General features: G+C 43.5%; 9 protein-coding genes, 3 long non-coding RNA genes and 1 pseudogene across 34 annotated transcripts; 7 read left to right on the top strand and 6 right to left on the bottom strand.

Annotated features, from left to right (window-relative positions):
- Positions 1-14,036: 14,036 nt before the first annotated feature.
- LOC146072503 (uncharacterized) lies at positions 14,037-20,067 on the bottom strand. The gene is made up of 3 exons (XR_014473157.1): positions 19,444-20,067; positions 16,894-16,935; positions 14,037-14,082 (listed from the first exon to the last, which is right to left on the bottom strand). It is a non-coding gene; the product is annotated as an uncharacterized LOC146072503 (long non-coding RNA).
- A 1,807-nt stretch (positions 20,068-21,874) lies between these two features.
- On the bottom strand, positions 21,875-24,633 carry LOC146072502 (uncharacterized). Its single transcript, XR_014473156.1, has 3 exons — positions 24,197-24,633; positions 22,029-22,075; positions 21,875-21,937 (listed from the first exon to the last, which is right to left on the bottom strand). It is a non-coding gene; the product is annotated as an uncharacterized LOC146072502 (long non-coding RNA).
- A 66,084-nt stretch (positions 24,634-90,717) lies between these two features.
- Positions 90,718-126,650, bottom strand: LOC146074834 (splicing factor 45-like). Of its 2 annotated transcripts, XM_083183373.1 has the most exons (13): positions 126,489-126,650; positions 124,813-124,952; positions 121,153-121,263; positions 120,186-120,349; positions 111,127-111,224; positions 105,729-105,785; positions 104,906-105,044; positions 104,520-104,671; positions 104,258-104,344; positions 103,549-103,625; positions 102,301-102,399; positions 100,833-100,905; positions 90,718-91,742 (listed from the first exon to the last, which is right to left on the bottom strand). In XM_083183373.1, the coding sequence occupies exons 2-13, from the start codon at positions 124,933-124,935 to the stop codon at positions 91,645-91,647; spliced, it is 1,278 nt and encodes a 425-aa protein (XP_083039499.1). In that variant the 5' UTR covers positions 124,936-124,952; positions 126,489-126,650; the 3' UTR covers positions 90,718-91,644. The 2 variants fall into 2 exon arrangements, with proteins under 2 accessions (XP_083039499.1, XP_083039500.1); XM_083183374.1 differs by lacking the exon at positions 104,258-104,344 and having other exon boundaries at positions 126,489-126,648.
- A 15,182-nt stretch (positions 126,651-141,832) lies between these two features.
- LOC146072500 (uncharacterized) lies at positions 141,833-186,149 on the top strand. 5 transcript variants are annotated; one of them, XM_083179725.1, is made up of 8 exons: positions 141,833-141,957; positions 166,100-166,294; positions 167,480-167,566; positions 169,693-169,887; positions 172,120-172,161; positions 172,800-172,841; positions 185,347-185,422; positions 185,836-186,149. In XM_083179725.1, exons 1-8 carry the CDS (start codon positions 141,891-141,893, stop codon positions 185,861-185,863), a joined length of 732 nt encoding a protein of 243 aa, XP_083035851.1. In that variant the 5' UTR covers positions 141,833-141,890; the 3' UTR covers positions 185,864-186,149. The 5 variants fall into 5 exon arrangements, with proteins under 5 accessions (XP_083035851.1, XP_083035854.1, XP_083035853.1 ...); XM_083179728.1 differs by lacking the exon at positions 169,693-169,887; XM_083179727.1 differs by lacking the exon at positions 172,120-172,161.
- Positions 186,150-196,238: 10,089 nt separating this feature from the next.
- Positions 196,239-281,965, top strand: IL15RA (interleukin 15 receptor subunit alpha). 8 transcript variants are annotated; one of them, XM_083183369.1, is made up of 9 exons: positions 198,599-198,708; positions 228,998-229,121; positions 231,844-231,929; positions 251,985-252,176; positions 252,375-252,581; positions 267,372-267,578; positions 279,192-279,224; positions 279,308-279,371; positions 281,745-281,964. In XM_083183369.1, exons 4-9 carry the CDS (start codon positions 252,005-252,007, stop codon positions 281,866-281,868), a joined length of 807 nt encoding a protein of 268 aa, XP_083039495.1. In that variant the 5' UTR covers positions 198,599-198,708; positions 228,998-229,121; positions 231,844-231,929; positions 251,985-252,004; the 3' UTR covers positions 281,869-281,964. The 8 variants fall into 8 exon arrangements, with proteins under 8 accessions (XP_083039494.1, XP_083039496.1, XP_083039498.1 ...); XM_083183368.1 differs by lacking the exons at positions 198,599-198,708; positions 228,998-229,121 and adding an exon at positions 196,239-196,303; XM_083183370.1 differs by lacking the exons at positions 198,599-198,708; positions 228,998-229,121 and adding an exon at positions 196,363-196,508.
- Positions 281,966-286,507: 4,542 nt separating this feature from the next.
- On the bottom strand, positions 286,508-342,382 carry FBH1 (F-box DNA helicase 1). Of its 7 annotated transcripts, none has more exons than XM_083183354.1 (21): positions 341,885-342,380; positions 339,806-339,957; positions 338,364-338,863; positions 334,916-335,046; positions 331,596-331,731; positions 328,782-328,972; positions 327,247-327,327; positions 322,796-322,890; positions 320,750-320,918; positions 318,986-319,208; positions 318,037-318,124; positions 309,515-309,598; positions 308,839-308,975; positions 303,253-303,352; positions 300,818-300,939; positions 300,589-300,664; positions 298,761-298,958; positions 297,831-297,953; positions 297,165-297,271; positions 292,080-292,211; positions 286,509-287,455 (listed from the first exon to the last, which is right to left on the bottom strand). In XM_083183354.1, the coding sequence occupies exons 1-21, from the start codon at positions 342,037-342,039 to the stop codon at positions 287,285-287,287; spliced, it is 3,171 nt and encodes a 1,056-aa protein (XP_083039480.1). In that variant the 5' UTR covers positions 342,040-342,380; the 3' UTR covers positions 286,509-287,284. The 7 variants fall into 7 exon arrangements, with proteins under 7 accessions (XP_083039482.1, XP_083039480.1, XP_083039483.1 ...); XM_083183357.1 differs by having other exon boundaries at positions 286,510-287,455; positions 339,806-339,960; positions 342,189-342,379; XM_083183358.1 differs by having other exon boundaries at positions 286,510-287,455; positions 342,189-342,379.
- On the top strand, positions 342,157-359,471 carry ANKRD16 (ankyrin repeat domain 16). Of its 3 annotated transcripts, XM_083183361.1 has the most exons (7): positions 342,160-343,039; positions 344,424-344,644; positions 345,891-345,933; positions 347,356-347,464; positions 355,683-355,844; positions 356,703-356,781; positions 359,207-359,471. In XM_083183361.1, the coding sequence occupies exons 1-7, from the start codon at positions 342,261-342,263 to the stop codon at positions 359,380-359,382; spliced, it is 1,569 nt and encodes a 522-aa protein (XP_083039487.1). In that variant the 5' UTR covers positions 342,160-342,260; the 3' UTR covers positions 359,383-359,471. The 3 variants fall into 3 exon arrangements, with proteins under 3 accessions (XP_083039488.1, XP_083039489.1, XP_083039487.1); XM_083183362.1 differs by lacking the exon at positions 355,683-355,844 and having other exon boundaries at positions 342,157-343,039; XM_083183363.1 differs by lacking the exons at positions 344,424-344,644; positions 345,891-345,933 and having other exon boundaries at positions 342,158-343,039.
- A 13,552-nt stretch (positions 359,472-373,023) lies between these two features.
- GDI2 (GDP dissociation inhibitor 2) lies at positions 373,024-406,561 on the top strand. The gene is made up of 11 exons (XM_083183353.1): positions 373,024-373,242; positions 379,023-379,130; positions 380,367-380,466; positions 385,444-385,578; positions 386,743-386,941; positions 387,658-387,789; positions 391,361-391,460; positions 401,022-401,193; positions 401,417-401,561; positions 402,307-402,361; positions 405,618-406,561. The coding sequence occupies exons 1-11, from the start codon at positions 373,198-373,200 to the stop codon at positions 405,765-405,767; spliced, it is 1,341 nt and encodes a 446-aa protein (XP_083039479.1). The 5' UTR covers positions 373,024-373,197; the 3' UTR covers positions 405,768-406,561.
- A 14,952-nt stretch (positions 406,562-421,513) lies between these two features.
- TASOR2 (transcription activation suppressor family member 2) lies at positions 421,514-487,986 on the bottom strand. Of its 3 annotated transcripts, none has more exons than XM_083183349.1 (25): positions 487,851-487,986; positions 482,211-482,307; positions 478,515-478,617; positions 476,710-476,729; positions 476,523-476,622; positions 474,562-474,662; positions 472,440-472,543; positions 468,481-468,553; positions 468,311-468,385; positions 466,343-467,077; positions 465,561-465,764; positions 461,114-462,044; positions 459,635-460,010; positions 457,839-458,105; positions 451,784-452,533; positions 450,367-450,687; positions 449,636-449,701; positions 448,752-448,997; positions 442,820-445,150; positions 440,260-440,385; positions 427,735-427,888; positions 427,277-427,382; positions 424,709-424,890; positions 423,579-423,693; positions 421,514-422,646 (listed from the first exon to the last, which is right to left on the bottom strand). In XM_083183349.1, the coding sequence occupies exons 3-25, from the start codon at positions 478,538-478,540 to the stop codon at positions 422,640-422,642; spliced, it is 7,416 nt and encodes a 2,471-aa protein (XP_083039475.1). In that variant the 5' UTR covers positions 478,541-478,617; positions 482,211-482,307; positions 487,851-487,986; the 3' UTR covers positions 421,514-422,639. The 3 variants fall into 3 exon arrangements, with proteins under 3 accessions (XP_083039475.1, XP_083039477.1, XP_083039478.1); XM_083183351.1 differs by lacking the exon at positions 487,851-487,986 and adding an exon at positions 487,628-487,807; XM_083183352.1 differs by lacking the exon at positions 457,839-458,105.
- Positions 487,987-504,358: 16,372 nt separating this feature from the next.
- Positions 504,359-527,886, top strand: ASB13 (ankyrin repeat and SOCS box containing 13). Its single transcript, XM_083183348.1, has 6 exons — positions 504,359-504,563; positions 510,878-511,065; positions 514,882-515,032; positions 516,722-516,856; positions 520,760-520,951; positions 526,655-527,886. The coding sequence occupies exons 1-6, from the start codon at positions 504,497-504,499 to the stop codon at positions 526,780-526,782; spliced, it is 861 nt and encodes a 286-aa protein (XP_083039474.1). The 5' UTR covers positions 504,359-504,496; the 3' UTR covers positions 526,783-527,886.
- A 9,195-nt stretch (positions 527,887-537,081) lies between these two features.
- Positions 537,082-537,680, bottom strand: LOC146072499 (uncharacterized). The gene is made up of 3 exons (XR_014473155.1): positions 537,516-537,680; positions 537,318-537,426; positions 537,082-537,237 (listed from the first exon to the last, which is right to left on the bottom strand). It is a non-coding gene; the product is annotated as an uncharacterized LOC146072499 (long non-coding RNA).
- An 8,814-nt stretch (positions 537,681-546,494) lies between these two features.
- Positions 546,495-551,713, top strand: LOC146074825 (uncharacterized). Its single transcript, XM_083183347.1, has one exon. It carries the CDS (start codon positions 549,636-549,638, stop codon positions 551,088-551,090), a length of 1,455 nt encoding a protein of 484 aa, XP_083039473.1. The 5' UTR covers positions 546,495-549,635; the 3' UTR covers positions 551,091-551,713.
- Positions 548,937-549,043, top strand: LOC146076278 (U2 spliceosomal RNA; annotated as a pseudogene).
- Positions 551,714-576,716: the final 25,003 nt, after the last annotated feature.

The following is a 576,716-nucleotide window of genomic DNA, read 5'->3' as shown; positions in this document are numbered from 1 at the left end:
GCTGGCGGGGGCGTGGCCAGCGGACGGGGACACGCAAGCAGCACACTCACTTGCTCCTCCCACTCTGCAAGGTAGCGGATACCGGGTGCTTCCCTGCTCATCTCCGCTTTAGGGAGAGAGGCAGGGATGGATGGAGAGCAGCAGCCGGCTGCAGGGCTTCCAACAGAATGGGGTGCGTGAGTCCCATTGGGTTCGGGGGATGGCGCATGGCGATTCTATCAGCTCCATCTGCTACTGCATTGTATACTATAAATATATATATATATATATACTATAAATATTTATGTATTGTTTACGTAATGTAACATACAGTACCCCTATTTATTACATTGTAAATATATTCCAGGATTAGGACCAATTGTTTGCACCATTTTTAGTCTCATTGGAATCAGTATTTTACCAGCAGTAATCACGGATGAATACTTGCACACTGCGTTTGCAGGTTCTGACTATAAGTAGATATGTGTGTATAAAGATATGCCAGAGATTCCTGAGTTGTGGTGTGACCATGAAACAATATACTAAACAAAGCCAGTCCATGGGCCATTGATGACTTGGGGGTGTGTGTGTCTCTCAGACCAATGAAAGGAGATTTCATTGTGTACTATTGATTTCTATTGTATACAGTACTGTACATAAATATCAGGAATCAGAAAGGAATCTGGTCACACAAAGATGTATGATCTCACAAGGAAGGGGAGTGGCCACACAATACCCCTGGCGGCGCCGGTAAGTGAGGAGAGACGAAGATGTTTTATTTTCAGCGCCTGTCTTCCGAATGATTCTATTGGCCTCCTAGCGGCCAATCAGGAGCCAACTTTCTCGTCTCCTGATTGGCCACTAGGCAGCCAATAGAATCATTGGGAGGAGAGACGCTGAAGATGAAACATCAGCGTCTCTCCTCAGTCCGTCAGCGGGTACCGGCCGGAATAGTCATTTGTTTTTTTAAGAAGACCTGGTCTACGTCGGAAAGAAGAGGACGTGATCTTCGCCGGAGGACCTTGGTGAGTAGGATTTTCTTCCACAGGTACCCCTATGGATTTTACGGATCCTGGAGCCCCGACACTCTGCAGCCCTGGAGCCCCGGACCTCGGACTCTGCATCCCAGGAACCAAGGCCCCGGACTCTGTATCTCCGGACCCAGGAACCAGGGCCCCGGACCCTGGAGCCCCGGACCCAGGGACCTACCTACAGACTCAAGATAGGTAAGTATCAGTATGTGTGTGTAATGTATGTATTAAACTTTTATTGTTCTTGGTTGTCAGTGTGTTTATTTAACTATTTATTTTACTGTGGAACGACAAGTGCCAGCGGGCCCTTTAATACCCCGCATGCTGGGACTTGTGGTTCTCCAAGTCCCAGCATGCAGGGGAGGCTTGCTGGTACTCATAGTTCCACAGTATTAGACAATAGTTTATTCTATTTTTTTACACCAGTTAATCAGCCCGGTGACCACAGCCCAGGGTCACCGGGACAGCACCAGGTCGGTAGGGTTAATGTTTTGGCTGCGGGACCTTATATAATAAGCGTCCCCCGGCTGTGACATTACCCTGCTTGCTGGTTGGGCCTGGGGCTGGTTCGTAAAATACGGGGGACCCCTAGTCATTTTGTCCCCCATATTTTGGGAACCAGCCCCGGCCCTGAAGCCTGGCGCTGGTTTTAAAAAATCGGGGAACCCCTATTCGCCGGGTTTCCTGATTTTTTATTACCAGCCCCGGCTCTTTCAGCCTGGTGCTGGTTACGGCTGTGGGGGGGACCCCACACTGTTTTTGTTATTTAATTTTCTATTTATTTTTACACATTGCAGCTTGCACGGATCTGACTGATCCATGCAGACTGGCTATACGAATTCGTATTAGCGGCCATATATATGGCCGCTAATACGAATCAATACGACATCGGAGGGTAACAAAGCAGTCGTATTTGACTGCTTTGTAAATAACCCTCCGGAACACGAATTTGCATACGGCTGAGACAGCCGCATGCAGTCGTATTCATTTGTGTTAAGAATACGATATATCGCATTCGTATTCTTAGTAAATTTCCTCCTATGTGTAAGCTGAAACACATTACTTGGGGTGCAAAAAAAATCGCTTGGCCAACTTTAGACAATGGGCACAATTCAGACCTGTTCGCACGACTACGAAATCATCCAGCAGTCGATTATTGATGAACGGCGCATGCATATAGGCCGCCATGTGATGAACTCCTGCAACTTTTTCTGATCGATGGCCGTTCACACGGTTATTGACAGGAAGTAGGCATCTGGGGGTGGGAACTGGTCCTTTACTGGGAGTGCTATGAAAAACTCATCTAAACACCCCCAAGCGCTTTTTCTTTTACCCATCTAAACACCCCCAAGCGCTTTTTCTTTTACCCATCTAAACACCCCCAAGCGCTTTTTCTTTTATTTAAAAATCTGCACCTACCAATAAGAAGCAGCTTCTCTGAGCGCAGACCATACTTATATATTTTTTCCATGAAAAACTCAGGCATGTTGGGAAAAAACGCAAGGAGTGCGCGTGCCCAAAGTGCGAGTGGACTTGTGGTCAGGGACTTTACTGCATTGTCTCTTTAGCTATGATCCTATCCCCAAACTGTCATGGGAAGAGACTGCCTCATTCCTGGCCTCATCTGTCCCATCATATACAACGAGATGATGGAGGCTGATGGGGGGGGGCAGAGCTGCTTCCAGGCTGTGTGGGGACTGACGTCAGCGATGCTTGGGGGAGGGCGCTTACCATCAATCCCTCCTGCAGAATTAATGACCCAGGATTGTATGTCAAGGCAGAGAAAGAGAAAGATTGTCAATAATGTGGTGCACCTATGAGGTCTCTAAACATAAAAACTTACCTATATTGGTTTAATTTAAAACTTGCAAAATATAAAACACACAAGACAGCATAACAAGAAAGTGACAACAAAGTAGGAATAAAGTGTGTTAAAACTAAGGTGGCTTGCTGGCAGCGCACTGTGCTGATGTATAGTCTTAAGGTCCATACACATTGGGTGGCTTTCCCCCTGCCCGGCGCCGATGGAGGGGGGAGGACGGCTTTGCATAACGCAGTGCTATGCAAAGCCGCCCTCAAAGCCGCTCATCTGCTGGTATAACCAGCAGATGAGCGGCTTTTCCGGCAATGATGCGGGAGCGCGCCGCAACGCTCACTGCTCATCGCTGGGGCATACACACTGGACGGCTTTGAGCTGAAAGCTGTTCAAACAAGCTGTTTTGAGCGACTTTCAGCCCAAAGTTGCCCAGTGTGTATGGGCCTTTATTCAATATATCCTGCAGATATCTTTAATTAACACTTGTATTAATACATTTATTTGTAACAAACAGTGTTTTTGTGTCTTATTTCATCTGTAAAGACTGAACTATGTTAGTGTGAAATACTGTTTCAGGATGTAACAGAAGTCTTAAAGAATGGTGACATAAATTAATGAGTAGCCTGTATGTCGGCACTAATATGTGTTGACCAGTGCTCCTCCTGTTGTACTCTTAGTGCAATTGGAACCGCTACTGATTACCGTTTGGTGTATGAGGCGGGAGCTACCGTTTGTTGAACTGATGCCTATATTATAATTTGATTCTCAGTGAAATCTGGGCAATAATCTAGAGGTATGTGTGTAAGGCAGCTGTAATAAGTAAATCTAAAACAGCAGATAAATTCAAAGAGTGAATTTCAATGAGATCCAGAAGAAGGTGTTTATGCCTGTATCTATGAATTGGCGATATAAAAATGCCACAAACTGTAGTTGTTTTCTTTATTAAAGGCCCCCATACATCGAGGCGATTTGGTCCGATGTAAGGGGCCGATTGGTCGCAAGTAGTCGGGTCCGATGCGCGGTCTCGTGCTCTGTTCTGGACCCGTTCTGGGACGGGCGCGAAGCAGGGACGCATGTGATCCATCACAATGGATCGCATGTGACCCTGCTGCCGGAAGGTCCCGGCGGCTTGCAGTCCATCGGGTGTCCGTACACTTCTGCGAGACGTCGCAGGCAGTGTATGGGCACCTTTAGTCTTTTAGTCCTTTAGTCCTTTCAGGGACATTGTGTCTAGTAGGAAGATGAGCCTTGTTTCTTGTCTAAGAAGTTAATTGTCCAGGTGTCAGCACTCAGAGGCTTACCACAGTTAGAGGTTGCGCTGTCTGTTCTGTTGGGCGCGTGGTATGGTCAGGATGCCCGGGAACAGGGGCGCACAGGAGGCAGGTTTCGGGCAGCATGGTGTGGCAACAGAAGCCGCCATTGTAGCAGACTTGTTGTGGAGGGGCAGACCTGCTGCGTGTCTGTGGCTGTGAGAGGAGGTGTGCCTGGTTCTTTGTGGTGTCTCCGGTGTGGGGGCAGCCATGTTGGAGACTAAGGTTTCTCCAATCCCCTGCCAGGGGTTTCTCCAGCCAATCCGGTGTGTCTTTCCCCCACCTTCTCCCACCCACATTCAAGGGCTGGTCCTGGTTACCAAAACACAGGGGACAAAAGGAGTTGGGGTCCGCCGTATTTTAAGAACCAGCACCAGGCCTCCCCCTCTGTCTATCTCTTCACTGGCTCCCCATTCCTTTCCGAGTTCTCTTTAAACTCCTCATCGGTGGTGTCTATGTGACTCATGTCAACATGGACACTGTATAAGTGTACCACGTCCCCTCGCATGGCTCGTTGCGCTTGCCATGCTTCAGGTAATGTGCCTCGCTGCCCTCGACACACTATTCTAATCTAACTCAATGCCCACTTGGATAGAAAGTATGAACAAAGTTGGAATAAACAAAAAAAAACATGAAAAAGTCATGCCGACCGTTTAAGTGTCGACCATGTACATGTCAACCTTAAACTTGTGTCAACCTTCTGCCATTGTTGACCTAGGGTATGTCAACCTAAACATTGTCGATCCAGGGACCAAGGGTCTTATTCTACTTCACTCTTTCTGACAAAATCATTCTTAGATGGACAAAACCATGTGCACTGCAGGTGGGGTAGATGTTACTTGTGCAGAGAGAATTAGATTTGGGTGGGGTTTTACTTCAAAGTGAGATCTATATTGCAATGTAAAAAAAAAGCAGTCAGTATTTACCCTGCACAGAAACAAAATAACTCACCCAAATCTAATTCTCTCTGCACATTTTACATCTGCCCCCCTGCAGTGCACATGGTTTTGTCCACGAATACCAAGGCATCAGTGGCAAATGCAGGATTTTTAGAGGGGGGTTTCCAAATGTAATCCAAAATCTCCCACCTTGCAGCTCATTAGAGTAAGTATGGGAGTCTGGGGGTGCAGTAACAGCCCTGAGAATTGGTCTTTTTATATACAGGATACTGTATGGAATACTATATTAATATTTAACAGTACAGATGGTCTATAGTATAGGCTGATTCAAACATTTAAATAAGATAAGTGGTCAGGAAAAGGTTAAACATATAATAAATAAATACACAAACATAATAGAACCAGTACTGCTGTTCTAAGATCACAATCTCCCACTTCATGGTAAGGCTCCTGTGTCTTCTTCCTGACAGCTGCTCTCTGGTCCTTTGTGATGTTTGAGAACTCAGATCCATACATACCAATAAATCTGGTAGAAGAAGCTGGTACACTAGGCATGTGCAGCTGCTCTGCTCTGTCCCTTACACTGTATGATGTGGTGGGTGGCAGCTTTATTGATAATATTATGTACCAGTTCTATTGTCATAATTTAAGGCACTTGCCAAGAGGAGGGGGGTTTCCGGGCAACCAGAACCCCCACTGTGTTTGCCTATGCGTTTACCCCTAAATCTGTGATGAACCACTTGTAAGTAAATTTCAACATATGGGGGGTCATCTGCAGGCACCAGAAGGGTATGTTCCAGAATTTCACCAACAGGTGAGAATGAGAAAGGAGGGAACCACGAAGCACAGTCTATATAGTGTCTATGGAGGGGGCCACAGGGGGAAACTCATTAATACCACTTTCAGACCACACTGTGGACCCGGTTATTGCCGTGTCCTTGTGTCTCCAACCCGGGTGGAGGTGCGGTGTGAAAGCGCCACTGTGAAAATTCCCAGGTTGAGCAACACTGCATTTCAACCCTGGTCTTGACCAGAGTTGAACATGGCTCTAACCCGGGTTGGGGTGCAGTCTGAAAGTCAAACGCAGCTATTGTATGAGGTCAGCGGCCAAAGCCTGTAACAACAAGCAGCACACTGTAGAGCACACGCCTGATGCAGCATTCCAGCAGAAGCACAGCCATGTCCTCAATGTGGTCAGACGAGGTGAGGGAATAGCTGAATATAAGGGGAGAGGAAAAAATGCGCAGACAAATGACAGGAACAGTAAAAGATGCTGTGGTTTACAAAATCATAGCTATAAGAGAGGCTCTCCCCCTGCACAAATATAGGCATCGCTCAGTATTCCTCTCAGCCCCTCACTTTTGTTTCCTTTGAGACGTCATGTTTGTGAACCTGAAAAAAGTCCACTTTTAATGACACCAATAGGTTTTGCTGTGTTGTCTGTTTCTGTGTGATACCCCTTTTCCACTAGAAGAAATAACCCGGTAATCTCCGCGGGGACGCGCTTCTACCCGGGTTTTACTGCTAGTGGAAATGCTCCCTTTCAAATAACCCGGTTTGGATTCCCCGGCAATCCTACCCAGGTCATGATCAGGGTAGCACCCGGTTAGCACCCGGCTTCAAGGGTAGTGGAAACGCTCCCTAACCGGGTTTTTTGACTGAGCATAAAAATCTTCACTGAAATCTTCACTGATTGGTGCTGCTGGGGCGCTGGTGAGTGATGTCATCACTCAGAGCCCCGCAGACTGCGCACATAGCACGGAGGACAGCGTTGTGTGCACATGTGCTGCATGTCTGTCGTGCTGACTTTCCCCTGCTGTATCAGAGGCTGCTCCAGCAGCCACCTTCCTCTCTGCCGCCAGCGCCACAGGCTGCCCCAGCGGACACTGCTAATCATCCCGCAGCACAATTTCATTATGGCTGCCAGCAATTGGTCTGATGCGGAAGTGAAGGAGCTGCTGCTCATTAGGGCAGAGGAGGAAATCAAACGCCAGGTGACTGGTACCGTAAAAGACGCAATCTTGTACAGAAATATTGCCCAGATGCTGGAGTCTAGGGGGATACACCGCTCTCACCAGCAAGTGCTTAACAAATTGAAAGCACTAAAGAGGCAGTTCACCAAGGTCTCAGAACAGGAAAAAAAGCGGTGCCGCACGTGTCGAGTGGGTCCATTACGATCTATGCTGCAGGGCATTTGGCAACACAGCTCTGATTAATCCTGTGGCACTGTCATCCTCGTTGGCCAGCCAGATGGAGAGTAGCCAGGAGCCACCAATGGAGAGTAGCCAGGAGCCACCTGACACACAGTCCACCATGGCAATGTCACCGTGCTGCCCAAATTCTCCGCTCCTGATTTCGGAAGATGGCGATGAAGAGTGCAGTCAACTTGATAGGTCTGCTATGTCTGACACCGCACAGTCCATGGTGGAGGAGGGGTCCGAAACAGCAACGGAGCAAGCGACTGAACATCAAACACCAAAACTGCGTTCAAATAGTAAGTAAAAAAAAACATTTATCCCAGTAATCAACGGTATATGTTGCAGAGTGCCGCAAGTGTGCAGGTGGGATAGGGCCGCAAGCACAGGGCTGCAAACACCTCTGCTATTTAATGTTTATAGTGTATTTTTGTTTGTCCCACTTGCAGTTTACAAGGTGCCGGCAAAGAAGAAAAAAGCAAACCGTTCTGATCAAGCGGCGAGAGCTTTCTCTTCAGTAGTAATAGAACAACTGCGTGAAATGGACTCCGACATGCAGGCCAATGAGGATGCTCGTATGGAGAAGTTTTTAGAAAATGAAAGACAGATGCAGCACTCTTTCTTGAATCAATTAAAGGACATGCAGGACAGACAATTGTCCTTCTTGGAACGGATAATTAATCGTGGGTATATGCCACCTCCTCATTATCCAATGTATCCGCCACATGCTTCACAGGCCCCAGCATACCCAGCACACCATGAGTATGCGTATGGCCAATACAGTAGAGGGCCAACTCCCTCCGCCCCAAGCACTTCGTGTGAGCAACCACACCGAGAGCCTCTACCATATAGAGGCCCCAGTAGCCACGCCCCCAACACTTCCACTAGCTATGCCTCCAGCACTGCTACCAGTGCCCCACTAAACCCAGAGTATAGTGAGGCAAACACCACTAGCCTTGACAACACGCTGCTGCCAAACCTAGACTCCCCTGAATTTACGGTATATCGTAATTTGTCCTAAGAAATTATTGTTTTTTTTTCTTCAAAGTTCTTTATTGCATTATTGCAATAACAATGTTGAATACATTTGCATTCAGTCGCCTTGTGGGCACAGTTTGGTTAAAGCCTACATCTTGCACTTTTAAAAATTCTTATGGGCACTTGTTTTTTAACATGTTTACGTGCACTTTTTTCATTGTTATGTATGCCAAAGGCTCAGGTGTACGGCAAACATTTTACCTGTCTGTGTTTGTTACCCTTTTTTGGCATGTCTTTTCTTGTCTAAAGTTTTTTTGGGAAGGAATAAGGCGCTACATCAGATTCCTTACCAAAATACCTATTTGCATTGCTGCTATTGGGGCGAAGAAGGAATAGCTCCCGGGTCTAGACCAGTGGTTCCCAACCCTGGTCCTTAAGTACCCCCAGCAGGGCACGTTTTCCAGGTCTCCCTGCAGGTGCACTCATTATTCAGGCACATTTGAAAAGATCCACAGGTGGAGCTAATTATAGCACCTGTGATTCTGTGTGGAGACCTGCAAAACATGCACTGTTGGGGGTACTTGAGGACCAGGGTTGGGAACCACTGGTTAAGGCAAGGCAGCATAACACCAGAAAGAAGCACCCAGGACTCTGTTGTTACCCTTTTTTGGCATGTCTTTTCTTGTATTGTGTGAAGAAACTTTTAAAAGTTCCAAATATTTAATATTTTACAGTAAAATATTGCAAATGTTATTTAAAAAGAAATGAGTGTGGTAATATTTGCCAGTAAAGAAAAAAAAATATATTTTAACAGAAATGAGTGTGGTCTCTTCTTCTAATATGGTAATATTTTTAATGGTGGCCCTTTTGGTGTAATGGTGGCCCTATTTTGTGACATCCCATGGTAAAGCCCTTTAAAAAGGCTTTTTCTTATGTTTATCTATAGGGAAAAAAAGGCCTTACCCGGGTTAAGTGTAAAAGGGGATGATCAGGCAATTTACCGGGTAGCACTGTAGTCTGGCAGGGAAGTCCAGGAACAGAGCATGTTGTACCTAATGGAATGGGTCATGTTGGAGGGTATGCCTTGGTAATACCCTTGATATATTTGAAAGTTTCTATGATGTCCCCCTTTCCCTTCTCTGCTCTAAACTATACATATTAAGATATGCAGTAGCGCACGCAGAGGGGGTTTCTGGGTACCCAGAAACCCCCCAGGAGTCTAAGGGCCCTAGGCTGAAAGCTGGGGGTCCCCTCTTTCCATGGGTACAAGAATTTTAAAAATCGGCCCTTGGGAACCGGAGATATCTGACTTCAAAGCAGTGGTCCCCATCCAAGCCTGTTAATTGCTCTCCCCAGTCAGATATTTCAGTTTCTGTCTGACTTAGAGTTTTTCTGAGGATTCATTCCAAAAGCTGTAACTCTCCCCCTTTGGAGGACACTAGAAGCTGGTCTCTACTGTTTCTGGAACCAGAGATATCAGCCTTCAAGTAGCTGGTTACTGCTCCAGCTCCACACACCTGGTATGTAGTTTTATATACTCATTGGTAGATTGCTCTGCCTCCTGAACTCTGATCCCTTAGTCCCCAATACCATTTGGTAGGTGGGATTCTCTAGTTCTTTAATTCCATTACAATCTAAGAAATCTATTTCCGGGAACTAGAGATATCTGCAGTCAAGCAAGCTGTCCTCCCACCAGAAAATTATGAATAAGTAGCCCACTCCACTATACACCCCATCTCTGCATATTAAACATCCTCTACCACCCTGGAAGTTATGTATGAGGGCCCCTTCATTCAGCCCAATGCACCTTTTTCCCACCTCATCTCCCACCATTTGTGCAGTAAAGGGGGAATTAGTGGAAATTACTGATCCAGGCCCTACATGCTAAGGGGTTGATATAATACCCCCTACCACCCGCGGGACATCAAAGCTTCCGCTCATAGCACTCCCACCACTACCGCTGAAGGATAGGTAGGGGCCCCAATACATTGCTATGCCCTGGGGTCTACACTGCTGTTGACGCCCCTGTATGTATATATATATTTATATATATTGGTCTATCTATAATACTTTAAATGACCCGGCATATACTGGGTCACCTAAGTGTCCATCTCTGTGCTTTGCTCCGCCCCTCTGGAAACCCCCATCTGAAAATCCTGCGTTTGCCACTGTCCTGGTACGTTTTGTGATGTAGGCCATGCACCATTTTAGTTGCCCTTCTTTGTACAGTCTCTAATGTATTTATATCCTTCTGGAGATGGCCGCCAGAACTGAACACAATACTCTAGATGAGGTCGTATCAATGACCTATACAGTGGCATTATCAGTAGTTTCCATTATAGTGCCATTTAAGTACTTGTGTATTATCACGGCGCCCACTACGCCAAATACATAGAGGGCTATTCTGCGTAGGGAAATCGCATTGCGGATTACGCGGATTACTTTACATGGATTGCGCGTCCCCTCGCTACGCTCGCCACGCTTCGGGCTCGGTGGCTCGCTGCGCTCGCCACACTAAATGAAATCAACTCCACGCCGACGTGGATAGTAGGGGAATGAAAAGGTTGGACGAACTCTAGCCACTCTTCGGGTTGGCTTGGATTGTGGGTTGGTCATTCAAACATAATTGCATGCTATCCAAGTGTCTGGCATGACATGGCACCCCATAAAATTGCATGCGATCAAAAAATCGCATGCGATCACATGTGATTTTTCGGGAGGTACGATGCCATGCGATGAGATGGCCTGGGGACATGAGCAGTGAATAAATTAACTTTAATAAAATCGCATCGCATGCGATTTTTCGGGAGGTGCGATGAGATGGCCTGGGGACATGAGCAGTGAATAATACCCCTTTCAGACAGAAAAAAAGACCCGGGAATTTCCCTGCTCTTGCCGTGTCGACCCGGGTTTTTCTTCTGTCTGAAAGGGTCAACACGGGTCTAAAGTTCCGGGACTTCGACCCAGGTATTTACCTGGGTTTTTCCCGGGTCTGTATTCCAAAAACCCGGGTCGCCGGCTGTCTGAAAGGAAACGACCCGGGTTTTTGGGATTATTACACATTGTTAGGCACTGATTGGCTCTCATGGTGGGGTGCTGGCTGATTGGTTGTGAGGATAGGCTTCTCTGATTGGCTGGGAGGGCATGGCAATGGAGCTGGCCTCTGAGGTCATTAGGGAGCTGAAAAAAGGATAGCATAGCCCACTGGTAGAAGCAAGAGGTGAGAGCTGCTGGCAGTGAGAGGGGAGGAGGATATTGGCAAACAGATGACTAGGACAGTCAAAGATGCCACAGTGTACTCAAACATTGCAAATATACTGACAGCCATGTGAGGTAACATGTACCTTCCAGTATATAAAAACAATAAAACTTGTTTACAACATATCCTTGTGTCATGCCATGGTTAATGCAATGCAGTGAGCAGTCACCACCCACTTTTGATGACCTCATCTCTGTGTGCCTTTAAAACTGTCCTATTCTTATGACACAGAGTTTTGCAGGAAAAATCCGGCTTCTGTGTGAAAGGGGTCGACACGTGAAATACCCGGGTTTTTGCTCCTGTGTGAAAGGGTGTCAGCCCCTTGCTGCCTAGTTGTACCCGGGTTTTTGTATCCGGGAAATACCTGGGTTTTTGGGATTTTTCTGTGTGAAAGGGGTATTAATTAACTTTAAAAAAACGCATCGCATTGCATGCCGCTATAATGGCCCATGCAATGTGATTTCCCTACAGTGCCGTACGTAGGGATTCTGGGTGCCGTGATAATACACAAGTACCGCCATTTATACTATATTTAGTCTTTGGATTTTTGAGACCCAAGTGCATGATTTTCCATTTTTTAGCATTAAACTGTAGTTGCCATGCTCTTGACCATTCCTCTAATCTACCTAGATCATCATTCATTTGTTTTACCCCTCCTGGTGTGTCTACCCTGTGGCATACCTTTGTGTCATCTTCAAAAAGGCACATTTTACCCTCAATTCCATTTGCAATATCACCAATAAAAATATTAAAAAGCACTGGTCCAAGTACAGATCCCTGGGGTACTCCACTTGTAACCTTTCCCTTCTTTGACTGTACTCCATTTACTACAACTCTCTTTTTTCTGTCCTGCAACCACGATCTTATCCATTCAACTATCCAGAATCCAATCCTAAACTTTCAAGTTTATTTAACAGTCTGCGATGTGGGACAGTGTCAAAAGACTTACTAAAGTCTAGATAAGCTACATCTACAGCCCCACCTTGATCTATTAGTTTAGTCACCCAGTCAAAAAAGTCAATAAGATTTGTTTGACATGATTTTCCCCCAGTAAACCCATGCTGTTTCGGATCCTGTAAATTGCTGGTTTTGAGATATTCTACAACTCTTTTCCATCAACTTTCCTACTACTGATGTAAAGCTCACTGGTCGATTGTTGCTTACCTCTTCCTTGCTTTTTTACCTCTTCCACTTTTGTGCAGTGGGACTACATTTGCTGTTTTCCAGCTAATGTAGTCCCACTGCAACACATGTGTTGCGGCTGTGTGCTAGTGGCCATGGTGAATAGATTATTCGCCCGGGTGCTCACACACAACAGTGTAGGCAGGGGACGGTGGGCCAGGGGATTCACCCATGGGAACACCCAGCGTTTCATGGGCGTTTCCATGAAAATGTTGGGCGTTTCCATGAGAATTCCTCGATAACCTGGGGGTGGGGGATGGGCAGCGGATGTCAGGGCTCCCGCAGATCTGACACCACAGAGGTGTTTCAGATCTGCGCGTGCTCGTAAAATCATTTGATGGTCGGCAACCATCGAATGATTCTGTCCTTGCACGCAAGGCTGTGAATGTTTTTTATGCAAAACATCCATTCTCATGCCTGTGGGGGATAGCATGTGAGGTGAGGGGGGGGGCTGTTGGGCGGCGGCTGGTGTCTGTTGGCCTTGCAATACTGAGAAATGCGCAGCATTGTGAATCAACCAGAATAACCTTACATTTTTGAGCTGCAAGTAGCAATAGTAAGTGACCAGATCGTGTAATAATGACATCACTGTTTATTCATAGTAATAACAAAGGCGCAGCAATCAGCAGGAGGCCGTGAAGGTGGTGGCGGGTTCAGGATGATTTGGTGAGAGAGCTGCCGAACTTGTCTATACTGTGGGCATCCAAGCCATGTGCAAATACATGTAATTATTGCTGTCTCCACCAGATGGAAGTATTGAGTAGTGTTTCTGTGGATGGAAATCTGTATACATGGTAAACTCTGGTAAGCAGTTTGCAGGCTTGCATGGCTTCACTCTGGCTGGGCTGCATATAGCACATCAGGTCTGAATGACCCCCACAGTGTGTGTGACTGTGTGTGTGTGTATGTATATATATATATGCATACATATACATACATATGCATACATATATATACATATGCATACATATACATACATATACATACATATGCATACATACATATATATATACATATACATACATATATATACATATACATACATATATATACATATACATACATATGCATACATATATATACATATACATACATATGCATACATATACATACATATATATACATATATATACATATACATACATATGCATACATATATATACATATACATACATATGCATACATATACATACATATGCATACATATACATACATATGCATACATATATATACATATACATACATATGCATACATATATATACATACATATATATACATATATATACATATACATACATATGCATACATATATATACATATACATACATATGCATACATATATATACATATGCATACATATACATACATATGCATACATATATATACATTCACACACATACAGACACACACCTAAAAGTACTGATGGTTGTATCTGCAATTAGAAAGAATGAAGATTTATTAAATGGCACATGCCAAGATACAGTCACTCTAATGCATTTACAGGTTGAAGGGGGGGGGGTAACAGGAAGAGGGCAGGTGGGTAACAGGATGAGGGTAGCGGAGTAACAGGATGTGGGCAGGCGGTAACAGGATATGGGCAGGGGGGTAACAAGATGTGGGCAGGGGGGTAAGAGGATGTCGGCAGGGTGGGTAACAGGATGTGGGCAGGGGGGTAACAGGATGAGGGTAGGGGAGTAATATGATGAGGCAGGGGGATAACAGGATGAGGGTAACGGAGTAACAGGATGTGGGCAGGGGGGGTAACAGGATGAGGGTAGGGGAGTAATATGATGAGGGTAACGGAGTAACAGGATGTGGGCAGGGGGGTAACAGGATGTGGGCAGGGGAGTAACAGGACGAGGGATGGGGAGTAACAGGATGTGGGCAGGGGTGTAACAGGATGTGGGCAGGGGAATAACAGGATGAGGGATGGGGAGTAACAGGATGTGGGCAGGGGAGTAACAGGATGAGGGTAGCGGAGTAACAGGATGAGGGCAGGGGTAACAGGATGAGGGCAGGGGGTAACAGGATGAGGGTAGGGGGGTAACAGGATATGGGCAGGGGGGTAAAGGGATGAGGATAGGGGGGTAAAAGACTGTGGGCAGGAGGGTTAACAGGATGAGGGTAGGGGGTAACCCGATGTGGGGAGGGGGGCTTTATAACAGGAAAGATGCTGTAACAAGGGGACTGCATGAGATTGGGTCCTGACACACTGACCCCCATCCCCAGACTGCTCTGCCATTGCATGAACTACACTTCCCCCAGCAGGTGGCGCCCACCACACATCATGTGCCTATTGGGAAATCGCTAGTAATTATGGAATACATTAAATATGGGGATAGGGTGCAGTAACTGTGATGTGTAAGTGCTGTGTATATATATATATATATATATATATATATTATATATATATATATATATATATATATATATATATATATATATATATATATAAACTCCAATGGAAAGAATGGCACTCGAGAGGCAGACAACAGTGCAATGAAAGCAAGTATATTGTGTCAAGATTTTAGGGAATTAAACCCCTTCTTCAGGACAAAAACCTGTCCTGAAGTAGGGGTTTAATTCCCCGAAAGCTTGACACAATATACTTGCTTTCATTGCACTGTTGTCTGCCTCTCAAGTCCCATTCTTTCCATTGGAGTTTGCATCTATCTCTGATTGGGCACCGGGGACTGTTGCATCTTTACACAGAGTGCCGGCAGGTTTGGAGGAGTGTATATATATATATATATATATATATATATACAGTCCAGACTGTCCGGCACTCAGCTGTTTGTAGGACAACGGCTCCGGTGCTCATCCAAAAGTATAATATATATTTCAAACGGTGGATGTCACTCGGAAATAAAGGTAGAAGCAGACAACTGTCTTAAAGCCAACGTTTCAGGGCTGGTGCCCTTTTATCAAGACTATATATATATATATATATATATATATATATAGTGTAAATACATTTTTGGGATATGTCCAGAGCGCTGTCCGTAAATATAAGGATTCTTTTTTCTTCTCTGACTCTCACAAAATCAAATGGGTTATAGGAAAAAAGAGAAGAGATTAATGTGTAGGATTATCACTTTGAAAATCAAAAATAAGTGTTGGATTCACAGGACGTACCACACTCACAATAAAGTGTGTAAAATTAAACTCATAACGATATCTTTATTAATGTGGGAAGCCTTCACCAAGTTCACCAGGTGTTGGAGGAAAATGGAACGTACGTTTTTCACTCACTCAATTAGCATGGGTAAATACATACAGGTTTCTTTTAGTAAGTGTAGAAAAAATTAACAATTTTTTCACATTGAGATTTTCAAACAAATCTGGGTATCTTTAACTCGGAATTTCAAACGACCAGTGATGATGATAAAAAAAACTTTTAATGAACATTCTTTAAAAAAAAAAATAAAAAAAATATTTGAAATGGATCACCCTAAATATCCCACTGGAAAACAAAATGAAAGTAAGTGGATGATGTGGACCTTCCGGATAAGTCTCACATGTCAGAGAATCCCCCACAAGAAATACCTCAAATTAGTGTCCAGAAAATCAAAAGTCCATATAGGTGCAAGTCCAGATAGCCACCAACGCGCGTTTCGATTTCAAATCTTTATCAAGGCCTTATTGTGATTATTGTGATTATTGTGGTACGTCCTGTGAAACCCACATTTATTTTTGATTTTCACAGTGTTAATCCTAAACATTCATCTCTTCTCTTTTTCCCCATAACCCATTTGATTTGGCGAGAAGAAAAAAGAATCCTTTCTCTTATATTTACGGACAGCGCTCTGGACATATCCTAACATTTTATTTGTATTGTCTATTTACTAGTTTTTTGGTTGAACAAGTTCTTTGGATATATTGTAGTTGCTCCTCCTTAGATTGCGCCTTGATTACATTGTGTACATTATTTTGTCTCATATATATATATATATATATATATATATATATAGTTTTGCTATATGTGTAACGTTGGAGGGATCTGGTGTAGTTCTGGTTATTACCCATAAGGGGACTGGGAAGTAATCTGACTCTACAGACCGCGACCCCCATTATTCTGGCTGTCGCTGTGTAATTATCATTCTGACTACATGACATTAATGTAAATCCCCAACTGGCCAGACCTCCATACCTATCCATACAGACAATCTGGGGACGTCCCTGACAGTACTGTGGTGCTGTGGTGACGAGGGCCAGTACCCCTGTGACGCTCCTGTGTACTTACCTCATAAGATATAAGGTTCCACAAAAGAAACGGCTGAAGAATCTGCAATGGGACAGAATGAGCATTTCTATACATCACGTGCCAACATACAGTCACTAAATGGGATGGGATCACTGACCCCCATTCATGCCACCTGGTATAGGTGACATCTCTAGTAATGCCCCAGTCACCACCGCTTCCATGTATCTTAGCCCTCAATATAGGGTAATGCTGGAATGAGATGGGATTATCGGCCCGATTCAGACCTGGGCTGTCAGTTTTCCGAGCCCATCGATCAGGTAAACGCCGCCCTGCTGACCAGACTCCCCCTCCACCCGCTGCTCCAATTTGCATGTGATCGCAGCCAGGCACAGGAGGAGAAAACCATTCATAATCACTCACTATACACAGAACTAAGTAAGCTAGATGTTACTTATTGCTGCAATAGCGATGGGGAGAAGGAAGCCGCTGGCTGGTGACATAAGCGGCCCTCCCTCCCAACCAGCAGAAGGAAGCTGAGGTTACGCCACAAACGCCCGTCACCTGTCAATCAATTTTTGTACAGATAACAATGGCTAGCCAATTGCTGGCTGTGATCGCAAGGACAGCGGTGTGCATCCGCGGTCATACGATAGTCGTCTGTGCTGCGGGATCACCTGATTTCAATGGCTCCCTATTCAATGCTGTCATTAACGACAGCATTGATGCGGGATCACGGCAGAACGGGCCCGACTTCAGAAGCTGTCGGGTCCGTTTGGCCGATAACGGCCGTGGATTGTCGTGATCCAGACCACAAATCGACAATCAACCTCTGTTTTCACGGCCACATTCCCCTTTGCGCCCATCGGCAGGCGGGACATTGAATCCCGTCTATCGTTATGCGGTCGATCTGACTGAAAAACGGGCAGGATCATGGCTGTCGGCGGGGATCGACAGCCATGATCCCAGATTGCATACCCCCCTTAGACTGAGTTGTCACGTTAATTATCAATGATACTATATCATACGTGAGAGAACTCCGGGTGTACATTCAACAGCAAATAGAGCGAGATAGAAATTAAATTATAGTTCAAAAGTACTATGGTCTGGGGGTGGGACACATAGACGTGACAATTTAAACAAACATGAACAAGAAGCACTGAAAGAATAGAAGGACAACAAGGAACTCATAGTAAAGCCAGCGGACAAGGCAGCATACATCAACGAACACATACAGTATTGCATACTGAAGAATGATCCCACTCAACAATACAAACAAGAACTACAGACACTCTTACACAAAGGATTATACTTAGGGATAATCAACAAACAAGAATTTTATTTCTTACACCCACACCACCCAGTATTTCCAGTCATTTACTACCTACCAAAGATACACAAGAACCCAACCCACAGGCAAACCAATCATTTCAGGCATCTACTCTCTTATTTCAAACTTAGCTCAATACATAGATCAATTCTTGCAACCTTTAGTCAGCCAACAACCATCACACTTAAAAGATACAACACATACACTACTGACCCTTCAAGACATCAACTGGCAAGATGACATGTGGCTAGTCACTAGCGATGTGACCTCGCTATACACAGTCATTAAACACACACAGGGTATAGAAAGTGTAGCACACTTTCTAAGGAAAGACACCACAATACATCCGACACAAATAGAATTCATTACAAAAGCTATCAACTTCATTCTTACACATCATTTTACATGGTGCGACAACAATTATTATTTAAAGTGAACAGGCACCGCCATAGGGACCAGATTTCCCTCCAAGTTATGCTAATCTATTTTTGAGCAAATGGGAGGAGAAAGCAATTTGGAACTGGACATGAATTCATTAAGGCGAATCTGGTCCTCTGGCAAGGTACATAGGCGACATACTTTTGATAATTAACGTGAAAACTCTGTCTTATTCTTTCAGGGGTAGATTTATTATAGCGGCGCTAAGAGACGCTCCCTGCTTCACCTCATTAGCGAGGCGAAGCAGAAGGGGACACTGACAAGATCTACTAAGATCTTGCCGCCGAAGCGGGGGAGCGCTAACTCCCCCCTCCGGCGATGCCCCCTCCAGCTGACAGCGCGTCAGTTAACATTGACGCGCTGTCTCCTTCCCCCCGGCCGGCTGGACTGCGCATGCGCGGGATCTCGCTACTCACGCGAGAGCCCAGCGCAGCTCAGCGCCAGCAGCAGGGACAGCGCTGTCCCTGCTGTAGGTATAGGACATCGCCGCCTGCAGCTGTCAAAGTCGATAGCTGCAGGCGGCGGAACGGTCAGCGATGCTGACCGTTCATAAATCAGGCAGGAGGCAGGGGCGCAGTATGAAATATCGTAGCTGCACTATGCCTCCTGCCCCACACCGCCGCCGATAAAGTACCCGGCCAGCAGGTGTGATAGATCAGGGGAAGCGCTATCCCCTGCCTTAAGGCACGGGGATAGCGCATATTCCCCTGATCGACATATAATAAATCTCCCCCTCAACACCTTACACTCTGAGCATTTAAATAAATATAGGCAGCACTCATGTCAATTTACTAAACATTGTACAATATCCGGTTACTACTCACTTGGGGAATTTCTTCCTCCACCATTCCCTGCTGAACCTCACTGATTTACTAAAAAAAAAAGAACAGAGATTAAATTATAGGACTGTGCAATGGAAGGGACTGTATATACCATGGGCTGTATATACAGGGGTACACATGACTAATACCTGGTGAGGGTGTTACTGGGTGTAAGCACATACTGGTGTGTATGACATTCCCGCTACAAGGTATCAGCCCCTTCCCATCATATATGGAGACAGGGCTACGTGATGATACGTGTCAGATCTGTTAGACAGACACATAACAGCTACTTATATAATGGGACCGTTGTCTGGGTCCTTCCACCATTCACTGTTAGAATAATAACAATAATTAGAAAGTGTAAGTGATACACAAAGCTCAGCAGCGCAGTAGTGTGATCCACACAACATGACACTACCGCACTATACACAATATACACATTCTCTACAGATCTGACCCTGAAATGTAAAAATGTAAAACCAGTAGTGTTTCTTTTACATGATCAGAACCAAGATCAGCAGGGAATCAGCAGCTGGTAAATGCCGCTGCTTAGTAATTCTATCCCATGGTCTGAAATCAGCCTGTGTGATTGATCTAGGTCAGGAGACATCCCTGGGTGGACCCACAAAAAGCAGTCAGTATTTACCCTGCACAGAAACAAAATAACTCACCCAAATCTAACTCTCTCCGCACATTGTACACCTGCCCCCTCCCCCTGCAGTCAGTGGCGTAACTATAATTTGGGAGCCCCCCCCCGCCGATAATAAATCACGCCCCCCCCTCCACCACCCCGGCCGCTCATGCCCCCCCATCCCTTGCATATTTACCTGTATTCGCTGCGCTGGTCCCGGCTCCCCTCCTGGCTTCATTCTGATGCTAAACACGGACCATCACAAAATGGCCGCCCCCATACAGCAGACAGTTTCATAGAACTGTTTGCTATATGGGGGCAGACATTTTATGATAGCCCGTCAAAATGGCATCAGAATGAAGCCAGGGGAGCCGGGACCACCGCAGCGAACATAGGTAAAGCTGCGGGGGATGGGGCATTATAATAGCACCGCAGCCCCCCGGCGCCCGCACTTACCCAGCGCCTCCCCGCGACCGCGGGGGCTGCGGTGCTGTAGCTACGCCACTGCCTGCAGTGCAGCATGGTTTTGTCCATTAGAGAGAATTGACTTTTGCAAGTTAATTTTCTTCTATACTGAAATTGCTGCTGTCACAGGTCCTGGTAACGTCGTCATGGCTGTATTCTCTCTTGTGTATGAGAGATGAGTACATTATGTACAAATAGGGTAATGGGCCATTAGCATTACTACTGTCACAGTGACTATGCTGTTCTGCGCTCTGTATACTGCCATGGGGTGTCAGTATATACAGCTGTACACCCGGGATCCAATGGGATGCATGTATATTATCTACGCTCCATAATACAGCCAATCATATACCTACCGATCATCTTCTGGCCAGTTGTTAATGGTCAGTAGCCTATAACAGATCCAGTAAAAGAAAAGAAGTGACAGTTAGGAGCTGATCCCTGCAATACGTTTAATAATTATTGTATGTTATATAAGTACATTTTTGCTGGCTAGGAATAGTTAATGTGATGATTAGATTATCGGAGAACCACGAATGCGCAAGCCCTCCGTGCGGCCACAGATGGTGATGGCCTGCAATCGCAGGCTGTAATGCTGGCTAATTAAAAGCCAGTGTAAATGTGTGGGCCTCACTCTAACTTTCTCTTGATGTGACGCCCGAAAAAGAAGGCGGTCCTGGCCGTTGGGAGAGACGGCTGCTGACATCATCAGCCCCGATCTTCCTACGGCCATCGAAGTGCCGAGTAAGTACTGACTTACCCCGCGCTGCACACGGAGAGGGGAAATCCATTCAACGGTGAGTGGATTTCTCCCCCTCTTTGGACAGGTATGAATCAGCCCCATTGTATTCAGGACAGCCGATGACAACTGATGAAAGGTCACCTAACGATATTAGGTGGAGGCCCGGTTCTACCAGACAAATATTGTCCAAGTAATAAAGTGATATAATTACCTCCCAGCTTCTTTCTCTGTTGGTGAAACCTCTGAGAAATAAAATGAGGATATTAGATGGTAAAACAACAACAATTTGCATATAATAAAAGGTAATTAGTAACATCTCAGGACGTACCTGGTATGGGCTTCAGCACCTGCTGCAGAGGGGAAAACGAAGATTATTAGACAATATAACCCATTACGTGTGTGTTATACATGTCACCATTCTTGCGCGTATACATAGGGGTGCATTTGGGGGAAGCGACGGGACAGGAGAGAATGCAGAAGCGATCGGAGATTCCTGCTGGGGTCCCTCCTACATCCATTTAGGGGATACATAAAATATTCTGCAAATAAATGGGTCCCATAGAGATATATATAAGAAATGTAAATAACTTACAAGACGCTTCCGGCCTTTATATCCAATCACCCAGTTCTTTCTGGGGGTTTTGCGAGCAAATTCCCTAGAAACAGAATATACAGAATATTATAGGGAATTGATGGGCCATCTGACAGCACTCTATTATACAGATGATGAATAATAACAACACTCACACTTCGTGCATCAGCACACGCAGCTGAAAAATTCTGTCCTCTATCTCCTGCGGAGGGAATGAAAAAAAGTTTAATATTGATTTTAACTACAACTGAACCTGCCCAGAGATCTACCATAACCCAAGGGGCATCATTCTGATTGACCCGGTAACCTGCTAAGCTCGCAGGTTACCGTCCCTGTGACACCACCCACTTCACCGCCGTATCCCCTCGCATGTGCCCGCAAATCTGAAATCATTCCGTGGTTGGGTTTTGCACGCCTTCGCAAATTTAAGTCTGTTGAGACTGACTTATATTTGCGAGCACCTGGACAAAGAGAGGACGGGAGGCTGACATCAGGAGGAACTTGGAAGGAGTGCAGGAGAAGTGGGGAAAATGTAAAAGTGCAATACTAAAAGCAACAGAACTTTGTGTCAAAAGAGTTAGGAAAAACACAAGGAAAAGGAAGCCATTGTGGTTTGCCAAAGAAGTAGCAAGTATTGTGAAAGCAAAAAAGTTGGCCTTCAAGAAATTTAAGCAGACGCAGAATAATGAGGACAAAGTGGTGTATCTTGTTAGACAGAAGGAGGCTAAGAAGGTAATCAGATGTGCAAAAGCACAGGCTGAAGAGAAAATGGCTCAGTCAGTGGGTAAAGGGGGGAAAACTTTTTTGAGGTATAAAAGTGAAAGGAGAAAAACAAAAAGTGGAATAATTAGACTGAAGACAGAGAGTGGAAGTCTTCTTGAGGGGGACAATGAAGACACACTATCTAAAATCAACTCCACACCAACGTGGATAGTGGGGATATGAAAAGGTTGGAGGATGCGTACCGCCGCCCCTCGTGGGCTCTCTGCGCTCGCCACGCTTCAGGTGGGTGTTAATAGTGGGGGTGGCGTTAAAAATGGGGGTGCATTTCACATATTAATCACTCATCAGGGTGCTTGTACAATTAAAAATCAGGTCTGGGGGTCCATTTAACATAGTAATGAGCCAATGTAAAATCGGGTCTCATTGCATCGCATCGCATGCCATTGTAATGGCATGCGATGCGACGCGATGTTAAAATTGTACAGAATTGTACAGAAAACTTTTAAAACCCTCATATCGGGTCAGATCGGGTCCCATCGCATACCTTAACTAATGGTATGCGATGGGAGCCGACGGGCGCCGTGCTAGGAAACAAGTACCCTGAAAGTGGATAAATCAATGGGGCCAGATGGGATACATCCAAGGATACTAAAAGAGCTTAAAAGGGAGCTGGTAAAACCATTAACAGAATTATTCAACAATATGGCCCAAAACTAGCCAATTTAGATACAATCTCGACTGATTGTATGTAAATCGGCCGTGTTTTGGGCCATTTCGCTGCCCTTTTGATTCGATCCCGATCCGATGCGCAGCCCCGCGGGTCGTTAGGTCTTTTCTGAGATCCTACCTGCTGCAGGTAGGATCTCAAAAACGACCATTGTAGTGGGTGCGGGTCGCGATCGGATTGCGATCACATCAGGGGCTTTTTCAGTGCCAGTCGGTGGCTCCGTCAGTTCGTGAGCGTGTCGTACTTTCCTGTGACGACCCGCTCACGAGCAGGATCGTCCTGGTGTGTACCAGGCATTACATCAGTAGTAGGGAAATTGATGGAAACACTCTTAAAACAAAAAGTTGTAGAATATCTCAAAATTAGCAATTTACAGGATCTGAAACAGCATGGGTTTACTGGGAGAAGATCATGTCAAACAAATCTTATTGAATTTTTTGACTGGGTGACTAAAGTATTAGATCAAGGTGGGTCTGTAGATGCAGCTTATCTAGACTTTAGTAAGGCTTTTGACACTGTCCCACATCGCAGACTGCTAAATAAACTTGAAAGTTTGGGATTGGATTCTTCAGATTTGGCTGGTTGAAACTAAAACATGGTTATGGATGAGAGCAAATGACAGTTGACCATTTGTTTGGAAATGCTGGAAAACTGACAAACTGTCACTCATCCATAACCATGTTTTTATTCCAACCAGCCAGATCTGAAGATAAATCTTACTAGTGTATGGGCATCTTAAGATAGTTAAATGGATAAGATCTTGGTTGCAGGACAGAATACAGAGAGTCGTGACATTTGGAGATAACAGAAAAAAGTTTAGGGCAGGAAAAGAGCCACAAATACAAAAAATTAGGGAGCTCAGGGAAAACATACCTCCATTATACAACTCGTACTGAGAAGTGAGGGTTCCATGGCAATCTCTCAGGATTCCGTGATGTCATCGTGTGTCTGTGACATCATTCCCAGCTGTGATCACCTGCTGCAGGAGCTTTCTTACAGTGTGATCCTTACATGCAGTGGGGGTAATATAAAAGTTGGTACAAAAAATTATAAAATAAATAATGGTTTTTCAGGTTCCTTGTGATATCTTTGTTATCTGTTTGGGATGTAGGGCGATAAATCCCAGTTTTCCAGACATCTCTCCATGGTCTCCTCAAATGTGCGGTTATCCCTGGTAACTCGCTGCAGGTTATATCACATGTACAGTATGTTATATGTAAGTTCCTGTGTGACACACTTAAGCTGGCCATATAGCTACAGATTGATTGTCTGATCTGGCTGGAACAAATGCCTGGTAGTGGATGACAGCAGATGACAGTTGACCATTTGCTGTGAGATGCTGAAAAACTGCCAAAACCTGTCACTCAGATATTACCAGGTGTTTGTTCCAACCAGCCAGATATGACAATCAGTCTGTAGATGTATGGACAGCTTAAGCCAGTCAGCTCCTAACTGTCATGTTACAGTGGCTGAATGCCTGCTGCATTATCACTTCTCCAGACTTATGTCCTATTGACTTGTCCCACTGCTTACACTCCTACCAGCGCTCCCTGGCTTTTGTTATTAATATTACACCACCTTTCTGTATGCTCTTTTCACATGTGCCCCGTGTGCATTTTTTATGGATGTATGTATGCATGTATACCTCCCAACTCTCCCGCTTTTTGTGGGACCGTCCTATTTTTTGGGGGGATGTTCCTGCGTCCTGCCCGAGGCAAGTATAGGCCATGCCCCCTTGTCGCTAGGCCACCCCCCCAAAAAAAAATGCTGGCTGTACACAACGTCCCGCTTTCTGTAGGTCTAATGTTGGAAAGCATGATGTATGCACTGTATGTGTGCATGTATGTATGTATGTAATAGCACCACCCAGTAGACAAACAGTTTTATACAATGGGAGAGAAATTGTTTGACATTCCCATAGAATAAGTATTGCACATAGCTTGTCTCACAAATAGGTACGAACATGAAATAATCTGTTTACCAAATAACTGGGGTACAATGTAGGGGTGCATTGATTCCCATCCCACAGATCCTCACCGACTAATAACGCTAGCAAGTTACTTTATGACTACAGTTATATAGAGATGGAGCGGCTCTCAGCCAGCTCAGGGAATCGCCAGGCTGGAGCGGCTCTCAGCCAGCTCAGGGAATCGCCAGGCTGGAGCGCCTCTCAGCCAGCTCAGGGAATCGCCAGGCTGGAGCGCCTCTCAGCCAGCTCAGGGAATCGCCAGGTTGGAGCGCCTCTCAGCCAGCTCAGGGAATCGCCAGGCTGGAGCGCCTCTCAGCCAGCTCAGGGAATCGCCAGGCTGGAGCGCCTCTCAGCCAGCTCAGGGAATCGCCAGGCTGGAGCGCCTCTCAGCCAGCTCAGTGAATCTCCAGGCTGGAGCGCCTCTCAGCCAGCTCAGGGAATTGCCAGGCTGGAGGGAGATGGGCAGGGTTAGGGGGCAGCTGGGGGGCATTAGTGGCAGAGGGCTCTGTCAGAATGGGGCGCGCGAGCATCACGTGCACCCCCTTGCGGCGGTTGGCGCAGGCTGGCGGATGGCGATTCTATCGTCAGGAGCAGCTCAGATGGGAGCTGCTCAATCTGTAGGTAACAGATGCAGTGTTGATGATCCAGTAATAGCATTGTGCGTTATCTGAATGATGCTGGAACATAGGGGCCCCCAGTATTATTGGGGAGCAGGACAACAATGATAGAGAAATCTGGGGAATTCTGTGTATTATATTCTGCTGGAAAGTCACATTATTCTGTTCTCTGTATTTTAGGTCTCCCGGATGCGTCTGGATGGAGTAGATCCCTCGCAGAGCCTGGGAGGTGTATACAGCTTCTGGCTGCTTGGTCCCGGCCTCAGTCTGCCATATACAGGATCCTAATGGGAGAAAGGGTTAGTGCGTTACTGAGCCAGGTCATATGTGATCATTCTATACTGATCTATGTATCCTTACACGTAACTGTCCCTGGTGTATCTGAGCCTTAACCCCTTCAGTGGTGGGTTTTGCTGGGGCAGGACAAACCTACTAGGGCAGGTTTGTCCTGCCCCAGCAAAACCCACCACAGATCATTAGCAGCTCCCTCCCCCTCACCTTCACTCCGGCGTTAGTACGCCGGAGCTCCGGAGCCCCCCTGCCGCCGCTGCCCCAGCCAACTGTCAATCATCACAAAGACGGCAGGCTCGGGGATGTTTCACGGCGGCTCGGGAGGACTCGGGCGCCTGACTGCTCCCGAGCCGCCCCGAACATCCCCGAGCCTGCCGCCTACGTCACTGCTACATAATGACTGGTGGCTGGTGGCTACAGGCTGGGGGAGCGGCAGGGGTTAGAACGGCTCCGGCGTACAATCGTCGGAGCACAGGTGATTGGGGGGGCTTGGGTCTCAAGAAGTGGTGCACACCTGGACACCACTGGCGCACACCTATTTCATATTTGTGTTATGCCCGGAAATTTTCCGGGACAGCCCGCTGCGGCAGCGCAGCTGAGCCCGGAAAACATCCGGGCATACCACACAAGAGGTTAATATACATACACAGCGCTGTGTACACTGACATACATACACAGCGCTGTGTACACCTATTATATACTGACAAACAGCACTGTGTACACGTATTATATACACTGACATACACACACAGTGCTGTGTATACCTATTATATACTGACATATATACACAGTGCTGTGTACAGCTATTATATACTGACACACACAGCACTGTGTACACCTATTATATACTGACATACATAAACAACGCTGTGTACACCTATTATATACTGACATACATACACAGCATTGTGTACACCTATTATATACACTGACATACACACACAGTGCTGTGTACATCTATTATATACTGACATACATACACAGCGCTGTGTACACCTGTTATATACTGACATACACACAGTGCTGTGTACACATATTATATACTGACATACACAAACAGAGCTGTGTACACCTATTATATACACTGACATACATACACAGTGCTGTGTACACCTATTATGTAATGACATTTCCATCTCCTGTGTGCTCTCTGTATTGTGTATTGTCTGTAGAAGGATATCTGTATTGTTAAACAGTCCTTAGAGTGATCTTTGTATTGTACAGATATCTGCACTGGGGATGGGGTATGGGGAAGCTTGGAGGACCTCTGCACAAGTTACACCTGTGTGTTAGAGAATTTATTATAGCGTTTAAGATGTAAGTTCCACAGTAAACAAGAAAATATTAATATCAATATATAGTTAGATATATAACTCTTGTGGAGGTGCACCCCTGAGAGCAAAAAGCGTACAAATTTGGAGAAGAAAGAAAAAGTACTCTCCTTTGTTTGGGGGCAAGCTTGTCAAAAATAAATCTTTATGTAATGGTTATAGAATTTAAAACATAACTTTTAATCAAGAAATCTTAAAGGCTTAGTAATGGACAGAGACACAAGTACAAACTACATATAACATAAATCAGTGGAAAAAAACACTATTTGGACTCGATTGAGTCCCTCCAGCGATATGTCGCTGGTGTTACTCCACAAATGCGGGTAAATTTTGAGAATATATATCCACTAATGTGGGTCAATAAGATACACTGATATTGAAGAAAAAACGCTGGTAGCGAAATGGATTAATTTATCAAAGTGGGTTTCATCCAACAAATTGTATAGTGTGTATCCGTTACGTTCTCAAATGAAACAATAAAAAATGACAATTGGCTCAATCGGCAACAGTTTATAATAACAAACACAGAGCTCCAAATGCTTGCGGATAGACAGGTAATGCAGTGGTAGCAACAACAAGAGGGTGATATTGTAATTTTTTATTAAGATTTAAGATGGGTATAGAACTCCACGGTAATACACACAAACACTGCTGCTATGTCGACCGACTAGTCGTAGTCCTAAGTCGACACCGTAAGTGGAGTGTGTAGTCAGTCCGTTTGCAGGGAGTTTGCTGGAGAGGTATAAAGAAATAGCATCTGCTGTCTCTTCCCCAATAAAAAGGTGCCCTGTTGACACTGTCAGTGCAGGGTCCTGCCGGAATTTAATGGGTGGAGATGAGAGTGCTAATTGAAAGGTAATAGGGAGTGCTATGTCGGTGTGACAGGAAGACGACTTATGCCTGATGGGCTAGTAGGCTGCTGCTTCCCAGTGTTAAAACATTGGTGGGTAGTGAGCGGTACTCACCATAGGCCACGTTAGAAGTATAGAGTGGAGTGTCTCCTGTCACTTTATGAGGGTATATGGTGCCCTGTTGAATTATAATCAGAGCAGGGTCCTGCCAAATCCCCCTGTAGTGATAAGGTAACTCCTAGCAAAAGTGTGTACAAATAGCAATCAAAGAGGGGAGAAAAACAGAGATGCGTCTAGGTCTGTGTTAATAGCTACAAGGTCCCATTGCTACCAAGCATTGGTGGAAGTGGATATGTGCTATGCCCCAGACGCTCTTGAATAAATTCCCCCAGTTTACAGTTATCACCGTTGTTAATGCATTGGAGGCAAATAAAATGAAATTTGCTGGTACCAATCGCTAATAGTGTTCCGTGCTCAGCCGTGGGTATTGCTGCGGTGAAGGGACACTGCTACAGATATAAAGTGAGCTAGTGATCCCAAAAGATAATAGGAACGCAGTGTGGCTAACACTGCTTACCTGCCGCCGGGTAGCTCTGTGTCATCCGAGAGCCTTGTGGATGTCTCCCGACCAGCGCTGTGTAACGGCGTCAGGTCTCGCCAACGCCGGGTGTAATCTGTCAGGGAAGGAGCAGACAGCTGTTTCGCTGCGAGAGCGAGGTTCGTCAGTGCTGACGAAGCTCGCTCTCGCAGCGAAACAGCTGTCTGCTCCTTCCCTGACAGATCACACCCGGCGCCGGTGAGACCTGACGCCGTTACACAGCGCCGGTCGGGAGACATCCACAAGGCTCTCGGACGACACAGAGCTACCCGGCGGCAGGTAAGCAGTGTTAGCCACACTGCGTTCCTATTATCTTTTGGGATCACTAGCTCACTTTATATCTGTAGCAGTGTCCCTTCACCGCAGCAATACCCACGGCTGAGCACGGAACACTATTAGCGATTGGTACCAGCAAATTTCATTTTATTTGCCTCCAATGCATTAACAACGGCGATAACTGTAAACTGGGGGAATTTATTCAAGAGCGTCTGGGGCATAGCACATATCCACTCCCACCAATGCTTGGTAGCAATGGGACCTGGTAGCTATTAACACAGACCTAGACGCATCTCTGTTTTTCTCCTCTCTTTCATTGCTATTTGTACACACTTTTGCTAGGAGTTACCTTATCACTACAGAGGGATTTGGCAGGACCCTGCTCTGATTATAATTCAACAGGGCACCATATACCCTCATAAAGTGACAGGAAACACTCCACTCTATACTTCTAACGCGGCCTATGGTGAGTACCGCTCACTTCCCACCAATGTTTTAACACTGGGAAGCAGCAGCCTACTAGCCCATCAGGCATAAGTCGTCTTCCTGTCACACCGACATAGCACTCCCTATTACCTTTCAATTAGCACTCTCATCTCCACCCATTAAATTCCGGCAGGACCCTGCACTGACAGTGTCAACAGGGCACCTTTTTATTGGGGAAGAGACAGCAGATGCTATTTCTTTATACCTCTCCAGCAAACTCCTTGCAAACGGACTGACTACACACTCCACTTACGGTGTCGACTTAGGACTACGACTAGTCGGTCGACATAGCAGCAGTGTTTGTGTGTATTACCGTGGAGTTCTATACCCATCTTAAATCTTAATAGAAAATTACAATATCACCCTCTTGTTGTGGCTACCACTGCATTACCTGTCTATCCGCAAGCATTTGGAGCTCTGTGTTTGTTATTATAAACTGTTGCCGATTGAGCCAATTGTCATTTTTTATTGTTTCATTTGAGAACGTAACGGATACACACTATACAATTTGTTGGATGAAACCCACTTTGATAAATTAATCCATTTCGCTACCAGCGTTTTTTCTTCAATATCAGTGTATCTTATTGACCCACATTAGTGGATATATATTCTCAAAATTTACCCGCATTTGTGGAGTAACACCAGCGACATATCGCTGGAGGGACTCAATCGAGTCCAAATAGTGTTTTTTTCCACTGATTTATGTTATATGTAGTTTGTACTTGTGTCTCTGTCCATTACTAAGCCTTTTAGATTTCTTGATTAAAAGTTATGTTTTAAATTCTATAACCATTACATAAAGATTTCTTTTTGACAAGCGTGCCCCCAAACAAAGGAGAGTACTTTTTCTTTCTTCTCCAAATAGATATCTGCACTGCACAGCCTAATTCTAAACATAAGAGTTGCTGCCATGCTGAGACTTGTAGTGCCACAAATGAAAGAGAACATTCTGGTGCGCACCCAAAGAACACTGGTATCCGAGTCATTATAATCTCTGCAATTTAACGTGGAGTAATATTTAGGTTCTTAGCACAATTGTTGGCAAAAAATATGGACCCATCTTCCTTGGCCAGGTGACATCATCAGGTGGACCCTTAATGTTCACATGCAGAGCACAGGCCCACCGGGGCCGGTACATCTCAAGTGGCCCATGGCATCACACTAGTGAGAAGTAGCAGTGTAAAGGTGTTACACAAATAGCCACTTACTGCTAAATAGTGTAACGTACACTAGTCCCACCCGTCTTAACCCCTTGAGTGGTGGGTGTGGCTGGGACAGGACAAACCTACCAGGGCAGGTTTGTCCTGCCCCAGCAAAACCCACCACAGAATGTAGGAGCCCCCCCTCACCTTTGCTCCAGCATTTGTAGGCCAAGCTCCCCTGCTGCCACTGCCACCATTAACTTTACAGCAGTGACACAGGCGGCAGGCTCGGAGATGTTCGCGGTGGCTCGGGAGGACTTAGGCGCCTAAACTCCTGAGCGCTCCCGAGTCCCCCCGAGCCGCCCCGAACATCCCCGAGCCTACCGCCTGTGTCACTGCTGTAAAGTGAATGGCGACTGGGGAGGGGGGGGGGCTACAGAGGTGGTGGACACCACTGGCGCACACCTATTGCATATTAGTGGTATGCCCGGAAATTTTCCGGGGACAGCCCGCTGCGGCAATTTCCGGGCATACCACCCAAGGGGTTAAACCCGATTTATCTTGAGTTCAAGGGAAGTCGGATGTGATACACTGCGACAAAATGCACCCGCGAGGTGTCGCTGACGGCTGCACATATATACGATTTATCTTACGTGCAGCACGTCCGTCCTCCAAACCAGAAGCAAGCGACACCACCGGAGCGGATGTCCAACACATGCCATTTCACCCGGTTTCTCAGCCTGATCCATAGATTAAGTATTACAATGAATATATTTCTTTAGCCGCAGAAAACCACACGCATCACCAGAGGCGTACATACATATTCATGGGCCCCATAGCAAAAGTTATTATGGGCCCCATATTTAGCAGCTGATGGTGATAAATGTATGTAAAACATATTACTTAGACTGCAAAGATGGGCCCCCTTCAGCTCTGGGCCCCATAGCAGCTGCACCCCTTGCACCTATGGTAGTTACGCCCTTGCGCATCACACTGATTCTTATGTCACAGCGCACTGGTAGAAAAGGTCACTGCTTGTTCCCAGGCCACAGTACATTTAGGAACCAGTTTGATATAATGTAGTGCATAACGGAAAACTGCCTTAATGATGTGGTTATAAGCAGGCCTCTTTATGGGAATTTAATTAGTCACTGACTGTTACAATTAAATAATGGTAGTTATTAAAACACACTCTCAGTTGCCATAACAAAATCGTGTCTCCCCGCACATCAATCCCTGTAGATGACATCAGTAGGCAATGCTATACAAGTGTAATGTATCTGTGTGAGGGTGACACTGTGGTGATGTCACATAAGTCCTCTCTGCTTTTTCACCCAGTACTGAGCTCAGGAGCTGACTCTCCCCTGCGTGATGTCACCATTGATGTCAATCTCTGCCTGACTTCCTGTGGACTCCCAGTAGAACAAGTTTCATGGAAGGCGGAAGACTTCAGCGTTTTCATATCATGGATCTAGAGAGAATACAGTATTCAGACTTTCATCGTCAAATGACATATAAAATGCTGCATGAAAATAGTATTTAAAAAGTAAATAACATTATGGCATTTTTCAGCAATTGTGTGCATACACAAGTTACGTATGCACGTGCTTTGAGTGGCGTACTACAGTATATATTTTGCATATATTTTGTTGAGCATGCGAATTATGATATAATACTGTATGTTATTGCTGGGAAAAGCCATAAAAACACACATACAGCTGTAGCCAGCCGACATATCCATAGAGCTGGCGGGGGCATGGCCAGCGGACGGGGACACGCAAGCAGCACACTCACTTGCTCCTCCCACTCTGCAAGGTAGCGGATACCGGGTGCTTCCCTGCCCATCTCCGCTTCAGGGAGAGAGGCAGGGATGGATGGAGAGCAGCAGCCGGCTGCAGGGCTTCCAACAGAATGGGGTGCGTGAGTCCCATTGGGTTCGGGGGATGGCGCATGGCGATTCTATCAGCTCCATCTATTACTGCATTGTATACTATAAATATATATATATATACTATAAATATTTATGTATTGTTTACGTAATGTAACATACAGTACCCCTATTTATTACATTGTAAATATATTCCAGGATTAGGACCAATTGTTTGCACCATTTTTAGTCTCATTGGAATCAGTATTTTACCAGCAGTAATCACGGATGAATACTTGCACACTGCGTTTGCAGGTTCTGACTATAAGTAGATATGTGTGTATAAAGATATGCCAGAGATTCCTGAGTTGTGGTGTGACCTTGAAACAATATACTAAACAAAGCCAGTCCATGGGCCATTGATGACTTGGGGGTGTGTGTGTCTCTCAGACCAATGAAAGGAGATTTCATTGTGTACTATTGATTTCTATTGTATACAGTACTGTACATAAATATCAGGAATCAGAAAGGAATCTGGTCACACAAAGATGTATGATCTCACAAGGAAGGGGAGTGGCCACACAATACCCCTGGCGGCGCCGGTAAGTGAGGAGAGACGAAGATGTTTTATTTTCAGCGCCTGTCTTCCGAATGATTCTATTGGCCTCCTAGCGGCCAATCAGGAGCCAACTTTCTCGTCTCCTGATTGGCCACTAGGCAGCCAATAGAATCATTCGGAGGAGAGACGCTGAAGATGAAACATCAGCGTCTCTCCTCAGTCCGTCAGCGGGTACCGGCCGGAATAGTCATTTGTTTTTTTAAGAAGACCTGGTCTACGTCGGAAAGAAGAGGACGTGATCTTCGCCGGAGGACCTTGGTGAGTAGGATTTTCTTCCACAGGTACCCCTATGGATTTTACGGATCCTGGAGCCCCGACACTCTGCAGCCCTGGAGCCCCGGACCTCGGACTCTGCATCCCAGGAACCAAGGCCCCGGACTCTGTATCCCCGGACCCAGGAACCAGGGCCCCGGACCCTGAAGCCCCGGACCCAGGGACCTACCTACAGACTCAAGATAGGTAAGTATCAGTATGTGTGTGTAATGTATGTATTAAACTTTTATTGTTCTTGGTTGTCAGTGTGTTTATTTAACTATTTCTTTTACTGTGGAACGACAAGTGCCAGCGGGCCCTTTAATACCCCGCATGCTGGGACTTGTGGTTCTCCATGTCCCAGCATGCGGGGGAGGCTTGCTGGTACTCATAGTTCCACAGTATAAGACAATAGTTTATTCTATTTTTTTACACCAGTTAATCAGCCCGGTGACCACAGCCCAGGGTCACCGGGACAGCACCAGGGCCCTTATTCTGATTCGCGCGGTACGGCCCGCGTGCGGCCGTACCGCCGATGTTTTCCGTCTGCACATGCGCAGAGGTCAATCTGCGCATGTGCAGGCGAATTCGCCGCACATAACGTTACTACGCCGCAAAGGGGGCGTATAGGGGAGTGAGGGGCTTCATGCCCTCATTTCCCTATGTATACGCCCCGCGTTTCATGGGCGTTCCCATGCAAACGCGGGGCGTACGCATGCTAATGAGGGCATGACGCAACTCATGGGGGCGGAAAGCTGACGTCGCCGGATGTCAGCTTTCAGCCCCCATACAAGCTACCACACGGACGATTGTCCGTGTGGTCTCAGCTTGCGGGAGCTGCCGCGGCGTGCGGACCTGCCTTCGATGGTCGACGACCATCGAATGCAGGGGGCAGCTCCCACCATGGTGGAGGCGTAGCCTCCACCATTTTTATGCGGATCGCCAGCCGTCCGTGTACGGACGGCCGTGGCGATCCGTAGGGTGGGCGGGGATTCGTCTGGTGCGGTCGGAGCCCCGTGTGCGGCTCTGACCGCACCAACCAGAATAAGGGCCCAGGTCGGTAGGGTTAATGTTTTGGCTGCGGGACCTTATATAATAAGCGTCCCCCGGCTGTGACATTACCCTGCTTGCTGGTTGGGCCTGGGGCTGGTTCGTAAAATACGGGGGACCCCTAGTCATTTTGTCCCCCATATTTTGGGAACCAGCCCCGGCCCTGAAGCCTGGCGCTGGTTTTTAAAAATCGGGGAACCCCTATTCGCCGGGTTTCCTGATTTTTTATTACCAGCCCCGGCTCTTTCAGCCTGGTGCTGGTTACGGCTGTGGGGGGGACCCCACGCCGTTTTTGTTATTTAATTTTCTATTTATTTTTACACATTGCAGCTTGCACGGATCTGACTGATCCATGCAGACTGGCTATACGAATTCGTATTAGCGGCCATATATATGGCCGCTAATACGAATCAATACGACATCGGAGGGTAACAAAGCAGTCGTATTTGACTGCTTTGTAAATAACCCTCCGGAACACGAATTTGCATACGGCTGAGACAGCCGCATGCAGTCGTATTCATTTGTGTTAAGAATACGATATATCGCATTCGTAATCTTAGTAAATTTCCTCCTATGTGTAAGCTGAAACACATTACTTGGGGTGCAAAAAAAATCGCTTGGCCAACTTTAGACAATGGGCACAATTCAGACCTGTTCGCACGACTACGAAATCATCCAGCAGTCGATTATTGATGAACGGCGCATGCATATAGGCCGCCATGTGATGAACTCCTGCAACTTTTTCTGATCGATGGCCGTTCACACGGTTATTGACAGGAAGTAGGCATCTGGGGGTGGGAACTGGTCCTTTACTGGGAGTGCTATGAAAAACTCATCTAAACACCCCCAAGCGCTTTTTCTTTTACCCATCTAAACACCCCCAAGCGCTTTTTCTTTTATTTAAAAATCTGCACCTACCAATAAGAAGCAGCTTCTCTGAGCGCAGACCATACTTATATATTTTTTCCATGAAAAACTCAGGCATGTTGGGAAAAAAGTGCGAGTGGACTTGTGGTCAGGGACTTTACTGCATTGTCTCTTTAGCTATGATCCTATCCCCAAACTGTCATGGGAAGAGACTGCCTCATTCCTGGCCTCATCTGTCCCATCATATACAACGAGATGATGGAGGCTGATGGGGGGGGAGCAGAGCTGCTTCCAGGCTGTGTGGGGACTGACGTCAGCGATGCTTGGGGGAGGGCGCTTACCATCAATCCCTCCTGCAGAATTAATGACCCAGGATTGTATGTCAAGGCAGAGAAAGAGAAAGATTGTCAATAATGTGGTGCACCTATGAGGTCTCTAAACATAAAAACTTACCTATATTGGTTTAATTTAAAACTTGCAAAATATAAAACACACAAGACAGCATAACAAGAAAGTGACAACAAAGTAGGAATAAAGTGTGTTAAAACTAAGGTGGCTTGCTGGCAGCGCACTGTGCTGATGTATAGTCTTAAGGTCCATACACATTGGGTGGCTTTCCCCCTGCCCGGCGCCGATGGAGGGGGGAGGACGGCTTTGCATAACGCAGTGCTATGCAAAGCCGCCCTCAAAGCCGCTCATCTGCTGGTATAACCAGCAGATGAGCGGCTTTTCCGGCAATGATGCGGGAGCGCGCCGCAACGCTCACTGCTCATCGCTGGGGCATACACACTGGACGGCTTTGAGCTGAAAGCTGTTCAAACAAGCTGTTTTGAGCGACTTTCAGCCCAAAGTTGCCCAGTGTGTATGGGCCTTTATTCAATATATCCTGCAGATATCTTTAATTAACACTTGTATTAATACATTTATTTGTAACAAACAGTGTTTTTGTGTCTTATTTCATCTGTAAAGACTGAACTATGTTAGTGTGAAATACTGTTTCAGGATGTAACAGAAGTCTTAAAGAATGGTGACATAAATTAATGAGTAGCCTGTATGTCGGCACTAATATGTGTTGACCAGTGCTCCTCCTGTTGTACTCTTAGTGCAATTGGAACCGCTACTGATTACCATTTGGTGTATGAGGCGGGAGCTACCGTTTGTTGAACTGATGCCTATATTATAATTTGATTCTCAGTGAAATCTGGGCAATAATCTAGAGGTATGTGTGTAAGGCAGCTGTAATAAGTAAATCTAAAACAGCAGATAAATTCAAAGAGTGAATTTCAATGAGATCCAGAAGAAGGTGTTTATGCCTGTATCTATGAATTGGCGATATAAAAATGCCACAAACTGTAGTTGTTTTCTTTATTAAAGGCCCCCATACATCGAGGCGATTTGGTCCGATGTAAGGGGCCGATTGGTCGCAAGTAGTCGGGTCCGATGCGCGGTCCCGTGCTCTGTTCTGGACCCGTTCTGGGACGGGCGCGAAGCAGGGACGCATGTGATCCATCACAATGGATCGCATGTGACCCTGCTGCCGGAAGGTCCCGGCGGCTTGCAGTCCATCGGGTGTCCGTACACTTCTGCGAGACGTCGCAGGCAGTGTATGGGCACCTTTAGTCTTTTAGTCCTTTAGTCCTTTCAGGGACATTGTGTCTAGTAGGAAGATGAGCCTTGTTTCTTGTCTAAGAAGTTAATTGCCCAGGTGTCAGCACTCAGAGGCTTACCACAGTTAGAGGTTGCGCTGTCTGTTCTGTTGGGCGCGTGGTATGGTCAGGATGCCGGGGAACAGGGGCGCACAGGAGGCAGGTTCCGGGCAGCATGGTGTGGCAACAGAAGCCGCCATTGTAGCAGACTTGTTGTGGAGGGGCAGACCTGCTGCGTGTCTGTGGCTGTGAGAGGAGGTGTGCCTGGTTCTTTGTGGTGTCTCCGGTGTGGGGGCAGCCATGTTGGAGACTAAGGTTTCTCCAATCCCCTGCCAGGGGTTTCTCCAGCCAATCCGGTGTGTCTTTCCCCCACCTTCTCCCACCCACATTCAAGGGCTGGTCCTGGTTACCAAAACACAGGGGACAAAAGGAGTAGGGGTCCCCCGTATTTTAAGAACCAGCACCAGGCCTCCCCCTCTGTCTATCTCTTCACTGGCTCCCCATTCCTTTCCGAGTTCTCTTTAAACTCCTCATCGGTGGTGTCTATGTGACTCATGTCAACATGGACACTGTATAAGTGTACCACGTCCCCTCGCATGGCTCGTTGCGCTTGCCATGCTTCAGGTAATGTGCCTCGCTGCCCTCGACACACTATTCTAATCTAACTCAATGCCCACTTGGATAGAAAGTATGAACAAAGTTGGAATAAACAAAAAAAAACATGAAAAAGTCATGCCGACCGTTTAAGTGTCGACCATGTACATGTCAACCTTAAACTTGTGTCAACCTTCTGCCATTGTTGACCTAGGGTATGTCAACCTAAACATTGTCGATCCAGGGACCAAGGGTCTTATTCTACTTCACTCTTTCTGACAAAATCATTCTTAGATGGACAAAACCATGTGCACTGCAGGTGGGGTAGATGTTACTTGTGCAGAGAGAATTAGATTTGGGTGGGGTTTTACTTCAAAGTGAGATCTATATTGCAATGTAAAAATAAAGCAGTCAGTATTTACCCTGCACAGAAACAAAATAACTCACCCAAATCTAATTCTCTCTGCACATTTTACATCTGCCCCCCTGCAGTGCACATGGTTTTGTCCACGAATACCAAGGCATCAGTGGCAAATGCAGGATTTTTAGAGGGGGGTTTCCAAATGTAATCCAAAATCTCCCACCTTGCAGCTCATTAGAGTAAGTATGGGAGTCTGGGGGTGCAGTAACAGCCCTGAGAATTGGTCTTTTTATATACAGGATACTGTATGGAATACTATATTAATATTTAACAGTACAGATGGTCTATAGTATAGGCTGATTCAAACATTTAAATAAGATAAGTGGTCAGGAAAAGGTTAAACATATAATAAATAAATACACAAACATAATAGAACCAGTACTGCTGTTCTAAGATCACAATCTCCCACTTCATGGTAAGGCTCCTGTGTCTTCTTCCTGACAGCTGCTCTCTGGTCCTTTGTGATGTTTGAGAACTCAGATCCATACATACCAATAAATCTGGTAGAAGAAGCTGGTACACTAGGCATGTGCAGCTGCTCTGCTCTGTCCCTTACACTGTATGATGTGGTGGGTGGCAGCTTTATTGATAATATTATGTACCAGTTCTATTGTCATAATTTAAGGCACTTGCCAAGAGGAGGGGGGTTTCCGGGCAACCAGAACCCCCACTGTGTTTGCCTATGCGTTTACCCCTAAATCTGTGATGAACCACTTGTAAGTAAATTTCAACATATGGGGGGTCATCTGCAGGCACCAGAAGGGTATGTTCCAGAATTTCACCAACAGGTGAGAATGAGAAAGGAGGGAACCACGAAGCACAGTCTATATAGTGTCTATGGAGGGGGCCACAGGGGGAAACTCATTAATACCACTTTCAGACCACACTCTGGACCCGGTTATTGCCGTGTCCTTGTGTCTCCAACCCGGGTGGAGGTGCGGTGTGAAAGCGCCACTGTGAAAATTCCCAGGTTGAGCAACACTGCATTTCAACCCTGGTCTTGACCAGAGTTGAACATGGCTCTAACCCGGGTTGGGGTGCAGTCTGAAAGTCAAACGCAGCTATTGTATGAGGTCAGCGGCCAAAGCCTGTAACAACAAGCAGCACACTGTAGAGCACACGCCTGATGCAGCATTCCGGCAGAAGCACAGCCATGTCCTCAATGTGGTCAGACGAGGTGAGGGAATAGCTGAATATAAGGGGAGAGGAAAAAATGCGCAGACAAATGACAGGAACAGTAAAAGATGCTGTGGTTTACAAAATCATAGCTAAAGGAGAGGCTCTCCCCCTGCACAAATATAGGCATCGCTCAGTATTCCTCTCAGCCCCTCACTTTTGTTTCCTTTGAGACGTCATGTTTGTGAACCTGAAAAAAGTCCACTTTTAATGACACCAATAAGTTTTGCTGTGTTGTCTGTTTCTGTGTGATACCCCTTTTCCACTAGAAGAAATAACCCGGTAATCTCCGCGGGGACGCGCTTCTACCCGGGTTTTACTGCTAGTGGAAATGCTCCCTTTCAAATAACCCGGTTTGGATTCCCCGGCAATCCTACCCAGGTCATGATCAGGGTAGCACCCGGTTAGCACCCGGCTTCAAGGGTAGTGGAAACGCTCCCTAACCGGGTTATTTGACTGAGCATAAAAATCTTCACTGAAATCTTCACTGATTGGTGCTGCTGGGGCGCTGGTGAGTGATGTCATCACTCAGAGCCCCGCAGACTGCGCACATAGCACGGAGGACAGCGTTGTGTGCACATGTGCTGCATGTCTGTCGTGCTGACTTTCCCCTGCTGTATCAGAGGCTGCTCCAGCAGCCACCTTCCTCTCTGCCGCCAGCGCCACAGGCTGCCCCAGCGGACACTGCTAATCATCCCGCAGCACAATTTCATTATGGCTGCCAGCAATTGGTCTGATGCGGAAGTGAAGGAGCTGCTGCTCATTAGGGCAGAGGAGGAAATCAAACGCCAGGTGACTGGTACCGTAAAAGACGCAATCTTGTACAGAAATATTGCCCAGATGCTGGAGTCTAGGGGGATACACCGCTCTCACCAGCAAGTGCTTAACAAATTGAAAGCACTAAAGAGGCAGTTCACCAAGGTCTCAGAACAGGAAAAAAAGCGGTGCCGCACGTGTCGAGTGGGTCCATTACGATCTATGCTGCAGGGCATTTGGCAACACAGCTCTGATTAATCCTGTGGCACTGTCATCCTCGTTGGCCAGCCAGATGGAGAGTAGCCAGGAGCCACCAATGGAGAGTAGCCAGGAGCCACCTGACACACAGTCCACCATGGCAATGTCACCGTGCTGCCCAAATTCTCCGCTCCTGATTTCGGAAGATGGCGATGAAGAGTGCAGTCAACTTGATAGGTCTGCTATGTCTGACACCGCACAGTCCATGGTGGAGGAGGGGTCCGAAACAGCAACGGAGCAAGCGACTGAACATCAAACACCAAAACTGCGTTCAAATAGTAAGTAAAAAAAAACATTTATCCCAGTAATCAACGGTATATGTTGCAGAGTGCCGCAAGTGTGCAGGTGGGATAGGGCCGCAAGCACAGGGCTGCAAACACCTCTGCTATTTAATGTTTATAGTGTATTTTTGTTTGTCCCACTTGCAGTTTACAAGGTGCCGGCAAAGAAGAAAAAAGCAAACCGTTCTGATCAAGCGGCGAGAGCTTTCTCTTCAGTAGTAATAGAACAACTGCGTGAAATGGACTCCGACATGCAGGCCAATGAGGATGCTCGTATGGAGAAGTTTTTAGAAAATGAAAGACAGATGCAGCACTCTTTCTTGAATCAATTAAAGGACATGCAGGACAGACAATTGTCCTTCTTGGAACGGATAATTAATCGTGGGTATATGCCACCTCCTCATTATCCAATGTATCCGCCACATGCTTCACAGGCCCCAGCATACCCAGCACACCATGAGTATGCGTATGGCCAATACAGTAGAGGGCCAACTCCCTCCGCCCCAAGCACTTCGTGTGAGCAACCACACCGAGAGCCTCTACCATATAGAGGCCCCAGTAGCCACGCCCCCAACACTTCCACTAGCTATGCCTCCAGCACTGCTACCAGTGCCCCACTAAACCCAGAGTATAGTGAGGCAAACACCACTAGCCTTGACAACACGCTGCTGCCAAACCTAGACTCCCCTGAATTTACGGTATATCGTAATTTGTCCTAAGAAATTATTGTTTTTTTTTCTTCAAAGTTCTTTATTGCATTATTGCAATAACAATGTTGAATACATTTGCATTCAGTCGCCTTGTGGGCACAGTTTGGTTAAAGCCTACATCTTGCACTTTTAAAAATTCTTATGGGCACTTGTTTTTTAACATGTTTACGTGCACTTTTTTCATTGTTATGTATGCCAAAGGCTCAGGTGTACGGCAAACATTTTACCTGTCTGTGTTTGTTACCCTTTTTTGGCATGTCTTTTCTTGTCTAAAGTTTTTTTGGGAAGGAATAAGGCGCTACATCAGATTCCTTACCAAAATACCTATTTGCATTGCTGCTATTGGGGCGAAGAAGGAATAGCTCTCGGGTCTAGACCAGTGGTTCCCAACCCTGGTCCTTAAGTACCCCCAGCAGGGCACGTTTTCCAGGTCTCCCTGCAGGTGCACTCATTATTCAGGCACATTTGAAAAGATCCACAGGTGGAGCTAATTATAGCACCTGTGATTCTGTGTGGAGACCTGCAAAACATGCACTGTTGGGGGTACTTGAGGACCAGGGTTGGGAACCACTGGTTAAGGCAAGGCAGCATAACACCAGAAAGAAGCACCCAGGACTCTGTTGTTACCCTTTTTTGGCATGTCTTTTCTTGTATTGTGTGAAGAAACTTTTAAAAGTTCCAAATATTTAATATTTTACAGTAAAATATTGCAAATGTTATTTAAAAAGAAATGAGTGTGGTAATATTTGCCAGTAAAAAAAAAAAAAAATATTTTAACAGAAATGAGTGTGGTCTCTTCTTCTAATATGGTAATATTTTTAATGGTGGCCCTTTTGGTGTAATGGTGGCCCTATTTTGTGACATCCCATGGTAAAGCCCTTTAAAAAGGCTTTTTCTTATGTTTATCTATAGGGGAAAAAAGGCCTTACCCGGGTTAAGTGTAAAAGGGGATGATCAGGCAATTTACCGGGTAGCACTGTAGTCTGGCAGGGAAGTCCAGGAACAGAGCATGTTGTACCTAATGGAATGGGTCATGTTGGAGGGTATGCCTTGTTAATACCGTTGATATATTTGAAAGTTTCTATGATGTCCCCCTTTCCCTTCTCTGCTCTAAACTATACATATTAAGATATGCAGTAGCGCACGCAGAGGGGGTTTCTGGGTACCCAGAAACCCCCCAGGAGTCTAAGGGCCCTAGGCTGAAAGCTGGGGTCCCCTCTTTCCATGGGTACAAGAATTTTAAAAATCGGCCCTTGGGAACCGGAGATATCTGACTTCAAAGCAGTGGTCCCCATCCAAGCCTGTTAATTGCTCTCCCCAGTCAGATATTTCAGTTTCTGTCTGACTTAGAGTTTTTCTGAGGATTCATTCCAAAAGCTGTAACTCTCCCCCTTTGGAGGACACTAGAAGCTGGTCTCTACTGTTTCTGGAACCAGAGATATCAGCCTTCAAGTACAGGTTGAGTATCCCTTATCCAAAATGCTCGGGACCAGGAGAATTTTGGATAACGGATTATTCCGTATTTCGGAATATTTTAATATTTCAATGATGTATTTTGAAGTATCTTGCATTTATGCTGTATAAACACATAATATACACACAAATATATTTTATTACCACATAAAATACACACAAATATATTTTAATTGTTCAAAAAACAAGGTTTCAAAACGTGAAACAAAATGTGTGTACTATCTCAGCACTGAATTTGAATGCCAAGCAATCATTGTCTTGCACATATATAGTGCCAGTTACATATCATGTCCCCAGTGATGCTGTTACAAATGTCCCCAGTGAGTTTTTAGCAAAAAAAAAATTTTTTTTTCACTTTCTGGAATGTCCGTATTTCGGAATAATTCGGATAACGGATATTCGGATACGGGATACTTGACCTGTAGCTGGTTACTGCTCCAGCTCCACACACCTGGTATGTAGTTTTATATACTCATTGGTAGATTGCTCTGCCTCCTGAACTCTGATCCCTTAGTCCCCAATACCATTTGGTAGGTGGGATTCTCTAGTTCTTTAATTCCATTACAATCTAAGAAATCTATTTCCGGGAACTAGAGATATCTGCAGTCAAGCAAGCTGTCCTCCCACCAGAAAATTATGAATAAGTAGCCCACTCCACTATACACCCCTCCTCTGCATATTAAACATCCTCTACCACCCTGGAAGTTATGTATGAGGGCCCCTTCATTCAGCCCAATGCACCTTTTTCCCACCTCATCTCCCACCATTTGTGCAGTAAAGGGGGAATTAGTGGAAATTACTGATCCAGGCCCTACATGCTGAGGGGTTGATATAATACCCCCTACCACCCGCGGGACATCAAAGCTTCCGCTCATAGCACTCCCACCACTACCGCTGAAGGATAGGTAGGGGCCCCAATACATTGCTATGCCCTGGGGTCTACACTGCTGTTGACGCCCCTGTATGTGTATATATATATTTATATATATTGGTCTATCTATAATACTTTAAATGACCCGGCATATACTGGGTCACCTAAGTGTCCATCTCTGTGCTTTGCTCCGCCCCTCTGGAAACCCCCATCTGAAAATCATGCGTTTGCCACTGTCCTGGTACGTTTTGTGATGTAGGCCATGCACCATTTTAGTTGCCCTTCTTTGTACAGTCTCTAATGTATTTATATCCTTCTGGAGATGGCCGCCAGAACTGAACACAATACTCTAGATGAGGTCGTATCAATGACCTATACAGTGGCATTATTACTTCTTTCTTTCTACTGCTGTTTCCTCTCCCTATGCAACCAAGCATCTGACTTGACTTCTTCATTGCTTTGTTACATTGCCTACCTGCCTTTAAGTTGCCTGAAATAGTGACACCTAGATCCCTCTCTTCCTCAGTAGTTTCCAATATAGTGCCATTTAAGTACTTGTGTATTATCACGGCGCCCACTACGCCAAATACATAGAGGGCTATTCTGCATAGGGAAATCGCATTGCGGATTACGCGGATTACTTTACATGGATTGCGCGTCCCCTCGCTACGCTCGCCACGCTTCGGGCTCGGTGGCTCGCTGCGCTCGCCACACTAAATGAAATCAACTCCACGCCGACGTGGATAGTAGGGGAATGAAAAGGTTGGACGAACTCTAGCCACTCTTCGGGTTGGCGTGGATTGTGGGTTGGTCATTCAAACATAATTGCATGCTATCCAAGTGTCTGGCATGACATGGCACCCCATAAAATTGCATGCGATCAAAAAATCGCATGCGATCACATGTGATTTTTCGGGAGGTACGATGCCATGCGATGAGATTGCCTGGGGACATGAGCAGTGAATAAATTAACTTTAATAAAATCGCATCGCATGCGATTTTTCGGGAGGTGCGATGAGATGGCCTGGGGACATGAGCAGTGAATAATACCCCTTTCAGACAGAAAAAAAGACCCGGGAATTTCCCTGCTCTTGCCGTGTCGACCCGGGTTTTTCTTCTGTCTGAAAGGGTCAACACGGGTCTAAAGTTCCGGGACTTCGACCCAGGTATTTACCTGGGTTTTTCCCGGGTCTGTATTCCAAAAACCCGGGTCGCCGGCTGTCTGAAAGGAAACGACCTGGGTTTTTGGGATTATTACACATTGTTAGGCACTGATTGGCTCTCATGGTGGGGTGCTGGCTGATTGGTTGTGAGGATAGGCTTCTCTGATTGGCTGGGAGGGCATGGCAATGGAGCTGGCCTCTGAGGTCATTAGGGAGCTGAAAAAAGGATAGCATAGCCCACTGGTAGAAGCAAGAGGTGAGAGCTGCTGGCAGTGAGAGGGGAGGAGGATATTGGCAAACAGATGACTGGGACAGTCAAAGATGCCACAGTGTACTCAAACATTGCAAATATACTGACAGCCATGTGAGGTAACATGTACCTTCCAGTATATAAAAACAATAAAACTTGTTTACAACATATCCTTGTGTCATGCCATGGTTAATGCAATGCAGTGAGCAGTCACCACCCACTTTTGATGACCTCATCTCTGTGTGCCTTTAAAACTGTCCTATTCTTATGACACAGAGTTTTGCAGGAAAAATCCGGCTTCTGTGTGAAAGGGGGCGACACGTGAAATACCCGGGTTTTTGCTCCTGTGTGAAAGGGTGTCAGCCCCTTGCTGCCTAGTTGTACCCAGGTTTTTGTATCCGGGAAATACCTGGGTTTTTGGGATTTTTCTGTGTGAAAGGGGTATTAATTAACTTTAAAAAAACGCATCGCATTGCATGCCGCTATAATGGCCCATGCAATGTGATTTCCCTACAGTGCCGTACGTAGGGATTCTGGGTGCCGTGATAATACACAAGTACTGCCATTTATACTATATTTAGTCTTTGGATTTTTGAGACCCAAGTGCATGATTTTCCATTTTTTAGCATTAAACTGTAGTTGCCATGCTCTTGACCATTCCTCTAATCTACCTAGATCATCATTCATTTGTTTTACCCCTCCTGGTGTGTCTACCCTGTTGCATACCTTTGTGTCATCTTCAAAAAGGCACATTTTACCCTCAATTCCATTTGCAATATCACCAATAAAAATATTAAAAAGCACTGGTCCAAGTACAGATCCCTGGGGTACTCCACTTGTAACCTTTCCCTCCTTTGACTGTACTCCATTTACTACAACTCTCTTTTTTCTGTCCTGCAACCACGATCTTATCCATTCAACTATCCAGAATCCAATCCTAAACTTTCAAGTTTATTTAACAGTCTGCGATGTGGGACAGTGTCAAAAGACTTACTAAAGTCTAGATAAGCTACATCTACAGCCCCACCTTGATCTATTAGTTTAGTCACCCAGTCAAAAAAGTCAATAAGATTTGTTTGACATGATTTTCCCCCAGTAAACCCATGCTGTTTCGGATCCTGTAAATTGCTGGTTTTGAGATATTCTACAACTCTTTTCCATCAACTTTCCTACTACTGATGTAAAGCTCACTGGTCGATTGTTGCTTACCTCTTCCTTGCTTTTTTACCTCTTCCACTTTTGTGCAGTGGGACTACATTTGCTGTTTTCCAGCTAATGTAGTCCCACTGCAACACATGTGTTGCGGCTGTGTGCTAGTGGCCACGGTGAATAGATTATTCGCCCGGGTGCTCACACACAACAGTGTAGGCAGGGGACGGTGGGCCAGGGGATTCACCCATGGGAACACCCAGCGTTTCATGGGCGTTTCCATGAAAATGTTGGGCGTTTCCATGAGAATTCCTCGATAACCTGGGGGTGGGGGATGGGCAGCGGATGTCAGGGCTCCCGCAGATCTGACACCACAGAGGTGTTTCAGATCTGCGCGTGCTCGTAAAATCATTTGATGGTCGGCAACCATCGAATGATTCTGTCCTTGCACGCAAGGCTGTGAATGTTTTTTATGCAAAACATCCATTCTCATGCCTGTGGGGGATAGCATGTGAGGTGAGGGGGGGGCTGTTGGGCGGCGGCTGGTGTCTGTTGGCCTTGCAATACTGAGAAATGCGCAGCATTGTGAATCAACCAGAATAACCTTACATTTTTGAGCTGCAAGTAGCAATAGTAAGTGACCAGATCGTGTAATAATGACATCACTGTTTATTCATAGTAATAACAAAGGCGCAGCAATCAGCAGGAGGCCGTGAAGGTGGTGGCGGGTTCAGGATGATTTGGTGAGAGAGCTGCCGAACTTGTCTATACTGTGGGCATCCAAGCCATGTGCAAATACATGTAATTATTGCTGTCTCCACCAGATGGAAGTATTGAGTAGTGTTTCTGTGGATGGAAATCTGTATACATGGTAAACTCTGGTAAGCAGTTTGCAGGCTTGCATGGCTTCACTCTGGCTGGGCTGCATATAGCACATCAGGTCTGAATGACCCCCACAGTGTGTGTGACTGTGTGTGTGTGTATGTATATATATATATGCATACATATACATACATATGCATACATATATATACATATGCATACATATACATACATATACATACATATGCATACATACATATATATACATATACATACATATATATACATATACATACATATATATACATATGCATACATATGCATACATATATATACATATACATACATATGCATACATATACATACATATATATACATATATATACATATACATACATATGCATACATATATATACATATACATACATATGCATACATATACATACATATGCATACATATACATACATATGCATACATATATATACATATACATACATATGCATACATATATATACATACATATATATACATATACATACATATGCATACATATGCATACATATACATACATATGCATACATATATATACATATGCATACATATACATACATATGCATACATATATATACATTCACACACATACAGACACACACCTAAAAGTACTGATGGTTGTATCTGCAATTAGAAAGAATGAAGATTTATTAAATGGCACATGCCAAGATACAGTCACTCTAATGCATTTACAGGTTGAAGGGGGGGGGGGTAACAGGAAGAGGGCAGGTGGGTAACAGGATGAGGGCAGCGGAGTAACAGGATGTGGGCAGGGGGTAACAGGATATGGGCAGGGGGGTAACAAGATGTGGGCAGGGGGGTAAGAGGATGTCGGCAGGGTGGGTAACAGGATGTGGGCAGGGGGGTAACAGGATGAGGGTAGGGGAGTAATATGATGAGGCAGGGGGATAACAGGATGAGGGTAACGGAGTAACAGGATGTGGGCAGGGGGGGTAACAGGATGAGGGTAGGGGAGTAATATGATGAGGGTAACGGAGTAACAGGATGTGGGCAGGGGGGTAACAGGATGTGGGCAGGGGAGTAACAGGACGAGGGATGGGGAGTAACAGGATGTGGGCAGGGGTGTAACAGGATGTGGGCAGGGGAATAACAGGATGAGGGATGGGGAGTAACAGGATGTGGGCAGGGGAGTAACAGGATGAGGGTAGCGGAGTAACAGGATGAGGGCAGGGGTAACAGGATGAGGGCAGGGGGTAACAGGATGAGGGTAGGGGGTAACAGGATATGGGCAGGGGGGTAAAGGGATGAGGATAGGGGGGTAAAAGACTGTGGGCAGGAGGGTTAACAGGATGAGGGTAGGGGGTAACCCGATGTGGGGAGGGGGGCTTTATAACAGGAAAGATGCTGTAACAAGGGGACTGCATGTTATTGGGTCCTGACACACTGACCCCCATCCCCAGACTGCTCTGCCATTGCATGAACTACACTTCCCCCAGCAGGTGACGCCCACCACACATCATGTGCCTATTGGGAAATCGCTAGTAATTATGGAATACATTAAATATGGGGATAGGGTGCAGTAACTGTGATGTGTAAGTGCTGTGTATATATATATATATATATATTTTATATATATATATATATATATATATATATATATATATATAAACTCCAATGGAAAGAATGGCACTCGAGAGGCAGACAACAGTGCAATGAAAGCAAGTATATTGTGTCAAGATTTCAGGGAATTAAACCCCTTCTTCAGGACAAAAACCTGTCCTGAAGTAGGGGTTTAATTCCCCGAAAGCTTGACACAATATACTTGCTTTCATTGCACTGTTGTCTGCCTCTCAAGTCCCATTCTTTCCATTGGAGTTTGCATCTATCTCTGATTGGGCACCGGGGACTGTTGCATCTTTACACAGAGTGCCGGCAGGTTTGGAGGAGTGTATATATATATATATATAAATATATATACAGTCCAGACTGTCCGGCACTCAGCTGTTTGTAGGACAACGGCTCCGGTGCTCATCCAAAAGTATAATATATATTTCAAACGGTGGATGTCACTCGGAAATAAAGGTAGAAGCAGACAACTGTCTTAAAGCCAACGTTTCAGGGCTGGTGCCCTTTTATCAAGACTATATATATATATATATATATATATATATATATATATATATATATATATATATATATATATAGTGTAAATACATTTTTGGGATATGTCCAGAGCGCTGTCCGTAAATATAAGGATTCTTTTTTCTTCTCTGACTCTCACAAAATCAAATGGGTTATAGGAAAAAAGAGAAGAGATTAATGTGTAGGATTATCACTTTGAAAATCAAAAATAAGTGTTGGATTCACAGGACGTACCACACTCACAATAAAGTGTGTAAAATTAAACTCATAACGATATCTTTATTAATGTGGGAAGCCTTCACCAAGTTCACCAGGTGTTGGAGGAAAATGGAACGTACGTTTTTCACTCACTCAATTAGCATGGGTAAATACATACAGGTTTCTTTTAGTAAGTGTAGAAAAAATTAACAATTTTTTCACATTGAGATTTTCAAACAAATCTGGGTATCTTTAACTCGGAATTTCAAACGACCAGTGATGATGATAAAAAAAACTTTTAATGAACATTCTTTAAAAAAAAAAAAATATTTAAAATGGATCACCCTAAATATCCCACTGGAAAACAAAATGAAAGTAAGTGGATGATGTGGACCTTCCGGATAAGTCTCACATGTCAGAGAATCCACCACAAGAAATACCTCAAATTAGTGTCCAGAAAATCAAAAGTCCATATAGGTGCAAGTCCAGATAGCCACCAACGCGCGTTTCGATTTCAAATCTTTATCAAGGCCTTATTGTGATTATTGTGGTACGTCCTGTGAAACCCACATTTATTTTTGATTTTCACAGTGTTAATCCTAAACATTCATCTCTTCTCTTTTTCCCCATAACCCATTTGATTTGGCGAGAAGAAAAAAGAATCCTTTCTCTTATATTTACGGACAGCGCTCTGGACATATCCTAACATTTTATTTGTATTGTCTATTTACTAGTTTTTTGGTTGAACAAGTTCTTTGGATATATTGTAGTTGCTCCTCCTTAGATTGCGCCTTGATTACATTGTGTACATTATTTTGTCTCATATATATATATATATATATATATATATATATATATATATATATATATAGTTTTGCTATATGTGTAACGTTGGAGGGATCTGGTGTAGTTCTGGTTATTACCCATAAGGGGACTGGGAAGTAATCTGACTCTACAGACCGCGACCCCCATTATTTTGGCTGTCGCTGTGTAATTATCATTCTGACTACATGACATTAATGTAAATCCCCAACTGGCCAGACCTCCATACCTATCCATACAGACAATCTGGGGACGTCCCTGACAGTACTGTGGTGCTGTGGTGACGAGGGCCAGTACCCCTGTGACGCTCCTGTGTACTTACCTCATAAGATATAAGGTTCCACAAAAGAAACGGCTGAAGAATCTGCAATGGGACAGAATGAGCATTTCTATACATCACGTGCCAACATACAGTCACTAAATGGGATGGGATCACTGACCCCCATTCATGCCACCTGGTATAGGTGACATCTCTAGTAATGCCCCAGTCACCACCGCTTCCATGTATCTTAGCCCTCAATATAGGGTAATGCTGGAATGAGATGGGATTATCGGCCCGATTCAGACCTGGGCTGCCAGTTTTCCGAGCCCATCGATCAGGTAAACGCCGCCCTGCTGACCAGACTCCCCCTCCACCCTCTGCTCCAATTTGCATGTGATCGCAGCCAGGCACAGGAGGAGAAAACCATTCATAATCACTCACTATACACAGAACTAAGTAAGCTAGATGTTACTTATTGCTGCAATAGCGATGGGGAGAAGGAAGCCGCTGGCTGGTGACATAAGCGGCCCTCCCTCCCAACCAGCAGAAGGAAGCTGAGGTTACGCCACAAACGCCCGTCACCTGTCAATCAATTTTTGTACAGATAACAATGGCTAGCCAATTGCTGGCTGTGATCGCAAGGACAACGGTGTGCATCCGCGGTCATACGATAGTCGTCTGTGCTGCGGGATCACCTGATTTCAATGGCTCCCTATTCAATGCTGTCATTAACGACAGCATTGATGCGGGATCACGGCAGAACGGGCCCGACTTCAGAAGCTGTCGGGTCCGTTTGGCCGATAACGGCTGTGGATTGTCGTGATCCAGACCACAAATCGACAATCAACCTCTGTTTTCACGGCCACATTCCCCTTTGCGCCCATCGGCAGGCGGGACATTGAATCCCGTCTATCGTTATGCGGTCGATCTGACCGAAAAACGGGCAGGATCATGGCTGTCGGCGGGGATCGACAGCCGTGATCCCAGATTGCATACCCCCCTTAGACTGAGTTGTCACGTTAATTATCAATGATACTATATCATACGTGAGAGAACTCCGGGTGTACATTCAACAGCAAATAGAGCGAGATAGAAATTAAATTATAGTTCAAAAGTACTATGGTCTGGGGGTGGGACACATAGACGTGACAATTTAAACAAACATGAACAAGAAGCACTGAAAGAATAGAAGGACAACAAGGAACTCATAGTAAAGCCAGCGGACAAGGCAGCATACATCAACGAACACATACAGTATTGCATACTGAAGAATGATCCCACTCAACAATACAAACAAGAACTACAGACACTCTTACACAAAGGATTATACTTAGGGATAATCAACAAACAAGAATTTTATTTCTTACACCCACACCACCCAGTATTTCCAGTCATTTACTACCTACCAAAGATACACAAGAACCCAACCCACAGGCAAACCAATCATTTCAGGCATCTACTCTCTTATTTCAAACTTAGCTCAATACATAGATCAATTCTTGCAACCTTTAGTCAGCCAACAACCATCACACTTAAAAGATACAACACATACACTACTGACCCTTCAAGACATCAACTGGCAAGATGACATGTGGCTAGTCACTAGCGATGTGACCTCGCTATACACAGTCATTAAACACACACAGGGTATAGAAAGTGTAGCACACTTTCTAAGGAAAGACACCACAATACATCCGACACAAATAGAATTCATTACAAAAGCTATCAACTTCATTCTTACACATCATTTTACATGGTGCGACAACAATTATTATTTAAAGTGAACAGGCACCGCCATAGGGACCAGATTTCCCTCCAAGTTATGCTAATCTATTTTTGAGCAAATGGGAGGAGAAAGCAATTTGGAACTGGACATGAATTCATTAAGGCGAATCTGGTCCTCTGGCAAGGTACATAGGCGACATACTTTTGATAATTAACGTGAAAACTCTGTCTTATTCTTTCAGGGGTAGATTTATTATAGCGGCGCTAAGAGACGCTCCCTGCTTCACCTCATTAGCGAGGCGAAGCAGAAGGGGACACTGACAAGATCTACTAAGATCTTGCCGCCGAAGCGGGGGAGCGCTAACTCCCCCCTCCGGCGATGTCCCCTCCAGCTGACAGCGCGTCAGTTAACATTGACGCGCTGTCTCCTTCCCCCCGGCCGGCTGGACTGCGCATGCGCGGGATCTCGCTACTCACGCGAGAGCCCAGCGCAGCTCAGCGCCAGCAGCAGGGACAGCGCTGTCCCTGCTGTAGGTATAGGACATCGCCGCCTGCAGCTGTCAAAGTCGATAGCTGCAGGCGGCGGAACGGTCAGCGATGCTGACCGTTCATAAATCAGGCAGGAGGCAGGGGCGCAGTACGAAATATCGTAGCTGCACTATGCCTCCTGCCCCACACCGCCGCCGATAAAGTACCCGGCCAGCAGGTGTGATAGATCAGGGGAAGCGCTATCCCCTGCCTTAAGGCACGGGGATAGCGCATATTCCCCTGATCGACATATAATAAATCTCCCCCTCAACACCTTACACTCTGAGCATTTAAATAAATATAGGCAGCACTCATGTCAATTTACTAAACATTGTACAATATCCGGTTACTACTCACTTGGGGAATTTCTTCCTCCACCATTCCCTGCTGAACCTCACTGATTTACTAAAAAAAAAAAGAACAGAGATTAAATTATAGGACTGTGCAATGGAAGGGACTGTATATACCATGGGCTGTATATACAGGGGTACACATGACTAATACCTGGTGAGGGTGTTACTGGGTGTAAGCACATACTGGTGTGTATGACATTCCCGCTACAAGGTGTCATGGGGTGTCAGTATATACAGCTGTACACCCGGGATCCAATGGGATGCATGTATATTATCTACGCTCCATAATACAGCCAATCATATACCTACCGATCATCTTCTGGCCAGTTGTTAATGGTCAGTAGCCTATAACAGATCCAGTAAAAGAAAAGAAGTGACAGTTAGGAGCTGATCCCTGCAATACGTTTAATAATTATTGTATGTTATATAAGTACATTTTTGCTGGCTAGGAATAGTTAATGTGATGATTAGATTATCGGAGAACCACGAATGCGCAAGCCCTCCGTGCGGCCACAGATGGTGATGGCCTGCAATCGCAGGCTGTAATGCTGGCTAATTAAAAGCCAGTGTAAATGTGTGGGCCTCACTCTAACTTTCTCTTGATGTGACGCCCGAAAAAGAAGGCGGTCCTGGCCGTTGGGAGAGACGGCTGCTGACATCATCAGCCCCGATCTTCCTACGGCCATCGAAGTGCCGAGTAAGTACTGACTTACCCCGCGCTGCACACGGAGAGGGGAAATCCATTCAACGGTGAGTGGATTTCTCCCCCTCTTTGGACAGGTATGAATCAGCCCCATTGTATTCAGGACAGCCGATGACAACTGATGAAAGGTCACCTAACGATATTAGGTGGAGGCCCGGTTCTACCAGACAAATATTGTCCAAGTAATAAAGTGATATAATTACCTCCCAGCTTCTTTCTCTGTTGGTGAAACCTCTGAGAAATAAAATGAGGATATTAGATGGTAAAACAACAACAATTTGCATATAATAAAAGGTAATTAGTAACATCTCAGGACGTACCTGGTATGGGCTTCAGCACCTGCTGCAGAGAGGAAAACGAAGATTATTAGACAATATAACCCATTACGTGTGTGTTATATATGTCACCATTCTTGCGCGTATACATAGGGGTGCATTTGGGGGAAGCGACGGGACAGGAGAGAATGCAGAAGCGATCGGAGATTCCTGCTGGGGTCCCTCCTACATCCATTTAGGGGATACATAAAATATTCTGCAAATAAATGGGTCCCATAGAGATATATATAAGAAATGTAAATAACTTACAAGACGCTTCCGGCCTTTATATCCAATCACCCAGTTCTTTCTGGGGGTTTTGCGAGCAAATTCCCTAGAAACAGAATATACAGAATATTATAGGGAATTGATGGGCCATCTGACAGCACTCTATTATACAGATGATGAATAATAACAACACTCACACTTCGTGCATCAGCACACGCAGCTGAAAAATTCTGTCCTCTATCTCCTGCGGAGGGAATGAAAAAAAGTTTAATATTGATTTTAACTACAACTGAACCTGCCCAGAGATCTACCATAACCCAAGGGGCGTCATTCTGATTGACCCGGTAACCTGCTAAGCTCGCAGGTTACCGTCCCTGTGACACCACCCACTTCACCGCCGTATCCCCTCGCATGTGCCCGCAAATCTGAAATCATTCCGTGGTTGGGTTTTGCACGCCTTCGCAAATTTAAGTCTGTTGAGACTGACTTATATTTGCGAGCACCTGGACAAAGAGAGGACGGGAGGCTGACATCAGGAGGAACTTGGAAGGAGTGCAGGAGAAGTGGGGAAAATGTAAAAGTGCAATACTAAAAGCAACAGAACTTTGTGTCAAAAGAGTTAGGAAAAACACAAGGAAAAGGAAGCCATTGTGGTTTGCCAAAGAAGTAGCAAGTATTGTGAAAGCAAAAAAGTTGGCCTTCAAGAAATTTAAGCAGACGCAGAATAATGAGGACAAAGTGGTGTATCTTGTTAGACAGAAGGAGGCTAAGAAGGTAATCAGATGTGCAAAAGCACAGGCTGAAGAGAAAATGGCTCAGTCAGTGGGTAAAGGGGGGAAAACTTTTTTGAGGTATAAAAGTGAAAGGAGAAAAACAAAAAGTGGAATAATTAGACTAAAGACAGAGAGTGGAAGTCTTCTTGAGGGGGACAATGAAGACACACTATCTAAAATCAACTCCACGCCAACGTGGATAGTGGGGATATGAAAAGGTTGGAGGATGCGTACCGCCGCCCCTCGTGGGCTCTCTGCGCTCGCCACACTTCAGGTGGGCGTTGATAGTGGGGGTGGCGTTAAAAATGGGGGTGCATTTCACATATTAATCACTCATCAGGGTGCTTGTACAATTAAAAATCAGGTCTGGGGGTCCATTTAACATAGTAATGAGCCAATGTAAAATCGGGTCTCATTGCATCGCATCGCATGCCATTGTAATGGCATGCGATGCGACGCGATGTTAAAATTGTACAGAATTGTACAGAAAACTTTTAAAACCCTCATATCGGGTCAGATCGGGTCCCATCGCATACCTTAACTAATGGTATGCGATGGGAGCCGACGGGCGCCGTGCTAGGAAACAAGTACCCTGAAAGTGGATAAATCAATGGGGCCAGATGGGATACATCCAAGGATACTAAAAGAGCTTAAAAGGGAGCTGGTAAAACCATTAACAGAATTATTCAACAATATGGCCCAAAACTAGCCAATTTAGATACAATCTCGACTGATTGTATGTAAATCGGCCGTGTTTTGGGCCATTTCGCTGCCCTTTTGATTCGATCCCGATCCGATGCGCAGCCCCGCGGGTCGTTAGGTCTTTTCTGAGATCCTACCTGCTGCAGGTAGGATCTCAAAAACGACCATTGTAGTGGGTGCGGGTCGCGATCGGATTGCGATCACATCAGGGGCTTTTTCAGTGCCAGTCGGTGGCTCCGTCAGTTCGTGAGCGTGTCGTACTTTCCTGTGACGACCCGCTCACGAGCAGGATCGTCCTGGTGTGTACCAGGCATTACATCAGTAGTAGGGAAATTGATGGAAACACTCTTAAAACAAAAAGTTGTAGAATATCTCAAAATTAGCAATTTACAGGATCTGAAACAGCATGGGTTTACTGGGAGAAGATCATGTCAAACAAATCTTATTGAATTTTTTGACTGGGTGACTAAAGTAATAGATCAAGGTGGGTCTGTAGATGCAGCTTATCTAGACTTTAGTAAGGATTTTGACACTGTCCCACATCGCAGACTGCTAAATAAACTTGAAAGTTTGGGATTGGATTCTTCAGATTTGGCTGGTTGAAACTAAAGGTGCCCATACACGTTACAATTATTGTATACAATATTGTATACAATATCGCATCTCATCCGATCTCGGTTTTGCGATGACATCAGATGAGATGAGATCTAGTACAAAAAGTATGTGCTGCACATACTTTTTGTACTAGATCTCATCTCATCTGATGTCATCGCAAAACCGAGATCGGATGAGATGCGATATTGTATACAATATTGTATACAATAATTGTAACGTGTATGGGCACCTTAAAACATGGTTATGGATGAGAGCAAATGACAGTTGACCATTTGTTTGGAAATGCTGGAAAACTGACAAACTGTCACTCATCCATAACCATGTTTTTATTCCAACCAGCCAGATCTGAAGATAAATCTTACTAGTGTATGGGCATCTTAAGATAGTTAAATGGATAAGATCTTGGTTGCAGGACAGAATACAGAGAGTCGTGACATTTGGAGATAACAGAAAAAAGTTTAGGGCAGGAAAAGAGCCACAAATACAAGAAATTAGGGAGCTCAGGGAAAACATACCTCCATTATACAACTCGTACTGAGAAGTGAGGGTTCCATGGCAATCTCTCAGGATTCCGTGATGTCATCGTGTGTCTGTGACATCATTCCCAGCTGTGATCACCTGCTGCAGGAGCTTTCTTACAGTGTGATCCTTACATGCAGTGGGGGTAATATAAAAGTTGGTACAACAAATTATAAAATAAATAATGGTTTTTCAGGTTCCTTGTGATATCTTTGTTATCTGTTTGGGATGTAGGGCGATAAATCCCAGTTTTCCAGACATCTCTCCATGGTCTCCTCAAATGTGCGGTTATCCCTGGTAACTCGCTGCAGGTTATATCACATGTACAGTATGTTATATGTAAGTTCCTGTGTGACACACTTAAGCTGGCCATATAGCTACAGATTGATTGTCTGATCTGGCTGGAACAAATGCCTGGTAGTGGATGACAGCAGATGACAGTTGACCATTTGCTGTGAGATGCTGGAAAACTGCCAAAACCTGTCACTCAGATATTACCAGGTGTTTGTTCCAACCAGCCAGATATGACAATCAGTCTGTAGATGTATGGACAGCTTAAGCCAGTCAGCTCCTAACTGTCATGTTACAGGGGCTGAATGCCTGCTGCATTATCACTTCTCCAGACTTATGTCCTATTGACTTGTCCCACTGCTTACACTCCTACCAGCGCTCCCTGGCTTTTGTTATTAATATTACACCACCTTTCTGTATGCTCTTTTCACATGTGCCCCGTGTGCATTTTTTATGGATGTATGTATGCATGTATACCTCCCAACTCTCCCGCTTTTTGTGGGACCGTCCTATTTTTTGGGGGGATGTTCCTGCGTCCTGCCCGAGGCAAGTATAGGCCATGCCCCCTTGTCGCTAGGCCACCCCCCCCCCCAAAAAAAATGCTGGCTGTACACAACGTCCCGCTTTCTGTAGGTCTAATGTTGGAAAGCATGATGTATGCACTGTATGTGTGCATGTATGTATGTATGTAATAGCACCACCCAGTAGACAAACAGTTTTATACAATGGGAGAGAAATTGTTTGACATTCCCATAGAATAAGTATTGCACATAGCTTGTCTCACAAATAGGTACGAACATGAAATAATCTGTTTACCAAATAACTGGGGTACAATGTAGGGGTGCATTGATTCCCATCCCACAGATCCTCACCGACTAATAACGCTAGCAAGTTACTTTATGACTACAGTTATATAGAGATGGAGCGGCTCTCAGCCAGCTCAGGGAATCGCCAGGCTGGAGCGCCTCTCAGCCAGCTCAGGGAATCGCCAGGCTGGAGCGCCTCTCAGCCAGCTCAGGGAATCGCCAGGCTGGAGCGCCTCTCAGCCAGCTCAGGGAATCGCCAGGTTGGAGCGCCTCTCAGCCAGCTCAGGGAATCGCCAGGCTGGAGCGCCTCTCAGCCAGCTCAGGGAATCACCAGGCTGGAGCGCCTCTCAGCCAGCTCAGGGAATCGCCAGGCTGGAGCGCCTCTCAGCCAGCTCAGTGAATCTCCAGGCTGGAGCGCCTCTCAGCCAGTTTAGGGAATTGCCAGGCTGGAGGGAGATGGGCAGGGTTAGGGGGCAGCTGGGGGGCATCATTGGCAGAGGGCTCTGTCAGAATGGGGCGCGCGAGCATCACGTGCACCCCCTTGCGGCGGTTGGCGCAGGCTGGCGGATGGCGATTCTATCGTCAGGAGCAGCTCAGATGGGAGCTGCTCAATCTGTAGGTAACAGATGCAGTGTTAATGATCCAGTAATAGCATTGTGCGTTATCTGAATGATGCTGAAACATAGGGGCCCCCAGTATTATTGGGGAGCAGGACAACAATGATAGAGAAATCTGGGGAATTCTGTGTATTATATTCTGCTGGAAAGTCACATTATTCTGTTCTCTGTATTTTAGGTCTCCCGGATGCGTCTGGATGGAGTAGATCCCTCGCAGAGCCTGGGAGGTGTATACAGCTTCTGGCTGCTTGGTCCCGGCCTCAGTCTGCCATATACAGGATCCTAATGGGAGAAAGGGTTAGTGCGTTACTGAGCCAGGTCATATGTGATCATTCTATACTGATCTATGTATCCTTACACGTAACTGTCCCTGGTGTATCTGAGCCTTAACCCCTTCAGTGGTGGGTTTTGCTGGGGCAGGACAAACCTACTAGGGCAGGTTTGTCCTGCCCCAGCAAAACCCACCACAGATCATTAGCAGCTCCCTCCCCCTCACCTTCACTCCGGCGTTAGTACGCCGGAGCTCCGGAGCCCCCCTGCCGCTGCTGCCCCAGCCAACTGTCAATCATCACAAAGACGGCAGGCTCGGGGATGTTTCACGGAGGCTCGGGAGGACTCGGGCGCCTGACTGCTCCCGAGCTGCCCCGAACATCCCCGAGCCTGCCGCCTACGTCACTGCTACATAATGACTGGTGGCTGGTGGCTACAGGCTGGGGGAGCGGCAGGGGTTAGAACGGCTCCGGCGTACAATCGTCGTAGCACAGGTGATTGGGGGGGCTTGGGTCTCAAGAAGTGGTGCACACCTGGACACCACTGGCGCACACCTATTTCATATTTGTGTTATGCCCGGAAATTTTCCGGGACAGCCCGCTGCGGCAGCGCAGCTGAGCCCGGAAAACATCCGGGCATACCACTCAAGAGGTTAATATACATACACAGCGCTGTGTACACTGACATACATACACAGCGCTGTGTACACCTATTATATACTGACAAACAGCACTGTGTACACGTATTATATACACTGACATACACACACAGTGCTGTGTATACCTATTATATACTGACATATATACACAGTGCTGTGTACAGCTATTATATACTGACACACACAGCACTGTGTACACCTATTATATACTGACATACATAAACAACGCTATGTACACCTATTATATACTGACATACATACACAGCATTGTGTACACCTATTATATACACTGACATACACACACAGTGCTGTGTACACCTATTATATACTGACATACATACACAGCGCTGTGTACACCTGTTATATACTGACATACACACAGTGCTGTGTACACATATTATATACTGACATACACAAACAGAGCTGTGTACACCTATTATATACACTGACATACATACACAGTACTGTGTACACCTATTATATACTGACATACATACACAGCGCTGTGTACACCTATTATGTAATGACATTTCCATCTCCTGTGTGCTCTCTGTATTGTGTATTGTCTGTAGAAGGATATCTGTATTGTTAAACAGTCCTTAGAGTGATCTTTGTATTGTACAGATATCTGCACTGGGGATGGGGTATGGGGAAGCTTGGAGGACCTCTGCACAAGTTACACCTGTGTGTTAGAGAATTTATTATAGCGTTTAAGATGTAAGTTCCACAGTAAACAAGAAAATATTAATATCAATATATAGTTAGATATATAACTCTTGTGGAGGTGCACCCCTGAGAGCAAAAAGCGTACAAATTTGGAGAAGAAAGAAAAAGTACTCTCCTTTGTTTGGGGGCATGCTTGTCAAAAAGAAATCTTTATGTAATGGTTATAGAATTTAAAACATAACTTTTAATCAAGAAATCTAAAAGGCTTAGTAATGGACAGAGACACAAGTACAAACTACATATAACATAAATCAGTGGAAAAAAACACTATTTGGACTCGATAGAGTCCCTCCAGCGATATGTCGCTGGTGTTACTCCACAAATGCGGGTAAATTTTGAGAATATATATCCACTAATGTGGGTCAATAAGATACACTGATATTGAAGAAAAAACGCTGGTAGCGAAATGGATTAATTTATCAAAGTGGGTTTCATCCAACAAATTGTATAGTGTGTATCCGTTACGTTCTCAAATGAAACAATAAAAAATGACAATTGGCTCAATCGGCAACAGTTTATAATAACAAACACAGAGCTCCAAATGCTTGCGGATAGACAGGTAATGCAGTGGTAGCCACAACAAGAGGGTGATATTGTAATTTTCTATTAAGATTTAAGATGGGTATAGAACTCCACGGTAATACACACAAACACTGCTGCTATGTCGACCGACTAGTCGTAGTCCTAAGTCGACACCGTAAGTGGAGTGTGTAGTCAGTCCGTTTGCAGGGAGTTTGCTGGAGAGGTATAAAGAAATAGCATCTGCTGTCTCTTCCCCAATAAAAAGGTGCCCTGTTGACACTGTCAGTGCAGGGTCCTGCCGGAATTTAATGGGTGGAGATGAGAGTGCTAATTGAAAGGTAATAGGGAGTGCTATGTCGGTGTGACAGGAAGACGACTTATGCCTGATGGGCTAGTAGGCTGCTGCTTCCCAGTGTTAAAACATTGGTGGGAAGTGAGCGGTACTCACCATAGGCCGCGTTAGAAGTATAGAGTGGAGTGTCTCCTGTCACTTTATGAGGGTATATGGTGCCCTGTTGAATTATAATCAGAGCAGGGTCCTGCCAAATCCCCCTATAGTGATAAGGTAACTCCTAGCAAAAGTGTGTACAAATAGCAATGAAAGAGGGGAGAAAAACAGAGATGCGTCTAGGTCTGTGTTAATAGCTACCAGGTCCCATTGCTACCAAGCATTGGTGGAAGTGGATATGTGCTATGCCCCAGACGCTCTTGAATAAATTCCCCCAGTTTACAGTTATCACCGTTGTTAATGCATTGGAGGCAAATAAAATGAAATTTGCTGGTACCAATCGCTAATAGTGTTCCGTGCTCAGCCGTGGGTATTGCTGCGGTGAAGGGACACTGCTACAGATATAAAGTGAGCTAGTGATCCCAAAAGATAATAGGAACGCAGTGTGGCTAACACTGCTTACCTGCCGCCGGGTAGCTCTGTGTCATCCGAGAGCCTTGTGGATGTCTCCCGACCAGCGCTGTGTAACGGCGTCAGGTCTCGCCAGCGCCGGGTGTAATCTGTCAGGGAAGGAGCAGACAGCTGTTTCGCTGCGAGAGCGAGCTTCGTCAGCACTGACGAACCTCGCTCTCGCAGCGAAACAGCTGTCTGCTCCTTCCCTGACAGATCACACCCGGCGCCGGTGAGACCTGACGCCGTTACACAGCGCCGGTCGGGAGACATCCACAAGGCTCTCGGACGACACAGAGCTACCCGGCGGCAGGTAAGCAGTGTTAGCCACACTGCGTTCCTATTATCTTTTGGGATCACTAGCTCACTTTATATCTGTAGCAGTGTCCCTTCACCGCAGCAATACCCACGGCTGAGCACGGAACACTATTAGCGATTGGTACCAGCAAATTTCATTTTATTTGCCTCCAATGCATTAACAACGGTGATAACTGTAAACTGGAGGAATTTATTCAAGAGCGTCTGGGGCATAGCACATATCCACTCCCACCAATGCTTGGTAGCAATGGGACCTGGTAGCTATTAACACAGACCTAGACGCATCTCTGTTTTTCTCCCCTCTTTCATTGCTATTTGTACACACTTTTGCTAGGAGTTACCTTATCACTACAGGGGGATTTGGCAGGACCCTGCTCTGATTATAATTCAACAGGGCACCATATACCCTCATAAAGTGACAGGAGACACTCCACTCTATACTTCTAACGCGGCCTATGGTGAGTACCGCTCACTTCCCACCAATGTTTTAACACTGGGAAGCAGCAGCCTACTAGCCCATCAGGCATAAGTCGTCTTCCTGTCACACCGACATAGCACTCCCTATTACCTTTCAATTAGCACTCTCATCTCCACCCATTAAATTCCGGCAGGACCCTGCACTGACAGTGTCAACAGGGCACCTTTTTATTGGGGAAAAGACAGCAGATGCTATTTCTTTATACCTCTCCAGCAAACTCCCTGCAAACGGACTGACTACACACTCCACTTACGGTGTCGACTTAGGACTACGACTAGTCGGTCGACATAGCAGCAGTGTTTGTGTGTATTACCGTGGAGTTCTATACCCATCTTAAATCTTAATAGAAAATTACAATATCACCCTCTTGTTGTGGCTACCACTGCATTACCTGTCTATCCGCAAGCATTTGGAGCTCTGTGTTTGTTATTATAAACTGTTGCCGATTGAGCCAATTGTCATTTTTTATTGTTTCATTTGAGAACGTAACGGATACACACTATACAATTTGTTGGATGAAACCCACTTTGATAAATTAATCCATTTCGCTACCATCGTTTTTTCTTCAATATCAGTGTATCTTATTGACCCACATTAGTGGATATATATTCTCAAAATTTACCCGCATTTGTGGAGTAACACCAGCGACATATCGCTGGAGGGACTCAATCGAGTCCAAATAGTGTTTTTTTCCACTGATTTATGTTATATGTAGTTTGTACTTGTGTCTCTGTCCATTACTAAGCCTTTTAGATTTCTTGATTAAAAGTTATGTTTTAAATTCTATAACCATTACATAAAGATTTCTTTTTGACAAGCGTGCCCCCAAACAAAGGAGAGTACTTTTTCTTTCTTCTCCAAATAGATATCTGCACTGCACAGCCTAATTCTAAACATAAGAGTTGCTGCCATGCTGAGACTTGTAGTGCCACAAATGAAAGAGAACATTCTGGTGCGCACCCAAAGAACACTGGTATCCGAGTCATTATAATCTCTGCAATTTAACGTGGAGTAATATTTAGGTTCTTAGCACAATTGTTGGCAAAAAATATGGACCCATCTTCCTTGGCCAGGTGACATCATCAGGTGGACCCTTAATGTTCACATGCAGAGCACAGGCCCACCGGGGCCGGTACATCTCAAGTGGCCCATGGCATCACACTAGTGAGAAGTAGCAGTGTAAAGGTGTTACACAAATAGCCACTTACTGCTAAATAGTGTAACGTACACTAGTCCCACCCGTCTTAACCCCTTGAGTGGTGGGTGTGGCTGGGACAGGACAAACCTACCAGGGCAGGTTTGTCCTGCCCCAGCAAAACCCACCACAGAATGTAGGAGCCCCCCCTCACCTTTGCTCCAGCATTTGTAGGCCAAGCTCCCCTGCTGCCACTGCCACCATTAACTTTACAGCAGTGACACAGGCGGCAGGCTCGGAGATGTTCGCGGTGGCTCGGGAGGACTTAGGCGCCTAAACTCCTGAGCGCTCCCGAGTCCCCCCGAGCCGCCCCGAACATCCCCGAGCCTACCGCCTGTGTCACTGCTGTAAAGTGAATGGCGACTGGGGAGGGGGGGGCTACAGAGGTGGTGGACACCACTGGCGCACACCTATTGCATATTAGTGGTATGCCCGGAAATTTTCCGGGGACAGCCCGCTGCGGCAATTTCCGGGCATACCACCCAAGGGGTTAAACCCGATTTATCTTGAGTTCAAGGGAAGTCGGATGTGATACACTGCGACAAAATGCACCCGCGAGGTGTCGCTGACGGCTGCACATATATACGATTTATCTTACGTGCAGCACGTCCGTCCTCCAAACCAGAAGCAAGCGACACCACCGGAGCGGATGTCCAACACATGCCATTTCACCCGGTTTCTCAGCCTGATCCATAGATTAAGTATTTTTTTTTTTTAATTGAGTCTTTATTTTTGTATTTTCTCCATAAAAAAAGATAACATTTACATACTTACATATACCCACACATACCAATACATAAATACAAATACAATAGAAATACATAAAAGCGAGCACATAACAGAGTTCATTACCATAGTGTTTATATCAATGGTTGCAGTAGATAAGTCTTCTTAATAGATTTCCTATAAATGAGTTTACAAGTTTGATATTTAATTGGTCCTCCATTCCTTTCTTTTTGCATCCTATTTCATCTTCCCTTCATACTAATAAAAAAACTCTTCTCCCTTATCCCCAATACCGCTTGCTCTCTGCACTAGAGAAAAGAAAGAAAGAAAGGAGAGGAAAAAAAAAAAAAAAAACCTTCATCACTTCTATGTGTACCTGTTTCTTGTAGTGCACGTGTTTATAATATTCTTCCGTTTATTATATATTGTGTTTATTAACTTCTTCTAGGTTCCAACCGATTATCTTGTGTAAGTGCCCGATTTGTCTATATCTACTTTTCCTTATATCCATATTCCTCATTGTGCACATATCTTTATATTCTAGAACTCCTTTTAAATTGTGTTTACTTGCTCCTACGAGCTTATAACCCTTTATCTACAAAAAAAAAAAAAAAAAAAACCCTTCATCACTTCTATATGTACCTATTTCTTGTAGTGCACGTGTTTATAATATTCTTCCGTTTATTATATATTGTGTTTATTAACTTCTTCTGGGTTCCAACCGATTGTCTTGTGTAAGTGCCCGATTTGTCTATATCTACTTTTACTTATATCCATATTCCTCATTGTGCACATATCTTTATATTCTATAACTCCTTTTAAATTGTGTTTACTTGCTCCAACGAGCTTATAACCCTTTATCTACAAAAAAAAAAAAAAAACACCCTTTCTAATCCTTTGAGTCATTACACACCCTGTAATAAATAGAGCGGTTCCAGTTGTTCCATATATTATGATATTTTGGGGATCCCCCCCGGGATGCGTATACAAATTTCTCATGTCTATTAGTGGAGTTTACCAGCATAATCCATTCGGCCACTACCGGCCCTTTAGAAGCCAGCCATTGGCGGGCAATTATAACCTTAGCAAGTGAGGTCAGATTTTTAAATAACAGTTTCATTTCTCTTGTTATTCCATCTTCTTTACATACCCCCAAAATCATGTTAAGTTTATTTAAGGCGACTTTTGGAATACCAATCTGTTCGAGGATACTACCTACCTCTCCCCAAAAAAGACTCACTATTTTGCAGTCCCATAACAAGTGTATAAAAGACGCAGCTACTATACCACATTTAGGGCATTTATCTGATCTTGAGTGTGTATATTTCTTCATTCGGACAGGTGTCAGATAGATCCTATGGATGATATTAAATTGTATCTGTTGTACCCGCATAGAATTGGTCGCCTCTTTAAGTCCATTCAGAGCAGAGCACCAGCTCGCCTCGTCCAGGAGGGGAATATCTACCTTCCATTTAGACTCTAATGTCCCCAATTCCTCCGATTGTGCATAAGCATGGAGAAACCCATATATTTTAGATAGACGTTTACCACCTCCTCCCTGTCCTACTGTTTTAATAAATCTTTTACATGGGGAATCCTCTATCGTTCGCCCATCTTCTTTTACAACTTGGACCAAGGCACTCCTTATCTGCAGGTACTTATAGAATGCTTCCTTCGGTAGACCATATTCTACCATCATCTGGGTAAAGGACTTCAACCCCCCCTCAACATACCATTGTCCAATAGAGCTTACCCCTTTATCGTTCCACCATCTAGCACCCAGTTGTTCTTTCAAATGGCTCACCGTTTGTAAATACATAAAGGGAGTGTCAGGGTCCAACCCGTCATATTTAGTAAGCTTACATGCCCATATCCAGACTTTCACAGCCTGGCATATTATCGGGGGCAGATTCCTACCCAACCCCTTCACCATCAATCTCTGTATTGGGGCAATCCCTGGATTCACACACCTTAAGATATTTATCAACTCCTCTGTAACCTCTTCAGGTCGTACCCATGAGCATAGGTGTACCATCTGAGCCGCAATATAGTATATTTTAAATTCTGGTAGGGCAAGACCGCCCTTATTTCTATCGCGGCTCAGAGTGTCCAACCTTACCCTGGGTCGCTTATCCCTCCAAACAAAGGATGAAATGATACTTTTAATCTTCCTAAAGTACTGATCATTAATAAAAACTGGGGACTGCTGTACAATATACAAAAATTTAGGCAACACTATCATTTTAAGCAAATTTACCCGACCTATTTGGGATAATGGTAATTTAGACCAACTACGGCATTTAGCCCTAAGATCACTTATAAAGGGGACAACATTGTCTATGATGAAATCTACTGATTTATTCGACATTACAATTCCCAGATATCTAAACTTTTCCACCTTATTTAATGCAATTTCACTACTCAAGGTTAAGTCCACTTGTCTATTAAGTTGCATATAATTAGATTTATTCCAATTCATCCTCAGCCCAGAGTACTCCCCAAATTCCTGAAGGTCTCTTATCACCACATGTAAATCATGCGGTTCCCCCAGTCCTACCATTAGGTCATCCGCATATAGTGATATTAAATTCCTCCTAGCGTACCCTGTCTCTTGGTCCCTCTTTAGTATCGATCTTAACTGACAGGCAAGGGGTTCCATCGCCAAGGCAAATAAAAAAGGAGAAAGGGGGCACCCCTGACGGGTACCTCTATAGAGGTGGAAAGGGGGAGAAGTAAATTCATTAATCGTCACTCTAGCCGTCGGGTTCTGGTATAAAAGCGATACCCGTCTTATAAACCCATCACCCACTCCAAACTCATGAAGTACCTGCCATAAAAAATTCCACTCGACCGAGTCGAACGCCTTACACGCATCAAAGGATGCGAGCAAAGCGTCCGACCCGTCGTATTCCGCACATTGGAGATAAGTGTAAGCCCTTCGAATATTGATCGTTGTCGATTTCCCGGCCATAAAACCCGTCTGATCTGGGTAAACTACTTGTTGAATTACCTTCCTAAGCCTATTTGCTAATATTTTTGCATAAATTTTTGCATCAGAGGAGATCAGAGAAATGGGCCGATACGAATCAACCCTAGACGGGTCCTTCCCGTTCTTCGGGATTACAATTATCGTGGCTTCTGTCATTGAGGTAGGAGTGCGCATCTCCTCCTCCATAGTCGAAAAAACATTTAAAAGCCTTTGACCCAAATCTCTGATATACCTCTGATACACCTCCATAGGGAGGCCGTCCAACCCAGGTGCCTTGCCTTTCGGGAAAGAATTAATTGCTATTGTCACTTCTTCTAGCGTCAGTGGTGAATCCAAGGATTCCCTTGCACAGGAAGATATTTTAGATAGGTTGAGCCTCCTCAGATAGGTCCCTATTTCTTCTTCATTACAATTAGACTGAGACCTGTACACACCTTCAAAATGTGACGCAAAGACCTCAGCGATTTTAGGTGTTTCACATATTACCTCATCTGATTCTGTCTTTAACATTGACACTATGTTTGGTGGTCTATCCTGTTTTACTAGGAATGCTAAAAAATTTCCAGCGCGGTCTGAATTAGCGTACCACGCATGAGACTTAGCCGTAAGCCTACGACACGTCACATCCTGAAGGTGTTCTACCCACTCATTATGGGCCGATTGCCAGGCTATTCTATCCACTTCCAGTCTGCTCCCCAAAAATTTGTTTTCTAACCCAACCATCTTTGCCTCTAATTTTTTTACCCTCTTACGATTTGACTGTTTGGCAAAAGCAATTCTTTTAATAAAGATGCCCCTTAAATATGCTTTAAAGGCATCCCACAGACACTTATTATCAACTGTACCCCTATTTTCACCAAAGAATTCTACTATTCTCGCTTCAATTTCATCCTGATCTCCTATTTGAGAGAGCCAATACGGTTGCAACTTCCAGTAGCGGTATCCCGTCTCTACCGTCAGATTGATTTGTATACACATTGGTGAGTGGTCGGAAATTCCCCGCGCCATGTATTCTACCTGGGTGACCTTATCTATGATCTGGTTAGAGACCAGTATCATATCAATTCTTGAAAAAACCTTGTGTGCAGATGAATAGCAGGAATACCGCTGAAGTCCAGGATTCCTCATCCTCCACGGGTCCTGCCATCCAACTGCACTCACAAAGTTAGCGAATCTATTGTCTTCTTTAACCTTATTATTACCAGACCCATTCCATCTATCTAAACATGTCGATAGGACATTATTAAAATCTCCCAGGCAGACAACCCCATCATCCGGAAATGATGCTGCAAATTCCACGGCTTGTTTAACAACATCATATGCAAATGGGGGTGGGATATACACTGTAAGAATACACATATTTACATGCTGAACTGAACACTGCAAGAATATGAATCTTCCCCCACTGTCTATCTTTATTGTTCCGGCCTTGAAAACCAAGGATTTTTTTATCAATATTGACACTCCCCTTGAGGAGGATGAAAAAGGTGAATGGTACAAATGACCTATCCATGGTCGTTTCAAGGAGGCCAAGCGATCCCCACATAGATGTGTCTCCTGTAAGCAGATAATATCTGCTTCCATATTCTTGCACTGCTTAAGAACCAAGGCTCTCTTAACCCTATTGTTCAGCCCTCTGACGTTCCAGGTCATTATTCTAACCATATTGGAATGCTAACATACAAAGGAGAAAACAACGGATAAGTACATGTATAAATATATCTGTCCGCCCCTGGGCTATGCTCCTGGAATAGGGGTCATGCCCTCTACTCGCCAAATACTCATCAAAAGCAAACCCAACCATATCATTTGATATATTTCTTCTGTACTCGCTATACATATACAAAGACAGACAAACACCCTCCCTTGCTCCCCACCCCTCCCCCCTCCCTGTATAACCTAAACTCCTAGGCATACCTTCTATCAGCAATCCCCCCCTACAAATTGCCCCTTAACCCCTAAATTGCACACAGAGCAATAAACTAATGACCACCAAAGGGGCCGACCCCTCCACCCCCCCCCTCCGTAGCTCACCGCTCAAATATAATATTTTTATATCACATGAAAAATAAACTTACAGCGGTCAATCCCCATATCGACACTTGTATCCCCACTTTTTAAAGGAGGGGTACAAGAGAAAAAAAGAAAGCATAAACATAGCATAATACACTTAATGCAAATTTCCATTGATCAACAATATCAGACCCCCAGTTGTGAAAGTCTAACTGGACCCCAGTTGTTTTCTCCCCGGGTGTGTACTATCAAGCCAACCGGCCGCATCCTCTGGGGTTGAGAAAAACTTGGTCGCACCATCTGACACTATTCTTAATTTAGAGGGATAGAGCATTGAATAGTGCAGTCCCAGTTCTCTAAGACGGCTTTTTATGGTTTTAAATTTTGCTCGGTCTCTCTGTACATCCACCGAATAGTCTGGAAAGACCGAAAATCTTTTATCATTGAAGCAAAGCTCCCCTTTCTCCCGTGCCAATCTTAGTACCAAGTCCCGGTCCCTAAAATTAAGCAATTTGGCAATCATTGTGCGCGGGGGTCCCCCCGGGGGAGGTGCCCGTCCAGGAACTCGGTGAGCTCGCTCTATAGAAAATTGTCCTGAAAAGGCCTCTTTGCCAAACAACTGTATTAACCAGTCCTCCAAGAACTTTTCGGGGGCATTACCCTCAATACGCTCCTCAAAACCAATAAAACGGACGTTATTTCGCCTTAATCTTCCCTCCATATCAGACATTTTTAGACGTACATCTGCCAATTGTCCTGACACCCAGTTAACTTGTTTCTGTAATGGGGCCACAATGTCCTCCACCGCCGCCACTCGATTCTCAACCTCTCCCACTCTTTCACGAATTTTTTGTGCATCCTCTCTGAGCAAAGTAATATCTGATTGCACTTTGTGTATCTGTACCAAGAGGCGGGTCTCACAGGTATTGATTGCCTCCAATAACTGCTGCAACGTAACTTCGGGTTGCTGCGGGGTCTTATTTTCTTTAATCGGAGTTGTTTGGGGGGTGCTTGTTTGCGAGCTATTACCCGTCTGAGATCTGGCAAATTTCTCGAGCCTGGCCGCAGCTGTATTCTGGCCTGTTTTGCCCATGCTGATGCCTGTTAATGTGTATTAGCACAATGGAATTTACTTAAGGCCTGTTCTTTACTACCTCTTTGACTGAGCTGGTCAGAGAAGATTTTTCAAAAAAACTGGTTTACTTCAGCAAGATATATGTCACTATATACTCAGTGCAATCTTTTTACTGAGGTACTCTCAGCCCTGGGAGTTTGCTCGTTTAAGAATGTGTTTAAAGTCACTAATTTGTAAATGTTTTACAGTCTCTGGGCTCACGGTGTTAATCATACATCAACTTCCAAACCGGTCAATTTCAATTTTGCTCACCGCTTGCTGATCGCTTATGCTTTTCTCCTGCAGCCGATGAACTGTCTGCCTTCCTCGTTAACAAGGACCCTCCAGCCTCCGATTTTCTGCTCCCACCAGCCGTGCAGCTCCTTCTGCAAGTCACACTCACTGTGTTCAGGCTTTTGCACAGGGCAGCGCCTCTCACTCGCGCCCTGGACACAGCCCCAGCTTCTGTATTTCTCGTGCTTTGCTCAGGCAGCCTCTCACTCCACCCGGCAGGCACTTGCAGGATCTAATAGACACCCAAAAGCACTGGGTCTGCGTCTCTTCGCCTGCGGCTGTACCTTGTCCGGCTCGCGTCTCTCACACGCGCCCGGTGCTTGTCTGCGGCTGTTCACGAAAAGCCGCCCGTCCGCTACGTCACACGCCGGCGTTCTCAGCTTCCTTCCGGGTCAACAGTGCATCACACGAAGGGACACGGAGGTGCACGGAAAGTGCACAAAGACACACATAAACACAGCGGCCCGAGTATCGTTCCTCTCTTGGAGACAGACCCGGCGGCAGCAAGGGCTCACAGGCTGGGTAGGTTCATCGGTACGTGGGGAGAGACGCCGACATAGACGGTAGCCATGGAGGGGGTCAGAGGCCCGCCCTTACACACGTCCTGCCGTGGTCACGCCCATCCCCAAATACATAGATTAAGTATTACAATGAATATATTTCTTTAGCCGCAGAAAACCACACGCATCACCAGAGGCGTACATACATATTTATGGGCCCCATAGCAAAAGTTATTATGGGCCCCATATTTAGCAGCTGATGGTGATAAATGTATGTAAAACATATTACTTAGACTGCAAAGATGGGCCCCCTTCAGCTCTGGGCCCCATAGCAGCTGCACCCCTTGCACCTATGGTAGTTACGCCCTTGCGCATCACACTGATTCTTATGTCACAGCGCACTGGTAGAAAAGGTCACTGCTTGTTCCCAGGCCACAGTACATTTAGGAACCAGTTTGATATAATGTAGTGCATAACGGAAAACTGCCTTAATGATGTGGTTATAAACAGGCCTCTTTATGGGAATTTAATTAGTCACTGACTGTTACAATTAAATAATGGTAGTTATTAAAAAACACTCTCAGTTGCCATAACAAAATCGTGTCTCCCCGCACATCAATCCCTGTAGATGACATCAGTAGGCAATGCTATACAAGTGTAATGTATCTGTGTGAGGGTGACACTGTGGTGATGTCACATAAGTCCTCTCTGCTTTTTCACCCAGTACTGAGCTCAGGAGCTGACTCTCCCCTGCGTGATGTCACCATTGATGTCAATCTCTGCCTGACTTCCTGTGGTCTCCCAGTAGAACAAGTTTCATGGAAGGCGGAAGACTTCAGCGTTTTCATATCACGGATCTAGAGAGAATACAGTATTCAGACTTTCATCGTCAAATGACATATAAAATGCTGCATGAAAATAGGGTACTTGTGAGTTATCCGGGCTCCCGATTTTTTGATTGTATGCCTTAAGTTAAGGCATACAATCCGATGCGATGCGATGCGATGCGATATCGCATCGCATCGCATCCGACCATCGGATGCGATGACCCGATTTTTCCATAGGAATCAATGTTAAAATGATTCCTATGGAAAAAGGGGTCCTTTTCATACCCCTACTATCCAAGTGGGCATGGAGTTGGATATAAACCTGTGGCGAGCGTAGCGAGCCACCGAGCCCGAAGCGTGGCGAGCGAAGCGAGCCCCGCGAGGGGACGGTATTCCGTGTCCCCTCGCGGGGCTCGCTACGCTCGCCACGCTTCGGGCTCGGTGGCTCGCTACGCTCGCCACAGGTTTATATCCAACTCCATGCCCACTTGGATAGTAGGGGTATGAAAAGGACCCCTTTTTCCCATTGAATTCCATGTTAAAATGGACTCAGTCCATTTTAACATTGATTCCTATGGAAAAATCGGGTCATCGCATCGCATCGCATCGCATCCGATGGTCGCATGCGATGCGATGCGATGTCCCGATCCGACCCGATTTTAAAATCGGACGCCCGAATAACTCACAAGTACCGAAAATAGTATTTAAAAAGTAAATAACATTATGGCATTTTTCAGCAATTGTGTGCATACACAAGTTACGTATGCACGTGCTTTGAGTGGCGTACTACAGTATATATTTTGCATATATTTTGTTGAGCATGCGAATTATGATATAATACTGTATGTTATTGCTGGGAAAAGCCATAAAAACACACATACAGCTGTAGGCAGCCAACATATCCATAGAGCTGGCGGGGGCGTGGCCAGCGGACGGGGACACGCAAGCAGCACACTCACTTGCTCCTCCCACTCTGCAAGGTAGCGGATACCGGGTGCTTCCCTGCCCATCTCCGCTTCAGGGAGACAGGCAGGGATGGATGGAGAGCAGCAGCCGGCTGCAGGGCTTCCAACAGAATGTGGTGCGTGAGTCCCATTGGGTTCGGGGGATGGCGCATGGCGATTCTATCAGCTCCATCTGTTACTGCATTGTATACTATAAATATATATATATATACTATAAATATTTATGTATTGTTTACGTAATGTAACATACAGTACCCCTATTTATTACATTGTAAATATATTCCAGGATTAGGACCAATTGTTTGCACCATTTTTAGTCTCATTGGAATCAGTATTTTACCAGCAGTAATCACGGATGAATACTTGTACACTGCGTTTGCAGGTTCTGACTATAAGTAGATATGTGTGTATAAAGATATGCCAGAGATTCCTGAGTTGTGGTGTGACCTTGAAACAATATACTAAACAAAGCCAGTCCATGGGCCATTGATGACTTGGGGGTGTGTGTGTCTCTCAGACCAATGAAAGGAGATTTCATTGTGTACTATTGATTTCTATTGTATACAGTACTGTACATAAATATCAGGAATCAGAAAGGAATCTGGTCACACAAAGATGTATGATCTCACAAGGAAGGGGAGTGGCCACACAATACCCCTGGCGGCGCCGGTAAGTGAGGAGAGACGAAGATGTTTTATTTTCAGCGTCTGTCTTCCGAATGATTCTATTGGCCTCCTAGCGGCCAATCAGGAGCCAACTTTCTCGTCTCCTGATTGGCCACTAGGCAGCCAATAGAATCATTCGGAGGAGAGACGCTGAAGATGAAACATCAGCGTCTCTCCTCAGTCCGTCAGCGGGTACCGGCCGGAATAGTCATTTGTTTTTTTAAGAAGACCTGGTCTACGTCGGAAAGAAGAGGACGTGATCTTCGCCGGAGGACCTTGGTGAGTAGGATTTTCTTCCACAGGTACCCCTATGGATTTTACAGATCCTGGAGCCCCGACACTCTGCAGCCCTGGAGCCCCGGACCTCGGACCCAGGAACCAAGGCCCCGGACTCTGTATCCCCGGACCCAGGAACCAGGGCCCCGGACCCAGGGACCTACCTACAGACTCAAGATAGGTAAGTATCAGTATGTGTGTGTAATGTATGTATTAAACTTTTATTGTTCTTGGTTGTCAGTGTGTTTATTTAACTATTTCTTTTACTGTGGAACTACAAGTGCCAGCGGGCCCTTTAATACCCCGCATGCTGGGACTTGTGGTTCTCCAAGTCCCAGCATGCGGGGGAGGCTTGCTGGTACTCATAGTTCCACAGTATAAGACAATAGTTTATTCTATTTTTTTACACCAGTTAATCAGCCCGGTGACCACAGCCCAGGGTCACCGGGACAGCACCAGGCTTCAGCCTGGTCAGGTAAGTCCTGGAAGGGGGGGGGGGCTTTCTTGGGGGGGTCCCCAGTTCGCAAGGAACCCTAGCCAGGATGACCGGTCGGTAGGGTTAATGTTTTGGCCGCGGGACCTTATATAATAAGCATCCCCCGGCTGTGACATTACCCTGCTTGCTTGTTGGGCCTGGGGCTGGTTCGTAAAATACAGGGGACCCCTAGTCATTTTGTCCCCCCATATTTTGGGAACCAGCCCCGGCCCTGAAGCCTGGCGCTGGTTTTAAAAAATCGGGGAACACCTATTCGCCGGGTTTCCTGATTTTTTATTACCAGCCCCGGCTCTTTCAGCCTGGTGCTGGTTACGGCTGTGGGGGGGACCCCACGCCGTTTTTGTTATTTAATTTTCTATTTATTTTTTACACATTGCAGCTTGCACGGATCTGACTGATCCATGCAGACTGGCTATACGAATTCGTATTAGCGGCCATATATATGGCCGCTAATCCGAATCAATACGACATCGGAGGGTAACAAAGCAGTCGTATTTGACTGCTTTGTAAATAACCCTCCGGAACACGAATTTGCATACGGCTGAGACAGCCGCATGCAGTCGTATTCATTCGTGTTAAGAATACGAATACGATATATCGCATTCGTATTCTTAGTAAATTTCCCCCTATGTGTAAGCTGAAACACATTACTTGGGGTGCAAAAAAAAATCGCTTGGCCAACTTTAGACAATGGGCACAATTCAGACCTGTTCGCACGACTACGAAATCATCCAGCAGTCGATTATTGATGAACGGCGCATGCATATAGGCCGCCATGCGATGAACTCCTGCAACTTTTTCTGATCGATGGCCGTTCACACGGTTATTGACAGGAAGTAGGCGTCTGGGGGTGGGAACTGGCCCTTTACTGGGAGTGCTATGAAAAACTCAGGCATGTTGGGAAAAAACGCAAGGAGTGCGCGTGCCCAAAGTGCGAGTGGACTTGTGGTCAGGGACTCTGCTGCATTGTCTCTTTAGCTATGATCCTATCCCCAAACTGTCATGGGAAGAGACTGCCTCATTCCTGGCCTCATCTGTCCCATCATATACAACGAGATGATGGAGGCTGATGGGGGGGGGGGGGGGGGCAGAGCTGCTTCCAGGCTGTGTGGGGACTGACGTCAGCGATGCTTGGGGGAGGGCGCTTACCATCAATCCCTCCTGCAGAATTAATGACCCAGGATTGTATGTCAAGGCAGAGGAAGAGAAAGATTGTCAATAATGTGGTGCACCTATGAGGTCTCTAAACATAAAAACTTACCTATATTGGTTTAATTTAAAACTTGCACAATATAAAACACACAAGACAGCATAACAAGAAAGTGACAACAAAGTAGGAATAAAGTGTGTTAAAAATAAGGTGGCTTGCTGGCAGCGCACTGTGCTGATGTATAGTCTTAAGGTCCATACACATTTGGTGGCTTTCCCCCTGCCCGGCGCCGATGGAGGGGGGAGGACGGCTTTGCATAACGCAGTGCTATGCAAAGCCGCCCTCAAAGCCGCTCATCTGCTGGTATAACCAGCAGATGAGCCGCTTTTCCGGCAATGATGCGGGAGCGCGCCGCAACGCTCACTGCTCATCGCCGGGGCATACACACTGGACGGCTTTGAGCTGAAAGCTGCTCAAACAAGCTGTTTTGGGCGACTTTCAGCCCAAAGTTGCCCAGTGTGTATGGGCCTTTATTCAATATATCCTGCAGATATCTTTAATTAACACTTGTATTAATACATTTATTTGTAACAAACAGTGTTTTTGTGACTTATTTCATCTGTAAAGACTGAACAATGTTAGTGTGAAATACTGTTTCAGGATGTAACAGAAGTCTTAAAGAATGGTGACATAAATTAATGAGTAGCCTGTATGTCGGCACTAATATGTGTCGACCAGTGCTCCTCCTGTTGTACTCTTAGTGCAATTGGAACCGCTACTGATTACCGTTTGGTGTATGAGGCGGGAGCTACCGTTTGTTGAACTGATGCCTATATTATAATTTGATTCTCAGTGAAATCTGGGCAATAATCTAGAGGTATGTGTGTAAGGCAGCTGTAATAAGTAAATCTAAAACAGCAGATAAATTCAAAGAGTGAATTTCAATGAGATCCAGAAGAAGGTGTTTATGCCTGTATCTATGAATTGGCGATATAAAAATGCCACAAACTGTAGTTGTTTTCTTTATTAAAGGCCCCCATACATCGAGGCGATTTGGTCCGATGTAAGGGGCCGATTGGTCGCAAGTAGTCGGGTCCGATGCGCGGTCCCGTGCTCTGTTCTGGACCCGTTCTGGGACGGGCGCGAAGCAGGGACGCATGTGATCCATCACAATGGATCGCATGTGACCCTGCTGCCGGAAGGTCCCGGCGGCTTGCAGTCCATCGGGTGTCCGTACACTTCTGCGAGACGTCGCAGGCAGTGTATGGGCACCTTTAGTCTTTTAGTCCTTTAGTCCTTTCGGGGACATTGTGTCTAGTAGGAAGATGAGCCTTGTTTCTTGTCTAAGAAGTTAATTGTCCAGGTGTCAGCACTCAGAGGCTTACCACAGTTAGAGGTTGCGCTGTCTGTTCTGTTGGGCGCGTGGTATGGTCAGGATGCCGGGGAACAGGGGCGCACAGGAGGCAGGTTCCGGGCAGCATGGTGTGGCAACAGAAGCCGCCATTGTAGCAGACTTGTTGTGGAGGGGCAGACCTGCTGCGTGTCTGTGGCTGTGAGAGGAGGTGTGCCTGGTTCTTTGTGGTGTCTCCGGTGTGGGGGCAGCCATGTTGGAGTCTTAGGTTTCTCCAATCCCCTGCCAGAGGTTTCTCCAGCCAATCCGGTGTGTCTTTCCCCCACCTTCTCCCACCCACATTCAAGGGCTTGTCCTGGTTACCAAAACACAGGGGACAAAAGGAGTAGGGGTCCCCCGTATTTTAAGAACCAGCACCAGGCCTCCCCCTCTGTCTATCTCTTCACTGGCTCCCCATTCCTTTCCGAGTTCTCTTTAAACTCCTCATCGGCGGTGTCTATGTGACTCATGTCAACATGGACACTGTATAAGTGTACCGCGTCCCCTCGCATGGCTCGTTGCGCTTGCCATGCTTCAGGTAATGTGCCTCGCTGCCCTCGACACACTATTCTAATCTAACTCAATGTCCACTTGGATAGAAAGTATGAACAAAGTTGGCATAAACAAAAAAAAACATGAAAAAGTAATGCCGACCGTTTAAGTGTCGACCATGTACATGTCGACCTTAAACTTGTGTCAACCTTCTGCCATTGTTGACCTAGGGTATGTTAACCTAAACATTGTCGATCCAGGGACCAAGGGCCTTATTCTACTTCACTCTTTCTGACAAAATCCTTCTTAGATGGACAAAACCATGTGCACTGCAGGTGGGGTAGATGTTACTTGTGCAGAGAGAATTAGATTTGGGTGGGGTTTTACTTCAAATTGAGATCTATATGGCAATGTAAAAATAAAGCAGTCAGTATTTTCCCTGCACAGAAACAAAATAACTCACCCAAATCTAATTCTCTCTGCACATTTTACATCTGCCCCCCTGCAGTGCACATGGTTTTGTCCGCAAATACCAAGGCATCAGTGGCAAATGCAGGATTTTTAGAGGGGGGTTTCCAAATGTAATCCAAAATCAGATGGTCTATAGTATAGGCTGATTCAAACATTTAAATAAGATAAGTGGTCAGGAAAATGTTAAACATATAATCATACCTCCCAACAGTCCCGATTCTATCGGGACAATCCCGATTGTCAGGGCCTGTCCCGCTGTCCCACACGCGGGAGGCAGTGTCCCGCGGTGTGGGGGGGGCTGTTGGGAGTCCCCCCGTCAGCTGCTAAGCAGCGGGGAATAAACGCTGTGCGCATGCGCACAGCATCTATTCCCGCAGCCAGGGGGCTGAGGGCATGGCTAGAGGCTCACAGAGCCTCTGGGTCATGCCCCCATAGCGGCAAAATGGGGGCCGCGAGTATAGGCCACGCCCCCAAATTAGGCCACGCCCCAGAAAATTTCACCGTGCCTCCGGCACGCAGCAGCAGCGTCCCGCCTGCTAAGCTGCCTAAGTTGGGAGGTATGTATAATAAATAAATACACAAACATAATAGAACCAGTACTGCTGTTCTAAGATCACAATCTCCCACTTCATGGTAAGGCTCCTGTCTCTTCTTCCTGACAGCTGCTCTCTGGTCCTTTGTGATGTTTGAGAACTCAGATCCATACATACCAATAAATCTGGTAGAAGAAGCTGGTACACTAGGCATGTGCTCTGTCCCTTACACTGTATGATGTGGTGGGTGGCAGCTTTATTGATAATAGTATGTACCAGTTCTATTGTCATAATTTAAGGCACTTGCCAAGAGGAGGGGGGTTTCCGGGCAACCAGAACCCCCCCTGCGTTTGCCTATGCGTTTACCCCTAAATCTGTGATGAACCACTTGTAAGTAAATTTCAACATATGGGGGGGTCATCTGCAGGCACCAGAAGGGTATGTTCCAGAATTTCACCAGCAGGTGAGAATGAGAAAGGAGGGAAGCATGAAGCACAGTCTTTATAGTGTCTATGGAGGGGGCCACAGGGGAAAACGCATTAATGCCACGTTCAGACCGCACTCTGGACCCGGTTATTGCCGTGTCCTTGTGTCTCCAACCCGGGTCGAGGTGCGGTGTGAAAGCGCCACTGTGAAAATTCCCAGAGCAATACTGCATTTCAACCCTGGTCTTGACCAGAGTTGAACACGGCTCTAACCCGGGTTGGGGTGCAGTCTGAAAGTCAAATGCAGCTATTGTATGAGGTCAGCGGCCAAAGCCTGTAAAAACAAGCAACACACTGCAGAGCACACACCTGAGGCAGTATTCCGGCAGAAGCACAGCCATGTCCTCAATGTGGTCAGACGAGGAGGTGAGGGAATAGCTGAATATAAGGGGAGAGGAAAAAATGCGCAGACAAATGACAGGAACAGTAAAAGATGCTGTGGTTTACAAAATCATAGCTATAAGAGAGGCTCTCCCCCTGCACAAATATAGGCATCGCTCAGTATTCCTCTCAGCCCCTCACTTTTGTTTCCTTTGAGACGTCATGTTTGTGAACCTGAAAAAAGTCCACTTTTAATGACACCAATAGGTTTTGCTGTGTTGTCTGTTTCTGTGTGAAAGTGACCAACCAGGGAATAACCCAGGTTAAAGTGCACTGTGAAAGGTGTCAAAAAGGAGTCTGACTCAGGTCGCAGCAGGTATAGACCCATGTTCAAAATACAGGGTTGGACCCGGGTTTGCGGTCTGAAAGCAGTATAATACCCCTTTTACAACAAAATCCCTGGTCGGACCCTGGTCTTTGAACACAGGAGTTTCCAGTTTTGGACCCAGCTTCATACCACATTTACACAGCACTGTGACCCAGGTCAGACCCAGGTCTGCGCCGTTTACACTGAACCTGGGTCAGCACTGCTTTTCCCTATGGATGACATTAAAAATGTCCATTTTAGGACTGATAAACTGCCAGCCAACCTTCCTTCAATGATTTAAAATAAAAATTAAAAGACATGACTAGTTAGCATTGAAGAATGTTGGTTTGTTTATTTTGTAAAATATTTTTCAAAAAGGGTACTTATGTAGTATCTGGGCGTCCGATTTAGAAATCGGATCGGATCACATCGCATCGCATGCGACCAAATCGTATGCGATGCGATGGTCAAGATTTTTCCATAGGATTCAATGTTAAAATGGTCTGAGTCCATTTTAACATAGAATTCAATGGGAAAAAGGGGTCCTTTTCCTTTCCCCACTATCCAAGTGGGCATGGAGTTGGATATAAACCTGTGGCGAGCGCAGCGAGCCACCGAGCCCGAAGCGTGGCGAGCGTGGCGAGCGTAGCGAGCCCCACGAGGGGACACAGAATACTTTTTAAGAAATATGCGTCCCCTCGCGGGGCTCGCTTCGCTCGCCACGCTTCGGGCTCGCCACGCTATATAAAATCAACTCTATGCCCACTTGGATAGTGGGGAAATGAACAGGACCTTCTTAACATTGAATCCTATGCAAAATCGCATCGAATCGCATCGCATCGGATCTGATTGTATGCCTTAAGGTAAGGCATACAATCACATAATCGGACGCCCAGATACTACATAAGTACCTCAAAAAGTTTTATTCAGTGCTCAAGCCTAAATAGCGGTATAAAAGTGCAGCATCTCCCATGTGCACTCCCAAGCCGCTTCCCCTGCAGCAGCAGACCGAATCTCCCATGTGCTCCCCCAGTCCCCCATCATACAGACATCATAATTGGATGCAGTATCATTTATATTATTATAAAAAAAAATTTGGGGGGGGGCCCCCAAAAAAAATAATAATAATATAAATTATACTGCATCCAATTATGATGTCTGTGTGCACTGCCCGTATCCTTCCTGGCTGCTGTCTCTTGCCACTGCAGCGCACTGTGGAAAGGCGTCCAGCACTTCTGGTATCCTTTCAGCACTACCCGGATGTCCCAACCTGGGTTGGGACCATTTACACCGCCCACGACCCAGGTCCAACCAGTGTTCAACCCTGGTCAGGACCTGGGTAGGAGACCAGTGTTACTGGACCTGGGTTGACCCCTTTTACACCAACGTTGACCTGGGTTCGACCTGGGTCCAACCTGGGTTATTCCTTGGTGTAAAAGGGGTATAAGTTAACACTCACTGACTCCCTCTTCTAACCCCCATTACCCACTGTCTCCCTGTCGCATTAGTGTTCACTTGTTTTGTGCTCCTGCAATGCTACTGGGTATGTGCAGTCTGCTGACTACACATGTGGCGGCCAATCTGTGGTCCTGTAATCATTTTTATAGACCAAAGCAGTATATTATTAAAGTCAAGGAAGGTGGATGTCAAGAAAGCCCACAAAAACATAAATTAAATTAGTGGAATTATAGCTACAGCATAAAAAAATTGGCATATCTATAATAGATGCATACCAACACCTGAGTCAGGGAGGACTCGCCGTGCACAACATTTGTGCTATTAATATCGTTTAAATAAGTAAAGGTATTCTCATTAGACAAAAGAATGAACATATAAATCTGTAAGCAAACTGCTACGTATCTCTCCAGGACATCAGCACCAGCAAAGACCTTGCAACTCTATTTAAAAAAATATTATTAAAAGAAAAATAAATTGCCACGCCCCACAAGGTGAGCTTGATACTTGAGGGAAAAAAGTATGGGACCCCTAAAAATGATAATATTACTAGGCTACATAGCTACAGCCATTATATGTAAGGACTGGTTTCACATCTGTATCACAGTGAAGCAGATCCATATTAAGGGGCCCATTTAAGAAAGATTGCATATACAATGCGATCTGGGCAGATTATTACCTTCTAGGATCGCATAGTAATATGCAGTCCTATTGCTGGGATGCATCTACTGCATACACATGGACAGTGCTCCTGAAAGGAACCTGTCCCTGTAATGCACTCAGCAGGGTGCCAGGGGAGTAACGCTGCCGTCAGTGAGGTCTGTACCCCATAGACTACAATGGGCTACAGCCATCTAAGAATGTCTGTAGCCCAGGGATCTGCTGCAATGCAGAATCACATCCCCCATAGAGACCAATGAGCGATGCAGCTGCCGGCGGAGCAGGAGGGACCACAGCAAGTATTGGCGATTCCTGCCGTCCCTCCAGATACATTCATGTGATACTTAATATTTACAACTAATCCCCAAAAACTGCTTTTAGCCACAAATATGATAACTAATCCCAAGGGATGCAATCGGGATCTTGACAGTAAGGGATACACGTTAGGGTGAGAATTAGGCTGTGGGGGTGGGATCATCACGACTGCCAGGATTTCATACTCAGCCAACTCCTAGGCCAGTTAGCACAGACCTCTATTGGGGATTCGTACAAAACAAAATAAAATGTATCCCTGCCCGTCCTAGAAAAAGCCAACATCTCTGCTGTGATGATCAACACAGTACAATATACTGTATTTTATATGATTCTCTGATGGTCCTATCAATCACTGGCAGCCTTAAAGTGGTTGGGTATGTTAGTGCTTGTAGAATGATTGCTGGGAGCCGTAGTGCACTATGGGGCACGGCTGAAAGAAAAACACACCAGATAAGTACAGTATACATTATAGATAAATAATACACACCACAACGGATCCGATACGTAATGCCGGCGGTCGGAATCCCAACACTGGAATCCCGACCGCCGAAATCCCGACACAGGGGGGACGTGGATCGCCCCCCCTTGCGGGCCCGGTGCCTCGCTACACTCGGCACGCTATTTTATTCTCCCTCTATGAGTGTCGTGGACACCCACGGAGGGAGAAAGTTTCGGGATTTCGGCGGTCGGGATTCCAGTGTCGGGATTCTGAACGCCGGGATCCCGACCGCCGGCAAATTGACCGCATCCCATTACAACCACCCATCCTTCTCATTTGCCAATTTATTGCTCATCCATCCTGCCCTTCTCTCTCTTAGGTGGCAGTCCAATGGGTACATATACAAAATACCCTCACAGAATGGCGCCACAATGTGAATAAGGCAGAATTATCTCAAACCATTGAAAAATGACTACTGATATATGCTGCAACTATGTCATATGCATTTACATGTTATCTTACAGGCTTAGTTTACGGTTTCAAAAGTATAATGAGAAGCATTTTTACATTGAAAAAAAATTGCTTGCTAATTTGCATTAATGTTACTTAACATATGTTTTATATTAGGTATACTTCAAGTGCATTGACCTTTATTCTTATTTACACTATTGCTTTTGATCCCAATTGATGGCTGCTTAAAAGAATTGTTTGTCAAGGTGGATTTGTTTAATAAGGCAGATACTGTTTCCCGGTTCCAGAACAGTAACAAGGCATAGCCTCAATATCCTTAACATCAGGGACTTGAACATGATGTTCTTTCATTGTTTATAATTAGTGAAGCACCTCTGGGAACAAGCGTAATCACAGTGGCATAAGGCTAATTTATTCGTTCCACTAACAAAATATGTGCCTTTTTCAGGATTTTTTTCCAGGATGTATTTCACCACATCGTCATCCTGATGGCAATGTGGTGAAATATATCGAAAACATTTAAACTCTAACTGCGTTGGTCTCTTCTTGTATATCCGAGTGCCGCCTGGATTGTGTAATAATTAGTCACTCAGGTTTGAGTGTCTTGGAGGGCACCGGAGCCTGTGTCGGTTCTAAAAGGTGTACTGCACTGTACTGCACTGTCTATATATATTAATTTATTACAATTATTTATATAGGGCACACATATTCACACCACTTTACAGAGTATAGTTGAACATTCTCATCCATCCCTGCCCCAGTGGAGCTTACAATCTATATTCCCTACCACATGTACACCCATTTATTATAGGGCTAATTTTGTTGGGAGCCAATTATCCTACCAGTATATTTTTGGATTGTGAGAGGTAACAACATAAAGTGAAAGCAATTTTTGCAGGGACACTGATATGTTTCAAACTTGCTGGATATGGAGGAATATATTTGTAAAGACAGAGATCAGAGCAGATAGGGACTGGGGGTGGGGTGGAGAGTTTGTGGGCTAAAAACATATATATATATATATATATATATAATATATACTCAAAGCAACATCAGCATGCTCAAGTGCCTAACTTTCTCTGAGTGCCTGCAAACAGCAGAGCTTATATACTTGTATATCTAGTTTCCGTGAGTCTCCAAAACACTGCCATCTGCTGGCAGACAGTGAAACTACATCTCTTTCTCACACATGCACAAACACAGAAGGTAGCAGTGTGTGTGTGTGTGTGTGTGTGTGTGTGTGTGTTCAGTCATACTTGTTAAACTAATAAGGTTCTCATTTTCTACAGGTTTACTCAAGTAATAAAACTATAACAACACAATGTTAAGCAAAATACCTGACCATACATGTGGCATATTTGGACTTATTTTGTAATGTTGGGTTACTGCTAATTGTCCTGGTGTGGCCAGAGTAAAGGTCCGTACACAATGGGCGACTGTGCCCAGTGTGTATGATCATCGCTGGGGGGGAAGCAGCTCAGTGCATACACACTGAGGGGCTTTCCCCCTGCCCGGCGGCATCAGCAAGGAGAGGACAGCTTTGCATAGCGCATTCATTGACCATAAACAGTTTAGTTTATGGTCAATGAAACATTCTTGCACTTCTGCTGTTAAGGGGCTTTATCAGTCTGTCTGTAATCACCTTTAAAGGCTAATTCTGTTGGCAGGGGATATGTAGCATTAACACGTGCAATGACTGAGGTCTACTTTTCACTTCTGTACTGCATGAACACCATCAAAACCCACACCATGCCAACTCTATTGCAGTTTTACTGCTTAAGAACAGAATCTGTGTATGCAACCATGTCAACAACCCTCCCATAACATGCGTGTAAGGCAGTCCATCTCCATGCATGTGCTTAGACACCTCCCTGTTATTAGTGTCCCTCTCTTGTACGCATTCGCACCAGTGCACAGGGGCAAGGGAGTGTGGGGTGCATTCGACTGGGCAGCAGCTACCTGCTCGCTGGGCTGCGAGCACTCGCATCTCAGCGAGCAGGTCTGAATCAGGCCCCATGTCGCTAGTTTGCAACATTGCGCAAGGACCACAAATTGTATTTGAACATTATACTGACATCCATTTCACTTATCTGTCAAGCTTGCCACAATGAGCAGTGAAAGTAAATTGTGCTTCCTCTTAATTTAGTTTATTCTACACAATCAATAAACAGTTAACATTAAATTAAGACAAAGATCTAAATGGTGCTATTAATTTAGAAAGACAATTTGTGAGTAGAACAACAGTACTAACTGTAAAGCCCAACAGCAGTTCAGAACTAAAATGAACATGATTGTCTAGATTACAGGTTCTCAAACTCGGTCCTCAGGACCCCACACAGTGCATGTTTTGCAGGTTTCCTCACAGGGGTGCCGCATGGGGTCCTGACAGTCGGGATCCCGACTGTCAAAACACCGACCCCATAGAGCAGGGCTGAGCAACACCGGCCCTCCAGATGTTAGTGAACTACACATCCCAGGATGCTTTGCATTAGTTTTGCTATGTGGCCATGCTGAAACTGATGCAAGGCATGCTGGGATGTGTAGTTCATCAACATCTGGAGCGCTGGTGTTGCCCAGCCCTGCCATAGATGGAGAATAGAATAGGTGGCTCGCAGTGCCCCTAGCGTGGCGAGCCCGCAAGGGGCGTAGTTGCGCTCACCATGCTGTCTGGGCAGTCGGGATCCCGACGTCGGGCTAATGACTGTCGGGATCCCAACTGTCGGACCACTGTACCACACCCCCTCACAGAATCACAAGTAAAATAATTATCTCCCCCTGTGGATCTTTTAAAAAGCATCAGTGAGTAATGAGTGCACCTGACTGGTCACCTGGAAAACGTGAACTGTGTGGGGTACTGAGGACCGAGTTTGAGAACCCCTGGTCTAGATCATGCTATAAATTGTAGTGCAGGCCTGTTTACAATGCTTTAAGTAATGTTAGGAGCATTTCCATAATCCTGCCAGCAATTTGATAGTCCGATTCATAATTACCCCAGAACCAAAGAATGTCAAGCTCTGCCTGTGTGCAGATGTGTCCTCATACATCCAGCCTCAATATACCATGCATCATGTGATGCTTGGCAGAAGTGAGCCACCATGTCCTATATAACTCTGAGCACCGGGTGTTTATATTTGCTGAAAAATGCATCTTATTTACAATAATGTGACAGAAGCAACAGGAGACTATTGATCAATTTGATATGCAACACATCTATATATGAAGCACAATAGAACATGGTATGTAAAAAAGCCATGGCTACTGCATTGTAGCACTTTATATGCAGTCAGAAACTCAGCCGCACAAAGTGTCATAAAATTAATCAGCAGTATCTCCATGTGAGTCATAGCTGCATTGCGCTGCAAATATTTCCTACAAAGACGTCCTATGTAATACAGTCTCACAGAACATGGGGAATCAAGAAGCCATTTGGCACGACTGCAGCAATGATGTATGAGAACATATCTGTAGGTTTTAAATTATAACCTTGTTTATTTTATTTTATTTTTAAATCAGAACCGCTTTATTGGCCAGGTATACTTGCGTATACTAGGAATTTGTTTTCGGTTTGCTGTGCAGCAGCCAGGTGGGTAATAAGTAAACAACATACAGTATAAACAATATAACCAGGTGGGGGAACATGTACAGTCATGCAGAAAGTTATTCAGCGGGGACACCATGTTGGATTATGTGCAAAGAGTTATGGCGGACTAGACAGTGAGGTGTTCAGGAGTTCACGTGTCAACAGGTGAACCACTTGAGGAAAGAAACTTTTTAGGCTTCTGGTGGACCTGATGGGAATAGCCCTGTAGCGTCTGCCTGATGGCAGCAGGTTAAACAAGTTATGGCCAGGATGTAGTTGGTCCTTGACTATCTTCGTTGCCCGCTTTTTTGCTCTGGACAGGTACACGTCCTGGACAGAGGGAAAGTCCGTCCCAATTCTCTTCTCCACAGTTCTGACTACCTTTTGGAGTCTGCATTTGTCTCTCTTGCTGGCGGAGAGGTACCATACCAGTATTGAGGAGCACAGTACAAACTCCACAATCGCGGAGTAGAAGCTTCTGTGGGATGTTGAACTTCCTCATTTGCCTAAGGAAGAATAGCCTCTGCTGCTGTTTTCCAACAATAGTATCAGTGTTGGGCCCCCATTTAAGGTCCTGGGAGATTGTGGTTCCTAGGAACTTGAAGGAGTCCAGTAGCGACCCCACACTGTCAGCGGAGGAACACCAACAGCATTCTTCCTGAAGTCCACTACCATCTCAACGGTTTTGAGTGGGTTGAGCTCTAGATGGTTGCTGCTGCACCACTGGGGCAATCGGTCCACTTCTTTTTACACACCGTATATACTCAAGTATAAGCCGAGTTTTTCAGCCCTGTTTTTTGGCTGAAAAAGCCCTACTCGGCTTATACTCGAGTGTGGGTCTGGGCAGGCATTTGCGTGGGGCATCTGGAATGCCTAGGGGCCGGCTGAGGGTCACAGACAGTGGTGGGTTAAGGCAGAAAACAGGCTGTGGTATTGCGCGGTCAGCTCAGACATATGCTGAGCCTCTGCAGCGAGGGAGCGGGTACCTTCAGAGGGACAGGCGGAAGGACGCTGCACATAATAAATATGCTGGTGTAACGCTGGAGCGGGCACATGCAGAGGGACAGGCGGCTGGACGCTGGCAGAGCTCACATACTGTAGCTACGGCATTCTGGATTACAAGCACAGTGTGCAGACTGCAGATACGCGCCGCGTGCTGCGCGGCCAGTCTGCACACTGTGCTTGTAATCCGGTTTGCCATAGCTACAGTATGTGAGCTCTGCCAGCGGTCGGCCGCATCGTCACTCCAGCATATGTATTCTGCGCAGCGTCCAGCCGCCTGTCCCTCTGCATGTACCCGCTCCAGCGTTACACCAGCATATTTATTATGTGCAGCGTCCTGCCGCCTGTCCCTCTGAAGGTACCCGCTCCAGCGCTCCCTCACGCTGCAGAGGCTCTGCATATGACTGAGCTGACCGCGCAATACAGTACCACACTATCACATTTATTCTGTGCAGCGTCCAGTCTGTACTTACAGTGGATGCGAGGAGGCTGGCTGCCACTGTCAAAGATGGCTGCCGGTCCTTAAGGAGTGCTGCTGAGCATGCCCAGAGAGAGCAGCTCTTCCCATGGGCCTTTGCGGAGTCTGAGATTTGTTGCTCGTGACTCCGTGAAGTGTGCCAGTGCAGCCAGCCACCTTCCTTAACTGAAAAGGCAGGGGTATATTTAAAAAAGTAAGTTTATTTTAAATAAAGATTTGTGTCCAAGAAAATAAAATATAGCAGACTGTCCACAGGGGCAGATTTATAAAGCCCAGTGAACTGAAAAGGTGGCTGGTAATTTTTCACCAGCCAATCAGCTGCTAACTGCCAAGTTACAGGCTGGGTTTGAAATATGAGCGTTAGGAGCTGATTGGCCGGTGATAAAGTACCAGCCACATTATCACTACACCAAGCTTAATAAATCTCCAATTGTTTTGGTTGACCCTCTTTTCCTCTGAAAGAGCTAGCTTGTTTACTGTGTTTCTGTGAAATAAATATTCAGAAACATTTAACCTACTGATGTGTCAAATAAATTTACCAGTCGCTGCGGCATTTCCCACCCTAGGCTTATACTCGAGTCAATAAGTTTTCCCAGTTTTTTGTGGTAAAATTAGGTGCCTCGGCTTATATTCGGGTCGACTTATACTCGAGTATATACGGTAGGTTACATAGTAGGTAAGGCTGAATAAAGACTTGCGTCCATCTAGTTCAACCTAGGTTTATAATCACTTATCCCTTGTTGTATAGTATGTTCTGATATTTTAAAAGACACATTACATTTCTTAATTTTACCCATGGATGGTTTTAACCAATAAATAAAAAGGAAATATGGAGCAGCGCTGTACTGAATAATAGAAAATTTATTTAAAATATAATATAAAATATAACAATAATGTGGCCAACATTAGACAAACATGACTTACAACATATAAATGGTTAGTCCAATTATCATCCCTCAGGACTGATTAGTAGTTAGTAGCATGCATGAAAGGTATTAGTGGTAATTGAAGCGGAAATATTAGTAACAGTCCCAACACTTGTTGTGCACATACAAGGTTTTTTAGGTTTTATACTTATAGTATTCAGGCTTGTGAACAGTGGTGGGGTATATCAGGCTGTAGATACCGCGATGTTCTCAGACCGATGTTTCATTCGATTAGACGGTCATATCCGAGAATTGATCGTTGGTGGTGTCTAGTGGTAGCCACATGTGTTCCCCCTCGTTCCTCTACGCGTTTCTCCGCCTCACAGTTCTTATCAGCGGCTTCCTTATTTTAAATGTATTTATTGTGTCTGCCGACACCACTTCTCCAGGAAGAGAGTTCCAAAGTTTGATTGCTCTGACAGTAAATACATTTTTTCTTCTAGATGAACAATATCTTTTTCTTCTATTCTAAACTCGTGCCCTCGCGTCCTAGATTCCTTTCTAGCAGAAAAAAGGGTGTTTGACAGTTCCTTATATTGGCCCCTTGTCTGATAAGGCCAATGACGGTAGTGTCATTAGCGAATTTGATTATCTTTACTGATTACGCCTCTGAGGTGCAGTCATTGGTGTACAGGAAGAAGAGCAGGGGTGATAGTACACAGCCCTGGGGGGCTCCTGTGCTGATGGACCGCCCTTGGGAGGTGAATTTCCCCGCTTTCACAACTTGTATTCTATCAGTCAGAAAGTCCACAATCCAAGAACACGTAGCTTCAGGAACGCCTAGGAGGAGTTTGGGGTGGAGGATGTTGGGGATGATTGTATTGAAAGCCGAGCTGAAGTTGACAAACAGGACCCATCAGGCATATCCAGGTGCTGCAGAATGTAGTGCAGGCCCAGGTTGACTGCATCCTCAACGCATCAATTCGATCAGTAGGAGAACTGGAGGGGGTCTAGCTGGTGGCCAGTCACAGCTTTCAGGTGGTTCAGTACCAGGCGCTCAAATGTTTTCATGATCAGACGTCAGAGTTATCAGCCGGTAGTCGTTCAGATTTGTAATAGAGGATTTCTTGGGGACCAGAACAATAGTGGAGCTTTTGAGGCAGGAGGGAACCTTGTGTAGCTCCAGTAATTTGTTGAAGATCCTGGTGAATATGGGTGCAAGTTGACCCGCACATACTCTCAGGGCATATGGTGACACCCCTTCAGGACCTGGTGTTTAATGTTCATAAAAAATCTGTTGTTACACAATACAAAAGGTTTATTGAATTCCATATGGTATTTGTGCACACTGCATTAGATTATTGGGTACTTGTAATATCTGGGCTCCCGTTTTTCTTATGAGACCGCGTCCGCTCGCCACACTATATAAAATCAACTCCATGCGTAGTTGGATGGTAGGGGTATGAAAAAATGGGGTGCATTTAACATGGGAGCCCAGATAACACATAAGTACCAATTATTGCATTAGACCCCCTTTAAAATATTAAAATAGGCTACGTTGCCAAGCAAAATTAGTTTAGGTAACGAAGAAGTTTAAGGTTTCAAGAGATATCTTTATTTAAAAGCACAATACACACACTAGAATAGGAAAAAAAAGTGTTTTGTCTAGACAAAAGTTATTTGAATCTCAAAAGTACAATATTGTTTTAGTGGCATTTAATACCATGAGCAATCCATTGTTAACTATGGATAATGTGTACCCTAAAAAAGAACACTGATGTAGTTTTAACATCTGTCCTTTAATGACATATTGCATTTGTCCCAGTGTATCATAGCGATGACACTGGTAAATTCAATGAATGAGGCCCTAAGTAACCCCCAAAAAACAGTTTGGTCATTTTTGTTTTTAGTATATAAAGCATTGTACCTTGCATGTTAAACATTGCAATATTATAATACTCTAGCATATGCCGGAATATTTTCACAGTATTTTACAATATTAAAATGAATATTGAGATTTGAATGGCAACAGTCATCAAAATCCAGAAATATATATTTTTTTTTTATAATGACCATTTAAATGGTCATAAAGGGTTAAAGTAAAAATAAATGTTTTGATTGATTTCCTAATCAGTTTAAATTTGTAGGGGGTAAACAAAAATAAATAAAAAAATAGGTGTGTAGTAATTGAAAAATCCTTCAATGTAGAAACTAAAATGAGCCATTTTAACAATTGACTAAAATGTTATGAAACTGATAAAGCAGCTAAAACTACATATTTTACTCTAATAACAGTGTTACACCGCAGTCTGACAGAAAGGTCATTTACAGGAGAAAATGTCACTCGAAAATGGGGATACACCGCTTTCTTTTTACCATAAAAAGACACAAGAATTTTGTAGTTTTAAAAATGTTTTTATACTATAAAACACAAAAAAAGCCTCATCACAATAAACGTGACAAATTTAGATATTTTTTTCAATGAGCAAATTCCTCCCATCAAACAGAACTTATAATAATCATTCCGCAAGGTCCAAAGTTCTGAACTTGTCCAGATTGTAGAAGCATGCCTTAACAATTCGGCCACCGAAGTATCTCCCATTTAGATCCACCACAGCTGAAACAAAAAAGGAAGAAGTTATTAAACTTAACAATTGTAAAAAACATCTAATTGCCACCTGTTGCAGCACTATTATATGCTATTATATATACTATGTGAGTTAATGAATTGAAATAGGAGCTCGTTCCCGGTGCCCCATAGACACAGGGATATGGTCGCTCAGCTCTCCAGCGATTGTGGCTGAAACTGCCCCCTGTGTATGGGGCTTTAGAGATCCACAATAAGCCAGAATCTAAGTTTCTAATGGTAACTTGTAAGCAAACTACAAGAAGCCCGATTCAGACATAAGGGGCGGCCTACCCTCTCATGCAGAAGTGCCATATACACAGCAGTGCAACATACAGCAATCAGTTTTTTAATGAATCATGTGGCCAGAAACTAAACAATCGCCCTTGGCAGTCTTTGCAGTAGATTATACTACAAAATGGCAGAAAAACGGTTTATCAATTTAACCCCTTCATGACAGAGCCAGTTTGTGCCTTCATGACAGAGCCCTTTTTTTCAAATCTGACATGTCTCACTTAAGTGGGGATAACTTTTTTTTGCTTTTACTTATCCCAGTGATTTTGAGATTGTTTTCTCGTGACACATTGTACTTCAAGTTAGTGGTAAATTTTCGTCGATACAGTCTGTGTTTTTTTGTGAAAAATACCAAAATATCGTGAAAAAATGGAAAATTTTGCAATTTGCAAAATGTTAAATTTTCTGCTTGTGAGACAAATAATCATACCACTCAAAATAGTTAATAACTAACATAGACCATATGTCTACTTTATGTTTCCATCATTATTTCAACTTCCTTTTAATTTTTTTGGACACTAGGAGGCTTACAATATGAATAGCAAATTCTCAAATTTTCATGAAAATTTCAAACACTGATTTTTTTAGGGACCAGTTCAGTTCTGATGTGACTTTGAGGGACTTGTATGTGAGACACCCCCATAAATGATGCCATTTCAAAAACTGCACCCCTCACAGTATTCAAAACAGCATTTTGGAAGTTTGTTAACCCTTTAGGTGTTTCACAGGAATTAAAACAAAGTGTAGGTGAAATTTCAAAATTTCTTTTTTTTTGCAGAGTTTCAATTTTAATACATTTTTCTAACGAATACAGTAGATTTTACTAGAGAAATGTGACTAAAAATTGATTCCCCCAATTCTTTTGTTTTCAAAAATATCCTATATGTGGCCCTAGTGTGCACGTTGACCAAACCACAGGCTTCATAATAGAAGGAGCACCTACTTGATTTTGGAGCCTCCTTTTTATGAGATTTTTTTTTTAGGCACCATGTAGGTTTCTAGGCACCATAAGTGCTAAAAGTTAGGAACCTCCCCCACAAGTCACCCCATTTTGCAATCTACACCCCTCAGGGAATTCATCTAGGGGTATAGTGTACATTTCAAACCCCCAGGGGTTTCACCAATTTTGGTACAACTGGGATGTGAAAATGAAAAATTACATTTTTTTACACAAACATGCAGTTCTGGCTCAAAATTTTTCATTTTCACAAGGAATGAAGGAGACAAAGCACCCCAAAATCTGTGCCCCAATTTCTCCCGAGTACGGCAATGCCTCACATGTGACCAAAAAATACCAGTTGGGTGCATGGCAGGACTCAGAAGGGAAGGAGTGATTTTTGGATTTTGCAGCACAGATTTTGGTGGAATGAATGGTGGGTGCTATGTTGCACCAATACAGTGGAACCCCCCCACAAGTCACCCCATTTTGCAAAGTACACCCCTCAGGGAATTCATCTAGGGGTATAGTGTACATTTCAAACCCCCAGGGGTTTTACCAATTTTGGTACAACTGGGATGTGAAAATGGAAAATTACATTTTTTTACACAAACATGCAGTTCTGGCTCAAAATTTTTCATTTTCACAAGGAATGAAGGAGACAAAGCACCCCAAAATCTGTGCCCCAATTTCTCCCGAGTACGGCAATGCCTCACATGTGACCAAAAAATACCAGTTGGGTGCATGGCAGGACTCAGAAGGGAAGGAGTGATTTTTGGATTTTGCAGCAAAGATTTCGGTGGAATGAATGGTGGGTGCTATGTTGCATTAGCAAGACTCCCAAAGCACCAATACAGTGGAACCCCCCCACAAGTCACCCCATTTTGCAAAGTACACCCCTCAGGGAATTCATCTAGGGGTATAGTGTACATTTCAAACCCCCAGGGGTTTCACCAATTTTGGTACAACTGGGATGTGAAAATGGAAAATTACATTTTTTTACACAAACATGCAGTTCTGGCTCAAAATTTTTCATTTTCACAAGGATTGAAGGAGACAATGCACCCCAAAATCTGTGCCCCAATTTCTCCAGAGTACGGCAATGCCTCACATGTGACCAAAAAATACCAGTTGGGTGCATGGCAGGACTTAGAAGGGAAGGAGTGATTTTTAGATTTTGCAGCTCAGATTCTGGTGGTTTTTTGGTGGGTGCTATGTCGCATTAGCAAGACCCCCCAAGCACCAATACAGTGGAACCCCCCCACAAGTCACCCCATTTTGCAAAGTACACCCCTCAGGGAATTCATCTAGGGGTATAGTGTACATTTCAAACCCCCAGGGGTTTCACCAATTTTGGTACAACTGGGATGTGAAAATGGAAAATTACATTTTTTTACACAAACATGCAGTTCTGGCTCAAAATTTTTCATTTTCACAAGGAATGAAGGAGACAATGCACCCCAAAATCTGTGCCCCAATTTCTCCCGAGTACGGCAATGCCTCACATGTGACCAAAAAATACCAGTTGGGTGCATGGCAGGACTCAGAAGGGAAGGAGTGATTTTTGGATTTTGCAGCAAAGATTTTGGTGGAATGAATGGTGGGTGCTATGTTGCATTAGCAAGACTCCCAAAGCACCAATACAGTGGAACCCCCCCACAAGTCACCCCATTTTGCAAAGTACACCCCTCAGGGAATTCATCTAGGGGTATAGTGTACATTTCAAACCCCCAGGGGTTTCACCAATTTTGGTACAACTGGGATGTGAAAATGGAAAATTACATTTTTTTACACAAACATGCAGTTCTGGCTCAAAATTTTTCATTTTCACAAGGAATGAAGGAGACAATGCACCCCAAAATCTGTGCCCCAATTTCTCCAGAGTACGGCAATGCCTCACATGTGACCAAAAAATACCAGTTGGGTGCATGGCAGGACTTAGAAGGGAAGGAGTGATTTTTAGATTTTGCAGCTCAGATTCTGGTGGTTTTTTGGTGGGTGCTATGTCGCATTAGCAAGACCCCCCAAGCACCAATACAGTGGAACCCCCCCACAAGTCACCCCATTTTGCAAAGTACACCCCTCAGGGAATTCATCTAGGGGTATAGTGTACATTTCAAACCCCCAGGGGTTTCACCAATTTTGGTACAACTGGGATGTGAAAATGGAAAATTACATTTTTTTACACAAACATGCAGTTCTGGCTCAAAATTTTTCATTTTCACAAGGAATGAAGGAGACAATGCACCCCAAAATCTGTGCCCCAATTTCTCCCGAGTACGGCAATGCCTCACATGTGACCAAAAAATACCAGTTGGGTGCATGGCAGGACTTAGAAGGGAAGGAGTGATTTTTAGATTTTGCAGCTCAGATTCTGGTGTTTTTTTGGTGGGTGCTATGTCGCATTAGCAAGACCCCCCAAGCACCAATACAGTGGAACCCCCCCACAAGTGACCCCATTTTGCAAACTACACCCCTCAGGAAATTCATCTAGGGGTATAGTGTACATTTCAAACCCCCAGGGGTTTCACCAATTTTGGTACAACTGGGATGTGAAAATGGAAAATTACATTTTTTTACACAAACATGCAGTTCTGGCTCAAAATTTTTCATTTTCACAAGGAATGAAGGAGACAAAGCACCCCAAAATCTGTGCCCCAATTTCTCCCGAGTACGGCAATGCCTCACATGTGACCAAAAAATACCAGTTGGGTGCATGGCAGGACTTAGAAGGGAAGGAGTGATTTTTGGATTTTGCAGCTCAGATTCTGGTGGAATTTTGGTGGGTGCTATGTCGCATTAGCAAGACCCCCCAAGCACCAATACAGTGGAACCCCCCCACAAGTGACCCCATTTTGCAAACTACACCCCTCAGGGAATTCATCTAGGGGTATAGTGTACATTTCAAACCCCCAGGGGTTTCACCAATTTTGGTATAACTGGGATGTGAAAATGGAAAATTACATTTTTTTACACAAACATGCAGTTCTGGCTCAAAATTTATCATTTTCACAAGGAATGAAGGAGACAAAGCACCCCAAAATCTGTGCCCCAATTTCTCCCGAGTACGGCAATGCCTCACATGTGACCAAAAAATACCAGTTGGGTGCATGGCAGGACTCAGAAGGGAAGGAGTGATTTTTGGATTTTGGAGCACAGATTTTGGTGGAATGAATGGTGGGTGCTATGTTGCATTACCAATACAGTGGAACCCCCCCACAAGTCACCCCATTTTGCAAACTACACCCCTCAGGGAATTCATCTAGGGGTATAGTGTACATTTCAAACCCCCAGGGGTTTCATCAATTTTGGTACAACTGGGCAGTGAAAATGAAAAAAATACATTTTTTTACACAAAAATGTACTTCTGGCTCAAAATTTTTCATTTTCACAAGGAATGAAGGAGACAAAGCACCCCAAAATCTGTGCCCCCATTTCTCCAGAGTACGGCAATGCCTCACATGTGACCAAAAAATTCCAGTTGGGTGCATGGCAGGACTCAGAAGGGAAGGAGTGATTTTTGGATTTTGCAGCAAAGATTTTGGTGGAATGAATGGTGGGTGCTATGTTGCATTACCAATACAGTGGAACCCCCCCACAAGTCACCCCATTTTGCAAACTACACCCCTCAGGGAATTCATCTAGGGGTATAGTGTACATTTCAAACCCCCAGGGGTTTCATCAATTTTGGTACAACTGGGCAGTGAAAATGAAAAAAATACATTTTTTTACACAAAAATGTACTTCTGGCTCAAAATTTTTCATTTTCACAAGGAATGAAGGAGACAAAGCACCCCAAAATCTGTGCCCCCATTTCTCCAGAGTACGGCAATGCCTCACATGTGACCAAAAAATACCAGTTGGGTGCATGGCAGGACTCAGAAGGGAAGGAGTGATTTTTGGATTTTGCAGCTCAGATTCTGGTGGAATGAATGGTGGGTGCTATGTGGCATTAGCAAGACCCCCGAAGCACGGTGAAATGATGAACCTAATAATCCATAGATGTGTGGTATATTTTAAAGCACTCCTTTATACATAGGCCGGGTTTGTCGGGGCAAGTTTCACAGTGGAAAATAGTTTCCTTTCTTATTCCCTTTTTATAACAAACTTTGCACCTTTTTTGTGTCCTGCCCTTTCTTGCAGTGGAGGGGATTTCGTTGGGAAAATGCTGCCCTGGTACAATACGGGGGCCAGTACTAGAAGTACTGGGGCCCTCTGCCTGCTGATTCCCAAATGTTAGGCTCTTTATGACTTCCTCTTGAAAGTGCATAAATGTCCCCCTCTGGCCGGTAGAACGGAATAGCACGTAAGCGTTATACAGTGCCATCTGGATGATATACACGGCCAGCTTCTTGTACCAGATATTTGTTTTCCGCAGGGCACTGTACGGCTTTAGTACCTGATCTGAAAGATCCACTCCGCCCATGTTCTTATTGTAATCTAGGATACAATTTGGTTTGGAGGTGTGGGTACTGGTACCTCGTACAGGGATGGAGGTGGTACTGTCTCCATGAATTGTTGTCAGTATAAGGACATCCCTCTTGTCCTTATATTTGACCAACAACATATTTTCGGTGCATATTCCCCTGCTTTCACCCCTTCTCATTACTTGGGCAATGTGCGTTTTGGGGAGGCCTCTTTGGTTCTTGCGCACAGTACCGCAAGCTGCTGTACCTCTTGAACCAAGGGCCTTAAACAGGGGGATGCTGGTGTAAAAGTTATCCACATAGAGGTGATAACCCTTATCCAGGAAGGGGTGCATTAAATCCCAGACAATTTTTCCACTAACACCTACGAGGGAGGGGGGGCATTCTGGTGGTTCAATTCTTGAATCCTTCCCTTCATATACCCTAAACTTGTGGGTGTACCCTGTGGTGCTTTCACACAGCTTATACATTTTTATGCCATACCTTGCCCTCTTACTGGGAAGGTACTGGCGGAATTTAACCCTTCCTTTAAAATGTATAAGGGACTCGTCGATACTAATACATTTATCAGGGATGTATAGCTCTGCAAATTTGGCACTGAAATGATCAATGACCGGCCTGACTTTGAATAGCCTGTCAAAGGTGGGATCATCTCTGGGTGGGCACTGTGCATTATCGGTGTAATGTATAAATTTATGGATTGCCTCAAAACGAGCCCGGGGCATGGCCATACGGTGAAATGGGGTGCTGTACAGAACATCTGTACTCCAATATTGCCTAATTTGTGGCTTTTTTACTATGCCCATATGTAACACCAGACCCCAAAACGTCATCATCTCTACTGCATCTACAGGGGTCCACCTAGCAAATGATGACGTGGGGTTTTGAGCAATAAACTGCTGGGCATATAAATTAGTTTGGTCCACCATTAAATTTATAAAATCATCAGAGAAAAATAATTTGAAAAAGTCAATTTCTCTGAGACCTGTTGAATCAAATTGGATTCCTGGGATGGCCAAAAACTCAGGAACCTGGGGCTCAAAATTGTCTGGTGGTGGGGTCCATACGAGATCAATTATTGGGGGGGGGGTCTCAGCTGCTCTACGGGGGCGTCTTTGAGGGGGTCCCTCATCATCAGAGGAGGAAGAGGAGCTTAAGACAAATCCTTCAAATTCCCCGCTTGCCTCACTGGCTGTGTCAGAGTCAGATGCAAGCATGGCATATGCCTCCTCCACCGAATACATTCTCCTGGATGACTGGGACGACATTTGGGATGACATTTGGGATGCCATTTATATTTTTGTGTTACTGGTAGTGAAATGTTTCAACACGTGTATAGTGTAGGGGGGGGTACAAACTTTATTTCAACCCAGGGGGTATGTAGTGTGTATTGTGTATGTAGTGCAGAAAAAAAAAATACAAAAAAAAAAAAATTGAAGGGTTAAAAAAAAAAAAAAATGGAAGGGGTTAAAAAAAAAAAAAATGGAAGGGGTTAAAAAAAAAAAAATGGAAGGGGTTAAAAAAAAAAAAAAAGGTCCTGCGCCAAAAATTGAGCACAGATGTTGGTCAGTAACGTCCGTCACTGAACAGCGCTCAAAGGCAACAGGAATTTGATCAAAAAAAAAAAAAAATAGATCAACCCTGTGCCGAAAAAGCTGATCAGTGATGTACGTCACTGATCAGTGCACAGTGGCCACAGGACACACACAAAATCACAGTGTGTGTAAAAAAAAAATGTAAAAAAGACCCCACAGCACTCACAAAAAATAAAAAAAGGTGATCAGTGATGCGACACTGATTACCAGTGAGGGGCAGCAGGTGCACAACCTTTGGTGGTACTGACAGGTATATATAAAAAAAAAAAACCTCTGTACCCCCAAAAAGTTGCTGATCACCTCAGATATAGTGATCAGCACAAAAAGGCGGGGGCAGCCGACACAAAATTTAGCACTCTATCACTATCTCTCTCTATCTCTCACTATCTATCACTCTATGACACTGCAGCAGTTATATAAAAAATATATAGCACAATCTGTCACTATCTCTCTATCTCTCTCTCTCTATCTCTCTCTATCTATCTATAGCTCTATCACACTGCAGCAGCACAAAATATAGCACTAGGCCTCTCTATCTCTCTCTATCTCTCTCTATCTCTTTCAGTTATATAAAAAATATATAGCACAATCTGTCACTATCTCTCTCTCTATCTCTCTCTCTCTATCTCTCTCTATCACACTGCAGCAGCACAAAATATAGCACTAGGCCTCTCTATCTCTCTCTATCTCTCTCTATCTCTTTCAGTTATATAAAAAATATATAGCACAATCTGTCACTATCTCTCTCTCTATCTCTCTCTCTCTATCTCTCTCTATCTATAGCTCTATCACACTGCAGCAGCACAAAATATAGCACTAGGCCTCTCTATCTCTCTCTATCTCTCTCTATCTCTCTCTATCTCTCTCTCTCTAACTCTCTCTAACTCTCTATCTATCTAATAAATCGCAGCAGCACAAGATGCAGCACAAGATGCAGCACAGGATGTCACAATATCAATGATCAATGATCAGGTAAGGGTTCTGGTCAGTATAGGCGGCAGGTGGGGCACGGTGACCGCACTGCACGCTTTTCCAGACCGGAATGGCGTCTGCAGTGCAGTCACCGTTAGTTTAAACCCCCCTCCACGGCTGTGATTGGTCCGTCGGTCCGACGGACCAATCACGGCCTTTGGGGGCGGGCGGGGTGAGGTGGGGTGACACCAGTGTCACCCTTACACCCCGCGGTGATTGGTGCTGTACTTTACAGCACCAATCACCTCCGATCCCGTGTCACCGGCGAACGTTATTCGCCGGTGACACAGGAAAACGCTGTGAATGGCTGTTCACACTGAACAGCCAATCACAGCGATCGGCGACGGGGGGGCGGCATCGCAGCCCCCCCTGGGCATGCAGGGACATGTCTGCTGTCAGGGACAGCAGACATCGTCCCTCTGTCACTGCGTCTCTAGACGCAGTGACAGTTTTAAGCCATGACGTATATATACGTCAACGGTCGGGAAGTACTTCCCGGCCATGACGTATATATACGTCAATTGTCGTGAAGGGGTTAATACAGGTTGTGACTGCCTAGTAATACATGTTACTAAGGCAGAAAACACGGCTGTGCCAATTCTGATTAGCTCACAGTAGTATTTGTTTTGCTTATTCTTTCACACTTTTTGCAAGTTCGGGTTTCATTAATAAAACAAAATAAATGAATGCTGTGGTTGTTAAAAACAGAACGGTTAAAAATAGATTGGCAATAAATACTTGGGAGCGAACAAGTAAAAATCATTATTAGATGTGTAAGCACTTATCCTGGAACCTCATCTTCCACCCACTGAAGCCTCTCCTATTAGTCAGGCTTTACAATAGCTATGTAATTTACCTTTTATAGCCGATTCTACACGCTCAAATTCCAGAAATATCCTCACTGCTTCTTCATCTGGAGCACCAGGGGTCTAGAAAAAAAATGCATCAACATCCAAAATTAATAAAAAAAACAAACACATGACTGGTAAAAATAAACTATTTTGTTCCTGTATATAATAATGTGGTTTACACAGCTATCTATAAAAGCAAATGTTAAAAAGGAGTATAATAATACAGGAAGCATACCTATGTTCCAGCAATAAAAACAAACCATAGAAAAATGACTGAGATACCACTCATGTTTACAGATAGATACAAAACCAGTCTTTCTTTCCTTAATATTAAATGCAGAAACCAAAATAATTTATTTTGATCTTTCAAGACCTCTCATGGCAATGGGCAGATGGGATGCGTTCAGCATTCTGGTGGTCAAAATTCCAACATCATTGGAGATAACAAACTCTGGAACCTCTATCATAAGTATGCTAGGGTCTCTTAGAATTTAAACAATTCTGTATCTTTGCAATATATGAAGGGCATAAAAGATATTATTGAAAAAAAGCCATATAATCAAAGTTTCTCCTAATAGCTTACCCAATTTTAGATGTGGTTAAGCTTATAGGGTACACATTTGTTTTTTTTTGTTGTATAACCATCGCTTGCACTCTAACTTTAGTGAAAATGTCAGGTTGCATTCTATTTTGGTCGACATCCAATAAGCTGCAGTAAATTTCCGTAGCTATCCCATCAGCCCTGATGTTATGCTTTCGGAGCCTGAAGCATACTTCCCAATAAGCAGCCAGAGGATCCACAACAACACATAGGTGCTTGAGGTTATCCCTTATCCAATGTGTTATGGTACAAAAACTGGACCTTTAGCTCAAGAAAAATTTCACTACCACCAACAGCAGTTAAAAGATAAATTGCGACTGCATGGAAATGCAATAACGATTCTCTCGGCTATTGAACTGCGAACAGTAGCAAGTTAGCTGATCCCAGCCATAATTTTAACTAACAGTTGACACCTCTGATCCATCACTTCCGGTCAATCGCTTTACAATGTAATCATCAGTGCAAGCAGAATCACAGGGCACCTCAGTTTATGCATGTGGAAAAGGTTAACAAGCAAAAGGTCGACAATATTTTTATGATTTTTTAACCAACTTGTTCTTACTTCATAATCTATGCAGCATAGAGTGAGATTGCAATAACCTCACTCTACGCAGACATGGATTGTGAAAAATTCAGTTAAAGAAATAATCATGAAAAAAGCATGTCAACCTTTTCATGTGTCAACCATGTACATGTTGACCTTTTACGTGTGACAACCTTTTGTCAATGTTGACATGTGGCACGCGTCGACCTATTGCCAGTTGACCTAGATATTGTCGACCCATCAACCAGATCCCTGTAAGAACTCACTGTTAATGCATACCACTATACCAGATAATTCTGCAATACCCTCAAAAAAAATTGATACCAACCTCAAATATAACACATTTTGCAACTTTGCCATATTTCTCACACTCTTCTTTTGTTTCACCCTCCAAGTCTTCATCAACTTCTCCTGAACCCACCATGTTCTGAAAAAAATGGGGGGAAACCAGAACAACATTTCACACACAGACTGGACAATATGTAAAAGGACTGGTGCACTATTAGGCCGATATTAAAGTAGAGCCTTGAAAGAAAAAGAACGTCCAAAGTCCCTCAGGCCATCCAAATTGGATGCCGGAGACAGACAATCACCCCCGGCCTACTGCATGTAGCCTCCAGGGCAGGTCATTGTATGCTTCCTGGTGCCTAGGCTTTATCACTGGATCAGACATCTGTTTCTCTTTCCTCCCATGAAGTAGGCACATATGTTATTTGTGTGCAGACAGCAAGAAGCAGTGCCAGATGGACAGAAAGGTTGTGAGCTATTGATGTAAATCGCCAGGTAAGAGTGGAGCCAATAACAATGGTGAGTGGGAGCTATTCATGTGTTGGCAGGGTGATGTTGGGAGTGGTGTGATGTATCAGTGTTGTTATGGTGGAGACTCACTTTAATGGAGGTGATGGGACTATTACTTAAATGCTAGGTTAGCATGGGGGCTATAACTGAACATAGAGAATAGTTTGTGGAGAAATAGGTCTATAGTAAACGTGAAAAGTATTTAATAGTGGAGCTAGTTGAGTGGATATAGGTCTATTGATTAAACGGGACTGCTATTGAATGTAATACTTGTGGTTGGTTGCAGGAAAGGATGCATAATTATTAATTACCAATTTAAATGTCAGGTTTGGTGGGTTGGGAGAGGGAGGTCTAGCTTTCCATATTTAATTTTCCTATCCTATCCCTTTTCCAAAACAGTTTCCCAAACAAGCAGTAGCTGTGCTTAGGAGAGATCCTAATCCATAAACCATCTTGAGTGTGATTTTGAGTAAATACCCCACTCTGGCTGAATATTATACACGAAACAGCTGGATTGTGTACGCTCTCTTCCTTATCAGGCTGCTATGATTGATGGGAAATGCTTTTTTAATTGGAGTGAGTTTTATACACCAGCTATATAAAAGCACTAAATCAGTTGATCTATACATGGTGTTGACGTAATACATGCAAATAACAGCCTTCCAACTTATAGGAGACCCCATTAGGTCAAGATTGAGTTGTCTTGTGGTGCTAGAAGGCAACGCTGCTACTATGGGCATTGATCGTACTTTTAGCCTAATTAGAAAGTTTTCCTTACCCGCAGTAAAACCACCTTGGTAGGAAACTTTAGAATTTCCGTTAGGGGGTTAGGATCACTTTTCTTACCAGTTTCAGCTGAAAAACATGAATGCATTTGTTAAACTATACATTGCAAAACAGAAAAGTAAGATAGGTACTGAACAATCAAACAAAAGAGGAATCGTGTGCACAATTTATTGTCACAATAGTGTCACATTGCCAACAGTGACAAAAACAACAAGTCCATGTTGTCCTGAGAATATCCAATTTAAAAAAAACTCCTCAGGTAGGCTGTGCGTCTTCCGGCAGCTGCCTTCTAGTACAGGGAGTCAGGCTGCCTATGGGCTGACTGAAGGGGAGCTAGCTACAGAGGCAGCGTGCAGCTCCTCAAAGGCAGGGCTCCATGTGGCTGCTGTGTGGGGAGAGCTGGCCAGGGGAGGCAGGGAGTGGGACTGACTGCTGCAGATTAGCAGGTACATTATTCTAATGTTTGAAGGAGCTGGGGGTGTGTCGGTGCATGTGTGTGTGTGTGTGTGAGAAGGTAAATGCGGTGTTTGCCTTAGCGTGCGTGTTTGTGTGTGAGCACATGCTGTGTGCACGTATGGTGTGCGTGTTTGTGTCTGCACTGTGTACATATGCTGCATGTTTGTGTCTGCGGTGTGTACATATGCATGCATACCTCCTAACTTTAAAAATCAGCAGGGTCAGGACTCCTGCGTGCGACTTACCATGTGAGCTCCCAAAAAATGGGTGTGGACTCACAAAAGTGAGTGCTGCTGTTGATCTATGAGCTGCTGCCCATTCCCCCTTTCCCTCTGTGAATAGACACTGTCATTTATCTCAGTTGAAAAAAATAAACACTGCTATTAACTTACATATAAGCTTCTTTATAATCGCTATTATGGAAAACCATCTTAAATAAAATATAGGTATCAAAAACGTAATTTTTTTCCCTCGACGGTTGATATAATAATAAGTAAGGATGCACACCCTTATCTGCCAGATCTCCAACAATGATTTTGCCTCCCCTCTTGCTGGTTTTCTCAACAGAGAGCGCTGTGCTGAGTCCTTGCTCGTGTTTGCCCAGACCCTGTCCTTCCCGGAAGCCGTACTTCTGCATGATTTTGTGGGCTACAGTTCCACTGTGAAACAAATATAAAAAGTGATAAATAAAGTAATTCCTTCAAGCTTTGGATGTCGCATACATAAATCATATCAACCCACTTTGTAAAACATGGAAGGGGTGAAATTAAGCTATGCGTAGAAGAAACTAAATACAACGGTGCATGGATGGATTAAATCATGTGCCATTTGGGAGAGTAGATCATTTTCATCTGGACTGCTTTATGCAAAATAATTAAAGATCAGAGTCTTACCCCATGTTTGCAATAAAGGAATTACTTGGCCCAGTTGGTGAGCGTGGTCTCTCTGGCTCATCATATATAGGGGGTGGAATTGCAGCCTTCGCTGCTGGGGGACGAGGTCTAGGTTCATCATCATAGGATGGTACTATAGCTGAAAAGAGAAATTTTCAAATGATAATGTATACCTCAATCACACGTAAAAATAGTTTTATGCAGATATAATAAATCAAGCGCTACTTACAGGTACAGTATTCTATTTTAACAAACACTACGTACAGCTTTTTCTTCACTTTATTTTACCTTTTACAGCAAATGTAAGGTTTACAGGTGTTTGCAAATGAAATAAGATCACTTATATGCACACACACGTTGGCAAAGTCCAATGGGTCATGGAACTAACTTTAGTAATGGATAAGACTCCACCTAGTGGTAGCACTAGGTATTCCTGTAAGTCCTTACAGTTGGCTCACACACTGACAAGTCTGTTATGTGAGCTCATTAAGTATGTATGATGGGTTCAGTGCCTCATTGAAGGTTCCAGGTGCCCTAGGCTAAAACACATGTAGCTCCCTGTTAATGCTGCTCAACACACGTGTATGGGCGCTCTGGGCTCGTCATTCATACTGGCCATGTGCATGCAACAAAGGTTATACAACTGGCATGTATGATCTAATGCTTATGGCGTGCGATGGAGACTTTGGCTTTAGGCTGCCCAGCTGGAGCACAATGTAAATAAAGTAATAGTTCCATCAGTTACAGTTACATTGGCACAGCCATCTGGCGGTCACCTTAAGAACTCTATTTCCATTTAGTCTTGTAAATCATCAACACTTACATTCCCTGTCTTTCTCAACAAGTGATGTAGGCGGTGCAATAGCCGCTCCTCCGACTACTGCAAAAAGAGGGAAAGAAAAAAAGTTATAAATTGCAAGCATTTTATTTTCATTTAGGAACAGTTACTTACATAGCGCCGCAAATATTGTGGTGCTTCACAATTGAAAACAGTGATAAAATGAACTGGGTATTTACAGACAGTCATAGAGGTAGGAAGGCTCTGCTCTCAAGCTTAAAATCTATAGGGAAGGTGGGTTGTATAATATGGTCACCCAACAATGTTGGCTTTGGGGTCAGGAGGATGGGAAAGTCCTGATCAGCCTCGCAATTGCAATCAGGGTTGATTGTTGTGGTGAAAGTCTGTACCGGGGAAGACTAATAAGGAGACTTATAATTAATGTCACAGATGAGAGCATGGATTAAAGTTTTAGCAGTGTCATGTGTAAGGTATGGGTGTATTTTGGATAGGTTTTGTAGAAGCATGTATTGTAGCATAATTTTCAGACAGATTGAATGTGATGAACAAAGCAAAGTTCAGAGTCAAGGATGACACCTAGGCAGCAAGCTCATGGGGATAGGATTGATTGTGGTTATTAGTTGGTAGAAATATATAATTTGTTTTTTAAATATTGACGGGAAGAGGACATCCAAGATGAAATGGCAAAAAAGGCATTAAGTAACACAGACCGATAGAGATGCTGACAGGTCTGGGGAGGATAGGTAGAGTTTAGTAACATCCAGCATACATATGACATAAATCCAAAAAAGCAGACCCAAGACTGAGCCCTACTCCAACTGACAGAGGTAGCGAAGAAGAGGTGGAATCAGATAAACAATTAACAAGTAGAATAATAACCAAGAAAGGGCTCTGTCCTGAAGACCTAGGAATTGTAGTGTTTGTATGAGAAGGGAATGGTAGACTGTGTCAAAAGAGCTGTAGAAGAATAAGAAGTGAGTAATGGCCTTTATAATTAGCAGTAACCAAATCATTCACTACTTTAGTCAGAGCTGTCTCTTGAGTGTTGGGAACAAAAGCCTGACTGAAGTATCTCAAGTAGCTTGGAGAGGCATGGAAGCTGATAGATAGGATGGTACTTAGAGAGTTTGGATCAGAATTGTGTTTAAGAATGGGAGTAATCACTGCATGTTTGAAAAGTGAAGGGGATAGAGAGGAGGGACAGAGAGATTGATCATTTTAGTTAAGTATGGGATGAGCACAGGAGACAGAGCTTTACTTATGCATGAGGGTATAGGATCAAGAGGAGAGGTAGTAGATTAGGAGGAAGAGAACAGTGAAGATATTTCATCTTTAGTTGTGGGATCAAATGTAGAGAAGGTCCCAGAGGGTCCAAGTAAAAAATTGGGCATGTCACTGACTGAGGAAGTGCATACCATTTCATCCCAGATCTTTCAAGTGAATGTTTTTTTGTGGACCCGGCAGAAAGTCTTGAGCTCCGACAGAATTGGAGTTTGGAAACTGTAGTTTTGCAGGATTTCCGTAGTGAATATGAATCAAAAGGGAAGGTTTACAGTAACTAGGGAAATAGGTTGAGGTGACCCAGGACAGGGTCGAGAGTCTAACACTTGAGGTGGTCTTCACCAAGAACCCACGCAAGGAGGCTTGGACTTAGCGGCACCCAATATGCAGGTCGCAACCCCCTGCCTCATGGATAACCAGAGAATCCATATGACCTGAAGACTGGATCCGAGTGACTAGTAAGGACATAAGAATGGATTGGAGCTGAAGACTCAAGAACATAATCCAAGAGCAATAACTGAATTGATCGGACTAAAGCTGAACAGTTGATGGGAGCTCAGGACACTGCTGCAGACAAGCTGAAGGATAGTGGTATTAAAGACAAAAGGAACCACCAGTGTCGCTACAGCTGCTGTATCGGGAGGGTGTAAGTCTCCCAAATGTTGTATGAATACAAGAAAAAAAGGTGTGATACAGCGCTTGGGATAGTCTGAAAAGAATTTATTTAAAAAAACAATAAACATTAACATAAAAAATTATTTAATAAAACAAAAAAAAACAAAAAAAGTCGATCATGTCGATACAATATATATATGAGAATTCTCATGGAATAAATAATGGATGATAAAAAATGGTATAAGTAACCAGTTGAAAATGGTTATGTTCCAGCTAGCATTCAAATTTGTGAGGGATGAATATTTTGTCCAAATCAACACAGATGGATATAGTTACCATGGATGGTGGAGTCCTGTGAGACAGGGATTTTCCAAAGAGTCCCGGAGATTTCCCAGTGGTGGATTCCCAGATATCACCCAATGGTGAGATGGTATGGAGATGCAGTCCTTAAGGTATGGCTGATACCAGGCTCAGTGGCTGCAAATTAGGGGATCCAAAAGATGGTGTAAAATTGGTCTGGATAAGCTGTGTTGAGGATTCCAAGGTGTTGAATGAAAGGGTGAAGGTTCTCCAATGTTATACTGGAACAGAAAGCAGTGACTTGTACAGTGGCTCAACGCGTTTCGGCATGTTCACACGCCTTCATCAGGAGCTAGAGTCAGGTGTTGATTTGGACAAAATATTCATCCCTCACAAATTTGAATGCTAGCTGGAACATAACAGTTTTCAACTGGTTACTTATAACCATTTTTTACCATCCATTTTTAATTCCATGAGAATTCTATATATTGTACATGATCGATTGTTTTTTTTATGTTAATATTTATTTTTTAAAAATAAATTCTTTTCAGACTAACCCAAGCGCTGTATCACACCTTTTTTCTTGTATTCAAGCTGAAGGATAGTGTTACACTAGAATCAGACCCTTGTGTAGTAAACACCTTTATACCCCCTGGTGACTGATTGGCTGACAGTGGCTGCAGATGGAATTGGTCAGTGCAGTCATGTGATCCGGCAAGATAGTGGCACCCTGCCGATGGACCCTGAACAGCAATACCTAAGCGCCGATACACCAAATTGTGAAAAGTTCATATCAATATTGTCCTTTAATTAGAAAGCAAGATCTTGTGCACTTCTAGTAGCTGGTTTGGTGGGTAACTGAGGGTTGAAAAAAAAGTCATGTAAATCTATTACAAAGTCACTTGAGCAGAGATGATAGTTTGTAAATATGTGTTGTAAGTTGGGATCTTCTATAAAAAATAAAAATAAGTTTGCTATTTCTGTTTACAGTTCAAGCAGCAGTCTAGGTGACTGGATACTCCACCCACACTAAAGAAATCCAATACAACAGAATTGATGTATGTTATTCTTGTTAGTGCATGCAAATATTCTGTGGTTAGTAAGCAAGTCCAGTTGTTAACTATAAATTAGTGGTCCCAATTGGAGTAAGATTTTGCTGTAGTATTAGTACTAATACAGTTAGTTGGGTTGGTAATAGTTACACCTCTTTGCATTTATCTATCGTATGGGGTGCTGATTATGTGGTAAAAAGTCGCAAATGATAGCATCCAGCAACTGGGGTCTGTGAACTATTGCGTTTCACCGCCTTTTGTATCAGCGGCTTCCTCAGAGGAGCCGCTGGGGAGTTGTATACATCGTAACTTTACCACTTTTTGAAGCTTACTATATCTGACCCAATACGTTTCACTTTCTTTTCTATTGCCTCAAAAATGACATATGTACACTTCCATTACACAGTAAATGAAAAGAGATGTCAATTGTTTTGAATCATGGCAAAAATATAAAAATAGAATAAATAAATCGCTATTAAGCGAGTTTAGCTTTTCATCTGGTAACATCTGCCCTTGAATTGCAAAGAGTTTGGCCTAGAAGCAGGCATCAGCTCATGTCATACATTTATCCTAGAAATACGGATCAGCGAGTCTGGCGTCTGCATCTGGTTCATCGCATACACATTAAATCTCTTAATCTTGTTCTTGGGAGCAACCTTCATTATACCTCATAGCATTTAGTCAATCTAGTCCATTGAGAAAAACCTCTCTGAATGAATCAAACATTATTATAAATAATTGAGGTTGTGTACATAGTGATGAAAACAAGTTGAGACCAGCACTTAACAATATTCCGGTAATTCCTAACCACAGTACTCCAGGCACACTAACAGTCCAGGTTTTAAGGTTATGCATATGCTTTAACACAGATGATTAACCATTTAACTGATGATTTTTGTCTCACATAAAACTGCCCAAACTGTAAAGTTTTTTTACCTATTTTATAATAGTTCAAAAACTATTTATATGGAAATATTTTCTTTAAAGATATATGTAGGCATCCCCATAGGGCTCTATTATAAAACAACTTCCCACCCCCATTGGTAAAAGACCTCCCCAGTGGTCTTAAGTTTTAATAATAGCACCCCGACGTTCCCTTAGCAGTGTATTAAAAAAAAATCCTGCCCCTCCCAGTTAATAGCTACTCCCATCCCCCCCAATTCCTTTGACTAGGATTGTTTTTTTTTGTTTTTTTAATTCACAGAGCAATATAGACATTGATATGTTGAGGTGCAAATGTCCATAATTTCAGCCCAATCAGCTCTTTACATGCCACACATTAGTTTAGAGGGGTTTAGCTGCTGCTAAACCAGGTTAGTTTTGGTGCGATGTGGGAAAGAACTCACTTGATTATTGCCCTGTAATCTCTAGTCCCTTTATGGTAGATATGGTGTGCCTTGAGGACTGAAGTTGGTGAATCCTGAACTAGTTAGTTACAAGGGCTGGCTTCCTTCTCTGTGTACAGTAAGGTACACCGTTAGGCCGGTTTCACACAGTCCGTCCCCTGCCGGACGGCGAAATCCCGCACAGGCCAGGGAGCCGTGCCGCACACATTAGTTGTGAATGGACACTATTGTGTCCATTCACACGGCCCGGCCGCACGGTTGCAGCCGGATCCCGCCACTGGAAGGGACGGCTGCCGGGCTGTGGCCATCCCCTTCATGATAAATTACTGTGTGCTGCACGGCTTTATGCCGCCCGGCAGGAGCCGAAGCGTGTGAAATAGCCCATAGTGTAAAGGTCCCCCATCCACTAGTCCAATTTTGGCCACTTTTTACCCGATTCCAACAGATTGGGATGAGAAGTCGGGTGAAAAGTGGTCAAACCGTGTGTTTGACATCCGATCTGACGCGCGATCCCATGCGCATTGGATCAGAGTTAGCGATCAGACCCGCTTGCAGGTCCGACACTGGCAGCCTCCCGGCAGTGGGATCACATGCAAAAGGACTGTCCACAGCACACATGTACATCATATATATGTTCAGCAGTACTTGTCTGGATTCAATGACAACATTTATGAAATATACACTTTCAATAACATACAGTGAATTTCAGTTGTTATGAATTGCTACATCTCAATGTTAAACATGTTTATGGTCTTTATTCAATAATAAGAAATAGTGTGTTTGAGATCAAAAGAAATAGCTGGCCATAGCACCACACAATAAATATACCTCTCTTTCGCCTCTCTTTTTCATATTCTTCGTCTTCTTCTGATTCTGGGTCAGGCCTACGAGAAAACCCACTAGCTTCATGTCTGTCCTTTCGCCTCCTGTAATACAAAGTAGAGTATATTGCACTTAAAATCATCAGGAGAACCATTTATAAAATTGCAGGAATGTGGTATTCTATAAAAGAAATGGCTTACGCAATATGACTGATACAAGTTCTCGAGCATTAACACCTATTGAAATGTACCCAGAGCAACAGTTCTCATTTAAGATTAAACAGGGTTACCGAAGGCCCAATGTTCTACAGGGATAAATGGTGTAAAAACAGAAAGAAATATAGTAAATAGTGTGGGGCGAAATACAATTTGCTGGTTAATTACCTCAGGTTGATTACTTGAACAGCTCTGGCAGATCAAAACCTGTAGGCTGCACTCAACGCAAAGTTTTGTTTGAGACTAAGGGCCTTATTCTGGTTGGTGCGGTCGGATCCGAATATGCGGACAGGACCGATCCATCCTGAGCCCTGCCTTCCGTACGGACCGCTCACTGCGTCCGAATGTGGTAAGCCGCTGACCGCACAGAGTATGAGTGAATTTCTCGTGTATACACTTTCTCCATCTCTGGGAACCTCCCCCATCATTCGATGGTCGCAGACCATCAAATGCAGGACCGAGTGGTCAGGCAGCACCGAGTGCTCCAGACCACTCGGGCATTTCTCCGTGCAAAAGCAGGGATATGGGCGGGCAGCTGACATCCGGCTATGTCATATGTCCATGCCCCACACGTGCGTCACGGCCGCATTACCATACGTACGCCCAGCGTTTTCCTGGGAACGCCCATGAAACTCTGGGCGTACACATATGGTAATGAGCCAAAACAGCCCTTCACGCCCCTCTCCACCCCCTGTTCGGAGTGTAGAAAATTCATGCGGTATTTGGACGTGCCTGCCGTTCGCACATGCGCAGATATGCCTCTGCACATGCGCAAACACCAAACATCGGCGGACCGGCCGCACGCGGACAGAACCGCACCAACCAGAATAAGGCCCTAAGGGAGACTGGTCGCGGGTGCAACTCTGGTTATTTAATTTGTATGCTATGGAATAATGCACGCTAGTGGGTAAATTAATCGTGAGTAAAAAGAGGCTCGAATTGAATATCCCAGGCATTAAAGCATGAGATTACCACCCTTTTAATTCTCTTGAAAGTAGTGCTTTTGCATTGGGAGAATACCAGGTTTGTTTTACGGCAAAACAAATAAATATGAGATGCTAAACATGCTGGGTACAATTAAACCCTCAGCATGCCCACCATGAACGTTGTCGTGTGGATTAGCTCACAGACAATGGCCCTTATTCAGATCTGATCGCAGTACAAATTTGTTCTCAAAATAGGCAAAACCATGTGCACTGGGGGGGGGGGGGGGGGGCAGATGTAACATGTGCAGAGAGTTAGATTTGTGTGTTATTTTGTTTCTGTGAAGGGTAAATACTGGCTGCATTATTTTTGCACTGCAATTTAGATTTCAGTTTCAACACACCTCACCCAAACGTAACTTTCTCTGCACGTGTTACATCTGCCCCACCTGCAGTGCACATGCTTTTGCCCATTTTGCGAACAAATCTGTACTGCGATCAGATCTGAACAAGAGCCATTGTCTGTGAGCTAATCCACATGACACCGTTCATGGCGGGCATGCTAAGGGTAGAGTTATACCTGCTTTAATTGTACCCAGCATGTTTAGCATCTCGTATTTATTTGTTTTGCCATAAAACAAACCTGGTATGCTCCCAATGCAAAAGCACTGCCTTCAAGAGAATTAAAAGGGTTGTAACATCATGCTTTAATGCCTGGGATATTCAATTAGAGCAGTGGTTCCCAACCTGGATATACCACTGGGGGTACTCTGCATACCAGTTGGGGGTACTTGAAAATAATATTGGTAATGGCGGAAGATGAAAAATAGTATTTTGATGGCAGAAGAAGACCCATTGCCCTGGAGAAGAACCATGTTGTGTCACGGTTCTGTCTTTAGCGTCATCCGCATCATCAGTGTTTCCTTGTTCTTTTGCCTGACTAACAATCCACAGGAAGCTTCCCATGCTGCCCTCAGACATCAGCAATCATCTGCCTTGTGCTGACACAGGTGGAGGAAGCAGCAGTATTAATCCTACAGGTGTGAGTGGGAACCCCGGAGACAATACACAACCAGTGGCAAGACATGGAAGGGCACGATTCCTGTCCGCTACTCCTTAATATAAGGACATGCATAATGCTCACTTCCTCTCCACTCAAAAGTACGGTCTATATTTCAAATTGAGAGGAGGGGGTACTCATCAATGAAAAGCCTAATCAAGGGGTACGGGAGAGAAAAAGGTTGTGAACCACTGAATTAGAGCTTCTTTTTACTCACGATTAATTTACCCACTAGCGTGCATTAACCCATAGCATACATGTTTAATAACCAGAGTTGCACCCGCAACCCGGGCATTTCTGTTCGAGTCTCCCTAAGAATGAAGTGGGCCAAACATAATTGGAAAGTGTGTGGAAAACTCATGTCGACCTTCTCCATGTTTGATCTTCGTCAATGTTGACCCATTGACAGTCTAACTAGACATAGTCTGTGAGCATTCCAGACGCCGGAGTCAGTATATAATATTTTCAGACTGAATACAATATATGGCATTTCAAACGGTGTTTAAGCACCAACGGGGCAAAACAGGGTATCACCGCTTGCTTGAGCAGATTTGTTTAAAGCCAGGCAGTGCAGAGCACTAACAAGACTTGGCTCAGTACTGCCCCACTCAATGTTCAGCTGTGCATGATGTCAAAGAGTATCGGCTGCGCAACCACATGCCAGACCCACCCACTTAAGAGGAGGACTACTGAGTAGTGGTTTGTTGTCACACTTAGTGGTGCCTGCAGCCTGAGAGCTCAATGCTGTCCTTTTGATGGTGTCTGGATTGGACTTAAAGTTGTACTGGCATCTGTGTGCTTCTGCCTGCTGCTGAGCGAGAGTGTTTCCTCGGCTGGCCAAACCCTGCTTACAAGCTGCTCCCTCTTTGTACATTGCTGCCTGATAGCGGTGCCTGCTGCTGTAGACTAGTACTACTAATAATGTGTGGAAGAGTGGAATCTGGAGGATGGTGAATCAAGTGAGGGGGGAGGGGGGGCGGGGCTAGTAATAGTAATTTTATGCCTGTGGAATAAAGTAGGAATGACCACCAGTAGGCTAACCGTACATGATCACCATTGATGGTATGAAACAAAATCAACAGAAGACAGTTTGCCAGAGTTGAGAGCGGGGCTTCACAAGTCACATTAGTGGCAAAGTTAGGCTCCATGAAGTAGAAATAAATTTCCACCCATGCCAAAAAGTTTGAAAGTGCTCAATGATCACAAGAAAATAAAATATAGTAAAATAGTTAAAATAGAAAGTAAATCAAACTGCAACTTATATACATGTATAATGCTTCTAAAGGAAAGATTACATATATCAAGAAGGAAGAAATTACCTTCCAAGCTCACTCAGCTGGCTTAATACATGCACACACTATCTGTATGCACAGGAAAGATGGCTAGTATTACAGCAAATCCCAGTGAGCTGATTACACAGTATTTGATTAATAACTAAACAGTGTGAGCAGCTTAGGCTACATTTTATTTACTAGTTGTACTTAATAAAGTTAATTTGAATAGGATCATTTAGTTTTTTGTGTGTTTTTGAACCAGAAGTGTAACTTCTTTACAGCAGGAGCCTAATGAAGGAGTAACAATATAAAATATACAGTAGTTTCAAACTCCACCTGTTCTGGTGGATTTGTGGGGCTCACAAGGTCAGACACGGCATATGCTGAGATATGTACTGCATGTGTGGGATACATACGGATGACCGGCGGTGGGAATTCCATGGAGGTAGTCAGGACGCTGGTGTCAGTATTATGAACACCGGCATCCTCACACCATATGTGTACCTTATTGGACTCTACTTGATGACTGGTCACAATGTTCAATTACCAGTTGTGCTTTTTTCCCCTTCTATTCCATGAAGAACTGGTACATATGGTATACATTTAATGTGCCCAGACAACAATAAGTAAGCTTCTAAATACTGGAAATGGCAATTTCAAACTGGATCAATGATCTTTTCTCTGCTATACATATTGGAAGACTTTTTTTCTACCCAACACATAATCCTACAGGTTTCCTTTATTACAAAAAAGCACTCTATAACTCCCTCATGGTTAATAGTGCTACATATAGTGGTGGCATTGCTCGTGAATTTTAGAACACACATCAAAACCTTTATTGCGGCTTTTTAAAATGTGAGAAAAGGTGGGGTATCTAGTATGGCCGCATTTTAATAGCTCTCCCGTTGCCGTCTCAAGAAATCTGCTAGCATCCACTTTTTGATTGATTTGATCGGAGTAACACTCCTCACTCATGCTGCCGATAACCTCTGAAGTCGTTTGATAGCATTGGTGTCAGGGAGAACAGAATCTCTACCGGAGTCTGGGCGCTAACAAAGGTGGCGATCAGGACTGCCAAGCTTTTTGGAGCAAATTCAGGCATGGGTGTGACTGTGCTTTCCATAACCCCACTCTCTAACGGACTATACCTGCGGTGACTATGTGGTGGTGTTGCAAACTTGTTTTGGGGACTGTGACCCCCCCTCCGTGCCCATTATTACTAGGGACGAACCTTGCCCAACCATCTGCCCAGCTAACTTTGTAACCAGAGAGAGATAGAGGTGGGCGCAGACTGGCCAGGCCTCCCATTATGAAGCAAAACCCGACAGCTGCTACCTTGTGAATCGGCTGGGACCCGAGGGAGCCATGACTGCTGCAGGAAACCTCTGCCACTCGTGCGACCTCTGTCGTCATACACCACAAATCAAGTTGCTGTGGGAATTTAGCGACAGAACCTTCATGACTCTGCTGTAAAAGCCACCCCTGCCCCTGTAAGTTCCAGCAGTGACTGAACTCATTGTGTAGCAGAAGCCTCTGGAGGACTACGTTCCCCCTACTTGTGACAGTTCCCACTTAGACGCCTATCTGGCTGCACTTGGGTTCGGAGGTAGTCGGAGGCGTTCACTGTCTGGCCGAGCCGCACCTTGCTGGACAAAAGCCTGGCAGCTAATGTTGGAGACTACGTGCCAGGAGGTGCCGATCGTCGATGCCCTTGTGGTGCTACTGCAGAGGACTGTGGTGTGCAGCCTGGAGGAGCCACAGCCGCCGACCTTTCCCAGTTACTGCAGACATACCCACTATCTATGGTGCTGCATCCCTAGGTTACCTTTTAGACGCCCCGGAACTCTGCTGACAATTTTAACTAGCAGGACCCTACAGCTGTGAGACTATAACGCTGGAGGAGTTTGAGGTCTGCCGGTAACTGCTACCTTGGTCACTCGGAATTGGTGAACACCCCGACCCCTACGGCTCAACTCTTCAACATTTACTTTTATTTGTCCTCTAACCAATCAATACTCTGACCAAGTCACTTCTTACAACAGCAGCGGTAGCTAGTGGTCGCTTGTCCATATCTTCACTGCTGACCCCCACTCTGATTGAATTGTGACTGGGCTAAACCTCCAACGCTTAGGAACAGGAGGTCCTTTAAAAGGGGTTGTGTATCGTGAGCACTTTTTACCTGAGACTTTTGCTGCTGTAGGAAACGCATTGACTTAGCGGCCTACTACCCTGTTCACTAAAAGTTACCTCCGTCCCTGTATCACTTGTAGCGACCTCCACCCTGTGCCACAGTTAACCCACTGTATACTTCTATAAACTCACTTTGAAGTATCTCATTGTTCTAATTGCCAGCTATTCTATGGAAACCAATTCTATGCATTAGTGACTATTTGCATTGGAACACCCCCACCTAGTGGTAGAAAGAGTATATTACTTGTATTTCTGTCACAAATTTAAGCCTGGTTAGATCACAACAGCAGCTGGTTACTTCACTACATCACCAATTTTGTTTTCCTGAACTGATATTCTAGGGGTATAATACACAAGGAAGAAAGGACTGTGCAGTTCTTGAAAAAAAAAAAAATACACTTATTTAGGAAAAACATCAGTTATTCTCATACATTGCTCTAATTTCAACACTATATTTTTACTTCTGGAGTATTGAAAGGTTAAGAAAGATGGCCAGGCTTGTAATTATAAACACAACCGCCTCGACTACCCAGTTAGCGATTGAATTATCGCAGATCCTCATACCTTACTTTAAAAAAAGATGAATCAAATAATGCTGCTTGTTGATAGAACACAGGCCCCTCAGTCTACACACTCAACTTTTATTGAAAAGCCCATGTCTTGCCAAAATATCTTTGAGATCGGTAACTCCCAAATCACTGAACCAGTAATGGTCACTGATGATACCATTTTAGCTCCCTCGGTAACCTCTACTACAGTTCTAGACACATTGAATTATTTAAAATGGCTGTGGCACATCCCTCCCCCCTACCATACATATTCCACATTTACCACTCAGCGTTATTGGAAAAGTTACGTGAACAAACTAGTTGTTTTCATTCTTCAACCTCTTACCACTAGACACGCTTCTATTACTTGACTATGACTTTGTTTGTCCTTTGAGCAGCAGATCCTCGATACATGGCTTAAATTTGACATAAACACTGCAATTACATTTGATAGGTATTTCTTTTCACTGTTAATTGACCTCAACAATTCTAATATTAGAGTTGTAATTTTCATATTTATGGTTGTTTAGGATACACTTGGGACACATTGGCTTTTATGATTCTTTTATTGATCGACACATTTTTACTTATTCAAGTCCAACTCGTTCCTATAACCACTGTCACTACATCAGCTACATCACTGATCACTACATCAGCTACTACCCGGCCCCCTGTTCCCGGCGGCAACCCGGCTGTGTGTGGCGTGACGTTAGCAAGGTCACAGCTGGGGGGGGGGGGGGGGGGGGGGAAGAGTAGAAGGGGCTGGGCAGCAGGAGCCAGGCAGCCGTTGAAGCAGAACTAAGCAGCGCAACAGTGGCAATCTCGATCATTTTCCAAGTTTGCCAGTCTGTGCGCTGGAGCATAGCCCGGAAAAATCTCGGGAGTACCATTAAAGGGTTAATGATGTTCATTCACCTTACTATATGATCCCCCATAAGCCCTTTACTATCACTGATATTTATATGACTGATTGGACACGTTTCCTTAGCTTTTAATCTTTTAGAATAATTCTGGGCTCCTCCTTAATAGAGGCTATTGTAATAGTGGAATCTACTGTCAACTTCTCTGCAAAACTTGAAAGCCCATTTTGTTAGGTTAACAATAATTCAGATAGTTTATTTCTTGCGGACTGTGATCACAATCCTCATTGGATTGGAAAATTATTAGAAATCAGGTTGGACTCATAACATCAATAAATATAACTAAGTAATTGTTATAGTTTATACCTTCAATTTAGTTTATTATTTTTCATCAAATAGTTACCTAAAAATAAAAGTATTATCTAAAACAAATCAGTACTTTGTAATATCTGCATTACTATAATATTTTTGTACTGTATTTGCCAACTATATTGTATGTTATATTATATTGTTTGTTCTTCAATAAAAACAAAAATGAGAAAATATTTTTCATTTTGTAAAAAATATGCATGATAATTTGACACAGAATGATCACATACTTACCAAATAGACATATCAATCTAATTCTTAAGTTATCTAGCAGAATCAAAAGCAACCCATATACATATATATATATACATATATATATATACATATATATATACATATATATATACATATATATATATATATATATATATATATATATATATATATATATATATATATATATATATATATATATATATATATATATATATATATATATATATATTTTTTTTTTTTTTTTTTTTCTGAAAACTCACCTCCTCAGACAAGCTTATCCAATTCCAGAACTACCTATACTCCCTTTGTAAATTTCCTATACAATACACTCATATCCGCACATATTTTCCCGTTCTTCACATTCCCATCCTCCTGACTCCAGGCCAACATTGCTGTGTGACTACATCATACAGCCCACCGAGAACCTTTGCAATCTAGTGGACCTACATGCAATAGATAAAACCTTTTCTTGTATAGCAATGCCTATTTCCCTATAGATTGTAAGTTTACGAGAAGGGCCTTTCTACCTCTAGGACTTTTCTGTTATTTTCCAGTCTTGTTTTGTCACTGTCTCCAATTGTTTTGTTTTAGGTTATTATGGGTTTTCAACTGTAAAGCACAATGGAATATGCTGCACTATATAAGAAACTTAGGTACTTGTTTCCTAGCACGGCGCCCACGATTTTCAGTCGTATGGCATTCCATATAGTCGCATGCGATGCGATTTTGGCCCCCCTATACATTTTTTTAATTGTATAAGCACCCTAATGGGTGCTTACAATGTCAAATGCACCCCCACTATGAACGCCAACTCTAAGCGTGGCGAGCGCAGCGAGCCCGCGAGGGACGGCGGTACGCGTCCTCCGACCTTTTCATACCCCCACTATCCACGTCAGAGTGGAGTTGATTTCAGATAGTGTGGCGAGGGGACGCGTACTACTTTACATGTATTCCGTGTCCGCTCGCCACACCATCTAAAATCAACTCCACGCCGACGTGGATAGTGGGGGTATAAACAGGTCAGAGGATGTGTACCGCCACCCCTCGCGGGCTCGCTACGCTTTGGGTTGGCGTTCATAGTGGGGGAGGCGTGGGGGTGCATTTAACATTGTAAGCACCCATTAGGGTGCTTATATAATTAATAATCTTATAGGGGGGCCATTTAACATTGAAAACATCCATTAGGGTGCTTATGCAATTCAAAATCGTATACCATTGTATATGGCATACAATGCGATGGTATACAATTTTAAATTATATGACATCGGGTGCCATCGCATCGCATACCATTGTAAAGCTTATGGTATGCGATGCGATGGACGCCGTGCTAGGAAACAAGTACCGAAACTTAATAAATAAATATGCTTATTTATCTACATTTCCATTCAGGAAAAATAAAATTATACTTACTTTTCCCGCTCCTCAATTTCTTTCTGCCTTTCTATCTCTCGTTGCCTCTGCCTCTCCTCCCTCTGACGTTTTACCACTTTTTCATATTCATTAGGGTACATGGGGTCATATTCATCAGCTAAAGGAACCAAGACTTCCACAGAAAACCCACTGGGAACAGGGTCCTAAGAAGCAGGGTACAATATTATATTTTATGGTAAACAAAATCACATGATGTGTAGGGGAAAAACAAATACTTAGACGGATCTATATATTTTGATTTGGTACAGCAAAATAAACCTGAAGTTAGAGGTGACATTTCACAGTCTGAACATATTGTGTACCTGTTAATATTGCACTGCAAAAATAAAATGATTCAGCGCACTTACAGTATATACCCATACAATATTCACAGCCAACCTTGGCACAATAGGTCTTCATGTTACACTGCTAGTGCCAGGCATCTTTTACCTAAAAATGCATCTTAGTCACAATGCAATTCAACTAGGATGCACCAGGAGACTGCAGATTAATTGTATATGCAATACTTGTACATCTGTGCACAATAACTGGATGACTCCAGATCGGAATGGAAGAACTACAATGTAGCGGTTGTGGGGTTTTTCCGATGCCAAGTTCCATTGTGCTTTATCTACAAACTCATGAAGCACACAAAGATACAAATGTGTATACCAAATCAAAATTCTAGTCAGTGCAGCAAATACACAATGCAATTTATCTTTCCAAAAAAAGTGTCACTAGGATCAGCAGTAATAAAGGTGCAAGAAAAAAAAAAAAAAAAGGGGAGGACTCTCGGGGAAGAAACAAAAAGAAAGAAGAGGGTCAGATTATTGTGTCCATTCTTTATCAAGAAGGACCACTAGTGGCACTGGTGCAGATAACAGTAAAACAGACCACTGCACATAATAAATGGGATGTTTTAAATAACTAACTGCCATGCTCCATAATAAAGCAAGAATAAAGGTACCTTAATTGCAGCAGCCACATGAGGTGGAGTATCAATGATTAGGCGATCTTCACTGCCTCGCTTAAGGTCGATTACAGGTGCGAGTACTGTGCTCTGCTTAGTCTTGTGCGTCTGGAACATATACAAAAAAAAAAAATAAACATTTTATGTTGTTTAAATCCACCCAAAATCATAGAAAGTCCAGGATGCATTATAAAAAAAAAAAAAAAAAACACACACAACAAAAAGAAATCCGCTGAGGAAGTGCAAATGCCATGCGCATGAGCATGGCATATATTCGCCTGGTGGCAAATGGAAGCGGCACATTTTCCTACCTGTGAGACATTGTGGGCCTCGAGTGGGGAAAGCAACAAGCAGGCTGCTTCAGGAGGGAGCTGTGATTAGGGAAGGGCCCATCTTGCCATTTCAAAATTGGGCAGGGCTCGGCAACCTCCATAAACAGCATAGTGTAAACACTACAGTGAATATCTTTATACCATACAGAAGATTTCCGGCATAACCAAGATGGACAATTAATATTGTAATTTCCTTTAAATTATACATTTTGACATGTTGCAGATACAGGGAAAAGCTGCTCAGTGTACCAGAGACACTAGGTTTCAACTTAAACCACACAGGAATTGGTTTTATATGCATATACAGTTGAATATAAAAGCAACTCAGCATGAGATTTGGACGGTACAGAAATCTCACGGAAGCCACAGTATAAGACACATCTGTACCTATTTTTTCCCTGAATTGCCATTTTGTGTACTAAGTACTTACGATCAACATAGTAAGTTAAGATACAGATTCTGTCAGAGACTATCAGCCCTGAGATAAGTCCCTTTGGGACTTAACACAAGGGGTAAACTATAGAACCTGGCACTTCACGTGGAATCTATGGGTCAATGTGCGTTACCTGTGGGTTTACCCTGCTGGGAAACTGACTTGCTCCAAGAGTTAAATCCAGGGCTTCCCATATGGCAGGGATGGGGAACCTTCGGCCCTCTAGCTCTTATGGACCTAGACATCCCAGCATGCCTTGTTACAGTTTTGCTATGTGGCCATGCTACCACTGTTGCAGGACATGCTGGGATGTGTCAACAGTTGGAAGGCTGAAGGTTCCCCATCGCTTTCATATGGTAACCCTCTAACACATACTGGGGCAGATGTATTAAGCCTTAACAAGAGATAAATGCAAGGGTGATAAAGAGAGATAAACGTCCAGCCAATCACCTGCTAACTGCCATGTTGCAGGCTGTGTTTGAAAAAAAGTCAGTAAGGAGCTGATTGGCTGGATGTTTATCTCTCTTTATCACCCTTGCATAATCTCGTTAAGGCTGCATACATCTGCCCCACTATAAGAAATAATGAGTTTTGGGGAAAGGGGACGTGGGGCAATCAGTCGCACAGGATTTATCAAAGCACTATTGTTCTCATTTACCCTCAGTGTATATGTACATCGGTTGGTTAACCGTGAGTAGGGAGGGTGTGCTACCACTGGACACAGGTTTGACAATTTTTGGAAAGAAGAGAAAGTATGTCTCTGTGTGGTGCACAGGTTATTAAGAAGGTAAAAAGTAACTTTTATTTGGATACGTTTAAAAGAATGTAGCGAAATATAGACAGACAGTGATACATAAAGACACACACAATGTAGGTTTAAAAAGGATAAAAATCCTTACTCAGTGTGATCCAACTCAATATCCTCCTAGATGTTAGTTAGATTCTTATGTATTAGTAATAATCGTTTATTGTACAATTTTCCACAGTGGATTTTCTGTGCGTTTAAGTCGCCTATTACTGATCTGCTGGTAACAAAATAATCTGGGTTTATGTTCCCCTGTGATGTTACTGATCAGATTACTTCACTTCACAATAGGGTAGGCAATATGGTGCCCCGCGGGTTACCCCTCAGGCGGTGCGTGTCTGGTGAGATCTGCCACCTCTACACCAGCACTGCACGCCGCAAATGAGAGGGAGAGCCGCGTCAATGAGGACGTGTACCCTGCAGAGGAGCTTCACATTGGAGCTTCGTCAGGACCACTGACGAAGCTCCAATGCGAAGCTCCAATGCGAAGCGTACGCTGACCCAGACACTCAGTGTGCTCTCCTCCTCTCCCCTATCCCTATTATATGTATTATGATCTGTATTAGTTTAAAATTGTTTAGTCGGAGCAGTATGCCAGTTTTCACTGGACCGCTCAGTCAGAGGCGCTACTTGCGTGACGTCCGCAGCGCTCAGATCTGACTCCTAACAGACGGAGATCTCCGGCGCTGACTCTTACACGCCGGAGCTCCTCTGCAGGGTACACGTCCTCATTGACGCGGCTCTCCCTCTCATTTGCGGCGCGCAGTGCTGGTGTAGAGGTGGCAGATCTCACCAGACACGCACCGCCTGAGGGGTAACCCGCGGGGCACCATATTGCCTACCCTATTGTGAAGTGAAGTAATCTGATCAGTAACATCACAGGGGAACATAAACCCAGATTATTTTGTTACCAGCAGATCAGTAATAGGCGACTTAAACGCACAGAAAATCCACTGTGGAAAATTGTACAATAAACGATTATTACTAATACATAAGAATCTAACTAACATCTAGGAGGATATTGAGTTGGATCACACTGAGTAAGGATTTTTATCCTTTTTAAACCTACACTGTGTGTGTCTTTATGTATCACTGTCTGTCTATATTTCGCTACATTCTTTTAAACGTATCCAAATAAAAGTTACTTTTTACCTTCTTAATAACCTGTGCACCACACAGAGACATACACTATAAGAAATAGTTGTATGACACAGCTAAGTCGCAAAGCCTGCGATGCACCACAAAGAGCTACTTTAGCATGATTTGAGCATAGGGGTATGTGGACACATCCATATGCTAGACAATCTAAACAAAAATATAATATACTGATACACAAAAGGGACTTTGTTTCCTAGCACGGCACCCATCGCATACCATATTTAGTGGTGTGCGATGCGATCTTCCCATTAAATTAACAGGAGTGCTTGTACAATCAAATATTGCATAGCATCGCATGCCATGCAATGCAATTTTTAATTGTACAAGCACCCTCATGGGTGCTTACAATGTTAAATGCACCCTGATTGTCAATGCCACCCCCAATATCAACGCCAACCCGAAGCGTGGCGAGCGGCGGCAGTACGCGTCCTCCGACCTTTTTATACCTCCACTATCCACGTCGGTGTGGCGAGCCCTGCAAGGGGACGCGGAATACGAGCCCGAAGCGTAGCAAGCCCAGCGAGGGGATGCGGAATACATGTAAAGAAATCCGTGTCCTCTCTCTCGCTCCCCGACGTGGATAGGGGGGTATGAAAAGGTCAGAGGACGCGTACCGCCTGCGCTCGCCACGCTTCGGGATGGTGTTGAAAGTGGGGGTGGCGATGACAATGGGAGTGCATTTAACATTATAAGCACCCATCAGGGTGCTTGTACAATTAAAAATCGCTTCGCATCACATGCCGCTATATTGCATGCGATGCAATAAGATGCACTTCGATCAAAATCAGGGGCGCCATGCTAGGAAACAAGTACCCACAAAAGTGCTCAAAACACAATAGAAAAGACAAACCTAGTACAGTAGTTTCCATTCAATAATTTAGGAGTCCCAAACTACCATTATGGGTGCGCTACATGATATGCAGGCTTACCTTCGCTTGTGTTAGCGCTGCCTTTTTGACTTGCAGCTGTGACTGCAAAAGCTTGAAGTTTTTCGACCATCCTTCTGTTTTTGAGTCACTTGTCTCCACCCCTAAATCATCATATAAAGACATTTTGTCTCCCCTTCAACCTTAAAGAGAGAAAAATTAAGTCTAAAAATAAATAATATATTTTGCCTAGTAGCATGTAGAACATTTGGAATTCTAATACATGTATAGAGAGATACAATTTAAAAGAGTTCTTGGTTGCCAGTCTCATTAGGCCTCATTATAGTGTGTAGATTTCGGGTTGCATAGCGTTGCACTACAGAAAGAATAAGGCAAGAATAAGGAAGTAAACCTTAGCGGACAGACACACCTACCAGATGCATAATTTCTAGTTTACGAATATCGATCAATGGTCAGCCCTAGTACCACCACCTTCAGTACTCCCTACACTACCTATGACAACTATCCAGTCAGTACAAGGAATAGCAACAGTGTTCAATTCAGCAGAAGCAAATTGTTATGGCACACTTGTAATACTATAAAGCTGGTTTCCAGTGTACTCCAATTAGCTAAAGGAGACATTGTAGACAACATTTGTATATACTTTCAGGGGTTTTAGCGGGGATACAAGAGGCCATTCAGCATTGTGACTGACTGATATGCTGAAAGCCAGTGCTGGAGGCAATGCTGACCGTGCTGGAGGCAATGCGGACCGTGCTGGAGGCAATGCGGACCGTGCTGGAGGCACGCCTCCTCAGTTTTTGGGGTGGGACAAAGCAAGTGCCTGCTTTCTTCTCACACGGATTTACTGAGCTACAAAGATGAGACAGCCACTCTTTAAGCCCCATACAAATTAGGTGATATTATAAGGGGCTTCTAAGCGATATTGCTCACAATATCGTCTAGTGTGTACACTCAATATTGTTAACGATGCACACTCCCATGCGCCGTTGATGATCAAAGTCTTCTAAACATGAAGGTCAGTTTGGGAATATAGCCAAGCTACCTGCATGGTGGATGGATCTCCAGAAATCGATGATCCGCATTAGGTGGCAAGCATAGGCTGAAGTTGCACCATTTGCAGGCCCCATAAAACGTGAAGATAAATTACTGCGCAACTGGGAAGTATTAAAATACTGGGACTTTTCCAAAGACAAGGCTGTCAAATATGGAAATTAGGGAGAGCTGGCAACTAATAAGAAAAGAAAGAGTTAAAATGGTGAAAGTAGCCTGTTTATAGTCAGCATGCTGGTGCTTGCTCTCCTGCAATGGACTATCGACCTAATCTCTTAACACACACACACACACACACCCTATCCATATAGGTTTCCATCTGACTTGACGACCACATGCTCCGTATGCTCAGTCATTAGGAGGGTTTTGTATATGATTTATAAATTAATTGAAATATATACATACTTGCCTACTTGACCCTCTCCATGAGGGAGAAAATGCTCTGTTCCTGGACTTCCCTGGTAATGTATGATTGCCATCCCCTGTGAGGAGCTAGGTAATTGATAAGAAAGGTGTTTCACTACAGGTGATGGCAATCCTACATTACCAGGGGAGTCCAGGATCAGAGCATTTTCTCCCTTATGGAGAGGGTCAGTTAGGCGTTTATGGAATACCTACAGTAATTATATTTCACAGAAATAGAGACCCCACTCCGTATTGCTTACCTACTGCCCGCAGCTTCTCCTCCATAAAACCCCGGACCCGCAACCAGCACAACGACTGCACAGTCGGAAAGCGTCTCACATGCGACAATACAACGACTGTCACGTGACGACCACGGTCAGAAAAGAGGCTTGGAACGCACTGCTCGGCTTCAGGTCCCGGAAACTACGTAACTATGTTCCAGGAACGTAAGGAATTTACGTAACGAGCGCAGTACAGGAAGTCAACATCAGTTGTGTGTTGAGAATTGACTTCAGACTGGAGTGGAGAGACTGACTGAGCCCTGCCATTGATAGTGTTGGCAGTTGGGGTCTGGTCATAAATTTTATGATATCGAGCAATTCTATAGATCTGCTGTACCTCATTGCACAACAATTACCTTCTCAATTATATACTGTATGACACTGGCTCGTTATGCTCAGTCATTAGGAGGGTTTTGTATAATATGACATAGTGTGAATGATTCATAAATTAATTGAAATATATATTGGCACAACGCCAGTGTTTAAACTGATATAAATTTATTTTTAGTATGATAGTGTGGGCAATCACAGGCATCCCCCCAGACAAGACACCCCCCGCATGGGACACCCCTCGGACCAGACACTATAAGCTCCGGAATGCAGAGTTTGATGTCTGGTCCGGCGTTCCGGTGTCTTATCCGGGTCCGGTTTTTACTTAGTCCCGTCACAAAGTGCTTGTAGTAATAACAGATGCATGTTTTAATGTTGTTTTTTAACTGATTTGTCAACACATACACAGCAGAAGAATTGTATTGTGATACTGTGAACATTTGTGAAAACGTGGTCTCATAAATGGCTCCCAGGAAGAAGTTCTCAATCAAAAAGTGATCTGCTATTGTTACTGAGTTGAACGCAAACCTCCAGTAGCATTCATATCTAATTGCATCCCATCAGGACTGTCTTGCAATCTGGTGGAAATACCATGTTATGGAACCTATCCTTATGTATTCCTATTATCCCTATAGATATTAAACTTGCGAGCAGGGCTCTCCTACCTCTATGTCGGTTTGTTACTACCCAGTTTGTTTTATCACTGTTTCCAATTGTAAAGCGCAACGGACTATGCTGTGCTATATAAGAAACTAAATAAATAAATAACCCTAATTGTTTCTCTAATGGAGAAAACAATGCTGCACTGCAGGTGGGGCACATGTAACATGTGCAGAGAGAGTTTAGTTGCATACACACACGGTGCGATTTGGCGACCGCCGGGACCCGGCAGGGAGGGACTGTGTAGACCAGGGGTGGGCAACAAGTGGCTCTCCAGCTGTTGATGGACTACACATCCCAGCATGCCTTGCCTTAGTTTTGCTATTTGGCCATGCTGAAACTGATGCAAGGCATGATGGGATGTGTAGTTCATGAACAGCTGGAGGGCCGCTTATTGCCCAACCCTGGTATAGACCATACCGCATTGAGCAGCATGGCCCTCCTTTTGATCTAGCAGATTGAAGAAGAGATAGACTGGCCTGCACAGTCTATTTCTGCTTTCGATCCCAGTGGCTCGGGGCCACATATCGTGATCGAATCTGGATTGAATGCAGCTAAATACTGTGCGATTCAGGGTCACTTTCTATTCGATTTCTACTATATAGTCCAAATCGAATTGAAAGTGACCCTGATTTGCACCTTGTGTACACAGCATTAGGTTTTGGTGACTTATTTTGTTTCTGTGCAGGGTAAATATTGGCTGCTTTACTTGTACACTGCAATTTAGATTTTAGTTTGTGCACACTTCACCCAAATCTAACTTTCTTCACATGTTACATTCAGGGTGAATGGTTTTGTCCATTAGAGAAAAATTTAGCTTTGCAATCAACTCTGATTCAGGACTATAGTTTTGTGATATTGCTCATCAGGGGAATGATTCTCTTGGTGAATGCAGTGTACCCTGAAGAGATACTGTAAACAACAGTGTACATAATCACAAACAAACCGGACAACCTAGAGCAGGCTGTTGCAAAACTAAAAGTCCCAGCATGGCTTGCCAAAGTTTTGCTACTAGGGAGTGCTAAAACTGTGGCACAGCATGCTGGGACTTGTAGTTTCACAACAGCTGGAGAGCCACAGGTGCCTACTCCTGACTTAGAGTGACGACAAAACAGAAGGAAAAATGTATCAGTCTGATCCTTGCTGATCTAATGGAAAAGAGAAAGGCCCTTATTCTGGTTGGTGCGGATATATCCGCGTGCGTTCGTTCCGCCGATGTTTTGTGTTTGCGCATGTGCAGAGGCATATCTGCGCATGTGCGAAAGGGACATATGTCCAAATTCCGCATGAATTGTCTACACTACGAACAGGGGGAGGAGAGGGGCGTGAAGGGCTGTTTGGCCTCATTAACATATGCATACGCCCCGTGTTTCATGGGCGTTCCCATGAAAATGCTGGGCGTACCTATGGTAATGAGGCCGTGGCGCACGTGTAGGGGGCGGACAAATGACATTGCCGGATGTCAGCTGCCCGCCCAGATCCCTGCTTTTGCACGGAGAAATGCCCGAGTGGTCTGAGCTCGCGGGAGCTGCCTGACCACTCGGTCCTGCATTCGATGGTATGCGACCATCGAATGATGGGGGAGGTTCCAAGAGATGGAGGAGGTGTATCCATAAGAAATTCACTCGTGCTCCGTGCGGTCAGCGGCTTACCGCATTCGGACGGAGTGAGTGATCCGTATGGAAGGCGGGGTTTAGGACGCACGGTCCTAGCCGCATATTCGGCTCTGGCCGCACAGACCAGAATAAGGCCCAGAAAGAGAAGCATGTCATGAGCAACTGTTAAATGCTGGTTTAAAGAAAATGGCTACAAGGGATATGTTGCAGCCTGGAAACCATTGCTTAGGCCCATAAAAAAAAGAAGGTGCTACTGTGGGCAAAAAAGCACAAGAGTTGGAGCACTACTCAGTGGAAGAAGGTTCTTTTTACAGATGTAGTTTGAGTTGTTTGGGTCCAAGTGGCAAAAGTTTGGGTACTTGTTTCCTATCTGGGCGCCCATCGCGGGCATCGCGTGTACATCGCATGCCATTATAATGACATGCGATGCGACCGACGCGATTACCGCGATTTTACATAGGGACCAATGTTAAATGTCCCAATTGACCCGCGATGACCACGATTTACCATAGGAAACAATGTTAAATAGATCAATTTCCCCAAATTATCATAGGGAACAATGGGAAATGGGGCAAAAACACCCCTGAACATAAAAATGTCCCCCCAAAAGTAGACCTTTTCATGCCCTACTATCCACTAGGGCGTGGAGTGAGAATAGAATAGTGTGGCGAGCGCAGCGAGCCACCGAGCCCGAAGCGTGGCGAGGGGACGCGGATACCTTCACAGTTATACGCGTCCCCTCGCGGGCTTCCCAGGTGTCCATGGTGACGCGGACACCTGGGAAGCCCGAGAAGGGACGCGTTTACCTGTGAAGGTATCCGCGTCCCCTCACGGAGCTCGCTGCGCTCGCCACGCTTCGGGCTCGGTGGCTCGCTACGCTCGCCACACTATTCTATTCTCACTCCACGCCCTAGTGGATAGTAGGGCATGAAAAGGTCGGAGGACGCGTACTGCTGCCCCTCGCGGCCTCGCTGCGCTCGCCACGCTTCGGGTTCACGTTGATGGCGGGGTGGCGTCAACTACTTTTGGGGGGACATTTCAATGTTCAGGGGTGTTTTTGGCCCATTTACTATTGTTCCTATGCTGATTTGGGTAAATTGATCCATTTAACATTGTTTCCTATGGTAAATCGTGGTCATCGCGGGTAAATTGAGGCATTTAACATTGTTCTCTATGGGAAAATCGCGGGCATCGCGTCTGGCCCATCGCACCCGATTTTTTATCGGCCGCGATGCCCGCGATGGCCCCGATTTTACCCCCGATGCCCGCGATTAAAATCGTGGGCGCCCAGATAGGAAACAAGTACCAAAGTTTGTTCATCGTGCAACAGTTAACCGGATACATCCTTCGTGCTATCGGCACACAGTCAAGCATGGATGAGATTCTGTTATTATCTGGGGATGTTTAGGATGTGGTGCAGTTGGTGACTTCGTAAAAAATCTAAGGAATTATGGACTCCAAATGCTATTACAATATCCTGGTGCACCATGCCATATATACAGTAGAGTGCAAAGGTTTTAGGTAGGTGTGTAAAAAATGCTGCAAAGTAAGAATGCTTTAAAAAAACATTGGAAAATTGATAAAAATAATTGTCCGGCACCGTCAGTTCAGTGCAATAGAAATAGATAATCCTCTTTGTAATCGACACGGCATCAGTGATAACCATAGGTTCACCCATACATTGCACCACTTTATGGAACTTCTCTATTCTTAGCTCCATTTTTCTTTTTAGGAAAGGTACAATGATCCCGAATCCAGATGCCATATTGGAAGAGGGCAAGGCAGAAATTTCTATAAAATTTATACCAATTGATAAAACTATGCCTTACTTAGAATTCCAGGCAAGTCCATCCCTAAAACCAGCATAAAAAAGTGATAAATTAGCATGTAGAGGAAACAGAAATAAACAAATAGATTAAAATAATTATAGTTTAAAATCACATGAGCGTTAGGAAAATAAAACAGAGCTGATAATATTTATCCTAAAAACCACTTTAAGGTCTGAATTTAAACCATTACGCATAGGAGTATTCAAATTAAAAATCCACCTTATTTCACTGGGAGACCATCTATTTTCTATGTTTTTGTCTCTCCAATTGTTTTGAATATTATGGAATCCAATAAATGTGTTGATGGTATTGTCATTACTATTGTCTTTCTCTTTATAATGTGGGTCATGAGTCCATTCCGTATATTTGAAAATATGCTTGCTTAATCTTGTTTTGAAATTTCTGGATGTTTATATATATATATATATATATATATATATATATATATATATATATATATATATATATATATATATATATATATATATATATATATATATATATATATATATATATATATATATATATATATATATACAGGTTGAGTATCCCGTATCCAAAATGCTCGGGACCAGGAGAATTTTGGATAACGAATTATTCCGTATTTCGGAATATTTTAATATTTCAATTATGTATTTTGAAGTATCTTGCATGTATGCTGTATAAACACATAAAATACACACAAATATATTTTAATACCACATAACATACACACAAATATATTTTATTTGTTCAAAAAACAAGGTTTCAAAACAAGAAACAAAATTTGTGTACTATCTCAGATATTGAATTTCAATGCCAAGCAATCAATTTCTTGCACATATATAGTGCCAGTTACATATCATGTCACCAGTAGTGCTGTTACAAATGTCCCCAGTGAGTTTTTAGCAAAAAAAATATATTTTTTTCACTGGAATGTATGGTTTTCGGAATAATTCGGATAACGGATACTCGGATACGGGATACTCAACCTGTGTATATATATATATATATATATATCATACTTGCCTACCCTCCCGGAATGGCCGGGAGGGTCCCGCAAATCGTGTCCCCCTCCCGGTCCCCCGGGAAGGGGGGCACGTCTCCCGCATTTCCCTACAGCCCCGGCTCCCCCTCTCCCCGCGGTCTAAAAACGATGACTTTCGCGGGTCCGCGGGGAGGGGGCGGGGCTAAATGACGCAATTTGCGGCATTTCGCATAATTTTTAGCCCCTCCCCCCACCCACGGACCCGCAAATTGAGGCTTCAGCCCGTCATGGGGGCGGGGCTTGATGACATCACCCGTGCCCCGCCCCCAAAACGAAGCCTCTACCCGCCCCCTTTCACTCCTCTCCGGGCTTCTCCCGGAAAGGAGTATGCCAAAGTCGGCAAGTATGATATATATATACACTTGTAATGGTCCGGCACTCCAAAATACCGTAATACCTGCACCCGGTGCCCCCGCAAGAGAGGGGGTAGGTACACTGCAGTAGAGTGTGGCACTCATGGTGAAAATAAATCAGACAGCTCTCAGGTTCAATCAATATTTCATTCAGTAATTTAGAATGTCATCAGGATACCACAGAAACGTTGATTGAACCCGAGAGCTGTCTGATTTCTTTTCACCGCGAGTGCCATGCCACGGTGTATAAATCATATATAAATCAGGGTTGCTTATATCTACATGAAGTTATTTTTCCTATAAAAGATTGTTGTTTCCCAATCACAAATTGCAGGTGGTATCGCTAATTGGTGTGTGCTGCATGTGCGGGCAATGTGGTAGATCATGCTCTCAGAAAGCCGAGTCTGAGCACCAGTCTGATTGTTTCTTCTGAGTAGGGATTATCAAAAGTGGCAACAGATATGTGCTTCAATAATTGTAAGTAACAGAAAGTGGAATGTTGTATCCACTTTATAAATACATCAGCATAGATCATCTAACATTGCTGCATAGGCACATAAAATAGGCACCTAAAACAACTTGGGGACTCTCATACAGAGATCAAATAGAGGAATCATACTATATATATATATATATATATATATATATTTATAAATCTATATATATATATCTGTTGTGGCTGACCAACACTCGTATCGCTGAAAAGGGAATCTTGCCCGGTGCTCCCCGTGAATGAACTGTCTGTTAAAGCAGCACTTGCATATCTTGCTGGTGGTGGTGCCACTCTCGGACTTAGAAATAAAACAACAGATGCCCCAAGGTGGTTCAACTTTTCAGTGCCCTGTGCACTTTTATCAAGAACGACAGAATGCCGTATTCTGCCGTTCTTGATAAAAGTGAACAGGGCACTGAAACGTTGAACCACCTTGGGGCATCTGTTGTTTTATTTCTAAGTCCGAGAGTGCCACCGCCACCAGCAAGATATATATATATATATATATATATATATATATCTTGGAACAGGTTGGCACTCACTCACAGAGATGTAAATGCCTGGGGTCGCCTTTCAGTAGTCCCACGTAGGAGCCACATACATACAGCCAGAAAGTAGAAATGGCACTCACCAGGGCTTTATAATAATGCAAATAGGATATTTTAATCCATCATAGATCAATACATACAAGTCAGGTCGACGTTTTGGCCACAAAACGTGGCCTTAATCATGACCACAGCAAACAAACAGACCAACAGATCCCTACCCACAGGACCTCCTTTTGGGATGCAGTCAATTTGCCGGCGGTCGGGATCCCGGCGGTCGGAATCCCGACACTGAAATCCCGACCGCCAAAATCCCGAAACTTTCTCCCTCCGTGGGTGTCCTCGACACCCATAGAGGGAGAATAAAATAGCGTGCCGAGCGTAGCGAGGCACCGGGCCCGCTGCGTGGCGAGCGCAGCGAGCCCGCAAGGGGGGGGCGCTCCACGTCCCCCCCATGTCAGGATTTTGGCGGTCGGGATTCCAGTGTCGGGATTCCGACCGCCGGCATTACATATCGGATCCCTCCTTTTATTCAGGCACCTCCCACTGGTAACCACACCAGCCAGCATATAATGTAGGTCCATATAAATAATATATCAGTCACATATCATATTGAAATCACAAAAAGCAATATGAATATATAAATACCCAAAAACATCTTCAGAAAAGCCATCACAGGTTATTCCACGAGTCCCGGGCAGCACCCAGGTGCTTCATTTCCAGCATGCGTTCCATATCACAGGAAATGTATCAAACTGCGTACCAGTGACCGGCGCCTCAGTGCCCTCAAACAGCGCATACTCACCAACTCCCGGAAACACATTGCTGGACCTAGCACTTGGAAATGCCCATGATGCGTTCCAGATATCTTAATCATACCTATGCTCCACCACATAGTGTTTTGGTGCGCACGACCATGTTTAAATGCCTTAACCTTGCAAGGCACAATATCACTAGTAGGTGCCAATCACCGCTGGGGGTCTCCCAACCAGAATACTGAAGATACCTGTCAATTCATATATTTCAAAAACTTATACAGACAGACTAAACAGACAAACCCTATATATTACATATACATATCACATCAATATTTTTTGAAAATCATGAAAAACCTATATAGCCGCACTATTGTGCTCAATATATCCATCACAGAAATATGCTTAAGTGGTTATATTCATTCAACTCCTTTGGGGCTACACTGTCCAGCACATGGATCCAGCGAGATTCTTGTTGCCCCCTCTCCGTAGCGGAGGAACCCAATCAATTATCATATATTTAAGCATAGAGAGCTGATGTCCACGTGAAGTAAAATGTGCCGCCCCTGACGAAGTCTGTTCCAGTGTCGAAACGCGTTGGGCGTGGCTTGTTGATGGTCTGATGTAGTGACGTCTTCCTTCCACCAGCAATCCAGCAGGCACTCTGTACGATTTTCCTGGGCGGCTCCGGCATTTGATTTTCTGACCGGCATCTTATAGCTGATCCGGGGTTATCGTGATACATCTTTGAGAAGTTTATGCTAGGATCCTGCTGTACACGTGGCTGGCAAGCTTATATATTTTAAACTTGTATGTGAGCTTATTGAGAATAGTAAACATTTGTTACACATTTTGCTCATGGAGTGCGTTTCTCATGGAGTGCGTTTCTCTCTCTCTCTATCTATCTATATGTGTGTGTGTGTGTGTGTGTGTGTGTGTGTGTGTCCTGACCCTCATGCTGTGAAGACGTCAATTGTTGCGTGTCTTGAGAAAGGCCACCTGGTGGCCGAAACGTAGACCTACATCCTTTTCTGTGACTGGTAATGTACCAATAAATTTTACATGATGAGACGCTGGTGAGTGCCCTTATTGGATCGAAACAATCCTACCCTGCTCTATATATATATATATTGGTACTCCTTATAAAACAGGAAGAAATTATAAACGCATGCAAATATAAAGAATTTTTCTTCTTCTTTTTCTTTTCATTCTCAGTTTATATTTTTTTAGTTGCATTATATTATTTGACCAATGATTAGATTCTTGTTGCTATCTCAATTGAGTAAAAACAAACCTTTACCAATTGGGTATTGGCAATAAAGGAAATATGATGGTCAGTCACAATTGATGCTTAATTATAATTTAATAATTTATAAAAACAATTAAAAAATTCCAGTATCTCGGTGACCCAACCACTCATTATATATTCGCAGGCTAAAAAAGGCATGCACAATTTTTTCTGAATGACACCAATTTTTACATATTATTAAAATATTTTAACTGTATTGATACATAAAATATTATTGGGGTTCTAGCATGCAGCCCACCCGAGTTTCTTTTTTTCATAGGTTAACTACAGATAACTTGGGGGTGCACCACCGACCATCACATATTAGATACTGGGCAGGGCAGTTGGTAAGCCCAAGGAAGTGAAATGTGATGTTAAGAGGAGATAATTATCAATAATAAAGGTCATTATGATCCCCAATTCTGAATAATTAATAAGCAATTAAAAGTTGTTTCCAGACTGAGTGCGTTTCACTAACCCTCTTTTATCATAAGGCTGTTTGAAGACGTCAGGCATCACGTGTACCCATGGGAACGCCCAGCGGTTTCATGCGGATGCCCATGAAATGCTGGGCATTCCCATTGGTGATCCCTGTCCCTGCCTGCCCTGATGCCTGCAATCGCCTAATAGCTAGGCGACTATGCAAGTCACCAAATCCATTCGTAAAGGGGAGCTGCACATGCACATAAGAGACCATGTGCAGTCCCCAAAACATCGGGACAGAGCCAAACACACATTAATGCGAGAGAATCAAAATGACCCCCAATGTACGGAAGCAGAATAACTACTGTGGGCATTATGTGTATAAAGGGCACTGCTACTGTGGGCAAGGTATGTAAGCAAAACTACTACTGTGGACATTATGCGTAAGCAGCACTACTACTGTGGGCGTTATGTGTATAAGCAGCACTGCTACTGGTCTTATGTGTAAAGGGGCACTACCACTGAGGGAATTATGTGTTTAAGGAGCACTACTGTGGGCATTGTGTATAAAGAAGCACCACTGTGGGATATAATGTGGATAAGGTGCACTACATGAGGTGTAATGTGAATAAGATTGTGCTACACGTGTAATTTGAATTGGGTGTACCATTGTGCAGCCACACCCCTTCCATTGAGACTACCCCTCTTGTTTGTGGTGCACACTGTCCCTTTTTTAAGTACAGTAATGGACAGAGGGAGAAAATGTATAGTTTGCCATGAGTAAGGAACATCACAGGCTGTGTGTTTCATACAGGGGGGGGTCAGCCTGTGGGGTCATGTTGTTGTTACTATTATACGGGGGAGCAGCCTGTGGTGTCCATTTATTATCTTTTTTTTTTATTAATACGTATTTTTTTTTTCTAAAAACCTCCATTTAACGATGCACTGTTATTTATGTGCCAGTGCTCTGGACTTGCCCCCAGGCTAAAAGTTGCCTCTGACTCCCTCCAGGCTCCTTGTACTCCCAAGTCTTCTCCCTCCCTCTGCATCCGTATCCGTGTCCGTATCGCGTCACACTCTTGGAGGAGTATGTACGTTAATGCTGCGCTGCTGCCTGTAAAAAAAAAAAAAATGCATATACTGCATATATAATAACGTAATAGGGTGTTGGCCTTCTGAGAGCCTGCTACAAATCGGGGGAAGGGGGGGGGGGGGGGAAACATGCCCTTGCTCCGTGCACCATGGTACCTAGCTACACCGCTGATAACCCTGCAAAAAAACTGTGTGAAATTCCCGGGCCATTACACCCGGGAATTTCACTGACACCCATTCACATGACACGGAAAATTACTGCTCATTCACATGACATGGGAAATTACTGCTTGCCCTGGCAAATTCACAATTTTTTGAGGCAGTGAGAACGGGCTATTAAGAAACTTTGGGGGTTATTCTAGTTCACACTTTCTGACAAATTCCTTCTTAAGCCCCGTACACACGGGGGAGATATATTGCTCAGTTTCTCCTTTGCATCAGCAACCAGAGATGGTCGCTGATGAAAAAGAAACTGCAGAGGGAGCCCGGCAGTGGTAATCAGCTGGTCGCAGGAGCATGTTCCTGCGACCAGCGATCACTACAGGGGTAAAAATGGGAGCGCGCACCCGGCGATATATCGCCGGTGCACACTCCCATCGTGGGCAATATGGTCGCTTAGCGACCATATTTCCCGCGATATTACACAAAATCGCCCCCGTGTGTATGCACCTGTAGATGGACAAAACCATGTGCACTGCAGGTGGGGCAGATGTTACTTGTGCAGAGAGAGTTAGATTAGGAGGGGGTTTTACTTCAAAGTGAGATCTATATTGCAGTGTAAAAATAAAGCAGTCAGTATTTACCCTGCACAGAAATAAAATAACTCACCCAAATATAATTCTCTCTACACATTTTACATCTGCCCCCCTGCAGTGCACATGGTTCTGTCCATCTAAGAAGGATTTTGTCAGAAAGAGTGAACTAGAATAAGGCCCATTATGCCTAGCGGTAAGATGAAAAAGAAAATGCTGATTAATCTAGGGTGCCATAATTCAAAAAAGTTTGTGAACTATCAATGTAATGCATTTGTAAATGCTAAAAACATTGCATTAGAGGAGAAATCTCTGGTCCGTTTGTTCAGACACAAAGAAGTAGCAGGAGAAATAAGTTGTGTGTATGACCAACAATTTTGCCTGATAATCCATCCACTTTATCAAAGATAGTAGGCAAGAAATGGAGATATCACTTCCCAATTACTAGAGCTGTTGGATATACAAAAAAAGTCATCAAAAATGCATTTTCATGTGTCAACATCACCATGTCGACCCAATGCATATCAACCAATAGTGATCGATTAACTGTCAACCTAATGCACAAAGTCGAAAAAAAGATAATAAAGTAAGAAAGATTATTTAGGAAGTGAGAGAGCATACATTCTGTTTAAAACACACCATTCTCTCCTGTTTCCCATACGGGTGTGAGTTGTTAGGTCTACACCAACTAGGTCGACACCACTAGGTCGACAGGCAGCAAGGTCCACATTGGTCTAGGTCAACACAAGCATTAGGTCGACATGGGTAAGGTCGACAGTCAAAAGGTCGACATGGGGTTTTTCACTGTATTTTTCCCCCAAATATCGACAGTCAGCTAAAAAAACAGTGAAAAATCCCATGTCGACCTTTTAACTGTCGACCTAATGCTTGTGTCGGCCTTCAAAAAGCCATATGTGAAACGTGCGTTGGCCACATGCACGTGCTGTTTGAATGTGTACAAATATTGTATATTGATTAATAGTTATGTCAGCCTAATGGAGCAGCTCAAAGCCAGCTTAATTATTATGCAGTAGAGAACACCGCTCAGCGGGGTTTAGCGTGTGTGATATATTGGTGTGTGATATATATTGCCCGAATCTGCTTGTCACTAATGTGAATGAGGTCTGAATTTAAACAGACCACAGACATTACAAGCAGGGCTAGTGCATGATACCGTATATATCCTTTTGTCTGAAACTAGTCAACCACGACGTGTGCTTTGAGAGATAGAGCACCAGACAATAGACATTGTACACCAATAACACAGATGACCAATAATACAAAAGACCCTGTTTCTGCAATCTAGTCTGAAACCTAGCAGACTATATACCACTGTGGAAGAAATGATATATGAACCCTGTTGAGGCTTTCTATTCCTATGTACCCTAAACCTAAGTGTTTGGAAGAGATACAACACCAAACACTGTATGTTCACAAATTATTTATGTGAGGAATTGCAACCAAAATAGAGGAATCTGATAACCATACACACTACCAGATTACCCAGGCAATCTCTCATAGGGTACCTTCAAAACAATAGCGTGACCCTCCAAGAACTACATATTTTGTAATAATATATGTAATATGACAACCTTGATACCAATGTCATAAATGATTACTGTCAATATCTTACCCCCTTATCAACCAGCAGTGCATAAACAACTACAAAAATAAAGTGTATGTAATCAATTAAGATAAAAAACTCTATTTGTGCTATAATAGTTGCTAAACCAGACACTTGCTGATCGAAAGGACAAAATGTAACAAAATAGAGGGACCTGACTACATACACACAGTCAGATCACCCATACAATTTCTCCAAGGACTCTTCTTAATGAAAGTGTGTGACCCTGTAAAAACAACATAATCTGCCTAATATGTATGATGGGCACGACATCCTCTATATTTGAACAAACTATTACTATGTACACCCATCCTGTCGTTTGAAAAGTTAAAATTGTAATAAAATAGAGGGATCAGACAGTACACGCACTGTCAGATCGCCCATACAATTTCCCTAAAACAACTCTAAAAAGACAGCAAAGCCAGCTTGCTGCGCATGATCGGCACAAATCTCTGTAACATCATGTGTAAATAAACGCACATGCACGAACTGCAGTGCGCATAGCACAAAATTTCACTTGTGCATATTACAGAATTCCGGGGGTTATTCTAGTCCATTCTTTCTGACAAAATCCTTCTTAGATGGACAAAACCATGTGCACTGCGGGTGGGGCAGATGTAACTTGTGCAGAGAGAGTTCGATTTGGGTGGGGTTTTTCTTCAAAGTGAGATCTATATTGAAGTGTAAAATCATGCAGTCAGTATTTTCCCTGCACAGAAACAATATAACTCACCCAAATCTAATTATCTCTGCACATGTTACATCTACCCCCCTGCAGTGCACATGGTTTTGTCCATCTAAGAAGGATTTTGTCAGAAAGAATGAACTAGAATAAACCCCTCCATCTGTCTGCTATATCGGCTGGTGTAATGTGTACAACTGGCCTAATCTGGATTATTTGTATCGAGTAAGGTGTATACAACAAATAATACACGCACAAATTCTTACTGTGCACTAATATCGAGTCTCCAGCAGTTGCTGAACAAATATACCAATAGGTAAAAAGTACTGCCGATACAGTCATAAATTGGTACACATGAAAAGCAGCCCTTAAATGGAGCAGGTTGTGCAACATTTGCAGAATTGATACACACCAACCAACCGAATGAACAGATATTAAATATAGAGTCTACCCAAATTGACTCAGAAAATTACATAGTCGTAACATAATAGAGGAACCAGACATGATACAGCGTCTGATTACCCATACGACTCCCTTGACAGTATTCAACAGTAGTATACATTGAGAGCGACACGGCTTATTGCATCACTTATTACAGTGATTAATCAACAGGAGAAACCTCACGATACGACCCACAAGTGAAGTGACACACACACAGCACGTGCATTAATTTAATAATTGTTCAATGTTTATGTCAGTCATGTACGTAGTTTATATTTCACCTTAAATGGCTCTTTTTTTATCGGTATTATTAAAAGTTATTTTTTAAAATAATAATTCCTCTTCAGTGCGCCAGCAACAAAGACAATCCTTTTCTTTTCTTGTTCTCTTAGGTCGACATGGGCAAGGTCGACAGTCAAAAGGTCGACATGGGGTTTTTCACAGTTTTTTCCCCCCAAATATCGACAGTCAGCTAAAAAAAACAGTGAAAAATCCCATGTCGACCTTTTAACTGTCGACCTAATGCTTGTGTCGGCCTTCAAAAAGCCATAATGACCTTTCAACCTAGACCCATGTCGACCTTGACCCATGTCGACCCTGCTGCCTGTCGACCTAGTGGTTTCAACCCAATGCTTGTCGACCTAGTGGTGTCAACCCAATACTTGTCGACCTAGTTGGTGTAGACCTAATGACCGTATCCCTCCCATACACAGGTTGAATATTTGTTAGACTTTTATGAAAACACAATTATATTCTGAAGTGTTTTTATTATTTTACTTTATTCACTATCTTCATGGCATTTTAGGAATCCAACTAGTTAACCAGGCGTTTTCAGAAAGAGAGAGTGATGTCAGCTCCGGCCTCGATCAGCCTGTTTCTATCGCACAGGTAGAGTAACTCCTGGGTTATGCACAGACTGCACACATCACTCAACATCAAAAATGATTTGATGTTAAGTGAGTTGCAAATGGATTTGCAGCTAATCGACAGTCTGCGATATTTTCGGAAGCCATTCGCAGCTTTGCACAGGGCCAGATTTCAATCTGATGGGGCAGCAGCTATCTGATTGCAGGGCTCTGCGGAGTAGCGATCAGGTCTGAATAATTTCCAAAGTTTTAGATTTCCAGTATTTTTAATACCTCATTGGTATAGGACGTTAACTCAAAGAATAAAAGCAAGCAATGAGTACAATTCTTAGTAAGCCAGCCCTTAGCGTATTACCCTGGAAATAAAAGTCTCATTGCAATAAGTATGAGAATAGTGAATAACCACTTCCTGTATGAACATATTTTGTTCTTTTTGAGTGTGATTTCCTGGCTGATAGGTGTAGGGGTTGTACCTTATTACTATCTGTTATTTTGTAGTCACACAGATTGTGGCTTAGATCACTCTTGAACATTACAGAGTGCAGCGTTCATTCATTGTACAAAGACTACACAGAGATATAGAGCACTTGTATACCACTTGGTTAATGGAACTCTACCTAGTTGCGATTGGGCTAACATTGCCATTACTGGTAAAATGTGTTCCTGTTAAAGGTAAGTACATAAAAGGCTTTATTGGTTATAAGATCTACAATTTATATAGATTTTAGAATGTAAGCTCTCACAAGCAGGACCCTCTCTCCTCATGTGCTTTTCTTATATAATATACAGTGTGTGTGTGTGTGTGTGTGTGTGTATATATATATATATATATATATATATATATTTATATATGTATATATATGCCACCGTATTAATTGCTTCAGTGTCCTGTCACCTGATGGAACGGTCTTTATTTACCATTAATTGTCCTAAATTTCCTACTACTGTAATTCGTTATTTAATTGTTTAAAAAAAAATTTGCTCATTTATGTATTGTTAGGCTATTCAGAACCCTTGTAGCGCCATGTAAATAAAATAACGGTACTTACACGGCGCCCACGATATTAAGTTGTATGACATCTCATCGCATCGCATTGCATGCGGGCATATGGCATGCGATGCGATTTTAAATTGTATAAGCCCCTATACGATTTTTAATTGTATAAGCACCCTAATGGGTGCTTACAATGTTAAATGCACCCCCACGCCACCCCCACTATGAACGCCAACCCGAAGCGTGTTGAGCGCAGCAAGCCCGCAAGGGGCGGCGGTACATGTCCTCTGACCTTTTCATACCCCCACTATCCACGTTGGTGTGGAGTTGATCTTATATAGTGTGGCGAGTGCATCGATACACCGAGCCCAAACCGTGGCGAGCGGACGCGCATCACTTCACATGTATTCCGCGTCCCCTCGCCACGCTTCGGGCTCGGTGGCTCGCTGCGCTCGCCACACTATAGAAAATCAACTCTGCATCGACGTGGATAGTGGGGTATGAAAAAGGTCAGAGGACGCGTACCGCTGCGCTCACCACCCTTTAGGTTGGCGTTGATAGTGGGGGTGGCGTGGGGGTGCTTTTAACATTGTAAACACCCATTACGGTGCTTATACAATTATTTATCTTATAGGGGGCACATTTAACATTGGAAACACCCATTAGGATGCTTATACAATTTTAAATCGTATACCATTGTATATGCCATACAATGCGATGGTATACAATTTAAAATCGTATAACATCGGCTGCCCTCGCATAGCATCGCATCGCATACCATCGTATGCCTTATGGTATGCAATGCGATGGGCGCCGTGCTAGGAAACAAGTACCAAAATAACTTTATTAATAATAATATAAAAACCTTGTTTGAAATTACAGCATTTACAGGTTTCACAGTGTTTATTAAACAATAAGGAACAAGTCCAAGGATAAATTGCAGCATACATTTTCTTCCATTGTGTTCTCCATATACGCAATAAATTCAGAAAACAAATGTATTACTAAACTATTAAACTTCCTGAAAAATAAAGATTACATTTTAAAAACTTTAACAACATAAGTATGTGTAATTTCACAGTGACCCCTTCACACAAATGGGTTCTCATGCTAACATTTTGATAAATCAATAACTGAGCTATTGCATTACCTTTACCAATTGGAAGGATTATATTGTGGCAGCCTCAGTATTCAAATTTATGGGACATAAAACAACTAAAGTCTGTAAGGTTTTCCAGTGCAGGTGAAATCTGTAGTGGGTGCAAATCCCATACATACAGTAAACTTACATTGTGAATACCTGTGCACCTCTATTGGGAATGCAAGGTAAAATTAATAATTTTGGGGACATTTGCTCATCTATTTTTTATGTGAAACTAATACGCTCCTGTGTAAATAATGAAGTCCTGGAGTAATTAGCAAAATATATATATATATATATTTTTTTATGCGTTTTCAAAAAAGTAAGTAAACAATAGAGCAAATATATGCTTACAAGAGACATAAGTATATAATTTACATGGCAAAGATGATATTTGTGGCATGTCACTGGTACAATTAGATTCTCAAATTCAACAGATTGTTTTAAACAAATTAACTACTAAGGATTTGGAATATTGCAGAATAACCAATTACTCTGTCAGGAGAATTAAAACTCAAGAAATCCTGCGTCAGGAAAACAATCAAAGATTTGGATACTCTTGAACAATGGGGGAGAGCACGGAATGGGGGGGGGGGTAGAGGGAAAGAGAAAGAGGGAGCGCAGAAAAGGAAGAATAAACAGAAAGATGGAGTATTGAGGAGGTTAGTAGAGATAGAGAAAGGCGCACCTAATAGTAGGTACAGGGCAGATAAAGTGATAGAGATACGAGAAGAGACCTAGACCGGGTCCTAGATACGGCTACACCAATCAGATTAGGCGAAAAACTGTGAAGTTTTCATAGCATTAGTAGTTATTTGATCAAAATGTGTGTCAGAGCAAGAGGTCTGAAGTGGAGTGGGTGTGGGGATCCTGTAGGGTAGTGCCATTATAACTGAGCCAGTTAGACCATATCAGGAGGAATTTGTGGGAAGTGTTATGAAGGTAAGCCGTATTTTTTTCCATGGCAGCAATGTACCAAATTTTATTAATGCTCCCGGGAGGGGGGGTTCGTGTTCTTCCAGTGACTGGCAATGAGACAACGGGCGACACAAAGAATATGTGTTGAAAGCTTGTCTGCCTCTTTGCTCATATCATCAATGGGGAGGCCGAGAAGGAAGGACCATGGCGATTTAGCTATAGGGCAGGTAAAGACTGCACTGAGGATGTGGGTCACCTCATTCCAGAATTTGTCTAATTTGGGGCATGACCACCAAATGTGTAGGAAAGTACCCTCTTCCCTGCAGCCTCTCCAGAAAAGATCAGAGGTGGAGTTAAACATTTTGCGTAGACATGTTGGGACTAGGTACCATCTATAGTACACTTATAGTGAATTTTATTTTATCAGAGTTGAAATAGAGGATTTGGCGATTCTTTCCCGAATCAATGACAAAGATTCATCATTTGGCAGATCGCCTAAATCTTTTCCCATTGAGATTCATGTTTAGGGTTCAGGGGGGATTTAGCGAGAAGTAGGTGGTTGTATAGTGATGAAATGATACCTTTACGGAGAGGTTGGTGTAGGCAGATGTATTCGATAAGAGTTAGGGGTCTGGTGATAGAATCAGCTGGGAGCAAATGAAAAAAGTGACAGATTTGAATATGTGTGAAACAACTTAAAGCTGGTATGTTAAATTTGTCTATAAGAAAGTCTAAAGAGGCGCAAGCGTTGGTGTCTAGAAGATCACAAATCACTTTTATACCGCCCTCTAGCCAATGTGAAAATCGCTTAGTGTTGAGACCTGGCGTAAATGCAGGGTTATACCACAGTGGGGTAATGGGAGAGGGGTGGGTGGTGATATTGAAGTGGGAAGAGCATAGGTCCCAAATAGAGCATGTGAAGGTGAGAATTGGGTTCGTTTGGATATGAGTGGGTCTGTTGGAGGGCGCAAGCCCGAGTAGGGAGGATAATGGGGTAATATTGCATAGCTTAGATTCCACCAAGACCCATTTAAGTACCTGGGAGGAAGCAAACCACGCAATTGCTTGGCTTAAATGGGTGGCGTAGTAGTACAGTGTGATGTCAGAGAAGCCAGTGCCTCCATCAGAGGAGGAACGTCGCAGAGATAAGAAGCTGATGCAAGGGGGCCTGAGTTTCCAGACGAATTGGACGAACCATTTATGCAGTTGGAGAAGAGTAGTTTTGGGTACTCTAACTGGGAGGGTCTGAAACAGGTATAGTATGCGTGGCAGGATGTTCATTTTTATTGTCACGATTCTACCTAACCAAGAGATGATAAGTTCTCTCCAACGTGTTAAGTCCGATTTAATAGCTTTGAGTAGAGGGGAGAAATTGGCAGAGTATAGCAAGTTGTAATGGTCTGTAATGTAAACCCATAGGTAATTAATTTTAGAGGTGCGCCATGCAAATTTGTAGTTGGTGTGTAAAATATTAAAGCGCTTGTGGGGACATATTGAAGGCTAGTGCTTCTGTCTTTGAAAAGTTTATTTTATAATCTGACAGGATGCCGTAGGACTCAAGGGTTTGAAATAATTTAGGGAGTGAGGTGTGGGGGGAGGTCAGGGTGAGAAGGACATCATCAATTAGCAAAATATTTGAGTTGGCAAGAGACAAAAAAATTTAAATTTGAAATGTAAAAATAAAGCAAAATTGGAGCTAGATGACTATATATCCTGACATTTGTTACATTTGCATTGGTCTTTGTACCGGTGTATTATTTCTGAAGAGGGTATATTGTATTTGCCATTAAATAAATCGTATAGGCTTTCTGCTGTAATGCTAAAGCATTAATTGTAGTTTAGCTTAATGGAAGTTTATATAACATTTTCAGTTGTTCTAACTGTTTACTACAGACGGTACCATATCATTTTCAATATATACTGCAAATATGGGTTAGAGTTTCAACAGTTGTCACTCCTGTTTACATTTGGGAACTAAGGACTCACATTTCAGCAGTTTTAAAACAATCTCACATTTGAGCTTTAATGTCTAATTTTCATAGCGTTACCATAGCTGGAAAAGGGCAGAGCTTTTATAGCACACTGTTTATGGTATGCTCTTGAATGCCCTCTGTTTTTATGAAGTACTATAAACGTAATCGCTACATCTGTCAGAATGAACTTAGGTCTACAGTCATTAGGTCGACCCCACTAGGTCGACTGGCAGGAAGGTCGACCTGATTTAAGGTCGACATGGGCCAAGGTCGACATGAATTAAGGTCGAATTTGCATAAAGGTCGACATGAGGAAGGTCGACTGGTCATAAGGTCGACATGGGTTTTTCACTGTTTTTTTTTATCTGAATGTAGACACAGTTGACATGGACACAGTTGGCAATGAGAATCGGACCCTCGCATCACTCGCTTCGCTCGCGAATACAGAAGGACCTTTTAGTGTAGTAGGTGATACAATGAATTTATAGTTTGATAGTATATAAAATGTTCATAAAGGGTGGGGTCCCCTATGGTATATGGGTCCGTGATGCGTAACCTTGGGTGCCTATGGTTAAGCAGTGGAGGCTTACATGAAGCTTACTTGAAAGAGGTGTTGGTTACACATATAAAGGTAGCTTTTGTAAATACACAAGCGCTTTAATATGCTCACATGAAGGCTTACATGCATGCGTGGAGGATCCTCACATCAAGGTATCTTTGCTGACTCCAACCCCTGGTCAAAAATAGCTCAGACATTAATAATATATAAAGTATTTTATTTTTGTATATAAATAAAAAATGTACAAACGTCTATGGAGTAAGCCACAGATGAAATTATTCTATACACAGATCTCTGCGATATATGTGCTGGCTGCCGGTCGCCGGGTATCGGCAGTGCTTTCCTTTAAAGTCTGCCCCAAACTCCCCGGATTTAAAAGAGAGTGATGCCTAATGCTGAGACCTGGGTGCTGCTCGGCACCTGTGATTAACACCATGCTGCTGATCCCTAGGGCCCTGCAGCCAGCGCATATGTTACATACATCTCTGCATGTATGTTTATAGTGCTATCCCCCTGCACATTGTGGTGTGAGTCCCCACTGGATAAGGTTTATTCACCATGGAAGGAACCCGTAGGAGGTTCCTGTAATACTTACCAATTTCTTCTGGCAAAAGTTCTTATTTACTCACAAAACTGCTCATCACCCAGCCTCAAATTTGATGAAAAACAGATACGGAAGTGTGTAAGAATGACGACATGTTCTTAAGCCTGATGAGTCATAGTACAAGTGGAAAATACCAACACTTCTTTTTTTCTTTTTGTACCAAATATTTCCTTGAAAAATGGTCATAAAAATATCATCAAAAAAAATATTGCAAGCACTAAAATGTCAATGTTTATGGCAAATAAAAATGACCAATACTAGATTATGATGAAGCGGTGATTGGTTTTCTATATCAGAGTTTGAGCTCTAGAAGAAAAAACCCTAGAACAGTAAATATTGTCTAAATTTCAGATCTACTTAAAACAAAGAAAATAAAAGGAAGAACAATTAACATGTTTAAAACTACCCATCAGCATTGGGTGCTATGAAGTTTAAATATTACTTATAAAGATGTTTACATAGAACTCCCTTATATTTTATTGTGTCTAAAATAGTAAATGCTGCAGGAAATGGGGGGAATTCAATCCAGGATTGTCCCAACAGTCGAAATCCAGGATGTTTTTCTTCATATCCGACACTAACTCGACAGTCAGAATTCAATGTTCTGACTGTCAAGTGTCGTGAAGTCTGTGGATCAGCAAAAACTGTTCCGACAAAACAGACTCACCTCGATAGAGAGGCTGGTCTGTAGCAGGTGAGTCCCGGCCGGGATAGCAATACAAAACTGACGATATTTCCGACAGAGGAAATATCAGCAGCTCTATATCAGCAGAGATTGAGTAAAATCTATATTGGCACAGCACAACATGAAACGTAGATCAGAAAATCTGCATGTTCCAGTCTTATGCCTTAAGTTTCACCTTTGGAGCCCTTGCATCATAGAATATTTACTTGGTTTATTTAAAGTTTTTAAAATGTGTTTTTGTTTCACTCCTGTTTTGTTAAGTTGTGGGCACATGGGCCGATCTGGTGGATGCCGATATCGCTGGCTGCCAGGACCCGGTAGGGTGCCGGCATTGGCTGGCAGGTAGGGAGGGACAGCACTGCATGTTGGGGGGGGGGTTTGGGGGGCAGGGGCCATGCGGCATTTAGCAGACTGGCCCTCGTTCAGTGAAACTAGAAATAGACTGTGCTGCACAGTATATTTCTACATTCAATATCAATGCAGTGGGGCCGTGCATCGGGAGCAGGTGCTACATAGCAAGGTGCGATTTGTACCGTGTGTCCATAGCTTTAAAGGCAAACAAATGAAAACTCATAGCACAGTAAACAGAGATATTGCTAACATCAACAAGTAAGAAATTTTATTTTACAACCTACACCCAAAAAGGATAGCTACAATCTGATTGATTATTGCCCACTCGTGGATGTACACTAAATCTGCTAAGGCCCAAACACAGTGGGTGATGTTTGCTTTCACTTTGTGCTAAACACACACACACAGCCCCTATACACGCATAGCAATGTGTGCTGAACGATCTGTGCTAATCAGTACAGCCAATCTACATAGATTTGACTGCATGTGCTTAATATCTGAGCTGGTGATGGTCACATGGCAGAAACATGCATCACCATTGCTATGGGCATACACACAGAGAGATCCATGCTTAATTTCTAAGCAATCTAGACATTTTGCTTAGAAAATGGGCTATTATCGCTCCGTGTGTATTCCCTTTTAGAAAGCTCTGTGTTGTTTTTTTAAGATTAATAATAAATAAATAAAATATTATTTTAAATACACACATCTACCCTTAGACAAAATAAATAACAAGTGGCAAGTATAGCATACATCGTTGTTGAAAAAAAAAAGTAATTGTGTGCTGCATTCCAGGCTTCAACGCGGTGGGTAACACAAGCTTTTGCTGGCATTACACATCTGAAACCTATAGGCTTTTTTTCTGCACCTCATGCAGCCGTTGCGACACAGAAAAACTCTAGGGGCCAAAACCCAGATGAACTGACATCACAAAGGACAGCTCTTATCAGGAAAGCTGTACTCTGCAATACTGATCACATATGTTAATGTCACATTAACATATGTGATCAGTATTGCAGAGTACAGCTTTCCTGATAAGAGCTGTCCTTTGTGATGTCAGTTCATCTGGGTTTTGGCCCCTAGAGTATTATACACATACTGTATGATTAGTATGTACCAGATAAGCGGGGGAATGTGCTCAGGATGAGTGATATGAGAGGGACAGGAAGAAATCCATTCAAAGCCAGGCACAACAGCAAGATATATAATAAAACTATTTCTACCATGACTACATCTGTAATAGAGAAAATTAAGCTTATAAACATTTTGAGGTTAGGACGCTTTAAGAGAAAGTGACGGCCCAATGTTTTTCTGTCTAACAAACTTGTAATAACTCTTCTATGTCTTCCAGTGGTTAGAATGTGGTTTACTGTTACAAAGTTGCTCATAAAGCCACAGGTTTCTAATTGACTGCAATTGTTCTTTCACAGAATTATCTTCATCTATTGAGATAGTATCAGTTGTACTGATGGAAACTTAAAAGGATGTGAATTACTGTATAAAGTTGTGTTGTAGCACTTGACACACCAGGCTTGAAATACCTTTATTTAACAGATAGTATATATATTCCATAGACCCTGCACTCGCCAAACATTTCCAACTGCTTAAGTGTTTCCTCAATTGTACAAGTAGATTCGTGTCCAAAAGCATCCAAATACAAATTGCACTGTTACCAGCAAAGTCAGATGTAGGTGAACATATGTATTATGAGTTAGTGCCAGTGACGGAACTTGTGAGCGATGAGCCCAGGTGCAAAAATATAATTTGGGCCCCCTCCTCCACAACTTAAGACACACCAATAGGTGACAGGGAGTGGCGGGGGGAGGGAGAGGGTTACATATAAGACAAGGGGCGGGATGTTCTAACATCCGCAGCCCTCTATCGCCCCCCTTCGCCGGCCACCACATTCTTAATGATCGCATTAGAATTAGAAAGCTCTTGCGATGCGGCGCCGATGCTGGACTTCCGGATCTGTGACCCGGGAGTCAATCTGCGCATGTGCAGAGCACGGCGCCGGCCGCAGGGCATGCTGGGAGGGATCCGTGACGGATCCCTCACACAGCGCTGCAGTAAGAAGCCCATAGACTTCTGCAGGGAATCGCCAGCTTTTGCAGTGACACTGCGGAGGGGGGACAGAGAATACAGATAACGGGGTTTTTACCGCATTTCTGCTTTAGAGAAACTCCCCCAAGAACCTGGGCCAAACATACCTGCCCTCAAACACTATTCCAGTGTTCTTGTCACAATATATATATATATATATATATATATATATATATATATATATATATTCAAGGGTAAGACCGTCACTCAGGTCTTAAGTATAGTCCAAATGAACTGGCTTGCCCTGGTGCCACCCAAGGGGCCTCGCAGCCCTTAGTAGACAGAGACTGGTAAAGAAGGGCACTCAGGGACTGGTACTGCAGGTGAACGTAGGACAAATTTATTGCCTGGAAGTCTACGTTTCGGGGTCTCCCCCATCGTCAGGACAAAACAACATTATTGTTTTGTCCTGACGACGGGGGAGACCCCGAAACGTAGACTTCCAGGCAATAAATTTGTCCTACGTTTACCCGCTGTACCAGTCCCTGAGTGCCCTTCTTTACCAGTCTCTGTGTATATATATATATATATATATATATGTGTGTGTGTTATTTTTGCATACTAATAAAATAGAAAACAGATTGGTATCACTGTGCTTATTATAGAGTCTGTTGCTTATTGCAGAAACAGGAGGCATTATGTATTAATAAATGTAATAAAGTTAAACAACCAGTATACATAAAAAGCCATTGGGTTATCTTTTATATACAAACAATTTACCCCATATTTTCCATCTACAAGCTGGGTCGCTTGTAAATCCTTTTACACTACAAGCCAGGTACAAACTACAATGACAGGGGTCATGGCTGATGGGAAGACTAATGTAAAGTTACTTTTGTTGCGCACACACACAAGATGATATATGGCGCTGAGGTCATGGGTTTGATTCCCACTATGGCTCTAACTGTGCGGAGTTTGTATATTCTCCCCGTACTTGCATGGGTTTCCTCCATGTACTCCAATTTCCTCCCACAATCCAAACATATACTAGTAGGATAAGTGTCTCCCAACAAAAAATTAACCCTAGAATGTCTGTGTGTGCATGTGGTAAGGAATATAGATTGTAAGTTCTACCGTGGAAGGGACTGATGTTAATGTTCAAATATTCTTTATAAAGCGCTGCGGAATATGTGTGTGCTATATAAATAACTGGTAGTAAAATAAATAAATAGTGCATAACGGAAGCATATATTGTTATGTGAACGTATCCAGTAGCATGCTGTTGCCATTGGGGTCCTCCCCTCTGATGTGCAGAACCTCAGATGTGGTATTAGCAGGCATGATGTCAGGGCTGAGCTTGTTTGTGAATCTGGACGAGAGCAGATACCCAGTTGGCTGGATGCACAAGGACGGAGAATTGCAGGTTTTCTATAAAGGTGCGTACACACGGGGGCGATTTTGTGCAAAATCGCGGGAAATATGGTTGCTGAGCGACCATATTGCCGGCAATGGGAGTGTGCATCGGCGATATATCGCCGGGTGTGCGCTCCCGTTTTTGCCCCTGTGGTGATCGCTGGTCGCAGAAACACCCGGCAGTTTCTTTTTCATCAGCGACCATCTCTGGTCGCTGATGAACAGGAGAAACTGAGCAATATATTGCTCAGCCATATATTGCTCAGCAATATATGGCTGAGCAATATATCTCCCCTGTGTGTACGGGGCTTAAGATTTATTCATGCAGATGAGGTTACAGATAAGAGTCAATGGCTGAATGAATAAAGTCAGTGGCTGAATTAAATAAAGTCAGAGTTCTTTAGAGCTGGGGGGTACCAGCGATACAGGGAAGCAGGCTTGCTCAGGGGACACCAGTGACACAGGAATGTAGACTTGCTCGAAGCTGGGGACACCAGCGATACCGGAATACAGACTTGCTTGAAGCTGGGGACAACAGCAGTACAGGAGTAGAGTTGCTTGAAGCTGGGAACACCAGCAATACAAGAATGCAGAATTGCTCAAAGCTGGGGACAGGACAGCCATCGGTGGGGACTCCAGCCCCGGGCCCAGACAGAATGGGGGCCTGGGACTGAAGTTTACAAAGTATAGTCATAAACAAAGTTCACATTTCCCATGAAACAATGTGGAGGTTGAATAGGGCGACCAGTGCTGCTGACACAGGTGTTCAAGAAAGGGAAAGGGGCCCTGTCTATTATGTCAGTCCTGTGCCCCACAATTTCTGATGGCAGCCCTGGCTGGGGACACCAGCAGTACAGGAGGCAGGCTTGCTTGAAGCTGGGGACACCAGCATTGCAGGAAGCAAGATTGTTTGAAGCTGGGGGTACCAGCACTGCAGGAAGCAGGATTGAGTCTGAGGTTTCCAGCAGGGCAGATTAGCTGGATACCTGAGAGCCAGGTGGTGCTGGAGATGGAAACTGCACTGTCTCTTTAAGGAGCTGAGACTAGCAGAGTTAAGGCCCATACACACTGAGCTGAAAGTCACTCAATACAGCAGGTTTAAGCAGCTTTCAGCTCAGCAGATGAGCGGCTTTCAGGACGGCTTTGCATAGCGCTCCGCTATGCGACGCCGTCCTCCCCCCTCCTTCGGCACCGGGCAGGGGGAAAGCCGCTCAGTGTGTATGCACTGAGCGGCTTTCCCCGCAGCGATGATAGTCCTCATCGCTGTCATTGCTGTCCATACACGCTGGGCATAGTTGTCCAGTGTGTATGGACCTTTACTTGAAGCTGGGAGCACCAGCAGGGCAGGATAGAATGACTTGAAGCAGGAGATTCCAGCAGTGCAGATTAACTGGATAGCTGAGCCAGGTGAAGCTGGAGGTGGAACTGCACTGGCACTTTAAAGCTGTGTACACACAGGCATAAAGCGCTGGCAATATGGTCACTGAGTGACCATATTGCCAGCGATTGGAGTGTGCACGGGCAATAATTCGCCGGGTGCGCGCTTCCTTTTTCAGCCCCTAATGATCGCTGGTCAGAGGAGCATGCTCCTCCGACCAGCGACTTCCACTGCCTCTTCTCCCGGCAGTGTGACATTTTCATCAGTGACCATCTCTGGTCGCTGATGAAAACAGGACACTGAGCAATTTGATTGCTGAGCAATATATTGCTAGCAATATATTGCCAGTGATCATATTGCTACATGTGTACTCACCTTTAGGAGTTTTGAGAATAGCAGAAGCTGTCCTTAACGAACACCTGGAGGTCAGGGAATGCTGAAGCTGGTAATTGCACTGTGTCTTGGAAGCTGAGTTATAACCCTTTCAGACAGAAAAATCCCAAAAACCCAGGTATTTCCCAGATACAAAAACCCGGGTAAGACTCAGCTAAAAGCTCTGACCCCCTTTCACACAGCATGAAAAACCCGGGTATTTCCCGTGTCGACCCCTTTCACACAGAAGCCTGATTTTTCATGCGATATAATGTGTGTCATAAGAAAAGGACAGTTTTAAAGGCACACAGAGATGAGGTCATGAAAAGTGGGTGGTGACTGCTCACTGCATTGCATGCTGTCCTTTCTTCAGCTCCCTAATGACCTCAGAGGCATGACACAAGGATATGTTGTAAATAAATGTTATTGTTGTTACATACTGGTAGGTACATGTTACATCACATGGCTGTCAGTATATTTGCAATGTTTGAGTACACTGTGGCATCTTTGACTGTCCCAGCCATCTATTTGCGGATCTCCTCCTCCCCTCTCACTGACGGCAGCTCTCACCTCTTGCTCCGTCCAGTGGGCCATGCTGTCCTTTCTTCAGCTCCCTAATGACCTCAGAGGCCAGCCCCAGTGCCATACCCTCCCAGCCAATCAGAGAGGCCCATCCTCACAACCAATCAGCCAGCACCCCACCAGGAGAGCCAATCAGTGCCTAACAATGGGGTTTATTCTAGTTCATTCTTTCTGACAAAATCCTTCTTAGATTGACAAAACCATGTGCACTGCAGGGGGGCAGATGTAACATGTGCAGAGAGAATTAGATTTGGGTGAGTTATTTTGTTTCTGTGCAGGGAAAATACTGACTGCATGATTTTACACTTCAATATAGATCTCACTTTGAAGAAAAACCCCACCCAAATCTAATTCTCTCTGCACAAGTTACATCTGCCCCACCCGCAGTGCACATGGTTTTGTCCATCTTAGAAGGATTTTGTCAGAAAGAATGGACTAGAATAACCCCCAATGTGTAATAATCCCAAAAACCTGGGTCGCACCCTTTCAGACAGCTGGCGACCCGGGTTTTTGGAATTGAGACCCGGGAATAACCCTGGTAAATTCCAGGGTTGAAACCCTGGTATTTTAGACCCGGGTTGACCCTTTCAGACAGAAAAAAAAACCTGGGTCTACCCTCCTGGACCAGGGAAATTCCCGGGTCTTTTTTTCTGTCTGAAAGGGGTATTAAGCAGGAGCTCACTACAGGCTGATAGACAACAAAACACTGACAGCTAAAGGTTCCCAGAGCTGGGCTTTATACCTTTTGCTCTGAGCTGACTGGCTGAGGCCTTCCCCTGCAGGGAAGTCGGTCCTGACTGGGTCTTGCAGTGACAGATGACCAGGAAGTGTCATGGCGATGCCCATGGAGGAGAATGGTGCCAAGGCCGGCATGGTGCGCTCGCAGAGATGCGCATCAGGATGTGAGGCAGCTGGGACCGAATGCCGCAGAGGCAACAACGGGACTCCAGACGGGGCAGCAGATGATGGTCTGCACCACAGGTAACGTAATGTGCAGCTGAGGAGCACTGACAACCTGCATTTTGTGACACATGAGATGTAATATAAAAAGCGATGAGGTCACCAATGTTGCGCTAGATATTATTATAAATAATATGAAAAATACATACGTGGATGATAGACTGATGTGGGTAGGGAACAAATCTATCCTTTCCTAATACTGTCATTTTTCATACATATAGATAAACAGCAGCATAAAGTATATATAGTGTAATACGTCCAATCACAAAAACATGATAAAAAAGATTATAAAAAAGTTTCTGATACGAAATCCTCTATTGGTATGGGTCCGTGATAAGTATCTTCTATAGAGTAATTTTTATACCCAGCATTAACCTTTTGAAAGTATTATGAAAATGTTTTTATTGTGTAATTATTAATAAATGCATGATTTCATTTTTACTACCATGCTGTGTGATATAATTAATCAATCCTCATAAAGCGCAGTTCCCAATTGTTTTTTCCATTTTACCTTCAAATTGTGATTTTCACCAACTTTGCACTTGCTCTGATTAGTTTAAGTGAAATTCACTGTAAAATGATTTCCAATAAATTATTGCAGCCAATTGAAAAGGGGTTTTCATGATTCACTGTAAAATTGCATTCCTTTCACCCAAAAAGGGGTTATCTCAGCTAATTGAATACCCCCCTATGTGTAATAAGAAATCTGTACCTGTATATAGAAATATACATGGAGGGGGCAGGGCTAAAATGTCACAATTTGTGTCATTTTAACCCCATCCCCTCCATATAGACTTGCAAGGCGTGGGATTTCACCAGCAGGGTAGGAGGATGCCTGGGGAACGCTGGGTTCCAGAGGCAATGCAGGAGGGAGCTTATTTTGGGAGCCTCCTGGCCATTCCAGGAGGGTAGGCAAGTATGTTATAAATTATACTTTAAGGTTCAATTTAAACAGAAAAGGGACATGATAGTATGCGGGGGTCATGCCTGGTTGAACTAATATGGAACTAATATGGAATGACCCTTAGGTCCGTTTTTGTGTCTAAATGGAAACCGCCATTAACATCCATCTGGGAGTAGACAAACATAACATAGATGACATCCTATTTCTCAGCAGAAATATAAATGCACAATTTAACATATATTTACCTATAAGTACAGTCAAAAGACATGAGAGAAAAGCCAATAAGTATTCACTAACGGGTCATTTTAAAAAGATGAGAGTTCTATTGAAGATAGGATGTTGCCCATAGCAGCCAATCAGATTGTATTTTTTTATTTATTTAGCACCTTCTAGAAGATAACAGAATCTGATTGGTTGCTATAGGCAACATCCCCTCTTCAAAAGAATTTCCATCTCCATAAATTCACCCCTTACAGATACAGTTTCCATTTTTAATTTGTATTAAAATGTAAGTATTTCAAAGCCAATGAATAACCTGAATTGGTATACAAGTAATGCTGCCCATACACTTGTGAGATATCGCATGCAATCATTCGATTTCGACCACATCTGGCCAATAAATCGAATGATTGTATGCATTTTTAAGGGGACATTCGACGCAATGCGCGGGCACGCTGGTCGAATGTCGGGTCACATGCGATGCTCAAATGCAATCCACAGGTGGGGGGTGGAGGGAACGCTTTTTCATCTGCGTGGGGAAAGGGGGTCGGAGGGACCGCTGGCGGCGTGGGAGATGGCGGCGTTATGTAGTGCTAGAAGTAGCACTAGCGGGCGGCGGGGGTCAGTCAGCGGTGGCGGCAGAATTGTTTAAAACACTGGGCAGCCCTCTGATTGGCTGAGATAGCTCAGTCAATCAGAGGGCTGCCCAGTGTTTAAACAATTCTGCCGCCACAGCTGACTGACCCCCGCCGCCTGTTAGCGCTAGCGCTTCTTGCACTACATAATGCCACCCTCTGCCCACCCTCTTCCAGCACCCGATGTACCATCTCAAGGGAACAAGTAATGGATTTAAAATTTACAGCTTAAGGCAATAAAAAAGGCTTACCTTGGCCAAGAAGCATCACAAGTGGATTACTGAAAACTTGAAGAAGCCCTTCTTAACTCATCATACAAAAGGTTAAATCTTTAGAAAATCACACAGTGTCACACATTTCTTATATACAGTCAGAGCCGGATTAACAATGGGCCTGATGGAGCTATAGCTCCAGGCCCACTCTCCAAATAGGCCCATTGTGTAGCTGAGGGTCCGGGCTTTCCAACGAGACCAGCCCCGTGTCGCTAGCCCCCCGGGAACCGGAGATACCGCCAGGCAAACCTGGAACGTTTTCCCCATAGGATAACATGGGACCCGCTAATTCCGACCTCCACCCGGTTCCAACGGCTGCCAGTTGCCCCTACAGCATCACAGAAACTCGAGGTTGATCTCATTCGAACCCAAATCGCTGGGCATTCAATCTGATACCAGACTGGTCCATATGGGTTAATTGGTTCTAGAGAAATTGCGGGTAAAATGGGGCAGTTGGTTCCGAAGATATAGCTGGTTGTTTAAAGGGGGGTGGGGGTGGTTTTCTTTCCCCCTCACACCAGAAAATGCAGGGACTAGGCTGGTGTAAAAGGGGCCAGTCCGAGAATGTCCCTGCATGATTCTGGGACCATATTCCCTGCATTTTCTGGTATGAAAGGGGTATTATTTCAAATAGCCGGGACACGCAGTGCTCTGAATACAGCCGGGCAGCCCCCTGCTCTCTGCACGGCTGTTAATGGCTGTCATTTCTGCCCGGTGGCGACTGTCCCCCAGTTACCGCGAGCATGTATTCCCCCTTGGCAATGAGCATGTAATCCCACATGGCAACGACATGGAACCCCTGGCAATGAGCATGGAACCCCTGGCAATGAACATGGAACCCCTGGCAATGAACATGTAGGTAAGCAACACTTATGTAGCATAATTTTTAATAGGCAATATGGGGTTTGGCATAATACGTAATGGAGATTATGGTGTGAGGCTTAACATGTAATGGGCATTATGGTGTAAATTTTTAATGTGCGCCTTTGGTGCGCAATGCCCCTATTTATTAAGCATATTGTGCATTATTGCTCAATCTGTTTGGTATAGTGCAGGCATGTCCAAACTATGGCCCTCCAGCTGTGAAACTACAAGTCCCATCATGCATTGCCACAGTTTTGCAATTAGGGAATGCTAAAACTATGTCAAGGCATGCTGGGACGTGTAGTTTCACAACAGCTGGAGGGCCACTGTTTGGACATGCCTGGTATAGTGTGTATTTTGGTTCAATCCATGTGGCAAAATGTGAATTTTGCCTTAATCTGTGAGGCATAACGTGAATTTTGACTCAATCTGTGTGCCATAGTGTGAATTTTTGCTCAATCGGTGTGAATTTTGTCTCATTCCATGTGGCATAATGTGTAAGAAGCAAGTACAGTATAAGGGGTTACTATTGTGTTACATGATTTCTATAAGGGGTATATGGTGTGGTAAACTTAGGTTACCACATAAAAGGTGCTGACATATTGTCTACCAAGTTTCCGTATTTTTTTATGACTGGAGTGCCGCCTCACCCCGCAAGTATCTTAGGACATCGGCATCCTATATATCTCCCTGCATTTTTCTTATGCCATGCCCCTGCCTTTTCCAGGCATATATAATTAGTTGAAAGTATTTACACAAATAGAGACACACCCATGAGCAGACCACCCAACCAGAACACTGGTCACCCCCCCCCCCCCACACATTATTAGGTGCTGGCCACAACCCCTATTATTGCGCATAATAGGCCCTTGATCATTTTCAGCTCCAGGCCCATTTAGACCTTAATCTGGCTCTGTATACAGTATATAAGTCTTGTGTGTTCAGCACTCCGAATAAACAGGCAATGGCTGTGGTGCCTTCCAAATAGAATGTATAGCCAATTTGATCTCTCCCTCTTGGGATAAATAAAGCAAGCGGCACTCACCGGACTTTTGATATAAACATATATCGAAAAAGTTTTACATTAGATCAATAGCCATCAGGTCAACGTTCAAGGCTGATAGAGCCTTATCATCAGGACATACTACAGTCAGGGCCGGCGCCACCACTAGGCAGCCCTAGGCATTTGCCTAGGGCGCCGGCACCTGGAGGGCGGCAGTTCGGCCCTCACCCCCAGCATGGAGGGTTAGCGAACTGTGTAAAAAACATGCGACACCGGCGTCCCTGCAGTGCTGGAGCGGGCAGGGGTGTCTGTGCCGCGGGGGTACCTGCGGCGCTGTCATTGTGTACAAAGCTGGCGGCGGCCGGCGGGGTCCCTGCAGTGAATAGAAAATAACTAGCGCTATGCGCGCGTTGGCGCGGGAAGCGCTAGTTATTTTCTATTCACTGCAGGGACCCCGCCGGCCGCCGCCAGATTTATACACAATGACAGCGCCGCAGGTACCCCCGCGGCACAGACACCCCTGCCCGCTCCAGCACTTCAGGGACGCCGGCGCCGCAAGTTTTTTACACAGGTACCCCACCACCACCGCTCCACCCCCCCCCCCCCCCCCCACTCCCGGCAACGGGGCGCCCCCACCCCGACTCGCCTGGGGCGCTCCGGTGCCTTGCACCGGCCCTGCCTACAGTGCATTAGATGCTTGGTGCAAGTGACAGACAGAACATACAACCTACATACCTTTTATATTAGAAACCGCTGTGTGTGTTCTCCAATGTTGGCGTCCGTGCGCAGCACTTCCGGGAGGGACTATGTAAAAACCGGACCGGACTACACTCCGGACCGCTGGACAGGACATCACAATCTGCAGTCCGGAGCTTGTAGGGTCCGGTCCGGGGGGTGTCCTATCCGGGGGGGTCCCTGTGATAGCTATCACCAGGGACATGGGGAAGGGGAGATTACAGCCTCGCTGTGTGGTCCGCACCATCCAGTTTTAGCTACATGCCCGGACCATACAGGGAGGCTTTATTCTCCCCCTGCTCCTCTCCCTGGTGACAGGTGTGACAGGCAGCCTCCCCGGACAGGACACCCCCGGACCGGAGGCCACAAGCTCCAAAATGCAGAGTTTGATGTCTGGTCCGGTGGTCCGGGGGTTTTGTCCTGGTCCGGTTTTCACCCATACCCCTTCCGGGAGCACAGCAGAGCCCGACCTCCCATGGTGTGTGGCCTCTGGTAGAGCTTGCAGGGTATCCGCCCATTTTGGCCTCAGTCCATTAAAAACCAGGGTGTTTAAGACCAATATATCATAGTTGGAAAATATTATGTGCAAAATGTGTTAAAATATTTAAAAATACCGCTGTTCTGATATCAAAGGCATGTATCATTATTACATACCATATAGGTTAAACATATACATATTTACAAAGTGAAATATCTATATTCCATGTATGTGACTTTCATTTGTCCGCACTACAAGTACCAGCGCTCTGCATATACTCCTATTGAGGTCTTGCAGTAATTATTCCATGTATGTGACTTTCATTTGTCTCCTGAAATCACTTTTAACTGCTAATCTGAATTATGGCAATTGCAGAACTAGTGTTGTATTGTTAAGGATGTTTCTAGCCTTTGCATAACCTGTTTGAAGCTGTTGTCAGTGAGGCCTAATTTATTGGGGTATATATTTTTGGCTAGTGTTTATTTAAAACAAGCTAATTGATGTCCTTTGATTAGCTGGTCATGTGCCCTCAGCTGTAGCCTCTTCTAATCAGACTTGGTATATATCTTCACTTATAAGGCAGTCCTCTAAGTTAGAAATCTACTAAGTGAGAAATTACAAAGTGATATTACTTTTAAAGAACAGTTAAAAAAACAGTTGAAAAACATTGAACAACATCAAGCAAGGTAAAAACATACCTCCCAACTGTCCCGATTCCGTCGGGACAGTCCCGATTTTCGGGTCCTGTCCCGACGTCCCACCCGCGGCAGGCATTGTCCCGCTGCGGGGGGTGGCAGTTGGGAGACCCCCCAATCTAGTAGAATAGACGCTGTGCGCATGCGCACAGCGTCTATTCTCGTATGAAAATGAGGTCGCGGCTAATTAGCATAAGCCGCACCCTCATTTGCATACGCCCCGCCCCCTTTTCGGGCGCTCGCGCGGCTAGTGTCCCTATTTCCTCCGGACGGAAGTTGGGAGGTATGTAAAAACAATATACATTATTACATCATGCTCACCAAACTGCTACTTCTCATTTCATTACATGGAATTTTCACCAAACTTCACTCATCCTATAATCTCCCTGACACTCACCACTCTGTGCACATTGCCTCTTCTATTATTCACTCCCCTCTTCTAAACACTCATGAGCTCTTTACTTACTTCTCTACTTGTACTTTCACATCCACATCCCACCACCAATACAAAAAAACACAAACATCCACCTTTATCTATCTCTCCTTTCTAATCTTATTAGCTGGTGACATATCACCAAACCCAGGCCCAAACCACCTGTCCCACTCAGAGTTTACTGGTTGTATGCCTAGAAATTCGGCTAACCTCATAAATATCACATGCCTCCCACCACACTCCAAACAACTTAAATGTGCCCTATTGAATGCACGCTCTGTTTGCAATAAATTAACATCCATCCATGACCTCTTTATCTCTCACAAATTCAACCTGCTGGCAGTTACAGAAACCTGGCTCACACAATCAGACACGGCCTCACTGTCACATGGTGGTTTCCACTTCACTCACACCCCCAGGCCTGGTAACTGTAAAGGAGGTGGGGTTGGTATATTACTGTCACAAGACTTCACATACTCAGTTCTACCATCTGCTCCTTCACTCACATTTACATCATTTGAAGTTCACTCTATTAGGGTTTTTTCCCCTTTCTCTCTGCGTGTTGCTGCTATCTATCGCCCACCTGGGCTTCCCAAAACTCAATTTCTAGAAGATTTCTCTGCCTGGCTCCCCCATTTCTTATCCTCTGACATCTCCACTGTCATCCTGGGTGACTTCAATATTGCTATTGACAGTCCACCATCTTTGCATGCTTCCAAACTCCTCTCTCTAACCTCCTCTCTCGGCCTCTTCCAGTGGTCTGACTCCTCTACTCATGAGGAAGGCCACTGCCTTGACCTTGTTTTCACCAGGCTGTGCTCAGTCTCTGATTTTACTAACACTCCCTTCCCTCTCTCTGATCACAATCTCATTACCCTCTCACTCTCTTCCATTACCCCAAGCTCACTGACACTGAAATCATGCAAGCCTACAGAAATACGCAGAAATACTAATGCAATTAATTTTCCACAACTTACCACCTCCCTGCAACAACAGCTCTCACTAATTTCTACATTTACCTCTCCTGACTCTGCTGTTTCCCACCTCTACCAGACTCTTGAAACAGCCCTTGATGACGTGGCTCCAGCTACCCATTACACCCCACGTAGGCTTAGATGCCAACCGTGGCACACCAAAACAACAAGACAACTACGAAATCAGTCACGTAAAGTAGAACGCCAATGGCGCAAATCTCGTAGTATGACTGATTTCCTCGCATATAAAACTAGCTACTACTCCTACAGCAATGCTTTGGACACTACCAAACAAACATACTACCAATCTCTCATCTCTTCTCATGCCACCAACCCTAAGCGACTTTTTAACACCTTTAAGTCTCTTCTGTACCCTCCCCCTCCTCCCCCACCGGCTACCATCAGTGCACAAGAACTTGCCTCCTACTTTAAGGACAAGATTGATAACATCCGAGATGAAATGGTATGCTCTTCCACAACCTCTAACCCTCTTTCTTTCCCACCTGAACCCTCTGGCACTTTCTCTTCATTTGAGCCCACAAATGAAAAGGAAGTATCCGCACTCTTCTTATCCTCTTACTCTACTACCTCTCCTCTCGATCCTATACCTGCGCAAGTCATTAAAAATCTATCTCCTGTGATTATTCCAACCTTAACTAAAATCTGCAATCTCTCTCTTACTACTGGTACTTTTCCTTCTCTGCTCAAACATGCAGTGATAACTCCTATTCTAAAAAAACAGAATTCTGACCCTAACTCTCTCTCTAACTATCGTCCTATATCTCAGCTCCCATGCCTCTCCAAGCTACTGGAGAGACTTGTCTACTCTCGCCTCACAAACTTTCTTAACTCTAACACTCTATTAGACCCACTTCAGTCAGGTTTTCGCTCTCAACACTCCACTGAGACAGCACTGACTAAAGTGGTGAATGATCTGGTAACGGCTAAGTCTAAAGGCCATTACTCATTACTTATTCTTCTTGATCTTTCTGCTGCATTTAACACCGTCGATCACTCTCTTCTCTTACAAACACTACACTCCCTAGGTCTTAATGATACAACCCTTTCCTGGTTCACATCTTACCTATCTGATCGCTCTTTCAGTGTTCGCTTCTCTAACTCTACTTCCTCTTCATTACCTCTGTCAGTCGGAGTTCCGCAAGGTTCAGTCTTAGGTCCTCTGCTCTTCTCAATCTATACCTCCTCTCTTGGCAAACTAATCAGCTCTTTCGGATTTCAGTATCACTTGTATGCTGATGATACTCAAATCTATCTATCAACCCCAGAGTTGTCACCAGTGGTTTTGGGTCGAGTTTCTGATTGTCTCTCTGCCATCTCATCTTGGATGTCTTGTCGCCAACTCAAACTCAATATTTCCAAAACGGAATTACTTATATTCCCGCCAACTAAGAACAGTTACCATCCTGACATCTCCATCGCTGTTGACAACTCGATAATCTACCCTACCCCACAAGCTCGTTGCTTAGGGGTCATCCTTGACTCTGAACTGTCCTTTCTTCCCCACATTCAATCTGTCTCCAAATCATGTTACATGCATCTAAAAAACATATCCAAAATACAACCCTATCTCACACAAGACACTACCAAATCTCTTATCCATGCACTCATTATATCCCGCATTGATTATTGCAATAGTCTCCTAATTGGTCTTCCCAAGAACAGACTCACACCACTGCAATCAATTTTAAATGCTGCTGCTAGGCTGATCTTCCTTGCAAGACGCTCATCGTCTGCTGATCCGCTCTGCCAGTCCCTCCATTGGTTGCCTGTATATTACCGTATTCAATATAAAACACTTCTACTTGCTTATAAAGCTATTCACCATACTGCACCAGCATATATCTCTGCACTTATCACAAAATATCTCCCATCTCGACCACTACGCTCTACACAAGATCTGCGTCTCTCTTCTGCACGGATCACTAGCTCCCATTCATTATTACAGGACTTTTATCGGGCTGCTCCCATCCTATGGAATGCCCTTCCACGCACATTAAGACTCTCCACCAGTCTCCAAACTTTCAAGCGTTCCCTGAAAACTCACCTCTTCAGGCAAGCCTATCATATTTAAGTTCTACATGCATAACCCTCCGAGGCACTTATGTATTATATAGCTTCACTTCTGGACTTGTAACTGCTATGCTATTACTGGTGCCTGTCCTTATGTTTCCCCCCTATATCCCTATAGATTGTAAGCTTGCAGCAGGGCTGTCCTACCTCCAAGTCTGTCTGTTGTTACCCAGTTTGTCTTATCACTGTCTACTATTGTAAAGCGCAACGGAATCTGCTGCGCTATATAAGAAACTGTAAATAAATAAATAAATATATACCATATAGACACAGAGGAGATACACTGAAAGGTACAATTTTTTTCTAACAAGCTTATTACCATCTTAAAAATATAATTTTGATAGAATGGCCATGTTTTATTATTATTTTTATTTAACTGTTGAACATTTTATTTTATCCTCATTGATTTAGCCAAAAGAGGCTATAACCTTAATTTATTGAATGCGCAAAAACAAGAAGTATTACAAATTCCTAGAGAGCAGCTCTTGAAACCAAGTTCCCAATTCAACAAACAACAAATTCCTTTCGTAACTACGTTTACTCCCACTAGTATGGTTTTGCCACAAGCTTTAAACGCTCTTTGGCCAATCGTATCTAGTGACAAGGATTTACCTTGTTTTCATTATGTAGTAAAAACTAACATCAATTTGAAAACTCAGCCATCTAGCTTTAATGTACAATCCAAAAAACCTGGATGCTACAGGTGTCCATCTTGTAATACCTGCAGCTTCATGGAGCCAGTTAATAAATTTAAACATCCGAAACAGGCAAAAAAAAGGAAGATTAAACACGTATTAGGCTGTAAAAGCCAATTTATTATCTATTTGATTGTCCATACGGAAAGTGCTACGTGGGTCAAACCATTATGACCTTCAGTGAACGCATGGCCTTGCACCACTCAGCCATTAAAGCCTTTATAGAAGGGTAAGATATAGAACAACCCATGGCAAAATACTTTAGGGACTTTGGCCACCCCCTAACAAGATATTCAGGGGCAGATTTATTAAGCTTGGAGAAGAGATAAACTGGAGATAAAGCGGAGAAAAGGTAAAATGAGATAAAGCACCAGCCAATCAACTCCCAACTGTCTTTTTCAAACACAGCTGATTGGCTGTGCTTTATCTCCTTCTACCTTTTCTCCCCTTTATCTCCAGTTTATCTCTTCTCCAAGCTTAATAAATCTGCCCCCAAATCTCTCGCCGCAATTCCCAACGGGGAAAATAGTGGATTTGAACGGGGATGTTCTGTTTGTCACTTGCACCAAGCACCTAATGCACTGTATTCCGTCCTGATAATAATGCTCTATCAGCCTTTAAATGTCGACCTGATGGCTATTGATCCATTGTAAAACTTTTTCAATACATGTTTATTACAAAAGTCCGGTGAGTGCCGTTTTGCTTTATTTATCCTAAGAGGGAGAGATACAATTGTATATATACTGTATATATACAGTATACACACATACATACAAACCTACAGCCAATAAATAAAATGCAGCGCAGAACTAATAAATTATTATTGTCTTTATTTTTCTACAGGAACATGTGACTATCCCCAGGAATATAGCACCGGAGATCTCATTGCTAAAAAGTTTATGGTTAGCACTTTATTGACATATGAATGTGATGAAGGCTACTTCGCTTTGTTTGCAGACACCATCACTTTTGAGTGTGTCAATTCTTCAGGAATTATTAAATGGCAGGCGAGTGAAATGGACGATGATCAATGTTTAAGTAAGTTAGTAACACAACCTGCAGGTCATTTGCCATGCCTGTGGCAAGCCATAGAGTATATAGTATATCAGTGTGTCTATTGGTGTTCATAAATGGTCTAATTAAAAAATAAGGAGGAATAGTGGGAGACAATGGCAAATACTACAGAGACAATAGGCAGCAGCAAAAGTGCTTGTGGTCGGAATTCAGAAAGTACACTGGGTCTAATTCAGATACAGCTGCAAAATGGCTATTGTTTGCATATTGGTGAATGCTTTCTTACTGCGCATGTGTATGAGCCACAGTGCATGCACACAGCAAGTGAATTGTGACTGCGCTTGTAATGAGGGATTAGTTACAAAGTGAGTGACAGGAAGACATTTAACCGACCCCTCCTTGTTACCTTTGGGGAGGAGAGCAGCCACCATGCATGTCTACAGAGGCACTTATAATCTGTGACATGACCCAATTTGTGACAATGGTACCAATAAATCAGCAAACGATGCACTAGCAGTGGGCACCCCTATGCTGATTCTGCCCATATTAGCATATAATCGCAATTGCCAATGGCAAAAGATAGCAACACCAATCACAAGAACAACCGTATCTGAATTAGGCCCAGTAGGTGTACTTTTGTACAACATTAAATATTCATGTAAAGTAGAAGTACTGTATTATAGTGTTAAGGAGTAACTAGTTTGTGAGCACAAATTAGATAATTTAGTCTTATTGATAAGCAATAACCAAAGCCATTAATCTATACTTCTAGAATAAACACAAAGGTGTACAGAATCTTTAATCTTGGCTCAATAAAGGCACCCCCCACCCCATCCAGGGCACTCAATGGCCAGGCCTGAAGCCCAAGACTATATTTATGTTAGTTGACTTTGCTCCATGCTTGCCATTCGCGCAGGGGCGGGGCTAGAATATGCAAATCCTCCTCAAACTACACCAGCAAATTGCGACTGTTCTATTGATTGGGGGTGGAGCTTGATGACATCAGGCTCTGAACCCACCCCCAGAAACATGCTGAAAGTCACCTCTCTGGGCTTCTCCCGAACAGGAGACACAGAAACTTGGAAAGTATGCTTTTGCTGTGTGTAGCAATACATGTGTAAAGTATATGAGTTCTTATAAAATATATGAGTCTGTTAAGGCACACTAAGTTAAATTGACAGCAGTGCTGAAAATATTTTAATTTTGCAGAGACTGATACCATAATGACAAATAATGACCTCGGAAAATTAAATAGCCGTGATCTTTCACGCAATGGAAACGGAACAATACAAACAGGTGAGAGCACACAAGCAATATAGGGCGTAATTCAGAGATGGATGCGCATCACACAGTTGCTGCATCTTTGCACACAGTGTCTGTGCGATAGTATGCACGGATACAAGGAGAGGTCTTGTGCAAATAGACAACTCCTGTCGGCTCCCCACTTTTGCTACTCCATCCGAATATGCAGCACAAGATCATCTGCGAGAACATTGAACATCTTATGCTGTCCATACTGTATATTAGAATGATGTCAGGGCCAAATGCACGATTTTGACAGCTCGTGTATGGTTTTTGTGCACATCGTGAGGTGTCTTAGTAAGTTTACAATCTGATGCGTGCGGCCGCGGGTCGTGAAGAGGATCCTGTGATCTTGGGGGTTATTCTAGTTTGTCCGGTCCGATGTTGCGTGTCTGCGCAGGCGCGTTTCTGCACATGTGCTGATCAGCGGTGTAGCTACGTTTTGGGCGCCCCCCTGCCGTTAGGGGGGGGCGCCCCCCGCCGCCCATTCAAACCCCCCCAATCCCCCGCAGCCTTATCTTTCGTGCTGGTCCCGGCGGCTCCGTTCTTCTGCTGAGGACCACCACAAAATGGCCGCCCCCATACAGCAGACAGAGAACTGTGTGCTATATGGGGCGGCCATTTTGTGGTGGTCCTCAGCAGAAGAACGGAGCCGCCGGGACCAGCGAAATAGGTAAGCCTGCGGGGGATTGGGGGGAGGTGCAACTATAGCACCGCAGCCCCCGGCGCCCCCATATGCACAGCGCCCCCCCCGCGGTGGCGGGGGCTGCGGTGCTATAGTTACGCCAGTGGTGCTGATGTAGGGCATGCAGGAGGAGGAGAAGGGCGGGGGGGCGCCGTGCTGCCCCATTGCGGCACCGGATGTCAGCTGCCCGTCCATATCCGTCCCAGCATGCGCGTATATGGAAGTGACTTGAACGTCACTTTTATATGCGTGTACCTTCCACAACTTTCGATGGTCGCGGGTGGGCAGACAGAATTCGCAGCCTTGGGAATCAACCAGAATAACCCCCCTTATGTGCTACACACATGATCTGAAGATGCTGCTAACGACCAGTATGCTGGGAGTTGCAGATCTATCGATAGATCTTATGTGAAATTACACACATAAGATCTATAGGGGTATATTCAATGTTTTTTTGCGAGCTGTGACAGCAAGCAGTGCTGACTGCTCACTCTCACAGCTCGCACGGTTAGTATTCAACTGACTTCTTGCACACACGTTCCCACGTTGCTAGATTTTTGCAGAGACTGTGAAACGGCATGTGCGGCCGTTAAACAGAGAGGCTCGCGGCTAAATACAGCAGGCTCCCTGCATTAGCCATGAGCCTCACTGTTTGGGGGAATCCACGCTGTCCTCTGACACCGAGGATTCCCCCGGAATGTAGAATAGGATGAGCGGCCGGCTTCGGGGTCAAACGACCGGCCGCATTGAATATTGCCCACAGTGTGTCTGGAAAGCTGCCGGGTAGTTCAAGGGAAATTGTGTCTGAAATGTTAAAGATTCCAAATCGTTCTAATGTACTACCCTCAGGTTACACAGGATTTCTGGTATAATCATGTAGCAGAGGCCAAGAAAATAGGGCAGACACCACCTGCCTCTGGCAATTAGGTTGTGGTGTCAAGGGCACTTTTGCAGAGTAAAATCTGTACATGTGCAGATCTCACACTGGGAGTTATACAGACCTGATCGCTTCTCTGCCAATTGGCAGAACCCTGCGATCAGATAGCCCCTGCCACACTCTAGTCAAATCCCACCATGTGCAAGGCGGCGAATGTCTGGCAAAATATCGCAGATCATCGGCTAGCTGCAAATCCATTCTCAACTCATGAAGCAATGATTTTTGTGTTTGTGCGTAACCCAGGACCTACTCGGCCAGTGTGATAGAAACAGGCTGATCGAGGCCAGAGCTAATGTCTCATACCCTCCCTGGAAACGCTCAGCGACCCTATTGCCAGCGACTTTTTGCCTGTGGGTACGCACCTTCAGGTAAACCAGGTTTCAGTCCCTTTTGCAATTCAGACTGAACCTACTTATCTGAATACCTCAGTCCGCATAGACACTTAACTACAGTTATGGGAGAATAGCCGAGATTTTCGAATCTTCTTTCCGTTTCCAGATCATTGCGGTCCTACGCCAACTGTGCCAAATGCAAAACTAGATTGGTTTGAATCAAGATATGTATTGGGACAAGAATTTTATTACAGTTTCCATGGCAATGGCCATGTCCAGTCCGGATCCCTAGGAGCTCTGAAATGTATGGATTGTAAGGGAAGTGCTAATTGGGTTAACGTAACTAATGGATGTATCCAAAGTGAGTATGAAACATGTGTGATCTGTTATTCTGCAGTCTGCACATTGCAAGTTGCGGTATTACAAAACAACATTATTTTTCAGATACATGGTTGCGGAAAAATTTTATTTTTATTATTATTATTATTTTAAAACTGTCTGTTTCTCTATCATCTTATTCTGCATTTGTTAAAATAATTTTATTTTGTTTTCTGCCATAACCTTGTAGCCTTTCTAACTATTGCACTTGGTCAGTGGGCGCTGCACCTCTGGTAATTGCTGATTTCAATTCCACTTTCTAACTAGTGGTCTTTGGCTTCAACATCTGCTCTCTACTCTCTTATAAAACTGGGCGGATTGATGATGTGATTCACACTGATTTAAGTCATTTTGGTCCAGCACATTGCTTTACAATGCTGGTAATTTCAGCATTGTGTAGCTGAGGGTGAGGTCATTAAGTCCCCCTTTGCGAATATGACATAAATCCAGTGGGTGCACAGCAGAGAATGATCTGAATTGATCCTCCTCCTGCACAAGCTGCTGTATAACACTTTTAGGCTTTGTATGCCATATCAGGATGGCTTTGAGTAACGCTACCTAGCTTCAAAGAAATGTTTTTTTGTTTTTTTTATTTACTTTATTGGCAAACTAAATAATTTCCACTATGGGGACAGTGAAAAATATCAGTGGAGAATTGAATGATGAATGAGCCCGTGACTAGGGAGTATTTATCAAAGCGTGGAGAGAGATGAAATGGTGTAACATAAGATACCAGCTTATCAACTGTCATTTTTGAAACACAGCCTCAGTCCTGTGAGTCATTACTGCCTCACAGCACTGAGGTCATGGGTTCAATTCCCACCACAGACCTAACTGAGTAGAGTTGATATATTCACCCCATACTTGCATGGGTTTCCTCCAGGTGCTCCAGTTTCCTCCCACAATCCAAATATACTGGTAGGTTAATTGGATCCCAAAAAAAATGAATACTAGTGAATGCATGTACATGGCTTGATGGGCTTAGTTTTCCTTATCTACTTATTTACTAAACTACAACTGGCTACAAATGCCCGTATTCATAGCTATTCGTAACCGTATATGTAAATTCGTATTTTCACATTTACAAATGCCAGTATATGGCTATTTGGATTCTTTTTCTATGTGTATTTGGAAATATGAATGCATAAGCCATCGAAAGAATACGTATGGAATTCACCATTCATTTGAATGGCGATTCCAAATTTACTACCAGGCCATATGTAAAATACGGCCAGTATTTGATCCTAAAATACACCTGTAATATACTCCTCTTTTTCCAAATGTATTTGGCTGAAGCCTTCTCTGTGTAAAAAAATAATAATAAAGAAATAAATAATTGTAAAAACCGTTGGATGGGCCCCCGCGCATAGCTATAACCAGCCCCGGCTCATAGTTGTAGAATACAGTTGTAGAATACATAGTTGTAGAATCCTGGTTGTAGAATACAGGAGGAAACCAAGTTGGGGTCCACTAGTATTTCTATAACCAGCACCAGGCTTATGTGCTGGTTCTGGTTCCCAAAATATGGGGGACAAAATGAATAGGGGTCCCCCCGTATTTTGACAACCAACACTGGACCGATATTCTGGTGTAAAAATAGATTGATAAACTATTGGGTTAAGCTTTCCCTGCATGCAGCTTAACCAATAGTGAAATAACACACAGACACATTACAAAATAAAACTTTAATTCATTCTACAATCACTCATACATACTTACCTATAGGTTCCAATGTAGACCCATACTCTTCTCCAGTAGAATTTATTATTTTTGTATTTTTTTTTTACACAGGGCAGCATTGCAAGGATCTAACTAATCCGTGCGATGCTTCCTCTTCATACATATTTGGCGGCTGTAAATACGGCCACCACATACGTATCCAAATGGATATGAGTATGCATGGATACGAACAGCTATGACTTCGGAAAATACGAATCGGGTGAATACGGCAGATTATTAAATTTACCCTATTCATGATTTTGAATTTAACCGAAATATGGCAGATGCCGGTCATATCCATTCATCGGCCATATCCTGGTATGTAAGTGTGTTTCCCCCTTTATCTCTCACAATTTTATGGCCCTCTCCATGCTTTGATAAATACCCCCACCCCCCAAGATTTTTTCAAAAGCTGATGAAAATGTTACGGTTATCTATAAATTAAATGGTTAGTATGGTTCTTCTTCTTGATGAGTTTCTTTTCCTTGTTCCATAGACAATCATGGATCATCTGTAACAACGACAATAATCTGGACAGGTACTGCTGCTTAGCGAGCCTTGTAACGCTACCTGACAGGCGTGCGAAGGCTCCAACACAGAAACCCTACAGCGAATATGTACACGTGCAGGGCTTCAACATCAGTCCTCCATGCGGGGGGGGAGGGGGGCGAGACAACTAGAATCGGGGCCTATGTGATGGATGACCATCGATGGTTTTACCTATTGATGGTCATCCATTTTATTTGACTGACTGATCCGTGCGATGATGCCACTTTATACGTTTTTGGCGGCTGTAAATACGGCCACCAAATACGTATACAAATTGATATGAATATGAATGTATGTGAACGGCTATGACTTTGGAAAATGTGAATTGGGTGAATACGGCAGATTAGTAAATTTGCCCTTTTCATGATTCGGATTTTCATTGAAATATGGCCGATGCTGATGCCGGTCATATACATTTGTACCAGGTATTGGCCATATCCCGACATGTTAGCATATTTGCCCCTTTATCTCTCACAATTTTATGTCCCTCTCCATGCTTTGATAAATACCCCCCCCCCCCCCCCCCCCCCTAGATTTTTTCAAAAGTAGATGAAAATGTTACGGTTATCTATAAATTAAATGGTTAGTATGGTTCTTCTTGATGAGTTTCTTTTCCTTGTTCCATAGACAATCATGAATCATCTGTAACAACGACAATAATCTGGACAGGTAATGTAAGAAGGGTTCCGGCATCTACAGTATGCTAAGATCTGTAGAATAGTAGTTTTCACTTTCACTACATCAGGTACAGTAAAACCAAGGTATCATGTGGCGCAGAGCCAACCTGAATCAGGCCCAAAGTTATTTCTTGGTGTCTTCTAGGCGGTTATACTTTGTTGCTGCTCATAGAACTCCTGTTCTGCGATTGATCAATTGTAACTGTGATTTAAATGTCTAGCATGCTCCAGCTGTTTGCATATATAGCATCACAAGTTTTTATGGTGTAGCACAAAGCTTGCTTTTAATTGAAGTTGTTTTCATGTATTTTGGCTTGGTTTTGATGCTCGGCTACAGTATCTATAGCCTTTGTTTTTGTAGAAAATATAGCATAATGCAGGACATAAACTTGTGATTGAATTGGCGTCCAAAGACATAGACATGTTTGACACTTGGTTATTGAATGGACCACAGTTTAAATGGTGTTCTGTCTTTGCCACTGTAGGTGGTCGATTTTTGAAGTACAATGCAGTTAGGACTGCTTTCCATAAGTCTCTAATCCAGATGCACATCACTTTCCATAGTCAGTGCACTTTCAGCGAGTGTTCTATAGTCGCTCTCACTCAAGCCTTTCGGCTCAGGCATGTAGGTAATTTTTTGGTTCTCTCTGTCTCTGGATGCTGACTTTGGAAAGGGGCAACATGTTTGCTAACACTTCATGCAAATTTCACATTCTGGTCTTTTGCCATCATCGATGGTTGCCATTTTTGGCGGTAATGTAACCAGCCATTGATGGTAACAGGAATAATACTGTAAGGCTCTACACAAAGAAACCAATTTGATAAATATTTATAGAAATGTATTAAAAACAGCATCATAGTTAATAAATGCATGCATGCATTAAAAAGCATATAAACACACCAAAAAAATTAGTAATAGGCTTATACTACTAAATAAAAAAATAAAAATAAATAATGAAAAATAATAAATTGGAGAGCCTGAACACATATGATAATCTTAAATACAGAAATTTCGGCGCTCTACCCCTAAATGAAAAATGAAGCGAGATCTGGGTTTAATCTCAAAAGTGATTTTTATTGTGCAAAAACACAGGTATAGTGGCGAAAAAAGTGGGTGCTTGGCAGTAAGTGCCAATATGGTGTATCAATTGAGTTTTGATTCTTTACTGTCAGGGTTGAACTGTCCCGGTCTCCTGCTGAGAAAAGACCCCCAAGGTTCTCCAGCTATGTCGCTAATGGTGTTATGCTGGTGGGGATAGTAGCTGGTCTACCTAATGGGGGTTAGGTCAGTAGGTCAGGGCGGTCAAAGCGTTCTGGACAGTGGGGTGGGGGGAGGGGGTTGGGGGAAATGAAAAACCAATACCGTTCCTGGAGAAGGCGGCTGAGATTGGTGACAGTTCACCAGAGTCAAGTGTCACGGGAGAAAACTGCAGTACGTTGGTGGGTGGTGAGCGTCTGTGCAGGTGGCACCGGAGGACGGCGTCCCTTACCTCGGGTGGTGCACCCGCACTGCCTGCGTAAATCCAAATAGAACTAAGATGGATTTATACTATGAAAACTTTTTCCCCTCGGGGCCTCAATATAGACAACGAGATCAAATCCATAGTGGGTAAAAAATAGATATCCCCCACTATTTTTCCCTCTATTTTTTACTAAAGTGCTTTCCCTTCACTTTAGCACTCCTACTCTACCACGCAATCCAATAATCATTTACATTATCCTAAACCCAGCACCCTTGTACATAAAGGGACCACTTTAATGCCTCAATATTTATCAGAACCACAAGCTCTACCTTTTCACTCCCAGCATGTCATTTAACAAATTCCACCGTCAGACTGCATGACAGAGACTGACTGACACCTGACCCAATCAACGTGCCAGAAATCAACTGACACCTGACCCAATCAGCGTGCCAGAAATCAACCAATCAGGAGGACCCATACCAGGCCTTGTCCCACCCTCCCTCCTTAACTACTGCAAGCAATCAACTACATGCATTAACTCCCTAGAAGAAGGCCCCCGGGCCGAAACGCGTTGGAGGCACAGCACATTTCTGACCATTCTGACACTCTCTCACATCTAAGTCTCCTTCACTTTCCGAAGTAGAGCACACGGAGCTCCGTCTGGCTAGGTACGCTCCCGGCGGACGAGATCTCGCGAGATCGCCCGACCCGGAAGTCATACCAGCCGGCGTTGAAGCACCGTGGAACCGGAGCTGCAGGAGCAGCCCGGCACCAACAGCGCCCACCAGCAGAAGCAAGCCGCCAATGAGGATCGAGACGCAGGCAGTGCGGGTGCACCACCCGAGGTAAGGGACGCCGTCCTCCGGTGCCACCTGCACAGACGCTCACCACCCACCAACGTACTGCAGTTTTCTCCCGTGACACTTGACTCTGGTGAACTGTCACCAATCTCAGCCGCCTTCTCCAGGAACGGTATTGGTTTTTCATTTCCCCCAACCCCCTCCCCCCACCCCACTGTCCAGAACGCTTTGACCGCCCTGACCTACTGACCTAACCCCCATTAGGTAGACCAGCTACTATCCCCACCAGCATAACACCATTAGCGACATAGCTGGAGAACCTTGGGGGTCTTTTCTCAGCAGGAGACCGGGACAGTTCAACCCTGACAGTAAAGAATCAAAACTCAAGTGATACACCATATTGGCACTTACTGCCAAGCACCCACTTTTTTCGCCACTATACCTGTGTTTTTGCACAATAAAAATCACTTTTGAGATTAAACCCAGATCTCGCTTCATTTTTCATTTAGGGGTAGAGCGCCGAAATTTCTGTATTTATTCTTAACCTTTGCAGGCTGATCACCTGCATATTTACAGCAGCTAACCCCGCACATTCGCACTTAGTGCGCAGTTTCACAAATCCTTTTTATCTTGACCTGTGTAACGATCAAGTGTACTGCAGCATAAGTCTACACATGGGCCTCACTGACATTAGACTCAATAGGGAAGGGAGAGCAGAAACATTCTTCTCCTCCCTAACAGAACAAAACCCCAACACAGAAGCAACCACCTTTTGTGATACATTCTTAAATCTAGAAAAATTAATAAACAAGGAAACCAAGTTATGGTGGGATACACACACACTTAACTGGTACATACAAAACAATTTAATACCTAAAGGACTCACCATTATCAAAGCACCCACTCATAACCAGGAAGACCTTACATTTATGAACAAATGGGGGGAGATTCTCAAAGACTGCTCATTTAAACTGATGCAGTTACTCATAGAAGACAACAACATCAAGCTAGAGACACTCGACAGAGAAATAAAAACTCTAGACAAGACTTTAGATCCCTACAAAAAAGAGGAACACTTTATAAATCTAGCAGAGCTCACTAGTTCAAAATTAAGAAAGACAGAAACCACAATTATAGAGAACAAGAGAAACAAAATACTCAGGGATAAGTTTAATATCAAAAAACCAATTGATAGAAACAAGAAAAGACCACACACCACCTTGAAACATAAACATCTACTGCCTCTGCCAGTACAGACAGACCCCCAAAAATTCACCAATAGGAAGACTTTGACCTACCAACAATATATGTCCAAGATTCACAAGCACATAGAAACAAGCCAAGACCTACCTAAACCAACCGAAAACTCAGAAATTAACGACGAAAACACCACTACAGACTCGGACACCTCATTCTCCGTCCACGAGACAGAAGAAATTCCCAACTACCCCAGACTAGCAAGACTATCCCTAGGCCTGGGGTGGAACACCAGTGACATCTCAAACATCTCAACCCACATAGTAGAAACACAGTACCCCACCAGCCCGTCCAGACAAATACCTACACAAACACATTCACCTGACAGGACAAATACACGGGACTCCGACGTAAATAAAGAACAAGACTCACTGACAAGCTTCTCAATACATCATAGTCTAGAGACCGAAAACACTGACATCGCTATACCTACACCTACTGATCATCCAGCTGGAACCACCGCAGTGACCACACCCAGGACAGAAACTACACCACAAACATGTGCAAAATACCACCCAGTTTTTTTAGGGAACCCGCCACCCAGGACAACACAAACACAAAGGAAGACCGGCAAACGCACTACAGCTCAAAAAAACAAGGAGGGGGTGTAGGGGAGGAGAAAAAAACAAAAAGAAACAGAGTCAGGACACAGAGACACAACTAGGGAAAGGAATTTTCAACCTCAGTAACCATACACTGACACCTGACCATTTACGTTTACTAGACAAAGGTTTAAAATTCGCACCCACGAACAAACTAGACAAATTCCAAACCTACCTAGACCTACACAACTTCACCCGCAAATTAGCCCTTAAAAAATACTTTTCCTCAACAATACCAACACAAGTAAGAAACGAAACAGACACATACAAACACACTAGCTTAAAACCACCATCCACCTTCTACCCTAGTCACATGAACGGTCCACAAATCAATGCATTCACAAAAATGGTCGAAAAAGACCTAGAACAATTACACCTCCACAATACCAGGAACAACCTAACCAATAAGGAATACTCCGCCCTGAAAGATCTACAAGACTTACATTCCATCATAATCAAACCTGCTGATAAGGGCGGAGGTATTGTTGTTCTGAACAAGGAGGACTATCTCACAGAAGCACACAGACTACTCAACGACGAACAGACATACAGTAAACTAACAAGAGATCCAACAGAACATTTTCAAAGAGAGCTAGAAAAACACATACGATCAGGACTACACACAGGAATATTGAACCAACAGGAGTACAAATTCATCCAGAAACAGCACCCGGTAATCCCAGTATTCTATTACTTGCCAAAGATTCATAAAGACCCCATACACCCACCAGGCAGACCAATAGTATCGGGCATTAATTCACTCACCACCAACCTGTCAGAATACATAGACACATTACTGCAGCCATACGTACAAACACAACAATCTCACCTGAAGGACAGCACACAAATCCTCAACAAACTAAAAGACATCAAGTGGGAGGAAGATATGTGGCTAGTAACATCAGACGTCACTTCATTATACACCGTAATAGACCACCAACAGGGAACAGACAGCATTGACTACCACCTCAGGAAAGACCCCAATATGACACCAGAACAACGCAAATTCATTACAGACAGCATACTATTCATCCTAAGACACAACTACCTCTGGTTTGAGGATCAATTTTACATCCAACACACAGGGACCGCGATGGGCACGAGATTCGCCCCAAGTTACGCCAATCTGTTCATGAGTTGGTGGGAGGATTGTCACATCTGGCAGGGCGAACACATTGGGGCGAATCTCGTGCTCTGGTCGCGGTATATAGATGACGTTTTCTTCATATGGCGTGGTCCAGAACACACTTTACAGCAATTCCTGACGAACATGGACAAAAATAACAACAACTTAAGATTCACCCACAAATACAGTAAAACCGAGGTAGAATTTCTTGATCTAAACATATTTATAGAAGACCAACAACTGCATACTAAAACCTACAGAAAATCAGTAGATGTTAATAGTTTTATACACTCCACCAGCTGGCATCACCCAAATTGGCTAAGAGCAATACCCAAAGGACAATTTATTAGACTGAGACGCAACTGCTCAAATATCAAAGACTTCCAGACACAAAGCGCACAACTCACTACACAATTTACAGACAAAAAATACAACCCAGACTCAGTAGAATCAGCCTATCATGAAGTACACCAATACAATAGGGAAGACCTGTTAAAATACAAAGAAAAACAAGACAAACCCCAGGAAATTAGATTCATAACAGAATATTCCCAACACTCCAAAGCACTCCAGCATATATTACGCAAACACTGGCCACTACTCAAAGAAGACGACCAAATAGCAGACCTTCTCCCAACACACCCCAGAATTACATTCAGAAAAGCACCAGACATCAGAAGCAAATTAACAAACAACCATATCCCCCCACAACGTACAATACAAACCACAATTGACAAACACAACGAAAAAGGAGGCCACTACTACTGCGGCACATGCGTAGGCTGCATTAACGGGAAAAAAAGAAGTACCAAACCCATCACTGAGTTCACATCCACAAGCACACAAACCAGCTATAAAATAAAGACCCAAATCACTTGCAACAGCAAAGGAATTATTTATCTACTAGAATGCCCATGTCATAAACAATACATCGGTCGCACCATCAGACAACTCAGAATACGCATAGGGGAGCACATCCGCAAAATTAAAACTGGGGCAGATGACCATAACTTATCTAAGCACTTTCAAGAACACCATGACAGTAACCCAGCTGGCCTAAATTTCATAGGAATACAAGAAGTCCCGCAAAACTGGAGGGGGGGAGACTATATCCACCGCATCAATAAAATAGAACTAAGATGGATTTATACTATGAAAACTTTTTCCCCTCGGGGCCTCAATATAGACAACGAGATCAAATCCATAGTGGGTAAAAAATAGATATCCCCCACTATTTTTCCCTCTATTTTTTACTAAAGTGCTTTCCCTTCACTTTAGCACTCCTACTCTACCACGCAATCCAATAATCATTTACATTATCCTAAACCCAGCACCCTTGTACATAAAGGGACCACTTTAATGCCTCAATATTTATCAGAACCACAAGCTCTACCTTTTCACTCCCAGCATGTCATTTAACAAATTCCACCGTCAGACTGCATGACAGAGACTGACTGACACCTGACCCAATCAACGTGCCAGAAATCAACTGACACCTGACCCAATCAGCGTGCCAGAAATCAACCAATCAGGAGGACCCATACCAGGCCTTGTCCCACCCTCCCTCCTTAACTACTGCAAGCAATCAACTACATGCATTAACTCCCTAGAAGAAGGCCCCCGGGCCGAAACGCGTTGGAGGCACAGCACATTTCTGACCATTCTGACACTCTCTCACATCTAAGTCTCCTTCACTTTCCGAAGTAGAGCACACGGAGCTCCGTCTGGCTAGGTACGCTCCCGGCGGACGAGATCTCGCGAGATCGCCCGACCCGGAAGTCATACCAGCCGGCGTTGAAGCACCGTGGAACCGGAGCTGCAGGAGCAGCCCGGCACCAACAGCGCCCACCAGCAGAAGCAAGCCGCAAACGAGGATCGAGACGCAGGCAGTGCGGGTGCACCACCCGAGGTAAGGGACGCCGTCCTCCGGTGCCACCTGCACAGACGCTCACCACCCACCAACGTACTGCAGTTTTCTCCCGTGACACTTGACTCTGGTGAACTGTCACCAATCTCAGCCGCCTTCTCCAGGAACGGTATTGGTTTTTCATTTCCCCCAACCCCCTCCCCCCACCCCACTGTCCAGAACGCTTTGACCGCCCTGACCTACTGACCTAACCCCCATTAGGTAGACCAGCTACTATCCCCACCAGCATAACACCATTAGCGACATAGCTGGAGAACCTTGGGGGTCTTTTCTCAGCAGGAGACCGGGACAGTTCAACCCTGACAGTAAAGAATCAAAACTCAAGTGATACACCATATTGGCACTTACTGCCAAGCACCCACTTTTTTCGCCACTATACCTGTGTTTTTGCACAATAAAAATCACTTTTGAGATTAAACCCAGATCTCGCTTCATTTTTCATTTAGGGGTAGAGCGCCGAAATTTCTGTATTTATTCTTAACCTTTGCAGGCTGATCACCTGCATATTTACAGCAGCTAACCCCGCACATTCGCACTTAGTGCGCAGTTTCACAAATCCTTTTTATCTTGACATATGATAATCTTGGCCGGGAGTGGCTGAGTCAATGGGGCTGGAGCTCTTGCATATTGTTTCCAGATGAACATATATAATTCATCGTCCTCCCAATATATTAAGCGTAATGGTGTTTTGTACAAGATGTTACGCACACATCCACAGTCTTAATACTGCTAGTACCAGGAGCCCGGGATCCGGGTCCCAATGTCTGCAGTGTTTTCTGCTCCTGGCTATTGCCAATGGTGGGGGTGGCCAGTTGTCAGACCAATAGTTTAATGTGCCGCTGATCACACGTCAGCACGACCTAGCCAGAGATTAGGTGACGCCAGCACAACACTGGTAAAGCGGTTGCGGCTGTGAGTACTGTGTGCACAGTGTAGCTGAGCCGCGAATCAGAGGGTATCAGCTCCGTTAGTGAAAAGGCGGCTGCAGCTGTAAACACCATATGCACGGGGACCCGCTGTTGGTAAATAGCAAATAATAGAGAACACGATGTTGGCAATAATGTCCCGCATGTTTACCAAGGTGCCAGGTATAGTGTGGATCCTCAAAGACAAGTTTAGCCGCGCTCAGGGTGGCTTTATCAATTTGATTTCAGGATGGTAACAGCCTATGGTCCTAATTCTGGTTGGCTCGCTAAGCAGCGATAGTTTGCTGCTTAGCGAGCCTTGGAACGCTACCTGCGAACAGGGCCGCCGACAGGGGGGGGTCTGGTGGTACTTGAGTCCTGGGCCCGATGCTCGTAGAGCCCGTGCAGATCTATCCCCAGCAGCATCCCCCGACCCTTCACTTTTCTTGTACACCACCCGCCGTCCACATGCAGGCTGCAGCCGGGCCCGGCAGTGAGCCCGCCTGGCTCAGGGTTAATTTCAGGCCGCGGTGCATCCTGCGCCATCACATCCTGCACGACAAGCCGGCTGCCAGGACTCGGAGCCTTCACACCAGAAGCCCACACAGCGCGGCCTGTCATAATGACGTCACGTCGCGTGTGACAATGAGGAGCAGCGCAGCAGTCACGAACCTTGCTGCATGCTGCTGCCTGGAGAGAGAGAGAGAGAGAGAGAGAGAGAGAGAGAGGAGCTGCCAGCCACCCTGGCCCACCCCAGCCCTTCCAAGACTGGACTGGAGAGTCTCTCGACTGACAAATGAAGGTACTAAAACTAATTAATTCAAAGTCCCCAGCCCACTGCCCACCAATGTGTATATTTGTATATTTCCACTGCCCACCAATGTATATATATATATTTTTATGCCCACTGCCCACAACATATATCTTTTTCTATGCCCACTGCCCACCAATGTATATATATTTTTATATGCCCACTGCCCACAACGTATATATTTTAATATGCCCACTGCCCACCAATGTGTACATATATTTATATACCCACTGCCCACCAATATTTATATATTTATATGCCCACTGCTACCAATGTATATTTATTTAAACACCACTGCCCGCCAACGTTTATTAATAATAGGTGGTAACGCAGGCCAGCAATGAATATGTTACCGCGGTACTTGTGGAATATCTGTGCGACGCGATTGGACCCGATTTTCGGGGTTTTTGTATGTTCCTTGTACAATGTACAAATCGATCCCATCGCATGCCATTATAATGGCATGCGATGCGATACGACGCGACCGACCCGATTTTTACATTGGAACCAATGTTAAATGGTCCCTCAGACCCGATTTAACATTGGACCCAATGTTAAATTCCCCCCAGACCCGATTTTTTAATTGTATACCCACCCTGATTATGAGGTCAAATGCCCCCCCATTGTTAATGCCACCCCACGATCAACGCCAACCCGAAGCGCAGCGAGCCCGCGCGGGGCGGTGGTACGCGTCCTCCAAACTTTTCATACCCCCACTATCCACATCGGCGTGGAGTTGATTTTATATAGTGTGGCGAGCGCAGCGAGCCACCGAGTCCGAAGCGTGGCGAGCGCAGCGAGCACCGTGAGGGGACGCGTAATACGTGTGAAGTAATGTGCGTCCCATCGCGGGGCTTGCTGCGCTCGCCACACTATATAAAATCAACTCCACGCCGACGTGGATAGTGGGGGTATGAAAAAGTTGGGGGACACGTACCGCCGCCCCTCGCGGGCTCGCTGCGCTTCGGGTTGCCGTTGATCGTGGAGTGGCGTTAACAATGGGGGGGGGGCATTTAACATTGTAATCAGCCATCAGGGTGGCTGTACAATGAAAAATCGGGTTGAATCAGTCGCATCGCATGCGATTTGGTCGCATGCGATTCGACCGATTTTTCCGACCCGATGTCAAAATCGGGCGCCCAGATATTACACAAGTACCGTTACCGCCTATTATTAATAAACATTGGTGGGCAGTGGTGTTTAAATAAATATACATTGGTAGCAGTGGGCATATAAAAATATAAATATTGGTGGGCAGTGGGCATATAAATATATGTCCACATTGGTGGGCAGTGGGCATATTCAAATATATACGTTGTGGGCAGTGGGCATAGAAAAATATAAATAATAAGGACCTGCCTAAAATATATATATATTTTTAACAGGGGGGGGGGGGGGGGCCTTCCTATTTTGTCAGTCCTGGGCCCCACAAAAATGATATGCATATGATCTACAGTTACGTGTGCTGGTACAAATTCTGGTAAGGTGCCCATACACGGTGCGATGATCACAACCGTTATGGGCTGCATTGCATTGCATGCGTTTTGCATGCGATGCAATGAGATCCGCGGGCAGTATAGAAAGTATGTGCAAAAGTATGTGCAGCACATACTTTTTGTACTGTGTGATGCGATGCCCGCATGGTGCAAGGGCACCTGTACTTTTGCAGAATTGGCACAGCAACTAAGGCAACTGAAGCCATACATTGCGGCAACTTCTCTCTGAGAATTTGCACACAATGCTCCCTTGTGCCAAGCCAAGCACCCATCCAAGTCTGCCCGGCTCAGAAGCAATACAAGAGATTGCTTCTGCAGCAGGGGTGACTTGGGGGGTCCGGTGCGATGCACATGGGACCATGCATAGCATCAGACCCGCAGTCAGTCATCTGCAATGTGGGTTCTTTTCCTGTCATTGTTTGCTGCAATTACAGCAAAAGAGCCTTAATGTCTCTGAAAATGTGCCTGTTCCATTCCATTATGTTATATCAATATCTTTCGCCACAAAATGTTATTTCATTTTGTATGGATTCTACAAAATTGCATTGGGTGTCCTATAAGTGAGTGTCAAAATAAGCAAATTGCTTAAGACACTGGTCTAATCTAAAGGCCCCCATACACTTATCCAATTTGGGCCGATTTCCCTCGATTCAGACTGATCGGGTGTGATTGACACCCCATCCAACCTGATGTGTTTGTCTGATGCAGAGGACACTGCGGACTGCCCGCCCCGCACAATGCTGCACCCACAGCTTGGTTCTCCTGCCCCCCCACAGATTCCCAGGAGTTAAGGCCCACATATACTATGCGATTTGGGCATGATTTCACCCGATTCAGATGAATCGGGCCGTGAAATCGGCCCAAATCGCACTTGTAGACATGCCGTCCGATCCGATACGCGGTCCAGAATCGGGGTCGGGAGGTCGGATGGGCTGCACATAAGATTTGCTAAATCTTATGCGCAGCCCGGTCCCGGAGCCGTGCGGGGAACGACAGCGGGCAGGGGATTCCGGCTAATAGAGAGCCAGGCAGGGGGAGCAGGGGGAGGCTGCATAGGGAGCCCTGCAGGAGGAAGCTGTTGCGGACAGTGCCAGCGGGAGCAGGGAGGAGCAGATAACTTGAAAAGAAAAACCACCCATATAGATGGGTGTGGTACAGGGATCCCAACAGTCATTAGCCCGACTGGCCGGACCCAGACAGCATGGTGCGCGCAACTAAGCCCCTTGCAGGCTCGCCACGCTGCGGGCTTGCATCGCTCGCCACCTATTCTATTCTCCCTCTATGGGGGTCGTGGACCCCCATGAGGGAAAATAGCAGGTGGCCGTCGGGAACCCGGCTGTCAGTGTTTTGACAGTCGGGATCCCGACGTTGGGTAAATGCCTGTCGGGATCCTGACTGTCACCCCATACAGATGACTAGGAAGCCATTGATTGGCTGAGACCTCTCTCAGCCAACCAGCGAGATTGGCTGAGAGGCGCCTACGTCTTATTATTTATTATTATTTATTTATTAATAGTTTCTTATATAGCGCATACATATTCCGCATCGCTTTACAAAGTATAGTTCAACATTCACATCAGTCCCTGCCCCAGTGGAGCTTACAATCTATATTCCCTACCACATGTACACGCACACACAGACATTCTAGGGTTAATTTTTTTTGTTGGGAGCCAATTAACTTACCAGTATATTTTTGGATTGTGGGAGGAAACCGAAGTACCCGGAGTAAACCCGCGCAAGTACGGGGAGAATATACAAACTCCGCACAGTTAGAGCCATGGTGGAAATCAAACCCATGACCTCAGTGCTGTGAGGCAGTAATGCTAACCATTACACCGTCCGTGCTGTCGTGTCTTGCCAATCACCTTAGGAATGGCTGTGCACGTATTATATCTGCCCCACCTGCAGTATAACATAGTTTTGCCCAATTTTTATTTTATTTTTTGCTTTGCTTTGCTTGCAAATCAGAATCAGGCCCACAGTGCTGAACAGCTTAACTGATATTTAGATAAAAATGCAAGATAACCATGGTTTCACTAAATGTTATTTAGGCTCCAAGTTTAAAATACAGTAAATTAATTTATAAATCAACCTCTGTTTCTTGTTACAGCTGCATACATCACTCTTAGTGTTATTTTGCTTGTCGTGGTCATATTGTTATTATCATTCTATGGAAAAGGACAATGGTGTGTATTATTGCATAATATACAGTATTTTTTATGTTAATGTAAATGTACTTCTTTGATTATTACAAATAAAGTAACCAACTATTCCCCATAGTTAATGAAATCGTATATTCCTTTAGAATATGCTCTCTCATGGGCAGGACCCTCGTTCCTCATGTGCTTTTCCTTCTCTTATTAAAACATCTGTGATGGCACCAAAGCCTCTGCATTTCTGCCACGCTGATAGTTATTCCAGTGCCCTCTGCGGATGCAGCTATGTGTGTGTATCCTGTACTTGTCCTCTATTGTATTCCACTGTAGTTCACTGTTTTGCTTATTTGCTTATGTACTCTGTAATTGGGGGCTACGGATCCATTGGGGCTCCATGTAATTAATAATATATTAAAATAAATTATTGTTTTTTTTCTGTGCAGTATTTGGCCATCCTGTCTTCATGACTGAAAAGATCACTGGGCTCTGTTACTTTGCTAAGAAACAGGCACCTTAGTACCTTATGTTTTCTTTAAAACCCATGCGTTGGTGCAATCTTCGATTTTACAATAAGATATCGGGCTGATTCCAAGTGATATGTTGCTCTATCCGTCCATCTGTATGACAATGACACCAACGTCTGCCGGGGAACAAAGAAGAAAAGAGTGCAAAGTTGTATATGATGGGTATAAAGATCGTTATTCCCTTTTATTTTAAATACACATTGCATAGAAGAAAAATTTTTTTTTTATAAACCAATGATATACATGTAAAGACAATGCAATATAAAAATTGTATATAAAAATGTACAATTCCTAAAGGCACACTCTATTATACTTCCTATTGGTGATGATAAATTGGTCTGCAATTTTTGATAAGGAAAAAGGTCCGCTTCACCTACAAAGAGAAGAACTGGGCGCCCCCCCATTGTCTTTATCCATTCCTAACTGGATAAGCATGGGTCCACTGTCGCAGTGCAATATTGAATGGTGCACCCGTCCAGTACTAAAGGATCTCTGGGCCGGGCTTCCCAGCTGTTGGAATATGTTGTATAATGTTTAAATGGACAAATGCAACGTCTACCGAGGCCCCCATATGGGGCTCTGTCCACTCATGTCCCCCCGTCCATTCGCCTGTCCATCTACACCTTCTTCCCCATCCTGTGATGTAGTCAAGTAGTATCTCTCCTGCTCGCTCCTTCTCCCTCTTTCTCACCACACTCTCTATCTCCTTAATTTTCTTTCTTTCTCTCCCTGAAACTTTCTCTCTCTTACCCCCTGCCCTCCTTCTCTAACTTGCTCCTCTATCGCTCTCTCTCTCTCTCTCTCGTTCTCTCACTCAAGATTTAGCTGTGGGCCACAAAATTCTAGTTACACCTCTGCTCACATAAATAAGAGCAGATGCAGAGTGGGGTATAATGCACATGTGGCTGTGAAAGCTGCAATATTTGTAATTGGCCAGGGGTAGCTGCAAGTGGTGGGTAATGGTGATTGAACCACTTGTGATTGGCTGTTTACAAATGCCCATTTGAAACTGATTGATTGTATTTGTTGCTTGTGTGATGAGACAGGGGTGGAAGTACCTTGAAAATAAGGGGATAATGTTGGCAGGTTTACACTAATAAGGTCGCCGGTCAATAGGTCAACCGCTATTGGTCCACGGGCCATAGGTCAATGCATGAAAAAGGTCAACCTACCTTAGGTTGACACAGTCAAAAGGTCGACACGATCAATAGGTCGACATAAAAAATGTAGGGGGTGACAGGGACAGGGTGTAGTCAGGGAGAGGGTGACAGCAGTAGATGACACGGAAAGGGTGACAGTTGTGGGTGACATTCAGAGGTTTCCAGCAGCAAGTCAAGTTGGTCAAGCAGTGTGTATGTGTAATTGGACAGCATAGTATATAGGGGTAGATGAATAAAGCAGTGCTAAGGTAGGTACTTTATCACTGACCAATCAGCTCCTGACTGTTAAGTTACAGGCTGGGTTCAAAAAGGGACAGTTAAGAGCTGGTTGGCCGGTGATAAAGTACCAGGCATGTTATAATTTCTCCTCCCTTATCACTCCTTCATACATCTACCACATAGTCAGCAGTATAGTACACAAAATACTGTACCCATTAGAGGCCGGGATCCCTGGGTGAGTTTTACCCTAACACAGCACCTGCCACCACTTTCCCCCACCAATCCCAGCCAGTTCCTTCTCAGCTGCCTCACCCCACTGCAGCCAGTGACAAATAAAATAGCAAACCTGCTCCCAGTTGCACTTCCTAGCATCAGGGCCACTCAACAGAAAGGGATTTTCTCTTGATTAAATTTGGTACACCCACTTTAGACCGTTGAAGGTTATCTGGTGCAAGTTACTTTACCCCTTTGCACCTCCTTTCCGACCTTTGACAGCGCGGACTCTTGCATCACTCAATACTTTTATGACTGCGTCCACATAAAGCTCATATAGAAATTAATCTACTGTTCAATTCCAGTCCATTTCTGAAAGACATTGCTCTGTTGTTTAGCCAAAAAGCAACCTATGCTTTATATCACCTACTAATACCTGTCCTGGGTGTACATAATACACCACAGTCAAAGAAGGGAATACCACCCTCTTATTATTAAAAACCCTCCCTTCAAACGATCCCTAGTCCTACGAGCTAGCTGCCAGACTAGGCACATCCTCACTTTTGAGTTCTAGCGCGACCAACGTACTGAATCCCACAGTAGAGTCTCACTTTACATGAACTCACCCCCTAATATTTGCATTGCATAGCGTATAAATTGCCAAGCTCACTGCAATTTTGTCTGGTTTGTTTGTCTTTACTGTTTGTTGGACATCCATCAATGTGTCAGTCCAAGAATATTTTATAAATTACCCTAATAAAAGCTAAGTTTTAAAGAATTCATCATTATTCAAAGAGTGCCCCACAAAAAGAGTCCACTTTCCCTCTTTTCTTGTTTGTAATATATTACGGACTCAAGGGAGCACCACCAGCAAGAACGGACACATATTTTCCCATACCAGGGCAAATAAACGTCCATTACAGCTGGTTGTAGGCAACCCAGGCCAAAACCCACTAGCATGGTTAAGGGGTCTCACTTGATCCTTTCGGACATGAAGTGGGCATAACCTTGTGCGGCTCCCAAAACCCCATCCCTTTACCACTCAACAGAAATCAAGGTGCCTGGTACACAGACATCTATGCCCCCCCCCCCCCCAACCCTCTTGACATCCATCCCCTGCTTGTACCAATACATGTATAACCAAATACCCATATTCATTTATACTGCGAGGGTATATTTTATATACACACAGTGACACACACATGTGTGTTTAATACATCACCAAAATAATGCAGTAAAGTCGATGTTTTGACCCTGGTGGGTCATTATCAAGACAGAGATAAAAAGATGCCAATACAGAAGCCAGACAGAAGGCATACTGACAGTGCCTAGGGCATACCCTTCAAAAGCAGTCAGACTTTATTACTTAATCGCTCTAAACAGTATACTAATCAATAAAGTCAAAATTAGATTAGATTAGATTAGATACCTCTTTATTGTCATCACCCCAAATAGGGTGACAAAATTCAATTTAGCATCCATCCATTACAAAACATCAATAAATAAAATACAAGATAGTCCATAGGCAAACCCAACCACCAACTCCTAACCCATTTCAACATTCATTTCTAAAATCGCCCTCGGGAAAAAACTATCCCTCATCCTACTTGTTTTACTTTTCAAGCACCTGAACCGTCTGCCAGAAGGTAACAAAGTAAACAGCACATTTGCTGGGTGGGTTCTATCCTTAGCAATACTGTGTGCCCTACGCAAGCAGCGTTTCCTCTGAATATCATTAGCTGATGGAAGAGGAACCCCCACTGCTCGCTGAGCCAATTTTATTACCCTTTGGATTTGCTTCTGCTCTACTACAGTGCAATTCCCGTACCACACAGTAATGCAGTTTGTTAGGATGCTTTCTACCGCACATCTATAGAAATTTAATAGAATTGATGTCGATAATTGTTGTTTCTTAAGCATCCTAAGAAAAAAAAGGCGTTGATGGGCCTTCCTCACTAGACAGTTAACATTAGTTGACCATGTCAGGTCTTCTGAAATGTAGGTGCCTAGGAATTTAAAATTAGGAACCTGATCCACAACTGTCCCTTTGATTTCCACTGGCTGGATTGGTTTAGATTTCCTTTTTCTAAAATCTACGACAATTTCTTTTGTTTTACTGGCATTTAAGAAAAGATTATTGGCGCTACACCACTCGGTTAGTAACTGAATCTCACTCCTGTATGCTGATTCATTATCATTGTCTATGAGGCCTATCAGTGTTGTGTCATCAGCAAATTTAATTATGACATTCGAGTCATACGTTGGTTTACAATCAGATGTAAAGATTGAATAAAGAAACGGACTTAGCACACACCCCTGCGGGACCCCCGTACTCAGCATAACTGGATCTGAGCACAGTTTACCTGCTCTTACCACTTGGGGCCTATCAGTCAAGAAGTCCCCTATCCAGTTACATAAAGAGTCGCTTACTCCTAGATCATATAACTTAGAGATTAGCCTAGATGGTAACACTGTATTAAAGGCAGAGCTAAAATCAATGAACAGCAGCCGAGCGTATGTATTGCTTTTATCTAAATGCGACAGAACAGTATATAGCAGCAGAGAATTTGCATCATCAATGCTTCTATTTTTGCGGTAAGCAAACTGGAATGAATCCGAATCTGGTGGAAAAGCAGCTTTTAAATGTGTTAATACCAATCTCTCAAAACACTTCATTACTATAGGAGTGAGCGCAACAGGACGGTAATCGTTCAGAACTGCTGGCCTAGAGTTTTTTGGCACTGGGATAATAGTAGTGCTTTTAAAGCACTCAGGAACCCTTGACATAGAGAGAGACATATTAAAAATATCTGTCAATACCCTTGCCAATTGCTCAGCTCCCACTCTCAGTATCCGCCCCGAGATGCCATCCGGTCCAGCCGATTTGTTAACATTAATTGCGTTCAGACCGGCCAGGACTTTAGCGTATGTCAACACAAGCGACTGGCCCGTACAGGGCAATCTGGACACCCTTCCAACATTAGCCCTGTCAAATCGAGCGTAAAAATCATTCAGCTCGTTTAATATGGGCATGTCCATTTCAGGGAGTGGACTATTTTTCCCCGCATTATAGTTGCAGATACCCCGAATTCCCTGCCATAAATGACGGGGATCAGATGTAATAAGATGCTCCTCAATCTTTGACTTATAGCAATATTTTGCCCTAGCAATACCCTTCTTTAGGTTAGCCCTAGCTGTATTATAGGCCACTGTGTCTCCCATTTTAAAGGCTATATTTCGAGCCTTAAGCAAAAGCCGGACCTCCCCACTCATCCACGGCTTCTCATTCGGGTACACAGTAATCCTTTTCCAGGTACAGATATTATCGGCTGTGCTTTTGATATAATTCAAAACAGATAATTCATCAAGCACTATTGCAATCGAAGCACACCGCATGTGACACCATATACATCCCGACTATATCTAATATTTTCCAGATCAAAAGCAGATCATAGCTCATGGACGCCGAACTCTGAGACCATCAGACCGGAAGTAAGCTGGCGAGCATACCAAAATACTGTAGTGTCAGTGCATGTCATTTTCTTTGTTAGTATAGCCACATAAATTGCCTCTTGGAGCGGCTATTTGGATTTAAATCCACACTTGTATAGAAGCGCCCAGGTTAGCTGTGTCAAGCAATAGGTTAATATTTGTAAGCAGGTTAGTAATTGCAGCTTGTAAATAGATAAAGCATCACACATGCAGGTCACAGGTTACTCTGATATGATTGTCAACTCAGTAACACTCACTCGTGCAGTGCTGTGGGCATGGGATTTATTTTGTGCTTATGCTCCGCTTTGTAATCCACTTTTGGGTGACTAATGCACGCCTGGAGTGGGTCCCCGGCTGCTGGTCTTACTGATGGTGCAGCCTTCTCAAGGACTCCCAGCTCCGGCTTCTGTCTCCCAGGCTCCGGTGGTTGATGCGACAGGAAGTAGTTTGATGACGGGTTCCCCCGCCTCTCCTCGTCAGCGGCTTCATCAGATGACAGTCTGATATAAGAAAACAGTCTAGGTGGCTCTAAGAGGAGAATACAGACACGAGGGAGTACTATGAGGAGAATACAGACTGGGGGCACTATGAGGAGAATACAGACAAGAGGGAGTTCTATAAGGAGAATACAGACTGGGGGCACTATGAGGAGAATACAGACAAGAGGGAGTTCTATAAGGAGAATACAGACTGGGGGCACTATGAGGAAAAAGCAGACTAGATGGCAATAAGAGGAGAATACAGACAAGTGGGACATTGTGAGGAGAATACAGACAAGAGTGGCACTATGAAGTAAGTAGAGAAAATAGGAGCACTATGAGGACAGCACAGATGAGAGGGGGCACTATGGAGAAAAGACAAGGAGGGCACTATGAAGAGAATAAACACATAGGGGGCACTATGAGGAGACAACAGAAGGGTGTTACTACAGGGGGGAGAATACAGGCACGTGTCACACTACAGTATAAGGATAATAATGGCAAGGGTGTCACTATGAGGAGATTACGGACAAGGGGAACACTATAGGGATAGTTCATACAAGGTTGGGCATTTAAGTAGAATTCAGACAATGGGGGCACATGAGGAAAAAACAGACAATCGTGGCACTATGATGAGAATAAATACAAGGAGGGCACTATAAGCAGAGTAAAGACAAAGAGGTCATTATAAGGAAAATATGGAAAAGGGTGGAACTATAAAGAGAGTAGAGACAAGAGGAGGACAATGTCTGTTTATTTGAGTGCCAATAAATTTATATTACAATGATCATTTTAAGGAGCAACATTTTTATTTGCCCCAGGTGCCATTGACCTTAGTTACGCCCTTAAAGCAGTGGTTCCCAAACATTTTTGAATCACGGCGCCTTAGAGGAAAAATATTTTTTTTTCACAGCAACCCAAGTCCAAAAATGTATTATTGAGGAATTTGAAAAAAAAAAGGTAATTGTTTCCAGGGAGCCCACTAAGCAAATTGCTTAGTGGGCGATTCTGCGTAGGAAAATGGTATCGCATTGCATCGCATGGGCCATTTTAGTGCCGTGCGATGTGATGCAATGCGATTTTTTCATGTAATTTATTCACTGCTGTGTTAGCCCCGGGGGATCGCATCGCACCTCCCGCAAAAATCGCATGCGATTTTATAGGGTGCGATGCCATTAGCAATACACTTGTATGAGATACAATGAGGTTTTTTTGGGAACCCCCTCACTATCCATGCCACCCCGAAGCGTGGTGAGCGCAGATAGCCCCGCGAGTGGAGGCAGAACGCATCCTCCCGACCTTTTCATACCCCCACTATCCACGTCGGCGTGGAGTTGATTTTATATAGTGTGGCGAGAGCAGCGAGCCAGCGAGCTCGAAGCGTGGCGAGCAGCTGCGGATTACTTTACATGTATTCCGCGTCCCCTCGCGGGGCTTGCTGCGCTCGCCACACTTCGGGCTCGGGTTCACTATATAAAAACAGCTCCACGCCGACGTGGATAGTGGGGGTATGAAAAGGTCGGGGTGGTGTGGATAGTGGGGGGGGGGACAGTTAAACCTCATTGTATGTCATACAACTGTATAGATAATGGCATGGCATCGCACCCTATAAAATCGCATGCGATTGCATGAGATTTTGCGGGAGGTGCGTTATGATGCGATGCGATCCCCCGGGGCCAATACAGCAGTGAATGAATGACATTAAAAATTTGTATCGCATCGCACGGCACTAAAATGGCCCATGCAATGCGATACGATACAATTTCTCTACCCTAGCATACATAAGGAAATCTGGGCGCCCTGCTAGGAAACAAGTACAGAAAGAAAAAAAAAAAATTTTATGTCATCTTAGGGACTTATTTATCATGCAGTACCATCAGGAAGGTTTCTGATTGGCTCCAAATGTATTCTGCAGCAGGACAACTACCATAAACATACAAGCAACGTGACTAGGAGTTATCTTCAGCATAAAAAAAGAACAAGTCCTTGAAGTGATGACATGGCCCTGATCTCAACATCATCAAGACAGAAATATTTGAGCAGCCTCCATCCACAGAAGATCTGTGGTTAGTTTTCCAAGATGTTTGGAACATCCTCCCTGACGAGTCCATTCAAAGACTGTGTACAAGCTTAACTAGAGTTGATGCTGTTTTGAAGGCATAGCGTGGTCACACCAAATTTTGATTTGATTTAGATTTCTTTTCTGTTTACTTTGGATTTTGTTAATTGATAAAAAAATAAACTATTAACACTTCTATTTAAAAAAAAACATTCTTACTTAGCAAAACTTTTTTTCCAAACGTGCCAAAAACGTTTGCACAGTACTTTGTACATCATCGTATGCCCTCCTTTATGTGTGTGAATGTATGTATGTATGTATGTATGTATGTATGTATGTATGTGTGTGTGTGTGTGTGTGTATACACCTCCCCTTACTTCCTGACTATGTGTATTATTAATACCTGATGGGCCTGTGACCTTGGAGCCAGACATACAGATGGAGCCGCTCTCATTAGAGTGGCTCCTGGAGATGCCATCAGAGTCCACCAGGAAGGGGCATGCACGCACAAGACATGAGCGTGCCTCTTCTACCGGAAGCCCTGCAGCTCATCTCCCCGCTCCCTGCCCATCTCCCAGCTGTGTCCTCTCCCTGCCCCTCTCTCTGAAGTGGAGACAGGCAGGGGAGCACCCTGTCCCTGCTCTCTGTGCGTCCCCGACCCCACCATCCGTTGTCCACCAGCTCTACCAGAAACTTCGCCATGGTCAGCTGGCGGCATGGCTGAGAGGAACTCCATCTGTACATAATCAGGAATGAGGGAAGGGAAAAGAGACATCTAAAGACAAATACTTTATTTCTGTCTGGTATGCAATTTTGATCACTATGTTTAAGATATCTACAAAGATTGTCTATACCAGGCATGTCCAAACTATGGCCCTCCAGCTGCTGTGAAACTACACATCCCAGCATGCTTTGCAATAGCTTTAGCATTCTCTAATAGCAAAACTGTGGCATGGCGTGATGGGACTTGTAGTTTCACAACAACTGGAGGGCCATAGTTTGGACATGCCTGGTCTATACACTAAGGCCCTTATTCTGGTCCTTTCGCAGCAGGGCTGTGTTTGCACAGGGACCGATGTTTTTGTACAGCATATGCACATTACTGCGCATGTGCATACTTACAAAAGATGTGGGGGTTCCCCCTACCCTGTAAATGGATGCAATTGTGTAACATTTATTCGCAAGTCTCTGCGAGCGAGTCGCCCTTGTGAATGGGTGGCGCCAGACAACCATTCACAAGGCGGGGTTTGGTGGATTCCCAAGGCTGCGAATTTGCAGCCTTGCAAATCAACCAGAATAACCTCCAAAATGTGCTGAAGTTTTACACATTTCTACAAAGCCTTAATTTTAAAACTTTTCAGCAGCCACCTTTTTTTGGGAGTGTTTTTTCAAATTGAATCTGATTATCACAATTATTTCATTAATTTATTATTGTTTTACACATTATTTAAAAGTGTGGGCGAAGCACTGTTTGCATTACTATTGTTAACACACACACACATACACACACACACACACACACACACATATATATTATTAGTGTGGCAGAGACAGCATATCTTAACATGAGAGTAATGTGGAGAATCCAGACCAGTTTTGGAGCAGAATCCAGGTGTGCAATCAGCAGCGCCTGTGATTTCCTGATATAACTGTTTCCAGGGCAGAGGGTAAATGCTCTTGATGGCGGATTAGCTGCCCAAACTATAGGCCGGGTTTTGGGCCATGGTAGGGACCACAGGAGCATTTGCAAGAGTCTGTTCATGCTGTGTTTACCTGTATGCTGCTGCCTGTAACTACGCTTTCCTATGGAATTAATCTGATATGCTGTGACATGCTGTGAGTTCAGAGAAAGTCTCCTAATGCTGCACGGCAATCCAGCACTGTGGCTGTCTCATGGGATCCTCCATTGGTCTGTCCGACAGGGTAACATAGATACACAGAATTTGACAGCAGATAAGAACCACTTGGCCCATCTAGTCTGCCCCTAGGCACCCTAGGGTGTAAGCAGTTTTGCCTTTGGTGATTTATTTTACGCCTTGTGGTATCCAGTCCACAGAGTTTAACAACTTGGTACGAGTACATGTATGCTGTACCCTGGATCTGTGTTTTATCCATTTAATATCTCTTTTAATGCATCACTTCTTCTGACTAAATTCTCTTCTCCGTGGATCCTGGAGGTTTCTCCACTTGCAAAAGTTGCTGCGACCATTCCATTGGACTCTGGTGTTCTAACATTAACCCTGTGTGTACCAAAAGGGTTCTGGTTCTGGACTGTATTTGTCAATAGCTGTGTTTACCGAGACTTTAGTGAAGCAATGTATTCAAATCCAACGTTTCAGGAATTTGAAAAAGGTGTACCCTAAAACACTGGACTTTAATTCATTGCTTCACTAAGCCCTAATAGAGTTGGGGAACATTATATTTGCATACCCTCCCGGAATGGCCGGGATAATCCCGAAAAAAATGGGTCAGCCTCCCTACCCCCAGGAAGGTGTTCAAGTCCCCTGCAATCCCCACAGCCTTCCGCAATCCTCCTTCAGCAGGGGTCTGTGGGGGTCTGATAACGCGAATTGCATCATTGTGGCCCTGCCTCCAGCTGTGAAATGCCTGTAATACCAACATTTCACAGCGGGACTCGGCCACGTTGATGTGATCACAATGACCACGCCCCCAAACATGACTCAATTTATTGGCCTTGCCCCTGGTTCCACCCCATTCTTGTCATGTCTGCTGGCCCCTGTTTCTTCTAGATGGCTGTCCTAAAAGTAGGTAACCCTGGGGAACACTGCCTCCTGCTCTCACAGGGGCCATTTATCACAGATCGCATTTACAAAGCGATCTGGGCGGCGGGATGTATCATCCCTGACACGCAGGGACAGGGCTCTGAAAGGATGTGCTGAGCCGTGTGCTGGGGGGTCTGCGGATGCATGGTTAACGCTGACCCACTGCCAACTGCACTACAGCAGTGTGGTGAGTAGCCCATCTCCAGAATTGCGGTAGCCCAGGGATGTGATGTGCTGCGGCCAATGTTGATACATCGGGCAGCTTTGTATCCCCCATAGAAACCTATGGGGGATGGGTGGCGGGGCAGGAGGGATCGCAGCAGGGGGATTGGAGATTCCTGCTGCCGTCACTCCTCGGGGACATAGGCGAATCTAGGGGGTGGTCCGGGGGTGCACGGGACCACCCATTAGCCCATTTTGTAGCTGAGGGAAGGGTTTTTCCAACGAGCCCAGCCCCGTGTCTCTAGCCCCCTTGGAACCGGAGATACGGCCAGGCAAAGCTGGAACGTTTTCCCTATAGAATAACATGGGACCCACTAATTCCGACCCCCACCCAGTTCAATGGCTGCCAGTTCCCCCTTCGGCATCACTGAAGCTCGAGGTTGATCTCAGTCAAACCCAAATCGCTGGGCCTTCAATCTGATACCAGGCTGGATCCATGTGGGTTAATTGGTTCCAGGGATATTGAGGTTAAACCGTTTTTTTTTTTTTTTTTTTTTCTTAAATGTAATTTCATGACTATTTATGTTTTTTGAGGGCAGATTTCTCTGGAAACAGCCCAGTTTCACAGGACCAAAATCATTCAAAGCCAACTCAAAAGTTCTTCAATATGATACTGGTCTCATGTAAATGGGTCAGTTGGTTCCGAAGATATAGCTGGTTGGTTAAAGGGGGGTAGGAAGAGGGGAGTGGTTGTCTCTCCCCCTCATACCAGAAAATGCAGGGACTAGGCTGGTGTATAAGGGGTCAGCCTGGGAATGTCCCTGCATGGTCCTGGGACCATATTCCCGGGAAAATCCCTGCATTTTCTATTGTGAAAGGGGTATTATTTCAAACAGCCGTGACCTGCAGTGCTCTGAATACAGCCGGGCAGCCCCCTGCTCTCTGCCCAGCTGTCAATGACTGTCACCCCTGCAGTTTCCGCTCCAATTCTTCTCCACGTGTTCACCTCAGCCGCCCCCCCCCCCCCCTTTAATCATGTGCGGCATCATGTGTAATGGGTACTATGGTGTGCGGCTTCATGTGTAATGGGTACTATGGTGTGCGGCATCATGTGTAATGGGTACTATGGTGTGCGGCATCATGTGTAATGGGTACTATGGTGTGCGGCATCATGTGTAATGGGTACTATGGTGCCATCAAGCAAGAACCCCCTAGCAATGAGCATGTAGGTAAGCAGCACTTATGTGGCAAATATGTAATGGGCATTACGGTTTGTTATATAGTATGTAATGGGCATCATGATGTGTGGCACAATGTGTAATGGGCATTATGGTGTGTGGCCTAATGTGTAATTGGCATTACGGCATGTGGCTTTATGTGTAATTGGTATTACGGAGTTTGCTAAAATGTGTAATGGGCATTACTGTGTATGGTCTAAAGTGTAATACCACACCCCTTTTTGTGATGCCACGCCTCATTCCTATGAGGCCACGCCCCCTTTTTGGCGCGCGGCTATGCCGCGCAAAGGTTCCCCTGCTTTTATGTCTACATCTGGGACCACCCATTACCATAATTCTAGATTCGCCTATGCTTGGGGATACTTAATAATTGCAGCTAACCAATTATTTTGGGGGGAATTTAGCCACAAATATGTAATGATAAATGGTTCCCTAAGGTACTAAAATGAATTCAAAGTTCCCTGGCCTTTTTTCTTTCTTTCTTCGTTTTTTTTTTTTTTATCACTTCCAAACAGAAGAAAAATATAGTTAACATATGAAATCACAAGTTCAATGTAAATTAAAATGTGTAAAAAAAGTTTACTGTGTCTTTAAAAAGGGACGTACTAAAAGGAATGACAGTGGACTGACAGTCTGGTCTGCTGAAACATATAGAAATGAAAGTGAAAGTGCGGCTATATGCATGAAGCTGTTCCATGCTTCCAGCTATGAAGCGCAACAGCCGCCTCCGTTGCGTGCCCTGCAGTATACATGCTGGACCCCAAGAGGTTCTTCTGCCGGTGTCGAAGTGTTGGGGCACACGTGTAGTGGATGTGTAGCAGCACGCGTGTGCAGTGGCTGTGTAGCCCACCTCGGCTAGCTAGTTGCCGGGGCAGACCTCCAGACTGATGGCCCAGGCTGCTGCTGTCACTACACACTATGTTATTTACCGGATTGTTTTGGTGGTTTTGACACTGCAAATGCTTCTCACAAAAGGCAGCAGACAAGGTAAGAGTATATCTTATACATATCTGCAGCTGATTGTAAGTTTTAGTAGTAACTAGTTTCCTATTAAAGTGTTCTCCTGCTGTTTATTATGAACAATGAATGTTTTGTGTAACTTCTAATAGCTACTGTGTGGGCAGCATGTATTACAACGGCAAGACATGATGTGCTGGTTTCGGCTTTGTGACGTGCTATTTCCACTCTATAAACTTCAAGTGTTACAATAGTGTCAGAATATATAGTGCTGATCCCTATGGGAAGATGTTAAATTGCCTATCCCCCATCTCCTCGGCATTTAAATCGGGCAATTTGCGGCTTCTTCGGGGGCGGGGATAAAATGATGCAATTTTGGAGACCAGTGAATAGTTGCTGTACTGGGGGCAGGTCTTAATGATGTCGATACCAAAGGGACATGGATCATTAGGTCACCAGCATTATGGTTGACAAGCATTGGATCGACATGCATTTAGGTCAACAAGAGTTAAGGTCAATATGCAGGAAGGTTGACATGGGTAAGGTCGACAGGGTCATTAGGCTGACATTGCAAATGTCTACATGTGTTTTTTTTTTTTTTTACCGGAATGTCAACACAATCAACATAAACACTCGCTATGCTTCAGGCACGATGTCTCGCTACTCTTGGCACACTATTTTATTATCCTACCACGCCCTAGTAGATGGTAGGGCATGACATACCGCCGGTCTGCGTCGACATGGACACCGAAACATACCACTGCGTCCCCTCCCATGACTCGCTACGTTCGCCATGCTTCGCGCACAGTGCCTCACTACACTCGGCACACTTTTAATGCCCTACTGCAGTGGTTCCCAAACTTTTTTGCATCACGGCACGCTAGATTATCAGAATATTTGTCAAGGAACCCCTAGGTGCAAAGTTTGCTACTGAGAATTTCAGAAAACAATATTAAATTAAATAAGTTGTGCTTATTTGTCATCCTCAGGTCCAGTTATGTGGTGAGGGACAGAATTCACTTCTGTTTATCTACATATTTAAAAACTGGAAGCCACCAGCACTGATTTTGCCTATTACATTGACCATAAATAATTTGAATCGGTTCTGGACAACTAAACCGAGGCACCCCTGCAAGTGCTCCGAGGCACCCCAGGGAGCCTAGGCGCACAGTTTGGGAACCACTGCCCTAGTTGATGGTAGAGCATGTCGGCACATTTTGGCTAAAAAAAACAGTAAAAAAAAAACTAATGACCCTGTCGACCTAACCTATGTCGACCTTCCTGCATGTCGTCCTTCAGTCATGTCGACATAAATGCATGTCAAGCTAATGGTGTCGACCTAATGCTTGTCTACCATCATGCTGGTGACCCAATGACCGTATCCCCCCCTGAAGTGCTACTGATAGGGCTGTTTTAGGGATGGCCATTGTTGCCATTGCCACGGATGGCAATAGTGCAACTGACCATCGATAGTGTGAAACTATCTAATGGATGACCATCAATATTTTTGCCTATTGATGGTCATCCATTTTGTTTGACAATAAAACATGGGGGTGGGGCTTCGCGGGTGTCGGGGCGGAGCTAGGCTCCGTGTCCCAGCATTTATAAAAAAAAAAAAAAAAGAGGCAAAACATCGGTTTTGCTGTGCCATTGAAGTAGGGAAACCATCTGGTTCTTCCCCATCGATAGCAAAAGTATTCAACATCGGCCACAAACCATCAATGATTTTGGATCATCGATGGTCGATGGCCATCCCTAGGTTATTTCACATGGTGATGGCTGAATCAGAAGAAAGCTGTGCCGGGCTTCTGAGCTATAATATGGGCCGCCGGATCTATCCACTGAAAAGAACAGCTTTCAGGTTGGGGCCGGCCCATCCTCAAAAGGTCAGTCGGTGCATAGGGAGATGGTGGCCTTTCACACACAGTGGTTTTCGGTATGCAGGTTCAGCTCTTTCCTCCCCCAATTTGACATTATATATAAATCCTGTCCCCTGGCCCTAGTTTTAAATATTATTTTACATTTTATTTTTTATTTAATTTTAGCAATTGTTTATAAGCTCACTATTAAATCCAGCTAAATACATTACCTGGTTTTACTTCCCACCAGACATATTGGACTGATAAATCTTAGGTGTGTTCCCAGCTTAAGATTCACACCTAAGGCTTGAATACAGGGAGTTAGGCCCACCCACCAGCCAATCATGATTGGGGAAATTCATGATTGGGGAAATGGCTGGTGGGCGGGCCTAACTCCCGGTCTGTGGGGGGAGCCCCAGATGTAAACAGAAGACCGGCTTGTGACTACAGCATTGCAGGCGTCCCGGAAAAATACCGGAGGTAGCTGGTGAGTATGTTCTCTTTCAACAGGTACCCTCAATGGATTGTTCTGGACAAGGGGACCAAGGTACTATCAACAAACTATAGGTAAGTATCTGGATGAATGGGCTCCGTCTGTAATAAAGTTTTATTTTCTGGTGTGTGTATGTATTTATTTAACTATTTGTACTGTTGTAGGACTACAAGTCCAAATGGGCCCTTTAGTGCCCTGCATGCTGGGACTGGTGGCTCTCCAAGTCCCACAACAATACGCAATAGTTTCATCTTATTTTACACATTTATCAGCCCGATGCCCACAGGGGACAGCCCCGAACTTCAGCATGGGCTGGTAAATTCTGGAGGGGGAGACCCATTCATTGGGGGGTCCCCACTTCCCCAGGATCATTGTCCATGCTGACCAGTCAGGGGGTGAATGCTTTGGCTGGGGGTTTAAAAAGTATCCCCCCAGCTGTGGTATTATCCTAAAAATCATACATTTTCATTACTAAAAATCGCACATTTTCATGACTGAAAATCACACCATATCGCACTTTTTTGCCTTGAATTCGCATCTCATTAAATATGCGAATTCAGGCAAAAACTGTACATTTAAAAAGTGCAATATGGTGCGATTTCAAAATTCCTACTTAATTCCAATTGCGCTGTGCGGTGCTTTTTCATCAGATTGCTAACTTAGCTTTCCTTTGTGATCCAGCTTGAATTGTTTCCAATGGAATGTAGTATTCAGTATTACTACTGACTCCAATTACTTCAGATGGGCTGGGTTTGATGAAAATGATGTAATAATTAAGAGTGTGTAATCAGTGGTACAGCAAAGAAATGTGATGGAATCCACACCAAAACAATGTAGTCTAGTTGGTAGGGCAGATGAAGCATGTACAGAGAGAGCTATGTGGGGTACACAATATGCGATCTCTGTACCAAGCAACATCGTGGCGGACGGGACCCGGCATCAGCAAGTGCATGCCAGCAGCGATGCAATGTCTTCTGTCGTAATTTATGTACAGATGATGAAGGAGGAAGCCAACGAAGCACAGGAGCACTCCTCGTCAGCGACATAGGGCCTACTCTCTGAATGATATGAACATTTTGCTGTTCCAACACGTCCGGCAAAATTTGGAAAAATCAGTCCAAATATCTTCTAGATAAATTGCAGTGTAAAAATGAAGTTATTGCAAAATATACCTCAATAAATATTGACCCATCAATAGTTGAGGATATGAATGGGGCATATTTGTTTGTACAGTAGCTATAACAATGCCAAAATTTGTTAAAAAAAATATCTTGCTTAAACCTTCTCACTTGTTGTTTGCAGATTGTTTATGTTCTGCCAATCCAGAATGGGGTCTTTAGATCATTTTTCTTTTCTTTTTTTATGTTTTAGGTTGTGCAGGTGATGTGATTATTTAAGAAGACTTTGATGAAAAGCGGGATACATGTGTATAGTAGGCAGGCAAGGGAGAGTGGCGGTTAGGACTAAATTGGGAAAGGAAAAGAGTAGAGGTGCCCATACACTACGGTGACTGCTCTACTTGGAGAAGTCGTTGGCGATATCCCCTTGAGCCACCCGGGAAGGTCCTGAATGTGGCTCAAGGGGGGATTGGTGGCAGGATCGCTTGTGATATATTGCATGTGGTCTTTTTTGCATGCAATCCCAGTCAAGCTTTCCTGGCTCAGAAGCACTCCAAGAGTTTTTTTTTTCAGCAGTCTGTGTGACTTGCACACTACGCACGGGACCACGCATCGCATTCAACCTGCTGTCATTTGGTCCCTCTTCCTACGATTGATCACCGCAATCACAGGAAAAGAGCCCAAATTGCAGGTGAATTGCCTAGTGTTTGGGGGGCCTTAATAGAGGAAGTAGGGTAGACTCTCCGCTAGGTATCTTCTAGAGAACCTTGTGGTGGAGTACTGTGGTTGTCATGCCTTGGTTACTGTGGTGGTTATTGTATGCATTGGAAGCTAATGATATGTTCCATACTAGTTAAAAACCGAATTCAGCTATTTTAGTTTTTTTGCAATATGTTTTTATTGAGGATGTAGTCAAAAGGTCGACAGTGACAGTGTTTATAATGTCAACACCACAATATCAACAGTTATGTTGTTGTCTGCAGATTGTTTGTGTTCTGCAAATGTGTAAACCAGGCGGCCATCCAGCTGCTGTGAAACTTCACATCCCAGCATGCCTTGCCATAGTTTTAGCATTCCCTAATAGCAAAACTGTGGCAAGGCATGATGGGACTTGTAGTTTCACAACAGCTAGGGGCCACAGGTTGGACATGCCTGGTGTAAACAGTTATGCTGATATTGGCAAAATGTCGACATGCAACGTGTCAACATTCTCAGAATGTTATAATTAGAGATGAGTGGTTTGAATGTAACAGATTATTTTCTGCAATCTTTTGCAAGTTTGGGTTTATCTCATTGGCTAATCATAGCACATGGTAACTGGGTAGCCAATAACATCCAAACCTCTCATAGTTATAATACAAGTAGTCAAGGGGTGAAATATAATAGAGTGCAATTTTTTTTTCTAGTCCCCTAGACAATCCCACCAAGTTGCATATGTACGGATGGTGTAATGGTTAGCATTACTGACTCACAGCACTGAGGCCATGGGTTCGATCCCCACCATGGCTTTAACGGTGCAGAGTTTGTATATTCTCCCCGTACTTGCGTGGGTGTCCTCCGGGTACTCCGGTTTCCTCCCGCAATTCTAAAATATACTGGTAGACTAATTGGCTCCCAACAAAATTAACCGTAGAATGTCTAGGGTAGGGAATATAGATTGTAAGCTCCACTGGGGCAGGGACTGATGTGAATGTTGAAATATTCTCTGTAAAGTGCTGCGGAATATGTGTGCGCTATATAAGAAACTGTTAATAAATAAGTATGTCAAATTGTAAAAAAAAATTCCCCTAAATATCACAAGTAATAAGGCGAGATTTTTTTTAGCACATACCATAAATCAATTGCGATTTCTGGAGATTTTTAATTAATGGGAGCGTGCTGTTTTTTAAGGCAAGTTGCCCTTTTTTTTAAGTAACATGAATGCCCTTTTTTGGGGGGAGGGGTCAAAATTAAACAAAATGGAGTGGGTTCCCCCCTCCAGAGCATAACCAGCCCCGCTCTTTCAGCCAGTCCTGTTTCCTTAAATATGGTGAAAAAATGCCTGAGGTTCCCCTTATTTCCATAACCAGCAGTGGGCTGGTTCTAAAAATACGGGGGACAAAAGTAGGGGTCCCCCGTATTTTTGAAACCAGCACCTGGCTCCACCAGTCATCAGGCTCTGGGGGATGTTAGGGTTATGCTGCAGGGGCTGTTAGGATTAGGCACTAGAGGGATCATTATGGGTAGGAGTTACAGTAGGGAAATACTCCCCTGTACATCAGGGGATCAAAGGTCTGCCACATGACTGCTGGAACATGGAATACGCAGGTGCAGCAAGAAGGAGCAGTTAGGTCACTACAGTGTCACCAGAAACAATATGTCAACATTTCATCACTGTGTACATTATGAATGTTGACATGGTAAATATTGATATTATATGAATGTCAACATATCATACCCTACCCTTAAGGAGTTATTAACACACAAAGGCGTCGATTCAGACCTGCTTGCATAGGTCCGAAGGGGTCTGCGTATGCACTTAATACCTGTGTATATCAGCGCCAATCTTGATTAAGTATTTATAGGCTATTTGTATGTACCAAACCAGATAGTTTTTTGAACAGCACAGTCTAACATGTCGACTTACTAGCTGCTGACACGATCAGCGCTAACTGTTATCGCCAGTATTTAGAAATCCATACTTGTGCATACCAGCGGCAGTCTAGCTTGAGCGGTAATAGTGTGTATTGCATGTACCTAACCACAAGATATATCTATATATATATTCCTTGAACAGCACAGTTTAAAGATGTCAACCTAGTAACTGCTGACATAAACAGCACTAACCATTACTGTGACATTCCATTTCACTGTTGACATCCAAATACCTGTGCACACCAGCATTAATCCTGGTCAAGTGACAACGGGTTACTTGTATGTAATTATATTATTATATATATATTTTTCTGGGTCAAGCAATAACGGGTTACCTGCATGTATTGAGTCCACGTTTGTGAACAGCATTATTCCAGATGTCGACATTTCAACCGTTGATATAATCAGCACTCTAAACTCTATTGAGAGTATTCATTCATCTGCTGGCTTGGTTTGACGACACAGGCACCACTGATAAACTGCACTTAATGAGTTGTGGCAGCTCAGATTAACCTGTGTACATTGGAGCTGTCATTAGAAACAATTTTATTGAGAGTACCTACTCAGCTGTTGGCCAATGCGGCATAGATACTGTAGACAATAGTTGCACGAAATAGACTGATGCAATGAATACATAACAAGTGTTGTTAAGAATAAAGATTCCACAGGGCTGGAATCCATCCAAGACCTCAAACATATCATCCTCTTTGGCAACAAAATAGCAAGACAACTGTCTAGCTTCCACTTTCTCCTCCACAGAACCTGTATTTCAGTGATTTTCAACCTTTTTACCTTGCGGCACACTAAATAAGATTTTAAAATTGACAAGGCACACCATGAGATCCCCACAGGGCAAAACACATTGGCCCTCACAGGAAAAAAACCAAACCTATTGGCCCACCATATAAAAAACAATCACACTGGTCCCCACAGGTAACACAAATTAAATACATTGGCCCTTTAAATGAAAAGAAGAGACCAGTAAATAACAGTTGAACTGGTGGTGGCTGTAAACTAGTTTGGGCATCTCTAGATCTGGGGGCACACTTGAGAACAGCTCAAGGCACACTAGTGTGCCACGGCACAGTGGTTGAAAAACACTGCTCTATTTGGTTTTAGTTATCTGTCACAGCAGACCCAGGATTTCACCCACAGGCGGAGAAATTCTGCAAGGGAATGCTTACCTTTGGATACATTGTTTTGTTATAATTACTTGCTTCAGCAGACTCCAGATTTGATACATTCTGAGAGCCGAACTAGAAAAATACATACCATCTTGTAAATTATACCCACTGTTCTGTGACAGACAACCCACGCTTCTGAATTAGAGGATTTTATGCCCACCGGGCAAGAGTTGCCCACAGGGCACTAACTATCTAGTGTGATAATATATATGTTTTATGTTTGTGTGTGTGAACGCCTAAAAAACGTTCTTGTCTAGTGTAAATTTTATTGAAGATTAATAAAAGCTAAATTTTAATTTTTCAATTACACTCTGGGATGGAATCATCCACCCCACTTTTTCATGTGTAACTAGCACGCTCAACAACTTATCCCATTCTACTGACACTAGCCCCCGGTCAGAGTCCTTTCTTAAGAGCGGTGTAACCATATTTTGTCACTCCTATAACTTGTGTCCTTATGTACAACCTACCGTTGATACCTCTTACTTTACTTGATGTCGTAATAGATTACAGTCTGTAATCTCAATCCAAGAGTGCCCCAAAACAGAGAGAGTCTTTTCTTTTCTTGTTTGCATTTACATTTACTCTCTAGGGTGCACCTCCACGCTGCTTATCTCAAGAGACCCTGTTGACACAGGACTCCCAGACCATTCTTGAATCGTGGATCTTTCATACTAAAACACACTACCGATATTTCTACAACCTGTGCACTGATCTATCTCCCATTTCCCCTTCCCTTCATACCTAATAATACATACTTGCCTACTTAAAGTTCATCCTCCCTGGAGGAGCCCATCAGCAAGCCACAACCCCATTACAGTTAATGCAGTGATTCACCGGAGAGGCTAAAATTATGCGACTTGCATCATTTTAGCCCCGCCCCCTCCACATAGTGCCACAAATTCCAGTATATGACTGGCAGAAGAGGGGGCTGCAGGGGTGCCAGGTAACGGGTGAAGGCTTTCCCACCCTTCTAGGGGGCACCCGATTTTTGTGCGCCTCCCGGCCATTCCGAATGCAGTAATGCACACCTATAATAAACTGTATTAATGAAGTATGGACGTGTAATGGTTAGCATTACTGCCTCACAGCACAGTGGGTTCAATTCCCATCATGGCCCTAACTGTGCGGAGTTTGAATATTCTCCCCGTACTTGTGTGGGTTTCCTACAGGTACTCCAGTTTCCTCCCACAATCCAAAAATATATACTGGTAGGTATCAGAGCCAGGTATACACAAATTCATTCTCATCCATTGACTCCAGGGGTAAAATGTAATAGGATGAGAGATTCAAAAAGTTGGAGATTTCTTACCAAATCTCTAGGTTTTTTTTTTAAGCGGCAATCATTTACACTGCAAATCCATTTTAATTTTGCAGTGTAAATGATTGCCGCTTTAAAAAAAACCCAGGAGATTTATTTTCAGATCTCTCACTTTCAGAATCTCTCATCCTATTACAATTCCCCCCATGTGTTTGGTTTCCTCATATTCACAGCGTCTGCTACACCAGGCACTGATATAACAACTTGAAACATCCACAAAGCTGGAGTTAGGTTGACTTCCTAAACATCAATTACTTTTAAAGGTGAATTAAACACTTTTGTTTTGTAATTTTCTAGACAATTATTTTACTTAAAGGTTAACCCACTTGAATAGACCAGTGGTTTATATGCATTTAGGGGGTTATTTTGGATTGTTCGCAACCCTGTGCATTCGCATTTCTGCGCATGTGCAGATGCAGGGTGCGTGCGGCCACGGCGAACAGGGTGTTCGCCGGGCGCACGCACCCATGATTGTGGGGGGCGTGCATTGATGGGTTTTATGGACATTCCCAATAGAACGCTTGGCGTTCCCATGCAAATCGCCTGGTAGGGGGGGGGGGATCAGCTGACATCACCGGATGCCAGCTGCCCGCCCTCTTCCTCCCAAAGGTGCACGCATATCTAATTGACCTGAGAGTCACTTCAGATATGCGTGAACCTTCGCCATCATTCGATGGTCAACGACCATTGAGGGGGGGCGGGCGACCCGGCATTCATCGGGCGAGGTTTGATGGACTCACAAGGCTGCGACATTGGCAGCCTTGCGAGTCATGTAGAATACCCCTAGTGTAGCTCATCCCAGCCAGGGCCGGTGCAAGGCACCGATGCGAGTCGGGGTGGGGGTGCCCCGGTGCCGGAGGGAGGGGGCGGGGGGTGGTACCTGTATAAAAAATTGCTGCCCCGGCGTCCCTGCAGTGCTGGGGCGGTCAGGAGTGTCCGTGCCGTAGGGGTACCTGCGGCACCGTCATGTGTATAAAGCTGGCTGCGGCCGGCAGGGTCCCTGTAGTGAATAGCAAATAACTAGCGCTTCCGGCGCCGCCGCGCTCATAGCGCTAGTTATTTGCTATTCACTACAGGGACCCCGCCGGCCGCAGCCAGCTTTATACACATGACGGCGCCGCCGCAGGTACCCCTACGGCACGGACACCCCTGACCGCCCCAGCACTGCAGGGACACCGGGGCAGCAATTTTTTTACACAGTTCGCTGGTGCCGGCGCCCTAGGCAAATGCCTAGAGCTGCCTAGTGGTGGCGCCGGCCCTGATCCCAGCACCTACATAATGCCTGGTTCCCCTTCCAATAGTCATTCTCTGAGCTGCTCATACACCTCCCTTAGCAGGTCATCATACTCAATATAGCAAAAGTTAATGCAATAGTCGTCGCATGTCTTAAGTAAATTCCCATAGATATCAGTTTGAAGTACAAACCCCACCCATATCTAACTCCCTCTGTACATGTTACATCAGCCCCACCTGCAGTGCATATGGTTTTGTGAATTAGAGAGTAAATTTGCCTTTGCTATTGAACCAGAATAACCCCAATAGTCCATTCCTATAATATTTGTTACTCAATTTTTATTGTTCTTGACCCAATATATTTAAGAAGGAGCTCCCAGGAATAATTGGCACAGTAAAACTTTAAACCGGAGGATAGTATTCCTTTGTGGAGCACTCATAATTTGGAATATTTCACATATCTCAGTGAGGATTCAGATATTTTTTTAGAATTAAAAATGAACTTGTATACACATATTAAAATAGCTGAAGACCAGTGAGATATGAAGTGCAATGTAAAATAAGTTTATTTATTTATTTATGAAATAAAGAATTGTGGAAAGATATTGTGATTAATAAAGATTAAACCAAGTTCTGGGGGAAGAGGACCACTTATAAAAAGAATACTGGTGCGGGAATTTTTCTCTTTGTATGTTCCAAGTTGGTACTTGTTTCCTATCTGGGCGCCCACGATCAAAATCGCGGTCATCGGGGGTAAAAATCGCGGTGATCGCGGTCATCGCGGTCATCGCGGGTAAAATTGGATGGTCGCGATGCCCGCGATGACCGCGATCACCGCGATTTTCCCATAGGGAACAATGTTAAAAAGGCTGATTGACCGCGATTTCACTGTAAAATGGCTCAATTGACCCGATTTGGCCATATTAACCCTGAATTAGGCCCAATTAACCCTTAAATGTCCCCCCAAATTTTTGACGCCACCCCACGATCGACGCCAACCCGAAGCGTGGCGAGCGCAGCGGTACGCGTCCTCCGACCTTTTCATGCCCTACTATCCACTAGGGCGTGGTGTGAGAATATAATAGTGTGGCGAGCGCAGCGAGCCACCGAGCCCGAAGCGTGGCGAGCGCAGCGAGCCCCGCGAGGGGACGCGGATACCTTCACTGTGAAGGCCGCGAGGGGACGCGCATAATTGTGAAGGTATCCGCGTCCCCTCGGGGGGCTCGCTGCGCTCGCCACGCTTCGGGCTCGGTGGCTCGCTGCGCTCGCCACACTATTATATTCTCACACCACGCCCTAGTGGATAGTAGGGCATGAAAAGGTCGGAGGACGCGTACCGCCGCCCCTCGCGGGCTCGCTGCGCTCGCCACGCTTCGGGTTGGCGTTGATCGTGGGGTGGCGTCAAAAATTTGGGGGGACATTTAAGGGTTAATGGGCTCTGTGGCCCATTTAACATTGATTCCTATGGCCAAATCGGGTGGATTGAGGCATTTAACAGTAAAATCGGGTCCATCGCGGCTTTTAACATTGATTCCTATGGGAAATCGTGAGCATCGCGTCGCGGGCATCGCGGGTACATTTATGGCCGGCCGCGACGCGACCAACACGATTTCCAAGTTTAACATTGGTTTCAATGGGAAATCGCGGGCATCGCGTCGGTCGCGTCGCGGCCATACATAAATGTACCCGCGATGCCCGCGACGGGCGCCCAGATAGGAAACAAGTACCTCCAAGTTTAATCTGTGTTTTTCTGTCCTATATTCACATATCAATCAGTGATTTGTTCAGTTCTCCATGTGAACAACTGGTAGGTATTTAGGTATGTGTACCTAATCATATTTGCTCACCAATCCTTCCAAAATATTATTTGATATACCGTATATACTCGAGAGTATAAGTCGACCCGAATATAAGCCGAGGCACCTAATTTTACAACAAAAAAATGGGAAAACATATGGACTCAAGTGGGACCCTCACTCGAGTATAAGCCGTGGGGGGGCATTTTCAGCATAAAAAATGTTCTGAAAAAGTAGGCTTATACTCGAGTATATATGGTATGTTAAATACAAATGGGTCTTGTCTTAATTATAATCACTTTTACAGAGTTAGTGATTTTATATGTTATACAGTTCTCCCACGTGATTCTTCTTAAGGCGCGTACACACTGCCCGATATATCGGCGGACCATCGGTCCAATATATCTGTGAACAGCGTCGTTCACTGATACAGTGCATTCGGAAATTATTCACAGCGCTTCACTTTTTCCATATTTTTTTATGTTACTGCCTTATTCCAAAATGGAATAAATTAATTTTATCCCTCAAAATTCTAGTATAAAAAAAAATAAAAACAAAGAAATCACATGTACATAAGAATTTACAGCCTTTGCCATGAAGCTCACAACTGAGCTTAGGTGGAAACACTGATCATCCTTGAGATGTTCCTACAGCTAAATTGGAGTCCACCTGTGGTAAATACAGTTGATTTGGAAAGGAACACCTGTCACTCTGCTCACTGCTTTAGATATCAGAAAAGTGTTATTGTGAAACTTAATTTTGCAAGTTAACTATAAAATCTCTGCTGCCTCTGTGACGGGAGGAACTTTATATAATTCTTAATGAAACCTGTGATCTTGGAATCCCATGGTTGTTTGTTAGCCACTTTTATTACTTCTCACTGTAGTAGGGGGGTGGGGGCTGGGTGGTAGATTCCAATTAGACAGAGCACATGCAGCATTGTCTCTCCCCATTTAAGAATCATTGCATAGGCTGTGTGCATGGTATAGCTGTGTGCATAATATTTGAAGTGCATCATTTTAAAGGGCTTCATTTAAACATAACTGCAGTGTTATACCAGCGTTCTACCAAAGTGAAACAGCAACCACAACTCTGAAAACCAAAAGACTAATTTTGAGTGAGTTCACTTTATCCACACACCATACAACTCCTGCCAGCATAATCTGGACATTGTACCATAATAACATCACCTTTTTGACATCACCACATTCACTGTTACCGTTAATTCTTGTATTTGCACTGTCAGACTTGAAAATGCCCAGCTGTTCCTCTAAAGCCTCCACCTGCACTGCACTTCCACTGTCTGGGATGATCAGCGCTTTTTAAGACTTAAAATGTCTAGGACTGAACTGATCATCTTCCCACCCTCCCGCATAAAATCCAACCATCTTTCATCCTAACAGTCTGTTTATGCTCATTGCTACCCCTTCTGTGTCACTCCTGTCTGTCTTACCCTTCCCTCTAGAATGTAAGCTCTCACGAGCAGGGCCCTCTCTCCTCTTCCCTCCTGTTCTCACAGCACTCTTCTTGTATTTCAACTACAGCTCTCTTACTCACCTACAATCTCCTACAATCTATACCTGCATCTATTCTCATTCACTTCCTTATAGCTCAGCTGTATTGTTTCATATGAATTGTGCTTTAATTGTGTTATGTCTAGTTCTGTGTACCTTGTACTATTCTAATATGTGTTCTATATGTACGGTGCTGGCTGGTGCAATCACCATGTGGTGCCGCTAAATGGCTGCCTGGGTGCTGCACAGCTCAGTAATTATATGTTCCCCATGTCTGTGTCCCTCATTAGAGTACATCTAGTATATGTGTGTGTATATATATATATATATATATATATATATATATATATATATATCTGTACTGTTACTGGCTACCTATCTGGCTGTGCAATCACCATGTGGCGCCGCAGAATGGCTGCCTGGGTACTGCACAGCTCGGTAAATATGTTCCCCATGTCCGTTTCCCTTATTAGAATGCGTCTTGTGCATATCTGTACGTGTGATATATATCTGTACTGCCATTGTTGCCTGTTTCTTGCACTGATAATCCTTTGTATTACAGTATGTGCATTGTTATTTTGTCCTGTTGGAGAAAGTGCGCTATATAAATAAAACTTACTTACTATATAAAGGTCCCACACTTGACTGCATGTCCGAGCATAAACCAAACATGAACTTAAAATAATTGTCTGTAGACCTTTGAGACAGGATTGTCTCGGGGAACAAATCTGGGGAAGGGTACAGAAAAATATCTGCTGCTTTGAAGGTCACGGTGAGCACATTGACCTTCATTATCCTTAAATGGAAGCATTTTGGAACTACCAGAACTCTTCCTAGAGCTGGTCGGCCGACTAAACTGAGTGATCGGGGGAGAATGGCCCTAGTCAGGGAGGTGACCCAGGCATGGGCCTAGGGGCGGCACCTGTTATGGGCGGCAGCTGGCAATCCCTCCCCTGCACCCTTTAAAGTTTTTTTTTTGTTTGTTTTTTTCTTTCAGTATAGTGCTGCCGCTGCGGGCAGTGCAGTCCCGCCCCGCGCTCCCTCCTTAGCACCGCAGATGAATTCCCTCTCACCAGCTTATGCTCCACTCACTGGGGCTGGTGAGAGAAAGACCCCCAGCAGACTCGGCAATATATCGAGTCCCCCACAACCCCCCCTCCCCTCCAGCTCTGCCCCAGTCCCACGCTCGCTCCCGCCGCCACCGTTCCATGCTCCCCCACCGGCGCTGTTGAGATGGAGCCACCAGATCCAGTGAGCCGCGGTCCCATTGTACTCCAGCGACATGACTTTAGTACTGCGCTCCTACCTCCAGCACTGCACGCGCCATTCCATGCTCCACCGCCAGTGCTGGTGAGAGGGAGAAAAGCTGAGCTCCCGGAGCCAGTGAGGGAGCCGGCGACCCTGCAACCCCGGCCGACCATGTGCTGCCATGGCTTTCAGGTACACTGTAGTACCACCAATACAGAAGGGGAAGAGGGGGGCTGCACAGTGCAGCCTGTACTGAAGGGGAAGGGGGGGGAGTGGTGGACATATATAAAATGTGTTCCAAACACCTGTGCGCTCTCTCCTTTATCCTCTCTGTTTTCCCAGCCCTCGTCTCTATATTTCTCTCATCTCTTCTGTGCTTTCTCCACCTGCCCTACCTCTCACTCTCTTCTCTTTCCCTCTGTCTACCCCCGTCTCTGCCCCAGCCCCCTTCATGCCTGATAAGGAGAGGGGGGGGGGGCGTCGAAAAAAGTTGTGCCTAGGGGCAGCTTGACCCCTAAATCCGCCCCTGAGGTGACCAAGAACACAATGCTCACTCTGTCAGAGCTGCAGCCTTCCTTTGTGGAGAGAGAGGAGAACCTTCCAGAAGAACATCCATCTCCTCAGCAATACACCAATCAGACCTGTATGGTAGAAGGGCCAGACGAAAGCCACTCCTTAGTAAAAAGCACATGGCAGCCTGCCTGGAGTTTGTAAAAATGCACTCGAAGGACTCTCAGACCAGGAGAAACAAAATTCTCTGCCCTTAAGAGACAAAGATTAAGGCGTCATGTTTGGAAGAAACCAAGCACTGCTCAATACCAGGACAATACTATTCCTACAGTGAAGCATGATGGGGCAGCATTATGCTGTGGGGATGTTTATCAATGGCAGGAACTGGGAGACTAGTCAGGATAGACAAAAATAGAAATGCAGTAATGCCCCTTTCAGACCGCACTTTGTAAACGGTATATTACCGTTTTTTTACCGTTTTAAAACGGTAATCTGTGCGGTCTGAAAGGTGCAGGACCACTTAACCGGTTACAAAATACCGTTTTCTCTAACCGGTTAAAATGCAGGGTCCTACCCGTTTCAGAACCAGTATTTTAGGCTCAAAATCAGGTCTGAAACGGTATTTAGGACCCAGCCAATGAGCTGGGTCCTAAATTCAGCGCAGTGAATATTTAATGAGCGCTCATTAAATATTCACAGCACTGGAGCCGCCCCGCGCGCGTGTCGACACCCCCCGCGTGTGTCGACGCCCCCCCCCCGTGCAGACCTACCCCCCGTGCAGCCGGTACCTCCGTTGTGGATCCCGGCACTGCAGTTCTGTATGGTCGGAAGCACTTATGAAAAAAAGTGTCTTTCAGAAAATGGCTGCCCCATAGGAAAACCTGTTTAAAAAAACTGTCTTTCGTAAAAAACTGTCTTTTCCAAAAGTCACTCCGAAAACGGAGGTGTATCGACCTTTTTGTATTCATGCTTTAATACAATTTTCACCATGATTTAAAGTCCGCTGAGTGCCGCCTCCTTTCTGCATAGAACCTGAATTGAGGACTAGGTGGATACTTGAAATATATATATATATATTGAATATGTACAGCTGCTACAGTAACCGGCGATGATTGACCGCTCAATGGGCATGCACCTAGTTTTGATATCAATCACAATGGATATGGCAGTGTGTATGAAGAACACACAGCCCAATCCATCTGTAGCTATATCTGCAGATTAATTGATCTGCAGATTTATCTACTAGTGTGTACCCCACTTTAGTTGAATATAGAAGCTTTTCCAAAGTAATTTCTACTGCCATACTTCAGGTTCCACAATAGTTTATTTTAACTTCAATTCATATGGAGAATGAGATTTCATCTCATTATTTTCCACTGTATCAGAGATAGGGCCAGATTATCTAAGCTTCAAAAGTGATACAATGGATAGTGATAAACAGCTAGCTAATTAGCTCCTGCCTGACATTTTTTAAACACAGTCTGTGACATGGCAGGTAGGAGCTGATTGGCTGGCTGCTTATCACTTTTGAAGCTTAGAGAATCTGGCCCATAATGTTCTCTCATATACAGGTCCCTTATCCAAATATCTGTTATCCAAATTATTCCGAAAACCATGGTCTCCAAAATGTACTTTTTAAAAAAAAAATTTTATTAAAAACTACTTGGTACATCTGTAACTGGCACTACTGGGGACATCATATGTAACTGGCACTAAATATGTGCAACAAAATGATTGCTTTGCATCCAAATTCAGTGCCTGTGTGCACAAACTTTGTTTCAGGTTTTAAAACCTTGTTTCATGCATGCACAAATAAAATATGGGATGCAGTCAATTTGCCGGCGGTCGGGATCCCTGCGGTCGGAATCCCGACACTGGAATCCCGACCGCCGAAATCCCGAAACTTTCTCCCTCCGTGGGTGTCCACGACACCCATAGAGGGAGAATAAAATAGTGTGTGGGGCGCAGCGAGCCCGCAAGGGGAGGCGCTCCAGGGCCCCCCCCATGTCGGGATTTCGGCGGTCGGGATTCCAGTGTCGGGATTCCGACCGCCGGGATTCCGACCGCCAGCATTACATATCGGATCCATAAAATATATCTGTGTGTATTTCATGTGTTTGATGTGCTTATACTACATAAATGCAAGATACCTCATTATAAATATAATATAAAAATATTCCAAAATACGAAATAATCCATTATACAAAATGCTACTGATCCCCAGCATTTTGGATAAGGGATACTCATCCTGCACTGTGTTCTGTGCAGAATCTATTTATATTATGTAACAGTAATACTATGTATCATTATTTGTAACCACAACCATCTGGCTGACTGCATACTCCAGTGTTTGCTGCAATTTTGCATACACTATTTGGATAAGTATTTAATTGCCTGTGTAAGTCTCAACCCGTTTTTTATACCGTATTTATTAATATAGTCCTTTGTATTTACAGAAGTAAAGGGGTAAACTCCTAGCCCTGGGGACTAGTAACTGGCTGAGTGTGATAGAAAAGGGGGAAGGTAAATAATTATAAAATAAGGATGTAGCAATCTTTAGTCAGTGTACAGCAGATTGTACACATCAATTGCTTGTTGTGAGTAAAGGCCCCCATACACTAGTCCGACTTGTCACGCGCCTACAGACCAGAGCCAATGCATCATGGGTGCTAAAAAGCACCCACGATGTGCAGCTGATGGGTCCGATACATTTTATGCGCAGCAGGGTCCAACCCCATGCGCATCGGGTCAGATGGGATGTCGCACACATCCTATTTGGCCCGATTTCTCTTTCCAATTTATCAGGATCGGGTGAATTTGGCCCAAATCGTACTAGTGTATGGGGGCCTTAAAACTACTGAAGAAAAAAGAGGTATGAAAAGCTGTGCGGGCAGATAAATAATATGGAGTGAGTTAATTCACAGTAGAAATATGCCCCTATTGAGGGCTATTGCCAAAATTGGGATGAAATAGCAGGGGTTTAAAAGTACCTCACAATGGCATCTGTACCTCACATCCTCGAATCCCTGGCATTTGTCTCCACACTGATAGTTCCACTTGTGGATTAAGTAAATAGGAAATCCAGACTGCCTGTCCTGCAGTTTGAGGGACGTATTGCAGGGATGGAGGAAACAATGGGGGGGGGGGGGGATTCAATTGTTGTTTTTTGTCCCTTTTGCATGCCTATTCTCACTTTTATATGTCGTGATATTAGTGTGATATTAAATTTTCCCCGTCTTTCAAAAGTTTTTTTTGAGCATCTTTTATTTCACAGTCAATTTCAATGGTATTCTTATTCAAATGTTTGGTAATAATTTTCACACTTTTTATTAGACGTCTAAACTTGGTATATTTCTTGACTTTTAATTTGTCTTATTTATTTATTTTAAATTAATTGGTGTAAGGTAAGTATTTTTTCAGATCAATTGGGTGTAAGGTAAGTATTTTTTTTTGCATTTTCCACATTGCTGCCCGTAGTCTGCCCCTAATTAGATGCCCGCAAGTTTACACTGCCCTCTGCCCGGCCATACAAGTTTGTCTCCATTATAACAGCACCAACCCCCTTTTAAGCAGATGCCATTTAATTCTGATTCTGAAAATCAGATGTGCGAGCAGGCGGGTGCCACATTCAGGGAGCCACCGCGAATGACAAAGAGTGGAGGACGTGCACTGCAGCCTGCCGCCCACAGGAGAGTGGGAGCCGGGGCCTGCTGTGTGATCCTTCTGTCACACACACACACACACACTTGTGAGATTTGTGTGTTACAGAAGGTGGGGGGAGGTTTTGCCGGTATAGGGTCATCAGGACGACACTAATAAGGTCAAAATGCATTGGGTCGACCACTGAAGATCGACACCTGGAAAAGGTTGACACAAGCATTAGGTCGACGATGGGAAGGTCGACAGTCAAAATGTCTACATTTTTTTGGGGGGAATCGACATGTGCTGACAGGCGGTATTTCATGCTCTACTAGGGTGTGGAGGGTGCAAACTTACTGTGTCGACATTACGGACAAAAAAAGTGAAAACCTCATGTCGACCTTTTGACTATCGACCTTCCCATTGTCCACCTAATGTTTGTACGACCTTTTGACCCTGACAACCTTAGCCATGTTGACCTTTTTCCAAGTGTTGACCTAAGCCCTGTTGACATTAATTTGGTAGACCCAATGACCCATACCCGTTTTGCCGGTGTGCTTACTCTCTATGTGGGGGGGAGGGGTGTTTTCTGGTGTGCGTACATATACTCTATGGGGGTGGGTGTGCCTATACTCTATGGGGGGTGGGTGTGCCTATACTCTATGGGGGGGTGGGTGTGCGTATATTCTATCAGATTTTATTTTTCTTAAGAATATCCTTAACCATTTATAAAAAAAAAAAAGAAAAACACATTAAATAAAGCATTAATTTAAAAAAATAAATAAAAAAGACAAATTAAAAGTCAAGAAATATACCAAGTTTAGACGTCTAATAAAAAGTGTGAAAATTATTACCAAACATTTGAATAAGAATACCATTGAAAATGACTGTGAAATAAAAGATGCTCAAAAAAGTGTCAACTTTTGAAAGATGGGGAAAATTTAATATCACACTATCACGACATATAAAAGTGAGAATAGGCATGCAAAAGGGAAAAAACAACAATTGAATAAAACGTGAGAAGGGGTGAGATAAAAAAAGGGGGTCAGGGATAGCGAAAGAGGGATGAGAGAGGGTGTCATGAATAGAGAGGGTGAGAAAAAGAGGGTGTCCGAGATAGAGAGCGACAAAGCGTGTGAATTATAATAATAACAGTACATTTTGGCAAATCTATAAATTAACTGTGTACTAGACACATAATTAAAGGGGTTCTCCACCTCCAGTAAACTACTTTATATTATAATCAGCTTTTATGAAAACATTACAGTGATGAGGTGCGGTGTTGCTCCATGTACAAGTACTGTACCGTCAAAAATTGAGCCATAAATAAATAATCTGACCTATCACTTGCTGTTTAAGATGCAGCTCATTGAAATAGAATTGCAGCTGCCATTAACAATGTCATTGTAGAAATTGAATTAGGGAGACAGATTGGACAATTTGGGATTGTTTACGCTAGAGGTGTTGACCGGGGGGGGGGGGGGGGGCGGCACACAGAGGGAGAGGGGGGTTGGGCAGATGGAAAACAGGGGGGGGGGGGGGGGTTGAGAGAGAGGGTTTCAGTAGAGGGAGAGGGGGTCAGGCACAGAGAGAGAGGTAGGGAGGAGAGAGAAGGTGGTGCAAGCACACAGAGAGGGGACAGACAGAGACAGAGAGGGGTGAGAAAGAGGGGAGGTTAGAGAGAGAGGGGGTCAGGAACAGGGAAAGAGAGAGGGGTGAAAGAGAGGGTGGTTGTGAGAAGGAGGGGTTGAGTAGAGTGAAAGAGAGAGTGACAGGAATGAGAGAGGGGGGTTAAGCAGACAGAGACAGATGACACAGAATGGGAATGAGCAAAGAGCGGGGGTGAGTGATGTGGCAGACACAGAGTGAAGTGGCAGGGGTTAGATCAAGTAGGGAACGTTGCACAGCCCTGCAGCTCACCCCCCTTCGGGCACCAGTAGCACCCACATTACCTCATAGCTGGCACAGTTGCTGTAGTCCTGCTCCCTCTAAGGAGAGCAGTGTCGGGGCAAGACCGTGGTCGGGAGGGCGTGGATGCTGATGGGATAGTGGGGGGCCTGCCGGGAGATGGAGGGAGGAGGCATGGATGCTGGTGGGCAGGTATGCTGCCTGTAGATCGTGGGGGGTATGTGAGGAGATCGCAGGGAGGTGCTGTCAGGGATGTTGGCGGGAATTGTGGAGGCGCTGTGGCAGGACAGCTCTCCTCGCAGCGCGGATGCTGGGGGGGGGGGTAGGGTGGTGCGGGCGTAGATGGTGCGCGGGGGGGGGGGTTACTTTTGGCTTTGGGGGATATGCTATGTGTGTGTGTGTGTATAATGCTGGCCGGGGGACGGAGAGTGTGTATAACACTGGGCGGGGGGAGGTAACTTTGTGTGTATAATGCTGGCCGGGGGGCCTGTCCATCACCCGTGTAACTCCAGCCAGCGTTATACACAACTCCGCCCAGTGTTAACACACAGGTGATGATTGACAGATGTGGCTAAATATATAAGAGATTAATTAGAACTGTGTCTTTGTGACCATTAGATTTTCTCTCCCGTTTTTACAGCCATATAAGGTTATAAGTGTAATTGGTTAATCCCCATTGGTGTGGGGATTTTATACTTAATTGTGCTTTTAGGTCTGTGGTCAGAAGTGCTGCCAATCAGCACCTAAACAGATGATTGGTCACCTGTCGCAAATAAAATACACTTCAACCTAGTAGTCGCGTTTGCCCAGATGAAGTTGACCTCAAAATGCGCATAGGCAATGTGCGCTGAGCTCTGTGTTTGATACTTATGATTAACACGATAGTCATAGCATTATCAATGTATGTCTAATTATAATCCATAAGCCCTATAAATAAAGGGACTATATAAATCAATACTGTATAAAAAATGAGTTGAAAAGCACACAGGCAATTAAATACGCAACCGATAAATTCATGTTTGATCGGATGTGGCCGATGTTGGAGGTCTGTGCATATGCGATTATGTGCATGTGCAGACCCTCAGTGTGAACGCTCACACTAGCTGAGGCGTTTACTTTGTTGAGGGAGGGAAGGGGATGTGCTGGTGCAGGGGAACAACAAGCATTTTATGGACATCCCCATGAAAACGCTGGGCGTTCCCCTGGGAACGCAGATGAGCCAATGCCTGCTCAGGGCGGGCGGCACACATAACATGACATCAGCGCCCGCTCCCTTTTCGGTCAGTCAATTCTGACTGACGTTTATTACTGAGTATCTAGTATACGCAGCCTAGTGAACAGGTCTGAATTAGGCCCAATGTGTTGTTACAAATAATGATACAGATGGAGCTGGCCTCTTCTTTGCTGGCGCTGCGCCAGCGCCAGAATCTGGCGAAGAGGCGCCCCATCTGACTGAGGCGTCTCAGTTTCCAGTCAGGGGAACGGGAACCCTGTCCGTCTCCGCTACAGGGAGAGGGTTAGGGGGAGGGGGACGGCAAGGCGGCAGGGACCCCGGGCGAACCTCGGCGAGGCGGCGGGGACCCGGGGGGGGGAGCCCCGTTGTAAGGCGATGCACGCGCATCTCCTTACGTGGCTGGCGGGGGATGGCGGCTGGCGAATCTTCCGCCATCCCCTGCAAGAGCGAGATCCACTCCATCTGTACATAGTATTATGGGGCATACACACGTGGCGATTTCAGACCCATTTCTAAGCGTTCTGAGTAGATCGCTTAGAAATGAAGCACAAATCGCTGTGTGTGTATGCCCAATAGCGAAGCGTGGCCCTGCACGCTGCTATCACTGGCCTAGATATTTCAAGCATGCTTGAAATATCTAGTCATCGCCTCTCTATTGAGAGGGAGTTATAACTTCACAATTTAATATATTAAGAATTAAAAGTTAAGTCTTAAATTTTGTTTCTGCGCTCCCATTAACAGTCCCTCCTTCTCTCTTTGTATATCATGTTAACCCCTGACTGTTGGGTACTGCACCCTTATTACTGATCAATAAATCTGGGGATTTCAGTCTTTCTTAGCACCAAGAAAATATTTTCAGTGTGCAGGTATACCCCAAGCTCCTGAGAGGAGCAACTTTTCTTTGCATATATGTCTAACCAGGCTTACCAATTGCATAAATGCATTAGGCCTCAAAAACTTATAGATTCATTAAGGAGGCTGATTATATGCTATAAATATCTTTTAATTGGAACAAAATATTCCAAGGTATGATTACAAAAAATATTAACACCACATTCACACTGCCATTGTGATGGACATGGGTTTTACCCAGCATTTATATGCCGGGGACTGCAGCATCGGACCCCCGTTCTCAATGCTAAGGCAAATTCCCGAGTTGAACCAGTTCTACCTGATAATTTGCCTTTTAACACTGGTTTGTTTGCAATGTGAATGGGTCAACCCTTGTCAGCATGCCCGGGTCTCCAACCCTGGTAAAAAGCAGGGTTGGAGACCTGGGAATTTTGACATGGGTTCAACCGTTCACACTGAAAAAAAGTTAAAAGGCAAATTACCGGGTCGACATGTTTGCCTAACATTGAAAACGGGGTACAAATAGACAGGAAATACAGGACATAGAAATCTCATAAAATAAACAGGAAATAATATTTTGTAACTTAAGAACTTAGGAATCCATTTGTGGGGGGACACATTTGCTGCAGTGCTGGGATTGCAGCTACATGCATACAGCATATCTACTACTGAGACATCACCTACATGTTCCTCCTTCAAATCAAACAGAATTTTACAGCTGCTTAAAAACAGCCATGCATTTCTGTCCATCTCTGAATCAGGCCCATATTCAAGGTTCTAACTAAAGTTTAATACCTTATTCCTGCATACATTTCATTTGCATTTGGAGCTTGATAGACATTAATGGTACCAACATACTGGTTCATAGTTCTGATCTCTGTTGGTGGAAAGGGATTTAACCTATTAGAAAGAGTCAGCTGTTTTACACATAGGAGTATATACGTGTTTGTATATGGAGGTAATCAATGGCAGCTCCAGAGGTTGGGCTCCAGCGCAGTCCAAAATTGAAATTGGGGATCCACACCAACTGCCACCAGGTTAACTTCATATAGATCAGGGTTGGCCAAACTGTTCCACGAGATCTACCAACGTTCCACGTTTTCTAAATCACCCAGCTACAGCTGTAGTCATTACAAACTGTCACTGCATTCATTCCTACTATAGATCCACAGGTTGCCTGAAAAACATGAACTGTTGGTAGATCTTAAGGACAGGTTTGGCTACCCCTGATATAGATTATCCAGAAGGGCATATCTATTAACATGAACAATCATATTAGACTGTAACAAACCAATGTTTGGGTGACTGAGGTGTTAGAAGAGCTGGGAAATTACTTTCTCCGTTCATAGGGTACTACCAAACTAAAAAAATACACTCTTTGTTCAGTAATGTCCATGATTTGTTATTCCCTACTGCTTACTGAGACACCTCCCTTTTACATCCTGTGTAAAATCTTCCTTTACAAAGCTGACCAGTATAAGGGGGGTGTTCAATCTGGGATTAAGAAGGTCAGAAAGTCCCAGCAGTCGTAATCCCATTCCAAGTGTTTTTTCATCAGATCCGACAGTAACTTGACAGTCGAAATTCAATGTTCCCGACTGTTGAGTGTAGGAAAGTCTGTGTAGGAAAGTCCTCCAAAACTCTGAGTTTAGCCACAATTTATAGCAACCTCAGTGATATATCACCAGATTCCTACCAGTTTCTTCAAATAAGAAGTCTTTTACATACTAGCCATAATCTAGATCATGAGTTACACCAGGGCTTAAAGTGGTCTTGGAGAGGTGGTGGAACTCAGGTACCCAACCCCCCCCCCCCCCCCCCCCAATTAGTTGGGACTCTGACCAGTGCCAGGATATCTGCCCTATTTCCCATACTTTATAAAGGAACAGTGGTCTCAGAAGGAAGGGGCGTGGTTACACATTTTTACTCCCAATTCAAATTAAGCTACACTTTAGCACAATTATATTCACACTAGGTGATTCATCGCGCTCTTCACACCGTCGTAAGGGGCTGCGCCCCCTTAATTTGTGAACATTTGCATATGAGAAAGATGGTTAGAATTGTATGAAAGATGGCCTGTATTGCAACTTGAGTTATAGGTGAAATGTGTTAAATAGAGAGCATATGATGTGGAAGGGGGTGTGTATTGTTTTGTTTAATTAAAAAGCGGTTACAGAGTAAGATGTACATTGATAGTGTGGATGGTACAGTGACATTTGTGGGTGTGGGGGTGGGGCTGTGTGTGCATGTTGTTTAGGTGTGTGTGTGCAATAGTATAGTAGGGTGTTTCTGAGTCAGCGGCTCCCCACTGGCGGAGGTCACGACACAGGAAAACAGGAGGCTGGGTAGTGATAGGGGTGTGTGGGCATAAGGGGGACTAAAGAGGAGGGTGGGAGATACTGTGCAGCTTCTGCCAGTGGGTGAGGGTCCAGCGTGGCAGTACAGGATGGTGGCCCTTAGTCAGTGTCTCCTCCTACTGGGTGGGAGTTCGGGTGCATGAGAGCAGGAGGCTGGGCTATGAGGCATGATAGGGGCATGTGGGCAAAACAGCGTCAGCGACTCCCCAGTGGTGGAAGTTACGGTTCAGGAGAGCAGGAAGCTGGGTAGTGATAGGGGTGTGTGAGTATATGGGGGACTAAAGAGGGGCTTAGGGGTGCCGTGAATTGCGGGAAGGGCACGGGGGTGCCGTGAATCAAGGGAGGGGGGCGCAGGTGTCGGCGAATCGCGGGAGAGGGTCCGCAAAGCATGGGAGGGGGCGTGAATTGCGCGAGGGGGGGTTGCGACTCGCGGGAGGGGGGGTGCGCGGGGGGTCCGTGAATTGCGGGAGGGGGGGCACGGGGCGCGATGAATCACGTAGTTGGTTATATATTCTTGTAGAAAGATGGTAGGATGTTGCTGTCATTCAGAATGCATTTACATAAACAGTAATAGTAGCAGTAAAAGGTCTGACTTAAAACACCTACAGTAAAACAGAACAGGTATATTATACAAAGAATTGGTTGATGATGTGTAGGTTGACGTGCACATAGTTCATAGTTGTCACTGGAAAAAAATTGCTACAAGAAAAAATCAACACAGAAAGTTCAACACATGTAAATGTTGACATAAGTGTGGCACTTCATCGGTGTCCATGTCGACACATGAGAATGAATATGAAAACATTCCAAAAAAAGAAAAATAAATCTTCAAAAACTCATGTCAACCTTTTACATTGTCGACCATAGCCGTGCCAGTGTTTTGCATGTGCCATTTAATCCTGGGGTTGCCGTGAACCGCGCGCGGGGGTGGGGGGGAGGGAGGGGGTGAGGGGTGTCCGCTAATCACGGAAGGAGGGGTCGTGGGTGGATGCCGTGAATTGCGGGAGGGGGGGGTCGCGGGGGGTGTGGGTGCCGCGAATTGTGGGAGGGGGGGCGCGGGGGGTTGCAGTGAATCGCGGGAGGGTGGGTCGCGGGGGCAGGTGGTTGCCGCAATGACAGGAGGGGGGGTCAGGGGTGGGGAATCGCGGTAGGGGGGGTCGTGGGGGGCACCGTGAACCGCGGGAGGGGGGGCCGGCGCGAATCGTGGGAGGGGGGTCGCGGGGTGCCGCGAATCACAGGAGGGGGGGTGTCACGGGGTGGGGCCGCAAATCGCGGGAGTCACCGGGGGTGCCGCGAATTGCGGGGAGGGGGGTGTCGCGGGGGGTGCCGCTAATCGCCACAAGAAAAAATCAACACAGAAAGTTCAACACATGTAAATGTTGACATAAGTGTCCATGTCGACACATGAGAATGAATATGAAAACATTCAAAAAAAGAAAAATAAATCTTCAAAAACTCATGTCAACCTTTTTCATTGTCGACCATAGCTGTGCCAGTGTTTTGCATGTGCCAATTAATCCTGGGGTTGCCGTGAATCGCGCGCGGGGGTGGGGGGGGGGGGAGGAGGTGATGGGTGTCCGCGAATCACGGGAGGAGGGGTCGTGGGTGGATGCCGTGAATTGCGGGAGGGAAGGTCGCGGGGGGGGTGTGTGGGTGCCGCGAATTGTGGGAGGGGGGGGGCGCGGGGGGTTGCAGTGAATCGCGGGAGGGTGGGTCGCGGGGGTGGGGGGTTGCCGCAATGACAGGAGGGGGGGTCAGGGGTGGGGAATCGCGGTAGGGGGGGTCATGGGGGGCACCGTGAACCGCGGGAGGGGGGCCCGGGGGGTTTGCGCGAATTGTGGGAGGGGGGTCGCGGGGTGCCGCGAATCGCAGGAGGGGGGGTGTGTCACGGGGTGGGGCCACGAATCGCGGGAGTCACCGGGGGTGCCGCGAATTGCGGGGGGTGTGCTGCAAATCGCGGGAGGGGGGTCGCGGGGGGTGCCGCGAATCGCCACAAGAAAAAATCAACACAGAAAGGTCAACACATGTAAATGTTGACATAAGTGTGGCACTTCATTGGTGTCCATTTCGACACATGAGAATGAATATGAAAACATTGAAAAAGTGACAAATAAATCTTGTCAACCTTTTTCATTGTCGACAATAGCCATGTCAGTGTTTTGCATGTGCCATTTAATCGTGGGGATGCCGTGAATGGGGGGGAGGGAGGGAGGTGCATACCTCCCAACATGACCCTCTCCAGGAGGGACACATTGCTCTGTTTCTGGACTTTCTTCTTAATTTATGGATTACCATCACCTGTGCTTAAACACCTTTCTTATCAATTACCCTGTTTAAAACAGGTGATGACAATCATAAATTAAGATGGAAGTCCACAACCCAGCGTTACAGCTCCAGACACACTTTGAGTGACAGATGTAGCCAAATATATAAGAGATTAGACAGCATGTAGTGCCCCTGATTTATATTACACCACATAGTAGTGCCCTTTATTCATGTTAGGCTACACAGTAGTACTCCTTTTTACATGTATGACACACAGTAGTGTCACTTATACATAATTCCCACAGTAAAACCCCATAGACGCAGCTGGAACAGGGTTTTCTGTTGGAATTCCTTTGCAGAGCTGTACTGGAGGTGGAACTACCATATTTGCCGGCGTATAAGACAACTGGGCGTATAAGACGACCCCCCAACATTTCCACTGAAAATATAGAGTTTGTTATATAAGTGCACTTGGCGTATAAGACGACCCTCCCACTTGGAGGCATGTTTTTTAGGGGAAAAAAGTAGTCTTATACGCCAGCAAATACAGTAGTTCCCCCTACCATCAGAGGTGGTGGAACTCAGTTCCCCCCCACTTTAACACTGAGAGTTAGCAGCGCTCTTATTTAATGATGAGTGAATACCACTTAAAATTAATATATTTTAATAATAAAAGTTGATGCTCATAGAATACTTAGAATGCACATTTATGTGAGATGACAAAAGATCAATATACATGTAAAAAATGCACAATGACATAAAAAAACACAACAATAAAAAAGGCTATCAATAAATTGGCTTTGTGGCCAGATCTCACGTGGGGAGGTGAGTCCAAATGGGGGTTTCAATGTGACCTGCATTGTCCACACTATGATAGTCCCAGAAGGTGAATGGAGTCCAAGTGGTGCGGCAATGTATACTCCTGTGTACCAGGTATCGAGGGAGTGGCTGTTTGTTGTGAGCCTGACCTACTACCTCGTGGTAAATTTGTATCCAATGGACAGGCAGTTGAGCCGATGACTTCCAAATTTTGGGGACCCGGTGGTCAGAGTAGTGAGCAGGTGTAAATTCAGATGTCTCCCCAGGTCTGTAGCAACACAGTACCACCAACGTGTTTCACTGGGCCACGCCTGCTTTATCAAGGCAGACCTAGTGCTGACCCTTCAAAAAAAAATTCTTTCCCCCCACTTCAACCCTTGACTTACACTTATTATGATACTGATTGTATGTAGAGCATCTGTTTGTTTGAAGCTTTCTTTTACATTCCATAAAGTGTACCTAAAAAAGTAATGTCCTTAGAAAGCAAAATCGGAGGGAGCACAATGCATCCCTATACTATACTATACTATACAGTATTGTGTCGGATTCATTCTCTGCCAGCTGAGAGCTGAGCTAAATTGAAATCTTTTTGCAGAATAAACCATAGACCCATCTTCGCAGTGAGGCATGTCCCCATAAATAATAGCAAATTGTACTCACTCATAATTGTTTCATTTAAATGCTTTATGGCAGCCCCTGCAGTGAGTTAATTACATTAGACAGTCAGGAAGTTTTTTTTTTTCACAAAGACCCCCACCTCGTGTATGTAAGCTAGCTCTTCCTACTCTCCTGTGTCTTGAGTGTTTCTCCATCATAGTCTCTGAAAAAAACACAATCAAGGGAGGGCAATCTAAAGGCTGTAATGGAGCATTTCCATTAAACTGAATTATCAGTGATTATAATTAGCTATTATATACTCCATGGCTCTCTAATGAGAGCAGCTCCATCTGTACATCGAAGACAGAGTTGCTGCTCCACAAATGCCCTTAACCAAAGTCTGAGCCTCGTTGCCCATGAAATAGACACCACCCTTTAAAGTGTGCCTTTACCATTGATGGTATACCTTTGTACCTAAATAAAGACAATTACTTCTCTGTTTAATCTGTGCATAGCCTTTCCTTGAGCCCACAGGAATGCCAAATGCACCCACAGGAGCAGCCAAATGGATCTGAACCACTCAATTTTAATAAAATGATAAATTAGAGACCTTCTACATTCAGGTGAAGTTATGGTCCATGAGAAGATCCGTTCTGACTGGTGACACCCAGGGTTCCTCTACTGACATGTCCCAAGCAACTGAAAAGCATGCTCTCCTGGGTCAATAAGTGACTATTGCCACTACTTCTGCATGTTCTCCTCAGATTTTTTTCCATATATGACCCATCAGAGGAAATAGCCGGATGAAAAAGCTCAGTTGCAAATACCATTTCATTGATTTCCTGAGTCCCGGGAACATGGTACCTGTTAAAGAACTGAGGAAGTTTAGTATTTAAATTTATTGCCATCAGGTCTATCTCTGGCTGCATAAATATTATCACTATTATCTGGAAGATCAATTTTCGGTACTTATATGTTAGTTGGGCCACCACTATAGTTAGTCATGTCGGTATGGAGTTGAATTTATATAGTGTGGCGACCGCAGCGAGCCACCGAGCCCGAAGCGTGGCTAGAGGATGGCTAAAACTAAGCAAATAGCTTAGTGGTGGCCCAACTAACATATAAGTACCCAATTTTCATTCTCCTGGTAAAACTTTCTGTTGAAAAAATCACTTCTCACAAATATTTTTTCCTGTCCATTTCATGATGTTCTTTATCTCAGCCATAAGACACTGCTTTTGGTGCCACACTGATGATTTAGAGAGGCCCCACCACTGTCACATTGTCTAAAAAAAAAAAACTTTAAGAGGGTGATCTAATTTGATCTTTGAAATAATTTGTCACACATCAAACCGCTCTTATTTCTCTTATTTGAAGAGAGTAGTTTTTCTTGTGGTGACCACCATCCAATGCAGAACTCTCATCCACAAGTATTACCCTTATGGTTGATGACATGCTTACAAAAGGAGGCAACTGAGATATACAGTTGCATTCTGTTGCATCTCTGAACCAATGTATCCAGCTTCCGAAAACTTCTGTATATCTTTTTTTTTTTTAAGATTGTAATCTTGTATTGGACTGTATTTTTTTGTTCTCCTAGAAGTTGCTCTTTCCTAGATTTATTTTCCAACCTTGCTATTGAATAGTCTTTATAATTAGATCCATGCTCCTTTTTTGTACTCCCTGAAATTAAAATATTGTTGAGGTATGGCCAAATTAATATTTTATATTTTCTCAGGTGAGCTATAAGTAATATTAAGAAGTTCTTGGTGAGGTCGCCAATCGGAATGGAAGACATGTTAACTGGAAATGTTGTTTTGGATGCAAAATTCTGAAATAGCTCTGATGCTGTTGGCTGATTGGTATGTGAAAATAAGCATCTTCCAAGTCTATTGAGACCAAAAAAATCCCCTGTCTTTATGCCCATCAGGATTACAGTATCTGAAATTTTTGTGTGAGAACTTGTTTACATTTCCTCACAAGGAATAACTGGGAGTCCTTTCTCTCTTTCTGCCTGAGGTACTAACTTTATACTATGGCCCTGTGTCTGATCTGCTCGGTAAGCTGCGAGCAGTTGCGGCGCAAATTCCTGTGAAACACTGTGCGTTCCCATGATCCATCACCACCCCTATCCCCCTCCCCCCCCCCCCCGTACAAGCGCCACGCCAACTGTGCAGGTCGGCAAAGGCGCCCGCACAGAAGGCCTGCAGAGGCTCATATGAGAATATGCACAGGTGCAGAGCCTTACCATCAGTCCTCCATGTGAACACGCGGGGGACCGATGGGACCAGAATGAAGCCCTATGTTAGCTTATTTTAATTTGGCCAAACTTTTAGAGCACTTAATTCTCTCTCACTTATTACAAGTCGGTTTAGGTAACTTTTTGTACACTATATGGTTACCCCTGGACAACAGCTGTCCCTTGTGTTACTAATCGCATATGTTAGAGCATATGTGATTACTAACAATGCGGTACCCAGTGAAGTGGGGCATTAGAGGGCTGTGGATATTAGAACATCCCGCCCAGAGTACTTTCTGAAATGTGTTGGATAAAACATGGAGGATTGGCATAATGACCAAACGAGGAGTAGATTCTATCGTATTTGGAGCTGATGCTACCCCAGGAATCTGAAACATCTACTCAGTCTTTATGTGCACCTTTTTATCTCATAATGTGGTAGGAAGTCACCCTCATCAATTTTGGATGTATTACTTAGTAACACTATGGGCCAAATGTAATAGTGTGTGTAATTCAGAAAGTGAGAGATTTTGTTAGTTTTCCCAATTTTTTTTTAAGCGACAATCAATTACATGGCAAAAGTCAACCTGTTTTTTTTTTTTTTATGTAAATGACTGCTGCTTTAAAAAAAATTAAATAAATTTGGAAAACTCCCAAAATCTCTCACTTTCTGATTTTCACACCCTATTACATTTAGCCCTGCATCTTGTTCTCATATGGAATTTTATATTTGGTGTCATGGTAAGGTTATTGCGGATCCGGACGAGGCTGGAGGTGGACCCTGACTAGAGGTGGCAACTAAAAATTTAGCGGGTATTCATGCATAAAATGAATATCAAAATGAATAGAAAATAAATCAGGCTCTGCAGGAGTACTGCTGACGGTCAGGCACTAAGCACTCTTGAGCAGGAATGGTGAACTGGGAGAATGCAGGTCAGCTGCAACATATACTTGTACACAGGTTGTGGACTGAGAGAATGCAGGTTAGCCACTTAATAAGTGAGAAAAAGTACCTTGGATGTTGCAGGCGAAGACTATGGGCTGTTATGCAGTGCAGAGCACCCAGGATTGACTGATGAGCAGAGCTGGACCGGTATTGACAGAGGAGCAGAGCTGGAGACAAGACCGATATCCAGGGAATACCGGGATGGACAGATGAAAGCAGTGGTGCAGCTACTCAGGATAGCCAGGAGACCAGACGGTGCAGATTACCAGAATTAAACTGGACATGCAGGGAAGCACAGCAGGTAAACAGGACAGCTATCCAGTGAACACCGGGATGGACTGATGGATGCAGCGGTGCAGCTACTCAGGATAGCTGGAAGCCAGGGGCTGCGATAGCTGGTATTTGCACTGGGGTCTTTGGTAACCCAGGAACAGGTTAGCAGACTGTGAGCAGGGTTAGTGCAACAAAGCACTGTTGCTTGATGACATTTATACCCCGCAGTGAAAGGGAATTGGCCACAGACTCTGTGAGCCTGATGAGTTGTGTTTGCTGAATCAGGTGGCTTCCGGGTGCAGGGAGATGGAGGCGGAGCCCGGCAGCCCCTGCAGCGTCTGAGCAGGGGGCTGCTGGGCAGGAGGAGGGGGGAGAGCCGGGCGCATCGCAAAGGACAGCTCTTAACGCAAGAGCTGCCCTTTGTGATAATAATCGCATATGTGATTATTATCTACGCGGTAATCTGCGATGTGTGGCGGAGAGGGGCTGCGGATGTTACTGCATCCCGCCCATTGTGTCTATATGGCATTTATTTGTGTTCAACACCATTTGTGAATATGCTTCCCTTAATTTTTTTGTTGATATTATTGAGTTTCACAAGTAACTGTTTTTTACTTTATATTTACCTATAAGCATAAATGTGAGGTGCATTGGAGAGGGCACTCTAATATTTATTTTGTAAATCTCTAATTGTTTGGGTGAGGATAACACCATTTGAGTGCTCCCTTCTTAGTTGCCACAGTGTGCAATATGGCTGTGCTATCTATATATATTTCATCACTATATCTCATCACATTTTAGTGATGGATCAGAGCCAGAGCTATAAAAGTATATTAGCCAGATCTTTGGTTTCTTCACACTCATTATGTGACCCACACATATGCCCGCCTCCATATTTTAAAATGACTGAAAACCAACCCATTGGTCAGATGTACGTCCTATTCCTATGCAACTATTGCAGATCTGTACTGGAATACTAAAACTACTTTTCCTTCAAGTCCTATCTTAGCAGTGCGTGGAGGTGGCTCGTTCTTATAAATTGTTTTGGTAATTGACATGACTTGTGTTCCATGCTTGGAATCGGACTCTGAGCAGCTTGCTGAGAGTTGTCTTTATACTTTTCCAGGTGACACTGCTGTACAGTCAAGAGGAAAGCCTACAGTATTTTCCAAATGTCACGCACTGCCTTGATAGAACTTTAAGAAAATAGTGGTAAGTAAATAATTACGCATTTAACAACATGTAGTCCGTATTATTGGGATTGTCAGTAAACACACACTCACTTACTAAAGTGTCCTACAAGCTCCGCAAGATCGCTCAGCATACAGCTGGCCCCGACCAGCGATCTCCAGCATGCTGGATATTAATTGCCAGGCGATAGTGACGCGCGTCGCCATGCATCGCTATCGCTATGGCCCCTACACACAGAGCGATGTAGGTACATGTTTTAACACTCTAGTGACATCGCTTAGAAAATGCCCCCAAAACCCCTCTGTGTACTAGAGCCACAAATTTTTTATAAATTAAGAATAAAGTATCTTTGCTAGAAGTTTTACTGGCACGTTATCCACGGTTATAACTGTCTGAAAAGTGGATGGCTAAGACTCCAAGAATATTAAAATATTCAAATGGTCATATAATGAGGACAGTTATTATTCTGCTGCTGTACCATATGCAGATACTAAAAGTGTATATATAGAAGCCAGCAGACCATCAATAGCAATAGCAGACTCCGATTCCTTGCTGTACAGGGTCTGCTGGCTTCTATAAGGGTAATATCTGTGATGTCCTTTGAACTCCTGATGCTATATCCTTGAGAACGGTTATATTTTGTCTGCACCTGAGAATGTTTTTAAGGTTTCCTTTACCAACACCGTCTCGGCATCAGACTCTGAAAAACTGAGTGTCCCCTGTTTTCAAATTCAGCATCGGTAGGGATAGAGGGTTCATGTTTTTTGGGACATAGGGCCAGATGCACTAAGCATCTAAAGTGATAAAATGGATAGTGATAAACAACCAACCAATTAGCTCCTGTCTGACATTTTTCAAACACAGTCTGTGACATGTCAGGCAGGAGCTGATTGGCTGGCTGTTTATCACTCTCCAATTTATCACTTTTGAAGCTTAGTGCATCCAGCCCATAGTGTGATGTTATTCAGCATGAACAGTAGAAACTCATAAGTGTGTTATTTAGTCACTGTAGGAAGACTTATTTGCCTCGGCTTAGAATAATTTAGTTGCAAATAGCTTAAGAAGGGAGCAGGGGGGGGGGGGGATTTCACTAAAGAGTTAGATTATCTGTAGAGAGTGTTCTATCAGTAATTAATTGAGTGTGCTTTTTTTATGATCCTTCATGATTCTTTCTTGATAGTTATGATGCTTTACCTCTTTAAATTAATCTTAGAATGAAATAGTATTCATAGTGGCATAAAAACTTAATGTATTTTTTATACACGGATATTTTGCAAACATTCTTTATTATTGCGGTATCCTAACTATGTTATACACTTTCATTTTGCTGCACGTAATATTTGTATGTGATGTAGTTTAAAATAACCCGGGCTGATCGAAGAGTTCTGAGATCAGGGAGGAGTGCTGGGAGCAGCATGGTGATATTGCTATCAAGTTATGTACACAGCCACGTTGCCAGGAGACGGGCTGCGCCTGATGACGCGCCGTGACCTTAGCAAGATGGATCGCGGGTGATGTCTGATGATGCTCCCAGGCACACACGCGGCTTCAGCTCGCAGCACCTCTCTCAGCCAGAGGATTCAGATTGCGTCGCAATCTAAATCCTCTGGCTGAGAGAGGTGCCGCGAGCTGAAGCCGCGTGTGTGCCTGACGACGGGACAGCGAGCTGTATCAACATTTTCCTGTCCAGAAGGAATGCAGTGTCCAAGTTAACTCTCAGGTTTAATGGACACAAACAGGAACATAGGTAGATTGCAGTTTATAGGTAAGGATCAGTAGCGATAAAAGCGTTTAAAGTCTTTCAAATAACCTTCCTCCCAATTTCTTCACGGCATTGTCACCGATCCAGGCCCCAAAGGCGCTTCATCATAGAAGACTGTATGGAAGTCCATTTATTTATAAATGCAAAGTCTATCTAATTTATTCATGTCGCACACAACCAATAAGTGAATGTCCAGAATTATAATCAATGAATATTATTTATAAGTGTAAGCAGATGAAACTGTATCATGGATTATAAATATAACAATACAGGTATTATACTTAATAACGATTATTTACTCCAGCATCCTTAAATACAATTAACCTCAGTGTTAAATAATGTGTATGTGAATACAGTGCTGGGGGGGCGTGGCTATGAAGCAGCAGCCATTTTAGAATAACCGACCTTGCGTCCACCATTTTAGATACCGCCACATGGCACACAGAGGAACCTTATTGTCGGCCATTTTGGCCAGAGCACATGTTGGTCTGCCGCATGGTATTCCGCCATTTTGTGGTAGACTATGATGAACTCAACCCTGCATCAAACAACACTCACAATCCGGAATATAACTTGCACATTCAGCAAACACACTAAACCTGCAGCATACACAATTTGAATATCATTAAGCTACCATGTACTTCTCTGAACAGAGCACCTAAATGGCACTATACAATTTAAGGCCTAACTATACCATAATCACATCACATGCCGTTACACACATACCATCCGAGCATCAAGCTAACAACACTTGTTACATATAAGTTGGTTTTATCCGCCAGTTTATCTAGATATTCTCACTGGATATTACACAAAGCATTCACACTCTTAAATAGAAACAGCTCAGGGCTAATCCATTCTGGGACGTAGACACACACTCTTGATTAAGCACAAATGCTGGAATCCATACATGCTCACTTTAGCCTAATACATGCGTTCAAATACATGCGTCCCTTTGAGCAAACACACACACTTCAATACAAAGAATCCAGACAATAGTGGACTACTCTCACAGCACATGTTTCTTACAGTTACATCCGATTATCTAGATACTCTAGCCAGTCAATATACTTTAAAAGCCTTTCCGCAACCACACTTGGACACACAGTGGCTAGTTTAAATATCCAGACACATAGCAAACAAAAGGAAGCTATTTACACTCCTTGCATACACAAGATCCAGGAACTAGGCCGTTGCCTTGCCACATGGCAGCAGCAGGCTTAGGCCTCACTTTGTCCACATGTAAACGCACACGGCTATATCTACCAATTCTATATGTTTATCCATATTCTACCAACCGCTGCTATATGTAGCTATTGTGAAACACAATACAATCCATGATGATAGCACATGGCTGAGCACATGGCACACAGCCGATAGGCCTACACCTTATGGCCTAACAATCTCCCATGACACAGGGTTGTAAATCTCATACTCCTCCTTCGCTTACAGTTATTTGAAACACATCATACTCCTCATACAATGAAATACAACATTCCTGGCTATGTATTATTGAAGCTAGAATACATCTTTCCTATATCTCACACGTAGCTCTCTGCATCATATTTCTCCTAAACATCCAGTCCATTAATCATATCCTAGTCCTGGCGCACAATTCAGTTTGATGATACATATTTACTTATCACGTCCAAATCCACATGTGATGGAAGGAACCTCCCGGCGAGGCCAGACCCATCCTCTCTGCGTCTAGTTCGAACAGCAACTAACTGTGTGGTTTTCTCTTTCTTTCCAAGAGAACTCTCGGGGGAGGGGAGAATCCATTCATTCACCTGGTATCACTAGCCTATAGACACGCCCCTTTGTTTGCTGTATCCTGTATGGTTCACTGGTGTTTGGGAATGTTAATGACTTCATCTCTAATGCTGGTTTTTCTGTGACTATTCTACTGTGAACTTATAACTTGTTATAACATATGAGTGCAACATGATATGAAATTCTAATAACTGTCATCTGACAGCTATTATAATTCTACTCATTTAGAGACTAAACATGGCATTATGGGATGAAATGTGTAACTTGATATGCAATATCTCCTGGTTTATGGGATAAAAGATTATTTATCCCTGACTAGATTAATGTTATGGCATGGTTAAAATTATACTTATGGAAATTATATGCTGGGAAAAATTAGGCATTGACAACTGTCAGTGGGTGTGGCTACACAGCACTCTGTGGCCCTGATTCAGTTTGGCTCGGTAAGCAGCAAACATCATAGCTTAGCGAGAGAGTTAGATTTGGGTGACTCATTTGTTTACTTTGCAGGGTAAATTCTTACACTGAAATTTAGATTGCAGGCTTGCCTACAGGTCTGAATTATTATTATTCTTATTAATATTATTATTTGGCCATATTGAACCTCATTGTTCTGAGGACATTATAATAGAGAGCTGTCTTTGTGGGTTAATGTAAGCAATACACAGAAAAAATTTGTTTTAAACCACCTTGCGCTGCTAGCAGACCAATTTGGCACTAACAATACCACTGGACAGAATGACACTGGACACACTGCTGGAAATGTAGAAAATTTTATATATAAGACAAAAAAGAATAATAAAACAATTCATACATGTAAACTAATAACAATAATTAATACAATACGATAAAAATACCTAAATGGCCATTAGGGTTTTACGTTTGCAAACTGTATGAGACTCCGTGAAGAGTTAAAAAATATATATAATGGTGGTAGTTCCTGGGGGTAACCAAGATGAGGGGATGAATAGGGAGAATGATGCGAATGAATGAGCAACACAGTTAGTAGATGAAATGAAATGCACATGCAGGGTTAATGAGGCTGATAGAGCAATGCCCAGAATGTGGCACTGTAAGCAGTAAGTATTATCTCACCCTCCGTTGGTGTGGTAGTAGGAGGCGTCGGGGAGCTTCTGTTGGTGTCAGCTCATACCCGGATAGGTGACACTGCAGGCGGGGAGCTTAAGTTGTAAAAGCTCTACCCTCTGTGCTCGGTCTGATGGTGTTGACCGGCTGTGAATGCTGTATGGACGTAGCCAGGGAAGACTGCGGCTCGGTATGAATGCTGGGTAGCGGGAGTAGCGCTCGACCGCTTGGTGGAAGTGTGGCTGCTGCCCAGATGACGGTGGCTTGTTAGCTTGAGAAACCGCGGCAGACCAGCTGGAAGTTGAGACTGGGAATCAGGGGAATCACGGAGGTTTGCAGACGCAACAGGAAGTGACGTCGACGCGTTTCGTCTCTATGGCAACGGAGACTTTTTCAAGACGGATGTTATGCTGGCTCTACACAAACCTATTTAAAGGCTGTATAGTGCTGGTTAACCAATCGGGTCATTGAGGTAATCTACATATCATTAGGATAATTCTAAATGCTCGTGTGTCCAGTGGAATGACCAGTATGCTAAATTTAAACAGTAATGCATTTTTACAATTTCAGCAAATCATTTCTGCAAACTATACTTGAATAGTATTGAGTTTTCAGGAAATAAACAATCATATGAGTTTGTACCATTCAAGTGATTATATCTTACTTGTTTAATGCTATGACTGCATTTAAAGGGGTATACACACCCGCGATAGAGTGGAGAGAGATAGGGTCTAATACATTCAAAGTTGTTCAATATAAACGTATAAAATCTTTTTACACATATAATTATATATATCATATATTTATATAAGAATAGTAGAGAGAAGGAGCTCTTTATTATAAATTCCGCAATTAGGAGAATAAAAAATAAAAAATATAAAATATATAATATAAAAATAAAAAATAATAGTAATAATGAAGATACATATAAATAAAAATCTGTATGTGAAAAATATATATATAATAAATATATAAAGATATAGATAAATAAATATATATAATAAAAAATAATAAATAATGGAATATAGATAGTACATAAGAAATGTATATTTTCTCATCTTCTATAGATTCTATTACAGTGGTAGACGTATATGTCGTTGATGGAGACCTAATACAAATTTTGAGTAACAGTCTAGAGTTTCAGATCTGTGGGGGCCAGGGGAAATTTCATCTGCAGACCCATGGTGTCATGGAGGGAATACCCCCTAACCAAGCACCATGGGTAGATGTCCTACCCCCTGACCCGCACAGAGCTGGGAGCCAGAGGGGTGAAATAGGTTCTAAATCCCTCAAGGGGAATATATCAAAAGGAATAAATGGTTCTAACAGTCTAGGGATCGAAGGAGGTCCTAGTCCATACATGTTAAATCCAAGGCTTCATTTAGGCCCTGCAGGCTGAGTGTATCTAGTTTAAAGATCCAGGAGGTTTCGGCCAAGCACAACTTTCTGAACCGATCTCCTCCTCTTTTAGTATTCGGGATGAATTCAATGGCTGTAATGGTTAGGCCACTAGGATCACTCTGGTGGTATTGGGAAAAATGGCGAGGAATGCTGTGATTCATATATTTCTTTAGGATGTTTGTTTTGTGTTCTCTAAACCTTGTTTTAATGCTCCGTATTGTCCTCCCCACATATTGTAATTTGCAGGGACACTCCAAGAGATAGACGCAATGAGTTGTGTCACAATTAGTAAATTGTTTCAAAACGAAAGTTTTTTCATTATGTGATGATGTTATATGTTTTACTTTATTTCTCATGTGTTTGCATGTTAAACAAATATTTTTGTGGCATCTGTAGTTCCCGGGGGGTCTCTTGGGGATCCAGGATTGATTTGGGGCTGACATTGGAGTATTTGATTTGGGGCTGACATTTAACGTGAACTCAAGGAGCGATGAGCAGTTGCCCAGCTCAAATCCAAATATGAATAAATTATTCCTCAATTTGGAAGATCTTCTAAAAGATGAAATGAGAAACTGGTGGGACAGTGTTTCTCTCCAGAAGTATCTGGATGCTAAGATCATCCCAAGAGGGTTAAGGATTTTCAAACATTTATCCATAAATGACCACCCCGAATTATTAAATAAATAGAATGAGACTTTGGACAGCTGCTCTTACGCCCTGATGAGAACCCTTATACAATATAGAGAGGAAATGGTCACTAAAACCATAATTAAAATTGATAAATTGAAGGATGAGTTGTTACCATTCAAGGACAACCCATCATTCAAAGAAAGAGATGAACAGGTGAATAATAGAGTGGAGCGATTTGAAAAGGAGCTATTAACAAATAAAAAACGTAAATGGGATAGGGATCACAATGATTACCAAAAAGGTATAGTAAGAACTTACCACAAAATTAATTTCAATACAAACCCTAATCCCAACAGAGAGACCCCCTCAACATATGTACAAAGACCCTCATACCATCAAAGAAAATCATCCCATTCTAGGGGAAGAGAGAGATATAATTCCTATAGAGAGAGAACCAGCCATAACTACACAGAACCTAGACATAATATCCACACAAAAGAAAATAGACCACCTTATCAACAGTCAGCGGAGCCTACCCATAGTTATAAAAACAAAAAAGATCAGGTTTTCAATTAGGAACTTGGAAGGATTACAATCCGTACGAAGTCCTAACCAACCACACACCAAAACGTTCTCGAGAAGGAGGGGTAGAAGAGGAGGCAGAAAGAGATCCCAGAAAACCGAGACTAAATTAGACACATCAGGGCTATTTAATCTTAGTAAACAGAACCTCAGTGAAGCTCAAAAATCCTTATTATGTAAAGGTCTTAATTTTGCCCCACAACAAGATCCCAACATCTTTGATTTGTTTGTGGACCTTAATCAATTTACCAGGGATCTTTGCAGAAAACGCTATTTTGCAATGAAAACACTTAAATCCATAAATACAGACACAGTGGCTGCACCTGTGATTCTGGACGACAATGATCTACCATCCCTCCTTACTCTCGAATCTCTTCTGAGTGAAAGTCACCCAGAAGAAGTAGAAACTTTTAATATTAACACAACAATAGATTCCCAATCCGTACCCCGTTTTAAAAAGAAATCTAACTTTTTCCCACTGGAACAAAAAAGCCCAGCAATAACCATCTTTTACAATAAGACCTTAGATGATTTCAAACAATTATGTTCTAAAACCCAGAGAAAAAACAACAAATCTTATCTATCAGGAAAAGACAATCTAAGCAAATCCGAACGCCAAGCATTGAGTTCCCTAAAAAAAGATTTATCATTAGTAGTTAAACAAGCTGATAAGGGGGGTGGGGTGGTAGTAATGGACCGGGAAGCTTATATTGCAGAAGCCTTAAGACAACTTAATGACAACCATTATTATACACTGCTTCAGTCCAACCCCACCCCCCTATATCAGTCTCAATTTAAAGATCTCCTCGAAGGAGCTGAACTACAGAACGCAATATCCAGGGAGGAATCACAATTTTTATTTCCTTATCACCCCATCACCCCCACCTTTTACTTTCTACCCAAAATTCACAAACACCTCACTGCACCTCCTGGGAGACCCATTATTTCAGGTATGGGGTCCCTCACATCTAATTTGTCACATTTTGTAGATTCTCACCTTCAGAAATTCGTCACTTCACTCCCCTCGCACATCAAAGACACTACCCATATTCTAAATTTAACACATGAGTTGTCCTGGACTGAAGGGTGGGCTTTTCTCACACTGGATGTCCAGGCACTCTACACCAATATTCCTCACACTGAAGGTATCAAAGCCATTAATCACTATTTGGATCAGGATGTCACTATTTCCTCACCTAGAAAGCAGTTTATTTTAGACTCCATTTTATTTATTCTCACCCACAATCACTTTATTTTTGAAGACCACCATTACCTTCAATTACTTGGAACGGCCATGGGGACCAGATTTGCACCTAGTTTTGCCAACCTCTATATGGGCCGCCTTGAAGAACAACTCATATGGGGCGGCCCATATAGAGAGAATCTGGTCCTCTATGGCCGTTTCATTGACGACCTCTTCATTATATGGAGAGGGGGTCACGCAACAGCTCTTGAATTTGTTAATTATCTCAATCACAACACTTTTAACCTCACTTTTACCCACACCTTCAGTTACACTTCTATCAACTTCCTGGATATTGCGTTCTCGGTCCATGAAGGTCTCCTTATTTCCACCAATTACCTTAAACCAGTAGGTACAAACAACTATCTCCACTATAACAGTGGACATTACAGACCGTGGATTCGTAACATCCCCAAGAACCAATTATTACGACTTCGTCGCAACTGTACCAGAAATTCAGATTTTCAAACCCAATCGGAATCAATGCTTGGCCATTTTAAAAGAAGAGGATACCCTGATAGACTCCTAACAGAAGCATCTCAAGCAGTAGCTAAAGTTAATAGAGAGAGTCTACTCGAGAATAAGAATAAATGTATTGAAATTCAAAAGAATGACTATCAATCATTAATATTTATTTCAAAATTTAACAGAGAATCACATAATATCAAAAAAATACTACGTAAAAACCTAGAGATTTTGAATTATGATAAAATTCTGCAAGGCAATCTGGAAAAAAACAAAAATTGTGTTTAGGAGGAATAGAAACATAAAAGACCAGATAGCACCTAGCCTGCTACCTACTCCAATGTCAGCCCCAAATCAATCCTGGATCCCCAAGAGACCCCCCGGGAACTACAGATGCCACAAAAATATTTGTTTAACATGCAAACACATGAGAAATAAAGTAAAAAATATAACATCATCACATAATGAAAAAACTTTCATTTTGAAACAATTTACTAATTGTGACACAACTCATTGCGTCTATCTCTTGGAGTGTCCCTGCAAATTACAATATGTGGGGAGGACAATACGGAGCATTAAAACAAGGTTTAGAGAACACAGAACAAACATCCTAAAGAAATATATGAATCACAGCATTCCTCGCCATTTTTCCCAATACCACCAGAGTGATCCTAGTGGCCTAACCATTACAGCCATTGAATTCATCCCGAATACTAAAAGAGGAGGAGATCGGTTCAGAAAGTTGTGCTTGGCCGAAACCTCCTGGATCTTTAAACTAGATACACTCAGCCTGCAGGGCCTAAATGAAGCCTTGGATTTAACATGTATGGACTAGGACCTCCTTCGATCCCTAGACTGTTAGAACCATTTATTCCTTTTGATATATTCCCCTTGAGGGATTTAGAACCTATTTCACCCCTCTGGCTCCCTGCTCTGTGCGGGTCAGGGGGTAGGACATCTACCCATGGTGCTTGGTTAGAGGGTATTCCCTCCATGACACCATGGGTCTGCAGATGAAATTTCCCCTGGCCCCCACAGATCTGAAACTCTAGACTGTTACTCAAAATTTGTATTAGGTCTCCATCAACGACATATACGTCTACCACTGTAATAGAATCTATAGAAGATGAGAAAATATACATTTCTTATGTACTATCTATATTCCATTATTTATTATTTTTTATTATATATATTTATTTATCTATATCTTTATATATTTATTATATATATATTTCACATACAGATTTTTATTTATATGTATCTTCATTATTACTATTATTTTTTATTTTTATATTATATATTTTATATTTTTTATTTTTTATTCTCCTAATTGCGGAATTTATAATAAAGAGCTCCTTCTCTCTACTATTCTTATATAAATATATGATATATATAATTATATGTGTATAAAGATTTTATACGTTTATATTGAACAACTTTGAATGTATTAGACCCTATCTCTCTCCACTCTATCGCGGGTGTGTATACCCCTTTAAATGCAGTCATAGCATTAAACAAGTAAGATATAATCACTTGAATGGTACAAACTCATATGATTGTTTATTTCCTGAAAACTCAATACTATTCAAGTATAGTTTGCAGAAATGATTTGCTGAAATTGTAAAAATGCATTACTGTTTAAATTTAGCATACTGGTCATTCCACTGGACACACGAGCATTTAGAATTATCCTAATGATATGTAGATTACCTCAATGACCCGATTGGTTAACCAGCACTATACAGCCTTTAAATAGGTTTGTGTAGAGCCAGCATAACATCCGTCTTGAAAAAGTCTCCGTTGCCATAGAGACGTCACTTCCTGTTGTGTCTGCAAACCTCCGTGATTCCCCTGATTCCCAGTCTCAACTTCCAGCTGGTCTGCCGCGGTTTCTCAAGCTAACAAGCCACCGTCATCTGGGCAGCAGCCACACTTCCACCAAGCAGTCGAGCGCTACTCCCGCTACCCAGCATTCATACCGAGCCGCAGTCTTCCCTGGCTACGTCCATACAGCATTCACAGCCGGTCAACACCATCAGACCGAGCACAGAGGGTAGAGCTTTTACAACTTAAGCTCCCCGCCTGCAGTGTCACCTATCCGGGTATGAGCTGACACCAACAGAAGCTCCCCGACGCCTCCTACTACCACACCAACGGAGGGTGAGATAATACTTACTGCTTACAGTGCCACATTCTGGGCATTGCTCTATCAGCCTCATTAACCCTGCATGTGCATTTCATTTCATCTACTAACTGTGTTGCTCATTCATTCGCATCATTCTCCCTATTCATCCCCTCATCTTGGTTACCCCCAGGAACTACCACCATTATATATATTTTTTAACTCTTCACGGAGTCTCATACAGTTTGCAAACGTAAAACCCTAATGGCCATTTAGGTATTTTTATCGTATTGTATTAATTATTGTTATTAGTTTACATGTATGAATTGTTTTATTATTCTTTTTTGTCTTATATATAAAATTTTCTACATTTCCAGCAGTGTGTCCAGTGTCATTCTGTCCAGTGGTATTGTTAGTGGCAAATTGGTCTGCTAGCAGCGCAAGGTGGTTTAAAACAAATTCCCTTTCTCTATCTATGTGAATTCCAGCTAATTCGCATAAACCATATGCAGCAGCAGTAGCCATTTTTAATTGATATAGTATCATACCTTTTTTACTCATTTTCATAAAAACAGCGCCAGAAGCACAGTGTAATTTGTGGTGATTCTGTTCTCCACACATTGCACACACCCCCCCCCCCCCCCCTGTTATACACAGAAAAAATGCCACAAAGATATCTAATCCTATAAAAAAAATGACCACATGGGTAAAAAGGGTAAATCCTAATAAAGGTTGAATTCCAATTATTTCTTTCAGGACCTGTTGATGTCACAAAACAGAATTCCCAATCAGGGCCGTTTTCTCAGATCCAGGTGTTTTTTCGCAAAAGAGTTGTAAATTAATTACCTCAAAAAACACATTGGTCAAAGATTGTGATAAAGCCAGTTTATAGCAAAATCTATTTTGTTATCGCTGTATCTTAATTCTAACATCCCTCGTTCTATATCTGGGGAATTAGAAAATGCCCCTAAATCCTTACATGTGTAGGCCCCAAAACTTTCAATACCCTAAGCCAGGCATGTCCAAAGTCAGGCCCGGGGGCCAATTGCGGCCCGTGCTGTCATTTCAAGCGGCCCGCAGCATCCAGCTGGAAGCGGGCAGAGCATCAGATGTGGGAAGCACAGCACAGGACACTAAAGGTGGGGCCCCGGCAAGCGCGCCTTTACCTTGCTGTCTGCCGCAGTAAGGAGGTGCCGGCCATCACAGTCAGAAGTGTTTGGCGTCCTACCCCTGCTGCTGCAATCATATATCACCCTACTCCACAATCACAGTGACAGCAGTGTTTGGGGAGGGGGGCAGCAAGGGGGAAGCTTGCTCCCGTAACATGCAGAGCGGAGGAGGGCAGCAGCTGGAGCCCAAGCATCTCCTGTCCTTGCAGTGGCTGCTTTGCCTCTCCTTCCTCTGGCTCACACAAGGGGCTGGGAAACATACAGAGAAGGGTGGGGGACATACAGTGAAGGAGGGTCAGGCTGGGGGACATACAGTGAATGGATGCAGTGATGGCCATTCAGAGAAGGGGAGCAGGGGCAGGCTGGGGGACATACAGTGAATGGGGGCAGAGTGGGGTACATAGTGAATGGGAGTCATACAGTGAAGGAGGGTCAGGCTTGGACATACAATGAATGGAGGCACTGATGGACATTAAGAGAATAGGGGCAGGCTGGGGGACAGAGTGAATGGGTGCAGAGTGGGGAACATACAGTGAAAGAGGGGCAGACAGGGGGACATAGAGTGAATGGAGCAGAGTGGGGGACCATTCTGATGTGATTAATGATTCAAAGAATGTCAGGCTGAATGGTTGCCCCCCCCCCCCCCCCCCCCCATTTACACTTCACCAAGGGCTAGATTCTCTGAACTTCAAAAGTGATAAAATGGAGAGTGATAAGCAGCCAGCCAATCCGCTCCTACCTGCCATGTCACAGACTGTGTTTGAAAAACGTCAGACAGGAGCTGATTGGTTGGCTGTTTATCACTCTTCATTTTATCACTTTAGAAGCTTAGAGAATCTGGACCCAAATCTGGCCCTCGTCGCAAAAAGTTTGGACATCCCTGCCTTAAGTGATCTAACTAGATTTAACTTCTCAATTGTTGTGTGTGTGTGTGTGTGTACTATGATAAGGAATTATACCAACTAATAATAATTGTTATAGAATCATCTAGTGATCTAGCGCAACCTTAAGTGTCGAGATTGTCACAGGAATAGAGAAAAAGGCTCTCATTAAATTAATGATGTCTAAATATACAAGGCCCTCCGGAATGCCTGGTCTCCGCCTCAGATGCCGCGGCCTCCTCCGCTGTCAGTCAGCTGCGGCGTCGAACTCCCTGACCTCCTCTGAAGCCGCCCGGCGATGACGCTGCAGATTCCGTCTGTTCACTGACACGGCCCGCCTCCTTATCACGATGCCGCCCGCCTGCCCGGACCTCTCCGCCGGGTAAGTATATCTTTTCTCCACGGCACCGCCCAGCACCGCTATCCGCTTCCACTATGCTGCGTTGCTCTGCCTATTCTTCCTCGCCTCAGGGACACTGCGCAACAGCCATTATCGGCTGTCTCCTTTTATTAACTTTTTCCTCGCGCTCCATTCTGCCCGCTCACCCCACGAGCAGAAAAACTTTATTAAAAAGTGTCTGTCGGCATGTCCGTTAGGGGTCCCCTGTCAGCATGGACATTGTGATGGCCCTAATATGAAATTTGTAGTTAGTCCATTGCCGGATCAGTTCATCTCTCCCTTCTGGGGGAATTAAGTGTATATACATATACAACAAAGTCACTCTGCCTTTCTATGAAAGTTCCATCCACCTTCTGTGAAGGCAAACCCATATATATTTCTGTATTCATATACACATTTGGAGGCATTCCATCTATGCCCTGTATATGAAGTTATCACATTTTTCCCCGGTAAAGCATTGCATGTCCTCAGGCAATGGACTTTATACATTTTAAAACATCAATATCTCACTGCATATATACTCTAAACATTGCAAATCATTAAATACTTTTTAATCAAAACAGTTTACATTTTCATCATAAACCCTTATTTACTTTAAACAAGTTTTGCTTAGTCTCTGAATCGGAGGGGTTTCACCCCTCTGGTACTTCTAATGAGTCTGCTGGACATCTCCTCTACACCATCTTGTGGAGGAATGGGCCACGTTCCTCGGCCTCTCTTCTTTTCTCTGCAAGGAGTATTTCCCTAAGGCGCTGAAGATATACTGGGTCTTGCATAGGATGGTAGGGGACTTGTGGTATTGCATCTTCTTCTGTACAGTCCTGGTATGGCTCGAGTTGGTTTCTGTGTGCCATCTTAAGAACTTGGTGGTCATCTCCATCTCTTCTTATTCCATACAGCCCAGTGTCTGTAGTTGAAAGGTGAACAATTACGTAGGGTTCAGATTCCCAGAAGGAATCTAAGTCGTTACTCCGTTGGTCATCCAGCTTCCAAACTCGGTCTCCCACTCAGAACGATGCAGCATTTGCATTCTGGCCATAACTTGTCTCTTGTGGGTGGTGGGCTGTCTCCATCCTTTCTTCCACTACTTTCTCAGCCAGTTCATGCCGATGCTCATGTTCGTTCACCCCATCAGTCTGTATAACTTCTGTCTCCTCGGGGAGGGTGTCAAGCTCCTGATCCGCTGCTCTGTTTGCCCTACCAAAAGGTTGCCTGTGGGAAAATGGCAGTGGACTTCTGCACTGGATGGGTCTCTGCGGAGGGAACACTTCTTCCACTCTCTCCCCTTCACTTGCTTGGTTGGTACTTATGCCTTCTCCACCAGATTCAACAGCATCCTCTATTTTTGGCTGGTAAGACCATCTGCGGAACTGACTTCTGTTGGGAGCAAACCGGCTTCCTTTAACTGGTACACCGCCAGGGCCTGTCACGTTGGCTGCCTCAGCACCCTTCTCTCCTTCCACCACATCAAATTCAACCGTCTCGCCCTCTCCAACACTGCGCAGAAATTTCTGGGGGTTGTTTCTCTTTATGGCCGTCTGATGGACAAAGACATCATCTTTTGTGTCATTGCTGTTGATGAAGCCATACCTCTTCTGGACATTGAACCACTTGACAGTTCCTTGTACTTGTGTAGCCAGCACTCTCTTCCCTGCCTGGCTTTTTCGGTCATAGATGGTGTATTGCATGACTCGTCTCCCAGTCTGAGGTCGGTTGAACAGTTCTTGCATCAGTGTCGAGATTAGTTCTTCTGGACAATTTCTTAGGACAATAATTATGGACGGTAACCATTGGTCTTTAACAGCCGTAATTAAACTTCCTTGATTGAGGAGATAAGCTTGTCCTATTTCGATCTCAGCCTCCCAGTATCCGCAACACTCAATACGTTGTCCATTACTGGCTAACAGATTCAACCCGGCCGGTGGTGTGGCTATGATACTTTCTTTCCTCCAATGCTTAATGAACTCATCCCATTGAATCGTAGTCACTTGTGACCCGGTATCCAACAATGCTGTTATGCTGACTTCATTCAATTTTATTTCAATGGTAGGGCAACACCCAATGAATTTTGGTATCCATTCTTGCGAGGTGGGACCTTCTGAAGATTCTCCCGACGGTTGGTCCCGGACCTCGGGAGTTCTGTTTAAATGTTCCGTACTGCGGCAATTTCGCTCAAAATGCCTGCAGATGGGTCTTCCTTGTTCATCAAATTTATCTGTAGGAAGTCAGCGGGAGACCCATGAAGCGTTTCTCCCATCTGCCAGGGTCTCTGTGGTGTCTGTGTCTCTTTCAATGTTCTCAATTCTCGACAAAGATCAGTCATGCCTGGTGTCAATTCAGCAATTTGCTCTTTCATTTCTTCGATGGGGTCTTTAAAGGCAGCAGATTGAACTTGCTGAAAAACAGTTTCAACGGATCCAAGGGTAGTTCCTTTTTTGGGCTTATCACCTAACACCCTGGTTATCAACTCCTTGAAGTCTGCAAAGCTTATAGGTGATTCTTGTCGATGCAACATTTTTACTTGTCCTTTCGTATTTGCGTCGTAGATTCCATCGAGGAATTGATTAGTTAAGGCTTCATCTTCCTCAATGGGTTCCCTCGGGGCACATGTCTTAATGTCATGTAATGCCTCCTGTAATTCTACAGCATATTCTCGTAGCGTTTCATGCGGTTGTTGCTTTCTAGAATAAAACTGTGTTTTAAGTTCCGATAGAGTCTTTGCATCGAACACTTTCGCTAACTTGTTCAGTTTGTCTGTTGCCGATTTCTTTTGACTTTCCGGCCACGACTTCACTTCCCTTTTCGCAAACCCTCTCAGTTGAGCCAAAAGTATCTCTACTTGATTTTCATCTAATCTATATACCTGGAACATGGTTTCAATTTGTTCCCTAAAGTCGCGGCACGCATTGGTTTCAGTCGTTCTCATATCTCCAGTATAAGTGGGAAGCCATGGCGCCCCCAAGTAATAGGGCATAGTTATTACTGCCGGTTTACGTGCAGTTGAACTTATTCTAGCCGCTGCATCTCCTTGGTCCTCGTTGCCAAGCATATCTTCTTGTTTCTCCTGACTATCGTCTTGAGACATTTTGAGTGACGCTGGGTTGGGTTTTCTCCGATTTTGATATACGTATCCTGTTCGTCAGACGCCAAATGTGAAATCTATCACAGGGCAATGGGTAAGTATTTTCTCCCTTTCTTATAGGTGCATTGGATCTTTATCCAGCCGGAAGGCCAGGAGATATGAATATCCACAATTTGTAAAGAAAATGAACAATTTATTTTTCAACAATGAATGCTAGTAATATTCTAGAAACATTCCATATGAACATTGAATAATGCTACAATCACAGTTCAGTTTTTATTATACAGGAACTGTAGTCTGCTGTCCTCCTCTATTCGCTTGCCCTCCTTGCACTATTAAATGAAACAAGTAAATAACCCTACCTTGTTGCTACAATTAACACAAGTTATTTCAAGTATTCAGCAAGATACAATGTAATACATATTAACATCCATTCCACAGATAAACTGTTGCATTTCTCGTCAAATGGTTACTTTAAGCATCGACTTTACTATAACAATTACTATATCATAGAGGCCTCTACTTTACCAGAAACTATTATTATTGAACAATAACTTTTTAATATACTGTAGTCTCAGAGTGTTCCTATTGTAACTGCAGTTACTCTCCAATAATGCACTTATTTATGGAGTTGTCCCTTTCCCTCATAGGGGACTAAAGTCTACGCTGAAAGTTAATCCCTAGGGTATTTGTAATCCACAGAGCAAGGTTAGGTCCAGGAAAGTCCTGTGCAATTATGCATTTGGCCCTATCATGCGCAGATGCTAAATAGAAGATGGTAGATTACAAATACTGTTAGCTGTGCTTTAGTGTCTGCGCTTCCAATTCCATGTACTCTATCCCTCGCTGTTTTCCTGAGGTAACTAATTGTAGGATTAATTGAGACGTTCCAAAGGCTAAGATAAATTAGCTTTCCCTGTCGCTGGCTGTAAGCACTGTGCTATTGACAGGATTGTAGAACTTATTTTGCAGTTGCTGACAATACAGTTTCCAATTACAGTCTCAGAAGTAATTAAACTTATTGAATATCCGGTTACATCATTACAATCCAAGATAATAATGATAAGCTTGTTCTGAAAAATAACTATGTAGCCAGTCCCTGAATGTAAACTGTACTAGTGGTCTCAATAATTAGCATCTGTCCAGTTGGTAACATTTATCCTTTACAACTGTAATTTCTCTCACCATAGTGTTATCCTTATGGTAGTGTTGGTAATAATAATCTGCCTTGGCAAAACCCCTTTTCCTTGTCTAGCTAAGACTGTCCTAATTTGCTGTTTACCTTTGCTGCCTGTATCTGTGAGGTAATGCGGGGTGGGCAGCGATGGGGCTGGCCATAAGTTTTATTAGCTTGCCTTTGGGTGGGCTAGTGGCCAATCACCACTCCCCTCTCTGACTCGTCTGCACTAGAGCCCGGGTCACTCTCCGCCTCTGTGCCGCCCAGCTTCGGCGTCCTTCCTCTCAGCTGACGGGCCCCGCCCTCCGGAATGCCTGGTCTCCGCCTCAGATGCCGCGGCCTCCTCCGCTGTCAGTCAGCTGCGGCGTCACCACTCCCTAAACCTCCTCTGAAGCCGCCCGGGGATGACGCTGCAGACTCCGGCTGTTCACTGACACGGCCCGCCTCCTTATCACGATGCCGCCCGCCTGCCCGGACCTCTCCACCGGGTAAGTATATATTTTCTCCACGGCACCGCCTAGCACCGCTATCCGCTTCCACTATGCTGCGTTGCTCTGCCTATTCTTCCTCGCCTCAGGGACACTGCGCAACAGCTGTTATCGGCTGTCTCCTTTTATTAACTTTTTCCTCGTGCTCCATTCTGCCCGCTCACCCCACGAGCAGAAAAACTTTATTAAAAAGTGTCTGTCGGTATGTCCGTTAGGGGTCCCCTGTCAGCAGGGACATTGTGATGGCCCTAATATGAAATTTGTAGTTAGTCCATTGCCGGATCAGTTCATCTCTCTCTTCTGGGGGAATTCAGTGTATATACATATACAACAAAGTCACTCTGCCTTTCTATGAAAGTTCCATCCACCTTCTGTGAAGGCAACCCCATATATATTTCTGTATTCATATACACATTTGGAGGCATTCCATCTATGCCCTGTATATGAAGTTATCACACATACCCTCCAACATGACCCATTCCATTAGGTACAACATGCTCTGTTCCTGGACTTCCCTGTCAGTGGCAGTTACAGAGGTGGAGCTGCAGCACAGTCCAATATTCAAAAAGGGGGAGTCACATCAACTGCCTGTGAGTCCAGACAGTGATGTTTGGGGTGGCACTAGGTGTGGCTCCCCTTTTTGAATATTGGACTGTTCTGCAGCCTCACCTCTGCAACTGTTACTGGCAAGGAAGTCCAGAAACAGAGCATTTTGTACCTAATGGAATGGGCCATGTTGGAGGGTATGGGTTCTGCTGCTGATGTGTTACCGCTAAGAAGCAGGACCACGGGAGCGTAAATCATCCTAACTGTGAGTTTATGCTGACAAGCAAGACTGCGCTAGCAGGACACCGCTAGTAGGAAACTTACTTATCTACATGCGCTAAGACTCTTACAGCAAGTTTGGAGAGACTGTTAACAGCAGTGGTCCCCTTTTTTGCAGTTTTGGACTCAAGTAATGTGTGTTTCACTCATTAACTAGATTGTTTGCTGTGTTTCGAATGTTTGTTTAATATAATTTTGAACACAAATGCTGAACGTCGTTTTCCAGTTTTTTTTAATATATATATATATGTGTGTGTGTGTATATATGTATATGTGACGCACATGGGATGCAGTTACAATCCCGGCGGTCGGGATCCCGGCGTTCGGAATCCCGACCGCCGAAATGCCGACACATTCTCCCTCCGTGGGTGTCAACGACACCCCTGGAGGGAGAATAAATTAGTGTGCCGAGCGTAGCGAGGCACCGGGCCCGCTGCGCGGCGAGCGTAGCGAGCCCGCAAGGGGGGGCGATCCATGTCCCCCCCCCCCTTGTCGGCATTTCGGCTGTCGGGATTCTGAACGCCGGGATCTCGACCGCCGGGATTCAATACTGAATCCACGCACAAAAATGTACATTTCCTTCCAAAGTTGCACAGTCAATGTCTTTTGTTGCACACAGCCTTCGTAAAAAAAAATTACAGGGAACATTGCCCAGCTGGGAATTGTTTAATGGATTAATAGAATAAACTTGTAGTAGTTGTGCTGGTGACTCATACAGTAAAAATCTCAAGAATGCAACAGACAAAAATATTAAAAACAAACACAGAAAAAGAACATAGATGTGTGTTATTTTCTTTCATCAAATGTAAATAACACTGTCATCACTAGTTGGATACTGGTTAGTGTTAATGGATTGCCACATTGTGAAAAAATTTTTTTTAATCAGTATTGTTACATACGAAGGCTGTAAATGTTCTGTCCCCCCCCCCCCCCACACACTTTTTTTTAATTATGAATATTTTTTTTTTATTGTTGTTTCTCCCTAATTAGCCTGCAGTACCCCAAAGACAATGGAAAACGCTGTGCATCCTGAAAATCAAAGTTATGTGGCTAATAAATCATTTCGTTACGCGTGCAAAGATGGCTACAAAAGGCAAGCTGGTACATCAAATCTCGCTATATGCCTTTTTAATAATTTTACAAAGGAATTAGAATGGAAATATGGAAGCCTCACATGCATCCGTGAGTACTAATGTTTTGAAGTGAAACTAACGTGATTTAAGTACTTTTTTGTCTTTATCATAAATAATTCACATATTGCTATTGTATTATGCTTATGTGCATGTGAACAAAAAGATAATGGCAGATGGTGTAATTGAGGATGATTATTTTGGGCTTGAATTTTTATATACTATATGTATTTGGAACACTTTTTTCTAGGATCAAAGCCAAGCCAAGTGTCCACTTTTTCATCTACCGATATAACTAACACAACAAGGTTAACAACACCAGCAGTGAAAATCCATCATACACTGACATCGAAGGCAAAAGCAACGCAATTACCACATGATTCAGTAGTTACTCCAACTAGATATGAAACCACTATGCATGATCACACAACACTGGGACAAATTGCAGCCTTTCCAAGTAAGTGCACAGCAATGTAGCAGTACAGCAAATAGGTGACAGCAAAAAGGAAATGTAAATTGTATAAAATATATATATATATAATATATAGTCTGTGGTTGTTCGGCACTCTGTATATAAGAGCAACTGCGTACCGGTGCCTTCCTGAATGTTGCGACCACAGCTATGTTTTGATCTGCAACCTTTATAAATTTGGGGTACATTGCAGAGAGCACTCACCAGACTTGTTGCATATCCATATATGTTTATTCACAACAGCATAGAGTCAACGTTTCGGTCCTCTGTGGGACCTTTTTCAAGACCACCTCCAGGAGCAGATGTAGGTGGTCTTGAAAAAGGTCCCACAGAGGACCGAAACGTCGACTCTATGCTGTTGTGAATAAACCTATATGGATATGCAACAAGTGTGGTGAGTGCTCTCTGCAATGTACCCCATATATATATATATATATCTATATATATATATATATATATATATATATATATATATATATTTATTGCAGGAAAAGAAAGACTAGCACTCCTGGGTCTTGTTGAAATTTTGTATTCAAATCATGGGAAAACCAAAGGTTGGTTTTCCCATGATTAGAATACAAAATTTCACCAAGACCCAGGAGTGCTAGTCTTTCTTTTCCTGCTACACCTTTACCAGGACAGGCACCGGGGCGGATGACCATACGGAGTGAGTGCCGGGCTGTACATTTTAGCTGCAACGCTATGCGACTAAGACCCTTGAGCAGACTGTGCTGATTGATGTATTATGACTTGTATATTGTGTGTAACTGAGGGGCAGATTTATTAAGCTTGGTGAAGTGATAAAGTGGCTGGCACTTTATCACCGGCCAATCAGCTCCTGAGTCTGTATACGGAGAGCAAAGTAACAAAAAAAAAAATAGTGCTACCTAGTAGCATCATATACAGATTCAGAGACTCATTAGCACACAATATACAAGAGTGATATATCAAATTAATCAGTGCAGTCTCTTGGTGCATCCTAGTTATTGGATTGCTATTTATAATGCATTAATTTTTAGTTCTAAAGGTTTTTTGTGGACCATGAGGCTAATTCATATGCGGTTGGAGTTTCTGTGGTTGCTTCATTGAAAGCAGCAGTGAGAGTGCTGTATGGTAATGCAGGACGAGTCTATTATAAGCAGATACCACCTGCCTTTCATCCTTGGTCACAGCATTGTTTAGCTCACTCCTCATTGGCTGACTTGCGGAACCAAAAGGGGTGTGCATCCTGCCCATCAAAGAGACCAGAAAAGCTCTGTGCAACCATGGAGATCACTGGACTCTTCCCTTCCCCATATGGTGGTGACACGCCTCCACTTTCACAAATGGAGGTCATCACCACCCCATCTCCTACCTCGAAACAACAGCAGACTGTCAATCACTGACAGTCAGCTGCCATCTAGCACCCTTGTATAAGTACTTAGTGCATCAGGAAGCAACTCCAACCATGTGCCAAATGTAATAGGGTGCGAGAATAAGAAAGTGAAAGATTTGACCACACTTCGCACAGATTTAAGGGAGTGGGGCAACCAAATACTTTCTTTGTTGGGAAGGCTTTGTGTAATTAAAATGAACGTATCTCCTCCAGACGCTCCCAGATATGAAATCCCTGCAACTTGGTTTCGGGACTTACATAATGTACAGTAGTTAGAGAATTTGTTTGGGGGAACAAGAGCCCCCGTTTCCAGCATGCCATAATCTTCCACCGCAAACACATGGGAGGCCTTCAATTGCCCCATTTCTCTTTGTATTATGATGCAACTATCCTTAATAGGATAATATCATGTTCTAGACCTTCTGATGCTGAACCATGGCTTTCTATATTGAGTGCCATGATATCTTGATATCATGATAACTCATTATCCATTATTTCTTATCTATATAAGAAACTGTAAATAAATAAATAATAAATAATCCATGACGCTCAAAGCTCCCTATCATTGCCATTCTACCATTGGCCCTACACTTTTACGTTGGAACAGACTAAGGATGTTCCCATATATATCCTCCAAAATCTCTCCACTGTCCCCACTGTTTAATCATTCAGACTTCCTCCCCGTGCACATCTGGTAGGGACTTTGACTCATGGAAACTGAAAGGAGTGACACGTGTCGGCCAGCTGGTGGAAAGTGGAGAGATAATCCCCTTTCCTGCCTTGCAGTCAAAATGGGACCTCCCACCATCAGAGATCTGAAAGTACTTATAAATAAAGAATTTTTGTCTGGTTTTACCAGACCCCTGACCATTTTCAAGATTGTGTGCTTGGTTTCTTCACGTCTGACACACTTCCTCTCAAAATTGTTATAAACTCCTGATTGAAAATAAGTTCCCAGACCTCCCTAAATACACTAGACTCTAGAGACTGGGAACTAGACTAGACAACTTGGATTAACAGAAAAAGACTGGGAAAAACTGTTTTCAGGTCACTTTTGTTAGCTCGATTATTTATTTGGTGATTTGAGATGCAGTTCAAGGTTTATCACTTGACACTTGCTAAAAATGTTTCCCGGTGTACCAGACATTGTTGGCGATGTAACTAATGAAACGGGCTCCCCAGTACATAGTTGGTGGAAGTGTCACTCACTTTGCCCCTTTTGGGACAAAGTTGTATCAGTCTCTAGGTTGATTGTGGGACCTAAAGTCCCTTCAGTGCCCGCTTTCTGGCTTCTTAATTTAGTGGCTGGTTCCCTGACAACTTATAAAAAATCCCTATTAAAGTTTCTTAACAGTGCCAATAAAGCAGTTATACCTGTTCTTTTCAGTGTACTGCCCCACCTACTGTGAAGAAGTGGTTTAGTAGAATAGACATGTAAATGGCTATGGACAGTACCAGAAAGCTAACAGGGATTTACAGCTACTTGGTTCCCCTGGCTCAATTTCAAGTTTTAGACATACCTAATGAACATGACTTAAGAACGAGTCTTATATTTCTGGTCCTATATCTAGATTGTGGAAAATGGAATTAACTAATAGCCCAGTGGAGTTCCGCTTCCGGTCCCGATGTGAGCGGCCGCAGCTAGTGGGACCTCCGCTGTGCCCCTGGCGTTTGCCGCCTCCCAGGCTCCCCTAACTGTCCCTGGAAGCATCGGGGTGAAGCCCCAGCGCTAAAGACATGCCCCGCTGTGCCCGGAGCTGAGGGGGCACTGATTGGCGCGCCCGCGCCCACGCTACAAGAAGCCGCGAGGAAGCGAGGCCTGCCCGTCACCGCAGACCGCGCCGGACGGAAGGTACGTGGCATCGGCGCCTGAAGAGGGGGAGAGCTGAGCGGTGCCGTTGCCGAGTGACCGCCGACACCTTCCTCCACCTCCGCACCCACACCACCGGTGAGTTGCGCCCTGCCACACTGCATTTCGCCCGCTGAAGAGACACACTCGTGGGCGCGGCGGCCATCTTGCCCAGCAAAACAGCACAATAGTACTGCCTGCCCGGCTGCTCTCCCTGTGTCACATAACACTTTGCCACCGCATCGGAGCCTTCCTGCTCCCTTTACCCCCACTAAAAGACCTCCACAAACAGGGGCACAGGTGAGGGGGTGAAAGCAGTCACCCTGACCAGTGGCGGGGGAAGCAGACGGCCTCAGACCTTGCAGAGACAGAACTGCACGAAACCGGCAGAGAGGACACAGCGGGGCACCCCTGAAATCCCACACCTACCAGAGAAACACACCATCCCATCTCCCCATAGTGAGGACTCAATACTGGGCACTTTTGTTCCCTGCTAAACCCTGGGCAGTGGATGGATAGGTCTCTCACCCCACAGATGCCGAGAGGATCACAGAAACACAGACAAGGGGAGCAGAGATCCAAATCCACCACAAGATCACAGTCACAGTCTAAATCTAAGATGGCCGCTTCACAACCCAAACAGAGTGACACAGCGTCCCAGCTCCTGTTCTCCCAAACAACTGAAATTCCTGAGGGACCGCCGGTCACATACTCTGAAGTAGTAAAGGCCATTCAAGAAACCATGGGACCCCTTATGGAAGCACAAGCAGCCAAATTCAATACAGCTATAAAGGATGTCACAGCACAACTGAAGCAGGTGGCCACCATGCAACACGCTACAGATAATAGAGTGGGTGTACTTTTCCACGACGTGGCCACACTTAAAACCTCCACTTCCAGCCTTCAACAGACCTGTTACGATTTGCAAAACAAGATAGACGATCTGGAAAACAGATCCAGGAGAAACAACTTGAGGATTGTGGGCCTGGACGAAGACATTAGAGGCACTGACCTGTACAAATTTCTCCAAATCTCCCTACCCGAAATGCTCCAGATTGCAGATCAATGTAAAGATATGGTGGTCGAGAGGGCACATCGGCTGGGCCCAACCCGCACCACCAAGGGTAACAGACCCAGAGTAGTGATATTCCGATGCCTGAACTACTTACATAAAGAAGCAATATGGTCAGCTTCTAGGAGACAGCGGGACCTAAAGTGGAACGACTCCAAGATATTTATCTTCCAAGACTACTCCGCTGAAGTGACGAGGGCCAGGAAGGAGTTTGCACCGATATGTACGAGGCTATTCAATGCCAGGAAGAAATTTGCTTTGCTCTATCCAGCCCGTCTGCGACTCTTTGACGGGGACAATACGAGGGATTTCACTACCGCGGCAGATGCCGAGGGATACCTTGCCGATCAGGCACGGGCAGCAGATGCAGATCCAGACAGTCAAGACACCCCTGACCATGCAGAGTGACCTGTTCGGGTATTGTATGATCCTCACTGTGGGGTGGCAGCTGAATAAATCTCCTGGGGTGACATTAACACTTTTATAGCAAGTACTGCCCTCATCGTGTGCCTGGACTGACCCGGGGCATGGATACAAGTTGAGGGGTTCCTGCAACCTAGGTTGGCAGGGTTGATCGTGAACATTTCTATAACATGGGTCATGTGCCATGGTTCGGGCCATAGTCTAGCACACGTTCATTAATATGGTTGGGTAACCAGAATTGGGACTCTCTATTCCAGAAGTTCTTTTGGGGTGGGACAAGTATTTTGTTATGCAACTTTTGAACCTATGGACCTTACAGAATTATACGTTTTCCTATGTTTGATAGGTATATGCTAGGTTTTAGATGGATGGGGAGCCGGGAGGGGGGGGAGGGGGGGGGAGTTAACTAGGAGAGTCCGCTAGATAGGAGAACGATGTATGCGGAAGTTCTGATAGAAGTAGCTATGGTTCTTCCCTTTATGCCTGCTTCGGCACTGCAGGGGGAGGTACTCCTCTATGTGTTATGTTTTTGTTCATTTCTATATGTTGTTTTTCCCCAGTATGTCCACTTTCCCTCTTTGTGTCTACTCCCAGGTATAGGACCCCGCTTTAAATGTATAACTACAATTTGAAATGATGAGGCTCAGGATAGGTTCGTTGAATGTGGGTGGATTTAACACCCCTGCCAAGCGTAGGAAGGTGCTCACATACCTGAACAAGATGTCCTTAGACATAGCGCTCCTTCAGGAGACTCACCTCGTCCCCCGAGAAACCGTGAAACTCAACATGCTGAAATGGTCGGTGATGGCTTCGGCCTCCTTTAATTCTAAATCTCGGGGGGTGGCGATCCTCATAAAGAGTGCTATCGATTACAAGATAACGTCGACTGAAGTCGACGGCGAGGGGAGGTATGTGATTGTAAATGTCCTTATACATGATATCCCATATTCTATTTGTAACATTTATGCTCCTAATTCAAATCCAAGTGAGTTCTATGCATCCCTGGTCGCCAAACTAGATTCTTTACAAATCCATTCCCTGATCCTGGGGGGAGACTTTAATGTTGTAGCTTCCCACACATTAGATAGAAACACTACCCTGCCTAGACGTAAACGCCAACCTGATGACACTATTGCCTCTCTATGTGACCGTTACCAGTTAGTAGATGCCTGGAGGACATGCTACCCAGTGGAGAGGGACTATACATGCCTCTCTGCTGCACATGGCACCCTCTCCAGAATAGATTACATATTGATCCCCAGACACGTATTTCCCAGGGTGACGGAGGCAAAGATTGAGACAATTAGCCTTTCCGATCATGCATTGTGCTGGGTTCAGCTTGCTGCCCAGGTCGACAAGGGCCCGATTCGCCAATGGCGCTTTCCAGCATACCTGGCAAACTCCATCCAGTTCAGATCCATGTTGGAGGCGGCCTGGATGGATTTCAAACACACACATGCAGACCTGGAAACAACTAATCCTCTGCTATTCTGGCAATCCTCTAAGGTTGTGCTCAGGGGAAACATTATGTCTTATTGTAGCAAACGAGACAAGGACCTAAACAAAAGTTACCTAGAAGCCCAAACACGCCTGACGGCCTCATATGTCACCTTTAAGAATAACCCCACAGAGCCCAATAAAGCTAATTATCATAGGGACAAGACGAATTTTGACAACATCCTGACGGGCCTCGAGAAGAAATTCAGTTTCCTCAAAAATAGTAAATTTTACCGGTTTGGTAACAAGGCAGGGAAGCTCTTAACGCATTTGCTAGCGGGCAGGCGCCCTCCTAACATCATAAGAGCAGTCAGGGACCCCATGGGAGCATTGAGGAAAACCAATGCCGACATTGCGGAAGTGTTCCAACGATTTTATTCAGCTCTTTACTCCTCCCCTGTGATAGACAGCACAGCAAAAAAAGACTTTTGGGCCAATCTTAAGTTACCATGCTTTACTGATGCTCAAAAGGAATCCCTGACCTTACCCGTTACCCCTGAGGAGATCCAGGCTACAATAAAAGGGCTTAAAAATGGGAAATCTCCAGGCCCGGACGGATTTGCCAATGAATACTATAAGATTATGGCCCCCAAATTGGCTTCCCCTTTAGCGGCAACATTTAACGCAGTCATGTCTGGTGAGGCCCTCCCTAAATATTTTAACTCGGCCATTATCCGACTTCTCCCTAAACCAGGAAGAGACCCTGAAGACCCTAGCTCGTATAGACCGATCTCCTTACTAAATACAGATTATAAGCTATTCACTAAAGTGATGTCTGATAGGCTCAAAATGACACTCCCACACCTAGTACATCCAGATCAGTCGGGATTTGTGTGGGGGCGCCAGTCCGTTGTAAATATACGTAAATTGCTAGCAGTTATGGAGTGGCTCAAGGCTCACCCATCCGGGGATCAGAACGTAGTTCTCTCCCTGGATGCGGAGAAGGCATTTGATCTGATCACCTGGGACCACGTCCTGGAAACGTTGCACAGATTCGGAGCCCCCCCGCAATTCACAGCCCTACTCCAAACTCTATACACAGAACCTGCCACTCAAATACTTAACAACGGATACCTTTCCCAACCCTTTCACATACAAAGAGGCACCCGACAGGGATGCCCACTATCCCCGCTGTTATTCGCCCTGGCCCTGGAACCGTTGGCCGTGGCCCTCAGATCATCAGCCATTTACAAGGGAATCAAAGTTGGGAGTGAGGAAGCCAAGTTGGCGCTTTTTGCCGACGATATGCTGGTATTCCTGTCAAACCCTGAAGTAGCCATACCAGAAATAATCTCTATAATTGAGAGATTCGGGTCCTTTTCCGGATTCAAAGTCAATTATAACAAATCTGAGTTGATGATCCTTACAGGACCCAGAGGCCCTCTCACCCCGGGATCTCCCTTGACCCAGTTCGCAGTGGCAGGCCACACTATGAAGTACTTAGGCATTCGTATCCCTCACTCTGTATCAGAGATCTACTCCGTAAATTTCCGTCCAGTGATAGCAGAAATATCAGCTCTCCTTCAGAGATGGTCCTCCCTTCCCATCTCCACGATGGGCAGGGCAGCGGTCATTAAAAGTATAGCATTCCCTAAACTGTCCTACTTGCTCCAAATGATACCCCTATCCCTCACCCGACATGACTGCTCTATAGTACAGAGGGTCTTTTCAAAGTTTTTATGGGCAGATAAGAAGCCCAAAGTGGCGTATTCAAAACTACAATTACCTAGATCCGAGGGAGGACTTAATGTCCCCGATCCTGCAATGTTTAGCAGGGCAGTCTGCTTTAGGTACATATCAGACTGGTTCTGGCAACACTCTACATTTACTAACCAAGCAATTGAAGAAGCCCTGTTTGCCCCGTTCTCCCCAGCAGCACTACTTCATTCCCCCCAAAATATGATCAGACAAGACATACTGGATAACATTTTATTCAGAGATACATATAAAGCATGGTTACATACTAATAAGACATTGAGAAGATCCCCCCGGGTCTCACGGCATATAACACTCTGGGGCAACCCAGGATTTACCCCAGGATTGGATAACCCCCAGTTTTTGACCTGGAGGAAGGCGGGTCTGGCGGCGATCAGGGATGTATATGATCCGGGAGGTCCTCTGAGGTCCTTCACGGATCTGAAAGATAAATTTGGCTTAGCACAGAGCCACTTCTTCATGTTTTTACAAGTTCGGCATATGATCCAGTCCCTGCCTCCGGCTGGCCCGGAGGGAGGAGACAAAGATCCAATTCACAACATTATGGTATTGGCTCAGACAGGGACATATAGGCTGAGGTATTACTATGCAGAGGCGAGAGTCACGGAAGGGGAGAAAAAGTGGAAGAGATCTATGTCAGCTTGGAAAACAGATATACCCACGCTACCAGATTGTGGGGGGGTTTTGCGGCACTGCCAATCGACCAATAAATACCTTCATTCAGCGGCCCTCCAGGAGGTGCACTGGAAGGTGTTGAACAGAGCATACGTGGCCCCGATACAAAGGGCACACCTGCTTCCTGGAGAACCTGACTCCTGTGTTAAGTGTGGACAAAAAAGGGCCACCTTTTTTCACAACCTTTGGCAGTGCGGCAAAGTTGCTACATACTGGAATAAGCTATTAGCATTTGTAAATTGCACCTTTCATTTGACACTGACGAAAAACCCCACGGCCTGCTTACTTTTGGAAATGGGGGAATGGGAATGGCGGGGGAAAAAGAAAACCCTGCTACCTGTTATAACAGTGATACTAGGCATAGCGAAAAAATTGGTAATGAAGCACTGGATAAAAAAAACGGCCCCATCTATTTCGGAAACTAAAAGTACATTGTTAAATACCCTTTATATGGAAAGACAAGCGACAATACCAGACATTGAGTCTGGGGTAATGAGATTCTATAAGAAATGGGGGCCATATATTGAAACCCTGCCTAGTGACACCCAATCACAAATATTACGTCTATACGAAAACACCTCATGGTTCCTGATCCGCCAATTGAATTGAATACTGTTCGACCATTTAGAAGAAGCTCTAACCTAGGAATACTTTAAACCTGTTATACCACAAGATATACCCACTCCTACGCCTCTCATGAAGTACAGACATAGGTGTCCCATTACCTATCCTTCCCCATACCTTTCCCTTGTATTGTCTACTTTCTACTTTTTATGTTCATGTATGCATTCAGATATTGTTTATCAGTTAAATTGAAAATATTGGTCACCCTGCGCGGTGTCTTGTTGTCAAACAAGGGCTGTGTTATCGCCTTGATATGACTATGTTCAACTGTGACCTTTACAATAAAACGTGTTTTAAAAAAAAAAAAAAAAAAAACTAATAGCCCAGTGGCTTATAGTTATAGGGCGCCTACTGGGGTGGTTTGTCAAGCTGCTCCTACTGGGGGGGGTGTCAATCCCCTGGTGAAATTACAATGGAAAAAGGGGGGTGGGTGGAGCGCTAAGAGCAATAATTGGTTTCTATCAACATGAAAAATGTATTTCTAAAATAAAATCCTCAATCAGTGTGCAATTGCACTGGGTAGGTATACAATCAATGCATGGATAGCATAATATATTGCACAAAATGTATAATATTAAAGAACATTAAAAATGTACATATGTACACATGCAAAGTGGGGGAAATTGGTCTCCAATATTGTAATAGTGAGAGGTGGTGGGAGTCAGACCAAAGATGCCCAATTAAAATCAGCAGGTGCTCCCTGCCATGTTTCGCCGTCCAACTGACAGCTTTTTCAAAGAGATAGAATAAATCAAGAGATCAGAGGGATCACCGCACCGGGTCCAGACCACCCAGAGGCCAAGTGTTCGCTGTACATGGATGACGTCACTGTGTTCTGCGCAAACCAGAGATCGGTGACAGCCCTCGTCCAGACCTGCGAAGATTTCGGCCGTGCTTCAGGCGCAAGGGTCAACCTTGGGAAGTCAGAGGCTATGCTCTTCGGAAAGTGGCACCTGTCGTCCTCCACTCCATTCCCATTCACGGTAAAACCAGACCTTATCAAAATCCTGGGTGTCTGGTTCGGGGGAGATGGAGCGGCCCTGAAGTGCTGGGATGAAAGACTTGCGACAATGCGTCAGAAACTGGGATTGTGGAGTCTCAGAGACCTTACCATCGAAGGGAAAACACTTGTGCTGCGGAATGAGATTCTTCCTGTTCTTCAGTATACTGCCCAGGCCTGGCCACCTCTGGCCACGATCTGCAAGGCCATCACACGGGCCGTTTTCCACTTCATCTGGGGCTCCAAAATGGACAGAGTCAAGCGGATTGTTATGTACAAAGATCCCCTCAAAGGTGGCAAAGGCATTCCAGACATTCCAACTATGCTGAGAGCCTTCTTTGCATGTAACTGTATCCGCAGAACTTTGATTGACAATTGTGCCGGCTCTGCGGGTAACTCCATGTCCCGCTTCTTCCTCCTACCATTGTGGAGGACCCTTAAATGGGACAAGTGGGACAGCTCCATCCCTTACAACTGGACTACTCCATGGTTCTACCTGGATGTGTCCAAGTTTGTGAGGGAGCACCAACTGGAGGGATTGAAACCCGACTTGTGGAAACCTAAAACGGTCCACAAGCTCATCAGAGCCAAAGATGTCATGGAACCGATTTCAGGGCTCCCTTCAGCAACTGCCAAGTTTGTCTGGGAGTATGTGGCCTCCAAAAGGCTCACAAATAGACACAAAGACATGTCATGGATGGCCATTCAGGGGGGTTTGCCTCACCGGTCATTCATGCACTCCCGAAACTTGTGTAGGTATAGACATTGTCCCTGGTGCTTTGTGCATGAAGAAACCTCCATGCACATCTTCTGGGACTGCACCTACGCACAGTTGTTGTTGGATGCCCTAGAGACTGAATTCAAGGACTCCGTGCCCAGGAACTGTTTTTCATACCTTTCGGTACTGTATGGACTATTCCCGGGCACCCACACATATGGGGCGACCCAGGAAGCCTGGCGCCTTATAAACTGTGTTAAGGACGCTTTGTGGTTTGCCAGAAATCGTCTCATATTGCGGAGGGAGAGAATGTCCGTTCAGGACTGCCGCAGGCTGGTTCACAGCCTGCTCAGAGACTATTCCATTCGGGATAGCCCTGAGGAAGAAGAGGACTAAACTCCTTTTCTTCTGGTCCTTTCCCCTTGTTTGGACTGTTTTATAAGACTTTGGGACCGTGGCCCCTTCCCCCTCACTTCACAATGTCTGTTGTTTTGTTGATGTATTCTATTTATTGCCCTCCCCTTATATGTGTCTGTCTGGTCAATAAAGCTTCGGGCATGTGATTCCTCCTCCCTCACCCCCTACCCTCCACACCCATAGTCTTGTATACTGTTGTGTAAATGTTACCGTTAGAATGCATAGTGCATAGTATAGTCTATAGTGTGAGTTTATCTTGTACTGTATTTTATAATATGTACTATACTGTTTGCATGTGTACTGTGTTTTGGCTGTGCTGCGACACGGTATATGTGTGATATTTGTTATCGTCTGTTTTTTGCATTCTTTATGTACAATAAAGACAGCTTTTTCAAAGGTTTGAAAAAGCTGTCAGTTGGACGGCGAAACATGTCAGGGAGCACCTGCTGATTTTAATTGGGCATCTTTGGTCTGACTCCCACCACCTCTCACTATTACAATATTGGAGACCGATTTCCCCCACTTTGCAACACCTGGGTCAAACAGCTGCAATATCCACCTGGGAACCACCACCTGCACAATAAGGATTACAAATTCCGCACCATTGTTGAGGACTCCCCGCACTCCAACAGGGGCTCTAACATCATCCTCCAGCGTGAAAAAAGAATCCAGCAAGGTTAAATGGACCCTATCCCCTTTCAGCTATACAAGGATTGACCCCAGGATTGTTCAAATACCATCGTCTCCCACCCTTGGGTGAAACGGGACTCCAGACCATAAGTATCAGACCCATTTTTCACAATTTTTTATTTTTCATACTATAATGTACATTTTTAATGTTCTGTAATATTATACATTTTGTGCAATATATTATGCTATCCATGCATTGATTATATACCTACCCAGTGCAATTGCACACTGATTGAGGATTTTATTTTAGAAATACATTTTTCATGTTGATAGAAACTGATTGTAAAACCAATTATTGCTCTTAGCGCTCCACCCACCCCCCTTTTTCTATATCTAGATTTTGTTTACTTAATGATGGACTGAGGAAAATCTTCTCTTTGCAGATTTTGCATAGACGATAGGAAGGCCACACATGCACCAGCCCCTCCCCTCTTTCTTGTCTCTATCTCTTTTATTTTGTATTTTCTCTCCATTCTCTTTTTCTGTTTATATGCTAAGTTTTTATTGTTTGAGCAGGATTTGACTGGATTTTTTGAGACCTTACGCCTTGAATGTTACTTCATTTATGGCCTCTTTGTGGCTCACCTCACTGACTCTTTCTGGCCCACCTCACTATGGGCCTTATTTTAGTTCACTCTTTCTGACAAAATCCTTCTTAGATGTACAAAATGCACTTAGATGCACTGCAGGTGGGCAGATGGTACTTCAAAGTGAGATCTATATTGCAGTGTAGAAATAAAGCAGCCAGTACTTACCCTGCACAGAAACAAAATAACTCGCACAAATCTAATTCTCTCTGCACATGTTACATCTGCCCCACCTGCAGTGCACATGGTTTTGTCCATCTAAGAAGGATCTTGTCAGAAAGAGTGAACTAGAATAAGACCCTAGATCTGTAACCCTCCGTATTACTTGCTTCTTTGTCTCTATTGTTTATTATGTCAAAAGTTTAGACATTTACTGCAAAATAAAAAATAAAAAAAATAAAGTGAAAGATTTTGGGAGAATTTTCAAATTTTTTTAAAGCAGCAATCATTTACATGACAAAACCAACCTGTTTTTTTTACACTGGTTTTTCAGTGTAAATGGTTGCCACTTTTAAAAAAAAAATGTGAAAACTCTCCCAAGATCTCTCACTTTCTGATTGTCACACCCTATTACATTTGACCCCACATCGAGGCCCTTATTCTGGTTGGTGCGGTCGAGCCGCATATGCGGCTCCGACCGCACCAGACGTATCCCCGCCCACACTACGGATCGCCACGGCCGTCCGTACACGGACGGCTGGCGATCTGCACGAAAATGGTGGAGGCGTACGCCTCCACCATGGTGGGAGCTGCCCCCTGCATTCGATGGTCGACGACCATCGAAGGCAGGGCCGCACGCCGCGGCAGCTCCCGCAAGCTGAGACCACACGGACAATCGTCCGTGTGGTAGCTTGTATGGGGGCTGAAAGCTGACATCCGCCGACGTCAGCTTTCCGCCCCCATGAGTGGCGTCATGCCCTCATTACCATGCGTACGCCCCGCGTTTGCATGGGAACGCCCATGAAACGCGGGGCGTACACATAGGGAAATGAGGGCATGAAGCCTCTCACGCCCCTATACGCCCCCTTTGCGGCGGACGAAATCCGTCTGCGGCGAAGGGGGCTGCACATGCGCAGATTGACCTCTGCGCATGTGCAGAAGAAAAACATCGGCGGTACGGCCGCACGCGGGCCGTACCGCACGAATCAAAATAAGGGCCCTAGTAATGTGCAGATTTCTCATATTTGTATGAGAATTAAATATTTTTGTGTAACTCTAACTCTCGTTCCTTACATCTATTAGGCATTTTTACATTTATTTCAGTATTATACCACTGTAAATTTAGATATACCGCTCTTCTTGATTTAATATTGGCATGGAAGGATTTAACCACATGTAAATATTAATGAAATTAAATAATGACCGGTCAAACAATAAATGATAAATAATAATAAATCACATAAAACTGTTTTTTTTTTTTATATTAGAAAATATTTAATACCATAGAGAATTCTCTGTACTTGTTTAGTTTCACGGCGGCCGATATATCGGATGCGATATCGGCCAATCTGATGTGATTTTTTAATCTGTTCATAACCTCACTATCCACTACGCATGGAGTTGATTCTATATAGTGTGGCGAGCCACCGAGCCCGAAGCGTGGCGAGCGGACGCAGATTACTGCGCTCGCCACACTATATAAAATCAACTCCATGCGTAGTCAATAGCGGGGTTATGAATAGGTAAAAAATCGCATCGGATCGGCCGATATCGCATCCAATATATATATCGGCCCCCGTGAAACTAAACAAGTACCGAATTCTCATCTAGAAAGGTCCATAAACAGATACCGTAAATGCTTCTATGCCAATATTAAATAAAGTAAGTCTAAATTTACAGTATCTTAAATGTGGATTACTCTATATAATATGCATTCACAAGCAAAGCATATTAGTTTAGTGCTGCTGTAATTGTTATCAATTGGATATAGGTATATCATAAATAATTTAATATCGCCTGATTATATATACAAAAATAATACCACTGAATTAATTCAGAAAACTGAGAGTGAAGATATGAATAATCACTTATTTCTTTTTACACACATGCACCGCACCTCACTTATTATATCTATGTTGATTCAGAGTGCCGGACCTCAGACAACCTATATATATTCTAAATATTGTATCTAGGGTCAAGCTCAAGTCCTGCTTCCACATCTTCTACAAAAGTAGACGCATTCACAGCAAGTTTATCAACATCAACAGAGCAGATCCATGAGACCTCTACAACAAATTCAAAAACAACACAATTAACGCAAGATCCTGGACAAACCCCTGCCGTAAAAGAAACCTCTACGAATGATACAACAACGCAAGGACAAACAACAGGCTCACCAGGTGAGTTAAATGACACTATCAAGGTAAAAGAAAAAAGCATAGCTTTTCTTATTGAACAATTCCAAATTATTTTTAACTGGAGCAATTGCTGGACTTATTGACTATGGTATACAAAATTACTTTATTATTTAATCACGGGCGTTTTTGGACAGTTTTTAGATATGATTCGTCCGATGCAGTTTCATTTTTTTTTTTAAACGTCTAAACTGCATCGGCGAAATGTCAAAAAAATCATTGAAAACCGACTAAATTTCGACAAAAAAACACATGGATTGGTGAGTAATTTGCTAATCCATGTGTTTTTTAACCATGCCGGATATTTTGTCAGTCAGAAATATCCAGGACATAATTTAATAACCCCCCCGCCCCATAGTAGTAAAGTATTTTTGACACCCACAAGAATCCAAACATTGCAACATTAAAATCTAACTTTTACTCTTAATTCTGAATAAATGTGTTTTTAAAGCAAGTAAGGTATTGTGACAATATTCTAGAAAAAGACAGTACAATTAAAATGTGAAAATGTGATGGTGAAATAAAATACGTGTCTCTAAATGCTGTCTGATGTAATCAGAACTATTTTATATCATGTACTGTAATTTTTTAAGTTTGCACTCTGAGCTTGAAAATCATAAACTAATCCTCTGTATTTATTACTGAATAAGAATGAGTTATTTATTAATAAACACAGAGGATTGTTTGATGATTTTTAAGTTCACAGAGTGCAAGCATTACCATATATAGGGGGTTATTTTGGTTCACTCTTTCTGACAAATTCCTTCTTAGATGGACAAAACCATGTGCACTGCAGGGGGCATATATAAAAGGTACAGAGAGAATTCGATTTGGGTGAGTTATTTTGTTTCTGTGCAGGGAAAATACTGACTGCTTTATTTTTACACTGCAATATAGATCTCACTTTGAAGTAAAACCCCACCCAAATCGAATTCTCTCTCCACAAGTAACATCTGCCGCACCTGCAGTGCACATGGTTTTGTCCATCTAAGAAGCAATTTGTCAGAAAGAGTGAACCAAAATAACCCCTATAGTGATAATGAGACCATTAGTTGCTAAAGAAGCGGCACTGACATCCAATGAGGCGATAGTGGGAGTGCGCAGTGAACACTACATGACCAACAATCACTTTAGCATCACATAAGATTGGAACATCATTCTTTAATAAAAAAAAGAACTACTGGATGCACAGCACTGATATCTATCTAATACAAATGTAGTGTGTGGTCTAAGGTGTTTTACAGTTCATTGAATGGGATTTATAGATTTATAGCATAGGATTCTAATCGGCTGCGAATTCGCATTGCGGCTGATTATGAATATACTGCGCATGCGTACGGTTCGCATGCTGTTCACAAGGTGATTGACAGGAAGTAGTTGTCTGGGGGTGAAAACCAGCCATTTAGTGGGAGTGTTAAAAAGAAGGACGCTAGGCGTGTCAGGGAAACACAGATGTTCCCGAGCGTTTTAGATGAGGGTGGGTGACATCCGCAACAGGCCAGATACGCCTGTTTTCAGGCGCCAAGAACGTCCTGGGCTAAGCGGCACCTGCGATGAGTTGTGGCCAGTGTAAAAATCATTAGATGTTGGGCCTGTTACGATGGGCTTTGAAAATATTTGCTCAGATGCGAATGGATGTTTAGCTGTACACACCCATTCGCACAGCAAGCATATTGATTCGCAAGCGGAAATTTCACTCTAGCAGGGCGGAGTCTTAACTGAATGCTGGGGGCGGTAGTTCGGAAAGGTGGTGTTAAGCCAATCGATAAGCAGTCACCAACTGCTTCTTAGTGAACAGTAATGAATCACCCTCTATGAGCACACAAAACACTGGTGACCATATTTAATTATCAGTAATGTATATAGCGCATACATAGTGTTCACCCTAGGATTTTGTGCGGGTAGGGTGCTGGGGGGGGGCGACCGGGCCCGCTGACGTCACAGTTGTGGGCGGTCCCGGGCCGCCGATGTCATGAAACACACTGTTCCTGCTGCCCCAAAGTATAAAGAGCCAATACCATTAAGTCCCATTCTATTCTCACTCATTAATTTGAGATACAGGAGAAATGTTACACGGAATATAATACCCTGATTCAAGTAATAAGAAATTGGGAAGAAATGATGTATGGATATAATAAAGCAATGACTAAATACTTTTAATGGGCAACACCTATAATATGGGATACATGTGATAATATTGCTGTCAATCATATTTGTACCATATATACAGTAGCTTGCAAGTTATGTCATACTATTATGTATATTATCTCCTTGAAATGAAGGGTGATTGAACATCCTGGATATTATTGATATCATTTATATTATGGTCATCAATTAAATTGAATTTGATAAAAATGTAGGATTACATTATATAAAATAATTCCATCAGACAGTATTTAGAGACAAGTATTTTATTTCACGAGCACACTTTCACATTTTAATTGTGTTGTCTTCTCTTCTGTTTTTGCTATATAAATTGTGTTGCTTGCTTTAGACAGGTTTTATTGGATATTGAGAATAAACATCAAGGCTCATCTTTGTAGTGTTGCTACAGTAGGTGACCAGGTTGCTGCATCACATTGGCCTCTAAGGATTATGATCCCAGCTGTTAGGAATCCAGGTAGCAACAGCAGTACCTGACCCAGCCAGGACATTGTGTGCAGCAGCATTAGATTTTTAATTAGGAGTCAGGGCTCTCTGTGGAGTCTGTATTTTCTGTTAAAAGGCATTCTTCTCTGCACAGCCTGGCTGGTGACCGTTTCTTGTTGGACGCCTACTCAGTTGGTCTCTGTTATGCTGCGTTCTCATTGCCGCCCCTGCAAAATCCCGGGTTTTTGTTTCCGTGTTTTTGGCGGGGCACAGAGCACCTCAGCTCTACAGACCCCATTCATACTGCACCTTAGACCCGGGAAATTCCTGTGTCTGCCCCGTTCACACTGATTCCCCTATGCCTGCCATCAAGTGTGTCGCATCTAAGAGCTGCTTTGATTGGCTGTTTAAAAAGCAGCTTTGAGCAATGCAATGAACTTGCTTTTTTGCATTTTGTGAGAAAAACCCGGGTCGAACCTGTTCACAATGCCACACACCCGTGTATTCCCCAGGAAAAACCCTGCAAAAAACCCGTGTGTAATTCCCAGAGCATAACACCCGAGAATTTCACAAAGACCCTTTTTACACACGCGACACGGAAAATTTCCATTTGCCCCGGAAAATAGGCGAATTTTTGCGGCAATGAGAATGGGGTATTACTTGTATCAGTTCATGTTTTCCAGTGGACACACTAGTCTCTTTCAGGTGTGGACTCTAATGTTTTAATGTTGCAAATTTGAATGATTTTGATAAACCTACTTTACTACTATATTAGTTGGTCAATCAATCCAGCGAGTGCACCATATATAAATACTTTCTATTTTGGTTTTGTTCTATGTAAACTGTAAGCTTGCGAGCAGGGCCCTCCTACCTCTATGTCGGTTTGTTTCCAACCAGTTTGTTTAATCACTATTGTTTCCAATTGTAAAGCGCAATGGAATATGCTGCGCTATATAAGAAACTGTAAATAAATAAATAAATAATGTAAATTGATTCCTGGGTGCACCTCTGACAATACTAAGATTTTTTTGAATAAGGTATATTTCAAAGTACGGATAAAAGAAAGCGTAACCAGCGCTGGCTTGTTTCTCAAATTATTCGGAGAATGACGGTTTCTGGATATTAAAAAGATTTATTAAAAATTAAACACATATAATTAAACACATACATATAAAAAATATATATATGGGCTGGACACATGGGAATATGGTTAAAAGGTTTGGCATGATACCCTTTGGACACTTTTAGACTCCTATAGCCAGGATAATATATAACTGGAGGGAAGGTCTCTAATATTAGCAGCAATATATTACCAGGTGGCCGGTTCCAGATGCATAATAAGATGGTGAATAAATGTTCTGGTAGCTTGTCCGGTGTACCTGGGAGAATTGTGTCAGTCGCTGCAGGTCCAATCTTTGAGCTTGTAAAAGATGACCAGATAGAGAGTACTAGTCCCAATTCCAGTAGGTGATTTGATGCCAATTTGTAATCCTCAGGAGTTTTGGTGGTGTCAGGGGGGATGCAGTGTAAATCCCTGTGGTCAGGATCCCGGCGTTCAAAATCCCGACGCCGGAATCCCGACCGCTGAAATCCCGACACTTTCTCCCTCCGTGGGTGGCCACGACACCCTCGGAGGGAGAATAAATAAGTGTGCCGAGCGTAGCGAGGCACCGGGCCCGCAAGGGGGGGCGATCCACGTCCCCCCCTTGTCGGGATTTTGGCGGTCGGGATTCCGGCGTCGGGATTTTGAACGCCGGGATTTAATACTGAATCCTGTCAGGGTATTGGGGTTCTGAAAGGCTCTACACGTTTCCCTGGGTAAGGTCTCCCAGCTTCCTCAGGAGCAAGTGTTCCAAAGTACAGTAACTAGAATATTTTTGGTAGGGAATTGACAATTAAATATTAAGGAATTGAGAGTCTGTGAGATATATATTTTCTCCTTTGCACAGAAATATACATAAATACTATTAAAACACATTTTGTATGTTTTTAAATATACTTAATATTATTTACAACATGGTGGTGTGACTTTTCTTAGTTTTACTACCTATAAAAAAGTATAACTAGTCCATAACGGACGGTGTAATGATTAGTATTACTGCCTCACAGTGCTGAGGTCATGGGTTCGATTCCCACCATGGCCCTAACTGTGCGGAGTTTGTATATTCTCCCTGTGTTTGCGTGGGTTTACTCCAGGTACTTGGATTCCTCTTACAACCCAAATATATACTGGCACTGTAGGTCAATTGGCTTCCAACAAAAATGAACCCTAGAATGTCTGTGTGTGCGTGTACATGTGGTAGGGAATATAGATTGTAAGCTCCACTGGGACAGGGAATGATGTGAATGTTCAACTATGGATGCGCTATATAAGAAACTGTTAATAAAATAAATAATAAATAAGTAACCCATATTTAAAAATTCAAAGTGTCATTTAAGTTGTGCCAGTTAATAAAAGTAAAGGTTTCCTAGGACTAATCATCTACATCAGTGGTTCCCAACCTTTTTTGTCTCCCGTACCCTTGATTAGGATTTTCATTTATGAGTACCCCTTCGCGAAAATTTTAGGGGGCGTGGCCTAAAAGGGGTGTGGCCTCATTTGAGGGGTGTGGGGGAGAGAGAGAGGGGGTGAGAGAGAGAGGGGGAGGGAGGGGGGAGGGGGAGAGAGAGCGAGCGAGAGGGGGAGAGAGAGAGGTATCCCTGTGTGTATATCTCTCTACCCGCTGCCATCCCCAGTACAAGTGTAACCTACCCAACCCCACCCCCGCTAACCTGTCCCAGTAAAACAGATACCTTAAAGGCAGATATGTAGAACTTGTGCTGTCAGGCAGCACAATGGGGGCGGTGGGGTAGCGATAGCTGGGGGTAAAGTCACAGTTTCAGATACAGGTCGGTGGTGCGGGGGGCTGGCGTCCCGTACCCTCCCGCAGTGCACTCTACCCTGATAGCGCTGATGGTGCAGCTTCCGTCCTTCCCGCTGGTCCTATCCCGCCGCTGATTAGGTTGGCGCCGTGTCCGCTCAACCTGTCGGCTTCCACAGACATCAAGCCAACAGGAAGTAAAAGCCGGGGAGGGAGGGATGACTACAACATCAAGCATGCACTGGGGGACGGCGGCACGCACTGAGGGGGGAGCGCAGAGAGGCTGTGGCGGGTTGAGGGAGCCTGGAGGCTTTTTTTTACGCGTACCACAGGTTGGGAACCACTGATCTACATGATCAAATTGGCCACCTAATTACATTGATGGGAAATTGTTTAAAATATTCTCCACATTTTTGATTGGTTGGCAGATCCAGACATATAGGGGGTACAGGTCATTCTTTGGGGGCGAATCAACAGAGATAGTGTAGGATTCACTGTGGCCGTCCTAAACAGCAGTCACAGCTGCTGGGTAACACCCGGAATCACAACAATATATGTACGTTCATCAAGTTCAACCGTTTACTGGGATAAATAGAGGATATGGGTTTTACCCATGAGAGTTTTTTTCCAATAAATGTTTGTCTAAACGTTTTTAAATGTAGTCATTGTGTGTGCTAACACCACATCTCCTGGAAGAGAGTTCCGTACCTTTATTTAGCTGACTGTAAAAAGCCTTCCCTTTTAAGGGTACAGAATCTTCTTTTCTCTAGTCTGAGCTCAAGCCTATGTGTCCTAATCTCCGACCTTAAAATAAAGAGGTTGCTTAATAATTTATTAAATTGCCCCCTTATAATTTTGTAAATATTAAGCATGTACCTTCTTTAATGTCCTCTTTTCCAGCGTAAACATTCCCAATTTGGCTAATCTGTCTCGTAGCTTAAACACTCCATCTCTTATTGGCTTGGTTGCCCTTCTCTGGACTTTTTCTAGTTCTATAATGTAACTTTTACACTCCAAATTCTAGATGAGGTATAACTAGTGCCTTGTGGAGTGGCATATTTGTTGGTAAGGTGCACTCTGCACCTGTTTTATTGGTGGTAGCAGCAGCCTCAGCCAGCAGTGGCAGTATCCCTTTGCACCCAACCGTTCCTGCCAGTGGGCAGTCTGGTCCCCGCACACTGTTAGATTCGACTGACAGCACGCTCAGCCTGTCAGCCATCAGCATGCCCTTATCACAGTAGTCTGCGTGCCTCCTGTCAGCGAGAGCTGTGTGTGCTGAGAGCCGACAGCGTGCCTAACTCCTGTGTGAGGGGAGAAATCAGCGCTGTGTAGAGGAGGGGGAGCCTGCTATGAGAGTCTCAGAATGCCACCGTAGTAGTGTGCAGATCCCCAGCATACAGACCCCGCCGGAGAGTACTGACCTGTCACTTACTGCCCGCCGGAAGTTCCCTGCACATAGCGCCGCAGCGCTAGCCCGCTGGCTGCCTCACAGACCTCAAGCTTCCATTCTGCAAGGCTGTGCATACTTCTACAGTACACAGAGAGACCTCCATACCTCTACTCCTTTACCCTCCAGCATTCCATCAATCTGCAGGACAACAATAAGTACCTGCACCATACACCTGTGTATACCTTCCTGTGATATATATCCTTTAACTACCTGTTAACTCTGTACTCATTACTACAATAAACCTGCATTCCTGGTTAAGTTTCCAAACAGTGTGTCATCTAACAACACCACAAGCACCACTATATACTGTACTCTGCCAAAAGGTTATGGGCCCAGACCCTGCGTGGTTGTAAGATTAACCCCCTAAAAGCTGAGTGATAACACTGAATATTAAAGAACACACAGACAAGTCTGAAGTGACATTTTATAGAACCAACACTGGGCCCAACCAGCCAGCAGGGTAATGCTGCAGGCAGGGGGAGACTTTTTATATAAGTCCCCTCGACCAAAGCATTTACCTCCTGACTGGTCAGTCTGGGCAGGGATCCTGGGGAAGTGGAGACCCTCCAGTGAAGGGATCCAACTTGAAAATGCACCATTTACAACCACCCTCTGTTCTCTATCCTGCAGCCAATTTCTTACCCAAATTGTAACCCCTATTCTCAAATCGGTTACGGTATAGTGCAGGGGTGTCCAAACTGTTTGCAAAGAGGGCCAGATATGGTGAGGTGTAAATGTGTGGGAGCCGACCATTCAGCCTGACATTCTTTGAACCATTAATCACATCAGAATGGTCCCCCACTCTGCCCCCATTCACTGTATGTCCCCCAGCGTTCCCCCACTTACTGTATGTCCCCCAGCATGCCCTTCACTGTATATTCCACGCCTGCCCCTCCTCCAAATTTACCCCAGCCTGCCCCCATTCACTTTATGCCCCCCACTCTACCCCATTCACTGCATGTCCCCCCACTCTGCCTCATTCACTGTATTCTCCACACTCTGCCCCATTCACTGTATGCCCCCCACTCTGCCCCATTCACTGTATATCCCCCACTCTTCCCCCATTCACTGTATGTCCCCCAGCATGCCCCTCCTTCACTGTATATTCCCTCAGCCTGCCCACATTCACTGTATGTCCTCCAGCCTGCCCCCATTCACTATTTCCCTCAGCCTGCCCCCATTCACTGTATGTCCCCCACTCCGCCCCTTTCACTGTATATTCCCATAAACTGCTCCTCCTTTGCTGTATGTACCCCATTCACTGTATGCCCCCCACTCTGCCCCCATTTACTATGTCTCCCAGCCTGCCCACCCTTCTCTAAATGTACCACATACTGCCTCCATTCCCTGCAGGAGACAGATGCTTGGGCTCCCGCCGCAGCCCTTCCCCTTTGCTGCTTCCCCCTCCCCGCACACTGCTGTCACTGTGATCGCGGTGGGGGGTGATATATAATTGCAGGAGTTGGACACATAATCATCTGAAAGACGGCAAACGCGTCTCACAGTGGCAGCCGGCACCCCCTCACCAATGCATACAGCAAGCCAGCAAGGTAAAGGCACACTCGCCGGGTTCCCACCTCTAGAGTCCTGTGTTGTGCGTCCCACGTCAGCCTCCAGCCGCCCGCTTCTGGCTGCGGGCCGCTTGAAGTGACATCACGGGTCGCAATTGGCCCCCGGGCCGGACTTTGGACATGCCTGGTATAGTGGGTCAATAATGTCTGGGTTGACAGTCACTAGTTCGACCACTAACGGTAGACAGAGACCACTAATGGTCGACATTGTTAGAAGGTCAACACAAACTTAAGGTCGACATAGACATGGTAGACACTCAAAAGGTTGACAAGAGTCTTTCAAATTTTTGTCTGTCGACAAGGACACTATATGAGTGTACCACGTCTCCTCGGATAGCTCGCTGCCCTCAGCGCACTATTCTCACTTTATGCCCAATTGTAAAGTATAAACCAAGTCGGTCTACACCAAAAAAGTGGAAAACGTGTGTCAACCTTAAGCTTGTGTTGACCTGTCAATGTTGACCTTGAGGATTTCCAGGTGTCGGCCTAGTCACTGTTGACCATTAGTGGGTGGCGACCTAGTCACTGTTGACCCAGGGACCGCATACCTCTCAAATCCTGCATTTTCCTAATCAGCCTCTTATGTGGCACAGTGTCAAACACCTTCTGCATAATTCAGGTAGACCACAGGTACAGCATTGCCAATGTCGAGGTTGTGCTAACTTCATAAAAACTTATTAGGTTAGTTACCACAGATTATATCATTCATGCGAGAAAAAAAGACTTGTGCTGCGGGGTTATTTGAGTTTCCCATCAACAATTGAATTGAAAAGACTGTATGTTATTAATAAACATTTATACTTTCCAGATCCCTTTGATCTTGGTTGCAATAAAATCACTTGTCAGCGCTGATCATACCAGGATAAGTAACAGGAAAGCATAATGTGTTTTCTTACGATAAATGTCTGCGTGAGTGAGACGAGTAGTGTATTGTATCCTCATAAAAAACTGTACGGAAAGCCTGAATGTGTTTATTCTAACTTTGTTTTTAGGGATGGCGAAGTGTTATCAACCAAGAAAATGTGCTGTACACGCCTGTTGCTCTTCACTTGCTGTGGAACTACAAATCCCAGCATTCTGAGACTGGAAGTTCCATAAGTGAAAGAGCTGGAGAGCTTCCCCAGTCTCCCCCAGCTGAGAGGGGAGACGATGTTACAATGTATAAGCATCAGGGGATTACTGCTCTCCATGACAATGTAGCCTGACCACTACAGATAAACCTGCTGTAGTGACATCCTGTAATGGACAAATGCTGCACAGCATAGTCTATTAATGTAAGGAAGAAGTAATGGTATAAAACAGCTATTAAAATGCAATTTTTTTTCACGTTGAGGTGCAATAAAAGTAACCAAAATCTAAATGTCAGTGTTCTATTATTAGCAGAAAAGGAAGACGTGAGACAGGGGGGCCATGATGATAAGGATGACACACATGGTGTGGCTGTAAACACAGCACTTTATGGATTCATTGGGGGAAATTTACTAAGATGGGAGTTGTAGTTCACCTGAGATGTTACTTTGGGAAACCAATCAGATCCTGTCTATTATCTTCTAGTGGGTGCTAAATAAATAAGAATTAGATTCTGATTGGTTGCCCATAGCAACATCCCATGTGAAATACAACTCACATCTTTGTAAATTTCCCCCATTGTGTGTGTTCTCTCTTTAAAATCAATGTTCAGTAGATTTTATGGACATATGACTTTAGTTTTCTTTACTCTAGAAATGTACAATATGATTATTTATCTGCCATGCTTCTTGCCTAAAGCTTGGAAATGGATGTAATATTCTGCCTTTTATAAATAAAGTAATTTGTTCTTAAGGGTTCTCAGTCCTATCCAAGCCACACATTATCCTACAATCCATCATCAATCATCATCATCATCACAGCTCTCTTTATAGACTAGCTAGATAATGCAATAGACATTTGCAAATGCAATGCATGATGGTGATTGTATCTGCAATTTGTTGCACCTCTGTTAAATGTTCTTTTCCAAAACTCAATTCCCATAAAATGTATTTGCCAATTGCCCAGTTGCTAACAGATTATTGGTTCCTCAGACACTGTAACGGTCTTACCCAGCATGACTCTCAGGGCAACTGAGCTGCAAGAACGAAGGGCCATATATTGTGCACCAGGCTAACGCAGATACCTACACTTTATCATATTCATGAGGCTTTTATATTTTTTTTATTTAGCTCCTTTGTGAGGTATTTACTGGCCATAAAATCAGTGGTAATTAAAGAGATAAAAACTTGTCATACGGTAGTAAAACTGTCTAAGTACTGTACAGAGGTAATTGCACTGCATAGGCCCTTATTCTAGTTCAATCTTTCTGACAAATTCCTTCTTAGATGGACAAAACCATGTGCACTGCAGGTGGGGCAGATGTTACTTGTGCAGAGAGATTTAGATTTGGGTCGGGTTTTACTTCAAAGTGAGATCTATTTGCAGTGTAAAAATAAAGCAGCCAGTATTTACCCTGCACAGAAACAAAATAACTCACCCACATCTAATTCTCTCTGCACATGTCACATCTGCCCCCCCCCCCCCTGCAGTGCACATGGTTTTGTCCATCTAAGAAGGATTTTGTCAGAAAGAGTGAACCAAAATAACCCCATAGTTTGGTGCTCTGCTTTGTTCACCCTGATTGAAACTGAATGGAAATGGGCATAGGACGGGTTCGGTATGATTTACCTTCAATCAAAATGACCGCATCCCCTTAGGCCAAACCACAGATAGAGTTTGTAATTGGAAATGCTTCCTTTATTATTTTATTTATTACTTTATGAACCAATTTAAACAAATGTGAAACCATTTTGACCATCTCTGTGTCTAGACTGCATATGTGATCGTACAATAGCTACACGTTTCCCTATTCCAGTTGATAATTTATAGTCTCTCGTTAAGATTTCACTCTGATCTTGACGGTCTTTCTGGACCTATGTGTATTGCCGTTTGCAGCCAGCTTTGTCTGGCACCTTTATCATTTTAAAAATGTATTCAGGTGTAATATGTGCATGGTAATGAGTCAAGTGTACTGTATGTATGTGAATTTCTGAACATTGATATTTTAACCAGTTATACAATGGAATATCTGACATTGTTTGTTCTTATTTTACATAAGCAGCAACCATGGAGCAACAAACTAAAGCAATAGGTAAGAAAAAGACATAACTCCACATAGAATGACTTATTTGGAATGAATGACATAAGTGTAATTTGTACTCTCTGTTTTAATAGTAGGCATATTTGGGGGACTTGTTATTCTTATATTCGTCATCCTGCTCTTTTGTTTCTTCAAAAGGTATGTGGATTTATTTTCTTGACTTTTTTTATTTATGTACCTTGCTGACATTTCCTTGTTGTATAGAAGAACATGGCCAACAGACAAAATGAATGGTAAGTGCTAGAGAACCACATGCTATGCACATTCGCAAGTCACAGCAAGTTGGCTACCGCCCAGACAGAGTAAAAACCTGCCCAATGGAAATCTGTGAGTGAATTGCGAATTTTTTTCAATTCGGTATCTTTTCACAGATCCATATGCAACTCACTCCCTCATTAAGGATTTTCCCAGTCTGTGCAAGTCTGATCGAGACCGGTGCTGACATCACACATACCCTCTCTTAAAACACCTGGGAACCAATTAATTTTTTCTGACACTCCCAGAAAATATCAGGTTACCACCCCCAAATGCCGACTTCCACGGGATATTTACAAGATTCCATGATGCTCTAACTATTCCTACCAGTTATCCTAAGGTTATCATAATGAACTTACCGGTATTATTATTTTTATTATTATATTTATTATGTTAATATAGCCCACCCATATTCTTAACAGAGAATATTTGAGCATTCACATCAGTCCCTGCCTGAGTGGAGCTTACAATCTATATTCCCTACCATATATGCACACACACACACACACACACATTCTAGGGTTAATTTTTGTTGGGAGCCAATTGACCTACCAGTATATTTTTGGATTGTGGGAGGAAACCGGAGTACCCGGAATAAACCCACGCAAACACGGGGAGAATATACAAATTCCCATGATGGGAATCGAACCCATGACCTCAGTGCTGTGAGGCAGTAATGTTAACCAGTACATTGTCCTTACTGCTTTCTGATTGTAGTAGAGTCATGAATATAGGTAATATCTCATTCTTCTTAAACCGCCCTGTGCTTAACACACTGCCTAAATAGTGTACCTAAATACATATTTACAGATTAGTTGGCTACAAACACTCTATAATCTCAATAGAGGACCTCAGTTTCCATTATGGTTCTGAATGTTATTCTGTAAACTGCTACAAATACTTTTGGATCTGTCTTCGGGTTTTCATGCAATGACCAATGGCCTGGTAGAACATGTTAACCAAAGCCTGGAACAATAAAGATACTCAAATTACCAGCAAGGCAATTGGATGGAGCTACTACCTTTACTGAATGTATAAGTTCCATTTGCCAACTGAGACAAGTCAATTTTGTTTGATTTCATCCACAGCCAACACCAGACTTTACTTGTCAGTCACATTTTTCAGATACAGGAGTTCTATGGAAAATAAGTTCAGAGGCTCAGCAAAAATCCTATTGTATTATGGATAAAGCATGACTTGTCTGAGTTTTGGAATTTAAAGTGTACCAACCTCCTCTACAATCAAACTGCTGTTACTGTACTTCAAAAGATGCATTGAGTTCTAGTATTCTGTGTTTCCCAAGTTAAACTAGCTTCTACTACCTTTAAGGTTCACATGGTCCCGACATGATTGGTAGTTAGAGAACATAATCTTAAAATGTTTGAGGTTAATTACAATGCCTTATCAAGAGGAAAGATTTCAGTTGGGAAGTGCATTCATGGCAAGTTGCCCTCAAGGTAGGGGGTGCTATCAAAAGCAGAACTAGGCAGTGCCAATGGGGATGGTTGATTTTCTAAGCTTATGTATATACAATATTTTAGTTGTTACATATCTCCTGTATGCACCTTTTGATCTATTGATACACTGCTGTCTGCACTAATATTTGTTTGTTATTGCAAAATCAATAAAAACGACTTAAAAAAAAAAAAAGGAAGAACTAGGCACACTTATCACAGTCACTGAAGTACCATGAAACAGAGGGGTTGTGGGGGTGTGACGGCCATGCATGACCTCCCTCGTCCAGACATGCTTGGACGAGGGAGCGGGTCGTTAATGACGTGTGGGACTGTGCATCGTTAATGACAGGGAGCGTACATACTAGGCGATATTGTCAACAGTATCTCTCAGAAAGCCCAGTCTGAGTGATATTATGAACAATATCGCCTAGTGTGTATGGGGCTTAACATCATTAGCAGACAAATATCCTCACCAGCCATGAGAGATATGCTCCTTGAAAAGGGCGTACACTTATACAGTTGTTTGATACATTTTGATATTTGATATATTTTTGTTTTCTTTTTTTGCAATTCTTGCTATAGTATTCTGTATCTTTGCAATTTTGCAGTTATTTTTAATCAGTGTGCTGGTAAAGAATCTAATTGTGTAAGCTAAGGGTTACATGTAACTATACTTATTAACATTGTGCTATGTATGTCTTATAGTTCTCTTCCACCTATACATTTGCTCATCCTAACATTTTTGTGTGCTACTTTAGTTCTGTTGGGGATAATAATATACCACTTGTTTTCTCACCAGGTGCAGCAATAGACATTCCCAGCAAGTCATTGCAGATATTCATGTGCCACTGCAACATAGACATATACATGACAGCTCTCCATCTCCCCAACTGGCAGAGAATGAAGAATCAGGATTTCTATAATGTACTATCATGTCATATTTGTGTAGCAGATTATGGGGGAAATGTAATAGGATGAGAGATTCAGAAAGTGAGAGATTTGGTAATAAAGCTCCAGGTTTTTTTTAAGCGGCAATCATTTACACGGCTAAACCAGTTTGATTTTGCAGTGTAAATGATCGCCACTTTAAAAACACTGGAGATTTCTTACCAAATCTCTCACTTTCTGAATCTCTCATTCTATTACATTCCTCCCTATATGTTCCTGACAGTGCGGTTTTCCTGCTCATCATCTGTGAGTTTCTATACTATGGACATTAGTCCTGAAGAAGAGAAAACAGAAAGTGTCTGAAAATGGCAAACATATAAATGGTTCTTATCAGCAATCAAATTCTATGTTTCTATGGAAAGGACTGGCATGTGTGACTTACAGAGACAATGTAGCAGTGTGAAGGATGAGTATTTCTGGACACATGATACTTGCACAGTACACTTGCGGAGAGAGTCAGTAAATGGTGGCATTATAGTTTTTTTTATTATTGTTCACTTCTATAAGGTATATGGATTGGTTATCCACCATTTTGTCTCTCCCAGACAATGCCCTTAATCTGAGTCACACACAGACGCAGCTGTATCTTCATTAGAATGCCGGAGGCCAATTTTGTAAATATTGCAGTGGCACAAATCCATCCTGGAGCATCTTTAAGCACACCATCGGGACACATGCAGTACTAAAAGCATCAGCTGACATCAGGCCCAAATGCAATCAGTGGGATTATACTTCTATAGGTAGTTATTTGTTATGACATTTCATTTATTTGTATTATAAAGAACAAGGTTACGTTTTGAAGTTTTCTGTAATTGCATATCACACTTTCGGATATATATAAAACGGACTCGGGAGATATTTTTTGGCTTAAACCTGAAACCACTGAATATGGTTAAATTGATAGACACAAGCCACCTACATCAATGATTAGCCTAAATTGTTTGAGTAGAATGGTCAATGCTCAGTTTAGGAGCTAGGAGATACCTCCCACAAAAGATGGACAGTTTGACATCTATGCACTTTTTCCCCAACCTAAACCATTAGATTTCCATTAGAACAACAAGGATGGTAACTCAAACCAAAAGGAGTACAAAGGCTTTGGAGCAGTTGTATTGTTTTCACTCATTTGATGTAAACATCTGTCCAATATTTATGAGCAGGAGGTCAGCCATTTCATTCCAGCATATTTGGTTTCTATGGGCCAGAGCACCTTAGTGCATCTGACCCCAGTGAGATATCACCAAGCTTGGAGAGTCATGAAGTGGAGAGAAATAGACCACCAACAACCTGAGCTCTAGAAAAAAAGCTTTGAAAATCTCACTGGTAAACTAGCGATTTTGGGAATAGCCATGCATTGGATAGATGCTGAAAACTCTCTTTGTGCCTTGGCTCTATCACCTGTATATTAGCATTTCTCAAGTGTTGTTAGTGTTGCTAGTGTATGATCTCATAAAAGCAAGCCACGGGATGGTTTATTCTCTCCAAGGGCAAGATGCACTAAGCTTCAAAAGTGATAAAATGGAGAGTGATAAACAACCAACCATTCAGCTCCTACCAGACATTTTTCAAACAGAGTCTGTGACATGACAGGTAGGAGCTGATTGGCTGGTTGTTTATCACTCTCCATTTTATCACTTTTTGAAGCTTAGTGCATCTGGCCCCAAGTATTTTTAAGACTTTGTGAGACTGGGGGAATCCGACCGTCCTCAGTCTCTGTGCTATGCATCTAATCTTGATACATAAAGGTTATTTGATTATTACATGATGGTCCATCCTGTTCCCCATATCATGTAATCTTTTAAGACATTTCAAAACTTCCCATTCTTATTTTAAACATCTATATAATAATAACAGTCATGGGGCAATGCTATATAGTATTTTTATTATTTATTAAATAAAACTAAAAGCTATGGAGCTATGCATAAAAAAATGTTGTTTTTTTAAATTAAATTTATGTTGTCCATGGCAGTAGTAATACTTATGTTTTTATTTTGTATAAAAACCAGCAAGCTATACTGAATTCTATTTATTTTTACAATTTTTTAGTCCATTTTAATAAACCTGCAAGATAAAAGTATTCCCAATAATGTGAAAATAAAAACACATCCAATACTTTTCAGCAGTGTATCATTTTTTAATTAAATATACTTACGGTACTTATATGAAAGAACCAGAGGGCACTAAACAATAAATAGACTACACAAGTAGAGAAGTGAGTGTTTTAATCTTTGTTTTTACTGTGTTTATTGGACTATCTGTTTGTGGCTATTGGCCAATTGGCCACATATCAGTTGTACCAGTAATAAATCCTTTTACTGAGACCGGTCGTCCTCTCTTTGTATATACTGCATACCCCTGGGGAAGGGGCTGATAAGAATTTGAGAGACCGTGCTCCGTTTAAAGAAACTGCTATATGTTTATCCAACCTACCTGCATAGTGAGTACGGTAGGCACCGATTTGTGATATTTGACTATTTTTCGTACCAAGTGTAAACAAAAGAAACCTTTATAGGCGTCAAATTCCTGTATATACAGTGAGTACGGTACGCCATTTAGGACATTGTTCAACCTTCTTGGTATTCATATTAATTCTATCTGCACGGGTGGACCCCCTAAAAAGATACCTTTATACACCTTTACCACACATTTAACCAGTGAGTTTGCGTACGAATCCCCCCCCCCCCACTAAGTTTTTTGTGAACACCTTCGTTTAATCAAATCTTTGAAAATTCTAATACGTTTTTTCATATACTTATTTGCCCTTAATCACGAGCAACACACATTTCGTGAGACATACCAGTTCAGCGCCATCGAGACCTTTCTTCGTTCCAAAGCATCTGCCAGTGAGGAGTTCAGAGTGCTCCTTCATTTGGGTCGGTGGCTGCAAGGACGGATAGCGCCTTGGGACTTTTCTACACTTTTGTTATTTAGACTACACAAGTACATACCAGAAAATCCGGATTGATCCCACAGACAGGATACAAAAAGACCTGAACACTCCTCTAGTGAGATACAAAGAAAGAGGGATTTTGAGTGACAAAGAAACAAAATTCTTATTGAATGAGGAACCAACCATTCCAATTATATATTTACTCCCAAAAATTCATAAGAATTTAACTCACCCACCAGGCAGACCCATTGTGTCTGGAATGAATTCTATCACATCGAACATTTCAGAATTCATCGATTATTTTTTACAACCCTTGGTCCTGACCAACAAATCACATCTGAGGGACACCAAGGACCTGCTGAACTTCTTACAAACTATACCATGTGATATCAATTCTTGGCTAGATACAGCACACGTGAAGTCCCTATATACGATTATAGACCACAATTTAGGAATCCGGGCCACAAAGGAATATCTACAAAACAGCAACCTGGATATGGGTCTTAAGGAATTTTTAGGAGAGGGAGTAAATTTCATCCTGAGGAATAACTAATTTTCTTTTGAATCAGGTTTTTACGTCCAGAAGGTGGGGACCACGATGGGCACCAGATTTGCTCCGAGTTATGCCAATATTTTTATGGGAAAATGGGAGACCGACCATGTGTGGAGTTATGTGCATCTCGGAGCAAATCTGGTGTCCTGGGTTCGTTATATCGTCAATATTTTATTTTTTTGGAGCGGTTCAGGAGGATCTCAATAAGTTCTGTTCACATTTAAATACAAATGATTGTAACATTGAATTATCCTTTAACTTAAAAGTCAAACATCTGTTGACTTCCTGGATGTCTGCAAAAAAAGGGGGAAGGGGGGAAAGGGGAGAGGCCAAGGGCACTGGGCTAATTTGACAGAGGGTAAGAAGGCATACTCCAATCAACACAATCAAATGAATCACGTTATATAGTTGTGGAGGTGCTCCCAGGGAGTAGGGTAAGTATAGGCAAAAAAATGGGATATCCAAGGGAGGATATCGAAAGTCTCCCGGGTGGGGCACAGCCTTCTAAGAAAAATAGTAACTGTTAAGACTAAACTTTATTCAGATTAAAAATGACCCTAAAGTTGGGTCAGACAAGGACATAAGACAAAGACAAACAGGTAACACTTACAAGAGTATATATGAGAGCAAGTAGTGAAATATAATTTTCTAAATGTCTGTGGATTATGAGAGGAAAAGTACCTCAAAGTACAAATGACGGGATATGAATATACTAGAATAAATTTCTAAAAAATCCTATCAGACAAAAAGCGCCTCCACTGACCATGTATGTTCTCAGTTATATGAATAAATGTTAAATGATGATATATTGCAACAATGCTCCCCGTAAATAACAATACTATCACTGATAAGTTCCACCGAAATATTTATAAGTAACAGAATAAGATTAAATAGAAATGGAAATACCTGAGTTTGATTGCTAATGGAGTGGCTGCTGCCTGTGCATGTGACAGGTGTCAGTGAATGCACTTGAGTTGAGCGGACCCCGAGAGCGTCACAGGTATCGGAGTGTAGATAAGGCGGTTTCTGCTGTTTCCAGGGGTAACCTGCCTGGCTCTGTTATTTCCATAGACAGCGCAGAGTCGGGTATCGGGTCCCCTGAAAATGAGAGAACCCTGAGTAGATACAAGTAATTATATATATATATATATATATATATATACACACACAGACATATAACATATAGCAGCCCTTGGAATCTCTAATGTGAACTAATGTCTTTACCTGACATTTTGGTTTCTTTTTTGGGCTACTAGGAAAGGCAACCCTATTGGGATTTTTTTTTAACACATTTATAGCTTAGTTTATAACTTGTGTGCTGCCCTGGGGTTACTGGCTTATGCTGGTCTTTTTGGGCTTCCGCACTGCAGAATCAAACTTAGTATTAGGGACCAACCAGAAATGAGGTTACCGTGAAGCTGGTTGGTGGGCAAATATTTCTTGGCCAATGAATATACCAAGAACCTCTATTAAAGATATTAGTATCATTTTTACCTTTTATGTTTTAAAAAACAATAACATTTACCGATTTTAAAAATAAATAAGATTGGTACATCTAACTTTTAGCTTCACTTCCTCAAGTCAATTAAAGTCTCGATAAGTAAAAAAAATATATATTCAAAAGAAAGAAACATATTTTTTCCCAGTATAAAATATTTTAATAAACTTTTTTCATGAGTTAGAAATTGGCTTACATAAACATACATTTCATTGGAGAACAAACTCATGAGTCAGACTTGAGAGTTACACAATAAAATTGGGCATGATTCAATGATGACAACACATGAAAGACACAACACCATAAAATACATACAAATTGAGAAAAAAATAAAAATAAAATAATAGCAGATAAGTACAGATGTCATTCAGTGATGTCCTAATGATTTCCATGATACATTTCCTGTCTTGATCAACATATAGTGAATATCTGCAAGTCCTATTAATTAGTTTAAATAGCTTGCAGCAGCATTTCTTGGTGTCTGTTGAGAACTATGTTCTCGATTTTAACGTCCATGGTTTCCAAGACCTGTGGAGTGATCATCAGTTGTGTTATTGGGCCAACCCGCTGATGTACACAGGCATGGCAAATATAGCCACCTTTATCCTCGCTTTTGTTGCTCTAAAGAAGAAATGAAGAAAGGTTTACAAATATACAAAAAGGTTTGACCAAATATACTAAACTGATCCTTTAAGGATTTACAGACACAGAAAACTTAAAGAACATCTGCTTCAGTAAATAACATGCAGCTGTGGTCACCTGGGAATAGGATTGCAATGTTCTGCAAAAGCAATTTGTGTTCATTCTAGCACCCGCCATATTTGAAAACCCATGCAGTTCCTCTTCCCTGCTTGGGGTGTCGCTGTCTGCTGTGGTGTTTCAGCAGACAGTGACACCCCAGGCTGGGAAGAGGAACTGCATGGGTTTTCAAATATGGCGGGTGCTAGAATGAACACTAGCAATATTAGCGGCACATCAGTCAAAATTCACAGAAGCTTCTGGACATTAGCAGTTTACTTTTGGATTGCATACACTTTAAAAGTAAGATCTTTGAAGGCTTGCACCAATGGAAACAAGGTATTTATGTCTCATATGGCTATATCAGCCTCTTCCGCACACACACTACTACACCGATATGTACATAAAGCACTGTACAATACAGATGTGCCAGTATCTTCCTCACACACTACTACACCAGTACATGTTCATAAGTCTGGTTACTCTACCATATGTCCCTAAAGACTGTACACAAGGATACAAAGTTATTTTCAAATAAATTGACAAACCACTTCCACTTTTAAAACACCTTCCATATAGCAGCAGTGCCAGTAACTTCCTCACACACCACTACACCTTAGCATTTACAGTATAAACAAAACAGTACAGTACCGACTGCAGCAGTGCCACAGCACAGTACAAATCACAGTAGTGCCAGTCTCCCTCACACACCATTACACCCTGGCATGTATATACAGCATAGTACAGACCACCAGTGGCGTAACTATAGCCCCGCAGCCCCTGCGGTGGCGGGGAGGCGCTGAGGGGCTGCAGGACTATTATTACTCACTGCCATCCGCTGCCAGCGCCTGTGCCGGGTCCCAGCTCTCCCGGCTACTGCTGCAGCGCTACTAATACAAAAAGTGACACTCGAAAATGTGTTTGTTTACCCTAGGGGGGGGGGGGGGGCTGCATTTTCGGCAGGGGGGGCGCAGAATTAATGTTACGCCACTGCAGACCGCAGTAGTGCCAGTCTCCCTCACACAACACTGCATCCTGCCATGTATACACAGCACAGTACGGATTGCAGTAGTGCCAGTCTCCCTCACACACCACTACACCCTGGCATGTATACAGACGGAAGTAGTGAAAGTCTCCCTCACACATTGCTACTCCCTGGCACGTATATACAGCACAGTACAGACTGCAGTAGTGCCAGTCTCCCTCATAAAACACTACACTCTGCCATGTATACACAGCGCAGTACAGATTGCAGTTGTGCCAGTCTCCCTCACACACCACTGCACCCTGACATGTATACAGTACAGACCGCAGTAGTGCCAGTCTCCCTCACACATTACTACACCCTGGGATGTACACACAGCACTGGACAGACTGCAGTACTTCCAGTCTCTTCCACACACACTAATACTACACCAGTACAGGTTCATAAACCTACATCAATACTATAGATTGTAAGCCCTTTTTCCTTTGTGACTGTCTATAAATACCCAGTTTGTTTTATCACTGTATCCGAATTGTCAAGTGCCAAGTACTTTGCAGCACTATATAAGAAATGTAAATAATCGGTCACAAATGTGTTTACTCTACCATATGTCCTTAGAGGCTGTTATTTTCACATTAATTAATAGACAAACCCCTTTCACTTATAACACACCTCCCATGTCTCAGCAGTGCCAGTATCTTCCTCACACACTACTACAACATGGCAAGTATACACTATACAGTACAGACTGCAGGAGTGCCAATCTACTTACAAACTACTTCACCATGGCATGTGTACACAGTACAGACAGTAGCAAGGTCAGTCTCCTCACACATTTGTTCTATTTAAACAGGTGACTGGATGACCAATGCTCACACAGAGAACATGAACTGGTTTACAGAGACCAGAAGAGAGGCCCTCAATGAGAAAGTTGGGTTTAGCACTTAACCCTATGAGTTCCATCCTTGCAGTGAGCAATCCTCAAAATATCTGATAAAAATGCCATCATCGCTCACAGCGACTGTTCTTTTAGTATAAATAAATACAAATGCAGCCGAGTCAATTAATTGAAGTTTGGTTAAATATTTCACCCCAAAAAAGTCGCTGTGAATGCTGCTGGCATTTTTTTAATAGATATTTTGAGGATCTCTTGCAGCAACATTGGCACTCAAAGGGTTAATAAAAAGGTTTGCTTGACAATTCTCACAACGGTACTTGTGTATTTTCACGGCTCACGATATATATCGGATGCGATATCAGCCAATATATCAATGCGATCCGAACCAATTTTTGACCTGTTCCTAATGATTTTATATAGTGTGGAGAGTGCAGTAATCCGCGTACACTCGCCACGCTTCGGGCTCGGTGGCTCGCTGCGCTCGCCACACTATATAAAATCAACTCCATGCTTAGTGGATAGTTGGGTTATAAACAGGTCAAAAGTCGGTTTGGATCGCATCCGATATATCGGGCGCTGTGAAAATACACAAGTACCCTCACAACTATTTTGACAAATTCCCTTGGCACTCATAGGGTTAAATTCAATGAAGAAAAACTTGTTTTGTTTTATTTTCTTAGGCAATAATAAGAATAAATTGGTGATCTGGTAGAGGGGAGGGGAGTTTTCAGGACACAATTACGACCAGCAGAGGGCATACCAGAGGTCGGGAGCAGTGTGGGAGAAATCATAATGGCAGCAGTGCATCTGGAGAACAAGAGAGGAGAAGTGAAAATGGTTGTTGGACAAGCGTAATAGGCAGGAGAGCATTTGAACAGATGAGGTTGAAGAATAGTGAGTCAGATTCTCAAAAATATAAATGAGGTGAGAGCAGCAGTAGTGTGTGTGTGTGTGTGTGTGTGTGTGTGTGTGTGTGTGTGTGTGTGTGTGTGTGTGTGTGTGTGTGTGTGTGTGTGTGTGTGTGTGTGTGTGTGTGTGTGTGTGTGTGTGTGTTAATAAGTAAAGGAAGGTGAATGAGAAAGATGAGTGCCAGATAGCAGAGTTGGGAGTCAGGCATATTATATACAGGGAGGAGAATGGTTAAGGACAGAGAACTTGGAAGGAGAGAAAGACCAGGAGTTCGTTATACCTCATTCACATCGCAAATTACTTCTCCATAGCAGTGAACAGGATCTTGGTCACTCTACTCGGTGTTCCCGTTCAGACTGCCCAGCAACCGGGTTCCGACCCATGCAAAACACTACTTTTACCCCGGGTCAGATTGCTGGACCTGTGGTATTGAAAATGGCCCTTTCACACAGCACACACACACACACACCTGGGTGAACTGGGCAAAAACCCCGGGTCCACCTGGGATATTTGTGCGGTGTGAAAGGGGTATAAGAGGCTGATATTTATTAAATCTTCTGGAGAGAAGCAATGGAGGTTTTACCCAATAACCGCAGATACTAGCTATCAGTTACCCAGCACAGGGGTTCTCAAATCATTTTGCTCTGGGACCGTCAGGTGATAAAAATAATTACAGGACCCCAGCAAGTTACAGAAGAATGGTCAGCGCTTGTGTGGCCAGCAGTCTGTGGAGGCACAAAATGATGCAATGAGTCTGAAGTGAAGATCAATGCAACTGATTTTTTTACACTCAAAATGACCCGCCTGAGTGTCAGCAGCTAGGAGTTGCGACCCCATGCTGAGATGGTCGGGACCTACAGTTTGAGAACCACTGATTTAATAATACATAAATGAGACAGAAATCTGATGGCTGTCATTGGCAACATCTCCAGTGTTCCTTCACAGAAAGTTTATTACCAGTTACTTATATAGCGCACACATATTCCGCAGTGCTTTACAGAGAATATTTGAACATTCAAATCGGTCCCTTCCCCCGGTGGAGCTTACAATCTATGTTCCCTACCACATGTACACACACACAGACATTCTAGGGTTAATTTTGTTGAGAGCAAATTAACCTACCAGTATAAATTTGGGTTGTGGGAGGAAACCGGAGTGCCTGGAGGAAACCGGAGTACCCTGAGGGAACCCATGCAAGCACGGGGAGAATACACAAACTAGAGCCATGGTGGGTATCAAACCCATGACCTCAGTGCTGCTAACCATTACATTGTCCATGCTGCAAATTCACCCTACAGGGCATCTTGCAGTGGGTCTTTATTCTGCATGGAAAAATCTATTGTATTTACCTTTTTTCTAAATGCATGAAAATGAAATAAAAGCAGAAACATAAAAACACTTCCATATTTATAAATTTTTGCTTAAACATCTGACAAAATGCAATATATATTTCTGTTCAGAAATATAGATAGAGAATACATATATATTTCAGAACTCAGCCACAGAAGCAATATCATTGCCTTTTAAATAACTGATTTAAACTTCCAGGGGGAGGAGAGGTGCCCCCTTGGGAGCAGGAGCCCAGTGGCAGATGACTTCATTGCCTCCCAGAGTTCTGCCTGTGGGTGTCACCATACATAAATGTACAGACACAGGAGTAAAATAAAATCTCAATTGTAAAATAAAGGAAATGTAAAAATCTAATAATGCCTTACATAAGTTATTGGTAACTTTCTCATGGTCAGGAGTGTCTGTTCAGGGATGGCGTTCCGGCAGTGCTGCAATGCACAGAATGCAGGGCCCTCCTTCAATGCCTGACTTGTCAGCTCTGCTTTAAGGCAATACTCCTAGAAAAGGCCATAACAAATGAGTAAGCAGTTAAATGAAATATGTAGACTGTAATACAACTTAAATAGTATATTTATAAATGGTAAATATGCATATATTTTAGGAGAGGGAAAAAATGCAAAAAAATTTGGGATAATTAAAAAAGATATCATGGGAATCAGGCCTTGTGAAAAGTGGCCAGAGAACTGTTTTGCAAGCCTATGATATACCCATCGACGCCACAAAATTGAATTTTTACAGAAAGTTTGTAAAACAAACATAGGGGGAAAGATAGAAGAGCAGGGAAGTTTGGTATGGGAGGGAATACACTATACACAGGAACTAAATATGTAAACAAATGTAGAAATGATGGATACAGGAAAACAAACTTAGGTCTCAGAAGAGAACTCCATCTAGTTGGAGCCAGGCACCATATTACAGATAGAGCCAAAATGAATACCGTTTCACATCCCACACCTGGGTACGACCTTTTCACACTGAACCCGGGACACCCATTATAAACAATGCAACCCAGGTTTATTCCTCCTTTTAACTTGGGTTGAAATGCTGGGTTGGCCGACCCGGCTATAACTTGGGCTAATTGTGTGATGTGAAAGTTAGCACATCTCTCCATTTATTACAAATTCTTACCACCAAAATAATTTAACCAGACAAGTGACACTCCATTAAGATTAACGAAGCACTAGTGCACTCTTAAGCTCCGTACACATGGTGCAATATGGTACCAGCGATTTTGGCTGAAAATTGCAAGCTATTCTGTCTCACTCTGTCTCTACCTCATTTTGACTAGAAATCACTGGTGCACAGTGCATTGTGCACCAGCAATTTTTAGCCATAAATCGCAAGAGCATGCATGACCATGGACCGCAGGTGCCCAAACAAAGTAGTTCTGCACAAAAAAAATGCTACATCATAGACAGCGCATTGCAGTCCAGTAATAGAACACCCAGCAGCCAACACACTGCAGACACCGCCATAGCTTACAGTGTTTCCTTTGGAATCAGAGAAATGGATTTATCAGTAAGTACCAAAATTCTGTTTTCTCTTTCTTCCCATAGGGGATACTGTAGATCAGGCTTTCCCAACCACGGTCCTCAAGGCACACCAACAGTGCAGGTTTTAGTGATATCCAGGCTTCAGCACAGATGGTTTAATCAGAATCCCTCAGGTACTAATTAAGTCACCTGTGCTAAAGCCTGGATATCACTAAAACCTGCACTGTTGGTGTGCCTTGAGGACTGTGGTTGGGAAATCCTGCTGTAGAGGATGCTTGGGAATGTCCCAAAGTTGTCCTTATGGAAGGCACTGTAGAGTGGGAAGGAGCCTCATCATATGAAATAACTCAGATAAATTTAAAACAATCTTTGGTATAAAGGAAGGCTCTGTATGGAACTCAGCTTGAATCTCCCAGATAATGAGCCCACACACAGAGAGATTTCTGCCAGAGATTCATATAATGGGAGATTCAGCATGATTTCAAATCTCTCACAGAAAGAAGAAGTGCAGGAGCTTCTGAGCGACTGCACTGAAATTATCTGACCCGTCCCTTCTGAGTCTTGGGCATATTCAGAACGGAGGGGCCGTGCATTTAAATTGCTGTGTGGTCTACACACACACACACACAGCGATTTACATACGTTTTCAGGCATTTTCTGAGTGATGCCTGAATGTCGCCCTGTGTGTGGGGCCCTTAAGGTTGATTAAAACAAAGTTCCTTGCTGCAGCAGGTCGCAACCCAGCAGAAGAAGGAGATTGGATTACTAAGATAGATGAAACCAGTACAGAGCCATCAGGATGACAGTTGAGTGCTCTCATTCATTTCAGGATCTTGGGAAGGAAGGAAACCGCAGGAACAGATAAACAAGTCAGAAGCACCACGGAATGTACAGCAAATCCACCACCAACGCACCCGGGTCTGGAGTCCTGAGCTAATACATCGGAAGTTTGATTGTGTCATTGAATATTGCCCTCATTTCTAGAACATTGATTGGCAACAGAGACCACCTTCAAGATCACCACCCACAGCCCCATAAGCTGACTCCCGCAGTCATTAAGATCACAAATTGGTTACCATCACCCAGGTGGTTGGCATTCAACCACCATAGAAGGGAGTAAGAAATCAGCAGAGACGAAAAAGCTTCATTAAGTGAAGGAGAGATCCTATTGTTTAAGAAATTATCTGTCCATACCTGTACATAATCCATATTTGTATTTTAGATCACCAGATGCTCTAATAATAATTATTCACACAATTTTATATAACCTAGAGAAATAAAAATAATGAGCCTAAATTCTGTTACGTTACCCAGCTTTGTGATGAGACCTATGTGAGGGCACCTGTACTGCTGTGACTTTTACGGACATTCCAAAGAAAGAGTAAAACTTTGATATTCGACTCCTGATATTTATTAGCAGTTTCTTATATAGTGCACACACATTCCGCAGCGCTTTACAGAGAATAGTTGAACATTCACATCAGTCCCTGCCCCAGTGGAGCTTACAATCTATATTCCCTACCACATGTACACGTGCACACAGACATTCTAGGGTTAATTTTGTTGGAAGCCAATTAACCTGCCAGTATATTATTGGATTGTGGGAGGAAACGGGAGTACCTGTAGTAAACCCACACAAGCACAGGGAGAATATACAAACTCCACACTTAGGGCCATAGTAGGAATCGAACCCATGACCTCAGTGCTGTAAGGCAGTAATGCTAACCATTACACCATCTGTACTGCCCCTGCCTGATATTAGACATTCAGTTATTTACCTTTAATATCATCCACTGAGCAATCCAGTTGAAACTTCCGGGAGTGAAACCTTCTGAACTGAATCGACTTGGACCGACCAGGTCTATGACTAGAATCTGCCACAGGTTCCAGAGAAAAGCCCAGACACTCCTGTAGTTACATGCTCTGCCTGGAGTTAACATGCTCTGCCAGGGGTTAACATGCTCTTTGCCATGGGATTAACCTGCTCTGCCAGGGGTTAACATGCTCTTTGCCATGGGATTAACCTGCTCTGCCAAGGGTTACATGCTCTGCCCAGAGTTACATGCTCTGCCAGGAGTAAACTCCCAAATCATGTGGCGGGTTCTCAGCAGGCCCTGGAGTCGGAGAGCGGAAGGACCTCTGTGATGCTGCTGCCCCCATGCCGGCCCACGTCCGCTCACATCTGCACTCCCTATGCAGCTGCTGAAAAGTTGACTACGGCGCACTCAGACCCAGCGCACTCGCCACCAAATTAAAAAAAAAAGTGTGTAAACTCTACCTGCTCCCTCTCTCGGCACCCCTGCCCTCACTACCACTTTATTTTCCGCCTTCATCTCCTCCTAAAATTTAGGCCATCTGCCATGAAATCTCTTCCCACCTTCCCATGGCAACTCTGTGACCTCACCATGCTCTCTCCAGACTTCCTAACTTGTGCTTCTTCCAACTCACCACAGACACTCCCTCATCCTATCCTGTCTCCCCTCCACTTGCCCCCTGGATCCCTTCATCTTTTGCCTCCTTAACTTCCTCTCTCCCATTGGGTACTCTCACCTTGCTCACCTCTTCAACCTATCACTACTGCTCAATCTCTCTTCTCTTATTCGTATCCATACTACTTGGGCGGCTTGTATACACCTGTCACATCAACTACCTCTCCGACCTTTCAATCCTTGATCTTCTTCCCTCCTCTACACCCACTTCACTAAAATTACCGTGGTCAAAAAAACCAATGACCTGCTTTCTGCTAAATACAGGGGTCAGTCTCACTGTTTATCCTACTAGATTTTTCTGCTGCTTTCAACACGGAGGATCATCCTCTCCTCCAACACATCTTCCAAAAAACGATTAGCCTCACTAGCACTGTTCTGGCCTGGTTCACTGCTTACCTTACTAACTGCTCCTTCTCAAGGTCTGCCTCTGGGTCCACCTGTGTTCCTGTACACCTCTCCCTAATTGTGTTCATAAGCTCCTTTGGCCTTCTAATACCACCTCTATGCCGTCGACAGGAAATGTAATATTCACTCATTGGTCTTCTCACTGTTCGACTACTGAAACAGTCCCCTTACTGGCCTCCCACGCTACCAGCCCGCTCCCCTCCAGTCTGTCCTTAACGCTGCAGCTAGACTTATCCTACTTTTCCACTGCTTGACTTCTGCCAACTCCCTTCAAGAAATGTGCACTGGCTCCCATTACTCTATAGAAACCTCTTCAAACTCCTCACCCTCATATACAAACCCCTCGCAAAATTCCACTGCTCCCTACATCTCCAACCTCATTTCCCTACACTCCCTCTTGCCCTTTCCAGTTTGCCAATGACAGTCTCCTCTCTTCTACCATGGTCACTGCATCTATACACGTATCCAATATTTTGTATGCCCTGCCCCTCTTCACTGGAATGAGTTCCTTTCACTTTTTTAGACACTCCCTGACCTACTAAAGCATCACATTGGCACTAAAAATCCACCTAGTCATGAAAGCACACCCATTCCACATTACCACAGTGGCAGCAAGGGAGCGTGCCTCTGTACTAGGTTATTTCCCATTGCATACATTTTTGTATTAGCAATGGTTCATTCATTTAATTTTGAGAAAGTTTCACGTTGAAAGAATGTTAATAAACAAAACATAAGAAATATAGGATTTAACAGCAGACAATAACCACATGGCCTATCCAGTCCACCCTTTAGGGTTAGGTTATTAGTGTCAGTTTAGTAGTAAAAACATATCTTCGCCTTCTGTAGCATGCCCTGGAAAAAAATGACTGCAGCTTCAATAATTATAATAGATATCCTAATAAATTTTTATTAGGAGAAAATTAGGCAATAATTGACATCTCATTTAACAATTGTGTGGTTAGATTTAATTTCATGTTTTGTATTTCCATTTGATACAAGTCATTCAAGTCTTAAGAAGAAACTTATGGTGAAAGATTATCTACCTACAGTACGTCAGTCTTACCCCAGCCAAAGTCAGGATATTTTCAACTGATTTGGTTATAGTGATGTGCTTCTTTGCACGGGTTACAGCCACATAGAGCAAATTCCATTCATCTTCTACCGAGGTATCTGCAACAGACACATACAGGCCTTGACTTGTTTGGAATTTAAGTGACCTATGGCATTCCTAATTGTTATTTTACCACAGAGAGAGGGGGCAATAACAAATTCCAATAATTTTGTAAAGGACAAAATTCCCAATTAGCTTCTTTTCCATATAAAATAAAACATATGATAATGGATAACACTGGCATGTTCAGGTACAATCATGGTAACATGCTTGATTGATATATGCAGTCAAGAATTATACTGAATGGAAGATGACATTTGCCGGCAAGCTCTACAAGAAGTAGGAGAATAAACCTGTATGCTGTCACAGCGTCATTTTAATTAGCCAATAAATTATTTTGCTTAGTAATAGAAGTCTTTTAGTCACATTTAGTAAGTGGAACACCCAAAGACAGCTGTATCTTTATCAACTCATTTCAATCAGCAACTGTTTTCCAAAAGGAATTCTGTCAACACACCAAAAGTTACCTCCCAAATACCGATGTGCAAGTGTTCTGTACTATAGACAGTATGAAAAACACTAGTATGCACTATTTCTAGTGAAAGTACGATTACTCACTAATTGGGATCTGTAGTCTCTGCAGGTTGTGTCTGGCACATGGAACTTTTATAAAATCATCTGTAACCTCCACAGAATCAAACTCCATTCCTTTAGCTTTATGCACTGTTCCCAAAATATAATCTGGAAAACGACAAAAAAAAGGGGTAGTCATATTTAATGCAAACAAGACAAATATTCATGCGGAACGCAGATTGCAAATGTATACAGCAGCATTGACATAGTAGCAATAATAAATATAAACTATCCGAAAATGTAACAAGTGTGAAAAAAAATGCAAAGCCGTACATTTACAATACCTGTGGTGACTTCTGTACAGGTCAGGCTGCACATGTGTCATCTTATGATGTATGTGAGATCTTGCGCATGTGCAGTGGGGCCCGCCAGGAGGTAGGACACAGAGGACAAGTACTAGGCTGATGCACTATGGGTCTTACCCGGAGAAAGTGAGCACGGCAGAGATGGCCAGAACATGGGGCGGCAGGTTGGGAGAGCAGTCTGAGTACTTGGTTATGTTAAAGTGTACGCTCTGATGAACATGTGGGTTTTCAGTGCATGCTTGAAGCTTTGCAAAGTCTGGGAGAGTCTAATAAAACAAGGGAGCTCATTCCAGTAAAGGAGAATGCAGTGACCAGGGTAGAGGAGAGGTGATGTTCATTGGCCAACCGCTGAGGACGGGAAGGATCGTGAAGGGAAATGAGGTTGGAGATGTAGGGAGCAATATCTATAGCTGTCACTAGCATGAAACGTTTCAGTGACAAAGATCACTCACAGCAGAGTGCAAACAATTATAATTAGTGTGATTATGCATCACAAGATATGATTTATATGAACCAGAAGCAAAGTGATTAGCATAAACTAGAGACTACCTACTGCACAAATCAGAATTAGTGGAACATAAGTCAACGAGCAAATATCTAGTGCCCAAACCTGCAGATGTTGCATCAGTTGTATTACATCTTTCTATCCTCTTCACCAGCTCAGGGATTCGGTTGTTGTATTTTTCAACAATTGCAATTTTGCCTTCCAATTCTTTATCTTCAGAACTCACTGCATAATTTTTTAAAGCTGAATAACCCCCCTTTTTTGACCATGTTGCTATGAAACGGTCTTTAATATAATGTCCTCCTGTCACGAAATGAAAAAATATACAAATAAAGAGATGCTCTCAAATATGTCGCAATGGTCACAGCTGTACAAAGAAAATTGTCAACCAGGGAAAAACAATGAGTACATCGCAAAAAAATTCAACAAATATCAAATACTTTCTGTCAAGAATATAAATGAACTATGCTGCTCATGGAAAATATTACTATAATTGAATAATTTAATAAAGATGTGTTAGCAAAAAATCCACATGACACGGTCAATGTTTTAAAAAATAAAAATAATTAAAATAGATCTCATATTATATTTTATTTATAAGGCCCCACAAGTGTTTTGCAACGCTGTACAAAGGGGCATACAATGGAACAGTACAGGGAGACAGAAATTAACATTACAGTAAATAAATAACAAAAAATAAGTACAGGTAACAAAGAGCACCACAATACAATACGCAATTCAGCATAGATGTATGTAGCGAGGGACTAGTCAGCATACTACTATGGGGCCGAGAGCCTCAAGATTGCTTCAGGTGATGGTGGGTCTGGGCGTGTAGAGGGGGTGATGAAAATGTGAAAGAATACAGATGGAGGTCAGAGAGTGGGAAGGAAGAGTTTGAGAAATCAGAGATGACATCGGTGGGTGAAGACGAGGTCAAAGGCTTGGATGATATTGTGGAAGTCCCCATCTATACCCATAGTACTTAGTAAATCATGGGTTAAGGTCAACATGGGTCTAGGTCGACATGGATCTAGGTCGACAGTCAAAAGTTCGACATGGGGTTTTCCACAGTTTTTACCCAAATGTCGACGCAGTCGGCATGGACACGGTTTGAAGTGCAACGCATCCCCTTGCTACACTCGGCACACTATTTTATTCTCTGGTCCTGGCACAGTAAAACTGCAGCTTTTTGTTGAGCTTTGTTGTTGTATAAGCGCTGCGGTCAACCTGTACCCGCCATCACTGAAGAAATAGCTGCTGCCATGCAGGCCATAATTGAGGTGGACCCCAGGGTGACCATGGCACAGTTAAAGAAGTAGAAAGCATCCCATAGTAATTCATCTGCTTGATACTCCATGAATAGCTCGACCTGATAAAGAATTCTGCCTGCTGGGTGCCCCATCCACCTACTAGAGAGTAGTAGGAGGACTGAGTGACTTTGTTTTGAAACACATTGGCCATGTTTGATGACTGTCATTCAGTTTTGTTTCTACCAGTTGTTTTATCTATGCAAATAAGAAGCACATTTTGAGTGAGAAAGATTCTCAGAGTGGCTGAGTCGCTTGGGACCTGGTACATCATGGAGGGAATCCCGACAGGGTCAGTTAAGTATACTTACCCCCAGCCACCCCTCACCCTAACCCTCCCTCCCCACAGCCTGACCCAAACCTTCCAAGCTAGTACCTAACAGTAACAAACTCACTATGCCACCTTACCCTCGCCCCCAACCCCCCCCCCCCCCCCCCCCCCCATTATATAACAATTGATATATTGGTACCTTAACATTGTGATAAATAGACTCATGTTTAATGCTGCGTACCAATGGCTTTAATCTTGTATGCATTGTTCATATAAATGTTACGTCACTTTACTGTAACCTGTCTCAACACTTGCTTATCAATAAAAATGTAATGGTTATACAAAAGACACATACCTTTATTTCTCACAGATTCTGCCTGCAGTAATACCCATATATCAAGGATTTTGCTCAGTCCAAAATTTTGTGGTCCCTGAAATTAAATAGTAGAGGTTAAATCAACCCAACTTAAAAATGGCCATGTCCCTAACTAGTGTGATTTGTGCTTTGTGACCACATAGAACAGGATGAATACTATAAACCAGACACCCCTGCAGAAACAACCCATATGGGAGACATTGCATACCCCAATTATATGTATTCTTGAGGGACTTTCTCCATCTGTAACAGTGACAGCCTGTTCAAACACACAGGCATTACTTCTGGACAAGATTGCAACATTTGTTTGGGAGCAGCCACGAATGGTACCTATATTAAAAAATAAAGCAATAAACTTACATATCAGAACATATCATATATTATGAAGATCTGAAGTGTATGATACAGCAATTAGCCATCTTTACGTTTCTAAAAAAAAAGCACTCAAATCGTGTGGCGCACAACAATCTATAGGATAATAATAATCCTGGGATAATGGGTTATCGGGAAATACTTTGTAATATTTGGGTGCACACATGTATCCTTAAATGTGTCAAGGTCAGTACCTGGTTATTTCCATGCCCCAATAAAGGTGCGAGTGCACTAAAATGCTGGATTCAGTCCTGATCCGGTCTGCAGCTTACCGGACTAGGAAGCTCACACGGATGGCAGAGCGCTGCTGACTGCGGTTGTGCCGCTCCATATTGCAAAGCAGTCAAGTGGAGTATTACTTGGCAATCCCATACATCCTGCCACCCGGGCTTGATTAGCCACTTGGAGGATGCCACAGCTGGCGTGCTTGTGGGCAAGGCTGTTGGAACTTTTACCTCCGTGAGAAGATTCTAGGTTGCAGGACGTGGTCGGCAAGAGAGTCCTGGGTGGCACAATAATTCTTTATAACGCGTTTCACCGTGCACAGGGCAGCACAGCCACGGTCAACAGCACTGCGCCGTGCGGGCCTCCTAGTGTAGGAAGCAGCAGACCGCCTTCACAGACAGTCCAGTTCAGGACTAAATCCAGCATTTTAGTGCATTCGCACCTGTATTGGCGCATGTAAAAAAAAAAAAACAGGTACACACCTTGACACATTTAAGGATAACTGTGTAAACCATTCAATTTTTTTTTTACTCACTATATACAGATATGAGGACATTTATATATTGCATTACTATTCAGTAAATGTGATACTGCATGCTATTATTATTATTATTACTTCTTCATTTTTAATTTGATACCCCCCCGGGAGGTTGTTTTCATTTATTTAACTGTACATATGATTTATTGTGTATAATAAATTGTGTGATATTTTGTCATAAATTGTTTCCTATATATTATTGAGCGCCACACAATCTGAGTGCTTTTATTGACTGTGGTTTTAGAGGCTGGCATTCCTTCCTCGTGGTAACTGTTGATATATAACACATACCTGCTTACCGTAGCGCTATAGACATTTATCGATTATCTTTATGTAGAAAAAAGTGATTGGACACCCCCACGCAAGAGAAATGGTGTGCTCCTGCAACACACACATGTTCGTGAAGTTTAAAACTTTCAGAACATATGGAAATGTTTGAGTTTGCCAATTGCCATGAGAAGTGGTGGTGGTGTTATGATGTGGGTTTGTTTACGCTGTTTTTACAGAAAATTTGGACTGACCAGATCAAAGTCCAGATCATAACCCTGCTGAGAACCTCTGAGACAAATTGGAGCCACAGGGGTGTACTAGCCCTTCTTCACAGTTGGTCACTGCTTAAGACGGAATGGCAAAACATACCATGTTGCACTGCAGGTAGGCCAGTTGTAATGTGCAGAGAGAGTTAGATTGGATGGGGAGTGTTCAAACTGAAACTAAATAGCAATGTAAAAATAAAGCAGCCAGTATTAACCCTGCACAGAAACAAAATGACTTTCCCAAAGCTAACTCTTGGCACCTGTTACATTTGCCCCACCTGCAGTGCAACATGGTTTTGTCCATCTGCAAAAAATGTTCCCTGCAATCAGCTCCGAATTCGGCCAAGTGTCCACTCACTTTTGTCAACAAATGTACTGAAAAGAGAAGAGTAGGGATTATCATACTTAAGATGCATGTACAAAAACATACTTGCGTATAAGCACATACACAACCAGTTCTTACATATTTGGGGTGTATGCAATGTGCCACCGCTATTTCCAATGTGGTAAATAGCGGCGGCTCCCTATTCAATGCTGTCATTAACGACAGCATTGATGCGGGATCACGGCAGAAAGGGCCCGACTTCAGAAACGTGGATTGTCGCAATCCCGGCCGCAGATCAACAATCCACGCCCGGTTTCGCGGCCACGCCCCCTATGCGCTGAGTGACAGGCGGGACATTGAATCCTGTCTGTCGTTATGCAGACGATCTGACCGCAAATGGGCCAGGATCACGGCTGTTGGCGGGGATCGACAGCCGTGATCCCAGATTGCATACCCCCTAGGGCTGCAAAAAAGTGATTTCTTTATTACAGGGAGACATGTAGAAAAGGAGGACAAATCACCTTTACAATGGACAGAAAATCATGCAACTGTAATGATATTACAAACAGATGTCTGTAAATTGGCAGTCTTGGTTTATAATCAGAACTAATTAAGGAAATGTTCTGTAAATTTTGCCCAGCTCTCACCTTCCTGGCTACCTCCAACCAAAGCTTTATGTCGTACTTTCTTACAGGCATCAAGTATCGTAGCGCCAACATAAGCTATTTCAGCACCAAATCGGAAGCTCTAAAACACAGGAGGGGAAGAATGCAATTGTCAGATTAAACCCTTTGCATTAATGTAATATACTATCCAAAGATCCCAGCTGGCATAAAACCATACCATTATGTCCTAATTTGGAGTTAGGAGAGTATGCATTGCTGAAAATGCTATTAACATCATCACCCTGGTTTGAACCAGTAACAGGATGGACCACATGATACTATTAGGATTGGCATCTTTAGGTAACCCACTGTTAATGACACAGAGTAGCGTAACAATGGGCCCCACAGACCACGTGGCAACTTGGAGGAGCAAACGCCGACAGAGTCTGTGGGGTGTGTCAGGTCCGGGGTGCATCTGACATACATGTGCAGGAGCTGCTGCCTGCTTAAGCAGCAAAGAGTGGCATTACTGGAAGAGTAGCTCCCTGCAGCTGAGCCTGCAGTGAAAGGGAGTGCTGAAGGTGCCTTTTTGGGGAATTGGTGTGTAGGGCTGTTGCCTGTGTGTGCACCAGGGTCTGGGGTCGCTGCTGTATTATGAAGGGGGAAGTTCGACCCTACTTTCATGCTGCCTGGAGCAAGTGAGGGGTGCTGGCCACTGATGCTTTTGGACGGTGGTAATGTTGGCTGTTTGGTAAGTAGCAGCAGGAGCGAGGATGTACTGTACGCTGCTGCAGTGTTACATAGTTACATTGTAGGTGAGGCTGAATAAAGACTTGCGTCTATCTAGTTCAACCTATGTTTATAGTAGCTTATCCCTTGTTGTATAGTATGTTATGATATTTTAAAGACAGATTTTGTTACTTTTTTAAAAGAAGGGGTAGTGAACCAAACTAAGCGCTTCCCTTGTGTGTGCGCATTCCTTTCGGTTGCCGATTATACTTGAGAGAAGAAATATTGTTATAGATATACACATTGCAATTTTTTCTTATATTTCATATCCATACATTGGAAAACTGATCCCGCGAGAGTTCTCCATCTGGATTTATAAGAATTTCTGACATCGCAGATCGCAGAAAGGAAGTATAAACATCATCACCATCACTCATTTTTTCTGGTGCCCACACAAGGGAAGTGCTTAGTTTGGTTCACTACCCCTTCTTTTAAACATATTGTGCTTTAGAAGTCTTTTTAAGGTTAGACTTTATTATTTACTAGACAAGCAGCATCCCCAGTAGCTCCCGAGATAAACCCTACACTTTAACTCAGATTTTGTTCCTTATTCGTACCCATGGATGTTTTTAACCAATAAATGTTTATCCAACCTTATTTTAAACATATTTATAGTGTCTGCCGACACCACTTCTCCAGGAAGAGAGTTCCAAAGTTTGACTGCTCTGACTGTAAAGAAATTTTTTCTTATAGATGAACAAAATCTTTTTTCTTCTAATCTAAACTCGTGCCCTCGCGTCCTAGATTCCTTTCTAGTAGAAAAAAGGGTGTTTGACAGTTCCTTATATTGGCCCCTAATATATTTATACATGTTGAGCATATCCCCCCTTAAACGTCTTTTCTCTAGTGTAAATAGTCCCAAATTGTTTAATCTTTCCTCATAGCTTAAAGTCTCCATTCCCCTAATAAGCTTTGTTGCTCTTCTTTGGAGTTTTTCTAATTCTATGATGTCCTTTTTATAGTGCGGGGCCCAGAACTGCACTGCGTATTCAAGGTGCGGTCTAACCAATGATTTGTACAGAGGCATAATTACTTTTGAGTCCCTAGTTTCCATGCCCCTTTTAATACATGCAAGAATTTTGTTGGCCTTTTTTGTTGCTATATTACATTGAGCACTACACCCCAGTTTGTTGTCTATTTGGACTGTTAGATCCTTTTCGAGTACTGAATTACCCAATTCATCCCCGCTTAGGTTATAACTAGCACACTGGTTATGTCTCCCAAGGTGCATGACCTTGCATTTGTCCACATTGAACCTCATCTTCCACTTTTTTGCCCACTCGTCTAGATTGTCAATATCATTTTGAAGCGCGGTGACATCTTCTGATGATTTAATAACTCTGCTCAGTTTTGTATTGTCCGCAAAGATGGATACATTGCTGAGTAACCCTATCCCAATTTCGTTATTAAAAATGTTAAACAAAATGGGCCATAGAACCGAACCCTGTGGCACTCCACTTAGTACTGGTATCATATTAGATACGGCACTGTTCACGACCACTCTTTGTTCTCTATTACACAGCCAGTTCCCTACCCATCTACAGATATTTGCCCCTAATCCAGTGGTTCCCAAACTGTGTGCCGTGTCTCCCTGGGGTGCCTCGGGACACTTGCAGGGGTGCCACAGGTTGGTGGTCCAGGACCAATTCAAATTATTTATGGACAAAACCAGTGCTGGTGGCTGCCAATTATAAATATGTGTACAAACAGAAGCAATTCCTCCCCTTTAACACATAACTGAACGCAATAGGCACATATAAACACAATCGACTTAATTTTATATATATTTTTGGGGGGGCCTAGGGGTGCCGTGGAAAAATTCTGGTACTCTATTGTGCCGTGATTTGAAAAAGATTGGGAACCCCTGCCCTAATCCCATGTCCTCCATTTTATTTATCAACCTCTTGTGTGGTACGGTGTCGAAGGCTTTAGCAAAATCTAGGAAAATCACATCTACAGCGTTTCCATTATCAAGGTTTTTGCTAACCTCTTCATAGAAACCAAGTAGATTAGTTTGGCATGAACGATTTTTCACGAACCCATGCTGGTTATTACTGAGTAAACTATGAAGATCTAAATATTCCTGGATACCCTCTCTTAAAAATCCTTCAAATAGTTGGTACTCTTTACCTAGAAGGGCGCCCATCGCATGCCATTATAATGGCATGCGATGCGACCGATGTGATGCCCCCGATTTTACATAGAAATGCATGTTAAAATGTAAATCGCGTCGGTCGCATCGCATTCGGCCAAAAAATCGCATGCGATGCGACCGACGCGATTTTACATAGGGAACAATGTTAAATGGGTCAATTGACCCGATTTAACATAGGGAACAATGTTAAATGGCCCACACACCCCAATTAGCCACCCTGGGCCCCCCCCCCAATAGTTTACCCACTATCGATGTTAAACTAACAGGTCTGTAATTAGTGGGATCCTCCTTTTTTGAATAATGGCACTATCTCGCTATTCTCCAGTCTTTTGGTACCTTTCCTGAAGATAGTGAATTATCAAAGATATAATGTAGAGGGGAAGCTAATTCCTCCCTTAATTCCATTAGTACCCTAGGATGAATCCCATCTGGCCCAGGTGATTTATTTGTTTTGATTTTGCTGAGCCTCAATATTATTTCCTTAGTAGAGAATTCATTATAAAGGTCCGGCTTGTTCATCCCATTTGTGGTATGTGTGCGTTCCACAGTCTGCTCTCCCTTTGTAAACACTGATGAGAAGAACTCATTTAACAGTTCTGCTTTTCCCTTGTCCTCCGTAAAACTTTTTCCATTGATATCGGTTAGTGGGCCTATGTTGTCCTTAATTATACGTTTACTATTTATGTATTTGAAAAACGTTTTGGGGTTAGTTTTACTTTCAGTGGCTATGCGCTCTTCATAATCCTTTTTAGCTACTTTGATTGCCTCTTTGCAAATTTTTGTTTGATTCTTTGTATTTGGTGAACGCCTCCTCATTTAAGTTATTTTTATAGAATTGAAATGCTCTTGTTTTATTGTTGATTGCTGACCTAACTTTTTTGTCCAACCATGGTTGCTTTTTTTTATTGAATTTACCCTTAGTTACTTTAGGAATGTATTTAATAGTTAATGATTCGAGTATATTTTTTTAGAGTATCCCACATTTCCTCAGCATTTATCCCCTCAAAAACGGTTTCCCACACAATTCTTTTTAGGGCTTCTCTGCATAATTCAAAGTTAGCTTTTCTGAAGTTTAGTATTTTTGTCGATCCTTTATGATGTAATTTACTGAAGTTGATTTCCAGTGAAACCATATTGTGGTCACTGTTCCCTAGGTGTTCAATTACTTTTGTGTTTGAAACTAAATCTATATTATTTGTTAAAACCAAATCCAATAATGCCTTATTACGAGTTGGAGCTTCTACCGTTTGTGTGATAAACTGGTCTTTAAGTAAGCTTAGGAACCCACTGCTTCTTGCTGTTTTACAGGTTTCATTTTTCCAATCAATATCAGGTAAATTAAAATCACCCATAATTAATACCTGACCCTGTACTGGGGGGAAGATTTTGGGGAGTCTGCTGTGCTATCTATATAACATGTGCGTGTTTCCTGGTTTAAAGCTCATCTGCCAAACAACTTATGGCTTTTAAAAAGTGAGAAAATCACCAACACAACTTCTGATTTAGCACTAAGAGAGTAGCTGTCACAGGTTTAGGATAAATGAGCTTACCTGGGGTACATGAGGAAGCTATGACCACAGAATGGTTAATTAAAAATGACCCAAATATATACATACAGGATATCACCGCACTCGCCATTCCCAGAAATGCACCTGAGGTGAGCTCATTTATCCTAAGCCTATGACAGCTGCTCCCTTAGTGGTAATTCAGGAGTTGTATTGGTGATTGTCTTACCTTTAAAAGCCATAGGTTGTTTGGCAAATGAGCTTTAAACCAGGAAACAAGAACATGTTCAATTTAGCTATAATGTGTCAGCAGTTGCCAGGTTATTTAAGAGACTGGTTGTTATAGTAGGACTTGCAGTGAAATGGGGTCCCTTGGCGATGGGCTGCAAGCTTAAATGCAATGATCAATTCATGAACTAAACCCCATTATTTATTAGATATTTTGTGTATCAAGTTAGTTTATTATGGTGAGTATTGAAGCCCTGTTATATATTATACACATCATATATCATTCGTCCTTCTAGCCTCATATCTATACCGTGACCTCACAATGTGTGTATATTTATATACATTAACATACTTGCCAATACATACAATCTCGGCAGTCAGGATGCGATCTGGTGTGTAATTGGCATTAAGGTGTGCTGTATAATGTGCATTATGGTGTGGCACAATATGTAATAGGCATTATGGTGGGTGGTATAATGTGTAATGGATATTATGGTGTGTGGTATAATGTGATATGGTGTGGCATATCCTGTAATGGCAGTGTGTGGCATATTGTCTAATGATCATTACAGTGTGTGGCCAGGCCTTTTTAGATTGGGCACGCCACAGGTACGCACAAACTCTTTAATAAAAAAAAAAAATATGGTGGTGGGGGCGCATATTTTTACTCCTACACAATGTCATGCTGTGGAAATATATGGTTTGCAACTTCAACATATCAGATGCAAGTTTTCAGTCTCCAAACTGCAGAACTGTGGTTTGGAACGAAGAGCACCTTCCAATATGGGGTGGTTTGCACATTTCAGATGAAACCGCTGATTAGTAAATTTCACTTAAACTATTTACAATAAAAGTTAAGCAAGAATACAGACTATTCATTAACGTTCACATAAAATCTGGACACTGGTTTATACAGAATGAGGAACAAATATATCCCAGAAACACACTTACCTGTGTAAGATAGAACAAGTGAGTATGTGGTACCTCACAAAGAGCATTTACAGCCCCACGGAAAGTATAAATCTGCTGGTGAGGATCCCCAACAAAAATCTTTGCACACTTCTGGGACAGTACAACCTCCATAATAGCTACAAACAAATGAACAGCAATAGTAGAATGTTATTGGCTTGTTCACCATACTTGAGGGGTATAAAATATTTTACACATTATCCAATCTCTATTGGATGATATTTCTGACAGTGGAAATATAGGCAGTTAAGGTATTCAATCCCGACCGGGACTCGCCTGATACCAACCCACCTCCACACCCTGTATGGTCAGATATGGCCATGGATTGCCAAATGCATGTTCTTTGACAAAACGGCTGCGTTTTTGCCAATCCACTTACAACTTTGACACTTGACAGAGAGAACATTGAATTCCAGCTGTCGAGTTACTGTCGGAAGAACTGAAAATGTCCTGGGATTCCAATCTTAAAGACTTTCCGACTGTCTTAATGCCGGTTTGAATACCCCTCGAAGTTGGAAATTGAGGACAGATCTTACACTAAACATATGAAAAAGGAATGTACTGCAAGCAATACAAAAGAATATTAAAATAATCATGTGATAATCCAGTCTCGCTTGAGAAGTTTCCACTTAACCAACTAATGAGGCGTTCCACTCACAAGGAGTACAGTCCTGGGCTTCATCTACAAATATAGCATCATAATAGAGAATAGGTTTTTGGAGCTGCCAAAGCTTCAGATATCCTGCAAACAAAAATTATAATAATAATATTAATAATTATTATAAAAAATGAATTAAATTACACATTTTTATGTTAAACTTTTTTTTAACATCAATAAATTTTTATTGGTACAAAATTTTATATGGGGTACAGAAAAGAAGAAGGGGAACTTGGGGGGGGGGAGGGGGGGAGGGGTTAGGGGTTGGACTTCACATACAATAAAGGGCAACTTGGCAAATAAACATAACAATCCGCTACGCAGAGCGGGCTTTACTTAACATAACACACAGTCAGAGGTAGAGGCAGTAAAAGCAATAGTCAGCAGTATACGACAATGACCTCAGTACAGGGTCTAACTTGCTATATCTTATATTCTAAATCCTAAGGCTATTCAAAGGGATATGTGAAGAGCTACCGGTAGGAAGAGGTGATAGGGTATGACCCTGGTTTGAGTGGGATGAAGATTCGGGGGATTCGTTTAAGCTGAACTGCGGGAGTTGCATGGTAGATGCGGTGGGGAAGAACTTGGCTCCTTCTCCCTCTGTGATATATCTGCTCCAGGGGGACCATCGGAAGTGGGAAGAGGGAGGGGTCGGCGAGTAGGGAAGGTATTTTGTCTCCATTAGGAAATGGTGGTTTGTCTTTAAGATAACCTGGTGGAAGACTGGGGGGGAGGGTTGCTTCCATTGCTGGGCTAGGTTTGCTCGAGCAGCTATGAGGATGTGTCCGAGGACGTAGGTATTCTCCAACGGTATTTCCTGGGGGTACACCTGGAGAAGTGCGATGAGTGGGTCGGGGGGAAGGGTCATCTGAAGAACTGCAGATATTAATTTAAAGACCTTCTCCCAATATGTTCGGAGCTTGGGGCAGGACCAAAATATGTGGAATATATTGCCCACAGACCCACACTGTCTCCAACATTGGTTAGAGCATGTAGGCCAAAAGGTGTGGAGGCGGTCGGGGGTCAGATACAGTCGGTTAATGAGTTTGACATGCATCTCTGTGTGGTTGAGACATCGTGACATTGTGTGGGAGGACATAAAGATCCGACGCCATTGGGAGGGTGAAAGTTGTACGCCTAGATCGGCTTCCCATTTATTGTGGGCAGATGTCTTGGTGAACTCAGAGGGGGATGTCAGAGTTTTGTACCAGAAAGAGATGTCGCCAGTGGAATGCTGTATGGAGGGGCGAGTGAGGACCGAATGGGAGAGAGCATCGGGGGGGGGGGAGCCTGAGAAAGTGGGTGTTCCACCAATGGGATAGCTGCAGATAGTGGTAGTTTTCTGATGTGGGGAGGGAAAAAGTTTTTTGTAGGACAGCGAATGGGAGTAATGAGTTGGTACCTAGAATGTCACTTAGAGTTACAATCCCACTGGCTCTCCAAGTGTTTAGGTTGAGGTTGGGTATCAGCCTTGCTACCGTGGTAATGGGAAGGGTGGTAATAAGGGCCGCCGGAGCACGTAGAGTGGCGGTTAATTGGTCCCAGGTATGGAGAGTAGCAACAGTGGAGGGGAGCAGGCCTGGGAGGGGGGGTCGGAGATGTTTCGGGATCTTGAGGAGCTCAAAGAGGGGGATATGTGGGCATCGAATTTGTTCAGCGCTTACCCAGGATCTGGGTGGGTTACTTTCATAGTAGTGTTTCGTTGAGGCTAGGAGACAGGCTGCTTGGTATTTGGGTATGTCAGGGAGGTCGAGTCCGCCGAGGGCTCGTGGCAACGTCATTTTGGAGCGGGCCATTGCTGGGGGTTTGGATGACCAGACATATTTCGTCAGTATGGATGTGGCTTGTTGGAGGAGTTTTTTGGGGACGACGTAGGGAATGGTACGGAACAGGTACATCAGTTTGGGAAGGAGCGACATTTTAAATGCCGCCATCCGTCCCATCCAGGATATTTCATAGGCCAGCCATGATTTAGACAGGGAGGTGAGGGAAGATAGGAGCGGGACTAGATTGACCTCAAAAACAGAGGCTAAGTTTGGAGGTATGTGGATACCTAGGTACTTTATCGAGTTTGCTTGCCAGTTATATTTGTATGTTGACTTCAGGAACGTTAAAGAAGCTGTGAGGTTAATCGGGAGGGCATCAGTTTTGGATGTATTAAGCTTGTAATATGAGGCTGCACTGTAGGAGGAAAGAGTTGTGTGGATAAGGGGAAGGGTATTGACTGGGTCTGTCACGAAGAGTAGCACATCGTCTGCGAAGAGACTTAGTTTATGGTTATGGGGGCCTGAAGGTAAACCAGGGAGGTTAGGGTTATTGCGGATAGACATGGCCAATGGTTCTATAGAAAGAACAAAAATTAGGGGGGAGAGAGGGCATCCCTGCCTAGTGCCGTTCGAAATCTTGAAGGGGGAGGATAGAAAGCCGTTGCTGAACACCCGGGCCGACGGGGAGCTGTACAGTGATAGGATCGATGTAAGGATCCGCTCTTTAAAACCAAATCGTGATAGAACCTCCCTCATATATTGCCAGTTCAATCTATCGAAGGCTTTTTCAGCGTCTAGGGATAGGAGGAGGAGATCTTGATCTATCGATAGGGAGTCTATTAAATTAAATACTCTCCTGGTGTTGTCCGAGGCTTGGCGTCCTGGGACGAACCCCGTCTGATCCGGGTGCACCAGCAAGGGCAGAAGTTGATTAATCCGGGAGGCCATCAGTTTAGCAAATATTTTAATATCGTTGTTCAATAGTGCTATGGGGCGATAGTTTTGGCAAAAGGCAGGGTTTTTTCCTGGCTTCGGGATGGTCACTATGCGGGCCTCTAAAAGTTCTGGGGGGGCCCGTCCCAATGAGGACAGTTCGTTAAATAGGTCTGTGAGGTAGGGGGATAAAAGGTCGTTGAAGGATATGTAGAAGTCTGTGATAAATCCGTCGGGGCCGGGGGCTTTATTGCGGGGGAGTGACTTAATGGCCTTTTGGACTTCTTCACGCATCCAGGGTGCATTTAGGGAATCTAATTGCTCTTGGGATAAGGAGGGAAACTGTAAACCATCTAAAAAGGCTGAAATGGTATCGTTAGAGGGCTGTGGTGTGGAGGGGTCTTGAGATAGATTGTATAGTTTGGAATAGTAGTCTGCAAATTGATTTGCAATGTCTTTGGGGTTGTTGAGCTTCACTTTGTCGGGGGAGATAATACACTTTATTTTATTTCTGGCTTGTTGGGCGCGGAGCTTTCGGGCCAGCATCCTGCCCGACCTATTGCTAGATAGATAGAACTTATGTCTCAGCCTATTTAGGGCAGATTGGGTGCGGGCAAGTAGTAATTTTTGGAGCTGGCTTCGAACGGATGTTAGTTCGATTTTTAGTACGCTAGATGGGGACACTTTGTTCTGGTGTTCGAGCTCGGTTAGTCTAGTTTCCAAGGACTTCTGGGTCAGGATATTCCTGCGCTTCAGGTTGGCCCCTGCTTGTATGGCCGCCCCTCTAGTGACTGCCTTGAATGCACACCAGTGGTTAATAATGGAGGTGTCCGATGGTACATTACTAGACATGTAGGAGTTTACTGCTTTTAAGATTGTTTCCTTAGCTGTGGGGTCTGTCAGGAGGTGAGGGAATAGGCGCCATGGTCTGACATGTAGTTTAGAAGGGTGGAAGTTCCACTGCCACACTACGGGGGCATGGTCCGACCATGTTATAGGTAGGATGTCTACTCCTGTCGTGTGTTGTAAAGACCATTTGTCACATAGGATAAAGTCAATTCTGGAATAAGTGTTGTGCACTGGGGAGTAGAAGGTGTATTCCCGGCCAGATGGGTAGGTTGTTCGCCATGTGTCATATAAATCAAATTCTAGGAAAAGGTTGCGAAGGGCTGTGGATTGTTTGGAGAGGGGGGATTGGCGGTCAGGGGGGGGGCGGGATTTGTCAAGTAATGGGTCTAAGACCATGTTAAAATCGCCTAATAATATCAGGGAGCCTTTAGAGATTTTCCTAATCAGAGAAAAAAGTTTACGTAGGAAGGCTACTTGATTTGTGTTAGGGGCGTATATGGAAACAATAGTCGTCAGTTTCTCCTCCAGTAGGCCAGATAGTATCAGGTATCTGCCATTCTTGTCAGCTGTTTGAGAGTGGAGAGCGAAGGAGGTATGCTGGTTGAAGAGGATAGCAACTCCGTTCCTTTTAAAGGGACCGTTGGCATAGTATACAGTGGGGTAATGTGGATCTTTCAGTTTAGGGGGGTTAGGGGAGGCAAAGTGTGTCTCCTGGAGGGCGACAATATCCGCTTTCTGTTGTCGGAAATATGAAAGGGCTAATCTTCGCTTGTTAGGGGAGTTCAGCCCCTTAACATTTAGTGTTAGTAATTTAGGCATAACGGGGATTTAAGGTGATGCCGATCCTTGACAAATAGAGTGGATACGGTAGGGAAGATGCTGCCGGGCGTTGCGGTCCATAGGGGGGGGGGGGTAAAGAGGGAGGGGGACAGGGAAGAAGGGAGAGAAGGTGGATAAAGGGAAGAGAAAAGAAGAAAAGAGGGAAATAAACAAAAACAAAGGGTCCAACAAATGGGACCCGCATGACTACTGCAGGGGGAAAACAGGGGGGGTGATCGTGCAGTAGTATATGGAGGTCGGGGGTGGTGGCCTGGTTCCTGGGTATATTAGGAAAAGGGTGGCCGCCACTCGTTACATTGAACAACTTTAAAAATAGAAATAAACAGTCAAATACTCTGGCATTTCGAGTAAGGGGTATAAGGTTATAACAGTTGAAAACATTGGTGATACTGTGCATAGTATGATCATTTAAGTAGGATTTAACTGGATAAAGGGCATAAACATATGCAAACAAGACCTACATAGCAAACTAGCATTTAGTATCAATAATGGTAGTCCAAGTGCCTAAAGCCCTGCTTAGCATGTAGAGAAACGAAAATAATACTTATCGCTAGATCCTCATCCCGGTAGAGAGGAGAGAAGAGGGCGAGGCACGAGGGTCCTCGAGTCTTAAGTGTGACTAGCAATGGCACCTCTCAGTTCTCAAGTGTCGGACCATTCCTGGCGCAGGGGTCGATGTCGTGATGTTTCTGGTGGTCTCGTAATCGGAATGTCCCATTCAAGTAGAAGCTTAATCCCTGCATCGAGGGAGGATATGGTGAAGGTGGTATCTTCGTTGTATATAATCAGCTTCACTGGGAACCCCCATCGGTACCGAATTTCGTGGGATCGTAACGCCGTCGTGATGGGAGAGAACGCTCTCCTGTTGGCCAGTGTAGCAGGCGAGAAATCTTGGAATATTTGAAGGCCGCCCAGCGTGTCAGTGTTTTTGGAATCTCGAGCCGCCCTCAGTATCCTTTCTTTAATCGTGTAAAAGTGGACCCGAAGGAGGGTATCTTTAGGTAGATCGGCCGAGACGGTTTTGGGTCTTGGGAGGCGGTGGATACGGTCTATTAGTAGGTCTTTGGGGTCTACTGATGGTAGGAGCTTATGGAACAGAGCGGTGGCATAGCTCTCCAATTCAGAATTAGCCACCGAGTCCGGAATGCCTCTAATCTTGACGTTATTACGTCTTGACCTGTCCTCAAGGTCGGCCAGCTTGGTTTTAAATTGGGTGATTTCTAGTTGTTGCCGGTCGAATGAGGAGATAAGGTCATTATGGGATGTGACCAGTTCCTCCATTTTCCGCTCTAAGTGATCTGTCCTGTCACCGATCGCCACCAGTTCAGTTTTAACTTCACGGATGGCGAGCTTTAGGTCCTTAGCTATTTCTGCTTGGAACGCAGAGAAGACCTGGCAGAGGGACTTTACCGTCACCGGTTCGTCAGAGTCAGCATCTATCCCTGCTATCCCGATGGGGGGATTCTGTCCGCTGGAAGCTGCTGTCGGGGGTGGGGTGTGCTTCGGGGAGCTTGTATGGGCTGTTGGGATTTGGGAGGTACGGCTGGCAGGCATGGATATCTTGGCTGGGCCAGAGTCCTTGACTTTCTTGGGGGCCATCGTTATGGTGGAGCGCTACTTATGGTTTTAAGGTAACGCGGCGTATGGCACCGAGGGGGTTAAATCTGCAAATCACCAGTGTATGCTCATGGTCAGAGTATAGCCGTTATCGGGTGGCGGCCTAGTAGGCAGTATTTTCACATTCAGTCGGTCAGAGGGAGCTCGCTCCAATTATCTCAGGGGCTGGGTAGTTCCACGACAGACCGGCGTGGGGTGTAGGTGCTCCCGGTTGGGGAGGGGGGGGGGGGGGCAGTTTCCGTTGTCAGGATCCCAGTGAACTCCTGTGACCTCGTCAGGGAAGGAGGGCAACAGGGGTTGTGGAGCTGTGGGGCAGCCTAATAGTGGGTCTCTAGGGTGGGACACCCTTGATGGAAATGGCAGTCTGTGTGAGGCACCAGAGACCCTGAGTGCAGGGGGATAGGCGGCAGTGGGGATTTGGGGGCAGAATTGAGCCTGTGGTGTCACTTGGCAGGCTCCCTGCACCTAAGATGGCGGCCACTGGGGATTTAGGTGGGGGGTTGGTGTGGGGTGTTTCTGCCCACCCCAGAGAACACTCACTGTATGTAGTCAGATGGGATCTCCTTTGGCCGTGTCCAGTGTGATTTCCCGTTTTGTGGGGGGTCTCCAGTCGGAGCTGCGTGGGCGTCAGGTGCTCCTGCGCTGTGGTGTGGTGGGGAGCAGGGGTCTTCTCTCTTCACCCAGCTGCTGCCTGTGGTGGAGGGGGGGCGGATGGACTCGCGGCCTGCGTCCGTCCAATCCGCCGCTCCGTCTCCGGCTGCCGAAATTTAGGCCCCGGCTCCGACTCCCGGACCAGGCCGCAACCCGCGGCAGCGCTTAGAAGCGCTTCCCGGCTCCGCGGCCGGGGCCCGGGGTGGTCGGAGGCACGGGGGGAGCAAGGGCTGTGCCTGGGGGGGCTGAAATTGCAGTGTGGGTGACCGGGTAGGCGGTGTATAGCCGGCGGGGAACGGGAGCTCCGAGGCTGCACGTCTCTCTCAGATGCGTGCCAGGCCACGCCCCTTTATGTTAAACTTTAACGAGTAAAAGTAACCCACTTATAAATACCATAATTGTAAATATTGGATTATTTTCATAAAGGTCAACATTAGACTTAAAGCCAGCTTCTATTATCCTATATATTATATAGGTTAACCGTGCTGTGCAGAGCTCAACCTTTCCCCCATCCTTGGTACAATGTGGCCCCGGGAGCGACAGCGGAACTCTACAGCTAAAATCAGGACAGTTAGGAGGTATGTATATATACACCATTAGTTAAGAGTCACAGAAATATATTGCAATAATTCTGAAAAGACAAGTTGTCTAAATACCAAACTCCAATATCTGAACATTCTCAGCCATGAAAGACATAATAGAATGTTAATGCTGAATTTAAAAAAAAAAATGTAAATCTAAATACATACATGCATAAATATACATACAAATACATATACTACCAACTGGGCCAGAAAGGAGTTTTAGAGTGTGTGCTGGAAGCTATCTAATACAAGTAAAGCAGTCCTCCCAAAGTGATGGGGGCAAATCCCCTTCTTATTATGAGATCAGATGATCAGTGACTAGGAAATATGTAAAGAGCCGAACACTACCTACTGGATTCTGTGCCAATCACTTACCGTAGCAACCTTGTGCTGCCTTGAAATTAGGAATATTGACTTAAAACCAACTTGCTGTGAAGGACTCTAGTCCCAGAGGCTTGCACTGATCGTCAGCAACTCTGTTCTAAAGGAGCATACACACGCAGTAATTTTGTGTTTTTTTTTAAGCAATCTGACTAGATTACTTAGAAAGTAAGCACAGATCTCTCCGTGTGTATACCCTGAGTGATTAATTATCTCCTACTAAGTCAGTGCATGCAGTCAAAATCTAGTCAAATTGCTTAGCAGGTGACTGCAAATCTCTCTGTGTGTACAGAATGAGAGATACTGATCGAGAGCTCTCATTCTTAACCACTACCCTGCTTTTTTTTTTGCTTAAGCAAAATTGCTTAGCACTAATCTCTGCATGCGTATGTGCTCTCCATGGGAGATCTGGACACAGGGAAATCGCTTACCCTAAATTGCTTAGCACATATCTCTTATGTGTGTGTGCGTGTTAACATCCAAGCACTACTGGCAGTAGACAGCTGTGGGTGATACATCTCTGTGAGTGCCCCTCTAACTGCTGAATGTGAAAACGACAACCATTTAGCTAAAAGAATTACATGCAATGTGTTCTCCCACACATGCCGTGTTTTTCACACAGAATTTAAAATGTTGATTAATATTGTTGTAATGTCAGTAAGATGACCACATCTTATTGTGTATGTGGTCATTTTCCAGATAAAAGAGGAAAAATCTAATAGAGCTCCTTGGTCATTTGGTGGAAGGAAAGAGCTTTGAGACTGACGGGTAAACACTTATCTCCCTGCAGTAGGTGAACATATAGCATATTACATACTACTAATTTAGTAGATCAGATCCCACTACATGTTATGCTTTAATTTATTGTTGCATAAACAGGTTAGAGAAAAGGTCTTACCATCATGGGTCATTCTGTAAGCAGCTTCACGAGTTTCATCAAGACTTTTCATTTTTTGCCAAATTTTATCTGCTTCTCTCACAGCAAACTAAATAAACCAAAATGTATATCAGAACTAGCTTTATTTAATCACTTTTATGAGGGCTGATGCACTAAAAGCAAAAAGAGTGGTTTATTTTTTGATATATGGTACTCTGCAACTATATTTCTCTAATCTCATTGAACTACTGAATATAAACACAATATAAACAACCATATACCAAAAGCAAATTGGACACTGGCATGCATTAAAAGGGGTATGGATTCAAGGGATGCCAATGTTATAGTGCCTCTTTAACAAGGCATTGGGTGAGACCGCACTTGGAATATTATGTTCAGTTCTGGGCACCGCACCTTAAAAAGGACATAAATGAATTGGAACAGGTACATAGAAGGGCGACTAAGCTAGTAAAAGGTACTGAATTAAGAAGAGGATTCTCCACCATTAGAGCAGTAAAATGCAGAAACTCATTGCCGGTGGGGGTGGTTACAGCAACTACTGTTACTGAATTTAAGTCAAAACTGGATGAATTTTTGGCCACTAAGGGAATCCTATAGATAGGACTCAGTAGTTACAAATTAGATAGGTTGAACTCAATGGACTAATGTCTTTTTTCAGCCTTAATTACTAGGTTACAATGTTAAAATATAAAGCATAGCACTCCTTTAGCATATATTAATGTAAACCCAACTTTACTTTCAAACCCAGGTGATAATCTACTATATTACAAATGCTTTTACATTTGTGTATATTGCTTTGTATGTATTTGTAGCATATGTTTTTTTCCCCCAAATAGCTTATTACTAGTGTTACATTCTCATCACAGTCTTGAACAAGCTGGGAAACATTACACACCTTTGTACATTAGCCTGCTAGGCCTAGTAATCTTCTTGAGCAGTAAATATATACCTCCTGATCCTGTGGAGACACCATCTCTTTTTCTCCTCGGTTATTTTTGGACCATATAGGAACATGGTCTCTCTCAATTGTGGCATCAGCAGAAGAAAAAAAAGTCTCTAATGTTTTAACAACTAGCTTTGCTCTAATAAAGCCAGCTTTCCCTTCAGGAAGAACATAGTTAACAAAATATGAAGTAATCTTGAATGGGTTCAGCTTCTTCCTTTGTTGGTACCTAAAACACATGTATATAGTCAGTTAATTTGTTATATGCCAAAAGTACAAACAAAATATGATCACCTGGTTCTCCTGCGTGCTGTGTGTTCCGTCTTTTTAATATATTGTATAATCTATGAGATATAATAGTATCACAAGTGCAAGATGAATTCCCGATGGGTTAATGTGAACTCTGACGCTTCGATCAACTGGGATTAAGTCCATTCATTAGTCAGTTAATAAAATGTACCAATAGGGTCTAATAGCCCAGGTAACGGTCAGCAGGGAAAGCCTCTATTATGGAGCTCTGTCTCCTACAGGGATAGTAGCCATATATACACACATACAGTATGTATTGTGGTAGAGACATCATCTCCCCACATGAAAGTAATGTGGAGGTTCCAGACCAGGTTTTGGAGCAGTAGCAAAACCTAGGGGTGTAATAAGCAGCTCCTGAGATTTTCTGTAAGGATTTCCAAGGCAGAGTCAGCTTGCTCTTGATGGTGGATTAGCCGCCTAAGCAATAGGCCAATCAAGCAGAGATGATTATCTCAAATCACAATTGTGAGACTGTTTAATCTGCATGAGATAATACCATTACATGACATTATAAAAATATTTTGCTTAGCTCCACTCAGTTAACTATGATAGGAACATACTATACTTTTTAAGAGACTTAAGGCCCCCATACATTAGGCCGACTTGTCCTAGGGACAAGTCGGACCCAATTTACCTGCGAGCCGCCCGGCAGCTCCCCGGGAGGCTCACATACAATTTGGCACTTGATGGGCAGCGGCAGTAGTGGGGACGGGCAGCGGTGGTGGGGGCGGCCAGCGGCGGTAGTAGGGGCGGGCAGCGGCGGCGGGGGGGGCGTTTGCGGTGAGCGCAGTGTACTTACACATAGCAGCAGCGGCGGGGACGGGACGCGCAGTGGCGGCTATTATATTTTTAAAATACTTGTCAAATGACCGGCCGCTCTCTGATTGGCTGAGAGCTCTCCGGCCAATCAGAGAGCGGCCGGTCATTTGACAAGTATTTTAAAAATATAATAGCCGCCACTGCGCGTCCCGTCCCCGCCGCTGCTGCTATGTGTAAGTACACTGCGCTCACCGCACACGCCGCCCGTCCCCACCGCCGCTGCCCGCCCCCACCACCGCTGCCGCTGGTCGCCCCCACCACCGCTGCCGCTGGCCGCCCCCACTACTCCCCCGGTGTCTGTATGCATATGCCTGTCAGGTGGCAGGCATATGCATACAGGGAGGTCGGACGTGATCGTATGTACAGACCGTCCGACCTCCCTGATCCGGTCCGATGCGCACGGGACCGCGCATCGGATCGGATCAAATGTCACATACCTACGATTTTGTGCCGATTTCATCCGATTATCGGCACAAAGTGCCGAAATCGGATGAAATCGTCCCAAAATCGCATAGTGTATGGAGGCCTTTAGAAGCAGAACATTTTATATAAAACTGGCTTACAGTCTAAGAATAGAAAGTGCAAAGGTCATGTAAAATTCTGTCTTGCTAGCAGATGCTCTATTGCTGCAATCACACTTACAGTACTCCTGTCTTCTGATAGGCCAATGAGTGGAAAGTTTTGCATGTCACATTGTTGGGGAAAAGTTTCTTGGCGTGCTCTGCGATAGATTTGTTGAACGTTGCATACAAAAAGCGAAGACCGGGTCTCCTCTCTGCATACTTAATAAGCGTAGAGGTTTTCCCAGTACCTACAAATAACACAGATAATCAAGAGGGAACATTACATGGGGGGGGGGGGGGGGGGGGGAGGGGTTTACAAACATTACACATGATCAAACATGTTTTCATGCAATATACTCCAATTCATATTTGTTTTACAGATTATGGTTTGGAAAGAAAATACAAGGAATGAGTTTCTCAACTAAACCTTCAGCCCAAATAATTGCAGTTTCATAAAGGCCACTAAAACCCACAGTGACTTGAAGAAAAGATAGTGTTAATTCTAGCACCCGCTATCTTTGAAAACTCATGCAGTTCCTCTTCCCTGCCTGTGGTGTCGCTGTCTGCTGTGGTGTTTCTAGCACAGGTCTGGTTTGCATATCAGTGCTGATATACAGAACACACTGTGCTAGAAGCACTACAGCAGACAGCGACACCCCAGGCAGGGAAGAGGAACTGCATCAGTTTTCAAAGATGGCGGGTGCTAGAATGAACACTAAAAGAGGAACATCCAGTTGATCTCACTAAACAGTACTTTATACCGGTGCCTGAACACACACAGGATAGGCATATATAAAATAGCAGCAGCAGTATAAAATGAGGTATTGTCAAATACAGCAAATCATAAATAACTGCACTTTTGTATACTAAATTACTTATAACCAACAGTATGTATACTCAAACTATACACAGATACAAATAATGGATAAACAAATAATAAGACACCACAATACCGCTTTAACTTAAATACACTGACCATGCATACAAAATACAACAATGTTCTTGAAGGAAATAACTTTTTTTGTTGCTAAACTTGGAATCCATTTACGCAGCCATCATAATGTTCACTGCTGAATTACTGGCATGATAGAATGTGGACAAACCAAACCTCATGTTGTAGGTATGACTGACCTGCTCCTGGCTTGTAGAGCGCTTTCGGTGGGAAAATGGAAGCTCCCCCCCCCCCCCCCCCCCCCCTTATCCTAACTATTATGTTCTGCAGCCTACCTCTAATGTCAACATTATGATAATGAGGATTTTACATATCAGAATTCGGAACATTTCAAAATGTTGTCCATCGCAGTTTCAGCAATGTCACATCATAACTATGAATGTTGACTTTATGACTACACAACATTACTGATGTTTCCAGTATCTACATATGCTTACCACATACGGCATGTAGGGGTTAACCACAATCAAAATGATTAATACGCCTTTCAGATTGCAATGCCAGGTCAGACCGGCACACTAAACTCTGGTCACCCATTATACACAGGGTGAACCAGGTTTAACCCTTCTTATAAAAGTATCACTAGTGTTCCCACATAAAAACAGGAATTCAATTAAACATCATCCTTTATTCAAAGGACAATCATTGAGAAGAACTACAAAAAAGAAAATTAAACCCAAGAGGTAACATTACCTTTATTCCTAGAATTAGAAAAACACTGATGTAAAGAGTACCATGAGTTGACCAATATACAACCTCTAGTACATACACAGTAAACATTGCCAAACAATTATGGTCACTCATCAAAACCGACATATGCATTCCAGTATTGCTCAACACAACCATTATACATGGGTCCGTCCCGGGAGTGACCCGGTATTTGCAAGGCGAAGCTCCCCTCAGCGACCCTGCAATAAACTGGGTCGCTAACGTCACACAACGGGGTGGGATGGAGCGTCATTGGGGGGTAGGGGAGGAGGTAGCGCTTGGAGCCTATGCTGCCTCTTCCATATAGAGTAAACAGGACCCATGTTACCCATTTACACTGCCCAGCAACCCGGGTAAAACCATTCTTTTAACATGCTTTATCATTGTTATGTTACAGTATATTGTTGCCACTTAAATTATCACAAACAGATATACATTTTTTTTTAAATGTATACATTTTCTTACCTGCAAAAGCCATAATTTTTACAACTTGTCCACATTTAATATCATGGTTAATTATATGCTGTTGCTCGTTGGTGAGATTGAAGGCAGATTTGTTTCTAGAATTTAAAATTAAAATATTAACATTACTTCTATTACTGTAGATATACTGTACACCAGCACTTAGAAGTTGCCACTAGCATTTCTCCATCAATTGATCCTATCGAAATCTGGCATAGTTTACACAACACTTTCAAGCTAACACATACTGTACCTTGCATTTACTATACCAAATGAGGCCTGCTTACTGCCTGTTTTCCAAGCTGGTAATTACATGTACGTATAACAGGAGGTTATATGTGGTGTGATATATGTATGATATAACTTCGTAGAACATTAAGGCAATGGGGGCAATTCAGTTAGGGACAAGTCAGCTCATCACACAAGGAAGCATGGCTACTGTATATGCCACACCTACTGTAGGTCAGGACTAGCTGATTTGTGTTTATAGGCCCCTTAGTTGCACAGAAATGTTTAATAGAAGGTGCAGGGATATTTTTTCAAGACTGTGGTGGATGTATACTTTAATGTGTGGGCTTTAGTTGTGTGCTTAAGTGAATAACTATAGGCCAGTCCTGTACAAATCCAGTTGCCATGGCATTAAAAAAAAAAAAAAAAAACACCAGATGACAAAAATCTGTTCTTTCTTAAGGTGTGTACACACGGGCTAAAATCGCTGTCAATATGGTCGCTGAGTGACCATATTTCCAGTGATTGGCGTGTGCACCGACGATAAATTGCCAGGTGCGCACTCCGTTTTTAGCCCCCTTATGATCGCTGGTGGCAGGAGCTTGCTCCTGCCACCAGCTGATTACCTCTGCGGCTCCCCTGGCAGAGGTTCCCTTTCATCAGCGACCATCTCTGGTCGCTGATAAAAAGGAGACACTGAGCAATATATTGCTGAACAATATATCTCCCCCGTGTGTACACAGCTTTACGCACTGTGCCCAGAATGATTCCCTTTCAATAAACCTGCACCTGATTTATGGCTTTATTACATTTAACAATTTCTGTACATTCATATTTCCCATAAAGTGTTTTGTAGTAATGTGCTATTACAGAAGTCAGATCTAAACATCTAGTACAGGGCTGACCAAACCAGTCTTTAAGATTTACCAACAGGTCACCTACTGTAGCTGGTGCCCAGGTGCAGGCATTACTAACGGTCACATTTTCAAATATTTCATTTCTAAACAACACATTCCACAGATCCACAGGTGACCTGGAAAACATGGACTGTTGGAAGATCTCGAGGACCTATTCAAACACCAACTGCTCTAGGCAATCAAGTTATTATTACAAAAACAATGTTAATTAATGGGATTCATTTTACAAATAATTATCATACAGGTGTGTCTTTTGTGTTTGACAAAGACAGATTAGTAAACTGTAGCTCCCTATAATAAATTAATTGAGCAATTTGTGTAGAAAATGGATAATGTGTGGTGACTTTTGGAAAGAAGACTTCTTAATCAGTCAGAAACTGCACAAACAGAGAGGGTGGAGGGACAGGGAAGCTGCACAGCCACTGCAGTACATCTCTTAGCAGTGTAGAGCACTGTCATTATTTGTTTACGCAAAGGGCCATATTACTATAATCATCACTGCTCAGCTCCCTTTTGTCATAGATTAAGGTTTCATACATCGACATATGATCTATAAAATTGTGGAAACCACATAAAAAAATCCATCCAGTGATTTTCTGGATTAGCCTGAACAGACAGACACCGACCAGGGATTTAATGATTTATTTGCAGTTATATTCTCTAGTGCGCCTTTTTGTAACTATATTCTTGTTTGTGACTGCACACACAGTCCCCATAGGGAAACTTCATTCATATGCATAATTTATATACTCACTCTTTAAACGTTCTATGCTGTGATGTTCTGTGCCCTTGGCAGGGGCCATTTTGTGCTGGTCACATATGAATATCAGATACTTTTATTTATTTATTTTTATAAAGAACTCATGCCAATTACATCTTGTTTTATTTCAGAAGACTTTGTATTTTCCAAAAATACTATATCTTTTTGTTGATTTTAACAAGTCAAGTAAAATTTAACTAAATGGCCCCTCTGGGAATTTTAATTTGAAAAGTGCTGGGTGATAATCTCGCTTAAAACATACATGGGTCACATTTTAAATAGGGGACTCTTAAATCAAGAATGCATTATGCATGTCACTGTCATTAGAGGGTTGGCAAAGTGTCCACTCACCAATATAAGGAAAAGATATGCCAACTTGCATCGGATTGCACCACAGCACTGCCATACAGCCAGGGCCGGCGCCACCACTAGGCAGCCTTAGGCATTTGCCTAGGGCGCCGGCCACTGGAGGGCGGTACTGAGCTGCAGTCAGTGCCGCCCGTCGCATGAGGAGCAACAGCAGCAGCAGAGCTCCCGCCGAGGAGAGCAGGAGAAAGCTGAAGCAGCTGACAAGACTCCAGCTATTCTGTAGGTGAGTGTGCCGTACACCCCCACCTTCCCCTTTCCTCACTGGTAGACATCTTTGGCGGGGGTATTGTCCGCAACCAACCCACCCCGGGAGCCCGCCCAGCCCATGGATTATGATTGGCGGGCGTGGCGGCCGCCGCGCGCCGCGCACCCCCCCCCAAGTAGTCTGACTCAAAGGAAATCTATTATCCGTGGCATACTCCTGCTGCATCCACAGTGCTGGACATCAGCAATCCGACCACGGCAGGCACCCGCTGTACCTTCCCCGTTGCTGGTCACTGTTGTCAGCTGCACAGAGGCAATCTGCAGCTTCACCCACCCCCGTGGGGCACGTTAATCCGCGGGTGGTACCTGTTGCCCCCCCCCCAGCTGGTCAGTGTCATTTAAATCAGAACCCCCCCCCCCCTCTCTTTATTTCAGAATCAATGGCATTTTCTCTATATTAATTTTTAAATGTGTGCCATTTTTAATATTCATTCCATTGTGTATGTGAGAAGGTGGAAGGGGGGGGGGGGGGTCGTGTAAACAGGGGTGGAATCCTGTAGGTTTGCCTAGGGCGCCTAGATGCCTTGCACCGGCCCTGCATACAGCACCAACTGCCGTACAGCCACACGGACATTACCTACACACCCAGGACCGGGAGTTCATCTTTCTTTCATTGCACGGCAGCTATTCACACTAATTTGCATGGCTTATAGGAACTTGTCCAACTATATTCTGTAAGTGGTGCTTGTATTCTCAGAGGGCATACGGTTATAATACCTCTAAATGGCTAAGCCCTTCACCACAGAGTTGCTTTTTATATATCTATTTTTAGGTGTATATATAATTTTTGCTTTATAGAAATATACATACATAGAACAATGTTTTTGCACTCTAGAGTCTGTTGTCTTTATATAGTGAGGAGTGTGCTCTAGATTTACATAATCTTATCAGCGCAGCAAACCTCCCTGTATGTTTTCTGTAGTGCCCAACTCTAGTTCAGTTAGGTGAGCTACAAATGTTAGCCAATTTTCTTTTAACAACAACAAAAAAAATAGAAGCTTTAAAAGTCATTAACTTCAAAACCAGGGTAGAATGAGCCTAAGATTTGGGTGTTTATTTATTACACCCATGGTAGAATTTATTATACCCAATGTAATATCAATATAGAGATTCAAAAATTGTGTTGATTTGAAGTGGAATGACCTGGAATCAATTCAATTAGGCACAAGGAGGGTATAGTAAGTTGCCATTGTAACGGCGTTCTTACATTGCCAATGAATCGTGCAGCTTGCCCCCCTCACAGACCAATCTTGGCCAGGACTCATGGATCTTTGCACAAAGAACTATGGGGATGCAATCTAAAGTCCAGAAATCCAGTTGTACCATAACTGCGGCATATGGTTGCACTTATTCGCAAACATGAGTAGATCATACCTAACGGACCTAAAGCCTATCTGTACACATGGAACACCAGTGGGAGTCTCCACATTTATACAGTATAGTATAAAAAGGTCCCACCTACTATCTGCATTTCCACAATGCTTGTTTTATGCATAGTCAAAAGAAACGTTCTAAATTTGTTCAGCTACGGGAGACACTGTCTTGCCGTGGGATTATGTGAAGGAATAGTACTTATGGTGTGTACACACGGTGCGAGTACTGTGCGATGCTATATAGTCAAAATCTCATGCAGATTGTACCCGTGTGTACACACCATTACAGAGGATAGTTGCTGCTGTTACATTGTATAAGAAATGGTAAATGTAGAGATCAAGCCAAAACTTTGCCATAAACCATATTTAGGAGAAAGAGTATTATTCTTGTCCAAGGTGACCTAGTGGCATACATTTGCTTTATCATATTTCTGGTGCAATAAACAAGAATTCAATATATCGATCAGGACCCTCAATTACCCAATATATTTTGCAGCTGATGAAGTGGTAAATTATGGAAAAAAATAACAAATAAGTACCCACCTGTCTTTATTTGGTGAGGTTTTCTGTTGGGAGCTGCTGTTCTCTAGTAGATATAAGCTATAGAAGATATTGTAGTGAATCCTGAAGAAAGAGAAAAAACACAGTTAGCTATAAAACTAATTCAACAAAAATGTCAAAAGTTTACTATCAGCATTTTCTAAAGTTTCAAATGTAACCTCAATATTCAAAAATGTTGAATGGCAGGAGATACAAGTGTGCTGGATTCTTAACCTTCTGAAGCCGGAGTCTAAGGACTCCAAAACGTGTTGATTGATTTGGATGAACTAGATTTGTACTTTGAGGGCACCAGAACTTCGGCATAAGCTCCCTGTGATACAAACCTCCTGCGGTGGTGCCATGCTATTACAGCCCGGGACCTTTGAGTTATGCCCACCGCAGCACCATCCCAGGGCAAGATACACTCTTGCAATATTGAACTCAAGACTTTCTTTCTGGATACCAGTTATCTGGATGTGACCAACTTTTGTTATTGCCCTTCTTTTTATTATAGTTTCTATCTTGAATGTACCAGGCATCTTTTATTGAACACGGTGTCCACATGTGTATTCATGTTTTGTATACCATTTTCCTAGGAGAGTTGGTATCTCTCTCTATTTACACATATAAGGGGCAGCGGGTATCCATATTCACTGCATAGTTCCTTCATCACTCACTTTGTCACAGTCTATAAAATTAATTTAACAGAAACTATCATTGTGCACATGATAAAAAAAACTGAAATGGACTTGCTCGCAAATACATAGGAAAACCCAGCAGTGTCTTTTATTGAAAAGATAAGCTGTTAGAACATGGTGCTAGGGTGCCCAATGTTTTAATACAAATTACTTTCTTCAGCAGTCCCTGGATATCTTTTAAAGAAGATATAGCTGAAGCTGTATACAGGAGTTTTTTGGCTAAAGTGGAGAAAAAAGGAAAGCAGGACCTGCTGCAGTTATACAGCTTTTCCACTAAATCCGAGGTTATTGCAAGTGAACACGCATCAACTGGGATTTTACTCAGTGTAACAGGGTCCAACTGGGTTCAGTGAGCACAGTAGCCAACAAGGTAGCCAACACTGGTAGCTAGAAGGGTTTCTCCCGGCAAGGACATGTGTGAGCTATAGTGAAAAGGGCTAACCCGAAACCCATTTACAGCATGGAGAGTGTTACTTTCTCTGCAATGACACTGACCAGGAACGCACCATATGCTGACCACACGTGTGACGCCCATTCTGTGGTAACTTGCTAGGATCCTGTATTTTTATTGTCTAAGGGGTCCCAGAGCAAAACAGTTTGAAAACCACAGCCCTACAGTAACCTACTGGCAATCTGGGTCTACAAAATATTGAGTTAAAAAAACGATAGCTACAAAAAGTACTACCAGCTGTTGTTGAACTACACATCCCAGCATGCCCTGCATCAGTTTTAGCATGGCCAAATAGTAAAACTGTAACTGGGCATGCTGGGATGTGTAGTTCAACAACAGCTGGAGTGTCAAGGTTAGATCATTTGTCCATTTTACTGTTTTTTTGTTACCTGTTGCTTATAAGAATATTCTGCTCTCTCATTGCAAAAAGAATTGTTGCCATGCAGTATAAGGCTTCCATGATTTCAACCAGTCGCAGTGTTGAGCTAGAATGCTGCATACATCTTATGAGCCTCTGCAGATCACCAACATCAGTTGATAGAAGCAGAATTACTGCCACTACTGCCCAAGCATTGACAGTCTGCAATACATAAAAACATTTAACGTTTGAAAAAAATGGATGAAAGAGGAATATAAATAATAATGATGATAATAATAATAATAATAATAATAATAAATAATAATACAGAATAGAATATTTGCCAATTCATGGAGGTTTTAGACATATGTTAGATAAAAATTATATAAAGCTCTGTACACACGGTGCACTATATTGCTCAGTGTCTTGTTTTCATCATTGACCAGAGAGGGTCCCTGATGAAAATGAGACACTGCCGGGGGAAGAGGAAGGGAAATCGCTGACTGCCAGGGAAAGCCACTGGTCGCAGGAGCATTCTCCTGCAACCAACAACCACCCCAGGGCTGGTCACGGGAGCGCGCTCCCGACGACCTGTACACATGGTGTTATGGTCGCTTAGCGACCATATACCCAGCCATTGTTGCTCAAATCACATCGTGTGTACAAGGCTTTACAAATATTTCTCCTATGTTTTGCTAAAATATAAATGCAACATACTTTCCTGAGGTAAACATTTTTCTACCTCATACTACACAACCTATATGCAGAGTACTACTGCCATCTACAGGTAAATATCTAGTCTATTAAACTTAAAAAAGTGTAGATTACAGTATAAATGGTTATGATAGTTAAACTGCTATATAAAGACTATATAGCAGCAATCTCAGGGGGTACTGAATGTCCGTTTTTTCATGGAAAAACTGTGAAATAGCATCCGTTTCCACAAAGAATAGATGGAATTCGTATTCCATCTATTTAATGTTTTTCGTTTTTTTCTGAAATTTAAAAAAAAAATAACAAAATTGGGAAAGACGTGGATCCGCAAATCGATGTCTTTTTCTGTGGAAACGGCGGCTTACAGTATTTGAAAATTTAGCTGACGTGTCCATGACTGCAGATTTGGCTTTTCATAGAGCCGGATCTGCAAATCCAAAACCTGGCCAGAAATCAGGGAAAAACATTCAGTGGTAAATAAAAAACATGTACCCAAATCTCATTGACATAAAGTTTAGCTTGAGAAAGAGTTGTTTGTTCCAATTTGATTTTATTTGATGATTTCCGGTTAAAATAATTTAAATTATACTTTTTTTTTAGGAAGACATTTGTCAAAAGCTGCAGTGGGGTCAAGGAGAATAAGATTATTATATAGGGGGGATATGGCACTCAATCATTTATAATCTTGATTTGGGGATGCTGGGTACTCGAATGTCCCAATTAAAAAGTAATAATAGAGTAGATGGGTTTGTACCTTGTGCAAGGTACAAAGCCATCTACTCAAGAAGAATAAGCAGATAGCAAAATTTAGATTAGGCAGCAAGGGAGTCATTGCAAACTTTCGTGACGGCAGTTTAAGTGGAGTGGTGAGGACAGAAGCTAGACTGAAGTGGGTCAAAGAGGAGACAAAGGCAGAAAGGTAATAAGCAAATTTGGTACTTATGTACTAACTGGGCTGCCGATTTTGAAATCGGGTCCATCGCATCGCATCCGACCATATCGCATGCGATGCGATACGATGGACCCGATTTTTCCATAGGATTCAATGTTAAAATGGACTGAGTCCATTTTAACATGGAATTCAATGGGAAAAGGGGTCCTTTTCATACCCCTACTATCCAAGTGGGCATGGAGTTGGATATAAACCTGTGGCGAGCGTAGCGAGCCACCGTGCCCGAAGCGTGGCGAGCCCCGCGAGGGGACACAGAATACCGTCCCCTCGCCACGCTTTGGGCTCGGTGGCTCACTAAGTCCATTTTAACATTGAATCCTATGGAAAAATCGGGTCATCGCATCGCATGCGATATGGTCGTATGCGATGTGATGCGATATCGCATCGCATCTGATTGTATGCCTTAAGTTAAGGCATACAATCAAAAAATCGGCAGCCCAGATAATACATAAGTACCGCAAATTTTTAAGAATAGGGGAGTCGAGTAAGCTTGAATTTGCTTGTAGTTAATAACAATTATTTTATTTATATAGCGCACTTTCTCCAACAGGTCTCAAGACATTTTAAAGACTTTAAAAACAATGCATTTAATACAAAAGATTTAGGGAGAACAACTAGACAGCCACACAGACATAAAAAGAAAAGTGCACAGTAAACATAAGGATTAGTGCAGGCATTTTGGATAACAACTTCCATGGGTTGTGTTTTTCACCCTAAAAAGGTATCAGGTGAGGCAGCCATCTTGGGTATAATGCATAGAATAGGTTGCCCCTAGAACAGTGGTTCCAACCCTGGTCCTCAAGTACTCCCAACAGTGCACGTTTTCCAGGTCACCCAGCAGGTGCACTCATTATTCAGGCACATTTGAAAAGATCCACAGGTTGAGCTAATTATAGCACTTGTGATTCTGTGTGGAGACCTGCAAAACATGCACTGTTGGGGATACTTGAGGACCAGGGTTGGGAACCACTGCCCTAGAAGACATTACACAAAATGGGGTGATTGCAGCATAGATTAGGGTCCCAACAAAACAGTCAGGTTCATGTATTTTTCATCCCATCCACAAGTGTACCTGATGAGGCAGCCACAAAGGTTTGACTTTGGGAGGTGAGCCATTCAAGGGCCGAATGCAGATATCGGAAAACGGACGCTTGTGTAGTAGTATGATATAAAATTTACCTCAGTGTTAGTCTTCAGTTCTGGAATTCTATGAGTAACGCATGTTTCAGCCATCTCATATAAATAATGGCTCTTTAGACAGGCCAAAGTCATCCTGAAGTCAGCCACTCGGGAACACATCAACATAGCAAAACACCTACACAAATTTTAGAAATAAATATTACAAATTAAAAGTAATCTATATTTAATTAAACTGAATGTTTATCCAGTTATCCTTTATCCTTTATCCAGTTAAGATAACTGGAATCATTACCAAACGTTAGAAAATAAAGTTAGAACATGAGGGAAAAGAATGTGGCAACCTTAAGGGCGGGTATCAATGGGGTGCAATAAATCTGTGCCTGGCTAGCAGTAAAACATACTGTAACAGCCACTATTTGCAGGTGCAGCAATATTATAGTAACAAAGTCAATTTATGAATTCAGCATCACAGACCTTAAACTTTAGTTAGTTCACCTATGTTTACCATATATTTAAAAATAAATGTTTCCTCTCATACATCTCTGCTACAGTCATGACAAACAGACCCTCTTAACAAGCCAGTTCCCTTGTGACTATGCTAGTGCAGAGCCTTTTTTACCTAAACAGCCTCACAGGCTCATTGCGATGTAACTAAGGGGCCCTACACACATAGCGAAGTGTGTAGGGCAACCTAGCTATGCTAGGTCGGGCAGACCTGCGCAGCGGTCGCTCAGCACACAGCGCTGACAGCACACACACATAGAAAGTAAGCCGTCAGCAAGATTGATAGACACTGCCCATCAATCTCTGACAGCAATGCACATTGCTGTTGCCATAGCCCCTACACACACACACACCGATGTAGGGGTATTTTCAAAGCGACTTTGCCAAACTAAGCAATTAATCAACATAATTTGTTGATTGAGACTGCTTTTATCTTCTTAGCATCTCCAGTCCACAGTGCTGATAAGATGAGGCCCAGGAACTCAGGAAGTTTGCCAGCACGGTAACAATACTTTGCATAACAATAAAACTTTTCAACATTCCCCCATGCACATAATGCTTTTGACATTTTTACCATTGAAAAAAGGTATAGAATCTGAACTGAATATAAACCATGCTCCTGCATTTTTTGAACTGATGGGTACAGGGCAGACTGCTTTGAGTGTTGTGTCCCTGCCACAGATATAAGTTAAGCTGTAGCAGCAGTGATCAATAGGGGTTAATGTGTCTGCAATGCAGTGTTTACACTGGCTTCCATGGGCAGGGAAATAGTATGCATAATCAATGGTATTTTGAAACTAAAGTAAAAGTGGGATTTTTTGAGTAGCAGGGTGTTTTTTCAATAAATAACTGGAAAAGAAGGGGAGAAGTCCTCTGTTACCTAAAGGGACAGAGGATTCAATTAATATCGGTGTTCACAATATATTTATTTTTGTGATAGAGGAGTCACTGGGAAGGGGAGGAGTCAGGACTTGGAAGGGGAGGAATCGGGACAAGGGGGAGGGGGATTAAACAGTTAAACCACCCCCTTAGAAGAAAAGTCTAGATCCGCCCCTGTATGTATCTGCATACAGAAATGCTAGTATGGAGCACCAAAGTTCTGCCGTGCCTCATATAGACTCAGTCGCACACGGATTTACAAATCAGAAGAGTCTCCGGATGAGTCCTAGTCACATGACGTTGCAACCAAGATGCATTTTCATTATAAAAAACAAAAAAGATGCCGATGCTAGTAAAGTTGCATGGGGTTGACAGCTTGTTGCATTAGGTTCAATATTGGGACCCACCCTGCTTAATATATTTATTAATGATATTGAAAGTGACATAATGAGCAATACGGACGACACAAAATTGAGTAAGGAAATTAACTCAGGAGAGGATGTGAAAACACTACAAAGTGACTTATAGAAACTGAAAAGGTGGAAAATGCAGTTTAATGTTGATAAATGTAAAGTAATTCATTATGGGAACAAAAATGAACAAGCAACCTATAGGCTAAATGGAGATATTATATGGAATTCTGCTGTAGAGAAGGACTTGGGAGTCATCATAGATGAAAAATTGGGTAATAGTGCGCACTGCTCAAGTGCAACAGCAAATGCAAACCGGACACTGGCATGCATTAAAAAGGGAATGGGTTCAATGGATGCCAATGTGATTGAGAGCAAACTTGGAATATTGTTTTCAGTTTTGGGCACTGCACCTTAAAAAGGACATAAATTAATTGGAACAGGTACAGAGAAGGGCGATTAAGCTAGCAAAAGGTCTTGAATAACTAGTGTACAAAGATTGGTTAACCAGACTGAGGGTGACATTTAATAGAATGAGAGTTTTTCGCACTTTGTAAAATCGCACTTTTCCCCCCCGCAGTTTTCATGTGTAAATCGTATATTTAATCATATGCGCATAAGCGGATAAAAAGTGCGATATGGTGCGATTTTAAGTCATGGAAATGTGCACATTTCAAAGCTTGCGATTTCTGGTAAAAAAAAAAAAAAAAAAAAAACGGCGTGAGGTCCCCCCTCCTGAGCATAACCTCACTGTGATTTTTTTGTTTTTCTCTATTTTTACACCAGAAACATGCACAGATCACAATGATCTGTGCATGTCTCTGACCAATTCGCACATCAGACCCTGGTCTGAAAAAAGTGCGCATTATATCGACCAAAAAAATGCAATTTCTGTTTGCGCATGCTATTAAATAAGCGATTTGTATACTTTTCTGTGCGAAAACATCTGGATGCGAATTAAGTGCAATTTTTAACACACTTTTAGAAAGTGCGATTTAATCGCCAAAAAAAAAAAATGCGAAAAACGGGCCGTTGCACACCCTATTAAATGTGTGATTTGGCCAAAAAATGCGAAAAAATTAGAAATCCCCGTTTTTATGCGAAAATATTGCAAAAAAACAGAAATCGACTCCTATTAAATGTCACCCTGAATATGTTTTCACTGGAGAAAAGGAGGTTGAGAGGTGATATGATTAGTATGTTCAAATACAGGATTGGGAATTATACGGAACTAGGAGATGATTTGTTCACTAACAGGCCTATACTTCGGACACACGGGCATGTACTGAGGCTCGAGGAAAATAAATTCCCTACTGAATTAAGAAGAGGATTCTTCACCATTAGAGCAGTGACATTCTGGAACTCATTGCCGGTGGGGTGATTACAGCAACTACTGTTAATGAATTTAAATAAAAACTGAATACATTTTTGGCCACTAAGGGAATCCTATAGATATGACTTACTCAAGTCAGTAGTTACAAGTTAGATAGGTTGAACTAGATGGACTAACGTCTTTTTTCAGCCTTAATTACCATGTTAGGTATGAAGACACATCTGTCCACTTACTTTACTAAATTCAGTATACAGAGGGAGTTGTCTGCATTTATTCCATTCTTCTTAAGTATATGTTCAATTTCCCTTATAGCATTTGCCTCTTTCTTAAGGTACTGGTGATACAGTTTTTTCCAAGGAATGAACTGAAATGGAAGACAAAGTGATAATCATTAATATTTAACTTCAAGTAAGTGACCAAAAGGACAGGAGTAGCTTTAGATAGTTTTACATGAAATGACTATTATACCCATTTCACACCAGCCTAAATTTCCGGGTTGAGTCCCGGAACAACCCGGTACTACCGCTGGTGTGAAAGGTACCCGGGACAAATTACCGGGCTAATTTGCCGGCAATCCAACCCTGCTAGGTAGCAGGGTTGTTCCCGGGTTCAACCCAGGGACCTGGCTGGTGTGAACGGGGTAGGGTATACTTACCCGGGTTGCCGGTCCTCGGTGTGCTGTCCGGCTGGGAATCCACGCAGGCGGCGGGCGCAAATGACTGGACAGGCGGTGGATGATGGTGACGCAGCTCTCCAGTGAGGGCGCCGGAGAGCTGCGTCATCTTTATCCGCCGCCTGTCCCGTCATTTGCGCCGCCGCCTGTGTGGATCCCTGGCCTGTGCGGAGGACCAGCAAACGCTGTGAGTATTCTTACCACCTCCTGCCCACCTCCTCCCCACCTCCTGATGGCCTCCTTCCCAACCCCTTCACAGAGCAGAAAATGCAGGGACATTTCTGGTGTGAAAGGGTCCCAACCCAGGAATGTCACTGCTTGTCCCGGGAATGTAATTCCCGGGTTTGTCCCTGCATTTCTGATGTGAAAGGGGTATTAGGAAATTGCATGAAAATGTAGTGAGACATGATAAGCCAGCAGCCAGTGACTTTTGTGTAATAACCATAAGGGACTTGACAACCTATTCATGTTTGTATGGAACGGCAAACCCACGAGGAAGCAGCTGCCTAACTCCATCTAACTGAAAATCTAATGCAGTGAGGAGTCTGTAGGGGATATATGCCTCTTGTTAGTATTAGCGAGGTTCTGAGTGTTACGTCTGAAGCAGCCCATACACGCTGCTATGAGGGTGTGCTTTCCGTGCTGTACTAGCTCGGATCACATTGCATTGCCTGTGCACACGTTGTGCATGCAATGCGATAAAATGTGATGAAACCTAAGTACAAAAAGTATGTGCAGCACATACTTTTTGTACTGTGCGATGAGGTGCCGCGGGAGCGCGCACCTCAAAGCACACATCGGAACAGCACGCATAGCAGCGGGTATGGGCAGCATCAGGACGCAACTGCAGATCATCATTGCAAACAAAAGTCTCCATTCTCGATGGTTACAGGCACCAGTCGGCCTGTATAAGCTGATGCTTTCTCTCAGGCATGCCGTAGGATCCGGACAGTGGCGATGTGTGTAGGGCCTCTTCTACACCGCTGTCGCTCAGCACACAGCGCTAACAGACCATACAGAGCACGAGCTGTCAGCGCTGAGCGCACCAACAGCGCCAATGTTCTCTGGTGGAGAACACTGGCGACCAGCGAGATTGATGGTCACTGACTATCAATCTTGGGCAGGGATGCGCATTGCTTGCGCTATAGCCTCTACACACATACACACCTATGTAGGGGAATTTTTTTGCCAAACTAAGCAAAGTTGCTTAGAAAATGCCTTAATATCAGCATGTGTGTAGGCCCCATAAGGGGTAAATTTACTAAAGCGTCTAAAAATTTAAAGAAGAGATGTTGCCCATAACATCCAATCAGATTCGGTCTATCATTTTTTAGGATGCAATAGAGAAATAATAGACTGAATCTGATTAGTCGCTATGGGCGACATCACCTCTTTTATGTTTAAAAGCTTTAGTAAATCTATCCCTAAAGCCGTGTACACACAGGACTTAGCCACATTGATTTCGACTGAGCCCAGTGTGTATCAAGATGTAGTTAAGCCATTAGAGAGATTGATGACTACATCCTGCCAGCCCCAGGAGCCGCAGCCAAATATACAGTGTAGCAAGAATATTCTTGACTGTACTGACTATTTGGAAGGGCGATAGAGATCGTGCGGGGCCGCAGAATTTCTATTGCCCAATGTATACACATGGGGCGATTCAGGCAAACCTACTAAACGACTTTGACAATGTAGGCAAAATCTCTTAGAAGAATCCTAACATCCCTAACAAGTCAACATCATGTAATTATTGGGATTGTATTGCAAGGACCACTGCCCCTATCCGCCCCCACACTATTCCCTTCCAGTTCAGGGATCTGGCCATTCGATCGGCAAGGTCAGGCAGGGGGCTTGCTGGGCCGAGTCCTACCTCTCCATCCTGCTCCAGAGGCTCTGGGACTGGCTGACATCTGAGGAGTTATAGCACTCCATACTGAACTTCTTGCTTCAGGATACTGACAGGAGATTATTGGAGGAGACAGTCACTACTCTGATAATATCGAACAGAGGTCCTAATTCAGACCTGATCGCAGGGCACTTTGTTTGCAAATGGACAAAACCATTTGCACTGCAGTTGGGGCAAATGTAACATGTGCAGAGAGTTATATTTGGGTGGGTTGTGTTCAAACTGACATCTAAATAGCAGTGTAAATATAAACCAGCCAGTAGTTACCCTGCACAGAAACAAAATAACGCAATGATAGTGTTCAATCTAGCACCCGCCATATTTGAAAACTCATGCACTTCTGGGGTGTCGCTGTCTGTTGTGGTGTTTCTAGCACAGGACTGGTTTGCATATAAGTGCTTATATACAGACCACATTGTGCTAGCAGCACTACAGCAGACAGCGACACCCCAGGCAGGGAAGAGGAACTGCATGGGTTTTCAAATATGGCGGGTGCTAGAATGACAACTAAATTAAATGTAACTCTGTGCGCACTTCTTACATCTGCCCCACCTACAGTGCACATGGTTTTGCCGATTTGCATACAAAAGGTGCCCTGAAAGACACTCATATGTGAGGCTGTGCTTGCGTAATCAGCAGACCGCCCATGCATAGGAGTCCTGGCATTGAAACAAATAAAAGGAATGGTCTCTTTTCGGATCCCGTTCTTGCATGCCACAATTCATGCATTTGCAAGATAGCAATATATCTCTCACACACACGCATATTGAAATACGATATTGCCCGCTAACACCCTGCCAAGTTTGCATTACAAATCTTGTTGTGGAAAAAAAGAAAGTTGAAAGACCTCACAATACATAGGTCTATGTATTGAGAGGTCTTTTAACAAGTTTATTTTCCCCACAACAAATCCGTGAGTGCCGCTGTCTTCATTATATATATATATATATATATATATATATATATATATATATATATATATATATATATATATATATATATATATATATATATATATATAAAATCACAAATCATTTTCTTCTTCCAAAACACATGGAGTACGTTAAAGATAATAGAGATTTCACTGGAAATATATACAAACCAGGGTATCGTCGACGAGTGCCTTCCATTTTTGACAAACCAAACTCACATTCTGATACAGGTCAACTATTGGAAGGAAGCCAAATATACTCTGCAAAAGTTCATCGGGGAATTGGTTTATTTCCACACACACTGGCGTGTGATCAGTCACACCGAGCAGTCCATAGCAAGAATCCATCAAAAGACTCATTTCATGATCATCCTCATCATTCTCCTCCTCAAAGTTGCTGGAAGAAGGCATAGCTTCCTCTCCTGAAGTATGTACATTTGTACCTTGGCTCCAACTTTCCATGGAAGAAAATGAACGTTTCCTGCTTAAAGTGGGTTCTGAAGGAGGGGAATCAGCCTCACTGTCGAAGTGTGCTGCATACTCATCCATGTCACTAGAGAATAAATCATTTTCCATCTCAGGTATGAGACTGCTGCTTGTAGGCCTACAGCATGCAAGATCTGTGGGTTTATAATTAGATGAACTTTGGAAAGCACTCTCTGCTGTTTTTCCTGTATACAAAAAAAACACACAAAAAAAGTACTGATAAAAAAAACAGGCAGTAAATACACTAATGCCATCCTATCTGACAATTGGAAAATGCATTCACACTTACAAATTGCTGGCCTGATGTGTTGCGCCCGACGTGACAACTTGGTTACATGAGCCTGCCCAGTTGTGATGTCAGCAGTCACCGACAGCATCTGATCACCCATACAAACAACACAACGTCTTGATATATTTGCAGATATATCAGCCATCGGCTGTGCTGCACTGCAGACTCAATATGTCTGTGAACGATGTTGTTCTCAAACAGAACACTGGTAATCACCTGCCAACGCACACACATGATATATCGACATTCAATTGAATGCCAGATATATAAGTCATAAACAATTCGCCTAAATGACTGCTGCTGGACTTACACTGCAGAGTTTACCACACTCTAACAGAAAACACAAGATGAGTATAAGTAACTCCAGATATATAAGCCAGTGTGTAGCCAGCATTAGCTTCACTATGTATGATGATAAAACATGTAACATTTTAAAAGAGAAAAGGATCACAGAACTTAAAATGAAACGTTGGTTCCTCTAAAGATATCCATTTATCCAATAAATGGGTCACTTGTGAAATTCTAGCTATTAGGGAATTATAAACATCACTTAATTGTACTTGCTTCTTTATGTTGCCTTAGCAAAAGCAAGCGATGGATCTTAACCACATTGTCACATGTTACGCCTTATCATGGGTAGTTCCTACTGTATGTGTCCTTGTTCTTAACTTGATCACCCCTGTCAAATTACAATATATTTGCAAAATTTGAGAGGTTTCACTGCCTTTTGTATTATTTTATGTAAGAATATGCTATTAGTAATATCCATTCACAATCATTGTAAGAGATAGTAAGAGCAGTTTTAAATTAAATCAACTTTGGGGTAAACTATGCTTACTTCTGAACCATCGATCAGTCTTACTCCGTGGATACAGGCCTCTGTGTGCATCTCTGTTGGTTTTCCATTGGTGGAAAGGTTCAGTAAGAGAGCACAAACTCTCCTTGCTTCGAGACAATTCCTGACAATTCTCTTCTGTGAGATGCTTCCGCCTTCTCACTGTTTATCAATAAGAAAAGTTGAATATAAAGCATAAAACTGCAACAGCATTTCCTGCCTCCGCGTTTACTATCTACATCCCCTACTACTTGCACACATATATAAGTTGTTGCTGCTTTTTTTTTTTTAAGTATGATTATTTTGAGATTGTGGAAGGAAACTCACAGACATAAGAATGTGCAGACTCCAAAAAGTTAGTGCAGTGGTGGGAGCGCTGTGAGGCAATGACGCTAACCATTACCATACCTCCCAACATGACCCTCTCCAGGAGGAACACAATGCTCTGCACCTGGACTTCCCCCTGAATTTACGATTACCATCACCTGTGGTGAACCACCTTTCTTATTAGATAACCTGTTCAGAACAGGTGACAGCAATGATAAAGTAAGAGGAAAATCCAGAAGAAGAGTGGTTTGTCCCTCCTGGCATGGGTTATGTTGGGAGGTATGCAGACACCATTGCGCTATCCCACTTCAGTTTCAGTCAAAAAAACATAAGCTACATTTGCTGTGTGGTGCTTAATGTCCCAGCATTGGATTCTAAGACCGTGTTCAGTGTTTAAAATGTAAATTATGATTTATTATGATCAGGGCAGTAAGGAGCCTGGCTGGGCCCAGGTACTTTTTAGCAGGTATGACCTAATAGCAGGAGTCGTGGCCATGCACCCCTATAAAATACAGAAATAAAAGTACTTTAAGCATCTCATTGGTCACACTGCATCACAGTACACATCAGCATGTGTTGGGTTGAGAAGAGCTTCCCAATCAGACCTTGGCCTGTGTGTGCGTGTATATGTGGTAGGGAATATAGATTGTAAGCTCCACTGGGGCAGGGACTGATGTGAATGTTCAACTATACTCTGTAAAGCGCTGCGGAATATGTGTGCGCTATATAAGAAACTGTTAATAATAATAATAGTATCCGTTTTGTTACCACTGATTAGGACTACAGTGGAAACGTTGTACACTGCTTATAGAACTGCCTACTGTGTGTATGTAAAAATAAAGTTGGAACTTTTGTGAGCAAGCTATTACTTTTTGCATGTTTGAGATGGTTATTTCTGCCTATTAGAGAAAGTTTTTGGATTAATTAAGGAACAATGGTAAATGTATATATTTTTTTACATTGAATAAATTGTTTAAATATATATTGGCAAGTGAGGTGTAAGTGCCTATGGTGCGTGCCTAGAGCAAGATAAACATACACATGAGTCGACTGCTGCCGACTGAAATGTTGATCTGTTTTTTGTTTATGTAAATTAAGTTCATTTTGAGACCCCCCATGGACAAGACTAATGTGGGGTACACACCACGACGACCCGCTCACGATGATGCGGGGGGGCACGACCCGCTGACGATGTGCACCGTGAGCGGGTCCGATCCAATGGCGACCCGCACCCGGCTGTATGGTCGTTCTTCAGATCCTACCTGCTGCAGGTAGGATCTGAATAACGACCGACCTGCGGGACCGCGCATCGGATCGGAGCACACCAGGTCAGAAAAGGGCCCAATCACCACACAATCTACATCCAATTGGTCGGAATTGGATCTAGATTGATGGGATCGGACCCCTGTCGTCCTGGTGTGTACCCAGCATAAGGAGTAAATGTACTAACGTGGGAGTTTATAGCAGTGAGATGTTGCCCATAGCAACCAATCAGCTTCTAGCGCTAGATAAATAAGTAGAATCTGATTGGTTGCTATGGGCAACATCTACTCACTTCTAAAAGCTCACACTTTACTTTTAGTGAGCACAAAAGAATAATAAAGATCTTAGGGCCACCATGATTATTCGTTTACAACCGAGTAACTTATAGGACCTCAATGCAAGTTATATTTCACAGGCTGCCATAACAAATATCACCGCAGCCAAATTAATAGGCAGACTACTGCGTATTAATGCTAACACTCTGCTGCTGACCTGTGTTTGCCATTGAAATGGAAAGTGAAAGCAAACAGTATAAAGGGAAATGGCGCCCCTCGCTCAGAGGGTTCCCCATCGGCTGCAGCATTTGGAGGGGATCTAGCCCATTCCCTGTGGGCTGCACAGCACACACACGCGGACGCAATACACATAGGATAGGACACTGCTGTAACGTCTGGACGGCGCCGCCAGTGATAAGCTGCTGCCGGCTACAGGAACGTCAAAATAGGGGGCGCAGAGATGTGCTGCAGCTGTTCTCCCCAGTGATGCCGGGGAGCAGGGTTTATGCGTATGAGCTTACTCTGCGCGGCACATCCACAACAGCAGAGTCCAGTCCTCAACTCCTCCGTGGTCAGTAGGATGATATTACTATATGGCGCTGGCGCAGCTGCCTGCTGCCGTGTTACACAGGGAGCGTACGCCTCCAATAAAAATAACTAATAATAACCATATCCAATGGAGGAAGCCGGAGCAGCCACTTCCTGTTCCTGACCAATCACAGTGTGACCGATACAGTAGGCAAGACGCGGGGCGGCCTGTTCGCGCATGCGCTGAGGATTTACTGAAGCCGCCGCCTGAGGGACGGTTGCCAGAATCCTTCCAGCCTGTCATATCATCGTCATCTCGTGATCTACGTTTAAATCAGTGTAGTAGGGTGACTGACAGCGATGGTGCTGGAAGTGGGGCGGCCCCGGAGCGGACATTCCGGGGAGCAGTGCTGGTCGTCGGAGTGCGCTGCGTGACACGGCACCTATCATGTGTGGAATGGCACATGGCACACAGCGCCTGTAACAGACGGGAGAGCGCTGCTATGTCAGGGGATGAGCCGCAGCAGAGACACATCCTGAGGGTAATTCAGGAAGGCAAATTGCACGTCCTCCAAGAGGAGCTTGAGAAGGAGCCCGGCCTGCTCGGGGAACTGCCTAGTAGGCATTTTGGTAGATCTGGCGATACTGTGTTACATTATGCGGCAAGGCACGCGCACCTCCCTGTGCTGGCCTATCTGGTGGAAGTGCTGGGCATGGATGTTGATGTGCTGAATAGTGACTACAAGAGACCCCTGCATGAAGCTGCATCAATGGGTCACAGAGACTGCCTGTTGTATGTCCTAAGTAAAGGAGCTGAGGTGGACTGCCTGAAAAAGGCTGACTGGTAAGGGAAAGCCAGAGGGAGCAATACCAAATATACTCTATGTTCAGACATTGCAATTATACAAAATACAAAACTGTATAGTGCAGATCTGCACTAAATAGTCTAAATTGTACGCAGATAGTCTAAATTGTATATATTGTATGCAGATAGTCTAAATTGAAATCTAGTCATAATATGCAGCCAGTGATAGGCTGAGAGCTCACTGTCTTTTTTATTTACTTTTCTATGTGCACCCGCTGCCCGGCGTCCACTACACTACCCGGCTCTCTTGTCCCCTTGCTGCGTTCACCACCCACTGCCTCCCCTGCCCTACTGTCTTCATGCAGCCCTCCTGCGCGGCTCCCTCCACCTTCTATGTGCATCCGGCTTCCCATACACTGCGTTCACCGCCCACTGCCTCTGTGTCCCCTGCCCGCTTCCAGGCTGCACATAAGATTTACCAAATCTTATGTGCAGCCCACCCGACTCAGACCCAATGCGTACGGGACATCGTAAATTGATTTCAGTGCCCGATACATGCGAATCGGGTAACATAGGGCCCAAATCGCACAGTGTATGGGGACCTTTATCCTTGCATTCATTATATCCCACATTGATTATTGCAACAGTCTCCTAGCTGGTCTTTCCAAGATCAGACTCTGCAACTCACCACTGCAATCCATACTAAATGTTGCTGCTAGGCTGATCTTCCTAGCAAGACGCTCATCGTCTGCTGATCCACTCTGCCAGTCCCTCTATTGGTTTCCTGTATTGTACCGTATTCAATATAAAATACTTCTACTCACATATAAAGCTATTAACCATACTGCACCAATGTCTATATCTCTTTACTTATCTCTATCTCCCAACTCGACCTCTCGATCCGCACAAGATCTGCTTCTGTCTTCTGAAGGGATCACTAGCTCCCATTCACTATTACAGGACTGTCATCAGGCTGCTCCTACCCTATGGAATGCCCTTCCGTGTACAAGACTGTCCACTAGCCTCCAAACTTTTAAGCGTTCCCTGAAAACTCACCTCTTCAGGCAAGCCTATCATATTTAAGTACCACACACACATAACCCTCTGAGGCATTTATGTATTATAGAGCTTCCCTTCTGGACTTTCAACTTGGTGGAACTGCTATGCTATTACTGATGCCTGCCCTTGTGTTTCCCTCTTATAACCCTATAGATTGTAAGCTTGCAGCAGGGCCCTCTTACCTCCAAGTCTGTCTGTTGTTACCCAGTTTGCTTTATCACTGCCTACAATTGTAAAGCGTAATGAAGCCTGCGCTATGTAAGAAACTGTAAATAAAAATGTCTGCCCATTAATGAACTTATTGTTAAATATGGTGTAAAAGGTATATATATATTCATATAACAATACCATATTTTGAATTTAGGACACCTCTGATGATGGCGTGTACCAGAAAAAACTTAAATGTGATCAAAGATCTCATTAAGCACAAAGCTAACCCCAACCTGAAAAATAAAGATGGTTGGACCTCTTTTCACATAGCATCCAGGGAGGGAGACACCACTATCATCACGTATCTGCTTGATGTCTTCCCTGACATTTGGAACACTGAAAGCAAGATCAAAAGAACACCACTACACACAGCAGGTACTGACCACTGATAGGGAGCGTGTATCACAGATAGATGAGGGCTAATGTTCAACAACAAAAAAAACTGTAACAATGCAATACATAAAAAAGTGAAATGTGACTATTCATGAGTTATTCACACCACCATTTTTTACATTTATAAACCCAGTTCACATAAGCGACTAATATGCACCCTCAGCAATCACACCCATTGGTAAAACAATAAAGTATCACCTAGTGGGCATGCAAAAATAATTGTATTCCCTCCTAAAGGCCCATACACACTTGGCGACTTCCAAAACAGCAAGTTTGAGCGGCTGTGTGAATGGCCATGGCCTGGTGAGCGCTGCTGCATGCTCCCGCATCATCGTCGGGAAAGCCGCTCATCTGCTGGTAATACAAAGCCGCCTTCCCCCCACGGTGCCGGGCAGGGGGAAAGCCGCTCAGTTTTTATGCACTGAGTGGCTTTCCCCCCTAGCGATCATCGCTGTCCATACACGCTGGGCATAATCGCCCAGTGTGTATAGACCTTTAGTGTACATGGCATGGCATTGGTCAACAGGCCTAGGAATTCAGAACTACCATAAATTGTTTGAAACGTATTTACCACATGAAACAATTACGTGTTCGGTGACTTTCAAATGACCCATACTAATTACCAGTCCCATATTTTTGCAGTCTTTTCCAGCGATCCATAGTTTACAAGATATCTACTTTTTTTTTGTTTTGTATTTCATGGCAGGTTTATTGCTACAAAGTTCATCCATGTGGTTCATAGAGGTGATTTACTAACAAACCTCTATCTAGCTAGTATGTGCACCTAGACCATAACATTTTTTCACCTTTGTCCACCCCTAGCTCTGTCACTGGCACGTATATTGTAAACATCCCACTAATTCCAGTGTTTAGAGTTTATGAGCAACTACATATTAACATTTTGCATGAATCTTTTAACTTTTTTTTTTTTTCATTTTGCACTTTATTCTAATATATACCACTGCAAAATATGTGTAAGGCATACTTTTATTTATCTGATATTCTGTATTTATGTGACAATAACATATACTAAAAAAAGTAAATACAACCAACATTAGTTTCAAAGCTTTCCATGGTATTACTGATCTAAACAGAAATCTGTATATTAGTGTTGAAGCTTTATGTTCAACCCTAGTGACCACATAAAGAGTTATAAAATGTTACATAACAGTTGTGACCCTTGTGTACTATATAGATGTTCCAAACATTTTTTTTTTTTCTTGAACAGCAATGCATGGATGTTTTGATGTAGTGAAGATCCTTCTGGACAGGTAACATAACCAACTTTTTACAGTCCATTTATGAATACTTTTTTTTTCTTTTTAGCTACTGCTGTATCACATACTTTTGTCTTTCATAAATAAGTGTGGGAAAATGCGATTGAGAGCTCCATAGTACATGTAAATGTTTAAAAGTAATTTTGATTGCATCACACACAAACACAGTGAAGGTAGTGGATCATGTATCAAAGTCGGAGGTTCCAATTACCGCAGTCTCAGAGCATAAAAAAAATCTCTGCACCGCACCTAATAAGATAGAGAAGGTTACGCTCTGTCATGGACTCCTGCTTGAAGTAATAATGCAAGGTCACTCCCCAACGCCTTTTGTCACACGGACTTCATCAGATGGCTGGTGTTCGTGTGTGATACAATAAACATAACTTTTAAACATTTACATGCCCTATGGAGCGCACGTTCTCATTTTCCTAGAGATCTACCTGCTGGATTGAGGTCAAACTAAGTGACCTCAAGTTCAGCGGTCCCTCCACCAACGTGTTTCGATACTGGACTGTATATTTTTCAAGGTGTAGGAGGGCTAGCCTTATCCAGGTAATTATACCATAAATTCCAAACTTACCTCCCCCATTGGAGTGAAACCTATTTCTAGACATAGAGTATTCTTACGAGCTAAATCACATAAAACCCATCTCCCAAAAATCTCTCAATCTATTATTTCACATTGTCATTATGGGGTATTTTTGTAGAATTTTGAAGGAAAAAATAAATGTATTCTATTTTGGAATAAGGCTGTAACAACAAAAATATAGAAAAAGTGAAGCGCTGTGAATACTTTCCGGATGCACCATATATGATGTGTGTATCATTTGTATTGTCTTTTATCTGTATAGCTTTAACATATCATGCTCCATTTTTCCAAGCAAATGAAACCATCATCGTAGCAGTTCCCTCTAAATTCCCTACCACACACAACTTCTAGATTCATTTTGTTATGAGTCTATTAGTGTACCATTATTTTTTCAATAATGGGTGGATAACGTGGAGAAAACTCAGAGAAATATCCATACTCTGCACAAAAAGTGCTTTTCTATTAAATGTATGTATGCATACATACAAGTCATTTCTGTGGCTACTACTTATTAAATTGAACATCCACATACTGGGGTAGATTTATTAAGCTCGGTGAGGTGATAAAATTTCTGTTTTTTTTATCACCGGACAATCAGCTCCTACCTGTCATTTTTAAACCAAGCCTGTAACTTCACAGTTAGGAGCTTATTGGCTTGTGATTAAAAAACGGAAAGTTTATCACTTCACTGAGCTTAATAAATCTGTCCCAGAGTATCACAGTTCAAAGAGTCAACCAAAAAATGGTTTCCAACATGTCTTTGAGAACTGTTTACTCCTGTCATCGCTGAAGTCATGGTTTCTATTAAAGCATATGTTCTTTTGAAGGTGCAACTATGAAGCCGACTGTAAGGACAGCTGCGGAGTGACCCCATTCATGGACGCAGTGCAGAATGGTCACCTCCAAATTGCTCAGTTGTTTATAGAAAAGAAAAAGGTATTATCATCATTATTATTACATTTTAATTGTAAGGCGCCTTAAGTGGCTCGCAGCGCTGTGCATATAGCATACATTAGAACAATTCAGGGTAAACACAACTAAACATTACAATAACTGAAAAACTAAAACAGAGCACAGATAACAATTAGCAGCACAATTCTCAGTAAATAATACAGCTGAGATGTAATTAGGCAAAACACATGCTACCAGGTGTGGGTTGCTGTAGCTAGTGATGAACTATTAAGAGTGAGAAGAGACGCTAAGTAGAAGAGTGCTGTAATTAATCTGTAAGAGAAGCGGGCTGTGAAAACTGGAGGGAATAGGGCCCTGCAAGGAGTTTACAATCTAAAGCTATGCTATGAAAAAAAAATACTTCACAATGTTAGAGTGTGTACACACGGTTCGATGTTCTGTGCGATCCGATGTACGATTCGATGTTTTGTCCGATTTTTACTTTTCCCTTTTTTTCTCTACTCCTTAAGATATGCCTTAAGATATGCTTAAGATTTTGACTTTTTACCATACAATTTGCTATGCGATTTCCTATTTGATTTACTATGCGATTTCCTATGTGCCTTAAGATTTGCTTAAGATTTTGACTTAGCGATTTTGACTTAACAACAGGATGACTGACAGGGCCCTGGAAATCGTATAGCACATCGCATCTTAAGCATATCGCAAGGCACATACGATGCATGCGATATGCTTGCGATTTGTGCTAGATAGAGTGTGCTGCCCACTCTATCTCCCCTCCGATCTCTCCTTAAACGGGAGCGCGCATCGGGCTAGGAAGCCCTTACAATGCATACAATCAGTATGCGATATGGCTTCCGATGTTGACGATATCGTCAACATCGGAAGCCATATCGAACCGTGTGTACACACTATTAGAGTTAGTGCACTGCACTGTAGATGATAATTCAGAATTATAAATGGATTTAATATCTGGTATATCAAGGGTTTTGCTAGATAAGAGCAATTTGTTGAAAATGCTGTAAAGCTAAGTACATTATATACAATAATGGTACCAATTTGACAATAATCTGGTGCTCGGATGTTTATATTGTGAATGCACAATCATCTTAACAATACACTTGGAAATCTTGCATACAAACCGGTTTCTTTGATTATCTGATCATCATAATCCTCTCTGAACAACCTGCTAATTTCCATGTGGCCTTTTAAGGGAAGAAATGCTATTATAGGTACATTTGGCATGCAATTTACAAGCCAAGATAGGGGGTTAGTCTGACCTGATTGCTGCTGTGTGGATTGGCAGAGCTCTGCGACCAGATTGTCTGGACTGGGACTGACGTTCGAAAAATATTGCCAATCGCTGGCCATCAGCAAATCGCTGGCCATCGAATGGTTTTCCAAGTCTGTACATGTTTACATAACTGACTCTTCCACAACCCTGTGATAGAAACAGGTTGTTGTCACACACGAAACTCCCAGAAAACGGCATGTTACCACCCCCCAATGGCGACTTCCTGTTAAACTTCAGATGCACTGTGCATGCGTGCTGCTACCCAGATGCAAGCACGGTCATTCAGTAATCGATCTGCTTGTGAATTCACACCACAGCAGTCAGGTGTGAATAATACCCATAGGGGTAAATTTCCTAAAATGGGATTTCTAGTGAAGATGGGATGTTGCGCATAGTAACCAATCAGATTATATCTGTTATCTTATAAAAGGTGCTAAATAATTAAGTAGAATCTGATTGGTTAGGATGGCCAACATCCCATCTTCAATAGAACTCCTACTATTTTAGTTAACTTGCCCTATAGTGTCAAGCCTAATCATCGCTGTCTTAATACGGTTTTAGCCATTTTTGTTGTTGGTTATCCTTTTAAGGGATCATACTGTGGATTAAAAAGTCAGACTTCTTGGGGTACTGTTAAATAAGCAAGGAAGTAAGAGCTGAGCATTCAGATTCTAATTATTCAATGCGGGCAAGCCTTTATTATTTTATGGTAAACCCGATGAACCTCACTCGGAGAATGGCTTTATGCCCTTTCCAAAGCAGAAGGGGCGATCTCAGGAGGGGCATTAACCCCTTCCCGACATTTGACGTACATTTACGTCATGGCCGGGATGTACTTCCCGACACATGGCATAAATGTACGTCATGCCATTTAACTGTCACCGCGTCTATAGACGCGGTGACAGTTTAAACATGTCTGCTGTCCCTGACAGCAGACATGTCCCTGCATGCCCAGGGGGGGCTGCGATGCCGCCCCCCCGTCGGCGATCGCTGTGATTGGCTGTTCAGTGTGAACAGCCAATTACAGCGTTTTCTGTGTCACCGGCGAATAACGTTCGCCGGTGACACAGGGATCGGTGGTGATTGGTGCTGTAAAGTACAGCACCAATCACCACGGGGTGTAAGGGTGACACTGGTGTCACCCCACCTCACCCAACCCGCCCCCAAAGGCCGTGATTGGTTCGTCGGACCGACGGACCAATCACAGCCATGGAGGGGGATTTAAACTAACGGTGACTGCACTGCAGACGCCATTCCGGTCTGGAATTGCGTGCAGTGCGATCACCGTGCCAATCTGCCGTTTTACTGACCTGATCCTTGCAAAATACTTACCTGATCACAGCTTGTAGCGTTCCTGGAGCTTGTGACTTCCTGTGTTGTGCTGTGCTGTGTTGTGCTGCTGCAGTGTGTTCCAGTTATAGATAGAGAGAGATAGAGAGGGCTAGTGACAGAGAGTGCTACATTTTGTGCTGCTGCAGTGTGATAGAGTTATAGATAGAGAGATAGAGAGAGATAGAGAGATAGTGACAGATTGTGCTATATATTTTTTATATATATACAGCTGTACTGCGTGTGCAACTGACTGCTGCCCCCCCCTTTTGTGCTGATCAGTATAAATTAACTGATCAGCAACTTTTTGGGGGCACAGGTTTTTTTTTTATATATATATACCAGTGCTGCTGCAGTGTCATAGAGTGGTAGATAGTGAGAGATAGAGAGATAGAGAGAGATAGTGATAGAAAGTGCTATATTTTGTGTCTGCTGCCCCCTTTTTGTGCACCCCCAGCAACTTTTTGGGGGTGCAGGGGTTATTTTTTTATATATATAACTGTCAGTGCTGCTGCTGCAGTGTCATAGAGTGATAGATAGTGATAGATAAAGAGAGATGGTGAGAGATGGTGAGAGATAGAGAGATAGTGACAGAGAGTGATAGAGAGTGCTATATTTTGTGTCTGCTGCCCCCCCCTTTTGTGCTGATCACTATATCTGAGGTGATCAGCAACTTTTTGGGGGTGCAGAGGTTTTTTTTTTATATATACCTGCCAGTTGCACTGTCAGTTGCACCAAAGGTTGTGCACCTGCTGCCCCTCACTGGTAATCAGTGTCGCATCACTGATCACCTTTTTTTTTTTTTTTTGAGGGTGCTGTGGGGTCTTTTTTTAATTTTTTTTTTTTTTTTGATGAAATTCCTGTTGCCTTTGAGCGCTGTTCAGTGACGGACGTTACTGACCAACATCTGTGCTCAATTTTTGGCGCAGGACCTTTTTTTTTTTTTTTTTCTGCACTACATACACACTACATACTACATTGAAATAAAGTTTGTACCCCCCCTACACTATACACGTGTTGAAACATTTCACTACCAGAAACACAAAAATAAAAATGTCATCCCAAATGTCATCCCAGTTATCCAGAAGAATGTATTCAGCGGAGGAGGCATATGCCATGCTTGCCTCTGACTCTGACACAGCCAGTGAGGCAAGCGGAGAATTTGAAGGATTCATCTTAAGCTCCTCTTCCTCCTCTAGTGATGAGGGACCCCCTCAAAGACGCCCCCGTAGAGCAGCTGAGACCCCCCCCCCAATAATTGATCTCGTATGGACCCCACCACCAGACAATTTTGAGCCCCAGGTTCCTGAGTTTTTGGCCATCCCAGGAATCCAATTTGATTCAACAGGTCTCAGAGAAATTGACTTTTTCAAATTATTTTTCTCTGATGATTTTATAAATGTAATGGTGGACCAAACTAATTTATATGCCCAGCAGTTTATTGCTCAAAACCCCACGTCATCATTTGCTAGGTGGACCCCTGTAGATGCAGTAGAGATGATGACGTTTTGGGGTCTGGTGTTTCATATGGGCATAGTAAAAAAGCCAGAAATTAGGCAATATTGGAGTACAGATGTTCTGTACAGCACCCCACTTTACCGTATGGCCATGACCCGGAATCGTTTTGAGTTAATCCTTAAATTTTTGCATTACAACGATAATGCACAGTGCCCACCCAGAGATGATCCCACCTTTGACCGGCTATTCAAAGTCAGGCCGGTCATTGATCACTTCAGTGCCAAATTTGAAGAGATGTACATCCCAGATAAATTCATTTGCATAGACGAGTCCCTTATACATTTTAAAGGAAGGGTTAAATTCCGCCAGTACCTTCCCAGTAAGAGGGCAAGGTATGGCATAAAAATGTATAAGCTGTGTGAAAGCACCTCAGGGTACACCCACAGGTTTAGGGTATATGAAGGGAAGGATTCAAGAATTGAACCGCCAGAATGCCCCCCCTCCCTCGTAGGTGTTAGTGGAAAAATTGTCTGGGATTTAGTGCACCCCTTCCTGGATAAAGGTTATCACCTCTATGTGGATAACTTTTACACCAGCATCCCCCTGTTTAAGGCCCTTGGTTCAAGAGGTACAGCAGCTTGCGGTACTGTGCGCAAGAACCAAAGAGGCCTCCCAAAAACGCACATTGCCCAAGTAATGAGAAGGGGTGAAAGCAGGGGAATATGCACCGAAAATATGTTGTTGGTCAAATATAAGGACAAGAGGGATGTCCTTATACTGACAACAATTCACGGAGACAGTACCACCTCCGTCCCTGTACGAGGTACCAGTACCCACACCTCAAAACCTAATTGTATCCTGGATTACAATAGGTACATGGGCGGAGTGGATCTTTCAGATCAGGTACTGAAGCCGTACAGTGCCCTGCGGAAAACAAAAATCTGGTACAAGAAGCTGGCCGTGTATATCATCCAGATGGCACTGTATAACGCTTACGTGCTATTCCGTTCTACCGGCCAGAGGGGGACATTTATGCACTTTCAAGAGGAAGTCATAAAGGGCCTAATATTTGGGAACCAGCAGGCAGAGGGCCCCAGTACTTCTAGTACTGGCCCCCGTATTGTACCAGGGCAGCATTTTCCTGATGAAATCCCCTCCACTGGAAAAAAGGGCAGGACACAAAAAAGGTGCAAAGTTTGCTATAAAAAGGGAATAAGAAAGCAAACTATTTTCCAGTGTGACACTTGCCCCGACAAACCCGGCCTATGTATAAAGGAGTGTTTTAAAATATACCACACATCTATGGATTATTAGGTTCATCATTTTACCGTGCTTCGGGGGTCTTGCTAATGCCACATAGCACCCACCATTCATTCCACCAGAATCTGAGCCGCAAAATCCAAAAATCACTCCTTCCCTTCTGAGTCCTGCCATGCACCCAACTGGTATTTTTTGGTCACATGTGAGGCATTGCCGTACTTGGGGGAAATTGGGGCACAGATTTTGGGGTGCTTTTTCTCCTTCATACCTTATGAAAATGAAAAATTTTGAGCCAGAACTGCATTTTTGTGTAAAAAAATGTAATTTTTCATTTTCACTGCCCAGTTGTATCAAAATTGGTGAAACCCCTGGGGGTTTGAAATGTACACTATACCCCTAGATGAATTCCCTGAGGGGTGTAGTTTGCAAAATGGGGTCACTTGTGGGGGGGTTCCACTGTATTGGTGCTTCGGGGGTCTTGCTAATGCGACATAGCACCCACCAAAATTCCACCAGAATCTGAGCTGCAAAATCCAAATATCACTCCTTCCCTTCTGAGTCCTGCCATTTTTTGGTCACACATGAAGCATTGCCGTACTCGGGAGAAATTGGGGCACAGATTTTGGGGTGCTTTTTCTCCTTCATACCTTATGAAAATGAAAAATTTTGAGCCAGAACTGCATTTTTGTGTAAAAAAATGTAACTTTTCATTTTCACTGCCCAGTTGTATCAAAATTGGTGAAACCCCTGGGGGTTTGAAATGTACACTATACCCCTAGATGAATTCCCTGAGGGGTGTAGTTTGCAAAATGGGGTCACTTGTGGGGGGGTTCCACTGTATTGGTGCTTCGGGGGTCTTGCTAATGCGACATAGCACCCACCAACATTCCACCAGAATCTGAGCTGCAAAATCCAAAAATCACTCCTTCCCTTCTGAGTCCTGCCATGCACCCAACTGGTATTTTTTGGTCACATGTGAGGCATTGCCGTACTCGGGAGAAATTGGGGCACAGATTTTGGGGTGCTTTTTCTCCTTCATACCTTATGAAAATGAAAAATTTTGAGCCAGAACTGCATTTTTGTGTAAAAAAATGTAACTTTTCATTTTCACTGCCCAGTTGTATCAAAATTGGTGAAACCCCTGGGGGTTTGAAATGTACACTATACCCCTAGATGAATTCCCTGAGGGGTGTAGTTTGCAAAATGGGGTCACTTGTGGGGGGGTTCCACTGTATTGGTGCTTTGGGGGTCTTGCTAATGCGACATAGCACCCACCAAAATTCCACCAGAATCTGAGCTGCAAAATCCAAAAATCACTCCTTCCCTTCTGAGTCCTGCCATGCACCCAACTGGTATTTTTTGGTCACATGTGAGGCATTGCCGTACTCGGGAGAAATCGGGGCACAGATTTTGGGGTGCTTTGTCTCCTTCATTCCTTGTGAAAATGAAAAATTTGGAGCCAGAACTGCATTTTTGTGTAAAAAAAAAATAATTTTTCATTTTCACTGCCCAGTTGTACCACAATTGGTGAAACCCCTGGGGGTTTGAAATGTACACTATACCCCTAGATGAATTCCCTGAGGGGTGTAGTTTGCAAAATGGGGTCACTTGTGGGGGTGGGTTCCTAACTTTTAGCATTTTATGGTGCCTAGAAACCTACATGGTGCCTAAAAAATAATCTCATAAAAAGGAGGCTCCAAAATCAAGTAGGTGCTCCTTCTATTATGAAGCCTGTGGTTTGGTCAACGTGCACACTAGGGCCACATATAGGATATTTATGAAAACAAAAGAATTGGGGGAATCAATTTTTAGTCACATTTCTCTAGTAAAATGTACTGTGTTCCTTAGAAAAATGTATTAAAATTGCAAATCTGCAAAAAAAATGAAATTTTGAAATTTCACCTACACTTTGTTTTAATTCCTGTGAAACACCTAAAGGGTTAACAAACTTCCAAAATGCTGTTTTGAATACTGTGAGGGGTGCAGTTTTTGAAATGGCATCATTTATGGGGGTGTCTCACATACAAGTCCCTCAAAGTCACATCAGAACTGAACTGGTCCCTAAAAAAATCAGTGTTTGAAATTTTCTTGAAAATTTGCTATTCATATTGTAAGCCTCCTAGTGTCCAAAAAAATTAAAAGGAAGTTGAAATAATGATGGAAACATAAAGTAGACATATGGTCTATGTTAGTTATTAACTATTTTGAGTGGTATGATTATTTGTCTCACAAGCAGAAAATTTAACATTTTGCAAATTGCTAAATTTTCCATTTTTTTCCGACATTTTGGTATTTTTCACAAAAAAACACAGACTGTATCGACGAAAATTTACCACTAACTTGAAGTACAATGTGTCACGAAAAAACAATCTCAAAATCACTGGGATAAGTAAAAGCAAAAAAAAGTTATCCCCACTTAAGTGATACATGTCAGATTTGAAAAAAAGGGCTCTGTCAGGAAGGCAAAAACATGCTGTGTCAGGGGTTAAATGTAAAATTGGTGTTTTTTAGTATTTTTGCAAAGGGCAAGAAGAAAATAAGTAAACGTTTTAATGTATTATAATCTGTCAAACAAACCAAAAAAATACTAGTCCCTAAAATATTTTATTCTCATTAAGATCTGAAGGCAAAAACATGCTGTGTCAGGAAGGGGTTAAATGTAAAATTGGTGTTTTTTAGTATTTTTGCAAAGGGCAAGAAGAAAATAAGTAAACGTTTTAATGTATTATAATCTGTCAAACAAACCAAAAAAATACTAGTCCCTAAAATATTTTATTCTCATTAAGATCTGATAGAATCATTATGTACTTTCAATAACCTGTTATAAAATATTTGTATGTCTTATAACTGGATGGGGTCAGAGCAGATAATGAAGTATTCAGGTTTCCATCCTGGTGCTAGGTCTGCCACACCGCTATGGATAAGATGGGAGCTCAGGCATTGCATCGTGCTGCGGTTACAGGACAAGACCAGTCACTACAGTACCTGGTGTCTGAACTTGGAGTCAATGTAAACGAAACTGCAACTCCAGTCTTGCTGAGCCCCCTACACTATGCTGCCAAGGTCAGACATGCAAGATACTATGAATTGCAGAATATTTTATACTTTGGACAAACAAAATGTGTGCACTGAACTTCAGAAGCCTCACAAGCATGTTTGTAATCGCTTTTCATTTCATCTTAAATTTCCATTTAAATCTTCTGTACAAATTAGATGATATGCAATTGAGACCATATTGTCAACAATTTCCCTGGACTCCCAGACAAACTATATAATGCATACACAATGTTCAATGCTACAAACAACCTAACAATATATTGTGCGTTGTTCCTGCATTTGATACATCTGGTATATGTACGTGGGCTGCGCAGATTGTACGATGTGCTGAAAATCACTGGCAATATAATTTAGATTGAGCTGCATGTATGACTAGGGTGGCCAATCCCGAGTTCGGTGGGATCCTGGGATTTAGCCCTAAATTTGGCGGGATTTCAATCCTGGGATTAGTTTGCACCTGCACAGTCTACTTCCTTGCTACTCCTGCCCCTGGCAGCTCTCCTCAGCGTGACATGGTCAGAGGTCATGCTGCGCAGCCTGCCACCGTAGGGCCCAAACTGCTCCCGACAGCCACACCACTCCAGGTGCGTAACACTGTGGGTCAGCAGATTGGTGGGTGAATAATTTTGTTGATAAACTCAATCTGGGTATCCCGGGATTGAGCATTTAAAAAAAAAACTTTTTTTTTTTACTTTTCTGTACTCTTAAAATGGCTTTCTTTGCCCCAGTTTTATATTTAGCAATATGTACAGTATAGCTTTCATAGATAAAATCACATTGCACAATCTTTTATGATTTCTCTCTAATACCTCTGCCATTATAAACAATGCTGACCTTTCTGCTTTTCTTCCTGTGATAAAACAGGAGGGACATGTCTGTTCAATCCAAGTGCTGTTGTCCCTGGGTGCTGACCTAAATTACAAAGATGTAAAAGGAAGATCAGGTATAATTTTAATAGACTTCTGTACTTCTTAGGGTCTGATTCTGGTTCACTTTCAAAAGCAAATTCTCTCTCTAATGAACAAAACCATGTGCGCTGCAGGTGGGGCAGATGAAACATGTGCAGGGAGAGTTAGATTTGGGTGTTATTTTGTATCTGAGCAGCGTAAATTCTGGCTCCTTTATTTTTACATTGCAATATAGATACAAAATCCCACCGAAATGTAGCTCTCTCTGCATGTTACATCTGCCCCACCTGCAGTGCACATGGTTTTGTCTATTAGAGAGTGAATTTGCTTTTGCAAGTGAACATCAGGCGACTAATTCCACTATCCACCTAGAGCATAGCACATTAAATAAGTTGTGTGTTAAAACATATGGGCAAAGCTTATAGACCTAAAGTACCAAATAATAAGCTGCTGTTTTTTTTTTTATTTCTTTTTTTAAACAACATCTATAAAGTGACAGGAGCTGATTGGTTGGTCATTTATATCCCTACAAGCTTTGATACATGTGACCCTTATGCTGGGTACACACCAGAATGATTTGGCCTAGATTCCCCCAATTTCGATACAATCTTGATCTATTGGATGTAAATTGGGCATTTTTTTAGATCCAATGCGCTGGTCATTTGTTGTTGCGTTTTGCAGATCCTACCTGCTGCAGTCAGGATTTGAAAACGATCCCTTCAACTGAGTACAGATCGTGATCGGATCTTGAGCAGATTGTGTTCTTCAACAGATTGTGCAACCATCGTATGTTCCTCTCACGATCTACTCACAATCATGATTGTTCTGGTGTGTACCCTATATTAGGCTTATTAGGCTTATTTATGAAGTAAAAGCTATACGTTTGTATTCCCTCTTCCACCTCCCAACCTCTGCTTTCAGTCTAAAGTAGGTCTATTTTTGGTGTTAGTAGAAATGCTTCAGTCCTCTTGAATAAGAAAATGCCAAAAAATGTGTGCTTTCAGATGGTAGAAGAAAGTTGGATTGATGGTTTTTTTTTAAATTAATATATTTTATTCAATTTAACATTTAATATACAGTTTACAATGTTCAAGAGTATCAATAGAAACATACACATATACATAGTTCGAAATATTCAGCTTTACAAATTTTGCATAGAACATTGGGCCTTATTCTAGTTCACTCTTTCTTACAAAATCCTTCTTAGATGGACAAAACCATGTGCACTGCAGGGGGGCAGATGTAACATGTGCAGATAGAATTAGATTTGGGTGAGTTATTTTGTTTCTGTGCAGGGAAAATACTGACTGCTTTATTTTACACTGCAATATAGATCTCACTTTGAAGAAAAACCCCACCCAAATCTAACTCTCTCTGCACAAGTTACATCTTCCCCACCTGCAGTGCACATGGTTTTGTCCATCTAAGAAGGATTTTGTCAGAAAGAATGAAGTAGAATAACCCCCAGTGTATGACTGTCAAACAAGCTTCTTATAATTAAAAGAGACACTCTTGGCCACAGATAACTGTTTGTTAATTAGCATATCTCTGTTATGGATGATGGAAAATGTATGCATAAAGCAATCATTTATTTATTTACAGTTTCTTATATAGCGCAGCATATTCCGTTGCGCTTTACAATTGAAAATGCATATGCTTATAGATTGGTATCCAAACAAAAGGACTGTTTTTTTTCTCATATTGCAGCCTTTTAAGTCAATGCTTCACCTATTGGAGTATACTAAATTGCTTGAGCTATCTGTAGGGGTCAATTCTATGAACTGGGATTTTCTGTTGCCATAGCATTTTAACACCGGCAAAGGCACTCAAACTCCCTACCTTCACGGGCAAATTTTGCCTATGGGGCAGCGAGAATGTTTGTGCTGCCATAGATTGCAGTTTTACACTATTATATGCACTTGTTATATAATTACGGCTAATAGGATTGATCCTTTAGACCAGTGGTTCCCGTACTGAGTACTCAGAGTACTTGCAGGGGTGCCTCTGGTTTGGTGGTCCAGAACAGATTATTTATGGTCAATGTAATGGGAAATATCAGTGCTTGTGACTTTCAATGATAAAATATGCTGATAAACAGAAGTACAGTAAATACTGTCCCTCACCACATAACTGGACCTAAGGATGGCATATAAGCACAACTTATTTCATTGAAGATGTTTGCATCATTTGATGAAAGATTTGGGTGTACTGTGCATGCTACTGCATTTGTAAAGGATACATTAGACCTAACAGTCAATATTTCATTATGTAGATGAAAACTTATTGACTTGAGATGAAGGGCTGCATGGGCATATCCATTCTGCAAAAATACTTTTATTTTAATCAATAACCAAGCAAATATGTCATGTAGATAGCTAATGCAGTAGTTAATGGGAAAGGTAAAGTGATTGAAGGACTTTTATAAAGCTGAATCTTATTCAGGTTATGCTTTTTCCACAGCTCTTCACATGGCAAGTTCAGGACAGCATGCAGAATGTGTTACTTTTCTCTTGAAATCTGGGCTCAGAGACACACCGGACTGCCATGGAATGTTCGCTGAGCAGCTGGCAAAGAGACCTGACGTCAAGAAAGCCTTCACACTTTTAAATGAATCAGATAACAGCATTAAAAACTAAATTTACATATAGGACCAGTAACATTAAATTAAAAGAAAAGGTTGTTTCATTAATATTAAACATACAGTATTGAAGCATTTGAAAAGTTACAGGTACGCTTTTTTTGTCAAACACAAATAACCTTCCAAGAAGAATTAAGCTTAAGATATGCTACTTGGTTTAAAGATCACCTAAATTGTATGCTGTTTTCTTAAGTGGTTTACAGAAGGTATGTTATGACTTTTATCACTGTTTTTAAAGCCAGTATGTAGGTGATCTTTAAACCATGGAATCTACAATACAGCCGAGAACCTTGGGTAAGCAGCTACTTGTGTTTCAAACTTGCAAGTTTGTTTAGGGTACTTGTTTTCTAGCACAGTGCTTCCGATTTTGATCGTAGTACATCTTATACAATCGCTTTGCATGCAATATAGCGGTATGCGATTCGATTTTTTTATTGTACAAGCACCCTGATGGGTGCTTTCAATGTTAAATGCACCCCTATTGGCAACGCCACTCCCACTATCAACGCCAACCCGAAGCGTGACGAGGGGCGGCGGTACGCGTCCTCCGACCTTTTACATACCCCTACTATCCACGTCTGCCTGGAGTTGACATTAGATAGTGTGTCGAGCGTAGCGAGCCACCGAGCCCAAAGCGTGGCGAGCGGACGTGGATTACTTTACATGTATTCCGCGTCCGCTCGCCGCTCTTCGTCTCGTATTCCGCGGGGCTCGCCACACTATCTGAAGTCAAGGGGGTATGAAAAGGTCAGAGGATGCGTACCACCGCCCCTCGCCACGCTTCGGGTTGGCGTTGATAGTGGGGGTGCATTTAACATTGTAAGCACCCATCAGGGTGCTTGTGCATCTAAAAATTGCATCACATGCCATTTGCTGGCATGCAATGCTATGCGATATTTCATTGTACAAGCACTCCTGTTAATTTAACATGAATATCGCATCGCATACCACTAAGTATGGTATGTGATGGGCGCCGTGCTAGGAAACAAGTACCTTGTTTGGTTATACACTATGCAGCTTGCGTGGGTGCCAGAAAAATGGTGTGCTAAGGAACTGGTTATGTGAAAGGTAGCCAGTCTTAAAGAGCCACCATATCATTATCATGCAGTTTTATTTTAGGTGGCTAGTAAAGAGGCAGATGTCAGCTAAAGTCTGTTGTGCAAGTCTGCACATTATATTATATATTGTCTGCACATTATATTAATTATGTGTGAGTCTGCACATTATATTAAGCCCTAAGGTTGCCCTTAAAGGGGAAGCGCAGGGTAATATGCTAAAAAAGTTTGCTGAACTGGCAGCCAGATGGCAGGTTCAGGTCCAGATGTATGAGGGGCAGCAGAATGTGGCTGGGGGGGGTGGGGGGGTGGGGGGGTGGGGGTGACATTGTCCTATGGGATAAGGACATGTACTGTACCTAAAGGAGGCACACAGACAGTTGTCTGACACTACTATGTACAAGAGGCTTATTTTCAATCCCAGTGCTAATTTCCTTAAACAATACGAGAGAATGATTGAAAGGGCATTCAAAAATAACATAATTGGAAGCAGAATACCTAGAGGTCAATCATCCAAAAATCTCAACATTTTATATGCTGCCCAAAAATAAAAACAATCCCTCTGGAAGGCCAATTATTTCTGGCATTTGTGAAGGCATTACAGTACTCCGCTGCTCTTATTGTGTAGTCTCATGCTGCTAAAGTTACCCCCAGCAGTTTCAAAATATCAAGTCTCAAATAAAGCAATTATCCAAAAAAGTTCAGGTTATTGGAGAAAAGGGGATTTTTGTAAGTACTTACCGTTCAAACCCCTTTCTCTGAGTCCAGTCCGGTGACACAGCTCCACCTTGGGATGTAGGAGGGTCCGCAGGAGCCAGGCACCTATAGCTGAAGCTTCTCCCCTTCTGCATTCCCAGCATGCTCCAGTTCAAACTTAAAAAGCACACTAGGATACACAACTCAGTACAATGCTCAACATCTTAAATGCACAATCATCTTACCATAACATGACACACATGCACGGCATAGGGGAGGGATCGATGTGTCACCGGACTGGACTCAGAGAAAGGGGTTCGAACGGTAAGTTTTTACAAAAATACCCTTTTTTCTTTCGTCCAGTCCGGTGACAGCTCCCACCTTGGGACGTTCACGAGCCGGTATTATGGGAGGGCATGCTCAGACCGCCAGTTCTCAACACTGCCCGTCCGAATGAGGTGTCCTCCAATGCAAACTCATGAAACCTGTAAAATTTGGTAAAGGTATGAACAGAGGACCAAGTGACAGCCCTGCACAACTGCTCTGCTGTAGCCCCATGACACACTGCCCAAGAGGAAGCTACTGACCTGGTGGTATGTGCATTAATCCTAGAGGGAACAGGTCTACCAACCTTGGTGTAAGCAAAGGCAATTACTGACCTAAGCCACCTGGCAATAGTCTGCTTAGAAGCAGGCCAACCTCGCTTATGCACATCAAACAGAACCAACAACAGATCTGTCTTGCGGATATCCTTTACCCTGTCCACGTAAATTCGCAAGGCGCGAACTACGTCTAATTTTCTCAATTTGTCCCTATTTTTGGCCCCTTCTGGAGGGGAAAATACCAGGAGGACAATCTCCTGGTTCAAATGAAAGGAGGAAACCACTTTTGGCAAAAACTTAGGCTCAGCCCTATCATCATGAAAAATTAAGTGTGGAGATTTACAGGACAACGCTCCCAACTCCGATACACGCCTAGCCGAAGCAATGGCCAACAAGAACGTAAGTTTCCAAGTCACATTTCAGGTCGGCCGACCTTAGAGGTTCAAACGGAGAACTCTGTAACACAGATAAAACTAAAGATAAATCCCACGGCGCCACTGGCTGCCTGTAAGGTGGTTTTAACCTTGTTACACCCTGTAAAAAGGTCTGGACTTCAGGCAGAAAAGCAATTATTTTCTGGAAGAAAATGGATAAAGCAGAAAGTTGTACTTTCAAAGACTGCAGACTGAGTCCCGAAGAAAATCCATCCTGTAAGAACTCCAGCAATCTAGATACTCTGAATCTGGAGGTGTGTACCTTCTGATGCTCACACCACCTGATGTAGATCTTCCACACTCTGTGATAATTTGCAGATGAGACTGGCTTACGAGCCCTAAGCATAGTCTAAATCACTGCATCCGAGAGACCTTTCTTCCTCAATAAGGAGGTCTCAAAAGCCAAGCCGTCAAACTGAGCAGAGCGAGGCCCTGGTGAAGAAACGGCCCTTGTCTTAGCAGATCCTGATGTAGAGGAAGAGGCCAAGACTCCACTGATAACCTCAGAATGTCTGAGTACCACGATCTCTTGGGCCAGTTCGGTGCAATCAGAATTGCTTGCACCTGCTGTGACTCTCCTCAACACCCTCGGTATCATTGGAAACGGAGGGAAGACATAAACCAGGTGAAATGGCCACTGAACCGTCATGGCATCCACTGCCCAGGCGACTGGGTCCCTGATCCTGGAGCAGAACTTCGGAACCTGACAGTTGTTCCTGGATGCCATTAAGTCCACCTCTGCGAGCCCCCAGCGATGCACAAGCTCTTGGAATACCTCCGGATGCAGAGACCATTCCCCTTCCCACAGGTCCTCCCTGCTGAGAAAGTCCGCTTCCACATTCCGGATCCCCGGAATGAAGACAGCAGATAGAACCGGAATGTTGCATTCTGCCCAGGTAAAGATCTTCGAGACTTCCCGCATAGCCATCCTGCTGCGAGTCCCGCCCTGATGATTCAAATAAGCCACAGCCGTGGCGTCGTCTGACTGTATTCTTATCGGCAGGCCCTTCAAGCAATCCTTGGCCTGCAAAAGAGTCTTCCAGACAGCCCGCAGCTTCAGAATGTTTATTGGGAGTCTGAACTCCTGTTGCGACCAAAGGCCCTGCAACCGAAGATGAAGAGCAACTCCTCCCCAACCCCTGAGACTGGCATTGGTAGTTACTACCACCCAGGACCGAAGAGACCGCCCGAGTTGCAGAGTCTCTATGTCCATCCACCAGATTAAGGATTCCTTTGTTTCCGGGGAGAGAAGCAAACTTTCTTGCTTCATAGTTTTTGCATTCCCCGACCAACAGGATAGAATGTTCCATTGAAAGGTTCTGGAATGAAACCTGGCATATTGCAGCGTTTCGAAGGTCGCTACCATCTTGCCCAGCAGTCTCACCCCCTGCCAAACTGTTGGCCTCTGAGCCCTTAGTAAAAGAAGGACTAACTGGCGGATGTCCTTTGCTTTGGACTCTGGCAAGAAAACCCTGTGTAAATGGGTGTCTAGTATTACTCCCAGAAACAATAGCCTCTGAGACTAAATTAGATGTAGATTTAGTACCCAACCCATTTCCTGCAAGAACTGTGTTGCCACAGACAGATGTTCCAATAACTTGCTCTCTGACACTGCTTTGAACAGCAGGTCGTCCAAGTAAGGGATAATCACAATCCCCTTGAGTCTTAGTGACGCAGCCATGACCGCCATCACCTTTGTGCTGTGCTGTTGCCAGACCAAAGGGTAAGGCCTGAAATTGTAAATGGGTGTCCCCTATTGCAAAGCGCAGGAGTGACTGATGCTCCTTGCCAATTGGTATTTTAGATTTAGTATGGGTCTGACTGACACGTCTGGCTTGGGTACTAAGAAAAGGATTGAATAAAACCCTTTCTTGCGTTCCTCCTGAGGAACTGGGACCACAACTCCCTTTTCCCTGAGAGCCAAGGCCGCCTCCAGCAGGAGTTTGCGTGCTCTGGCCTCCCTTGGTAAAGGGGTGGGCAAGAATCTCTTTGGAGGATTCCCCCTGAAATTTATCCGGGAGCCCGCTGTGACAATGGACAGAACCCACGGGTCGGATGTTGGAATGTCCCACAAGTCCCCATACTGCAGGAGGCGACCCCCCACTCTGAGGCCAGAACGGGGAGCCTGTACCCCGTCATGCGGAGGATTTATCCTTTCCCTTGGACCCTTGCTTCTTACTGAAGGGACCAAATCTGGACTTGGTAGCTTTGCCTCTACCCTTCGGGAATCTACCTCTTCCTGCTTGCCCCTTACCAGAGGCACCGCCACGAAAGGATGAGCGAAAAGTAAGTTTAAAAACCCCAAACTTAGAGCCTGAGGGCTTAGCGGTGGTAGGAAGGAAAGTGCTCTTTCCTCCCGTGGCCTGTTTAATAATGGCTTCCAATTCAGAGCCAAAGAGAAGCTCCCCTTTAAACTCCAAAGCTTCCAGGGCCTTCTTGGAATCACTGTCAGCCTCCCAAGCTTTTAGCCAAAGAGCTCCCCTGGTTGACACAGAAGTGGCGGAAACCTTTGACGCCATTTTAGCGCCCTCCTCTCCAGCCTCAGAGATGTACTCTGCAGCACACCTGAGTTTTTCTGCTAGGATAAAAGCCTCAGAATCAGGCCGCAGCTGATCTCCCAGGGCCTCAGCCCACTTAATCATAGCTTTAGCTTCCCAAGCTGAGGCAATAATGGGGCAAAGTGTAAATCCAACTCCCTCAAATACAGCTTTTAGGCAACCTTCCACTTTTTTATCCACCGGGTCCTTAAATGCAGCAGACCCCTGTACTGGCAACGCTGTGGCCTTTGACAATCTCGCCACCGGCGCATCCACCAATGGGACTTTCTCCCACAATTTAACATGCTCTTTAGGCATGGGGTACATGTTTGAATATCTCTTGGACATAGACACCTTTTTGTCAGGTGCTCTCCAAGCCTCCCCTAACAAAGAGATCATACCAGGGTCTGAGGGGAAAGTAACAGCTTCTCTGCGCATTCTTTTAAAAATGCATTGAGCCTGCACTCTATCCTCCTCTGACAAGTCTAAAGCCTGTCTAACAGCCAGTATAAGATCCTCAATGCCAGGGACAGAGACGTCAGCCTCTGCAATATGATCAACAGATTCATCTGCACACACACCATCATCATCTGAGTCAGCCAGCACAGAAGGTTGAACAGACGGCTGTCTAGAGGAAGGACTATCAGGAGTTCTAGCAAACTTTTCCATGAGTGCATTTATTTTATGCACCCCCTGTGCGGTGTCCTGAAAGACCCGCAACAACATGGGGTCCCCTTGCGCAGGGGCAATGGACCCCACCGAATTCTGGGAGGAAGTACTGGGACCAGGAGACCTCAAACTGTTCCTTTGCCTATTCAGTGCCTCCACCAGGGCATTCATAGACCTTCCCAATGACACAGCCCACGCTGGCGCGCGCTCAGTCTCTTGGGCAAGTGACCCCCCAGGCACAGACTTACAAGCAGGGCAGGCAACCCCTTGGTCCATCTGTTCACATTAATAATTAACCCCGCAAATACTGCAGTTTAAAGACATGTCCAGCGCTTCCAGGAGACGTCAGACTGTGTGCAGCAGCATGACCAGACCAGCTTTCAGCTCACACTGTAGAGAAAATGGCGCCTGCACACAGAGAGGAAGGGACCAAGTCCCTGCTTCAGCGGGGTAGGAAGCCATAATTGGCGCCTTTTACCCCCTTTAGCCGCTCCCCCAGTGTAGTCTCCTCACCTCCTAGTGCCTCCCCTTCTTTCTGGGATCACTTGGAGTCGTCCAGCCGCGCTGGACACCTGTAACAGTCTTCACTTCCCCAGAGGGATTTCAGACTGTAAACCCTTTCAAGATGGCGGGCGCCATCGCAGGAGGTCCTTCCCCAACGATCCCCTTCTGTAAGGAGCCGGTTCCGGAGCGCTCCTAGGGCCCAGGCAATCCCCAGCAGTGCTGGGGTTAAGCGCTGTGCAGAGGGTGCAGACAGACACCCCTGCACACAGAGTGCTGATAGGACACGCTTCTATCAGCCTCTGCTGCGCTCTCAGTGTGCTGTGCTTCTGCCAAAAGCCACACACTGGAAAAAACCTGCACTAACACTAAAGTTAATAAAATAATAAAATCCTCACTAACTAGTTAAAAAAAGCCAAAGTACAAAGCCGGCTGCAGCAGCCTGTCAGCCAAGCATCCACTCCTGTGGGCACCTAAAACGAACTGGAGCGTGCTGGGAATGCAGAAGGGGAGGAGCCTGCAGTCAGGGGAAAAGCTTCAGCTATAGGTGCCTGGCTCCTGCGGACCCTCCTACATCCCAAGGTGGAGCTGTGTCACCGGACTGGATGAAAGATAAATGTTTTATGCTGTAGTGGACTTAAAGGTGCAGTACACCTATTTGCAGACATTAGAAGCTTGATTAGCTTCAAAACAAGTCCACACATAATAACTTTAGGGTCATCTGTCTACCTGAATCCTTTAAGGGACCAGCTCTTTTTTCCTTCTTACAATCCATCTGACCAGAATTGCTTGAAATATCAGAAGTTTGCTCAGGGATGGCTGTGGAAAGGGCCTATACAATTGGCCCACTAAAAGATGCTCCTGACATCAGACCATGGGCCTTACATGGGCAGATGTAACATGTGCAGATAGAAATAGATTTGGTGATTTTTTGGTGATTCTTTGCAGGGTAAATACTGGTTGCTTTATTTTAACACTGCAATATAGATCTCACTTTGAAGTAAAACCCCACCCAAATCTAATTAGAACTGCACAAGTTACATCTGCCCCCCTGCAGTGCACATGGTTTTGTCCATCTAAGAAGGATTTTGTCTGAAAGAGTGAACTCGAATAAGGCCCCATGTGCAGTTATATTTAAATTATTTTGTTTTATTTTATTCATAAAGAAGCTATTTGGTCAACACTGAGCTACATTCCCGGTGATGCAAATGCTCCACTATATTGCTTCTCTGCTCCCTGACTCTCACACCCAAACCCCACAGGATCGATTACCCTCCATCATAGCTAAATTTGTGAATTATAAATTTAAAACTAACTAGTAGATGTATGAAGCAGTGATAAGGGAGTGATAAAGTTCCTGGTACTTTATCACTGGACAATCAGCTCCTGACTGTTAAGTTACAGGCTGGGTTTAAAAAGGGACAGTTAGGAGATGATTGGCTGGTGATAAAGTACCAGGCACTTGATCACATCTCCTTCTTTACCACTGCATCATACATCTACCCCTAAGTTGCTATAAGGAGAGTTGATACACCTGAGCTCACCAAAATGATGGAAGCAAATTCACACACAATGAGGTGTATTCAATGTGGACAGCAAGGGGGTTAAACGGCGGGAACCGTGCTGGCTACTCACCCTTTCCATTGTTCAGAGGGCAGGGAGGATTCCCCCAAACAGTGAGGCTCGTGGCTAATGCAGGGAGCCCGGCTGTTTTAGCGACTGCATACACCGTTTCCCCCTCTCCAAAAACCTAGGGAGGGGGAAATGGCATGTGCAGGAGGTTCAGTTGAATACTGACCCTATGAGCTGTGACAGCGAGCAGGCAGCACTGCTCGCTGTCACAGCTCGCAGAAAGCATTGAATACATCCCAATGGCTCCACGACATTACTTTATTGCTTACCCCAAATACGTTATTTCAATATTATGCTAAGACACTTTGGGGGAAATTTACTAAGATGTGTATTCTACTTCACATGTGATGTTGCTATGGGCAACCAATCAGAATCTACTTCTTATTTATTTAGCACCCTCTAGAAGATAGTAGAAAGGATCTGATTGGTTGCCCATAGCATCATCACATGTGAAATAGAATACACCTTTTTTTTTTTTATATATTCTTTATTTCATTTTATACATATAAAAAAAAAGAACAAAAACATATAAATACATACAAATACATATCACACATACTATAACAAGCATTTGCAGGTCAACATACTTAGACTTTTACAGGCTCTACAGTTTTAATCCAATCCATTTTTTTATACCAATTATACCATGACATAGTTACTCAATTTTAATGCAATATATTCCAGTAATTCATTTACATATATATTTCTTTCTAGCTATCTTTGAGTATCCTCAGTCCAGTCGGCATATTGCATACATCTATTTTATACTACACGCCAATAACCTTATTTAATATATGTATTGCGCCCTATCTAGGTCACGGTGCTCTATCAAAACTATACAAACTATTAGTACGTGTCCTGTGTTTAATACAGTAACTAAAAATCCACCATTGATCGCGGCCCGACGTGGGCAGAATTTGAAGGACATGTTATTAAGACCAGATGTCACCCCAAGTCCAACAATGGACAAGCGATAGCTGGTGGCGAGACCAGGATGCTAAATGCCCGAGCTGTACGACCTGCCGAGGCCTCATCAGTGGTCCTTCTTTCCATAATCCCCACACGGGCAAGAAGATAATGATTAAACATCATTTGACATGATGATTAAACATCACCTGAGCTGACACCCCGGCAGTTGCAATACTATTTGAGGAGAGTGTGATCTATACATGTGGAAAATATATATATATATATATATATATATATATATATATATATATATATAAATAAAAGAGAGGTGTGTGAGCGGCACTTCAGTAATAAAAGGAGAAACAAATCCTCAAACAAAGGGCGGTATTCAATGAGCCTGATTCGCCATGTTTTTATGGCGAATTTGTGCTGTTTGGCGAATTTTGGACTAAAACGGTGAATCACCCTATTCAATGACCACATGGCGAATACATTTGAAGGTTTTTTTCGCCATGATTCACCGAGTAGCAATCGCTATCTTTTGATGGAGAAGTGGAATGTGAACTTTTAAAATAAAGTGTTTTGTTTTTTACATTTGGTGTCAAAGAATCAGGAATTTTATTCTGAGGAGGGGCATGCTACTTTTATTCATGTGCTGTAAGCACATGAATATATATTTAATTAAAAAAAAATATATATTTTTTTTACACAGCAGCCAGCAGGGGGCGCCGGAGCCGAGCCGCTCATTACATATTCATATATTCACTGCACCCGATAGTTACGATCGGGTGTAGTGAATATAGGTCCCCTGCTGGCACCCCCGGGGGGCAGCCTGTGCTGCCTGGCACCCGGGGAGCCCACCTCCCCCCCACAAACGTTCTGGGGCAGGCAGAGAGACTTTCATCTCTCTGCCTGCCACCGTCCTCATGCTCCCTGCGGCATTCGCCGCAGGAGCTCATATTCGTTGGTCAGGGGCTCGCTGCCCCTGACTCGTTGAATACTGGAGCCGGTGAGGCTCCGGAACGTGGCGAATGTGCAGCGAATCCAAAAAAGGATTCGCTGCACCTCGCAGGTATTCTCATTGAATACCGCCCATTGTCTTATTGCAAGGATGTAAAAGTCACCAAAGTCCAAACTCAAAAGACTGCAGCTCCCTTTTGTAAGCACCAATCATTCAGGGTCAGGACGAACACATCTAAAAAATAAAAGGAAAGGGGTGCTCCATGGTGCATGTAAAGTACATTTAGTAAGGAGAAATACACTCCAATGGACAAGTAAAAGCAATTGCTTTTGATACCCGTGCTGTCCGTCTCCCGGCCCTGTCTCCCCGGCTTCTGGCATCAGAGATCTACGAGCGCAAACCAGCGTCTGTGGCTGTCTTGATCCGGCTTGGAGTGGAGGAGCACATTGGAGCAGCTTGTCCCGGGTATTTCAATTGTGTCATGTGGTAACCAGTCCACAGATTGTTTCATTTTTTTCCTGAATGTTTATATACAACTGTCACATTATTCAAACATGTCAAGTCTAATTAGTTATGGGTGACAGTGGTATCATGGTGTAATTATAATGGCATTTTGGGGTCGATTCAATTTGGTGCAAAGTGAATACCCTCGGGAAGGAGCTCCCAGAGATATTCTAATCCGCATGCTGCTAAAGTGGAGAATGCCAATACTCAGGGGGAGGGGTGTTTGCTGAAACATAAGCTTCTTCCTGGCACCATGTCATCTAGCTACACCTCTGGCTGTAATCTCTCTCCCCAGTGACAGCGGTTACATACTGTACACCCTCCAGACAAGGATGAACAGGTTCATGCTCTATTATCTCCACAGTGAATATGATTGCTGCAGAAATCCAGTCTGTACTTCTTCATCTTTGCAGCAACGGCTATACCAGTTACGTAAATTGCTATTTAACCGCTACATAAGAGCATCATCATTCGCTCGCCACACTTCGGGCTCGGTGGCTCACTCCGCTCACCGCAACTTTACTAAAGGTTAATAGATGGTGGCGTGCACCCAGGGCCTCGCCATACAGTACGTAAGTTTTGTTGCGTAAGCCGTGGCCGCAAAAATGAGGAAGTACCATCCAGTCCATTTCAGTTTTTACCCAATCCCGAAAAGACCACACAGACTGTAATGCTGGGTACACACCAGGACGACTAGGGCCCGATCCGCACAATCTAGATCCAATTCCGATCAATGGGATGTAGATTGTGTGCTGATTGGGCCCTTTTCTGACCTGGTGTGGACCGATACCGATCCGATGCGCGGTCCCGCGGGTCGGTCGGTCGTTATTGAGATCCTACCTGCTGCTGGTAGGATCTCAATGACGACCATACAGCCGGGTGCGGGTCGCCATCGGATCGGACCCGCTCACGGTGCACATCGTGAGCGGGTCGTGCCCCCCCGCGTCATCGTGAGCGGGTCGGACGAGACACTGACGACCCGCTCACGATGTGCATCGTGAGCGGGTCGTCCTGGTGTGTACCCCTCATAAGCTTTTCAACATTTCACTGTCTGTAATTACCCAGTTTGTTTTATCCCTATTTCTAAATGTAAAGCACAACAGAACCTACTGTGCTGTGTAAGAAACTGTTAATAAATAAGGATGGCCAGGACAAGATGAGCATGAAATAGTGGGGGCAGAGCCACTACTGTAATATGATAGCGATAGCATGTACTTGTAGCCAATTAAAGTATCTACACACGAGCTATGCTGAGAACAGCTTCTGGGAAACCAAAACGGCAGTGCCGTCTTTCCCATTGGGCACGATGGGCAGTTGCCCGGGGGACCTAGAGGCCCCCGGCCCAGCCCAATGGGAAAGATGGTGGCCGGGGTCCGGGAATCCGCTCACCCTTGCTGGGGGATCCGGGCAGGGGGATCAGAGCGGTGGCGGTAGCTAGAAGCCTGATTCGGCGAAGCTCTATTTGCCGGCGGGGCGGGAAGCGCTGTTGCATTTGAATAGACTGGCCGGACGCTGATTGGCTGAATTCAGAAAATCAGCATCCGGCCAGTCTTTGAAAAGGCAACAGCGCTTCCCACCCCGCCGGCAAATAGCGCTTCACCTCCTAGCTAGCAGTGAATTTAATTTCGGGGGTCCGTGTGCCGGGGTTCTGATCACCCTCACTGGGTGATCCGGCAGGGGGATCAGGGCATCGGTGGCGGTAGCTAGGAGCCCGAAGCGGCGCAGCGCTATTTGCCGGCAGGGGGGGCGAGAAGCGCTGCTGCATTTAAAATGACTGGCTGAATGCTGATTGGCTGAATTCAGCCAATCAGCATCCGGCCAGTCTTTTCAAATTCAACAGCGCTTCAGTTCCCGCCCCCGCCGACAAATAGTGCTTCGCCGCTTCGGGCTCCTAGCTACCGCCACCGCCGCCCTGATCCCCTTCCCCAGCGAGGATGGTCGGATCCCCGCCACCCGGCCACCATCTTTCCCATTAGCGCTATTTGCCGGTGGGGCGGGAAGCGCTGTTGCATTTGAAAAGACTGGCCGAACGCTGATTGGCTGAATTCAGCCAATCAGCGTCTGGCCAGTCTTTTCAAATGCAACAGCGCTTCCCGCCCCGCCAGTTAATAGCGCTTTGCCACTTCAGGGCAGGCTCCTAGCTACCGCCGCTGCCCTGATGATCCCGCTGCCCTGATGATCCCGCTGCCCGGATCCCCCAGCGAAGATGATCGGATCCCCGGCCGCCGGAAGCTGACTGGCTGCCGCACGGAGCCAGAGAGGTGAAGGTTGGGGAGGTGACTGTGGGCTCCTGGGCAAACTAATTTGGGGGGGTCCAGTGAACTAGGTTGCTCAGGGGCCCTTCCTAATGTTAAGACGGCCCTGCAAAACGGCTGAGGCAATGGATGGCCAGATGATTATCAGAAAATCAGAGGATGGTGGCAGCTATAGAAATCTCAGCATTGAATAGCAATTTTCCTTAAACTGGGAAAATGGATAGTCACCAACCACCATTGGTTTCCATCCCTGCATCCTGTTTACACCAAGCACCAGAGGGTGCACACCCAGAACCCCACCCATACTTACTAACTGTGAATGTATTACTTTGGGTTTCCTGTGTTAATTAAGATAGCCCTGATTTTGGACAGTATGACAGTAACTGTAGCAGTGGATGGAAATGGGACACTGCTCCATAAGCGCCAGGAAAGCCATAGGCGCCGGTAACGGGGAATATTAGTATTATACGAAGAGTGCTCAGAGCCGGGCCAGGCAGGAGACGCAGCACCGGAGATTACAACCACGTACACAGCGGAGACACATTAATAACCATCTTTCCAAAACAGCAGCATCAGCAACAAGTAACTAATCCCGGCCTTGGCGGATTACAGGCGCTACGTGCTCCCCCACCTGGGTGCAGCGCCGCACTTCCCCACATTGGCCGCCCCAGTATATATTAATACCACTACCCAGACGGCGCAGTTTATACACTACAATATATATAACAATGCAGGCGCAAGGTGAAAACGCCTGCGGGCAAAACGACTGGGACTGGTGGTGGTCTGAGGTGGGGAAGGGAGGTGCCACCGCCGGTGCCGGGTCCGGAAGTAGCTGTGTACTGTGCTAGGGACTAGGGAGGAGACGGCGCTGCTGCCGCACACAGTGGCAGGACCGGCTACGTGTTCTGATTGGTTGTCTGGGGACGTCGTCCCACGTAGGGAGTGTCCGAGTCCGGGTTCTCCCTCTGCCAGCACTTCCGCATCCGCTGTACGCGCAGTCTGTGAGCGCGCTCCCGACTTTCCTCCTCTGACACCCGACTCACCCGCAGCCGCTAAACATGAATGAGGAGTACGACGTCATCGTGCTGGGCACCGGCCTGACGGTGAGAACTTGTTCCCTAACCCTTCCCGGAGGACCTAGCGGAACCTCAGCCGTGTGGCCTGCAGCTTGCTGCTCCACTCTGCCCATAAGGCCTAGAGACCAGGGACACTCCCAGCCTGGCAAAGTGCAGTCCAGCCGCTATCCGGGCTGTGCTATATGATGGCGCAGCGCTTAGCTTCCTATTGTACTGGAGGATAGACCCAGGCGTAGGATGCTGCTTGTAACTATACTCTATTACCCACGCATATACCCAGCATAGGTGTTTAGCAACACTTGTGTGTTTGTGTCACAGGTACCAGACCACACCTGCTCCTGAAATGTAGGTTAATTACAAATCAATAATTTGGTAAATGTAATTATTACAGCTCTTATCTGGCTATCACTTTTACACACTGGTTCTTGCTACTGCATGGTAAAAGGGTAGATGCAAAATGGCAGTGCTCCACATTCGACAGCTAGCTGGTTGTTGTTACCCTTACCTGCAATTCATATATCCCTGGTAGTAGCCTCACTTGTCTAAACAGGCTGTGGTTCTTTAGGGACCCCCCCCCCCCCCCCCTTGTCTCCTTTTGTGGCTAATTGAATTGTTTCCTGACTATTTTTTGGTCGCTTCGCAATATCTGTAAATATATATGAAATTCTGTAGCATTTTTTTCTGAATGATTATATACAACTTAGACATGTCACATTATTCAAACATGTCAAGTCTAATTAGTTATGGGTACTGGTACTTTCGAAAAATCTGAAAACTGACCCATATAGGCTCCCATACGTGTCGCACTCAGCACTTTAGTCGTGTTTGATGTTTTATATGGCTTAACCCAGCACTATAGTGCTTACAGTCCCTACCACATGTAAAAGCACACATACACTCTAGGGTTAATTTTGTTGTGATCCAATTAGCCTACCAGTATATTTTTTGGGATTGTGGGAGGAAACTCACGCACGTGCGGGAGAATATACAAACTCTGCACAGTTACGGCCATGACCTCAGTGCTGTGAGGCAGTAATGCTAACCCGTACTGCCCCATATAACTCAGTCTAAAGTGAAGGGAAATATGCAATAGTTTGGGCACCCATCAAAAAAAATGTAATCACCCCAAATAGTCCTTTAAAATGTTGAGGTATCATTTACATAATGTAGTATGACAACTTCTTCCAAGTAATTACACAAGTTGGTTACACAATTAACCAGCTGAGCTGTGGGGTTTCCAGGAGCAGGACAAACTCCATAAATACCCACAACAGAACATAGCCCCCCCCCCGGCCATCCATCACCGACCTGGATCGCCGGGGTTCGCTGCCCTCACCGCCATTCACAGCAGTGACCAGGCGGCAGGCTTGGCGGGACTCAGATGGCTGAACTCCTAAATGGTGGCGGGGAAGTGATAGCCCCAGTGTATGATAACAGGGGTAGGGAGTAGGGACTGGCTGGGGGGCAGCTACAAGCAGGGGGGTACCCCTAGAGGACTTGGTGGTGTGGCTGGAAATTTTATGTCCCGAAGAGCTGCAGGCAGAGGGAGCAGGGGGGGTGGCTAACGGCGGCAAGGGGAGCGGGGGACGGCTTTGGGCGGGAGATGCCGGTGACCAGAGAGCCGGGTGGAGGGAGCAGGGGTGGTGGCGGAGGGAACCAGGGAGCCGGGAAGGGAAAGCTGCTGCCGGACGCTTAAAGAAAAAAAAAGCCCATACAAATAAATGGGTAGCCACTGATTGGATGAGGTATCAGCCAATCAGTGGATGCCCATTCCTTTTGTATGGGCTTCTTTTTAAATTTGTTAGGTTTGCTCCCTCCGCCCAGCTCTCTGGTCACTGGAATCCCCCGCCCAGCTCCGGGCTGCACATAAGATTTAGCAAATCTTATGTGCAGCCCGTCTGACCTCCCGACTCCTATCCGAGGTGCAAGAGACCCATCAACGGATCGGTCAGGATGTCTATATGTTCGGTTTTGGACGATTTTACGGTTCATCTGAAGCGGGTGAAATCGTGCCCAAACCGCATAGTGTATGGGGGCCTTAAGACCAAGTGGAGCTATTTCAATCACATTATTTATCTTGGAACACATAGCTTTTCATTTATACAAGTTTCATGTAGTGACTGCTCAGTAACGCATACTATTCAACCTTATAAATAACCCTTAGAAAACATCTGAAGACCATTGGTATTCTTACACAAAGGATATACTGTATTTAAGCTCACAGCTCTTTGTAAAATACTACATCGGTGATGTTTCCTTTAACCCTTTGAGTGCCAACATTGCTGTGAGCGATTCTCAAACAATCCCCTAAAAACGTCAGCGTTGCTCACAGCGACTGTTGTTTCAGTGTAAATAAATACAAATAAAGCCAATTCAATTAATTGAATTTAAGTAAAATACTGCACTCAAAAATTTAACATTTTCTGTGAGCGACGCTACCATTTTTAGCGGATATTTTGAGAATCGCTCAAAGCAATGTTGGCACTCTGTCATACAGTGATCTGTCATACAGCGTTATGAATGTAGTATCACAAATTGGTCAATTTTTGCAACTGGACTTTTTGCACTGTAACATATTTGTCACTGTCCAACCGTGGCTTTTCTGTACAAAGTCCAACAATTGCTTTTTAAACCACATGAAGAAATGTAATTTAGCCATATTTCAAAATGTGAGTGTTTTTTTGTCACTAAAATACCATCTCAGACTTGGTTTCATTTATGTAGCACCACCTTACTGGGGAATCGGGACATCTGTCAGAATGAACTTAGGTCTACAGTCATTAGGTCGACCCCACTAGGTCGACTGGCAGGAAGGTCGACCTGACTTAAGGTCGACATGGGCCAATGTCGACATGACTTAAGGTCGAATTTGCATAAAGGTCGACATGAGGATGGTCGACTGGTCATAAGGTCGACATGGGTTTTTCACTGTTTTTTGATCCGAATGTCGACACAGTCGACATGGACACAGTTGGCAATGACAATCGGACCCTCGCATCGCTCGCTTCGCTCGCAATGCTTCGGGCACGGGTCCTCGCTGCACTCGGCACACTATTTTATTCTCCCACCACGCCCTAGTGGATGGTAGGGCATGAAATGCCGCCTGTCGGCACATGTCGGCTCAAAAAACAGTGAAAAACCCATGTCGACCTTATGACCAGTCGACCTTCCTCATGTCGACCTTTATGCAAATTCGACCTTAAGTCATGTCGACCTTGGCCCATGTCGACCTTCCTGCCAGTCGACCTAGTGGGGTCGACCTAATGACTGTAGACCTAAGTTCATTCTAAAAGATGACCGCATCCCCTTACTACACAGCTCTGTACACAAAGCATTTAGCCATTCATATCAGTCCCTGTCACATTTAACCAGTGCTGCCCAACCCTCACATTTTCCCAACAGGATTTGTTTAGAGGATTTTTGGCAGCTGACACACATGTGGCTACTTACTTACACACACACTACTTACCCAACAAAATAGATTTGTTTGCACATGATTTAAAGAAATCCATAAAGCATGACTTGTGTGGGAATACTTGAGGATTGGAGTCGAGAACCCACGTATTATAGCTTAACCCTTTCAGGTCTAACGTCTAGTCAGGCTCAACGGCCCTAGCGCTAGTAGCAGATCCAATAGTGAGCCACTTTAAAATAAGAACATTAACATCATTCAACATTCTATGTAGACCATTTTTCAATAAAAAATTTTATTTAAACCAGACTGAATTGCACTGCAAGGGGTTGATGACAAAGGGACTGATTCAGAGGACGCTCTGGAAAGCCATCCACCCCACCACTCATCTGCTGGTAATACCAACAGATGAGCAGAGCGGCGGCCAGTGATGATGCGGGAGTGTGCATCAGCGATCATTGCCGGGCCATGCACACTTGGCGGCTTTTGGGCTGAAAGCAACTCAAATGGTTAAAGTTGGTTTAAAAATTGCCAAGTATGTATGGGCCTTTAGTGTTCGGCTGGCATGTAATGCCCCACCCTTTACTTACACGTGTATGTTTGTACTGTGGTTTTTCAGAAGTTTACTCCAAGGTCTGAGAATTTGTAATTTTATTCAATCACTTTACTGTTCATTTAAGCTAATATTATCATTCTCAATTTCATATGGACACTACTACTTAAGTTTATATAAGCTTGTTATTATTCAGTTGGATCTTTTGCAGTAGCTGTATTGGGAACTGTTGGGTGGAGACCAAATAACTAGTTTGGCATCTTTTCTAGTTCCTTAGCTCTGGCATTTATACTGCAAAGGTTTCACTCTAAACTAAATTATATTTTTTCAAAACAAGTTTTATTAAAATTCGGGTTATACAGTAAGAACATTGGATATCTTATTTGTAATGCACAATACATATGGTACACAGAATGAAACATTACAGTAACTCAAACTAAAACTGAGCACAGGTAAGAATTAGCAGCACAAATCTCAGTACACAATACAGCTGATATGTAGGGAAGCAAAGGAGTTTTCCGCATGCTACCAGGGGCAGGTTGTTGTTAGAGATGAACAATTACAAGTGCAAAAAGCTGCAGTTATAGATGGTAGTGGAGTTGAAGAGAGCTGTAATTGCAGTGCAAAAGAGGGCCCTGCTGTACGATGTACATGGAGGGGGACACAGACAGTTTACATTAGGTGCAGGCAGGGAGTGAGTATGGCAGGGATAGCCAAGACATGAGGTGGCAGGTATGGAGAGCAGCCTCGGTACTGGGTTATGCGGAAGGGGGTAGGCTTTCTTGTAGCTTATTATCAAGGTCAGGGAGAGTCTAGTAAAGCAAGGAATCTGGTTCCAGTGAAGGGGAGGATCACTGTCAAAATCTTGGATGTGCACATGGTATGAGAGGTGAGGAGACTGGCATTGTCAGACTGGAGAGTAGTTGAGCTGTTAGATTACCAGTGTGAATTGTATATGTTACATGGCAATAAATAAAATTTTTTAAGACTGCATGGTTGGACTGTTCCAACCATGCAGTCTTAACAATTTAGTCAAAACTAGAGGGGGTGGGGCAGTAATAAACATTATTACAGTTGCCCAGTATTTTTTTGGGTACTTGTGTATTATCATGGCGCCCATGCCCGCGTATCGCATGCCATATCGCATAAGATGCGATTTAGCACACCACCAATAGCCACGTCAGCCCGAAGCTTGGCAAGCAGACGCAGTATGCGTCCTCCCAACCTGTTCATACCCCCACCATTCACGTCGGCATGCAGTTGACTTTATAAAGTGTGGCGAGGGTACACTGAAAACGAGCCCGAAGTGTGGAGAGCGGACGCGGATTACTTAAAATGTATTCTGCGTACATACGATGCGATCCGTGGGAATGGGCGCCGTGATGATACACAAGTATCTTTTTTTCTTTTTCTAGTGAATAATTTAATTCTTTTGACATCTAATAATTAACACTAGTTAATAAATTATTGAATACGCTTGTCCTGAAAGAAGACTTTTGGTCTCTAGTATGTTTATTCCTTCTTGCCAAGACTTGTACTTACAACACTTCAGTAGACCTAAGGTCAGTTATGTTAACACTTTAGTAATTGCCAAACCTTTTGAATTGCAAACCATGTGATAGTTTTTTATTTTTGTGAGAAAAACTTTGGTGGATTAGCATAGATTAGACTTTCCTTCTGGCCCTCATTCAACTGTCCAACTACTAAGCATGACTGAAATTTGCCAGTATTTGGTTTATTAGTTATTTAGTATTAGTTCTGACTCCATTAGAAAAATGAATTAATCTGTTTTCAGGACTTCTACGTGTTGGTAACTTTTTTTAAATTTTTGTTTCTTTGTAGGAATGCATCCTGTCGGGAATAATGTCAGTAAATGGCAAGAAGGTGTTGCACATGGATCGCAACTCTTACTATGGGGGAGAGAGCGCTTCCATCACACCACTGGAAGATGTAAGAATGACGTTTTAATATATAATCCAGTATTGGATGTGCTATAGCTCACAGCCAATATCTAGGTTGACAGCAAGTTTGACCTTAAGAAAGACACAGGAGAGTATAGCCGTTCCATTGGACCCTCTCTCAGCCCTGTTTCACCACTCCCCAGGCCTGAGGAAGACCGCTATATTTTAGGCCACATTCTAATACCTACTAAGGCTGCCATTGCCCAACTATGGAAGTCTGCTTCTATTCCAAGCGTAATGACAATTGAAAATAAAATACACAAACACTATCTCTTCGAAACTTCTAATGGTCACTTCCTCTCCTCAGCTACTACTTCCCGTACAAAGTGGTTGCGGTGGAGTGAATATAGGGAAAAGTCAGGTCACCCCTCCTCATACAGACCCCAGACTGACTTATCTATTTTACATTCACCTGTTTAGTCCTCAAGCTGTATCGCCCAAAGGAGTAGGCTGTACTTTACGCAGGATAATAACTGTCTCTCATCTAGTACTCTGGTATTATAGGCCAGAAATGTACCTGTTTTTTGACAATTTCAAATATTTACCAGACATGTCTGCACCTACCTCCTCCCCATTTTAGTTTTTTTTCCATGTATTCCCATTTTGTACTCATGTACCTATGCTCTTAAAAATGTAATAAAAATGTATTATAAAAAAAAAAAAAAAAGAGAGAGACGCAGGAATCTGATGGGCAGCAGGTGAACCCCCAACTTAACGCTTCACTCTCCATGCTTCGGGTCAAGTGCTTTGCACACTTTAACATCCACGTAGACTCCGATTTATTAATGGTGAATTATAAAAGGAAAACCAAATCAGCCTTTGACACGTATTTAATCTTTTCCATGTTAGTCTTTTACTTCTGTCACCCTATTGATGGTCAACCAAGACGTTGTTTGTCTACTATCTGGATAATGTTAGAAACGTCCCTTATTTCCAAAACCCTATTTTGTAAACAGTCTATTGCTTGGCGGACTGTATGATTTTGAAAGCCCTTTATATATGATGAACAATACATAATGTTCAGTGTATTTTGATATTTGACATAACAGCCAGTGTTTGTCCTAGAATGTCCACAGGTATTAGAGTATGTATGGTTATACAGCAAGATAAATCTACTGACGTTACTTCTGATTATATGCTATTCTGCCCTTTAGGGCTAATGAAGTGCTGTAAGTTATCCATATTTATTCTAGTTTTAAGGATATATTTATATTTTGACTTTTAGTTATACAAAAGATTTAACATCCCTGGAAGCCCTCCAGAGTCCATGGGACGGGGACGTGACTGGAATGTGGATCTGATCCCTAAATTTCTCATGGCTAACGGTAAGATCATTTCACATTCTTCTCTACTTAAACCATCTTTCAAATGGAGGATTTGAAAGGGACAGACTAGATGAGAACAGAGCTTCTTATCTGATGTCAATTCAATGTTTCTAATGCCTCGTGCATACGGGGCGACAGGTGCAGTGTGCTGAGCGATCTAGTTAAGATTGCTCAGCACACAACGATGCACCAGCGGACAATTGAGAGAACACTGGCGATGACTAGATTTGTACTGATATTTATACTGCACCTAACTCCAATCTGTCTTCACCCTCTCTCCATATCCAGCAAGTTTCAAATAGATCCGTGTCCATGCAAAAATCGATTTCACTGTTTAGTCATCTTTTAGCACACAAAGGAGTAATTTGGTCCTCTAGTGATCACTCTTGGTACTTCAGCTCATAGAGGTGAGGGGTAGTTAGCCATATATTTATATAGATATGAGAGAGACGATTATTTTGATATTTTATTAGAGGTACCCCTGATGAAATCTTTATAAAGTATGAAATGTGTTGGTGCTTCATTACAAGAATGTAAAAAGTCTGCAAGAATTTCAATTAAAATGTCAACAGTATATATATATATATATATATATATATATATATATATATATATATATATATATATATATATATATATATATATATATATATATATAGAGACATTGGATGGGCTCTGCACACACTAAATTAACTGATAATAAATAGTGGAGATTTGGTTCATGAATTGATCAATGCATTTAAGCCTGCAGCCCCCGTCAAGGGACCCCACTGTTCTGCAGGTCCTACCACTATCGCTGAAAATGGCTGCAATACACATAGCTATCACATCAATGTTTGATACCAGGCATGCTATCAGGTCTGAAGCTCACAGCAGACTTTGCTTTTATAGGTGAGCAGCTACCAACACACCTGTCACTAATCATCTAGGGAAATGGCTAACAAGCTATGGAATCTTAGTTAAAAACAGGGTGCATGAGAGAATGTGACCACAATAAGACTAATTTAAAAATAAATTAATCTAATAAACAATATATATATATAACTGAAGTCTTTGATGTATTTTAATAGAAATTGTATCATTGGGAGCCGGCGGTGCTGAGTGTTTTGCTTAAGCAAAATCGCTCAGCACACATAGCTGCACACCCACTCAGCACTATGCTTCTAGTCAAAACCCCGTGATCTTCGCAGGAAAGACAGTGCATGCACTGCCTTTCTCTGTGAGTAATGGCGACGTGCATGATCGCCATCGCTGGGGGGCCATACACACTGAGTGATCCGTGCTCCGTTTCTAAGCCATCTAGTCAGATAGCTTAGAAACTGGGCTGAAATCGCCCTGTGTGTATGCCTCTTTAGTCCTATGATTGTTAATAGGAGGCTTTTTTAGGTCATATTGGATACATTTTTGGGTACTTGTGTATTTATTACGGCTGATTTTTTGCCGATTTACATGCTATTCCATCCTTGCTCACCCCCACTATCCAAGTTTGCCCAAAGCGCGGCGAGCGACTGACCTGTTCATATCCCCACTATCCACGTCGGCGTAGAGTTGATTTTATAAAGCGTGGGGAGCGGACACAGATTACTTGACGTATATTCCGCTTCCCATCGCGGGGCTCGCTGTGGTCGCCATGCTTCGGGATCGTTTTCAGTGTCCCCGCTCGGGGCTCGGTGGCTCACTGCGCTTGCCACGCTTTATAAGTTTGTAGTTTTTCTAACAGGAGGTTCATTGAGAGGTGCTGTCCCCTAACATTGAGAATAGAGAAGCGAGGGTACACTGCCACATTTTGATGATCAGAACAGGACTCCCTCCTTAGACAAAGAATGCATATGTGGTTAACAATCCTACTGCAGCAAGGGACTTAATTTGGTGAATGTATAAAGGATTGTGCGGAATATTGGGACATTGACACCAAACAAGATGTGCTTTAACTTCAGACTTTCTGATTTAATTTAAGGGTATTTACATCCAAATCTGGAGAACGGTGTAGGAATTACAATGGTTTCTGTATGTGCCTCCCACTTTTTAGGTGACCAAAAGTAATGGGACAAACAACAATCCTAAATCAAACTTTCACTTTTTACTACTTTGTTGCAAATCCTTCGCAGACAATTACAGCCTGAAGTCTGGAACTCATAGACCTCACCAGACAATGGGTTTCATCCCCGGTGATGCTCTGCCAGACCTCTGCTGCAAATGTCTTCAGTTCCTGCTTGTTCTTGGGGCATTTTCCCTTCAGTTTTGTCTTCATCAAGTGAAATGCATGCTCAATGGGATTCAGGCCAGGTGATTGACTTGGCCATTGCATAACGTTACATTTATTTGCCTTAAAAAACTGGTTGTTTTTGCAGTATGCTACGGGTCATTATCCACTGCATTGTGAAGCACCATCCAATGAGTTCTGAAGCATTTGACTGAATTTGAGCAGATAATATTGCCCAAAACACTTAAAAATGCATCCTCCTGCTTTTGTCAGCAGTCACATTATCAGTAAATACAATGGGACCAGTTCCATTGGCAGCCATACATGCCCAGGCCATGACACTACCACCACCATGCTTCACTAATGAGGTGGTATGTTTTGGGTCATGAGTGGTTCCTTTCCTTTTCTATACCAATCTTCTCTTCCATCACTCTGGTACAAGTTGATCTTTGTCTCATCTGTCCATAGGATGTTGTTCCAGAACTGTAAAGGCTTTTTTAGAAGTTGTTTGGCAAACTCTAAACTGGTCTTCTTGTTTTTGAAGCTCACCAATGGTTTGCACCTGGTGGTGAACCCTCTATATTCGCTCTTGTGAAGTCTTTGGTACTTGTTTCCTAGCACGGCCACAATCTTGTGGATCGTGTACCTTTAAGTTAAGGTACACGATCCACACGATGGACCCGATTTCCTTTGAAATCAGGTCCATTTTGCCGGCAAAGGTACAATATCGGGGGCATCGCGTCGGTCGGGACCATTAACATTGGTCCCGACGCGACCGACGCGATGCCCCCGATTTCCCCATAGGCTTCAATGTTAAAATATTTTTTAACATTGAAATCGTGAGGATCGCGTCGGTCTTGTGCCATTATAATGGCACAAGATGAGATGGACTTGATTAAGTCCATCTCACCTTTAAAAAAAATGTGAAATGGGCCAATATGACCCATTTCACATTATAGATGTCCCCGTCGTCACCCCACGATAGACGCCAACCCGAAGCGTGGCGAGCGCAGCGAGCCCGTGAGGGGCGGCGGTGCGCGTCCTCCGACCTTTTCATTCCCCTACTATCCACGTCGGCGTGGAGTTGAGAATAGAATAGTGTGGCGAGCGCAGCGAGCCACCGAGCCCGAAGCGTGGCGAGCGGATGCGTATAACTTCACAGGTATACGCGTCCCCTCGCGGGGCTCGCTGCGCTCGCCACGCTTCGGGCTCGGTGGCTCGCTGCGCTCGCCACACTATTCTATTCTCAACTCCACGCCGACGTGGATAGTAGGGGAATGAAAAGGTCGGAGGACGCGCACCGCCGCCCCTCGCGGGCTCGCTGCGCTCGCCACGCTGTGGGGTGGGGTTTACGTCGTTAAATTTGGGGGTGTAGGGAATATTTTACATTGAATCCAATGTAAAATCGGGTCCCAGGGACCCGATTTTACATTTCATTCAATCAAAAAATCGGGTCCAAAATCGGGTCGGTCGCGTCGATCGCATCGCATGCGACCAAATCGCATGCGATGCGATCGACCCGATTTTTCCGACACGACCACCCCGATATAAATCGGTGTGGCCGTGCTAGGAAACAAGTACCAAGTCTTTTGTTGATTGTTGACTTTGACACATATACACCTACCTCCTGGAGAGTGTTCTTGAACTGGCAAACTGTTGTGAAGAGGTTTATTCTTCACCAGGGAAGTAATTCTTATGTCATCCACCACAGTTGTTGTCCAAGGTGTTCCGGGTCTTTTGTTGTGGAGCTCTCTGGTGTGTTCTTTCTTTTTAAGAATCTTCCAAACAGTTGATTTGGCCACACCTAATGTTTTTGCTATCTCTCTGATGGGTTTGTTTTTCATTTTTAGCCTAATGATGGCTTGCTTTTCTGATAGTTACAGCTCTTTGGATCTCATATTAAGATTCGACAGCAGCATATTGCAAATGTCGGACCTGAAATTAACTCCAGAACTTTTACCTGCTTAGTTGATGATGAAATAATATTGGGAATAGCGCACACCTGTCCATGAAATAGCTTTTGAGTTGATTGTCCCATTATTTTTGGTCCCTTAAAAAGTGGGAGGCACATATAGAATCTGTTGTAATTCCTACACCGTTCACCTGATTTGAATGTATATACCCTCAAATTATGTCTGCAAATGCTTGTTGGGAAATCAAACTTGAACCCATCACATCATCTTTAAACTAAAAACATGCTTTATAACTCGACTCAAACTCACATACCCAACTACCAACTAACTTCTGGCTTTTTAAGAAACCGCTTTCAAAGTTTTAAGATAAATGAGCTTACATGCATATGAGAGCTGTAATCAAAGTGTTTATTTAAAAATTAACCCAATCATATACATATATTGTACCAGCGCACTGTCCATTCCTAGAAATGCTCTCATGCAGCTGCCAATTTTGGGTTGGGGTTCAGTGGACCATTGACCACATTGCTTAACTAAATAAAAAAAACAGCTTAGCACTCACCATAGCAAACTTACCGGTACTCTCCTTTTATACATAATAAAATAATGAATGGGGTTTTGGTTCATGGATTGATCAATGCATACAAGCTTTGTTTTAATTAAAGAAAAAATATATTAAATGATTGGTGTTCTTGCTATATGCTTGTAAAATAAGTTTGAAAAGGTGGCTGCTATAACCTTTTTGTGATGTCAACTTTGTCTTTAATAATGTAGCCTGATTCCTCCATTAGCAGTATGAGCCATCAGGAGGGTCCAGCCATTACTGCTGCAGTACTTCCAACAGTTCCCTATTCTTTTCAGGTCAGTTGGTGAAAATGCTACTTTTCACTGAAGTTACTCGTTATCTGGACTTTAAAGTGATTGAAGGCAGTTTTGTCTACAAGGGAGGAAAAATCTATAAGGTTCCTTCTACAGAAGCAGAAGCCTTAGCATCTAGTGAGTATATTACAAAATAATGTCCTTTTTTAATTTGAAAAGCATGGCTATGTAAGTACATGTGTATTAAAAGAAGCTTCTTCAGTTTTTAAAAGTGTGTGTGAACTTTGAACTGCAGGGCAATTGCACTTTTAGAAGGTTTGCTCAGTCAATGTAATTGAGAAAGAAATGCAGAAAAAAATCACGCCTTCTTAGTAGGAACAGATGTCAAAGGGTATTGTCGGCAGCAGTGTACGGCCACCCTATTCCACGTGAGCCGCCCAGGCGATTCATCACAATTTATTGTTCTGGATCGCATGCGTCCCTGCTCCACCACCGACCACTCACTCAGGTCCGATGCGCATTGGACCTGAGGGGACATCATACTGAGCCGATTTGGGCTGATCTCAACGACCGATATGTCAAAATCGGCCCAAATTGGCTTGTTTTGTGCGACTTACTAAATCGCTACCTTAATGGCTACAATGGCCCCTTTCTCGCCCTAATGTCAAATTCTGGGTATGTACTGCAGCTTGTGCCCCCGGAACTTGCCACCAGCCCCGAAGACTTCTGATGCAGGCTTCTGCTTGCACTTCAGGAGAGTGCATAAATCTGCAATAAGTGCTACCTCAGGGCGGTTGCACAAAACAAGTGAATAGCTCCCAGGTTCTTTAGATAGGATTGAATCGCTCCTTATGGATGTTACAGTGGGTCTAGATAGATTTTGATGAGTTCCCAGTAATTTCTATCTTGACTATCTTTTCCATAGTGTAGGGTTTTTTGCACAGATTTAGATTTCTATCTTTAATACTAACAGTGCAAACATAATATTCCTTGTTATTTATTCATCAATTTTATTGAGTATCAATAATAGATATGGAGGGGTATCCAGGAATAAATTGGACTAACAGGCTGAAAAAAAAAATAGGAAAGTATATTTGCTCTACAAAAGGAATACTTTCCTATCTCTCTGGATAAACCATCATTGGTTGATACAGCATACCTATCATTCTAACTAGAGAAGTGTAGCACTGGCATAACATTCCTACACCTCTTGCTTTTTCCAGTTTTATATTGACTTCTGCACATGATTTTTTTTTTTTTTTTTTTTATACTTGTTTTTAAAAATGATAGTTGGTTCCTTTCCATTTTGCTTTGTTTGATTTTTACACTTTTCTTCTAAAGGTCTTATGGGATTGTTTGAGAAGCGTCGGTTTAAGAAGTTTCTAAGCTTTGTTACAAACTTTGATGAGAATGATCCAAAGACACTTGAAGGAATTGACCCCAAGAGTACAACCATGGAGGTTGTTTACAAGAAATTTGATTTGGGTCAGGATGTCGTTGACTTTACAGGTCATGCACTGGCTCTGTACAGAACTGATGAGTAAGTTAATTGTGCCTCATGAATGCTTTTTTTAACAGTATAATCACTTTCAGCATTGTATTTCATAAAGGGTGAGGTTGCCAACTCTTCTTCAAATTTGTAACTGTAGACATGCATGTTTGCATCTTTTTTTCTATTCATTTGATTAGGAATACACTGTGGAGTTGTTAACTGTAATTTAATTGGTCCTGGGTTCTATGCAGAAACCTATCCCATGGAATACTTTGCAGTCTTTTTTTACTTCCACAATTGATATGTAAGTAATAGATGACAAACTAAGATTTTGAAGCATACTGAACCACAGAGTTGAATTATATAGGTAGGGTTTTCAAATCCATGTTTTGTGGGTTTTTTTTTTTTAGATAAGTGGGTTGTTGGATGAGCACAATGGCCATACAAAGGCTGTCAAAATAGCAGTACATTTACTGTTCATTCTAGCCCCCACCATATTTGAAAACTCATGCAGTTCCTCTTCCCTGCCTGGGGTGTCGCTGCCTGCTGTGGTGTTTCTAACACAGATCTGGTTTGCATATCAATGCTGATATATAGACCACACTGTGCTAGAGGCACTACAGCAGACAGCGACACCCCAGGCAGGGAAGAGGAACTGCATGGGTTTTCAAATATGGCGGGTGCTAGAATGAACACTAGCATTAATGTGACATTTGTTTTCATTTATCCGTGTGCATTGGCTTTATATTTTATCCACCCACTAGATATCTGCATCAGCCTTGTCTGGAGACTATCAACAGGATTAAGCTGTACAGTGAATCCCTTGCACGCTATGGAAAAAGCCCATACTTATATCCACTCTATGGTCTTGGAGAACTGCCACAAGGGTTTGCAAGGTAAGAGCTTAGCAAGCTCACACTCATCAGTCTAATTTCTCTAACTACCTAATCACAATTGGAGTATGCATAATGTATGATACTTATGTGGGACTTTATATGCTTGGTGAAATAGAAATTATGGACTAATCACATTATTTCATAGTGTTATTTTTTTTATATAGACCTGTACATAAAATGTTCCTCAGTAAAAGGAAGCAATTATGAAGTGGCAAGTTTTCTAGTTTCTTCTTTGAATGATAAGGGAACCTAAGAAACATGCACAAGTGACGTACCTTTAATCCCATATTGAGGTCTGAGTTGAGTTACATGTTATATAAATACTTGGTAGTTTGAGTCCAAACTCTTCCATCTGTCCAGTACCTGTACCTGTCCAGAGCAAAAAAGCGGGCAACAAATATAGTCAAGGGGACCAACTACATCCTGGCCATGGCCTGTTTAACCTGCTTGCAATCAGGCAGATGCTGCAGGGATATTCCCACCAGGTCCACCAGAAGCCTAAAAGTTTCTTCCCTCAAGCGGTTCACCTGTTGACACATGAACACCTCACCGTCTAGTCATGCCAAAACCCTTTGCACAAAATCTAACACGGTGTCCCCTCGGAATAACGTTCTGTATGACTGTACATGTTCCCTCACCTGTTTTATATTGTTTATACTGTTTACTTGTTACCCACTTGGATAGAAGTCTATACAATTCAGCATGATGTGAACAGTGTCGGACAGGAGGTCCCAGAGCCATTCAATTGCCCACGATGTTATGTGGGAGAATGCCGTTCTCACTTTTTTATTTTTATTTACTTGTTTAGAGAAGTATTCAATCTGGAGGTCAAGGCGGGATTCTCGACTGAGAACATGCAGGCGGGATTCAATGTCCCGCCTGCAGCGGCACCAGAAGGGGGTGTGGCCATGAGTTGACGTCTTGTACAGCTTGTGAAGTCTGGCTCGTTCTGCAAAGATACCCTGCTCAATGCTGTCGAGGAAGACAGCATTGAATAGGGCCCGGCGGCCATCTCCCCCGTGGGAAGATGGTCGCCGGTGATTGAATACCCCCCTTAGTCTTGAGCCAGCATTCTCCAACTTAAGTGCTGGCCATGTTGCTGTTTGCACTGAGGAGGTAATGTTACAGCAACAGGGGTAGGTCCACACTTGATGTGAAAAAAATGGTGTAAATAGGTTTTACACTATCAAAACCAAAGTACGTACAGAAAAGGTGATGGTGCAAATGCAACCTAGTCTAATATTGGTGGTTTAGAGAAAGACTCTGTGCTTGGGGCACTGTTACGCGAAAGGATTCTAAAATAGAACTTATTCTTTCAATTAAAATAATCATACATATCAGATTTTTTAAGAATAATTAAAGAAATACTTTAGAAGTGTGGGTGAATGCCACTTCAAGTGGTTCTAACTACATTCTTGTTTTGTTTTCCTTGAGTTGGCATAAGGGGTCATAGAAATGCATTATATATTGGACTTCCTAGAATATCATAAATATGAAATCATTAAATCACTTATATAATTTAAAACAAAATTTGTATAAAATAACTTCTTCTGAAGTACAAAATGTTATATAATAGATATGTGTATTGGAGTACACTGTATAGTGGCATCCAATACGCATGCAGTATGTTATTTTGTACTTAGGAAGAACTTATTTTACACATTTCATTTAAAAATTGAGTGATTGTGTGATCTCATATTTACACCTGCTTCCACCATATTAGACCAACCCATTATCTGTTCATGGGATTCTAGAAAGTCCAACATTGTGCATTTTTATGCTAACTTAAGGGAAACAGTCAAGCACTTGGTTAGACCAGGGTTGCCTACCCTCCCGGAATGGCCGGGAGGGTCCCGAAAATCGGGTCGCCCTCTCGGCCCCCCGGAAAGGTGGGGGACCCCCTGATTGCTGCTTCCACCTCCCGACTGCGACGTTTAAATGACCTTTTCTACCGATCTCCAGTGAGGGGGCGGAGCTAAAGTGTCATCATCGCGTCATTTAGGCTTAATGATGTCACGTTTAAGCCCCACCCCCCAAACTCCTGCTGAAAGTCTTCTCTCCGGGCTTCTCCCGGAGAGGAACTTTCAAAAGTCGGCAACCCTGGGTTAGACCCACCTGAAGTGGTGTTCCCCACATACTACTTTAAGAAGTATTTCGGTACTTGTTTCCTAGCACGGCCACAATCGCGGGCATCGTGTGACTTAACTTTAGGGCACGCGAAGCCCGCGATTTCCCCATAGGCTTCAATGTTAAAATATTTTAACAATGAAGCGTATGCGCGTCCGACGCGATGCCCCCGATTTCTCCATAGGCTTCAATGTTAAAATATTTTAACATTGAAGCCTATGCGATGGACCCGATTTCTCCATAGGCTTCAATGTTAAATTATTTTAACATTGAAACTGAGTACATTTAACATAGGAAAAAAAGGTAAATGGGCCATTTCTCATTGGGTATGGCCCCGGCATGTGTGTAAAAAATAATGGCCCCCCATTGTGGCCGCCACCCCCACGATTGAGCGGTGCGCGTCCTCCGACCTTTTCATTCCCCTACTATCCACCTCGGCGTGGAGTTGAGAATATATAGTGTGGCGAGCCACCGAGCCCGAAGCTACGCTCGCCACACTTTGGGTTCGCGTCAATCGTGGGGGTGGCGGCCACAATGGGGGGCCATTATTTTTTACACACATGCCGGGGCCATACCCAATGAGAAATGGCCCATATTGGGCCATTTACCTTTTTTTCTTATGTTAAATGTACTCAGTTTCAATGTTAAAATAATTTAAAATTGAAGCCTATGGAGAAATCGGGTCCATCGCGTCGGCACACCATGGACGCGATGGACCCGATTTCTCCATAGGCTTCAATGTTAAATTATTTTAACATTGAAGCCTATGGAGAAATCGGGTACATCGCGTCGGTCACGTCGTGTGCGTTTGGTATGCGACCGACGCGATTTTTTTTCCGACACGACCACCACGATAGAAATCGTTGTGGCCGTGCAAGGAAACAAGTACCAGTATTTCTGTAATTTTTCTTTGAACATGTGTGATTATTTTGATTGAAAGCATGTTATATTTTAGTATACTTTCGAATAAGTGCCCCAGCAAAGTCCTTTTTTTTTTTTCCTGCTCCTTACCCCAGGAGGGATACAAGAGAAATCTTCTGGTCAGTCATAACAGTGCGTCCAATTGAAAAACCCTAGGACCCACCTCCCAGCACACTTCATATGGCTTTGAATTGTATTGACTGATTTATTTTTATATTTTTTTGATAGCTAGTAGGATTTCATAATTAAATAAAGAATATAATTAGCATAATACTAGATTATCCCTAAAACATATTACATAAGGAAATATAAAAGTACCAAATTTGCTATACTTTAAATAAAACTATAGATTATATTTAATGAAGGGCCTGATTCAGACCTGTAAGCAAGACTGCAATATTTACAGATGGACAAAACCACGCTGGACTAAAGATAAGGCAAATGTAACATGTGCAGAGTGTTAAAATTGGGTGGGGTGTGTTGCATAGAAACAAAATAACTCACCCAAATATCTCTGTTGCAGATTAAGTGCCATTTATGGAGGAACCTATATGTTAAACAAGCCAATAGAGGAGTTAGTAGTGGAGAATGGAAAAATTGTTGGTGTAAAATCTGAAGGAGAGGTAAGCATTTGTGTACAGTACACCATTTTTAACAATACAATTTAAGAGTTGTGCTTCCATGGAAATTACAATTGAAACTAGCATGCAACAAATAGTGAGATTAAGATGTCTATTGTTTTTATGTGCAAAAAATACAGCTTCATAAATGTGTATTGTATGAAAATAGGCTAGTACAGGGGTTCCCAATCTTTTTGAATCACGGCACCCCTAGAGTATCAGAATTTTTTCATGGCACCCCTAGGCCAAAGGAGAAAAAAAAAGCAGAATAAATATAACATTAAGTAGATTGGGTTTCTATGTGATCCTTCTGGTCAGTTATGTGGTAAAGGGCAGGAGTTGCTTCTGTTTGTACACATCGTATGATTGGCAGCCACTAGCACTGGTTTTGTCCATAAACAAATAACCATAAAAAATTTGAATTGGTCCTGGACCACCAACCTGGGGCACCCTTGCAAAGTGTCCTGAGGCACCCCTGGGAGCCACGGCACACAGTTTGGGAACCACTGGGCTAGTATTTCGGTGAATGGTAAATTTATTGTCTATGTTGGAACACAGATGTAGCTGTGCTAATGATTGCTGCCCCAATCACCACCGGTGACATTTGTGGCAATTGGCGCACTCCTTTCTCCCAGTTGGTGCATCTAATTTCAGCACGTGTCTCATAGAAAATGATTGAGCGTCAATGGCACAGCGTAGCGGTTCCTCGCTGCGGGTGCGACTTTACTGCACCAGGCTGGCACTAGCGGCCATATCGCAGTAACAATGAAGTACATTGTGTCCACTACACACTACATCTGTGTCTGAATCACTTGCATAGTTTATACTGTACTATACCATTTTTTTTCCATTAACCTAGAATTATGTTGCTCAATATACTAATGATTTTATGTGAGGGAGGGGGCCTATTTAGCAGCAGGAAACATTTAGTTTTTTTTGTAACCCAGATCTAATCGTGCTAGAGAGTCAGTTGGTAACACATCCAGGTTACTCTGAAAATATCTATGCTGGAATAGCACACTTGCTATTCCTGCAAGTAACCCTTTTAGTTTGAGGAATACACTAGAGAACGTAACTGAGCTTGCATTTCATTAAAGTCCACTTTAAAATAAAAGGGGGTGGTGGTTAAGTAGCAGCAGCATGCTACCTTGACCTTTTGCTGTGTTAATGCTGACTTTTGAACAACAGTTCATTACACTGCAACCTGTTGAACTGTAGCGCTCCAGTACCACCTATACAGCCTACAGGGCCATTATCTTGGACCAGATCCTGTATTGCGAAAACCAATGTTGCATAAATGGTGGTGTGTGTGTGTGTGTGTGTGTGTGTGTGTGTGTGTGTGTGTGTGTGTGTGTTACGTCTGTCATTGACACTGAAGAGCTACACATAGAGCGTGTGCAGGGAGTCGCTGGGTGGAGACGGGAGTTTGAGTGCCAGTTCCCGGCTGCAGAGTTGACAAGGAGTGAGCAGGAAAATGGGAAGTGTACTACTCCTGGTTGAGGATGGATCAAAAAATGGAGACCCAGGTAAGGGATAGACATACAGATGATTGGGGGGTCGCACATGAATTATTAAATAAGAGGGGTGTGAGGAAGACACTACTAAACACAGATGAGGAGGTGGGGCAGAACAATCCAGAACAGGGGGCGTTCGCATGGGGATGCCAAACATTTTTCTAGGAGCACCTACTGTTTTGTGGAATTGCACAGGAAACGCTGCGCATCCCCATGTGCCAGCCCCCTGTTCAAATGCCTCAGCAACTGTGCAAGTCATCTTAGGCATCCGCACAGCAGCTCTTCACATATGCAAATATACACATGTGCAGAGCTTAAGCATTGGTCCCTGGTGTAAATATGCCGGGGACTGATCAAACGAGAATCAGGCCCTGGTTCCTTTCTTTAGCATGACCTCTGAGCACAATAAAAAAAACAGCACTAGCATCTGGATATAACCATGGGTAAAATTTTGCAGATGATCCTAAGGAGTCATGGGTTAATTTTCTTTAAGATTCTAAAAATGCCCATAGCAACCAGGTTTGGATTATTATTTTATTGAAAGCAATGACAATTTCCTAATTTTTTAGAAGCTTTAGTAAATTTACCCTTGAGGGGCACAGGAGTTCATGCTGGATATGCCTTGCTCCATGAACCTGGGTGGCATGAGAGCGCCCTCAAATCAGAAAAGAAAAAAAGAAACCTTTTCAAAGTGAGCCAATGTAATTGCACCTACTCCAATGGTACAAAAATAGGTCTACACAGATGTCTAAGAACCAACGTCAAATCCTAAGGATCGACCGGTGGTAACACTGTGGGTTTTAGATGTAAAAAGGTATGGATAGTAGAAGTTGTGGCTATCTTCCATTGAAACCATGTGGACAAGGCTGACTCCTGAACCTTTGAGGAAGCCAGACGCAAACCCAGGTCAAGACCTCACTGCAAAAAAGGCCAGAACTCTGGAAAGACCGTATACCCTAAGTTGGATTTTCTAGTCGTACACCAGAAGGGAACTACCTATGCCATATTTGATGATATATTCTGGCCCCTAGCACAGTTTGCCCTGGATAGAAAACCCCCCTGGCCCTCAGGATGACCTCTCAACCGCTATCCTGTCAAAGCTAAGTTTCAGAAGTCGGAATGGTGGCCGACGCCTAGAGAAAGCAAGTCTACTCACAGAGTTAGAGGCCACGGTGGAGCAATGAACAGATTAAGGTCTGGGTACCATGCCCTTCTCTGGCAATTCGGAGCTAGAAGGATCACGATTACATTTTCTCACTTTAGACTTCTTAAAAGACATTTAAGAAGGGGCACCAGTGGTAAGACATAGATCTTTTGCAATGGCCATGAAGCTGAGAGAGGCAGTCCACAAGGCAAGCTAGTGGATCCCTTGTCCTGGACCTGTAGAGAGGACGTTCCTGTTTGTGGCGAGACACCATCAAGTCCACCTGAGTGTGACCCCAGCAATCTAAAAGAAGGGAGAAGACGTTGGATCGAGAGACTATTTTGAAGAATGAAATTGCTGGCGGCTCAGGAAGTCTGCCTCCCAATTTAACACTCCTAAACTGCTCTTAGTACCAAAATAAACATTTCTGCCCAAACCAGAATTGGAGTGACCTCCCACATGGCTGTTCAACTTTTTTGTGCCGTCCTGGTGATTTTATATACGCGAGAAGAAAAAAAGCAGTGGGGCTGAGGAAGCCGCTGACGTGAGAAGGCCGAGAAACGCGTAGAGGGCGACAGGGACATCTGGTGGTGACTGGAGACCAGCCTGAGGGGAGTACAGTACGTTACAAATGACCGCAGTGAACTGCTGAAAAACTGGTCGCTACAACTCCCAGAGCCAGATCCCCACGTGTCAGCTACCTAATTCCCAATGAGAGTGAGTTACAAACCACAAAAACATGTGCGCATGAGTGGGGGACATTCATATTTTTAACAGCTGTGAAGCCATTGAGAATATACTAACCGGTTCACTAATGGACTAACAAGATAGATACAAATTATCATCAATACTAACAAAGTTTGAAAGAGCATTTTTTGTTATATGTGTGTCTGTCTTGTTTGTCACAGTGGCCACCCAACAGTAATTGTATCATAATAAGTTTTATATTTATTTTATGTTTTAATAAATTGTGTACTATTTTGCAAAGCGCAGCCCCACTGCTTTTTTTCTTCTCTGGTATCATTATTTGGAAGGGGTTTGGTAATCCCCCTTTATTGGGAGCTGCTGCAGTGCAGAATAGCCAATCAGCGCTCAAACTATTTCTTTTTTCTTGTTTGTGATTTATATACGCGACTGTGGTCGCATTGTCTAATTGAATCCGGACAGCTTTGCCCTGGAGTAGTGTCCGGTCTGACATAGCACACAATAAATGGCTCCATTCCAGGATGTTTATTGAAAGCCTAGTTTCCTGGTTCGACCAGTGATCCTCTAACACAGCCCTCCACCCCTCAAGGCTTGCATCTGTGGTCAGGATGATCCATGAATGATCGGCAAATGAGCAGCCCTTGGAAAAATTTGATGACTGGAGCCACCATTGAAGGGAACGATGAACCAACCGTGACAACAGAAAGAACTGTGTCCTGATGTTGAAATGTGAGCGGTTCCATCGAATGAGAAGTGCCAGCTAACGTTGACAGGAATGGAACTGACCAAATTCCAACATTGGAAAGCATAACAATTTTCCTAGTACCCCTAGTGGTGTACTGACACTTTGTTGAAGAACGAGTGGAGCATCCTATTCGTTCCAACTGTTTAGTGTCTATCTGCATCCCATAGTGTATTCTGGCTGCCACAGGGTTTAAGCTTGATTTTCTCCAATTAACCATACGTGAGACCGGAGGAGGTCGATGGGTCAGGTGAATGGTAGACTAGAGAGTCTCCTGAGACTGGGCCAGGAGTAGAATGACATCAAGATGAGGGAGAATATGAATGCCTTGGAGGTGAAGCTGTGCTCTCGTAAGTACTCTTGGGCATGGGTCTTCAAACTGCGGCCCTCCAGATGTTGTGAAACTACATGTTCCAACATGCATTGCCACATTTTTCCTATAAGAGCATGCCAAAACTGTCAGGGCATGCTGGGACATGTAGTTCCACAACATCTGGAGGGCCACAGTTTGAAGACCCATGCTCTTGGGGCTGTGGAGAGAGCCAAATGGAAAGGCCCGAAATTGGAAGTGCAGGTCCCTTACCGCAAACTGCAGAAAGAATTGATGATCTGCATTTGAATGTGGAGGTACGCGTCTTGTATGTTCAAGGAGGCCATGTAATCTCCAGGTTCCAGGGATTGCAGAATGGACAGAGATTTGGGACCTTGAGAAAAAAGTAAAAAAAAATTTTTTTAGTTGAAAATAGGATGAAAAGATCTGTCCGGTTTGAGAAGAAGCCTAAGCCTGTTAGGAATAGTAACCTGTTACTCCAGCAGTGCCAAAAATGGCTTTGTTGAGCGCAACCCCTTTTCCTAGATCCGCACGGAGTCTGGGCTGAAAAGAATTGAACTGGATGTCTGGATCAAAGTGTGAGGGAGTAACGATATGAGACTACTTGCTAGACCCATGAGGGCAAAGTTGCCCTTTGCCAGACTCCCGCAAAACAAAAATGACCACCTACTGCTAAAGTCGTCTGTAACTGTCGGTTAGCGTCAAGCTGCAGGTTTAACAGGCTGTTTGGAGGCCTGACAGCGACCGGCCTAGCTTTGTCCAGCCTTCAGTGGTTCCATTAGTGGCTCCATTGGACCTCACTGGTTTTGAAGGCGCTTCAAGCTCCTCCTTTTTGAACCACTAAACGAAGTGGATCTGGCTTTCTAGGAAAGTGATTTTTCTCCTGGCCATTTTCTACACTCGAAGGGTATAAGATTTTAGCGCTTTATAATGGAGATCACCCTTTTTGATCTTTCACCCCGATATGGTGGTACGTTGTACCAGACTAGATTTGCCTAAGGTGGTTTCAAAGTTCCACCTTAACCAGGATATTCTAGTTCCTTCCTTCTCAGGGATCTCAGAGGCTGAGGCTTCTCTTGACATTGTCAGAGCTTTGCGTATTTATTTACGCAAGTCTAAGGTGGTTCGGAAATTGGATGCCTTGTTTGTTCTCTATGATTCCAATAAGCGGGGCTGGCCTGCTTAGAAACAATCTTTGGCTAGATGGTTCCACCTGACTGTTTAGGCCCATCTGACAGCCCACCTCATTCCTCCGGGTGGTGCTACAGCACATTGTACTAGGTCTGTGGGTACTTCCTGGGCAGCTAGCTGCGGCGTTTCGGCTGACTAGTTATGTAAAGTGGCTATTTGGTCCTTAGCCCAAACCTTTATAAAGTTCTATGCATTTGATACTTTTGCAGCTGCCGATGCACAATTTGGCAGGAATGTCCTTGCCACGGTCCAGGAGCATCTCCTGCTGTTGATGGGACAGTTTTAGGACGTCCCAGCGTGAACTCCCGTGCCCCCTACTGGGTGAAAAATGAAGTAGGATTCATGGTCTTGCCATAATAAATACCTTTTTCTTTGAGTCCATAGGGGACACAGGACGCCCTCCCAGACACACCTGATTTGCGAGTTCTTCCTGTTTATGGAAGTGTTCGTTAACATGGCCTGTAAATCTGCTCGTGTGTGTGTGTGTGTGTGTGTGTGTGTGTTTAGTCTTCCTTTTTTTCTGGCTCCAGTCCTGCCTTGGGCTTGCTAAACTTAACTGGTCACCCAGGAGTCAGGGGGTGGGGAGTCCTAGAACATGCTTGTTATAAATTTGTAACACTTTGGTGCCTGCTCTGCTACCTTGCCTCTCATACCCAGCGTGAACTCCTGTGCCCCCTAAAGAATCAAAGGGATTTATCAAGGTAAGACCATAAATCCTATTTTTTAACATTTTCTCTATTAAAACTTCATCGGGCAAACAGATTTATAATCCAAAACACATTACCGAGGAATTTCTGTCATTTTACTCCAATTTATATAATTCTACACACAATCGTTCCACATCGCTTACATCATCGATACAACAATTTTTAAAGAAATGCAAACTCCCACACCTATCTCAAGAAACTACTAAATCCTTAGGCCTAGCTATCACTGAAGAAGAATTACTGCAAGCGATTAAACTTTCAAAGTGTAATAAGGCTCCAGCTCCAGACGGGTTTACTGCGGCTTATTATAAAGTTTTTGCAGAGGTTTTAGTTCCACACTTAATCACTTTATTTAATAGTATTATGAATGGTGCTAAATTCTCTCCACAAGCTTTAGAGGCACGTATAATTGTCATTCACAAGGAAGGTAAAGACCCAACAAATTGTGCCCATTATAGGCCAATATCTCTACTGAACAACGACTTAAAACTATACTCAAAAATTTTGGCATCTCGTTTAAAATCTATTTTACCGTATTTAGTAGATAAGGATCAAGTAGGGTTTATACCAGGTCGTCAGGCCCGTGATAATACAAGAAAGGTTATTAACCTTATACACATTATTAATTCAAGCAAAAGCCCGGCAATAATTCTTTCTCTAGATGCCAAGAAGGCATTCGATAGAATTAGATGGCCTTTTATGATTGAGACACTACGTCATTTTGGTTTGGAGGGTCCATTTTTGCAGGGTATATTAGCATTATATTCAGCCCTGTGTGCAAAAATTATGGTTAATGGTTTATTGTCAAACTCCTTTCCGATAACAAATGGCACAAGACAGGGGTGTCCATTGTCTCCCCTGATTTTTGCTTTAACTATTGAACCACTCGCAGCTTACATTCGTCAGTCCAGGTCTGTAAAAGGTATTTTGATTGGCAAGAAGGAATATAAAATGTCGTTATTCGCAGATGACGTATTACTTACCTTATCTTCACCCCAAACTTCACTCCCTAATTTATTTCATATTCTTAATTCAAATGGTAGTTTATCTGGCTATAAGATCAATCATATGAAAACTGAGGCTCTACCTTTACACATGCCTCATGAACATTTAAACTCTCTTAAAAGAAAATATAATTTTACATGGAAGACAGATAAAATAAAATATCTTGGTGTCTATATTACTAGGGATTATAACTCATTATATAGTGCTAATTTTCCAAAAATTCTAAGTTCAATAAAAAAGGATTTAAACACATGGCAATCATATTATATATCCTGGTTTGGTAGAATAGTCGCTCTCAAAATAAACATTATACCACGCCTTCTCTACTTATTTCAAACACTGCCAGTTAGTGTTCTTAGTCAGATACTCTAGCAGCTCCATAATTGGTTTACAAAATTTGTCTGGAAAGGGAAAAATTCTAGAATTAGTTTTTTGACTTTACGTAAGGAACCGTCCAGTGGGGGACGCGGATTTCCTGATATTAAATTATATTATTTGGCAACACATATTAGTCAGGCAGTGGTCTGGTTTGCGTCTAGTTTAGGACCAAGGTGGGTCGACCTTGAGATGAGTTCCAGTGGAATTGAGTCGCTCCCTCTTGTATTAATGCTTCCATCAATATGTCGACCTCTTGAGGTTACTAGTAACCCTGTAATTAATTTTACCTGTTCAATTTGGAAACAAGGGATCAGAAAATATAAATTACTGTCTAAACCATCTCCCCTTACACCACTATGGAATAATAATTCTTTCAAACAGGGACGGGCAACAGCGGTAGTAACAAAGTGGATTACTAAAGGAATTATTTTTGCAGCAGATGTTCTTCAAGAGGGAAAGTGTATGAGTTTAGGAGATCTAAAAGAAAAATATTCTTTCCCAGAAATAAATGCTTTCATGTTCCTACAAGTAAAGAATTTTGTAGATACCCTTTGCTTTCCCCATCAAAATTCTAAAGTCTCCATTAGAACGTATATGTTTAGATGAACCTTTTATGAAGGGAATGATCTCGTCAATATATAATTTGTTATTGCATTCATCCGAATCTCCCACTTCCAAATTTGAACGTCAATGGGAGGAAGATTTGGGAGATCCCCCAGATGAAGAGTCTTGGTCACTAATCCGTGAGAGATTATCAAAAAATTCTATCTCTACTCTTGTTAAGGAGAATGCATATAAGATTAATTATCGCTGGTACTTGGTTCCAGTTAGACTAAATAGAATGTATAGCTCTGCCTCGCCTTTATGTTGGAGAGGCTGTGACGAGTTGGGCTCTTTCTTGCACATATGGTGGACTTGTCCTAAAATTAAGTATTTTTGGAAAAAAGTAGCAAATCTATTGAGTAAAGTTTTGCTAACTAATGTAATTAGGGATCCATGGTCTTTCCTGTTAGGACATCCAAAAACTTACCTAGATCCTCTTTCAGAAAAATTAGCAAACCAGATATTAAGTGCAGCAAGATGTCTTATTGCATCACATTGGAAATGCCTGGACCCCCCTTCTCAAACATTGTCAAATAGGATATGGTTTATTGCTTCAATGGAAAAGATTTCAGCATTTTTTACAAAATAGATCCGTAAAATTTATTTAGATTTGGAACCCTTGGTTTGTTTATGCACAATCACTATATGGTGGGGAAAAACGTGCCGAACTTGATCAGTATGTATTCTGAATATTATATGTCCTCTGTAAATAAGGATAGATGGGATAAGGGAAACACTTAACTGTTTTGTTTTCTCTTCTTTATATGTATGTATGTATGTATGTATGTATGTATGTATGTATGTACCGTATATACTCGAGTATAAGCCGACCCGAATATAAGCCGAGGCACCTAATTTTACAACAAAAAATTGGGAAAACGTATTGACTCAAGTGGGACCCTCACTCGAGTATAAGCCGAGGTGGGGCATTTTCAGCATAAAAGAGGTTCTGAAAAAATAGGCTTATACTCGAGTATATATGGTGTATATGTGTGTGTGTGTGTGTGTGTGTGTGTGTGTGTGTGTGTGTGTGTGTGTGTGTATAGATAGATAGATAGATAGATAGCTATCTATCTTCCGGGCATTTATTACCTTTTTTATTTATTTTATTTATTTTTTTTGTCTTGTTTGAATGTAATTTCATAATTTTAAGATTTGTATTTCGAGAAGAGCAATGTTTCCCACCTTCTTTAAATCTGCTCTGAAAATAAATTAATTCCATTGCCATATTTTCTGTTTTACAGGTTGCTCGATGCAAGCAGTTGATTTGTGACCCTAGTTATGTTCCAGATCGTGTCTCTAAACTAGGGAAAGTTATTCGTGTAATTTGTGTTTTGAGCCACCCAATAAAGAACACCAATGATGCCAATTCCTGCCAGATCATCATTCCTCAAATCCAAGTCCAAAGAAAATCTGGTGCGTTTCATATACATTCACTAATAAAGTCACTTATGAGTAAAGGCATTGTAACCATGCCATTCCGTATTATAGTATAATTTTGTGGCCTGTTTATTGTACGCTCTTTTAGGAGTATATCCAAGGCCCAAGATCTGTGTTGTATTTTGGGATTGATATATTCGATATCCTGCTAATTGCTATTGATTCTTTCTAAATGGCATTTTTTTTTTTTATATTTAAGATATCTATGTGTGCATGATTTCTCATGCACACAATGTGGCTGCACAAGGAAAATACATTGCGATAATCAGCACTGTTGTAGAAACAAATGACCCTGAGAAAGAAATCAGGCCTGCCCTCGATCTCCTGGAACCCATTGAGCAGAAGTAAGTACACTTTTTGTTTTGTGAACAGTGTGTATAAAGATGACTCTTGGAGTGAGATTTAATAGGATGAGAGATTCAGAACGTGAGAGATTTGGGAAGAAATCTCCAGTTTTTTTAAAGCAGCAATCATTGACACTGCAAAACCAGTTTGATTTTGTAACTGATTGCTGAACTGAATTGTAACTGATTGCCGCTTTAAAAAAAACTGGAGACTTCACAAATCTCTCACTTTCTGAATCTCTCATCCTATTAAATCTCACCCATGGAGTTTTCAGTTGCAGTGTCCTTTACGTGTAGAAAATGAACATAGTTCTGTGGGGTATTAAGGAGATGGCTACAATTTCTTTGTGTTTTTTGTTGAGAGGTACCTATACACTCTTCCTCCATTTCCCAGATCCACCAGTGTCCAGTACACTCTCCTCAACATGCAAGGCCTGAGCAGAGTGCCACCAGGGGATCGGCAAATAGCAATATGTTGTTGTTGTATTGTGAAACTTTACAGAAAAACTGCACCTTTTTGTGCAGAACCCAAGCTAAACCATCCCCTTCTCACCCCTATTTTACTTTACCTTTGCACATCATACCCTGATGCAACCACACATCTTAAGAACAATGTCATGCAATATTCCTAGTAATGTACTCCAATAGCTCAGAGGAGAGGGAAATCCGAATACAGATGAATGTCTTGAAAGTGATTTGCGTGATTTCTTATATTTAACATGTTCATTTCTGCCCCCTTCTCTAGGTTTGTTAGCATTAGTGACATGTACGGTCCAACGGATGTGGGAACAGAAAGTCAGGTAAGTCTATTAAAGTATGAAATTGGAGGTGTGCCAATGAAATAATTCTGAGCAGTGGTATAAATCATTGTGTGCCGATCTATTTATCTGTGTGTAATTGTAGAAATAGAAAAGTTGTTAAATGTACTTAATTTTTGCACTTTAGGTTGATTATCAATCATTGTAAAATAGAGCAACACCTATTTCCTCAGCAGCTTCCCTGGAGAGCTCACTTACGATTAGGCACTTGATGTGCCATTTTAACATACAATTTGTCACAAGTAAAGACTCCCATTGAGCTGCAATGGCCAGGAGAAAAACTGGTGAATGGCAGAGTGGGCAGTGGTGGGTCCTAGGAAGCGATGAGCTGTGGGTGCCGGGTGGCCTGCGGCAGCAGAATAATACAAAAAATTCTAAATACAGGCTGGCCATTGATTGGCTGAGTGTGCTCCCACTATGTGCCACTAATGGGTCCGTTACAATAGATTTTATGTTCGGCAGGTACAATCTCCAGGGTTCGACCCAATGCGCACAGTACTGTGCATTGGGTTGAATGTGATGTCAAACACATCTGATTTGGTATTGGGTGGAATTGGCCCCAATTGTACTAGTGTATTGGTGGCCTTTACTGTTTTAAATAGTGAATGTGGCTTTATTTAGCGACAAAGGCAGTGCATCCATGCTGCTTCATTGACTTGGTCTTGTATCAATAAATGATTTGTAGAGACCAGTACAGTCACACTATCAAATAAGAAGTTCCTGAGGGGTGTCTCCACTATTGCGGGTTGGTCTATAGCAACTAGGTCGACATGGGTCTAGGTCGAAACAAGCATTAGGTTGACATGGGGTTTTTTTTTTTTTTTTTTTTACCCGAATGTCGACATGGACACAGTTTGAAGTGCATTGCTCGCGATGCTTCGGGTACACTATTTTATTCTCCCACCACACCCTAGTGGACGGTAAGGCATTAAATGCCACCTGTCCAAAAAATAGTGAAAAACCCCATGTCGACCTACACCCATGTCGACCCAATGCTAGTTGCTGTAGACCCAATGACCGTATCCCCGCTATTGCAGTGTACCAGTTACATTGTAGTTATTGCTGGTTGTTACTAAAATGATAGTTGATTATGTAAGAGTGAATGGGTGAAACACACAGGACCCAATCCTGTTGCGTGTGAAAGGGGTAAGTTATTGTAATGGTGTGAAATATGACGCTGCAAACAAAAATCCATTGGACCAGAGGTGCCATAAGCGCATCATATAGCTGCTTTTGTACTGCCAGTTGTTTCGGGGCTAATTGTATTGAGCCCTTAGTCTGATTTATGCAGTCTTGTTGAGCTCTAGCTTCTTGACTGTAGAAAACAACTTTTTTTTTAAATGATTATTTATTTAACCAGCACCTTGATTTAAATGTTACTAATATTTATTTATTTGCTTGTTTTTCATACTTAAGGCAAAATGTAACAGCCTGTGACTGCAATCGGTTAAATGGCAGGACACACGATTGACACTTTTTAAAAACATTGCTCCAGCCTCACGGGGATTATGCATTGCCTTTGTCACAGGCTGTTCCCTTTTCCCCCTTAGTGTTTTTGAAGTTGAAAACTAGAGAAGTCCTGGCCAACATGTTGGCTCTAAGTGTTGTAAAGCTACAAATCCAAGCTTGCCTAGTTTTAGCAACTAAAAAAAACTGTAACAGTTTCGCAACAACAGGAAAGGCCTGCTCTATGGTAGGGTGGCCAACGGTGGGATCCCAGGATTTGGCCACAAAACAGTCTGGGTTTCAATTCCAAGATTGGAGTTTCCAATCCCAGGATTTCAGCATTAGACTGCGCATGCGAGGTCTAATGCCGGGCAACGACTGAGCACTCGCTCAGATGCTGCCCGGCCTGCGGCTCTGCACAGCATGACAGTCAGAGGTCATGCTGTGCAGGCCGAATAGTCGTGCTGCCCACCTAGCTCCCAGACGCGCCCCCAGCAGCATGGCAACTCTCCGCCAGCCTCACAGCCACCCGCCTGCAAAGTTCCCGGCCGCTCCTGCCTGCAGGTAAACATGCAGGGTGACACAGATACACAAAACGCACTTTGTATTAAGCTGGCTGAGCATTTTTTCGCAACCCAAATTATGCGCAGAAATAAAGTGTAGGGAAAAGGTAAATTTATATACACATTTTAATGTAATAAAAAAAATTACGTTCCAAAAGCATAGCATGCTGTAGCTTTAGCTGCTAGGCCATTCTGGCTGCTGTACCTCAAGCCTGATGCAGGAACCCTGGTTTCTTTTGTAATTAGGTGGCCTGTAAATGGTGCTCTGTGTTTGTCAAATTTCACAATGTATGCAATACTATTGTATTTAATGTATTGTGCACTGGGCCACTTGCCAGGCATACAGTAAATTACTGTATGTGTACATTGTATTCTGTAGTGCCATATCCATCCACAGCACTGTAATGTAGATTTCATTAGTGGAGCAATCGCCACCCAGCAGTGAAGCAATGAATTATTATATTGCGCTATAATGGGACATTTCTCATGCTGGGACAGCAATGATGACTGGCCACATCTGTAGTTCTACATATTTTGCATCTTAACCCTTTAAGTGCTAAGTGAATTTGTCAAAATAGGTGTAAAAATTACACAGCAAACATTGTAGTTGATCATAATGACCTGTAATGTGTACCTCATATAGGAAATATAATCTCTTTTTACACATTTCTTACTTGAATTTATATAACAAATGTGAGATGCTGGCATTTTTAGCAGATATTTTGCATCTCACAGATGTTGGCACTCAAAGGTTTAATGTTTCTTCTATGGAATGGTCTCTTTAGAAACTGCTCCATGTGTTGTCCTAATATTAGTGGAGCCTTTGCATCGGACAAATCTTTACATTGAAAGTATGCATGTTCAATACACTACAACTAGTAGTGAAAAGTGTTCACTTTGCCACTTGTTCCTATTGAGTTAAACATTTTGTATGATGGTGTACGTAGATACCCTAGACCTGGGGTAGCCAACCCTAGTCCTCGAGAGCTACCAACAGTGCATGTTTTGCAGGTCTCCTCACAGAATCACAAGTGAGGTAATTAGCTCCATCTGTGTATCTTTTAAAATGTGTCAGTGAGTAATGAGTGCAGCAGCTAGGTTGTCTGGAAAATGTGCACTGTTGGTAGCTCTCGAGGGCTAGGGTTGGCTACCACTACCCTAGACTACTAGGGTGGTTTGTACGTGGAAATGGAAGTTACATGCACTAGTAATGATGATCTTTCCCGCAGATCTTTATCTCGCGCACATACGATTCAACCACCCACTTTGAAACGACCTGCAATGACATCAAAGATATCTACAAAAGAATGACGGGATCAGAATTTGACTTTGAAGAGATGAAGCGAAAGAAAGTAGACATCTATGGAGATAATCAGTAACTGCGTGATATGTCTAGGAGAATATCTGAATCTGCTACAAACGTGTATTTCTGGAAATTAGGAACACTGTATGAAACTCAATATTGTAAGGCCTGCTTTTTGTAAACACTGAAATTCAAGAATGCTACACTGATAGCTGCTCTATACCCTATTCCTAACTCTTTTTGTTAAGAGGTTGCTGTCCAGAATCAAGATAATTTGCTGTTACCAGACTAACTAGAAGGCACTGATCTATATATATTTTTTTTCCCACTTTAATTGAAAGCGTAAATCATGAAGTGAAGTATATCTCCAATTTTTTGACATTTTTACATGGATATTTTAATTTAGTGTACTTTGGTATACTGAGTAATGAAGAATAATATTTTTTTTCTTTTTTTTTTTAAATGTAGGGATCAAGGTTTAAAGAGACCTTTTCTTGATCGTTGTGCTCTTTTTCTGTAAGACACTTGAAAGTCTTTTGGGCAGCGCCTCTGCTACCGCTATCCCTTCATTATGTTACTGTAGTTCATAGTTTGCAGGTCTATTCTGCCATATGCCGCTCCAAGTGTAGGATTCTTGCAAAGTTTTAAACCTCTGACACCAGCTGGGAAAAGTTTGGCTGTAGACCTTTCTGTTTTAATCAAATAAAGAAAGTAAGAAAACAAATGAATAGTATTATGCAGGTAATTCTTCTTGATTTCCTGGCAGTATGAAACAGAAACCAAGTATTGATTTGACAGTCCTAACCTAAAATGCTGTTTTATAGGGTTAAACTTTCTGTGCTGCAAAGTAAAGCCAAATTGTGAAAACCAGTACTGTGTTTTATTTGAGCTCTCTTCTGTGTTGTGGTTTTTTTTTTTTTTTTTATTTATTGTCTCTCTGATGAGGAATAATGGGCTTCCCCAAGGGTTTGGGATACAGAGGTGGAAGGTATGAATGCTAGGACACAAGAAACCTATCCGCAAAATACTACAAGTTGTACGTCCTGTTATATATGGGAAATACAATGGTATATAGTGTACACTATTCTAAAATGATTAAATACTGAATGTGTTAAACGCATCCTTTCAGCGCGGTGTGGCTGCACTTTGAATAGTTCTACATGGTTGACCAACGGTAGTTGCCTACATAATCTTGGTCTTTCCGGTACTCTAAAAAAATCATTACACAAGTTTCAACTGGGGGAATACCAATGAAAACTTAATAGATGCTTTCAAAATACTGCCTGTTGGAGGAAAATAAGTAGCATTGGAGATGTACTGGTATAATTTCTCCTTCGGGAGACATCAGGGGCCATAGCGTTACAGTGGGTAGTAAGGAGATGGGAGAGCACCAGCACCCTAGAGGTTAAACTTGAACTGCCTCCCAGGCAGCCGGGCTCCTCCCCTCCTCTACCCCGCCTCCAGGCCAGGAAGCTCAGTTTTTTCGGGTGCTGGCAGGAGCCAGATGCACCTACTAGAGGGGCTGCTATTTTAGCAGCCTAACTTCATTTTTATATTTTATTTTTCATTTTTCTTTTACACTGACTCTGTCAGTGACAGAGCAGCAGCACTGGGGGTCTGCACAGACCCCTGTGCTGCTGGCTCCATCACCCGGGTCTGGAGCTTCATCGCCACTCGTGGGTGGGGACCTGCAGCGGCCCCCGGGTACTGGGGAGCATACAGCCGCCACCGGACGCCGGAAACCTGACAAGGTAACGCGCTCCCCGCTGGGAGCGATCGTACTTGCGGGGCATTGCGGCTGCAGCATTTCGGCTGGGGGGACCGCTGACAAGCGGACGACTGGTCTGCCACTCGCTCTCGCTGGACCACCAGGGAAACGGTTTGTGGGCAGCAGCGCCAGGTATGCGGGGCCGCCCGGTGCGCGCCGGATCCCCGCCATTTTTACTGACGCCGCATGTGGACACCTCTCTGGGGGCCATTTGTCAGCAGGGGGAGAAGGCTCCCCCCACATCAGCCTCTCCACCCGGGGACAGTAGGCAGGGAACTGTGTTTATCACACAGAGTTCCCACCACTGAGATCCCTTCCTGCCTGCCTGCGACATGTGAGGAGGGACACGGGGGAGCTCACAGCCACCCGGAGTTCCACTCCTTCACTGCCAGGTCACTTTGGCAAATCCCCCCCGTACCCCTCCTTCGGGACACTGTACAGTACTGTGCTCCGTGCAGGAGCTTTGTGCCATTATTGCATTGCCCTTGTATGCATTGTTTAACACTTTAGCTGCCTGTCAGTTTAATTTGTGTTATGCTGTATATGTATTGCTGGTTATGTCATGCTGACTTAACATGGAGGGACACAGAGAGCTTATCAGCCAGTCTGGGGTTCCACTCCTTCACTGCCAGGCCACCTGGGCTCCCCTGTAACTCCTCAAACAGGAGTCAGGTTACAGACAGCTCTGCTGAAATAGCTGACCAGGGTGTGAACTCTGACTGCTACATTGTATACTGTGGATTAACACCATCACTGCCTGTCAGAAGCATAAAGGACAGAACGGATGGTGTAATGGTGTGTTGTCTGTACCATAAGTGCATGTCTATACAGTATCACTGCTTTGTACACTGCACCTGTCTATATCACTGCATTGTATGTCTATTACAAGCTGGCTGTGTACTGTGTAACACCATCACTGCCTGTCAGAAGCATAAAGGACAGAACGGATGGTGTAATGGTTGGCATTGCTGCATCCCAGTGCAGAGGTCATGGGTTTGATTCCCAACATGACCCTAACTGTGCAGAGTTTATCTGCCTATCAGACGCATACTGTGTTGTCTGTACCATAAGTGCATGTCTATATCACTGCTTTGTACACTGCACCTGTCTATATCACTGCATTGTATGTCTATTACAAGCTGGCTGTGTACTGTGCTATATGTGTACTGTGCTATATGTGCCTAGTACTAGCTTACTGCGTACTGTGTGGGCAGCACGGATGGTGTGATGGTTGGCATTACTTCACAGCTCGGGTCGTGGGTTCAATTCCCACTATGACCCTAACTGTGCAGAGTTTGTACGTTCTCTCCGTGTTTTACTGGGGTTACTCTGGGCACTCCGGTTTCTTCCCATATTGCAAAATATAAAACAGAAGTATGCTGTGTTAGCCGTACATATGGGCTAAATGTCTACGCCACTGCAAGGTATACGTAGTACCAGCTTACGGTGTATGGCTTGAACACTATCTCTGCTGGTCAGGAGAATACTGTGTAGTGGTACCGTATAGGCTACCTGCTTATTTTTATGCCATTGTATGCCTGGTATAATTGTAGTATATTGTCTTACCTGTGCTTTAGCAGCCGGTTCACAGTGCTATAATACTGCAATGTCTTCCAGGGGTACCAGTCCCAGTGACTCTGGGGCTCAGGCGCTGATGTCTTGTACATCCTGTAATGCTGGCCTATGCCCCCATTACTAGTACAGGACGGCTTATGCGCAGGCTGCTACAATGCCTGGGCGATGCCCACAGGTACAGCCTCCTCGCAGGAGCCTGCTTGGGCCATGTTCTTTACTCCGTTGCCGGTGCAGCTAGTAGCAGCCTTGGATCGGCATCATCCCTTGGGTGAGTGCTTATCTGCCTCTGAACAAGGTCCCCAGAAATGCCGTCCCCATCCTTGGTGGGTGTAGCTCCCCGCACAGTGGAAGCACTCTGTACCTGCAGGTAGACGCAGATACCCCCGTCATCCAGACTCCTCTGTCAGCAGACACAGAGAGGAGGACACCTGGGATTAGCATTGTCTAGAGGGGACCGTCGACGACGGTATGGAAGATGGGCGGCCTGTGATAAGGTGAATCCCCCCACCTCGTCTTGAGGTGCCGACCTTGGTCTCAGCTGTCAAATAGGTCCTTACCTTAAACGACCCCGCTGAGCCGCCTACACCTTTGGGTGTCTCCCTAGGTGTATTCTGGGTTTATTCCGTAAATCAACTCGACTAAGGTCATCAGTTGGGAGATTCCCAACAGGAAGTTTAGCTTGCCATCGGCGGTTTCCCTTCCTTTTACCCCCTTCCACAGGAGGACATAGTGCCCTGGGAGACTGTCCCTAAAGTGGACGCACTCCTGCCCCAGGCATCTGCCAGGGTGGCTAAGGCCTTAGTTGCGTGAGCAACTTCTCTCACAGCGGACGCTGCATAAGGGGTGTCGGAGGAAACCCTGCTGCCTTCTGTTGAGCATCACGTGACACTTTACCTGGGGGTGACGGCTCTAGAAATTACACCAATCGCCTCCAGAGGGTCACCTTCGGCCATAGCTGCACACACATACAGGTGTCTGTGCTCTTGGAAGGCCTGAACTAAGTCCCTTTTGAGGGTTCCTTTTTATTTGGGCCAGCGCCAGATATGGGGGCTGGTTTAGATACCATTCGGCAGAGGATTTCCCTTCTGGGGGATTGCCATCTGGCTCTACAGTCCAGGATCAGACATCTCTTGTCCCCCTGGCAGGTGTCTGTGCATGCCTGCATGGGGTCCCTGGGGTTGGTGGATCGGCCTTCGCATTGGCAGAATAGGCTCAGTTCCATGCCAACCCTCTACAATACTGTCCAAGGAGCAGCACGGATGGTGTAGTGGTTAGCATTACTGCTTAACTGCGCTGAGGTCATGGGTTCGATTCCCACCATGGCCCTAACTGTGCGGAGTTTGTATATTCTCCCCAGAGTTGCATGGGTTTACTCCTGGTACTCCGGTTTCCTCCCACAATATCCATGCCCAGAAGTTCGCCTGGTCTCCAGCAGGGCCCCCCTTTAAAAAAAAAAGGGGGGGGGGGGGGCTTCTGGACGGGACCTCGCTACTGGACCACTAGTAGACACTCCTAGCCATGCATGCTAGCCTCCCGTGTTTGGGGGGTGGTCACTTCTCAAAGGTCGTTCCAGGGTATCTGGACCACTCTAGTGGCCCAGCCCTCCATCATCGACCTCGAATTAAAGACAATCTTCCGGGCAGTCCGCCTGGCGGAACCCTAACTTAGGGGTTGGCCGGTGCAAGTCCAGTCGGACATTGCGACAAGGGTGGCATATGTTAACCACCAGTGTGGCACTAGTTGTCAGCCCACTATGATGGAAGCATCTGGCATCTTTCAGAGATGATCCCTGCTCTTTCAGAAATTTTTATCCTGGTAGTCCAGAATTGGGTGGCGGTCTTCCTCGGCCGTCAGACCCGTGATGCTGACGGCTTGACCCTCCTTAGGGTGATGTTTCAGATGCTGGTACAACGGTGGGGTCCAACCGAGGTGGCCTTGACGGCCTCTCGCCATACCCTCAAACCACCACTGGGCGGGTCCAGGTCCTGCGACCTGGAGGGGGGGCTTGCCTGGTAGACGCCCTGTCCGCTCCGTGGCCGTCCACACTGATGGCGCCTTTCCACCACTTTCCTCCTTTTGCGAATGTCTCGCAAGCTGAAGCCGGAGGGCGGCACGTTGATTCTGGTTGCTTCACCTTGGCCCAGACGGATCTGGTTTTCGGATCTGCAGTCAGTAGCCCCTCCTATTCACTTACCCCTGGGCACAGGCATGCTCTCAGGGTCCGCCTCTCTCGGCTTTGAGGCACTTGGCTTTGACGGGGTGGCTGTTGAGACCTCCCGTGTAAGACCCAGTGGGTTTCACTCCACCATGCTCAGGAAACCTTCCTAGATGGGGGTGTACCATCGCATATGGAGGGCTTACTTTTCCTGCTGCGAACTCTACGCTTCAGATTCCGGGACTTACTACCTGGCTAGGGTTCTGTCCTTCTTGCAGAAGGGTCTGGAGGCTGGGTTGCGTTGATCATCTTTAAAGGTTCAGATTTCAGCCTTGCACATCTTGTTCTGTCGACGGGTGGCCCTGTCGACGGATGTCTGTACATTCCTGCAGGATGTCTTGCATATCCAGCCTCCCTTAGTTGCCCCCTGGGATCTCTCTCTAATCCTGTCTTCTTCAGGGCCCACCTTTTGTGCCCTTGCGGTTGATGGACCTGTGTTGACTCGCCTGGAAGATCGTTTCCTTGTTGGCAATAGCTTTGGCCAGGGGGAGTCTCTGACCTGTCAGCTCTGTCCTGTAAGTCCTTTGTTCTTGGTTATAACCGGGCGGTTTTTCCTACCGTCCCTTCTCACCTACCTTAGGTGGTGTCCAGGTTTTCAGGTCAACCAGGACATTATTGTTCCGGCATTTAGACAGTCTAATGCAGGGGTAGCCAACCCTAGTCCTCGAGAGCTACCAACAGTGCATGTTTTGCAGGTCTCCTCACAGAATCACAAGTGAGCTAATTAGCTCCATCTGTGTATCTTTTAAAATGTGTCAGTGATTAATGAGTGCAGCTGTGTAGCAGCTAGGTTGTCTGGAAAATGTGAACTGTTGGTAGCTCTCGAGGGCTAGGGTTGGCTACCACTGGTCTAATGTTACTACGGCTTGGTCCTCCTTGGACGTTGTCCGGCCGGGGCGCATCTATGTGCACCGTTCTAGGCTGTTGCACTAGTCAGACTCTCTCTCTCTGTACTATATGGTGTTCGGATGAGAGGGTGGCCCGCCTCTACGCAAACTACTGCCCGCTGGAGTCGCTCTGGCAGGCATATTTGGACACCTCCCTCCCGGTTCCGGCGGGGATTCGGGCACATTCCGTTAGGTCTGTGGAGGTGTCCTGGGATGTAAGAGGCAGTGCTAAAGTTGAGCAAATTTGCAGGGCGGCGACTTGGTCTTCCGCCATTACTGTCTTGCATTTTTGCGCTTTTGACACGTGTGCCTCCCAGGACTCGGCCTTCGGCCAGAGTGTGTTGGCTGCGGCACAGGCGCGTCCCCACCCATGGGTTGCTGCTTTAGGATGTCCCACTGTAACGCTGTGGCCCCTGATGTCTCCCGAAGGAGAAAATTAGATTTATGTCTTACCTGGTAAATCTCTTTCTTCGAGGACATCAGGGGCCACAGGGATCCCTCCCTGCCGCGCCTGCTTTACTTCCGTTACGGTTAAGTTATGATTATGTTATATTATCCCTCGGTTGAGGGTACTAACATGTTCAGAATGTGTTTCTGTGCGGTGCTTCTCTTCCTTCTATCTTGTCTCCTGCCTTGGCTTGTTAAAAAAACAGAGCTTCCGGGCCTGGAGGCGGGGTAGAGGAGGGGAGGAGCCCGGCTGCCTGGGAGGCATTTCAAGTTTAACCTCTAGGGTGCTGGTGCTATACCATCTCCTTACTACCCACTGTAACGCTGTGGCCCCTGATGTCCTCGAAGAAAGAGATTTACCAGGTAAGACATAAATCTCATTATTTCTATTGACTATTTGATGTCACTATAAGCGATCGTGGACTAGTCATTTTGACGACTTTCTTTCTTAATCAAATATGCTCGCTGCCAATGGATATCAGGTATTAAAATTAAATACCATCACTGCTTATTTTCCCACAAAAGGTGAAAAATTCTGATAAAATCTATTCTTGGCATGTGCTATATCAAACATTTTATTCTTTTTGTGGTCTCCTATATGGTGAGATAAACCACAACATTTTAAAACATTTCTGTGTAAGCAACCACTGTGTGATTTGTGTGACAATGTTATTCAGAATGCATGCTCTTTACAGAATGGATGAGTTTAGGTTAACAATTCAAGTATTTTGAAAGAACACATTTGAAGGTTAAATTTGTGCCAGAACCATTCCTATACTTCTACTACAGGTTTATCCACACGTGTACATTTAATTTCACATTGTACATTTCATTTCACATTAACGCAAGCAACAAAGTTAATATAATGCAATAGGTACTGAGAGTAATGTTCATATAGGTTACTTTAATAATAATCAGAATACTTACATAGTTACTTTATATATTATTCAGAGAGCATATCATATTTTTTTCTTTCAGTCTATGGTGTTACACTGGGACCATGGGTATTACAGGTCCTCTGACTGGGCACCAAGGAGTTTAAGACTTCTGGAGTGCAGCAGGGAGAGGTCTCTCCCCTCCTATATCCAGCCTTCCCCAGGCCAGCCAGTTTTTTCCTTGATGCCTCAGAAAAGGCCACACTTAAAATGAGCAGGGCAATTTTTAGCCCTAACTTCATTTATTTTCCTCCTCCTTTATACTTTTACACAGTGACGGCTAGCCACAGTCCTTTGCAACGCTGCTGCACACTGCTTCGCCCGTGCTGCTGCCGGATTGCTGGCCTCCATGGCCAGATAGTCCGGACTCTCCTCAGCACAGGGAGAGCCACAGCAGCGCTAAATTATCCGTGTGACGGGTAAGTGGAGATTAACGCCCACATACCAGGGGAGATGATCAGGAAGCAGGGGCTCTGATCATTCAGGCCCCCACTAAACCACCAGGGAAGGCTCAGTGGGTGACAGTCCCTGAGTGGGCAGCAGGAGGGGGATTTGGAGCGTTCTGTAGCTCTTCCCATCCCCCCCAACCCTCTGCACGGGTCTCTTTCCCAGCTTCCCGTTGAGGGCCCGGCGGCCATTTCTTGAGAGGAAAAACCCAGCTGCGACACAACACAATTCAGAACCAAGGATGGACACCGTTTCACCACTGACTTTACACCAGAGGGTGAAAGGATTTTCTGGAGAGCTAAGGTAGGGTGCTTCACTGACCACCACCACTACCATGTGCCAGGTTGTATTTCCCCTGCCTTACCTCATGGTATTGGTAGCTGGGCCAATATTGTGCATATCTCTAGAACTATATAGTTTATTATAGCGTGAAGCAGTGGAATTATCAGAATGGGCTGAAATTGATGGTGAGTTTGATACCTATTGTCATTGTACTAAGCAATCATTTTTTGGATGCGAATAGAGAAATGATACAATCTGATTTATATGGACATCCCTACTTTTCAATTTTAGAAAATCTACCCCTTATTGTAGCTTACAAGAAATGTCCCCACTCTTAGAGGTTTTTTTTATATACATTTGGTAACCTTAGACATAATTAACATTTAATTAGCATGGAGCATAGGAAGAAAAATAAAGTGCTTATGATGCACTAAAATAATCCTAACACTTACTGAATTGTTATAAAGCAAACAACATTTTTATTTCAATATTTTATATAAATAAAGCTTAAGTTGCTACTGTTACAGCTTTTAAGTGTTCATGGCATCCATTATATGTACATATATACTTTAAGCTGTTTAATACACTGAAATGTCTCTAGAAAAATATTTTCAAAACAAACTATTTCACAAATGTGCAAAAAAAAAAAAAAATTGGCCGAATTTTACAAACCTGCACAATAATGATATTGTTAACAATATTTAAGTTTATTTTGGCTAATGTGTACTTACTGTATCAGTGACGCAGACTAGTCTAGCATTAACATTCATTTTGAGCAGTTGCAGGGAGAATTCCTCAAGCAGTTGTTATTATTATTATATAGTCGTCAGAATTTGACCCTTGGTAAAGATGCTCAATTCCTTAAGCTTGCCTGTTTACTGGTGTTATTATATTGAAATGCAAATGTTTAGCCTCCCAAATCTCCTGAACTTTTCAAAGTGACTCACTCAAAATCTTAGTGGAATAAGCATGCTTTAAATCTGCAGTGAAAAACTCAGCAGTCATGGCCTAATCTTGCAATGTTATGAAGATGATGCTCAAATGTACTGAATCCCTATAACGCATGTTCTTATGATGGGAGCTTGTAGTCAAAAGACTGCATTGGTGCCAGCAAGCTTAATTTGTACTTTGAGTTCAGAATTACAAGACCATGGCCATGTGTGAAAACTGGTTTTATCCTAAATTGTGGCTAGGTATTTAGGGGGTAGATGTACTAATATCTCTCTGCTACAGCAGGTAGATACTGCACGTCCTACATAAAAACACCCCCCCCCCCCTAATACAAGTATTGCAGCCAAGGATGGAACGCCTAGCTTCCACACACACACACACACCTATTGGAGTCATGGATGAAACACCCGACCCCCCTTCACAAGGACTGCAAACCATCCAATATTTTTAACACGCCTATATTAACTTACAACATAAACACACTAATTTACAAAGCACTAACCTATTCCTCTAACATTTACATATTTGATGTAATTTCCCTCAGCTCTCCCAGCACGCTACAAAAATATGCTGCCTTTCCTGCCAACTGATTACTTCCTCCTATTCCTGACTCCAATATTTTGGCCATGGTGCACCTTATCTCTGGAATTCCCTACTTCTCCCTGGAGCAGATGTATTAACCCTGGAGAAGAGATAGTGAAAGGAGACTTTGGGACACTGAGGCAGGGACTGATGTGAATGTTCAAATATTCTCTCTGTAAAGCGCTGTGGAATATAAGAAACGGTTAATAAATTAATAACGCACCAGCCAATGAACGGTGTTTAAAAATGACAGTTGGTAGTTCATTGGCTGGTGCATTATCTCCTTGCTCTTTAGCTCTTCACCAGGCTTAATACATCTGCCCCCCTATCAGATTCCCCACCTCTCTACAAAACTTTAAAGGGGCTGGCTCCAACCCAGCCTTCTTTCATCCTAATCCAGTTACCTGCTCATTTATATCCCATCTCTCACCAAAACCCTCTATTACTGGGGTAGCCAACCCTAGTCCTCGAGAGCTATCAACAGTGCATGTTTTGCAGGTCTCCTCACAGAATCACAAGTGAGCTAATTAGCTCCATCTGTGGATCTTTTAAAATGTGTCAGTGATTAATGAGTGCAGCAGCTAGGTTGTCTGGAAAATTTGAACTGTTGGTAGCTTTCGAGGGCTAGGGTTGGCTATCACTGCTCTATTACATCCTCAGTTCTATGCCATCTGTTTCACCCCTATCTGTCTGCCCCTCCCCATCACACTATGAGCTCTCTCCCCTTATCTGCTTTTCCTATATTAAACCATTTTCTACTCCTTACTTCCTACACTGACACCAAGACTTGGATTTCTGACATACTGTTGGCTATCCCCTGTTGTAGCATATACTATGTACTTGTCCTGTACTCGAATTACCTTTTTCTGGTTGACTCGCAAATTTTGCAGCTTTGCGAGTCCACTAAACGCTGCCCGCACGGCCGCCCACCCCCCCCTGCAGGCATGCAAATGGGTGTTTTGCATTAACATCCATTCGCAGCCTTGCGTGCAGGGACAAAATCATTTGATGGTCACCAACCATCAAATTATTTTGCAAGCACTCGCAGATCTAAGACACCTCTGTGGTATCTTAGATTTGCAGGTGCCCTGTATGGGAAGAGGGCGGGCAGCTGGCATTCGCTGACAACACACCCTGCATGTGTTTCACGGGTACATTAGCATGGGAACGCCTGTCACCTCCGCCTCACTCGCACACTGCTAGGTGGAAATAGGGTGGCAACCAGCAGTTGTGCTGCACCCTCTCGCACCAAGCATCTGCACGTACGCATAAATGCTAAAAATACATGTAAAGCTGAGCAGCACAGGAGAAAATCACGCTCTAAAGTTGACTACCCCTTTTCATGTCTATTTTTCCATCTTACAATACTGCCCATACAAGCACCAATAACTCAGGCACCTATTTAACACTGCCAAGTCCTTCTCTGCCCACCTCAACCAACTTCTTTATGTTCTGTCTTTGACTTTGCCAATGACTCCATTTGTCAGGACATCACATCCCAACAGATCCTCAAGAACCTGCCTCTTCTTTACCTGACCACCATTCCCAATCTCACCAACTTAACTTCTTTTTCCCTTGCTTCTGGAAATTAAGTAATAGTCCTTATCAAGTCCAACCACTTACCCACTAAACCAGGGATGGGGAACCTTCGGCCATTCAGCTGTTGTTGAACTACACATCCCAGCATGCCCTGCAACAGTTTTTGTATGGCCAAATAGCAAAACTGTAGCAGGGCATGCTGGGATGTGCAGTTCAACAACAGCTGGAGGGCCAAAGAGTCCCCACTAGACCTGATCACCTTCCACCTCCCCTGCTACCTTTTGCCCATTTCCATCTTGCTGACACCCTAAACCTTCCCCCTCATCAGGCAGTGCCCCCTCTGCCTTCAAACATGCCTTAGTCTCCCCTATTCTTAAAAAAAAAAACACACCCTTGATCCCGGTACTCTGTCCAACTTTTGACTTGTCTCTCTTCTCCCTCCCTTTTTTTCCTCCCACTTCTTGACCCATTTCACACTGGCTTCCGTCCTTCCCACTCCACTAAATTTGCCCTTTAAAAAGTCTGCAATAATGCCAAATCTAAGGGCTACTTCTCTCTGCTTTTAACACTGCAGATCACCCACTGCTCCAGCAAATCAGTTTTCTGCATGATACTGCCTTCTCCTGGCTATCCTCCCTTTCTTTCTATACGTCCACTTAAAGAAAGCTCATTTGCTATTTCAACCAATATCACCCGTATGCCCTTGATTTTCAAAACTACCTTTCCTCTCCAGTCCTCATATATCCAACTGTATCCTATCTGTCCTCCCTGAGGAACTCATGTCTCCACTCCAATCTATCCTCACTGCTGCTGTCTGGATAACCTTCCTCTCCAAACATTTTATGGCCACCTCTCCTGTCTTACAAGCCCTATACCGGCTTCTGTTCTCCCTTTTCACACTCCCAAATCCCTCATCCATTCCTTCTCAATTTACATATTCTTCATCAAACCTAGCCATCTCTTAATCTCTGTTACATGCTGACTTCTACCCTACACCATCAGAATATAAGATATCCTGAGCATGGCACTCTACCATAATGTGCCTTTCTCTCTCAGACTATATTCTACTGCAGTGGTTCCCAACCTTTCTTCCCTCCCGTAACCCGATTTTGCTTTTCATTTATAAGTACCTCCTCCTCTCAATTTGAAATATCCACAGTACGTACGAGTGGAGTGGAAGTGAGTGGTATGCATGCCTTTATATTAAGGAGTGGCAGAGGAGTAGTGTGCGGTCAGGAATCGGGTCCCTCTGTTTATGGCCGCTGGCTGTGTACTGTTTCCGGGGTTCCCGCTAACGCTGTGCGCTTTCTCCACTCATGTCCGCGCAGGGCATATGATCGCCGATGTCTGAGGGCAGCGCGGGAAGCTGCCAGCGGGGGTTGGGATAGTTTTGTCTACAACATGTTGGTCAACAGGTCATTAGGTCGATACAAACATAAGGTATTGATATTTTTAGTTATGGTGCTACTGCTACCTTCTGACCTTACATGGGATTATTATACACCTAAATAAAATGATTGTTCTCCTAAAGTGTGAGAAAAAAAAAAACCTTTTTACATTTATAGATAAAAATATTACCAAAATATAGGTCACAAAATAAGGCTAATAAATTATGATTGTAAAGTATGTAAAAAAACATCAATATCTGCAGTGATAAGTCACTCTACATCAACATTTCATATAACCTAAATCCTTAATGGCTAACCTTGACACTCCAGCTGTTGAACTACACATCCCAGCAGGCTCTGCTTCAGTTTTGCTATTTGGCTATGCTAAATCTGATGCAGAGCATGCTGGGATGTGTAGTTCAACAACAGCTGGTGTTAAGGTTAGCCATCAAGGACCTAGAATGATAGCTCCCACTGAGGAAACAGCTAGCTCCAAAAGCACCAAGTAAGAACCGGCCCCTGCAGTGACATTTGCGGAAGTGTTCTCTCACACACTGGGTGTCTGGAACCGCTGGATCTTTCTCCACGCTCGGTGCCTGAACAGTCAGTCAGCTCAGTGCGACTGTGTGTGTCCCATACATAGCAGGATGAAAAGGAGTCAGAGGATCATGGCATAGGGAACAAAATGGGTGCGCAGTAGTGTCGGCTCAGGTTTGAACTCTACAGTTTTATATTTATATCTTTTAGAATCATGTATTGATCATTACCTCCTATAGATTGTAAGCTGGTGAGCAGGGCCCTTCTACCACCATGTTGGTTTGTATCTACCCAGTTTGTTTAATCACTGTTGTTTCCAATTGTAAAACGCAACGGAATATGCTGCGCTATATAAGAAACTGTAAATAAACGTATCCACTTTTAGATTTGTATTACTAAAAATTAAGGGCCTTATTCTGGTTCACTCTTAGAGGCAAATTCCTTCTCAAATGGACAATACCATGTGCACTGCAGGTGGGGCAGATATAACATGTGCAGAGAGAGTTAGATTTGGGTGGGGTTTTCTTCAAATGAGATCTATATTGCAGTGTAAAAATAAAGCAGTCAGTATTTACCCTGCACAGAACCAAAATAACTCACCCAAATCTAATTCTCTCTCCACATGTTATATCTCCCCCCCTGCAGTGCACATGGATTTGTCCATCTAAGAAGGAATTTGCCTCTAAGAGTGAACCAGAATAAGGCCCTAAGTTTTAGCTCCAAGTACTCTCACAGTTTAATGAACGGAATTACCTTTTGCACTATATTTTCTATTGGTTTTTTTTCTAGTGTACATAGGACTTTTTCCAATCCATTTTTATATATTCATTTGCTATATTATGTCACACAGCCATCAGCATAGGTAGATTGTCATGATACACTATATGACAGATAGCTATGAGATAGCTTATATATAAAATGAATTAGTCTGTATGTCTGTCCAGTCATGCATTTGGACACTCCCTGCACTGATTGGGATGAAACCAAAGTGAAGTGGTCCAGTTGGTCCTGGTCAAGTTTTAGGGGGCTAGGGGTCCTGGTCAGCCCTCCTCCATTGGTATAATCTGGGCAGAACTTTCACACTGACCAACTGTGTGGATGAAAACTTTAATGAACTGTAATAACAGAGAGAAATAACTAATTCATTGACCTGACATAAGTGACTAATATACTAATTAAGGTCCTAATTGTGGTTTACTTGCAAAACCAAATTCTTTCTCTAATGGACAAAACCATGTGTACTGCAGGTGGGTCAGATGTAACATGTGCAGAGAGAGTTAGATTTGGGTGGGGTTTGTACATCAAACTGATATCTATATTGCAGTGTAAAAATAAAGCAGCCAGTATTTACTCTGCACAGAAACAAAATAACACCCAAATCTAACTATCTCTGCACATGTTACATCTGCCCCACCTGCAGTGCACATGGTTTTGTCCATTAGAGAGAGAATTTGCTTTTGAAAGTGAACCAGAACCAGGCTATAGGTCACCTGTGCTCAAGCATGGATATTCTTAAAACTTGGACTGTAATAGTAGAGTTTGAGAAACTATAGTATAGAAAGGAGGAGACACTGTTCAATGAGCACTAATATGTAAACACAGCGGTTTCATCAAAAAGAAATAGTACACCATCATTACCTCCGGCATATCAAAATATATATTTTCTCATATTTATTTCCACATTGAAATCACCAAACAAATCTGTATTTCAAATATGTATATTCTTTTACAGGTTTTACAGTAATGCAGTTAGCACCAATATAAAGGATTGGAGTCATGAGCTGGGATTATGCATGTAGCTCACAGCAATATATTCAGGTCACAAAGAGGCTTGTAGAATAACTGTGTAAACCAATAATTTGGCTACAGAATAAAAAGCAGCAAGCAGTGAAGTGATGTGCACTACTCTGGTAAATGTTCTAAACGATTGGTGTGGGTTATGGTGTTACTAGCATCTTCATGGTCGCATTTAATGGCAGAATCTTCTAAAACTAATAATAAAGCACTACAAAATATAAATAGACAAAATTATTAAAATCAGGATGCAGTCAGGATCCCGGCAGTAAGAATACAGACAGTGAGAGTAATCCTGGGGAGGGGATAACGCACTAGTGGGCGGGCAAGGAATGAGAATGGGGGTAGTGTTAAAAACCTGTATCCAACCAAGAAAAGCAGTATGAATTAAAATGGAGTTTGACCAAGTGCACATTACTTGAGTCCTATCAACTATAGATATAGAAAAAAGTAGCTAAAATGAACACAATAGAAGTATTTTAGATATAAATTATATTATTGCATGTTTACAATGTCCAAATCCTTTTCTGCACACTTTATTTATAAAATTAGTTAGAAAGACGTTTCCAAACAGGAATAAAGTAATTCTATTACGTTTACTGTACATTTTCCATACAAAAGAAAAGAAAAAAAAAAAAAGTAATCTGATATGAGCTGTGGAACCTATTTACAAAATCTTCTAAACATGTTTTGCAGCTGACATGACTGGAAGTCAGAAAATAAAAACTTAAAATATTAAAACATCATTTGTACAAGTGTTGATTTTTAATATACAATGTTTTATATTACTAGCTTTAAGCCATTTGCAATAGCTTAATATTGTGCATACATTAATATACAAAGCATAATAGAAGACAAAAAATATAGTATTTAAATTGAGATATACATAAAGTATGACTACTTATAAATAACATTCTGTAAAACAAAATATTTTTTTATATTATAATTCCTATGAAATCAAATAATTTAGAGATTTTTTCTTTTAAATAGTATTAATGTTTAAAACAAAACAACCCCCGACACACTAACTGTAACATGGTGAGCAGTTTCTCCTATGACTTGTAATGTTTATCGAGACTGATGCCGTTATATTTTCAGACTACAGATGCAATAAACAAAATGGGTACTTATATGTTAGATGGACGCCCACTAAGCTATTTGCTTAGTTTTCCGTGGGGCTCGCCACACTGTATAAAATCAACTCCATGCCGACATGGCTAGTGGGGGTATGAGCGTACTAACTATAGTGGGCGCCCAACTAACATATAAGTACCACAAAATGTTGTAACTGTACACACGCTTGCACAATACAACCAAACTTAAAGCAGTGCGTCAGGAAGCCATATGTAAAAAAAATCTCCAGCACATAGTTAGAAGGTGCAAAGTAACTGAACACATATATAAGACAGAAATAAAAGCAGGCATGTCGTAAGGAAAGGTACGGATTTCAAAGTGAAATACACTAGGCAAACCTTATTACTTAGTGCTGTTATTAACAAACTGGAGCTGTATTTCCATTTGTTTTGCTCTATATTTATTTACAAAAAGGTTACTGACATATATATCTTTATTATGTGCTATCGTAATGAGCTTCTGATGCGTCATGACCTGAGAAAAAAAAAATAATTGGTTAAGACAGCAGAAATGATTTGATTTGTTAATGTTTAACTATTTAACTGCGGAAACTGGAATCAGACATTTTGTAGACTGAATGAAGTCTTATGAATGTAACATTAGATGATGCCCCAGATATGTTGGGAGTGTGATGTATGTATGTATGTGAGGTCACACAAGCAGGTCGTCGCAGCTCTGTCCAAGATGCCGGTACAGCTTCAGCTAATAGGTGGCTTCAGTCTGTCATTCATGTGGCACCTGCAGCCAAACTGACAAAGGACCTGTACCTTACATGCCGTGTAGGTGTCCAAGAAGTTTGCTCATGGACAGGTAGTTCACAGGTTTGTGCATTGGTAATTTGAATGACTTTTGTTTGTTTGGACCTGAATCAGGCTCCATAACCAGAAATATCCTCTACAGTATTGTGTATAGAAGCACCCCAGTGATGATAAAAGAGTGCAGACTGTCAGGCACTCTCACCAAGAGAACACAAATATCAGGGTTCCTACAAAAATCAAAATTTATTGCGCCAGCTCAGGAGATCTGGCGATTTCTCAGGCTGGCTGACAGGCGCTCCATCTTTATCACACGTGGACCACAAATTAGTGTACCGTGTACACTTGCTTGGCTCGCCGTGCTGTGGGCCAGGTACTTTGCTGCACTAGGCACAGTTTATTGTTCCCAATCTGAGTCCATGTGAATGGTAACTCATGAAAAACGAAATTGTACATTACTCAGGTCGACCTTTTCATGTGTTGACCATTGCCATGTCCACCGTTTGGTTCGGAAAAATTACATAGCATCCAAAATCCTAACAGAAATGTACCCCAGGTGGTCAATGAATAATGGTGGAGACAACAAGCCATATGGTTTAGTAAAGACTGTTTCAAAAATAAAAAGACTCCGTTTATTAGGAAGTCACTCACCAAAATGAAGCGTGGAGCTGCACATCTACCTTCTGAATGTTTCTTATGAATGTATCCACATCATACACAAGGAATCCATTTTGTTCAAACTCCTCAGCCATTACGCAGGGTGTGTCTGCACATAAAACACCTGTCACTTACATTTTGCTACTTTAACCAAAAAAATTAAACAGTTCATAAAAAGCCCTGTAAGATGTACGACACCTCACTGTACATGTATGATTCATCTACATCTGTAGATAAGATTGCACTTTGCTGTAATATGTGCAGAGAAAGTTAAATTTGGGTGTGTTATTTTGTTCCTGTGCAGGGTAAATATTGGCCGCTTTTTTTTTTTACACTGCAATTAGATGGCCAATCCTGGGGCATTTTTGTTCAATCCTGGGATTCAAATTCTCAATTTAAATAAAGTGCTTGAAAATAAATAAATAAAAATGCACCACCACCCCAAACTGGGCGCCACGCAATTTACTCATATGTTCTGGCAGGTGGCGCGTATGAGAGCAGTGCGGCCTGTAACCACACAGCCGGGGCATCTGAATGGGTGCTCAGCTGCTGCCTAGCAGTAGATCGCACATTGCACAGGCTAATCCTGGAATACAGGGACTGGAAACTCCAATGATGGGATTAAATACTGGCGATTTTAGGGCCAAATCCCAGGATCCCGAGATTGGCCACCCTAACTGCAATTTAGATTTCAGTTTAAGCATACCTCACCCAAACCTCTCTCTGTCTGCACACATTTCATTTGTCTTACCTGCAGTGCACATGGATTTTGAATTTGCAATCCACTCTTAACCAGGCCCTAAATTATCAGAGATTAATCTATGTTATTCCCCAAGGGTGTACTTTTCTTTACAGCTTCAGTAGCTGAGAGGAAAAGTCCACAAGAAAAAGGGACCATCTGTGGGGTTAAACCTTGGGGAAAACACATTGAGCACAATCAGTAAATTTCTACACATTAATCCCTGATTTTTGGTGGGGGAAATGGCTATTTAATTGAACAGCCTTTCCCTGTGTGGTGTGCTAACGGAATATGTCTCTAAGTGTGGACTTCCCATATTTAGCAATCCACCTCAACGTGATGAAAGCAGTCAATAAAGGAAAGATGCTAGTAAAAGGAATATTACCTGTCAAATAGACAGCAAGTCTGGAATGGATATGCTGATGTTGGACACTCATTAGACAAACAAGATCATCTGATATTTCGGTAGACAACTTGTCACACTGGTGATAAGGCAGGATTTCAATAATATTTGATTGGTAGTAAGATTTTAGCAGAGAAATCTTTATCTGTGAAGCAGACTCTACTCTGTAGAGAAAAAGCAAAACCCACAAAATGTTAAGTCACCGAAAGAATTAAAGCCATACAAATTAAAGAGTAAAGCCCTGTATACACGGGGCAAGTCTAGCCATTCTGAGTGACCATATCCCCATGTGTATGGGGTGACTGTCGCCAGGAGCCCACTCCCGTGACCAGCCATGCAATGGTCGCTGGTGCGACGGCTTCCCCTGGCAGTGACTTGTTTTCATCAGCGAATATGACTTGTCGCTGATAAAAAAAAACAGGACACTCAGCAATACAGTCATTGAGCGACCAATCGCTCCGTGTGTAAGGAGATTTAGATCTAAAATGTTATCATAATGTTCTAATTATTAAAATTAGGTTTCATAATACCCCAGGAACCACAATTATGCAAATAGTAGGAAAACAGCATAGAGCAATAGATGTAGAATCTCCAGGGCTAGAAAGTTACTCAAATGCCATGCCATGCTTTCTTTCTCAAAGCATATGCTTGCAGTTACTAGATCAACTGAACATATTAAAAAGCTTCCCATTTAACCTATTTATTCTGGGGGAAAAGCAAAAATCCACAACAATGAAGATACAAAATCCTTTCACAATATTAAGTATGCAGACCTAAATAAAACATAACACAGGGCAGGGGGAGCAGGTACAGAGCAGACAATACACAGCATGTTAGTAGTAAAAATGAATAGTAGGACGTGCCTTACTATCATATGGACTTGATTCAGTCCAGACAGCTAGACTGACATCAAGTGTGGATCCCTGGAGGCTCAAATTCAACTATAAACTAGTGGAAGGAATAAGGCGATCACCTTCTTTAAAAGGGACCAGGGACCCCAGACAAGGACAAGTCCAATTTCATCTTACTGTAATTGTTACTGTATATTAACAAAATGTGACAAGTACCATTGCTACTGGACTAGTAAACCATTAAAGACACACATTCAAAAAATGATGTTGCCATAGTTCTTTGTACTAACAGTACTTACAGGTATACTTACCGTAATGACCTCTGATGCTGTAAATATGACGTCTGCCTACAATTATATATTGAAACCTCAAAAAAGGGGCACTTCAATCTGGTATGATGCCCATGAAGCTGGCACTGTAGTATGCACATGAGCCCTAAATCGTCTCTTTACATGTATCTCTATGGGGCTGCAACCTACAGTATAACACAGTTTATTGCTGAAATTGGGACTATATAGGGTGGCAATGCTGGCATTTCAATGGAACACTGCCCTAATTTGGACTGACCCTATAGTGTTGCTGACATCTGAAGCATATACTTTGAACACTGATCTTCCTGAGAAGTATTTGGGAAACAATCACTACAGGTTATTCTTTGTTCCTTCCTATATTCTAACTTGTAGCAAAGGATTAATTCTGAGGTTTTATTATGGGAGTTCAGGAAGAAAAAAGGTAATTAAAGAATCTGGAGTTATTCCAAAATATTAAATACACAGCAGGATTATTTTACTTTGGTGAAATGTTGGAGTTTAGTTACCCTTCAGGAAAGGGGCACAGCAGCTGTATAAATGACTAATACAGTAATTTATCATTTTAATTAAACGTAGCACTTGCTCCCAGTGGTAGGGAATATAGATTGTAAGCTCCACTGGGGCAGGGACTGATGTGAATGTTCAACTATACTCTGTAATGCGCTGCGGAATATGTGTGCGCTATACAGGTCGGGTATCCCGTATCCGGGCATCCTGTATCCGAATTATTCCAAAAACCGTGATTTTTTTGGAATAATTCAAATTTTTTTTTTCCCCCCCTAACCCTCTTTTAATACTTACCAAGTCCTCCAGCGTCCACGGCAGGCCTTCAGCATCCTCTCCGGCGTCTCCAGCGGTCCCAGGAGTGCTTTGCGCGAGTGCGCGCCGGTGACGTCACCGACGTGCCTGGGAACTTGCGCAAAGCACTCCTGGGACCGCTGGAGACGGTGCTGGTGGCCTGCCGTGGACGCCGGAGGACTCCATGGACGCCGAGGGACCATCGGGGACCCACCAGGGGCAGGTAAGTATTGCTAAAAAAAAAAATTCCTGAAAAACTGAATATTCCCTTATCCGGAATGCTCGTGGTCCTGTGCATTTCGGATAAGGGATACTCAACCTGTATAAGCAAGTGTAAATAAATAAATACATACATACATATTGGTTTCATTTTTACAGTATAAGAACTCCCCTCGCCCTCTTCAAAAGAAAAATAACAAAACAAGGACCACTGCATACAACTATCAAACATGACCTTGGAAGATTGAAAGAAAGGTCACACCTGAAGGGAGGTGTTGACTACTACAAGTTTACTACTAGACCAAGCTGTACAATATTTCAGATATATACAGACACAAAATTATATTGGTACAAATAGGGGAAAAAATAACCTTTTATCTTCTTTAAGTTTCCTGTGTTCCCTGTAATGAATTAGCCACTTCCAAGCTGAGGTTCTGTTCATCTTCTCCATAATGCTAAGAAGTTCCTTTAGCTTCTCTATAAACAAATAAGGGAAAATAAAGAGACATGATAACTATGTATACAGCATATATTATCCTACAGGGGAATAACATACAAGCTTCATGTGCTCACATTGCACACAAGTAGAGATATACTATTTAAATGATAGGGTGAATACAGTACTACCAAACACATGTGAGTTACAATGTCGGACCCAGTATTGGATGAGATGATAAGATACTCGGCTGACATTTAGAAATAAGACACCCCCATTGTCCAGGCATGTCGAGCTGCTGTCCCGGAACGCTCACAAATCCTGGTGGCTTAAGCAAGCTTCTATCAAACTGTACCAAAAATAAAACAGAGAAAAGATGTAACAAATACTAACCTAAAGTGATGTTTTCCAATAGAGTTTTGTCAGAAACTACAAATCCACCCGCTTGGAAAAGCTCCTGGTACGTAGACTCCGTTATATCCTCTGGGGCATCCACAGCAGCAAAGGTTACACTTGGGAGAAGCCTTAGTTGCAGCAAACACGGAATCTACAGACACAAAGGATATACTCTAGTAACAACAAGCTTACACAGTAACATTCAGTCTGCAGATATTGGACAAAGTAAGACGGGACTTTTGTATTCCATTTTCATGTACAGTAGATCTTTTTTTAGTCTGTTCAGTGATTTTCTGGCCAAAAAAAATGAAAACTACAAGCCCTTACAAACAAACAAGTATCATGCAGAAAACAGGGAAAAGAACAGACCCCAAATAACTAGTAGGAAAAGGATATGAACATTAAGATATTGATAGTGGCAGGGCAGTACTGTAGACATTGATCTATTATTACCTTTAGGAGGGAGATCAAGACCTTTAACCCCCCCCCCTTCCCCCACCCCAAAAAAAACATAATATATTCAATATTTTTTTTCCTCTCTATCCGCACTATGAAAATATTAGACAGGTAGTACTAGATGACATTTTGGTTTTAGAGATAGCCTAGATTAGAGGTTCCCAAATGAGCTTTTCAAAGCACCCGTATATACATGCTTGGTCACAGGTGACCGAATAAGCACCTCCATCAAGTTGATTTAACTATCTGTAATGAGCCGTGGTTATCTTTAAAATATGGACTTTTCGGGTGCCTTGAGGACCACGTTTGTGAACCTCTGGCTTAGATGAAATGGAAACCTTAAATCATAGTGAAAGCAGATAGAAATACATGTTGATGAATCCAATCAACTTACAAACGGCTGTCGGGACAGCACGTGTTGCTTGTACCTGCACATGGAATAAACTACATTTTTTCTTCATTTATCAACGTCTTAGTGCTGGTCTTCATCCTTCTGCGGGGGGGGTAAGTGTACTGCATTTCCTATTACAGACCTGGCACCGACGAAGCACATACCCTTTGGAGTGCCGTCCTGTTACCCACGTATATCTATATATATATATATATCTCTCTATCTATCTATCTATCTATCTATCTATCTATCTATCTATCTATCTATATATATATATATATATATATATATATATATAGAGAGAGAGAGAGAGAGAGGATTTTACCTTCAGGTAAAACAAATGAAATCCGCACACCAGCTGAGTAAATTTTAAAATGGTATATTCAGCATAAAATGCAAGTGAAAAAAACATAGACACATGGCATCATATAGGCAAAAACGTATACAAAAGGGTCCAGGTGTAACTTATCTAGTGATGCTCCATCCAGGAGACCTGCGACCAGCCATAAAGCCCTGATACCCGACAGCCTGTTTCGGTGGGTGCTCCACCTTCCTCAAGGGTATAATGCTAACTGGCCCAATAGTGCCTTAAATAGAGCAAGAGGGTACCGCCAAAATCAGAGGAATCACACTCACCTGTCCTGCAAGATTCCGTCAAGTCTGCATGCATTTCCTCACAGCGTGTGGACCGCAGGTGACACGCATCACCACTTCCGGATCCAACTTCGATCACGCCCCTTAAGGTGTAAGTGTAGCGGCCGTGCAATGAGAATGCCGCCAGCGTCAAAGTCGGTGACGTCACAGCGCGTCATCCGCCATCGGCGTGACTGGCCCTGTGCTCACCGTTGAATGCGCTCTATATCGCGGCTTCCGGCTTCTAAGCCGTCCCCTGGAACGCACGGCCATATTAGCTACATACGTCACCATAGTAATATAATGTTATTCAGCAGCAGAGATAAGTACGGTAATCAGTGCACGGACTGGGTAGAATGCACATTCACTGCGATAATTGACTGGCATCCCCTTACTCAAAAATAGAAACAATACCCATTAAAGTGCAATAGTGTCTCCGTCACCATAGGATCAAAGGAATATATATACAATACAGTGAAAGCAAATATAAAGTAATAGAAGGGAAGCATGATTTTAGGAACAATCACAAAAATAAGCAGAGTAGCTTAGAGGGACCCGCCAATCAGAAAGAATAGTATCCAAAATAGAGATACAATTGTAAATATCAGGTACATTATTGGAAACATAACATAATGAATCCATGCCAGCAATCAGACTAGAGAAAAACATTGAAGTTAATCTCTTCATTTAAACCAAAGGGTGTCAATGAATTAAGATTATAAATAAACTCTGTCTCCTTCCGTAAGAAAAAAAGTGTGTTTGATCCTCCCAGCTCCAATGCATCCATTGCCACCTTTGTCCGCCTGGTCAGAAGGGATCTTATTCCCTTCATGAAAAAACAAAAATTCTCTTACTCCAATACAACTATTGAAGAGAGACAGGCTGTTAAAACATTGAAAACTAATAAAAACATCATTATACGTGCGGCGGACAAAGGTGGTGGTGTGGTTGTAATGAATCTGACTGACTACGTTGCAGAGATACAGCGTCAGTTAGCAGACTCTACCTGCTATAAAACATTAAAATTTGATCCCATGTCCAATTACTCTAAAGAATTCGATAACATTCTATCCATGGGTGTTAATAACAACTGGATAGATGAAAACACTTGTGAATTTTTGTCTCAGGTTCATCCGGTCACTCCTCTATTATACATATTACCAAAAATACACAAGAGTCTCCATAAGCCACCGGGGAGACCCATCATCACCTCCAGGAACTCCCTTTGCCAAAACCTCTCGCAGTACATTGACTTTTTTTTGCAGTCATGTGTAGCTGAAATTGACACCATTCTGAGGGACACAACGGACTTTTTGCTCCGCCTTGATAAAATTAAAACTATGCCAGCCAACTGTATGCTAGTGACATGTGACATTACTAGCTTATACACAAATATTTGTCACCAAGAGGGACTGGATGCCATCAAAAAGGTTATCACAATGAATCCTGCATATAGTGGTCCTCCTGTCGATTATTTTCTGCTATTGATTGATTTTGTTTTGCATAAAAATTATTTTTTGTTTAATAACTCATTTTATTTGCAGCTTCAAGGCACGGCCATGGGCTCCAACATGGCCCCTGCCTACGCCAATTTATTTATGCATGTTTATGAAGAAGACAATATCTTACATAACAGATTATTTTCGCCATATATTACATCTTATGTTAGATTTATAGATGATATTTTCTTTTTATGGACAGGAGGCCCTACTTTGCTTGATTCATTTGTGCAATACATTAATGGATTACCAGGTACCATCAGGTTTTCCCATGCCAGCAGTCAGACCAACATTTGCTTTTTGGATGTGGATGTTAGCATCGTGGATGGACAGCTCCACACATCCATTTATAAAAAAACAACGGACATTAACTCTGTCTTACGCGCTGAGAGCTTCCACCCCAGCTCACTAAAACGTGGACTTCCGTACTCTCAATTATTGAGAGTTGTACGAATTACTTCAGATAGGTCGAAATTGATGCCTGCCTTACAAAAAATGGGCACAGAATTCTTACAAAGAGGATATAATGCTAAAGAAGTTGAGGAGTCCATCCAGAAGTGTTATAAACTGGATCGGGATACCGTGCTGAATCAGCCTAAACGTGACACCTCCATCCAGAGGATGATCTTTCCAACTACCTACTCCATTGCATCTTCAAAATTGAGAGACTCAGTTTTTTCACATTGGCACATATTGGCATCAGACCCAGTAATGGGTCAATTTTGTGGTGAGAAACCCATGTTTGCGTACAAACGCAGCAGTAATTTGAAAGACCAGATTACTTCTTCGGATGTAAGCCCTGCACCAAAAACATCGTGGTTACAATGCCGTGATGGAGCTTTCAAATGCGGATCATGTGTGAATTGCCCTTTTTTCATGACAGGAAACGTCTTTGTCCATCCATCTATGGGTCAAAAGATCAAGTTGCATCAACACATGACGTGTGATAGCAAATATATAGTGTATACCATTGTATGTCCCTGTCATTTCCTATATATAGGAAAAACAATTTGAATGTTAAAGGAGCGTATCAACATGCACAGGTCATCCATTAAGAAAGCCATGACAGTCCGTGACCTTACAACACCCCCAGTGGCCAGACATTTTTATGAAGCAGGTCATACAATTAAAGATTTCAAATTTATGCCATTGTTCCAAGTGAAGGCGCCTAAAAGAGGCGGTGATAGACATCTCAGTTTATTACGGAAGGAGACAGAGTTTATTTATAATCTTAATTCATTGACACCCTTTGGTTTAAATGAAGAGATTAACTTCAATGTTTTTCTCTAGTCTGATTGCTGGCATGGATTCATTATGTTATGTTTCCAATAATGTACCTGATATTTACAATTGTATCTCTATTTTGGATACTATTCTTTCTGATTGGCGGGTCCCTCTAAGCTACTCTGCTTATTTTTGTGATTGTTCCTAAAATCATGCTTCCCTTCTATTACTTTATATTTGCTTTCACTGTATTGTATATATATTCCTTTGATCCTATGGTGACGGAGACACTATTGCACTTTAATGGGTATTGTTTCTATTTTTGAGTAAGGGGATGCCAGTCAATTATCGCAGTGAATGTGCATTCTACCCAGTCCGTGCACTGATTACCGTACTTATCTCTGCTGCTGAATAACATTATATTACTATGGTGACGTATGTAGCTAATATGGCCGTGCGTTCCAGGGGACGGCTTAGAAGCCGGAAGCCGCGATATAGAGCGCATTCAACGGTGAGCACAGGGCCAGTCACGCCGATGGCGGATGACGCGCTGTGACGTCACCGACTTTGACGCTGGCGGCATTCTCATTGCACGGCCGCTACACTTACACCTTAAGGGGCGTGATCGAAGTTGGATCCGGAAGTGGTGATGCGTGTCACCTGCGGTCCACACGCTGTGAGGAAATGCATGCAGACTTGACGGAATCTTGCAGGACAGGTGAGTGTGATTCCTCTGATTTTGGCGGTACCCTCTTGCTCTATTTAAGGCACTATTGGGCCAGTTAGCATTATACCCTTGAGGAAGGTGGAGCACCCACCGAAACAGGCTGTCGGGTATCAGGGCTTTATGGCTGGTCGCAGGTCTCCTGGATGGAGCATCACTAGATAAGTTACACCTGGACCCTTTTGTATACGTTTTTGCCTATATGATGCCATGTGTCTATGTTTTTTTCACTTGCATTTTATGCTGAATATACCATTTTAAAATTTACTCAGCTGGTGTGCGGATTTCATTTGTTTTACCTGAAGGTAAAATCCTCTCTATATACTACGTTTATGTGACCCTGCACCCTATTGGTTGGATTGGAACAGTGTGCGGTTTTTCCAGGATCTATGTATATATATATATATATATATATATATATATATATATATATATATATATATATATATATATATATATATATATATATATATATATAGGGGAAAGACTTTAGTTTGCGCTATATATTACTAATAATCTGTTAAAGTTGCACTGGGACCGACGGAAGCTGGACCAGGTGCACACTTCCTGTTTGGAAATCGGCATGTTGCACAGGTAAGCACACTTTCTCTCATTGATAATTAATTGTGGCAGCTATATATATACACCTGGTCTATTTGGTCACTCAGACATGTTCCTGATGATGGATACACCTCCGAAACCGCTGTAGAGCATGACTGAATATTATCCATTATTTTGCAGTGGATTTAAAATGCTTGCTCTCCTGTACCATCATTGATAAGTATATGGACAATGTTCTTGTAAAGTTCTGCTGCAAACGTTTGGATTTTTTCATTTTTTTTCCACTATAATTTTTTTTTTTGCAAAATGGTTGTGCCGACCTCTAACTACTATGTTATCGATTCTCTTTATGTGGTATTGGCACCCTCAAGTTGGTATTGATTGGTGTGCGGACTATTTAATGCTTCCTGAAACCCTTTTATGATATCCTGCACCCGGATGGATTTTAGGATATATTTTTGGGTACTTGTGAGTTATCCGGGCGTCCGATTTTTAAATCGGGTCGGATCGGGACATCGCATCGCATGCGACCATCGGATGCGATGCGATGACCCGATTTTTCCATAGGAATCAATGTTAAAATGGACTGAGTCCATTTTAACATGGAATTCAATGGGAAAAAGGGGTCCTTTTCATACCCCTACTATCCAAGTGGGCATGGAGTTGGATATAAACCTGTGGCGAGCGTAGCGAGCCACCGAGCCCGAAGCGTGGCGAGCGTAGCGAGCCCCGCGAGGGGACACGGAATACCGTCCCCTCGCGGGGCTCGCTTCGCTCACCACGCTTCGGGCTCGGTGGCTCGCTACGCTCGCCACAGGTTTATATCCAACTCCATGCCCACTTGGATAGTAGGGGTATGAAAAGGACCCCTTTTTCCCATTGAATTCCATGTTAAAATGGACTCAGTCCATTTTAACATTGATTCCTATGGAAAAATCGGGTCATCGCATCCGATGGTCGCATGCGATGCGATGCGATGCGATATCGCATCGCATCGCATCTGATTGTATGCCTTAACTTAAGGCATACAATCAAAAAATCGGACGCCCAGATAACTCACAAGTACCTATTTTTGTTTTTGTGGATATTTTTCTCTTTTTTTCATTTGGATCCAATTGATTTCTGGACATTATGGATACTACTGCCTCTATTGCGGATGCCCTGTCTGGTATAAAAAGATTTGACACCAAGGATGCAGCTAGGATCCTTTTCACACTCACTCACTCACTAAGATACACAAAACCTTGGTTCATCCCCAGGGGGGACAAATTGTGTCCTCCTGTGGCTCAATATGCCAGTCCCTCTCTCAGTACGTGGACTTCTGGCTACAGTTACTATCTAAAAGACACTACGGACTTTATTGTTCAACTTAAACAGCTTGGGAAATTACCACAATCCTCTTTACTTGTAACGCTTCATGTATCAAGCCTGTATACAAACATTAAACATGAGGAAGGCTTGGAAGCTGTTAGAAGTCTGGTGTCAGCCAGTCCACATTATAAAGGTCCCAATATCAATTTTTTATTGCTTTTGATGGAAATTGTGTTAAACAAGAATTATTTTTATTTGAAAGTTCCTTTTTTTTTTACAGTTACAAGGGACTGCCATGGGGTCCAATATGGCCCTACATATGCAAATGTATACATGCATATGTATGAGAATCAGATCATCATGGGCAATTAATTATTTTCATGTTAGATATATTGACGACTTGTTTTTAATTTGACTAATTTCTTGATCATCTGACTTCCCTGTTATCTTCCATTAGATTCACTATGGCTTACAGTGAATCAACCATAAACTTTCTTGATGATTGTGTCAATGTATATAATTCTGAGATCGCACATGTCTTTATAGAAAGTCTACTGACAAAAACACTCTGCTTGTGGCAGATAGTTTCCACCCTATGCCCCTGAAGAAGGGCCTACCTCTATCACAGTTATTGCGAGTAGTACGTATTACTTCCAACCCTAGTGAGACTCTCAAAACCCTTCAAGATATGGGTAATAGATTTAAGGAGCGGAGATTTAAGGATACTCTGATACAGAGATAGATGGAGCCATAGCTTATTGTGAGGAATTGACTCAAGACCAATTATTGACACGAACTGACAAAATGATAAGGAGGATAGATTGACTTTTTTTTCCACATATTCTATTGCATCGAAAAAAAATTAGGGACACCATTTTGAGGCATTGGCACATTATTCAAACTGATGAAGTGATAGGGCACTTGTGTCAAGAGAAACCGAGATTCTGTTATAAAAAGAGCAGAAATCTTAGAGATATAGTAGCAAAATCTGAGTTACCAGTGCCAAAAGCCTCAAAATGGCTTACCCCTAAGAATGGTTCCTTTAAATGTTTGAAATGTGTTGATTGTAAATTTATGATGGTGGGACCTTATTTTACTGATCCTGTAACATCTAAAAAATATGAGATCAAATTCAATTTAAATTGCGACAGTAGATATGTGATATATGCCATCATATGTTCATGTCAAAAAGTGTATATCGGTAAGACCATTCGAACCTTGAAGGAACGAATTAGAATGCACCGATCCTCCATTAAAAAAGCTATGATTCAAATTGACTCCAATACGCCTCCAGTGGCTAAACATTTTTATAATTGTGGACACACTCTCAAGGACTTTCGCTTTCTACCCATAGATCATGTTCCACCATTACGAAGAGGTGGAGACCATGGAAAGCTCTTGCTACAAAAAGAATGTTTCTGGATTAAACAACTTGCGTCAATGTCACCTAATGGACTCAATGAAGAATTTTCTCTTAATTGTTTTTTTTTATGAATGCATGCCATTTTTTCAGCTAATGATATGCATATTTGTTTGGATGCATTATTAGCACAATGATGTCCAGTGTTCTATATTATACCATTATACATAGCTGCCTTTACTTTTTCACGGAGGTTTATGATGTTTTAAATTGCAACAGACTTTTTTGCCTATATTCCTAATCTTTGTGTCTTTAAATACGTGTTGTCAGCAATACTAGTCTTGCGAAGCAGGGCGGTATTGTTGTTTTCAACATGTGAACATATTTAGGTGTATGTCACATAGCTGTCCTGGGCACCCATTTGGGAGCAAGTGGCTGTCTCTTTTCGGCTATGTGACGCTGTCAGTGGTTGCCGGGGAGACGGACGTGTTATCCTGCTATTGCTAGGACGCGCGTCACTTCACTTCCGGCTCCATGGGCGGCCCGGGGCTAGTGGTTGCCAGGGTGATGGATGTATCGATGGGCGGTTGCTCAGTCATGCATCTCGTCACTCCCTGTGACGCACGCGCCCTGGTTGGTTGTCTGCTAATACGGGGCTGATGGGCGTATTGTCCGGCAGCCACCGTGTCATATGCTGCGTCACTTCCAGTGATGCTGACACCATACACCTATCTGGTACTAATAATCTGTTGAAGTTGCACTGGGACCGGCGGAAGCTGGACCAGGTGCACACTTCCTGTTTGGAAATCGGCATGTTGCACAGGTGAGCACACTTTCTCCCATTGATAATTAATTGTGGCAGCTATATATACCTGGTCTATTTGGTCACTCAGACATGCTCCTTATATGTGTACAACCACGCTGACCCAGCCCGCCGGCGCGCATGCCTCAGCTGGCTGACAGCGCTAACAGATGTGCGCGCCGGCGGGCTGGGTCAGTGTGGTTGTACACATATAAGGACTGGAGTGCTGCAGTACTTGGGAGTATATGTGGCTACATTTGTATGCTGACTGCGGGCACCCGTCAAGGCTGTGTTATTGAAAGTGGCTGTGCTGGACGGACCACCATGCTACGATTATATATATATATATATATATATATATATATATATATATATATATATATATATATATATATATATATATATATATATATATATATATATATATATATATATATATATATATATACACACACAAGGTAAGTAGGTGCGGCACTCAGCTTTCTCATCCAAATAAAGAAATGACGACAGGACCAAGTCGACGTGTCGTGTCAACGTTTCAGTGCTTTTATTTGTGCACTATCATCAGGATCCTGATGATAGTGCACAAATAAAAGCACTGAAACGTTGACACGACACGTCGACTTGGTCCTGTCGTCATTTCTTTATTTGGATGAGAAAGCCGAGTGCCGCACATATATATATATATATATATATATATATATATATATATATATATATATATATATACACATATACATACACATATACACACATACATACACACATATATATACACAAAGTTACCCCAAGTGCGCCCAGTACAATGTAGCAGCTTCTCTACAAATCCCCCCTGTTAGTGTGAGATGCGACAGTCATAAAAAAGAAAGTGTAGAGAACGCTAAAAGTTCTGCACCACCTAAAAGGTTGTCACCACTGAAATTTATGGTGCAAATGAAAAGATCAAATACAATTCATTGGAATAACCAAATACAATGAAAATAAAAACTTTTGGTACTTATGTATTATCTGGGCTCCCATGTTAAATGCACCCCATTTTTTCATACCCTTACTATCCAACTACGCATGGAGTTGATTTTATATAGTGTTGCGAGCGCAGCGAGCCACCGTGCCCGAAGCGTGGCGAGCCCCGCGAGGGGACGCGGTCTCATAAGAAAAACGGGAGCCCAGATATTACATAAGTACCAAACTTTTTATTAAAATTCCATGATCCACATCAGGATTTCATCTTTAGGATATAGCTTTAATTAACCAACGCGTTTCGTCTTGAAAAATACTTCATCGGGGGTTTTTACACAGAAGTTGGAAATCAACAAATGTGCAGAAACATGTGTCCTTAAAATGGATAATTTTTCCAGAGATCTTATAATCTATACTATGGTATGATATCACAACCTTCAAGTGAAGGTAAGTTTTTGCTGGGTGATGTGTCCACAGCAGTTTCCAGGTAATGGATAATTAAATCCTAATGCCGGGTGTTAACAGAAATTATTTGTAATTCAGAAGAACAGGATAACCAGGTATTCTGTGGTCCACAACCCAATATTATTCAAATCAGGACAGGATAACCAACCCAATACGGGACAATATCTGATGGATAGTAACACGCAAGTAGTCCTGGAAATCCAACATATCTGGTTTTATGAACTTTGGTGTGATACATGTAATTTAGGCGCTATACCACCATTTGGGAAGTATATTGTGGGTATTGTTTCCTAGCCCTCAGGAAACCTGGTGGTTAAGCAGCCGCAACTGGATCACATATGTGATTAGGTACATGCAGTTCCCAAACAATACATATTAAGGAAACAAAGATCCGCGCACCAATTAAAAGTGGAAATAAATCAAGTAAAAAAAAAAAAGTGAAAAAAGTTTTAAACACATGGCAACATATTGCAAGTATTTGATACAGCAGCAGGTTTACTTATCTAGCCCAGACAATCGACATGGTATCCACGGGTGCCCACTGCCAGCCTCACGGCTGCCCAGCTCAACAGACTGTTTCAGTCTTCCTTTCTCAAGAGCCTGACTTGAGGTGTGTGTGTTTATGGTACTTGTTTAGTTTAACGGCGGCAGCTCTACGCTATGTTTTCAATGTAGCCTAGGCTACGTTGTCAGCGTAGCCGCCGCCGTGAAACTAGACTGGGAGCAGGGTGATGGGTGGCAGAGGGAGCAGGGTGGTGGGTGCTTTGTTTTATACTTACCCTCCTCGGGTCGGCGATCCCCGGCGATCCCCGCGGGCGACTGTCACTCCCCGGCGGCAGCTTTCGGTCACCCTCCTCCGGCAGTCTCTCCCCGGCACCATCAATGTACGCAATTCAGCGTATTGTAGCATCACATGGATTCCCTGCTCCCCCAGTGGCACTACACTAATTGTCCACTGCCAGTGCCGGAGGAGGGGGACTGAACGCTGCCCATCGGTGGACTTGATGGACACATGGCCAGGGCGGAGGAGGGTAAGTATAAAGCAGAACACACACACTCACACATTTCCCCCACTCTCCACATCATAACCCCTGTATCCACCTCGGCCTGGTGTTGATTTAATAAAGTGAGTGGCGATGTCATAGGGGATGTCTATCCGCTATCACTGCCGCCGTAAAACTAAACAAGTACCATTTTTATTTTAATCAAGGGGGTGCTAAACTCAGAATAATGTAAACTTCTTATCCCCTGCAGCTTTCTCTAGTTTTCACAGGGTGCAGTGTCAAAGTTTACACCTGACAAAGACTTTTAAAAGTACGCTTCATTTCACATACTAATCCTCATTTTACATTTTTAAACCTTTTCAAAAAAGAACAAACCATTTCTTACATAGCAAGTGACCAAGCCTATTTAAATAAACAACGGATATTGATCTGGTTTTAAATCCTGCTGGCATAACACTGAAGAAATGCACATAAGGATTTTTTTCTCTCTACTTTTTTCTTATTGGGTTATATATTCAACACTCTGGCAAACCACTGGCCAGAAAAAACAACTGTACATTTTTTGCCATTGGATTGGCAAAGCAACAAAATATATAGGAGAGCAGCATCTGCAAAATAGGGCCTGTGTGTCTGAGTTTGCTTGGTGGTCCTCTACAACTAGAATCTCTCTGACATCATTGGCCATACACTCTGCAAAAGCCTTCTCGAATGCTCACATCCTTTGGGTTTTGCTCACATCCCAAGCTTTCACTGTTCCCGTTCAGGAATGAAACGCGCAGCAATCGCTCCATTAGTAGTGTAACCCTACCGCCTGGCAAACCCGAGCATTTGCAATAGGGTCCTTTTGCAAAATCAGATTTGGCAGTTAAATACAATTTTAAGGTCTTCCTACTGAATTAATCCGCTCTGTAACAAATCTCCAAACCATGAACATCACAGTGAGGGAGAAAGCCCTGTCAGTGTTTGCAGTCCAGTAATGTTTCAGAGCTCATAGGCCAAAAATGTAGTGTGCAACCACCTGCACAAGGTACAGGCATATAAGGTAACTTGAAATCCTCAACTGATTTTTAATTCCCTTTTAGAAAAAGGACCAATGAGAACATATTTTGGTAAAAAAAAAAAAAACACATACCTTGTTTATAGTTGAAGCTATATCTTCATTCCTTATGATGACTAACAGCTTACTGGACAGTGCATGTTGCCCATGGCAGAAGTCCTGTGGTTCAGACTGAGTGTGGCCATCCTTTATCATTAAGCTCTGTGAGGGAAAGAGCAAACCATAAAACAGAGGTCACAGGCTTATTACACAATGGGCAGATGTATTAAGCCTGGTGGGGAGATAAAAGTGCAGATAAAGTAATAGAGTGATAATAACGCACCATGATATGTTTGACAGGAGTTGAATGGCTGGTGCGTTATCACCTTCCACTTTATCTCTTTACCAGTCTTACTACATCTGCCCCAATGTGCCAAAACTTTTAGCACCTGTCAGTTGTATCATTCCGAATAATTATAATACAATTGGTGGGTTAACAAATTACATTTAGTGACAATTGATTAGGATATATGATGGATCTCGGGCTGTCAGATCGTCTCCTGGTCTGTCATGCACTTTATCTGACAGTGTTTGCCCAGTATCAGCTATAGGTTCATTTGGTGATTGAGAACTTTCCTTTTTATATCAGCATGACCTGTGTTAGACAGACCTGTGTTAGACAGACCTGTGTTAGACAGACCTGTGTTAGACAGACCTGTGTTAGACAGACTGTGCTTAGATTTCTTTCTAGGTATAAAAATCAGGAACTATAATTGCCTAATGAAACGCTAAACTGCTTCTCCGCATAATCTCATTAATTTCATCTAGTTTAAATATTTCAAATAAAAATAACTAAAATGGAAAAATCAACACAGGTTGGGTATCCCTTATCTAAATTATTCATTCAGAAGGAAGTGGGCGAGCAGTTGGCATCCGGTGATGTCAGCTGCCCGCTCTTGTCACCGGACAATTTCCATGGGAACAACCATGGGTGCGACTATCTGCCGCCGCCCCAGGCCCGCAGCCTTGGCCGCACACACCCGGCGTATGCATATGTGCAGAAATGCTGGTGCGCATACGCAAAAACATTGCTCCACATGCGAACGGACCAGAATAACCTCCCGTATACAAGTGTCACACAAAATACTAATCTGCAGTCTCCTTATGCATCCTAGTCGCATTGCAACGTAGACACGTTCGGCTAACACACTAGACATCTTGTGCTGTATTGAGGATAAATGTATAAAGAACACATTTGTACTATTCATTTCTGCATTTTAATGAATTCCAAATAATCATGTCCAATCCTTAGTTCGCTCTTCCATACTCCCTCCACCGCATATAGAGAACAGAGAAAACTATCTATATGCAAATGCCATGAATTCTATATTATCATATACACATGGAAAAATCAATGTAAAAAGGGACATATAATCTTCATCATCCAGTTTACAAAATAGTTATGACATCACTATGTGAATAAGCTGCACAAGCACACTCTGATTAAATGATATTGGGCATGCCTATCTTCTGTGTGAGACTGCTTGTGCATAAGAAATGGTGCATTACTGGGAAAACACTAATGTAGCATTCATATGCAGATACCGCCGCAGTCACACAGACTATAGGCATGAAGCTGCTTGTGCATCCTATTTGCACCATTTTACAAATTAGATGCATTTTACTAGAAAAAGTCAAATGAAAAAACACTTGGCGCTACAACATGATGCCACGCTTGGCGTAACTAGGAGAGCTGTTTAATGTGCACGGACAATAGATACATCTGTATGCTTCTCTACTATCCATACAGTGCTTTCTGGCAGGAAATCGAAAGCAGCTTTATTCAAATTTTTAGTGTATAACATAGCATAGATTGACATTGGTTCACACAGAAGGATCAGCGAGAGGTTATGGGACCATATGACTGGAGGGGAAGTGCCTCTGCCCTCACAGAAAAATGCCACAGCTACTGTATTTTGAGAGAATGTTTATCCACCACAAGATGTCTATCAAAGGGCCGTATTCAAAGCTTTTTGCGAGCTGTGACGGCGAGCAGGGCGGATTGCTCCCCATCACAGCTCGCAGGTCTGCGAGGCTCGTGGCTAAATGCAGCAGGCTCCCTGCATTATCCGCGAACCATGCCAGCAAGGATTTCCCCGGAATGTTGAATAGGGTGAACGGCCGGCGCCGGTTAAAAGGGGAGGGTGGCTTGTTTTTGGCGATCCTCGCTGTTACCCCCCATCACCGGCTGCATTGAATACGGCTCAATGGCTACATATAACAATGTAGGTTTTTTTTCAATCATTCAATATTTACTCACGTGTGTGCATGATGATGTGTAAATTATTTCAGGACACTATATATGGTAATCAGATTACTCCATTTCTACCATCAATTATAGATTACTGTATAATTATGTTTATGCCTGCCTTCTAAAACAAGGTTTTCATCTGTAACCACAGGCCGATATGCTCCATGTTTTCTCCACTTGAGAAAAATATTTTGTTGCTTTTTAGACATCTGTACACCTTACATAATTTTACGCAAACCTTAGATTTATTTGATTGTAAACTTTCCAGAATATACACCATAAATTAAAAGACCATTGTAAAATAATATCAGGCTCTTGACTGGAAAACATAAATATGAGATTTACCTTTGTTGATGAGAAAAAAGTATCATCACTGGTCTCACCGATGTAAAAGTATACATTTTCTTTTTCAGTCTCTCTTGCAACACTGTGTAGCCTAGAGTGCAAGCTTTGACAGAGCTCTGAAATAATGTTTTTAACTGGATGTGATTTTGAGGAGAATGGAACAGATGTCCTTTTTGCCCGATAACAATTTTCCTCTGCCAGCTGACTGGCTGAAGTCCGATCTACTGCACTGTTACCCAAACCGACACTACTCAACTTTAAATGATTGGACTGCACACACTCTTTAAGAATTACTGCAATGTCACTGTTCGATTTCTCCTGAGTATTTTCATACCTTAACCGACTAAAATGAAAAGGAGAAGATCTAGGAGTTCTATCTTTTTTTGTAGTCCTTGAATAAAATGTAGGTTTGTTCCTAATTTCATCCTCATAGTAAGATTGATTGTAGTAAGAGCTTCGATACCGCCTATCATGCCCTCTAAGGTCTCTCCTGTGGTGCGGGCAATGTAGAGTGATTAAAAGTGGACTTCTACTTTTAGGTGTGGTGCTTGAGCAGCCTGGAATCCTCTTGGACTCAAACATGGTCTGAAAAGGAGGTTCACAAACATGTTCATCTGTGGAGGACTTTCTTAAAACCTCCTTTATCTTACATATAAAACGTAAATGTTCCAGGTCAAGAGTGTTTTGTGTTAGGTTATCTGAAACCATTCTTCTATTAGAGAATAAATTATCCAGGTTAGACATGCCTGTATAACTGCTCTCCCGGAGGGCTGTGTGCAGTGGCCTTGCAGGGTCACTAATATTTTTAGTAACAATAACATTCCCATGACTTCCTATGCTGGGATCACCATCTGCTTCGCATAACATAGTACTTGGGCAAGACTGCCCTTTAAAGTACTTTGGCTTCTTCAATGGAGTCGAATCATGGTGAAATGTTAGCTTTTCAAAGGATGAACTAAGCTCATGTCTTTCCATTAGAAGATCTTCTTGATGGGACAGAGGTTCTTTATATGCCTGTATAAATTCAATATCTTCATCCGAGGTTTCAGACCAGCGATCATACTGTTCTTTACTTATACTACCAGTGTTTACAATAAAACAAATATCGGATTGCTCTTGTACTAGATCTTTATCCATGCTGGTAGCAAAGTCATCAGACGATGGGTATATGCAACTATGTTGAGAAGGTATTTCAACAAATTTCTCAAGGGTCCCAGGATCACCAGATAGAGACATATTGCATACAGGTATTTCTGGTTGTAAAACAGCAGAAGCTTGGCCGAGCCCAGTGTCTTCCTCTGTTATACTTGGACTAGCAGGAGGGCTTTCATTTCCTTCATGTATTTGGACATTGGCTTTAGCTGTAGGATCCACCACCTGATCATGTTCCTCTGTGCCGACTCTTCCTATTTTCTCATATACAACTAACACATCATCTTCAGAAATGGGATGAGCTTGTTGACCAACAACTGAACCCAAACATATGAGCTTTAATTTTGATAGAATATCTCTTCTATTATTGCTTATATTCTTGCTGCTGTGTGACACATCTTTAGGGACCGCTTCCGACAGTGGGAACGGACGGCTCAAACGAAGAGCATCTGAAGGAACATCTATCTGCTCTGTTTCTACAGGTAGCTGCACAGCTTCTGCTGCACTGCATTTGCTCACTAGTTGATCATTTAACGTATTCAACTCTACATTTATTACATTTGCATTCATAAGCGCTGAGTTTCCAGCTACAGTATGCCTTTTATTTTTGGGAGTCATTTCTTCACAGAAGTCTATGGTTTCAGAACTTTGCACAACCATGTCACAGGTATCGGTGCACTCCAGTGGAGTATGAACACGCATTTCCTCTACCACAGTGCCAGGCAGGTCATTTCTCTCACTCAACGCTTTCACCAAAGAGATGTCCTTTTCAATGCTTTTATTTGCAGGAGACTGAAAGAGAAAAGGAAGACTACTTCTTTCAGGTAACACTTTGCTATGGATATCTGACTGCAGATCATGCTTTTCACTTAAAGCAGAAACGTCTGCTGCCAATGTTTCGCTGTTTCCTTCTGAATTCAGACTTTCAATTGCAGGTTTTCTTGCAACGACGAGAGGCATTTCTCTATTTCCTAGGATCACCTCTGCATTTATTTTAGAGTTTTTTTCTTCCATATGGTCTGAATTCAAGTGGTGTGTATCAATCACATTACTATTCATAGCTTTTACCACTTTTGTTCCTGTGTCTGCAGAAGCTACACGAACACAGAAGACAGAAGATAGGTGGGTACTTGGCGCAGAGGCTTCCATCGCTTGCTCGCTCTCTTCAACTCCGTCAATCTATTAAACAATGGAACACAATTTTAAAAATATAAACAATACAGACAGACCAAACAAATGAGAATATATCTAGTGTCCGTTTGTGTGTCTCCAAAACACTGCCATCTGTTAGCAGCGAGTGAAACTACAGCTCTCGCACACATGCACAATCAGAGTAGCAGACTAGCTTTCAAAGCATTTGCTTCAAGCAGGCTTACTAGTGTATGTGTATATATATCATTTATTTTAACAGGTTATTTTACAGAGAGGAACACATATAATATATTAAAAGCAGTGCTGTAACCGGTGTACATTAATTGGCCACATAACCTCTAAATATAGTTATTCCCTTGTTGAAAATGTACTCAAAGTTTTCCTTCTGTTTTATTCTATGTAAACTTGACTTTTATAGTGGTCATGCAATCAAAGACAGTTGATGAATCTGCTGATTTTTAACCAAGCACAATAGGGATGTTTTATATTACACTTTTAGGCGCTTTTAACATTTCATCTTTGTGGACTATCAGTGGTACTATGTTTAGTAGCCTAAAGAATGTGCTTCATAGGCTTAAAAAATGCCAGGAGATTTTTGTACTTACCAATAATCCCTTTCTCAGATTCCGTTTAGGGGACACTGAAAAACTATAAATGGTTAGAGGGGTCTAAAGAAGCTAGCGTTTAATAGACTACTAACTTTAAAATCAGAAGCTCCTGCCCTCTGTAAACCCTGGACTTTAAAGCAGCAACAAAATCAAACACCACACTTTAACTTTGAAACCAGCATAAGTGTGGTGTGCGTAATGGCGGTATTCAATACGGGATTCCGACTGTCGGAACGTATTCCTGGCCTGTTTTCGCTCTGATTGACAAATACTCGACAGGCAGAATTCAATGTTCCTCCTGTTGAGTTGCGTAAAGTGGGCGTGTTGGTGGAAACGGCCGTGGATTGTAGAAAATGGCCATGGATTGTCCAGAAACAGCCGTGAATTTGACAATCCGGCAATTTCCGACAAAACAGATCCAACTTGTTTTAGAGTCGGATTGGTTTTGTAGAAATCCGCCTTAAATGCTGTCGGGAACCGCAGCATTGAATAGGGGAAGGTCGTTATTTTCCCTGTCGGAAATAGCGTCCAACATTGAATACTCCCCTAAGTGTGGGAATGCAGCGTCCTCTAGATAAAAATCAGAGAAAGGGATTTCACGGCATACTAAAAAAAAATCATGTTTTATCTTTCAATCTGGGGAACGCTGTGGTATGTTCAAAAGAAGCTGGTCCAAACAGCATTACATTGCTCCAGCTATCCATGCAGTAGGCAGCATATGCCAAATAGACACCATTGTGCACATAATGGAATGGATTTGAGGCAACCATTAAATTTTTTTGTTTTTTCTTAATAGCAAGCAGGTCCTTATAGGATGCTGACCAGGGTTTTCCAGGCCTCTTCAATTAAATCCGAAGGATCAGAAGAGGATGGCTCGACGGCAGTATTCAGGTAAGTATTTATCATGACCTAGGTGGACATTAGGTGGACATTTCAGCCTCTCCCTATACAGGTCTGAGGAACTATCATGACAAATTTATTATAGCATGTACATTGTCGGAAGTCATGTTTAACAGGCAGCAGACATGTTTATCTACATCACGTGTGGAAGCAAAATAAAATTTCTCCAATATAAGAGCAGAGCTCTAGAAAAGTAGGGTTTTTTTTACATATAGGAAAGTATTTAAACATATTAACTGGAATTAATGTCTGTTTATATTATGTGACGTAAAGAGCATTCCATGTATATGGCATTATGTTACTAATTCTGGTTTTTAGTTGTACAAAGGAAAGTATTTATTCATACTTAAATTAGTTTTTAGTATGAAACCGAGGAGGTTTTTAGCCAACTCTCTGCGGACCCTCAGGAGCTGATTATGAACCATTATGAATAGGAGTATTTAAGCAGCAATGGGCGAGCGCAGCAATATACCTCTGATTGAGGGGTGGGTCGGCACAAGAAAGGTCAGGGTAAACTGTCCTCGGGTCGGCACAAGAAAGGTTGACACTCCTTAGGTCGACAGGCAGAAGGTTGACACGTTTTCTTTAAAAAAAAAAAATCCCCTCTGTGGTTCCAGAACAGGCGGTAGTTCATGCCCTACCATCCACTAGGGCATGGAGGAGAATAGTGTGCCAAGCATAGTGAGGCACCATGCTCGAAGCATTGCAAGTGAAGCGAGGGGCTGCTTTACACTTAGACAGCGTCCAGAAATAGACGTCTACATCTAGGACGCCTAAAAAATAATAATAATACGTGTCGACCTTCTGCATTGTCCAGCTTTTGCCGGCCGAACTAAGGATCCTGTCGATTTTCTGCATTGTCGATCTTCCGCCAGTCGACCTAAAGAGGGTCCACCGAATGATTCATACCAGTCCACAGGATGTTTACAAGAGTCAATGAGGTCTATTTCTGTACATAATGAAAACTGAATTGTTATGTCTATACACTGCATCAGTTTGATGCAATAAATAGCTACTTCAGGTACCTTGGGCCTTGGTCATGTAGGGCTTTGAAACTCAGTAAATTGATCTTGAAAATGATTCGCCATTTTATGGGCAGCCAGAGAAGTATCTATGACTTTTGGCCGATCTTCAGAGGGATGAAGCGTTTGGTTCTGGCTATGTTCCTCAGATGAAATAATGAGAATTTGATTGTGGCTGATATCTGATGTTTAAGTGTTAAGCCACCATCCAGCACCACGCATAGATCGCTTATAAATTACCTCTACACCACTCTCTGTGTAGGGGCCATAGTGATAGCAATTTGCAGCCCTGTGTGCCGCTATCGTCCGGCAATATCCAGCATGCTGGATAAATCTAGTTAATTGGCGGTCAGTGTTCTCACCGGAGAACACTGGCCCTGACCGATTGCTCAGCACACATCACTGACACATTGCTACAAGATCTGAGCTAGTCTTTCTAGCAAGTTATCAAGGAGGGGAAAAAAAAAAAGAGGGGACTATCAATGAATGGTAATAAACTCTGCTTACATTGTTTCTGGACCTTTTTCTCCAGTTTCACTCACAGTTTACATCTGTTACTTCTTGCACAATGGATAATATTCACATTAAGTGTGCCCTGGGTCTCTATCCTTTTCCCTTTTTTCAGTTGTCGCTTTGATGATTTCAATACAAGTTCTCTCCTACTCTATATAGTTTTTGTGTGTTGGATTATTAAACTGCATTATGTTATAATAAATTTGTCTGTAGAGAGTATTTCCCTAACCATTTATTTTTGGTGGGGTTTCATACTTCCGTTTGTGATTCTGGCACCAGCATCCCATCCATCGGGATGACCACTACATTTCTTAGTATATATATTTAAAGCTTGATAGACCCAGAGTTTTTGTTATAGAAATTCACTGAGGAGTATATTAGGAGGCTAGACACACCTTTTATCAGCTGCTGGTCTACGTGTATTATTAGCGTCTATCAGGAATTTCCTGTTTAGTTCTTACAGTGGCCTATAAATCGGTTTGCAAAACACCAAGACGATAAATAAAAAAATAAATAAAAAAAAGTTACAAAGATTAACAATCATCATCTTTGAATGCTAGGTAGTGAGCATTCTGCATTCCATACCTTTCCTAAGATACTAGTATGATCCCTATGCAGTGCAGGAACAGGGTCTTTGGCTGAAGTGTTTATGGCCTGTTCTTCATGATTAGATGTTTGTTCTGCCCAAGAGCTCTCAGGTGATCCTTTGCCAGTTTCATCTACATTCTCCAACTCACTAGATTTTCCATCCGTTTCATCAGTTAGTTCTACAGATGACGTCTTAACTGCGGTAATACTCACTTCCAGTTTATTTATTCCCTCAGTAGTCACCTGTAAGTATGCAGAAGTAATCGAAAATAAACATCACTCTAAAAACATAATATCCAAATTGTCAACAGAAGAAATGCTTCATGCCTGTTTTGCCTTGTAAATGATGACCGCTTTAAAAATTTGGGCAAACTTTGAGAAATTCCCAAACAGCCAGCACCTCACAGGCTCACCGACCCTGGCACAAAAACCAGAGGAAAGGACATGGCCTGTCTGATCCTGGTCTCCTCCATCACAGGATTGCCCCTGCTTTGCTCTCTTTATGCATCGGTCATTGGGTGAAGGTCAGCTCATTTATAGCATACACATTCTCTCTCCACCCTCTTTCTCGGTCTCTCTCCCCAACACACCACATAAACTTTGAGGACATGCCCTTTGTAGAGAGACCATGCGTCTTCCTATTATGTTGACCGCCTTTAATTTTCTTTTGTGCTCCTGTGCGGTCAACTGCTCACTGTTCAATTACTCATAGACATGTTTTAATGTTATGATTCTGCAGGATCCATAGTACATACAAAAACCCAGTGACTAAACTTGTGAGTGGGGCGGACCGGCATTCGGGGGGCAGCGTCTGGGGGACTCGCAAGGCCCTTCGCAAGTCAACCAGAATAAGGGCCAATGGCACAGGGGGAATTTCTTACCTTGCTAACATAGGAATGCTCTTTCTCTTGACTATAACGAGAATACGCTTTCACAACATCTGTAATCTGCAAAAAACAAAAAAGGGATCAGAAAGTGAGGGTTAGCAGCAAATGCAGCTGAATTCTGCAAACACTTAAGTAAATAAAGAGAAAATGGCAAACGCACATCCATATATATGTATTTTAATATGAAATAAATTGCATACATGTTTCTATTGTTCCAAAACCATATACCTTGTACTAATTTCTGTGTATAACCCAGCAGTTATCTATGCTTTGTTGTGTGTGCATTAGACAGAACTAAATGTCTGTTGGCAGGGTGAATGGCCATGGTTACAAAATGGGGTAAAATTGTTAGAAAGGAGAAATTATTGAGACTGGAGGAAGTTTAGGAAGTCATTTATTGCATAATGCTTGATAACAAATGAAACTGCATATTTTTTAATTATTCCTAAAGGAGACCATGTAACTGGTTCAAAACTACACAGAAAAATTTTGACGGTGGATTACAGAGTTGGGCGCATGCACAAAGAAGCAGTTTGGAATTGTACGCACACTTAGTAGCCACTGTAGTAGATCCACAAATTCAAAGATGGAAATCTCTAATTGGCCAGTCCTGTTGCCTGCACTAAAAACCCATACATACTGCCACATGACTTATGTTCGTTTATTAAGAAAAAGAACAAATATCTACCAACATTTACTTCCAAATCACGAACTGTAGCACTTACCTCATGTGCTCCAATTTTATTAAGCATAGAATTCTCCTTTGATTCAAAATCCCCTAACTCGTCAGATGAGTGCTCGGAGGCGATTTCCAATAGATCTTCTGGTGTAGAATACACACTCTCAGTAGAGCCTACTTTATATACTTGAGTTGAGTTACTAAAGCAATCCAAGTCAATGACTACTCTAGAGGCTGTACGTTCAGTAGGCTCCAGAGCTTTCTGCTGCGTTACATCCTGTGATACCACATCACTTGTAGTCCGATGCACATCTGCTGTCCTGTATGTCTCACATTCCATTGTTTCAGACTGAATACTTTCCAAAACCTTAAGCAAGAAACAAATGCCATAAGGTAGTTAGTTAGATTGACAAGATGTCAGTAATTTTATCTAGTCAATCGCTGGGTTGCGAGCACACTATTGCATTACCAATGTGATTGGAAATGGTAGCCTGCTATGAACATTCTCCCCCCCCAGTAAGTGAATGGATGAACAAACATGTTGGGCATAAAGGACCAGTCTCCAAGATCTGGATTGAGACACTGAATACTGTTAGTTACATAAATATAAAAAATTTCATGTCCTGCAAAAAACATCTATTACTTCTATTCTATTACTTATTATGTGGTGATCATCTATGATAATCAAACAATGTTACCCTGTGCTACGTAAAATGTACGTCTTTTGTACCCATGTACAACTATGTGCCTTCTCATCACCATGACAACACCGCCAACTTTGTGGGCATATTTTTTAAGTGGGGTGTCCGCTCTTTCCAATTGCAGCACCCACTAGTAGCTTACACTATGGAAAATTGATGTTTTCTGTATATGGATAGAAATACACTATGTGCCCTATTACACTTGAAAATGGGGAGTCACTCACATATGAAAGAGGGGAGACACTCCTATAAATGTAAAACTCATTAGCAGCTATTATATATATATATATATATATAATTGTCCAATGCAAATACATTTTCTATAGGGAGGGCACATTAAGCTTCATTTCCCCCATAATGGCCCGCACATAAATGGGGGGCACTAGGCTTTCTATGATGCACTCAGTCAGTAGCTGTGGTCTGGTAATCACCACACAACAAACAAAAAATAAAAATGTCCCAAAAAAAAAAAAGGGAGGGGGGGACAGTGTAAAGCCCATGGCCCTCAGTTTATATCAATCAGAAAATAAAATTTAATGCATGGCCTTTTTCGTTAACTTTTTTTGAAACGCTAGAATGAGTAAAAAGACAAGTGGTATTTTCTGAAATTATATATATATATAAAAAAATCTGCTGTAACTTGTAAACTGCTGGGGTACTAACACTATAGCCAATAGCAACACAGCTACAGGTCTTCCAAGTTACAGTAGATCTAGATTAGCCAAATACTGTTGTATATTTAAATGATGTCATCAAACTTACCTTCCCATCCATATTGTAGATGATATCCTTGCGACCAGGAACATTTATAGGTATATGATGACTGGATGATCCTTCAGTCCAATCACAAGTAGAATGATTATGAATGACAATCTGATCAGATTTCCCTAGTCCTTTATCTTCTACATTCTGTACTGTATCATGCACAGATGTAACTTGTTTGACCACATTTCCATCAAGCACAGGTAAAACGGAGGCTTTCAGTGGATCCTTGTTTTCAGAAATCGGCAAAGTAGAGAGAGGTTTGTCAACATTTCTATGTACGTTTTGTATAGGCTGCATTCTGGCATCCAGAAGGTTCTTTCTTTCATAATATGGCTCTGCTTTATCTAAATGCTTTGGGTACCCATCATTTTGGCTGGAAAGGCCAATAGCTACCGGATTCTCATTTGTAAGGTCAATATTTAAAACACCTGTAGCTGGAGCCCCAGCATTTACAATATTCTTCTTTTCAGCACAAGGATAGTCTTGCGTTATCCGTAACTTAGTAACTTCTGTAGCTTCATGCTTCTCTTGAGACAATCTTACATTCTGCAATGTTGAAGCCTCAGTTTGTGTATGGCTAACCACTCCAGGGGAATTAGCGCTTTCATAGATTTTAGCATTTTCTTTATTTTCTTCTGCATCTTTGTTTAAGAGTTTTCCAGCATGTTCTGAACCACCTGACCTTTGGGTTTCATTTACAATGGGGATTTTTTTGGAATATTCATGTTCGTTACATTTGTAACTCACCTACAATAAAAAATAAAAAAAAATATATAGGATTAAAATAAAAAAACTAACCAATACTAACATTATGGGGGGTATTCAATGCCAGCAGATCTTCACGATTGTCAGAAATATCGACCCTTTTCGACAAGAGGTTGAAATGTAATTTCAATGTTGGTTCCAATCTTCCCTCTTTCCGAAACATTCCAAAAATTGAAAAAGACATCTGCAAATTCAACAATTTAGTGTCCATTTCAGACAATGAAGATTTGACTTCTAAAATAGACGAATCTGCAGCATTGAGTACTGGCCAGAAATGGCATAGGTCCTGGCCAATATTTACGACTATCAGAAATATCATCCAGGATTAAATGCCCCCTAAAGCTTTGTGTTCTTTGCTTTGTTGGCACCAAAACAAAAAGCATTACTGTAGATGATTAAATGGACATATGGTACAATTGTAATGGTCCTTAGCTACTCGGAGGGACATAGACTCTGTAGTAGGACAAGCAAAGCTGAAGGACAATGTTCTGCATTACTAACTGCCCTCTCTCTTTGCAAAACTGCTGGGGGGCTGCTTGTCACAGTAGTCTATATATATATTTCATAACCTGCATGTGCTACCAATTGTGCACATGCACAGGAGTCAGCACAGTGTTGCCCAGAAAGTGGTTATGGGGATCAGTAACTGAAATGTTTGGATTTTTTCTGTCATTATTACAGAAATCTATGTCCAATATTCTGTTCTAAACTCTGGCATATGAATTTCTATACAATTATGGTGATCCACCTTCGGGTACCACAATCATGCAGCAGTCTCCTTAAGGGGTATTTTTACTAAAAGGTTTACTTTAAATCGATAGGTCGATAAAAATTGATCTTGGTCTTATAGGGCCAAAATACACATTTGCTAACAGATTAGGTTAATATGAAAATGTTAGTAAGTGTGTGTTTTAGCCATGAAAGCCCAATATTGTTTAGGATCGATCTGGCAACAATTAAAATCGATCAAAAGCAAATTTGAGAAAATATACCCCTCAGAATTCGCAACAGAATAAGGGCCCCATTTATCATTTATCGCATTTACAATGCGATCTGGGCGGAATATTACCACCCAGGATCGCATTGTAAAATGCGATCATTTCGCCCCAATGTATCACCTGCTAGGCACAGGGACAGGGCTTCGAAAGGAGCCCGTCCCTGCGATGCCTGGAGCCGGAAGCCAGGGGGGGGGGGGGGGGGGGGGGGTGTCTAGGCATGCGCGGTTCCACGCTATACAGAATATTTGTGGTTAATCCCCAAAAACGGGTGTTTGAGGATTTAGCCGCAAATATTAGTTGATAAATGCGGCCCTAAATGTGGTTAGGATTTCCTTAAAATATGTATTTGATTAAATTAACATAGTATCAGTATTACTTTCCTCTGCACAAATTACAATTAAATGTAAGGAGCTGTGTTTGCCACAATTATACTCAACCCCAACCAATGTCAATCCCATTTCTCTCCTCTAGCCCATGCCCCAACGATTGTTCTGGGTGTAGATTGACAAGGTTATTTAGACAGATTTGTACGAAGTTACTGTTTTGCCATACAGGACAAATAAAATAAAAATAAAGATTAGCAGCCAGTATAAAGCAGGAAAGAAAAAACAAACCAGCGTGATTATGAAGATCATTAAGGACAGTTATTACCAGTAACACTCAATGAGACAGTGTCTTGGTAAGGGTGGACAGAAAGAATCAATCACAGACTGAAAGGGAGCACACAGGAGACCAAAATAGTGCTGAGCGAGCACAAAGAGGAATGAGAAGCAGGTCATGAGTGGTGTGTAGGGACAATAACTAAAATAACTAGGAAGAGATGAGAACAAAGGACATACTACAAGGGGGACACTTAGGGCAAGATGTACTAAGCCTAGGAAAGTGATAAAATGGATAGTGACAAACCACAAGCAAATCAGCTCCTACCTGTAATTTCTCAAACACAGCCTGTGTCATGGTAGTTAGGAGCTGATTGGCTGGTGGTTTATCACTTTTCTAGTTTAGTATATCTGGCCTTCAGACTTAAAAGAACACAAGCATTTTCAGGTCATGTTGAAACAAATGGGCAGATTTATGAAGCAGTGATCAGGGAGAAGTGACCCAGCAGAGAAGATGCTCATAGCAACCAATCAGCACTGAAGTAACATCTATAGTTTGCATACTATAAAATTATACAGAGCAGCTGATTGGTTGCCATCACATCACTTACTCACTTCTCCTCCCTTAACACTGCTTCATACATCCAAAGGGAATGTATGCTAGTAGACAGCCTGATATGATTTGAGAGAGGGGCAGAAGTGTTACGCCTGGTGAAGTGATAAAGTTGAAGGTGATAACTCACCAAGCAGTCCGCTCCAAATGGTTGTTTTGTAAACCCAGACTAACTTGACTGTTAGGAATGGATTGGCTGGTGCATTATCACCTTAATTCAGACAGAGGAGGAAATAAGCAGTAAAAAGGAAGAGCTGAGTGAACAAATGAGGACAAAGATGTAAGCCATATGAGTGAATGCTTTGACAAAGGGTGACGATATGTTTAAGAGGTTAGACGTAAGAGAAGGATGACCAAAAGTGTAGGAAGTTCTAGTATACCAGGTAGAAAATAATAATAATTTAAAAAAAAGTATCAAAAGCAGCTTTAGTAGTTTCCAGGGCTAGGAGACTTCTGGAAATGTTGAAAAGATGCACTGTATTAGGACTGAAGAGATCATAAGGAAGACTGTGTAGAGCAGGCATGTCCAAACTATGGCCCTCCAGCTGCTGTGAAACTACACATCCCAGCATGCCTTGCCATAGTTTTAGCATTCCCTAAAAGCAAAACTGTGGCAAGGCATGATGGGAATTGTAGTTTTACAACAGCTGGAGGGCCATAGTTTGGACATGCCTGGTGTAGAGAAAAAAAAAAAGAAGAGGATCTTGGACAGAGCCACCTGGAAGAGGAGGACAGAGGGCCAGTCTAGAGTTTTAAGGTTGGGGTGCAAACTGTCAGAGATTGAGCACAACACAGTCCACAGGGGAGGGCAAACTGGAGTTGTGGAGGGATGCATCCTGTTTGAGGGTGACATAGGGAAAAAAAATCAAGTCAAGAAAAAATAAATTAAAATCAGGACAGAGAATAAAAAATTGTGATGAGTGCTGGTAACCTTGGTAGAGGTGGTAATGGAACGAGGGATAGAGGGGGAGAGGATGTGATTGTCACAGAGAAGGGGAAGTTGGTGAAAACAGATTTGAAAACTGTAGGAAAAGACAAGGACTGGAATATGACCACTGGATTGAAAAGTCTACTTAGTAAGGTCAAAGGAGGACGAGAAGCAGAAGATTCCTTTGCATTAAAAGTGGATGAGGGAGAGGAGGTCCAAGAGATATGGAAAGAAACTGGAAGCAAAAATGTAACAGAGGAGGGACCAGCAGGATGTAGACAATTGCAACCCAAAGATAGATAACACTAAAGGGGTGGATAGGGAAAAAAAGCAAAGAAAAGGTCTCCAAAGGAATGACTCGATAAGTGCAGTAAAAGAGGAGGTTACCCATGCCACCACAGAGGGAGGAGTGGGAAAAGCAAGCCTACCAAGAGAAAGAGGAGTGGAAGAAGTGGCATCCAAGTAGAAAATCCAAGACTAAGTCATAGCACAGAGGCTACGGGTGTTAGGGTTCAAGTGATCATGGACAGAGGCCACTTTGTTACATAGACCTGAAGGTACAAGACAGAAGACCAGATGGAAGAGTGTAAAAGGAGGATGGGGATAGCTTAATTACAGGTAGATTATCAAAATTAAAAGGAGGGGCAAATTGGCTAGGACTGTAAGTAAAAGAGGGAGAGAGCTTTATTGGGGACCAAGAGGAGATGGGGTGGACTTAGAGAAAAACAAGGGAATAGGTAGGAAGTGGAGAGATTACAGATATGATAAATTGAAGGATTTAGAAAAGAAAAGGAAAGGGTGAGAAGGATAGCAAAAATTTATTAAAGGGCCTTGTGTTGGATCACCATGTGGAGTGGCATTGTATGAGAGAGACAGGACAGCAGGAGGTGATGATCTTGTGAACGTTAAGTAGTAAATACAGTGCAGAAAAGAAAACCCACATCTAGATGGGTAGCTATAGGAAACTACCTAGTAAAGACCAGAGTGGTGGAACACTAAAGATAAGAATAGAATTTGGGGAGAGTGGAAGATCATGTCAACTAGGGGCAAATTAGTAGCAGTGAACTAAATTAGTGGTTAAACAGCATTAAAAAAAAAAAAAAAAAAAAAAAAATCACAATTTTAACAGATACAATATCATAAATATACAATAGCTAGAGAGCATTTACAATGTGGTTAGGGAGAAGACAGTGGGAGAATAGTGGATATAAAGTAGGGCGTAATACAGCAGGAGAGAAAACCGTACCAAAAAAACCCACAAAAACAGAAAGGCACAAATTCTAAACACAAAAAGCAAGGAAAAGAGGAGTAGGAATTCAATACAAAAAAATATCAGATAAACAATAATTGACAGCTCCTGGAAGACTCAAAGCCTAAAGAGAAAATCATGTCGATAGACTTAAAGTAGTAGCTGAATGAATTGAACAACAGGCGACAGTATACAGGCTGATTTGCACAAACGATATAATATTGGGCTGAAAAACTCAATAGATTGTGTGGTTTGTCAAAACTAATGATCATCAGTGGCTCCGACAGATGGATTTAAAAAGCAATACAAATAAATGATTGACCATGACAGTCAAAGCAGCAGGTGATAGATAGACAAACTTTGCAATAGTAATATCAAGTGTAGAAGTGGCAGGATGGAGGTGAAAATTTAAAAGCGACACTTGCAGTCAGTGTAAAGATGAGTGAAAGTCACTGCTTGGTAAATGATCCTAGGTGGTAGTCATAGGGGGGGGGACATAGATTAAACAACATGGCTTTAAGTGAGCTACAGATGTGTCTGAATCTGTTAAAATCCTGTGGGAGCAGGAAATATAAGGAATGAGTAGATGAAGGAGGGGAGTAGGTCAGACATTAACGATAGAATTAAATAAAAATGAAAAAAAAAATAAAAGAATAAAATAAAAGGCACACTACTAGAGGAAAGTGTTTTCATTAAGAATTTGTGTATAAGAGAGGGTCTTTAATTGATAAAAAAAAAAAATTCTATTGGACAAATACAGAGAGAATATAAAAGGAAATGGAGAATAGGCATGATAACTCTGCTTGGTACAGTATATGTAAACCTAGTGAAGCCAAAAGATTCAATAACACAAAAGCTCTACAATACCCTAAATTGAGTAGACACACATTGATCATTTACCTTTCCTGAAGAAACACCAACAATATCCACACAATTCTCAGATTTATCACTTAGTTCACTGTTAGACTGCTTAGTGTCAATGATGTGACATGTAACAGGAACACTGGCACCCAGGATTGCTTGCATATAATTTGTAGTTTGGGGAGCACTTTGGCTCGTTTCTGCCATTTTGCACTTCACAGTTGTAAGAAGACTATTTGTGTAAAATGCAGTTTCACTGCTCCTACACGTTTGGAAGATTTCACGTACCAATTCTACATTATAATCCTGTAATGACATGCAGATTTTTTTTTGGGTGTGGTAGTTAAATATCTTATTTAATCGGTTTATGGCAGGCTATCAGAATTGTCAACTGTAAATCTAAAACCCTACTGGACAGATGCAAGTAACATTTTTAATTAGACAGGTTAGAAAGTTTATTTAAAATATATATAATTACAGCTATAATATTGCATTCCAGACTACAGTCATTTGTTCTCTCTCTCTCTCTCTCTATGGATTACCTTAACCAAGAGAGAAATCGATGGGAATATGAACTTCTAACACTAGGGCTATTTTCACTTAAGGTGTTAATAAATGATGTATGAACGCTGTGTGTATGCAGCCTATTGGTCGTTAACACGCAGTATCGTGTAAATGGGGGAGGTCAGGTTGCAAATAGGGCACCAAAGCATGGTACAGTTTCAGGACCTTATGTTGGTCAGTTCACAGCCAGCATTCATTTGCATGGGAACCGATGCTGGCGTATGCGCAGCCACATTTCAGCGCATGTGCATACACCAGGTGTGTGCGGCCACGGCGAACAGACACCCAAGGCTGCAGCGGCTCATGGGAACACCTAGCATTTCATATGCCTTCCCATGTAAATGGTGGGCATTCCGATGGTAAAATCGGGCTGTGACGTGGGTGCCTGGGACGGGCAGTTGACATCACCGGATGTCAGCTGCCTGCCCTCTTCCTCTCGAGGGTGCACGCAAATCTAAGTGACGTGAGAGTCACTTAGATATGTCTGCACATTTGAAATAGCCGCACCACGGACAGATGGACCTGCTCTAGAACAACTGGGTTTCCCACCACTCTACCCAGTTGTCTCCTTTAGCGATGCAGGCAGGGGCAGACAGCTGGGAAAGGTGAGCAGACAGAGGAGGAACAGTGCCGCCTCTAAAATGGAACTTACAGAACGCAGTTCCGGCTCACTTTAACCCCTGGTGGACAGTGGTGCCAACAATGTATTTATTACTGGCTAATAAATACAGTCAATAATTATTGGTGCTCAGTGGTGCCATTAATATATTTCTGGATATACTTCTCATTGGTGGCCAGTGGTGCCAGTAATAAATACATTGCTGGCCTGTGCCTAGGTCAATCTTCCCCATATCTGCAGGACACGGCTTTTTGAGCACAGTATGGCTAAAATAAATCTATAGTGTGCAAAAATTTTTATTAATATGCATTCTGGTGATTCAGTGAAGATCACAGCATATATGATGGCATAATGCTGCCACTGTGGTCTCCTGTTTACAGGGACTGGAGCGCTGAAGTTCCAAAAAACAAAAATATCACTCTCCTTAAAGATTCCTGCAAGATACCTTGCATAAGAGCTAAGAGCTACCACTCTGACCCTTGACTAGTCCAGTGTAGAATCCCATGTCCTGAGACAACGCTCGGCCTACTACTTTGCAGCCATGATCCAAAATGTGGATTTGATAAAAGGGTCAAGATGGTGAAGAAGAGGTATGGCATGGGGGTAATGGGAAAGATGTGCAAGCTATACACAAATGATAAAGCCACCTCACCTTTGTTGGAATGCTGTACTCAATGCTTAAATCTTCTGAACGATTCTTGTTCTGATTTTTCTCCAATTTACGAAATAAAGAAGACTCATGCAACTTTCCTTGGCTAGAGGTTTCAGATTTTTTCCCCACAACGGTACTGGAATTCTCAGCATCTGCCGCGCAGAGATCAATAGCATCAGACTCCACAATTTCATAAAACTCAAATGGGTCAAGAACAGTGTTGATGGAGACATATTTTGCAGGGTTGCTGTGCTCCACCACTTTCCGTGAGCTGCAGTTCAGTTGCTTGTTAGGTTTGCTGTAGAACAGAGCTAACCACATGTGCAGGATAATTTTCACATCTTCTACCTTCTCCTTTAAGTGGTGATTCCATTCTCTAAGGTATAAAATATGTGAAATAGGAATGAATCCAATAAAAGCAACATAAATAAAATAAATGACACTAATGCATTTGTGCAATAACATCAATAGGGTGCCGAATGACCTCCCGACAGTCGGGATTCCAATGGTCTGTATACAGACATTGGAATCCTGACTGTTACATGCCTGACAGGATACTGACATACATGGGCTATTCTCCCGCATGGGGTCCACGACCCCCATAGATGGGCAATAGAACCTTTGGAGAGCTCAACAAGCCAACACGCCTACAGCGCGGCAAGGGTAGTAAGCCTGCGAGGGGCTTATATGCACTAACTACCCTGTTGGAGTGCCGGCAGATGGACTTCTGATGCCAGTATACTGTCAGGGCGCTATACCACACCCACATAAAGGTGCTCAAAGAGGTCTAGTGTTCATTCTAGCACCTGCTATCTTTGAAAACTCCTGCAGTTCCTGTTCCCTGCCTGAGGTGTCGCTGTCTGCTGTGGTGTTTCTTGCACAGGTCTGGTTTGCATATCAGTGCTGATATACAGACCACACGGTGCTAGAAGGACTACAGCAGACCGTGACACCCTAGGCAGGGAAGAGGAACTGCAGGAGTTTTCAAAGATAGCAGGTGCTAGAATGAACACTAGAGGTCATATAGTGGTAAACATTGATCACCCAGACCAATATGCAGTAACCAACATTCATTTGAAAAAAAAATAATAATAATAAAAAAAGTGTCATTACAGTATTTCAGGAATTGCATGCCTTTGGAATATAACAGCAGACAGAGGGTGTATTCAATGCGTGCCAATATTTCCGACAGTAGAAAGTATCGGCACACATTTATTCAATGCAGCTATTTTGCATGGTCAAAAACAGGCGATGAATTGTCGAATCCATGGCCGTTTTCAACCAAATCCACATTAATTTAGGCAATTTACGTGTATTTCGACTGTCAGAACGCTTCCGACAGTCGAAACATTGCATACAAACTGTCAAATTAACATTGGATTGTTTGTTACACAGTTGGAATCAAACATTGAACACCCTTCAGGGGGGTTTAACCCTTCTTATAAACAACAAATGAATGTTCAATCAGAAACTACTAACCCATGTAGTGCTCTGTTTATAGTTTTTTCTAATGGATCACTGGTAAACTTGCTGTCCAAATCAAAATCATACTTTGCATCCCAGTTGAAAGTAATAACAAATTTGTCATCCAACTTTGATATGGTCCGTGGTTTACCCGCAGGCAGAGACAACTTTTCACTAGCCACAAACAAAATCTTTGCTGGAACCAATACTTTTGCTGACTTCTCAACCGCTACCTCCGTGGTGGGAGTTGTGACAGGTTGTTCATTTCTCACCTTTGAGGTGTTATCTGAAATGTCATCTAAAGGCAGCTGAGAATACGAATGCTCCAAGCTAATTTTACTTGTGGTGTTATTCCGTGCTTTCGCCTTAGCAGCTGCGACCGTAAATTTTTGTGGAGTTTGCTTTTCATTGTATTCTATACGCCGCTGGGATGTAATGTTCCCCTGATTGCCGTTGCTTGTATCTTTAGGCTTCTCTTTTTCCCCTTCCAAAATATGCTCAGGCTCCTTGGATTCAGAACTAGAAACTATTGAGTTGCAGCAGTCCTTCTGTGGAAGTTCTACAGGACTTGTACTGTCGTGTGAATCGGCCTTCTCCTTGATCTCTGATTCATGTTTATGTGCAACACACTCACCAGGTATATAGTGAAGGTTTTCAGAACAGAACGAGTTTAGAGCTAAGTCTGCAAGTAGATTTAGAGCATGCGATTCATACATGCTGATTCTTTTCTCAATCATACTGTCCTCTGCAGCTGGGGTAAAAAGAGAGGATTTCTTAGCATCTAGATCTACATTAGATTTACTGAATCGGTCAACCTGCTCAGTGGCAACATTCTTGACTTTTTCGAGTTTTTTAAACGCCCTTCCTGTCTTTTCACGGGGTCTCGCAACTGGACTTTTGTAGCTCTCAGATTTATTTTTTATATCATGTGACCAATTTCGGTTGCCTGTAAAAGACACAAAAAGACAAATTGGAAAACACAGATCTATCACACATTTCCCCATCTAATACCAATTCCCCACAATCAAATGGCTTAACCAATGCCAATAATGTTCTTTTTTCTCTTGAAAAATTATTACTTTACATTATATGCATTTTATTATCTTCAAGACATATGGCAAAATAAGGAGATTTACGTTCTTACCTTTTAAATCCTTTTCTAATAACCAATAATGGACATAGAGATAACACTGTCTTTAGCCTGGAAAGCTGGACTCCAAATAGTTAAGATCTTTCACAACAGCCTATGCTCCCTATCCTTTATACCCCACACCCAGCCACTTGGTTGTTGCCACTACCTTGTCTAACTCTGAACCAAAGAGAACGTCCCCAGAAAATGTAAGAGCCACCAGCGCCTTGTCAGCATGCCAGGAATGTAGCCAAAGGGCTTTCCTGGCCGCCATAGAGTGACTACACTGTAGAGATCACAACAAGTGTGAATAGCTACCTTATCAAGCCCCCTCCCTAAAAATCTCCAGCAGAGAAAATAACTGCGCTATGTGGGCACCAGAAATAAGGCTGTTCTCCAGGCCATCCTCCAAAATCATCTCATGTATTTTATGGTGTATAGGAAGGGAAGAAATTCCTAGGGGGAGGGGACACATTCCTAGCTTGTAACTGCTCCGGAAGGAAGGAACAAATAGGCGAGCAGTTTCCCTAAAGTTTACTCGGTACTTATATATTATTTAGGCTGCCGATTTTTTGATTGTATGCCTTAACTTAAGGCATACAATCAGATGCGATGCGATGAGATATCGCATCGCATACGACCATATCGCATGCGATGCGATGACCCGATTTCTCCATAGGATTCAATGTTAAAATGGACTGAGACGGTATTCTGTGTCCCCTCGCGGGGCTCGGTGGCTCGCTACGCTCGCCACAGGTTTATATCCAACTCCATGCTCACTTGGATAGTAGGGGTATAAAAAGGACCCCTTTTCCCATTGAATTCCATGTTAAAATGGACTCAGTCCATTTGAACATTGAATCCTATGGAAAAATCGGGTCCATCGCATCGCATGCGATATGGTCGGATGCGATGGACCCGATTTCAAAATCGGCAGCCCATTTAGTACATAAGTACCGTTTACTCTGAAGATTTAGGGGGGGCATTCAATCCCCACCGCTTGTATTATGGTTTTCCGCGCCACCGCACTGATCATCAAAAGCAATTTAGAACAATTTCCCGCCACTCTCTGTCCCACCGCTACAATTTTGTGGACCCAGACACTGGGGTTCATACCCAAAATATTGCAAGGCTCTGGGACTCATGCAAGTGGAGGAACAAGAGACAGAGGGGCACTGCGCATCAATACCTTGAATCCTACCTGCAGGAGTTTATTTGGTGCAAAACCCTTGGTGCAGAGAACACTTTCCTGCGCATTTTACACACACACTAACCAGCTGACACAGCTGCGTCAACATCAGCTGCATCTGAAGGGAATGCAGAAAGTGAAGAATGACTGTTTTTAGAGTTTCTTGAACTTGTTATATGCTATTATTGAACATTGTTCATTGGTTTTCTTCTCTTTCTTCTTTATTGTTCAATATAATCCAGTTGCCAGTTAACACATGGTGCCATTACTGTTTCAGATGGATGACATTCCAGGTGTGAATGTTTTCTTTAAACACCCCCACTATCCACACCAACCCAAAGCATGGCGAGCATAGCGAGCCCCGCATAACGTATATTCCCCGACCTGTTCATACCTCCACTATCCACGTCGGCGTGGAGTTGATGTTATAAAGTGTGGCAAGCACAGGGAGCCACCGAGCCCAAAGTGTGGCGAGCCCCACGAGGGGACACAGATTTCTTGATGTGTATTCCGCATCCCCTTGCGGGGCTTGCCAGGCTTCGTTTACACATCCGCTCGCCACACTTTATAAAATCTCCACACCGACGTGGATATGAACAGGTCGGGAGGACACATAACGCGTCCCCTCGCAGGGCTTGCTGCACTTCGGGCTGGCGTGGATAGTGAAGGTTTCAAAAGGATGCATTTGCCAGTATGTAGCATGGAGCACTGGCAAATGTGCATGAGACGCATGTGCTACCGAACCCCTAACCCCACCTCCCTGAAGCGGACACGGGCAGGGTTGCCGTACCCAGCTGCAAGAATTACTGAGACGCACAAGCGTATGAGACGCTCGTGCGAGAGGGTTATCTCTATGATCCTCCGCAATCTCAGCATCATGAAGGTGTAAAAAATGTATTAAATTGCAACCCTCCAAAAAGCCTCCTACTACTGAGGTATTAGCATATATTTCCCTATTTTGTAGCCAGTCTCTTAAGAAACGTAGAATCGCTGCATAATTATGATTGTATATGTGGGAAGTGTATTCCTCCACTCCCGATTTAAGTTGTAATTTTAAGAGGCTTATGCGTGGTTCTTTTGCGCCCAAATAAATATACGAAATTTAAAATTCAATAATTGAAGATTTTTCTGGTGTATCGACAGAGGCAGGGCTTGCAGTAAATATAAAAGGCATGGGATCATTTTGATCAAACTGGCTCTACCCATGTAAGACAGCTGAAGATGATTCCACCCTTCGAATTCCTACGAGATCTCCGATGTTGCTTTAGAAAAACAACATCTGTGAGAGATGCACAAAATATATGCTAAAAATGCCAACAACTCTGTGAGAGATGCGCAAAAAAAAAAAATGATTGCCAACATCTCTGTAAGAGATATGCAAAATATCAGTTAAAAATGCCAGCAGCATTCACATTTGTTATATAAATTCAAATAATAAAATGTGTTTAAAAAAAGATTATATGTCCTATATAAAAGGTAAACCTTACAGGTCATTATGATGAATAAAAAGGTTTGCTTGGCAATTTTCACTTTTTGACATTTTGACAAATTCACTTGCCACTCAAAGGGTTAATATTTGAGAAAGTCTCTTGGGCAAGCGGATACCTAGGTACCTAAATGATTATTTTGCCCATCACAGTGGCAATTGTTTTCCCCATCTAGGGACAGTTAGGCGTGGGTGTAAAAACAAACCCTTCGAATTAGACATGTTTATCATATAACCAGAGATATTCCCACATTCCTCAAGTTTATCTAGTATTAATGGGAGAAATCTTTCCGGGTTGTCTATGTAGAGGAGAACATCGTCTGTGAACGCAGAGAGTTTCAGCTCATGCGCCCCAACTGATATGCCCATAAAGACTGGCCAGTCCTGTAAAATCCTAAAAAAAGTCATCAATACACAGATTGAAGAGCAAAGGGGATAAGGGGCATCCCTGGCATGTTCCTCTGGGCATTGGTAGAGGGTCACTCCTTACCCCATTTATTAAAAGTCTTGTAGAGGGCTGGGAATAAAAAGAACGTAAATTGAGTTCCAAACTCTCTTCTATCTAATATAGAAAATAGATGTGGCCAAGTGACCATAACGTAACAGGGTTTTTTTATTTCCTTGCAGCACCTGTGGTATATCACTCTTAAAATATTACCTGGTTCAGAGGCCTTCCGTTTGGGAGGTCTATCTGGTACAAGAAAGGGGTCTTCAGGTGCTAATATTTTCCTTGGTCTCCTTTTCACAACCTTACTCTTAGGAGTTGTGCTTCGGAGCTCCTCGATTCTTTGGCTTAAAACTATTTTCTGCGATGTTTTTATTTTCTCATCTTGCACAAACTCTGCCGTCAGAATTTCAGCTCCTGTCAACACAAAATCAAATGTATTTACTCAAAATAAGGTTCCTCTCCCCACATGTACTATTGTACTCCCATTCCTGCTTTCAGGATTTTGCCCAAGCGGCTCACTACGTCTGGAATTCTCTCTCTTTCTCTATCAGACTATCTACAAAACTTCTACCATGTAATTTTTCCTTACACCCAGCCAACACTCATCTCCTAACCGGCTGTTTGATGGGAGATGACCCAGAAGGGGGTAGACATAGAGCATCAGTCTGCCCTTCCCCTTTAGAATGTACTGTAACCTTTCACAAGCAGGACTCATGTACTTTTCCTTTACATACTTCAATAGAGCATAATGCTGTGTACACGCGGTGCGATTTGGGCTATTCATTTTGACTATATAGTTAGTTAGTGCAAACCGCAGTGTGTTTGCCCACACCCTACTGGATCCCGATGCACGGACCGCAGCATCAGAGTCCAAAGTAGATATAGACTGAGCTACACACTCCACAACGAGGCAACCTGGGCCACATCCTTTAAAAAGTATAGATGGTTCAAACCTGGCTACAAAGAGAAAGAAACCCCATGAGATTACAAACCTCTTTTTCTCCTCTGTGGATATGGATCAATTGCAAGTTTCACAGTGGTTTTGGATGAAGAGTCCGCTTGTTTCTGATCCTCAGAGATTATCCGTCGTCTCTTGTTTGAAGTCTGGTTCTCACCGGATTCAGTAGAAGATGAAGCAACTTGGTGCACACGTTTTCTTTTGCTTCTCTTTCCTCTTCTTTTTCCACTTCTCTTCACGCTGCTTTTCTTTGTACTCTTTTCTATGCTCTGTAAAGCGTTGTTTCCATGTAGGCTTTCACTGCCAACCTTAGCTTCTACCGCCAAGGGCAGATTAGCCTCTGAGGCTACGGGATCATGCCCTTCTAAGTGGGCACCACTTTTGGCACACTTGTCACTGTTACTAGAGACTGCAGTCTCTGATAAGAGGGTGGACACTTTTGTTAGCGGAACACTAAAATTTACCGGTGATGAAAAGTAAAACTGCAGACGAGCATAGGCCAACTGACCACACTTCTTAGGAATGTCATTTTCAGGACTATTAAATAAACCAGGGCTGACACCTGTCTCTGCTGTCACCTCTGGAGACCTTTCACTCTCCCTATGAAGAAATGCATATTTTCTGAAAAAACGTTCCATCAAAGTATCGGGATAAATATTTTTGTTTTTGCGCATCTGGCTTGTTTCCATAATGGCATACTGAAGGCCTGGCAGGAGACTAGATATTTGCATTGAAAGGTCATCTCTGATGAGCTTGAATTCTTCTCTCTCTATATACAAAACAAGTAAAATGCAGTTAACATTTACTTTGTCAATTAGCTCTATTGTGTTTTTGGTTTAGTCCTAGAAGGCATATATTGTACTAAAGTATTTGAAGTTCTTTTACTGTACCACATGAGCCGTTAAATTTTTGCATTGACCATTCCAATAAAAGCAATCTGATTGTTTTTTTTATCTTACAACACCTAAGGTGTTCACTAGTTTTGATATGTTCTCACGTTATCTTAAAACCATGCAATTGAGATCAAACTTTTTTTCTTTTGTTACGGTTTCCAAGAATATTCAAATTTTTACCAGTGAATACTACATTTTAACTATAGAGACCCAGTACAAAACCAATCCCAGTATAGCCAATGCAATCATAGTACAGACCAATTAAGAGCCAGATTTAGAGGCTATGTAGCCTTATTTTATAGTACAACTGTATACCTCAGCTACACCCATGTTCTAGTTATCTGGGTAGTTTCCAGCTAATACTACTTGATGTCTGCTCACCACATTTATGCAGATAATTCTCTCTATGTACAAATATGTTCTGGCATCCCACGTAGCGCTATACTGTTACTACAGCTGTTGTTCTGAAGTTGAACTAGTTCACATTAAGAGGACTCAGGTACTATGGTGAATAGCCATACAGAGGGGGGTATTTAATCCGGTGTCACGACTGTCGGGCTGGCCCGACAGCCGTGACCCGGTCCCGTTCTCGGCCGGCAGGATTCAATGTCCCAACTGCCGAGCGTCGAACAGGGGCCGGGAGCTTGACAATTCCCAGTTGTTCTCGGCAGAACGTGCCAGACTGCTTGTAAAGTCTGGAACATTCTGCAGAGATCCCTGTTCAAAGCGGTCGTGGAAGAAGGACACTGAATAGGGCCCCGCCACTATTTCCCCCGTCGGGAATAGTGGTGGGAGATCGAATACCCTCCAGAAACTCTACATTAACATATGCCGAAACTTGCTAAAGGATGGGAAAGTGATACTCTACACAACAGGAAATGTAAGATGTAGGAAACATAAAGGGGCACAATTCCAACACCTGCCTTCTATTAACATTATTTTGGTGGTGTATGTTGCTGTTGGTAGGCATACAAATCTGCATACATGATACAGTAAGAAAAATAAGCACAGCATATGAGTTCATATGACCAATACATAAGGTTTAATATGGACTTATGAAAACCTTGCAAAACAGAAATTTCTTTATCAGTAATGCATAACTTTTTTACCTCTTTCAGCCAACAGTTTTGTATGAGGAAATACAAACAAGGCATTCAATTTGTAGGAATCGCTCTCCGTGACCCCTGCGAATAAAAGCAAAATGTGTTTGTTTTTTGTTTTTTTTAAACAAAGTTATAAAAAAAGATTATTAAACAAATGTCCTCATGCAAGAAGTCACCTTTGTTGCTCTTAAGTGCAGAAGAGGCCACCAAAATAAGGAATCCTTGGTCATGTAATACTTTGATTACAGCCTAAAACAAGAGGACAATATAAAGCATTTGGAGGTCATAACCGACTACATACAACAATATAGTAAAAATGGGAGTGAAGAGCAGGGCTTGGTGCTGGAGCGTGAGTGTGCATTGTCAGGCGGATAGCGGGTACACACCAGACTGTGGGCTCGATATATAGGTCCAATCCGCTGGATCAGACAACATATTATCCACACCTCCCAACATGACCCTCTCCAGGAGGGACACAATGCTCTGTTCCAGGACTTCTCTTAATTTAGGATTGCCATTATCTGTGGTGTAAAACCTTTCTTATCAATAACATGTTTTAAACAGGTGATGCCAATCATACAGTAAGAGCAAAGTCCAGGAACAGAGCATTGTGTCCCACCTGGAGAGGGTCATGTTGGGAGGTATGTATCATCTAGGGTTTAAAAATATTGATAATTGCCATAATTCATGAAGGTTTGGGGACCTTAGCACATCGATGCAATTTAATTATTCTTTGCCAGAAACTGGATTTATGCTTCACATTTTCAGAGAAATTGAGATAAAGTCTGAAGTGCTTCCGTTTGTAAAGTCAACAGTGTCTGGACCGACAGTCAATAGGTCGACATGCAAAATGTCAACTTGGCCAAAATGTCGACATGCACTAGGTCAACATTGACAAAAGGTCAACACAAGAAATAGGTCGACATGGCAATCGTCAACATGATTGAGGGTCCATGTTGGTCCATGTTGACAGATGTCAGACACCCCCCAAAAAACTGAAAACCTCATGTCAACTATTTCCATGTTAGCCTAATGCTTGTGTCAACCTTTTATTAATGTTAGCATTTTTCCTGTGTTGACCTTTTCACTGTAGACCATTCATGGTCAAACTAGACACTGTCCACCTAGTATTCCACACCGGTCTGAAGTCCCTGCTCTCACCCCATCCCACCAATAAAATCTGTTCATACATTTTACATTTGCCCAACGTGCTCTGTAACATTGGTGCAATAAAGACCAAAACGGCACCATTAGCCTTCATTTAAATGTAACTGTAAAGCAGGGCTTTTAGTTCCTGATGATAGCAAAGTCTGTCACGGGGTAACATGGTTTCACAAGAAAATTGTTCAGCTATTAGATGATTATTTTGCCCTGGCAAAGTAGGTCAAAATGGAATGCTCAAAACGAGTAGCGAGCACCCTAGTATTCAAACAGGAGAAGGCATTGATGCTTCTCCCACCTATAGAATGAAGACTACTGCTCACCCGTCCGTTCTTAGTTATACTTAAAATAAAGTGCCCACCTATTTGGACCTTTATGTGTGTGTGTGTGTGTGTGTGTGTGTGTGTGTGTGTGTGTGTGTGTGTGTGTGTGTGTGTGTGTGTGTGTGTATACATACATACATACATACATACATACATATATATATATATATATATATATATATATATATATATATATATATATATATATATATATATATATATATATATATATATATATATATACACATACACACACACATACATATACACATACATATACATATACACACACACACACACGATTCTTTTAAACATCTAAATATTTCTTAACTAAAACTTGTCTGTATTACTATCCATCCTTTAGTGTGGATTTAAAATGGGCAGTCCCCTGATAAGCAATCTGACAAATGCTTCTGTATTTATTTTTACATTCACAAAGCCGTCTCCTTCCTAGTTACAGAGGAACTCCGCACAAAGGGGTGGGGAATAATAACAATCACTGTAACCACATTAAGTTTCAATTCTCAGTAAACTGAAAGTGGAAGTAAAAAGGTTCCTTCTGTGGATGAGCATCACAGATCACACACAGTAAATGCCTGTGCAAACAGCAGTAAACCAGCACATCATCTACCTTGTTCTACATCTTTAAAAAAGAAAGAAGAAGATAGAAGCAAACATGTGTACAAGATCATCAAAGGCTACTAAAGTTAAGGTAAGAAATTACTGTTATGTAATAACTTTTTTATACCTGCTTCTATTGAGTGCAAACCATTACCTGCTACATTACAAGCCTATTACACAGATATATATGGAGAAGTTTCTGGTGTAGGGAGAGTAATTGTAGTGACGATAATAGCATGGCCCGGTCAATAGCATGGCCCGCTAATGCATTTGTATGCAGTAAATGTGCAAAAATAAGCAAACGCCTGGAAAGGTTTTGTTTTTATGCCCAGCTACAGCATCGCCAATCTAAGCATCTGCATACAAGTACGCAGAGGCAATTGCAGATCTATTAATAAAGGAGTAACCCTATGGTTGTGCAGAATGGCCACATGATGCTGGCTCCATGTTGTTGTGACACACCTTTATTTTTGCCACCACTCCCAGTTACATCCACCTAATGGTCACCACCTGACTGTCAATCACTTTGCAAAGAAATCTCACTGGGAAATGTGACTGACACTGTCTGCAGGTAATCACTATATTGCCAAAACAGGCCAAATATGAATCAGACCTTACAGTATGTTCCCAAACTATTGAGTAAAAGCAGAAAATAATAGTTAAAAACCTGGTGCATGATGTCTACAGTATATACTGAAAGCAAATGCAATAATATGTCGAGAAAGGCCAATTTTTAGGTTGGTATCTTTTAAATATAGTGTTTTATATGTCTGTGAGCAGCTGGCAATTTAAGCTGTGTAGACACTGGGGGAAATTTACTAAGATGTGTATTCTATTTCACATGTGATGTTGCTACGGGCAACCAATCAGATCCTGTCTACTATCTTCTAGAGGGTGCTAAATAAATAAGTAGATTCTGATTGGTTGCCCATAGCAACATCACATGTGAAGTAGAATACACATATTAGTAAATTTCCCCCACTATATGACATGCTGCACAAACCATATCATTAACGATTTCTGTGGAACTCCCAGGCAAACTATATAGTACAAACACACTGAACAATATATTTAACGATCGTTCTATGAGATCACACCCCCGCTCAGAACATGCAGTCATTGATCAAATAGTCAACACTGAGCTGCATGTACAGATGACTGAGGACATCGAGGACATCGCAGGAGCGAGTATGTTAATGATATAGTACACAATAAGATCCATATTGTACAAATTGTTTAAGAAAAGTGTGTATGCGCACTTTTACACTCCATTAGAACTATATAGCACTGAAGAGAACACATTTTAAAGAATATGGTCCCCTGCACTGAAGAATAAAGCAAATCTATTTAGAAAACTAGATTTAAAATGTCCATTCCTGTCCACTGGTCAGGTATAGTGTCTATGCATAATCCTAACCACGCTAACAGATGTGCATGCACTGAGGACCGCATCACCATACAGCAAGAAACAATGGGAAACATATGTTCCACATACTGAAGGCTCCAAATAAACAATAATTCTCATTTTTATAGCAGCAATACAAGTTAAATTTTAAACTGATTATCAAATTCCTTTAAAAATTTATCTGACAAAATGTAAACCTTTAAAAACAGCTACTTGTACTTTCCCCCTTTGTGCTACTCAGAACTCATTTACACTAAATTGACAGTTGACGTTAGCCTAAGCAATCTTTCTTTGGTTATTGTAAGGTGCAACAGAATATACTGGAGCTGTATCCAAGTAAACTTCTCATACTACGTTCCTAAGGTTAGCTATGGCTTCATAAACAAAAGAAAATGTTATATTACTTTGGTGTAACTATGGGCACATAAGTTAATGGAAAAATGTAATGGAAAATGTAAAAGTAAATTCTCATTAACCACTACTGTGAACAGAAAAGTATTAAACTACCTGTCAGACAAATCAGATGCTTTGCACTTTATCCGTTGCATTTACTGAATGAGGTTTATGCAGTATTTATTAAATAAGATAAAAAAAAAAAATTAGACAGCTGCAAAGTTGTGCTTACCAAATCCTGATCTTTCAACAATTGCAGCAACTTGTCCAGCTCCAGCCCAATGATATTGGAGGTGATTACAGAGTAGAGAGTGGAGTAGACACTTTCACAGCACACTGTAGAGTAAGCAGATTATATTAATCAGTAGACGACAATAAGGATAAAATAAAAGCGTACTTGCCTACCTTCCAGGAACGACCAGAGGCTCCTGAAAATCATGTGGTGCCCCCGGCCCCTCAGGTAAGATGGACAAGTATCCAGCTTTCCCCACCAGCCCCCAGACAATTGGAAGGTAGAAAACAACAGAGTACAAGTGGGAGGTCGGAAGGGGCTACAATGACATGATTCTTGTTGAATGGTGTCTTTGTAGCCCCGCCCCCCTGTTATGCAGCACTGCTTCTTCAGTAACCAGAAAAGTGGCGCTAAACAATCAATAATGAATATATTTTAGTATAATAACATTTCATATAGAAATAGTGTATAGAAACAAATAAAAACAAGGATGCAAAACAATGATAAATTGTTGGTATATAGTGGACCTGCAGTGTGTCGGAAAGAGTCACTGATGAAGACCTGTTCCTATGATGCTGCCAGAAAGTGGGTGATGTTTTGGTAGCCATATGGTGAAGAGGGTACTAACTTAAATGGTATGAGTGTTCCCACAAATACTGTGATGGTATAGTCCAATTGTAATCCAATGGTACTCAAATAAAGAGGATTGGCAGGCTGGTTCATAGAGTCTGGGTCCACTAGTTGTCCTGACACCTTTCGCTGTCTAAAATACAGCTTTATTAAAAGGTCCACTCACCTTGAAAACGTGGCATATATGTCCCCGAAACATCAGACTAATGAGATGCTGGCTATTTTGTAAATACATTTTTTTACACTTTGAAACCAGTCTCCAGAGAGTGCCACTGCCCTGTACTACCTCTACCGTATCCCTTGCAGAGGGCACCGAGGCAGTTGCCTATAAACAGTAGAGTGCCGGACCACTACACTAGATAGATAGATACACGCTAAGGACTAGCACAGCCACTAAAACAAAAAAAAAAACTTGCTGCCGGGGTGCCCTCACAATGAAGGTAATAGAACATTAATCGGTGCGGCACTCCACGGGACATTAAAATGGACTCTTAAGGCTGATTTACAAGGTTTCAATGCAGCATTTGAATCAGGTCTATCTATATTTTAATATATTAATTGGTATTATATTCAGACTTGTTAAGTTGGGCTTATTGCCATTGGAAAAGATACCTCCATGATATTTATCAAGTAACATAAATTACTCATCTGTAAACTAATATAACTTATCCTGTGATTGGATGCTGATTCTAGAGATAGATGCATCTCCAACAATGAAAGCAATGCCCTGTTTTAAGATGGGTTCACACTATGAGATATAAGTGCAATACTGGTACTTTCAACCAAATTGGCACGATCATCTTCTAACATGTATGCCCAATCCATGGTTCGCTGCCGCTGACCTTTGGATTGTTCCATTGGATTTGCAACATGTTCAATTGGACAATTACATGCAGAGTCGGCCCTAACCATTTTCATGACCTAGGCAAGATTTTGGTTGGTGCCTTCTAGCACTGCCGCTAGTTCTGCCTCTGACCCAGCACCTCATAGAATTCTTCATTTTGGTGCCCTTGCCAGCAAGAGCCGGATCAGATTACATGACAGACTTGGTGGTTACATGCAGCATGTAATAATTCATTGTGCAGCAGTACAGTACACCGTTCAGCATGTACAGCAGTGATGTACTATGCAGGTGCAATCATTTTGACCCTTTACACATATAAAGTCAGATTAATCGTGTGCAAAAATAGCTTTTTATCTAGTAGTGCCAGTAGGTAACTACTGACACTCCAGATGCTGTGTAACTACCCATCACAGGGGAAAACTTAAACTTTCAGGGCTATGGTATATGTGTTCATGATGATGACCGCCAGAATGCCTCTTACTAAACAGTACAGTTTGGTGCGACTGCATACTGTACTTGCATAGCAGATGAACAACCTTTTCTATATATGTTGGGGGCCACAAATTTGACGTCTACTCTAACATCAGACCCATAAGAGTTACTAGAATAAGACACAGCTATGTCTTATACCTGGTGGAAGATGCTTACCCTCTTGGCCTGTGGAATCGGTATTGTGGAATATATGATCTGGTAATTTCTTTCTTAGGTCAGACAGTCGGATAACTTCTTTCATTTCTAGCTTATATGGCCTGTTTGCACACAACAGAACACAGGAAGGGGAAGTCACATATTACTGAAATGAAGCTGCACAATGCTTACACATAATCGGACATTGTCTCATTCCAGTTATCTTTCATTAAAATAATGCTAACATAATACACAATGCTTCAGAATAGGGAAGTTACAGTTTTTAGGGGGGTTTTCAATTATGTGGTCTTTTATTGTGGTAGCCCAAAAAAAAAATAAAGAAAAAATTGAACTTTAGTATTCAATTTTGGACGTGCTTGCCAGTTTTGGGATTTCTTTTTTTTTTTTTTTTTTTTAGTCAATGCCAATTCAACAAAAAGGGACTCAAAAATGGCACAAACCCCCGCAATTTCTAAAAAAAACAACAACAACAAGTAATTTGACGATCCATGTGTTTTCTGACCATGCCATTTTTTTTTGGACTAGTTGAAAAGACAAATCTAAATTCTACCTAAAAACATAGAAAATGTAGGTTTTCCTTCAACCAGTCAAAAGAAATGGCACCTGATTGAATATTTGGAAAAATAGGGGGTAGCAGCGCTCAATTAAGATAATCAAATAAATATTCCCGGCTTTGAACTTTGGGAGGAAATCAGACATCTTGGTCTCCAGCTCAAGTGGACAGTAATTTATCATTCCCATACCATTGACTGTGTTATGGTCCCCTGAGGCATCCTAGAAACGGTCAGTCAAGACATCCCCATGTGTGAGGCCCCAATTGCATCTCCCCTGTTTTATTAGAGGTTTCTCTTTTTTTTAAATGGTCACTTTTTAATTCAATACATTGTTTTTATGTATAATCAGACCAATCTCTATACCCAAATGTATTTATTTTATTATCTTAATTTTTCCTTGTTTTAGTACATCAGGTGTGACTAACCTGAAACTGCAGCTGCTAGTGAACCATCTCACGTCACAGCGCCACCTCATCCCCTTTTGTAGGGAAACCACCCCTTTTTTCTGATTGAATACTCCCCTGAATCTTCCACCTAACACACACTAGGGTTAATGTCATCAGAAGCCAATAATCCTACCAATATAAATGCTGCACTTTGAGAGGAATCAGACAAACAGAAGGAAACCTGTACAGCTGGTGCCCAGATAGAAATGAAACCTATGGTCACATGCCTTAATGGTTATTGTATTAATCCAAGGGTGCAATCTGTACCACACTATGGCCCTCATTCTTGTCTACAAGCTTCCCTGTGTGTTCACACAGGGGAGCGATGGTGAGCAACTGCTTTTATGCGCATGTGCAGCCACTTGGTGCAAGCAGTTGCTTCCCATGCAAAATCATTTGACCATCGCAAGGCTGCAAATGGATGTTTATGCGGGGGGGGGTTTGCCGTTTGTGCGGGCAGCATTAAAACTACATGCAAGGCTGTGAATTTAGCAGCTTGCATGACAACCAGAATAACCTCCTATATACCCAAATGCAAAGATTGTTAGTTTTAGATCATGCAAAACCTGGATTTGATAAATTTCTAATGGGAATAGTTGCAGTGATATCAAAAGGACATTGCAAGCTTCCAATAGTAATTATTTAATAGTACCACCAATGTGAAGGTTTACTTCCACCATAGAGGTGGCACACACACAGCTGTGTTTTACAATTGTGTGCCCATAAGCCTTGGAACACTACTGGAAGCATAAGCTGGTAAGCAAAGTCCAGTTCCAGTTTGGTGGGACAAAAGTGCAGAGTACATAGCTCTACGCCCAGTTGTACCAAGGACCAGTACATCAGGAATTAGACATACTCCAAGAAAGCGATAAGGTATTAAACATGTCAATTAATTGTAGCCAATATTATTGTAATAAGTTCTAGAACTACACCAACCAAACAGGAATATGCCCATACTTACAGCTGAGCTGGAAGGCAGCAATTGCTTGAGGACTGAAATGCAATATCACACACCAGCTGTTCCTGGATAAACACCTGTCCTTTCCACACATTATAAAGCTCTAATAACAAAAGAGAAGAGTTATACCCCTTTAGTCACATAAACATAGAAAATGCTTCTAATGTACTGAAACCAATAATTAGCATACCTGGACTGGTCATCTGGACCCTGGAGGGGAAATAAAGAAGAACAAGATCATCAACTGAATATTCAACAGTAAGTTAATAAAGCCAAAGTAATCCATGTGGTTTGGTGCCTAATTATTAACGTAATGTTGTTTACAACATAGCCACTCTTCTAGGTGTTGCCAGAATACGCTACCTTTGCTCTAAAGACAGTAATGTGGGCATATATGGTGAAGACAGAACATCTTAACAAAGGAGTTTGTGTGGTCTACAGACACTGAATCAAATAAAGAGACAGCTTAAAGAACAACTAAACACTATTTATTGTGAAGGTTAACTACACTGTTCAGTGCTGGCATGGCAAAGCTCAGGTCCACACTGAACAAAAGGTCACCATAAATTTCCCATATTTTATTTTGTATCATAGGTCAACACTTGACCACATGGATCCCTTAGTATTGTAGCACGTCCGCTACCGCTGTGCTTGTCACACTTTACAGTTCCCAATCGGAGTGGATGGTAAAGTATGAAAAAATGTCCCAGAATACCTATGTCAACCTTTTCATTTGTCGACCAATGCCATGTGGACATTTTGCTTGTGCAGACCTTTTGACCATGTCAACCATATGGTGTTGACTTATTGACTGTCAACCTAGACATTGTAACATAGTAATTAAGGCTGAAAAAAATATGTTAGTCCATCGATTTCAACCAATTGTGTTTCAGCAATCAGGATAACGCAGAGCTCTGCTTAAAAAAAAAAAAAAAAAATTTCTGTAATAGAGCTGGGTGATCATTCTTTTGAAGCCAATCCTCCATGTGTAACACAGTGCTGTGATATGTTAGTTATAGCATAACGCTAGACTAGCCCTTAGACTGCCATGACATGCCTGGCCCTGTATAGGAGTTTAACCAATTCAAAAAGTGCATTTCTACAAAAATGTGTTTCAATCAGAGACCTCTCATGAACAAAGTAACATATTAACATAGTAATTAAGGTTGAAAAAAGACGTTAGTCCATCTAGTTCATCCTATCTAACTTGTAACTACTGACTTGAGTAAGTCATATCTATAGGATTCCCTTAGTGGCCCAAAATGTATCCAGTTTTGATTTAAATTCATTAAACAGTAGTTGCTGTGTAACCACCCCCACCGGCAATGAGTTCCACAATGTTACTGCTCTAATGGCAAAGAATCCTCCCTGTATACACCTACAGAGGAGTGTAAAGCTGGCCAGGTATCGTATGAAGTTTCGCATACAATCCCTCAGGCTAGTGTACGCCTTGTATGCGATTCTTTGCAGGTACCCAGTCCCTGGGTCGACAAGGTCTAGATTGACCACTAATGGTCGACAGTGACTAAGTTGACACCTGAAAATGGTCAACATACCATGCCAGGTTGGCACTGATAGAAGGTCGACTTAAGCTTAAGGCCAATATGGACATGGTCTACAAAAGTTTTTCATGTTTTTTTTTGGTGTAGACTGACTTGGTTCATACTTTACTATCCAAGTGGGCAGAGAACAGTGGTCAACTCAGTAATGTACAACCCTTTGTTTGAAATGTGCCTATTCAATTACGGGAGATGTGCCTTATGGAGCATCAATTTTCCCCCACTCCAAAGAGGTGATAAAAATAATAATAAAAACCCTTAAGGTACTGTAACTGTCTGATATATGCACACACAGAACAGTGGAATAATGAACAGAGCTGGATTTTACAGTAAACACTATAGTTTGTTTTGTTTGTGGGTGTGAATGTAGTGCACAATGTAGTTGTTCTGTGAACCTGTAAGAAAATGATAATATTTCTAATGGGTAACTGCTTACATGTCAATGTCCTGTAATACTGACATGTTACAGCTATGTTCAAGAAGAATACACTTCTACAGTGAAAGATTGGTCTTGGCTGATGAAATCCATATGCTTAACACTGAAAGATAAAAGGAAAATGTCTACATTAACAGGAGTATAGTAACACAGAATGTACAGATTGCTGCGATTGATCTGGGACAGCAATAAAAACTAAACTATGTATTATGACAGGTATGGATCATAGGTTTACCAGGACTAAGGTAGATATACATTGGGTTGACCACTGAAGGTCGACATGAGCCAAGGTCAAAACATGGGAAGGTCAACAAGCATTTTTATGAAATGGGCTAAGCCGACATGGGATTTTTACTTTTTTGTGTCTAATATTGACACAATCGGCATGGACACCGTATCTGTGAACAGCTTCGCTCGCAATGCTTCGGGCACACTATTTTGTTCTCCCACCACTTCCCTAGTGGATGGTAGGGCATGAAATACCGCCTGTCGGCACATGTTGGTTTAAAAAAAAAAAGTAACACACGCCATGTCGACCTTTTGACTGTCATCCTAGCCCATGTCAAGCTAATTCTTGTGTAGACCTAATAACATGTCGACCTAAGCCCATGTCAACTTCGGCTCATGTCGGCCTTCAGTGGTTGAAACAATGCATGTTGACCTTAGTGCTGTGGACCTAATGACTGTATACCATTATGAAGTTATAAGCAATTTAAAATCAGTTTTGAATACACTTATTAAAAGCAGGACCAAGTCCTGTTTATATAAAGCGTTTTGAATTGATTTTGGTACAATAAACCTTCTAGGGGTAGATTTATTATAGATTTTAACAACAGCAACCAATAAAATACTCAATTTCATTTAGAATGTAGATGACAGTATCTGGTTGCTTCAGGCAACACCTCCATCTTTATTTTTAATAGTTTATCAAATCTACCCACTATAGCAGTGATTCCCCAAGTGGGAACAATCAGTACTAGAGAGTAGGACAGTGAAGACTATAGGACAGGGGTGTCCAAACCTTTTGCGACGAGGGCCAGATTTGGTGAAGTGTAAATGTGTGGGGGCCGACCATTAAGCCTGACATTCTTTGAATCATTAATTACATTAGAATGGTCCCCCACTCTGCCCCTATTCTCTTAATGTCCCCCAGCATGTCCCCTTTCACTGTATTTCCCCCAGCCTGCCCCTCCTTCACTGTATGTCCCCCATTCACTGTATGTTCCCCACTCTGCACCCATTAACTCTGTCCCCCAGCCTGCCCCCCTTCTCTTAATGTCCATCAGTGCCTCCATTCATTGTATGTCCCCCAGCCTGACCCTCCTTCACTGTGTGTCCCCCACTCTGCCCCCTCCCTTCTCTGTATGTTTCCCAGCCCCTTGTGTGAGCCAGAGGAAGGAGAGGCAAAGCAGGCACTGCAAGGACAGGAGATGCTTGGGCTCCCGCTGCTGCCCTCCTCCACTCTGCATGTTACGGGAGCAAGCTTTCCCCTTTGCTGTCCCCCTCCCCAAACACTGCTGTCACTGTGATTGTGGAGTAGGGTGATATACGATTGCAGCAGCAGGGGTAGGATGCCAAACACATCTGACTGTGGTGGCCGGCACCTCCTCACTGCAGCAGACAGCAAGGTAAAGGTGTGCTCGCCGGGGGCCCAAACTTTAGTGTCCTGTGCTTCCCACATCTGATGCTCTGCCCGCTTCCAGCTGGAGAATGCGGGCCGCTTGAAGTGACAGCACGGGCCGCATTTGGCCCCCGGGCCTGACTTTGGACATGCCTGCTATAGGAAGAGGAGTAGAAGGAATCGAGGAAGTGAGTTTGACAAGAGAGCAGTGACATTGAGATGACCAGATAATTGCTATTATGGTCAATTGTTCTTGTGCCATAAATTAAATATACATTTTGATTCCATTATTAATATCAATGGGGCAGATGTATTAAGACTGGTGAAGAGATAAAGTGGAGACAAAATAGAAGCTGATAACGCACCAGCCAATCAGCTGTGCTTGAAAAATGACAGTTAGGAGTTCATTGGTTGGTGTGTTATCACCTTCTACTTTATATCTTCACCAGGTGTAATACATCTGCCCCATTAATATTCACAATTTTATTTTTGTTAAATAAAAACCTTTATCTACATTCTGAATACATTTTGTAATGGCCTTAACGAGTTGGGTAAAGTAATACATTAACAGAGCCAAGGGGACATCGAAAAAGATTAGGAATCACTGGCCTACAGATCTGAAAGAAAAACTCTGTAAGCCTTATGTTCATTTATTAAAGAGCAATACATCCAAACTGGGATTATTCAGAATTCCATTATATCTGCAGTAGCGCTGGCCTTTAGCTTGCTGCTTGGCTTTATACACTTGGGGGATGGGATGTATGTATTTATTTAGCACCTTCTAGAAGATAATAGATAACATTTGATGGTACTTATGTAGTATCTGGGCCCCCGATTTTGTGATTGTATGCCTTACCTTAACAATCAGATGCGATGCGATGCGATGCGATTTTGCATAGGATTCAATGTTAAGAAGGTTCTGTTCATTTCCCCACTATCCAAGTGGGCATAGAGTTGATTTTATATAGCGTGGTGAGCCCCGCGAGGGGACGCATATTTCTTAAAAAGTATTCTGTGTCTCCTCGCGGGGCTCGTCACGCTTCGGGCTCGGTGGCTCGCTACGCTCACCACAGGTTTATATCCAACTCCATGCCCACTTGGATAGTGGGGAAAGGAAAAGGACCCCTTTTTCCCATTGAATTCTATGTTAAAATGGACTCAGACCATTTTAACATTGAATCCTATGGAAAAATCTTGACCATCGCATACGATTTGGTCGCATGCGATGCGATGTGATCCGATCTCTAAATCGGATGCCCAGATACTACATAAGTACCCATTTGATTAGTTGCCCATAGCAACATCCCATTTTCAATAGAACTCCCATCTTCGTAAATAAACCCATGGCAGTGACTGAATCAGTAAGCTTTAACAATATCGCACATATATGTACCCAAAATAGCTATTTCAGTAATAAGAACATAACTCATTTTAGCTTGAGCCACATACAAAAACTTCACAGGAACACCCACACAGGAGGGGGGGGGGGATGAAAAAAGTCAAGGAAATAAAAAGATATAACGGCTATGGTCATTTGTATTAGTCAGTTTCCCCTTATTCGTGTATTCCAAAACCCGTAATATTCCGAAAACCATGATTTTTCCGAATATTTTGTGCCCCCCCCACCCCTTTTTTCACATTTACCTTGTCCCCGGTGGCCTCCGGAATCCTCTTCAACGGTATCTCCGATATCAAAGGTGCATTGCGCACCGGTGAGCCCGAACACTCGTGCAATGCGCCACTGGGACCGGAGATGCAGCTGAAGAGGATCCTGAAGGCTGCCGTGGAACCACTGGGGCACCGCTAGGGGAGCAGGTAAGTACGGGGAAAAAAAATATTCCAAAATTCCCCCCCAAAAAACCTTATCCAAAATGCTTGTGGTCCCGAGCATTTCAGAGAAGGTATACTCAACCTGTAATACAATGTCAGATTTTTAAGTCTGTAACCTCAATCCCCAAATACTGTATGTTGTAACTATACATATGTTTGGATTCTACTGAAAGCAAAGGCTATCAAACATACCATAGAGCTTATCAACTTTGAAAGTAATGCAAAACTGTTAAGAAAAAACCTACCTGCATTAATTTCAAGGCTTGAATTTGCAAATTTGCAGGTGAGGTTGCTAGTCGATGGTAAGGTGCAAATGTTTAGTACTTAGCTGCTGACATGTCCCTGTAACACAAGAAAAATATCTCTGCATCATAAACATTGTTCATACTAAAAATCTATTTGCTCCACACCATACTCTATACACCCTATACTATAATAAAACTTGCAATTATAAAATGTAATTCTTGTGTTATATAATCAAACTAGTAAGCCTGCTTTAGGCAAAAGCTTCGAAAGCTAGTCGGCTACCTACTGTGTTTGTGCATGTGTGAGAAAGAAATGTAGTTTCCCTTTCTGCCCGCAGATGGCAGCGTTTCGGAGACTCATGGTCACAAGTGACCATGGTAATGTTACGTTCTGCAGAGTCCTTACTTAAATAGTAGTGCTATCCAGAACTATTACGTAACAAAGGGAATACTCTGTGTGGTACTCTATTATAAGCTGGCTTCACTTAACACCTAAGCTTTATTGCTTTCAGATTGCTTTGCATTCATTCGTAATAGAAAATTTGACAAAATGTTGGGTTCTAATAATTCAAGTTTGAGCAGAAACCTCACTTATGCCAATAATGTTGCATTTGTGCATCTAAACTTATGTCTTCAGGCTAACACATATTGCAACACTTCTGTAAATTAGGATATACATAAAACTTCTAATTATGTTTATGGCTAACAATCCATAGAATTCGCTGCTAGTTTATTAATAAGGTAACAAAATGTGCTTGCTAGAAGATCTCATAGAATGTGCATTCTGGTCCCACCAAAATTGTTTTCCAAAGTGTCTCTTATTTATTGCACATCTCATAATTTAGACATTCACAAAATGACTTTTAGTCTGTTACTACAAATACACTTTGAGCTACCCTTCCTTCACTCTAACAGCTGTTTCTATACTTGACTAGGGATGGCCATCGGTGCAGATGCCATCAATGGCAATTCTGCACCCAGCCATCGATAGTGGCAAACTATTTGATGGATAACCATTGATAGTTTTAGCTATCGATGGTCATCCATTATATTTTACTGAATGGCCCGTGGGCCAATCAGAACACAGGGCGGGACTTCCGGGTGTCGGGGGCGGAGCTATGCTCCGTGTTCCAGCACCTTTGTCATCGATGTAGGGAAACCATCTGGTACTCCCACATCGATTGCAAAAGTATTCGACATCGGCCACAAACCATTGATTTTATAATCATCGATGGTCGATGCCCATCCCTATACCTTACCTATTAATCCACTTATGTGTTTTAGTAACACTGGGACTATATGGATACAAGTTGCAAGGCACGTTTCGCCATCTGATTTGAAAGACTTCATTTGCAAACTTCTTTTCCTTTCATTTATTTTATTTTTCCCCTGGGATAGCAAGCATCCCTTTTACCTGAATACAACAGTACAGAAACACAGCAGAGTTGTGTCTCAGGACAACTAAAATAAACAACTCTGAAAGAAAATATAACAGCATTTAATGCCGCATAAAGGCCTATACACGCTAGGCAAAAGTGAACTCAAAGTAGTGGTGTTCTGAGTACTGTACTTTGAGCTCAAAATCGCCTAGTGTGTATGGGCGGGTGATGAGCACGAATGCACGCTCCCCCATCATAGTCTGCCTGTTTAACATGCTGAGTGAACCACTTTTCACAGCTTCCTACAGTGGAAAGTGATTCACCCCTCCCGTGAAAATCTGGGGGACCAGGTATGTAATAAAAACAAATAAATAAATATATATTCCAAAATCCGGAATACTACTTTATCCAAAATGGTCCTGTGCATTTTGGTTAAGGGATACTCAACCTGTACTTATATACTTGCTGTGAAATTTGATTTATGTACTGCTGCAATATGTTATGCCCCTGATTCAGATTCTTAAGCAGAAATGATTGCTTTGCAATTCCACCAGTAGACATTAGCATTCACTGTACTGAAACAATGCGGCAATTGGCAATTAAGATAATGCTGTATTACAAACAAAAAAGTTTGGATAGTAGTTCCGCAAAACCCAATTAAGTTGTTAAATGGAAATGTGGCTTTTTCCGCAACCTGCTTTATAGCAGCTATGCAGTTGCTGGCATGCAATAATTTGCCAAAGGGTTTTTTGCAAATTTCTCTTCACCTGCTCTGAGCAGGTGAAAAATTGGAGAAAATCCCTATTTTTGGATAAAAATATGAAGACTTGGTTCAGAACCCCTTGGCCGCCTCTTTTAATGACTAATTAGGTACTTTAAATTTTATAATATTTTTTATTAGACAATGATGTGTCAGTTTTGGGGGGAAAAAAGTGAAAAAAATGGAACTGGAACAAGTGTTCTTAAACAAGCAGGTGAGATTAATCTGTTTTTGCAAGATTTTGCAAGAAGTGCCTTTAATTGACGTAAATAAATACAGTACTTGTTTCCTAGCAGCTATTTGCTTAGTGGGCTATTCTGCGTAGTGAAATCACATTGCATGGATTTTGTGCCGTGCGATGTGCGATGCGATCGCAGTAGTTAATTTAGTTAATTTATTCACTGCACCCTGAGTGAAATCACATCGCAGATGAGATCAGATCTCAGCAGTTCATATGGTAAAAAAGCACCACTCTCCACGTCACCCCGAAGCGTGGCGAGCGCAGCAGAACGCATTTTTTTTAATGCCCTTTATCATACTTCTATATGTTCAACCTGTTATACAGGTTCATTTTTCTGAGCACACCTGTACTTTTCACAGGTTACCACATCGCAGGTCACCTGTTTCAACGATTTTTTAATGAGGTAACTTGAAAAGGGGGAGTGCGTACCCGTGATAAGCATTTTTCAGGCGATAGGTGGGGTAACTTTACCCACAATCGCAGATCACATAATTGCAGCTAATGAATACCCCCCAATGAGTTGGCAGCTATGTCATTGCATTTGTAAACTTGCACTCACTTAGTTCACAATTGCTTGCTAGTAAAACCATAACAATCAAAAACAAGGTTAATCATTGCAAATAGCCACTTCAGGTTGCGATTTCAACTGTACTGAGTAACTCAGACTGTCTGAACTACTGGATGCGTGTGCTGCATGTTTTTGATTATAGATAATAGGTCCCCAAACTATTTTTTTTTTGGGGGGGGGGGGGGGGGGGGGTGTTCTAACATTTTTGTCATCCACCATCCATTTGGACTACGATTGAGAACAGTAGCCTGATAGGGCAGATCGCACAGCACAGTCCTCCCGTGTGTAAGCCCCATAAATGAGGCTAGCAAAGTGAGCCCACAAGGGTACATGTTACTACTCATTTGGATTACATATGGTAAACATACTAAAAGTATGTGCTGTCCTTATGACCCTGTCCACCTTACCCATGTTGACCATATTATTATCATTTTATTTATAAGGCGCCACAAGTGTTTCGCAGCGCCGTACAAAGGAACAGTACAGGGAGACAAAGCTTGGCATAACACTGAACAAATAACAAAAATAGAGTACAAATAAAGAGCACCACAGTTCAATACACATTACAGCTTAAATATAAGTAGTGAAGACGCAATCAACATACAACTAGAGGCTTGAGGCCAATGATGGAGATGGGTATGCAGACGAAGATGGTCACTGAGTGAGTATAGGAGAACTGTGAGTGAAATGTGAAGAGATGAGCTTTGACAACAGGAGGGATGAGGGCCCTGCTCGGAGGAGCTTACAATCTAGTAGGAAGGGGAGACAGACAGATTGCAAGAGGTGCAAGCGAGTGGGTGGTGGTTAGATAGCAGGATGTAAACAGGCAAGGGGTCGCAGAACCAGCTAGTTTATGCAGTGGAAGGGTACGCTTTGATGAATAGGTGAGTTTTCAGTGCCTGTTTGAAGCTTTGCAAGGTCGGGGAGAGTCTAATGGAGCAAGGGAGTGCGTTCCACTGAAGGGGTGCAGCACGGGCAAAGTCCTGTACTCTAGCGTGGGAAGCAGTGATCAGGGTGGAGGAGAGACGACAGTCGTCAGCTGACCGTAGAGGGCGGGAGGGTGTATGAATGGAGATGAGGTTAGAGATATATGGAGCAATGGAATTAGAGATGGCCCTGTATGTGAGTGTGAGGTGTTTGAAGAGGATTCTGTAGGGAAATTGGAGTCTGCAGATTTTGTTGAAGGTGAGTGTCAGAATTAGAGCGGTGGGAAAGAAAGATAAGCCTGGCTGCAGAGTGTAGGACAGTTTGGAGAGGAGCCAGTTGGGATTGAGCGAGGCCGGTGAGGAGAGCATTACAGTAGTCGAGCCGTAAGATGACCAGATATGGTGTCAATGTATTGACAATATTTTAAACAAAACCCTCTATTAGACAATGGTCGCCTTAGCCACTGGTAGCTCACAGGGTAGAGTGAAAGACTATGTGATAGAGGAAGCTTGAAGATTCCAATGGGGAAAAGCAAAGGATATAGATATATATACATGATATTTTGATATGGAGAATCCCCGCAGGTCTCTTATGGCAGCCTAAACTGACTGCATCCTAAATGCAATGGTACCTGCTCATGGTATAATGTGCACCGCTGAAGAGTTGTGACTATCAGGTATTTGATTGTACTCCATCTCCTGTTAAAGCCATCATTAGATGAAAGGTACATGTTAATTATAAGAAGAGCCACTGTAGCTCACTTATGCAGCTTCCATGGTTTTACAATGCCTGGATCAAGTGAATAATGGGGCCTACACATGTAGCGATGAGCCTTCTGAGCTATGCTAGATTGCTGAGCACACAGCGCTGCACAGCGATGTGCCACTGAGCAATCTGTCAAGGTCAGTGTTCTCCATTAGAACACTAGCCCTGACCCCAGCAATTAGCTAGATTTGTCCAGTTTGCAGAGAATTAATAGACGGGCTGCACATCGCTATGCACCTACACACAATGTAGGGGCATTTTCTGAGCGATGTAGTTAAAATAAGTAACATCCATCAGAAAATGGCCCAACAGCTACGTGTGTAGGCCCAATTAGTTTTGAATACATCTCTTCTGCCTTCTTATGTATAGAGTTAAAAAAATAAAATAAAGTACAAGTCAGGGTTATTATGATTCGAGTCGATAAGTAGACATTTGGGACAGACTGATATATGTACACATGCGCATCTCTCTGCCTAGCCCAATTAATTTCCCTTCATTTTGGCCCTTGTGGACTATGCAGTACATATCTCAATTTGGGAAGAGATCACCCCACTTACATGTCAATGTGGACACACCGGCATCACATTAATAGAACAAGACACAAAAAGCATAAACTCTCTTACACACACCCAACTGCTGCTGGGTATTAATAATCACTATTGCACAATCATTTACACGATCCTGTACAGTGTAACTCTGTGCACCAACACTTGCCTTAATAACTGCCCCCCATCGCTGTAAGCGCCCTCTGCTCCCCACCCCCGCACACACACGTACAGTCACTGGGTTCGGGTAACCTCCTGCACGTGTCATGGAACGGACACATCCAGACGAGTGCCTTTATAACCGGGCCCGGATTGGGAGCCTCTTCCCCCCCCCCCCAGTCTTGCTAGGTGTATAATGTTACAGAGGAGTGGAGGGGGGATATGACAGGACTACATCACGGGCAGGGGACCCGGTTACCCGGAGTCGGTCACGATTTAATGCCCCGTGCACTTACCTGGCACGTCTCTGTCCTTAATCGTTATAAAACAGCCACAGCGGCCAGAAAATGTCTGACGCTCATAATCTACACAGAGGACTCCAGGGAGAGGGCCGCGGCCACAGGAAGTGATTCATAGGAAGGAAAAAAAGAAGAGAAAGTGAAAACTCACCCGGAAGGAGACGTGAGCCGGGCGGCGGCGTGCTGCTGGGAGCTTCCGGCTGCCCACACTTACCCTGTCATTCACTCCTGCCTCCATGTCTGTTGCTGCTGAGCCAGTGACAGGGAAACGAATGTGTTTTCCTCTTATGCTGCTTTCCCACTGCAGAACCGTTTTAAGTTACAGGTAATCCTAAACGGTATTTAGCATTCCCACTGCAGCAGATTACAGTTTGAAATGCCATTTAAGTCCCATTCCCATTGCAGGTAAAACGTTTTAGCTCTTCAAAACGTTTTCACAGCATTGGTGTGCAGTGGTGCTAGTAATATATACATTGCTGGCCTGTGCCAGCAATGTATATATTACTGGCTGATAATTAATCATTGGTGCCCAGTGGTACCAATAATATATACATTGCTGCCCTGTGCCAGCAATGTATATATTACTGGCTGATAAATAATCATTGGTGTGCAGTGGTGCTAGTAATATATACATTGCTGGCCTGTGCCAGCAATGTATATATTACTGGCTGATAAATAATCATTGGTGTGCAGTGGTACCAATAATATATACATTGCTGGCCTGTGCCAGCAATGTATATATTACTGGCTGATATATACGTTACTGTTGAGCGTTACCGTGTTCAGCGGGTGGGGCGGGGCGAGCAGGTCTCCGTGGCGGAGGGCGTGGCGAGCAGGCCGGGAGAGGCGGAGCGCCCAGCTTGTGTGGCCGGGCGGGGGAGCAGGACTGCCGGGCGGTGATTGACAGCGGGACGGCGCCGGTGAGCGACAGCGGGACGGTGAGTATATGACGCTGCGGGCGGGGAGGGGGGGGGTGGCAAGGGAGGGAGCAGACAGCCGGACTGAAAGCCGCGCATCTTTCAGCCCGGCTGCTGTATACAGATTCAGCGATGATGGCTCAAATATGAGCCATCCTCGCTGCATCTGCTGGTAAAACCGTTTAAGAGGCATTCCCATTGCCTCTTAAACGGTAGATTACCGGCTAAAACCCTGCTCTGAAAACGGGTTGAAATACCGTTTAACTTTAAACGGTATTTCAACTCTGGCGCTTTCCCACTGCAGCCTTAAAAGGTATTTTGCCCTCAAAAATCGGCAAAATACCGTTTAAGGCTGCAGTGGGAAAGGGGCATTAGCTCTGTAGTAATGGAATCGTGTTCCCTGTGTCACATATACAGTACTCTCATGTATTTGTGTAAGTCTACGCGAGCACTAAAGTTTTGCTCTTAAATGCAGCTATTTTGTGATCCCTAATATCCACGGTCCACTTTTGTCTCTATGCAATTAGTGACACAGCTTTACCCTGTCAGCCGTATGTTGTTAACTGCACGTTTCTTGTATGCACACTTTGTGGACTGCAGGATAAGGAAAGGTCTCCATTCACAATCAAAATTCCAGTAGAAAGGACATTATTTTGAAAATTTCGCTATTATCTGCAGGTAATCTCTGAAAACTGTATTTTGCCTCATTTAACCTTTTGCTGCTCCATATTCTGCTTTCAGGTGCGGACTTCTCTCGTTCTCAGTCCTGCTGGCTCCTGGCTGCTGCTGGCCTGTCACTTTCACAAATGAGCACTTTGAGCTGGCAGGGCAGGTTTACAGAGCGTGGAACAGATGACCCGTGCATGCGCAGTAAAAGTACAGGAGCCAGTGGCGGGTATGGCTGTGCACCTGAAGCCCCAGGCCATGCGCACACACAAAGTAGATGGCTCTGAGCGCTGCACGGCGCACACACAGTAGATGGCAGTGACACACAGTGAGTCAGTCCGATGGTGCACAGTAGACGGCCGGGCCACGAAGGTCACTGACAGGCCAACTATTACAGGTGGCAGCCATATTGGGGCATGGAAGCGCTGGGGCCCATCACACTTGTCCCCTTTGACACCCCCCCCCCCTCCATGTAGTCTGCCCTGTTGCAAAGCAGCATCTGATGGCTGGCATAGAAACATAGAATTTGATGGCAGATGAGAACCATTTGGCCCATCTAGTCTGCCCCATTTTTATCCTTCCGGTAATCTCAATCCTTTTTGATCCTTATTTCTTCTGGCAACTACAGAAAAACCTGGAATTCAATGTAAAAAGACCTTTGACCAGATCAGTAACATGCATGGTTGCTAACCATTGATTTCCAATGTAAATCTGTACTTTAGATGAATTACACAAACGCATTGTACTTTATGTTGTAGATATTAATAGTGAGTGGGCCTATAGCGTAAAACATGCAAAAATGACTGCGCATGTATAACGCACCCATTCACTGTGATGAATAGGCCTTTTAGTGATGCACATAATAATGTAATTTGTAGAGGAGTAAAGGAATGAGATTTGTGTTTCCACATCTGTATTTTTAATTGCATACATATTAAGCCCCATACATACTACCCGCTCCCCGCCAACACAGTGCCGGGGATGTTAGGGAGCAACGGCGGGTTGAGCCGCAGCATGACGATGACTCCCATGTCCGAACATGTTCCGTTGAGGGAGGGGTGTCATTATCCCCTTGAGTGGTGGGTTTTGCTGGGGCAGGTCAAACCTACCAGTTTGTCCTGCCCCAGCAAAACCAACCACAAATTATTAGGAGCTCCCCCCCCCCCTCCCCTGCCGCCGCTGCCCCAGCCGCCTGTCAGTTATCACACAGGCGGCAGTCTCGGGGATGTTTCGCAGCGGCTCAGGAGGACACGGGCGCCTGTGTGATCCCGAGCTGACCAAACATTCCCGATCCTGCCGCCTACATCATTGCTGCAAAATGAATTGCGGCTAGAGGCTGGGGGAGTGGCAGGGGTTAGAAGAGCTCCGGCGTACGATCGCCGGAGCACAGGTGAGGGGGGCTGGGGGATGTAACGGGGGGTTTAAGTGGTGGTGCGCCAGTGGTGGACACCACTGGCGCGCACCTATTTCATATTTGTGGTATGCCCGGAAATTCTCCGGGACAGCCCTCTGTGGCAGCGCAGCTGAGCCCGGGCATACCACTAAAGGGGTTAATGTTTCACGGGAGAACGCATAGTTAACAATATGGAGTGTACACACAATATTGCTCAGATAGCCCTTTCTGGGGTGTTATTATATGCAGACATATTAAATCAAAAGTATATCTTTGTCCAGGTACAAATACAACAATCATGAAAAATTTACACATGATTTAGGGTCCATTTATCATTGAACATTTTAGACTTTTTTTCCCCAAAATTCTTGTTTCTGGGGTTAGTTGCAAATATTATGTATCCCCCAAATTTATGCAGGAGGGAACTGCATCAATTATCTCCAATACCTATTGCGATCCCTCCATTCCCACCTGCAGCGCATACGTTTCTATGGGGGATGCGATGCTGCCCAATTTATCAATATCTGGGATGCAATGCATTCCCGATATTATTCTCTGAAGCTACCCCCATCTCTTATAAATTAGAAAAATGTAAATCCTTATAACCATTTTTTTTTAAATTGTTCTATTCATTGAGCAATAGTTCACGTCACTATATATAAAAGGCTAAAACTTCACCTTTTCTGAGGTGAAGTACTGCCAGTGACCACTAGAGGCCACTCAACAGACCAGATTTCTCCTTAACAGGAAGTGAAACCAAAATGATTTGTTTAGAACTTCCTGGATATGGACAGAGTAAACTGTGAAGACAGAGATTGAAGGTAAGAGCAGATAAGGACTAAAGCTGAGACATCTACACATTTTTGTCTGATCTGGCTAGTGGGAACAAAAACCTGGTAATGGATGGGAGTAAATGACAGTTGACCATTTGCTTAGAACAGGCATGTCCAAACTATGGCCCTCCAGCTGTTTTGAAACTACAAGTCCCATCATGCCTTACCACAATTTTGCTATTATGGGATACTAAAAATTTGTCCAGGCATGCTGGGATATGTAGTTTCACAACAGCTGGAGGGCCACAGTTTGGACACGCCTGGCTTAGAATGAATCTACCGCTATAGCTAAACACATACCCTCCAACATTTGAGGGGAAGAATTCGGTACACAATTGGAAAGGGGGCGTGGCCAAGCCTCCTTTCCTATACTTACAATGGTAAAGTTGAAGGGTGTGTAATTATCGGGTATATCTATTTGCTGGAGAGTCGTGCATATAGCGTCAGAGGAGCAGAATCTCACCGAATGCTGATAAGATGCAGAGCAGGATCCAGGCGACTCCCTGAAGTTGCGCTGCCATCTTCTGCTGCTGCCTCCACAACATCCAGAAAGGACTCTCTGCACCCAGGAACTTAGAGGGAGTCTCCCTCACTGTAGTTCATACCCTCCGGCGGTCCGGAGTCTGCGTGGAGAGATGTGTGAGAGGAGAAGCTGCAGCTAGCTCTCTCCCCTCTGGTGTCTCTTGCTCCTCCCGGCGGTGACAGTAATCTACCGGGCACTGCTGCTGCTTGCCCTGTGCTTGTAACGTGTGATAATGACGTGCCTCTTACCTGCAGCTAAAAACCCGTACAATTGGTACAGGTGGTTTTAGCCGGTACAGGCTAAATCGGTACTGTTGGAGGGTATGTAAACAATGCTATTGATTGTTGTATGTAATTGATTAAGGTAATCCAGGCGGACTGAACAGCAAAATCTATTAAAACCAGAAAAAATATATATATATTTCCACCCTTATTTATGGAGATAGACCTCAAAGCAGCCACTACCAGGTGACAGATTCATGACTATGACCACCATCCTAATGATGTTTAACTCTAAACATAAGTATTTAAATTTGAATGTTTCAGTGTATATCAGGTACCAGGGCAGTTAAGATTCAGGAGGGTTTAGAGGGGCAGTGGAGGGAGTCGGGCTACAGGTGGGAGAAGTGGCGCTGCTGGCAGAGGGAGTTGCGCTGTGGTGCATTAGGGAGAAGCTGCACTGCTATCTAATAGAGGGAATCACCCTGTGAGGGAGGGGGGAGATTGACTGCGGGAGGTGAGCCGGTGATGGGGAGAATATGGGAGTCTCTCTGTGAGATGGGGGACAAAAGATACAGGGGGCAGTCGTGCTGTGGGGACACCACTGATCTACTGGCAAAATAGGTTATTCGACACTGCTGGAACCCAGGGTGCCCAATTTTCAGTGTTCTACCTGTATAACAAATTTTGCTTTGTTAGATTAGTGAGCTGAGCAGGGCGTAAACTGGAATCAATTGTAGAAGCAACATGAACAAATATAAGAGGACCGGAAGACCAAGACACATGTCCAATTTGGTGTTTGACATCAGGTTCCATACATTGTGCATTCCCTTGTGCATCTGATCCTGTAGATCATACATGCAGTATGTATGAGATATCGGAGTTGGATCATCAGCAGGATAGCACCTGCGATGTATTGTATCTGATTCACCTTAAACTCCCCCGGCAGTTCTTTTACATGCAATACTTTGCATGCGATTTATCGCATGTAAAAAATGGCACATCAAGTGCCAAATTGGATGGAGCGCTGCCAGGGAGCTTATGGGAAAACAGGTCCGACTCGTCCCTCAGACAAGTCAGACCTGTGTATGGGGGCCTTAAGTTAAGTAGTAGTGTATAGGGGATTCAGTCACATTGTTGTCAGTGACCATGGGGTCCACGTACTAAGCCTTGGAGATCGATAAAACCAATAAGAGACAGAGGGGCAGATTTATTAAGCTTGGAGAAGAGATAAACTGGAGATAAAGCGGAGAAAAGGTAAAAGGAGATAAAGCACCAGCCAATCAGCTGTGTTTGGAAAAGACAGTTGGGAGTTGATTGGCTGGTGATTTATCTCCTTTTACCTTTTCTCCACATTATCTCCAGTTTATCTCTTCTCCAAGCTTAATAAATCTGGCCCAGAGATAAAGTACCAGTCAACCAGCTCCTGTATTTTTTTTTTCAATCAGACTGTAACATGATAGTTAGCAGCTGATTGGATGGTACTTTATATTCTCTCCAAAGCTTAGTATATTGATTTCATGTCAATAGAATGTGGACATGTTTCAACATGCGCCACGTCAACATCCTCAGAATGCAAACGTGTTCATAATATTGACATTTTCTAAAAAAAAAAAGCAAAACATCGTTTGCTGTTCCATCGATGGAGGGAAACCATTTGGTTCTCCTCCATCGATGGCTTCGACATTGGCCATGAACCATCGATGATTTTGAATCATCGATGGTCGACGGCCATCCCTATGTGTTACTGAAACATTGCTCGGCCCCGATACCTGTTTGAACTGCGAATTGCTGGAACCAGGAAAAAATACTTGAGCTGCCAGGATTAGGTAACAACTGTCTGACCATCAGGAATGCTATGTTGACAAGTTATCATGTTGACATTTCATCCTAACATACCACACCTGGGTAAAGTGCAGAAAATTGCATAGTGCATGGGGCAGCACAGACGGTGTAATGGTTAGCATTACTGCCTCACAGCACTGAGGTCATGGGTTTGATACCCACCATGGCCCTAACTGTGTGGAGTTTGTATATTGGCCCTTTTCTGGTTCACTCGCAAAGGCAAATCCTTTCTCAAATGGACAAAACCATGTGCACTACAGGGGGGGCAGATGTAACTTGTGCAGAGAGAATTAGATTTGTTGGGGTTTTACCTCAAAGTGAGATCTATTTTGCGGTGTAAAAATAAAGCATTCAGTATTTTCCCTGCACTGAAACAAAATAACTCACCCAAATCTAAATCTCTATGCACATGTTACATCTGCCTCACCTGCAGTGCACATGGTTTTGTCTATTTGAGAAGCAATTTGCCTATGCGAGTGAACCAGAATAAGGTCCATTCTCCCCGTGCTTGTGCGGGTTTACTCCGGTTTCCTCCGGAGTAAACCCACTGGAAGGTCAATTGCCTTCCAACAAAAATTAACCCTAGAATGTCTGTGTGTGCGTGTACATGTGGTAGGGACTATAGTTTGTAAACTCCACTGGGGCAGAGACTGATGTGAATGTTCAACTTCTCTGTAAAGCGCTGCGGAATATGTGTGCGCTATATAAGAAATTGTTAATAAATAAATAAATAATGATGTGACTGCATAGACTGATGTGAATGTTCAAATATGCTCTGTAAAGCGCTGCACTATATAAGAAACTGTTAATAAATAAATAGTATATGGTTGTAACCGAGCAGCAATAATAGCTCTATTGAGCAGGAGAAATATGCTGTAATTGCTGCTCTAATCTGACAGCATATATTTACCAAAGAACACATATAGATGGAGCGCCCTTTATTCTTGCAGGGGATGGTGGTGGGATTGCCAGCCGCCGGATGGGGATGTGTGCGCACAAGAAGCGTGTGCGTCCCCTTACAATGGAACTCCCCGCCGGTCCCCACCGTTTCGCCGCCGGTCCCCGCTACCCAATCCCACCTCCCCCTTCTAACCCTGCCCGTCTCCCTGAAGCGGAGATGGGCAGGGTTCACGTCCCCCACCGCCCAGAAACTGGGAAGCGCTTGGGCGTCCCTGTCAGATGGATCGCCGGCTCACCAGCGGGAGCATTCTGGCGAGCCCCAGCGCTGGCTGAGAGGCGCTTCAGCTGTAGGACTGTGTTCAATTTATATATTGGGTGAGATTTAATAGGATGAGATTCAGAAAGTGAGAGATTTGGTAAGAAATCTCCAGTTTTTTTAAAGCGGCAATCATTTACACTGCAAAATCAAACCGGTTTTGCAGTGTAAATGATTGCTGTTTTAAAAAAACTGGAGATTTCTCACCAAATCTCTCACTTTCTGAATCTCTCATTCTATTAAATCTCACCCATTGTGCCTAATCTCCCGTTTAAAACTTTGGTAGATTGCAGGGTGATATAAAATTTTTTTTTTTTTTTGTGTTGATCGTGCTTATTAAGGTAAAAATAATGGGTGCCCACCGAAAAGTCCCATTAAAGTGCTCAAATGGGTGACTGTGCATCTCAGCTCGCCACCCCAGTCGGACTTGCTGCACATAGATAAATCATATGTTCTGCTGTTAGGTGCACATTGCAGGTGCTTTTATGCACCTGATTTTGCTTGAACTCACCCAGCAGCTCCTCGGGACTCCTTTTATATGCAATAAATTGATATCGAATGTATAAAAATCTCACATCAAGTACCAAATTGGATATGAGGACTCCTGGGGAGCTGCCGAAGAAATTCAAGGGAAATAGTATGCTTAAAAGCACCAGCCATGTGCACCTGACAGCTGCAACTGATTTATCTTATTTGCAGCACGTCCAACCCCATGTGCAGGGGACCACTCATGGGTATGGGGGATTTAAGAGCTTTACATATTAGTCTGTCTGAGTTTTGTCTCAAACTGTATGGCCAGCAAAAAGTTTTATAATTGTGTTTATGATTACATTGATTTAATTTCAAAATGAGGGGGATCGCCAATACAGTGAAGGCTATACAAATTAGCAACATCCACTATATACTAATGCAGCAAGCATAGACTATGCAGCTAAACCATTTGGGGCCAATCATAAAAAATGTATCAAAGATATTTCTGATTAGCAATTTTTCTTAAACGAGTTCAACTTCATAGTTGCCTACTATCCTGCGATCTATTGTTAAGCTAATAATGTATTAAATGCAGCAAGGTTCGTGCAATTGGGGATAAAAACAAAAACAGTATAGCCTCACCGACACCTTTTTTAATACATTGTATTAGTTTATTTGTACATGAACAATATGCATACTTGCCATTTACAGATCAAGAAACCTTTCACATGAGTAACATATGTATCAAATAAGGAGTCTATGATCTCATGACATAGTAACATAGCAACTTATGTATCAATATGGAGTCTATGATCTCATGACATAGTAACATAGCAACATATGTATCAAATAAGGAGTCTATGATCTCATGACATAGTAACAGCAACATATGTATCAAATAAGGAGTCTATGATCTCATGACTGAGGAGCAGATTTATTACGCTTGGAGAAGAGATAAACTGGAGATAAAGCGGAGAAAAGGTAAAAAGGAGATAAAGCACAGCCAATTAGCTGTGTTTGAAAAAGACAGTTGGGAGTTGATTGGCTGGTGCTTTATCTCCTTTTACCTTTTCTCCGCTTTATCTCCAGTTTATCTCTTCTCCAAGCTTAATAAATCTGCCCCTGAGTGAGATAAGCTAGAGCGTTAAACGTCACTAGTTTTGTCCATTTTACAGCTCAGCATTTGAAAGAGCTGCCATATTAATATAGGGAAAGACCACATTTCTGCCTCAATGCTATATTGAAGAAAGGCCAGATTACAGCGTGTGACAGTCACAGTTCACACTGTCGAACTGATTATAGTTACATCACTGCTTTTTACTATAATTCAACATGACACCGTATGCCCGATGTAAACATGGATGCCGGACACAGTGTTGTACTAACAGTTTCAAAATGGTCGGCAGCTGATGGAAACATTAGGTAAACAACCGCTGCTCACACTACATGACCTGGCGATCACAGTGCCTGTACTTCCGCCGTTGGCGTATGATCTAAGCATGTGACGCAAAAGGGCGTGACAGGATGCGGAAGTTCCTCTATCTTGTCTAAGTGGAAGTGCTGCACCTGCCAGGAGGAAAAATTGCAGAAGATAGCAATGGCGCATTGGACAGGTCTTCTGCTTCTGTAGCCCATACAATTTAATATTGAGAGGAGATCTGCATTGATTACTGATTCAGATTATCCATAATTTGCCCATCTGTGGGACTGAACAAGTCTGCCCACTCCTTGTTACACTCTATCATTCAGTAGTGATTTACTACAACACAACTTACTTATGGTGCCCATACACTATGGTGATATTGCATACAATCCTTTGTTTTCGCCCATATCTGTGAGATAAATAGAAGGATTGTATGCATATAGAATATGTCACCCGACGTGATGTGCGGGCCCACCGGTTGAATGTTGTGTCGATAGATAGTGTGCTGCACATATTTTTCTAATTGCATTAGCGTTCACGCGTGGTTTTGAACCACATTTGATCGCTCGCAATGCGATCGGCAGTGGGTTCGGGCTGTGGTGTATCGCAGTGCTGTGCATGAGGGCTGGCGGGGGGTCAGAGGCGGTGGCAGAATTTGAAAAAAAAAACGAATTAAAACACTAGGCGGCCCTCTGATTGGCATGAGAGAGAGCTCTCTCAGCCAATCAGTCCCCGCCTGAATGTGAGTCCTCTGATGAAAGGGCTGCCCAGGGCTTTACATTTATTTATTCAAATTATGATGCCACTGACCCCCGCAGCCCGGGAGCCCTCCTGCACAGCGCTGTGCTACACCGACGCCTGCCGCCAGCCCTCTTACAGCATATGATGTGCTGTCATCTTTAAAAACTCTCCACCGCCTTTTACAAACAAACAAATTACATACATACATACATACACACACACACACACAATAGTGTCTTCAGCGCCCTAGTTTCGTGATGTCCTTGACATTAATTCAATAAAATGAATAAAACACATAATAATAAATAAGAAATACACTTGTAGCTTCTTTAGTTTTTGAAGAATTTATTTTCAAGAGCTTTAGATCAACACCCAACGCGCTTCGTCTCTTCGTTTTTTTTCTTTAAAGTATACACCGCCTATCTTGGCTCTGAGTGATTGACGGTCTGGTTGTAAACCACTCAAATGGATGATAGCTTGTGAGACCAATCTTTAACAATGGTACAAATGCCTTAATACGTCAAAGGGAAAATCGTCTTAAGTGCTGAGTGAGCCTTAATTCCATTCAAAAATGCAAGAAAATATTTCAGAACTGTGCATCAATTGGATAAAGATCATATAAAGGAAATAATCCCTGTCCTTATCCTAGATATGTGTACTCATTGGAGTCCAGCCAGCAAGCTCACTCATATACAAGCTCACTCATATTTGTTGTGTCCTGAAGACGGAGTTATAATAAAACACTCCGAAACGTTGACCAAACTCTGATGTTAAGAATTTGATTCAAGTCTGTGAGTGCCGCCCCACCGGTGGGTGGATGGAGATTATATATATATATATATATATGAAGGTGGCACTCAGAAAGGGTGTGTGTAGCCATAATGTATGTATGTAACATTTAGTATACTTTGCAAAAGATCCATTAGACTAATACAGGTCCATATAGCTTAGAAATGCATCATCAATATAACCATACAGAAATGTTAGAATCTGACAGACTGGAAACCTGGAGTAAGCAGCGGTCTGTACAGAGAGACTAGACTGTGGCTGCATAGGAATTCAGCACTCTGGACCAGGTGTGGGAAGGTAACTGATGAGTAGTGAGATTAATCCCTTCTGTGCAGAGAGTCTGGAAAACACCACATTGCCTGGAAGCTGGGAAAAGCAGCAGCTAGCAATGACATAAATCTAGCCAGGACCTGGATGCAGCTCAAAGAAATGTCCACAGAAAATAACGATGAAAATACTTTATTCAAGCATCAAAGAATAAAGTAACTTTCCATGGTACAAGAAATGCAGGTAGATAATGCAAAGGAATATGGATAATTGCAGGATGCAGAGTAGTGGGAGAATGCAGGCCAGCTACTCGGTATATGGTAATAATTAGCAGGAACCAAAGTACTTAACTGAAAGTCCTTTTGATAGCAGGCAAAGTAAATATCCAGAGCGGGTTGAAGACAGAGACAAAGGCAAATATCCAGAGCAGGTTGACAACAGGAATAGACAAGGCAAATGTCCAAGGCTGATTTCCTGGGGGAGCTGGAGTACAGGCCATCCACACATGGAGCAGGAACAGGAACTATGACCAGCAGGGTGGAGTCCAACTGATCCCTCTTTATACCATCAGGCGAGGTAATTAGTGGATACAGCTGAGAGCACATGAAGCACACACTCCTAGCTGCTTGCCATTAGCAGCCAGCCAGACAGGACAGAGTGTAACAAGAAAACAAAGAATGACTGCAGAATCACCTTCAATGTTTGCTTAAAAGGTGCATGTATTTGTCACCCAATACTTTAATAGCATACTAATTTCAATAGAGAAAATACATTTTACCATAACAAGTCTCCTTAATTACACTACATATTCATTTAAATTTCACTTACATATTTAAGACAAACGATACAAGGGATTCAGTAGTCTTCTAATTTTTGTAAAATGGTATTAAGATTTAAAACAGAAATGGCTTCACAGATGAACGTACATGAAATTTGTCTATAGGTGTGATATTCAGCAAAATCACATTTGATTGTACATTTAAATCTAGGAGAGACATAATAACAATTACCATCAAAATCCTTATTGTTGCCAATTTTCACTTTTTCTCAACACTTTTTTCAGATTTTTATTTTGTCTAGATACTGTTTATAGCTCGCTGGACTTCGGCAATTTTAATATAAATACTAATAAAAGTTACATTTTAATAAACCTTGTCTGTGACTATCCCCTGTAAGGTAAACCTTTGAATTAATAAAAGTCAATTTAGTCCAGTGAGTGCCCCAAAGTAGGAATACTTACTTCTCTTGTATATGTGCTAATTTCTAATATTCCAGGCTGCACCTCCAAATAAAATTAATTGAGAGAGCGCACTGTGTAATATTCATAGTCCATGATTGTACTTGGTATCAGAGAATAAATAGGATGATGGTTGTATAATCCTTATGCTCTTACCCTCTCGTCTGGTAGATTTTCAAACCAATTACCTTGCGGGGAGCTGCTGGTTAAACGGAGAAGGACAAGATGAATTGATGATAACGCGGTATAATGAATAATAGTTGAAATGCAAGAGGAATATATATACTTCTCAAACAGAAGGCTGCTGGAGAAAACCACAGTGTCTCAGGAAATTGTCAGACACTAGGACGGAGAAACGCGTAAAGATTGAGAACTTTGCCAGCTCTTTGCCCGTTGTTACTGAACCCCTGAACACCTCCTCATGAAAGGTGTACCCTTTGCATATACGGACAGCACCATTCTCTGCCTGTGAATTGGAGAAAGGGAGAAAGATTGCAGTGAGTTATAGGTCACTCCCGGCGCCAGATCCTATTACAACAGGGCAACGCCGTTGTGAAGAGACCGACGCCAACCTCCTGGGTGTACCGCCACTCTCCTCCTATCATCTACGGCTGGATTGCTGGTCACTCCCAATGTGGGCGCCTTTCACAACGGTGCAACGCTGGTGGTAAGGACTTAAGGTGCCCATACACTAGTAAGATTTATCTTCAGATCTGTCTGGTTGGAACAAAAACCTGGTTATGGATGAGTGAGTTTTCCAGCATTTCCAAGCAAATGGTCAACTGTCATTTGCTCTCATCCATAACCATGTTTGTGTTCCAACCAGACAGATCTGAAGATAAATCTGCGTGTGTTTGGCCACCTTTACAGCGATAGACTCCGACCGCCTGTCTCTCCCATCCCCGCTGAGCTAATTACATCAAAAATAGAAAGAGAAAGTGTGTATGCGTGGTGCGCAATCAACAGCTGCTGGCACCCATTGCTTTAACCCTTTGCTGACACCATCCTGGAACTGTTATGACCCTCCCACAGACTCCCCTCATAAAACATCTGGACCAAATCCTTTGGGATAACAGCATGATGCCTAATTCTTCCAGTATTCAAGAGGAAGATCGTCTAGGTGGGAAGCCTGAGCCCTTGAAATCATAGGGCAACCTAGGACTTTTGTGTCACCTGATTCCTGGATACAAACATCTTCCAGATGAATTTGGATGGTAATATATACTCATATTGTCAGCTATTCTATGGTAAATTTCCATTGAAAACATCACGCAAGAATATCCCTACGATATATATTTTAAAATTGTGCACATGGACTTTATGTCTAATGATTCATTATATTAACTATTAAAATTTATATGTATTTTAATTTCTTAACTATTAAATTTTTTATATATTTTTGAGAACCGTCTTGTCTGATCATTGGTACAGCCAGCGCTGGCACGTCTCTCATTTTTCATTCTAATTACATCAAAGCCCATCTGTGTATGTTTATACGGATACAGCAAGTGGTTTTCTCCAGCAGCCTTCGGCTTGACAAGGATACACCCACAATATATATTCCTCTTACGATTCAACTATTATTCATTATACCGCATTATCATCAATTCATCTTGTCCTTATCCGTTTAACCAGCAGCTCCCTGCAAGGTAATTGGTTTGAACATCTACCAGCCGAGTGGGTAAGAGCATTAGGATTATACATCCATCAACCTATTTATTGTCTGATACCAAGTACATTCATGGACTACTGTATGAATAATAGATGCTCAGAGGTTTACTTATAACGGTCAAATTGTAGCTCATATAATTGATTTTAAGTGTAATTATAAATTGTATGTGAATTTTTGTATTAAATTTAATTATTTATTCATTCATTTATATTAAAACAATTTGGTGATCAACACAGTGTGCTCTCTCAATTAATTTTATTTCCCTATTAACCACTTGAGTGGTATGCCCGGCTGTGCTGCCACAGCGGGCTGTCCCGGAAAATTTCCAGGCATACCACTAAAATGAAGGTGTAAGCCAGTGGTGTCCAGGTGTGCACCACTGGCGCATCACCTGTCCAGGCACCCCTCCAGTGGCCTCTCTGCTCTCCCCTCCCATCAATCCCCCTCACCTCCAGCAATTGTACGCTGGAGCTCCCCTGCGCCATTAGTTCTAGTAATGAGCAGGCTCGTGATGTTCGGCGCGGCATGGGTCGAGTCCTCCCGAGCCGCCCTGAACATCCCAGAGCCTGCCACCTATTATAATCGTCAGCTGGGGCAGCGGCAGGGTACAGGAGCTCCGGCATACGGCGCCGGAGCAGAGATGAGGGGGTGGGGGAGTGACTGGAGGGGGGAGAGACGCGGGGGTGGCCCACAACTCTGTAGTGGGTTTTGCTGGGGCAGGACAAACCTGCCCTGGTAGTTTTGTCCTGCCCCAGCAAAACCCAACACTCAAGGAGTTAAGAGTCTTGAGTATTCTTTCTGGGAGAAGCATAATTAACCACAGCTGTGGTCAATTTTATTCTTTGTAATAATACTGCGCCTAATATTGCTATAGTTTTTGGCACCTCCAAATAAACTAGTAGATATTGTTGTACAATTTGATTTACCAGGATACGACACCACTAGGAATGGACTAAATAATAATAGTGGTCTGTGCAGGCACCCCTAAAATCCACTTAGTAGTTGACAATTTGCCAGACATTGGTGCTGCGCTGTATGAAGCCTGCTGAAGAGATAAAATGGAAGGTGATAAACCATCAGCCAATCAACTCCTGTCATTTTTCACACATAGCTGATCGGCTGGTGCATTATCACCTTTTACTTTATCTCCTCGCCAGACTTAATACATCTGCCCCATTGCTGGCTTATTGTGGCTAAGTACTACATATAGGTAAAGGGCACCGCCATGGGGTCAAAACTTCTACAATAATAGGCAACACTCCACACTAACACTTCTAAAGTCAATCAGACTATTAATTATTTTTCATGTCTTCATGCTTGCATGTAGCATGGATTCAATATTGTGTTGCAAATTGTTTAATTAGAAATTTTCTATAGATTGGAAATATGTAAGCTGGGCCCTCTTACCTCTCTTATTAGCCAGTCCTGTTTTATTACTGTTCTATTATTGTTTTGTTCCCAATTGTAAATCTAAATGGAATATACTGGAACTATACAAGTAAATTTTAATATATAATAAACTAGTAAAGGAATCTAACATAAGCCCCGCCGCAACCTTGCCCCTCTCCCACCGGCTCATTTCTGCAGCTGTCCAGCTCATCCTCTCCTCCAGACTGTCGCGTTTCTCCATCCTAGAATCTCCTGAGGAAACCGCCAGACACTAGAACAGAGAAACTTGTAAAGATTGGGAACTTTACCAGCTCTTTGCCTGTTGTAACTGAACCCCTGATTCTAAATCTAAACTAAAACGTTAAACTAAGAATGCACCACTAGCTATTTTTACTTGCTGTGTGGCAACATAGGGTATGATAGGAATGGATGATGAATGATAAAGTAGCTATTGGAGGTGCATGAGTCATGTACACATCTACTGTACGCCTGGGCAGCAGCATTATATGTTGTACATGGTAGGAGTGAGGCACAGTATATGTGAGGAAGTGCTGCTAGTGACCACACACCAATGTCTCAAGATTACCACGTTTCCACAAATCAAAGCCAACCTCTCAACAGCACGCATCCGCGTCACATTAAACATGCGCAGAAAGTAACCCTCTCACAACATGTCTCTTATATGTCACATGTGACTAAGCATATATAATTAGCTACATCCCAGCAAATTGCAAGTCACAGCCGCAAAGCCAATATGAACAAGAATGAGACTGCTGCTACTTCCCGGAGGGCAGCTGATACCGTGCAGTGCCGGCTGGGCATGATCATATTAGGGACACACGTGACGTGACGCAGCACTATACTGTAGGACTCGGGAGAAACAGCATCGGCAGGTTCCTGTTCCGGGTACCTGTATACAGCATCAGTCGGCGGACTACATCTCCCTACACGCTTTGCGCATTTTCGGCAATCCCTCTGACGTCAGTGCGATCTTGTTCGCTGTCGCTGCATGTACGACGGTGCAGCCCCGGGTTGTCGTTGTCATGGAAACTGGAGCAGTCATTTTTCCTGCCCCGGCGGCACTCAGGGGCCCCGTAATAGGAGACATCGGTAGGAAACCTGAGCATTGTGTTACTAACGTTATAACAACTGGTAACCTGTTTCATGTAGCGGCCGGGTCAATGGCTGTCCTAGTACACAAAGCTGTCACATTAGCGTTGTCATCATGATCAGCTTGTTGTTGTTAATATCACCCACTGAGATAAACAGACTCATTTTGTTCTTGTGTGTTAAAGGAAATATAGCCGCATCCATCCTAACATACATAGAGTTTAGTTGCATTTGTGCTTTAATATATATATATATATATATATATATATATATATATATATATATATAATTTTTTTCCCCTAGGTGCTGCACATATCATTACCTGTGTTGTTTTGTATTCGATTTGTTAGTTTTGTAGTCATGTTTTTTGGGCAATGCCATGGTCCACCGACAGTCGGATTGAGAATATTAAACATGATTTAAAATCCCTATTGTTTTCGGTCAAGAATCGGGAATTGGGCGATGTTAACATGTTTCCTTTCCCTGATTCCGTTACGGTTCACCAATAATCACAGCCACCAACAAGCATGGATGGTGCAGCAAGCTTGGGAACCATGGCTGGACTTGTATGGAGGCAATTCCCTGCTATAAGTGTAGATAGAAGTTAATGTAGTGAAGCAGAGGTGGAGAAGCTGAGAAGTTTACATCAGCCCTACATCGTTCCTGAACACTGCTGGATTACCAAATAATATGCAGAGTAGTCGCTGGTCTATGGGCTATGTGCCTTTTAGGCATCCCACAGCATCTCTTAAAAGAAAGTTAAGGGGTGTACACATGGTGTGATTAACTTGCTATTCAATTCGATCGAATTGGGATTGAATGGTACGGCAAGGGAAAAGCATTAGATTTGGACTATATAGTACGGTCACCTCGTTGAATATTTCTCTTTCAATGGTCCTGGTGACACAGCTCACATTGGGATGTAGGAGGGTCCAGGGGAGCCAGGCACCTATGCTAAAAGCTTTGAGAGGTAGGCTCCTCCCTCTGCATCCCAGAATCCCCAGTTAGTTTTAGGTGCCCACCGGAGTGGGTGCTATGCTGAAAGGGCTGCAGGGCAGCCAGAAGATTTAGAGATAGTTAGATATTTTTTATTTGATTTATTTTACACTTAGTCAGGTAGGAAGAAGTGTGAGGATTCTATTAGAATCCACACACTGTCAGTGCTGCAGGGGCTGACAGAAGCATGTCCTTCCTGTATACATCTTTCCTCCTTTTCCTATGATTGCCAGGGTACTGAAGAGAGTCAAGTCCCAGGGGATTGCTGTCGTAATGAGAGCGCCGGATTGGCCAAGGAGATCTTGGTACTCCAGCATTTGGAGACTGTCAGTAGAGTCGTGGCGTCTACCTCTGCAACCAGACCTTCTAAGACAAGGCCCATTTTTTCATCAGGATATAGCTCAACTAACTTTGTCGGCCTGGTTATTGAAACCGCAAAGAACAAATCGTTCTCAGAGGCGGTGATACTTACTATAATTAAGGTTAGGAAGCCGGTGTCTTCAGCAAATTATTATAGGGTCTGGAAGACGTATATACGATGGTGTGAGAGGCAAAAGGCTCACACTGCGAGATTCAAGTTGTCCAAGTTGCTTGAATTTCTACAGGACGTTTTTTCTTCAGGACTGAGTCTTCAGTCCCTTAAGGTTCAGGTTTCGGCCTTACCTTTTTTTTTTTTTTCTTCTTCAGAAAAGAGTGGCTATGATTCCGGAGGTGCCAACTTTCCTGCAAGGAATTACCAGGTTAAAACCTCCGTACAAACAACCTGTAGCAACATGGGATTTGTCTTTGGTGCTGGCAGTTCTTCAATAACCTCCGTTTGAACCGTTAAGGTCGGCTGACCTAAAATTTCTTACTTGGAAATTAACGTTTTTTGTTACCTATTTCCTCTGCTAATAGGGTTTCAGAGTTGGGAGCATTGCCTTGTAAGCCACCATTCCTGATTATTCATGATGATAGGGCTGTGCTGAGAACAGTTCCAACATTTTTGCCTAAAGTGGTTTCTGCTTTTCATTTAAACCAGTATATTGTTCTTCCAGTATTTCAACCACCTGAGAGGTCTAGCAAGAGGGACAAATTGAAGAATTTGGAAATTCCTGCTTTGCGCATTTATGTTGACAGACGGATTCTTTGCTGGTGTTGTATGACGTACACAAAAGAGGCTCGCCTGCTTCTAAACAGACCATTGCTAGGTGGCTTAGACCAGTTATTGCTTTTGCATATACTAAAGTTGGTAGGCCAGTACCTGCCAGGATAAACGCACATACCACCATGTCGGTTGCTGCCTCTTGGGCGGTGCTCCATGGGGATACGGCTGAGCAAGTATGCAGGGATGCCACTTGGTCATCTGTTCACACTTTTACCAAATTCTATAGGTTCCGTGAGTTCGCATCGGAGGACGCATCATTCGGGCGAGCAGTGATGAGTACTGCAAACCTGAGCGTACCCTCCCAAAGGACTGGCTTTTAAACGTTCCAATGTGAGCTGTGTCACCAGGACCATTGAAAGAGAAAAAGGGATTTTTGTAAAAAGTTACCGTTCGAATCCCTTTCTCTAATATGTTTAGGCGTTGTACAGAGTTAATGTATTCCAGTGGGCTTTGGAAGTTGAACTGAGGATTCTGGGATACAGAGGGAGGAGCCTACCTCTCAAAGCTTTTAGCATAGGTGCCTGGCTCCTCCGGACCCTACTACATCCCAATGTGAGCTGTGTCACCAGGACCATATCAAAGAAAGGGATCGAACGGTAAGTTCTTACAAAAATCCCACAATTTCCTTTTGATTTCAAAACAAATTCAAATAGAAAAATTGACCAAATCAAACCATGTGTACGGGGCTTTACAATCAAGTTCTCTTAAATTGTTTCCAAAAGATAGAAAAAATCAACTTAAAGGCCCCATTATTAAACCATTATGGGCCCCATACATCAGCAATTAATTGTGACAATCCTGAGATCTGGAGATGATTGCCACAATTAATTTTAGATGTGTGTGTTCCCCCTTTTGGCAATCCCAATAAAAAATGAATAGGGATCGCCAATCGATTGCTTAATCAGATTTTTAAACATGTTTAATAATCTGGTATTATCTGCGGATCTTTTTTATATGTGTGGGCATTCCCAATTCGTCTTCTTCATCTATTTACATTATGAACAGCTGAAATGACAATCGATTGGGCAATTTCCAGATATGAAGATGCAATCTTTAGATGGAAAAATCTGCCGATCACTGAAATAAATCTGTAATGTGTGGGCAAGTCAAATAGATTGTAGAATCCATTTATCTGGCCAAAAAATCACTGGATCTGGAAATCCATTAATTGTGATTGCTGATGTATGGGGCCCATTACCCTCCATAGCAGATGTTAATGGATATTGGAGGACGGGGAGCCGATGGATCTGCGGCTCTACCCTTGTGAGTAGCAATAAGTGTCCCAAGATCAATGGCTCTGCAGCGTTGTAGTAAAGCGGGAGACTCCTAAGACCGCCAGGTTATGAAAGAAGTTCCAGGGTGGGCTGCTCTATGTAATGATTAAATAATCATACGTAAAATTATATAAACAATTTTTTTCTTATGGTGTGTCCAGTGTACATTTGTTTAGTGGTATCTTCTCAGAGCATTATATTCACTTAGCAGCTCTTGGTGTTTTAAACCTCGTTTTCCCTTTAAAAAGCTGCAGGCCAATAAATGCTTGGAGTCTGGGCTTTGCGAGTGTCGGGGAGAACACACATGAAGAAAAAAAATTGTAGCTCTGTACCATTGACAAACCGTCTGGCTGGCTCTTCTCCAGTAGTAAAAATATTCAACAATGATTGTACACCATTATTGATCTCAAATCATTGATGATTGATGGCCATCCCTGACCAGTGAATAATGAAATAGTCAGAAAGCCATAGACAGCAAACTCGAAGAAGGGGGTGGTGGAGCGCTGGATAATACAATATGTATTATCCAGCGCTCCACCACCCCCTTCTTCGTGTTTTTGTACCTTGTTTTCTGGGGGCTGACCTCCCCACGGTGTGAGCAGCTAAGCTTAAACAACTCACCCAGAAGCGCCTGAAATATACTTTTCCACCTAGGTGGTTTAGTATATGTACTTTTTCCATAGACAGCAAACTATATGTTGCAAATCATTGTACTACACAGATATCCAGTTTATTAGCTAGTATCTGAAGTCCATTTGTGTTATTATTTGTAGTTTGCAAAAGGTTTTTTGTTTGTTGCCAGGAACTTGTAACAGAGACAGATGCTTGCATGCACGTCATTGCTTTCTGTGGACTAGAGGTAATGAACTAAAAGCGCATGAGCGATGAATGACAGTACAACAGTGGAAGGAAAGAGGACATGTTTTACTTTCCCTCATCCATGTCCTAAAAGCTGGGTACACATGCTATGCTTGTTAACGATATTTCCATGCATATTGGCTAATATGTACACACTATATCGTTAACGATGCATGCACCTGCGGGTAGGTAACATCCCCTCTGTCATCTGTACATGTCACTGACAGCATGACCCTGGATGTGGCCACTAAAGAATATTGTTAATGATATCATTTAATCTGTATGCACCATGGAGCTCATTCTCAATTATTCGATCCCCCGCGTGTTCACACAGGGGACAAATGGTTTTCTTGTGCGCATGTGCATAATGGTTTATGCACATGTGCAGGGTCCCTGGGCAAACGGCTTTGGCGATTTGCATAGTCGCCAAACGGAGCATTGGGGGCCAGGGGTGTGGGCATAAAAAGCTGGGCGTTCTCATGGGTGTACAGGTATGCCAGGGGTGGGCAGCTGATGTCACATGATGTCAGCCGTCGCCCTGACTTCGGCCGGAAGCCCACAAATATAAGTCAGTCTCCACTGACTTATATTTGCGAGCCCTGGAGAAATCATTTGATGGTCGGCAACCATCTAATGATTTCTCCAGCAGCGGGCATATGCGAGGGGATGTGTTCTCCTAACACGTCCCCTCGCATGGTTGTGAGTGGATAGGACAGTGGGGAGGGCAGCTATTCACCAAGGTAGCACAACAACTGCTCGGTAAGCTGCGAGCTTCACAGCTTACCGAGCAGATCAGACTGAGGGCCTATATCGCTTGCTCAGTGACTTCCAGCCAGTTCAAGGGGAATCGTTAGCAATATTGCATCGTTTGCACTGTTATTTATAGTGTATCCAGCTTAAATCCTATTCTTCAAACCATCCATAGACTGAGTCAGCCTGTTATTGACCAGAATAGAGATGTCATGTACATTGACTACAGTGATTGTGTAGTGCAAGAATGTCCAAACTATGGCCGTCCAGCTGTTGTGAAACTTTACATCCCAGCATGCCTTGCCATAGTTTTAGCATTCCCTAATAGCAAAACTTTGTCAAGGCATGATGGGTCTTGTAGTTTCATAACAGCTGGATGGCCATAGTTTGGACATGCCTGGCGTAGTGAGACCGTGCATTCTTTTTTCTATTCCCTGGCCCACAAAATGTCAATTTCTAAGAAAAAACCTGATTCATATAGCATGTAAGAAGTATTCAATTGTTTCTGTCACACCCGCTGGTTTCTATTCAAATATTTCTGCTAACTGGTGCACAAACATCATTTGAGCTTTCTACCTCTTGGAAATGGGAATTTTTCCATTGCAACCATTTTTTAGTCTGGGTAAGACACTTTACGTGTTTTTTTTTTTTTTTTTTGTAAAACTGTTTTATTAAAATGTTTTTTCAAATACATTTACAGTTATAGTTACATGGCATTCAAACTTAACACATGAGTTGAGTATTTATACAATTCGTGGATACAAAGGTGATATTACCTCCATCAAGATGTTTTCCAACTCAGTGAGCAATAATAATCGTCTAATTGAAGTGTGTTCGGCGTTAACCTACATAACTGTTATAGTCGAGGCACCTTGGGAGGGTATCATGTTTATAAACTACTTCTGGATTTACTACAACAAAGTAGATCTATAGAAAGACCGAGTGTGCTATATAATACCATGTAACCACCTTGCATCAAGAAACATTATTTTGTAGTAAGGGAAGATATGGGGGAAGGGATAGATCGGGGAAAGGAAAGAGCAGAACAGACCGGGGAGGGGGAGGGTAGGCAATCAGTACTCGGCTATGTTCTATTTGTAAGAACAGAGAATTACTATCATTAAATAAACTGAATCACTTGTATTTCACTTTACGTGTTTAAACCAGACATTAATGAGAACAATTTGGAGAGATAAACGTTTGAATACCGCCCATAGGGTGTGTAACATATTTTTCGGCAAAGGTTCCATTTTTCAGTTTATCTTATTGTTTCGTTAATTTTTGTTAAGGAAACTGGGCAGACAGGACACCAATTCATGATGCTTCAAGACAAGGACAGACACAACAGCTAAAACAACTGATTGATAGTGGAGTCTGTGTTAATCTGGTTACGGTGGATTCCATTACACCACTACATGAAGCATGTCTTCAAGGCCACCTTCAGTGTGCGCAGCTGCTGCTTGCTGCTGGAGCACAGGTTAGTAACATGGTAAATTATTTTATGTAATGCAGGGCATACATTATACAATTAAGTGGGTGATACAATAGACAAAACAGAGTAATGCTAAAAAAAATGAATATCTTTAACATTGGATCAGTTGAAAAATACATTTATTAAGTAAATCAATAAAAGACAATGAAAAACTTGTGACATATGGCTTAAAAATGTATTTTATAACCCCATTAAATCCTGACAATGCATATATCCTGCTTGTTCCTATATAACTCAGTCCTCCTTGGGGACTAAGGGGGACATTTACCAATATGAAAAACCTAGTTTTTCGTATTGGTATTTCCCCTACGGCTGCATAGACTGTTTTAGTCGTATGCAAAGTCGTGTTCCGGAGTCGAAATTACAAAGCAGTCATATACGACTGCTTTGTAACCCTCCGATGGTGTAACCATTCGTATTAGCTGGCCATATATACGGCCGCTAATACGAATGTTTCTAGCAGTCTGCACGGATCAGTCAGATCCGTGCAGGCTGCAGAGTGTAAAAAAAAATAGAAAAAAAAATAAAAAAATCGGCGTGGGGTCCCCCCCACAGCCGAAACCAGCACCAGGCTGACGGAGCCTGGAGCCGGTAATTAAAAATCAGGGAACCCGACAAATAGGGGTTCCCCGATTTTTAACAACCAGCCCCAGGCTCCTGCTCTGGGGCTGGTTCCCAAAATACGGGGGACAAAATGACTAGGGGTCCCCCGTATTTTAAGAACCAGCCCCAGGCAAAACCAGCCAGCAGGGTAATGCCACAGCCGGGGGGAGACTTTTTATACAAGTCCCCCCGGCCAAAGCATTCATCCCTACCGACCAAAGTCCCCCCGGCCAAAGCATTCATCCCTACCGACCAGTCAGCCTGGCCAGGGGCCCTGGGGGAGTGGGGACCCCCCCAATGAAGGGGTCCCCCCCCTCCAGGACTTACCTGACCAGGCTGAAGCCTGGTACTGTCCCCGATGCCCCTGGGCGGTGGGCATCGGGCTGATTCAAGTGTAAAAAAAAAGATGAAACTATTGTTTTTTACTGTGGCACTACAAGTGCCAGCAAGCTGGGACTTGGAGAACCACAAGTCCCAGCCTGCTGGGCATTAAAGGGCCCGCTGGCACTTGTAGTTCCACAGTTAAAAAAATAGTACAATAAACACACACTGACACAATGAAAATAAAAGTTAAATACATACATTACATACATACTGATACTTACCTTTCTTGATCCCGTAGGTAGCCCTGGTCCTGATGTCCTGTGTCGTCCTCCAGGTCCATGTCGGCGGTCCGTGTCGTCCTCCAGGTCCATGTCGGCGGTCCGTGTCGTCCTCCAGGTCCATGGCGGTGTCCGGGTCCGAAGAAATCCATGTTGGAGCTGTGGAAGGAAATCCTACTCACCTGGTCCTGTGCTGAAGAAGTCTTGTCTTGGTCCGCCGTAATCCAGGTAATCTTCATGCTGTCGCCGGTCCCCGCACTCTGCATCGCACTGAGGAGAGATGTTTCCTCCTCGGCGTCTGCACTAAGAATGAATTCTGGCCAATCAGGAGCCGCCTAGCGGCCAAACAGGAGCCGGCTCCTGATTGGCCAGAATTCATTCTTGGTGCAGACGCCGAGGAGGAAACATCTCTCCTCAGTGCGATGCAGAGTGCTGGGACCGGCGACAGCATGAAGATTACCTGGATTACGTCGGACCAAGACAAGACTTCTTCAGCACAGGACCAGGTGAGTAGGATTTCCTTCCACAGCTCCAACATGGATTTCTTCGGACCCGGACACCGCCATGGACCTGGAGGACGACACGGACCGTCGACATGGACCTGGAGGACGACACAGGACACCGGACACCAGGACAGAGGGCTACCTACGGGATCAAGAAAGGTAAGTATCAGTATGTGTGTAATGTATGTATTAAACTTTTATTTTCATTGTGTCAGTGTGTGTTTATTGTACTCTTTTTTTAACTGTGGAACTACAAGTGCCAGCGGGCCCTTTAATGCCCAGCAGGCTGGGACTTGTGGTTCTCCAAGGTTTTTTTATTATTTATTTAATTTTTCTATTTTTTTACACTGAAGCCTGCACGGATCTGACTGATCCGTGCAGGCTTAAAGCAAATACGACAGGGAAAGCAAGGTGTATTTTCCTGTCGTATTTGCGTGGGTGTTTTACACCACTTAGCAGCCGTATTATCAGTACGGCTGCTTAGTACATCAGGAACCACCATTCTTTTGAATGGTGATTCCTGTCGTATCCTATCGATGGTGTAGACATTCGTATTTGTAAATACAAATACGAATGTTCCATCTTTAGGACTACGAATTGTTGTATTTTCGGGATTGTAAATCCCGAAAATACAAATTCGTAAAAAAAAGGTGTATTTCTGCCTACGAATACACCTTTTTTCTACGAATCCATTTTGGTAAATTTCCCCCTAACTGTTGATAGTGGGACTCTGTGTAATAAATTACAAAGAATGAAATGATTTAATAGGTCACCACCTTGAAGCAGACCAAACTTTATATGATCGCTGGAGTATTTTGAAAGTTCTCTGCTGTGAAAGCAACCTCACTAGATGGCAGATTTCCTGGTATGGTGGTGGTATCTTTGAAATTATATTCAAAGTGTCCCAATGGCAGAATGTGGAGGATTGTTTAAATGGTCAAGCAGATGTAAGGCAAATTGTTGGGGGTCCTTTTCAAATTGTTGGGGGTCCGTTCAGCCAATAGTTTGTACCTGTGGGGGAAACACCTAATAATGGTGGATAGGATGCATTCAGCATCCCAGCGGTTGGAATGCCAGGTGACCGGTGCCAAAATACCAACATTAAGGAGGATGCAAACACTGGAATCCTGACTGCCGTGATGCTTGTCATATGCTGAGGCGGGTTAGGGTTAGGCCATGGAAGGGGGGGGTTAGGTTTAGGCAATCGGGGAGAACTTAGGGTTAGACTGCTGAATGGAGGCTGTGGGGAGGGATGGTTATGGTTAGGCTCTTAGAATGGGGTGTTAGGACTATGCTGCGGGAGGTTAGGTTTTGGCAGCTGAGAATGGGTGTTAGGCACTAGCGGGGAGGCTTTGGGTGAGGCTGTGTGCAGGGAGAGTGCAAGTATACTTATCTGACCTCTGTTGGGATGCCGGCATTGTTATTCTGAATGCATCCCCACCACCAGATATAACCATCTTAACTACTACCTGCGCCGTTGCAGTGATCAGCAGGGCGCAGGCATGTACAGTGTCCGGGTAGCCGGCACTTATGCTTTGTCTTCCAGTGCCGACTTCTCTGCCTTCAGACTGGCACAGTAAAATGGCGTGATGTCACATGTGCTACATCGCAATGAATAATAAAAAGTTTATTAATATTTTTTGTTTTGTTTACTGCAAGCGCAGCACAGCCACTGCTATGAAAGAAGGTAACTTACAGGCTGGAGTACGCAAATGGGCTGGGACTGCAGTTCAGATAAACACTCTGATCCACTAAGCGTTTATTTGATAAGTGTGTGACCCCCCCGTACTCAAAGTTATTTCTACCTCGGTGTGACATCGTTCTATGGCATCTGGTTGGGAAGTTTAAATATTAAATTGTACTTCAGATGGGACATTCCAATGCAGGAGCCGTTTATTGGCAAATACAATAATGGGACCAATCAGCTAACAGTGGTTGACCGACCCAACGATTGTATAGATGTGTACCCAGCTTTAGGCTATTCCCACCTGTGTGTATTATTAGTGAAAGATTGTCAGAATTGCAAATAAGAGACTTCATTTTATGTTGTTGTATTTACATCTCCAATCCAATATATTTGGGCTGTTATATAGGTGGATGCCAGAAATATTGATAGTAGTACACCCCTCTGTGACGCCTCTGCTGCTGGCAGTGTGGAATGCATAAAGCTGCTCTTGGACTATGGTGCTAAAGTGAACCCTCCACTTTTTACTGCATCCCCGCTTCATGAAGCATGCATGAGTGGTGAGTGACATCACCCAATGTTCTTACTGGGACTGTCTATTTACACAGTGTTCAATATCTGCATTTCTTTGTCCATTATAATTGGTGAAGATTCATTGTACAAATAGCACAACTACATACTTGCTGCTATTCTTTAGCTACAAAAGACACTTTGTTATGGCAGGAGCAGAAAAAGTTATATAGTGGTATCACATAGGAGCATATGAATTCTAGGGGCCCGTTTATGTGATCCTTTCAGACGAATGTATTACCCTGCAGACACAAGGACAGGGGCTCCGGAAGCAGCCGTTTCCTGCGCTCTGCTTCGCCAGGTGCCGGGGGTCTGCACATGCGTGGTTAGCACTGATCCCCCCACCCGCAATTCTGTTTACAAGAGAACAATACTGTACATCTTCATTCTACTTAAAATACTTACCAATGCCATGTTAAATCCATTTATCTGCAAGTGGAGATAGTTGCACATTTCTCAGGCTATGAATCGCCTCTAGTACTGCATACTGTATCATCGATAGGCATGCTCAGCTATGGACTCTGCACAATAAAAATAATAACAAAAGCCTTTTGCAAAATAGTTTCACATACAACTCTGAATCACGTCATCATTGAAGAGCCAGGCAGGAAAATGTAGGGAATAACTTTTTTTATTCTATAGCATCAGGGACATTGGCCCCTATCTGGGCTATTCGGATCCCCCACGCGTTCGTACAGGGGAGCGATGTTAGGTGCATACGCAGATGCATTTGTGCGCATGTGCATATGCTGGGTGCACGCACCCAAGACTGGGGACGTGGGGCTGCGGCGGATAGTTGCGCCCATGGGAATGCCCAGCGTTTCATGGGCATTCCCATGAAATCGCTGGCCATTCCCATGGTAATCGGCCCGTCACGTGGGTGCCGTGGACGGGCAGCTTACATCACTGGATGTCAGCTGCCCGACCACTTCCTGCCAAATGTCCACGTATATCTAGTAACCTTAGATATGCATGGACCTTCCAAATCATTCGATGGTCGGCAACCATCGAATGATGTGGGTCTTCCCCCCACAGCCTGAGAGTGGATGTTTATGTTAAAGTTAGGGGGGGTCGCATACCGGCATTTGGCGATCGGCGTCTGGTGGACTCGCAAGGACTCAACCAGAATAACCCCCATTATACAGCTTGATAGTAAAGGCCCATACACAGTAGGCGATTTTTAGCTGAAAGCAGCTCAGTGTTGTCATTTGAGCTGCTTGCACCTCAGAAGCCACCCAGTTTGTATGGCCTGATGATGAGAGGTGAGCGCTGATGACTGTTTACCATCGAATGATTTTTCCCCTGCTGAACGCGCTAAGTGAAGGCCGTGGGGAGAAGGAGATCACTGATGATGTCAAAGTGCCCTCCCTCCCAACAGCCGTGGAACGCCGTCAAACGCCCGCAGGGTGTCAATCACCCTGTTGCGAGCCACGGCTAGTCTTCACTTGCTGCCTATAGTCAGATGGCTCGTGCATGTGCACCCCTTACCATATGCATGCATGGGTGACCAATAATCTCTCGGGCTGCGAAATTGCATATTTGTTATATTGTTAGAATGTCTATTATGATTAAATATTGGTGCCCCATCTGTGAAATTATTATCTCACTCTAGAGAATCTGTTTTGAAACGTTAATCCTGATTGTGATGTTTTCTCAATGGGTGATACTTTGTTTAACAGGAAAACAGGAGTGTGTGAAGCTTTTAATTGATGTGGGGGCAAATCTGGAAGCACATGATTGTCATTTTGGAACTCCTTTGCATGTGGCATGTGCAAGAGAACACTTAGACTGTGCCAAAGTTTTACTCCTTGCTGGTAGGTGGACTCTTTTGCATTACATCAGTACCTTAAGACTCTTACTCACATATGTCCTTGCACCATTTTTTTCAGCACAGTCCAAGGGGTCGATCCTATTAGCGCCGAAGGGCGCAAGGTGCCGTTTAAACACTAAAAATGGCACCCGAATTAAGTCGATCTCGCACCCTTCCCTAGGGCAAATTTGCTTAAAATTGCTCGCACCCCAATGAAGGTGGCACTGCTAGGTGCAAATGGAATTGAGAACTAGCACTTTGACCTAGCTGCGCCCATGGGAATGTCCCAGCATTTCATGGGCGTTTCCATGCAAACACTGGGCATTCCCATGCAAATGACAACATGACACAAATGCTGGGGGCGGGCAGCTGACGTCGCCGGATGTCCGCTGCCTGCCCTCTTCCCATACAGGAAACACGCAAAGCTAAGGCAACAGAGAGTGTCTTAGTTTTGCATTCACCTTCCAAATCATTACATGGTTGGTGACCATCAAATGATTTGGTCCCTGCACCCAAGGCTGTGAATGGATGTTTATGCAAATCATCCATTACAAGACATGCGGGGAACCCAGCGAGGGGGGCCCGTGCGGGCCAGCGGTACATCAACACGCAACGCTGCAAATTTTGCAGTGTTGCATGTGGACCAATATAAGGTCCATAATGTGCTCAGTTTTTGAAGATATAAACAAAAGATGTGCCAGCGCTAATATAGACAAGACGGCTCTCAAAAAATATTATTTAATAATTAGTATCACAATGGATGTACATCTATCACAAACAAATATGAAATAGGTATAAAATATATATACATATAAATAAAAAATTAGCAATTAGATAAAAATGAATATCACAGGGATATATAGGATTCTAGATTGAGATCTCCATCATGATGGTTTTTAGTTGAAGAAATATGGTTTTATATTACCATCCATTATGTCTCCTGGAATTAGTGTATGTCCAGAGCGCAGTGACCCCAAAAGTCCTTGGATGCCCTATAATTTCAAGGGCTCAAGCCTCCCTATTCGGCGTAAATTTCCTCTTGTAACTGGATAATTAGGAACAGTGCAGATATCCCATACTTTATAGTCCAGATGGAAACAGGAGTGGTATAACGTCGGTGGGAGAGTGGACTGGTCACGCTGGATGGGTGGGTGAAGATCCAAAGGCAATTTAGTAGCTCAACGCGTTTCCCCAGATAGTGGCTTCCTCAGGAGTATAGGCAGCGGGTATTCCGGTGTCTGGCTGGCGAGACTCCTAGTCATCCAGCAGCGCTCATCCTTTCACTCTGGCGTACACCACATTGCTGCACTCCACTCATCCTGACTGCTTCACTATACACATCTCCACTGCCAAACCTACAGGCTGCAGCCACGCTTACACCACCCAGTTACTAAACATTATCGCTGCCACCTTGTCTGTTGTAACATGACTCTCAGCAGCCAATTCTGACATCACTTCTTCCCAGCCTATCAGCAACACCTTAACACTATAAGGATTCTGAGAGATGACTTTTGAATCATCAGTGCAATGATGTCTACAGCACAGTAGTATCTTGGTTCTGCTCCTCCGATAGCCTGTACATCAGACCAGTGCTTTTTCCATTCTCAGCACTCCCTGCTGTTTACTCTGCGATTACCTCCATTGGTTCCAGACGATCTCCAGTGACTTTCTAACTTAATAGCTATACCTTGTGGGTTCTCAAGTCCATCATGTCACCATCGGTTCCAGCCGATCTCCAGTGACTCTCCATAGCTTTCTAGCTATTCCTTGAGTTCCTGTATCACCATCGATGTACCATTGGCTGCAGCCGATCTCCTGAGTTTCCTTGAAAGCTTTCTAGCTTTCTCAGCGGTCATCAACAAGTCTCCTATTCACTGTCAACTAACCATCGTTTCATTATTGGATCATCTTCTGCCTTTACCTTCACTGCTTACCGCTTATCACCCAAGTACCACTGGCTTCTTACAGTCACCAGTCGGTGAGCGTCATCGATATCCGCCACCATTGGTGCTCCAACCATTGATACATTGTCATCATTGGTGAACTCCCATTGTACCTGTGTTAGTGGTGCCTCCAGTGAGCCAAGCTACTTATCTGTAGTGTTCATCTCATCATCCAATATTACATCGTTGTCCAACATCGGAGACTCCTAGTACTGCCTTCCAATATCTTCAGCTGTCAGCATTCCTTTGGTTCCAGCCGATACCAGTCCTCCATTGGTTACACTAAACTCACAATTGTCATCCAGATCCAGTCCCTTCTAGTTCTCTCTCATTGCGTTACCATTGACTTGTTACTGTTCACCAAGCACATACTTACCTTTCCAGAACTCCAGTATTTATAGTCATGCCTTCGAGACCGGGACTCCACCTCATACTGAGAGGTCTTCCCATTAATGTGGACAAATCTAATAAGGAATCCTAACTTCCTTTGTAACTCAGGGGTAGATTTATTATGTGGCGCTGTGGGGCATATGCGCTATCCCCGTGTGCTAAAGCAGGGTATAGCGTTTCACTTCATCTATGACACCCGCGATGCGGGTGTCTAACGTTCGGCGCTATGGGGGAGGAGGGGTAACGTATATACTTTAGGGGAAGTGGGTGCCGGCTTAATACCTTATTTATGAACATCCTTTGTGGCCACACGCTGCTGCTTTCGTCTCTTGTACATAGCACTGGATTTTTCTGGCACTGTGTAGTAGTCTAAACCAGTGGTTCCCAACCCTGGTCCTCAAGTACCCCCAACAGTGCATGTTTTGCAGGTCTCCACAAAGAATAACAAGTGCTGTAATTAGCTCCACCTGTGGATCTTTTTAAATGTGCCTGAATAATGAGTGAACCTGCTGGGTGACCTGGAAAATGTGCACTGTTGGGGGTACTTGAGGACCAGGGTTGGGAACCACTGGTCTAAACGGAGGTTTTTTTTTGTTCATTAAAATAAACTTTATTGGTCCTCCCCCGGCTGACACAGGTTTCTCTCCCCGGCGCCTGCTTGTCCCCACCGTGCGATAGATGTATCTGCGCATGCGCCAGGTACACATCGCCAGACAAGGTAACTGGCGAATGCGCAGTATTTAGCAAAAGGGGGAAGCGCACATACGTTATGGGAGGCAGCGTATCCCCAGCAGTAGGGGATAATGCACTCCCATAACGTGCACACAGAGAATAGTACATTTGGGAGAAAGGCAGGTTCACTTCACCACGATAAAGTGGTGAAGCGAACCTGCACACATAAAGAAACTTAAGCCCCCGTTAATAAATCTACCCCACAGTTCCACGGGTTGAACCTCCAACAGAGTTTAATCCTCAGGTGTGACATTTTGCATGTACTGTAGCCCACAAATGTTAGCCTCATTTTTACACTGCAATTTAGATTTCAGTTTGGACACACCTGACCCAATTTTACTTTTTCTCTATGTTTTATCTGCCCCACCCACAGTGCTAAAATCATATGGTTTGCCTATTACCAAAGACAAAACACAGAGATAGCAAAGCACACATTGCAGGTGCATGGTGGTGCGCAGTGATGTGAGCTGAGCAATCCATGGTTAAGCACGTTGCTCAGCACCGGCTCCCCCTTCGCCCTGTGTGTATGGGGTTTTACACAGAGTGTATTTACAAAGATAATGTTGCAGTCAGACAGTATCAGAAATGTGGCAGAAAAGTGATGGCCGTTTCTTAGCTGTGACTGGGAGGTGACTAGAAGTGCACTCAAACATTGGCCCAAAATATAGGCATTAGTGGGTTAAAGAGAAATACCTGAATGAACGGCTGTAAATTAAGTAAGACACTTATTCTGAACTGAAAAAAGTTACATGGGTCTAAAGTTTTTTTTAAAAACTTTTATAAAAACTATATTTAAAAAAACTTGTGTGCATTAAGCTTATGTTTTTTTCGCTTATTTTAAGGAGCTAACGTGAACGCAGCAAAGCTCCATGAAACAGCTCTGCATCATGCTGCCAAGGTGAAGAACAAGGACCTCATTGAGATGCTAGTGGAATTTGGAGGAAATGTGTACGCTAGGGACAACCGTGGAAAAAGACCCTCAGATTACACTTGGCAGAACAGTCCTACTGCTAAATGCTTTGAATACTATGAAAGTAAGTTCTCTCACGTACCTGAAAACAGTTTATTTTATGCAAACTGTTAAGATTGTCATTATGTTATAGTGTTATTTATTCTAGAAGCACATGGTATGATATATCATAACATTTTTGTTCCTTTGTTGCTGCATCTGCAATGTTTATGCTATATGCTTTCTGCTTAGTACACCCCCTCGATGAGGAGGTACATTTACTAAGATGAGGATTCTATTGAAGATAGGATGTTGCCCAAAGCAACCAATCAGATTCTATTTCTTATTTAGCAACTTCAAGAATATAATGATAGAATATGATTGGTTGCTATGGGAAACATCCCATCTTCAGTAGAACTCCCATCTCAGTAAGTGACCCCTACTTGTGGTCCTTTTTGCAGAGAATACTGCATGGAAATCTTTAACACCTTTGTGATCTATGTATTGCCTTTGGACAAAAGGAAGTGTGAAATGTTGTTTTGTTTCCCTGTCAAGTTACATGTGAGATTATATATATATATATAGAAACAAAGGATAGGAGGTGCACTTATGACACTGGTGTTTAAACTTTTTCATTCAATAAAAAAGAATTTTTAAAAAACAAATTGACATTTATTGGGTTCCATAAGTCATCAGCTTTTTCACAGGTGTCAAACGAAAGATCCGCAGCCCAGCGCGTTTCGTCCCTCAGGACTTCATCAGGGGCAATGAACAAATCTCTAGAGGTATTAGATCCTCTGAAAAAATGACGGGGATGGTATCTAATCGTTGTTTTTAAATGCGACAGAACTTTTCTGGGTCGCCGATTTTATAAAAAAAAAAAATTCCAATAAGATGCTGCAAGAAGGTGTTTACATGCGACAGAGATTTCTTAGGCCGCCGGTTTTGCATATACTGCACACATAATTTCAACAAGACGCTGCAGGGTGTAGTCTAAAAGTGGCAGAGATTTTCCTGGGCCGTCGCTTTTGTATGTGCTGCATAGAACGGAAATAGCTTTTGACTGTAGACTTTTGTATCCAACGGAACTCAATAGAGAGATCACTGTGTAGCACAGGTCCTTAGAGAGCCACTTTTAGACTACACCCTGCAGCGTCTTGTTGGAATTATGTGTGCAGTATATGCAAAACCGGCGGCCTAAGAAATCTCTGTCGCATGTAAACACCTTCTTGCAGCATCTTATTGGAATTTTTTTTTTTTTTATAAAATCGGCGACCCAGAAAAGTTCTGTCGCATTTAAAAACAACGATTAGATACCATCCCCGTCATTTTTTCAGAGCATCTAATACCTCTAGAGATTTGTTAATTTCCCCTGATGAAGTCCTGAGGGACGAAACGCGTTGGGCTACGGATCTTTCGTTTGACACCTGTGAAAAAGCTGGTGACTTATGAAACCCAATAAATGTCAATTTGTTTTTTAAAAATTCTTTTTTATTGAATGAAAGTTTAAACACCAGTGTCATAAGCGCACCTCCTATCCTTTGTTTCTATGTTCTTCCCTGTACCTTTTTAACAGCAAGGTTCTATAGGGGTGCTGCTCTCTTTGGCCTGACGAAAATGTCCAAATAAAGGACATTGAAACGTTGCACCAAAGATCTTGTGTACAGTATTTCTTCTTCACGCCATGAGTGCCGCACCACCAACCCGCAGTATATATATATATATATATATATATATATATATATATCAGGTGTATTGGCGTCACTCTGGTCGGGATCAACGATGAATCAAATAAATGCACACAGCACCATGATTTAGCAACGTTTCAACTCCTTTATTCTGAGTTTTTTTCAAGCCATAGTTCATAATACAAAAAACGCTGTTTAAGTAGCACAGGTGATTACACAAGACACCTCCCATATCCGGAACGCAGCCGGTGGGGGTGACGTCATCCAACAGCCAAGACATAATAATACAACAAATACAATGAAAAATACAACATACAAATATAGATAGAAAAAGTGCAAAAGGTGTCAGCATATGCTGACCATATAAGCAAACACACTCACATAAAATATCAATCAAAAAATTACAAATGCTAACAATCCCGTCAATAGAAATAGTGCAGTCAGATGAATGTAAAACTCTGTGACAAATCACACGATATAAAATATATGACAGCCAAGAGAATGTACAATAAATTCTGTTATAATGTGACAAATAAAGAGCGTGCGTGGGTTAAAAAGCTAGATGTTGTTATAAATAGCAATGTAAACCCAATGATTCATTCAGGCCTCTAGGAGCCAGGGAATCTAGCCGAGTGATCCACCTGGACTCAAGCCTTAGCAATAGGTTTGAACGATCACCGCCGCGTACCAATGGCGGTACATGATCGATTATACGATACCTGAGAGTCGCTATACTATGCTTGGCTTGCACAAAGTGCCTAGCAACTGGCTGCTCGCTTCCACCAGAGAGTAAGGCAGCTCGGATTGCGCAGCGATGCTGCGCCATCCTCTCCTTAAACGTGCAGCCAGTTTTGCCTACATAGATGCGAGAACAAGGACACGTGATCGTGTAGATGACAAATTTAGTACTACAGGTAAGATGATGACGAATCTGGAATTTCTTGCCTGTAAAAGGATGAGAAAAAGATGGTCCAGTCTGTAAAAAACTACATGTGCTACAATTTGGACATTTGAAACATCCTAAACGGGGTTTACCCAAAAAATGAGAGGTGCTGAGTTTAGTTAGTTTAGAAATATCATTTTTTAGCAACCAGATCTTTAATGTTGGGCCCCCTTTTGGTAGCAAGGCATTAATCTAGAGTTCTGCATGGTCAGTATCAGATGTAATAATCGGCCACAATTTTTTGGCCGTCACAACCGCCTTAGGTGTTAAATGATTGAACTTATTCACCCAAGCATGGTAATTAGATGCTTTCTCTGAGCCTCTGCTACTATGTAGCTAGTGGAGGGGGATTGCCAACACTTTCTGCCTAACTGTATTCAAGACTGTTCTATCATATCCGCGGTCAAGGAACTTTAACAGCATCAAATCAAGCTGTCTAATCCCTTCATCGCGGTTGGTGGACAGTCGTAAAGGACGTAAAAATTGTGAACGGGGAAGCGCTTTCTTCAATGCTATTGGGTGGGCGCTAGATGATAAGAGCAATAGGATGTTCCGTTAACAAGGCTTTAAACACTGCCTTGCTAATTAAACCCTCCCTGTACGCAATGCCCAAGATGCCATCAAGCTCTTTTTTGAAAGTACCAGTAGGATCCATAGTTAGTTTCCTATAGATGTTGACATCAGACAGTTGACGATCAATCTCAGCTCTGTAGTCGCCCAAATCTTGGACGACCACAGAGCCGCCTTTATCCGCCTGGCGGATTACTATATCAGTGTATGATGCTAGAGATTTTAAAGCCAATTTCTCATCAGCAGGACTGACACTTTCCAACTATTATAAAGATAAGAAAATCCCACGCGGTTTTCGAATCAAAAACGCACCTACGATAGGGCGTTTAAACGTTGACTTTTGTAAAAAATGGACTGCCATTTTAAATAAGTGTTCGTTCGATTTATTGCTGTTAGTAATTGAGGATACTAGGAGAGAGATGAGAGAAAATTTGCTTTTCTGTGTGAAGCCCCGGGAGTTAGGCTGGGACCTGCAAAACAACCCGGCACTCAAATGCAGATTAAAAGCCGGAATTTAGGTGCTCTTCTGTGGTATTACTTGCAAAAAAGTGGGGGTTTGCAGGTGCACTATGCATGCATTCAGGGCCAGTGCCACCACTAGGCAGCTTTAGGCATTTGCCTAGGGCGCCGGCCACTGGTGGGCGGCACTTGGGAGCCCCTCCTCATGGAGCCAGTTGAGAGGTAGTGCCGCAGCAGCACCCGCACTGTCCCCAACCCCCTTGGAGCCAGGTGAGTGCAGTGGCGCCTGCACCACCCCCAACCCCCATGGAGTCTGGTGAGCGCAGTGGCGCTTGCACCATCCCCACACCCTGCCCCTGGTGGAGCGCCTTGGCACCTGCATCCCCTTCCCTTCCCCTTCATCCCCCCTGTCGTGGAGTGACTCAGCAGCCGCATCAAACCCCCCCTCCCCGGAGCAGGTGAGTGGCGGGCGTGAGGTGGGGTGCTTTCCCCCCCTGCCTGGGGCGCTGCCGTACCTGGCACCGGCCCTGCATGCATTGCTGCTAACATATATATTTTTTTTTATATTTGATCTATGAGGCTGCTAGCCCCTGCTCAAATACATTTTAAATGTGTAAAATACACAGTATAGAACAGGCATTCCCAACCACGGTCCTTAAGGCACACCAACAGTGCAGGTTTTAGTGATATCCAGGCTTGAGCACAGGTGACTTAATTAGTACCTGAGTGATTCTGATTAAACCATCTGTGCTGAAGCCTGGATATCACTAAAACCTAAACTGTTGGTGTGCCTTGAGGACCGTGGTTGGGAATGCCTGGTATAGACTGTTGTGTATTCTTACACACCTGACAAAAATATCTAGGTAGGGGGGCACTTAATTTAAAGGAGGGGACTCCTGCTCTTTGAAATGTGGTTACCCCTGATTTGATAAATGCCAGGTTGTGGTGAGATCATTTTGACAACGAAGAGGAAAAGGCTGTATAGGGGAACGCACTGAAAGTTAAAACGTAACTTTTATTGGTTATATATTTAAAATGCCTTATATCATAGTATGGAGCTGCACATAAACAGCAAAAAATATTGGAAAAATTAAAAATACATACAAGTTACACACGAGATGAGTGATGAGACAAAAAGATAAAGAAATAAGTGTTGTAAAATACACAGATGTTGGTTAGGGAGGAGAACTGCAATATAACAAAGATTGATTCTCTATTAAGTTATAGCTCCTAGTCTTGTGTGTCTAAATGTTCTGAGAGAGATACCATTGGGAGTATGATATTCAATTTTATGGATACAGGATAGTTTTTAGTCTCAAAATTGAAAGTGATATTTGGCTCTTGTGATTAGTACATTATAATCCGTGGCATTATACATCGTCCCGTTGCATTGGGTATTCCTCTCTCACTGGTTCCTCAATGACAACTGACCGATGTTGGTGTAAACTTGATTCTTCACACAGTGTATAATATTGTGTGGAAATATCACTCACACTGTAAATGTGGGTAGTCCTTTCTCACAAGTTCAACCGTGGCACTTGAACCAGTGTTTCATGTATGTTTAATACAGTAAATATATTCCTGGAGAAGCACCCCCTCGGTATAGATATAAATTTGGGGGTCTCTCTTGCTATATTTTTTCTTAATAAGGTTGTGCGGGTATATACTCAACCCTGTAAGGGGTTAATCCAAATGTGGTGAGATCATCCCTGGTCTCTGGACTCCCAATACCTGGTGATCAAACTGATCCCTATGCTTATCTTTTATGTGGAAAATAGTTTGAGAGAGGGGACTCCCTCTCTCAAACAAGGATGTCCTAATTTTTGTACCTTTTACTGTGGGATAGATAGACTTTAGGTCACTATCCCAATTTTTTGTTCTTTTGTTGTTCACACATTAAAGGTCCCCCCCCCGCCACTCATCATCTGCCATTTTATTATACAAGAAGTTGACCAGTAAGACATATCATCCGCTGTGATTAGATTAACATTGTGCAGTATGTGTAGCCTATGTATTGCTGTACAATTCATGTATTTAAATAGTCAAAGGAATGACCCTGTGTGAAGTTTTGCTGTATGGAATATTGTATTATCTGAACCTTGTCATTTGAATGTGTGTTTACTTCCAGAGACTCCCAGGACATTATCTCATCTCTGCAGGCTCAAGCTCAGAAAGACACTTGGTCAAGGAGCAGTGGAAAAAGTTTACAAATTAAATATTCCACAAAGAATTAAAGACTATCTTGCTTACAAGTAAACCCCAAATGACATCACCTTAAATGGTTATGGTACTAAAAGTAACACAATCTATGCTTAAGGGGTAGTCTGTATAAATGTGGCTTAATCTGAGTTTGCAGCAAAGCAAAAAAAAAAGGAACTTTGTATCTGGTCAAATTGTATTGAAAACATTTCCTTTTTTGGGGAAAACCAATTTATTTTCATGGCCGCGCTCAGAGAAAAAAGTTATTAATCATACCCTATTCACATTGCAAAGCAAATGACCAGGTCAACCATATATACCTGGTAATTTGCCTTTCAACATGGGTCATTTTCTAGTGTGAAAAGGCCATTCCAGGAAGACCAAGGAATAAAGCAGGAAAGGAATGTCGACCTGGGTTGACTATTTTACACTAAAAAAGGACCGGTGTTGAATGGCAAATTACCGGGTAGAAAGCTTGACCCAGTAATTTACCTTGCAAAATGCATACCTCCCAACATGACCCTCTCCAGGAGGGACACAATGCTCTGCTCCTGGGCTTGGCCTCTTAATGCATGTTTCCCATCACCTGTGGGGGGCGAGGTAATTGATAAGAAAGTTGTTCTACCACAGGTGATGGCAATCATACATTAAGAGGGAAGTGCAGGAGCAGAGCATTGTGTCCCTCCTGGATAGGGTCATGTTGGGAGGTATGAATATGAATGGGGTATGAGACTGCACCGGGGAAAATGACCCTGCATTCAAACCAGCATACCCGGGTAAAAGCCATTTTTAGACAAATCAGTCTGAACAAGGTATTATCCGGGATTTGGTTTTGGCTCCCTCAGATCCCTGATTAATGATGGCATCAGGTCTAATTGGATAGCCCTGGATGTGGGGGTTACCATAAATAGGATACCACTCCCTAAATCTCTCTGAACATATGAAATCTGAACCACCTGGCTTTGCCCAGGTGGACAGTTTTGTGTGGCTTCTTGCTCTGCTCCCAACTCAGTCAGCTCTACCCTCTGTAATGAATGCAAAGAAGGTTCGTAGTTGGATATGATCATTTTTTAATCCATTCTTCAAATACTATGAAGACTTAATGTATTCACAACAATTTACAATCCATGATAAAAGCATCAATGGTTGTCATATTTTTTTTGCAAATGTATATCCTTAATTTATTTTTAATTTATAGACTTTTATTTTTGTAAAATATTTAATACTAAATATTTTATACTTTTTGGGCGCTATCATTATATATGCTAGTGATAGGAAATTCATGACTTGATGAGCACTAATTAGCTTCTTGCAATATAGATGTGACAAGGAACTACAGAAAACCCAAACTTCATGGCAGTCTCTAGTTACACACATAGGCCCTTATTCAGATCTGATCGCAGTACAAATTTGTTCTCAAATTGGGAAAAAACATGTGCACTGCAGGTGGGGCAGGTGTAATGTGTGTGTATAGAGAGAGTTAGATTGGTATGAGTTATTATGTTTCTGTACAAGGTAAATACTGGCTGCATTATTTTTACACTGCAATTTAGATTTCAGTTTCAAATCACCCCACCCAAATTTAACTCTCTCTGCACATGTTACATCTGCCCCACCTGCAGTGCACATGGTTTTTCCCATTTTGAGAACACATTTTTACTGCGATCAGATCTGAATAAGGGCCATAGATGTTTAGAGATCTCCCTACAAAGCTGGCAAAAACCTCTTTCCTTCATGACGGGCACATATAAAGTGCTGCAGCTATCCATCCAGCTCTTTTCAACCCCATTTCTCCCATTATATGACCGGTAAGTTTAGATGTCACAGCTAGCAGAGCTGTAATGAGTTAATTATGAGGATGCTGAAGGATCTCTGACATTCTGTTTAGTGCTGAGTGAGAGTCATTTAAACGGGATCTATCTCATTAATAAGTTATCATCCAGTAAAAAAGTCAGTCTGTTATTTAGTTGAATCCTTCTAAACAAAATCAGTAGTAATATTAAACCATATGCTGCAGTGGGATTGTGCCACCTATAAATGATGATATCAGAATGAGATAGAAATCCACTAGAGACAATAGACAGCACATCCAGGTAAGTGTTTCACCTGTTCAGTACACCTCAGTATACCTGTTCTACTCATCTGATTTTGTTTAAAGGCCAATACACACCAGAAGATTTTCATTTCAAAAGACTTTTTTCAAAATCTCTGATAGATATATCTTTCCCGAAAGTAGTGCGTACACACAGAGCTATTTTCCCAAAGAGCAAGAGAATTTGATGAGGTGAAAGACTTTGCTAAATATCTTTCATATACAAGGCTATTTACATAATGGTCTGGGTTTGAATTCCAAGGGTGGGAGCAGGGGCCATTTTATTCAGTGCATTTCTTTTCTTGATGCCTGATTGACAACTGATCGCTGGGCTGCATATATTCAGAACCCAGAGATCGGGTACATGCCGCCTCACCCAAGGAAATCCCACCCATGTGCACGGCTATGATTGTATTTGCAACCGTGCACGTAGGGAGAATTCTGTTCACCTGCGCCAACAGTGTATACTCTACTGCCATAATAAAATTAGGGTTACCTCCTTTATTTTGAGAGATACCCTTACAATGGCCCACCCACAGACCGCCTCTTGACCCGCTTTATCATTTTTTTTTATATTTGCTAATATTCTATTCTTGATTTTGCACACCGTAATGCCACACATCGTAATGCCCATCACATGTTATGCCACACACTGCGATGGCTATTACACATTATGCTACACATTGTGATGCCCACTAAGTCACATACCATAATGCCTATTACACATATTGCCGCACACTGTGATGCCCATTAAATATTATGCAACACACCATGATGCCCATTACATATTACATCACAAACCGCAATGGCTATTACATATTATGCCACATTAGTACCGCGGTACTTGTTTCCTAGCAGGGCGCCCAGTGCCCTATTTGCATACAGGGCTATTCTTCTTACTAAAATCGCATCGCATGGGCCATTTTAGTGCCGTGCCATGCGATGCGATGCAATTTTTTTAATGTAATTTATTCACTGCTCTGTTGGCCCGAGGGGATCGCACCGCATCGCACCTCTCGCAAAATTGCATGACATTTTATACAGATGTATCGGGTCTTGTCTTTGCTGGAGATCCGCATTACTGTCCGCCACCCGAGGAGGCTGTGGGGGGGGTGCGGTCGCCCGGTGTGGGCACCGGGCGACCGAGGGCAGCACCGTCGGAAGGGGACGCGCGCGCACCTCGTGTGCGCGCGTCCCCTTCCGGCATACAGATGGCGGGGGGCAGGGTATGGCGATGGCGACGCCATCCCCTGCAAAGATGAGACCCATTACATCTGTAGGGTGCGATGCCATGCCATTAGCTATACACAAGGTTTTAGTCACGAGCAAATGCGGGAGGGCGCAATCCACTGAGATGACATTGCTTCAGTGTTTACTCAATTTTACACACATCACATGCAATTTCAGGAATATTGACAATTAGTTACCGTTTCAGCTGTGTTTAAATTGATTGGCTGATGCGTTATCACCTTGCACTTCATCACTTTACCAGGCTTAATATATCTACCCCATTGATTCATATGTATGATTCTAAAGGCCCCCATACACTAGCCGATTTTGGTCAGATTTCAGCCAGATCAGTCGGATCTGGCCGAAATCGGACCAAAATCGGCTAGTTTTGATGTCCCCTCAGATCCGATGCGCGGTCCCGTGCGCATCGGATCTGCATCGGGTGGTCGGACCTGCTGCACGTCCGACCACCCGACTTGGGACCTAGTGGGGCGGCGCGGCGGTGGAGGGAGCAGGGGGGGCTGGGGACGCTGCGGGGGACACAGGCGGCATAGAGCCGGGCAGGGGAAGCCGGCCGGGAGCTGTCAGTAATGAATAAAAAAAAAAAGCCCATACAATGAATGGGCGGCCTGTGATTGGCTGAGCGCTCTCTCAGCCAGTCAGCAATTGGCTGAGAGAGCGCTCAGCAGCCAATCACAGGCTGCCCATTCATTGTATGGGCTTTTTTTTTTTATTCATTACTGACAGCTCCCGGCCGGCTCCCCCTGCCCGGCTCTTTGCCGCCTGTGTCCCCCGAGGCGTCCCCAGCCCCCCCTGCTCCCTCTACCGCCTCGCACAGACGCTGTCCCCCGCAGCGTCCCCAGCAGCGGGGGACACAGACGTGTCCCCCGCAGCGTCCCCAGCCCCCCCTGCTGCCTCTACCGCCTCGCACAGACGCTGTCCCCCGCAGCGTCCCCAGCAGCGGGGGACACAGACGTGTCCCCCGCAGCGTCCCCAGCCCCCCCTGCTGCCTCTACCGCCTCGCACAGACGCTGTCCCCCGCAGCGTCCCCAGCAGCGGGGGACACAGACGTGTCCCCCGCCCCCCTGCTCCCACCTCTGTAGCCCCCCCCCCCCTGCTCCCCGGGTTTTTTACATGTGATAAATCAAGACGATTTATCACATGTAAAAAATGGCACATCAAGTGCCAATCTAATCAAGCTCCCCCGGGGAGCAGCCGGGGAAGCTCAGGGGGAAGTCGGGGGCGACTTGTCCTAAAGACAAGTCGCCCTAGTGTATGGGGGCCATTAGTCTACAAGCCAACAATGAGGTTATAAACTATACAGTATGATTTGTTCCTTTGCCTTTTGAAGAGGTTTTTGTAATATATTTTAAGTATATGTTTTCTGTACTTGAATGCAGATTTTAGCCTCATGGTGTTATTTCTTTATGTCATAATAAATATGCAGTGTGTACCCCTGTGTCACTGAATATGTACTACAGACATATCACAAGTGTGAGTAGTGAAATATAAAATTGAAAAGTGGAGTTATTTTTAGATGACCTACTAGTGACTTTAGCATTCTCAAATAATGTTGCTTCATACTTCAGTGGCATTTTATTTTCATACCTGTCTACAATTGTATCTAATACATAAAAGAAAATATTTAATGACAAGTTCACCTGCGCTCTTTGCTATGGATGTGGTTCAAAAGGTTGACAGTGTCCTGGTCGAGCACAATTGGTTGACATGTACAAATTAGACCGGAAAAAGGTAGACACTGAAATGGTCGACACTCGAAAAGATGGGGGAAATGTAATAGGATGAGAGATTCAGAAAGTGAGAGATTTGGTAAGAAATCTCCAGCTTTTATAAACCGGCAATCATTTACACTGCAAAACCAGTTTGATTTTACAGTGTAAATGATTGCCGCTGGAGATTTCTTACCAAATCTCTCATTTTCTGAATCTCTCATCCTACTAAATTTTACCCAATTTGATTTTATGTTTTTAGGTACCAAATTGTAGGTTTGAGAACAGGATACCCCAGTTAAGTGTTCTACATCCCCCTGTAGGGCACGATTCACTTGCCATGCTTCAGGCCGGGTGCTTCTCATCATTACTGTTCCAATCATACTCCATGTGGGTGGCAAAAATGAAGAAAAAAAACTTATGTCGACCATTTCAACCTGCTGGCTATGTTAAAGTATGAAAAATGCTAAACATTCCAAAAACTTGACCTTTTGACCATGCCAACCATATGGTGTTGACCTATTGACTGTCGACCTACAGTATCATCATGATACTCTTTCCTATTTAGATTCGGTGAAGCGGTAATGCAGTTGTACTAAGCTTCTTTAGAAATTGACTTGTATGTTTTAAGGAATGCATAAGGCTGGTCGGCGGTTAAGTTAGACCGACACTGGCATCCCAATGGTGCTTAGTAAGTATACTTACCCTCTCCTTCTACACCCCTAACCCTCCCTACCAAATGCTTAACCCTGGCTGCACCCACCCTTGCAGTCTAACACTAATGATAGTACCTAGCCCTAACATAAACTCCATTAGTGCCTCATCCCCCGCTTTTAGTGCCCAACCCTCCCTCTATACAGGCTAACCCTCCATGCCCCCCCCCCCCCCCCCCAGTGTCTAAACCCCTACCCTTACTGGTCTAATTCTAACAGTCCCTGGCATGCTTGTGATCAGGATGCCGTCTGTCAGGATTCTGGAGTCTGCATTTCCAGGGCACTTTAGAGAGGCGAGCCCCCTTGCACTTTTCATTACTGGCCGCAAACTGCATGGGAGAATATTACACTGTCAAAACACAGAGTAAAGGCAGTATAAACTTGGTCAATGGGTAACTGCAGGGGATGTGTATATATATATATATATATATATATATATATATATATATACACACATACCACATGAAAAGCCTGTGTTTGTCCCTCTGCACCTTACTCTGTAGGAGACCTCACAGTCCCAGTGCTGTCTTTGATTAAAAACCCTCCCATGACTAGGCTGCTGCTGCTGTTCTCCATGGGCCTGAGAAGCATGTAATGAGCTCCACCAATCAGAGCTCAGCACAAACATCTTAGCCTCTGCCCTCTGGTGCAAAGTGTCATGGGACTTAGTCAACTCCAAGTAATGCACTGCACAATTGTGAAATTAATCATTGTCACATTGGCAGATAGGTGAAGCTGCAGCACTATGGGGTACTAAGATACATCAAGTAGCAATTAACAGGTAAAAGCAGGGCCGGATTATAATGGGGGCACAAGGGGTCAGTACCCATGGGCCCCCTGTGGTTGGCATGTATTTAAAAAAATATTATTTTTTTAGCTAAGGATTTTGTGCATGGGAGTGGGGCTCCCATGCACAAAATCTTTAGCTAAAATAATAAAAAAAAATATATATATATATATATATATATTTTTGAAATACATGCCAACCACAGGGGGCCATGGGGTACTGACCCCTTGTGCCCCCATTATAATCCGGCCCTGCTTTTACCTGTTAATTGCTACTTGATGTATCATTTGATTCTTGAGTGCTAGTATATACTCTATTTATTGGTGTACAGGCAGCAATAGATTGCCCAGGCCACAGCAATATACTAATTTTCTGTTTATATCCAGAAACTTATTGCTTACCCCCAGGGGTTAAAGAGAAGGGGAACAGGGTGGAACTGTGTTCCACCACCTCTAATGGTGAGGTGGAACATTTTAACCTCCACATTCGCCCTGCACAGCAATACTCGCAGAAAATAGGTGGCATAGGGAAATGAGTTCCCCCACCTCTGCATGACCACTTTAAGCCCTGCTTACCCCTGTACAAGGATACATTTGTTATTATTGAGAATGAAACATGAGGGGTACCACCTTACATATCGATATTTGTATGACCACTGGTCTGGTCCTTAGGAGAGAACCCAGGTACCTGTCAAATATAAAGAGTGCCGGTACATGGAAACAGGACTTTAGAGTAATTCATTTTAAATTATACAAAATTACTTACTATTTTTTTCTTCATCTTGACTATAGATGGCGCTGCTGGACAAGACACATGTTACTATTGTGCAAACTTGGCACTAGTTACTCTGCTACCACTCCTTATCAGCAGCAGATATACTATAGCTATGAAGTGTGATATTAATGGTCTTTAAACTGCATGTTTTCTCACTCCCTGTCTGTCTGTCTCTCTCTCTCTCTCGCGCTAACCCCCCCTCCACCATTCCCAATCTGGAAAGGATGGCAAGTGCCTGCATTTTACCCTGACCCCCAGACCTCCCGTGCGTCCGTGGCAGTTCTGGAGGGGCAAAAATTACATGAATTGTGTCATTTCGGGTAATTTTAGCCCCGCCCCCTCTCCATTGAGCCGCGAATCACGGGATTTGGTTGCAATGGGACATGGCCTAATAATGTCATCATCCGCTCTGCCCCCTGAACTGCAGCTTAGTGCCTCCTCTCCAGGTATCTCCCGGAGAGGAGCACACAAAAAGTAGGCAAGCATGCTGTGATCACTTCTGTTTTGCTCTGCTAAAGCAACCGGTAATCACTGAATAGATGCATTGACATGCAAAGCAGGGAAGTGAACTGGGGGCTAGCCAGGTGCTTGAGGAGAGATGGGCACTTCCCAAAAGTGACGATTACAAGGGGTTGAGCAGCGAGACCCTGCCTAAGTGCAGTAAATGACTGTGTCTAACTGAATTCACCCTTAGGGCCTTATTCTGGTTCGCTCTTAGAGGCAAATTCCTTTTCGAATGGACAAAACCATGTGCACTGCAGGGGGGCAGATGTAACATGTGCATAGAGAATTCGATTTGGGTGAGTTATTTTGTTTCTGTGCAAGGAAAATACTGGTTGCTTTATTTCTACACTGCAATATAGATCTCACTTTGAAGAAAAACCCCACCCAAATCTAATTCTCTCTGCACATGTTATATCTACCCCACCTGCAGTGAACATGTTTTTGTCCATGTGAGAAGGAATTTGAACCAGAATAAGGCCCATACTGTATAGAAAAAGAACATACCTTTATTCAAAAATAAAGTTGTTTTGAGAAATGTTGTCATAGAACAGAAAGGTCAATGAAAATTAGGTATATCATTGGTATTTTTTGTGGAACCACCTACTGGCCATAAGGTATGCCACGTATCTTTAGAAATATGAAAGGAGAAAAGGGTTTTGAAGGTTGAATTCAAGAAACCGGTATACTGACTGTGAGAGAAAATATTGAAGCATTGTATTGTACTGAAATCATATACCATGTAAAAAAGATAATAACTGGTGCTCTGAAGAGTTATGACAACAGGAAAACCAAGTTATAAGAAACAGAAAATTATAGTGGCTGGGGCACTCTTACAGTAATTAAAACTTCCTGTGTCACATGTCTCCATTGCAAACGCATTGCATCCCCACAGTTATAACATTGTCTGTACAGGTTGAGTATCCTTTATCCAAAATGCTCGGGAGAATTTTGGATAACGGATTATTCCATATTTCGGAATATTTTAATATTTCAATGATTTATTTTGAGGTATCTTACATGTATGCTGTATAAACACATAAACCACATAAAATACACACAAATATATATTATTTATGCATAAAACAAGGTTTCAAAACATGAAACAAAATTTGGGTACAATCTGAGGTACTGAATTTGATGGCAAGCAATAATTTTGTTGCACATATTTAGTGGCAGTTACATATCATGTCACCAATAGTGCTGTTACAGATGTCCCAGTGGTGTAACTATAAAACCAGCCCTACCCGCTGGCAGGCAGACGCCCCCCCCCCCCCCTGGAATTTTGGCCTGCAGCCCCCCGCCCTCCTGCCCTGCCTTTACCCCTGCTCCTGGCCCCGCTGCCAGGACCCGCAGATCTACGTGTCTGCGGTCCCGGGAATTCTCCTAATGAAAAATGATCTTCATAAACATAGCTGCCCTAATAGCAGACCATAAGGTTTCTGCTGTAAGGGGGCGGACATTTAGTGAAGGAAATTTTTCATTAGGGCAGAACAGAAGACACTAGCAGCGCAAGGACTGGCTCAGAAAAGTAGATCTCTGGGTCCCAGCAACAGTGATCAGGGGTGGGGGGTGGGTGGGAGGTAAACAGGTCCCATTGGCAGTGCTGCACAGCAATAGCCCCGGAGACTCCCAGCACCCTCACCTACTCAGCAACTCCCTGCCGCAGCGGGGTCTGCGGTGCTATAGTTATGCCACTGAGATGTCCCCAGTAAGTTTTCCGCAAATATGTATGGTTTTCGGAATAATTCAGATAGCGAATATTCGGATAAGGGATACTCAACCTATATTACTTTTGTGTGTATTACTTTAGTCCAATCAATCACTGCCGCCAATGCATTTCGAGCATCAGGTGCTCTTCTTCCAGGGCACCTTGCCCTAGAAGAAGAATACCTGATGCTCGAAACGCGTCGACCTTGCCCTGGAAGAGCACCTGATGCTCGAAACATGTTGGCGGTAGTGACTGATTGGACTTCCTTTGGGTGAACCTACCAAGTGCTAAGGTATTTGGGGCCACTGCAGGGTGCACTTCTGGACTGCATCCCTGCCACTTAACATCCCTTGCTGGCTCCAAATACCCGTAGGGGTAAGAACTTATCCCATCCTTTTAGAGAATATAATTTTTTTCATGTTATTTGCAAAATAAATTTGTATACATTTTTAACTCTATCTCTGGCGCCTGGTAATATTATCACACCAACCCATCTTCTACTTATGCCTAAGGTCTGAGGGAGACCTTAAGTCAGGCATTCCCAACCCCGGTCCTCAAGGCACACCAGCAGTGCAGGTTTTTGTGGTATCCAGGCTTCAGCACAGATGGTTTGATCAGAATCACTTAGGTACTAATTAAGTCACCTGTGCTCAAGCCTGGATATCACTAAAACCGGCACTGTTTGGTGTGCCCTGAGGACCGTGGTTGGGAATGCCTGCCTTAAGTGATAATTAAAAGGCAGCCAAAGAAGGAGCGCAGGACACTCGCAGCTTAAAACCACCATTTTAGTCAACATATCATTGTATATTTTCCCCAGTTTTCTGACTCATACAATTGAATGTGTGCTTGTCCATTATTACATTTTTTAACAGGCATACAAATCTCTTCAAACTTTGCAAGCAATACATCTGGGTCGTCTTTGTCTTCCCCCTCTGAATATGTAAATATGTCTGCTTTAATAACTGCTTCTGCACCTGCCAGATAAAGAAATATATGAGCTTGGCCGTGTGCATTCTTTGATTTGTCAGACAGCCCAGCAATGCAATACACAGACCATTCTCTCCTGAACAGCTCTTCTCTCAATGCGGCATATTCCTTGATCCATGGCACCCCACTTCTTTTACCATGTAGATGTGCTGTAAATCAGGGAAGACTCATGGACTCTGCAGTGAGGAATAACACATTTACTTAGTTTAATATTAGGAACTGAATGTCAGAAATCACGGCGCGAGTCTGCGTCCATGTTCCTTACCCGCATGCTGGTGCATCCTTTACTATCTTAGACTCCCTAGTTGACACAGGCGTCGACTCTACAAACTACACTGTCTGTCTATGGCTCCCAGGTCGTCAACATCCCGTGACGGCTCCCAGGCCATTGACATCACTCCGGCTCCCAGGCCGTCGACATCCCTCTCTGGCTCGCAGATACAGTCCATACACTCAAACTGCCACTGTCAACAGTTTCCTAGATTATCCTGTCCAAACCCAGAGTACCACAGTCTCAAGTACACTAGCACTCATCACTTACCATTTCTCAGGGATTGGCCAGTTAGGTGTGAGAACTCTGTCAGAGGGCCGCAACATCGCCACTGAATGCAGCGGAGTCCAAAACCTCCTTGCAGGGGTCCCTGGTGAAAACCGTGGTGTTAGATTCTGTGGCTTTGATTAAAGTCTCATCATCTCCCCACCTAGCTGTGTCCACAGTGCCCAGTGATATATGAACTGCCCATACCGGAGACCTCCCTTGTTCCAGTACTCTGATTACCACTGGCTCACTGCTGCCACAGCCAGGGGCACCAGAGTTTGGAGCCCTGACACTGAACTAACAAACAGGAAACTCCCTCCCATGTAGCCCCAGGTAGAGTCACATTCTACAGGGTCCTAGTAGGATACACATCTACAGTAGACAAAGCTGTTTTCTGGCTGGTAGAATGGGAGTGGGTATGCTCTAGCTAAGGACCTGTCAAATTGCTGAGATGGGTAGTTTAAAGGTGGTTATCAGGAAGAAACCACATGCCTACAGTAACAATCAGAGACACACCAAGATAGACAAAGCTGCTTAAGGGGTGTACACATGGTGAGGTTTTGGCAGGAGATTTTGACTAGATAGTAAAAATCTATAAGGTTAGTCAAAATCTCCCAGTTTTTCTCCTGCTTAGCCAATATTGTCTAGCATAGATTGCTTAGTATAGATTGACTGTGCAGGCAAGACAATTTTTATTAGATCATAGACTAACATTACTTAGACAAAATTGCTCAGTTAAAATCTCCGGTGCATCTAGTTAAAATTGCTTAGTCAAAATTGGTCATTAGCTAATATTTCACAGTGTGTACAGGGCTTTACTGTTGTACTGAGATCATAGCCAGATAAAGGGGGGACACAGGGGATACTGTACCTCCTTCTGTCAGTGGGCTCCCCTCTCAAAGACCAGTGTTATCAGTAATGCTCCTTCCTGTCTCATTGTGTAAGTCATACAGAGGCTGCTGCTATTCGTGCATGTGACAAGATAGTTGATACAGTAGATTTTAAATTTCTATGTGTATTTAATTTTAAGGTTATATATGTTGCCTTTAATTCTCTACAAAATTTATAAAACAACTGTCTTTCAATTAGGTGGGGTTGGGATCATTGGGTCGACCACATGGCAAGGTTGACAGTCAAAGGGTCGACCTGGGTTTTTCACGGGTTTCTTGTCCCGAATGTCGACACTGACATGGACACCGTATCAGTGCACCTTGTCTCCTCGCATGGCTGTGCTCGCCATGCTCCGGGCACAGCGCCTTGCTATGCCTTTTATTCTCCGTCCATGCCCTACTGGATAGCAGGGCATGAAATGTCAGCTTCAAAATAAACATGTCAACCTTTTGACTGCCAACCTTGCCCATGTTAACCTAATGTTTGTGTCGACCTAATGACCCTGTCAACCTTTTTAAGGTGTCGGCCTAAGGCCTTTCGACCTTCAGTGGTCAACCTAATGAATGTCAACCTTCCTGTGGTGGACCTAGTGACCGTATACCATTAGGTGGAGCTATAAACAGTATCCAGGCATTATTAAACTATTTACTCCAGTGGTTACAATTTAATATATACCTCCCAACATTCCAGTAGGAACAAAATGCTCTCTACCTATACTTCCTTTTCATTTATGATTACAATCACTTGTGTTTAAATTCCTTTATTATAAATTAATAGTTCAAAAAAGTTGAGGGGCTGTGAAGAAGAACAAAGTTGATAGGTTGGATAATACGCAATAGGGAATGTTAAAGTGTGAGACAATAAACAGATATAATGGGGGAAATTTACTAAAGGAAATTTGTAAAAAAAATAGATGTATTTGTATCCAGAAATACACTTATTTTTGACATTTACTACCCCGAAAATACGGCAATTCGTATTCGTATTGATGTGCTATCCATACGAATACGAATTGCCGTATTTTCGGGATAGTAAATGTCAAAAATAAGTGTATTTCTGGATACAAATACACCTATTTTTTTACAAATTTCCTTTAGTAAATTTCCCCCAATAAGACTATTTGTAGCACACTAAAGCTGTTTACACTCTATACACTTATCGCTGGCAATATGGTCGCTGAGCGACCATATTGCCTGGGATTGTAGTGTGCACCAGCGATAAATCGCTGGGTGCGTGCTCCCGTTTTCAGCCCATGAATGGTCCTCCGACCAGCGACTTCCACTGCCTCTTCTCCTGGCAGTGTGACATTTTCATCTGCGACCATCTCTGGTCGCAGATGAAAACGGGACACTGAGCAATATGATTGCTGAGCAATATATTGCCATCGATCATATTGCCCCATGTGTACGCACCAGAGAAATGTAATTCCAAAAGTTGTTTATGTTAAGCTTCATAAGACTGTGGACTGTATAAAGTTTGCATAAAGTTATATTTACTTTTAACAGAGTGCAATGTAATATAGGAGGGTTGCAGTAGTCAGTGTTGAAAGTGCACTGGCACCTGCTGTCTGTAGTCAGTATTTAAGAAGATCCTCACAGGTGGTTGCCACATTAAGGTGTTACTATGTGTCCTAGTCATTTCTAATTATAACTTTAGGTTCACACTATTCATGACCTTTATTCAGCTTTATCACACCCAGTGCCGCTTACATTCATGTAACAAAAAAAAAAGCTGATGGATTTGATGATGATGATAATAATAATTGTATTTCTATAGTGCTCTTTCTCAAAATGGACTCAAGCTTGCTATGAAATATATTTGCTTATTATTATTATTATTATTATTATTATTATTATTATTATTATGTCCATCCATCTGTATTCAGCTTTTCCTGTGACCATACTAGTACTATATTCCCCTTTATTTATTTTTTAATGAAAGATCTTATTTGTAGGATTTTAAAAAAGTGTAAAGTAAATTAAAAATGTAAAAATTTCAGAATATCCTCATCACTGTACTTTAACCCTTTAATGTGTCAACATCTCTGTGAGAGGTGTTCAAAATATCTGCTAAAAATACCAGCGTCGCTCACATTTGTTATATACATGCAAAAAAATAAGTTATATTTCTTATATAAGGTAAACCAGGGGTCTTCAACCCATGGCCCGCGGGCCACGAGTGGCCCGCGGAGCTGATCTCAGTGGCCCCCTGCCTGCCATGCACAGGATTTTTTTTTTAAGTAAAAGAAAATGCTACCCGATTTTCATTGGCTGCAGGCAGGGCAGAGGAGTGGATCCAGCGTGGCTGAGGGAGGAGGAGGCACGTCTGGTGGGAGCTGGGACCCGGCAAAGCTGCGGGAGGAGGCAACGCAGCTGGCGGGAGCAGGGGACCTGGCGCAGGAACTGCAGGAGGAGGAGGCACAGCTGGCGGAGGGGACCCGGCGAAACTGCAGGAGGAGGCATGGATGGTGGAAGCAGGTGACCCGGCAAAGCTGCAGGTTGAGAAGGTACAGCTGGCGGGAGCAGGGGACCTGGCAAAGCTGCAGGCATTACTGGGGGCATTGTGTGTGGGGCATTACTGGGGGCATTGTGTGTGAGGGGCACTGCTGGGGCATCATATGTATAAGCAGGAGTACTGCTGGCATTATGGTCTGTGGCATAATGGGCATTAGTGTGGGGCATAATGTGCAATGGGCATAATTTTGTGTGGATTAATGTGTAATGGGCATCACGTGTGCGGCATAACGTGTAATGGGCATTACGGTGTATGACATAAAGTACAACAGGTATTACGGTGTGTGGCATAATGTCTAATGGACACTATGGTGTGATGCACAATGTGTAATGGGCATTACGGATAAACAGTGTAACAGTGTATATTGATTTAAGTAGCCTTTCATTGTTTGGGTTTGATCTGTGAGGCATACTAGTTCACTGTGTGGGCCTTCATGTTTATATGTCACTGTGCAGCCTTTAGTCAACTTAAGCGTGCGAGGACAACGACCATTCCTGCGGTAACCAATGTCTGGTCATGCAGGTTGCAAAAGAGGTGTCAGTTAATTGTTTTCCTGCTAGTTCACACTCTTTATAATTAGACCACGCCCCTTATAATAAGGCCACACCCCTCTTTGGGAGCGCGCCTACGGCGCGTGCAATTTATTCAATATCAAACTATTGGGATATGTGTATGTGGGGGGGTTATGTGCTGAGTATGGGCGGCTGTGCCAATTATCTATGAAGGACTGTGCTGACGTTATAGGGGAGCTGTGATTCTATGGGGCTGTCCGAAATACTGCAGTAGAGTTTAGTGGCCCTCGGGCTTCACTGGATTTTTTTAGGTGGCCCACGCTGTCTTAAAGGTTGAAGACCCCTGAGGTAAACATTACAGGTCATTATAAGGAATTAAACTGTTTGCTGGCAATTTTCACAACTATTTTGACAAATTAATTTGGCACCCAAAGTGTAAAAGTCTGACTAGTTGAAGGAAGTAATAGTACTCCGTTTCTGTGCCTACCAACAATACGCTTTCTCCTAACAGGGAAATCGTTCCATGAGTCTTCTTTAAATGGTTATGGGAATATACAGTATGTGACAAAACATATGGTTATTTATTTTTGAACCATGGTAGCAGTGGCGTAAGTTCCTCCCAGTTGCCGGGAGGCAAGATAAATAGTGCCCCCACACACATACACACACACACACACACACACACATATAACCCCTTATATAACTATATGTATGCATGTGTGTATGTATGTATGTATGTTATGTATACTATAATTTAAAATAAAGAGACTGTGACATCTATGGTCCTGCTAGAAGGGGGAGACAGCCACAGAAGCGAAATCTACAGCTTTCAATGAACTGCTTCAAACTTACAGGGGAAGAGAGGTGCCCCTTTGGGAGCAGGAGCCCAGCGGCAGATGACTCAATTGCCTCCCAGAGTTACTCCTCTGCATGGTAGAATAACCCTCCATAATGTTGAAATTTGTAGCGTATCAAAACAACGCAATTTTGTAGGGGCTGGATACATAGATTACATACTTGTGGTTTGGTTGGGAATAAAGGAGTTCACATTAGAGAGCAACCTTTTTATGAACATTAAAGACTGAATAAGGTTAGATCAGCATCAATAACAACATTGGGCTTTGCAAATCCACCGTCCATCCAGTAGTGCTCAAAAGTGAAAAAAACAACTGTACTCATAGCATTTTTCAAAAGGATCACTTAATGAACAATGTGTACAGTAATTTGCAAGGTAACAAAGAGTTCCAAGGTAGTGGCTAAGGATGTACAGGTCTCTCATGCACACTCTAATGCTATGGGAAATTTACTAAAGGTTCTAAAAATAAAGAGGTGATGTTGCCCATATCATTCAATCATATACATCCTGTTGCATCCTAGACAATGATGTACAAAATCTGATTGGTTGCTATGGTAAACATCCCCTTTTTCATTTTTAGAAGCTTTAGTAAATATACCCCTTAATGTTTATAGGACCATATAGAGAAAATATCTAATCATCCTGTCCAGTATAGCAACAGATGTGAAAAACAAACCAGGAACTGCCAAGTGGGAGGACTATTCTGCCTATGTTCTAAGGCAGTGGCAGCCAACACCGGTCCTCGAGAGCTACCAACAGTTTCCAGACAACCTAGCTGCTGCAAAGGTGCACTCATTACTAGCTGAAACATTTTCAAAGTTTCACAGGTGGAGCTAATTACTTCACTTACGATTCTGTGAGGAGATCTGGAAAACATTAACTGTTGGTAGCTTTCGAGGACTGGAGTTGGCTATCCCAGTTCTAAGGTAACGGTTCTCAAATTGATGCTCCTGATCCCAAAGTGGGTCACGACATTCCATGTTGCTGACCATCAGGCATTTGCCTTTTCTAATCTCAGTCAGTGATTCAAGGAGTCTGAAAAATCTGTTGAATTGTCTGTTATTTTAGACTCCTCACATGATTTGGTGCCTCCACAATGCTACCATGTATGTACTGTCTGCTGACTACATTCCTGTAATTATTTTTATTGTCTGATGGGGTCCCAGGGCAAAATAGTTTGAGGAGCCCTGTTCTAAGGGACTAGCCTGAAGAATGATTTAATACACAGGTGATGTGCTCTGTTTTGTAAGAGTGCCACATTCTATTTATTATGGACAGTAGAAAAAGATGTCTGTTTAGTCCATTGGAAAGCTATCTGGCATTTCAATGCACTTATAATGTTCCATATTATATTCTAAGTTAGGTTTTTTTTCTAATAACAACAGCAGAATGAGGGAATGTGGAATCGTTTATTATTAATACTACGATTTAATTTGTCAGTATTTCACAGGCAATTCTACAACATATGGCACAGAGTGGCCTTCTGTTGACATACTCTTCAGAATGTTAGAGGTGCCAGGAACATTGTGCAAATCACACTTTAAATTGTTCAACATGTTTTTCTTGACACCAATATATTCATGCTAATCGAGATCCACTCCACTGTATCTAGGATCTCAACTCATTCTCCACATTGTTCATCCAAGACACATGTAATAGTTACTGAAAGAAGCCCTAATGAGAGATACTTGCTTTAAGTTTCTGTGAAAGTCTGGGTAAATGAATCTAAAAAAAATGTCTCGAACAATCTTATTATAAAACTAGCTAAGCCTGCTCAAAGCAAAAGCTTCGAAAGCTAGTCTGCTACCTTGTGATTGCCTCTGTGTTTCTGTATGTGTGAGTGCCTCTGTGTTTCTATGGCCCTTATTCTGATCTGTGCGGCCGGAGCCGCATACGTTGCTCCGGCCGCACAAACCAATCCCCGCCTACAATACGGATCGCCACGGCCGTCCGTACGCGGACGGCTGGCGATCCGCATGAAAATGGTGGGGCGTACGCCTCCACCATGGTGGGAGCTGCCCCCTGCATTCGATGGTCGGCGACCATCGAAGGCAGGGCCGCACGCTCCACCAGCACCCGCAAGCTTAGACCACACGGACAATCGTCCGTGTGAAAGCTTGTATGGGGGCGGAGAGCTGACATCCGGCGATGTCAGCTTTCCGCCCCCATCACTGGCGTCATAGCCTCATTACCATGCATACGCCCTGCGTTTGCATGGGAACGCCCATGAAACGCTGGGCGTATGCATAGGGTAATGAGGCTATTAAGCCCCTCACGCCCCTATACGCCCCCTTTGCGGCGTATACATTTTTTGTGCGGCGATTTCGCCTGCACATGCGCAGAGTGACCTCTGCGCATGTGCAGAGTGAAAACATCGGCGGTACGGCCGCACGCGGGCCGTACCGCCGAGATCAGAATAAGGGCCTATATGTGTGAAAGAGAAAGAGATATAGCTTCACTCACTGCCAGCAGGTGGCAGTGTTTTTGTTACACACGGACACTAGACATATATATATATATATATATATATATATATATATTTGTTTTTAAAACTTTAACTTGTTAGTAGCAATCTTAAAATTCAAGACCTCACTCTCCACAGAGATTTATTTAGGGTCGCTAGCTAGCAAGAGATAGATGCAGTTAGGATATTGTAATTCAATTATTGTTGTCATGCTAGGCTTGGGTTGAGGAACGAGTTGAGAAACTGGCAGATGGTGTATCGCTGAGGGGGCAGTAGCCAAACCAGGCTGGAAACTAGGTGGCCGTATATAATGCTTTCTCATGGAGCGTTAGAATTAAGTATCCCAGAGGACGTATCACTTGTAAGAAGATGGAGGACACTAAATAAACTGTTCAGTAGATTTAATGAAGATTTTGCGATACAGTTCATTCAAATAATTCAATATGAGATCAAGCATATATGATATACGAGAAAAACACTTGGTATCTGTAAAGACTTGTAAATATAAGATAAAGTCCCAAACTGAGATGGTCATACGTGCTGCGATCCTAAGATGGTTCCTCAGACCGACATCTTCAACAATACTAATTGGCCTTCAGTTTATAGCTATCCACTTCACTAGGTTATTTGTTAGCTTTTCATGCTTTTGTTTACCTATACTTCTACCATACATTGTATCCAACATAGTCTGCTGGAGCCTCCCTCCAATGTTTGGTTTGGTGGATGCTTTGCTGCCATCAACGGTTTGTATTGCATGTAAATGATACTTCAGACTAGGTACTCTGGTAATAAGAAAATTAAATTTTGCATTGTTGACAAATCTGGTTTGATCAACTCTAACATTTGGAAGAAATTTATAAAAGTTATAAAGAATATGGGTACTTGTGTACTAGCACGGCGCCCACGATATTTGGTCGCACAACTTTTAATCGCATCGCATGGCATACACCCGATGCACTGCAATGCGATTTAAAATAAGCCCCCTATATGATGTTTAATTGTTTAAGCACCCTAATGGGGGCTTACAATGTTAAATGCACCCCCACTATGAACGTGAACGGCGGTACGCGTCCTCTGATCTTTTCATACCCCCACTATCCACGTCGGCGTGGAGTTGATTCTATATAGTGTGGCGAGCGCAGCAAGCCACCGAGCCCGAAGCGTGGCAAGCGGACGCGTAGTACCTGTGAAGTAATACGTGTCCCCTCACGGGGCTCACTGCGCTCGCCACGCTTCAGGCTCAGTGGCTCGCTGCGCTCGCCACACTATATAAAATCAACTCCACGCCAACATGGATAGTGGGGGTATGAAAACGTCGGAGAACGCGTACCGCTGCCCCTTGCGGGCTCGCTGTGCTCGCCACGCTTCGGGTTCACGTTCATAGTGGGGGTGGCATGGGGGTGCATTTAACATTGTAAGCCCCCATTAGGGTGCTTATACAATTTAACATCGCATCGCATCGCATTGTATGCCATATACAATGGTATACAATTTTAAATTGTATACCATCGGGTGCCAATCTCGTCGCATCGCATCACATCGCATACCATTGCATGCCTTATGGTCTGCGATGCAATGGGCGCCGTGATAGTACACAAGTACCAGAAAAGTCCATGTAATATTTCGGTTCTTTTCTCCATTTTCTCATTTCTGTGTGAAAAAAAAGTATGTAAGTCTGGAAGACCACTGTCATACAGAAAAAAAGTAGACTTCATAACAGTTTTTTCCCCCCCGTAAGCCCCTGCCGGCTCCAACTTTCATGACCCTTTCCATACCTTAACCTCAGATGATCTCTGGTAGTTTTGCTGGATGCTCTCGTTGCTGCTGGTCTGTAGCTGGGGATTGCGTGTCTTGCAGGGCAGCCTGTGGTGCCATCAATCTGTCATCTCTTCATTGCTGCGTCTCTCTTTCTACCCAAGTTCAATGGTAGGGATTGGACACTAACATGGTTCCAGCTGCATAATTTATGCATAGACATGCTTAGAGATATGTTGCCCTACCCCTGGCTCCAGGGTTAAGTCATGCACTACCCACCCTGACTTTCTTACACCCAGTGACATACATTACCCTATCCACCCAGCCCCAGTGACATACAGTACCCACCCTATCCCCCCAGCCCCAGTAACATACAGCACCTACCCTATCCCCCTGTTCTAGTAACATACAGTACTCCTACACCCAGTGACATACTATTATTATTATTATTATCCTTTATTTATATGGCGCCACAAGGGTTCCACAGTGCCCAGAATACACATAATCAAACAGGAAAAAAACAACAACAATAACTTACAGTTGAAGGCAATACAGGACAAATACAGGGTAAATGATTATAGGAACATCAGCCGATTGCTGCAACATAAGTATCCAGGCGGCAGCAAACAACATGCTTTGGTGCTGTCGAAGACTGCTGAAGTAAGAAAAGATAAGCACATGAGGTAAGAGGTCCCTGCTCATGAGAGCTTACATTCTAAAGAGGAGGCGCAGACAGACAGGAGTGACACCGGAGGGGTAGACAGGGCGAGGAACAGAAGGTTTGGACAGTTTGCTGGGTTTGATGAAGAAGTGGGTCTTAAGAGCCTGTTTGAAGTTCTGTATAGAAGTGGAGAGTCTGAGGGGGAGAGGTAGAGAATTCCAGAGTAAGGGAGCAGCACATGAAAAATCTTGGAGGTAGCAGTGGGAGGAGGTAATAAGTCGGCAGGAGAGCAAACGGGTGTTAGCCGAGTGAAGGGGACGAGTGGGAGTGTAAAGGGATATAAGATTAGAGATGTAAATGGGAGAGGAGTGGGTGAAGGCTTTGTAAGTGAGTATGAGAAGTTTGAATTTAATTCTGAAAGGGAAGGGAAGCCAGTGAAGGGCTTGTAGAAGAGGGGAGGTGGAGGTAGTGCGTTTGGTGAGGAAGATGAGCCAGGCTGCAGCATTGAGGATAGACTGGAGTGGAGACAGGCATTTAACAGGGATAACAGTTAGGAGGAGATTGCAATAGTCCAGCCTGGATATGATCAGTGAGTGGATATGTCTCGGGGCATCCCGAGTGAAAAAAGGTCTAATTGTGGAAATATTTTTGAGATGAAAATGGCAGGTTTGTGAGAGGTGCTGAATATGTGGTTTGAAGGAGAGAGAGGAGTCTCCAAGACAGTGTACTTGGGAGCTAGAGGTGGTAGGCGACATACAGCACCCACCCTATCCCCCCCCGAGCCCCAGTGACATACAGCACCCACCCTATCCCCCCCAGCCCCAGTGACATACAGCACCCACCCTATCTCCCCCCCAGCCCCAGTGACATACAGCACCCCTCCTACCCCCCCAGCCCCAGTGACATACAGTACCCATCCTCCCCCGAGCCCCAGTGACATACAGCACCCACCCTACCCCCCCCCCCCAGCCCCAGTGACATACAGCACCCCTCCTACCCCCACCCCAGCCCCAGTGACATACAGTACACCCAACCTATCCCCCCAGTCCGAGTGACATACAGCACCCACCCTATCCCCGCCGAGCCCCCATGACATACAGTACCCATCCTCCCCCGAGCCCCAGTGACATACAGCACCCACCCTACCCCCCCCAGCCCCAGTGACATACAGCACCCACCCTATCCCCCCTCAGCCCCCGTGACATACAGTACCCATCCTATCCCCCTAGCCCCAGTGACATACAGTACCCACCGTAGCCACCTCCCCTCTCGGCCCCAGTGACACTACCAGCCCTATCCCACTCCCAGCACCAGATAAATAAACCCACTGGTATGGTGCTGCAGTAGCCATGTAATAGCCAACCTGCAGGATGCTGGGGCTAGATCCCACAGCCGGAGGCTAGCGGTGAATCTGGGCGGATTACTGTACATACCCGGTCATGGTGTGATGGCGCACACACAGGGTCTAGGCTCCAAGCATGGCAGTGGCCTTGGGATCGCTTCTCGGCCATTTGGCTAAGATCAAGTGTAGTATCTGTTCTTATTAGTTCACTCTGAGAGGCAGCTCTGCTCCTTGTTTCTTGGACCGACAACGGTCCTTCTCAGGGCTACCGCTGCCAGGCCGAGAAGAGCGAATTGAGCGAAGACGTCGAGACTGCGAGGAGGAGAAAACATCGCCAGAAGAGGGAGAAGCCGGAGAAGACTGAGGCTCAGACTTGCTCTGCTCTGCCCTCCGAAGCGACTGCCGTACCCTCCTCCTCTCGACGCCGAGGAAAAAGCTCCGCCCCCGACTGCGAGGAGAAGGGGATTTCGCCTGAAGAGGAGATCAACGCACCCTAGCCACCTGGGAGAGGCAGACTTGTTTGCTCTGCCCTCTCGAAGCCTTGCAGCACTCCCGAGCTGCCTAGGAGGGTCAGTCTTTTCTGCTCTGCCCTCTGAAGCCTCCACCGCTCCGGAGCCACCGCCGAGGGTCAGACTTTCTGCTCTGCCCTCCGAAGCTCTGCAACGCTCCCCAGCCTCCGTGGAGGGTTAGACTTGCTTTGCTCTGCCCTCTGAAGCCGTGCATCGCTCTCTAGCCTCCTTGGAGGGTTAGACTTGTGTTGCTCTGCCCTCTGAAGCGACCCCTTCATCTCCTCCTCTCGTCGCCGGAGAATACCCTTTGCCTTGACTTCAGCTGCCCCGAGAAGCCGGAAGGATGGCCACCGCCTCCACTTCGGCCCCCCTCGCTGGGAGGAAGCCCGGGAAGAAGGGTAAGTCACCGGCCGAATGTCCAACCAGATTTGCCGGCCCTAGCTCCACTGCCCCTTCTGTGACACCACCAACGGTGCCCGTCCAGGACCACTCCAAAGGCGTCCCAGCCCTGGAGCCCTGGATGAGGCAGACCGTGGTGATGAAGCTAAAGGAGGTAGATGGCCAGGTGCCGGACATGACGGTTGAGTACTTCGGCAAGAAGATGGTCCTGGAGCAAGGATTCTCTGCACCTGAAATGCTCAGCGTCCAGAGCTTCTTCAGAGGCATCTTTTACGCCACCTTTGCCTCCATCGCAATTTGCAAGAGGTATTGGGAAGCGGTGGAAGCGGCGAAGCCTGAGTCCCCTCTCTCTCGCTTTGTGGGCAACTGCCCTATCCAAAGAGAGGAGAGGCGGGTGACGGTTTCAATGCGAAGCCCACACACAAACATCAAGGACATCGTCACGTTTCTCAGCAGATCCTGCACCATCATAAAGGGCCCCACAAGGATCCTTTACGAGAATGGACTCTGGACTGGAAAGTGGTCGGTGATTGTCAGGCTGCACAAGGACACTTCGTGCCCAGATGGAGTCAAGCACCTCAGACCGTGCTTCTCCCTGGGGGGAACTGCAGGACTTATCCACTACGTGGACCAGCCACGCACTTGTCGTAAGTGTGATGGAAAGGACCACTTTGGGAAGGAATGCAAGGTCCTGGCTTGCAAGATTTGTCGACTGGCCGGCCATGAGACAAAGGACTGCCCCACGAAGAAGACCTGCAACCTGTGCGGCTCAGTGGATCATGTCTACAAGGACTGTCCAAGTAGAGCAAGATCCTACGCCGCAGCAGCATCGGGTGTGATCGTCCCTCCCAAGGTGCCACCCACACCGGTGCAGAGGAAGAAGGTTCTGCAAAAGCAAGGTGGTAAGAAACCTTCCCCCACCATTCCTAACCCTCCTCCCCTCCCTCCCTCTGTGACAGCTACTCCCATCCCAGCTGCTCGCACCACCCCCCCTCCCTCACCCTCCCGACCTGTGATCCAACCCACCCTTCCTCCCACCACCCCCTCTCGCCCCCTCCCTGTCCCTCTCCTCTCCGAGGAAGAGTTTCCACCACTTGCCCTTGCAGGAAATGTACAGCCGAGAAGGAAGAGGAAGGAGTTGGACAGCCCAGCTGCAGACCCAGAATCCTCTAAGAAAGCAGCAGTGGAATCGGTCGAGCCAGTCCAGGGCTCCCTCACCCTCGAGGAGGAGATGGAGGCCTATGTAGAGGTCTTGGAGGAGAGCGGAGTACCTGAGCTCAACAGCCTGTGTGAGATCGATGAAATACTTGACTGCATCCATACACCCCAACAGGGAGATCCGGCTGCAGACCCTGATGAAACGCCTCCCGATGGGAGTGGTAATGTAAACGTACAATGACCCTGCCTTTTTCTCTTAACAAATGGTAGCTTTTAATCTTTTTACCATTAATGTAAGGAGCATTAAGGACAACAACAGACGTCAAACTATTTTTTCCTTTCTTGACATTCAGAAATGTGATGTGTATATGTTGCAGGAATGCTCTCTCCCTTTCTCCAGGTCCTACAGGCACCTGGCCCGGCAGTGGTCCCATGGTCCGTCCTACTGGTCCGGTGGAGGTGAGTGTAAGTCTGCAGGGGTAGCCATTCTTATTAGGGGCAGCCTCTTCACGTTAGATTCTGTTCAGGAGTTTGTCTGCGGCAGATTACTCGTCGTAGACGGCTCCTGGGCAGGCGAGCCCATCAGGCTTATCTGCGTGTATGCTTCACCTTTTAAGAATGAGCGTTTGGAATTATTCCAGACTCTGCGGACCCAGCTCGCCACCACCAGGGCTGTAGTGATGGCCGGGGACTTCAACTGCCCGATTGAAGGGGATGGTCGAAGCACCTGCAACTCTGCGAAGCTGGACATCACGTCCAACCTGCTCAGGGAAATGGTGGCCGAAGCATCACTGCGGGACGCTGTGGGCTCCATGGGGGCTGGCTCCGTGAATTTCACGTGGAGCCTCCCCGATGGCTCCGTGCGTTCCCGCATTGACTTTGTGTTCACATCCCGGGCAGTGCAGCAGGTTAGGCATTCTATGGTTCCCTGCTTCTTCTCTGACCACAGGGCCATTCACTTCCAAGGAATTCTGGGCCATGGGTTTCCATCTGGCCCAGGCTCCTGGAAGTTGAACTGTGCCCTACTGGAAGGGGAGGAAGTACTGGCTGAGCTTAAGGATGCCTACATCACATGGAAGAATGACAAATGTTATTTTGACTGTATGTCTGATTGGTGGGAATATGCCAAATCTAACATCCGCAGTTTCTTTTAGGCTAAAGGGCGTATCCAGGCATGCGACCGTAAGAGGAACCTCAGAAAACTGCAGCGTGAGCTCCAGTCCCTGGTGGACCTCCAGCGGTGCGGCTGGGACGTGAAGGACGATCTGGACGAGACCAAAAAGAGCCTGAAAAGGCACTTTAAGGAGGAGTCCAGACGTATCGTCTTCCGTTCCAAGGTGGAGAATCTGGAGAAGGGTGAGAAGTGTACTTCTTTCTTTTTCAGGAAACTCCACTCTGGCCATACGCCCCTGACAGAGCTGCGTGATGAGAATGGCATCCCCAGACAGGGGAAGGAGGGCGTGATGAAGGTTGTTCGCGACTACTACAGCGACCTCTACTCCCCTAAGACTACAGACACCGATGAGGCGGATAAGTTCCTGTCAGGTATCACTAACACTATTGATCCTGCAGGTAAATCAGCCATGGACGCTCCCCTGGCGTTGGAGGAGGTGCTCTCTGCCGCTAAATCCTTTAGGCAGGGCAGGACTCCGGGCAGTGATGGTCTCCCAGCAGAGCTCTATGTTGCGCTGTCGGATCTCATTGGCCCGGATCTGCTCGAGCTGTACGAGGAGATGGTGGTGGAGGGCAAAATGCCTCCTTCGCTGAGGGAAGGAATGATCACGATCTTGTACAAGCGTAAGGGGGAGAGATGTGACCTGAAAAATTGGCGTCCCATCTCTCTTCTGAACGTGGACTACAAAATCCTCACCAAGGTACTGGCCAACCGGCTGAAGGCTGTCATTGGGCAGATCGTTCATCCAGACCAAACCTGCGCCATTCCCGGCCGCAGAATCGCAGACAGCCTTGCCCTCCTCAGAGACACGGTCCATTACGTGAAAGACCGTAATGTGTGCACAGCCCTGATCAGTCTTGATCAGGAAAAGGCCTTTGACCGTGTCTCCCATGAGCTGATGGGCAAGGTACTGCGTAAATTTGGTCTTGGTGAGCTATTCTGTTCGTATGTTAACCTGATGTACCTTGACATTTACAGCTCGGTGTTGGTGAACGGCTGGAAGACTGACCCCTTCTCTGTTATGTCTGGGGTCAGACAAGGCTGCCCTCTTTCACCTCTTCTTTTTGTTTGTGTTATAGAGCTCTTCGCTGTATCCATCAGGCAAAATCAAGAGATCAGAGGGATCACCGCACCGGGTCCAGACCACCCAGAGGCCAAGTGTTCGCTGTACATGGATGACGTCACTGTGTTCTGCGCAGACCAGAGATCGGTGACGGCCCTCGTCCAGAACTGCGAAAACTTCGGCCGTGCTTCAGGAGCAAGGGTCAACCTTGGGAAGTCAGAGGCTATGCTCTTCGGAAAGTGGCACCTGTCGTCCTCCACTCCATTCCCATTCACGGTAAAACCAGACCTCATCAAGATCCTTGGTGTCTGGTTCGGGGGAGATGGAGCAGCCCTGAAGTGCTGGGATGAAAGACTTGCGACAATGCGTCAGAAACTGGGATTGTGGAGTCTCAGAGACCTTACCATCGAAGGGAAAACACTTGTGCTGCGGAATGAGCTTCTTCCTGTTCTTCAGTACACCGCCCAGGCCTGGCCACCTCTGGCGGCGATCTGCAAGGCCATCACACGGGCTGTTTTCCACTTCATCTGGGGATCCAAAATGGACAGAGTCAAGCGGATTGTTATGTACAAAGATCCCCTCAAAGGTGGCAAAGGCATTCCAGGCATTCCAACTATGCTGAGAGCCTTCTTTGCGTGTAACTGTATCCGCAGAACTTTGATTGACAATTGTGCTGGCTCTGCGGGGAACTCCATGTCCCGCTTCTTCCTCCTACCTATGTGGAGGACCCTTAAATGGGACAAGTGGGACAGCTCCATCCCTTACAACTGGACTACTCCATGGTTCTACCTGGATGTGTCCAAGTTTGTGAGGGAGCACCAACTGGAGGGATTGAAACCCGACTTGTGGAAACCTAAAAATGTCCACAAGCTCATCAGAGCCAAAGACGTCATGGAACCGATTTCAGGGCTCCCTTCAGCAACTGCCAAGTTTGTCTGGGAGTATGTGGCCTCCAAAAGGCTCACAAATAGACACAAAGACATGTCATGGATGGCCATTCAGGGCGGCTTGCCTCACCGGTCATTCATGCACTCCCGAAACTTGTGTAGGTATAGACATTGTCCCTGGTGCTTTGTGCATGAAGAAACCTCCATGCACATCTTCTGGGACTGCACCTACGCACAGTTGTTGTTGGATGCCCTAGAGACTGAATTCAAGGACTCCGTGCCCAGGAACTGTCTTTCATACCTTTCGGTACTGTATGGACTATTCCCGGGCACCCACACATATGGGGCGACCCAGGAAGCCTGGCGCCTTATAAACTGTGTTAAGGACGCTTTGTGGTTTGCCAGAAATCGTCTCATATTGCGGAGGGAGAGAATGTCCGTTCAGGACTGCCGCAGGCTGGTTCACAGCCTGCTCAGAGACTATTCCATTCGGGATAGCCCTGAGGAAGAAGAGGACTAAACCCCTTTTCTTCTGGTCCTTTCCCCTTGTTTGGACTGTTTTATAAGAATTTGGGACCGTGGCCCCTTCCCCCTCACTTCACAATGTCTGTTGTTTTGTTGATGTATTTCTATTTATTGCCCTCCCCTTATATGTGTCTGTCTGGTCAATAAAGCTTCGGGCATGTGATTCCTCCTTCCTCACCCCCTACCCTCCACACCCATAGTCTTGTATACTGTTGTGTAAATGTTACCGTTAGAATGCATAGTGCATAGTATAGTCTATAGTGTAAGTTTATCTTGTACTGTATTTTATAATATGTACTATACTGTTTGCATGTGTACTGTGTTTTGGCTGTGCTGCGACACGGTATATGTGTGATATTTGTTATCGTCTGTTTTTTGCATTCTTTATGTACAATAAAGACCTGCTTTTTCAATCAAAAATGGGGGCTTACAATGTTAAATGCACCCCCACGCCACCCCCACTATGAACGTGAACGGCGGTACGCGTCCTCTGATCTTTTCATACCACCACTATCCACGTCGGCTTGGAGTTGATTCTATATAGTGTGGCGAGCGCAGCAAGCCACCGAGCCCGAAGCGTGGCAAGCGGACGCGTAGTACCTGTGAAGTAATGCGCGTCCCCTCACGGGGCTCACTGCGCTCGCCACGCTTCAGGCTCAGTGGCTCGCTGCGCTCGCCACACTATATAAAATCACGCCAACATGGATAGTGGGGGTATGAAAAGGTCGGAGGACGCGTACCGCTGCCCCTTGCGGGCTCGCTGTGCTCGCCACGCTTCGGGTTCACGTTCATAGTGGGGGTGGCATGGGGGTGCATTTAACATTGTAAGCCCCCATTAGGGTGCTTATACAATTTAACATCGCATCGCATCGCATTGTATGCCATATACAATGGTATACAATTTTAAATTGTATGCCATCGGGTGCCAATCTCGTCGCATCGCATCACATCGCATACCATTGCATGCCTTATGGTCTGCGATGCAATGGGCGCCGTGATAGTACACAAGTACCAGAAAAGTCCATGTAATATTTCGGTTCTTTTCTCCATTTTCTCATTTCTGTGTGAAAAAAAAGTATGTAAGTCTGGAAGACCACTGTCATACAGAAAAAAAGTAGACTTCATAACAGTTTTCCCCCCCCCGTAAGCCCCTGCCGGCTCCAACTTTCATGACCCTTTCCATACCTTAACCTCAGATGATCTCTGGTAGTTTTGCTGGATGCTCTCGTTGCTGCTGGTCTGTAGCTGGGGATTGCGTGTCTTGCAGGGCAGCCTGTGGTGCCATCAATCTGTCATCTCTTCATTGCTGCGTCTCTCTTTCTACCCAAGTTCAATGGTAGGGATTGGACACTAACATGGTTCCAGCTGCATAATTTATGCATAGACATGCTTAGAGATATGTTGCCCTACCCCTGGCTCCAGGGTTAAGTCATGCACTACCCACCCTGACCCTCTTACACCCAGTGACATACATTACCCTATCCACCCAGCCCCAGTGACATACAGTACCCACCATATCCCCCCAGCCCCAGTAACATACAGCACCTACCCTATCCCCCTGTCCTAGTAACATACAGTACTCCTACACTCAGTGACATACTATTATTATTATTATTATTATTATTATTATCCTTTATTTATATGGCGCCACAAGGGTTCCACAGTGCCCAGAATACACATAATCAAACAGGAAAAAACCAACAACAATAACTTACAGTTGAAGACAATACAGGACAAATACAGGGTAAATGATTATAGGAACATCAGCCGATTGCTGCAACATAAGTATCCAGGTGGCAGCAAACAGCATGCTTTGGTGCTGTCGAAGACTGCTGAAGTAAGAAAAGATAAGCACATGAGGTAAGAGGTCCCTGCTCATGAGAGCTTACATTCTAAAGTGGAGGCGCAGACAGACAGGAGTGACACCGGAGGGGTAGACAGGGCGAGGAACAGAAGGTTAGGAGGACAGTTTGCTGGGTTTGATGAAGAAGTGGGTCTTAAGAGCCTGTTTGAAGTTCTGTATAGAAGTGGAGAGTCTGAGGGGGAGAGGTAGAGAATTCCAGAGTAAGGGAGTAGCACGTGAAAAATCTTGGAGGTAGGAGTGGGAGGAGGTAATAAGTCGGCAGGAGAGCAAACGGGTGTTAGCTGAGTGAAGGGGATGAGTGGGAGTGTAAAGGGATATAAGATTAGAGATGTAAATGGGAGAGGAGTGGGTGAGGGCTTTGTAAGTAAGTATGAGAAGTTTGAATTTATTTCTGAAAGGGAAGGGAAGCCAGTGAAGGGCTTGTAGAAGAGGTGAGGTGGAAGTAGTGCGTTTGGTGAGGAAGATGAGCCGGGCTGCAGCATTGAGGATAGATTGGAGTGGAGACAGGCATTTGATAGGGATAACCGTTAGGAGGAGATTGCAGTAGTCCAGCCTGGATATGATCAGTGAGTGGATATGTCTCGGGGCATCCCGAGTGAAAAAAGGTCTAATTGTGGAAATATTTTTGAGGTGAAAATGGCAGGTTTGTGAGAGGTGCTGAATATGTGGTTTGAAGGAGAGAGAGGAGTCAAGGATTACTCCAAGACAGTGTACTTTGGAGCTAGAGGTAATAGGCGACATACAGCACCCACCCTATCCCCCCAGAGCCCCAGTGACATACAGCACCCACCCTATCCCCCCCAGCCCCAGTGACATACAGCACCCACCCTATCTCCCCCCCCCAGCCCCAGTGACATACAGGACCCCTCCTACCCCCCCCAGCCCCAGTGACATACAGTACCCATCCTCCCCTGAGCCCCAGTGACATACAGCACCCACCCTACCCCCCCAGCCCCAGTGACATACAGCACCCACCCTATCCCCCCTCAGCCCCCGTGACATACAGTACCCATCCTATCCCCCTAGCCCCAGTGACATACAGTACCCACCGTAGCCACCTCCCCTCCCCGCCCCAGTGACACTACCAGCCCTATCCCACTCCCAGCACCAAAGAAATAAACCAACCTCCAGGATGCTGGGGCTAGATCCCACAGCCGGAGGCTAGCGGTGAATCTGGGCGGATTACTGTACATACCCGGTCATGGTGTGATGGCGCACACACAGGGTCTAGGCTCCAAGCATGGCAGTGGCCTCGGGAATGCAGCTACGTGGCACCAAGCACCGCAGTGACCTCGGAAACACTGTGGCCACTTAACCTGCTGCGCTTCCTCCTTCTCTGGGTCTGGCTGCTTTCGGGTCACATGACCTATGACGTACATATGCGGAAATGCATTAATATTCTTGATTGCAGTTAATAGGAGGCTGCGTTAACGTGATAAGTCAACGTGCCCACCACTAATAAATATATATATATATATATGTATATAGCATGTATGAAGGAGGTATAGGTCAGACGGTAAATATACCACAGGTTATGACGGTACGTCTGTATGGGTCTGTGACTGTAATAAAGAACTGCTGTGGAAATGCCAAGAAGCAATACTCCGGTGAGTTCATCTCTGCAAATTACCTGCTGCAATCAAGGATTCATGTTACAGTAAGAGTAAAACCAACTTTGACATGATATTACCTTGCCTAAATTGCATATACTTCCATGTTTTCTACCTCACGACAAGGTACATTGGCCACTAGGGGCATGGCCTATATTTTTATACTCCTACCTGGTGGTCTATTTTATTAATCTGCAGTTGGGAATCTGTGACACGTATCTGCAGTTTATTTTACGATTTATTTACTCTTGCAGGAGGTAATCTCCATTCGTTTCTGGAAATTGAAATAACCATTATTGAGTGAATTGGCTCATCAATCAATCCAGCCCATTTTATAGCATAAGTAACACATAATCTGCACTTTGCACTGGGTTTATTTGGGTCGTTGACCTGCCGCGCTCTTATGTCCAGTCTACATGCTGAGTGGAGTCAGCTTGCCGGCATGTGTGTGTTGGACATTTATGGACTAGATAGATCTGCTTGCTTGTACAGTCTACATTAATGTTTTTACCGTGTTCCCATATATTTCATTTGGTTGCTCCATGCCTTATAGCAGACAGAACTACATTTGATTTACTGTAGGGAATTTAAAGCACAGACAGCATGCATAAAATTGACATTAACCAAACATTAGGGTGGGTAGGAAATCCTGAAGGTTAAAGAGATATTTATTCTCTTACTATCAAGTTTGTTGAGCAGAGCCAAATTAGTCACATGACTCCCATTGTTCCCTAGTTAGTATTTCCTGTCCTGTCTAGGCTGGACATGTAGATGTGCTCTGTGATATCTGCATAAACAATAAAACAGCAAAGTATATATTCAGTGCACTTGTTTACTTTGGAATTCCATTTTAGTTTTCTCTAACTCACTGTGAATAATGAATATATTTAACAAATTATATGACATTATATTTTATTTCAGTTATTTTGTTACAGGTACACACATACACAATAAATATAATAATTATAATCAAGGGTGTAACTGGACCTTTCTGGGCCCCATAGCAAAATCTGGAAAGCCCCCCCCCCCCCCTCCCCCACCAGTGCCAGGATGGACCCACACTGTGATACACAATGTGCATGTACCCACTGCCACACACACAGCACACACCCACTGTCACACACACACAGCAAGCACACACTGTCAGTCACACACACACACACACACACACTGGGGGTTATTCTAGTCCATTCTTTCTGACAAAATCCTTCTTAGATGGACAAAACCATGTGCACTGCGGGTGGGGCAGATGTAACTTGTGCAGAGAGAATTAGATTTGGGTGGGGTTTTTCTTCAAAGTGAGATCTATATTGAAGTGTAAAATCATGCAGTCAGTATTTTCCCTGCACAGAAACAAAATAACTCACCCAAATCTAATTCTCTCTGCACATGTTACATCTGCCCCCCCTGCAGTGCACATGGTTTTGTCCATCTAAGAAGGATTTTGTCAGAAAGAATGAACTAGAATAAACCCCACTGTTACACATAGGATTTACTTACTGCCACACACACACAATGGGCTCACTGCTTTGTATCCGGACATCTGCTGAAGCTCTACAGATGTCAACCGCTGGGTGGCCCGGGGTCTCTGAGTACAGATCCACTCCTCTGTGCGTGCAGCTCAGTGTGCGGCTTCCATTGGCTGTCAGCAGCAGAGTCATCACTGATGGTGAATATCACGGCCAGATCCCAGGGTAGATGCTAAATTGTAGTGGGCTAAAGGACCTTCCACGCCCAGGTGGAGGAGCAAGGCTGGGGGGGGCTTGCTCCTTCACTATCCACGCCACCACTGGTTGCCTTTAGTAACCAAGTGGGTAGCAAAGTGAGCCCCCGTTCCCAGAAGCGTGGCGAGCATCCGTTTGGGACCCTTCTTCCGACCTTGCTCCTCCTCTCTCCACCCCCTCTCCTCCCCTGTGACGTCAGAAGGTCCCTTAGCCCACTACAATTTAGACCTAACCCAGGTCCCAGTGCTGTTGGCCTTTGAAGTGGGGAGCGGCGCAGGCGGGAAGTGTCAGTATGCCCCACCCCACTTCCAGCAATGCTTCCGGATCCCTCTTTGCAGTGCACAGGACTCGGAGCTGCCATGGAACATTTAAGTGGGTGCAGGGGATGACCTGCTGGACCTGCCCCCCCCCCTAAAATGCCGGGTCTGGTGGACCCCATAGCAGTTGCACCCCCTGCACTCTCTGTAACTTTGCCACTGCTTCTATTGCAAATATGCTTTTTAAATGATATTTGAACAATTTTAGGCACAAAGAACAAATAAAAAGTTGAAAAACTGTAAGTGCATACAGAAAAGAGATTACTTGTTTATTGTCAGTCACTCACACACATAGCAATACAGTTGTTTTCAATTACTGACTGATCAAAAATTTCAAGCTTTTTTTAAGCTCCTCCGAGTAGGGCCCTCTTCCCTCCTGTTGTCAAAGCCCACTTCTCTTCACATTTCACTCACAGCTCTCCTTTAATCCAACACTCAGTGACCATCTTCATACTCATCTCCATCATTGGCCTCAAGCCTCTAGTTGTATGTTGATTGGGTCCTCACTACTTACATTTAAGCTGTAATGTGTATTGAACTGTGGTGCTCTTTATTTGTACTGTATTTTTGTTATTTATTCAATGTTATGCCAAGTTTTGTCTCCCTGTATTGTTCCTTTGTACGGCGCTGCGAAACACTTGTGGCGCCTTATAAATAAAATTATAATAATAATAATAATGTTTCTGACTAATCTTCCCAAATTCCATACTTCAGCAAAATCCTTTTAGTGTTGCATACATTACGTTTTTCTGTTTGGGTCCTGCACTGGATACTCCACTATATAGACTTTAATGTCAATGGTTTAAGGAGTGGAGTAAGTAATCTGATATAAATCCAAATCCTGTCACAATTTGTATGTTGAAAGGATTCCTTTTCACAAAAGGGGGTCCTTTTTTTTTTTTATATAAAATTCAACACATTTATAGGTTGGATGTGCTCCCCAGAGTCAGAGGTAAGTATATGTTCAGTAACATGTAGAAAAAGAAGACTCTTTGTGGGGGCACTCTTGAAAAATTATTTACATATATACAAATATAAATACCTGTAATCTACCAAAATACAAGACATTTGTGCAATTTCAGACTAGGAGCTCATAAGGATATCAACCGCTATGTAAGATTTAAAATTTAGAAAATTTAGAAAAAACTGTAGCAGTTACACTCTACTACATACAGTCACAATTCGTTTCAACTGCAATATCCAGACAGTAACAATTCAATCCAAGTACAACATTAAGATATGAGCCAGTAGACTAGTATAGGCCGGTATATAGGCTGGTATATTCAGAACACTGGCCCTTATTCTGATCGGTGCGGCCGGATCCGAATATGCGGCCAGGACCGTGAGTGCGAAACCCCGCCTTCCATACGGATCGCCAACTCCGTCCGTACGCGGTAAGAAGCTGGCCGAACGGACCGCACATGTATTTTTCACGGAATACGCCTCCTCCATCTAAGGGAACCTCCCCCATCATTCGATGGTCGCAGACCATCGAATGCAGGACCGAGTGCTCCACCAGCTCCCGCAACCTCAGACCACACGGACATTTTTCCGTGCAAAAGCAGGGATCTGGGCGGGCAGCTGACATCCGGCGATGTCATATGTCCGCCCACTACACGTGCGTCACGGCCGCATTACCATACGTACGCCCATCGTTTGCATGGGAACGCCCATGAAACGCGGGGCGTATGCATATGGTAATGAGCCCAAATAGCCCTTCACGCCCCTCTCCACCCCCTGTTCGGAGTGTTCACATATAATGCGGGATTTTGCTGTACGCCCCGCTCGCACATGCGCAGAGACGCCTCTGCACATGCGCAGACACAAAACATCGGCGGGCCGTACGCACGCGGATATATCCGCACCAACCAGAATAAGGGCCACTGTTACAGTTATCTATTAGGTAAATAGACTTCCTTCAAGTCACACATATGTCAATTATTCATTGATATATCATCTGGTATAGACTAAGGCCCCCCATACATTAGCCCGACTTGTCCTAGGGACAAGTCGGACCCGATTTCCCCGGCAGCTCCCCGGGAGGTTTCCATCATGATAAGGCACTTGATGTGCCAAGTTGTGCATATGATAAATCGCCATGCGATTTATCATATAAAACTCCCGGGGAGCTGCAGGGGGAGAGCGGGGTGAGGGACACTGGGGAGCAACAGGGGGGGGGGCGGGCATTGTAGCTGTCAAATAGGCAGCGGGCGGTGGGGGGGCGCTGGAGAGCCGGGCTGGGGACACAGGCAGCAGCGGGCGGGGGTGGACGCCGGTGAACAGAGCTGGCCGGGCGCAGCATGACCGGGGACGGGGAGAACGCTGCAAGAAAAAAAAAAAAAACATTACAAATGAATTGGAAGCCAGTGATTGGCTGAGAGCTCTCTCAGCCAATTGCTGATTGGCTGAGAGAGCTCTCTCAGCCAATCACTGGCTGGGGGTTGGGGGGGTTGGGGTCGGCGGGGTAGGAGAAATCTGACATGAAAAAGATGCAGTGGTAACTATATAAATCACTCACTTCACCTCAGTTTCACAATTAAAAAAAACAAAAAAACCCCACAATTTTATTGTGTAGACAAAAATAACAGTACAATTATCAACTTACAGGATACAAGACATGCTGAGATATATAAAAGGGTAGACATACAGGCTCAACATTTGCTCATAAGAAAAATAAACCTAGCATCTAAGATGATCAAAAAAATATGGATATGCACACTTTTTCACATTTTAATTTGTAATGCACATTAATATTAAGTAGATAAACCAACAACAAAAGTAGGTGAAAGTGTTGGGCACCAAAAAGGGGGAGTAAGGCAAAAAGGGGGTATGGTAAGGGAAAGGCTGCAGGTAGGGGGGCAGTTAGGGTTAGGCACTAGGGATGGCAAGTTAAAGTTAGGCTGCGGAGGTTTAATGTTAGGCTGCAGTATGAAGGGTTAGGTGGGCAAAAGGGGTGAATTAGCATACTTACCCTTCAGGTGTCAAGTTTCTGTGCATCGGGATGCCGCTGTTGGTTTTCTGATCACCCGCATCCAAAACCCCACATTCTATACCCAACCTAGATAAAATCTGTTACATTATGTTCTTTCTGCATGAATATTAATAGTGCTGCAGGTCCTCTGGCAATGCACTGTAGTTTAATGAATAATTCTGGTGTGACTTTTATAGGGGATTATGTGCAATAAGTTTTGATCTGCAGGGGTGTCCAAACTTTTTGCAAAGAGGGCCAGATTTGGTGAGGTGAAAATGTGTGGGGGCCGACCATTCAGCCTGAACCATGAATCACATGAGAAGACTCCCCCCTTCTCTGTATATCCCCCACTGTGCCCCATTCAGTGTATTTCCACCAGCATACTCCCCCCTTCTCTGTATGTCCCCCACTCTGCCCCCATTAAGTGTATTTCCCCCAGCCTGCTCCCCCTTCTGTGTATTTCCCCCAGCTTACTCCCCCCTTATCTGTATGTCCCCCGCTCTGCCCCCATTCAGTGTATTTTTCCCAGCCTACTACCCCATTCTCTGTATGTCCCCCAATCTGCCCCCATTCAGTGTATTTCCACCAGCCTGCTCTCCTCTTCTCTGTATGTCCCCCACTCTGCCCCATTCAGTGTATTATTTCCACCAGACTGCTCTCCCCTTCTCTGTATGTCCCCCACTCTGCCCCCATTCAGTGTACTTGCCCCAGCCTGTTTCCTCCTTCTCTGTATGTCCCCCACTCTATTTCCCCCAGCTTGCTCCTTTCACAGTTTATTCCCCTGTCTGACCCTCCTTCTCTGAATGGCCTCCTCTGTAAGCCAGAGGATGGGGAGGCCAAGCAGGCACCACAAGGAGAGGAGACAGATGCCTGAGCTCCCTGCTCCTGCCGTCACCCTCCTCTTCTACATCTGCTCCGCATGCTGCCATTCCCCCCCCTCCCTCCTGGCACACTTTGATTGCGGCAGGCCGCAGGGGGAGAGTATCCAGACAGAGGATGGAGTGGAACGCGGGCGGGGGATGGGGTTGGACACAGACTTACAGTGGCTGCCGACACCCTGCATAGTCACACAAGGTAATGTGCGCTCACCTCTGCTTTCCCACACTGTGTGCACTGTGCACCCTGCTTCTATTCTAATGCTCCACCTGCTTCTGGCTGGAGGCTGCAGGGCGGGCCACGAAAAGTGACATCACGGGCAGCAATTGGCCCTCGGGCCGGTCTTTGGGCATGCATGATCTACAGGTTTTGTGCGAAATTAATAGTTTACTGGACAATTATAATATCACCTGATGCAATATGATATTCATTAACATAATATATGATGTTTTTAAGATTTATGTAAGTATATTTTTGATAATATGTAATATTATGTGAATGTTATTTTATATGTAAATATGGTACTTTGATGGATATTTGGTTAGTGTTTACTAATTATGCATGTATTTAAATGGCAATTATATAATGACTGCCTACAGTGGTGGAACTTGCAAGTGGTGGCCTAGGAGTTAAAATATGCTATGGGATCTCCTCCTCTGCCCCAAGGGGAGAAGCATTGTGTTGTGGGGAGAAGCAGTCAGAGGGTAACAGTGAAAGGAAGAGTTTGGCAGTGAAAAGCAGGGATTGTCAAGGAAAGGCAAAGAGTGGGTCTCATTGATAACTAAATCTATATCAATCAATACATACTTTTAAAGAAACCACCTTTCTCTAAGTTATTGGAATTCCTAGAGCTAGACTGGCCATTTTTATGTAATCGTAGCTAAACTCATATCTGACGTTATTGTATTTCTATTTGTGTTATGATTATGTGTAATTTTAAGTATGAACTACAACTGTTTTATAAGATTATACATTTCAGAGAGAAAATTCTACTATTGCATCTGCAGAAGAGGCGTTAGTAATTATTCTGTGGGAAAGACGACTGGGTAGTTGCCGGACCCAGAGCAGGGGCCAGAGCCTAACACGCAGGGAGGTTTTCACCAGAAAACCACACTAGAGGATCTGGACTTCACAGCTTCTGGCATGCAGGTCACGGCCCCCTGCCTGGGTCACCAAGTAACTGGATGGAACTGATGTAGGGTTCTGGAATCACTCACACTGTACAGGAATTTGAAAAAAAACAAACAGAAAACCGTGGCCACACCGACACAGATGGGAACGCGGTGAGACAATTAAAGGTACATTGCACAGCAGGATATCCTAAGGCTGTACATGTCCCAGGCTGGGCAACACTAATTAAATAAACCGCGGCTGCCCAGTCTCCTGAGGCGGCAGGGAGAGGGAAGGCCATAATTGATGTCCCGACTGCCTGGCAACATCTGAAAGGCAGAAGAGATATGCCACTGCTCGTGACAAGAGATCTGACTGGTATATATTAATGACTGCGTTAGAAGTTACAAGAAGCAGTGAAGGATGAAACGCGTAGGTTTTCCCCTACTGACCTTCCATAAAAAAGTTAACATATCTTCTTTTTTGTCTTGCATATATTTATGTCATTTTTTTTAATCTTTTATTCTTTATATTGTTTAAAACTTCAGCTCTTGGGAACTCGTAAGTATATTTATATTTGGCATATCTTTTCATTATATACACTTTAAACATACTGGATGTGACACCGTTGGTAGCTCCAGTGATTTACCATAACTGATTACTTAGGTGGTAACTGGCACTCATATATACTAGGGAGTGTCCATCAAACTGATCAAACCATGGGTACTGTGAGTCTCTCCCAGGTGGAGCTGCACTTCTTTTCTAGAATCTATGTATATATTATTTTAACAGTCCAGCATTTAAAAAGATTACATATCGTTAGCAGCAATCATAGTAAAAATACAATTTGAATGTAATGGTGACCTCCATTTTTGCCCTACAAATGCTTTCCCATCATATAAACCTCACATTTAATGGAAACTAATGTTTTAAATTAAAGTGGTATTACATAATGCATTTAAGTCCATGTTTGAAGGGTTCCTTTATTTTAATTTTCTTTTTTTCAAATAGAACAAGTGGGCTCCATTTCAGAAAGCATGTGTAAACATTTCAGTAAGAAAAACATTGTAAGCTGCAACAGACGTGCACTGGTAATAATCCTCAGCTGACCAGGATAAGTGAAGCCCAGCAGATGCATGTGGCTGTGGGCAAGTTAGTCTTACATTCGATTGAACTATACTGTACGTCTTTGTAGGCCAAGTCAGCACATGTTTGTAATCATCAGCAAAATCACTTGCTAGCAATAGCAGGCCTGCATTTTCATTTTCCATGAGCACATGTTCCTTGTTTGTCTTCATTTTCCAGTTAGTATAGTGCACCAACCAGCGCTCTGTGTTTTCATAAGAAGGAACAAAGGGGCTTTCAGACTCTGCAGATGAAGCTGAAATCCTATCTACAAGAGTAAAAGTTCTGGCTTCTGCCTAGACTGGGGATTTGAATGCCAATGCCAGCCTCTGCTCTGTGGTTATTAAACCTTTCATGAAACCTGTGAATTGATTTACTATGATGTGAGTAAAATCATTAACTTTGATGCAATGCCAGATCACTTAATTTGCCAATTTCCAGAAATGTACTGAAAAGCAGTTTTGATTTTAACAGAACATCTGCCATCAAGAAGTTCATACTGTAGCGATTAGATTATCATGTGCTGTATAGTCTAGCTCTAGCCAAATCATTCTATACCATTTCACTAGTTGGGTCTTAGCTTAGTGGCTCTTAAAATATTCTTTTAGGCTCCGCCTGCACATGTGCTGTGTTGGGAATAATGAAAGAGTCAACTTTTATATTTAATTCATACAGTCTTTCTGATGAAGATAAATTGCTGCACATGTTCCGTTACTCCATGGAGAGATTTCATTATAACTGTTCTAAAACAATCAACAGCACTACTTGAAGCATTTAGTCCAGGGGTAGTGCCCTGCCAATGTGGCCCATCTTGGCTTAGGGACACTTTATAGTGGTGTGGGAATTATTAGGGAACCTACAAAATGATGTGTCAGATCATTATTTATTTATTTTATTTATTAACAGTTTCTTATATAGCGCACACAGATTCCGCAGCGCTTTACAGAGCATAGTTATAATCAAAAACACATAACAAATTACAGTACAAGACAGTTTAGGACAAGTACATGGTTAATATGGATAGTTGCACCAGGGGACAGGACACTGAAGCAATTATCAGGGTGGCCGAGGTTTATATATTCTAAGAAAGGCACATGAGGAGAGAGGGCCCTGCTCGTGAGAGCTTCCATTCTAAAGGGGAGGGTTAGACAGACTGGGGTGACACAGAAGGCGAAGAAGTGAGCTTAGACAGGTTAGGTTGAGAGATTGTCAGGTTTTATGCAGGAGGGTGGGAAGAGGTCAGCTTAGTCTTTAATATTTTAAGTCTAAAAAAGTGCTGGGTCATCCAAGAGTAGACAGCAGAGAGACAGTTGGAGATATGAGTGAGGATAGAGGAAGAGAGATCAGGAAAGGATCGGTAGATTTTAGTATTATCAGCATAGAGGTGGTAGTTGAAGTTAAGTGAGCAAATAAGCTCACCCAGAGAGGACATGTAGAGATAGAGAAGAAGAGGGCCAAGAATAAAATGTTGGGGGACACCTATTATCAATGGAAGATCAGGAGAGGTGAAGTCATTAGAGGTACAGCTGTGCATTTTCAAAACAGACAGTGATATGCAAGCAGAAAGAGTAATATTCAAAGTTTTAGCAGTTATGAGTTGCACTTATGTTGATTGTAGTTTCCTTCAGTTTCTGTCCATTGATCATTGTGACTAACTCATGATAGTTCAATTAATTGCAAAAAAATAAAAAAAATACATAAATATAATAATAATAATAATGCAGTTTTGTTATCATTAATGAAAAAGTTAAATCCCAATTAAGCAAATTTCAGTTCAAACATGAGCATCAGTAGTTGTTTCACTTTTCCACAGTCATTGCTGTAGGCAGTAAGGCATGGATGGGGAACCTTCAGCCCTCCAGCTGTTGAACTATACATCCCAGAATACCCTGCAACAGTTTTAGAATGGCCAAATAGCAAGACTGTAGCATGGCATGCTGGGATGTGAAGTTCAACAACAGCTGGAGGGCCGAAGGTTCCCTATCACTGCAGTAAGGTGGTGATGACTATCCACTAAATTATGAACAAGTTCATTAAACCACAAGACACCTGGATTTACACTAAGTTAAATAAAATAAAAAGAAAACCACCTAATAGAGAAAAAAAGCAAAAAAATAAACATATTTCACGATAACACTTTATTATGTCCTACATTTTACACCAAATATCCAATAAAGACAAACATGTTATAAGATACAAATATTTGGTATCACTGTACATGTTAAAAATTGTAAAATACAATAATGCGTTCTGTAAATTTTACTGTGGTGTGTTGTACATATTTTTATACATTTTCCTTTATAGGGCCCATCAATTATAAATATATTCATTTGATTGCAATATATGTATAATGCTTTATCTGTTCAGAAAAATCACATGGGGTTTTGGCAGTAAAAGAGTTAAATATACTGCAAATTAGGACATTTATGTCCACATTCATTCATATCCTCATTTCAATAAAAGCTAACAAGCAACCAGTGCAATGTCTCTATTCACAAACAAATAAATTCTGCATCGCAAACGTCTTCCAAAAATTGGATACAGTGTCAAAATAGAGCTTTGTATTTCTGTTGATATTATATTATAAAGTTATTACATGGTGCTCCACTTACTGGAATATATGGTGTTATTCATGGTGGTAAATTAAGCAAAATGCCCATACACACTAGAAGATTATCTTTCCAATCTGGCTTGGAATGAAAATCTGGAAATTTTTGGGATCAAATGACAATTGACCATTTTGCTCCTAAACATTGAAAATAACCGAAAATGGTCATTCAGACAAATTGGTTATAATCTATTTATTCTGATGACTGTTTTTCCAACTTTTGGGACCAAATGGTTGTAATTTGTTCCCCAAATCTTACAGATTTTCATTCCAACCAGCCAGATTGGAAAGATAATCTTCTAGCCTGTATGGACCTTATGAAGTCATCAACTGGGCAAAACCATGTTGCACTGCAGGTAGGGCAAATATAATATATGCAGAGAGTGATAGATTTGGGTGGGGTGTGTTCAAACTGAATCTAAATCTAAATTGCAGTGTAAAAATAAGTGTCTAACATGTGGGTGCTACATGCAAAAGCAGCCTCTATTTACTCTGCACAGGAAAAAAATAATAATATATAATTAAAAAAAAATCACAAAGTTCTTACTAATTTTGCTTTACTTACAAACATGTATCAAGCCCAGAGAGCAGAAGTAATTAACATGGCTAAAGCCATGTATAATGTGTTGTAGTGTAGCAATTGTGTCAAACAATAAAAGTGAACCGTTACATTTAGATGACTATTTTAATAAAATAAAATTGGGTAACTTGTTTTGTTGTACATTTTTAACCCCTTCCTGACAGAGCCAGTTTTTGCGTTCCTGACAGAGCCCTTTTTTTCAAATCTGACATGTCTCACTTAAGTGGGGATAACTTTTTTTTGCTTTTACTTATCCCAGTGATTTTGAGATTGTTTTTTCGTGACACATTGTACTTCAAATTAGTGGTAAATTTGGGTCGATACAGTCTGTGTTTTTTTGTGAAAAATACCAAAATATCGTGAAAAAATGGAAAATTTAGCAATTTGCAAAATGTTAAATTTTCTGCTTGTGAGACAAATAATCATACCACTCAAAATAGTTAATAACTAACATAGACCATATGTCTACTTTATGTTTCCATCATTATTTCAACTTCCTTTTCATTTTTTTGGACACTAGGAGGCTTACAATATGAATAGCAAATTCTCAAATTTTCAAGAAAATTTCAAACACTGATTTTTTTAGGGACCAGTTCAGTTCTGATGTGACTTTGAGGGACTTGTATGTGAGACACCCCCATAAATGATACCATTTCAAAAACTGCACCCCTCACAGTATTCAAAACAGCATTTTGGAAGTTTGTTAACCCTTTAGGTGTTTCACAGGAATTAAAACAAAGTGTAGGTGAAATTTCAAAATTTCATTTTTTTTGCAGATTTGCAATTTTAATACATTTTTCTAAGGAACACAGTACATTTTACTAGAGAAATGTGACTAAAAATTGATTCCCCCAATTCTTTTGTTTTCATAAATATCCTATATGTGGCCCTAGTGTGCACGTTGACCAAACCACAGGCTTCATAATAGAAGGAGCACCTACTTGATTTTGGAGCCTCCTTTTTATGAGATTATTTTTTAGGCACCATGTTGGTTTCTAGGCACCATAAGATGCTAAAAGTTAGGAACCCGCCCACAAGTGACCCCATTTTGCAAACTACACCCCTCAGGGAATTCATCTAGGGGTATAGTGTACATTTCAAACCCCCAGGGGTTTCACCAATTTTGATACAACTGGGCAGTGAAAATGAAAAATTAAATTTTTTACACAAAAATGCAGTTCTGGCTCAAAATTTTTCATTTTCACAAGGAATGAAGGAGAAAAAGCACCCCAAAATCTGTGCCCCAATTTCTCCCGAGTACGTCAATGCCTCACATGTGACCAAAAAATACCAGTTGGGTGCATGGCAGGACTCAGAAGGGAAGGAGTGATTTTTGGATTTTGCAGCTCAGATTCTGGTGGAATTTTGGTGGGTGCTATGTCGCATTAGCAAGACCCCCCAAGCACCAATACAGTGGAACCCCCCCACAAGTCACCCCATTTTGCAAAGTACACCCCTCAGGGAATTCATCTAGGGGTATAGTGTACATTTCAAACCCCCAGGGGTTTCACCAATTTTGATACAAGTGGGCAGTGAAAATGAAAAAATACATTTTTTTACACAAAAATGCAGTTCTGGCTCAAAATTTTTCATTTTCAGAAGGTATGAAGGAGAAAAAGCACCCCAAAATCTGTGCCCCAATTTCTCCCGAGTACGGCAATGCCTCACATGTGACCAAAAAATACCAGTTGGGTGCATGGCAGGACTCAGAAGGGAAGGAGTGATTTTTGGATTTTGCAGCACAGATTTTGGTGGAATGAATGGTGGGTGCTATGTTGCACCAATACAGTGGAACCCCCCCACAAGTCACCCCATTTTGCAAAGTACACCCCTCAGGGAATTCATCTAGGGGTATAGTGTACATTTCAAACCCCCAGGGGTTTCACCAATTTTGATACAAGTGGGCAGTGAAAATGAAAAAATACATTTTTTTACACAAAAATGCAGTTCTGGCTCAAAATTTTTCATTTTCAGAAGGTATGAAGGAGACAAAGCACCCCAAAATCTGTGCCCCAATTTCTCCCGAGTACGGCAATGCCTCACATGTGACCAAAAAATACCATTTGGGTGCATGGCAGGACTCAGAACGGAAGGAGTGATTTTTGGATTTTGCAGCTCAGATTCTGGTGGAATTTTGGTGGGTGCTATGTCGCATTAGCAAGACCCCCCAAGCACCAATACAGTGGAACCCCCCCACAAGTCACCCCATTTTGCAAAGTACACCCCTCAGGGAATTCATCTAGGGGTATAGTGTACATTTCAAACCCCCAGGGGTTTCACCAATTTTGATACAAGTGGGCAGTGAAAATGAAAAAATACATTTTTTTACACAAAAATGCAGTTCTGGCTCAAAATTTTTCATTTTCAGAAGGTATGAAGGAGACAAAGCACCCCAAAATCTGTGCCCCAATTTCTCCCGAGTACGGCAATGCCTCACATGTGACCAAAAAAATACCATTTGGGTGCATGGCAGGACTCAGAAGGGAAGGAGTGATTTTTGGATTTTGCAGCTCAGATTCTGGTGGAATTTTGGTGGGTGCTATGTCGCATTAGCAAGACCCCCCAAGCACCAATACAGTGGAACCCCCCCACAAGTGACCCCATTTTGCAAACTACACCCCTTAGGGAATTCATCTAGGGGTATAGTGTACATTTTAAACCCCCAGGGGTTTCACCAATTTTGATACAACTGGGCTGTGCAAATGAAAAAATACATTTTTTTACACAAAAATGCAGTTCTGGCTCAAAATTTTTCATTTTCAGAAGGTATGAAGGAGACAAAGCACCCCAAAATCTGTGCCCCAATTTCTCCCGAGTACGGCAATGCCTCACATGTGACCAAAAAATACCATTTGGGTGCATGGCAGGACTCAGAAGGGAAGGAGTGATTTTTGGATTTTGCAGCTCAGATTCTGGTGGAATTTTGGTGGGTGCTATGTCGCATTAGCAAGACCCCCCAAGCACCAATACAGTGGAACCCCCCCACAAGTCACCCCATTTTGCAAAGTATACCCCTCAGGGAATTCATCTAGGGGTATAGTGTACATTTCAAACCCCCAGGGGTTTCACCAATTTTGATACAAGTGGGCAGTGAAAATGAAAAATTACATTTTTTTACACAAAAATGCAGTTCTGGCTCAAAATTTTTCATTTTCAGAAGGTATGAAGGAGAAAAAGCACCCCAAAATCTGTGCCTTAATTTCTCCCGAGTACGGCAATGCCTCACATGTGACCAAAAAATACCAGTTGGGTGCATGGCAGGACTCAGAAGGGAAGGAGTGATTTTTGGATTTTGCAGCTCAGATTTTGGTGGAATGAATGGTGGGTGCTATGTTGCACCAATACAGTGGAACCCCCCCACAAGTCACCCCATTTTGCAAAGTACACCCCTCAGGGAATTCATCTAGGGGTATAGTGTACATTTCAAACCCCCAGGGGTTTCACCAATTTTGATACAAGTGGGCAGTGAAAATGAAAAATTACATTTTTTTACACAAAAATGCAGTTCTGGCTCAAAATTTTTCATTTTCAGAAGGAATGAAGGAGACAAAGCACCCCAAAATCTGTGCCCCAATTTCTCCCGAGTACGGCAATGCCTCATGTGTGACCAAAAAGTGGCAGGACTCAGAAGGGAAGGAGTGATATTTGGATTTTGCAGCACAAATTCTGGTGGAATGATGGTGGGTGCTATGTCGCATTAGCAAGACCCCCAAAGCACCAATACAGTGGAACCCCCCCACAAGTGACCCCATTTTGCAAACTACACCCCTCAGGGAATTCATCTAGGGGTATAGTGTACATTTCAAACCCCCAGGGGTTTCACCAGTTTTGATACAAGTGGGCAGTGAAAATGAAAAATTACATTTTTTACACAAAAATGCAGTTCTGGCTCAAAATTTTTCATTTTCAGAAGGAATGAAGGAGACAAAGCACCCCAAAATCTGTGCCCCAATTTCTCCCGAGTACGGCAATGCCTCACATGTGACCAAAAAATATCAGTTGGGTGCATGGCAGGACTCAGAAGGGAAGGAGTGATTTTTGGATTTTGCGGCTCAGATTCTGGTGGAATGAATGGTGGGTGCTATGTGGCATTAGCAAGACCCCCGAAGCACGGTGAAATTATGAACCTAATAATCCATAGATGTGTGGTATATTTTAAAACACTCCTTTATACATAGGCCGGGTTTGTCGGGGCAAGTGTCACACTGGAAAATAGTTTGCTTTCTTATTCCCTTTTTATAGCAAACTTTGCACCTTTTTTGTGTCCTGCCCTTTTTTCCAGTGGAGGGGATTTCATCAGGAAAATGCTGCCCTGGTACAATACGGGGGCCAGTACTAGAAGTACTGGGGCCCTCTGCCTGCTGGTTCCCAAATATTAGGCCCTTTATGACTTCCTCTTGAAAGTGCATAAATGTCCCCCTCTGGCCGGTAGAACGGAATAGCACGTAAGCGTTATACAGTGCCATCTGGATGATATACACGGCCACCTTCTTGTACCAGATTTTTGTTTTCCGCAGGGCACTGTACGGCTTCAGTACCTGATCTGAAAGATCCACTCCGCCCATGTACCTATTGTTATCCAGGATACAATTAGGTTTTAAGGTGTGGGTACTGGTACCTCGTACAGGGATGGAGGTGGTACTGTCTCCATGAATTGTTGTCAGTATAAGGACATCCCTCTTGTCCTTATATTTGACCAACAACATATTTTCGGTGCATATTCCCCTGCTTTCACCCCTTCTCATTACTTGGGCAATGTGCGTTTTTGGGAGGCCTCTTTGGTTCTTGCGCACAGTACCGCAAGCTGCTGTACCTCTTGAACCAAGGGCCTTAAACAGGGGGATGCTAGTGTAAAAGTTATCCACATAGAGGTGATAACCTTTATCCAGGAAGGGGTGCACTAAATCCCAGACAATTTTTCCACTAACACCTACGAGGGAGGGGGGGCATTCTGGCGGTTCAATTCTTGAATCCTTCCCTTCATATACCCTAAACATGTGGGTGTACCCTGAGGTGCTTTCACACAGCTTATACATTTTTATGCCATACCTTGCCCTCTTACTGGGAAGGTACTGGCGGAATGTAACCCTTCCTTTAAAATGTATAAGGGACTCGTCAATGCAAATAAATTTTTCAGGGATGTACATCTTTGCAAATTTGGCACTGAAATGATCAATGACCGGCCTGACTTTGAATAGCCGGTCAAAGGTGGGATCATCTCTGGGTGGGCACTGTGCATTATCGGTGTAATGTATAAATTTAAGAATTGTCTCAAAACGAGTCTGGGTCATGGCCATACGGTAAAATGGGGTGCTGTACAGAACATCTGTACTCCAATATTGCCTAATTTCTGGCTTTTTTACTATGCCCATATGAAACACCAGACCCCAAAACGTCATCATCTCTACTGCATCTACAGGGGTCCACCTAGCAAATGATGACGTGGGGTTTTGAGCAATAAACTGCTGGGCATATAAATTAGTTTGGTCCACCATTAAATTTATAAAATCATCAGAGAAAAATAATTTGAAAAAGTCAATTTCTCTGAGACCTGTGGAATCAAATTGGATTCCTGGCATGGCCAAAAACTCAGGAACCTGGGGCTCAAAATTGTCTGGTGGTGGGGTCCATACGAGATCAATTATTGGGGGGGGGGTCTCAGCTGCTCTACGGGGGCGTCTTTGAGGGGGTCCCTCATCACCAGAGGAGGAAGAGGAGCTTAAGACGAATCCTTCAAATTCCCCGCTTCCCTCACTGGCTGTGTCAGAGTCAGAGGCAAGCATGGCATATGCCTCCTCCGCTGAATACATTCTTCTGGATGACTGGGATGACATTTGGGATGACATTTGGGATGACATTTGGGATGCCATTTTTATTTTTGTGTTACTGGTAGTGAAATGTTTCAACACGTGTATAGTGTAGGGGGGGGTACAAACTTTATTTCAACCCGGGGGGTATGTAGTGTGTAGTGTGTATGTAGTGCAGAAAAAAAAAAATACTTTATACAGGAATCTGATCCCAATATAAAAAAAAAAATTGAAGGGGTTAAAAAAAAAAAATTGATGAAAAAAAAAGATGTTGGTCAGTAAACTGAACAGCGCTCAAAGGCAACAGGAATTTGATCCAAAAAAAAAAATAGATCAACCCTGTGCCGAAAAAGCTGATCAGTGATGTACGTCACTGATCAGCGCACAGTGGCCACAGGACACCCACAAAATCACAGTGTGTGTAAAAAAAAAATAAAAAAAAGACCACACAAAAACAAAAAAGGTGATCAGTGATGCGACACTGATTACCAGTGAGGGGCAGCAGGTGCACAACCTTTGGTGCAACTGACAGTGCAACTGGCAGCAACTGACAGGTATATATATAAAAAAAAAAACCTGCGCCCCCAAAAAGTTGCTGATCAGCACAGTTATACTGATCAGCACAAAAGGGGGGGTAGCAGACACAAAATATACACTCTCTATCACTCTCTGTCACTATCTCTCTCTATCTCTCTATCTCTCACTATCTCTCACTATCTATCACTCTAGGACACTGCAGCAGCAGCAGTTATTGACAGTTGACAGTTATATGTATAAAAAAAAACCTGCACCCCAAAAAGGGGGGGTAGCAGACACAAAATATACACTCTCTATCACTCTCTGTCACTATCTCTCTCTATCTCTCTATCTCTCACTATCTATCACTATCTATCACTATCTATCACTCTATGACACTGCAGCAGCAGCACTGACAGTTATATATATAAAATTAAACCCCTGCACCCCCAAAAAGGGGGGGTAGCAGACACAAATCTCTCTATCTCTCTACCTCTCACTATCTATCACTATCTATCACTATCTATCACTGTATGACACTGCAGCAGCAGCACTGACAGTTATTTAAACCCCTGCACCCCCAAAAAGGGGGGGTAGCAGACACAAAATATAGCTCTCTCTGTCACTATCTCTCTATCTCTCTCTATCTCTCTCTATCTCTCTCTCTATCTCTCTATCTCTCTATCACACTGCAGCAGCAGCAGGAAGTCCCAAGAAGTCAGATCCAGGAAGCGTCCAGCACGCTACAAGCAGTGATCAGGTGATCAGGTAAGGTATTTGCAAGGATCAGGTAAGTATTAGGCAAGGATCAGGTCGGTATCACGGCAGACAGGCACGGTGACCGTTCTGCACGCTATTCCAGACCGGAATGGCGTCTGCAGCGCAGTCACCGTTAGTTTAAATGTCGCGCCTTGGCTGTGATTGGTCCGTGGGTCCCACGGACCAATCACAGCCTTGGGGGCAGGTGGGGTGAGGGTGGGGTGAGGTGTCATCGTCACCGATGACCCCCTCATGCCCCCTGACGCCCGGCGGTGATTGACACCTGTGTTACCGAGCGTCTGATTCGCTGGTAACACAGGAAAACGCTGTGAATGGCTGTTCACACTGAAC

This window comes from Crinia signifera, chromosome 4 (assembly GCF_055691185.1).
Source record: "Crinia signifera chromosome 4, ASM5569118v1, whole genome shotgun sequence".
NCBI lineage: Eukaryota > Metazoa > Chordata > Amphibia > Anura > Myobatrachidae > Crinia > Crinia signifera.
This window is presented reverse-complemented; position numbering and strand designations above follow the sequence as displayed.

Coding starts and splice junctions, on each gene's coding strand:
- LOC146074834 (XM_083183373.1), bottom strand. CDS start 124,935: ATGTCTTTATATGATGATTTAGGGGTGGAGACAAGTGACTCAAAAACA. Junction 105,045..105,728: donor TGTTGAGAAAGACAGGGAAT/GTAAGTGTTGAT, acceptor TTCTCTTTTCAG/CTATAGTACCATCCTATGAT. Junction 103,626..104,257: donor ATTTTTTGGGAGCTCACATG/GTAAGTCGCACG, acceptor CATGTTTTTCAG/CTGAAACTGGTAAGAAAAGT.
- LOC146072500 (XM_083179725.1), top strand. CDS start 141,891: ATGGAACTCTACCTAGTTGCGATTGGGCTAACATTGCCATTACTGGTA. Junction 166,295..167,479: donor GGACGATGATCAATGTTTAA/GTAAGTTAGTAA, acceptor TTAATTTTGCAG/AGACTGATACCATAATGACA. Junction 172,162..172,799: donor AACGACAATAATCTGGACAG/GTACTGCTGCTT, acceptor CTTGTTCCATAG/ACAATCATGAATCATCTGTA.
- IL15RA (XM_083183365.1), top strand. CDS start 198,609: ATGGCCCAGGCTGCTGCTGTCACTACACACTATGTTATTTACCGGATT. Junction 267,579..279,191: donor ACAAACAACAGGCTCACCAG/GTGAGTTAAATG, acceptor ATTTTACATAAG/CAGCAACCATGGAGCAACAA. Junction 279,372..281,744: donor CTCTTTTGTTTCTTCAAAAG/GTATGTGGATTT, acceptor TTTTCTCACCAG/GTGCAGCAATAGACATTCCC.
- FBH1 (XM_083183354.1), bottom strand. CDS start 342,039: ATGTGTATTGCGTCCGCGTGTGTGTGCTGTGCAGCCCACAGGGAATGG. Junction 331,732..334,915: donor TGTATACTGAATTTAGTAAA/GTAAGTGGACAG, acceptor AAATTTGTGTAG/GTGTTTTGCTATGTTGATGT. Junction 320,919..322,795: donor AAAAATTATGGCTTTTGCAG/GTAAGAAAATGT, acceptor TGTTATTTGTAG/GTACTGGGAAAACCTCTACG.
- ANKRD16 (XM_083183361.1), top strand. CDS start 342,261: ATGGCGCTGGCGCAGCTGCCTGCTGCCGTGTTACACAGGGAGCGTACG. Junction 344,645..345,890: donor AACACCACTACACACAGCAG/GTACTGACCACT, acceptor TTTCTTGAACAG/CAATGCATGGATGTTTTGAT. Junction 356,782..359,206: donor AGATGTAAAAGGAAGATCAG/GTATAATTTTAA, acceptor CTTTTTCCACAG/CTCTTCACATGGCAAGTTCA.
- GDI2 (XM_083183353.1), top strand. CDS start 373,198: ATGAATGAGGAGTACGACGTCATCGTGCTGGGCACCGGCCTGACG. Junction 387,790..391,360: donor CTGCCACAAGGGTTTGCAAG/GTAAGAGCTTAG, acceptor TCTCTGTTGCAG/ATTAAGTGCCATTTATGGAG. Junction 401,194..401,416: donor CCAAGTCCAAAGAAAATCTG/GTGCGTTTCATA, acceptor TTTATATTTAAG/ATATCTATGTGTGCATGATT.
- TASOR2 (XM_083183349.1), bottom strand. CDS start 478,540: ATGTCAGTATTACAGGACATTGACAT. Junction 462,045..465,560: donor ACGGAAGGCCTCTGAACCAG/GTAATATTTTAA, acceptor TGTCTTTTACAG/GCAACCGAAATTGGTCACAT. Junction 424,891..427,276: donor AAACTTAAAGAAGATAAAAG/GTTATTTTTTCC, acceptor TTTTCTCTACAG/AGTAGAGTCTGCTTCACAGA.
- ASB13 (XM_083183348.1), top strand. CDS start 504,497: ATGGAAACTGGAGCAGTCATTTTTCCTGCCCCGGCGGCACTCAGGGGC. Junction 515,033..516,721: donor TCATGAAGCATGCATGAGTG/GTGAGTGACATC, acceptor TTTGTTTAACAG/GAAAACAGGAGTGTGTGAAG. Junction 516,857..520,759: donor CAAAGTTTTACTCCTTGCTG/GTAGGTGGACTC, acceptor GCTTATTTTAAG/GAGCTAACGTGAACGCAGCA.
- LOC146074825 (XM_083183347.1), top strand. CDS start 549,636: ATGGCCACCGCCTCCACTTCGGCCCCCCTCGCTGGGAGGAAGCCCGGG.